The 576,716-nt window shown below is 47.6% G+C and overlaps 1 protein-coding gene and 1 non-coding gene across 4 annotated transcripts; one reads left to right on the top strand and one right to left on the bottom strand.

Annotated features, from left to right (window-relative positions):
• Window positions 1-218,240: 218,240 nt before the first annotated feature.
• LOC119977701 (kelch-like protein 1) lies at window positions 218,241-576,439 on the bottom strand. Of its 3 annotated transcripts, XM_038818883.1 has the most exons (12): window positions 576,196-576,439; window positions 575,560-576,003; window positions 408,477-408,659; window positions 387,156-387,292; window positions 360,709-360,905; window positions 306,247-306,459; window positions 290,411-290,597; window positions 265,634-265,858; window positions 239,985-240,147; window positions 233,750-233,962; window positions 231,673-231,844; window positions 218,241-219,049 (listed from the first exon to the last, which is right to left on the bottom strand). In XM_038818883.1, the coding sequence occupies exons 2-12, from the start codon at window positions 575,976-575,978 to the stop codon at window positions 218,993-218,995; spliced, it is 2,166 nt and encodes a 721-aa protein (XP_038674811.1). In that variant the 5' UTR covers window positions 575,979-576,003; window positions 576,196-576,439; the 3' UTR covers window positions 218,241-218,992. The 3 variants fall into 3 exon arrangements, with proteins under 3 accessions (XP_038674811.1, XP_038674810.1, XP_038674812.1); XM_038818882.1 differs by having other exon boundaries at window positions 575,560-576,439; XM_038818884.1 differs by lacking the exons at window positions 218,241-219,049; window positions 231,673-231,844 and having other exon boundaries at window positions 233,817-233,962; window positions 239,989-240,147; window positions 575,560-576,439.
• trnae-uuc lies at window positions 409,380-409,450 on the top strand. The gene has a single exon. It is a non-coding gene; the product is annotated as a tRNA-Glu (tRNA).
• Window positions 576,440-576,716: the final 277 nt, after the last annotated feature.

The raw sequence follows: 576,716 nt of genomic DNA, 5'->3' as shown, positions 1-576,716 counted from the left end.
GATGGGCCAAATGGCCTCCTTCTGCACTGTAAATTCTATGATAAGTCTGAACCACATTGACACAAGCTCAACTATGGCGAGGGCCAAGAGGCATGGCCCAAATCCACCCCTGCCAGAAAAAATTTCCCTGAGTGTTGGGTGGGGTTACTGGGTTATTGGGATAGGGTGGAGGTGTGGACCTTGGGTAGGGTGCTCTTTCCAAGAGCCGGTGCAGACTCAATGGGCTAAATGGCCTCCTTCTGCACTGTAACTTCTATGAAACTCTATGAAAGGAGATTGGAACTGGGTGGTATTGGCAGCAATCCCATATGCTCTAACATTCCAGACAACTAACCCTGGCCTCTGAAAAGAGTACAAGCTACTGTGGTAACATACATTTTTACATGTCTGATGGAATCTGGAGCCATAGTTAGCGGTGGCAGAGACTCCAACATTCTTTCTTTCACCTGGCTGACCAGCATTCTTTCCTACTCTTACTGCGTGCCATTGCTGTATGGTGTTTATAAGGATTTTGTTTTTAAATTTAGCATACCCAATTCATTTTTTCCAATTCAGGGGCAATTTAGCACGGCCAATCCACCTTGCCTGCACATCTTTGGGTTGTGGGGGCAAGACCCACGCAAACACAGGGAGAATGTGCAAACTCCACACAGACAGTGACCCACAGCCGGGATCGAACATGGGACCTCGGCGGTGTGAGGCAGCAGGGCTAACCCACTGGGCCACCGTGCTGCCCCCCCCCCCCCCCCCCCCATTTAGAAGGATGAATAACGCTAATAATCTTGATTATTGTCACAAGTAAGGTTACATTAACACTGCAATGAAGGGCAGCACGGTGGCACAGTGGTTAGCATTGCTGCCTACGGCGCTGAGGACCCGGGTTCAAATCCCGGCCCTGGGTCACGGTCCATGTGGGGCAGCACGGTAGCATGGTGGTTAGCATAAATGCTTCACAGCTCCAGGGTCCCAGGTTCGATTCCCGGCTGGGTCACTGTCTGTGCGGAGTCTGCACGTCCTCCCCGTGTGTGCGTGGGTTTCCTCTGGGTGCTCCGGTTTCCTCCCACAGTCCAAAGATGTGCGGGTTAGGTGGATTGGCCATGCTAAATTGCCCGTAGTGTCCTAAAAAGTAAGGTTAAGGGGGGGGGGGGGGGGGTTGTTGGGTTACGGGTATAGGGTGAATACGTGGGTTTGAGTAGGGTGATCATTGCTCGGCACAACATCGAGGGCCGAAGGGCCTGGTCTGTGCTGTACTGTTCTATGTTCTATGTGGAGTTTGCACATTCTCCCCGTGTTTGCGTGGGTTTCACCCCCACAACCCAAAAGATGTGCAGGATAGGTGTATTGGCCACGCTAAATTGCCCCTTAATTGGTGAAAAAAATAATTGGGTACTCTAAAAAAAATTTGTTTTTAAAACACTGCTTTGAAGTTTCTGTGAAAATCCCCGAGTCGCCACATTCCGGCGTCCGTTCGGGTACACAGAGGGAGAATTCAGAATGTCCAATTCACCTAACAAGCACGTCTTTCGGGATTTGTGGGAGGAAACCGGAGCACCCGGATGAAACCCAGACATGGGGAGAACGTACAGACTCCCTATAGACAGTGACCCGAGCCGGAATCAATCCTGAGACCCTGGAGCTGTGAAGCAACAGTGCTGACCACCGTGCTACTGAGCCGCCCATACTCAAGCTGATGGTCATGTTCTGAACACAACTTCCTTGGCCACTGAATCCTGGAGTAGGCCTTGAAACCAGAGCTTCTGACACAGAGGCAGGGATGATACCCACTTCAACACAAGATTTCCCTTCAGGAAAGTGTAAAATTGGCTTTTGTGGCATTCATCTAAATGCTTGTGCAAAGAACCAGAAAACAGCAAACAGCATTACGAAAGAAGGCCTATAATTGACAATGCAATTAGTTATTCAGGAGCTGCTCCTCACATGTCAGAAAATTCAATAACTGAAAGAACTAAAAAAAGTAAGGTGTTGACAAATATTATTGCGTCAATCAATAAAGTTATGCAGCAGAACATCTGCTACAAGGTTACCTTAATATTTCATTAAGGCATAAGGGCGAGAAAGACTGAAATATGTTAATCAATCACCAATATCACTTCAATAACTAAACCAATTGTTTGTGTGACCTATGATTAATAAATAGGTGGAGGCTGAATGTCATTTTGGAATTTTGATCGGATGGGTCTTCAACTGTTCCTTACCTCTGCCCTGTAACCCAGGGAAATGTACCAGGACCAAAGCCACTTGAATAGTTAGATATGTTCCACAGCAGGATTCCCACCAGCCTTGGTCAAGCCAGCTTGGGGGAAGGAAGAGATATTAATGTTTCTTTCATTGAATAGAATTTGCAGTGCAGAAGGAGGCCATTCGGCCCATCGAGTCTGCATCAGCTCATGGAAAGAGCACCCTACCCAAGCCCACACCCCCACCCAATCCCCATAACCCAGTAACCCCACCCAAAACTAAGGGCAATTGTTGGACACTAAGGGCAATTTAGCATGGCCAATCCACCTAACCTGCACATCTTTAGACTGTGGGAGGAAACCGGAGCACCCAGAGGAAACCCACACAGACACGGGGAGAATGTGCAGACCCCACACAGACAGTGACCCAAGCTGGGAATCGAACCTGGAACCCTGGAGCTGTGAAGCAATTGTGCTAACCACCATGCTACCGAGCTGCCCTTCTGCGTTAGGAGCCTATCGTACTCTCGCTTGTCTGGCAACCAAGCAATTGCTTTTAAATTAAACAAAAGACATCGGGATTGCAATCAATTGGTCTCATTTCCTCCTTCACAAATTCAATCTCACTTCCCACGCAACACAAAATGCAGTATTCCAGAATTCAACGGATCGAGTGTTAAAACATTCATCATGGGACTATTGCAATCATTTTTACCTCATTATAGTCAGTATGCTTTAAATAAAATCTTCATATAGTTAGCACACTGCTCTTGCTGAACTGTGGATCTGCCCTGTGCTGATTGAGGTGTTATATCTTCATATAAATCCACTTTATATGGTACAGAGCCTCATAATAGAAGGAGAGTGCAGTAAAGGACACTCATGGTGCGATAACTAAAAGGTGCAAGTAACGTTTTGTGATTTAAAGGCAGGTGGAAATCTTTATCAGCAGTTGCTTGGTCTATCAACTCTCTTATGAGCGGCACGGTAGCACAGTGGTTAGCACTGTTGTTTCACAGCTCCAGGGTCCCAGGTTCGATTCCTGGCTTGAGTCACTGTCTGTGGGGAGTCTGCACGTTCTCCCCGTGTCTGCGTGGGTTTCCTCCGGATGCTCCGGTTTCCTCCCCCAAGTCCCGAAAGACGGTTTGTTAGATGATTTGGACATTCTGGATTCTCCCTCTGTGTACCCGAACAGGCGCTGGAGTGTGGCGGATGGGACTTTTCACATTATCTTCATTGCAGCGTTAATGTAAGCCTACCTGTGACAGTAATAAAGATTATTATTATGCACAATGTTTTAATCGTAAGTCAACTTGTATTATCATTACATCACAGAAATTAATGAATTTGATCATTCGTTTTATTGAAAAAGAAGTTCAAATATGAAACTTTTTTTTTTATAAATGTTTTTATTCAGTTTTCATATTTTATATTGAACAAATTACAAATTGTTAGGAGAGAAAAAGAACAAAAAAAAACAAACAAACACGCAAAAATTAACATACATATTTACAGGTAGGCATTTTCGTAGTAGTAACTGCGCCCGCCCCCCCCCCCCTCAACATGTTTATTTAGTTTGGTTTTGGGCCTTAGCTAGCCATCGAACCCCCGTACCGAACCTGTAGCCCCCCCCCCCCTCCCGCTACCTTCCCCCGACTATTCTTCCTCTTGTACATTGGCCACAAATAGGTCCCGGAACAGTTGCATGAATGGCTCCCACGTTCTGTGGAAGCCGTCGTCCGACCCTCGGATGGCAAATTTGATTTTCTCCATTTGGAGAGATTCCGAGAGGTCGGACAGCCAGTCCGCAGCTCTGGGCGGTGCTGCTGACCGCCAGCCAAACAGGATTCTACGGCGGGCGATCAGGGAGGCAAAGGCAAGGGCGTCCGCCCTCCTCCCCAGGAATAGATCTGGCTGTTCTGAAACCCCGAAGACCGCCACTATCGGGCATGGCTCCACCCTCACCCCTACCACTTTGGACATAGCCTCGAAGAAGGCTGTCCAGTACTCCACAAGTCTGGGGCAAGACCAGAACATGTGGGCGTGGTTGGCCGGGCCTCTTTGGCACCGTTCACATCTGTCTTCCACCTCCGGGAAGAACCTACTCATACGGGTTCTTGTTAAGTGGGCTCTATGTACCACTTTTAGTTGCGTCAGGCTGAGCCTTGCGCACGTGGAGGTGGAGTTGACCCTATGCAGTGCTTCGCTCCAGAGTCCCCACCCTATCTCCATCCCCAGGTCGTCCTCCCATTTCCTTCTTGTTGCGTCCAGTACGGTGTCGTCCCTATCTACCAGTCGGTCATACATGTCACTACAGTTCCCTTTCTCTAGGATACTTGAATATGAAACTTTTTAATGTAAAAAAAATGAACTGGGAGAGGCAGCACTTTAATATTTTTCTTGAATAGTGGAGTATGCAGTGGCCAAGTGTATATGGAAACATTGCAGATGTGGATTTCATCTCGTAAACAGCTAACCACTTTGAATACGCGTCCACTAATAGCAGGAACATTGTACCCATGAATGGACCTACATACGCGACATGGTGCGGGATTCTCCGACCCCCCCCCCACCTGGTCGGAGATTTGCCGGGGGGGTGGCGTGAATCCCGCCCCCGCCGGCCGCCAAATTCTCCGGCCCCAGAGAATGGCAGGGGCGCCGATCGGCGGCCGCTCACAGCGGCCTCCCCAGCGATTCTCCGACCCGCAATGGGACGAAGTCCCGCTCGTTCTATGCAGGCCCCGCCGGCGTAAATTGGACTTGGTCCCTTACCAACGGGACCTGGCGGCGCAGGCCATCTCCGGGGTCCTGGAGGGGGGCGTGGGGCAATCTGGCCCCGGGGTGTGCCCCCACGGTGGTCTGGCCCATCGATCTGCGGGCGAGCCTGTGCCATGGGGGCACTCTTTTCCTACGTGCCGGCAGTGTAGGCCTCCGCGATGGCCGGCGTGAAGGTGAACGCCCCCTGCGCATGTGCGGCTATGGTGTCAGCAGCCGCTGACGCTCCCGCGCATGCGCGGACCTGCGCCGGGCGGAGGATTCCGCACCTGTGGGGCGGCCCGACGTTGGAGTGGTTTACGCCACTCCGTCCCGCCGGGTACGGGAGACTCCCACCCAGGAACTCTCACCCAAGGCTGACCTGGCCATTTCCAAGGGTGCATTGCGTCAATCCCGGGCCACCAACGTAACTATGCACTAACATCTTCAACAGTGACATTTCAGGGTGGCCACTGTGAAAATCATTAAATAATAGCTTTCTTCCAGTTCCAGGGACAACCACTCTCACCCCTAAATGAGAATACTATCCTCGCAGCTAAGTTCATCCTTCCTGGTTTGTTGAGTCTTCAACTGTTCTGACATTGTGTCATGACACAAACCCTATAGAATCATAATGTGGAGATGCCAGCGTTGGACTGGCGTGGGCACAGTAAGAAGTCTTACAACACCAGGTTAAAGTCCAACAGGTTTGTTTGGATCACTAGCTTTCAGAGCGTGCTCCTTGATCAGGTGATGAAGGAGCTGCACTCTGAAAGCCTCACGTAACTTCACATACAGGTCCTCTATCTTGGGGATGGTGTACAAGTCTATTTTTACCACCTGGTTTCCTGTCAACTTACGAACTCTGCAGATGTCTCTTGTCAAACTCTTGTCAGGTTTGACTACAGGTATAATGGGTGCTGCCCATTTTACAAATTATACAGGCTTGAAGATATCAAATCCTCTAATCACCTCAACTCAGTCTCCACTTTTTCATGTGATGAGCAAGGGTTAGGGTTAGGGTCTGGCCCTGAAAAACCCCAATGTAGTTTCAGGATCGATATGAATCTCGGATCTTAACCCTCTGATTTTACACAATTCCTCCTGGAATGCTTCTTGGTATTTCCTTCGGATTTCATGGAGACTTCCTTCATCGATCTTAAAAACGTACAGCTAGTTTAATTTGATCTCTTAGAGCCACTCCCGCCCTATCAGACTTGATCCCTGGCCTGAAATTACGATGCAGGGTAGTTCAGCAAATTGCTGCCTGTAACTCATAAGGACCATTATTGTCCCCACGATCTTGATAGCCCCGTCCAGATATATGGTCAGGTTGGCTGCCGTTTTCCTTAATCTCAGGGGTGGAACCCCTCCTTGAAGGTATTGGTAAGTTTGTTCTCCAACTACATGGCAGAGGCTCCCGTGTCTACCTCCTTCTTGAGTGGACAACCATTGACCATTAACATGATTGTAATTGGGGCTACTCTGCCTACCTTTAAACAATTCAATCTAAAGACGTTTGGTCCGTTTTCTGCATTAGCGTCCATACTGTGCACTCCAGCCTTTTTGTTGACCCTGCTTTCACTGGCCAGGCCCTGATTATTCTAGCATTTGCACCTCAAATGTCCTTTTCTGCCACAGGCAAAACACATAGCTTCTTTAAATTGGCACTTCTCCTGGGACTGAACCCCCACATCTATAGCACTCTTCACTACTCGTGCACTGCTGAATGAATCTTCTACATTATAGAGTCTTTACAGCATGGAAAGAGGCCCTTCAGTCCATCTTGTCCGTGCTGGCCATCAAGCACCTACTTACTTGGCCTTGGTCTGTAGCCTTATAAGCTATAGCATTTCAAGTGCTGATCTAAATACTTCTAAATGCTGTGAGATTTCCCGTCTCTACCACCCTTTCAGGCATTGAGCTCCAGATTCCCTACACCCCCTGGGAGAAAAAGGTTTTCCTCACACCTCCCATAAACCTCCTGCCCATGAACAGAAATCTATGCCCGCTGGTCATTGACCTCTCCACGAACGGTAAAAAGTTGCCGGCAGCTTCTTTCCAGACCTGGTGGACTTCACCGCCCTGCATGCTCTGAAGTGCTGTTTTCTGAACGTTTCATAGCTGGAGCAATCTCCAGCACCCTCTACAGGGTATTCTCAGACTCTGTCAATAGTTTCTTCTGTATCACTATTTGCCTTCGTCTGGCCACAAAAGGCTGAAATCATTGCTCCAGGGGCTCTTTCAGTCGAATTGAATTAAAACCTTTGGATAAATATCGAAGGCTTCGGATGGAAAATGGCCCTTTCACAAGATCTACTAACTCTGTGAAAGTCTTTGTATCAGGGGCATCTGGAGATGTTAAACTCCTGATTAAATTATAAGTTTGGGCTCCGTGGACTGTGAGTTCTGTGATCTTTCTGTTCTCTTCCCTCCCCACTTCCATTTCATTTGCCTTAAAAAAGCTGCAGACGTTCAACCTATTGAACCCAATCTTCGGTGTTCGGATCAAACACCTGTAATTTGCCATAAAAAGGCATTTTGGTGACACATTGGTTGTAAACTGGCTTGACTTTGAATTATTTCAACACCCTTTCGATTGGCGATTCAAAGGCGCTTCCGATGATCCTCATTGCCAATGTGATATCTGAGTGATCGGCGAACACCAGGTTTCAACAACAATGAATTATTCATGAGAATAACTGCAACTAGTGCTAGGATGTGCGACCGGTTTCTACAGCCCCAAGATCATTCTGACCGGGAAAGACCGCATTCAACCCCTGGATCCGTGTGCTATGGGTCGATTAGCCGATCAGGCCACCTGACCTTTTGAAACCTTGCCCCCTTCAAGGGGCCCACTGCTACAAACAGTTCCACAAATATGGAGAGTAAGGATGTTATGTTTTGGGACTGTAATTTTCGGGTAAGATGGAGGAATGAAGGTAGTCAGCTGACCTGCTCTGAATTATGCTGGCAGCAATCACGGGGATCTTGGTTTTTAAAGTTTAAAGAGAAGACATTACAGGATACGCACACCTGTAAACACTGATGTGGAGATGCCAGCGTTGGACTGGGGTGAGCACAGTAAGAAGTCTTACAACACCAGGTTAATGTCCAACAGGTTTTTTTCAAACACGAGCTTTCGGAGCACAGCTCCGAAAGCTCGTGTTTGAAACAAACCTGTTGGACTTTAACCTGGTGTTGTAAGACTTCTTACTGTAAACACTGAGCAGGGTGGTTGTGCTTTCACTGGATTGGTTATCAGAGCCAGGTTTTCACACAGTCAGGGAGACTCCATCGACCTTTAAAAGTGTTGGGATGGGGAGGGGGGGGGGGGGGGGTGGACACAAAGACAGAGGTACAGCCCCTATTTCTCACATATCCTATTTTGGCCAACAGGGAAAAGAGAATGAGATATGAATTGCAGAGAAGGGAAGCTCAATTATAGCAAGGTTATAGTTCTGAGTTTGCATAGACTCCATTTTGGCTGTTGGAGGGCCTTAACCCACAGTGTGCGTAGCAGTGACAAATTGATGGAGTAGATTTAAATGGACCTAAACTGCTGATAAGGCCTGTTCAACTGTCAGGATCAGAATTTTTTTTAAATCTCCATTCTGTAAACTGTGCTGTCAGTGTGTGTTCTTCTCAGCTAAGTGCTACCGCACAGGGCAGGGGGGTTGCTCATTGAGTTCCAGCGGGAGGGAGGTGAGATCCCCAACACTTGATCTACAGGTGAGGGTCAGCTCTGCCGACATGTCTGAGCACCAGTGCCTCAGGAGGCCCAGGCTCTCTCAGCAGCTCACTGCTGACATCGGCAGGACACCTGCAACCTGCTGGAACAAGGCCTCCTTCTAATTGGAGAAGCTGGGAAAACATTGTCAATGGCTGACAAGCTGTCAATCACCAGAGACCGAACCCCAATCCCCTTTGCCCTTTCCCCCCTCTCCATGTTTTTGCATTTCAGCAAGTTGGGCACGCTGCCCCCCTGCAAGGACAGAAAGCCGAGGTGTGAGCGTTCACTCACGGCATGGAGTCCAGGCGGGAGGCTACTGACGTCCTCAGGCACTTTGTTCATGTTTGCTTTTGCTTGGGGGGGCCGTCCTCCTCCTCCCATGCTTCGGGGGGTGGGGGGGGGGGAATGGGGGGAACACCCTTTCCCGTAACCACCTCCCACCCCCGCTCCCATCAGCAGGACCTCCAAAAGAGCCGTCTTCCCAGGTCTCCTCGCCATTCCTGTGCTTGTTGAAAAATCCGAGTGCTGCTGAACTTCTCTGGCGCCTGCCATTGTCCCTTTGAACAGAAATCCTTCTGCTGACACCTGCCTACGTCATCCACTCCACCCTCGCAAATTGGTCAGGGAACCAGAAGGCAGGCACCAAATTGGTTTGCTCTGGTAAAGAGCTTCCGGAAGGCCTGTTAATCAGGAGCTGCAGTTTGAGACACAAAGATGACCCCTGCTGCGCCAGAGACTACAGCAGTAAGATTCTGAACATTTTCACAACACTTCAGGTGCAAAGTTTATTTTGCACCTGAAGTAACCTGAAAATAACGTTTATTTTTCTTGGGCCTCACGGTAGCATGGTGGTTAGCATCAATGCTTCACAGCTCCAGGGTCCCAAGTTCGATTCCCGGCTGGGTCACTGTCTGTGTGGAGTCTGCACGTCCTCCCTGTGTGTGCGTGGGTTTCCTCCGGGTGCTCCGGTTTCCTCCCACAGTCCAAAGATGTGCGGGTTAGGTGGATTGGCCATGCTAAATTGCCCGTAGTGTAAGGTTAATGGGGGGGTTGTTGGGTTACGGGTATACGGGTTACGTGGGTTTAAGTAGGGTGATCATTGCTCGGCACAACATCGAGGGCCGAAGGGCCTGTTCTGTGCTGTACTGTTCTATGTTCTAAAGTTCATCTCCTGTGATTAACAAGCGTAAAATTGTTTCTCACCAGTCCCACACAGAATGGGCCCAGAAAATTAACAGCTGTTTTTTACACTGTGCCCAAACATCTTTCCCACTGACATCGATGCTGTGGTAAATCATCCGACTCTCTGCAAAACAATTTCATTTGCTGGGATTTACACACTATTTTGAGGCAGGGTAGTGAGAACTATCCTCTGCACCTGACTATACTTTAACCGACCAAGGAATCCTTAGAATGGACATCAAGCATCTGAAGTGAGAGTTCTTCCATTCTCCTACATTAACATCCCGCGTCTTGATGAACAGTAAACATTTTTGTTTGCTCAAAACATAATTGAAAAAGAATTGCTGGTGACACAATTTAGCTCAGTTGGTTGGACAGCTGGGGCAGGATTCACCGACCCCCCGCTGGGTCGGAGAATCGGCGGGGGCCAGCGTCAATCCCGCCCCCGCCGTGTCCCGAATTCTCCGCCACCAGAGATTCAGCAGAGGCGGGAATCGCGCCACGCCGATGGGCCAAAGTCCCGCCGCTGTCAACCCTCTCCCGCCGGCAAACCAACTACCTTACCGGCGGAATTGGCGGTGCAGGCGGGCTCTGGAGTCCTGGAGGGGGCGCAGGGCGATCTGGCCCTGGGGGGTGCCCCCACGGTGCCCTGGCCCGCGATTGGAGCCCACCAATCGGCGGGCGGTCCTGTGCCGTGGGGGCACTCTTTTCCTTCTGCCCTTGCCATGGTGTTCACCATGGCGGAGGCAGAAGAGACCCCCTCCCCTGCGGATGCACGGGGATGACGTCAGCATCTGACACTCCGGCGCATGCACGGACTTACGCCGGCCGGCAAAGTCCCTTAGGCCCCAACTGGTGTGGTGCCAAAGGCCGTTGCCGCCGTCCAGCGGGTCGCCAACCACTCCGCCGCAGGCCTAGCCCCTCAAGATGAGGGCCTGGCCCCTAAAGGTACGGAGACTTCCGCACCTTTGGGGCGGCCCGACACTGGAGTGGTTCACGCCACTCCACCACGCCGGGACCCCTGCCCCGCCGGGTAGGGGAGAATCCCGGCCCTGGTTGGTGATGCAGAGCGAGGCCAACAGCACGGGTTCAATTCCCGTACCAGCTGAGGTTATTCATGATGGGGCAGCACGGTAGCACAGTGGTTAGCACAGTCTCTTCACAGTTCCAGGGTCCCTGGTTCGATTCCCGGCTTGGATGACTGTGCAGAGTTTACACATTCTCCCTGTGACTGCGTGGGTTTGTTCCAGGTGCTCCAGTTTCCTCCCACAGTCCAATGAAGTGTGGGTTAGGTGGATTGGCCATGCTAAATTGCCCTTAGTGTCCAAAAAGGTTAGGTGTGGGTCACTGGGTTACAGAGATAAAGGGGATCGGGTGGAGGCTTGGGGCTTAAATTGGGTGCTCTTTCCGAGGGCCAGTACCGGCTTGATGGGCTGAATGGCCTCCTTCTGCACTGTAAATTCTATAATTCTATGAAGGCCCTGCCTTCTCCCTATCGCCTGAGGTGTGGTGACCCTCACCACCAGTCAGCTCCCCCCCTCAAAGGGGAAAGCAACCTGTCGTCATCTGGCACTTTGGCAACTTTTGCTACTACTGATAGAACGGCGCTAATCTCCATCGCCTTCATTCTTTCTCTGCTTTTGCACGTTCTGTTCTTCAGAATGGTCGGTGCTGGAAGAACAAGTTCCTCGGCAATAACGGAAGAAGCGACTGACGGTATTCAGAATCATGAATTTGTTTTCTTTTTAGCGTTTCTCTTTTGTATTCATAATTACTTTGCAAGTAAATGGAGCCGTGATTCATTATGATTGGAAGTGAGTGCCTGAAGCAAGGCAGCATTTTTTAAAAAGTTCCAAGTAATTCCCTTTGATGTGTTCAATTTGCTTTCAGCTCCAACGAGACTGTCATGATTATTCCAACATAACAGAAGATCAATTGGATCAAATCCAAGGAACTTCCCCTTGCTGTGTAATGCATTGAACGTATTCCACTATTGCTCATTTATGTTGAAATCTTAAGGCATAAATTACTTGCAGATATTGCAAACAGCCCGCAATTCAATTTCACGGCAATTCTAAGTAAAATTAAGATGGATCTTGGGAGACGGAATCTGCTCCAACTCTTATTATAGAGCTGTATAAATACAATTAAAATGAAGGTCATATCTGAATTCAATTATTTATTGAACAGGACAGGTCTGCGGATATCCTTAAGACAATCACGGCCTACCATCAGGAACATTTTGGAGGCAGAGAAACGGCCGTCAGTTTACCACAGTCATGCTAAACGAAACCTGCACAAATTTCAGTGTCTAATATTTATCACAACACTTAACAATGCAAGCAAGTCATTAATTACCTTGAAATGCGTTAAGGAATCAGACAAGTGAAAAGTTGATGAAAAAGTAATTGCTATATTCAAATTGCTGCATAATATGCATATTAGTCACCAATTATAAAGTGTTATTGTTTCATGGTAGCTGCTTAAAATGGCAGTGTCTCATCGTATCATTGACTGGCAAATTCTGTGATGGGGCAGCCCTATTTCAGTGCTAAAGGCTTCATTGCTGTCTTCCTGCTCTACTACCTCTTGATCTTTCACCATTCCTGGCCGGGTTGCGGTTGTTGGGTATCTGAAAGAAGAAGGTACAAGGATAATATTGTTATGACAGGAGGGCTTGGAAATATTAGGCGCCTGTTTGCACCATCCACAGCTTGTGAATCGAAGGAGATTCTGGGATGAGGGGACAGTGGGATTCGAGAAGAAGGAATAGATTATAAGGATGCAATCATCTTCAATGTTTACTGAGGCTAGTCACAGCCTCAGTCATGGCTTGCCCTCCATTGGGGTGGGGACCTGTAGCCATGCGTGTCTCCTATCATTTAGTTCCTGCTGCCTTCAGCTATGCAGCACCTTGCCCTTTTTATTTGGAATCTTTAATGTCACAATTAGGCTTACATTAACACTGCAATGATGTTATTGTGAGAAGCCTTGCAAGAGAGGAGGAAAGTGTGTCAGTGAGAGTGTTGCAATGTGTTTGGGCGATACGGCTGTCATGGTGGAATAGCTGTGTGTGTAAGGCTTGCAGCACTGTTGATTGTGTGAGAATGAGGTGAGGCCACCACCATAGAATTTACAGTGCTGAAGGAGGCCATTCAGCCCATCGTGTCTGCACCGGCCCTTGGTAAGAGCACCCGACTTAAGCCCCTGCCTCCACCCTATCCCCCGTAACGCAGTAAACCCACCCACCCTTTTTGGACTCGAGGGACAATCCACCTAACCTGCACTTCTTTGGACTGTGGGAGGAAACCGGAGCACCCGGAGGAGACCCACACAGACACGGGGAGGACGTGCAGACTCTGCACAGACAGTGACCCAAGCCGGGAATCGAACCTGGCACCCTGGAGCTGTGAAGCAACTGTGCTAACCACTGTGCTATCATGCTGCCCAGAAGTGTATGGTATGAGTCATATTTGACAGAAATTTGCTAACCTCGACCATCTGTGTCAGGTCATGAAACTATTTGCAGCACTTTACTAGGAGCTTGAGATTATGCTTCTGGCATGGACCAAAATAGCTATCTGCCACCACTACCTTCAAAATGTCTATCTGGAGTCTCTCCTGGTCAGCTGTGAATATGGAACTTCTCCTCCCCCTCCTTCACCAACGCCTCTGGAAACATGGAATAGATGTATTCCCCTTTTCCACATTCCTTGCACTTTAAACTCTCTTCCTCAGCCACTTCCAGCACCTGCCCCATCAGAAAGTGCCTCATGATGACTGGCTTTAAGCTTGGGAGGGGGTGGCACAGAGTTCTTGTCACTGGACTAGTAAACCAGAGACCCAGTGTAATTCTCTGAGGCCCCAAGAGTCAAATCCGCCACTGCAGATGGTGAAATTTGAATTCAATAAAAATCTGGATTTAAAAGTCTAATGATGACCACAAAACCATTATCGGATTGTCATAGAAACCCATCTGGTTCACTCATGTCCTTTAGGGAAGGAAATCTGTTGTCCTCACCCGGTCTGTTGTGCTTATTTGGCCTGCATATGAGTCCAGAACTCCACAGTAATGGGGTTGACTCTTAACTTCCCCCTCAAGGGCAATTAGGGAATGGCAATAAATGATGGCACAGCCTGCGACGCCCATGAACAAAAAAAAAAAAATTTCAAACTTGACACAAACTTGGGCTCCCTGATGGGGTGTGCAGTTGCTCAACAGCTCATATAGCTCTGGTTGCACAATTGAATGATCGGCTAAAGATTTGAACTACAAATTTGCTGTCTTCCCATATACACAAAGAAACTTTTAGTAACTTCAGAAAGCCAGCGGTATTCGAACAAGGATTGATTTAACAATGTACAATACTCTGCCCAGGGCATTAGCTCTCTCCAAATCCAGTCCTCCGGCCTTTATGTGTAGTCTTTAATGAGCTCCAGCTGGGTGACCTCTGCCCCCTACCTAGGAAGCTCGTGCTCCAAGAGTCCCATGGGGAGATCAGCAATGGTTTCATGGTTTTCAAGGCCTTTCTTGTTTCAATCAGTGGACGGAAGAGAAAGAAAAGAAATTAGCTTTCGAGATAGTTCCTTTCAAAATGGAATCGGATAAGTGCTGAAGGGGAGAAAGTTTCTGGGATATGGGAAAAGAGGAGTGGAGTGTGTCTAATCAATTAGCGCTTTCAAAGCTTCATCTAATTCTCTATGGGCATTCCTTAGGACTTCTTGAGTCATGATGGTCGTGTGCGTGCCTCTTGGTCAGAAGCTCTGGGTTCAAGTCCTACTTCAGAACTTGATGGTCACGACAGGTGAGTTCATAAAACAGGCAACTTGTAAACCCTTCCAATTATACACCAATGGCAGGTTGTGAGAATGTGAGAGATTGCTGGTCAGCCGTGTAATAGAACATAGAACATACAGTGCAGAAGGAGGCCATTCGGCCCATCGAGTCTGCACCGGCCCACTTAAGCCCTCACTTCCACCCTATCCCCGAAACCCAATAACCCCTCCTACCCTTTTTGGTCACTAAGGGCAATTTATCATGGCCAATCCACCTAACCTGAACATCTTTGGACTGTGGGAGGAAAACGGAGCACCAGAGGAAACCCACGCAGACACGGGGAGAACGTGCAGACTCCGAACAGACAGTGCCCCAGCGGGGAATCGAACCTGGGACCCTGGCGCTGTGAAGCCACAGTGCTATCCACTTGTGCTGCCATGCTGCCCACAAAGGGAATTGGATAGAAAGGGAATTGGAACCTCGACCATCGCAATCCACATCTCCACTCTGCAACATGCATGTAAACGTATGTGTTGCCATAGCAATTTGGACCCCTTGTGGGTATCATGGATCAGATTGATGCGAACAGCATGGGGTTTGATGCTTGTTTCCGCCTGGGATGAATATGGGACCTGCCTGCTTGCCGTACATGTGTTGGAGGTCGTGGGTCATGGTGTTGTGGGTTGGACTGGAATTTGGGCGGATGAACTCAAGGGCAGCACGGTAGCATTGTGGTTAGCACAGTTGTTTCACAGCTCCAGGGTCCCAGGTTCGATTCCCAGCTTGGGTCACTGTCTGTGTGGAGTCTGCACGTTCTCCCCGTGTGTGCGTGGGTTTCCTCCGGGTGCTCCGGTTTCCTCCCACAGTCCAAAGATGTGCCGGTTAGGTGGATTGGCCATGCTAAATTTCCCTCTGTCCAAAAATGTTGGGTGGGTTTACGGGGATAGAGTGATGATGTGGGCTTGGATAGGGTGCTCTTTCCAAAGGCAGACTCGATGGGCCAAATGGCCTCCTTCTGCAATGTGAAGAAGAGCATTCCTTATGCTGAAATAAACCTTTCATGGCACAGGGTATATTCAACATGAAGTGAAGGTTTTGTTTCTTCCGGAGTGCGTGGAGGAGATGTTTATCAGAGACCTTTCCAAGTACAGAAAGAGGTAAGTGGTGTTGGATAATAATTGCAGGAACATCACAGAGCTGTGCCATATTGGTGCATCCATGCAGAATTTGAATGCCAATCGAGTGCAAAACACATTCATTGAAGTTGAAAATTAGAATTTTTCAGAACGGGGTTTTTGATCGGGTGTACACAAAAATTATTATCAGCAGTTCTCGATTTGAGTTCCACAAAAAATGTAAAAGAGGCACATGTGGTTATTTACATTTAGCAATGTGAAGTTAGATGGTAGGTGTGTGTCTGCGATTGTGTGCTTGCGTGCATGTGTGTGTAAGATTATGGAAATTTATATTTGCAAAGACCCAAAGCATGAGACACTGTAGGTTAGTCATTCTTGGATAATACACTGGTCACATCTGATGATTTGCGGTTGTTAGCGCTTCAGTTTCTAATATATGCTGAGAATGCCTTCCGGCACAGGATTAGTTCCAGCACCAACTACTGCGCTGGATAGTAGGCTCCAAGGGGGGGTATAAAATAATATTAAGAGTCAATGTCATATTGCTCCCCAAGGGCAGACATTCAAGAACCAATAACAAGAACACTTGGTGAGAGATTTAGATGTTGACATTAATAAGATTCCAGAGAAACATCCCTGGATTAAGAACCACGCAGGCTGCTTAAATGTGTGAATGCAACTAATACAATCTTAACTCTACGTGGAGCTCAGAATACACCCTCTGAACTTAAACAAATTGAATGAAGCGTGAATTGATGAGTACAGAAGCTGAGGATAAAAGGTTAGTGGTTAGGTGGAAACGTTGTAAAGTGACCCAGTCACCATTTCACTCTAGCCAGAGGTATTTCAGAGAATGGAGAGAATAATGTCATGCAGACTGCTGAGGAATGGCAGTGTTATGCAGATTAGCACTGTGAGATAGAGAGGGATCAGAGGAATACTGATGTGCCTTTTACTCGGCTTACTCTGAGGCACATGGATTATTCTGCAGCACTTGAATGATAGGAATCTTCAAATTACAATGGAAGGATTTTCTTCGTAATACGAGACAGATCAGAATTGGATTTCAGCTGTTGATTACGTGAATCCCAAGCACATTTCTCTACCCTGGCCGTCAACATTTCAATCTGATTCATGAAACCAGTCATTATCTGTTCATGTACATTTTGGATGCACTGTATTTCTTCGCAAAGCTAATGTTAAGCTAAGGTCAATCGGATATGAAGTTGCAAACTGAAACGATGCTTCTCACTTGTATTACTGAATTAAATTGCAGGTTAAATATATACATTTGGCTCGAGAAATACGCTTGAACATACTTTAATGTATTTAACTGCGGGGACAATTAGAGGAAGGAGGTCTTGTAGGGGAGTGGGTAATGTCTCTGCTTCTGAGCCAGAAGCTTCCAGTTCGAGACTCAGGAGTTGATGGTCGGGGAAGGTCAATTCGTAATATGGCCAAATTTGGTTGAAGATGTTAACCTGCGAATCTTTCCAATGTGCCAGTGGCTGGTGGTCGGAGTGGGAGAAACCTGTGATCAATCACGCTTGATGTGGAGTGGTGGCTCTGAAGCTGTAAACCACTGGCGGAAGACCAGCGACCTGTTCCAAGAATAACTAGCTACGGAAACAGACAGAAGTCTGCTTTAGGTGTGGGAAGAAACTTTGAGAGAAAGCCGATGTTGGGGAAAGGTGTTCCCCATGCATTGGGAGTGGCTAAATAAATCTGTTCTTCTTCAATGGATTTATAATTTTATTACATAATATATAAGCAGTGAAAATCTTCCTTCCATGTTACTTAAAAATGTTGGGCAGGATTCTCTGGTGCAGCGCGCCCCCGGGATTCTCCGTATTGCTAGCCGGATTTCCCATTGTGGGCAGGCCCACGCCATCGGGAAATTCCCGGGCAGCCGGCGCAAAGGAGAATCAAGCCCGTTATTATTTGTTCTTATTGTAATTTAATTAAAATTTGTGTCCCATTGTTACAAAGTGCGAAACATCTTCGGCTGGATTCTCCGCACCCCGATGCCAAAATTGTGTTTGGCGCTGGGGCAGAGAATCCAGTCTCACGCATGATGTAATCGGGCCCGGCGCGGGGTCCACGATTCTCCGCCCCCCCCCCCCCCCCCCCCACGAAAAGGGTCGCATATCCACCACCTGCAGCCACTGCTTGAGACCCGCCCCACTATTCTGCACTCCCGACCAGCCGAAGTCCCGACGATGTATTTTTAGTGTGGTCCCACTGCCCGTGATACCCTTGTGGCAGTTGCAGACTCAGTCTGCGGCCGCCACAGTCGGGGGTGGGCCGATCGGAGGGCAGGGAAGCCCTCATTCGAGACTGGGCTTTTATTGTGCAGCCGGTCCGTGTTGGGCGAGCGGCCGATCGGGGCACTATTTCCGCGGTCCAAGTCCACGGTCTGAGTCCGCAATGGAGCACGGTGAGGCTGCTGGAGAGCGCTGCGGTGCGCATGCATGGCCTCTGACCCACAAGTGCGGGGGGCCGTATCGGCAGCTGGAGCTGCGAGATCCACGACAGCTACCTGCTAGCCCCCTGCAAGGCTGCGTATCTGTGACTTTTGACACCGGTTTTTCTGGCTTAAAAGACCACGGCCGATATTCTCCCTTCTGGGGACTAAGCCCCCATGCGGCAAGAATTACTCTGGACCTTTTACTCGAAAGTTCCGCGTAATTGTCCGTTTTCCAGGGGGCTAGCAGAGCTCCCCACCAGGACCGCCACTGCGGCCGCGGGTCCAAGCTCCCTCTGGGTGGTACCAGATGTAAACTGTCATGTGAGAGTACCTTTAAGAAATGGATCTTTAAGCAATGTACCTTTAAGAAATAGAGCAGCTCATATTACTGAAGTGATGTCAGAGGGTGGGGGTAGCTGAGTTGAGCTCACTTCTGCTTTTAGTTTCAGTTTGAGGGAGCAGCTGAAATGTGTCTGGCTGGTTTGCTGAGAGCTGCATGAAGAAAAAGAGCTTGGGTGTGTCTGTGTCTGCAGTGAGCTGGATCTGCTGTGATCTCTGCCAGGAAAGACTATTTCTGAATCATGTGGGTGATTTAAACTCATGACTTTGCGACTTTGTTGCTACAAAATCTGGAACAATCCCAGGATATTCGTCCTTCAACCCTTCAGTTGTCTGATTTTCCACTGGCTTATCAACCACAGTAGGCATCACTCCCACCTGCGATCCAGCTATATCATTACTGAAGACAGACTGTATTGCTGGACAAGACAGTTGATTTATTATTCCACTACCACTTCACCACTCTTCACTTGACTTTCCAACCTTACCTGATATAATGGAATGCTACTCCTCTCACCTTGAATTCCACATATCACCACTCTTTCTGGCAACATTCTTCCCAAAGTACATCATTCCTCATCTCTTACCATAAAAGATTGACTAGCCCCTGTATCCCTTAAAATTGTGACTTCTTTACCTGCTACTCTTGATACACATGAGTAAACTTCACCCATACAAGTAAATTCTTTAAAGACATCTGGCACCGTCTTAACAATTACTTCTTGACCAGGCTGTACAATCGTTTGCACCTCCGTCACTTCCCTTGGGCTTTCCTTTACCACTCCAACAAATCCCACTGTCTTATCCTGTTTTACCACATCAGCCTTCCCAGTGCTTTTCTTCAACCACCAACACTGTGACTTTACATGGCCTAGTTTATTACAGTGAAAACATTTGAAACTTTTCATCTCTTTTCCACCCTCCTGGATTTATTTTTTAATCTGAGGTACACTCTCTTTATTGTCTCCCATCAGATCACCTTTACCTTTACCACTTGAGTATTTCTCATGTCCCCAGTTTCTATCCCACACCGGCTGGAACTGATGTCGGAAACCAATCTTTGATTTATGAACTAATTCATAATCATCTGCCATTTCTGCTGCTAATCTCGCAGTTTTAACCCTCTGTTCTTCCACATGAGTTCTCACTACATCAGGAATTGAATTTTTAAACTCTTCCAAAAGTATAATTTCTCTGAGAGCTTCATTCATACGATTGGTCTATTTTCAAAGCCTTTATCCACCTATCAAAATTACTCTGTTTGAGCCTTTCAAACTCCATGTATGTTTGACCAAATTCTTTCCTTAAATTTCTAAACCTTTGTCTATAAGCTTCAGGCACTAGCTCATAGGCACTTAAGATGGATTTCATCACCTCCTCATACATTCCAGATACTTCCTCTGGTAGTGATGCAAACACTTCACAAGCTCTACCTGCCAGCTTTGTTTGAATTAGTAATACCCACATGTCCTGTGGCCATTTCATTTGTTTAGCTACCTTCTCAAATGAAATGAAAAAGGCTTCCATTCCTTCTCGTCAAACCTTGGCAATGCTTGGACATATTTAAATAGATCCCTGCCACGCCTTCGACTTTGACGCTCTTTCTCACTATCCTCATCACTATCATCCAACTGTATGTTTCCCTTTACATCTGCCAATTTTAACCGATTGTCTTGTTTCATGGCCATTTTCTGAAGTTCAAACTCTCTCTCTTTATCTTTTTCCCTGATCTGTATCTCCCTTTCTCTTTCTTTTTTGTTCTGCTTGGGCTATTCTTTATTTTCTCCTTTCTTCTCTCTCCTTTTCTTTGTCCTCTCTTTCGTATTCAAGCTGCTTTAATTCTTTCTCATGTTCCATTTGTTTAATTTGCAACTGAATTTTTGCCATTTCCAATGAGTCAAACTGTATTTCAGGCAACTTTAAATGCTTAGCCACTGCCATAATTACCTCATCTTTTCGCATTTTGTCAGGTACTGTTAACTGCAATGTTTTTGCCAAATCTAACAGTCTGTTTTTCGTATCTGTCCGTAAGGTACTGCGTGTGACATTCTCCACCCCCAAAAACATCTGAGCCTCTGAAAGAGCCATTGTTCACAACACTCGCCCCACTTAAACTAAAATACCACACCAGAAAAGCAATGATCCTTCACTGTCCTTTTGAACTAATTTTTGGTCATGAGGTAAGAGGACCACTTAAATTGATCAAAGAAAAATTGTTGGGTGAGAAATCGGAAATTACACTATTGGATTACATGTCAAATTTTAGGGAACGATTAAATAGAGCAGGTGAATTGGCTAGACAACATTTGAAAGTTGCACAAAGTGTGATGAAACGGGTAGCAGACAAGAAATCCACAGTTCGTAGGTTTGCAAGCGGAGATAAAGTTTTAGTGTTGTTACCAGTGGTAGGGAAGCCTTTAAAAGCTAGGTTTTGTGGACCATATCAAATTGAAAGGAAATTAAGTGAGGTGAATTATGTGGTAAAAACACCAGAAGGGGCAGCAGGGTAGCATGGTGGTTAGCATAAATGCTTCACAGCTCCAGGGTCCCAGGTTCGATTCCCGGCTGGATCACTGTCTGTGTGGAGTCTGCACGTCCTCCCCCTGTGTGCGTGGGTTTCCTCCGGGTGCTCCGGTTTCCTCCCACAGTCCAAAGATGTGCGGGTTAGGTGGATTGGCCATGCTAAATTGCCCGTAGTGTCCTAATAAATGTAAGGTTAAGGGGGGGGGGGGTTGTTGGGTTACGGGTATAGGGTGGATATGTGGGTTTGAGTAGGGTGATCATGGCTCGGCACAACATTGAGGGCCGAAGGGCCTGTTCTGTGCTGTACTGTTCTATAGACGGAAGACTCACCGAGTGAGTCATGTGAATATCCTTAAAAGGTACTTTGAAAGGGAAGGAGAGAAAAAGGAGGTTTTAATGATTCTAACTCAAAGTGACAAACCAAATCCAGATGACTGTAAATTTGACATACCTCTATTAAATTGGAAAATTAGGATGTTCTTAAAAATTGGGATGAATTGTTAAGTTGCCTTCCAGAGGAAAAGCAAACTGACCTGAAAGAGTTATTGATATCACATGGGCAAGTTTGTAGAGATAAATTGGGAAATATTAAAATGGCTATACATGATGTAGATGTGGGAAATGCTGTTCCGATCAAACAACAGCCATATAGACTTAACTCTTTAAAGTTGGCACAGGTTAACAAAGAGATTGAGAATGTGGCATAATTGAAGTGGGTTGCAGCCAATGGAGCTCACCCATAGTGATGGTACCTAAACCAGACGGTACCCAATGGTTGTGTGTGGACTATTGAAGAACGGAGTCTTACCCTATCCCACGTTTGAAGGGTTGCATTGAGAAAGTGGGACAACCTGCTTTTATTTCCAACTTCCAGACATGGAAAGAACATTTAAAACATTGTATGGAATTCTTCGATCGACTTCAAGAGGCGGGTTTGGTGATTAACCTAGCCGAAAGTGAATCTGGAGAAGCCCGAATCACTTGCCTTGAGGAGTTTCCGATACCCTCAAGATGAAGGGAAATAATGCGATCTCTTAGCATGAATGAATTTGATTGAACCTTTGTGCAAAAGATTTGTAGCGTGGTTACTCCACTAATGGGATTGCTGAAGAAACATAAAAAATTTCAATGGACAGGGGACTTTCAACAGGCATTTGACTGCCTAAAAGCTGTGATCACCAATGCTCCTGTTCTGGAAAATTGCAAGGGGCACTGTGGTCAGATTGAACTAAAGTATCTGATTCTAAAGAGAAATGCCGAGGAGTAGGGGAATGGATGGATCGTGCAGACTTTCGTGTTCAAAGAGACTGTCAATCGAGAAGGTTTTCGGTTGGAGGAAGAAGAACGGGAAAAATGGACTATATTATTATGCCTGTTTGTGTGTGTTGTTTTTTTTTAAACAAAAACGTATATTTACTGTGTGCATTTCTTAGTGGATGGTGCAAACATGAAAAATGAAACCATCTTGAAGTTGATGGTTTATTTTATTTTCTTGGGGGGGGTTTCATGTGAGAGTGCCTTTAAGAATTGGATGTTTAAGAATTGTACCTTTAAGAAATGAAGCTGCTCATATTACTGAAGTGATGTCACGGGGGAGGGGGGGGGGAGCTGAGCTCACTTCTGCTTTTTGGGAGTTTTAGTTTCAGTTTAAAGAAAGCTTGAGTGTGGCTGTGAGCTGCATTGCTGGTGATCTCTGCCATAAAGGACTCTTAATCCTTTGGTGAAATCAGAATTGTAAAAAGGTCTCAGTATTGAACATAAATCTAATGTGCTTCTGTTTGAAGGATTTGTTAAGTCTTTTGGATGTGTAAAGGAACAGTTTGCAGGATTGGGAAGTGTTGTATTATTTTCGGGGTTATCTTTGAAGTAAGGGGTGTTAAGACATCCAATGTTTATTTAAAAGTTTAATTTGTGTTCATGGAATAAACATTGTTTTGTTTTAAAAACCACGTGTCCATAATTGTAATACTACACCTGGGGAACAAGCCGTGTGCTTCAAAAGCAACAATCCATTAAAGGTGGGGGTTGGTTGAACTCCATGATACAATTTGGGGTTCTGAAAACACCTCTCCCATAACACAGGCGCCGTATTGTACGGCGCGACTGCTGCAGCTCATCGCCATGCGTATGCACAGCCATGGACCCGGTAATTCTCTGGCCATTTATGTCAGGAACGCCAGGAGTGTTAGCCAACACGGCTGTTAGCTCCCCACCGGGCACAGTATTAGTTCGGGGTCAGCGCCACCTTTTTCACTGAAAGACTAGACACGTCCTCCGGACGTAGCCTCAAAATCGGAGAATCCAGCCCTCAGTGTTGATACTGAGACTGAATTGGTGGTGTTCTATCACAGGAAAATTGCCGCTGATCCCAGAGCAATTCATGAACTGTTAATGGGCACCACGTGGAACACTATCGATTCTGATGGAAAATGATGCCCGGTCCGCCGGAGACTGGATGGACACTCAAGAGGCTGACAAGCTGCAGCTGAATATAAGCACTCCACTCCCCATCTACGCTCATCCCAGCCAACAAGATGGCAGCAAGGAGAATGGCACACCAATTCTCTGATGCATAACTGGCGACCCTGCTGGTCGCAGTGGAGAAGCGGGCTACCTTGTACCCCGGGGTGGGAACAAAATTGCCACTCGCCGCTGTGCAATGAGTCTGTCACCACCCCCACAGGCCCCTCCACCACCACCCTGCACCCCACATCCACCCCCCTCCATCAGTACCATGCCACACAGCCCCACCACCACACCCACATTCTCCTCCCCCTACACCACTCCAACAACCTTGCCATCTCAACCCGCTGTCCAATCATGCGTCATGTCTTGTGTCCAGCAGGATGTCCTGGCAATGAGGTGGGTGGGTCCTCCTGGTACCCCCAGACCCCAACCACAAGCCGAGGGGAGAGCAGCGAGGAGGAGGAGGATACGGCAATGACCGGAGCCCTTGGCCCGCAGTCCGAGATACCCCAGAGCGCCCATCCGTGGATGACACTGACTTCCCATCATGGCTGTCTCCAACACCTTCCACCATCCCTGTGACACTCACCTCAGTTGGGCATGTTAGCAAAGAGGCTCCTGGGGCACTATCTGGTGTTCACCATACATGTGCTGTGGTACAGCTGGTAGAGGTATGAACCCCCGAGGGGCAGTGTCCAAGGCTTGGGGAACTCTATCACAGGCAACCATGTACCAGGATCACCTGGACATTGCAGCAGTGCTCCAGAGCTTGGCCCAATCACAGCAGGCCATTGGTCCAATGGGAGTTGCCGACTCCAAAAACTGTCATGCTTCATGATGCCCAACTGCTGTTGTTCAGACTTAACGTTCTCATGCAATGCATAGGGGAAGGGTCAGGCTCTGTAAAACATGGGTGCGGCCTCAGAATCCATGTTCAGTAGTCTCTACTATATGGGGTCACAGGTCAGATAGCTTATTAAGAGAAGGGTACAAAAAGGATGAAGATGCCTTGCAGTTGTGTGTTCATATTACAAAAGCACTTTATTGACAACTTTGATTTACAGCTATAGTGTTGGCCGTCTTGTATCATAAAAACATGACAGCACTGTCCTTGCCCTGCTCTGAGGTTGCAACATGAGGTAAGATAATGCTCCTTGAAGATCCCTGGTGGCTAAGGCTACTTGCTGAATGCTCTCCCCCCACCTGCTCCTCCTCCTCTCCCTCCTCCTATCATGCTTGTCACTTCTTTGTTGCCTCAACTCAATCTTGGTCATGCTGAAGGCCAAAGGGGCAATTACAGCACATCTAACTGGGGGCAGGTAGCCTGACCCAACCCTTAAAATCAGAACCAGGGCATTCACCATATGCAGCACCACTCCTTGCAGACTTCACCGACTCTGAACAGGAAACTTGCAGCACATCTACAAAATCAGAAAAAGCAAATAGAGATTCAAGAGAAACTATCTTGCACATTGCTGCTGGTCCCCTTATTTAACACTGTGCAAAATCCTTTATTCTTGCCACTCAATACATGTTAAGTCGTGGGTGTTTAAGACAGGACAGTAGCTGGAGCATTGAAGCCATACGCACTGCTACACTTATATCAGTGATGCACATTGACTAATGTCATGAGTTACCTACTTTGCATATTTCCATCACATACTCCCCAACATGTACGCTTATTAACCTCACCAAAATGAAATCCACTGGGAGCTACATACAAATGGGCACATAGCACAGGCACTGCTTGGCATCAAAAGTGGCACCTGTATGTTGAAACCACAGGCACTGCGGAGCTACATTTTGCAGCCAGAACAGTTTTTATTTACAATCAATGCAATTCAACCGACAAATAAGTGTCATTAATGCAATTAGGCCATGTTATTAATTCCCAATAGGTCAGCATAATGTGTGTACAATTTGTGACAAACTAGGCAGAATTTATTTGCATTAATTTTGTATCACTATTCTGGAGCAGCCCGAGTTGCAAATGGGAGTTGCTGTTTCCTTATCAAAGGAGAAAATGAAGTCTCCAGCCAAGTTGTTTGTCGGATTAGAGCAGGGTGATTGATCGGCAGATTAGTCAAGAGGTCGGAGTTTTGTTTGAGTGGCTAATTAAATTGAAAGGTCAACTGGCTCAGTTGGTAGCACTCTTGTCAATTGGAACTCCAGCGTATAATCTAGACTGCCTCATTGGCAGCTCAATGAGAAAGTTAGCAGGCTAGCAGCTCACAGAAGTCTCATTTTGCTAATGGAAACCCCTATCTTGTCAGTGAACATAAAGACCTCTTGGAAAAATTCTGATTGTAAGTTTGTTGGATCCAAAAGTTGATTAATTTTTACATGTCAGGTTGATAGAGTATTGTTTTATTCATAGTTCTATCCATATAGGTGCTCGTTGAATGCATGTAGTTAAGAGGTAAAAATATTTAAAATGCCTTGAATGTGGGAATCCAGTCATTGTCTCATATAATTAATTAACCATTGTATTCCAGTGTATTCAGGACTAAGAATGCATTGTTCTCTGTCTAATTAACTAATCAGTTCTCGCAAGATCTCCGACATGCTGTGTAACATGGAAAGAGTGAGAAACATGTCCTGCAATTTTCCTAAGACGCTGCGCTGAGCTAGTTTTGATAGGCCATTGTATTTTCTCATTCAGCAACATAATTTCGTTTTATTGAATGACTGCAATAATAGACTCCAGTGAAATAGTTTAGTCTTGCGGTCTCAGAACTTTTCCAGGAACCTTAATGGATTGTGATCTGTACATACAGCTATCTCTAAAATTACATTTATGTACATTTCAAAGTGTTGTCATGCCAGTCCTGGGCTTATAGTTTCTTTACCAATGGTGGAATATTTCGTCTGATGACTGCTTAGTTTTCTGGAAAAATATCCCTCTGGTTTTTCAATTTTTTAGTCATCCTCCTCAACAAAACTCACCGCATACCAATGCTGTTCCCGCCAATTGGATCTGTTTTACGTAGTTTAGCATAGTTAACACTGGGTTCAGACAGATTTTAAGTGTCTAAATGCTGCTTTACTGCCCTTTGTCCATTAGTTCTTTTTTCAGCAGCTCGGTGAGTGGTTGCAAGCTGAAATTTTGCACAAATTTGTGATACAAGCCACTGATCCCTGAGAACCTCAGAACCTCTTTCCTAGATGTTGGTTCAGGGAAATTCAAAATGGTGTCACTTGGTGTACTGAAATGAGGAGAATGTCTTCATTCAGAGGGTGGTGAACCTCTGGAATTCTCTACCTCAGGAGGCGGTGGAGGCCAAGTCACTGAATATATTGATGAAGGAAATGGATAGATTTTTACAATCATAGAACATACAGCACAGAACAGGCCCTTCAGCCCTCGATGTTGTGCCGAGCAATGATCACCCTACTCAAACCCAAGTATCCACCCTATACCCGTAACCCAAACAACCCCCCCTTAACCTTACTTTTTAGGACACTACGGGCAATTTAGCATGGCCAATCCACCTAACCCTCACATCTTTGGACTGTGGGAGGAAACCGGAGCACCCGGAGGAAACCCACGCACACACGGGGAGGACGTGCAGACTCCGCACAGACAGTGACCCAGCCGGGAACCGAACCTGGGACCCTGGAGCTGTGAAGCATTTATGCTAACCACCATGCTACCGTGCTGCCTGTGCAGTGACATCGAAAGATGTCACTGGGTACAGGGAGAGCCCGGGAGTATGGTGTTGCAAAAGAGGATCAACCATGATCATATTGAATGGTGGAGCAGGCTCGAAGGGCCAAATGGTCTACTCCTGCTGCAGATTTCGGTGTTTCTATGTTTCAAAGTTCTTGGGATATGTCCCCACGCCAGCATCAAAATGCTGACGTTTCACTCTGGACTTTTCTTAAGAAAGTCCTGAGTGATTGTCCAATCTGCAGGGGGCCAGGAGGGCTTCTCGCAGCTCTGGCTGCTGATACGGGGCGCTTCACATCCGGCCGCCCCGTGCGATATGGCGGACTCAGCCGGCGGACCTGCACCAAGAAAGAAGGTCCCAACGATCGGCCCCACGCCGCTCCATATTACCCATCCGATCGCCCCCCCTGGCCGCCCATAACCCCTCCCCTGTACTTAATCCCCCCACCCCCCCATCAGGGCGGCCGCGGACTGAGTCAGTTGCGCGTGGAGGATCGCCGGGGGGCCTCTGTTAATGGCCCCCTACCCGCGCCACGTAGATCACGATCTCGGCGCGGAGAATCCAGCCCCCTGTATACACTTCAAGTGGGACTGTATGTGAATAGGATATTCAAATTTGAGATTTAGACGGTTGGTTGCTTGAGGAAAACACCACTTACTGTGGTACTGTGGTCCCTTTAATGGGGGGGGGGGGGGTGGCTTTGCGGTCCATTTGACAGGACTAATGACCAATAGAGAGAAAGCGCAAGGCTCTGACAGCAGGGGCCTGTGCCGTGTGGCCCCTGGAGAGTCAAGACTTAACCGTCACTGCTCTGTGCCTGTATATAGTTGCCTTTGCCTACTGCTAATAAACACTTCTTGTTACCGAAAGTTTCCAGTGTATTGTCTCCAGCAACCACATTGGTGACGACTTAAACAGTTTGATTCTTAATCTTCAGCAGTTTGGAATTCCGGGGTGGGGGGGGGGGGGGTTTGGAGAAGTCTGTATTGCCGTGTCATCCGGACATATACTGCATTGGATCCAGCGAGGTCCAATATTATTGAAGGTGAAATGGATGATACATACAGGTTAGCACCTACTTAATCCAAAGGGGTGAATTAGCCTGCAAAGATGGAGTAATACTTGGGGGCTCTCGAGTTGTCATTCCACACTAAACGAGCGAACCTCTATTAAAAGAAATAAGCAGAACCCATCCGGGCCTAACAAAATGAAGATGCTGGCTCAAAGTTATATCTGGCGGCTGGGAATCGATAAAGCTATTGAGGATGTGGTACGGCAATGCATCCCCTGCCAGACTCAACAATCGTTACATCCATCGGCCAATTTCCACTCCTGGGAATGGCCGGGTCACCCATTGGAAAATAGTGCACTGGACTCCCGGGTCCTTTCTTGGGCAGGATGTTTCTCGTCTTGCGAGAGGCTCATTCCAATTTGGCTGTCCATACAGGAGATGGGAGCTCCGGCCTCGGAGGCTACTATGGACCCCTCACACCGGGTAATCGCCATACACGGCCTAGAACCCAGTGCGTCTGAGAATTGCACCTCTTTAATTTGGAGCGATTTCCAATGCTTCATTCAAACAGAATTTGGCATACCCAGGACGGCCCATATCACCCTGCATCCAATGGGTTGGCGGAAAGGACCACACAAATTATAAAAAAATGTCTTGAGGAAGCAATCAGAGTGGCCGCTGTGCCATTGGCTGGCCAACCTCCTATTGTCCTACAATACAACCCCCCACATCACTGCGTGGGTCATGCCGAAAAAACTGTTTATGGTCCTCGCCTCAGGACTCGTTTGGACTTGATATTTTCAAATTTGGTGGGGAGGGTGGAGGCAGTTCCAACCTTCCACAAAAATCAACATACTTCACAAATGGTGACAGATCCTTCCATGTGGGTGACCTGGTTTGAGTTCGGAATTTCACCTTGGAATTACTCTAGTTAGCCGGTCGGATCATGTCCCAATCTGGACCCATATCGTATGTGGTCAAAGGCAGGACTGTGCGGAAGCATATAATTATTATAATAATAATCTTTATTATTGTCAAAAGCAGGTTTACATTAACACTGCAATGGTAACCCCTATTCCAGGTCAGATGGGCCCAATTAGTGCTGTCAGCATCACTGTGGCTCTTCCTGAGTGGAGGGAGCCGGCAATTTCAGTCAGCCCCGTCAACGATCCAGGTGGGGGGTTGCGAGGCGAGCAGACCTACAGATGCGATGAAGCCATAAGCATCTGCAGACAACAGGACTACCTTGGAGATGGTGGATCCAGTTGGGGGACTAAGAAGGTCTGAGGGGATTCAAAAGTCACCGGGCAGGCTGAATCTGTGATGAACTCTTTCCATTATGGCTCGTGGCCTTGTATATAGCACTTGTATTTAGCTTACTTTGTAAAATGTAATGAGGGACTTAAGCGGGGAGGAACGTGGCAGCATGGTCCCTTTAAGGAGGAGCTTTGCAGTCCAGGTGACCAGCCTTGGACCAATCACACAAGAGCGCATGAACCTCAACAAATAGAAGCAGGGGCCCGGGAAGTGTGGACCCCAGAGTAGGACAGTCAGGGCCTCACCATCATTGCTCTGTGTCTGTCTTTAGCTGCCTTTGCTGACTGTTAATAAACACCCTTTGTTGTTACTGGGAGTCCCCAGTGTATTGACTCGAGCCACCACACTTAAACAATTATTTATGCGACGATTTCTGTGTGGTAGTATGACTAGGGGTATTACGGTACCTGGAAGGTGAGCTGCCATTGGTGCAGAGGACTCGCTGCCCATTGGCCCAGGTATGTCATGTGCCTCTCAGCCGATTAGCTGAGAGGAAGGTAGCTCCGCCTACAAGGCGGGGTATAAGAACCCGTGTTCCCCGGCAGTCTGCCATTCTTCTGTACGTCTGCTGCCGGGTCCACTTCTTGTGTATTAAAGCCTATCATTCGGACTTTATCTACGTTTCGTGTCCATTGATTGTGCATTATTCTGCAAATTAAATTTTGGAACTTTGGTTCAAGCTGAAGAAATGCCTTCAAATGCCTAAAGAATACAAGATGGACGACCAAATCTATCTTCACATTCCATCAAATATGACACACAGAGAAACATTTGCACATATAACCATCTTGCAATATAGCACATTATCAATCTGGTCAGTTTAATGAGAAAGTTGATGCATTTGGAGCCATTAGAAATTGCAGCTCATTAGTAGAAAACTGCTCATGAGGTAACTTCAATGAAACCATCTAATTCAACGCGTTTGTTGAAAGTCAATTGTGGTTGGCAAGAGTGGCATCTGTACATGACCTATTGGTCTCAACAGATTGCCTTGGCTGAAAAGATTGAAATATTGCATGATGTATTTCAGAGCTGTACTACATTTTTTTTTTAAACAATTCAACAGTTATATCCAACATTATATTACAACTAATTTTCCAACTGTTCTGTGAAATCAAAATTAATTGAAACAAACTTGTGCAATATTTTATCAGCGAGTGCATATTGGCAAACAGCACTTTCATCTCTCGTACACCCTCCTTATTTTGTGGATTGTGTATGGCATAAATCCCATTAATTTTATTTCTAAAGAAGGTCTCATTTGTCCCGGCATATTTTAGTTATAATTCCTCAGGGTACGAGGCTATTATAATAATCCGTATTTATTCATGGAATCAAAAATATTTCAGAATTTAATCCCCTCATGAATGAAAAGTTAGATCATTTACAGAATCTGGAAAAGAATGCAAGTTTATTTTGCTCCCAATTTAATGTTAATATATTTAAATGTTATCGCAGCATAGATAATTGAACTGACATGTCTAATTTCTTCCTTGCTTCTCTATTATTATCCTCATCTAACGGATGATTTTTTGCAATATGATAGCACTTACAAAGATATTTATGTGGCAGGTGCATTAACCTCATATCCCAAATGTTGTGTTATGTACTCTGGGATAACACAGGCTGCAACTGGATGCAGCTTTAACCAAAAGATACTAAAGACCACAAAGTTAGTTCAATCTGACTTATTGAACCAGTAGCACAGTTAGCACAGTTCTCTATGAGTTCAACTCTCCACTCACCTAAGTGTGGTTACCCTGTCTGTCTGAACCAGATTAGCTCTTAGCCACGTGCTGGAGGTGTGATACTGTACATACACCCTGACTCGCTCTATAGATGTTCATCAGTGGAAAGAGGTGGAGTGTGAGTGCTTCGTGCTTTTATTCATGAGATACCACCCCTCAGTGTCCTGCCTGCTCATTGGTCATGTCCTGTTCTCTGTGTTCATTAGCTGCCTGTCTGTATATCATTATCTGCATGTCTGCATATCATGACATCTCCCATTTTTGTTAATGCTTTGTTGGCATATGGAAGCGTACTTACATGTGGTGGCATATATTAACATATTTACAAGCGATGGCATATGTGAACGTATTTACATGTGAAGACAGCTGTCTAATGTGAGAAAACAGAATACAGCAAACAAAACAAATGTTCATAAGTCCAGTCTCTGGGGCTTGCGTCTGATCCTTGTCGACCGCCGGAGAGGTGGTGGTGGGGACGACGGCGCCTTGACAGGCGGGATGGAAGCCTGAATGGTGGACTCGTAGTTCAAGGTATCAGGAGGTGGAAAAACAACGGACGGAAATGAAAAAGAAAGTGGTTGCGGGCAGGTAACTTTGCATAGTGCCCGTCTGTTTTGTCGCACAACAGAACCATTAGCTATACGTGCAACATACGAGCGGGGGAGGGGGGGGCAGCCTGTCGAACAACGACAGCAGGAGCAGACCAACCACCATCCGGTATCTTGATCCTGTCAGTGTCTGCCGGGGATAACACGGTCAAATCGGTGGCATGAGCAACCCATAGCCCTGCTTTTGCTTGTTTCGGAGCTGCTGCACCTTCTGCAGCACTGGGAGGTGATCCAGGTTGGGCACGTGTATGGCTGGAAGTGTTGTCCGCAGGTCCCTGTTCATCAGGAGTTGAGGTGGCGACATGCCCGTGGACAGTGAGGTCGCCCTGTACGCAAGCAGCGCAAGGTAGATGTCAGAAGCAGAATCCGCACAGTGAGTAGGATACCATGCCTGGAGAACATCTCCTTACAGGCCTTGATGAAAGTCCGAGATGTGAGGTCTGAGAGCTTCGATGTACAGCAGAAACCTTTGCTTCAATGTCCTCCAGTTGGCACTGAGATTGCCGGAGGTCTTGAACTGGTGAGATGCCTGACTCTTCTCCATGGTGCCGGGATACATTCGCTGGTCGTCACGGAAGAGGCTGAGGTAAACAACCTAGATTAAGCAGTCTCCTGGTTATATGTTGTGTTATGTACTCTTGGATAACACAGGCTGCAACTGGATGCAGCTTTAACCAAAAGGTATTCCAGACCATGAGGTTAGTTCAATCTGATTTATTGAACCAGTAGCACAGTTAGCACAGTTCTCTATGAGTTCGACTCTCTGCTCACCTAAGTGTGGTTACTCTGTCTGACTGAACCAGACTAGCTCTTAGCCACGTGCTGGAGGTGTGATACTGTACATACACCCTGACTCACTCTGTAGATGTTCATCAGTGGAAAGAGGTGGAATGTGAGTGCCTTGTGCCTTTTATAGTGAGATACCACTCCTGAGCGTCCTGCCTGTTCATTGGTCATGTCCTGTTCTCTGTGTTCATTAGCTGCCTGTCTGTTCCTCTCTGTATATCATTCTCTGCATATTTGCATATCATGACACTGAACGCTGCAGATAACTAAACAGAGAACAAAAATCTTCCTCTACCTTAACTGTGTTAGTTGTGGCTCAGCTGGTCGCACTCTTGCCTCTTGAGTCACGAGTTGAGGGGAACTTTGAACTTACACTTGAGTGTAGTCCTGACGGAGTACTGCACTTTCAGAGGTCATTGCTGGATTCTCCGTCGGGGGATCCTCTGCTTCACCAGCAGGGGAACCACGCCCGCGCATTTTCCAATGGCGTGGGGGTGGCCACAATGGAAAAGCCCATTGGCCGGCTGCGAGAACTGAGAACCCCTTTGCGTGCCGGAAAAGGGGCTGACGGAACGGAGAATCCGCTCATTATCTTTCCGAGGCAATGTTAACTCGAGCGTCCATCTACAAAGAACAAAGAAAAGTACAGCACAGGAACAGGTCCTTCGGCCCTCCAAGCCTGTGCCGACCATACTACCCGACTAAACTACAATCTTCTACACTTCCTGGGTCCGTATCCCTCTATCCCATCCTATTCAGGAATTTGTCAAATGCCCCTTAAATGTCACTATCGTCCCTGCTTCCACCACCTCCTCCGGCAGCGCGTTCCAGGCACCCACTACCCTCTGTATAAAAAACTTGCCTCGTACATCTCCTCTGAACCTTGCCCCTCACACCTTAAACCTATGCCCTCTAGTAATTGACCCCTCTACCCTGGTGAAAAGCTTCTGACGATCCACTCTGTTTATGCCCTCATAACTTTGTAGACCTCTATCAGGTCGCCCCTTCAACCTCTGTCATTCTAGTTCCAGTGTCCTCTCAGGTTGATGTAAAAGATCTTGTGGCCCTATTTTGAAGAAAAGCAGGTATACCCGTTCTGCGGAACATCAGAAATAGAAGCAGGAGAAAGTCATTCAGCAACTCGAGCCACCTTAACACCAGTTACTAAGATCATGGCTGATCTGATATGGCTTTACCTTCACTTTCCTGCCTGTGCCCCAGAACCCTCAGCTCCCTTCTCAATCAAAAATCTTTCCAACTCAGCCTTGAATCTATTCAATGACCCACCTTCCACCGATGGCTGGGGAGAGAATTCCAAACATTAGCAACCCTCCGAGAAGTAATGACTCCCCAGCTCCATATTAAATGGGAGGCCCCTTATTTTGAAACTACGCCCCCTCGTTCTAGATTCCTCCATGTGAAGGATAATCATCTCAGCATCTACCCTGTCCAGTCCCCTCAGAATCTTATATGGTTCAATGAGATCACCTCTCATTCTTCTAAACTCCAAAGAATATTTGTTAAACTTTCCTCATAAACCAACCTCTCAATCCCAGGAATTACCCTAGGGATCTTTTCTGAATGGCCTCCAATGCAAGTCTGCCCCTTTAGGTAAGGTGACCAAAACTGCACACATTATTCTGGGCGTGGTCTCAACAATGCCTTGTACAGTTGTAGCAAGACCCCACACTTTTATAATACATCCCCCTTGTAATAAAGGCCAAAACTCCTTCCTTAATGACTTGCCATATCTGCATGTTGGCTTTGTGTGATTCATATAAAAGGACACCCGGGTCCCTCTGCACTGCAGCATTTTGCCGTCTCTTTCTCTATTTAAATGCCATTCTGCTTTACTCTTGCTCCTGCCAAAGTGGACAACCTCACATTTTCCCACATTGCATTCTATCTGCCAATTATTCCCCCACTCACTTAACTTATTTATATCCCTGTGCAGATGCTTTGTGTCATCCGAAAAAGGCTTTCTGATCTATTTTCATATCGTCAGTAAATTTGGCCACATTGCAGTTGGTCACTTCAGATTGTAAGACGTTGAGGCCACAGCACAGATCTTTGAGGTTCTTTAATATAGTTTGCCAACCTGAAAAAGATCCATTCATCCCGTCTCTCTGTTTTCTGTTTTTTAGGCAGTTCTCTATCAAGGTTAGTATATTATCCCCAACACCATATACTCTTAACTTGCACAGTGATCTATTATGTGGTACTTTATCAAATGCCTCTTGGAAATCCAAACACACGGCATCTCCTGCTTCCTCTTATCCATTCTGTTACATACTCAAGAAACTCAACTTCATATAATCATAGAATCTGGGAATTTATACAGTGCAGAAGGAGGCCATTTGGCCCATCGAGTCTTCACCGACCCTCTGAAAGAGCACCCTACCTAGGCCCACTCCCCGCCCTATCCCCATAACCCCACCTTACCTGCACATCCACAGACACTAAGGGCAATTTAGTGTGGCCAATCGACCTAACCTGCACACCTTTGGACTGTGGGAGGAAACCGGAGCACCCGGTGGAAACCCACGCAGGCACGGGGAGAAAGTGCAACCTCCACACAGTAGCCCAAGGCTGGAGTTGAACCTGGGTCTCTGGTGCTGTGAGGAAGCAGTGCTAACAACTGTGCCATTGTGCCGCCCCATGGTATTTGTCAACCATAATTTCATTTTCAGAAAACAATGTTGACTCTGCCTGATTAGTGAGAGACCATGGGGATAGGGCAGGCTGGGGGAAAGGGGTTAAAACTTGGGTTTGTTCCTCACTGGATGCAGGGGCCATGTTAAGGAGGGATGCTCCCCACCCTGACAGCAATCCTTGCATGGGCCTCGCCCACTGCCCTTTACATCCTGGCACTGGCAGGATGAGGTCTTCCACTGACTGGTAGACTACCCAACAAGAAAACCCTACCTTTGGTAAGATTGCTGTGAACAATAAGATGGTCAGCAAACCACCAGATGGATTTAAGGATGCACCCTGCCTTTAAACCTGTTGCTGGGTAGCATTAAAATTCAGCCCTATGTCTCTGCAATAAACTGCTCCAGACTTTCTCTCATAAGACCATAAGACATAGGATCAGAATTAGGCCACTCGGCCCATCGAATCTGCTCCTCCATTCAATCATGGCTGATATTTTTCTCATCCCCATTCTCCTGCCTTCTCGCCATAACCCCTGACCCACTGATTAATAAAGAACCTATCTATATCTGCCTTAAAGACACTCAGTGAATTGGCCTCCACAGCCTTCTACAGCAAAGAGTTTCACAGATTCACCACCCTCTGGCTGAAAAGATTCCTCCTCATCTCTGTTTTAAAGGATCATCCCTTTAATCTGAGATGGTGTCATCTGCTTCTAGTTTTTCCGACAAGTGGAAACATCCTCTCCACGTCCACTCTATCCAGGCCTCGCAGTATCTTGTACGTTTCAATAACATCCCCTCTCATCCTTCTAAACTCCAACGAGTCCAGACCCAGAGTCCTCAAACATTCCTCATACGACAAGTTCTTCATTCCAGGGATCATTCTTGTGAACCTCCTCTGGACCCTTTCCAAGACCAGCGCATCCTTCCTTAGATACGGGGCCCAAAACTGCTCACAATACTCCAAATGGGGTCTAACCAGAGCCTTATACAGCCTCAGAAGTACATCCCTGGTCTTGTATTCTAGCCCTCTTGACATGAATGCTGACATTGCATTTGCCTTCTTAACTGCCGACTGAACCTGCACATTAACCTTAAGAGAATCGTGAACAAGGACTCCCAAGTCCCTCGGTGCTGCTGCTTTCCAAAGCATTTCCCCATTTAGAAAATCGTCTATGCCAAGATTCCTCCTTCCAAAGTGCATAACCTCACACTTTTCCACATTGCATTTCATTTGCCACTTCATTGCCCACTCTGCTAGCTTGTCCAAGCCCTTCTGCAGCCCCCTTGCTTCCTCAATACTACCTGTCCCTCTACAGATCTTTGTATCATCTGCAAACTTAGCAACAGTGCCTTCAGTACCTTCCTCCAGATCATTAATGCATATTGTAAAAGGTTGTGGTCCCAGCACAGACCCCTGAGGCACACCACTAGTCATTGGCTGCCATCCTGAAAAAGACCCCTTTGTCCCCACTCTTTGCCTTCTGCCAGTCAGACAATCTTCTATCCATGCCAGGATCTCTCGAGGGGGAGCTGAATGTTTGGATGGAGTATTGGATGGAGTAAGAGCAATGCTGCATTGATATTTGACTCAATTGATCTTAAACTGTTCACTGAATATTTTGTCCCTGATTTGATAAATTTGAGAAAAGAGACTAAAACACTATACAGCCAATTATATACTAATTATTTAAGCAATCACTGTAGCAATATCAAAAACCGGACTGTCAATTGACATATAGTAAGCTCCCACAAACAGCAGTGATGAAATAATCTGTTTGAGGTATGCTGTTTTAGTTGTGCTGCTTGATGGATAGATATTGACCAGAGTATTTTATAGCCCCCACCGCCCACCCTACCCCAACCCCTCCCCAACATTGGCTACACAATAAGACAGAGGGGACAGACATCAATAAATAATTAGTGATTTCAAGAAAAATATCACTGCAATTTTATTCTCATTCAGAGGATGCGAGTGTCACTGTCTCTCGCTCATTGTCCTTGAACTCAGTGGCTTGCCAGACCATTTAAGGGTCACTCATGTAGATGTAGATCTGTTGCTGTGGATCTGGAGTAGGCCAGACCAGGTAAGGCTGGCAGATTTCCTTCCCCTTCCCTAAAGGACAGTGGTGGCCAAATGGGTTGTTTTCCACACAGGCTTTGTTAGACTTTGAGTTTCATGTTTTGTTTTTATTGTTTTCAAATTTCACCAGCTGCAATGGTGGGTTTTGAATCCAGGTCCCCAGAGCCTTACTCTGGGTCTCTGGATTACTAGTCCCATGAAAAAAAATCACCTTGCCTCCCCCTTGAATAATGACATTAATTAGTCAAATCAAATTGGCAATGGTAGTCCGGAGGATGAGTTCATGAAGTATATTCGGGACATTTTATTGAATAATATGTTCTGGAACTTATCAGGGACCAGTCAATTATTTACCTGGTAATGTGTAATAATTAAGGACCTCATATGGTGTGACATTGGTGCCAGTCAAATGTCTTCCTCGAAGCTTAATGGGGGATCCTCAGTTTCTCCTGTGCAGGCTCGTCTTTGGTGTAAGACAAAATATCAGTACATTCAATCATTGTCACCACTATGCACGCTCTGCAGGCTGAGAAGACAATGGAGACCTGCAGCATGCTGCCATCTGCATCGGAATGTCAATGGTCACTCTGGCTACAACATTTCCATTTCAACTGATAGGACCCCATAATGTTTGCAGTACCCCAACCACAAGCATCTGGGGCCTGCACTCTTAACCCTCATCTGAGACCACTCGCCCCAGAGGAGTGAGTTAGCCAGTGGCACTCCAGCTCCCGTTGCGTCACTCTCATGTTATGGTGAGCACATACAGATTGCCGACACCGCCGCTCATTCTTTGACGCTCAGGAGCATTATGGCTTCACTTCTCCTGACAGGGAAAAGTAGAATTAGGCATTAGTGTTCCGTCTCCCTGAAAATCTATTCCAGCTCAGCCCCGACGCAAAGGCCAGCGAGCGGGGTGTGTCACACTCGCACACCTCACCCTGCAATGCACTTGGCCAAGCGTGCTAACATCCCAGCCTTGGCAGGGCAGGAGTCTGTGCCAGTTGACACATCACCCCTGAGTGTCCCAAAGAACGGGCACCTGACTGCACTCCTCCGCACAAGTCTCTGCACTTAACCTTGCCGATCGCAGGAGAACATTGAACCTTTTACAGCACTAAAGCCACGATGCACCACTGCTTACCCACTGACCTGGGTATCGTTAAAATGACCAGAGGCGGGACCACATCAGGGAGTCTGTCCAATGCAACTGCCCGCGATTTGACCGACTTTCCCACATCCCCCACGGGGGCCAGGAAAAATCCTCGCCCAAGTGTCAGGAATTCATAGTGATTGTTGATATCCCCGGAGTAGAGGAATTGGAGTTTCTTGGTGAGCGTGTACCAGATTGATTTGGAACAGTAAGAACTGCAGAGATTCTATCAGTTTCAGTGTGAGCTTTAAATTGCGTGAAGCCACCAAATACGCTTTGAAAATTGTTGAAATTAGGAACTATGTTGGATATTCATTCTAATCGGTTTACATATTGCAACGTTAAATCAAAGCAGAATAATGTTGAGAAATTACATTGCTTTTGTACGGAAGAGATCTCCTGAAAATGCTTCCAAATAAATGGCAGTAAGACGTGAGTGGATTGGCGATCTTGCCATCGTATTTATACAGATTCAAAACTACATTTACTTAATCCAAAGTGTGCTTATATAAAGAAGAAAATATGATTGTGAAACTCTGATTAGTTTTATGTCAAATAAATTGAAAGATTTATGTTTTTTAATCTAATGCACTTATTATCACAGGTTTGTCCTAAAATTCATTGCATTCAAACCAAAGGAGGAAAAGGCTAACCTTTAAAATTAAGCACAGTACATTGCGGATCAAAAGTATAATTAAGTTGCTGCTTGTAACTAAATGAAGGAGTTCTGTTTTTTTTGGTAAAAGGTCAAAATCTCAGTTTTTTATCCTTCATTTGTCCTGCACGTTTTGAATACTTTATTCTGTGTTTCACCTCAGTAAAGCGCCTTTCCCCTTATGTTACTGGGATTGCGACCCTGCTTCAATCCTGTGTTACACATTAGTGCCAGTATAGGAGTAGAGTTCCCACCACAATGAGGTGTTACTTTCGGCATAGTTTTCCTGAAATTGCCACACCCAACACCATATGTTGGCACACCTGACACCATGGGAGCTGGAGGACGACGCCCGCCCAGTGGCCAACGAGGTGACGGTCGTCCTGAACCTTTGTGCCTCCAGGAGTCGAGCGGAGTCCCGCGTGGGATCTCGCAAACCTCCGCACACAGGTGCATCCATCCTGTGATGGATGCCTTATGTGCCCGGGCAATGAACTATATGACCTTCAGTCTAGACTCGGCACCTCCGTATGCCCAGGCAGAATGATTCATCACCATCACTGGCATGCTTCAGGTCGAGGGGGAGATCGATGGCATGCACATCTTTGCCCGATACCCAGGCAGCGCGTACAACGTTTGCATACTGGTGTACTCTGAGGGTCCTGGCAACTTCACGGCTCCCTGGGGTGAGGGGTTGCTTCTTGGGCGACAAAGGTTACTTGCTGAGGTCATGACTAATGACGCCTATCTGGGGATCCCAGACCAACATGCAGACCTGTTACAATGATGCTCACGCAGCAACCAGGAGCAGTGCAGTGGTATCCTCATGATGGGCTTCTGATGTCTGGACGACTGTGGTGGGGCTCTCCGATATAGCCACAGAAAGTTCTCCAGCATCGTGCTGGTCTGCTGCATCTTCCATAGCATCACGCAGCAGGGAGGAAACCTGCTGGAGGAGGAGGAAGAAAGGCAGGCCCCACCTGATGAAGAGGATGATGAGGGGGCTTGTGCTCGAAGACCTTCAATTGGTAAAGTTGGAGCATTGGGGGGTCCAGAGGCCGCGGTGGTGGGTCGAGAGATTGGTGTGCATTTCAAAATGGGGTCCCAATCTCTTCCTGTGCTGATGAGCTCAGCAGGAAATGAGGTAAGTGCGGCTTCAATGTGGTGTTCTCCGCAGAGCCCCCCCCCCCCCCCACAAAAAAAATGGTCCCATTGATAGTGGGGTCATTTTTGACTCTGAGAAACACTCCTCTATTCATGCCCAAAAAGGGGCGTTAAATCGCCTTCGTCTCCCCAATGGAGAATCCTGCCCCTTGTTTCTCAATACTTGCGGAGAAGTCATGTCTCCACAGTTTTGGCTCAAACTATCTGCCAGAACAGAATGAAATAATGAGCAGTTTTCCAATGTGATTGAAGTTCCAAATCACTGATATGAAAGACAAAAGCAATTGGCAACGTTCAGAATCCAAATGTGTTGTGTGGGAGGAAAACAGAAGTGATATTTATTCCCATGGATAATAGGCTACCAATCTTTCTTATCTTTCTATTCTATTGCCTTGAACTAGATGCAAGTGTTTGTGTTGTGGTTACAGGATATTAAACATTACATTTACAGAAAGGAATCAAGTGGGGGGGGGGGGGGAGAGAAAAAAAACAATATCTCGTCAAATAGTGGAACATGATGCAAACAAATCAATTGTCTACTATTGCTAAACACATCAGTATGTTTTAGAACAGTCATTTTAAATACACAGCTATTAAAGTATAACTGTTAACTCTTTCTCACCAAAATTTTAAAAGTTTCCATCATCGATTATGGGATTTAGCACTTGTTTGGTTGGTTTTGTTCAGGAAATATTCATCGATTGAGGTACCCATGATTTGAATATGATGATGATTGTCATTCAGTTCATGTTGAATGGCCTCATTAGAATGTTCTGGTCATGATACATGGAATAATAATTGTCTCACAAAACGACTACAAGGCTGTCATTTGAGATTCCATTAACTTTATAGTGGATTACAATATGTAATTGCACGTAATCCAGTGCAGGAGGGTGGCACAGCGGTTAGCACTGCTGCCTCACAGCGCCTGGGACCCGGGTTCAATTCCGGCCTTGGGTGACTGTTTGGGTGGAGTTTGCATATTCCCTTGTGTCGACGTGGGCTTCCTCCGGGGTGCTCCGGTTTCCTCCCACAATCCAAATATGTATAGGTTTGGTGGATAAATTGCCCTTAGTATCCAAAGATGTGTAATTCCTCCCACACAACACATCGCGTTAAGGGGTTATTGAGATAGGATGGGGGAGTGAACTTGGGTGGAGTGCTCTTTCAGAAGGTCGGGTGCAGACTTGATGGGCTGAAGGGTCCTCTTCTGCACTGTGAGGATTCGACAATTCTATTCTAAGTGAAATTGCTGCATGGATTGATTATTTCTAACACTGAGTCAATGATACTGTTACACCAGGTGATGGTGGAGGGAATGCCATTGGGATTGTGACCATCAATAATGTGTGATTCAGTGGAAAGATTATTTCGACAAGTTTGTATGTCTGCATTGGGAGGATTTTTTACTTCTGGCAGAGCTGACCTCCATTGATTCCTGGCCCCGAAACACCTTAATTTTAAAATTCTCATCCTTTCGTTCAATTTGCTCCAGAGTCACACTCCTCCCTACCTCTGTCACCACCCCAAGTCCCTCATACCTCCGAGATCTCTGCATTCCTCCAATTCTGGTGGTCTTGTGCATCACTTATTTTCAACTCTACACCATTGACGACAGAACCTTAGCTGTCTGCGCCCTATGCCTGATTCCTCCCCGAAACATTTGCACCTTCCTACTTCTTCATTCTCCCTCAAAACCCTCTTAAATTCCAAATTCTGCCCAGAATATTGGACAGGGTACACAATAGACTTCAAATAACTGCCACCTATTTTCAGTAATAGTAACAATCTCATTCCGTTAGGGGTGTGGAAATCAAGCCAAAGTGCTTCCATGTATCATAGAATTTCATAGAATTTACGGGGCAGAAGGAGGCCATTCGACCTGTCAAGTCTGCACCGGCTCTTGGAAAGAGCACCCTATCCAAGCCCACACCTCCACCCTATCCCCCTAACCCAGTAACCTCACCCAACACAAAGGGCAATTTTGGACACTAAAGGCAATTTAGCATGGCCAATCCCCCTAACCTCCACATCTTTGGACTGTGGGAGGAAACCGGAGCACCCGGAGGAAACCCACGCACACACGGGGAGAATGTGCAGACTTCGCGCAGACAGTGACCCAAGCCAGGAATCGAACCTGAGACCCTAGAGCTGTGAAGCAGTTATGCTAACCGCTATGCGACCGTGCTGCCCTGTATAAAGGCATGTATAAAGATTCAGGAAATTCCTTCATCCTGCCGACTAATTTTCAAGCAGGTTTAATTCTGGGACATGCAGAAATAAACACCTCCAATGTTCAGCAGAAAAAAGCGATGTTGATTGCCAGGGTAATTTTCCACTTCAGTAGATTTTATATCTGCGGCGATGTAAAATTTGTAGAATGCATTTGCTTCATGTTTTTAAAAAATGTACAGAGTTGGTCATGGATGCCCGCTCAGTTGCACGATCATATTCTGTCAGTTCGTAGCAATCTCGCCACCAAGCCACAAGGCTGTTGACTCAAGCCCAGTGCACACACTTGAGCAACAAACTCTAATCTGACACTTCAGTGCCAGAGGAGCACTGCACTATTGGGAATGTTGTCTTCATGATGGGATGTGAGACCAATGCCCATTTTCTTCTTTCAGATGGATGTAAAAGAATTCTTGTTGCGCTATTTCAAAGAACAAGACAGCACAGTAACAGGCCCTTGGCCGCTCCAAGTATGCGCCTAAACTAAGAACTAAAACTGAAATGCGAGAGAGTGTCTTCGTCACTTCCTATCCCTCAACCAACATTGCAAAGAAGCACATCATTATTGTACAGTTTGGGGGTGGCACACTCCTGCCTCACAGCGCCAGAGACCCAGCTCCGATTCTGCACTTGGGTTATTGTCTGTGTGGAGTTTGAGCGTTCTCCCCGTGTCTGCCTGGGTTTCCTCCGGGTGCTCCGGTTTCCTCCCACAGTCCAAAGATGTGCAGGTTAGGTGGATTGCTCAAGATCAAAGTGCAGGGTTATGGGGATGGGGTGAGGGAGTGGGCCGAGGTAGAGTGCTCTTTTGGAGCATTGGTACAGACTCGATGGGCTGAACGGCCTCCTTCTGCACCATTGGGGTTTACGGGAGTTCAGTGTGTGCGGATTGGCTGCTGCAGTTCCTGAGTTACAACAGTGACTACATTTCAAATGTTCTCAGCTGGCAGTAAAATGCTTTGGGACAATCTTAGCCTGTGAAATGTGCAACATAAATGCAAGTCTTTCTTGCTTTTCTTTAACAATTATGCATACTTCTATTCCCAAACATGATTCATCTGTCTTACTGGAAAATTCATTCGTCACTGGTCTTCAAAATTTCTACTTTAATCAGAATGAACCCTGTTCGGATTGGGGATATTCCATTCCTAGTGGGGATAAATACTGAATAGTGCTATGTGGAGACTACTGACTGTTACTTAGTAATCAGTGCGCTTAAGGGCTCTCCCGAGTACCAAATTTCTCCTGGATATTAAATGATTTGCTTTTCTTTCCCTCCAGTTGAGAAACAGTGTATAGTACCAGCCTGATGTACAGTTCCTCCATCCAACATTCAAGGAACTAATTCCAATGAGGCTCACCGGGCCTGGGAAGATTATTGCACAGATATTATCCGATGATGCAATTCAGATAGACGGCTGAAGCTTGATGCCCTTTCGGAATATTTATTAGGATTGGATTTTTGTTTATGGTCACGTGTACCAAGGCACAGTGAAAAGTATTTTTCTGCGAGCAGCTCAACAGATCATTAGGTACATGAAAAGAAAAGAAAATAAATGAAAATACATAAAAGGGCAACACAAGGTACACAATGTAACTACATAAACACCGGCAACGGGTGAAGCATACAGGGGTGTAATGTTAATCAGGTCAGTCCATACAAGGATCGTTTAAGAATCTGGTAACAGTGGGGAAGAAGCTGTTTTTGAGTCTGCTTGTGCGTGTTCTCAGACTTTTGTATCTCCTGCTTGATGGGAGAAGTTGGAAGAGTGAGTAGACCGGGTGGGAGGGGTCTTCATTTGGCGCAGTGTTTGTCAGCCACGGCATTTACATGAGCAAAGCCTGAAGGGGAGGAGGGACAGTTAAAGAGGAAGCGTGTTGGAAATGCTTGGAGGTGCATCAAGTTACTAATCTCAGGAAAAACTCTACATAAAGCACAGAGAGAGGCCATACAATCCAAACAGGCTCTGCCAATGGTTGTGTTCCATGTGTGCCTCCTTCCTTATGTTAGCGATCATCATATCCTATTATCATTTTATAACCCATGTGTCATCTGGCTTTCCCTTAGATGAGTCTACACCATTCTCTTCAACTTATCCATGTGACAGCACATTCCACATTATGTCCACTTTCTGGATACAGGACCGCGGTATTATGTTTGCAAATCAAGGTTGTTAAGAGTTCAAAGATTTGTGTTTCTGGTGTAATATCTTTATTGATCTGAATACAAAATGGCTCCCACATCCCTGCGCCTCATGGCAGAAGTCACGTGACTACAGAAAACCTGATAGGACATGTGGTAATGACCGCATTTCAAAACCATGCATTTCAAAATATAAACAGGGAGAGCTGTCACCCTACACATACATGCAGATGGGTCATTCACCCAAAGTCAGCACACTGGTTTCCCACTGTATAGTAGGTCAACGGTTGTTGAAATCAGCAGCCTCCCCACCATTTAAAGAAAAAAGTATTAACAGGCAATTAAGCATGGAACTCCCCTCAAGCAATATCAGCCCGCTCCCTAACTTCATCTTTTGTGCTTCCCCACCTGGCCTCCAAACCCACCACCCGTCCCATCCCACTCGCCTTTCTCTCTCCACGGTGCTCGATCCCTCAATGTGTAAAAGGCATATCCGAGTCTGGGATTCATTGTTCTCTTCTTCATGGACTTGCCCTGCTGTCCCAGCAATGCTGACTATTGAGCATTGACCGTCTGGGACTGCGGGTGGGGACTTCCTCGCACTGAGGGTCGGACGCTTTCTGCTTGTTTAGGCTGCTGACAGAACAAAGAACAAAAAACAAAGAAAATTACAGCACAGGAACAAGCCCTTCGGCCCCCCCAGCCTGCGCCGATCCAGATCCTCTATCTAAACCTGTTGCCTATTTTCCAAAGTCTACTTCTCTCTGTTCCCCACCCGTTTATATATCTATCCAGATACATCTTAAATGATGCTATCGCACCCGCCTCTACCACCTCCGCTGGCAAAGCATTCCAGGCACCCACCGCCCTCTGCATAAAAAACTTTCCACGCACATCTCCCTTAAACTTTTCCCCTCTCACCTTGAAATCGTGACCCCTTGTAATTGACACCCCCACTCTTGGAAAAAGCTTGTTGCTATCCACCCTGTCCATACCTCTCATAATTTTGTAGACCTCAATCAGGTCTCCCCTCAACCTCCATCTTTCCAATGAAAACAATCCTAATCTACTCAAACTTTCTTCATAGCTAGCACCCTCCATACCAGGCAACATCCTGGTGAACCTCCTCTGCACCCTCTCTTAAAGCATCCACATCCTTCTGGTAATGTGGCGACCAGAACTGCACGCAGTATTCCAAATGTGGCCTAACCAAAGTCCGATACAACTGTAACATGACCTGCCGACTCTTGTACTCAATACCCCGTCCGATGAAAGCAAGCATGCTGTATGCCTTCTTGACCACTCTATCGACCTGCGTTGCCACCTTTAGGGTACAATGGACCTGAACTCCCAGATCTCTCTGTACATCAATTTTCCCCAGGACTCTTCCATTGACCATATAGTCTGCTCTTGAGTTAGATCTTCCAAAATGCATCACCTCGCATTTGCCTGGATTGAACTCCATCTGCCATTTCTCTGCCCAACTCTCCAATCTATCTATATTTTGCTGTAATTTGCTCTATTTTGCAGTGCAAGGACATTGCGAGGAAGCCATTTTGTAGTTGGCAGATTAGTGAATGACAGTTTTTTATTTTATTTAGAGTACCCAATTATTTTTTTCCCAATTAAGGGGCAATTTAGCATGGCCAATCCACACAGCCTGCACATCTTTGGGTTGCGGGGGTGAAACCCACGCAGACACGAGGAGAATTTGCAAACTCCACTCGGACAGTGACCCAGGGCTAGGATTCGAACGCGGGTCCTCAGCACCGTAGGCAGCAGTGCTAACCACTGCGCTACTGTGCCGCCCATGAGTGGCATTTGTAGTGCGGACATGAATAATACAGCCCCCACATCTGTAAATTCACCCTTAGAACTTTCTCCTGAATTCTTTATTTATAAGTTATTTATGAGTATCTTATATTTGTGTCCTCTTATATTTATGTTTGGACTCCAAACAAGTGGAAACATCTTCTTTATGTGCACCCTATCAAACTCCTTCATCATTTAAAGATGTCTATTAGATTAACCACCAGCAACAACCACCCATATCCCCTAACGTTCCCTTCCCTCGTTCTGCTTTCACACTTGCTGGAATTTATGGATCAACAAGCAATATTAAACTATATTACATCAGCCTGCTACTTCTCCAGATGCTGTAAATAAACCAATAAAATGTATTTATCTGTGAGGCACCACATCATTCTGCAATTAGCAGACATTTTGCAATTAAAACAAAATATTTGACAACAGCTAACTCAATAAATTAGCGGATAAGTGCAAATAAGTTTATTTACAAAATTACTTTTGTTAATTTCCAATGCAGAACGCAGATCTCACAATGCTCAGTTGAGCCATCGTGTTCTTGTATCATTAACACTCTTTGCGCCCATTTTTTTTTTGGCAGAATTATAGTAAATCTCTTAATTATGATATGCAAAGCAAACACAGTTATGATGAATGTTCAAGCTTCCAATAAGTGAGAATGACAGTGGTTATCAATCCCTTAAAAATGTCTGGAGTTCACTGTTAAGATGATCCCCACTAATGTCTACACTGAAGCCTATCATGACATGACTCTTTTGTTTTGCTCTTTCCATTCTGCCTTGATCTTTTCAGGTGACAACCAAAACAGCACAGAGTACTCTACATTAATTTCATAGACCTCACCAGGGCCTTGAATCTCTTTCACAGCAACGGACTCTTCAAGCAGCCCTCCAGGACTCCTGGGTGTCATTTTGCCTTTCCAAAAGAACACGCACAATTCTATTAGTTCCAAAGGAGCAACATAAAGAAGCTTTCAGAATCAGCCATGAGGTAAAGCAGGTCTGCATCCCAGCACCGTGCCTCTTTGGCATATTCTTCTCCATGTCACTATTGTACACAATTGGTAGCTCAAATTGGGATGTCCAACTGCATATCAGATTGACAGCAAGCGGTTCAGCTTGGCAAGACGGTGCCGCAAGGTGAAAGTGCATAAAGTCGTAGTTCTCGAGTTGCTGTCTGCTGATGACGACACACTGGCATCCCATACTGAAGTTCATCTGCAATAGTTTGTGGACCTTCTCCTCTGGCCCTGCAAGGAATTTGGACCGTCAATCAGTGTCAGGGAGATCGAGGTTATGGGCTCGAATGTAAGAACTTTACCTTCCGTCAACATGGACAACCTCCCTCTGGAGGTTGTCAACCACTTTGCATACCTTGGATCACGAAACACCAGCAAGCTTGACCTTGAATTTGAAATCAGCATGGGAATCCAAAAGCTGTGAAGTCAATGACAAACTGAGCAGAGGTTCAGAGCTCCTCGTGTAACAGACTGGTGTCAGCACCCTCTTTACATTAGCAAGAGATGGACAACTTATTCAAGCCTAGAAAAGTGACTAAATTGCTTCCATCTCTGCTGCCCCAGAATACTGTTGGTCATCTCCTGGAAGGATAGAATGCCAAATACATAAGTGCACCAGTGTGCAGCAGTGTGCAGGTGTCGTCAGCATATTTTCCCGCTTGAGTCTAGGTCATGTGTGCCAAATGGATGCCGACTGCATTTCCATGGGCATGCTCTATGGTGAGCTTGCTATTGGGCTGAGAGTGAAAGATTGCCCAAGTCTGCGATACAAAGCAGTTGTAAGCCAGACCTCAAGGTGTCCACTGTCAATACATGGTAAGTCTTTGCTTCTGGCCGGACTGCCTGGAGACAAGCAGGTAGGAAGGACTTGGAAAAAGCAGAGGAGAAAATAAATGATTGTGGAAGAGAGGGCTTGGACGGAAGAAAACAAATCATCGCTCAACCTCAGCCCAATGCCATTCATTTGTCCCAACTGTGGGAATAGCTGTCACTCATGAGTCACTTCCTACAGCCTCAACAGCTGACGTCCAGTCAAGAAGTGTCACATCTTGGGTTCAGTCCATCATCTCCTGGGACAAAGATTCTACTACTAATTCTACTAATTAATTCTACTACTAATCAGATAACGCAACAACTTTGTAGTGAGATTATTTCACTGTGCTATTTGAATACTGAATAAATCATGGGATTTAAGGTCAGCAACTGTAGAAGTTTAAAGAGTACAAATATATTGGTGCATATATCTGATGCTTAAGTCGTTTGTTTTAAAATATGACTTTTAGTTTTGGGAATTAAAATTTTAACTGTCGATTAATTGGGGCAGATCTGATTGAGAAACTAATGAGCAACCCTGAAGTAAATGCAATTCATGGAGTTAAAGTTCAAAGCTAACTCGAGTTGGTCTTACGAGGTTGGGGTTGATAGTGATGGGGCTGGTTTAGCACACTGGGCTAAATCGCTGGCTTTTAAAGCAGACCAAGCAGGCCAGCAGCACGGTTCATTTCCCGTACCAGCCTCCCCGGTCAGGCGCCGGAATGTGGCAACTAGGGGCTTTTCACAGTAACTTCATTGAAGCCTATTCGTGACAATAAGCAATTTTCATTTCATTTCATTCGATAGTGAAAAACTTAAATGATCCATCTCTCAGTTTGCAATGGAGCCACGGAGTCTGGATAGAGGGCAATTTCTGCTATTCAAAATGTTAATTATTAATGTGGGTTGCAGAATTAAAGAGTTGTGTTGAAAGTAAGAATGTTTGCCTTTTCTTTGAGCCATCCTGAAGCATACCATATTGCCATAGAAGTAATTATTCAGGGTGGAGCCTTGGTTAGAAGGCTAAATTGTAGAATTTATCAGTGTGTGTGTTAACAGTTGCATGCAGTTTAGCATAGGTTTAATGGGAGAAAAGCAGCTGGGAGATTTTTTCCCGCTTGTAGCTAATGGAGGAAATCTACAATGTTTTTCACAGAGACTTACAGCTGAGCATAGTCACCTTGAATAGATAGCTTGGAATTAGCTACAGAAGTTAAAGGAGCAGACTGTGAAAACGCAGTCTTACTTTGTCCGAGGACAGAACAAGGAGCTGGAGAGTACATGACAGAGAGGTCTCAAAAGAAAAGTAGAGGATAATTTACCCAAAAGATAATGGAAGGATTCCCTTAGAATTTGTACCTCGAGGAATAGCTGTATACCAAGGAGAATCAAAGTAAATTCCAGAGGGCTGTGGCACGTGTTTGGGTTGGTCCCATGAAAATTAAATTATTTTTCAACATTTCAGAAGATAAGGGAGCAAGTAAAATATCTGACTGAATGGGTGGGATTCTCCTGTTCCCCAGTCGCGTGTTTCTCCATTGCATGCTGTTTGCTAGAAGTGGGATTCTACCTCCCACCATTGGTCAATGGGATTTCCAATTGACACCACATTGAGCCGCCATGAAACCCAAACTCACTGGTGGGTGTGCACTACCAGCGGGAAAAGTAAACCCAATGACTAGAGAATTCCAGCCAAGATCTCCTTCTGTATCTTGGTCTCATCTTGGTTTTACAACTCTGTTGTGAAGCCCCTCAGAATCTTTCAAAACATTAAAGGAGCTCCATAAATAAGTTGTTGCATTGGTGAAATTTCCTGTATTTCGTTTTCCAAAGAGTCTTTGAAGGATATTAAGATCTACATCTTGATGGAATTATCAGTAATTCTGTCAATAGTATAAGTATAAGTTATAACAATGCATAAGCTATGTTTCTCAGGTCTGCATATATTAATCTGAGGTCCAAAAAAACGCATCAATTTACATTTTAGGTCATATGCCATATACGGGATAATGGACGGGATTTTCTGGCTGTTCCTGCCAACGGGATGTTCTGGTCCTGCCAATGGTAACTCTCCCCCTCCCCCCCCCCCCCCCCCCCCCCCCCCCCCACACACACAACTGAGGGTGCGAACAACGGGAAACTCTTTCGACTGCAGCGGCACAGGAAGATCCCACCGCCGGCTAATTGCAGGCTGCCTCTCACAAGACGGGAGAGCGGAAAATTCTGCCCAGTGATTCAGAACTTCGAAAAGCATGACTTAATTATATTCTACTGGTTGCATGGTGATTAACCGCACTCAAAATCCAGAGATCTGGGAAAATTCAACGAAATGAGTTGAAATCCCAAAAAAAGTTAAATTCCCCGCTGGGTCACTGTGGGCCACGATTCCCCGCTGGGTCACTGTCTGTGCGGAGTCTGCACATTCTTCCCGTGTTTGCATGGGTTACCTCCGGGTGCTCCGGTTTCCTCCCACAGTCCAAAGATGTGCAGGTTAGGTGGATTGGCCATGTTAAATTCCCCTTAGTGTCCAAAAAGGGTAGGAGGGGTTATTGAGTTACGGGGATAGGGTGGAAGTGAGGGCTTAAGTGGGTCGGTGCAGACTCGATGGGCCAAATGGCCTCCTTCTGCACTGTATGTTCAATGTTCTTAATTAAATGTACCTGGAATAACTGGTTAGTATCAGTAATAGTGGCCACATAACTACTGGATTACAAAGAAAAAAGACGCTAATCTTCGGAAGGACGTGGAGGCTTTGGAGAGAGTACAGAAAAGGTTTACCAGGATGTTGCCTGGTATGGAGGGTATTGGCTATGAGGAGAGGTTGAATAGACTAGGATTATTCTTCTCAGAAAGACGGAGGCTGAGGGGGGACCTGGTAGAAGTTTATAAAATTATTCGGGGTATAGATAGGGTGAACAGTTGGAGGCTTTTTCCCAGGGCAGAAATCACAATTACAAGGGAGCACAAGTTCAAGGTGAGAGGGGATAGGTTCAGTGGAGATGTGTGGGGAAAGTTTTTACACAGAGGGTGGTGGTGGCCTGGAATGCACTGCCAAGTGAGGTGGTTGAGGCAGATACGTTAGCGACCTTTAAGACTTATCTGGAGAGACACATGAACAAATGGGGCAGAAGGATATAGGCATTTGGTCTAGATAGGACCTGTGATCGGCACAGGCTTGGCGGGCCGAAGGGCCTGTTCCTGTGCTGTACTGTTCTTTGTTTCTTTGTTTTGTTACACTAGTATCGTTCAGGGAAATAAATCTGCTGTCCTTACCCAGTCTGGCCCATATGTGATTCCAGATACACAGGAATGTGCTTGACTCTTAACGGCCCTGAGAAACGGCTGTAGCATGTCACTCAGTTGTCAGGAAAATGGCTCAAATCCAACTTCTCAAAGGAAATTAAGGATGGGGTGTAAACGCTGGTCTTGTCAGTGACGTCTAAGTCCCAGCGAGTGGACCTGGGCAGAGTGCTCTTACGGTGAGTCTGTGCAGACTCGACTGGCTCAATGGCCTCCTTCTGCACTGTATGGACTAGATGATACATTGCCGAATGAGAAAATAAAATCAGAACATGCTGCAGCTGGTCAATTTTGGAAGGTTATGTGGGCAGACTCTCTTCCTGAGGTGTGGCCAGAAGGTTCAGGCGGCAATCCCCAAAGAAGTATCCTCAAAGCCAGTCACCCACTCCCTGATTACAGTTATTTGGAAAACAGGAATAAAGTGGAATGAATGAAAAAAAAACTAGATGGGGAGTGAAGAATGGCAAAAAAGGCGTGCAATGATAAAACTCTGCCTTTCTTGCAGATGGCATCTGTAGAAATGATTTGAAAAACTGCTCAGAAGCATTGTTGCGTTACCACCAAAGGCAGGGTAGTTTAAAACAAAAGCCAGAAGCGATAGATTGCACCTTTGCAAAAATCCTCAATCAGTTGCCTCACGGCAGCACAGTGGTGAGCACAGTTGCTTCACAGCTCCAGGGTCCCAGGTTGGATTCCCGGCTTGGGTCACTATCTGTGCGGAGTCTGCATGTTCTCCCCGTGTCTGCCTGGGTTTCCTCCGGGTGCTCCGGTTTCCTCCCACAGTCCAAAGGTGGGCAGGTTTGGTGGATTGGCCATGCTAAACTGCCCTTAGTGTCCAAAGAGTTTGGGTGGGGTTACGGGGGGTAGGGTGGAGGTTTGGGCTTGGGTAGGATGCTCTTTCCAAGGGCCGGTGCAGACTTGATGGGCTGAAAGGCCTCCTTCTGCACTGTAAATTCTATGCTTTTATTAACTTCAATTACAGGTAAGCAGATGTCAAGAAGATTGAAATCTTTTCGATGGACCACAATTCGGTGTGAATGCTCAAGAGGTTTGCACCCTGCTCCCACCAAATGTTTTTTAAGGACAATATCAAGCCATCTATTTTCATGATCCATTAGAAATGCTCCAATGGCAAGACCAGCAAACCCTCGATTGGAGTTATATGACTTGCCGCATTTTCCACTAAATTTCACATTGAACAAGATCAATGGGTTTGGCGATAAAGAAATTTGGCGAATGCCCTTCTTCAGCTTCCTGGACATGGGTCACCGAAACGATAGCTGAAGGGATTTTGTTAATCTGCGATCCAACACAGAAGCTGAAGTTTCAGCTGTGGTGCAATGAAATCTCCCGTGCAACTTGTGGCTCGACGGAGTCAGCCAGCACTTTGTGCAAGAGCAACAATCTCTCAAGCGTTTGATTCGATCAAGCAGATCAAAAGCAATCAAGAAGCTTCCGCTGCGTTCGCACAATTCACATCAGCGAACAAACAAGCTACTTTGCAGTACAATACACTTCACTGGAGGCAAACCGTTCTGGGAGTCATTGAAATATTACAAAACGCATCATTTTAATTTTTGTTGGGTTCATGGGTTAAACAAACTTAAAGAAGTTATATATTTTCTTAATAAGGGCATCACATTGAGCTCCAATCTACCAGTATTCATTCTGTTCCAAAGATTAACCTCCGAGAATAGTCCGGCATTGGTTGTAAGGCAATTTCTTGTTGATAGTCTACTAATTTTTTGCATTCTGAGTATTTGTACAATTCTTGGAGCAAATCCAATGCAAATAACGCATCATAGAATTTACAGTGCAGAAGGAGGCCATTCGGCCCATCGAGTCTGCACCGGCCCTTGGAAAGAGCACCCCATTTAAGATGACACCTCCACCCTGTCCCCAGAACCCAGTAACCCCACCAAACCTAAAAGCAATTTAGCACGGCCAATCCACCTAACCCTGCACATCTTTGGACTGTGGGAGGAAACCGGAGCACCCGGAGGAAACCCACGCAGACACGGGAAGAACGTGCAGACTCTGCACAGACAGTGACCCGAGCTGGGAATCCAACCTGGGACCCTGGAGCTGTGAAGCAACTGTGCCAACCACCGTGCTACCGTGCCGCCCCATCATGGACATTCCATGCAAAAAATTCAATCCTCAGATAATCAGTTGCAAATTAATTTGAAATGCAATTGCATCTGAATGGTAGAGATTTACAAAAGAAAAAACATTCAATCTGAAATAAGAATGGAAAATTTTGGAACTACATTGGAGATCAGACAACATCTATTGAGGGAACAGATGCATCGACTGTTTAGCTGCAGATCCTTATTCAGAGAGGGGGAGAATGGATACTTGCTTCCCCAACATCCCCCCCTCCCCTCCCCCCTGCACCACCCCACACACACATTTGATAAGATCAGTTATGTCCCCCTTTCCCTTTAAATACATCCCAGAATTGCTCTGACTATTCTTTAACTCTTTCGGTGTGAATTTCCATGGAGGATTTTAGTGGGAATGCTATCCACGTGACCATCGATGGTTTCCACCGATCGATCATCAAAGTCTCGACTGTCAATTCTGAAAGTGCAACTCTTTTATCCACTTAGATTTTCAGTCCATAAATCTAACTGAGGAATAGTTTCAAGTGTCATGAAATTAAGTCTTTAAAAATGCACAAGTTCACAGATATTCCTCCACAAAACCATAAATTATTGATTTTAATATTTATATCTCCACATGTTATTTAGCTTCACCCAAGAAACCAGTGCTCCTCATCCTGGAGGTGACAAAGGGCTCCAAAATGTTGAAAGGAGATAAGAGAGTGAAGAATCTAAGAGCTGTATCTTTGGAGGTCAAAATAGAGTCAAAACCTGTTTGTGGGCTTGTGGAATCACAGAATTGTTTCTGTGCAGAAGGAAGCCATTTGGCCTATCATGTCCACACTGGCCTCTGAATTGGTGTTACGATTTTGAGCTATTTCCCTGCCTTTTCCCTTTGTCCCTAAATATTGTTTCTATTCAAATAGTGGTCTAATGCCCTATTGACTGACTGCCTCTGTTGAACGAGCCTCCACCACGCTTCCAGACAGTGTGTTCGAGACCCGAACTACTCGCAGTGTGAAAAAGTTTTCCTTTGCAAATGACTTTAAATCCATGCCCGCTAGTTCGCGGTTCTTTTACAAGTTTCCCCCGATCTACTTTGTCCAGTGCCCTCATGATGATGAACACCTGTGTCAAATTGCCTCTTAGCTCTCTTCTCTCCTGGGGCGGCACGGTGGCGTAGTGGTTAGCACTACTGCCTATGCCGCTGAGGACCCGGGTTCGATCCCGGTCCTGCGTCACTGTCTGTGTGGAGTTTGCACATTCTCCCCGTGACTGCATGGGTCTCACCCCGACAACCCAAAGATGTGCAGGGTAGGTGGATTGCCCACACTAAATTACCCCTGAATTGGAAAAAAATAATTGGGTACTCTAAATTTATATATTTTTTAAAACTGTCTTTTCTCCACGGAGAATAATACCAATCTCGAATTTATCCTCGTAACTGAAGTTTTTCATCCCTGAAACCATAATGCTCACCTCTTCTGTCCTTTCTCCAATTCGTTCACATCCTTCCTATAGTGTGGCACCCAGATCTGTAGACAATACTCCCGTTGATATTGCAGTACGAATAATGTGTTCCCTTATTTGCGGGCTAATTAATAGGCAGGAATCGGATGAAGTGAGAGCCAAATGAAATATTTAATTGAAAAGGAATGTTTGGCAGGGCTAAGTAAGGGTGTGGGGTAATTCGATCACTCTGTCAGAGAACTGGCATGATGGGCTGAATGGTCCCACTCTTTGCTGTAAAGTTCTATTCTACGATTATAGGTAGATCAAATTTCTACAGCTATTGCCCTTAAAGCAGTCGTTCTCATTAGAGGATGAGCCCATGATTCTTGGAGACCCACAAAGGGAACATGTTAGGGCCTGCTAGTGAAATGGGACCTTTGGATTTTTCTTCAAAGATACTAACATTCTAATCTTAATTGAATTTACAATATTAACACTAACCAAATAAATCACACTTAGAACATAAAATAACCGAACCGAGTGATAAATGCATCAATGCTCAAACCTGATGAACCATTGAAGATATATGTTGTAGCTACAATTACAACTACAAGAAGGGGTTTTGATAAAGGACGGAAGTATTAAAATGCTCATTATCTCCTTATTAAGACTTATGGGCGGGATTCTCCGACCCCCGCCGGGTTGGAGAAACCCCGGGGGGCGGCCCCGCCGCTCCGACTCCGGCTGCCGTATTCTCCGCCGCCGGTTTGGGCAGGGGTGGGTTTTACGCCGCGCCGGTCGGGGGGCGTTGGCAGCGGCCCCACCGGCAATTCTCCGAGCCCCGATTCCTGGCCAGTCCCACCAGCGTGAAATGGACATGGTCCATCACGGCAGGACCTGGCTTGTCGGCTGTCTAGCGGGATCCTCGGAGAGGGCGCGGGGGAATCCGGCTCTGGGGGGGGGCCCCACGGTGGCCTGGCCCGCGATCGGGATCCACCAATCTGCGGGCGGGCCTGTGCCGTGGGAGCACTCTTGTCATCCGCGCACGCCTCCGTAGGGCACCACCACGGCCGGAGCGGAGAAGAACCCCCCCGTACATGCAGAGGAAACATGCCGGCTGGTTTGGCGCATGCGCAGAACCATGCTGGCGGTCCTGCGCACGCGCCAACCCACGCCGGCCCTTCAGCGCCGCCAACCCCTCCAGCGCCGGCCTAGCCCCCAGAAATGCGGAGGATTACGCACCTTACGGTTGGCCCGACGCCAGTCTTGCCGCTGGCGTCTGGCCATCCGGCCAGTTGTGGGAGAATCCCGCCCTGTGCCAGTCATTCAGATCACAGATGAGATTATTCTTTGATTTATCCCTTTCTTGCCAACCTATTGTCCAAAGGTGGTTCTCTCCAACAGCTGTACACCTGTTCCATAAAGTATGTGTTAAATAGGGCAGCACGGTGGCACAAGTGGTTAGCACAGTTGCCTCACGGCGTCGAGGTCCCAGGTTCGATCCCGGCTCTGGGTCCATGTGGAGTTTGCACAATCTCCCTATGTTTCGCCCCCAAAAGATGTGCAGGGTAGATGGATTGGCCACGCTAAATTGCCCCTTAATTGGAAAAAATAAATTGGATTATAAAAAGTATATGTTAAATATGCAGGAAATGTTTTACGACCTATGCCATACTACCTGAAGCTGAATCACTGCAAACAATTGTGAGCGAAAATACCAATGGTCTATGATTTTGGGTGACATAGGAACAGAAATTGATACGACATTGCATAAGAAATAGGGGTTGGTGAAACAATCTGGGGGCCTGTGCCCATTCTTCACCGAAAATGTTCTGGCTGCTAACCTGTGCACCCACAATACACAGGCATTAACCCTTTTCTTTCTGCTGATCAGAGGCCTTAAATCTTGTTTTAGCACCTCGTACTAACTTGGTCAAAAAAGTGAACTCAGTCTTTCCCCGTCAATTGTTCAAGTGACCACTGGAGGTTGCTGAGGACTCCTTGGACTTACTAGGATGTGGGGCCAGATGTTACATTCAAGAAAGCAAGTTGGTGAAGAATGGAGCTGGACCCAATCTTTATTCAGTCTCACATTTATTTACAGAGTGAACCATTGCAAGCATATACCACTCCGCAGTGAGTGCCTCTTTATCGCTGCTCAAGTGAAACACCAATTAACAGGCTTCACCGATATACAATTAACCACAATTGATATGTAATTAACACTAGGAGCGGAAAGAAGATTCTCCTTGAACTTATACTTTAGTTGGAGAGGTTTCCTTTGAGACATTGTTTTGGTTATAGTGCTCTACTAAGGGCTCTCATCCCTCTCCTTTGTGCTTTTTTTCATCGATCATTCGTTGAGTTAAAAGCGTATAAATAGGGGGCAACTGGGGCACTGGGTGTAAGAGGAAAAAAATAAAAAGAAAATTCTCCTTGCTGCGCAATACTTCTGCATGCCATTGGCAGACTGCACTTTACTTTGAGACCCATATTTCTCTCCTTGCCCTCTCCCAACATCTGAGAATCTACCCAAGAGATGCTGCCATCAATGCCCAAGTCAGTGGCCTCCAAATTGGCAAGCTTCATTGGGATGTCCAGTTTGTGTTCCCAGCTCATCGGCTAAATGCACATGTGGTCTATGGGATTGCCTTCTCGTCTTAATTCATCTTGCTGTGTCAAACACCAGAGCATATGTACATGCCATTGTTACAATGCAAAGACTGCATACTTCTGAAACCCTGTCTGAAGTGGTTCACTTAACAACTCTTTTACTAGTTCTACATTTGATCCCTACATTCCATAAAAGCCACCAATGAGTTGCAATACATCAAAGAGACACAGAGGTGACACCATTGTAGCAACATGGAGTCACGAATCTGCACTGTGCCTTATTCAATCCATTCTAATCATTTTATTGCTTAGTTATATTCCCCTCATAAACACTTCTGACCATTGGCCTATTATAAACACATGTGACCAAATTAACATATTCTAGAACGTCATGTAGTTTGATACATTGTCCATCTGGGGCTGGTTTAGCACACTGGGCTAAACCGCTGGCTTTTAAATCAGACCAAGGCAGGCCAGCAGCATGGTTCAATTCCCGTACCAGCCTCCCTGAACAGCCGCCGGAATGTGACGACTAGGGGCTTTTCACAGTAACTTAATTGAAGCCTACTCGTGACAATAAGCAGTTTTCATTCATTTTCATTTCATATTCCATCACCCCCTTAGCTGAGAAGGTATGTATATTGACATAAGACCACCCAAACCATGCATCTATGCTCGTATTATAATCATCAGGTTTACAGATTTGTTATGCTTTGGAACTTTGCCTTTAAGTTAAGGTAAAATGGAGGCATTTTCTGAAGCCTGCTTCACTACAGGCCTTTTCAATTTAAGATAAAATCGGCCCAGGATGTATTACTGGGGTGATGATGTAAAGTGTCTGTTCATAGTTGGAAACAATGGCAGTAACAACTTCTTTCACAGTGGGTAGATTCGGAGTCTCCCTTTTTCCTTAAAAAAGTGGTGAGCGTATTGGATAATGATCAGTTTTGCGGTAAACTGTCCATTTACTTCAAAGCGAAAGAAAGTTAGGGTCAAGAACAGCTAATCAGCTTTTCCACCTAGATGCAAGACTACTGTGTTCCATGTTGCCACGGGGAAAGAGTGCAGCAGAAGCCATGTTTGGTATCAGGCTTCCACAGTATAAATATTTCCCACTTTCTCTGTCTGTTAGTTTTGACAAAGAATCATTGGACTCGAAATGTGTGCTCTTTTCTCTCCCTACAGATGCTGCCAGACCTGCTGAGATTTTCCAGCATTTTCTCTTTGGTTTCAGATTCCATCAACCACAGTAATTTGCTTTTATTAATAATTAGGTGACCTAGTCTGTGCCATGAAAGAATGTCTCCAGGAAAATAAATCCTCACTGTGAAAGACAGGTCTAAAATTTCAAGTTGCCGGGCTGAGAAAAGAGAAGGACAGGTATAAAACGTCAGAATAGGTTTCGATTGACTCTGTGAAAATTGTATATCAATGTAAAGGACAATGTTAAACATACCTGTGAAGTGTATATTTGTTTTGGTTGAGATCAGAATAAGAAGGGAGTATTTTGTTCATCGTTTAAAGTAGAATTGGTCACTGGTCATTTGTTGCAGTAGAGATCCAAAAATTTAAAATCTTGTCGTCCCATTCTTTCAGCTGCGGACTGTAAGTTCACATTCCTTTTTAAGCTTTATCAGTCTCTATGGTGATGGTAACAATATCTGAAAGCTGTTACACTGATCGTGCGCAGACATCACAGGGCATTGAGATGATCAGATTGTACGAACTCCCGTTGCTAGAAGGTCCAATGCCGAATGTAATGCGAAACAATGGCTCCGCGGACTTCGGTGTAGGTGTATGCCTAGCACAGATCTCCCGCCCTCTTTTGATATCTGGATATGAAAGCCTTAAATGTATTTGTTGTGCTGTCAGGAAGAGATGTCGAATTTGGCTGAATTACTGTCTATAGAAACCCTCCCGGGTGTAACCATCTAAGGCTTTAAATCTGTTGGTTTCGTATTTGCGTGACAGCAGTGATGGATACCTGATACAATTCCTGAATTGAATTTGAACATTGGGCATCATATAAAGGAGAGGATTCTGCATTTTGAGCCTTGTGTGGACAAGATACTTGACTTTTGAATGAGATAATTACTTATGTTGCCTTCTGTTTTAATTTTCTTTCACCGCAAGACTTTTTGCCATTCACCATTCCCTGATTAGGGGCTAGCCAGCTCTTCAGTCTTATCATATGATTACTACCCATGTCAGTGTATTTGAAGGTCTCTGAGAACAAACTATGGTGGTTTTTTACCTCATTCTGTATTGGAGGATGAACATTTGCTGATGAGTTGTGTGAAGAGTTGTGTCTATAAACCCAGCTGTATTATACTGTACTGCAAGGCAGGGAAATGCATCAAGGTGAAGTTACAGAAAATGATCTTCAGTTTAACTAATAGGTTAACAATATACACTAATCTTCAGATTTAATACAATGTGAAATGCAACAAAGTGGGCTTAATTAAAACTTGCCATTCTCAGTGATCATTTCATTTCCAGATAGAGTGGTAAATATCAAGCATACATTAATATTAATTTATTAATTGATTTACAAAACATTCATACAGTTACTTTGCAGTGTAATGCCATAAAAGTACATTGCACAACAATTAGTCCATGAACAATTAATGCCATTACATGCAATTGTGCTGCCTGCTATTTTAATAGAGGTGTTAAAATGTTTGGATTATCTGAATACTAATGTTTGTCGCCTGGGCACGATATATCACAATCTGTTAACATGTTCTGATACATCTTCACATCCTTCAAGTCACTTTTCGTCCTGAAATTAACTTGAGGTGGAATTTTCCTCGAAGTTGTTTCTTCTCCACTGTTGAAACCTAACCAGAACAGGAGAGAATCCAGGGACATTCCTGGCCTATATCAATCCCGGAATCATGGAAGTGGTCCCCCACATTTACTTGATGCCATAGTTGCCCAAGCTAATTAAAAAGTAATTGATGTGTTGGGCAGGCTGGGTCTATGTGGACTGTGTTTGATGCAGTGTAGCGAGAGACAGACTTCCAACACTTGATGAGATGCAACACGATTTTATTTTAAGATCGAACTATTTTACATGTTCAACTGTGGGTTGACACTATGCTGACTTGACTGGAGACCTGAGGCTAGCGTGACCAGACTTACTGACTACCACATGGTGTTTGCACTGGCTGATGCTCACGAGCTCTGACTGTCTCAGAGGCTGGCTCCCGAGAGAGCGGGAAAACTGGTGCCCTCTGGCTTTATAGTGGCCATGTCCTGTCTGGTGATTGGCTGCTGTGTTCTGTGTGCTGACTGGTCATCCTGTGCGTCAATCATTGCCTGTCTGCACTCCATGGAACACCATGGATGTATATTATGACAGTAATTACAGCAGAGATGCTAACATCACAGGCCAAATTTTCAATTGATGTTGGGGTCTGGATCAAAGATGGGCGGGCATGCAATTTGGCATCACCAGCCCTCATGCCAGTTCTCAGTCACGATCTGACCCAGAACTACTTTCAGATGGATGTCGGGATTAGATCAGTTCCCCTATTATCTGAAAATTAAATGATTTATGGGGTCAACTAAGGCCCATTCCCACACTGACAGAGATTTCCATTTGGCACTGTGGGCAGCCCGAATCACCTTTTACTACATTGAGGGGAGGCAGTGGTGTAGTGCTATTGTCGACTGGACTAGTAATCCAGAGACCCAGTGTAATGCTCTGGGGACCATGGCAGATGGTGACATTTGAACGCAGTAAAAAAAAAAATCTGGAAGTAAAAGTCTAATGATGACCATGAAACCATTGTCAATTGCTGTAAGAGCCCATCTGGTTCACCAATGTCCCTTCAAGGACGGAAATCTGCCACCCTTACCTGGGTCCAGCCTACATGTGACTCCAGACCCACAGCAATGTGGTTGACTCTTAAATGCCCTCAGGGATGGGCAATAAATGCTGGCCCAGTCAACGAGGCCCACAACCCGCGAATGAGTAAAAAAAAACATTCAGACCAACATGTTAGGCTCAGGACAAGAATGGGGGTGCGTGATCGTTCACCTGAGGAGATTCCCGCTCCCACACACATCATGCAGTTGTGGGTGTTGGCCACCTCCACGGAGGGCTGGTCCTTCAGGATCCTGCCTACACAGCTGTTCACAATTTAAATAATTTTTTTAATATTCCTGCTTTCAGTCCTCACTGTCTCCATTTTCAAATCAGCAGCAACCGCCTCAGCTGGGTGGAGCTGCCAGTCGAAGTGCGGTCTCCAGCCTCGGGAGCCCAGGCACCTTTTCTGATTGGAAGGCATGCCTTTATTTGGATTCCCATTTCAACGTGATGGCAAGTATTTCAGGAACACCATGGGCGGGATTCTCCCGGAGGGATGGAGTGGCGTGAACCACTCCGGCATCAGCCCGTCCCAAAGGTGCGGAATCCTCCGCACCTTCAGGGGCTAGGCCGGCGCCGGAGTGGTTTGCGCCCTGCCGGCCGGCGTGGAAGGCCATTGGCGCCACGCCAGCCAGGGCCAAACGGACTCTGCCGGCTGGCGCGGGTCCGCGCATGCGCGGGAGTGTCAGCGGCTGCTGACGTCATCCCCGCGTATGCGCAGGGGGTGGTTCACCTATGCGTCGGCCATCGCGGAGGCTGACACACCCCTCGCGTAGGAAAAGAGTGCCCCCATGGCACAAGCCCGCCCACGGATCGGTGGGCCCCGATCGCGGGCCAGGCCACCGTGGAAGCACCCCCCATGGCCAGATCGCCCTGCGCCCCCCCCCCCCCCCCCCCCCAAGCACCCTGGAGCTGCCCGCATCGGCAGGTCCCGCTGGTAAGGGACCTAGTCTGATCTACGCCGGCGGGACTGGCAAAGAACCAGCGGGACTTTGGCCCATCGCGGGTCGGAGAAACTCTGGGGGGGCTGCTGTGAGCGCCCGCTGTCCCGCGTGGCACGATTCCCGTCTCCGACGAATCTCCCGTGCCGGGGAGGGGAACATAACTGGCTGCCATGTTGGGTTCATGACCTACGAATGAAAATTCAGGCCCATGTGTCTAATTGTTCCACTGGGGGTGTTTAAATTACTGCCTCAAATTGTACATAAAAGAAATATATGTTTACATACATAAATAACCCTTTCATGGACTGTCTGACAAAAATAATTCACTCCGATTATTATTTAAAGCGTTTGGGCGTGATTCAAAGTCTCGTCACCCCCAACATTGTGACGCGAGGAGGCCCTTAAATCTTGCAGGATGTGCTGTTTGGAACGCCTCACTAGATCCAATAAGATCTCATAAGATGTTGTGATCTGGATCTTACCCTCAATGGGCAAGATCCACATTAACATATTTAAGTGAGCCATGAAACTCATTTAAATATGCCAACGGCCGATTGTCCTGAGTCACAGGAAAACCCCCAGTATTTGGGAGCCCTGGCCATGGCACCGTTTAGCACTGGTACATACAAACTTGGACCAGGCGAAATGGCACTGGGGAGGGAGGCGGGTCTCCCAGGCCATCAGAGGCCCCCGGGTGTTTGGGCACAGGTCAGGGTGGTAGCCTGGAACTCCTGCTGTCACTTGGGCATCTTGGCACTGCCGGCTTGGTACCTTAGCTATGCCAGGTTGTCCAGGTGGCACTGTCCAGCTGGCAGGGTGACAGTCTGGCAGTGCCAAAGTGCCCAGGTACCAAGTTTGCCATGCCAGGAATTGGGACCTTAAGAGGTGGGGTGATGGTGGGCTTGAGGAACCCCTGAGAGGTCAGTTGGGGTAGTGGGAGGATCCAGTTGCTGTGGTGTGGTGTCTGGGGGGGCGAGGGGGGTCAAGAGAAATGCTGCAGGATCTCTTCCTGCATCTCAGTGCAGGGAATGGGGTAAGTGTGGCCCCGGAGGGGTTTTCCCGACCGAGACCCCATTTGACCGCGGGGTCGTTCTCGATGCTGCAGACATGGAGGATAACTCTGTTATACCCGCCCAAAACAGGATTCTGATTTTTGCACGTGAAATCATGTCCTAAAGAATGCAAACACTGGTAACACTCAGCAAGTGAGTTCCTATCAAGGGAACAGATGAGTCAGTGAGGATACTTTAATCTAACTTGTCAGATAGGAATTCCACAACATCAGGTGGAGCTCTAGATTTCCCCCATAGCACATAGATTAGCATTGAAAGAATAGTATGAAAACTGGCCATTCGAACAAATGAATCTATGCTATTCAATTGAATATGTGATAGCAAGTTCCACATTTTCACCATTCACTAATCAAGTAGTTTTTCCTGAATTTCCTGCTGGATTTATCAAGCACTATGCTATATTCACACCTCTGAGTTCCAAGCCCAATGGAGGTCTTGCGTTGCAGTGGGTAGCGTCTCTGCCAGAAGCTCCAGGTTCAAGTCCCGCTCCAGGCCTTGATGGCAATGGAAGATCCATCCATGACATAACTGAACAAGTTGCTTATTCTTGCATAAATTCTCCCAATACATCGGCAGGCAGGAAGAGCAAAATAGTACCTTTGTGGTTAACCATACAGGAGAAGGCAATATCAAACCACTGCAGTACCTTGCTGAGCATAATCATGGACCAACATAAATCATATGGAAGTCCATGGTCACCAATGTCTTCTCAGGACATGGTACCTGAGGAGAGTTACCAACACCAAGCTATAAATATTCCTGTCCTGTTCAATCTATGAATGGAGAATAAAAGTGGGGGAAGTATAAAATCAGCAAAGCACATGACCCTGCCAGTTTTCCAACTGAGGTGAAAATTGCCCTCAGAACGCATCAGATATCTTTCAGTTCTATTGAAGGGTCAACACCTGAAAACTGTGCTTCGTTTCTGTCTCAGCTGAATCTGCCTGAACGGCTGAGTGTTTTCAGGAATTTCTCCTTTGCGTTGCAGGGTTTCCGTCATTGGCATCTCAATTTTTGCTATGTAGTTTTCTCTCTCCCCCATTTTAACGCTGACATGGCCGACCAAAGGCTTTACTACTGACGAATTGTGCAAGAAGTGAATTTGTTGAATGCATACGTTTTCCAGTGATTCCCTCTTACAATCTCCACTTTTACTAAGTGTTCAGTACGATGGTGACTATTTTCATGAAGCCGCAGAAAGGGATTCTGGATCATAAATAACCCTTTGTGTATTAGATTTGGCACTGACAATATATCGCCAGCAGGAAAGATGAATTAACGTTCTAAAACCTGCACAGGGCAGACTTACCATCTGGGTTTTACAGTTGACACCATCGTTCTGTGGTTATAGTTACTGTTGAAATAATTAAAAAGCAATTAATCCAATAATTAAAATACACAACACATTGAAACTCGCCAATATTGAAATTAGTTTTTAATGCTTCAACACTGACAAAACTGTTATTACAGACACATCCAAAGCTGATCTTTTTATAAATCATTCCATCTGATAGCTGCCTTCGCTGCTGAATAGTTCGACACAGTGCACAATTTCAATAAATTGGCCACTGTGGGTGAACTATTTCTGCTGGTGGACACTGCTTACTTAAAGATACAGTATTTCATAATTAGTTTCAAGAGTGCTGTCGCCCTCTCAGCAAATTCTTTTGATTATTCTGGCAGCCAGAAGGGCCATCATCTCGAGAGACACAAACAAGGACAGAAATGCGAAAGACAATTAAAATAATGCAGATTACTGCTTGTTTGGAATTACCAGCTCCACACGTACTGAAGCCTAAAATAGCAGGCTTGGCTGGAGAGGGCAAACTACGACAGTATCCATAATCGTTGTCTCAAACGACATGCTTATATAAAACTTCTTGCATCATTTGACCTCATCTTACCATAATATCATTGAGATGGTCACCTTTCCCAGCATTTTAAATAGGCTAATGCAAATCTTAAGTGAGTCACCTTAGACAGAAGTGTGTGTCATTTACAAGATGCACGGCAGTAATTCACGATAGCTCCTTCGACAGCACCTTCCAAACTCTGCCACCGAGAAGGACAAAGACAGAAGATGCATGGGAACACTATCGCCTGCAAGTTCCCCTCAAAGCGGCACACCACCCTGACTTGGAACTATATCGCCGTTCCTTCACTGTCGATGGACAAAATCTTTGAACTCCTTCCCCAACAGCATTGTGGGTGCACCTACACAACATGGACAGCAGCGGTTCAAGAAAGCAGCTATCACAAAATGGTAGAATGCTATAAAATTGAGTGTTTTTTTGGCTCAAGTAAGCTCAAACCGCCATGTATTTGGTAAACCATGTCTGGGCAGCAACTAAGGGAAAGGAGGGAACAGTAAAGAAGAGGGAATAGGGTGTTCCTTTCAATTGATGTATTTATCAGTCAGCGTGCTGTGAGCCAGGAAAAAGGTTAGCCACAGTAGAGATGTTGAAGAAGCAACAGCGAGGGACAACCAACCTCAGGAGTCAGCTCAGCTGGAGATGAATTGCTGAAGGTGGAAGCCAGTTTGTGTCACCAAAGACTGTTCTCAAGTCCTGGTCATTGGGCTGTACAGTGTGGTAGTCACTGGCTACATTTGACCAATGGATTTATGATTGTTGTTTGGTAAATGGAGGAGGATCAGTAGAATTTACGAATATGGGGTTAACAAGATTATACAACTGGGGATTTCCAGTCTTTGAGGGACTAAGTGCTGACCGTTAATCTGATGAATTATAAGGTTGTTCTTTGTCGTGTTTCATTATATTTCTTCTACTTTAATAAATACTCTAATTGATGCATAAGGAAAAAGAGGTTTGAGTTCTCACTGTTTCCACAGGCGTTTTTCACAAATATCTAAACAAAACAATACATCAAACAAAACCAGTATTTCAGGTTGGAACACTCTTGCACATAACGTCAGCAGGTTCGCCATCATCTTCTCCAGGACGATTAGGGATGGGCAACAAATGCCGGCCTAGTCAACCATGCCCACATCCTGTGAATGGAAAAAAATAAGTTTAACTCTTATGACAACTGAACACTTGTTCCATGTTTGGCTGGACTGTCAATATATATTAACTACTCAATTCCACTGTGGGGCTTAGTTACATAATACGTTGACTATGAGGAAAGGGTGCGACTGACTCAATCAAATAGATCATCTGGTTAATCCAAGTGCCATGCTACCTCAATAATCTGAAGGGTTGATCTTGTGTTACACAGGTGTTGGGAGGGGGGGGGGGGGGGTGAGGTGGTAATGGTGGTGTGAAGTGAGCAGATATGAACGTACTGATTTAATTGTGGGATATGCCATCTGAAGATGCATTCACTGGCTCTGACCACTCAAGTGGGCCTCACGGTAGCATGGTGGTTAGCATCAATGCTTCACAGCTCCAGGGTCCCAGGTTCAATTCCCGGCTGGGTCACTGGCTGTGTGGAGTCTGCACGTCCTCCCCGTGTGTGCGTGGGTTTCCTCCGGGTGCTCCGGTTTCCTCCCACAGTCCAAAAGGTGTGCGGGTTAGGTGGATTGGCCATGCTAAATTGCCCGTAGTGTAAGGTTAATGGGGGGATTGTTGGGTTACGGGTATACGGGTTATGTGGGTTTAAGTAGGGTGATCATTGCTCGGCACAACATCGAGGGCCGAAGGGCCTGTTCTGTGCTGTACTGTTCTATGTTCTATGTTCTAAGTAAGATCCTTGAACTTCTAGCACACACATCCAGGTCATGGGGTCTGAACCCCTGGTATTGAACACAATGCCCATCTGTACTTGTGGCCTTCAGAGCAGTTGTCTGGAGCTCATTCTGATCTTCGGTGCAGAGATGAGCATTCTTTGCCTGACCATCTCCTGGACTAAGGCGTCCAGTGCTGTGTTGGGTAACCGTGGAGCATGCTCTCGACCATGCTCTGCCATTTAAGTTTGTTTCTCTGGGAAAAGCAATAAAATAATGATTTTCAGCATCTGCTCCAGTCCAAAAACACCTGTATTTAAGGGGTGCAGACTGGCTTTAAATAATGCAGCCTTGATGTCATGCTAATATCTTCCAGTTTTGTATCAGACTGCAGAAAATTTGTACGCTCCTTTATTTGAGACAAATTGTTCATTGTGACACCCCCCCCCCCCCCCCCCCCCCCCCCAACTTTTGGGCCATTATCAAATTTTGCCACCAATGTTTCTTACAATACCTTTGCAGGTTAACCTTGTGGAGACTCTTGGTTATGAAATGTTTTATCGTTGCTGCCGTAGGAACATAGGAAGAGAAGGAGGCTGTTTTTCCCCTCGAGCCTGTTCCGTCATTGACTGAGGCCATAGCTGATGTGTGATATAATTCTATCCATTCACCTTTGCTCCTCATTCCCTCGTAATTCAGTTGACAAAAATCCAAATTCTCAGATTTGAAATGAAAATTGGCCCAGCATCAATAGCTGTTTGAGGAATAGTTTCAAAATTCTACCACCCTTTGTGCACTGAAACATTTATTGACTTCGCTCCTGAAAGATTTGGCTCTAATGTTTAGGCTTTGTTCCCCTGCTCATAACTTTTCCAACCAGCAGGAAACATTTATCTCTATCTACCTACTACTGTCAAGAATCTTGCAAACAAATCAATTCTTAAACATCCAAGTTCCAAGGAATACGTCCCCAGTTGTGTAATCTCATTGTAATCAAACTGTTGGAGTCCTGTTCTGGCATCATTCTGGTAGATCTATGCTGTACTCTCTACAAGGCTAACATATCCTTCCTATGGCGCGGTGGCCAAAACTGAACGCAGTGCCCCAGGTGTGGTCTAACGTAACCTCTGACCCCCTTATATCCCAGTTTTCGAGCTCAAAAGCCCAACATTCCATGAGTCTTTTTGCTTCTTAGCTGTACACATCCTTGGGATTTCCATAATCGATGCACATGGGCTCAAAGGTCTTTTTGGACTTCTATTATATCTGGCTTTTCATCATTCACAAAGCTTGTGTGGCAGTGGCCTGTTACAGCTCACTGAAAAAGTCCAAGTTGCTGTGGCAACATACACTTTTTCTACGCAGATTGTAGTCTGGAGATATGGAGAATGATAGTTGAGGCTGCAACGTTTTTTCCACCATGTGGCTGACCAGGAATCTCTCCCGCTCCACCCATCTGCCATTGGTGAGTGTTGGAAGGATTTACAAGTTGATACTCCACTTTTCTGACTGCGTTGTGGATGTACCTTCCATGGCCACCAATTCATGGGGTGGGACTTGAACCTGCAGCTTTTAGCTCAGAGGCAAAGACGCCACCCACTGCACCACAAGACCTCCATAAAGCCTGTATGTTTATCCCCCGCCCCCCGTTATTTTAGAATAGTGTTGATTTAGAGGTCATCCTCGGGAAAGAGGAAAGATTCAGCTTTGAGGAAACTCTTTTTGAGGAAAAGCATTAGCAAATTTGAGAGAGCTGGACTGGTTGGATTTAAACAGCAAAGTAATGGGGTGATATATAAAGTAAAGTGACATATTTGCTTTAGAATTTGGTGATAAGATATTTCAATTTAGTCGGATCCACGTACGTAAATTTTCATAACAGATGTGCATCTTCTATGAAAATTGTGAAAGACGGGCGGCACGGTGGCGCAATGGTTAGTACTACTGCCTCACGGTGTCGAAGACCCTAGTTCGATACCGGCCACTGGTCACTGCCCATGTGGAGTTTTCACCTTCTCCCCGTATCTGCGTGGGTCTCACCCCCACAACCGAAAAAGATGTGCAGGATGGGTGGACTGGCCAAGCTAAATTGCCCCTTAATTGAAAAAAAAAGAATTGGGTACTAAATTTAAAGAAAATTGTCAATGACATCCAACAACAGCGACTTATATTTATATAGCATCTGAGACAGAATAAAACATCCCAGGGTGAATTCTATTGTAAACCTAGACACCAAGCTACGTAAGGCAATATTAGATTAGATGGCCAAAAGGTCGGCCATGAGATAGGTTCCATGGAGAGTCTTGAAGGAGGAACATAAGGTAGGGAGGTAGCGGTGTTTCGCAAGTGATTTCCAGAGCCTAGGGCTTGGGCAGCAGATGCCATACCCACCAATAATAGAAAATTAAAATCACGGATGTTCAAGACTAGAATTAGAGGAGCACAGGTATCGAACAGGGTTGTAGGGCTGGCGGAGATTACAGAGATAGAATTAATCCTTTCAATAAGGATTCTGTGATAAGGAATAAACCTTTGGTGTTTCATTAATAGTCCCTGCGAAGCACCGTCCATTAGCATTGTTTATCATCCATTAAGATATCCGACTCCAAATCTTTCACGATGCTGACAGAAACCCAGTAAGTATTTAACCCTTCATGCTTATTTAATTGCATCAGCTTTAATTGCATCACACTTTACCTCTTTAAAGAGTTTTAATATTTAAATTAACATATGGACCACCAGTTGGTGATCGCCAATAAACTGCAAACATTTGAGTTATAGTATAAGAATGTAGCATCATCCTGGAGACTCAAAATGAACCAATTTGCTTATTATTCCCATGTAGTTTCATTTTAATGCCCATCTCATGCTTTCAAGTTGTTAGTTTCATCCCTTTAATTTTATTGCATTTTGGTACTTCAAATTCAATTTTGACGCTGTCGATATATTTCTTCTTTACAGAAATTATTCAACTTTAATTTGATTTAATTTTCTTCCTTTTTAAGAGTTCACCTTGTATTGTCTCTGCATTACTTTAATAACTTCCTGACAGTCAGCATCATCAATTTTTATTTAATTTAGTGGGGATCTTGTTTTACAGCTTAGGCAGGAGAATTTGACATTAGTTCAATTTGATTTGATTCACTCCCTTTTATTACGTTCATCTCTTTTATTGATTGTGGTTATATTTTCCACAAGCACGAGGGGAGAAGGCTGAGGAAAGATGAGAATTCTCACAGCATAGAGAGTTTGGACTGGACCAGGGTAGATATGAAGCACGTCGGGAAGAGTGCAGTGATCCACGAGAATGTCAAAAGTTACAGCCAGCAAACATCCTGGAAAATTGGTGTTGTTTTGTCTTTTCCTAACTGTGCCGTACTTGGTAAATCTGTATGTGGAGATGAGTTTAAGAACACATTTGACAAAAATGCCAAAGCAGGGGTCAAGCCCAGGATAAAGGTCCTGAGCTAACCATGGCAGTCTGAACCGAAGGAAGAAGAACCAAACAATAAACAGTAACTCACATTTAAATAGTGCCTTGCACAGGGTAAAATGTCTTAAGGTCTGTGGTGACTGTCCCTTTCATCTGGCCTGAGTGACCAAACGGGGATGCAGAGTGGGGCACCACCGCGGGGAGAGGTGTTCTTGCGGACAGAGGTATTTGAGGTTTCAGCTGAAATGCTGCTGCTGCTCTTGAAGACCACTGTGAATAAATCCCTTTCTCTTCACGAATGAAGTCTCTGTGTGCAACTGGACGCAGTCTGGCAGTGAACTATGTAAGAGTTATGAGCGGAAGTGACCACAATTTTGGTCAAAGAGGTAGGTTCCAAAGAGCATCTCAAAGGAGGATCAAGAAGGAGGCAGAGAGGTTCAGGCAGATTATTCCAGAGCGTTGGGTTTCCGCAGCTGAAGACATACCACCAATGTAGGGCGATCAAATTTGGGAGTATGCAAGATACCAGAACTGGAATGTGTAGAAATCTGGGAGGGTTTGGGGCTGAAGGGAATGATTATTATCCTGCAAGATCCATTTCCTTCCTTTTTTGTGATGTAAGGGACCTTCTGGTTAATTCCCTTATTTCCCCGTTCTTTTATTTTGCCATGACCATTTTTGATGTATGGATCATTAATGCATATGTGTCTTTATGTCCAGCAGCAAAGAGGGTTGAGCAATTCAGAAGTTACAGAATAGTCTCTGCTAGTTTGAACAGGAGCTTCAGACCTTTTGGCACCAGAGAGAGAGATGGGGCGGGACTCGGTTTGATTGATTGGCTGGTGGCCAATGAATGGGCTGAAAGGCTGTACTCTGCCTGATAACAGGTGGCAATTGGATCTTATCCCAGTGAGATGTTTCTCAGAGATTTCAGGGAACAGTTGAGTCCTAGGCACACTGAGACAAGGCCCTGCTTACTCTTTCTCTCCTCTGTGTTTTCTCCAGCAAGGCTGTGAGTGCTGTATTTCTGAAATTACAGATACCTGAAGGAATCTATGGTTTAAAAAAAAACATTGACTGTAATCAAAGTTTGAAGGGGAGTAAGGTTCTGGATACACCCATATGATAGAAAGACTCTTTTTTTCTTTTTGCCCCCTTCTTCCCTGCTATGTTTGTCAGTTGTGTGTGTGTGTCTAGAGGATGGGGGTACATTAAAGTGGGGAGTTAGGAATTAGTTAATAGTTAACCAGTTGTATTTGCTGCATATTTAATTACTGTCCTTGTTGGAAATAAACAGTAATTGAGTAAACTTACAAACCTGGTGACTGTAATTATTGGACAGCCAAGGGCAAAAGACTTTGGGTATTTTTCTAAAAATTAATGGTTAATTCACTCGGTTGTGACTCCGAGTCCAGTGAGGCTGTAATTGACTGCACACGATCCCAGGGTGTCATAACACATCTCACATCACACTGCTCTTTGCTTAAGGCCAGACCCTATAATCACATAGCTTTCTTAGATATGTTTCTGAATTTGCAAAGAAATTGGGTGTTTGGGATTTACATCCAATTCATTGCTACCAAAGAAAAATAACTAACGTGTCCGCTTGCTATTCCTGCATTTTCATCGTCCATTGGTTCATTCAGCAATCAGCTCGTTCAATTGGGCAGACATCAATGCCTAAAAATAAATTACTCAAGATTTCTACAGTTTTGACAAGATAATTAGGAATATTACACATATCTAACATATAGAAATACGGTCTTTTTTTTGTTAACTATATGCTGCATTGCTGATCTACTTCTTAATTACATTTGCAGTTTTGCAGCATGTATTAATCTTGATTTGCAAACACACACAGACTCTCCCCCGATGAATGTACAAATTTAATCCTCCAGAAGTAGCTATAAAGGTATAGGAAGCCACCTGGTTAAATTTACCAACAAAAAATTACAGTAAACCTGAATTTCTGGAGCTTGGTGTTCAACCATTTAGAAATGTTTATTATATGCAGTGATACTCTATGAAGATAACTTGTCAATCTTTGAGGACAAACTGTTTAGATATATAGCAGAGAACTGCGCTAACAAGCTGTAAATAAAACTATGAAAAGAGATGAAGCTCTAGAACTGGCGTCATAACCCCATCTACTGATTTCCTTGAGCAATTGCTGCTAAAACAATGGATAATCTGTTCTCACAACACACTGCTCTTTGCTTAATGCCAGACCCTATAATCACACAGCTTACATAGCCAACAGAGCTTTCACAGATCTGTTAACTGAACCAGTTATTTACCAAAATCTTGTTAATTTTTTTTGAAGATTTTGATGTGCAGTTACTTTGTGAGATCACCATATATCAGAGTTTTTTGGCACAGTTGGGGGCGATTCTCCGAGCCCCGCGCTGGACTGGAGAATCGACGCAACCGCGCCACGACGCCAGTGCGCGATTCTCTGAGGTGTGTAGAATGGGTGCCATTTGCACCAGCGCGTTTGATGCAGTGGCGGCCGCAGGCTGCTGGAATCGGTGGGGCTGGAATCGCCGATTCTCTGGCCCGGAAGCGGCTACGGCAGAGTCCCCTCGAGAGTGGGGGGGGGGGGGGGGGGCTCCGATGGGGTCAGGCCCATGATCAGGGCCCATGCATCGGCAGGCCAGCCCCTCCTCACCCGGGCCTACTTTCCTGCGCGGCCGGCCCCTGAACATCGAGGCCATGTTGAGTCAGGGCCGGAGCGCATAAGAAGTCCACCACGCAAGCGCAGGTTGGCGCAACCCAACTGCGCATGCGCTGATTGGCACGGTGCCCATTTGGTACCAAGGAGGGATGCTGGAGCACCATGAACTGTTCCAGCACCGTGCTGGCCCCCTGTGGGGGACAGCATCGGTCGTCCCCGTGCCCGTTTCGCGCCGTCATGAAATATGATGGCATTCACGACGGCGCGAACACCTGCGCTCAATTTTGGAGAATCGCCCCCGTTATCTCTGATACAATGCATCAACGTCGCTGATATTTACTACTTATATGGGTTTTCAATTTGAAATTGAAATGCAAGAATGTTCATGGTCATATTTTAGCAAGTGTCACGTGCATCACAATTTGAATTGAGTTCATTAGAAGCAAGCAATGCAGAATATAATTGACTGTGACATGATTCGATTAGGCTTGGGAAGGAGAGGAATTGTAGTTGTGAAGTTCCACTGTTTAACTTACGATGAGGTAAAATTACATCAATATTTTCAGCAAACATTCTGTATTCATTAGGCTTCATCTAAGTGTATTGATCAGACCTCAATAGGTGTCTCATACATACTTTTGAAGTTTGACTGGTGCTTGAGTCAGCTGAGTTATCTCAGCTCTATTCAAGAAAGGGGCTTTGAAGCGCACTCACAGTGAGATTTGCGCGCAAGCAGTGGGACAGAACAAAGCGACATCCAGAGTGAGGCACAGCAAGAGGGAGCTTGCAACTTGGGAATTTGATACAAAGTGGGAATCTAATGCAGAACGGGAACATGTGTTTTCTTTTCTTTCTCTCCTTGCTTTGTAAACTTTTAAATCTTCAGTGAATAGTCTTGCCAGTAAGGCTTTCCAACTTTTATTACTTATAGTTTAAACATACCTTTTGTGGTTTATAATCTGTAAGGGCTATGATTGGTAGTAATGAGGACAAGGAAAGAAGGGCCATGGAGAATTTGATGCAATCTGATATCAAACATCTTCCAAAGGTTTTATTTAAAGGGCAGGGGAGCTCAAAGCTGTGGCTTGCTCCTCCTGCTCCATGTGGGAAGCCAAGAACAATTCCAATGCCTGGGGCCGGCAGGTGTGCAGGCAATGTCTCCAGCTGCAGCTCCTGGAAGCCCAGGTTTTGGAGCCGGAGCAGTGGTTGGGGAAACTGGAGCATCCCAAGGCGGTAAGTATTGTGGATAGCATAGATATCCAAATTATGTCCAACTTTTCAAAACATCCATACAATCCCTACAATCCATAACGAGGCCATTCAGCCCAGCATGTCTGCACTGACCCTCCGAAAGAGCACCCTCCACCAGGCTCATTCCCCTGCCCCATCCCCATAACCTACCTGCACATCCCTGGACACTAAGGGACAATTAAGCATGGCCAATCCACCTAATCTGCATATCGATGGACTGTGGGAGGAAACCAGAGCCCCCAGAAAAAACTCAGGCTAACATGGGGAGAAAGTGCAAACTCCACATAGACAATCACCCAAGGCCGGAATAGAACCCGGGTCCCTGGTGCTCTGAGGCAGCAGTGCTAACCACTGTGCCACCATGCTGTCGATAATTTAATTTTAGCTGGGAGTTTGCGAGGATGAAATTACAAATCAAGCGAGAATGTTCAGAAAGTACATGAAGCTTTGCTGGAAAGGGTGAAGATGGGCTGAATGGCGGGGAACTGTGGACTTGTGAGATGCCATTGAAAAGAGATCAGACCCTTTGTTTTTGTTTAACTTAACATCTTTCTCCTTTTTAGTATCACTCACCAGACCCTTAAGAAGACTGTACATCCGCTATGATCTACGAAGAGTTACTCCTCGTGCTCAATTCTTCAATCATTAGATGCAAGACACAGGAATCATGACAAAAATAAGACCCAGGGATGTTGGCAAAAGTAAACTTTTTGTCTGTGCAAGAACTGTTCAGATTCTTGGGCAGATTCTTCTCTCTGCGCGTAAAGCAAACTGGTGGAAAGGCCATGGGTTAATTCATTCATTTACCTCATGGCGACATGCTTGTAATTGAATAGCGTCTTTGGCGAGAAGCGATATCATTAAGAATGTCAGAAACAAACTAAAATCCATTATTCAAGATTAACTGTGATAATCAACGTATTCATACAAGCGTATTTTTGGTTCTCTATCTGTTCAAGTTTTGGTAGAAGTCCAGAATGTTTAACATCAATTTGGAGGATGACAATATAATCTTGAAAATTATGCTGCGCAATATTTTATGAACGTTTCTGTATTCGTATCAAATGAGTTGGCTTGATAATTTGCAGTAAATATTCAACTCTTAAATAAATTGGCTGCTGATGATAGAGCAGACTGAAGAATTTGATATGAATGCGTTTTGATTTCCAGATGATGTTTCACTAAATTTCAGAAAGGAGAGGATTTTGCCCGAAGGTGAAATATTGCTTGGTTCTATGGGTGATGAGATAGCGGTGACCTCCACTGAGGATAGAATTCCAGGTAAGGTTGGCATCGCTGGCTAGGCCGGCATTGATTGCCCATCCCTAATTTCCCTTGAGAAGATGGTGGTGAGCTGCCTTCTTCGAACTACTGTAGTTCATGTAGTGTGGGTGCAGCCTCCACGCTGTTTGGGAGGGAGTTCCAGGATTCTGAGTCAGCTACAGTGAAGGAACGGCGATATAGTTCCAAGTCAGGAGGGTGTGCCGCTTGGGCAGGGGCCTGCAGGTGGTAGTGTTCCCATGCTTTGGTTGCCTTTGTCCCACAAGGTGATAGGGTTTGTGGGTTCGGAAGATTGAAAGAACTTTGGTGAGTTTCTGCAGTGCAACTTGTAAATGGCACATACTGCTGCCACAGAGCATCAGTGGGGAAGGAGTGAATGTTGAAAGTGGTGGATGGGGTTGGTTAAAATGTAAGACACTTTGATTAATTTATGCTAAAACCCAGGTGCCCTTACTCCTGAGACGAACATAGGACAAGAATGGATTTGTGGTTCGACCTAATTTTATTTTAAAAATATGTTATCCAAACTCCTCACAAAACAACTGTAAATCCTTAATCAAATTTATCAATCTATTTGAGACTACCAGTGCAGTTGAGCTTGGCCAGGTTGCTCCGATGGGTATGACTCTTTGCTGAGCTCTGCTGATTCCAATCAACATGTCTCGGAACTCAGGGTTTTCTTTGCGAAGGTTGATCGTACACGCCCTCTTCCAGTTTACAATTCGCAATTGACCTGATAGCGAAGGTGAAAAGCTCCAACAACATGGGCAGGATTCTCCGACCTCTGAGCTGCGTGTTTCTTGGCAACAGGAAGCAACACTGGTGGCCAGGTTCTCTGCTTCCACCGCCGTCAATGGTAATTCCTTTTGAAGTCACCCCACACCACCGGGAAACCCACGGGCGGGGGTGCTCTGCTGGCGGGACCAGATAATTCTCCCCGCCAGCAAATTGCAAGACAAATTCAGTTAATGTCATTTTTTCGGCAATACTCATGTTCCGTACACCCAAACATCAATTCAGGATGTCTTTCCTTTAGAGAAGAAGTCAGATGCATTAGTTTGATCTTCCTTTTGATGAGTCTTGCATGCAAAGAGATAATCCACCTTCACAGTCCTCTCACGGGTCCAGCATAAGCAACATATATTTTCATTGTAATAGATGCTTCTTACCCAGGTTACTTGCTGAATGCAGTTTAACACTGAACTCACTGAGGTTTTCGTAATCAATGGTAAGGCACCCGAGTAAACTAATAAACTGATAAAATTGGTCTCTCCTATCAACTACTGGAACTGTACAATGGTAGAGTGATTGTCAAATTGCTCCACGAAGTAATGATTGGTACTTGTCTGCTGGGGCTAAATTGCCTCAAGCATTACCTTTTAATTACAGCTGGGTTATTCATGAAACCCTGCCAATTCTGTTTCTCCTCTCAGTATGTTCATGATACTGGTAATGTGCAGCGATTTGATTAGCGAGTGAGTTTGAGAGTATCCTGTTGAGATTTCTAAAACCAACTTCAACTTGAGATGAAAACTATCTGTTTAATATTGGAAATTATCCCTGGAAATCACATGTGAATTTTCTTTGTTCCTCTGTCGCTCCATCGCCTCAATTAGCTCATATTTCACTCCATTAGTATTAAGTGTTGACGGCATTAAGTATTGATGCATTATGCTGTGTCGGAGCTCCCCATCCTCGGTAATGCGATGCTTGTACAAAAGGATGGTTCACAACTCCAGATGTCAAAGTACATTTCTTTGCATCAGATTATCCAGTAACTGCATTGCGTTTTATGTGAAATGACCAGGCATCTGTTGTTTGTGCTTTAATGGTAAATTCACAATAAAATGAAAAACAAAAAGTTGAATATTGTTGAAAGCCAAGAAAAATATAATTCAAATGCAGGCTGATTAGCAAAGTTCCACCACAGATTTATATTAGCTGCTATACTCTTTATTTTAATTGTATTGACCATGAGGGAAGAGCAACGATAGAATGGTCTACCACATCTTGTCCCATTTAACTCATTTCCTCTTATCCTGACTGCATTCTCAGTCCCCTTGTCCAGCTCCTGACCAGCAACACTCATGATTCCTCTGATGCCCTACGTCATATCAAGAGTTTTCAGTTAATTGGCCCTAACTGCCTCCTCTTCACTCTGGATGTCCAATCCTTCTACACCTCCATTGGTCACCAGTAGGGACTCATGGCTCTCCACTTCTTCCTCCAGCAGAGGCCCAAACTATCCCCGTCCACCACCGCTCTCCTCCGACTGGCTGAATGTGTTACCAGTAAATAATTTCTCCCTTAACTTGTCTCCATTCCTGCAAATAAAAGGTGTGGCTATGGGTACCAACATGGGCCCCAGCAATGGCTGTCCTTGTTCCAGTCTTACTCAAGCCCTCTCCCACAACCTTTCCTCCGGACATCGATGATTACGTCAGTGCCGCTTCATGCTCTCCTCTGGGTCTGGAAATATCTATCAAATTTGATTCCAATTTCCAGCCCTCTCTCACTGTCACCATTTCTCTTCCTTTCATTGACGTCTCTGTCTCCGTTTCTGGCGATAGACTGACCACCGATATTCATTCCAAAACCACCGACTCCCACAGCTATCTCCACTACAGCTCTTCACACCCGGCTCCCGCTAAAGACTCCATCTCCTTCTCCCAGTTTCTCCACTTGCATCTCTTCCTGTGATGCCGCCTTTGAAAACAGCGCTTCCGACATGTCTGCTTTTTTTCCGCAACTGAGGATCCCCTCCGCTGTGGTTGGCAGCGCTCTCAACCCTGTCCGACTCATCTCCCGCCCCTTTGCGCTCACCCCTTCCCTTCCCTCCCAGAACCAGAACAGGGTCCACCATGTCCTCCCTTTTCACCCCACCAGCCTCCACATTCAAAAGATCATCTTGCACCATTTTGTGCAGCTCCAGCACGATGCCACCACTAAACACAGTTCCCCCTCATTCCCCCATCAGCATTTTGCAGGAACTACTCCCTCTATGACTCCTTGGTCTACTGTAGCATGGTAGCACAGTGGTTAGCACTGTGGCTTCACAGCACCAGGTCCCAGGTTCGATTCCCCGCTGGGTCACTGTCTGTCTGCACGTTCTCCCCGTGTCTGCGTGGGTTTTCTCCGGGTGCTCCGGTTTCCTCCCACAGTCCAAAGACATGCAGGTTAGGTGGATTGGACATGCTAAAATTACCCTCAGTGTCCAAAAAGGTTAGGAGGGGTTATTGGGTTACGGGGATAGGGTGGAAGTGAGGGCTTAAAGTGGGTCGGTGCAGACCCTCCTTCTGCACTATGTGTTCTATGCTCTATGCTCTATGTTCTATACATGGGCCCAACCTTCCGGATGTTTGCCATTTCAACTCAGCGTCTTGCTCTCATTCCGCAATGTCAATCCTGGTTTGTTGCCCATCCCTGAGGGCATTTCAGAGTCAACCACATTGCTGTGGGTCTGGAGTCACATGTAAGCCAGACCAGGTAAAGATGGTGGATTTCCTTCCCGAAAGGGCATCAGTGAACCAGAAGGGTTTTTACACCAATCGACGTTGGTTTCATGGTCGTCATTAGACGTTTTATTCCATATTTTCTATTGAATTCAAATTCCACCATCTGCCCTGGTGAAATTTGAACCCATGTCCCCCGGGCATTACCCTGGGTCTCTGGATTACTAGTCAGGGCCAATACCACTATGCCACTGCCTCCCGATGTTCAACAACACAGACTGCCAATTTTCCCCTCCATTGTACTGCCCCCCCATTTTGTTTTATTGTTTCTCGGTTCCCTTGGCCTATCCCAACACAACCCCAGCTGTCCCTTGTGAAGTGTTGGCTAATGGTACCATGAAGTGTTGGCTAGTGTAGACGTGAGAGATGAACAGACACTTCCAACACTGATGAAGGTTCAACTCAATTTTATTAACTACTTCTAACTAACTAACACACGATGACTGTGGGTCTAAATGATGCTAACTTAAACTAGAGACCCAAGCCTTGTCCGAACCAGTTGATTCTCTCAGCGCATGTTGTGAGTCTGTGCTGGGCTGGATGAGTTCTTGTTCCACTCAGAGGCAGCACCCAGAATTTGCGGGAACCGTGGTGCCCTCTGCCTTTATAGTGTGTGTATTCTAACTGGTGATTGGCTGCGTTGTTTGTACATGTTGATTGGTCCCTGTGTGAGTCCATCAGTGTGTGTCTGCGCCATGATATACTGGTGTATATTATGACACCTTGTTGTTCTGTTTTACTCCGACTGAGCATTGACCTTCTCCTATTCATACATTCTTATCTTTTACTGCTATTAACACTCTTCAGTCCTTAATAGCACCATTAACATCCCTATTTGTCTTATGTCCATGCCACTTTTTCCAACCTGTCCTGTGCTCTGATCTATCCTTGTCCTTCGATTCTGCCCCACCTCCGCCACCCAGCTCCCCAAACATTATAATTCATTACATTTCACCCTCTCTTCAATTCTGTAAAAGACTCACATGGATTTGAAACGTTTCTCTCTCCACAGATGCTGCCAGACCTGCTGAGCATATGCAGCATTTTCTGCTTTTACTTCAGATTTCCAGCATCTGCAGTATTTTGCTTTTGTATGATCGACCACGGGTGGGATTCTCTGACCCCCCGCCCGATCGGAGAATCGTCGGGGGAAGGCATGAATCCCGCCCTGACTCCAGCTGCCGAATTCTCCAGTGCCGGGGTTTTGGCTGGCCCGGAATCGCGCCGCGCCAGTCGGTGGCTGCTAGCAGCGGCTCCCCGGTGATTCTCCGGCCTGCGATGATCGTTTTTGGCCGGTTCTGCCGGTATAAATCATACGAGGTCCGTGCCGGCGGGAGCTGGCTCTATGGGCGGCCTGCAGAGTCCTCGCGGGGGCATCTGGCCCCGGCGGGTGCCCCCACGGTGGCCTGGCAGCTCTTTCCCTCCGCGTCGGCTGCTGCCAATGTCCGCCATGGCCAGCATGGAGAAGAACTCCCCTGCGCATGCGCTGGCGCTCCCGCGCATGCGCCAACCCCGCCGGTGCCGGCCTAGACCCTGAAGGTGTGGAGGATTCCGCACCTTCCGGGCAGCCCCATACCAGAGTGGTTCACGCCACTCCTCGGCGCCGGTATGGTGCGCCCCGCCCGGTAGGGGAGAATCCCGCCCCATATGTTGGAATCACTGCATGGAACAGATATGTAAATGGTTCCATTGACATTATTTACCTGGGTGAAGTTAAGAAGTGTAATTTTAAATTCAATTGTTTTCGCGATGGAATTTCTGATGACATTCTTCCAAGCCATTTTTGTTGAATTATTTTAAAATCAACCATACATTCTATTACAATGCTGGCACCAATGTGGTGTGTCGAAGGAATTCTTTCTTGCCTTAAATTTGTTATGTTTCTATGTCTTCAAAACATTGCGGGTGGAATTTTCTAGCCTTTCCTGCCAGAGGGATCTTCCGATGACCCCATGCCCCCGCCCTCGCCCACGTGGGTTCCCTGGCAGTGGAACGAGCGAGCCATTCAAAACGCCACAGCCTGGAAGATCGCACCAGCAGCCAATGGTGACCTGCCTTCATCTCCGAAAAACACGCCACTTTCATCTCTCAAATGGTCATTAGTCTTTGGAATTCTTTGCCACAGAGAGCAGTGGAGGTTGACTCATTGAATATATTCAAGGCTGAGATCGGAATTTTTGATTACGAAAGGAATCAAGGGTCATGGGGATCAGGCAAGAAAGTACTGTTAAGGCCACAGGCAGATCAGCTAAGATCTTAGTGAGGGCAGCACGGTGGCGCAGTGGGTTAGCCCTGTTGCCTCGTGGTGCCGAGGTCCCAGATTTGATCCCGGCTCTGGGTCACTGTCCGTGTGGAGTTTGCACAGTCCCCCCATGTCTGCGTGGGTTCCACCCCCACAACCCAAAGATGTAGAAGGTAGGTGGATTGGCCACGCTAAATTGCCCCTTAATTAGTAAAAATGAATTGGGCACTCTAAATTTATTTTAAAAAGCTAAGATATTAGTGGATGGCGCAGCAGACTTGATGGGCCGAATGGTCCACTCCTGCTGATATTTCTTGTGATCGCAATATGCATGTTGCAAAACCCTTCCAACATTTCAGATTAAATGTGAACAATGTCATGAGGTCACTTTGAAAAGCTATATGATTACTTATGGTCACCCAAATAGGAATGTCTTAGTTTTGAGGAGAAACTTGTGTCAAAGTCACAAAATGGATGGGTAAGACTTCAGTCATTCTATCTCAATGGGGAATACATTATACAATGTTAATGGTTGTTTCTAATATCAGTTGTGCCTCAGGCGGTATTGTGGCGGGGATTAACTGTCAGGTAATATTAAGTGTTAACACTGTGGCAACAAGCACAAGTTAAGAAACTTCATGTCAGGGTATCTGCACAATACATTTCATCTCCAGGAATTCTTGCTGGAGGCAGGGTCAGGCTGCACGGCCTTCCAGTGAATAGCTATTTATTATCAATGGAATGCCCACACAAGAACAAAGATCTCGGTTAATTTCTGCCCCTCACCACCCATCAGCCCCCTAGAACCATTGGTGCCAGAGGGCTAAAGCTGTGGCTGCAGTCCATCCAGGGCGGCACGGTGGCACAGCCGTTAGCACTGCTGCCTCACAGCTCCAGGGTCCCAGGTTCAATTCCGGCCTTGGGTCACTATCTGTGTGGAGTTTGCACTTTCTCCCCCATGTCTGCGTGGGTTTCCTCCAGGTGCTCCAGTTTCATTCTACTGTCCAAAGAAGTGCAGGTTAGGTGGATTGGCCATGCTAAATTGCCCCTTAGTGTCCAAAAAGGTTAGGTGGGGATACTGGGTTGCAGGGATCGGGTGGAGGTGTGGGCTTAAGTAGGGTGCACTATTCAAGGGCCGGTGCAGACTCGATGGGCCGAATAGCCTCCTTCTGCATCGTAAATTCTATGATTCTATGATTCTAGAGCCAGAACACCCCTCCTCAATCCTGGCTTGCCACTCTTACTTTCAAAACGTTGTGACATCTGCAGAGGTTTCCTACATATTGTGAAGCCCTCATGAACACCCACCTACATTGGCAACACCAGGCTTCTATGTGAGTTTCAAGCTCTCAGATTGGACCTCCCTCCTGTGGAGTCTGTCCCTAATTGGACAAGCCTCCCAGAAGGGGACCTGTTATTCGCCTACCTCAAGTGAGATTGCGCAGACGGGCAGTATTTAGACACCCGTCTTAATCAAGACTTGTACACATGGACGTAATATTGGAAATCTTCCTGGGGAGAAGGTTCCACCCATAAGCAGCCACATAGACCCAGAGGTTTCTCAAGAACCTCCCCCGCTTTCCTGCCATAAGTACCTTTGCTTACCAAAGAGTTTCTGTTGCGTTGCTTAAAGAATTATGATGGCAGACTTCTATCAGTTCTGAGAAAATGTCAATCCATAATATAGCAGGAGGTAAGGCCAATATAAACTACTCAGCCCAAAATTTCCTGAAATCTTACAGTGCAGCAAAGTGAAGAAAATGTTCAGCACAAATAATCAAGGTAATTTGTGTAAAATTGAGTGACAGTCAATGAACGTACTTGTGTTTCATTTTTCTGAATTCCCTTAATTTTTCGGCTTGTTTCTCAGCCGCACTGAAATCAGGAACCGTATTCAGAGAGGAACAGGAATGCTTTTGAAAAATCCGGGACCTGTGAGGGTAATCACACTTGCATTCCTAATAGTAATGCAAGGCGATGGGAAGCTCAGTGAATCATTAATGTAAAATATATATCGATGGGAAAATCAAGACTTGTGATCTTGGCCGTAGCTTTTTACCTCAGGTGGAACCAAGTTATTTGAGTTCTTATCTGCCTTGGGGCATCTGCAGTGTGTAAATCCCAATGACAGATGTTCTCAGCAATGCTCCTCGAAGTAAACAAAACATCTTTACACAAGAGGCATTATCTCTACTAATGAGCAAGGTTGAAAATAATTGATATTTTCACTCTTGTGCTGAACTTGTAATTCAAAAGACCGAATTCCTGGATAGTCTACGGCCTTGTTCAAACATTGGCCTGGACCCTCAGCCGGAGATGTGTTCCATACAGGGGCTGTTTTGAGGTCAAAGGAAACCTAGAAGCCTGGGTTTCTCAAGTAACCTGTAATATTTTTGTCTGTCAGTTTCCTGCCCTCGATCATCCCAATTGATGGGCTGGAGATGGATAGGTCAAGAGTTGAGGAGGACATCTAATAGAGAGGAGAGTTAAATGTGGAAGGTGATGATGCCTCGATCATGATTGGATTGGATTGGATTTGTTTATTGTCACGTGTACCGAGGTACAGTGAAAAGTATTTTTCTGCAAGCAGCTCAACAGATCATTCAGTACATGGGAAGAAAAGGGAATTGAACAGAATTCAAGAAAATACATGAGAATACATAATAGGGCAACACAAGATATACAATGTAACTACATAAGCATTGGCATCGGATGAAGCAGACAGGGTGTAGTGTTAATGAGGACAGTCCATAAAAGGGTCATTTAGGAGTCTGGTGACAGTGGGGAAGAAGCTGTTTTTGAGTCTGTTCGTCCGTGTTCTCAGACTTCTGAATCTCCTGCCCGATGGAAGAAGTTGGAAAAGTGAGTAAGCCGGGTGGGAGGGATCCTTGATTATGCTGCCTGCTTTCCCCCGGCAGCGGGAGGTGTAGATGGAATCAATGGATGGGAGGCAGGTTCGTGTGATGGACTGGGCGGTATTCACGACTCTCTGAAGTTCCTTGCGGTCCTGGGCCGAGCAGTTGCCATACCAGGCTGTGATGCAGCCCGAGAGGATGCTCTCTATAGTGCATCTGTAAAAGTTGGTAAGGGTTAATGTGGACATGCCAAATTTCCTTAGTTTCCTGAGGAAGTAAAGGCACTGTTGTGCTTTCTTGGTGATAGCGTCGACATGAGTGGACCAGGATAGATTTTTGGTGATGTGCACCCCTAGGAATTTGAAACTGCTCACCATCTCTACCTCGGCTCCGTTGATGCTGACAGGGGTGTGTACAGTACTATGCTTCCTGAAGTCGATGACCAGCTCTTTAGTTTTGCTGGCATTAAGGGAGAGATTGTTGTCGTTGCACCACTCCACTAAGTTCTCTATCTCCCTCCTGTATTCAGACTCGTCGTTGTTCGAGATCCGGCCCACTATGGTCGTATCGTCAGCAAACTTGTAGATGGAGTTGGAACCAAGTTTTGCCATGCAGTCGTGTGTGTACAGGGAATACAGTAGGGGGCTAAGTACGCAGCCTTGCGGGGCACCGGTGTTGAGGACTATTGTGGAGGAGGTGTTGGTGTTCATTCTTACTGACTGTGGTCTGTTGGTCAGAAAGTCAAGGATCCAGTTGCAGAGTGGAGAGCCAAGTCCTAGGTTTTGGAGCTTTGATATGAGCTTGGCTGGGATTATGGTGTTGAAGGCGGAGCTGTAGTCAATAAATAAGAGTCTGATGTAGGAGTCCTTGTTTTCGAGATGCTCTAGGGATGAGTGTAGGGCCAGGGAAATGGCGTCTGATGTGGACCGGTTGCGACGGTATGCGAATTGAAGTGGGTCAAGGTGTTCCGGGAGTATGGAGGTGATGCGCTTCATGATCAGCCTCTCAAAGCACTTCATTACAACTGACGTCAGGGCCACCAGGCGGTAGTCATTGAGGCACGTTGCCTGGTTCTTCTTTGGTTCCGGTATGATGGTGGTCTTCTTGAAGCAGGTGGGGACCTCGGAGTGGAGTAGGGACAGGTTAAAGATGTCTGTGAATACCTCTGCCAGCTGGTCCGCGCAGGTTCTGAGTGCACGACCAGGGATCCCGTCCGGGCCCATCGCCTTCCGTGGGTTCACTTTCAGGAAGGCCGATCTGACTTCGGAAACTGTGATGGTGGGTATGGGTGAATTATGGGTTGCTGGGGCACTCGATAGCGGGTTGTTGGTTACCTGCTCAAACCGAGCATAGAATGCGTTAAGTTCATCGGGGAGGGGTGAACTTAACGCATTCTATGATTCTGATGATCAAGGCACCCACTGGTGTTTGTTTTGAATAGTGGTTGGTGGGTTCGATGATTGGTGGGCTGTGGGGTGGGGGGGGGGGGCGGTGGGAACAGAAGGTCACCAAGGTGAGAGTTGCTGGTAGTCTTGGAAGAGAGCAGGCAAATTGTGGGGAGATAGACGATACAAGATAGATGGTTGATCCTGGATGAATCACTCCTGCTCCTCCTGGCCCACAAGCAGGGCTGGAAAAGCACTCACTTCATGCATCCAGCTCCTTTACCCTTCTGAATTTCACCAGGCTGCAAATTAAAAATAGAATTATTGTTAAAATGAAGATGCCTTATGATAATATCCACAATTCACACGAGGGATCCCATATTGCCGGTATGAGATTTATGGCACAACATTATTGAACTGAAGAATAACGTAACAAGCTCTTTCTTTTTGCTGGTATGCTCTGAGGAAGAGCTTTTGGACAGATATCAATTCTGAGATGATATAATTAGGCATCTAACTGCACATCTGGGACAGATACAATAATTCCAGAGAGAAATAGAGAAGGAAACTCTTAACGGCATCGTTCTCAGTCTGAACAGGGAGGAATGTTGCCACTTTTCAGATCACAGTTGACGATCTGCTGAGATAAGTTGCAGATAAGAAAGTCATTTCATGAGCTTGAGTAAAATAAAATGAAGTCTACCACGGAGCACCTGTAACAACAATCTTTTAACACCAATGTGAATATATATACAGCAACTTTAATTTGTCTTTCAGATGACACAATAAGCTGAGGCCCCACAGCCCTCTCAGAGCATAAAAGGATCCCATGGTATTTTTTCAAAGAAGAGTGGATTAGTTTTCTCCACTGCCAGGACTATTATTTATCCCTCAGTCAACATCACTGATACAGATTATCTGGTTATTATCAACATTGAGGTTTGTGGGAGCTTGCTGTGCATTGTTTGAAGGCCTCAAGTCCTATATTACATCTATGGCTAGACTTTGAAAGTACAAAGGATGTGATGAAATGGTTCAAGGCACGGTGTAAAGGCACGTCCTTCCCTCCAATGTTCAAGATAAAGCCACTTAACTACTAAAATGTTACTGGACACAGCGCTGACTCAACATTAAACGCAATGGGCACAGAGGCTGGTCAGAACTGGATGCGCTGGCAACTAAAGCAGATTTTTGCTGGAGCTGTATGGTCTTCAACTACACAAAGAATCAAGGAAACAGAACAATATGCCGCAGGGAGGGGTAATATGGCAGCATGGAGCCAGGTGGGATTTTTAGATGAAATCCTTTCACATTGTGGTGAATGTATAAGGCATAATTCACACTGTGTATCACTGTGTCCCTGTGGGCTCCGTCTGTGAACCAATGCACGGCGCTGCCCACAGGGGGAGATGAAGAGCTTGTACAGGGCTCCACCCTTGGCACCGCCCATGGCTCCGCCGATGGCCCCTCCCACTACCAGAAGTATAAAGTGCTGCGGTCTTGTGAATCTGCCCTCAGTTCTTCTGGTTGCAGGCAGGCTCAGTTGTAAGTCTATTAAAGTCACAGTTTACTTCCTTTCGTGTCTTGAGTGAATTGCTGGTCGCATCACACATTTAAGGGTATTAGAACACAATGTGCTTAACCGTGAGCTGCCTTGGATGCAGAAGTATAACCGAAATGGGATTTGCTCGTTTTGAAGAAAAATATGAAGGCCAGGATTCTCTGTTCTGAGTCCGCTACTGGCGAGGGCGGAAAATTTGGTGTTCAGCCAAACCTGCCATTCACTGCAGTGGGTCCGGAGAATCCCACTGCCGGGAACGGTCGGAGACTCCCGCCTGAAGAGTTACACAGAAAGAACAGGAAAATTAGATTTGATTAGATTGGATTGGATTGGTTTATTGTCACATGTACCGAGGTACAGTGAAAAGTATTGTTCTGTGTGAAGCTCAAACCGATCATTCTGTACATGAAAAGAAAATACATAATAGGGCAAAAATAAAATACACAATGTAAATATAGAGACACAGGCATTGAAATGAAAATTGCTTATTGTCACGAGTAGGCTTCAAATGAAGTTACTGTGAAAAGCCCCTAGTCACCACATTCCGGCGCCTGTTCGGGGAGGCTGTTACGGGAATCAAACCGTGCTGCTGGCCTGCTTGGTCTGCTTTCAAAGCCAGCGATTTAGCCCAGTGTGCTAAACCAGCCCCTGGGGTGAGGATGTGTGAAGAGGTCAGATCATCCATAAGTCCATCAGTCCATAAGAGGGTCGTGAAGGAGTCTGGTAACAGCAGGGAAGAAAGTGTTTTTCAATTTGTTAGTTTTTTTTTTAGACTTTTGTATCTCCCACTTGATGGAAGAAGTTGGAAGAGGGGTGGGCGGTGTCTTTGATTATGCTGCCTGCTTTTCCCAAGGCAGCGGGAGGTGTAGACAGAGTCAATGGATGGAAGGCGAGTTTGTGCGATGGTACCATTTGAATTATTGGCACCGTTATTGTGGGCTGAATGTGATGTTGGCTTCGCTGGCTCAGCCAGCATGCATTGCCTGTCCCTAATTGCCATTGGAGATTTACGAAACAGATTGCTGCTTTGAATAAGGTTCTTGTCTAAAACATTGCAAGTACCCCTGAGCAAGTTCAACCGCATTTACGTTGGAAAATGATTCATTGGAAGTAATTCTCATCTAGAAAAGTATGAAATAATGCCGACTACATTTCACCTTGTCTTTTTTGAAGTCCATTTTTGTGTGTATTGCAAACCATGCTGAAGCTGACTGAATGGAAAGCTCTTCACAGAGAGATAAGTTGCCCTTACCGATAAAATAAATGTCTTGAAAACGCCAGTGCGGCAAATGAAAACCTGATTGTTGCTTGTGAAAAATTGTATGTTACATCGGGGGTAGTAATCATCAATAGAAGGACACTGCCAAATCTCAGCCCGTAAGAGAAGCGTGTCAGGTTTATTACAGCAAGGACAGCACAGTGGTGCAGTGGTTAGCACTGCTGCCTCACAGCGCTGAGGTCCAAGGTTCGATCCCGGCTCTGGGTCACTGTCCGTGTGGAGTTTGCACATTCTCCCCGTGTTTGCGTGGGTTTCGCCCCCACAACCCAAAAAGTGCAGGGTAGGTGGATTGGCCACGCTAAAAAGCCCCTTAATTGGAAAAAATGAATTGGGTCATTTAACATTTTTAAAAAGGTTAATTACAGCAAAACCCACTTAAGGAATAAAAAAAGCAGGAACTTTCTTGGAGCAACTTCCCTTGCTTAAGGAAAAAGATCTGTGAGAATTGTTGAAGAGTTTATTTTGCTGACTGATGCCAACGAAAATAAAGGTCATCAAGTGCCTATTTTACAACAGGGAATGCAAAGTCACTGTCACATTATTAGCGAGCCAGGCAGTTGACATTTAGCAGTGACCTTTAAATGGGCTGGATATTGAATATACATGGCAAAATTATAAAATTGCAGCTTTATGCTAAAAGGATAACAACTCATTAAGTAACTGTGCATCAGGGTGTGTGTGTGTTGGGAGGAGGCGAAACAATTATTATTCTTTTCTGCCTTCATTGTCAGCCTATATCTCTGACAGGGCAGCGAGTCAATTTGCCAGCACCACGTCTTCTAAGTTGAGATATGTCCTTCAATTCACAACAATCCTCATTGACAGGCATTATATTCAGGTTCATCTGGGCTCGATGCATGAACGAAAACGGTCACAATATTGATATTATGTGATTTCAAAGATCAATTATTGTAGTCTGTGTCACTAACGTCATGTTGCAATCTCTCCATCTGTGACATAACAGAAAGTGATCCTTCTGCATGGATTGAGTGGTACATGATCTGATTAATTCCTGATCAGAGAGCGCTTCATGATAATTCTTGGGACACAAGTAAAACATTTTACGGTTTACCTGGATGAGATCAAAAATTTCAAATTTAAGTTCTATCTTTTTAATGATGGAATGGGTATGTACTCTGTTTTAGTATGTATTGTTGTACCATTTAATTGAGGTACCATACATCTTAAAATCAAAATTGTATGACATTACAACTCTAAGTCTGACTCAGTGGCCAAATAACCTACTTACTCACTGTAAACATTTGCAGTGGAATTCTCAGTCGGCGGGATCCTACAGTCCGCCGGCAGCGCACCCACCCCTGCTGGTTTCCCGACGGCGTGATGTGTCCACAATGCTAAACCCCATTGGCCGGCTGCGGGTAGGCAGAATCCAGCTGCCGGCGGGGGGTGGCCGCGGTGGATGACGTGGCTGGCGGACCAGAAAATCGCCTGGTTGATTTTTTACAACTCTCGCCATCGCAATTCACAGAGATTCTATGTTGTTAATGTCCGTCAGTAGTTCAGATTAAAGAAGAAATAATTAATGACATTGGTTAATGAGATTGGTCTGAAAATTCTACACCATCATCTGGGGACTTCAAAAATGCTAATATTTAACACAATGCCAGGAAAGTGTTAGTTATGAGGAAAGTATGTTCTGAGGCTCTTCGCACAGAGGAAGATATCCTTGAAAGAGTCCTTCCTGTTATTTCCATTGTTCACTTTTATTTTATTATTTTTGGTCTGTGCGCCCATAATGGGGATGTGCCTTTAAGCAGAAGATTCTATTGAAGCAGTCTCCTTGCTGGGATACGGTGTTCCCTTGTTTTGTATTTTGGGAGGAGAAACCAGACTCCTTGGCACTGAATGGATCATAGGAACAGGCTTTGGATGACTTGGTTTGATTGGTTAACTGGCAACTGGTAAGTTGGCTAGGGACAGTGTTCTGCCTGACGAGGGTCAGTGTTTGGATGCTGCATGATGCTTTCTGAGAGATCTTCATAGAAGTGTTTAGACCACGGAAGTGAAAAGAACGCTTTCTCTCTCTCTCTCTATCCTTGATGAAGTGAAAGAACTGCTCTATTGTTCTGAAAGCAGTGAGTGCCCGGCACACCCTTTGCTATGAACCTGAAATGTGCTAAGTCTGTAGAGAAAGTTGAGAACTTTGCTAGAGAAAACAATGTCAGGCCTAGAAGGAAAACGTATCAAAACAGAAGCCTGAACTTCAGAAAGACATTGAGTGGATCCTTGTCCTTTTATTTTGATTTATATTTTCTTTCCCTGTTTCCCTTTCCCATCTGCATTGCTTGTCTGCCTGTGTGTGTGTGTGTATGTAGCCAAGAGTGGGCCAAATTAGGAAGAGAGGGGTTTGGGAAAGGGATAGTAGATATTTTCTGTCCATTTAATTCTAATGCTGTACATAACAATAGGTTACTTGTGTTGAAGTTACAAACCTGGTGACTACTTTATTGGTCTCAACCTGCGACCATGGGTATTTTAAACATCATCTAATTTCACCTGTGATGCGACTACAGGACAAGTGGGGCAGGAATAGACCATATACTAGCCCAGGGAGCCATCACAACCTCAAGAGAAGAGGCAGCCAAGTTTGTTTTTTAATGAAGAAGCGTTCTGAAAAGATGAATCAGGAAAAACTATTTTCTCCAGTTCGGAATAAGCGATGACGGTGGAAATTCTCTTCATTAACTCCGGCAATCATAGCAGAAAACTGAGGCAGGGAAGTCGACTGCCTTCTGCCTGCCCCTGACTCAGATTTCCCTCACCAGGACAGGCAGAAAATGTTCATCTGTCACTTGCCATTTGCAAATAGTCACAATCAGACACAGGTTCTGAACACTTAGCGGGTTTCATTTTCCTCCAATACCATTACTGCTCGTCCCCAGGACAACCAAGTGAGGAGGAGCAGCAGACCCTATGGTCCAGTCCGCCAATCCTGGTTGCTCGTACATTCCTGAGTTCCTTCGACATTCCCTTGGTGACTGTGCTTTCAGGTGTCTGATCCCTAAATCCTGGAATAATCTCCCTCAGGCACTTGCATCTCGCTCTCTTTCCCCTGCTTTAAGATTTCGAACATATGCCTCAAAACCTACTTCTTCAACCAGACTTTTGGTCACCTGTCTCCACACCTCCTTGTGAAGCTTGGTGCTGAATTGAATTCAGTAACACCTTTGTGAAATGACTTGGGATGCTTTATTGCACGAATGGCGGTATATAATAGCTGTTCACAATGTTGGTTGATGTGATGATAAAAGCCTGGTTCATTCCCAGAAGGATCCTGTCCTCTCTCTCATGTTTGGCTCATAGATTTACCCGCTGAAGAATCTTTGTCTCAATTGGGGCTGCGAGACAGAGCCTGCGAGAGAGAGATCGGTGGGCCCCAATCGCGGGCCTGGCCACCGTGGGGGCAGCTCCCGGGGTCCGATCGCCTCGAGCCCCCCCCAGAAGCCCGGGGGCCCGCTTGCGCCGCCAATCCCGCCGCCACCAGAGGTGGTTGAAACTATGGCGGCGGGAATGGGCTCTCAGTGGCGGGACTTCGGCCCATCGCACACCGGAGAATCGCCGTGGAGGGCACGCCGATCGGCGGGACGTGATTCCCGCCCCTGCCAATTCCCAGGTGGCGGAGAATTTCTGTCACGGCAGGGGCAGGATTTTCGCAGGCCCCGGGCGATTCTCCGACCCTGCGGGGGTCGGGAAACTTTGCCCCCTGTCTTTTGAGCTGTGGGACCTAATCAAGTAACTCATGGCCACTTCTGCTGCTGCGGCTGTAGCTCAGTAGTAGGCCTCACAGTCACAAGGTTGAAGGATAACCCATGGGACTTGTGCACACATCTAGACTGACTCTCCTACTGCAGTGTTGAGGGGAAATAGGAATGAGACTGTTGTACCATTCAATGAAATTGATGCAACCATCAATTCACTCGAGACAAGAGTAGAAGTAAACCGTGGCTTTAATCAACTTAGAACAGTGCCTGCCTGCGACTGATCTAATAAATAGAACCGCCTACAGGTTGACTGCTCTTTATACCTCCCTTCAAGGGGAGGAGCCATGGGTGGAGCCCATACATGGCCCAACATGTTCCCCTATGGATAATGCCATACAATGGCCCATAGGAGAAGCCCACAAGGGCAACAGCATAGGGCAGATACAAATACAAGGGCAACAGTACAGATACAAATACACTGGTGGATTATTGGCATAATACATTCACCACAGAGATCATACCTGATATGCAAGATAAATCCTTTTACCTGCCTTTGCCCCACATCCCTTAATAATTTAGTTTGCAAAATTCTACCACTATCAGGACTAACAATTGACCCAGCATCAATTGGCTTTTGCTCATGAGCATTCCAAACTTCTACCATCCTTTGAATGTTGAAGTGTTTCCAAATTTCACTCCTGAAAAACCTGCCTCTAATGTTTGGACTATGCCCCAGTCGTCCGATCCCCAGTCAGCGTAAATAATTTCTGTCTGAGTACACCATTTGCTTAAGTGCTTGAAAACCTCTCCCACTGGCATTGCTGAGGCCTAGCTGGTGGCCCTCAGATTGGGGTCTTTCATTGAATGGCTGGCTTGCAGACTGCCAGTTAGATCACCCCGTGGTAAAATTGCTGAGGTAGTCCTGCCGTCAGCAAGTGTGAACTGATGGCCTGCATTTTTGCTGCAACAACAGGGCACCTACGATAAAATTCAGGTTATAAACTCAAGTCGTTTCTCAACAACAGACATGAGACTAACTGGCCAATAATTCCCTGGTTTCCCTCTTCAACCTCTCTTGAACCTTTCCTGAGTAAAAATTTGTCTATCTTAACCTTGAGCCCACTTAACATCTCCGCCTTTATAACCCTCTGTGGTAAGGAATTTAACAGATTCTTTACCCACTGAGAGGAGAGTCAGGAGTGGGGCAAGAATAAGGTCTGGAATGGGATAGTTGGTGAGCCTTAGGTAAATAGAAAGAATTAGCATATTTCTTTTATATTTTTTAACTTATTTTGCTTTAGATGTTATTTCATTTACAAATGTAGTAATTCCTCAATGTATGGTATACAAACCTACAGGATTTAATGTTACTTTCACACAGGATGTTTCTACAGAACCTAAGTAACGTTTTTACGTTGGTTATAATGGGAACATCAAACTCACTTAAAGTTGTTTCATTTAAAGTTGCACTTTTCAGGAACGCAGCAACACTACGTGAGGAGTTTTTCAGTGATAATAATAATAATCTTTATTGTCACAAGTAGACTTACATTAACACTGCAATGCAGTTACTTGGAAAGCCCCTCGTCGCCACATTCCAGCGCCTGTTCGGCTCCACAGGGGGAGATTTCAGAATGTCCAAATTACCTAACCGCACGTCTTTCAGGGCTTGTGGGAGGAAACCGGAGCACCTGGAGGAAACCCACGGAGACAAGGGGAGGGCTTGCAGACTCCGCAGACCGTGAACCAAGCCGAGAATCAAACCTGTGAAGCCACCGTGCTAACCACTGTGCTACCATGCTGTTGAAACAAATAGCGTGGGTGCGTTTCATGGAAAGTTGAATAATGAGGAGAAATTGAGTAGAAGGTCATCCTGATAGGCTCAGATAAAGAGGTGGGAGGTGTTGGGGTGGGGGGCAGGAACACCGGCATGGATCGGTTGGGCTGAATGGCCTGTCTGTGTGCTGTATATGTAACTGATGTAAACGTATGTGCCAAATTGTGACTGACAGATGTGGATGGCGATTCACCCAGAAAATGACTAAGGACTTGATTCAGTGGCCTTGTTGTGCTTGAGTGAGAGCATTGCGCTGGGCGACATATTGTATACAATGCAGCTGGCCTGATCCCAAAGACGAAATTGGGATCTCTCCGTGGCGGGGCGAGAAACCAGTAATCACAACGTAAGCCCGATTTCCATACAATTAACAGGAGCCACCCCGTGTCCAGCGGCCTCCGTCATCCAGTTGCCTCCCCAGCAAGTGGTCACCCTGGTGCTGATTACTATTCCTTTTTTAAAACAATAACCTGGTGGAAGGGCTGTTGCGGGGGCTCAAGGAGGTGAGCAGCGATCCTCGCTCACAGGCAATGAGACCGGGGGGCACTGGGCTTGCTGCCTCGGGGGATGGGGTGGGTCCACCCTCATCGGGGGGGGGGGGGGGGGGGGGGGATCCTCCATGGACGGAGGGGGAAATCAGAGCTGATGGGGGGGGGGGTGGTTAATCGCACGCGGCTCCACCATGCCAACACCTGGATCATGTGTACCCATTCTGGGTGTAACACTTGCCCCTGCCTGCCTGTCCCACCTACCACCCATAATCTTCAATGACTGCGGAGGTCAAATGTTATTGAGAATCATGAATTGGAAATTGGAGTTAAGTGAGCAGTTCACACAACCCAAGTGGTTTCCCGAGGGTGCGCGGGCCATGTAGCATGTAGGAGTCATTACCCAGCATCCCAAATGAGACCGTGATGAATGGACACTGTGCCTAAACACTGTGGGAGGGAACACTACGGATGCAGCAGCGAATATCCAAACACCCAGGGGGTGGGGCCCAGCACCGTGGACATGTACCCCGCCAGAGGGTGGGTGAGTGTAACGGGGCGGGGTCCATCGCCCAGTTCAGGTAACATTATGTGCGGGTGTCAGGGGTACAAAGTCTTGGGTCCCATGAAGGGGGCGACCCCCTGTTGCATCTGGGTGTGTGTGGGCAGGGTTCTGGGTGTGGTGGGGGGGGAAATCAATGAGGGAATGAAGGGTCCCGGTGTTTGTCGGTCTAACCCCCTCTCCCAATTCCTTATATTCATCCCAGGCGGCACTGGCTGCCCTGTGGTTCACCCTCCAGGACCCATGGGGGAACTGGGCATTCCTCCCGGCCTTGATGGCTTCCAGGAGCCTCCCCTGGTCTGCATTCCTGAATCGTGGGGCCAGTCATCTCGGTGCCATCGCTATGAACTGAGTGGGGTTGGCTGTGCAAGATCAGTTGAAGTGTTGCTGTACCTTCTTAGCGAGGGGCTGGCGAGTGCGGTCCTGGCGAATCAGCTGGCGAACCTTCATTTGTGGCATGAAGCCCGTGGTGCTTCCTTAAGTGGACCAATGTATTGCAGTGATGGTCTTGGCGGGAGTTCCCGCTCGCTACCACACTTGGAAAGCTTTTGGGCGAATAGTGCCCTGAGTGTAATTTTGGGGAGTTTTGGCGGAGTGATTCCCGTAGGGTGTTTGGGCAGGGTTTGGTACGTTTTGGCTAAGCCCATTCGGCGTGGCCGATTTGGCATCAGGGAAATAATTGGCTGATTCGGCGTGGCCGTTTAGGCGTCAGGACATTTCGGCGTCACTTTTAAACATATTTTAAAAACCTAGTTAAAAAACCTTCATTAAAACGCCGAATTGGCCATGCCGAAAAGTCCCATTCCCCTCTCAGGAGCAAAGGTGAAATGGTTCCAAGGTTTTGAATAAACCTTATAAACCTTGGGGGTGGGGGGGGGGGGGGGGGGGGGGGGGCTGTTCCCCTGAACCAGGCCGCCTGTCCGTTTCACCTCGCCGGCTGCTGTCCCCCTGAACTGGGCCGCCTGTCCGCTTCACCTCGCCGGCTGCTGTCCCCCTGAACTGGGCCGCCTGTCCGCTTCACCTCGCCGGCTGCTGTCCCCCTGAACTGGGCCACCTGTCCGCTTCACCTCGCCGGCTGCTGTCCCCCTGAACTGGGCCGCCTGTCCGCTTCACCTCGCCGGCTGCTGTCCCCCTGAACCAGGCCGCCTGTCTGCTTCACCTCGCCGGCTGCTGTCCCCCTGAGCCAGGCCGCCTATCCGCTTCACCTCGCCGGCTGCTGTCCCCCTGAACTGGGCCGCCTGTCCGCTTCACCTCGCCGGCTGCTGTCCCCCTGAACTGGGCCGCCTGTCCGCTTCACCTCGCCGGCTGCTGTCCCCCTGAACTGGGCCGCCTGTCCGCTTCACCTCGCCGGCTGCTGTCCCCCTGAACCAGGCCGCCTGTCCGCTTCACCTCGCCGGCTGCTGTCCCCCTGAACCAGGCCGCCTGTCTGCTTCACCTCACCGGCTGCTGTCCCCCTGAGCCAGGCCGCCTATCCGCTTCACCTCGCCGGCTGCTGTCCCCCTGAACTGGGCCGCCTGTCCGCTTCACCTCGCCGGCTGCTGTCCCCCTGAACTGGGCCGCCTGTCCGCTTCACCCCGCCGGCTGCTGTCCCCTTGAACTGGGCCGCCTGTCTGCTTCACCCCGCCGGCTGCTGTCCCCCTGAACTGGGCCGCCTGTCCGTTTATTTTCAGAATGTCTCAAAAGCAGCACGATTAATGTTGAATTGTTTTTCAATTGGTAATTTTAAAACTTCATTTAGAAATCACTATTGATTTTTCCAGTAATAATGGAGCTAGCTGATGTCTGCCTTGAAAGAAACTTAAATGAAGATCTGCGAATTAATAATCAGTTTTAAAATTGGAAGGCAATAATACAAAGCTGTTCATATTGGTTATTGAAATTACAAAATCCATTTCTAACCTTAAGAAATTTGACTATTCTGGGTTAAACATAAAGTACTTCCTCACTGTTGGGAAAGAGTTAATGTTCCCTAGTTTAAGTTAGAATTGGGGTTTTATTATTTAATAAACTGCATGGTGGAATGATTACTGAACACAATAAACTGGAGTCGTAAAAGGTCAAAATTTGCTTTGTAGTTCTTATTATGGAATTATCATCAGAGCTTAACACTCACCTTCTTTATGATCGTTCAAGGTAAATACAAAATTCACTGACCTGCGGGCATGCTATTCACTAAGAGCAAGAGCAAGACCGATATTAAATGTCTGCTCATTGCACTAACCTGTCTTTCTGAAGCCTATCCCGCCGCCAAAAAATTCCCCCGCCAAAAAATTCCTCCGCCAAAAGGGCCACGCCAAAAGGGCCACGCCAAAAGGGCCACGCCGAATGGGCCATGCCGAAAGGGCCACGCCGAATGGGCCACGCTGAATGGGCCACGCCGAATGGGCCACGCCAAAAGGGCCACGCTGAATGGGCCACGCCAAAAGGGCCACGCCGAATGGGCCACGCCAAAAGGGCCACGCCGAATGGGCCACGCCGAAAGGGCCACGCCAAAAGGGCCACGCCAAAAGGGCCACGCCGAATGGGCCACGCCAAAAGGGCCACGCCGAATGGGCCACGCCAAAAGGGCCACGCCGAATGGGCCACGCCAAATGGGCCACGCCGAATGGGCCACGTCAAAAGGGCCACGCCGAATGGGCCACGCTGAATGGGCCACGCCGAATGGGCCACGCCAAAAGGGCCACGCCGAATGGGCCACGCTGAATGGGCCACGCCGAATGGGCCACGCCAAAAGGGCCACGCTGAATGGGCCACGCCAAATGGGCCACGCCGAATGGGCCACGCCGAAAGGGCCACGCCAAAAGGGCCACGCCAAAAGGGCCACGCCGAATGGGCCACGCCAAAAGGGCCACGCCGAATGGGCCACGCCAAATGGGCCACGGCGAAAGGGCCACGGCGAAAGGGCCATGCCGAATGGGCCACGCCGAAAGGGCCATGCCGAATGGGCCACGCCAAAAGGGCCACGCCGAATGGGCCACGCCAAAAGGGCCACGCCGAAAGGGCCACGCCAAATGGGCCACGCTGAATGGGCCACGCTGAATGGGCCACTCCGAATGGGCCACGCCAAATGGGCCACGCTGAATGGGCCACTCCGAATGGGCCACGCTGAATGGGCCACGCCGAATGGGCCACGCCGAATGGGCCACGCCGAAAGGGCCACGCCAAATGGGCCACGCCGAAAGGGCCACGCCGAAAGGGCCACGCCAAATGGGCCACGCCGAAAGGGCCACGTCAAAAGGGCCACGCCGAAAGGGCCACGCCGAATGGGCCACGCCGAAAGGGCCACTCCGAATGGGCCACGCCGAAAGGGCCACGCCAAAAGGGCCACGCCGAATGGGCCACTCCGAATGGGCCACGCCGAATGGGCCACGCCGAATGGGCCACGCTGAATGGGCCACGCCGAAAGGGCCACTCCGAATGGGCCACGCCGAAAGGGCCACGCCGAAAGGGCCACTCCGAATGGGCCACGCCGAAAGGGCCACGCCAAAAGGGCCACGCCGAATGGGCCACGCCAAAAGGGCCACTCCGAATGGGCCACGCCGAAAGGGCCACGCCAAAAGGGCCACGCCGAATGGGCCACGCCAAAAGGGCCACGCCGAATGGGCCACGCCAAAAGGGCCACGCCGAATGGGCCACGCCAAAAGGGCCACGCCGAAAGGGCCACGCCGAAAGGGCCACGCCGAAAGGGCCACGCCGAATGGGCCACGCCGAATGGGCCACGCCGAATGGGCCACGCCAAAAGGGCCACGCTGAATGGGCCACGCCGAAAGGGCCACGCCGAATGGGCCACGCCGAATGGGCCACGCTGAATGGGCCACGCCAAAAGGGCCACGCCAAAAGGGCCACGCCGAATGGGCCACGCTGAATGGGCCACGCCGAATGGGCCACGCCGAATGGGCCACGCCGAAAGGGCCACGCCGAATGGGCCATGCCGAAAGGGCCACGCCGAATGGGCCACGCCGAATGGGCCACGCCGAAAGGGCCACGCCGAAAGGGCCACGCCGAATGGGCCATGCCGAAAGGGCCATGCCGAATGGGCCACGCCGAATGGGCCATGCCGAATGGGCCATGCCGAAAGGGCCACGCCGAATGGGCCACGCCGAAAGGTCCCATCCCCGTTTGGGCATGATCCAGATCTGGGTAGATTCTCACTGAAAAATCCCACTTCTTCAGTGGGGAACTAAAGACGTCGACAAGACTGGTTCCTCAGCGATCGGGGTGCCATTTTGAAGGGTGCCCAGGTCTCAATGTTAAGTTAAGGGTCCCCCACCCATCCAGATCACATTAGAAATAGTGGCATCCAGCACAAAAACTGTTTTTGACCTTTCCCACTATGTACCTAACGTAATTGTGTCGGGCGCAACGCGGTGGAAAATCGCACCCATGGTCAATGACATGTTTACCTTCAGAATTGCCTCACTAAATGTCAGTGTTTACATGTGCAACTTGCAGAACAACAGCACCACCATAGTGAAAGAGCTAAATTATTACAACTATGGCTCACAAAGAACAAACTTAATTCAGTGTATATTAAGCACACAATTGTCCATCATGTTTGATAACTCTCAAACTGCAGGCGCTTAGGCGCATAACAATTTTACTTAGGGATAAATATTTCCATGCCTCAGTCATGAAACAAGCTGTTTAATTTAAGAGCTAATTCTGCTTCAAGAACACTTTGCCATTAATTACTATAATATTAAATTGTTTATTTTGCAGCTGAAGTATGTTTTCATGATTAAAGGCAGCCTTACATCTTTAGTGCTATTTCCTGCACTATTAATAACCCAATTGTGGCCCAGAGTCTCTGAATATATTAATAGCTTATTCATGAAATATGATTTTGTATACTGGTGTTTCATTAATGCCACAGTACAGCAATTCCTCGATTAATGTTATTGTTACATTCCTGAATTGTACAATCTTGCGTAAATCAGATTTTTCCATTACTACCAATGTAAACACTTTAGTTAGGTTCTGTTGGATCTTTGTCATCAGACAGAAAACATTACACCCCTGTAAGTTTAAATACCGTAAATTCCTAAATTACCACATCTGTAAATCAAATGACTTGGGAAAAAAAATTTGAATGCTAAATCTTTCTACTTACCACTGACATGTTGCCTTTCTTGCTCATCCCCCCCCCTCCCCCCCCCCCCCCCCCCACCCCTCAATTTACTGCCAATCGCTCTCCCAGACCTGTGTATGCCGCATGGATTTTGCAATACCTGTCACAGAGATAGTTCACATTAGGTTACAGGGGACTTGCATACCTCAACGAAGGCATTAAACTTTGTTAAAGCATTTGCTGTCTGACATATTTCCAACACTGTTTTTGCCTTCAGAGGAGATTTCCAGCATTTGACTCAATGTCACGTCTGGATTCTTTCCCAGTGAACAGAAAATTGACCTTTTATGGGAAGTTTACCTTTTATGGAAGTTTATGCACCTTTTTATTTGCACTTTTATTTCTCATTCCAGATTTATCGAGCAGAGACAGGAGACATCAGGAGCCATTTGTTTGGTATGTTAATATTATTTGTGTTCAGAATTTATAAATATGTTTAAAATACAAATAAAGTGAAAGGAAGAGACATGTATTTTTTAAAACTTTGGTTTGTCATGAGGCTGTTAATTCCATTAAAGGACTATAATTGATAGAATGAGGCGATCACCCGCTAACGGGTATGGTTCTCCACCTAAGATACTCCGTGTTACTGGTCACGGGTTCTGTGGACCCTTGCATGGCTGATGAGCCCGATCCTAGAGACGCATCTTCAATCACTCACTTGGCAAGAGTTTCCAAAACGTGGGATCAGTCTTTGGACTCTGGGTCGTGGGTATTTCTTTCTCAGGCTCCTTTTCTGGGCCTCCTCTTGCTGTCGGATGTTCTCAAAGAATAGGACCCTTCAATCAGGAGGTCCTTCCAAGTAGGTCTCTTCTGAGCAATGGTGTCCCTGGCATTGACGTCTATGTTCCATTTCTTGAGATAAACCATTGAGTGTCTTTGAAGAGCTTCCTTGGTCCTCCTTTTGTTCAGTATCCTTCCTTGAGCTGAGCAAAGAAGATTTGCTTTGACAGACACAACTCTGACATTCTAAGCATATGGGCGGTCCAGCAGAGTTGGATTTGGATGATCATGGCCTCGATACTGGTGCTATGGACTCCTTCAAGGACACTAACGTCAGCACGCCTGCTCTCCCAGCTGGTTCAGAGTTAATATATATTTGGATTTTGCAATTTATTTAAGCTGTATTGTTTAAAGTTTCCTTGATATGATATTCACCCTCATAGGCCTCAGTGATTACTTCAAATGCTTTAACAAAGTTTAGTGCCTTAGTTGAAGTATGCAAGGCTCCTGTAAGCTAATGTGAACTATCTTTCTGACAGGTATTGCAGAATCCAGTGCAGATTCAAAATCTGTAATCATGCTTCACCTCTGCTGTGTTATCACACTTGGCTTCCTGACCACCTTCAACTTTTTTTGACGCTTCGGCATTTACGCAGGGATCTTGAGAGAAGAGTCAAGCTACATCTCCGTCTGGTAAGGAAGCCAATAAATTACCCACCCCTAAGAATGTACAGGCAAAAGGCATCCCAAAATGATGTCAGAGGAATGTGTGCCGGAACACTGCGCTTCAGCAGCTGCTGCTTTCGGACTTTGAGCTTGAAAAATTAACAATTTATATGTCTGAGTCCATTTTCCCCCCTCATTTCACTCCCTTCTTCTCTCTCCTTCACCGCTCTCTCCCCTTTTCCCCTCTTCCCTCCCCTCCTTCCCTCCACATCCCTGCCCTCGCCTTTACGACTAGACAGAACCATTGCAGTTATATGGAAAAATATATTTTATTGGCCATTATGTTTAAGTGAGAAAATATATTTTATTATGAGAAATTTGTAAAAGTTGAGGTTATCACAGAAAATGTCATTGTTCAGCTGATAAAGTTAATAATTAAGTTAAATGTTAACAGTTTAAATGCCTGCCCTCAATGGGCGTTCTCGTAGCTGCTGCGTCACAATGGGGTGTGGCTACATCGAAACTGTGCCGCGCTGGAGCCTGCGCAGACTGTCGCGCTGGAGGCCCGAGGCTGCATGTGGAACAGGAAGGTTCGTCGCGATTTCTGAGGGCAGGTAAGTGCGCATTTTTCTATCTCAGAATCGACGGCCCGTGGTTTTCCGCCACTCGTCGGACGTTACGGACCAATTTTCCTACTGATGGATAAGAGTTGGACAGGGTACAGGGGGGAACCCTTTGAACCCCTAATGGTAGATGCACACACCTCAGGGTAATATATATCATGAAAAACATCACCTCTGACAGTGCAGCAACCCCACTGAAGCACCAGCCAGTTTTGTGTGCCGTTGGCCTGAACCCGATGTTAAAGTGGGAAACATTTTTGGGGTACGTTGGGCTCAGATTTTTAGGCACAACTGGCTTTTGAAAGGTCAAGGATTGCGAGATGTATGCACTGCCATCTTGGTATTGTAGTTTGCATGTACAAACACAACAAGTGCTGGTATGAGGAGAGACAGCGGTGTAGTGGTCATGTCATTAGGATAGTAATGAGGAACCTAGGTTAATGCCCTGGGAACGTGGGTTGAAATCCCACCACAGAAGTGGATTTTAAATGTAAAGCTAGTAACAAGTGACCATGAAGCTGGCGTTAAAAATAAAGCACCTTGGACAGGATTCTCTATTCCCCAGCTGTGTGTTAATGGTAGGTCAGCATTGAGGTTGTTATATTTTACGTAGTTGCATGGGGTAATTAGTGGGCAGCACGGTAGCACAATGGTTAGCACTGTTGCTTCACAGCTCCAGGGTCCCAGGTTCGATTCCCGGCTTGGGTCACTGTCTGTGCGGAGTCTGCACGTTCTCCGCATGTCTGCGTGGGTTTCCTCCCGGGACCCCACAGTCCAAAGATGTGCAGGTTAGGTGGGTTGGCCATGCTAAATTGCCCTGAGGTTAGGTGGGGTTGCTGGGTTACAGGATAAGGTGGAGGTGTGAGCTTAAGTAGGGTGCCCTTTCCAAGATCCGGTGCAGAATCGATGGGCCGAATGGCCTCCTCCTGCACAGTAAATCCTATGATTCTATGAATTGTTACATTTAGTAGGATATTCCATTTGTATCGGAAGTGCCGTCTGTGAGATCATTGAGGTTCTTCCTGCATGTCCATCTTTGACAAACAAGGCTCCCGGCAATGATATCTATCATTAATTCTTCACACTGGTTCCAAACATATGTCTGGAGTCCCTTGTGCCCCAATCGAAATAAAGGACCTCTGTTTTCTATTCTCTTCCACCAAGGGTTACAGCGCGTTATCAGAAACCATTGTTGCGTGCTCTCTGCCATATTGTGCCATTATTCAATCTTGGACAGCACACATTCAGCTCACAAGGTGCAGGGTACCTTTAAGAAATGTTTGGCACTCACAACATTGGCCCCCTGCTGACACATGCAGCCAATGAACAGCATGGGGAGGGCAGGCTGCGCTCAGCAATCATTTAAAACAGCAGACAGCACAAGTACTGTCTGCATTGCAATGAGCAGGAATGCACAAATTGCACATCACTACCCCAACACCAGTTTTCAGCACCTGAACAAGCTCCCACATATAATTCTTTGCCATTTCAATAGATTGTAAAAGAAGAAATGAAGTCAGTTGTGGCTCTTTTCCGACTTACTGTAGTTTCTTTCCTATCCCTAGTATCATAATTCCTTAATTGAGAAAGAAAATGAATAATGTGTCGAGTCTCAAATGATATATTGCTATTGATCTCATCTGTAGGAGGTGTATCGATGGACATAGCTGCTCAGAATTAATCAGTGTCAATTTCTCACACCCTGTTGTGAAGTTCCTAGTAATCCTTCGCCTGCTTTCATGCACAAAATGGTCAACCTGCCCTGTTTTCTATCATGGCTCTCTCTATCTCTCTCTCCCTTTTTCTCTCTCTCTCTCTTTCTCTCTTCAGGTACCATGGGCGAAATTCACCGAAGACCTTCGTGACGCCCTTGACCGGCGGGCAAAAACGGCGCTGGTGACTCCGGCGTCGGGGCCCGCTTATCAGCCCTAAATCTTCCGTCCCGAAAGGGCCAGCAGCGGAGTGACGCTGTACGCGTCAGTTTCACCCGCTGCGGAAGTGGCACGTCGGTTGACGTCGGGCGACATCATCAACGCCGCTCGGCGTTGGGGGGGGGAGGGGGGTAGGGGTGGGGGGGGAGGGAGGTAGGGGTGGGAGGGGAGGGGGGTAGGGGTGGGAGGGGAGGGGGGTGGGGGGATAGGGGTGGGGGGGCAGAGGTGGAGGGTGGGGGGGGGTTGGGGGGTAGGGGTGGGGGTAGAGGTAGGGGGGTAGGGGGGTTGGGGTAGGCGTAGGGGTAGAGGTAGGGGGGTAGGGGTAGGGGGCAGCGGCGTGCAGAAAGGGGGGGGGCGACGGTGCGTTGGCCCCGGGCATCCATTGGATGGGGGCATCAGCAGATCTTTCTCAAGGCTCCCCTTCCTCCCAGCTGCCTTGTCTTTGTTTGAGAGAGAGAGAGAGAGAGAGAGAGAGGGAGATTGTGGGGACAGACAGAGAGAGAGAGACAGAGAGAGGAAGTCCCGTCCGTCCTCTGGCTGAGAGCAGGGCTTTGGTGAGTATATTGCAATCTGCCCTAAACCCAGGAATATTGCCTGGTTAGAATGCAGAGGGAAATGCTGGGATCCCGGGGTGGGAGATGTGTCTGGATTTGTCTATTTCTGCTTCAGCCTCTGCGATTTCAGGTCAGTTTCACAACAGGACAAACGCGCGGAGAGAGAGGGAAAAACTTTTGGCAAAGTTTCTTGGTTCTGCCTTTATAATTCACAGTGCTGAAAGGGTTCTACCCCCTACCCCCCCCCCCCCCCCCCCCCCCCCCCCCCCCCCCCCCTCCCGATGTAGGTTACTGAACGGCGTCAACCATCATCAATGGTTGACGCCGTTATAAACCTACTTTGATTTTCGCCGACGTGACCCGTGGCCACGTCGGCGGGACTTCGGCCCATCCGGGCCGCTGACTAAAAAAGCTTAAAAAAACAATGGCATCCCGCCGGCGCCAGCCGTTATCCGAGACGGCCGGCGGGATTTGAAGAACGCCGTTTTATGGCGGGTGGGTGAATCTTTAACATGGCGGGAGCGGCAATACCGGCGCCGCCGGCCGATTCTCCGACCCTGCATGGGGTTGGAGAATTTCGCCCCATGTTCCTTTTGGAGGGCATTGAGGCCATGCCCTTCCATGTGTCATCCATGAATCTGCTTGGCTGGGCACTCCAGTGGCTTGACGTTGCCATCTGCAGATTCTGGCTGCCCAGAAGATTTCCCACTCTTACCGTCTGCCATCAAGCACATCAGGAGGATTTTCAGCTTGATATTCAATCTGTTTCGCCACATTATGAATGCGCCTTTCGTGAGCAACACATTTTGCCGTGGAACTTGAACCCAGAGCTTCCTGTCCCGATGTAACTCAATCAAGGCAATCATTCATTCATTCAGTGAAAACTCGCAGTGTAATAGCAGTGAGACCTATAGCAGCTACTGGAGTTGTTCCACACATTGGCAGCAGTTAAGTTTAATTGGATTAAGTTTGGTCTGTCCAATAGCAGCACAACGTCTCATTCGGCAAAACAGCAGCAGAATGTTGGAGCTGAGGTGTTATGTAGACTTGAATTTCCTTAGGTATAGAAGGTTCAGGAGTCATTTAATTGATCAGTGTAGAATGTTTAAAGGCATCTCTGAGTTGGATAAAAACTCATGGGCGGCACAGTGGTTAGCACTGTTGCCTCACAATGCCAGCGACCCGGGTGCATTTCCGGCATTGGGCCACTGTCCACGTGGAGTTTGTACATTCTCCCATGTCCGCTTGGGTTTCCTCCCACAGTCCAAAGATGTGAGGGTTAGGTGGCTTGTCCATGATAAATGTCCCCTTTAGTGTCCAGGGATGTGCAGGTTAGGTTATAGGGTTGCGGGGATAGGGGGCGCGATTCTCCGCAAAGTCGGAGAGTCGTGAAGGCTGCCATGAAAACGGCCGTGTTTCACGGCAGCCTCCGCGCCCCCGCCCGGGACCCGATTCAGCTCCCCGGTCAGGGCTAGCATCGCGGCCCCGTGAACTACGGCATCGCGGGCTTAACGAATTTTGCTTAGCCCGCGCACCAAAGTTAGCGACGTCTGACGCATATGATGACGTCAGCCGCGCATGCGCGGATTGGACGACTCCAACCCGCGCATGCGCGGATGACGTCATCCGCGCATATGCGTCAGACCCGCGCATGCGCGGTCCGTAATGCCCCTCAGCCGCCCCACGGACTGATCCAGCGGGGCGGCGGAGTAACAAAGAGTGCGCAGGGTAAGTACCCCCTGCCCACGATCGGTGCCCGCCGATCGCGTGCCCATGCCACCCTTGGCACGGCCGTGGTGCGGCCGTGCCAATCGGTGGCATGGTTGTGCAGAACGGCACTTTGGCGCCGTTTTCACGAACTTGTATAGCAGGTGTATTCAAATTCGTGAAAACGGCCGTAAAGGCCTTGGAAATCGGCCCATCAGCCAGGGGAGAATCGCTGCTCGCCGTAAAAAAACGGCGAGCAGCGATTCGTGTCGGGGGGCGGGCGTGGGGGGGGGGGGAATAGCGGGAGGGCGTCGGACCAGCGTCGCCGTAAAAATTTGCGCCGCCCGCTATTCTCTGCCCCGTCGTGAGTGCGGAGAATCGCGCCCAGGGTGAGGTGGATGGGGAGAGATATTGATAGAGTGATCATCCAAGGGATCAGTGCAGACTCGATTGGCTGAATGGCTTCTATCTGCACTGTAAGGTGTCATGAGAATTTCGCTTTAAGAAATGTTTGGCTGCTCATGTTACTGCAGTGATGTCAGAGTGTGGCTGGAGCTGGGCTGTCTGTCAGCTTTTTACTTCTGTTTTAGGCTGCTTGCTACAGGGTGTGTTTTAGTTTCATTTTCAGTGTTGGAGCTGAAGCCAGACAGAGCAGGTATACTGCTGTTCTCTCTGCCATCAAAGGACTATCTCTTGATCATTTGGTGAATTCAAAATTATAAATGTTCTCAGTAGTGAATGTAAACCTAATGTGCTTCTGTTAAAAGGTGTTTCTTTTGTCTTCTGGATGTTGTTTGGGAAGTTATTAAGCATTACTTAGTGTTGTATTCTTTGGGTGTTATATTTAAATTAATGGTTGCCAAGATGTCCACTGTATGTTTTCAAAAAGGTGAACTTGAGTTCATAGAACAAACATTGTTCTGCTTTATAAAATACTCTTCCATTTCTGCAGTACCACACCTGTAGAGTGGGCCGTGTGCTTCCCATAACCACAATCTATTAAAAGTTGTGGGTCAGGTGAACTCCATGATACACTTTGGGATTCTCTAAACCCTGGCCCATAACAAAGGATTCTATGATTATTCTTTGATTCTATTTCTTCTGACGAAGGAGTCGAGAACAACTGAGCCTAGCCTTAAAATTAGATCTAGCGTGTTGAGGAGAGGTCAGGAAGAAGTTACTTCACAGATGACAATGAAAAATGAGAATTCTTTCTCGCAAAAGGCTGTTGGGCCTGGGGGTCACTTGCAAATATCAAGACTGAGATTGTTGAATTTATGTTAAGGATATTTAGAGTATTGAATATTAAGGATTACTTGAACAAAAGCATGTAGGGTGTGAAACTATCAGCCATGGTCTAACTGAATGCTGGAACAGGCTTAAGGGGTTGAATGGCCTTCTCCTGTTCCTATGTAAGCCTAGGGAAGTGAAGGCATACAGAAAACAATATAGATTGAAGGAGGAAGCGTGCAGTGGTACTGGTGAATAAATAGATGAAATTAGCACGTTGTACAACGGAGGCTGGACCATTTCTTCTTCCTTATCTGAAGATTGAAAAGGTTGACATGAGGAATTGAACAAACGAATGTGATATAAAATGGGATAATTAGTTAGAATAATGTAGGGGATCGAGCAGGTCTGATGGTAGTGAGTTAGCAGGTAATGAACAAAGGAATTCAGCAAAGCATGGCCAGGAAGGGGGGAGGGGTGCCTCGTGCAGGGGATGGTGAAAAGGATGCTGGGTAACAAGAGGCCCAGGGTTGAGGAATGCGAAGTGAGCCAATCAGGATATATGGCCAGGTCAGGAGGTGTATAGGTTGACCTATGGGAATCTTGTATGTGAAACTTGATGCCATTTGAATGAAATGTATAGAAGATCTCTTTGTCCTCTGTCTCACTCGGCTTTGGGAGTTTCAAGAGACTGTATGTGTTCTGAGTCTCTATAGAGCGGGTCAGCCTTGCAAGTTGTTTAAAAATAAATAATACCATACCTACAGATCCCTCCCGAGTTTTATTGAGACCAGACTGACGGGTAAAGAACTTAATTTGTCAGACTTGGCTTTGCCTCTTCTGGACGCTTTTGTGGAAAGAGAAACAAAGTTAAGATTTCAAGTCGATGATCTTCACCTGGATGATCAGATCTGTTCTGATAGAGAGGTCATCAACCTGAAACATTTGTTCCTTATTCTTGCAAAGGTGCTACCCAATCTTCTGGTATTTCCAGCATTTACTGTTTTTATTTCAGACTTACAGCATCTGCAGTATTTTGCTTTTGTATTTATGAAAATGGCGTCTTTGCTGAGCACTTGAATCCTTTCATTACAGTTTCAAGCGGATGTGTGTGATGTGTCTTAAATAAAGGAAAACAAATTTGTTAAAGTTCGTCTAAGCTGAAAGGCTGAATTTTCTGAATGCATGAATTTACCTGTGTAATCTGTGTTGCTTGGAAAAGACATTATTGATGTCTAAGTGCTGAAATGTACATATGAAATTAGTTTTTAGTCTCTGATGCATAGCACGAATGCTTGGGAGGGGGTTTCGAAAATATTGAGTTTACTTATTAACCTGAGGTGCGTGGGGAGGATTTGTAAGTTCATATCTACCTTGGCTGCATTATGAATGCACCTTCTATGGCTAAGAAGTGGGCAGCATGGTAGCATGGTGGTTAGCATAATTGCTTCACAGCTCCAGGGTCCCAAGTTTGATTCCGGCTTGGTTCACTGTCTGTGCAGAGTCGGCACATTCTCCCTGTGTGTGTGTGGGTTTCCTCCGGGTGCTCCGGTTTCCTCCACAGTCCAAAGATGTGCAGTTAGGTGGATTGGCCATGCTAAATTTCCCTTAATGTTCAAAATTTCCCTTAGTGTTGGGTGGGGTTACTGCGTTATGGGGATAGGGTGGAGATGTGGGCTTGAGAAGGGTGCTCTTTCAAAGAGCCGGCACAGATTCGATGGGCCGAATGGCCTCCTTCTGCACTGTAAATTCTATGATCTATGATCTAAGTCCTGGTGTGGGACTTGAACTCAGAGCTGGTGGCCCAGAGTTAGGGGCTCTACCCCACTGGGGCTAAATCACAGTGATTAGACATTCATCCCTTGAATGCTTCTCTTGCATCTCAGACTCTGCGTGGACCTCCTTGAGCCTTCGTGGCTCCCCCTGAGCCTGGATAAATGTGGCCTTGCAGCATCAATGATTTTATTGGACAGTGATTTTTAGAATTAAATTATGGTCTCACTTGGCCGAAGTGAGACCTTGGCCAACTTCAAAGTCAGTGATGATAAAATGTGCCCAAGCTTGAATGGTGCAACCTCAGACTAATAAGTGGACTTCAACTGATCGCAAACCTCTGAAGTACTATTCTCTCTCGACAGCAGAGGCTAAAAACAAGCTTAATATGTACCAAAAAGTAGATAGATGTCAGGAATGTTTATTATCCATTCCAAACAATGCAGATCATGCCAGTAAATTCACAAATAGTTATAGATTCACAAAATGTAACCTTCCTTCTTGGCTGAACTTCATAGAGTCCCTGGAGTGCAGAAGCAGGCCATTCAGCCCATCAGGTTTACACCAATGCACCAAAAGTGCACCAAAGCTAGATCCACTCCGCCGCCCTATCCCTGAACCCGACCCAACCTTTGGACACAAAGGGACAATTTAGAATGGCCAATCCACTTAACCTGCACATCTTTGGGCTGTGGAAGGAAACCGGAGCACCTGGAGAACTTGCAAACTCCACACTGACAGTCACCCAAGGTTGGAGTCGAACCTGGTGAGAGGGAGCAGTGCTAACTACTGTGCCGCCCAGCTTTACTTAGCCACTTTAGTTTGCTTTGTTTCAGACACAATGTGAAATTACAATGAAACCATTAAGATATTCAGCAAAATATTCCAGAGGCTGGAATCTATGATCGGTAAATCAAGCATAAAACTGAAACTGGCCATTAACTGAAACTGGTTTTGTGACTTTGAAATTCAAAGAAAGCTTAGCAGAGCCAAAACGAGTGGAGCTATGCAGAGCTGACAATAGTTTCAATGTGTGTCGGCACGTTATTTACATTGCTTAAAATGTCCACCTGGTGCTTCTGGTTTGGGCTTCCAACTTTTTATCCAGCGTAGTTTATTTTTCTGGGCCTACACCCAGGCTTTCCGAATCAAGCTCACTGAGCATCAACAGTAAACAGACTCACATAATCAAACACAGAACAGTTGAACATTTGAACACTACACTTATAAAACTTAATAATAATAACTTATTGTCACAAGTAGGCTTCAATGAAGTTGCTGTGAAAAGCCCCTAGTCGCCACATTCTGGCACCTGTTCGGGGAAGCCGGTACAGGAATTGAACCCGCGCCGCTGGCATTGTTCTGCATTACCGCCAGCTGTTTAGCCCAATGTGCTAAACCAGCCCCGTTTCCCTTTCATCTGAAACCCATGTCTCTCATATGTGAGATTACCTTTGACCCAGAAGGATACTTTGTAATTTCTTTGAAAGGTTTGTGGGGTCTGTAATGGGTTTTTAAAAGAATATTTGTAAAAGACTTTTCAGAATTTGCATCAAGGCCGACACGGTGGCGTAGTGGTTAGCACTGCTGCTTCACGGTGCAGCGGACCCGGGTTCGATCCCTGCCCCGGGTCACTGTCCGTGTGGAGTTAGCACATTCTCCCCATGTCTGTGTGGGTCTCATCCCCACAACCCAAAGATGTGCAGGGTGGGTGGATTGCCCACACTAAATTGCACCTTAATTGGGGGGAAAAAATAAAGAATTTGCATCAATTGTGAGGTGAAAAATTGTAATTTTCGTGGATAATGAGAAATACTGGTCCATGTGACCTGGCAACTCTTGACCTGGAAGCTGTACCACCAGGAAGGAAATTAAGAAAGAAAGCCATGTGGCTGGAAGACACAAAGAGGAGGTCGAAAGAGGAACGTGTGGTGTTCTCTTGTGAGGAGAAAAAAACAAATCCCTTTCAGGAGGAGATCAGTTTTTCTGTTTGACATAAAGGAGAAATTAACTCTTGGAGGTACTCCGCGAAGTCTAAAAACCTGGAAAAGCAGTGTGAACAGCTCAGAGATACTAAAGAGCTGTGTGCTTTCATAGAAGTGGCCAAACCATGGGGTGGGGTATTATTAGTTAGACAGTTGAAAAGGAACTCCGGAAACCTACATCATCCGCGACTGTCATCACTTGAAGGAGAGAGGCTTCACAGAAATGTGTCTTGCTGATCATAATCTTACCTGTTGTGGTAGTCTATATTAGGGGTACTATGGTACCTATGTTGGAGGTACCTGACACTGTAAGATCATTGGTGTTGGAGGTACCTGATACTGTAAGATCATTGGTGTTGGAGGTACCTGATACTGTAAGATCATTGGTGGAGCCTGTCTGCTGGTTCCACCCAGAAAGGCAGAGTATAAGAGTCTGTGTTTCCCTAGCTGCTGCATTCTGTACCTGCGCTGCTGGGGGAAACAAGATTGGAAGAACGGAGAATCCCACCCCATATTTGTGTTGGGAGTGAGGCAAAATCTTGTGCTTGCTTAAGGCGTATCTTTGCTGGATCCATTATTTAAAGTGAAATTTGAAGTATAATTTTCCTGTTAATTCACGTGTAATTTGCATAGGTTATGGTTCACATAAAAGTTACAAGAAGTGGAATCTTGTTGGTAATTTCTTATTCAGTAAATTTGATTATTTTGGCTTCCGGTTTCTCCACAGAGTACTTAACATTTGATTTAATTTGATTTGACTTATTGTCACATGTTCCGAAGTACTTTTCTGCGGCCAAGGGAACGTACACAGTACGTACATAGTAGACAAAAAGAATAATCAACAGAGAACATTGACAAATGGTACATCGACAAACAGTGATTGGTTACAGTGCGGAACAAGGGACCAAACAAAGCAAATACATGAGCATGAGCAGCATAGGGCATCGTGAATAGTGTTCATACAGGGAACAGATCAGTCCAAGGGGGAGTCGTTGAGGAGTCTTGTAGCTGTGGGGAAGAATAATAATAATACAATAATTGCTTATTGTCACAAGTAGGCTTAAATGAAGTTACTGTGAAAAGCCCTATTTCGGGGAGGCTGGTACGTGAATTGAACCCGTGTTGCTGGCCCTGTTCTGCGTTACAAGCCAGCTGTTTAGCCCACTGTGCTAAACCAGCCCCTAAGCTGTTCCTGTGTCTGGTTGTGCTGGTCTTCAGACTTCTCTACCTTCTGCCTGACATGTTCCTTATCACTTATTAGATAATACTGCTAATAAATACTGACTCAAACTCGTAACACACAAGCTAACCTGACTTGCAAGGCACCCCACAGAATGTGATAACAAGCTTTCATGGTAACATGCAGGCTGACGCGGTAGGAATTTGACACTCTGTCTGGCATGGTCAGTGTGACCAGTGATCCCCTCGCCTAGTATCTCTCAAATGTGAGAGATTGGGTGATAGGCAAATAAACGTCATCCAGATCGGGAGAAACTAACAGCAGTCAGATATAACTGCTTCTCGAATTGTAATCTTATAGGTATTTTCACGAAGCTGAATACTAAATAATTCTATACTACAGTCTGCTGAACGTTGATGAGAACAGTCATAAGAACATAAGAACTAGGAGCAGCAGTAGGCCATCTGGCCCCTCGAGCCTGTTCCGTCATTCAATAAGATCATGGCTGATCTTTTGTGGACTTTCCGGCCTGAACACCATAACCCTTAATCCCTTTATTCTTCAAAAAACTATCTTTATCTTAAAAACATTCAATGAAGGAGCCTCTACTGCTTCACTGGGCAAGGAATTCCATAGATTCACAACTCTTTGGGTGAAGAAGTTCCTCCTAAACTCAGTCCTAAATCTACTTCCCCTTATTTTGAGGCTGTGCCCCCTAGTTCTGCTTTCACCCGCCAGTGGAAACAACCTGCCCGCATCTATCCTATCTATTCCCTTCATAATTTTATATGTTTCCATAAGATCCCCCCTCATCCTTCTAAATTCCAATGAGTACAGTCCCAGTCTACTCAACCTCTCCTCATAATCCAACCCCTTTAGCTGTGGGATTAACCTAGTGAATCTCCTCTCGAGTGGAAGGAACAATTTGAAAGATAAATAAAGTGGCTTGAAGAAAAGAAGTTAAGCTAATTTTTAAAACATCAGTTCATAGGATGTGGGCGTCGCTGCGAAGACCATCCCTAATCGCCCATAAACTGAGGAGCTTGCTACGTTATTTCGGAGCGGGCATTTAAGAGTCAACCACATTGCTGAGGGTCTGGAATCATAAGTATGACGGACCAGGTAAGGATGGCATGTTTCCTTCCCTTAAGGGCGTTAGAGAACCAGGTGGGTTTTTACAACAGTCGATGAGGGTTTTATGGTCATTATTATTGAGACTAGTCTTTCACTTCCAGATTTTTTTGATTGACTGATTTCAAATTTCACCAGCTGCTGTGGTTAGCTTTGAACCCTTGGCCTCTGAGCCGAGGCCAGAATCTTGGAGCTACTAATTCAGATACATCACCACCACACTACCATCTCCCAGTCTACTGTGGATGTTTTAAATCTGAAATAAAAACAAAGGCAGAAAAAGCTGGGAAGGTCATTTGGATGAAATATCACACAAATGTTTTCTCCAGCCCTTGGAGATGGGCTGGGAATATGGTAAGGAAATGGTGTCCAGAGAGAACTGACTTCTTCTGGCCATGATAGGATATTGTCTATGCAAAGGCCGTCACCCGCCACCACCAGCATTTTACCCTTGGCTAGAGGGAGGCCACTACTGCACAGGGAGGTCATCAGATAAAAGCTCTCAGCAGCTTAGCTGGTTCCCTGGGGGAGAAGTCCTCCCAGATGGGCATTCCACCATGTGGACAGCGGTATCCCAGCAGCCCCAGTGCCCAAGGTGGCATTTCCAAAGTATCAACAGCCTCAAGCCCCATTCCCCCTGCCTGCCTGCCTGATCCCACCCACAAATAGATGCATCGCTCTTCAAGGGTACTTGTCATTGAGGCATCCTCTCATTCACGCTTCTGCCTTAGTAGCTGCCAAGAAGGGGCTGAGAAGGGGCAGGGTGATGCTATCCTCACTTAGGCAGCAGTCCAGCAGTGGCCTGTTAATTGGCTAACACAGGAAAATGTTCAGCCCCTACCCCACCTCCCATTGGAAGTGGTTATCTTCCACATCTAACATAGAAACAAAGGGCAGCACAGTGGCACAGTGGTTACCACTATTGCCTCACATCCCCAGCACCACGGGTTCAATTCTGGCCTCGGATAACAGTCTGAGTGGAGTTTTCTCTTTGTCCCCGTGTCTGCGTGGGTTTCCTCCGGGTGCTCCGGTTTCCTCCCACAGTCCAAAGATGTGCAGGTTAGATGGATTGGCCATGCTAAATTGCCCCTCAGTGTCAAAAAGGTTAGGTAGGGTTACTGGGTTACAGGGACAGGGTGGGGACATGGGCTTAAGTCGGGTACTCTTTCCAAGGGCCGATGCAGACTCGATGGGCCGAATGGCCTCCTTCTGCACTGTAAATGCTATGATTCTATGATAATGTTTTCTCTACATAGCTCTGGGGATATAAAATACACTGTAAAGTGTATTTTCAATGTGTGGAACAGATGTTATTTACAGTGCTTTTTAATGCTTGCTCCACGCTTCCAGTTCTAGCTCTGGCACGGTAGCACAGTAGTTAGCACTGTTGCTTCACAGCGGCAGGGTCCCAGGTTTGATTCACGGCTTGGGTCACTGTCTGTGCAGAGTCGACACGTTCTCCTCCAGGTGCTCCAGTTTCCTCCCACAAATCCCGAAAGACGTGCTGTTAAGTGAATTGGACATTCTCAATTCTCCCTCACTGTACCCGAACAGGCACTGGAATGTGGCGAGTAGGGGATTTTCACAGTAACTTCATTGCAATGTTAATGTAAGCCTACTTGTGACAATAAAGATTATTATTGTTATTATTAGTTTCCAGCTCCCACCAGCAGCTCGTTATAGTTTGTTGACTTTTCTCGGAATCCACACTCAGGCTTAACTAATCAAGCACCATGAGCATAAGACAGTCAAAGACACACACAATCAAACACAGAACAACTGAAGCATTTAGCACTGCAGATGGATCTCTCAGGAAGATAGGAACTACAATGAAACTGTGCGGACAAGGCATTCCTCAACTATACATGTCAATACATAGATCAGTGCTTGATATTTTCAAAGTTCCAATGCTTTGACGAAACCTTTACTGACCCTCCTAACTGTTCCATCTAGCTCAATGTCCATTTTCCTTAAGTCTATGGGGAGACATGTTTATTTGTTAGAGGCAAGATATTAATGCAAGCTGTTGTCATTCTGGTGCAGTGGGGGATGCTTTTCCAAGGCTGCAGAAGAGGGATGGTAAACCTCAGACACAATGTTATTCACTTCAACAAATGATCTTTTGGTATTTCAGTATGCAAAATATTACAATATCCGCCTCACAGTTGGACATGCAATCACACTCGTTTTTGACGCCTGAACAGATTTATCTCTTCATTTCTGTAGCCGTCGCTTCTTCAATGAGAGAATGCTTGTTAAAATCCTAATCTTGCCGAGCAAAAGCTATGTTTGAATGAGAGTGAGACATCAGGCACAGGAAGGAAAATGAGATGGAGTGTCAATTTATTAACAACCCATCTCTTTCCTTCAAGCCCCACCACTGCATGACACCAATTCAAACTGGCACTATTTCAACATGAAATGCTAATGGTTCGCATATTTAATAAAATAAATGGCTGAAGTTAACTCTGTTTCGAATGTGTTAAAATTGAGGTAATATTGTTATTGTCTGGATGACCTTTGAACTAATTTGAAGACTAAGGTCCTACGTTGACTATTACATTGCTGAAAACTGGGTATATTTTACAAGATATAATGTTATCAGGACCTCAATTGCAACAAGAATGATGACGTTACAATGCACATTGCCGTATGAGAAGGTGACAGCAGTGTACGGCCTCAAAAGGTTCGCTCCCAAAATGTTAATCTGGAAAAGAGAGTTGAGTCATTTCAGGCTTTAGCAGCGCTGAAGAAAATTAAACAGCTTTTTTCCCCAAGATCTCGGGAGGCCTCACCATCTGCATAACACTGTATGTAGGTGTCTGAGGGACCTGGAGCTGATTTCTGAACTACCTACCGCACACAGTGGACGATTGTACTGCTCTGCAAAACTATACATTGCATTCTTGGAAGGGACTGAGGTGGGGGGAAGGGGGAGAGGCAGTGGGGGTGGGGGGGGGGGGGGGGGGGTGCTAATTAGCCATCTCACCATCCAGAGAATCAACCTCACTGGAAATGGTCGGAAAGCACAGATGTGCCGTCTGCTCTCGCTCTCCCCTGCACCATGCTAACCAGCTGCATCCTGGCTTCAGGTGGAAAATAAGCTGCCTTGCCGGCCCCCACAGCAGAGTCTCCGTAACTGTGGTAAGCAAGCAGAAGCTCCGCATTGAAAACGTGTGACCTCAGTGCTCAACCGTCTGAGCCAAAAGGCCTAATTTTGCAATACATATGCAGAGAGAGCAGATGGATGTGATCTGCTCTCTGACATTGAGCCTGAAGTGCTTTATGAATAAAATGTGAGGAGGATGTAACTTCAATCATGGACCAAATCCAACAAAAAAATACTGAACGTGCCATCTGGACATTGGTGCTTTGGAGATCTGTTGACATTTATTGCTGGCTGTTTTGGAGTGCAGTGTGACATTTTTGTCTATGTTAGATTATTCATCAGCCTCCTTCTTGCTGCACATGGCATAGACGGGATTTGGGTCAGTCATCGCTCATTGTTTCTGTATGTTGTAGGAGATGTGTAAAGTTGATGAAGTTACTGGTCTGTACTATTTCACATACTTGACTGGGGAACTATATCCAGCACCACCGCCTTGGTAATGTTCAAAATTCGGGATTCCAGGCCAAATCTACTAAATCATGGTAGGCCAAAGTTTAATTTACATGCATCATCTTTCTTTGAACGGCAGGAATGGAAGTTAAACTCATATACTTGGAGATTTTGGAATAACTTCCAAGAGTCGGCTCCAGGGGTTAACATATAAAACAATGATTTTTACAACTAGGTCCAACTTCTGGGACAAGTCCCAACATGTCCCAGTGAAATCCCCACACCATTCCAGATTGGACGAACAGGTCACATGACTTCTCCCTCAGCGAACAGCCCTTAAAGGGGCTAAGAACCTTAACTGCTACATCCCTCCCCCGTTAACTCCCTTTTCACACATTGGAATAATTAAACTACACAATTGCCAAAACCGTAACGATCATAAACCAGTCCGTGAGTAACTCAATCTGTCCAGTGGCTTTTTCTTTCTCGTAGAGCGACGTAGCTCAAGTTCATAAGTTTCATAAGATATAGGAGCAGAATTAGGCCATTTGGCCCATTGAGTCTGCTCTGCCATTTGATCATGGCTGATTACATCCTGGCCTTAACTCCACCTCCTGTCCATCCTCCATAAACCTTCAACCCATTACCAATGAAAAATCTGTCTAAGTCCTCCTTACGTTTACTCATTGAGCTGCAATCCACCGCACTCTGGGGTAGCAAATTCCACAGTCACAACTCTTTGGGAGAAGTAGTTTCTGAGGTTCTTTTATTGAGGTAGTTGCTGTTGGTCTTATCTATTAAGGGCTCACTCCTTGTACTGATGTTTAGTCTTCCTGTTTCCACTGTTTCCTGGGGAATGACACCCTGGCCTGTTACTCACTGATCCAACAGTTCACTCAGCGGGCAACCCACAACATTTCCCGCTGGCACAATTGGATCAGGTCATAACACTGGCTCTGGGGACGGCTCTCGCCCATGCAAATAGTCCACATGCTACTTTAAAATCTTGCCCTCCACTTTGACTTCATGGGACACTGGCTCTGTCCTGGCCGCAGAAAGCCCTGAACCCAAATCTTGACCTTGTGTGATAGTATAATACAGCTCATAGTGAGTCAGCAACCTAGTTTTGTTTGTTCATGAGATGTGGATGATGCTAGCAAGGCCAGCATTCAATGCCCATCTCTAATTTCCTGTGAGAAGGTGGTGTTTAGTCACCATCTTGGATCACTGCAATCTAAGCAGCGTCCGTGTCCCCATGCTGCAGTTGGGATGGCAGTTCCAGGATTTTGACGCGGTACAGTTGAACGGTGATTGACGTGGCATGGTGTTCCAAGCCAGAATGGTGCCTGGCTTGAACGGGAACTATCAAGTGGTCGGTGTTCCCATGTGTCTGTAGCCCTTGTTCTTCTCGGTGGTAGATTTGTATTTGGGAGTACTACTAAAGGAGCCTTGGCAAGTTGCTGTGGTGAATCTTGAAGGTGCACACTGATGCCACTGTGTGCCGGTGGTAGAGGGTGTGGTATTAGTATAACTATCAGCATTACAAGGGTTAATGTAGTGTCAAGAGTAGCCACTATAGGGAGCTGCAGATACAACTATATAAGGCAGTGATGCTAGACCTTAGTGGAGGAGTATATGCAGGAGATCGCTCGTGAGATAGTGTGAGTAAGGTTAGATTATAGTTTATACTAGTAGTGAGATTAGCAGTAGATGAGTGTAGTTAGATGTCATTGATCAGTTGTGTATTCTTAAGTACTAAGTGTCGAATCCCAGTTTAGTAGTGTAAATCAAATCATAGCTTTGTTTAAGTTAAAAGCTATTCTGTGGACTTTGTGAACACTATGCCCACCATCCTGAAATAAGCAACACAAAGAAGACCACAAGAGGGTGTTGAATTTTTCTGGTCGTTGATGAGGTGCCAATCAAGCAGGACTTTTTGTCCTGGATGATGTTGAACCTTTGGAGTGTTGTTGGAGCTGCACTCATCCAGACAAATTTGGGTAGTCCATCATTCATATCCTGAGGACTACAACGGAAATAAAACTGAGTAAAGACGGAAATGGGATTGCTGATTCACAATCGCTCATTTACACCATCAGATCAAGTGAACACCTCCTCCTATGTGTCATTACCAAAGTAGTCATACAGCAGACTAGAAATGTAACATACAGTTTGGCATTATCTCATTGCAGTGCCAAACTGGGTTCAAAAGGTGACTGTTAGGCCTCTTGAACACATAATGAACTGAAGCAGAGTCGCAAACAGAATGTATGGTGCTGAAAACCTGCCAATAAAATACAAATGCTAATCGATTGGCTGAGGACAGAGCTGAAAACGTGCCGAGGATCACACAGATGCAGAGTTCTCTCCTGGCTCTGACTGAGGCCACTGTGCTTAAACATAGTATCCTAGAGTGGAACTGCACAGAAGGAGGTCATTAACCCATTGAGCCTGATCTGTGAAAGAGCTTTCCAGTTAGTCCCAGTCCACAGCCATTTCCCCACTATCCTGCTCATTTTTAAATGCTGAAGTGCAAAACCGTGTAAAAACTGGGAAGAGTCTATTAAAATAGGTTTGCTCGAAGCTTGTAGTAGGTGAAGAAAGTAAACCATGGTGACTGTAGTGCTAAGGTGCAGAACGATGTAACTGCAGTCTTAGAGCATGTAATTGCCTGTATATCATCACCTGTAGCTATGGAAGTTTCTATCACATTTTATGTATGGTCCATATGATGATATGCATAAGCAATCATGTATGTAATAATAGCGAAGACCTCCAACCAGCAGGCGGCAGCAGAGAACAACCACATGACACTATTACCTCAAGGAGTTTGAGGATAGGCTTTTTCGTGGATAGTCATAATTTGTAATAGCTCTTTGTTAATTTATAACAGTTTTTGATAATATTCTGATGGTTATCTTACACACGCTATTGGAACAATAAAAACTTTAACTAGTCTAGAACTTCTTCTTTAGTGCATTTATTCCAACCGGCCAAGCATCAGAACCTAACAGTCCACATTGTTGATCACTTCCTGTGTGACTCACGCAACATTCATTGACAATAAGGGCATGTTGAAGAATGTCCCTGTGCATGTTGAAGATGTTGATTCAGCACCATCTTGATGTCACAGAGCCTAACCAGCCAATGGGACATTAGGGTCGCAAATATAGGCAACATTTGTGCCTCTCTATTGTTCACTCGTGATAGTATAAGAGCACAGCCACAAGGCTTGCCCTCCGCTAGTGGTCTTTAAAGGCTTTGAGATTGTAGGTAAAGTCGGGAGTACCAGAAAATGCCACTGGATGAGAGATAGTGGTGTGGTGCATTGAGCAGTGTAGGCCACCGCTCGTGTGCTGAGCAGGTGATATCGTATGCAGGTGCACACATTGACTTTGATCTTCTCATAGCTCTGTGATGAGTTTTTGGCTCATGATTTCCGCTTCTTGCGATTTCTCTCTGCCCCTGATATGTGCTCTGTTTCAAAAAGGCCACACTGTTTCTATTGGCTTCCACCAGGTGTAGTGATCCTGGATGATCTTGTCCCAGGACTCGGAGCCGATATCAAGTTTCCGAAGTGAAACCTTCAGAGTGTCAATGCAATGCTTCCTTAACGCACTATGAGATCGTACCCCAGACTCAAGCTCTCCATAAAAGATTTGCTCTGGTAATCAAGTGTCGGGGCATTCTGGCTATATGACCAGCCCAACCTAACGGTGACTGTCTCAAGATGGGGTAGATGCTTGACATTCTAGTTTGGGTGAGCCGTTAAATTTTTCGCTGGGGAATTGCTTAATTCCGTGGTGGCCATTGCTATGTTTTTATTCAGTAAGATGTTTGCACAGTTTATACCTGCAAGATTCCCCGTGTCTATGAGGCAGACAAAGCTTATGCTTACACAAAGATTATTTTCTCTAGAACGTGTTGTTTGCCTGCAGCAATACGCTGAGGGGCACCGCTCCATATCAAGCATGGCTGACAAGGCATCTCTCCTGCTCTTACTGTCAGTATTGGACATGTTGAAATGATCTGCAGGTTGACAAGCAACCTGTTTTGCCATATTATGGGTGGAACCTGTAATGATATGCATAAGCAATTCTGTATGTTAATATGTTGGACCTCCAACCAACAGGTGGCTGTAGAACTATACCATGTGACACTGTAACCTTGGGGAGTCTGAGTGAGGAGTCACAGAATCACAGAATTTACAGTACTGAAGGAGGCCATTCGGCCCATCAAATCTGCACTGGCCTTTGGAAAGAGCACCCCACTTAAGCGCACACTTCCACCTGATCTCCGTTACCCCACCTTTTTGTTTGGACACTAAGGGCAATTTATCATGGCCAAATCCACCTAACCTGCACATCTTTGGACTGGGGCAGGAAACCGGAGCACCCGGAGGAAACCCTCGCAGACACGGGGAGAACGTGCAGACTCCACACGGACAGTGAACCAAACCGGGAATTGAACCCGGGACCCTGGCGCTGTTAAGCCATTGTGCTAACCACTATGCTACTCAATGATTTTGCGTGAACCCTTTCCACAAGGTTAGTCTTTTAGCCGAAATACGTTTAAAAAAATGATGTCCAAATGTCAAGCCACAAAGCTAAAAAATAATTGTCTGAGATGCAGCAGGCTCTCACCCACTCCAGTATACACCCAAAGTAATGTTTCTGTTCTTTGAACTATAAATAAGGAATAATATCCTAATGCAGCATTCCTGCAGTTTGTACAGTGGAAATAGGAAAATACGTATTTTAGTTCAAGCCTTCATAGTATCAAGACTGCCATCTGCTGGTCTGCATTTCTTGAACGGCTCTTCCTGTCCAATTTAACTGCCTTAACTTTAGTTTGTTGACTGCAGATCAGGCAATTCTTTCTATGGCGGGAAAGCTAGGTTCATTCTTTTACAATCGCCAGCTTGCAAGAGGAAATTCGGACCAACTCAACGTCAAAACTCGCAAGTAAGTCCAAATATCAGGGCCGGGATTCTCCCCTACCCAGAGTGGCGGGGGGTCCCGGCGGGATGGAGTGGCGTGAACCACTCCGGCATCGGGCCTCCCCAAAGGTCCGGAATTCTCCGCACCTTTGGGGGCCAAGCCCTCACATTGAGGAGCTAGGGCCGCACCGGAGTGGCTCTTGCTCTGCCGGCTGGTGAGAACGGCCTTTGGCGCCCCGCCAGCCGGGGCCGAAAGGCCTTCGCTGGCCGGCGGACGTCTGCGCATGCGCCGGTGCATCAGCGGCTGCTGACGTCATACCGGCGCATGCACAGGGGAGGGGGTCTCTTCCGGCTCCGCCATGGTGAAGGGCCAGGCCACCGTGGGGGCACCCCCCCGGGGTCAGATCGCCCCGTGCCCCCCCCCAGCACCCCAGAGCCCGCCTGCGCCGCCAATCCCACCAGTCAGGTAGGTGGTTTTGCCAGTGGGAGAGGCCCGTCAGCGGCGGGATTTTGGCCCATCGCGGGCTGGAGAATCGCCGCGGGGGGCCCGCCGACCGATGCGGCATGATCCCCACCCCCGCCGAATCTCGGGGGGCGGAGAATTCAGGACACGGCGGGGGCGGGATTGACGCCGGCCCCGGGTGAATCTCCGACCCCCCGCATTCTGCCCCAGACCTCAGTCTCACCAAGTCTCAACACTTTGATCTCTGGGCACTTGAGGTTTTTCTCCAACCCGCAGAGAAGGGAATGCTTCTCACGCTTACAGCCTGTTGGATTATTAGTGCAGCTTGTAAGCAACCAGGAATACAGTCCACAGCATGCTGCGTGACAGTTCAATGGGACCATGGAAACAGGTACACAGGTCACATTCCTACCCTCTGATGCAGCGGTGGAACTGTACAGGGGGTGGGGAATGTGCAGGGGAGTATACAGGGAAGAGGGAACATGCAGGGAGTGCAAGTGTACTGAAAGCGTGAGTGTACAAGGTCTGGGTGGGCAGGAGGGTCAGAGGGCAGGAACGCGACCCCTGTATCTGTTTACATAGTCTTAGAAATTATTGCAAATTAATGCAATCAGTTCCTTATAATGAGTCAGCAGCGTAGACAATGTTGGGCCTTTTGGAGCAGATGGACTATCAAGCTTCACTGATGCCACTTAAAGGCAGCCAGCACATTTGCAACACGAAGTAGGCTTTGGCGAAAGGATGTAAGGAATAAAATGGCTACAAGACCAGATGATCAGGCCCCCTAGGTTCTTCAGTGTTGCTTTGGAGGACCAAGTCACTAAATTATTTATTATATTTATTAAATTATATGTTTCTAGGCCATTAGCCTTGTGATGGCTTGAGCCATACACTGTAGACTTCCAGTAATAAATAAATGGATTTTACTGATGAAAGGCAAAGGCAGTTAGACGACAGGCATAGAACACTATACAACAGGTCTTTACTCTTCAACTCCCTGGACCACACTGTCCATGGCCCGGCTCCCAGGGCTCACTATTGGCCAAGATTCATGCGCTCCAGTGCGATTGGCCACGAGCACATTGATTATGTGGGCCTGTTCCTGGACAAGATGTTTTGGTGCTGGTAGACTCCCACTTGAAGTGACTATCAGTTCAAGAGATGGGGACCACTACCTCGGGCGCCACAATAGATGCCTTGCGCCGAGAGTTTGCCATTCATGGGCTTCCTGAGTCTGTTGTTTCAGACACTGGCACCCCCTTCGCTGGCGATCACTTCCAGCTTTTTGTGAGAGCAAGTGACAAACGATACACTAGGATAGGCCCCTACCACCCAGTGATAAATGGTCTGCCTGAGCCAAAGGTGTTCGGGCGCTCCGAAGCATCTACCATTTTGTAGAATAAGAGAGTCCCTATACTAGAAGGGGACGCATCACATGTTAGCATGAATGGTTTCCGCAGATCAAAATGCACCAAGAGATTAGAGGAGTGTGATGCTTGCTTCATAACCCAGAAAGATTCCTCTTGAGGTTCCCTCCATTGCCACTGCTGATTCTTCCTTCATGGCTGATGCAATGGTGCCAACGTTGTGGCTGGATTCAAAATAAACCTTCCAGAGGAATTGACCCAAACCAAGGAATGACTTAAGCTCGCTGACATTTTTGAGTGTGGAGTGTCTCGTAAGGCCTTGACCTTTTCTTCCACTGGGTTCAACCCTGTCGCATCAAAGCAAAGTCCTCAGTACATCACTTTTGAGGCCTGAAAAGTACATTTGTCATGTTTTATGTAGACCTTGCATCATAAAACCACTTTAATACTTCTCGAGGCTGACCATGTGTTCAGGTATAGCACCGGTGACATCATTAAGTTGTAGCATCGCCTTGGGAATTCCCTGGAGAAGATTTTCCATCGTGCACTGGGAGATGGCGCAGGCTGAAGTGATGCCAAATGGCAATCTGGTATACTGGAAGAGGCCTTTACATGTATTGAATGTCACAAATGTCTGAGACTCCTCATCCAACTCTAGTTGCAGGTAGTCATGACTGAGGTCCAACTTTGTATGGGTGAGGCCCCCGGCCAGCTTTGCATAGAGGTCGTCAATTCAGGGAATCGGATACCGATTGACCTGGGCAAATTGATTTATTGTCAGCATAAAGTCACCAAAAATAAATCCTTATCGACAGATCACATTTAGGACAGGGTCTGCCGGGGCTGCCCACTGTGAAAACTGAACCGGCTTGATTTTATCCAGCTCGTCCAATCTCTTTAACTCTGCTTCAACCTTCTGAAGGGGCTGGTTTAGCACAGTCGGATAAACAGCTGGCTTGTAAAGCAGAACAAGACCAGCAGCGCGGGTTCAATTCCTGTACCAGTCTCCCCGAATAGGCGCCGGAATGTGGCGACTCGGGGCTTTTCACAGTAACTTCATTGAAGCCTACTTGTGACAATAAGTGATTATTATTATTATGATGTAATGCATATAGCACATGTCTAGCACTGAAGAACTTGGGTGTCGAAACCGGATTGACATAGATTTTGGCTTTTACGCCTTTAAAGCCAACCTAATTCTTTGTGGAAGACGTTTTCACACCTCCCTCAGACATCTTGGAGGACGCCATTAGATATTTTGAAGATTTCCAGCAGGTTGAGTCTAATATTCTCCAACCGGTCTCTTCCCAACAGACTGGGCCTATGTCCTTCCACAACAATCAAAGGCAGATTGGCCTCCAGCCCTCTGTAGGCCACTGGGGTCTTGGCTGTTCCAAGAATCTTCAACAGAGTTAATGCAGAGGAACGTAATCCAATAGCCATCACGAGGAAGAAGGTACTGAATAAACCAATGGGACTAAAGGCAGATACGTCTCCAGGACCTGATGGACTGCACCCTAGGGTATTAAAGGAGGTGGCAGCAGAGATAATGGAAGCATTGGTTATGGCATTTCAAAATTCCCTGGATTCTAGAACAGTCCCAAAGGATTGGAAACACACTAATGTATTCAAAAAAGGGAGAGAAGCAAAAAATAGCAAACTATAGACCGATTAGCTTGACCTCTGGTGGGGAAGTTGCTGGAATCAATCATTAAGGAGGAGATGACTGAACGTTAGGAAAGAAAAAGCTTAATCCACCAGGGTCAACATGGTTTTATGAAGGATAACTCATGCTTGACAAACTTGCTTGAATTCTTTGAGAAAGTAACCAGCAAGGGGAAATATGGGGACCTGTGGATATGGTATATCGAGACTTCCAGAAGGCATTTGACAAGGTGCTGCATAAATGATTAACGCAGAAGGTGAGATCGCCGGGGGGGGGGGGGAATACTAGATTGGGTTGAGGATTGGCTGACTGACAGAAAGCAGAGGGTTGTGTTAAATGGGTCCTCATCTGGCTGGCGAACTGTAACTAGCGGGTTGCCGTAGGGTTCAGTCCTCGGACCTCGACTGTTTACAACTGTTTACAATCTATATAAATGGTCTGCAAGCAGGGACAGAGTGTAACATAGCAAAATGTGTGGATGAGACTAAAAAAGGTGGAAAAGCAGACAGCGAAGAGGAGATACAGATTTTACTGATGGATATAGATAGGATAGGAGATTGGGCTAAAATGTGGTAGATGAGGCGTAATGTGGATAAATGTGAGGTTATCCATTTTGGCTAAAAAAAAAATAGAAAGGCACATTATTATCTAAATGAAAAACGGATTGAAAATGCGTCTGAGCAGAGGGATCTGGGCATCTTTGTTCATGAATTGCAGAATGTCTGTATGCAGGTACAAAATATAATAAGAAAGACCAATGGGGGGGGCAGCATGGTGGCACAGTGGTTAGCACTGCTGCCTACAGCACTGAGGACCCGGGTTTGATCCCACCACTGGGTCACTGACCGTGTGAAGTTTGCACATTCTCCCGTGTCTGCGTGGGTTTCGCCCCCACAAACCAAAGATGTGCAGGTTAGGTGGATTGGCCACGCTAAATTGCCTCTTAATTGGAAAAAAATAATTGGGTACTCTAAATTAAAAAAACAAGAGGATGGCCAATGGAATGTTAGCGTTATTGCAAAAGGACTGGAGTATAAAAGTAGAGAAGTGTTGTTGCAATTGTATAGGGTGTTGGTGAGACCACATCTGGAGTATTGTGTCCAGTTTTGGTCTCCTTGTTTGAGGAAGGATGTGGTATTGGAAGCAGTTCAGAAGAAGTTCACCAAATTGTTTCTTGGGATGAAGGGATTAACGTATGAGGAGAGATTAAACAGTTTGGTCTTATACTCACTGGAGTTCAGAAGGATGAGAAGAGGATCTGATTGAGTTAGATAAAATACGAAAAGGGATTGATAAAGTAAAAATAGATCAAATGTTCCCCCTTGTGGGACAATCTAGAACGAGAGGTCAAAGAGAGAGGTTGAGAGACAGTAGATTTAAAACTGAGATGGGGAGGAACTATTCGCAGAGGGTGGTGATGCTGTGGAACATGCTGCCCCATAGAACGGTGGAGTCTGAATCATTAAATGGTTTCAAGGGGGAAATAGATATATTTCTGATTTTTTTAAAAAACAGGTTAAAGGGACATGGGGAACAGATGGGGAGGTGGTTTTGAGACCAGGAAGAGATCAGCCATGATCTGATTGAATGCTGGATCAGGCTCGAAGAGCTGAATTGCCGACTTCTGCTCCGAATTCCTATGTCCCTATTTGGTATGAAAATGGTTAATTTGAACTCAGTTGATTCTGTTGACGGGCTGGAAGCCCAATTCTTCATGCCCCTGTGATGCTCCGAACCTCTCGGCCAGAATACACGTGGAATGGTTTGGAAGCTAACTGCAATGTTTATAAACAGCTAGCTATGATTGACAGCTCCTGACAACATCAAAGTACGTTAAGTGCTTTCTGCCCAGAAAAAGAAGTGAAAGCACTTAGCTCATAGGTGTTTTTAAACATAGCGGTTAGCTTCAAAGCAGGGTATTTGAGATGCATTCAAGCATGAAGGGAAATGAAATCCAGTCGCCTGGCTGTCTGGTAAGATTTACCCTGTCAATTGCAGCCTACTAAAAGTTATTTCTTATTTAAAGTGAATAGAAGCCTCACAGCTCAAGGATTTGAGAGGCTTTAAAGCCTTGTGATGTGTTTCAGCTTTTTATGCTGCCTAGGACACCTGGGACAGCTACTGCTTTGAACACCTCTGTCTGAGGCAGCAAGTGTAAGGGACTGGTAAGTGGAAAAGCAGTGATTTTGCACTGTCTCTGCCTGGACTGCCCTTTAGCTTCCAGGCAGGGGTTACTGATGGGGGATCTCAGTTGGGGGGATCTCTATTGATGGGATCTCTTTTGAGGGGATCTCTGATGGGGATCTATTTTTGGGGGATCTCTTTTAACCATAAGACCATAAGCCATTGGAGCAGAATTAGGCCATCCAATCCTGGCTGATATTTTTCTCATCCCCATTCTCTGATGGGGGAATAAAGAAGGGGATATTTGATGACAGGGCGTCTGATGGCGGGGCATCTGATGGGGTCTCTGATGGGGGATTTAATGGGGGATTCTGATGGGTGGGGTCTGATGGCGTGTCAGTGTGCGTGCGTGCATGCAGTGGTGGGGGTGACCCATAATTGCCATGGTGCTGGGGGGAGGAGGATGCCCCTTCTTGTTAGCCGGGGGGAGGGGGGGCAGGATATGCATTGTGGGGTGGAGGGGGCAACCACTGGATCTCAGTATCGGGCAGCCTGCTCAAAATGACAAAAAATATCCAGTACCTTGTTCCCCTAATCAATTCCTCCGAGTTGTCACCCTGGAACAATCAAACTGGATGATTTCCTGTGTTATTCCTAAAATGCGGTGTCTCAACTGAGTACGACTAAATGGAAACTGGTTTGTACTATGTAATTGTAGAAGCACTTCCTTGCTTTTATAACAGTTTCTAGCTGGCTGTCAGCTTGGCTCAATGATAATCAGAGGTTGCACTGGCCAATATGTATCCCTCTGCCAACACCTAAAAGCAGATGATATGATCATTAGCACATTGCTGTTGATGGGAGATGGCCGTGTGTATATTGGTTGTCATGTTCATTTTCATGGAACATTGAACCACTACAGTGCAGAAGGAGGCAATTCGGCCCATCAAATATGCACCGAACCTCTGAAAGATCTCCCTAACAAGGCTCCCACCCCATCCCTGCAACCCCACCTAACTTGCACAACCCTGGACACTAAGGGTCAATCCAGCATGGCCAATCCACCTAACCTGCACATCTTTGGACTGTGGGAGGAAACCGGACGAAAGCCACGCAGACACGGGGAGGCTTTCTTTATTCTTTCCTGGGACGGCTGAGGACATCGCTGGCAAGGCCAGCATATGTTACCCATTGCATTTGAACTGAGTAGTTTGGCACACCATCTTAGAGGGCAGTTAAGGGTTAACCACATTGCTATGAGGCTGTAGTCATATGGAGTCGAGAGAATCGATGATAGTTTCACAAACCTGGGGCAGGATTCTCCGACCTCCCCCGCCGGGTTGGAGAATCGCCGGGGGCCGGCGTGAATCCCGCCCCCATCATCTCCCGAAGTCTCCAGCAGCAGAGATTCGGCGGGGACGTGAATCACGCCACGCCTGTCGCCACCCCCCCCCCCTCCCCCCGCGATTCTCCGGCCTGCGATGGGCCAAAGTCCCGCCGCTGTCACGCCGGTCCCACCGGCGGGAATCAAACCACCTACCTTACCGGCGGGACCAGGCGGCGGTGTTGGGCTCCGGTGTCCTGGGGGGGGGGGGGGCGCAGGGCGATCTGGCCCCGGGGGGGTGCCCACACGGTCGCCTGGCCTGCGTTCGGGGCCCACCGATCGGCAGGTAGGCCTGTGCCGTAGGGTCACACGTTTCCTTCCGGCTTCGCCATGGTCTTCACGATGGCGGAGGCGGAAGTGACCCCCCTCCCATGCGCATGCGCGGGGATGACGTCAGCAGCCGCTGACGCTCTGGCGCATGCGCGGACTTCCGCCGGCCGGCGAAGTCCCTTTGGCCCCGGCTGGCATGGCGCCAAAGGCCGTTACCACCCCGGCGCAGGCCTAGCCTCTCAAGGTTAGAGCTTGGCCCCTAAAGGTGCGGAGACTTGAATTTAAATTCCACCAATCCCATGTTGGGATTTGAACCCACGTCTCTGGATTCCTAGTCTACTGAGATCATCACCACCATGCCACCATCACCCTATCTTCCCTACATTATAAACGTGACCGCACATCAAAATTACAACATAGGCTGGGATGTGCTTATTGGTAGTTGGAGATTACAAAAGATGCTACATAAACGTAAATCCTCTTATATTTAGCTGCATTATACCAGAGAGCACTTCACAAGATTCTAATGCCAATACATCACATTTATTCTCAGAAAAGTTAGTTTTCCTTTCGCTCGGAAATCAACTGAAGATGTTCTTTATTTCATTGTGCTGAGTAAGTAGACTAACATTGTAATGGGTAAACACTTTTCTCCTCTCATGAGTAGATACCTGGGCCATCATGCAACGGACAGTATGCCAGGTAACAGAAATACAATGGTATCCCTGTTATGTGCATGCTTATGAAGGGTTACGAAAAGCACGCAACTTTTGTAAATAATTACTCAAACTTTATTGTCTCATTTCACTTGCATGAGCGGCTGAATTTACACCGAATTTACACAGAATAATAATCTTTATTGTCACAAGTCGGCTTGCATTAACACTGCAATGAAGTTACTGTGAAAAGCCCCGAGTCGTCACATTCCGGCGCCTGTTGGGGTACACGGAAGGAGAATTCAGAATGTCCAACTTACCTAACAGCACGTCTTTCGGGGCTTGTGGGAGGAAACCGGAGCACTCGGAGGAAACTCATGCAGGCACGGGGAGAACGTGCAAACACCGCACATACAGTGACCGAAGCAGGAATCGAACCTGAGACTCTGCTGCTGTGAAGCAATAATAATAATAATAATCTTTTTATTGTCACAAGTAGACGGACATTAACACTGCAATGAAGTTATTGCGAAAAGCCTCTAGTCGCCACATTACGGCACCTGTTCGGGTACACAGAGGGAGAAATCAGAATTCTAAGCTGGTACTGGTATTGAACCCGCGTTGCTGGCCTTGCTCTGTATTACAAACCAGCTGTCTAGCCCATTGAGCTAAACCAACCCTCTATATGCTAACCACTATGCTACTGTACCACCCTCTATGGATAGAACATACAGCATGCACACAGCCTTTCCTGGCCGTTCTGCTCCAAGTCCTCCACCCATCCTTTCTTACCTAACTCTGTTTAGCACAGGGCTAAATCGCTGGCTTTGAAAGCAGGCCAGCAGCACGATTCCCGTAACAGCCTCCCCGAATAGGTGCCGGAATGTGGCGACTAGGGGCTTTTCACAGTAACTTCATTTGAAGCCTATTCGTGACAATAACCGTTTTTCATTTCATTTCATTTCAGTCTAACTTTCTATCTCCTTCACTCTCATATTCTTATTTAGCTTTGCCTTTTTTGCATCAATGCTGTTCAGCACAACTACTTCCTGTGATAGCAAGTCCCACATTCTCACCATTCTCTGGGTAGAATTTACAGTGCAGAAGGAGGCCATTCGGCCCATCGAGTCAGCACCAGCTCCTGGAAAGAGCACCCTACCCAAGGCCAACACCTCCACCCTATCCCCATAACCCAGTAACCCCACCCAACACGAAGGGCAATTTTGGACAGGGCAATTTATCATGGCCAATCCACCTAACCTGCACATCTTTGGACTGTGGGAGGAAACCGGAGCACCCGGAGGAAACCCATGCACACACGGGGAGGATGTGCAGACTCCTCACAGACAGGGCCGGCTTAAGGCACTGGCAACTCGGGCAGTCGCCCGGGGCGCCATGTGTTAGGGGGCGCCAGAGACTCGGGTCCCGCGCATGCGCAGTTGGGCAGGTGCCAACCAGCGCATGCGCGGTGGCCGCCCTCCCCCAGGGCGGCCCGCTCCCCCTGCTCGGTCCGCTACCCCCGTGGTCCGCCCCCCCCGCTCGGTCCGCCCCCCCCCCCCCGCTCGGGTCCCCCCCGCCCCGCCCCCTCGGGTCCCCCCCCGCCCCGCCCCATCGGGTCCCCCCCGCCCCGCCCCCTCGGGTCCCCCCCCTCGGGTCCGCCTCCCCCCGCGGGTCCGCCCCCCCCGCGGGTCCGCCCCCCCCCTCGGGTCCGCCGGGCCCGCCCCCCCCCCCCCCAAGGGCGCCGAAGTTCAGCTTGCCCGGGGCGCCAGCAACCCTAGGGCCGGCGCTGCGCACAGACAGTGACCCAAGCCGAAATCACTTGGATGCTGTGAAGCAATTGTGCTATCCACAATGCTACCGTGCTGTCCTTAATGGGTACAGAAGTTTCTTTCAGAATTCCCTCTTTGATTTCTGAATTATTTTACATCAACGGCCTCTAGTTTTTCCCTTCCCCGCAAGTTAAAATTTGCCACCCCAACATGAATCGCAAAACGTTGGTTTGCAGGTGCAACAAGTAATCAAGAGGGAAAATGGAATTTTGTCCATTGCTAGAGGGATGGAGTTTAAAAGCAGGGAGGTTATGTTATAGCTGTACAGGGTGCTGGTGAGGCCAATCCTGCAGTATTGTGTATCGTTTTGGTATCCTTATGTAGTAATCCACGGGAGGCAGGAGTTCCGTCACCGCACCAATATTTATTTACAATAACGATATTACAGGAGCAGCTACAAACAGTGCTGCTTGCAGTCCAGTCAACTTTAGACTGCTGACAAAGCCTACATAGGTGGTTATATGGGCCTCCTCAATGAGCTATCATTGAGGGGGCTCATACTCCAATTGGCCAACCAATAAAGCCAATTGGAGTTCATTACACCCCTTCCCCCCCAAGGTCCGAGGAATTCCTGCCAGCTGGCATTCCTCTGAGCTTCTTCCTGCCCCTCATGCCTGGGTCTGTCACCTCTGTGTCGTCCGCCGGGTCGTTCTCCGAAGTGGGCGGGGTGTACTTTATAGGTGCCCGTCTTTTCCTTGACGACCTCCTTGGAAGTTGTTCCTCCTCCTCCTTGGGGAGAGGTGTCGCGGCGGCTTTGTCGAACGTGTCCATCTCTGACTCTGACGACTGGATGACAGGGTCTGGAGAAATTGCTTGGGGCTGGGGTGTGGGTATCCTTTCCGTCTGGGCTATACCAGCTTGAGGCGGTCCTGCTTCGCCTGCTTCCAGGTGTGGTTCCGCTGCCCTTGTTTGGTCTAGGTGTTTCTTCAGCACCTTACCTCCTATCGAAACCTCATAGGATATGGGCCCTGTTTGGGACTCTACCGTGCCTTTGACCCACGTTGGTCCTTTCCCATAATTCTTGACCGAAACCGGTGCCCCCACCTGGAAATGTCTCTGCTGCCGACTATTATCATGCCCCCTGCGTTGGGCCTCCTGTTGTTTCTCCACTTTCCCCGTTAAATTTTGGAAAAGGAGACTCAGCCTCATTCGCAGCCGCCTTCCCATTAAGTGTTCAGCTGGCGGTATGCCCGTTGTGGAATGCGGTGTGGTCCTGTAATCAAACAGCCAGCGGGAGAGCTTTGTGTCCATTGACGCTGCCGGCTGCTTCTTGAGTCCCGCTTTAAGTGTCTGGACCGCTCTCTCTGTCAGGCCGTTGGTCGCTGGATGGTAAGGGGCCGTTTTGATATGACGGACTCAGTTTTCCTTCAGGAAGTTTCCAAATTCCCCACTTGTGAATTCCATTCCGTTGTCCGACACCAATACCTCCGGAAGTCTATGTGTTGCAAACGAGGCCTTGAGCTTTTCAATTGTCGATGCTGTGCTTGTCGCATTTACCCGGTGGACATCCAACCATTTGGAGTGGGCGTCCACTATCACCAAAAACATTGAGCCCATGAAAGGGCCGGCGTGGCCAATTTTCAGGCGGGTCCACGGTCTGCCTGGCCATTCCCACGGGTGCAATGGCGCTGCTGGTGGCACTCTTTACCCTTTGCCCCTGTTGGCACTCCTGGCACCGACGTACCAAGGCTGCTATGTCTGTGTCCAAACCTGGCCACCAAATGTAGCTTCGAGCTAGCATCTTCAGTTTAGACACCCCTGGGTGTCCGTGATGTAACTCGGTTAAGATTGCCTGACGGCCCTGAGCTGGGATGATTACCCGGGCTCCCCATAATAGGATACCGTCTTCTACGGTTATTTGGTCCCTTCTGCTCCAGTATAGGTGCATCTGGGGCTCCACTGGTCTTTCCAGTTCCCCTGTTAGCAGTAAATGCTTCATCTTGGATAAAACTGGGTCTTTTCGCGTCCACAACCGAATATGTTGTGCGTCTACTGGTAGGGTGTCCAAACAATTTAGAGTCATTACTGTCTCCTCTACTCTTGGTATTTGTGGCGGAGTGTCCGGGAGGGGAAGTCTGCTCAAAGCATCTGCATGTGCTACTCGCGTTCCCGGTCTGTGCTCCAGAACGTATCTATATGCCGCCAGTAGCAATGCCCAGCGTTAGATTCTAGTTGATGCAATCGGTAGTATTGACTTGTCTTCTTTTAATAACCCTAATAACGGCTTATGGTCTGTCACTGTGGTGAATTTCCACCCGTACAGAGACTGGTGAAATTTTTTTACTGCGAATATCACCGCCAGTCCTTCCTTCTCAATTTCGGCGTACTTCCTCTCAGCCATCGCCAAGGTCCACGAAGCATAGGCTATTGTCCGTTCTTCCCCATTCCTTCCTCTATGGGCTAAGACGGCTCCTACCCCATAGGGGGATGCATCACAAGTGACCACCAACTCCTTCCTTGGGTCATAATGCTCTAGGACATTTTCGGATGACAGCTGTTCCTTAATGTCCCTAAATGCTCGGTTTTGGCGGGCGGACCATTTCCATTCTTGCCCCTGTTTTAGTAGCTGGTGGAGGGGTTCTAGGATGGACACCCTATTTTCAATAAATTTTCCATAATAGGTTACCAACCCTAGAAATGATCGTAACTCCTGGACCGTGGTGGGAGCTGGGGCTTCTTTTATTGCCCTTACCCTGTCTTCTAATGGGTGTAAGCCTGACTCGTCTACTTTATATCCCATCCTCGTCGCCACTGTAGTAATCCACGGGAGGCAGGAGTTCCGTCACCGCACCAATATTTATTTACAATAACGATATTACAGGAGCAGCTACAAACAGTGCTGCTTGCAGTCCAGTCAACTTAAGACTGCTGACAAAGCCTACATAGGTGCTTGAATGGGCCCCCTCAATGAGCTATCATTGAGGGAGCTCACACTCCAATTGGCCAACCAATAAAGCCAATTGGAGTTCATTACACCTTACTTGAGAAAGGATGTACTGGCACTGGAGGGTGTGCAGAGGAGAATCACTCGGTTGATTCCGGAGTTGAGAGGATTGGCTTATGAGGAGAGACTGAGTAGACTGGGACTATACTCATTGGAATTTAGAAGAATGAGGGGGGATCATACAGAAACATATAAAATTATGAAGGGAATAGACAGGATAGAAACAGAGAGGTTGCTTCCACTGGCGGGTGAAACTAGAACTAGGGGACATGGCTTCAAGTAAGGGGGAGCAGATATTGGGACTGAGTTGAGGAGGAACTTCTTCAGCCAACGGGTTGCAAACCTGTGAAATTCCCTGCCCAGTGCAGCAGTAGAGGCTACCTTGTTAAATATTTTCAAGGCAAAGGTGGATAGATTCTTGAACAGTAAAGGAATGAAAGGTTACAGTGAGTGGGCGGGTAAGAGGAGCTGAGTCCACAAAAAGATCAGCCATGATCTCATTGAATGGCGGAGCTGGCTTGATGGGCCAGATGGCCTAATCCTGCTCCTAGTTCTTATGTTCTTATGATGAGGGTAGCAATTCTTTCTCATGGATTAAACTAAGAGGAAGGAACAACTGTGGCATAAGGAACGGCATCTCATTTTTTCGCTCAGACACAATAGCAGCGATGTAAATAATTTTGTACCTTGAATCTAGCGGCTTCTCTGGTGGGAGAGGTTGGTGGTGGGAGCTGTGGGCGTTGGTATTTCAAACCAGCAGAGTTACGCTGGTGCTTGAGGTGGGAACGTTCTGTCAAAGTCTTTTGCTTGGGGGGGTGGGGGGGGGGGGGGGGGTGGGGGGGGGAATCGATCTTCGTATTGATCTTCTATGGCTCCTGGGGCTCCAGAACCTGCTTTCCATTTGCCAGTGTTTGTTCGACCCTGAATGTTTAGCCACCTTGTGTCCCCATTCCCACTCCCTTTTAACGGGCGGTTCATTGATGAGGTCTTCCAGTTGCGATATAATGGGCAAGATCTTCTCGCTCTTTACGCTGGCAGGCTCTCCAGTCCCGTCGGCGCCCCCCCCCCCCCCCCCCCCCCCCCCCCCCGACCCCCGTGGTGGGTTTCCACACAGCGTGGGATGGACTCAATCCCATTGACATCGGCGGGACCAGAACAACCTGGGCGGGATTCTCTGTTCCCCGACGCCGATTTCGTAATTGACGATCGGGCGGAGAATCCCTTTTTACGATGGAATTGGAGACAACGCATGTATTTCAGCGCTCTGCCCCCTCCAAAACAGCGTCATCAAGGAGTGCGCCGCACGCAATTGGGAAAGCCTCAGGATGTCACTTGAAGGCCCTCCCCCGATGTTCGCCCCTGATGGGCCAGGTTCCCGACCGCGCAGGGGACGTGTGGTCGGAAATCCGGTGTGGCGGCAGGGGACTGTGTCCAGCGCCACCACAGTCGGGGCGGCAGCCATGCCGGGGTGGGGGGGGGGGGGGGGGGGAGTGGCTTTGGCGAGGACTTGTGTGGAGTGGCCAGGGGGTAGCCAGGGGGGCGCAATCTGGCAGGTCGGGTCCATACATGGCCGGCATCATGTTGTACAGAGTGATTGCTGCAGGTCGTCCCCGTGCGCATGCGCGGCCGCGGACCCGGAAATTCCCCAGTTTTTTGTCCTGGAGGCCAGGTGTTATACGTGGCGCAGCTGCTGGCCCCTGACTGGTCGGAGGATCAGTCCTGGGCCGCCACCGATTTTTAGAAGTAAAACGCCACGGATCCTCCGGACATCAGAATCGGAGAATCCAGCCCCCTGCCTCCGACCTACAGCAGACTGCATTCCGCTACCGGGAAACATGCCGCAGGGAGAGCAGAGAATCCCGGCCACTGTCTACAATTGCAACATTGACCCCTGACACTTACAGGGAACCAAATAAAAACACAGATCCCAGCCAATGATAAAGGCATAAAGAACAGGAAAGGGTGGCAGAGCAGTGAGCACAAGCTACAAAAACTAAAAGAAATTTGCGCGGGATATTTAAATCAGCACAAAAAATGACAGAGACTTTAATGTAATGAATGAATGGGCAAAGGCGGGTGGCAAATACATTCAACGTGGGAAAATTTGAGGTCATCCTAAAAAGGATAGAACAGAATTAATTAATAAAAGCTCTAATTGGTGGACGTCTAAATAGACTTGGGGGGGGGGGGTGGGGGGGCAACAGGTAAACAATGTATAAATATCATGAACAGGAATAGAAAATAATCAGAAAAGCTAATGGACACTCGGGGTAATTGAGCACGGCCAACCCACCTCACCTGCACATCTTTGGGCTAAAGCCCCCACCTCATGCTAATTTAGGTCCACGCCTGAGGAAATCAAGTGCGAGAGTGCAGCGAAGAGGAGGCGGACGCGCCCCTGAAATTTATATTGGGGTGCGGGGAGCCCACCCTCAGTGTAAAATCCAACCCCTGGAATGGCTCTGAGCACCACATCTTATGAAGTACACACTAGCCTTTGAGAGAATTCAGAGCTGGTTTTCCAGAATTATACCTGGACTGGGGTTCATCTGCACCATATGGTCTGCAATGATTCAAGAAGGTGATGTGTCATCACCTTCTGAAGGGCAAGGGCAGTAAGTGCTGACCTTTTCAATAATACTCACAACCCCATTTAAAAAATGGTGAAATAATTTCAGGGTTTGACCTAGAAGTATATTTAAAAATTCTCATTACTCATTATTAAGATATATTAAGTAAAACTTGGCATGGAGCTGCTCAATGGATATTTCAATAGATGGTCAGGACTAGATAAACTGACATTGGCCAGCAGAGGGTGCCATTCCCAAGCCAGTGAGTTCAGAAGCAAGATTTGTGCAGAGACTCTGCAGTGTATTCAAAGGGTGTGATCAAATGGCGTTGTTGCGCCCGACTCAGTGGCGCGATGGGGTTGTTCACCTCTCGGGAGATTTGCGCTGCTCGGAAAGCCTCGTGAGACCTAACGCGATCTCGGGAGAAGTTGACATCTGGTTCTCGCCCTCGCTGGGCTCAAATGTCTATGTCGGAGTCTACCCAGGTCCATGGGGCTAACGGCCATGCCTGGGAGATCCCACCATGGCACCGTTTAACATTGGTCCACACAAACGTGGATCAGGTGTAATGGCACCTAGCGGGGGGGTCTCCCAGGCCGTTGGAGACATCCAGGTGGTCAGGGACAGGGCAGGGTGGCAGTCTTCCTCTCACGCAGGCACCTGGACACTTTGTCACTGCCACTGGCCACCGTGGAAGTTCCACCCTCGCACTACCAGGGTGCCCAGGTGGCACTGCCAGGCTCTCAGTGGTACTGACAGGGTGCCAGGTTGGCAGTGTTCAGGTGCCAGGTTGGCCGTGCCAGGAATCGGGACTGTGGTGCTCCGCCCTTAAGAGGTGGGCTGACGGGGGCCGGGGGGGTGCTCGGGGATCCCCTAAAAGTAAAGTTGGGGACGTTGGGGGAGGAAGGGGCTGGAGGCCGCGGTGGAGGAGCAGAGGTGGGTGGGGGGTGGGGGGGGGGGGGGGGGCGGTAGCATTGAAAATTGAAATGAAAATGAAATGGAAACCGCTTATTGTCACGAGTAGGCTTCAATGAAGTTACTGTGGAAAGCCCCTAGTCGCCACATTCCGGCGCCTGTTCGGGGAGGCTGGTACGGGAATTGGTGCCCGATCTGCGAGTCACCTTTCTACACTGCCAAACTCAACTAAAATGAAGTGTGGCCTTGGCGTGGGGGTTCCTCGCCGAGGCTAAAAAAACATCAGAGTCCGGTGAGATAGCAGGGTCGTTCTTGGAACCACAGACACCGAAAAACACCCAGCTGTACAGGCCCGAAACTCTGCTTTTTCCACATTAAATCGCGTCCAACAGCTTTGCCATTGCGATACAGCTCAAAGCAACAAAAGAAAGCTGCGCACATTTCAAAAGGGAATTACAACAACTACAACATGCATTTATATGGCGCCTCCAACATAGTAATAAAACCCCAAGGTATTTTGTAGGAATGTCATCGGACAAATTCAACAGCGAGTCAAACCACGGGCGTGCTCAATCAAAGAAGGTATTTAACGAAAAATCTGGATTAATGGTGGGTGGGAGTGGAAAAGTTTAGCAAGGGAATTGCAGAGATTAGGGCCGAGGCAGCTGACATCACAGCCGCCAAAGTTGGAGTGATTACAATTGGGGGCACACAAGAGGCCAGATTAGGGTGAGTGCCAAGATCTCCGAGGGTTGTAGGGCTGGAGGATCTAACAGAGATGGGGAGGGATGGACGGTCCTGAAATTGAAAACGAGGACATGAATTTTAAAATACAGATGTTGTGTGGGATGAGAAACTTAGCAAGGGTTGTTGGCTGAGTGAGATTTGGAGCAAGTTAACATATGAGCAACAGAGTTAAGTATTATACGTAAGTCATGTGACATATAGTAAACTTACAAAGTTGCTTTGTCGGGCTGGTGGCATCAGATACTGTCTGTCGCCATCATCGATCCCTTGAAATGAGGATGACTGCTGCCAAGTTTTATGATTTGTGTGTCCTCAGGTAATTCAAACTAATCCCATTCACCCCTCACCCCTGCTGCAGCTGAGCCACATTGGCTCCAAGTCCAGCAATTCCTCCATTTTAAAATTATTCTCTCCTTTTTATCATAAACCTCCGTGGCCATTTGCATCGTTGCATTAAACCTGTAGCAAACCTTGGTTAGACCAGCGTACTGTGCACAATTCAAGTGTTCATATTACAGAAATTATGTTCAACTACGGGAGAGGTGCAGAATTACACAGAATAATAATCTTTATTGTCACAAGTAAGCTTACATTAACACTGCCATGAAGTTACTGTAAAAAGCCCTTCGTCGCCACACTCTGGCGTCTGTTCGGGTACACAGAGGGAGAATTCAGAAAGTCCAATTCACCTAACAGCACGTCTTTCGGGACTTTGGGAGGAAACCGGAGCAGCCGGAAGAAACCCACGCAGACACGAGAATGTGCAGACTCCGCACAGACAGTGACCCAAACCGGGAATCGAACCTGTGACCCTGGCGCTGCAAAGTAACATTGCTAACCACTGTGCTACCATGCCGCCCTGCTCCAGCAGTCAGCGTTACTATAAAGAACCAGTAAGCATCGGAATACATCATCCACTTGTTTTCGACATAAGTGATGCCTCTGTGGAAGTAATGAACTGCCCGTGCCGGAAGAGGTACCTGTTATCGCCATTCCTGTTAATGTCGATCTGATGGAAGCCTCTCAGACTACAGAATTACACCACTCTACAAGAAACCCAAAACTCCCCGAAAGACTCGATTTATAATTGTTCAACTCATGTGTATAATGTTTACTTATAATTTAGGGTTGAGTAACTTAGTTGTTTAAGATTGTATAAAGAGTTAAAGGGGGAGGGATGTGGTGAGTGTCCCTTAAAGGGCCACACAGATTTAGTGTCACTTGGCCGAGGGGACCAATTGGGACTGAGAGTAGGTAATCACCCTGGGGGACGGGTGGGGGAAGGGGATAGGTAGGGAGCGAGCCATGTGACTGCTGAACAATTCTTATTAATAAATACCATTTTGAGTTCATTAACAAAGTCTGTGAATACGCACCTTTACATTAGGACAAATAGGAGCTGGAGTAGGCCATTCAGCCCTTCAAACCTGCTCAACCATTCGATAAGGTCATGGTTGATCTAATTTTGGTCTTAACTCCAATTTCCTGACTGCCCTCCCACTCCCCCCCACCCCCAACCCATAACCCCTGACTCCCTTATCTATCCAAAATCTCTCTAACTCAGCCTAAAATCAATAACCGATCTCCACTGCTCTTTGGGGAAGAGTATTTCACAGACTCTGAGAGAAGTCAATGCTTCTCATCTCTCTCTTAAACTAGTTCCAGAGTTTGAACTAATAGTTGCCTTTAAAATTATGAAAGACTTTGTTAGGGTAGACATAGAGACGCCGTTTCTACTTGTGGATGAGTTTAAAACTAGTGGCCACCAATGTCAGATGGTCATTATTAGATCATAGATCATAGAATTTACAGTGCAGAAGGAGACCATTCGGCCCATCGAGTCTGCACCGGCTCTTGGAAAGAGCACCCTACCCAAGGTCAACACTTCAACCCTATCCCCATAACCCAGTAACCCCACCCAACACTAAGGGCAATTTTGGACACTAAGGGCAATTTATCATGGCCAATCCACCTAACCTGCACATCTTTGGACTGTGGGAGGAAACCGGAGCACCCGGAGGAAACCCATGCACACACGGGGAGAACGTGCAGACTCTGCACAGACAGTGACCCAAGCTGGAATCGAACCTGGGACCCTGGAGCTGTGAAGCGATTGTGCTATCCACAATGCTACCGTGCTGCCCATCCAATGATGCTCGTATTAAATCCATTGAGGAATTTAGTTCTTTACCAAGTGAGGGATCATATGGAACTCTCTGCCACGTGAAGCAGTTGAGGTCAATGGCATGGGTACATCTTAGGGGAAACTGGATGAGCACATGAGGGAGAAAGGAATGGATGGAGACAAGTAGGGTGGGAGGAGGCTCATATCGAACGCAGAAACTATCATAAACCAGTTGGGCCAAATGGCTGTAAATACTAACCACAGGTGCTCTGAGACCAAGCTAAGAAATGGGCCCGGGGTTTCCCGTGAGTTGTGCTACATGACACACATCATCACATGAAAAAATTTTGATTTTAGACAATAGAACAAGTTGTGCAAATTCTTTATTTGAGATTCTTAATGCTGTCTTTATATCTGTTTCTAAGTTTCACCACAAGGTGACAGCAGTGCTCCTGCGTTGGTTCCCTTCCATGAACTGGAACAATAGATGTGTTGAGCGGAAGCAAATGACAAAGCTTTGCTTTGAATGTGCTGTTGAGTTTGTTGCCTGTACCAATGCATAGTTTGCGGTTGTTCATCTCGGAACTTACAAACCAGTTTTCTTTTAAAATAAATTTAGAGTACTCAAATCATTTTTTCCAATTACGGGGCAATTTAGTGTGGCTAATCCACCTACCCAGCACATCTTTGGGTTGTGTGGGCGAAACCCACGCAAAGATGGTGAGAATGTGCAAACTCCATACGGATAGTGACCCAGAGCCAGGATTGAACTTAGGACCTCTGCGCCGTGAGGCAGCAGTGCTAAGCACTGTGCCATCATGCTGCCCTCTGAACTTACAAAACTAACTTTTCTGTCGATTATCTATGTCAAAGGGCAAAGTCAAAAGTAATTGACATCAGCTCCGACATTTCTTACGGTTCTTTCATCATTGCCTTGACCACGTTACAATTCGGATACACTCTCGGTCCCCACTTATCAGGCGGCATCTGTTTGCAGAACGCTCCTTGGCCATTTAAATTCAGCGAATGGAGGGCCAATTTACTTCCACCCCAATTGCCTCACCTCAAGTAGAATTTGTCCGTCTGATGGTGACCATTTTGTTGGACCATTCTCTGGTGCAGGTTTTTTCTTGAGCTCGACTTAGCGGAAACAGGAAATGAATGTCAGCTGCTACTATAGGCCTGAGGCTTATGGCAGGAGTTCTGGAGTAATTCTGATTGCTGTCCAGAACCACAGACAGAAGATCGCCAGCCCTGTTTGTTTTCTTACTTGTTCTAGCAAAATATAAAAGGCACTTGACGCTTTGGATTTTCCATGTCTTATATTCAACTAAACTCTGACAATGCTGTGGTGATAGCCATTTCTGTTCCTTCTTCCAGGTATTTTTGTAAAGAATAACAAACCAAGGCAAGATGCACCTTGGAATGTAATTGCTATCAGTTTCTTACTCCGATCAGGGGACCACCAACAACACAACTATAGGTGCTTGGCTGAGACAGAACTTTCTCCAACACAATACTGCTGAGACTAAAGCTGTGTGCTTAAAGCTTTGAACAATTCTGCAACTGAAGCTGTCATTCTATTCACTGCATCTGACTTGGACTGAATTTGGTGCAGCCTAATCTCTTTACCCTACCCAACGTCAGCAGAAACCCCCATTGCCCAGCTACCCTTGTCTCATCCCCCGCCCCCCCACTCCCGAGCTGGAACCCTGACTCACACCTCCACCACCTCCAGCCTCAACTTCTCTCCAATCTCAAACTCTCAAGTCTGCACCAGCAGGTGACACCAGCCATACCCAAACCCTACAGATCCCTCTTCGGTCAAAATATTGTATTCAGAATTCTTTATTGCAAGGCCAACTTTGTCTCGCCTTTCCCCAACTTTGTAATGTCTACCACTCGTACATTGCAGTGCACAATCTTGGTTCTTCAGATTCTATTTGGAATAAACGGAGTTGCGGTGACACAGTGGCTATCACCGTTGCCTCGCAGCGCCAGGGACCCTGGTTCAATTCTGGCTTTGGGTGATTGTCTGTGCGGAGTTTGAACGTTCCTTCCATGTCTGCGTGGGTCGCCTCAGGGTGCTCTGGTTTCTCCCCTCACTCTAAAGATATGCAGCTTAGCTGGATTGGCCAGGCTGAATTGTCAGGTGAGGTACAGGGGTAGGGTGGGGGGAGTGGGACTGGCTAGAGTGTTCTTTTAGAGGGTCGGTGCAGTCTCAATGGACCGAATGGCCTCCTTCTGCACTGTAGGCATTCTATGGTATTCAACTTCAGTTTGCAGTATTGTGCGATTGGTTTTCGCACCTATAGCAATGGTGATCAGGCCAGAAACCCAATCAGGGCATGAAATCCTGGTATTAAGTCTTGCAAAATAGGATTAATTTGCCGATATTATGTCGACATCATAAGGCTCCAACTGTGCTAACTAAAGAGATTCTTTCATTGATCATTGTCAATGATCCCTATTAGTGAACATTGCAGAGTACATAAGGGGCAATTTTCTGATTTTGTGCATCTTTGCAAGGAGTCTTGTCTGTTGGGAACGTACACTGCAAATTCCAGTCTGTGTTCTGGTAGCTTTTCATCTCTGAAAGTGTGAACTCTTGTCCTCTTAAATCTCAATAAACAAATTTTATTCGATTGACAACAACTCGCAACTGAAGCATTACTTCAAGTCATCTGATCAATTACTGTCCATCAAGATTAAAATTCCAATTAAAAGCATGCAAGCACATCTTTCCATCTTATCTGTGTGCTTAACTTTATCTCTGTTTGATGCTTCACATCTGCATTTAATTAGTCGATAACAAGTTACACGTTCTAATTGATAAAACTGCCTCAACGGGAAATGTCTGACTCCACGCTCCAGTCATTGAACCTCACCAAACTAGGCTGCATATTGAAAATTCACGCTTGGTCCAAGCAAGATTAACCAAGGCTGACACTCCAGTGCAGTGCTGAGGGAATGCTGCACTGTTGGATGACACTTTTTCAGAAAGATGTGAAGCTCTCATGGCGCTATTTTGAAGAAGAGCATGTGCTGGCGAGTATGTGTCCCTCAATCAGCATCAGGAAAATAGATGATCAAGTTAGTGTCACATTGCTGCTGTGGGAGCTTGCTGTGCACAAATTAGCTACTGCATTTCCTACATTACAAAAGTGCCTACATTTGCAAATTATTCCATTGGTTGCAAAGCATTTTGAGATGTCTTCTAGTCATGCAATGTACCATATAAATACACATATTCCTTTTTTTTCTAATCTAAATTGATGGACATAGAACGTGAAAATAATCCCTCTTAGCCAGTGGTAGACAATCTGTGGCCGGGGAAACCACATGCGGCCGATCTGGAGTTCTGAGTGCTTCCCACGAGATATTTTGTTGACCAGGTGTCGGGTTGCCACATACTGCTGATTTCCATCCATGTAGTTTTTTTTCCTACCAGTATGACTGAACCGATTCGTACGTAAATCAAGGGTGGGTGAAGTGAGGTGGGTGCTGATTGCTCACAACATTGACTGTGAGAGCCGTGCGCTCCCTCTGTGGCCAAAGTGTAAACATTTCTCTTATTTTTACAATTTGAAGTTGGTGATAGTTCTACGAATAGAGAAATGATTAAACATTTCCCGTTGGGAAATATTCTGCCTATATCAAATATATTTCATCTTATTCATGGGGTCATGGTTAGTGAACCAGCCCGATTTGCAATATGCATTATGACAGTACAGGTATTGGGGACGTGTTGGGTAATCTGGTCGCAATGTGTCTCTGATCCTTGCTCAACTCATTCACTGCTGAAACACTCATTAACACCTTTGTTACCTCGAGACTTTACTGGTTCAACGCTGGACTCTCATCTTCCGTCATATATAAACTCGAGCTCATTCATAACTCTGCTACCTGTGTCCTAACCCGAACCAGTCCCATCCACCCATCACCCCTGTACGCGTTGAACTACGTTGGCCCATGGGCCAGCAAATTCTTAGCCTTGTCTTAATATTCTTCCACAGGCTCGGTCCTCGCTAACCTCCAGGGACTGTTTACTCCTGCCGTGACGTCCACCCCCCGGTTTTAATTGCTCAACCTATGGCGCCTTCAACTGCCATGGCCTTAAGATCTGGAAATCCCTCCCGAAACTTGGTGCCTCACTCATGCCTGACTCCCTTCACCATTAAGAGTTGCCTTGTGTGTCAGACATAGCTGTGTTGGTAGCCTTCCTTGGAGTTCCGAAGGATGAGATGCGACCTCATTGATCCCCACAACATTCTGAGGAAGTTTGATCGAGTCAATACTGAGAGATTTGTTTCTGCTGCTCGGGGAATCTAAAACACAGGGGCGCAGTCTCAGGATGAGGGGTGGCTGACCGTTTCAGACTGAGATGAGAAGAAACTGCTTCACTAAAAAGGGTTGTGGATTTTTGGAATTCGCTACCCCGCAGGATTTGGTTGCTCCACCGTTGAATATTGTTAAGGCTAGGGACAGACAGATTTTTTGGTCTCTCAGAGAATCAAGGAATTTGGGGAGAAGGCGGGAAACTGGAGCTGAAGCTCAGAATCAGCCATGATCATGTTCATAGAATGTGTATTCATGTATACATTGCCATGACCTGTGCACAGGTGTTGGTGGCATGGGTGTTCTCATCACAGAGGTACAGGCATGGCGGGTAAGAGCTGCTGAAGATAGTAAACCTGTTGAAGTTGTTGTCCTATGCCACCATTCCTACACAACCCAGAAACGTTACAGTATCAAATGGTGGAGCAGGCTCAATGGCCTGGGTGGTCCATTCCTGCTCCTATTCCTTGGGCTCCTGTGATTCCTTTCGCCTTTGAATCAAAAGACTGCCTGTCGAATTTACTGTGCCTCCCACACAACAACAAAATCAGAACTTTGCAAGTGCCTGTACGGTGCTCTGAGATGACCTGAGGTTGTGGAAGGTGCTATATAAATGCACCTTACCCTGTATCTTTGACTCAGCTTTTGGTTGTTTGCCCTAATATGTCCTTACATGGCTCAGTGATGAGTTCTCTGATGAGTGTGAGATCTGTTCTCTCTGAGTACCAACCAGGCAGTAAAGATAAACCTTTTGATCCACAGCATTTATAAGTTGCACTTAAAATGGGGTACAAAACCTATTGAAACAGGAAGACAGATAAACCTATTCTAGATGCTTGCAGCTGGAGACTACAGAAGGTTAACTGCCATGATTCAAGAATTCATCTTCCAAATAATCAATTGGGTTGTACATTTTTTACATTCATATCATCTGATCTGTAGGTTTAATGTTAAAGCATAAACAGACAGTATGCGTTAGAACAGAGATGAGGAGAAATTTCTTCAGCCAGAGAGTGGTAGGTCTGTGGAATTCATTGCCACAGAGGGCGGTGGAGGCCGGGACGTTGAGTGTCTTTAAGACAGAAATTGATAAATTCTTGATTTCTCGAGGAATTAAGGGCTATGGGGAGAGAGCGGGTAAATGGAGTTGAAATCAACCATGATTGAATGGTGGAGTGGACTCGATGGGCCGAATGGCCTTACTTCCGCTCCTATGTCTTATGGTCTTATGAACCTCAAAATCACAATGCCTTGGATTGTTCTGCAGAATGTCCCACTCACAAGACATTTTCCTCAACCTTCAGCTTAAACATGTTTTGTCCAGTAAATTATTGGAAGGCGCGAGGACATCTCTAAACCTGGGACCTTGGTCAATGATGGCAGGAACAGTCTACCACATTAATCAAGGAAATGTAAGGACTGAGAACAAAACAGATGAACAATGAAAAAGGAAGGGTGAATTAGAATCAAGAAAAGAGAGAGAAATAAAGAGAGGGAAAAATAGCATGGAGACAGAAAGTGAAAGTTCAATATAAAATTGAAATGCAATATTGGAAATATTTTAAATATTTCTGAAGTTGTCACTACCTGTAGGAATTACCCTCAGCAGTTTAAATAATTCCTTCTCTGGTCTGGGGAGATTGTTTGGCATTGGAGCAACAATTATCATCGAGCTCAGAGACCTAATTAGAAACCTTAATTTTCCACAGTGACTTTAATTTTAGTGTGATGTGGCCCAACATTTTTAGTTGCCTGAATTCAATCGCAGGAATTGTTGCTTGCCCCAGAGGAATTAGTGAAAGGTAATGTCACCACTGATGAGATTGTCAGGATACACAGGATGGTTGTCAAAGTCTCTTTAATTTAATGCAGGAGTTTTACCCCTAACCCCATATGAACATGTTGAGCTGCACTGGGCTTCCCTTCATCAACTACTTGTATTCTGAAACATCGATCATGGATCAAACAATGATGATGATAGAGAACAATGCCTCTAACATTTTTCAGGAGTTATCTTGAGATTGTGTGAAAGCTTTGGCAGAGGACTGGGGAATGTTTCAGCAAAACTGAATAAATTAGACCTTTAGGGCCAATAGCTAGATTTTCAGCTGAGTGGGACAACAGAAATTTTCCCTTGAGTTTCAATTGTTGCTAATATACCACACATTACAACATTGTATGGTTCAGTATCTTACAGACAAGGAGGTTTTGTGGCACAATGGGTAATGTTTCTGTCTCTGAGCTCAAAGCTCTGGGTTCAAGCTCCACTTCAGGACTCGCTGGCCAAGGAAGGTGCGTATGTAATGTAGCCAGATTAATTAGTTGTGTATCATCTTGTAATTCATTCCAATACATGCCAATGGCAGACAGTAAGAGTGAGAGATGCCTGTTCAGTCGTGTGATGGACATAAATTGGAAATTCTGCCATCACTATCCATTTAAAAAAAAATTTAGATCACCCAATTATTTTTTCCAATTAAGGGGCAATTTAGTGCGGCCAATCCACCTACTCTAAACATTTTTGGGTTGTGGGGGCGAAACCCACACAGACACGGGGAGAATGTGAAAACTCCCAGAGCCAGGATCGAACCTGGGACCTCAGCGCCGTGAGGCAGCTGTGCTAATCACTAGGCCACCGTGCTGCCCTATCACTATCACTAGTGGGGCCTCACGGTAGCATGGTGGTTAGCATCAATGCTTCACAGCTCCAGGGTCCCAGGTTCGATTCCCGGCTGGGTCACTGTCTGTGTGGAGTCTGCACGTCCTCCCCGTGTGTGCGTGGGTTTCCTCCGGGTGCTCCGGTTTCCTCCCACAGTCCAAAGATGTGCGGGTTAGGTGGATTGGCCATGCTAAATTGCCCGTAGTGTAAGGTTAATGGGGGGATTGTTGGGTTACGGGTATACGGGTTACGTGGGTTAAGTGGGGTGAGCATTGCTCGGCACAACATCGAGGGCCGAAGGGCCTGTTCTGTGCTGTACTGTTCTATGTTCTATGTTCTATCCATAACTCCAGATGACAATATGCATGTCAAAAGTGTATGTTGCTACAGCAACTCGGACTCTTTGAGCAGAGTTGGTTGGACAGCTGCTGTGGATCAGTTTGGTACCAAGAGCACAGGATTCGACCCCGTCTTGGCCAGGGTGGACCTCAGGAAGACGGTCCTGAATTAATCCGCTGAATCGCACAGATAGACAGACACGCGTTCCCTTGAGGTGGTGACTGATTGTGTGTGTCAGCCCTCCTCATCATGCTGATCAAAATATATGAAGTGAAACATACTGCACACTTTTTGCAAATCGATAAGCTACTCCCATTTAAATACTTCTGCAAAACCTGATATCTACAGTCAATGGCAATACTTTTTCCAAAATTTTCATTGCAGGAAGCTGAACTCAAAGAGAAGCTGGCAATGGTCTACCAAGGTAAAGGTCAACCCGCCTTAATTTTGGCACTGGAACAAGTACACCAGGATTGCGCACAACCCTGCTTTTGCATCAGGGCAGGTAAGATCTATGAGGGAAGCTTGTATTGGTTACTTCATACTCAAATGAAGTGATGTGATTTGTTTAATTCCTTCCATTACCTAGTGGACTTACAAATGAATGAGACGAGATGTATTCTTCATACTGGTGATGCCTCGATGGATTAGAGGTTTTGACATTTTAAAAATCTATTTACATTTATGGAATGGCTTACCACATATTTGAAATATCTCAATGCATTTTACAGACTGTGGTGAGAGTTGTACGCAGGCAATCATCTCCCACTCTAAACCAGCCATCCCACTGACTGTGAGATGAATTACACTTACTGTGTTTAGTTTGTTATTTGTTGAGGAAATAATGGGAAGTATATCAGGAGGTCATTTGGAATAACGATTGTATTCTGCTTTAACATCTTCTCTGACAAAAGGCACCTTGGACAATGCAACACTCGCTTCACTGCACTGAAATGTCAGGGTTTTTCTGAGGTGTATCTTCCGCTAGGCGTTACGGGGAATAATTGGGATAAACTCCACAGAAATGCATTCCAAGTGGGTTTCTGGGATTATGCTGCTCAAACGCTCATCCATTTCTTTGTTAGCTCAAGAATTGTCTATCTAATGCTCTTCTGTCCGACCCCTCCCTTTGCACCTTTAATAAACATGTACTCTTCCAAAATCTCTGCCACTATCTTAACAATTACCAGGTCTCATTCAGGTCTATGTCGGCACCTGATCTGGAACAAAGAACAAAGAACATTATAGCACAGGAACAGGCCCTCCGGCCCTCCAAGCCAGCACTAACCATGCTGCTCGTCTGAACTAAAACTCCCTGCCCTTCTAGGGACCAGGGGCGAAATTCGCCGACCCCACTCAGGGTCGGAGTATTGCCCGGGGCCGCCGAAAATTCCGCCCTCGCCATGGTGGAAATTCTCCGCCACCCGGGAATTGGTGGGGGCGGGAATCGCGCCACGTCGTGCGGCGAGCCCCCTGCGGCTATTCTCCGGCCCGCGATGTGCCGAAGTCCCGCCGCTGGGAGGCCTCTCCCGCCGCTGAGGTTTGAACCACCTCTGGTGACCACCGGCGCATGAATGAACCGGCGAAGGCCTTTCGGCCAGACCCGGCGCTGGGCGGCGGGCCTGAAAGGCCGCTGGTGCCGGTTTTCATGCCAGTCGATGTGGTGCCAACCGCTCCGGCGCGGTCCTAGCCCCCAAAGATGCGGAGAATTCCGCACCTTTGGGGAGGCCCAACGCTGGAGTGGTTGGCGCCACTCCCGTACGCCGGGACCCCCCGCCCCACCGGGTAGGGGAGAATCTCGCCCCATATCCCTCTATTCCCACCCTATTCAAGTCACTATTAAAAGTCACTACTTCCATTACCCCCCCCCCAGCAGTGATATCCAGGCTCTCACCACCCGATGTGTAAAATACTTGCCTTGCACATCTCCTTTAAACCGTGCCCCTCGCACCTTAAACCTATGTCCTCTAGTAATTGACTCTTCCACTCTGGAAAAAAGCTTCTGACTGTCCACTCTGTCCATGTCCCTCATAATCTTGTCGACTTCTATCTGGTCGCCCCTCAACCTCCGTCGTTCCAGTGAGAACAAACCAAGTTTCTCCAACCTCTCCTCATAGCTAATGCCCTCCATGTCAGGCAATATTCTGGTGACTCTTTTCTGTACCCTCTCCAAAGCCTCCACATCCTTCTGGTGTGTCGACCAGAATTGAACACTATATTCCAAGTGTGGCCTAACTTCTATAAAGCTGCAACATGACTTGCCAATTTTTTGAACTCAATGCCCCGGCCGATGAAGGCAAGCATGCCGTATGGCTTCTTGACTACCTTCTCCACCTGCATTGCCACTTTCAGTGACCTGTGTACCTGTACACCCACATCCCTCTATCTATCAGTACTCTTATGCCATGCTTTTAAAATTCTCATTCTTATTTTCAAATATCTTCATGGCTTCATCCTTTCCTATTTCTGGACCTTCCCCTAGATCTACAAACGTCTGCTACATCTGCAGTCCTTCAATTCTGCCTGACCTCTTGCAGCTTCCATAGTTTTAACACTCAAGCATGTGTGGTTATAACTTTACCGTCTGGGCTCTAAGTTCTCTATTTGCCTTGTGAAATCTCAACTCCCCTTCGCTCTTCCTTTGTGACATGCTTTCAAACTATCTCATTGACCAAGCTTGTGGTCACCTGTACTGACATTTCCTATATGGCTTGCTGTTAAATTTAGCTAGTTTTTGTTGGCCATGCTAAATTGCCCGTAGTGTCCTAAAAAGTAAGGTTAGGGAGGGGTTGTTGGGTTATGGGTATAGGGTGGATACGTGGGTTTGAGTAGGGTGATCATTGCTCGGCATAACATCAAGGGCCGAAGGGCCTGTTCTGTGCTGTACTGTTCTATGTTCTATGTTCTATGTTCCTGTAAAGCACCTTGAGATGTTTTATTACTTTGAAGTTGCTATAAAGATAAACATTGTTCGTTATGATCCCCTAGGGGGACTGACAACTTTTGGAAACATTCAGATTTCCAACGGCTGATGGGAAGGATCACATGGCACAATTCGAAGTTTCAAGATTTTTACTGTAATAAACAAACTAAAAGCAACAAGGTCCAAACATAATTCAGGGCAGGATTCTTGTCCATTCACGGCAGAGGGATTTTGCTGCAGTGAATGGCAGATTTGGCAGAGAGACAAATTCAGAGAGACAAATTCTCTGTCTTCAGTAGCAGCAGTAGTGAGGCAGACTTGCAATGGAGAATCCTGGCCCTCGTGTACAACTTATAGACTGAACTGTAGAAAATACCCTCTCTTCCCTTTTAAAATGGCAGAAAATCCCTCTCCACATTTACATATTACTCTGTCCCTTCAGCAGACATTTCATCCTCCAGAAACCAGTCAAAAGCTATTCTTAGCTTCATATTGAAAACATTTTTAACGATATTTATGTGGATCATAGTTCCTGGTCTTCTGAATTCCAGTATCTAATAATCAAATTCCTATTTTTGATTTATTGCTGTTTCTCAAACTCTATTTCTGGCGGAAACACATAAACTGAGAACTTCAAATCTGCAAACAAAATTAGAAAACAAAATCCATAATTCAGCCAGCGAATCTGACAAGATGAACAAGTTTGTCCGGTTTACAGATGTTTGCTCACCTGCTGCATATTTCTAACATCTCCCTTTCTTTTCAGTTTCTAACTCCAATAAATTTGACTTCCTCTGTTTTGTAATCGCTAGCCAGTCAGGATGAGCTCATAGCCTTAGATACATAGAACATACAGTGCAGAAGGAGGCCATTCGGCCCATCAAGTCTGCACCGACCCACTTAAGCCCTCACTTCCACCCTATCCCCATAACCCAATAACCCCATCTAACCTTTTTTAAGTGATTCTGTTGCAATTGCTTCATTTACACTATTGAATCTACAATATTCCCCTTTTAATAAGGCACATGTTCCCCATATTTGCCTGTCATCTATCTCAGCTAATGTTCGTTTCATCTACATAGACACAGTGAGAGTTATTAATCAATCCCACTGTTCTCTGGGTTTGTCACACTAATTGTCTCTCTGTGAGTTACGCACTGTTAAATACTCTAATGGACGACTAACCACCACCTTCCCAGGGGTAATCTGGGAAGCCCTTCGGCCAGCAATGCTGATATTCCATTAAGGGATAAAAAAATAAAACATCGAGGTCCAGTAGATCAAATTTGTTCTTGCAAAACACTGGCCAGTAGTATTGGTAATATTATTCCTTCCTGATGATTCAGCAAGCTAAGGGTGGCACGGTGGCACAGTGGTCAGCACTGCTGCCTCACAGCTCCAGGGACCCGGGTTCAATTCTGGGTGACTGTGTGGAGTTTGCACGTTCTCCCCATGTCTGCGTGGGTTACCTCCGGGTGCTCCGGTTTCCTCCCACAGTCCAAAGCTGTGCAGGTTAGGTGGATTGGCCATACTAAATTGCCCCTTAGTGTCAAAATGGTTTGGTGGGGTTACGCCGATGGGGTGGAGGCATGGGCTTAAGTCGGGTGCTCTTCCCAATGGCCAGCGGTGACTCGATGGGCCAAATGGCCTCCTTCTGCACTGTAAATTCTATGATTTTATGATTTAAGGCACGTACACTGCCCTTAATATTGTTAAAGTTGTGAGGCTTTAATTTGTGCAATGTACTTCCCTCAGTCTTTATGTTTTGTCAGTGCATGCTCTGCTCACTTAAGTACCCCCTGCAGCTGAAGACACTCATCACCTCAGTGAGCTACTGGTTAACTGGTAATATTGAACTTGCTCCCTGATTAATGCCTGCCAGCGCTATTGAAGTTCCAGAGATTTTTCTTCAGTAGCACATTCTGTGCAATGGAGCTTTCTGTTTAACCTGTCACTCTCCTTTTTTGTCAAACTTAATACCCTTCATTGCCACTTAGCTAAATTGTGTAGTTAGACTCTTGATAAATTTTACCTCACCGTATTCTGACTGCCTTCTCGGCTGCTAACTCCAATTTTCATAGACGCCTGACTTGACATTCCAGCTGTTTTTTTTTATAGCGATGCACCGACTGATCATGATGGGAGCGGTGGACCCCTGGAGGTTCGCCCACCCAGGGGAGAAGGAGTTCACCTTCTTCTCCCCAGTACACAACGTATACGCCAGAATTGACTTCTTTGTGGTGGGGAAAATGGTGCTTCCGGGGATAGGCAAAGTGGAATACTCCGCATTTGTGATATTAGACCACGCTCCACATTACATGGACGTGAGGCTGGAGACGGGCAGGGCCCTACGCCCCATATGGAGGTTGGACATTGCCCTACTAGCTGACAAGGCCTTCAACGAAAAGATATCGCGGGCCATAGCAAAGTACACGGAAAACAACCAGAACGGGGAGGTCTCACACTCCACGTTCTGGGAAGCGCTAAAGGCCGTACTAAGAGGAGAAATCATCACTTTCAAAGTGCAAAGACAGGCAGCAGCTGGTCGACTCCATGCTGGAGGTAGACCGTAAATACTCTGAGGCCCCGACCGTAGAGCTCCTGGCAGAGAGGAAAGAGCTACAAAGGAACTTTGATCTGCTCTCCACCAGGAAAGCAGTGCACTAACTCGGCCAGGCACGTGAGAACCGATACGACCACGGAGACAATGCCAGCCGCCTGTTGGCACACAAGCTGAGAAAGCAGGCAGCCACCAGAGAAATTGCACAAATCAGGGATACCAGGGGCACATTAGAAACAGAACCAGAAAAGATCAACAAAGCCTTAAAAGCCTTCTACCAAGGGCTATACACCTCAGAGCCCCCAAGGGAGTTACTTGATGGACTGGGTATATCAGTCGTCGGGGAGGGCAGAAAACAGGGCCTGGAAGCACCACTAGCACTGGGAGAGATCATGGACAGCATTAGCCCCATGCAGGCGGGGAAGGCCCAGGGACCAGACAGGTTCCCGGCGGACTTCTACAAAACATTTGCAACAGCGCTGGCCCCGCACCTGCGGGTGATGTTCACAGACTCGCTGGCCAAGGGCACACTGCCACCCACGCTAGCACAGGCCTCAATCTCACTGATACCTAAGAAAGATAAAGACCCAACGGAATGTGGGTCATACAGACCCATCTCACTGCTGAACGCAGATGCCAATATATTGGCCAAAATCATAGCCAAAAGGCGAGAAGACAGCGTACCAGAGGTGGTCACAGAGGACCAAATGGGCTTTGTCAAAGGTAGACAGCTTACCTTGAACATCAGGCGCCTGCTGAACTTGATAACGATCCCATCCGGGGAAAGAACATCAGAGGTGATCACCTCCCTAATCGCAGAAAAGTCCTTCGACAGGGCCGAATAGAAATACCTCATAGAGGTACTGGAGCGGTTCGGGCTTGGAACAGGTTTCATCTGCTGGGTAAAACTCCTATACAACGCTCCCAGGCATCCGTACAGGCGAGCGTACGGACCAACAACACCTACTCCCGATACTTCCAGCTGCACAGGGGTACCAGACAAGGATGCCCACTGTCCCCGCTGCTGTTCGCTCTAGCGATCAAGCTGCTAGCAATCACGCTCAGAGCAGATAAAAGCTGGAGGGGGATCTGAAGGTGCGGCAGAGAGTACAGAGTCTCACTCTATGCAGATGACCTGCTCCACTACATTTTGAACCCACAAAGCAGCATAGATGGAATCATTGCGCTCCTGAAGGAGTTTGGCGCCTTCTCGGGCTACAAACTCAACATAAGCAAAAGTGAGATCTTCCCAGTACACCCGCAAGGGGGGGGGGGGGGGGGGGGGGGGGGGGCAGCACTAACAGGACTGCCGTTTAAACAAGCCCGACACAAATTCCGCTACCTGGGTTTCCAAATAGCCCATGACTGTAAAGGGGTTCAAAAACGGGACCTCACCAGTCTGACAGAGGAAGTTTAAAAGGATCTGCAAAGATGGAACACACTCCCACTCTCCCTTGCGGGGAGGGTACAGACGATCAAAATGAACATGCTGCCCAAGTACCTCTTCCTACATAGATCCATTCCAATCTACATCCTCAAGGCCTTTTTCCAAGCAGTAGTCAAACTAATCATGGCGTTCATATGGGGGGGGGGGGGGGGGGGGAGAATGCTAGGATCCCAAAGAAGGTCCTGCAAAAAACAAAATCCAGGCGGCGGGGGGGGGGCTAGCCCTCCCACAATTCTACCACTGGGGGGCGATGGCCAAGCGAATAAGGGGGGGGGGGATCAAGGAGCCAAAAGCTGAGTGGGTGCGCGCGGAAGAGGCCTCCTGCATGGGGACCTCCCTCCAGGCACTCGCCACGGCAGCACTCCCATCCCCACCCAAAAAACATTCCAGTAGCCTGGTGGTGATAGCCACCCTCCAGTCCTGGAACCAACTATGGCAGCAATTTGGCCTGACCAAAATGTGGGACAAAGCTCCCATCTGCAAAAAACATAGGATCACACCAGCGCTGACTGACGCCACCTTTAAAAGGTGGGGACAGGACAGAGGGACACTGACAGTCAGGGACCTATATACGGATGGCAGGATCGCAACACTGGACGAACTGACAGAGAAATTCCAGCTAGCCAGGGGGAACGAGCTAAGGCATTTACAACTCAAAAACTTCCTACGAAAGGAGACAAGGGGCGAAATTCTCCCAAAGGGAGACAAAGTGCCGACGCCAGAGTGAAACCCGGAGTGTTTCACTCCGGCGTCGGAGGCCGCTCCTTGCCCCCTATTCTCCCACCCCCAGGGGGCTAGGAGCGGCAGCGCGTCAATCTTGATGCTTGCATCAAAGCGGCGCCACCTGAATGACGCGGCCGGCAGCACCTAAATGACGTCACCCGCGCGTGCGCGGTTGCCATCTTCCCCTCCGCTGCCCCGCAAGACATGGAGGATTGAGCTTGCGGGGCGGCGGAGGGAAAAGAGTGCGTCTTTCAGAGACGCCGGCCCGATGATCGGTGGGCACCGATCGTGGGCCAGACCCCTCCTGAGCACCCCCCTGGTGTTTGATCCTCCCTCCGCCCCCCCCCCCCCCCACAGACCCCACACGCAGCGGTCGCGCGATGTTCACGCTGGCAGCGACCAGGTATGGTTGGTGCCGGCATGAACCGGTCGGATTAGGCAGGCCACTTGGCCCATCCCGGCCGGAGAATCGCCGCTCGACCGGAGCAGCGATTCTCCGAGCGGCCTGTCGCAAAACGCGACACGCTGTTTTGGGGGGTGTGGGAGAATAACGTGCGGCTGCCAGGGCAGCGTGGCGTGAATCGCCCGGCACTCCCGCGATTCTCCCACCCGGCGTGGGGGTCGGAGAATCGCGCCCAAGGACTTACCCACAACCGCCATGACAGACATTACTGGAAGTGTTACTGGACGCAAGCATACAAGATAAAGGAAACTGTAGCGACATGTATGACCAACTGGTAGAAAGGGCCGACATCGTACTGGACACAACAAGGAAGAAATGGGAGGAGGACCTGGGGATTGAAATAGGGTGGGGACTCTGGAGCGAAGCACTGCACAGGGTCAACACCACCTCCATGTGCGCAAGGCTCAGCCTGATGCAGCTAAAAGTGGTACATAGAGCCCACTTAACAAGAACCCATATGAGTAGGCTCTTCCCGGAGGTGGAGGACAGATGTGAACGGTGCCAAGGAGGCCCGGCCAACCACGCCCACATGTCCTGGTCTTGCCCCAGACTTGTGGAGTACTGGAAAGCCTTCTTCAAGGCCATGTCCAAAGTGGTGGGGGTGAGGGTGGAGCCATGCCCGATAGCGGTGGTCTTCGGGGTTTCAGATCAGCCAGATCTATTCCTGGGGAGGAGGGCCTACACCCTTGCCTTTGCCTCCCTGATCGCCCGCCGGAGAATCCTGTTCGACTGGCGGCTAGCAGCACCGCCCAAAGCTGCAGACTGGCTGTCCGACCTCTCAGAATCTCTCCAAATGGAGAAAATCAAATTCGCCATCCGAGGGTCAGACGACGGCTTCCACAGAACGCGGGAGCCATTCACCCAATTGTTCAGGGACCTGTTTGTGGACAACGAACAAGCAGAAGAATAGCCAGGTAGCCAACAGGGGAAAGTAGCCAAAGCATGAGAGGGAGAGATAGAGAGGGGTGGGGGACAGCTAAACCTAAGAGGAAAGAAAGGCAAACCACAGCAGGGAGGAGGGGGCAGAAGCGAGGGGAAGGGGGGGAGGGGGAGGAACAGGAAACAAGGGAGGAGAACCAGGGAGGTGGGGGGAGGCAGGGGAATGACAGCTGGAAGGAGAGCACGGGATACGATAACAAACTTGGCATCTACGAGAACAGAGAACAGGGAGAATACAGGCGAAAGACGGGAGGAACGGCTGAAGCGGAGGTGAGCGCGAGACGACAACAGCAGCGAGATCCGTTCGGGAGAAGCAAGTGACAACACCAACACCAAACCCATTCGAGTATTGTCCACTGTAATTGTTTCTCTGGCACCCAGATGTAAATTTACCTTACCCACTCCCCCCTCTCCCTCACAAACAGTTGCCTACTTATGTGTTGTAAATAATTTTGCCAGTTGTACAGAGTTGCTGCTGTTGAGCTGGTGCTCAATACCCTACCAGTTATTCTATTTTAGTTTTTATTTTATTTTTTAATTATTACTTTTTTTTTGGTTATGTTTGGGTGTGCCCTTCTCTTCTATATATATATTTATTATTCTGTGTACATAACGGTAAATATACTTTGTTCAAAAACCCAATAAAAAAACATTTATTAAAAAATAATGGAAAATCCACAATCCTCCAGGTAAGAGAATTCCAAAGATTCAAACCACTGAGTGAAGAGGTTTTTCTTAATTTCTGAACCTTCTTTCCAAAGATTTTATCTCCCTCTGTTATAAAGGCCCCTTAAACTTCTAAGCCTTTCTATCTTCAAGCCTCCTTAAACCTTCTTCCAAATGTTCAAAGTTCAAAGATGTGCAGGTTAGGTGGATTGGCCATCCATCCTAAATTGCCCCTTAGTGTCCAGAAGGTTGGGTGGGTTTACTGAATTGCGGGGATGGGGTGGAGGTGTGGGGTTAAGTAGGGTGCTCTTTCCAAGGGCCGGTGCAGACTCGATGGGGCGAATGGCCTCCTTCTGCACTGTAAATTCTATGATTCTATGTTCCGGAGCCTTTGAATCCTTCATTATGACGTCTGTAACTTTTGGTCATTCACATGAACTCAAACCATAATCGAGTAATTCACTGCAGTAAGTAAAATATCGCAATCTTCTCTATTCCCCGCTTGGTGATAGTCCTGATTGAACACCCTTGATCACTGACTACTCACCACTCCTGCTCTATTCACTTCACCAAAATCCTTCATCATTATAATCACCTCTATTTAATCTTTTAGCTTCCCCTGCGTCGTCGCAAGTTGCTCCGGTATTGCTCCCTGGTCTGCACGAGACACTCTTTACCACCGTAATTCCCTTCCTAGAGTGCAGTGGATATGGGGGCATAGCCATTGCTTTGCACAGATTTATCATCATTAATTTTTTTGCCAATAAAATATTCACCAATGAGCTTATTGGAAACTGAGGAATTAATGGATGTGGGGAATGTGGGAAGGTGGAATTGAAATGGAGGATCAGCCATGATCCGATTGAATGATGGAACAGGCTGGAGGGGCTGAGTGGCCTCATACTGCACCTGTTTCTTATCTTCATTTTAACTGCTTTATCGACCCGCAGTTGCCATCAATTACATTTGTGCCTGAGGCTTCAGGGTCCAGTCGCATTCTCCAGTGCCATTCCGCTGATTTACACCACCGCACAGCTCAGTGAGAAAATCATTGAGAAAACTGGGATTTAATTGTGATACTTTGCGCCACTGAATAAGCCACCTTTCCACGGAAAGTTTAAGACTTCGCAACAGGGTCGGTACCCTGGTCTTTGCACATTCCGCAGGAGTGATCCTGCACAACCTGAAGCTACAACGAGGACCCAGCTATAAACGGTATAAAAATTGTGAAGCTGTAATTTGAAAATGCAGCTTTAGGTTTAGTGCTTATTATCCAGAGGGTCAGGACTGAAAACATTACAAGCATCAGAAAGGTCGAGGAAGATTTAATTTTCTGTCTCCGTGGTAATGAAACTACATAATGAAGATTATAAAAACGTACGAGCAGAATGCGGTAACCCAGTTAGACAAAATTCAAAGGTGGTGTTGAAAACCGAAATACATTTATATTATACATTTGGCTGGAGGAATATCAAATAATGAAGCTGTGTATGATTTATATGTATTTCATCGCGAGTGAGATGAAAATGACTTATTTTTCCGTTTGAATATGGATAATTTAAGGTTATGATGGATTTCTGAGGACAAGCTATTAGGTTCAAGGAAAGCACCAGCTGGTGTACAAAGGTTGACAGATTGTCAGTTATGGTACATGAGCTCGTCTGTCATATAGCAGCTAACTGCTTCATTGGGACCATATTTTCCTTTATTCAATAATTTTATCAGAAGTACAAGCATGAGTGAAAGGGGTGAAATGTCAGCAGAAATTGTTCAGGGATCTCCCATGTTATAGCACAGATCACAGTTTTTGTGCCCTGCATGTCTCAAAGCAATGCAGAACTGACACAAGTTTCTAAGTGAGCAACAAGTTTATTGACAGTGCTTCAACAATATCTCTGCACTCACAGAATGTCTGCACCGCGCGTATCCCAGTTCAGCTTCTGGTAGCTTCCAGCAGCTCTGTTTGCTTTTAGCTCTGAATCCACACCCAGGCTTAACCAATCCAGCACAGTGAGTTAGATCATCCACATGCCAAGTTCAGATCGTCGAACACAGGACAGTTGAACATCACAGTTGCCCCTATTAAAATGGATGCATGATTACAATTCAAAATGCTAGATACCCCTGATTTTACTTACTTCTTGAGGCAGTTTCAAAGTCACAACTTCACAATCCGAGCAACAATCAGCGTTTTAACGCAGCTCAGATCTGACCTCACAGAACTTAATGAGCAAAAATATTTTTGAGAATCGCAACATTAGTAACAGTAGTGAAGAGAGCACTGACATTTCTTCTTAAAAAGGTGTGCAAACGTGCATGGGATTGAAACTCCGTGGATAGAATTTTACACAGCAGGTACAGCATAGAAACAGACCATTCTGCCCATCTAGTCTATGCTCATGTTTGTGTTCCACACAAGCTTCCTCCAACACTATTTGAGCTAACCTAATAATGCATGTACTGATCTAGATGTGCTATTCACCACAATTGATTCTTGTGGTGGTAAATTCCACATTCCAACCACTCTCTGATTAAAGGAGGTTTTGCGGAACTTCTTATTCAATTTACTAGTGATATATTTATGCTCATTCTTTCAGGCGGTCAGCTCAGCGCAATGGACCAAATGACCCCCCTGAATTGTGAACTTTCATGTTTAAGTCAATGTCCAAATTGTCAAGACCAGCAGCATAAAGTTCACTTGAATTGAGTCCAATTGTAGAGCAACTTCTGGAGGATAAAGGCCTTGCTTGTCAGTCAGAAAGTAAACATAGATACACTAAGGCCCATTCAGTCTCCAGGATGATTGTTTATGACTTCTGGAAGAAGGTGTCCAAAACTTACTCGACCCACAGAATGCTCACAATAATGAACAACGGAGAATGTGGCTTTTGAAAAACCTTCTTATCCAGGGAAAAGGCCAATATTTATAAGGTTTTTATCCATATATAGAATATGCAGCTGCCTGTGAAATAATTGATTACACCGGAGCTCTCCTTTGCACTTTCTGCTATCTGAACAAAAAAGTTTGTTGTGGTGAATGTAACTTGGTAATTCACACTGTATCTTTGTAAACGCAGTTGCGTTATCCGACCATTAGGGGGAGTAGCTCTGGGAATGCTCAGGAGTTTGTACAGGGCTCCACCCTTGGCTCCGCCCACGACTCCTCCCCCTTGTGCTGCTGTATAAATACCCTTGTCCAGAGTCAGCCTGCAGTTCACTGAGAGTTCATCAACGGGTAACAGGCTGGCTCTATAGTAAGTAGATTAAAACCACTGTTCATATTGGAAAGCACGTGTCTGGTGAATTGATGGTTCCATCATTTGTAAAGACCTGCGCAAAGGCTGCTTTACACTGATCATCCGGCATGTTAAAGCTGTAAAAAGAGCCTGCTATTATAAGGTCCAGAAAGGGGTCCACACTGAACCAAACAGGTTGAATCAAAAGACAAAGGTTTAATGCAACAGAACAAGAGTACAGACCATTCCCTCTACTACAGGGGGCCACTCAGTTCATGGCACGCTGTCTTTACACATGATGTAGAAGGGGGCTCCCGTTCCTCAGTGGGGGAGTGCATATTTCCCATAGTCTTTTGGGAATATCAATCCCCCAGTCTCATAAGTGTCCTATGACCTACTTAAGGATTCATTACCTGCTTAACTCTAAGTTATGACACCTACAGTAATGTTCAAGGCCTTCATGTGAGCAACATGAACTTTCACAGGAGATAGTCCAATTCTCTGAAGAGGACTTCACTCAAGGTTCCCTTGTTATTGCCATGGTAATATTTACTCCAATAATCACGATACCGTCACAGTCACTGCTAGATTTTGCAAGATGGTCTGAAAAGTCTTGAAATGATTTCATTCGTAAACTTCTTTTACAAGTAGATCTCAAAAGATTTGAATCCTTGAGCTTTGTACTTCCGGAAGAACATGGATTTTACAATTGTTTGTTCTCATTCTTTGTTATGGAGAAGGATAGAAGAGAACTGAAATCCTTGTCCAACGCTGCTGAGCTTACCCTCTGCTGTTGCCGACACGTGTCCGTATGGTAATCATCAGATTGTGGAGCCCTTCCTGAACTAGCACGAGCTGGTCGAGGGTGCAAGTGACCACTATGATGCCTCAAAAGGTGCGGAGTGCTCCCCTTCTTCTCCCTCCTGGCTCCTTTCCGAGCTGCGTCTGGGTCTGGGCATGAAAGGGAGTCCGCCTCCTCTTCCACGTCCATCTCCTCAGGTCTTGATCTCTTCCTGGGTGCACCTGAAAGCGAGATAGGGGAGTGAAAGTGACAGCATCAGCCGAATTTGGAGGCATATTCAACCAACAGGTTTGCATTGAATCCTTACCTGGAGTATGCCCAAGGCGAAGCTTACCATCACTAATGGCACTTTCCCACTCACTTTCCACCAGCTCTGCTACCCTCGCCTCACACTCCATGAGAACCCTCCGGTACGGCCACCCCCATCTGGTCTTCTCCCTTTCTGCTCAATTGTGTGGCAGCTTCTCCTGCTCAAAGTAGAGAACGCTTGAGAGGAGTTGCATGTTCCATCGGTCGGAGCATTGGAATTTGGGTCGTTCCTTATTGCTCCCCTAATAAGATAGCCCAGTTCTGTCTGGCAGCTCATCGCTGCTGCAGGTTAGGCCGAGGTTGTGGACCAACTCCCTCCAGAGTGATGAGCATAACCAGGGAAAGGCTTCTACAACCCCCCCCCCCCCCCACCCCCACCCCTGCTCAATGCAGTGTCCCATATCTGCTGAAGGGTGAAGGAGGTACAGTGGTCACTCTGCCGCAACGTGGATGCACTGAAGTGGGGCTGTGAGGCAGGACATGCCGTTGTCGCTGGTCCTTGGACCTGAACATATTGGAGTCTTTGTGGATTTTACAGCCATCAATGAGACTGATTACCTTCGCAGCGCAAAATAGGTCGCTCATATTCGTATGGCACTGAATTGTTAACTCCCTGTGCACCCTTTTTCCACTTGCAGCACTGGCCACCTGCATCCATATTGTGTAGGATTTGCTGCTGGGCCTCCTCCTGCCATCAACCGGGTAGAGAACATGGTCAACAGGACGCACAGGAAAGCGTCACGAAACGTGGGCAGCGAACATCGCAATAGGTGCTGGTAGTAATATCCAGCCGTCTTTTAAATATCGTGCCTGTATATGGTGGCAGGATGGAAGATGGCGCAAAAGCCCTGGATGAATAATTAATTAGCTCGGGGCTGGAAGATATGGCGTGGATTCCTGTTGACATCTGGAGCAGGAAACACACCAATTGCCACTTGAGACTTAGTTTCAGGCGGGAGAATTTTGTCAAGTGTTTTCCATTTGTTATTTTTCTGTACTCTGAGGATTGCCTGAATTAATTTGAATGGCCATGAGGTTTCCTATGAACGTCGCTCTGAATGGACATTTCATTAATTGTAAGTTAAACATGCCTGTTGAACTGCAATAAGCCTTGTCTCACTAAAACGTGAATCAGTCCACCAATCAAACCATGAGAGAAGCAATTTCATTGATCAGGCTCCTAATTTGGGCTGATGTAATTGTTCAAGCAGGTGGGTTTGCAATGGTTTTTTTATAAGTTTTGAGTACCCAATTCTTTTTTTTTTCAATCAAGTGGCAATTTAGCATGGCTACACCTACCCTGCACATCTTTTTGGGTTGTGGGGGTGAGACCCACGCAGACAGGGCGAGAATGTACAAACTCCACACGGACAGTGACCAGGAGCCAGGATCGAACCCGGGTCCTCTGCGCTGTGGGGCAGCAGTGCTAAACACCGCGCCACAGTGCCGCCCTGGGTTTGTAATGTGACATTTTGTTTCATGCTTCAATCCACCATACAGTTATCTCACGAGTTTGACATGTTGGTTTCAATATTTAAACACACATAAACACAATATAGGAGGCCTTGTGTTGTAGTGGGTAGCAGTCCTGCCCTTCAACCAGAAGCCACAGGGATTCAAAACTCATACCAGGACTTGGTGGCCTAGAAAGGTGCATTTTCATTGATTATGAATCTGAAACTCCTTCCAAGGGCAGGCGGTAAGAGTGGTAGCGAATCCTAGTCAGCCATATGAAAAGAAAATGGATGCCTCTATCTTCACTATCTATAGCCCAGATTGCAACATTTTTTTGATTTGATTTGATTTATTATTGTTACATGTATTAGTATACAGTGAAAAGTATTGTATCTTGCACGCTGTACAAACAATTCATACCGTACATAGGGAAGGAAGGAGAGACTGCAGAATATAATGTTACAGTTATAGCAAGGTGTAGAGAAAAGATCAACTTAATATGAGGTAGGTCCATTCAAAAGTCTGATGGCAGTAGGGAAGAAGCTGTTTTTGAGTCGGTTGGTACGTGACCTCAAACTTTGGTATCTTTTTCCTGACGGAAGAAGGTTGAAGAGAGTATGTCCGGGGCGCGTGGGGGTCCTTAATTATGCTGGCTGCCTTTCCGAAGCAGCGGGAATTGTAGACAAAGTCGATGGATGGGAGGCTGGTTTGTGTAATGGATTGGGCTACATTCACAACCTTTTGTAATTTCCTGCAGTCTTGGGCAGAGCAGGATCCATACCAAGCTGTGATACAACCAGATAGAATGCTTTATAGGGTGCATCTGTGGCAGTTGGTGAGAGTCGTAGGTGACATGCCAAATTTCCTTAGTCTTCTGAGAAAGTAGGGTCGTTGGTGGGCTTTCTTAACTATAGTGTCAGCATGGGGGGACCAGGACAGGCTGTTGGTGATCTGGACACATAAGAACTTGAAGCTCTTGACCCTTTCTACTTCGTTCCCATTGATGTAGACAGGGGCATGTTCTCCACTACGCTTCCTGAAGTCGATGACAATCTCCTTTGTTTTGTTAACATTGAGGGAGAGAGTATTGTCATCACACCAGTTCACCAGATTCTCTATCTCATTCCTGTACTCTGTCTCGTCATTGTTTGAAATCCGACCCACTACTGTGGTGTCATCAGCAGATTTGAAAATCGAGTTGGAGGGGAATTTGGCCACACAATCATAGGTGTACAAGGAGTATAGTAGGGGGCTGAGGACACAGCCTTGTGGGGCACCAGTGTTGAGGTTGATCGTGGAGGAGGTGTTGTTGTTGTTGCCTGTCCTTACTGATTGTGGCCTGTGGGTTAGAAAGTTCAGGATCCAGTCGCAGAGGGAGGAGCCGAGGACAAGGCCACGGAGTTTGGAGATGAGTTTTGTAGGAATGATGATGTTGAAGGCTGAGCTGTAGTCAATAAATAGGAGTTTGACATAGGTGTCTTTGTTACCTAGGTGTTCCAGTGTAGAGTGCAGGGCCATGGAGATGGCGTCTGCTGTGGACCTGTTGCAGCGGCAGCAAACTGTAGTGGATCAAGGCAATCCGGGAGGCTGGAGTTGATTCATACCATGACTAACCTTTCGAAACACTACTAACCTTTCGAAGCACTACTAATCTTTCAAAGCACTTCAAAGCTTTCCTTCAGAAGTGGGCAGCACGGTAGCATGGTGGTTAGCATAAATGCTTCACAGCTCCAGGGTCCCAGGTTCGATTCCCGGCTGGGTCACTGTCTGTGCGGAGTCTGCACGTCCTCCCCGTGTGTGCGTGGGTTTCCTCCGGGTGCTCCGGTTTCCTCCCACAGTCCAAAGATGTGCGGGTTAGGTGGATTGGCCATGCTAAATTGCCCGTAGTGTCCTAAAAAGTAAGGGGGGTTGTTGGGTTACGGGTATAGGGTGGATACGTGGGTTTGAGTAGGGTGATCATTGCTCGGCACAACATCAAGGGCCGAAGGGCCTGTTCTGTGCTGTACTGTTCTATGTTCTATGAAGCACATGCAACAGACTCCCCAATATCTTGGGAAAAAATGCAATATCTCTTTTCGGTTGTACTGCCTGCTGAATGAAAATAATTGTTGCACAGTGACTCCATGTACACAAGTGCATAAACCTGCAGAAAATGTTGCCCTACTGTTATGGGCCAGGGTTTAGAGAACTCCAAAGTATATCATGGAGATCACCTGACCCACAACTTTTACGAGATTGTGGTATGGGAAGCACACGGCCCACTCTACAAGTGTGGTACAGCATGTTAAATGAACCCATCCACATTTTGCACAAACTTTTTAAATTGACCCCAGGTTTGGTCTGTTCCTTTCATGCCTCTAAAACCAAATGAATTGAAAGTCCCCTGTTTAAACACTATGCTCGATGTGAACTCAAACTAGTGACACATAGAAAGCCACATCCTTAACGTTTGAAATAAGTGGACATATTATTTGCAAGGAAAGAAAAACCTTTAATGAAGAAATCTGTAATTCTCCACAAATTTATTAGGATGAGTAATTATTCTCTTCTCCCTTTATGAATAGGCACCATGAAGCTTGTAATGAGAGGACTGACTGGAATTTTAAAGCATCCATTGCACACAGTAAAGATGTCTAGACCCTGCACACTATAATTTATGTGCAGGACTCATTTACTCCTGGCTACAGCTCAGCTCAAATAAACTTCCATTCTCCTGTGTCAAAGCCATTCTTCGGTAAACTATATGAAAATGTTAAATCTTTCAAATTTGATGGCAAATAAATTGCATCACGATTTAAATGTCAGTATCATAGAGTGCTGGAGCAAAAACAAATGGAAGCATAAATCATTCAGGGGACCAGTTTAACCCTAGATTGTAGAATATTGAAATCATCAGTAAGGAAACATAATCGCAGTGAGAAATACATGTTAAGCTCCACATTTAAAAGGTTTCTTGATCCAAGTTGGAATCTGAAGGTACATCAAATTCTAAAGGGAGCACTTTTTTCAGCTAACTAGCTTCTCTTTGTGGACTGGAAACTAATGGGTTTGCTGGTGCAGACTTACTCAAACCACTCAACAATGAAGTAGCTTGCAGGTCAATTTGAGGTCAGCAATCCTACTGTTTCCAATAATTCCACTTCAAAATGCACGGGCAATTCACAGCGACCGCACTGCACTGGGTGCAGCAGCAAATGAGACCCATCTCCATGGAGACATTATTTAACTCCTTTGGTTACAGAATTGGCCTTTGACGCGTTTTTTACCTGCTACATTGTCAGTTTAAATGGCTCCTCAGTGAAGGAATTAATAATTTCAACTGGATGAGTTGAGAGGGATGGCTTATGAAGAAAGGGCCATGGTCAAGGCTGAGTGTGGAGCAGAAGGCAATCGGCAGGGGACAGAGAATTGGGGAATATATTTACGAACTAGATATCAGAGTAAAGCAGACTCACGGTCATGAAGGGACGAAAATCTACATTAAGGTGCCTACTTATTAATTTTAAAAGCGAGTTGGAAATGGATTGCTGGATCTTGATATTTTTCAGGTCACAGTAAACTATGCTTTGGGCGGGAGTTCACAAATGCGATTAGCTCCAGAATATTGTGGGCACGATTCAGTGGCCTGAATTGGTGTCGGGACGAGGTTGTTGAATCTCGCGAGAAGCCTTCTGTGTGAGACTTGTGACGCTGCAATGGTCTCGCGAGCTTCAAAGGAATCTCGTGAGACGTTGCAACCTGGATCTCACCCTCACTGGGCATGGTCTAGATCAGGAGTGGGCAAACTTTTCCATGCAAGGGCCACATTCAGAAATTCACAATTTTAAAGGGCTGCATAGTATATTAAGTAAAATAATTACTTCACCCGGTTATGATTCTGGGCGCCTCATATAGAACATAGAACATAGAACAGTACAGCACAGAACAGGCCCTTCGGCCCTCGATGTTGTGCCGAGCAATGATCACCCTACTCAAGTCAACGTATCCACCCTATACCAGTAAGTAACCCAACAGCCCCCCCAATTAACCTTAAAAAAAATTTTTTTTTTTTTTTTAATGACTTGGTGGACCGCATAAAGACCTTTGGTGGGCCGCATGCGGCCCGCGGGCCGTATTTTGCCCACCCCTGGTCTAGATCAACAAATTGAACTGAGCCGTATGGCTTATTCAAATATACGTTTCCTGGATTCACCCAGTGCAGGGACTCAACAGCCGCACCTGGGAGATCTCACCAGGATACCGTTTAGTACTGGTCCAAATAAACATGGACCAGACAACATGGAATATGGGGGTGTCTCCCAGGCCATTGGAGATGCCGATTGGTCAGGCACAGGGCAGGAGTGTGTTGTGGGGGGGGGGGGGGGGGGTTGTCCAGAACAAAGGAACAGAACCATAACATTCTAGCTGGGCCCTTTAGGGTTATTGTCAGGGAGCACTCATTCACACACTGAGTCATATACTACAGGTCCTTAAAAGCAGGGACCAGGCACATGGATTCCGAGAGGAAGGAAGGGGGTGAGTGCCATCTGCACACTTCCCTCCGTGGTGCCCATGGGCAAAATAGCCGTTGACAGGATGTAGAGTAAGGGTCCTTCAAGGGAGGTGGGGTTTGGGTAGGTCTTGGGGTGGGTTGGACGGGGCCAGGTCAGGGGTTTCCCATGTGATGGTGGTCGTTGTGGGTCTATGAAGCCCACTTTCTTTCATGTTTAACACCCCCCTGACAGGCCAAAGCACATTTGCAATCTATGTATCCTAAAATACTCTCACAGGATAGAATCATTCTGCAGCTTGTCTCTTGGAGAAGCATTTCACTCCCCCTGAAGTTTCAAGAAGTTCTGCCATTTCATTGTTGCAGTATGCCTGCATTTATCCCTTTGCACCTGCTTGTTCATATTCCATGTCACATCCCATTGACTTTTGCAAGCCTCTTGATTGACAGCTGAAGGCTCTTTCAAAGGAGGGCATGGCTTTATTTATAGCACTTCACAGTCCATTAACAGTGCAATGCTTCCTCTTTTAAGCAGGTGCTTTGTCTGGCTCCATTTCTTTCATGGAGGGATTTTTTCAAGTCTGAAGTGGTTCCTAAAAAGAGCAGGTGCTCTGTCTGACTGCATTTTTCTTACAGTGGATCTTTTTCAACCTCTTATGCCAGAGCAGCATCCCGATGTTGGGAAGTCATTTTCCCCCATAAAAGAAATGGGCAGAATTCAGGCATTGAAGCCCAAGGCTTCTTCAATGAGGACCCTCTCGCAGCCCACTGTTGCATTCTATAAATAGATGTGATGCCCACGCTGGGGGGCTCGGCGGTCTTAGCAGTCCCTGGGTGGTCAGGAACATGGCCGGAGAGTGCCTTGCCACTGCCCCCAGGCATCCTGGCAGTGCCACCTTCCAGGTTGGAACTGTAAGGGTACCAGAGGACAGTACCAGTTTGGCACTACCAATGGGTGGGGCTTGAAGGGCAGCTTAAAGGGGGGGGGGGGGCATGAAGGGGGCAGGCCTTTGGCAACCCCAGAGTGGAGTGCCGCTCGTTTTGGGGGGGAATTGAGTCAGCGTCGGGTGGGGGAGGGGAGTGGGTGCTGACTGATGCCAGCGACCGGGGGGGGGGGGGGGGGGGGGGGGGGAAGAGGAGGGGTTGGGTCATTATAAGTGCTTGATTTCTGCTTGTCTGCAGTGTTTCTGCCAACTGAGGGAGTCACTGTGACAAACGGATCTCAAGAGATTGGTTAAAATAAAAATTAAAGCCTATGTGTTGTGAAGCAATTGTGATGCGCTTAACGCAGAATTCAGTGAAGCAAAGGAAGTGAAAGATCAGGGAGAAAGAGCCAAGAAGCCGAAGAATGACAGAAAGCGACAGAGAGGTTACAGGGGTTCAGAGAAGTGTTAGGGCACCATTAGCCACTGAGAAGCAATTAGTGCAATGCACTGTGTTCTTCAGAGCAGAAGGAAGGTTAGTTTTGTTGAAAGCACAGACAGAGAAGGGGGAAAGGTACGATGATGAATAGATTCGTCTCACAAATGTCGAAGAGATATGTCCAACCTTGTCGAAGGGAGATGGGACAACTAGCTTTGCTGTAATAACTTAGAAGGCAAGGTCAGAAATGCTTCTGAGTCTTTGATTAAGCTGCTAGCTTGCCAGCAATAAGCTGAACATCCTCAACTCCTGATGTATCATTGGCTTAACATGCCAGCTATACACAAGTTCTAATTTCAATTACCCTTGCCAACATTTTGTCAACATTGGATTTTGACTATAGGCTAAATCGCTGGCTTTGAAAGCAGACCAAGGCAGGCCAGCAGTACGGTTCAATTCTCGTACCAGCCTCCCCGAACAGGCGCCGGAATGTGGCGACTAGGGGCTTTTCACAGTAACTTCATTTGCAGCCTACTTGTGACAATAAGCGATTTTCATTCATTTCATTCAACTTTATAAGCAGAAGCAGCTGATGTTGTATCACAGTGAAACGTTTTGAAATGTCTTTGCAACCCAAATGTTAACCATAATTGTTTTGCAATAAGGTTTAATCATTGCATTGTCCGAGGTGTGTTAATGAATAAACTTTAGGTCTTAATTTCCAAATTTACCTGATAACTGACAGTCACTCAAAGTGGAATGTTTACCCTATTAATATTGTTGGGAGCAAAGGTCTTGATATGACCTGGTGGATGGTGTAACACAATTCAGCCATCAAGTGTTTCCTACAAGGAGGTGACATTCCAAACCTTTCTCAAGTTATGCCAGGTACTTTTTGATCAATGATCATGAGAATGTTTATGAGGAAACAAATGCCAGTATTTTTATAACGTCCATGTAAAGGAGAGCTCCATAGTGTTATGGCCTCAGTGCTACCTATGCAGAATATCTGATGGCAAAGATATTACAGAACCTCAAAGAGTGGGTTTGTGGACATAGGAAATAGGAGCAGAAGTGGGCCATTCAGCCCCTTGAGCCTGCTCCGCCATTCAACTAGATCATGGCTGATGTGTTTGTGTTTCGAGTTCCACGTTCCCACAAGAGAAGATCCTGCTTGGGGGGGGGGGAGGTAGGGCGGGGGGGGGGGGGGGGGGGGGGGGGTGCGGGGGACCTAAGAATTACACCCTCGATTAAGTAAATTTTGGAAGAGGGCAGGAAAGTGGTGTCACTATTGGGCCAAGTCCTAACAGTGACAAGTCTCATTAGAGGTCACCGATGGAACTATAAACGGTCCTCAGCCAAAGATGGATTGGTGCCAGTCTTCCAGGTGAATCTGGTGTTTCTGATCAGGGTGGGATCAGGGACCCTAGGGATAGAGGGGAGGGAGGTGGAGGTATCAGCTTAAAAGGGGGCTACCAACTTGGGGGTTGAGCACCCCGATAGGCAAAGGGCATGTCCCAAAGGAGGTACTCCCATTTCCTGCCTGCCTTTTATGCCTTCCATCCTGCTCTCTCGTGATGTGTAGGGCTGCCTGCCTTTGTTCCGTCCTCCCTGGTGTTTGGAAAACAAAGGTAATTTTAAGGGATTTTTATTTCTACTGGTAAACATTAGAAATAAGGTACAGATTTAAATGAGTCTAATTTAATGTTTCTGTGCCTGGAAGGGTAAAATATATAGTTAGATTCATGCTGGACAACGGTGTTTGTATGTATGAGGATTGGTTTAAATTCTGACTGATTCTATTGTGCTTAGAGAGGGCTACATTGTGAAGATTAAATAAACCAGCAGTGGTTGCTCAGCAGCAGGGGCCCTGTACAGTAGAGAAGCTTTTAAATGTTAGTTTAGCGAATTCGACTGCAGTTGAAGGCAGCACACTGGGCGTGAACTTTACTCAGCTCTGCCAGAATGGGAGCTGCAAAGAGGCAGGCTTCCTAAAGTACCAGTTACAGTCCAGATAACCAGGGAATTGGGACAGAAAGAATTTTGTAAGATGACTGGAGGTAAGGGAACAAAGACAAAGGCATTTATCAGAAGAATTCAAAGAAGAATAAACAAAACATTCTGAGACAATTGCAGTTACCATATTTTCAAATAGGACAGCAGACTTTAAATGTAAATGAAATGGTCAATGTCATTTTAGTGCAGTCTGAGAATCGAGAGTTAATACAATTTTGAACAGTTTGTACAGCAGTCAAGACAAAAAGATCAGAAGGGGATTGGTGTAAAACCTGGACTGGGTTCCTGATTAAAAGTGGAGTGGGAACTCTGTTCAAAAGAGTAATTTGTAAAATCTGGACTGGATTTTAGAACGTAAACCATTAAGCAAAATAATTTTTGTGAGAGAAGATTTAAAAGCGTGTTTTTGGGAGTGGAGTTTGGAAACTTTCATGTGACAATCACCTGTGGGGATTCTGAAGGGAATTCCACGGACTCTAATTTGGGTCAGGGAGGAGTGCATGTGTTTGACCATAGCCATCTTGTATGCTTAAAAATGGGTTTTGTAATTATGGGGAAATTGTAGCTTAGGATGTACTTTGTAATCCATGTTAGCCTTAATATCTATGTGTATTTGTTAAGCTAAATGAATATTGTATAATAATCCAACTATTCATGATTCAGAAATGTTTTTCTTCTTGTTGTTAAAATTAATTGGTGATCCTGTGACTTTGTTTCTCCACGTTTAATTTTTTTAAATTAAAAGTTCCGGGGCTGGATTTTCCGCCCCACTGTGCCACATTTCTATTTCACCCCGCCGGCGGGATACTCCATTATGTCGGCTGGTCAATGTGGTTTCCCATGGTGGGGCAGCCCCACGCCACCGGGAAGCCCCCGGGCTGCCGGCAAATTGGAGCACCCCGCCGATGGGGAATCCAGCCCACAGTCTTTTAAGCCAGGGTTCCATTCTGGGAGCTTTCCATCCAGTTTGTGGGCAGCGCGGTAACATAGTGGTTAGCACTGTTGCTTCACAGCACCAGGGACCAGGGTTTGATTCCTGGCTTGGGTCACATTGCAAGTGACTTCATTGCAGTGCTAATGTAAGCCTACTTGTGACACTAATTATTTATTATTTACTATTATTGATTAATAATAATAATATTGATCTTTATTGTCACATGTAGGCTTGCATTGAAATTACTGTGAAAAGCCCCTCGTCACCACTCTCCGGCGCGTTTCTGGGCATACAGAGAGAGTCAGAATGTCTAAATTACCCAACAGCGCGTCTTTCGGGACTTGTGGGAGGAAATGGGAGCACTAAGAGGAAACCCACGCAGACACAGGGAGAACATGCAGACTCCACACAGACAGTGACCCAAGCCGGGAATCGAACCTGGAAACCTGGTGCTGTGAAGCCACAGTGCTAACCACTGTGCTACCGTGCTGCCCACATGGGCATAAACTGGGTTTATAACTTCAACTGGGTTCATAGCAGCTCGCCACAAGTATTATTGTGGTTGAGGCAGAAATGGGCCATGACGTTTAGCGTCTCAACAGACCTAAGGGCTGGTGAACTGGCTGATGACTTACCCACCCACCATGTTATGGCGGCAGTTGAGGTGGGCGGGAAGATATCAATCAGGCGATTAATGGATCTCCTCATCTCGGTTACCCATTAAATGCCCACAGTCTACACCTGAACTTGGTTCAGTCACATGCACACTGTTACCTGCTGAGTGAGCATTGCGCATTGACTTAGTTGCCATTATAGGTGGAGTCGGAATTTTTCAGTCTGCGCCACGAAGAGAGCTAATGATTAATATAAATCTCGTGGCCTCCTCATATTTCAAAGTGAAATTTGTTTTGCTCAAGTTCAAATGAATGACATGGTTGACTCCAGGGAACTTACATGGTTTTAACAATGATAGATTCTTATTCCACGGCAATTAATGTCTTTTAAACTATGAGAAATGTTCCATTGAGCTTCGAGGGAACTTTAATCAGGTCCAGGACTGTGTCTGTGATAAATCATTTCACAAGAGAATGGTGAACTTGGGAACTTAACAAATTAAGTATTTATTTATGGGAGATATTTTTAGTGTTCGAACAGTTGTCTCATCTGTGTGGGCATTTGCTTTATTCAGTTGCTGAACAGAGTACAAATATGAGGGAGCAACTTTTGAGGGATATTTTCAAGGCCCTGCCAATGGCCGGTAATATTCAACAAAGGTTCTTAGAAAATTTAGTATCTCCAAACATCTTTTCCAAAAATCTTGAAAAATCTTCACCAATTACTTAACAGGAGGATTGGGGTGCCCAGATATAAAGACTCAAGCTTGGAAAAGTGGGAGGTGGCAACAATAAAATGGAATGATCTGTGTTAGAGTGAAGGATCGAACACAAGAGTAGGGTTAGATGGCAATATATCCAATCGGCCTCCCACTAAAGAGGCCAATTGAGACCCTTAACTGGCCAATTCAGGGCTTCTTCACACATAGAATGGACCCGCCAGGGTCACTCAGCTTCTGACCTCAGTGCAGCCTTTGTCCAAACATGGACACAAGAGCCGAACGACAGAGGTGAGGTGAGAGTAACTGCCCTTTACATCAAGACTGCATTTGACCAAGTACAGTAGCAAAGAGCCCTCGCAAAACTGGAGTCAATGGAAATCAGGAGAAACACCCGCCACTGGTTGGAGTCATACCTAGCACAAAGGAAAATAGTTCTGAATGTTAGCAGTCAGTAATCTTGTCAGGATGATGGGGAAAACCACCCCCACAGAATTACGCATGAAATAGCGATCTTCAAATCACACTTGAGTTTTTTTTAAATGGCCGCAAACTCAATGATGGTTGAGAATGTACAATCAACCGTTGGCTGAATTGCTGCAGGGTGATTCTCCAAGAGTCAATGGAACCCCTTCCTGTTAATGTCCCGGCATGGTGGCACAGTGGTTAGCACTGCTGCCTCAAAGCACCAGAGACCCAGGTTCAATTCCAGCCTTGGGTGACTGTCTGTGTGGAGTTTGCACTGTCTCCCTGTGTGTGCCTGGGTTTCCTTCAGGTGCTCTGGCTTCCTGTCACAGTCCAAAGAGGTGCAGGTTAGGTGGATTAACCATGCCCCTCAAAGGCTAGATGCAGTTATGGGTATAGGGTGGGGGAGTGGACCTCGGTAGATGCTCTTGCAGAGGGTCGGTGCAGACTTGATGGGCCGAATGGCCTTCTGCACTGTAGGTATTCAATGATTCTATGACTCTGGATAAAAACAAAGGGACAGAACGGCGCTCTCATCTCAATAGATCCTGTGATTAACGACTGAACGGAATTGTGGTTCTGCCTTTCCAGGTGGAATATCGAAAGACTATGTTGAAAGTCAGCTGAAAAGCTGCCCCACTGCCTGTCTGCATACTCGGTGAGAATAAGCAGCTGGAATTATTTCACACTGAAGGTGTGTGGCACCCTGGCAGAAGCAGGCAGCAATGCCCCTGCAATATACCCATTTTTGCAGGTGTATCTCAAATCTCTCTCCCCCTCTGACAGTCGAAGTCAGCTCAGCCCGCAAAAGGATTGCAGCTGAAAAGAGAAGTGGACAATTTCTCAGCCAAACCACAGAACACAGGAATCGATGCGTCAACTATTTGCCTGCTGAAGTCAAATCGACTGGAATCTCAAATCGTAATGGCCGTACGCCTCATCGTCTATTCTTCACAAGTCAAGGACTGTTTTGTACATCTTTTTTTTTCAGATTTACTTACTTTGGACTCCATTCTCATTGCTAATCTGTATGAATGCATATGCATGTGTTTTTACCTTTTTGTCCTTGCCTGTTTAGTGGTTAACAAACTCGTGCTGTCTTAACTTAAGAAAGTCTGGATAAATTAGTTTCTTCTAAAACATAGCTGTCGAATCTGGAAAGGTTTCCCTGGGGAAAGGGAACCTTATCAGATGAAACCTTGTTGCTACCAGTAGACAAAGATTTTTGGGGCAGGGCTGTAGGTGGTAGTTGAATAAAGTCAGAGAGCCAATTCATGCTTCCTCACCCTGGTTTGTAACAATTTGGGGGTATCCCAGACAGATTGTGACAAATCAAGGGGTCTTGCTCAGATCAGTGACTTTTGGGGAACCTCGGGCGGGATTCCCTGGTACCCTGCGGGCGGGCCGTACCGGCGCCAAACAGTGGCGTGAACGACTCCGGTGTTGGGCCGCCTGGAAGGTGTGGAATCCTCCGCACCTTCGGGGGCTAGGCCAGCACTGGAGTGATTGGCGCCACGCCAATCAGCGCGGAAGGGCCTCCGCCGGCCAGCACAGGTTGGCGCATGCGCAGGTGCATTCCCAGAACCGCTGGCGTGATTCCTGCGCATGCACAGGGGGTTTCCTATCCGCGCCGGACACGGCGGAGCTTTACACAGGCCGGCGCGTAGGAATAGAGTGCCCCCACGGCACAGGCCCGCCCGAGGATCGGTGCGCCCTGATTGCGGGCCAGGCCACCGTGCTAACCCATCCCGGGGCCGAATGCCCCCCCCCCCCCCCCACACACCACCGAGGACTCCGCAGGTTGCCCTCAGAGCCATGTCCCGCCAGTACAGGCCTTGTGTACTTCATGCCGGCAGGACTGGCAGAAAACGGGCGGCCACGCGGCTATCGGGGACCGGAGAATCGCCGGGGGTGGGGGGGGCCACTGCTAACAGCCCCCGACCGGCGCGCCGCGATACCCGCCCCGCCAAAAAAACTGCGGCGGAGAATTCGGCAGCCGGCGTCGGAGTGGCGGGTCAGGGCGAATCCTGACCCTGGGTCACTGTCTGTGTGGAATTTGCACATTCTCCCCATGTCTGCGTGGGTTTCACCCCCACAACCCAAAGATGTGCAGCCTAGGAGGATTGGCCACACTAAATTGTTCCTTAATTGGAAAAAACTAATTGGGTACTCTAAATTTATATTAAAAAAGCAGCTTGACACCATCCAGGACAAAGCAGTTTGCTTAATTGGCACAACCTCCACCCCATCAACATCCATTCTCTCCACTACCGACGCACAGTAGCAACAGTGTGTGGTATCTATAAGATGCACTGCAGCAACCCACCAAAGCTTATTCAACATCACCTTCCAAACCCATCTAGAAGGACCCGAGGAGAGGCAGTCAGTACATTGAAAACAGCATGTGAGCGCATGTGAGAAATCTGAGTGTTAGCTTCGAGTTTGGAGCTTCTGATGTCACTTCAGGATTGAAAAGTGATGCGGAGCAGCTGATTAGGTGAGTACAGACTATTAAGTATTTACTACTTTTATTGCTTATAGTGTGTATGGTCCTTATTTAGTGGTGTGTAGTTTGAAGGGCTATATTCTGCTGTAACGAGGGTCAAGGAAGAAAGGTCCTATAGCAATTGATATTATTTAATATTAATGATCTTCCAAATGGTTTAATTTAAAGGGGTAAGTTATGGCAGGAGAGCTCAAAGCCATGGTGTGCTCCTCCTGCTCTATGTAGGAAGTCGGGAACATTTCCAGTGTCTAGGGCCAGACCAAGCAGGCCAGCAGCATGGTTCGATTCCCGTACCAGCCTCCCCGAACAGGCGCCGGAATGTGGTGACTAGGGGCTTTTCACAGTAACTGCATTAAAGCCTACTCGTGACAATAAGCGATTTTCATTTCATATGTGAAGGAGTATCTCCGGCCGCAGATTCTGTAAGCTCGGGTTTTGAAGTAGGAGCAGCAGCTGGGGACACTGTGGAGCATCCACGAGGTGGTGCGTATCGTGATAGCATGTATAGGGAGGTGGTCACACGACTGGCTAAGACTCCACAGGCAGGAAGGGAATGGGTGGCCACCTGGCAGAGCAAGACGAACAGGCAGGCAGTGCAGGAATCTCCTGTGACCATTCCCCTGCAAAACAGAAATACCGCTTTGGATAATGTTGGGGACCGGTCTGGGGGAGGAGGGACCAGTACAAACTGGACGGATCACACTTGGGCAGGAGTGGGACTGATGTCCACGGGGTATATTTACACACATGGTTGTGGAGGGTTTAAACTAAAATGACAGGGGGATGGGAACCAACGCAAGGAGACATAGGAATGGTTGAGGACTCTGGGTCTGTTCTCGTTGGAGTTTAGAAGGATGAAGGGGGGAATCGTATTGAAACTTACAGGATAATGCGAGGCCATTGATAGAATGGACGTGGAGAGGATGTTTCCACTTGTAGGAAAAGCTAGAACCAGAGGACACCATCTCAGACTAAAGGGACAATCCTTTAAAACAGAGATGAGGAGGAATTACTTCAGCCAGAGGGTGGTGAATCTGTGGAACTCTTTGCCGCAGAAGGCTGCGGAGGCTAAATCACTGAGTGTCTTTAAGACAGAGATAGATAGGTTCTTGATTAATAATGGGATCAGGGTTATGGGAAAGAGACAGGAGAATGGGGATGAGAAAAATATCAGCCATGATTGAATGGTGGAGCAGACTCGATGGGCCGAGTGGCCTAATTCTGCTCCTATGTCTTATGGCCTTGTAGTAATCCACGGGAGACAGGAGTTCCGTCACCACACCAATATTTATTTACAATAACGATATTACAGGAGCAACTACAAACAGTGCTGCTAGCTGTCCAGTCAACTTAAGAATGGCTCACAAAGCCTACACAGGTGCTTATATGGGCCCCCTCAATGAGCTATCATTGAGGGAGCTCATACTCCAATTGGCCAACCAATAAAGCCAATTGGAGTTCATTACAGGTCTCATCGTCTTAGGAGGGGGAAACACGGACAAGAACAAAAGGCAGAAAGTGGAATAAGAAAAATGATAGACAGAGAAATCAAGTGCCAGAACCACACAGGACCACAGTGAAAAATAATGGGAATAGGACAAGGAATGTTAAAACAACAAGCCTTAAGGCGGTGTGCCTGAATGCACAGAGCATTCAGAATGAAGTGGATGAATTAATTACGCAACTAGATGTAAACGGGCATAACATAGTCGGGATTACAGAAACATGGCTGCAGGGTGACCAGAAAGGGGAACTGAAGACCCAGGGTTATTCAGAATTTAGGGAGGACAGACAAAAAGGAAAAGGCAGTGGTGTTGCATTGCAGCCAAGGATATTGGCTCCAACGATGTGTAATCTGTTTGGGTAGAGCTGAGAAACAGTAAGGGGCAGAAAATGTGAGTGGGGGTTGTATATAGGCCCCCAAACTGTCGTGGTGATTTGGGGGATGTCATTAAACAGGAAATTAGACATGCTTTCAATAAGGAAACACCTGTAATTTGATTTGCCCAATCTATATGCAAATTAAAGTCAACCAATTTCAGATGATCAGCCATGATCATAACGAATGGCTGAGCAGTCTCTCAGGGCTGAATGGCCTCCTCATGCTCCTATTTTCTATGTCTCTCTGATTCCAGAAGGCGGTTCAGCACCATCTTCTCAAGGGCAATTAGGGATGGGCAATAAAAATGCTGGCCTAGCCACGGAGAAATCGAATTCTGTGAGTTTTTCAGTGAGGCTGAAACTTTGTCAGGAGTCTGGGGTGGGCGCAAGGTCACGCTTTATGCCCTGGCGCAGGTGCTTCCTGGATTCCTTCTGAAATCCAGTGTTAAGGTTTGGATACTGCTGAAAGGTTGCTTGTGGCTGGGACACCCAGCCCGCAACAGGATGGCCAATGGACTTTATTGGGTTGAAGTGGAATTTCTTTGTCCTGCATCCCGTGGGCTTTCCCTTCCGCTCAGTCCCGCTGCCTTCCCTGCCCATGGCAGTACGGCACGCCGGTGCAAAATACCCTCCCCAGAAGTTCGGTTAAATCCAGCTCGTGGATTGAAAACAAATGATTTCAACCCGGAGCTGATTTCCTGAGAGGCTGCATTAACAGGAATAGCAACATTGCATCCGTGATGAATCGTAACTGTGAGCTTGTGTATAATTCAGCATTAGCAATGTGTGATAACTTCACTACTTGCCAGTCAAGCAAAATAATGTTTCACTAATGCAGTGGCGGGCCCAGCTCCTATTGTGCATAAGCTCAAAGCAAGCACGCTGCAGTATAACCACAAGCGGCACCTTAGGGGATCTCCTAAATCGGCAAAGCATAACTCATTCTCTTTGGCATCTGCTTGCTACTTGTGTATGAATATGGCAATAAGAGTGAGAAATGGCTTTCTCCCCCATATCATAAATTCTTTATAATGCATGTTGATCAATGTGAGTTGTGACAATATTGGAGGAAGAAACATTGCTGAGTTGAATTAAGTATTCTTAGCTTACACATAGCAAGCAACAAACAACATAAATTACTCTGGCAATGTACCTTTATTTTACTCTTAAAACAATGCAGTTTATATTTGCTTAAATTATGCAAAGGAAACTGCCAGCTCATTTTCTACCGATGACTAAATAATACCTATTCGAATGTAATCGTCGCTCCCTTTTTAATCAAAACATTTAAAACGTCCAACAAACCTCCTAAGGTCAGGTAGTTGCTGTTCTTCCCTGCTGTCTGTTGTTTCTACGCCAAGCATTTCATGAATAATTATGTATGTGTTTTCCAAATAGCTTTCACTCGCAGTAGTTCAACTCCAATTGATCTCAGGGTTGGAATGATTTGCCTTAACGGCATAGATCATGTGGCTCCACCTGAGCAGCAGAATAATACACCGTGCATCGCCTGGCATAGCAATGACTACTTGCATTCATGTGGTGCCTTTCACATAATAAAACGTGCAAGACAATACTCAGGAGTATTATCAAACAAAATGACTGCACTAAGTAGGGAGCTATTAAGACAGGTGACCGTAAGATTGGTCAGCGATAGGTTTCAAGGAGTATCTTTAGTGAGAAGAGAGGGAGAGTTATGGGGCGGGATTTGCCAATAATGGGGCTATGACCCACGCCGACGTGAAAAGCGACGCCAACCACTCCGGCATCAACGGTCCCCGATAATGGGGATCGCTCCCCTTCCTAGGGGGCTAGGTCGGCGCCGGAGTGGTCCCCGCAGCTCCAGCCAGCACAGAACGCTACAACCGGCGTGATTCCGCGCATGCGCTGGGGTTCCCTTCTCCGCGCCGGACCCCGGGCAATATGGCAGAGCCCGACAGGGGCCCGGCGCGGAGGAACATAGGCACGCACGGAACCAGCACGGAACGGGACTGAATGACCAATCAACACACAGAACACAGCAGCCAATCATCAGACAGGACGCGGCCACTATAAAGCCAGAGGGCACTAGTTTTCCCCTCTTGGTAGCAAACCTCTAACTAATCCAGTGTCCTGTCAGAACTCAACTCTTCCACCCCGTAGTCCTGCCAGACCCAAGGAATCACCCACTTCCACCCACTTTGCATTCCACCCTCTCTTCCGACAGTTTCTCACATTCTTTGCTTCCAGCATGCACCGAGCCAACAGCAAGGATTATCCTCTATGCCTGTTCTCTCATTTTGACACAGGCAGTGCTGCCCATGACCCCAGTGCTATCCCCTAAATGTCAGCAAATCTCACCTCCTCCTGCCCCCACCCCACAAAGCTTTCAGGTCACGCTCGATGCAGCCAGGATCCTGGCGAATTTGCTAAGTGCCGCCAAATTGTCGGGCCCTCATCTGATGTTTACTTCCAGGATTCCCTCCCTGCGCTGCAAACTGAGATCACCCACTGAGGAACTGACAAATTTCAACACCCCTGCATCCCAGTGATATTAAAACCTCGGCCCCCCAGCCCTTCTCAAGAACTCAGCACCAAAGTTCAGGGCCCCATTATATCTCCCACTGTTGTGAATCATTGGATACCTATAACAAATACATTGGGCGGAATTCTCCGCTGGTGGCCAAAGTCGTGGAGGCCGTCGTGAACTCGGCCAAGGTTCACGACGGCCTCGGGGCCCGCTCCCCGCACCTAATTCACCCCCACCCGGGGGGGCTAGGAGCAGGCCCTCATCGTTCCCGGCCGCGACCTCGGCCGCCGGAAATGACGCCCGAACGGCGCTTCGCGGATGACATCAGCTCGCAGACGACGTGAACCCGCGGTGCCGTCTTTCCCCACCGCCGCCCGGCAAGACGTGGCGGCTTGATCTTGCCGGGCGGCGGAGGGGAAAGAGTGCGTCCGTTTTGGACGCAGGCCCGACGATCGGTGGGCACCGATCGCGGGCCTGTCCCCTCCGGAGCACAGTCGCGCTGCTCCCGTCCCAATCGGGCCCCTGGATGCCCCAAACGGGCATCTGGTGCCCGTTTCACGAATGCAGCGACCAGGTGTGGTTGCTGCCGTGGTGGAACGGCCGTGAAGGGCCGGCCGCTCAGCCCATCGGGCTCGGAGAATCACCGTTCGCCGTGAAAAACAGCGAGCGGCGATTTTTCCGAGATGGGGGGAGAATCGCGGGGCGCCAGGGGGCGTAATAAATGTCGGAAGGCCCTCCCACGATTCTCCCACGCCACGTGGGGAGCAGAGAATTCCGCCCAATGCATCTTGCAATTTGATTAGAAATGTCAGTTTAATAATAATATGGACAACAGGTTGCAATCCTTTACCTTATATGCTAAAGATGGTTTGAAAACATGGTTAAAAATGTGAAGGCTTATTAAAGGTTGCATAAATGGGAACATACTGAAGTTACAAAGGGCTCATTGCCCAAGAAGATAGCCATATTATAGTCAGGTGAGTTGAATGAAGCATGCTGGCTTTCCTTTTCTCCCCTCCCCCCACCACCCCACCCCACCCCCTAACCTTTTAAATCTGTCACAATTTACCCTCTGATGTTAGTTTCTCTGCTGTTTGGCCTTTCACATCTTTTGTTCTCTCTGGGGACTGCCATTAGCGCTCTTTCCTCTTGGTTTCTGTGGCTATGACTCATCTTTCATTCCCTAACCCCTCAGTTTCAACATTTCCCACTTTCTATGTCTTTTAACTTTGACAAAGGGCCATCTGGACTCAAAACGTTAGCTCATCTCTCTCCCTACAGATGCTGTCAGACCTGCTGAGATTTTCCAGTAGTTTCTCTTTTGGTTTCAGACTCCAGCATCTGCAGTAATTTGCTTTTATACTTCACCTGAGGATTCACCTGAGGAAGGATCAGTACTCCGAAAGCTAGTGTTTGAAACGAACATGTTGGACTTTAACCTGGTGTTGTAAGACTTCTTACTGTGCTTTTATACTGGCCTTCTTTACTCCTAATCCTTGTCTTTGATTTTACACTATTCATAGAACATAGAGTGCAGAAGGAGGCCATTCGGCCCATCGAGTCTGCAGCGACACACATGAGCCCTCACTTCCACCCTATCCCCGTAACCCAATAACGGCATCTAACCTTTTTTAGAATCGAACCTGGGACCCTGGCGCTGTGAAGCCACAGTGCTATCCACTTGTGCTACCGTGCTGCCCTATTGCTTCTATTGCTGCTGCCCTATTCATATTGCTTCTAGCTGCATTACTCCAGCATTCCACAACCCAGAAAAGCCATTGTTGTGTTATGCTCAGCATGAAACATAAAGAGCCATGCACCAAACTGGCTTCATCAAGTTTGCAATTTTATCTATAAACCTATGTCAGCTGGACTTCAAGAATTCCTCTTCTCCAGAAACTGCGCCAATCGTTATTCATTCTAAGATTTTATTGCGGAATATAAGATAAAAGCGAATGTCAGTGTTCAACATCATGAGGCGTTTTGACAAGATCATTATCTAAGTGGCATTGTGGGTGGCGGAGACAATCCTGATGGGCGGGACCTTTCAGTCCTGTTAAAGGGTTCCCCGGGGGCAGGATGGGTGAGCCACGCAAGGTGCCGTAGACATTGACGGGGCCAGAAGATCCCACCCAGAGTCTTCCAAACTTTCCAATCGTAGTGGGGTCCAATAATGGGGTCCTGGACTTTGGTCGCAGGTTGTGGGGAAATGTTGGTGTATTGATGTACCTGGACTTCAACGGGGCTGGATGACCTTATTGCTGGAGTTTGGGTTCAGCAAGTATTCAACATTGCCCAGCTGTTGGTCTCTTTCATTTTTTTCATTAATTCTTCCGGTGGTGATTAGAGCTGCCAACCATTCTGTACCAATAGCATGTCGCGGGAACACCATTTGTATTCTTATGATGTTATTAAAGAGTTGTTCTTCTGGCCTCAGTCAACACACCTTTGTTAGTTCTTTTCTCCATGTAGCTGGGCACCACATCTCAAAGCAGCCAATTTAGTTTTCTGCCCCCAAACTTTACATCCATGATTCATTTTCTGAGCAGACATAACATTTGATAGAGTAAATAGGGAATGAAAACAACTTCCACTTGCAGGAGCGACTGTAATGGGACAGATTTGAGATGATTGCCACAAACGACCAGAGTGATGATCGGGAGTGTTTTATTTGCACAGTGAATTGCTATGATCTGGAATGGACAATCTGAAAGGTGGCAAGTTCATCAAAACTGCCTTTCAAAAAACAATTGGATATGTACATGAAAGAAATAAAAAAAATGCAGGGCCATGAATGAACAAGAGACGGTAATGATGTAATGGGCTGAATGGCCTTCTGTGCTGTGTGATGATTCTGTGAAGTAGTTCTTTCACAGGAAATAGTCTCCCTTACCTTAACACCAGTGCCATCTGGGCTTCGCTGGAAAACTCATGCATCCCAATCCTTGTCGCCACTATCATTTGCCTCAACCTCACAAGACTAAATCGGCGATGGAATTAAGGGGAAAAGACATCGACCCACAAGTAAGATGGCCAAAATTTTCCAGCTGTTCCTGCCAATGGGATCTTCCGGTCTTGCCCATGGCGACCTCCTGCCATGGGTTCCCGGGGGGCGGACATTGGGGAAATCCGTTGGCAGCAACGGGATCAGAGGATGCCACCACCGGCCAATGGCGGGCTGACTCTGCCGGCGCAAAACACGCAAGGGGCGGGGTGGTGTGGGAAATCTCACCCATAGAATAAATGCACAAGACAGACCAATTCTTACTTTATAAAATTGATAATTAGTATGAAAAGAATTGAGAAAGTAGGTATTTCCTCACATTGTAATTATCTGTATACTTAAATGTTCATATAGAATCACAGAATCCCTACGGTGCAGAAGGAGGCCATTCGGCCCATCGAGTCTGCACCAACCCTCTGAAAGAGCACCCTACCTAGGTCTGCGCTCCCATTCTATCATTGTAACCCCACTGAACATTTTTTGGGCATGAAAGGGCAATTCAGCATGGCCAGTTGGCCTAACCTGCACACCTTTAGACTGTGGGAGGGAATCGGAGCACCCGGAGGAAACCCACGCAGCCACGGGGAGAAAGTGCAGACTCCACACAGACAGTGACCCGAGGCCGGAATTGAACCTGGGCCCCTGGTGCTGTGAGGCAGCAGTGCTAACCGTTGTGCCACTGTGCTGTCCCATATGTTCACACCTGCACAATACTTTTATTAGTTTATACTTTATTTCAATTTTAACTATATTACAAATTATGATTGCATGTTTTAATTGTATTGTCAATTTGGCATCTGCCATCATCATGGTTTTCAATAAACAAATATCTATCTGAAAGTTAACCAGTGAGTACGTTGTTAAAGGAAAGATGAGAATTAATCAGGATAATTTATTTATAACTTACATATTAAAATGCAGTGGATTCCGGTCGGGATGTCCTGTTCCCCCGAGGGTCTGAGAGGGTCAGCTGCAGGGCTGCGACAAGATGGCGGCCGCTGTAAGCGCTGGGAGTGTGACCAGGAGGACTGCTATCCAGTGCCGGAAAAAGGTCAATAACCTACATGAGTGATAGACACCAACACCGCGCACCACCCACCCACCCACACCTCCATGCGGGCATCCACCCCCAACCCTCCATGAGAACCCCAAACCTCCCTCCACCCACCCTCTCCCTTCAAACCCCTCCCCCAACCCTTCCTTCACATTCCCCCATCCCCCACTGTGAACCACGCATCTGGCTAATGATGCCCCCTCTGTGTCTCCTCAGGAAAATCTCTCCCACAATCGCTAGGAGGAAGCGCACACTGGCGGTAGTGTGCCGGACATCAGAATCCTCACCTCCTTCGAGGAGCGGGCCCTGGAGGTGACGGGGGTGGCCAAGGAAACAGCAGTCATCAACGCGGAGGCTGGCGGATGCTGCAGAGGTGAGGAACCACCGGGATCCACCCAGAGAACCTGTCAAACAGGAGTTGTTATTGCCTTGCTGACTTACTCATCCCTCCCACTGATTATATGTCCATTTTCATGCAGGTCCTCCAGCTGACGGTGCTGCTCCATCCCTGGTGGCACCTGCATCAGCCTCTCAGGAGAACACCTGATAGGATAGCTCCTAGGATGCCACTATAATAGTCGTGGCACCGCTGTCACCCCCACCCTCCACCAGCGCAGAAACACGCACCTCGATGGGAAATGTCTGGGGCACATTCTGATGGGCACCTCACAATTGCCGATGTATATCAGGAGAAGGCAGGAACCCTCAGGCAAGACAGCAGTCACAACCCTGCTGGACCCAGGGCCCAGCTGGGTCCATTGCCTGATGCCAAGCCTGTGGAAGAGATCATCCCGGAGCTGGAGCTGATGAGGACGTTAGGGAGCAGCCGGGACATTCACTGGGAGATGTTAGCATCACTCCAGCAGGTCCATAGCTGCTTGGAAGATTCCTAGAGGCTATGGGTGCAGGAGATGTCACCGGCAATGCGTGGCACCGATGCCAACACTGCTTGTGTAGCGACCGCAGTGGAGAGCCTGGTACCCGACGTCGGCACCATTAGTGAAGGTGGCCAGTCGGTGACGGCCATGGCTGAGGTTCTCGGCAGAATGTCCGACTCGCTGGGGGATGTTACCCAGTACCAGGCTGACCTTGACGTTCTGTGGGACATGTCCCGTTCTCAGATGGGACTGACCATGGTGCTGCGGAGCTTGGCCCAGTCACTGAGGAGCATCACCGAGGGCATCGACACGATGAGGCGGACCATGGGGAACCGCCATGGCTGGCAGAGCCAGATGATGCAGGGGCAGTTGGGGCCAGAATCAGCTGCCCCTTCACCCCAAAGTGAACTATAGGGTCCAATAGACACCGAGCAGGAGGAGGGGGCATTAGGTGCCAACCTGGACCCGTCCCATAAAGTGGTGGCTGTGGCCAACAGCTCCCCCAAGTTCTACCCTCTGATGAGGCCGCGTCTCACAGCCAGAACGGGAGAAAATGGCACCACTGTGCATGTGGTGCCGACAAGTGGGCCTTCCGGCCCCAGAGCCCCCAGAGGATGCCCGTTAGGGGCATCGAAGGTCATGGAACGAGGTAGGCAGCTGGCTGCCTCCAACTCAGATGTGCATCCAGGGGACACACCAAGATTTAGTGGTAGAGCTAGGAAGGCCAAGCAAGTTGAGGGTGACTGAGGGCACCGGGGGATGGTAGGGGGTGAGATGGTTTGTGCGGGGGGCAACACCATCGGGAGAGTCGGGAATTGTTTTTGTTTTAGAAAATATTTTATTGAAGCATTTGTAATTTTCACAGTTTAACACATTGACATTTCTAAAACAACCGTGTGGGCCGACGCACACAAAACCCCCTAGAAGAAACAATAAACCACGCCCCCCACTTCTCCCGCCCTGTCTCCAATTACCCGTATATTAAGTTCCCTGTCCTTATCTAACATCGTCACGTCTCCTGTTTCCCCCCCCCCCCCCGCCCCACCTTTTTCCTTTCCCCCCTTACTGCTGATTTTCAATTTTTCTTGAAGAAATCGATGAACGGCTGCCAACAACAGGCAAATCCCTGTATTGATCCTCTCAGAGCGAGCTTGATTTTCTCCAGACTGAGAAACCCTACCACATCGCTGACCCACACTCCTGACTTCGGGGGCTCTGAGCCCCTCCATCTCTCCAAGATCCATCTCCGGGCCACCAGGGAGGAGAAGGCCAGAATATCAGCCTCCCTCCCCCTCTTTGCCCCCGGATCTTCCAACACAGCAAATAATGCCAATTCTGGACTCGGAGTTACTCTACCTTCCTGGACTTCTGACATAACATCTGAAATCCCTGCCAGAATTCCCTCAATTTTAGACATGCCCAAAACATATGAACATGGTTGGCCGGGCTACCCCCACAACGCCCACATCTATCCTCCACCTCCTGGAAGAACCTGCTCATCCGAGCTACCGTCATGCGGGCCCTGTGACTACCTTGAACTGGATCAAGCTAAGCCTAGCACAAGACGAAGATGCATTTACCCTTTTCATGGCTTTGTCCCACAGTTCAGTTTCCATCTCCCCTCCTAGCTCCTCTTCCCACTTCCTCTTCACCTCCCTGATAGGTGCCCCTTCCCACTCTATCAATTCCCCGTATATCTCCGAAACCTTCCCTCCCCCAGCCCCTGTTTTTGACAGCACTTTATCCTGTGGTCCCTCAGGGGGAGGCGAGGGAAGCTTGGGACCTGTCTCTGTACAAAGTCCCGCACTTGAAGGTACCAAAACCCATTGCCGCCTGGCAAATCAAACTCCTCTAATGGCTCCAAGGTCGGAAAGCCCTCCTAGATGAATAGATCCACAAACCTCTCAATCGCTGCCTGCTGCCATATCTTAAAACCCCCATCCAGCCCCCCCCCCCTCCCCCCCCCACACGCCCCTGGCCAGGGCAAACCGTTGATTATTGCAGATCGGTGACCACACCCTTGTGCGCAACCAGTATGACGCCTCTGTCACTTTCTTCTGCAATGCGGGCCGACCCTTAGCCCATCTCTCCAGGGTGTCCCCCACTCCATGTGGCACTCACCCACCCTCCTGTCGTGTACATGTCACCGGAGCTGTTTCCCATTCCCCGGTGTTCGGATGTTGGCTGACGCGTGTGTGGTGTTGCCTCCCACAGTGTTGAGGCACAGTGTCCAGGCATCAAGGTGTGATTGGGATGCGAGGCAATAACTCCCACATGCTACATGGCCCGCCCACCCACAGGAATCCACTTGGGTTGTGTGAAGAGCTCACGGAACCCCGATTGCCAATTCCCTATTAGCAATAGCATTCAGCCGCACGGCCAGCCGACTCGACAGTTGGCGGGAGTTATGGGTGGGCAGTGGGGCAGAAACAAGAGTTTTCCCCGGAACAGGTACACGTGATCCAGGGGTCAGCATGGTGGTGCTGCGTGCAGTTTCCCCCGGTTGCCCCCCCCCCCCCCGCCAATGCCTCACCCCACCCTCCAATGGCAGCCCACCCCTGCGAAATGTTAAGGAATGGGTTAAGAGACATTCCAATTAGACGTCTCATTGATGTTAAGTATCCAATAATTGACACTGCTATGTTATGGGGTTGCGGGTGGCTCTTGTGGCATGTGATGTGGTAATAGAGTTTTGGATAGAATGTGTTAAAGGAAAATAAAAGGTGTTTGTGAAAAGGAGCAGAACACTTGACTCTTTATTCAACAGCAGCTAAAAGCTAACACGGAAGGTCCTCCACTCCCAGCCGAGGGTGCCCCCCATCCCCCCAACAAGCCCTGGGGTGGCAAGCCCAGCGCCCTCGGCCTGTGAACAAAGATGGTTATTCACCTCCTCGGCTCCCTATAGAAGCCCTTCCGCGAGGTTCGTGTTTTTGAAAAGGAGTACTAATCGGCGCCAGTGTAACCACTTGCTGGGGAGGCCGCTGAATGACGGGAGGCCGTTGAATACGGGGTGGCCCCGTTAATTGTATAGAAATAGGGTGTAAGTGGTGATAACTGGTTTCTCGGCCCGCTACGGCAAGATCCCAATTTTGCCTACGGGACCAGCTGGTTGCATTACAAGCTATTTGGCGCCTGGCTCGGTTCCCGTTTTCCACCTCCCGCTATTTACCGGCCTCGTTTCGCTCGAGTGAGAGTGCAACGAGGCCGGAGAATCGAGCCCATGGGATCTTCTTCATTCACCTATAAGGGAAGACAAGCGTCACTGCTGTGCCCCAAGCACAGAAAGAACACCATAGAGGTCAGATATATAGATAATGTAAGATATTTTGGATTGGGCTGGCTGATGCCACGTTAATTTCTAACTGTAATACCTGATGACTGAAGATGTCCTATCAAGCTATCTTATTTATAATCTTGCCTGAAAGTAATTATCTTGCTATAACTGAACAGTTGCAATGCATATTTAACACGGACAGTTATTTTTACACTTCAGTGCACTTTTTCCGTGTCCTTGACTCTAACTCAACTGAAATCCTATCAGACAAAATATGCTTCTATATATAATGCAATAAACTAAATCTGTAATATTTACCACAATGCCGAATTTGAAATCTTGACCACGGCAATTATTTTCAACTCCTTGCAGCTCAAAGACACAATGCCTAAACGGAGGCCCTGAATTTCCAACGAAGCGGCAATCATTGTCAGATTTCTGTTTACTTCCTGCTTTTTTTCACTTCGACACTGCTCCACATTTCTGTCCGAGTCTTCCCAGCCCAGCCTTCTTCAGAAATACGGAGAAGTCAGTCTCACAGAGAGCTTCATCGTCAGGGAAAGATAAGCCATTTATCCTGCTCACTCCTGCAGCTGCTGTACGTTTAAAAGCTCAGTGTGAATGTGAGTGAATGTGTGAGTGGTAGGGTGGGTGAGGTAAGTGAGGACATGGGTAGGGTGGCAGGTGGTTGGAGTGGTCACAGGGTAGTGTGGTATAGGCAGGGTGTTAGGCGGGTAAGGTGGCAGCTGGATGAAGTGGGTAGATGGTTATGGTTGGTAGGTGGGTGAGTGCGTACATGGGCTGGGGAGGCAGTGGCATAGTGGTATTGTCGCTGGACTAGTAATCCAGACATCCAGGATAATGATCTGGGGACCCAGGTGTCATAATATCCACTCATGTATATCATGAAATGCAGACAGGCAGTGATTGACACACAGGATAACCAATGAACACACACACGACACAGAACAACCAATCACCAGACAGGACACCACCACTATAAAGCCCACAGGGCATTAAGGCTCTCTCTCTCTCACACAGGACACGGCTAGGGAGATAGTCGCAGTGCACAGGCCAATGAACATCATCACCATGTGGTAGAGAGCTAGTCTGGTCAAGCCAGTAGGAGGTTATCAGTTAGGTTAATAGAGTGCCAACCCACAGCAGATTATGTACAGCAATCAACAGGTTCAATACAACAGTGTTGGACCATCTCCCGTGTCGGAAGCCTGTTTCTCGTTTTACTGCATCCAGTTGCAGTCGATGTTAGACCAACACAGATAACACATCACCGGGTTCGAATTCCACCACAGCTGGTGATGGAATTTAAACTCAATAAAACATCTGGAATTAAAAGTTTAATTGTTGAAACCATTGTCGAGTCTTGTAAAAACCCATCTGGTTCACTCATGTCCTTTCGGGAAGGAAGTCTGCCATCCTTACCTGGTCTGGCCGAGATGTGACTCCAGACCCACAGCAATGTGGTTGACTCTTAACTGGCCCCTCAAGGGCAATTAGGGATGGGCGATAAATGCTGGCCCAGCCTGCGCGCCCACGTCCCCTGAATGAATAAAGTATTTTCTGAGTAAGTTTGATGCTTCTGCAAAGAGCTGGCTGATTTGGTGAATGCAGCGATTCAGAGACACACACAGATGAAGGTAAGAATGCCCTTCATGCCCACGGGAATGTGATTTCCCTGTAATACATGGCACCTGCTGGCTGCACCTGCTTCATGTGACAGCCGTCATTGAGGAACCGAGGGCTTGCATTCTCTGACTTGCTCAGAAAAGACAGTCTTGACCAGTAAAGATGCGTGCTCGTGGTAAGGATGCGTGGGTGCAACTCCGTGTGAACAGTTCTGGTCTCCAGATTATAGAAACAGTACAGAAGCTCTGCAGGTTATACATATCAGGAGCGATCAAACAGGCTGGGTTTCATTTTTGTAAAATAAGGCCGAGACCGGACCTGATATCAGTCTTCCAGATTATTAAAGGTTTGACAGGATAGAAGCAAAGTAGATATTTCCACTTACAGGCACAACAGAAGCTAGGGGCCATAAATTTAAGACAGCCACTCTTAATTCCAAATGGGTCTTCAGGAGAAATATCTTTACCCATGCAGAGTGGTTAGAATGTCGAACTGACTACACCAGGGAGTAGTTGAGGAAAATATTCTTGATGCAATGGGGAAGCTAGATAAGCGGATGAGCTGGAAAGGAATAGAAGGATATGTTGATGGGCTGAGGTGAAGGGAGATGGGTTTCCCGGTGGCGTGGGGTGGCTTCAATGGGAAATCCCATTGGCAAGCGACGGGAAGAGAGAAGGCCCAGCTTGTCCATGCTGCCCAGTTTCTATCACTCAGCTAGTTCCACTTGCCCGCATTTGGCCCATATCCCTCCATACCCACCCTGCCCATGTAACTGTCTAACTGCTTTTTAAAGGACAAAATTGTACCCGCCTCTACCACTGCCTCTGGCAGCCCGTCCCAGATGTTCACCACCCTCTGTGTGAAGAAATTTCCCCTCTGGTCTCTTTTGTATCTCTCCCTCTCACCTTAAACCTATGCCCTCTAGTTCTCGACTCCTCTACCTTTGGGAAAAGATGTCAACTATCTACCTTATCTATGCTCCTCATTATTTAATAGACCTCTATAAGATCACCTCCAAGCCTCCTAGGCTCCAGGGAAAAAAGTCCCAGCCGATACAGCTTCCCCTTATAACTCAGACCATCAAGTCCTGGTAGCATCCTCGTTAATCTCTTCTGCACTCTTTCTAGTTTAACAATATCCAAATGAAAGATTCTTACTCGAAGTATAGGTCGGACTCCGTTTAACATATTCTGGACAGTTGTTAAATTATTTATTCAGTTATTACATTGATTTTGCTTATCGATAAATTGGTATAACTCCATGCATTGACACACGTTATGATGTTATTATTTCCAATGACTAGGATAGCTGTAATACATGTAAGAAGGGTAGAGTTCAAGAATGAATACTTGTACAGTGCTCCCCTAATTGTCATTTAATCCTTAAAATTCATTAGATGTAGTTTAAAATTTGAATAACACACAAATAAAATTATTTTTGTAACAGTAGAGTTTATAATCATTTAAATGGACAGCACGGTGGCGCAGTGGGTTAGCCCTGCAGCCTCACAGCGTCGCGGTCCCAGGTTCGATCCCGGCTCTGGGTCACTGTTCGTGTGGGGTTTGCACATTCGCCCCGTGTTTGCGTGGGTTTCGCCCCCACAACCCAAAGATGTGCAGGCTAGGTGGATTGGCCACGCTAAATTGCCCCTTAATTGGAAAAAATGAATTGGGTACTCTAAATTTATTTAAAAAGAAATAAAAGAAAATATAATCATTTAAATAAAGATACGGACTCGAAAGGTTAACTCTCTTTCTTTCTCCACAGATGCTGCCAGACCTGCCGAGCTTGTTCAGCGTTTTCTGTTCTTATTTATAATCATTTTGATTGTTCTTATTTATAATCCTTAGATTGCTAGACTTACCATTGGAGCTCGGATTATTTGTCTTGTTTCAGGGACTTGTAAAATTGTAACACTGCAGTGTGGTTGTATGTTTGTATTTGATTAGATGTTTAATGTGCTGACATTCACAAGAGTGATTGCACTATTGCGTACGAAATCAAACTGCTTATGTTACTTCTGCCTGTTCAGTTTGCCCTGCTCTCCAGTTCTTTTCTGCAGGCGAATATGGCCCATCATTAACCCCCACCCACAATAGGTGCAACATTATAGTAGGTAACACGTCTTATCATTTTATATATGAAGCCATTTGAAGATGTATGTGTGCCAAGGGGCCAAGCCCACATGGGTTTGCTTTAAGTGGGACCCATGTTGCGAGTCCCACTCCCACAACTGGGTTAATACCAACAGAGGTGGGATGAGGCCCTTAAGTAGAATTAATTACCATTTAAAGTGCCTCAATTGGAAACGGAGTGGTAAGGCCATCAAAGGGCATTTCTACCTCGGACTTAATGGGAGTGGAGCAGGAAGGAGAAAGGTTCTTACCCTTCCACCCGACTAGATGCACCTTCAGCGCTGACCTTGCCTTGGGGGAATGCATTGAATTCCGCCGTTCGTATCAAAGTGAATTACATAGAATATAGAGCAGAGAAATAAGCCATTCGGCCCAACAGGTTTATGTCAGTGTTAACCCTCCGTACAAGTTTCCTCCCCACTTACTTCATCTCATCCTACAAACTAATTCTAATCCTTTCTCTGTGATTTTCTTGTCTAGTTTTTCCCTTCAAAGCATCAAATCTATTCATCATAAACACACCATGTGGTAGTGAGTTCCACATTTTCACCAACCACTTGAGTGAAGAATTTTCTTCTGAATCCCTTTGTTGATTAATAAGTTCATCCTTAAAAGCCTAGCAGAGCAAAAATGAGGAAAACATAAGCACCAGCTGAAAATAATGTGCCAAGAAAAATGCAGATAAACAAAAGCCAACCTTCCAACCAAAAATGAATTAGTTGGAAGTCGCTTTTAAGAAGCATACTTCTACAATTTGGACTAGTTGCACAGTGCTGCACTTTCACGTAGAACCTCACTTGTCAAATATTACTCATTTGTTCTCTGGAAAGCCAATTGTAAGTGAAGCAATCTTCAAGATTCAAGCAGAACATGTTGAGTGAACAAAGAATGAGAAGACATAAAACGGGAGCTCTCACAATACAAACTTTCATGGTTCCCTCGGGTATTGCAAGACATTTTTATGAAGACAGTCAATAATTCAAGCTAAAATTAAAGATGGATTCGGCTTCGAAGCTCCACAAACATGAATTTCATGCCTGTTGACTGATATTCCCAGCTTGCCGTACTTCCCAAAGTAAGTAAGGAAGGTATTTATTGTGTACAGATGACCGTTCTTCAATCTTGCATGAATCAGGAAGTAACCATATGTTATGCAGGTAAGGTGTAATATAATAACTTTATACATCAAACCTTTTAATGATGCAAGTGTGCTAAGGGTACCAGTTGTGTTATCTTGGCTCATTTGACAGCATTCTTGTCTCTGGGCAAGAAACTCTTGACTTCAAGATCTACTTTGAAACTTAAACACAAGTTCTGGACTGACACCTCAGTGTGATATTGAGATTGTGCATCAAGTCAGAGATATTAAAATGGAGATCCAAACTGCAGGGGAGGCACGATGGCACAGTGGCTAGCACTTTTGCTTCACAGGTCCCAGGTTCGATTCCCAGCTTGGGTCACTGTCTGTGCGGAGTCTGCACATTCTCCCCGTGTCTGCGTGGGGTTTCGTACGGGTGCTCCGGCTTTCTCCCACAGTCCAAAGATGTGCAGGTTAGGTGGATTGGCCATGATAAATTGCCCTTAGTGTCCCCAAAAAAAAAAGGTTAGGTGAGGTGACTAGGTTACGGGGATAGGGTGTATGTGTGGCCTTAAGTAGGGTACTCTTTCTGGAGGCCGGTGCAGACTCGATGGGCCAGGTGGCCTCCTTCTGCACTGTGAATCCTATGATTCTATGATATTTAGGTGGATATAAGGGATAACACACCATTCATAGAGGAAGAGTGAATTTTGATTCCATATAGCCTGGTATCTGCTATTTCTTATAGTATCCCCAGGACCCTAAACGTCTCTGTTAATGATTAGAAGTATTGAATCTCTCCTTCCCCTCTGCAAGTGAAAAATCATCACAATGTCCGGTCTCATTTTAATTTATTCAATTATCAAGAAAATTTATGCAACAGAAGATAAGCACACAAAAACAGTGAGATAAAACAATTGTTTATGACAAATATATTAATCATTCAAAAAACTATTATGTCTGCATTCTATGTACTAAACCATTATTTTGTAACTAATGTTTTCATACAGTCATTATCCCGAGTGCAGTCTTTTCTAACTGTAGGAGTTTTCTAATCTAATCTAACTTGTCTATCTTTCCAGCTGATTCAACTCTTCTTAAGTTTTAAATGAAGTTCCGCTCCGTAAATACCCTAGAGAACAGATGGCAGGATTCCTGAAATTGGATAACTGTCATTCAGATTCATATGTTCCTGGCAGTTATGCATGGGAATGAGCAAATCACAGTCTCTATTTGTTTTGATGTGGTTTGACTACACTGGCCGTAATCCACCTGCAAGGTTGGGAAATGACTAAGGGCAATTTGCAACATTAATGCCAGTGCAAGTCTGACTCAACCGGCTTTTAAACCCATTATCCTTTGTGACTCATTTAGGAATTATTGCCGTGCAAAATAAAAACAAGGATTCTTCATTTGCGCCACACTTGCTGGTGTGCAGATTTATTAACGTCTTTGCCGAGTTAACAGTCATTACACTCCAAAAGAAATTAAGCAATTTTGGGCACACTCAGTATGAAGTAGATTCCATGGGCGGGATTTAAAACTTGTTGATTGGGTTATAATTACCATAGAATTTACAGTGCAGAAAGAGGCCATTTGGCCCATCGGGTCTGCACCAGCTCCTGGAAAGAGCACCCTACCCAAGGGCAACACCTCCACCCTATCCCCATAACCCAGCAACCCCACCCAACACTAAGGGCAATTTTGGACACTAAGGGCAATTTATCATGGCCAATCCACCTAACCTGCACATCTTTGGACTGTGGGAGGAAACCGGAGCACCCGGAGGAAACCCACGGAGACACGGGGAGGATGTGCAGACTCCGCACAGACAGTGACCCAAGCCGGAAGTGAACCTGGGACCCTGGAGCTGTGAAGCAATTGCGCTATCCACAATACTACCGTGCTGCCCCAAATTGCGGTGATATTGCCATTCTGGTCCCTGTTTGTAATATGAACACCAAGTGACAAAGGGATTTTGTTTGTTTCTGTTGCAAAACTCCACACAAAATAAGGCAGGAACATCAGTCACTACAGCAACATTCAGGTCACTCATTGCATTTGATGTTTCTGTCTCCTCTGTGACTGCTACATCATTGGATATGACTTCAGGACGGGTTTCAATTGGGGGCACAATTGGCAGAATGCGCCAGGAATCTACCAGTTTTTGCCACAGTGAAAAGTTACGCTGCCGGTTCCATACAGATACATTGGCATAAACTCGAAGCATAGTGGGTAGCACAGTTGCTTCACAGCTCCAGGGTCCCAGGGTCGATTCCCGGCTGGGTCACTGTCTGTGTGGAGTCTGCACGTTCTCCCCGTGTCTCCGTGGGTTTCCTCCGGGTGCTCCGGTTTCCTCCCACCGCCCAAAGACGTGCAGGTTAGGTGGATTGGCCATGATAAATTGTCCTTGGTGTCCAAAAAGGCTAGGTGGGGTTACTGGGTTACAGGGATAGGGTGGAGGTGTGGGCATGGAGTAGGCTGCTCTTTCCAAGGGCCGGTGCAGACTTGATGGGCTGAATGGCCTCCTTCTGCACTGTAAATTCTATGATTCTGTGATAAACTCGCCCATGAATTATGCTGAGGAGTGACCTGAGGCTCATGTGGAGCATAAATGCCAGCAGACAACAATTGAGTCGAGCGGTCAGTTCTGTGCTGTCGTCTTGATGTGAGGGATCAGCATCATTGAGCAATTGAACAGAATTGATCTGTGACTTGAACAATATCCTGCAGCGTGAGAAAGAGTGTGATTGTCAGGAGGTGAGCCACTTTTCAACTTTTTAAGCAGGGCAGATCAATTGATTGCTTTTAATGCTTTCCAGCCTTACTCTTTAATTGGCTTCAGTTGTCTGTTAATCCTTTCTGTCTATTCACTAATTACAGCAACAGAGCAGATCACACATCTGCAGTTTGTCCTGTTTGAATTGACTTCGGGTCATGGGTGGTAGTGGCAGATCAATTATCTCTAATTGTAGCACCAACAGGAGGACAAAGAAACCTGGATCGAGTAATAGCTGATTCTGGTCACTGCCCCTACAGGTGATTCATACCTCTTGTTTAATTACATTTCCCATTTGGTGTCAAAGCCGATCAATATGATTGCTGGAAATCTGAAATCGAAACAGAAACCGCTGGAAGTACCCAGCAGGTCAGACAGCATCTGTGAAGAAAGAATCGGAGTTAGCAGTCGGGATTAAGCAGGCCCGTTTTCAATGGGCTCAAATCCTGTTATGGAATTCCTCCAGTGCAGAAAGAGGCCACTTGGCCCCTCGTGTCTGCACCGACCATCCGGAAGAGCACTCTACCTAGGCCCACCCCCGCCCCATCTCTGTAACCCCACCCAACCCGCACATCTTTTGGACATCTCAAGGCACAAATTTAGGATGGCCAATCCACCAAATCTGCAAATTTCTGGACTATGGGAGGAAACCCACGCAGACACGGGGAGAACGTGCAGACTCCACAGAGACAGTCACCCAAGGCCGGAATTGAACCCGGGTTCCTGACGCTGGGAGGCAGCAGTGCTAACCACTGTGCCACCATGCCGCCCCACAAGGAAATCACCTCAGGCAACAGTGGGATCTGAACCCACGTCCCTACAGAGGCTAGAACCTAAATACGGCGCCTTACAGCGCTCGGCCGCGCTACCCTGGCTGCAAATACTATTGTGAGGGCCAGAATGGAATTTACTCCAGCGAGATCTCAGTTTGTGATCTTCCCCATCGCCCGTGCCGATAATGCGATCAGCCTCACGGACTTTCTGTGTAGAAACCTGATTTCCATACATTATATCATCATATATTTATCGGATTGTGTGCTGTAACGTCTGCCCATGCCTTATCCACCCACTCAGTCGAATCACTGCTGGTTTTTTTAAATGAGAACGCGTCGTGATGACCACCCTGGGGGCGCAGGGATGAACATAGCCCGCCCGGGTGGTGAAGGACTTGCCCCATGTACCTTGGCATCGCAAACCTGGCACTTTCAGGTTGGTACTGCTGGGGGCACAGAGGTGGGCATTGCAAAGTGGCCTGTAGAGGCGGGGGGGGGGGGCGGTGGGAGGGGGGGGGGCTAACCCTCCTCTATTGTGGAGGGGGGGTGGAACTCCTTCCTTTGGAGGGAGGATGATCGCCTCGAAGCTTGTGCGGGTGGTCCTCGGCTGTCCTTGGCAGGGGTTGGAAGAACTTATTTTAAATGTAGATCGGGGGGGGGGGGGCTTTAACGATGGCATCCCAATCTCTGTGGAGCCAGCCTTGCCAGCTCCATCAGCTCCTGTCCCCTCGGTGTAAACCACGCCCCCCCAAACTTCCTGTGCACCGAGTGCCCGGAAATTTATTCTGAAACGTCGGCTGTCTTCCTGGAGAGAAACACACTGATTTTCAGTCAGGCGCTGAGACTTTGCCATTTCGCGGGAAAATTCCACTCAACGGTTCAGTTTGAGGTCCCTGTACCGGAACAGGTTATGTCCGACCAACTGTTGTCGTCATTTAATGTGCCCTGCCTTCCCGTCTATTACAGACTTTCCCCTTTTTTGCTCTTTTCATATCTTCCACCATTTGACTCACTTTAAGACCGATTACATTTCCTAACTTTACCCAGTTCCGATGAAAGATTACAGCCTGAAACGTTAACTCTGTTCCTCTCTCCACAAATGATCGTGGATCTGGGGCGGGATTCTCCCCTACCCGGCGGGATGGGGGGTCCCGGCATAGGGGAGTGGCGCCAACCACTCCGGCGTTGGGCCTCCCCAAAGGGCCTCCGACTGGCACCAAAACCGGCACCAGCGGCCTTTCAGGCCCGCCGCCCGGCTCCGGGGCTGGCCGAAAGGCCTTCGCCGGTTCGCGCATGCGCCGGTGGTGACGTCAGCATCAGCTGCCGCTGACGTCACCACCGGCACATGCGCGCTGGGGGATTCTCTTCCACTTCCGCCATGGCGGAGGCCGTGGCGGCGGCGGTGGAGAAAGAGTGCCCCAGAGGCACTGGCCCGCCCGCAGATCGGGGGACCCCGATCACGGGCCTGGCCACCATGGGGGCACACCCCGGCGGCCGATCGCCATGTGCCCTCCCCCAGGACCCCGGGGGCCCGCTCGCACCGCTGATTCCGCCGCCACTAGAGGTGGTTCAAACCTCGGCAGCGGGAGAGGCCTCCAAGCGGCGGGACTTCGGCCCATCGCGGGCCGGAGAATCGCCGCAGGGGCCTCACCACTCGACGTGGCGTGATTCCCGCCCCCGCCAATTCCCGGGTGGCGGAGAACTTCTGCCGCGGCGGGGGCGGGATTTTTGGCGGACCCGGGCGATTTTCCAACCCTGCTGAGGGTCGGAGAATTTCGCCCCTGGAGTTTTTTTTTTGCTTTTGGACAGGATGATTGACATTGCATTTGAGCCGCCACAGGGTGCCTGTGAATCCGAACGGAATGGGGGTGAGCGCCCCCAGGCGTGAGGCTGTGATCGGCTGGGACTGCTTCAGGTGAATGGACTTCTGAACCAGTGTAAAAGACGATAGATTCCCCAGAATCACATGGATACGGAGCAGCTCACTCGCACTTAAATCTCTGCAATCTTCAGCAATAATTCGTTCCAATTCCCCCACAGATATTGCTGATATCCGGACAGGTATCATACAGAAACTCAATGCCCTTCATGCATTTAAGTCAATTAATCCACGGGTTTTACTGGTTAAAATGAAGACAAAAGATGGTGAACCTCGAAAACAAGCATAAAGTGACCACAAAACAGTTGGGCGGTAAAAGCAGTGAGACAAGTCAGTTTACTTGTGCAGTACATGCCATATTTCACAGACTGCTCAGACTAATTCTCATAGACGACAATGCTGAAACACTTCCAAGGTTTTGCCAGGCACAGAAAAGCTGGTACAGAGCATTGCATAAAACTGGCGCAGCTATGTGTTTGCATGTTTCTTTCATTCTTATCCCGATTTTGTGCAACATTTTTTACAACAGCTGTACACGTCATTCCATTTGTCAAGCTTGACACTTCATGGCTTAATGTGCAATTTGTTTTTGATCTTCTAACAGGTTGACCTTTTATTTGAAATGTATCTGTACATGATTTTTTTATTTATCCATGCACACATATCAGGGTGTCCCGTCCAGGAACTCAGCGCACCAGAAACAGCGTAGAAAAGAACTCATGCATCGGCAATGGGCGGGTGATTTTATGTATAATCACAGCCTCACATTATTAGCTTAAACAAAAAACATGGACAATCAGGGAGCCAAACAGTAAGTGCAAAGTATTATAAATAATGCTGCCAGAGGCCCATTTGTTGCGTTCAATAAAACATTAAACAGGCAAACGAGAACAGAAGAGAAGTAAATTTGAAGTATTGGAATAGTAATTATAGGGCTCATTGATGTTCTAGAGGCAAAAGCGTAGAGCAATCCATACAGACAAAAACAGGTGCTAGGTTCAATCCTTCTCCATGCTGGGTCAACCCTTCTCAGAATGGATCTAAAACTGAAAACAGACAATCCCGCATTGGGGGTGAAACAAAAAAAAAAACAGCCAGGGCAGCCCTTCCAGATACTGGGGAGATGGTGGTGGAATTCCATAGAATTCCTACAGCCCAGAAGGAAGCCAAATCGGCCCATCGAGTCTGCACCAGCCCTCTGAAAGAGCACTCCACCCAAGCCAACTTCCCGTACCAGTCTCCCCAAACAGGCACCGGAATATGGCGACTAGGGGCTTTTCACAGTAATTTCATTGAATCCTACTTGTGACAATAAGCAATTTTCATTTCATTCCTTGCCCTATCTCAGCAACCTCATCACCCCACCTAACCTGCACATCCTTGGACACTAAGGGGCTATTTAGCATTGCCAATCCACTTAACCTGCGCATCTTTGGACTGTGGGAGCAAATAGGAGCACCTGGAGGAAACCCACGCAGACACGGGGAGAAAATACAAATTCCACACAGTCAGTCACCCGGGGCTGGAATTGAACCCGGGTCCCCGGAGCTGTGAGGCAGCAGTGCTTTTTTAAAAAAATGTTTTTTTTGTGTTTTATTTTTAGTGTACCCAATTATTTTTTCCAATTAAGGGGCAATTCAATGTGGCCAATCCACCTAACCTGCACATCTTTTGGGTTGTGGGGGCGAAACCCACGCAGACACGGGGAGAATGTGCAAACTCCTCACAGACAGTGACCCAGGGCCGGGATTCGAACCCAGGTCCTCAGCGCCGTAGGCAGCAATGCTAGCCACTGTGCTGCCCGTGAGGCAGCAGTGCTAACCACTTGTTGTATTTTATATTTTCCCCGCGTCTTGACTGTGATAGAGAAATTCAAACAGCATTCATTAGGTGAGCAAAACTGAACTTTATTCACTAATTAGAACTGCTAGCAGAAATTGGCTGATACTTGGAAAGTCGGAAGGCAGTCAATTACAAACTGCGGAGTCCGTCCCAAGTCTGCGATAGTACAGAAAAGAAGGCGATTCTTATACATTATAGGATCAAGATAACATGAATACAGCTTGGTCAGGAATTTGATTGAAAGTAAAACATAAGTAATAATCGTTACAATGGCGTCACCTTCTGACCTTTAGGGGACTGGAGTCTCATATCATTATCTTGTCTTTGTTTTAAGAAAGGGAAGAAGTTGTTTACATACAGGCAGAGACTGTTGTTCAGCTTGTTATTTATTGAGACTGCTTCTCGGTTGATGACGAACATTTTGTATTTTGTATCTGTGTCTTAGGTTAAATTCAATTGTACCAAGAAGACTTGACTAGTTTTCCCATCATGCCATTATTTGCTTCACACAATACCGCACTCCCCCCTTTTGTCATATCATGACAACTAGCTAAATAGGTATATCCATGATTCGTTTGAAAATGCATTTACACAAGCAGGAAAGCAGTCCTATCCCTAATAGCATTAGTAGAAGTAGAATAAAGGCCTTAAAGATCCAGTCAAATAATCCATGACCCAACAACCCTAGCCAACCCGGCGGGTTGAAATTCACTGCCAATTTCTTGAATTTGAGCAGCCTGTCTCTTAATATGGTCGGCCAGGTTAGTGATATTTTCAGAGCCATCTGGAATGTAAGTACAACACTCTTGGCCTATGAGAGCACATGTTCCTCCCTGCAAGGCTAACAGATAATCCAAAGCCAGTCGATTTTGTAATGCCACGGTCCGGACAGTCACTAGCTCAGCTGAGACCTCGGCCAGTGCCTGTCCAGTGTCCCTGGCTTCTGTTGCCGTTACGTTTGCTAGATGTTCCAATGCTGAGGCCATGTAGATCAGTTCGTTCATGCCTTGCCCGTTCCGTTTTAGAAATTGTTCTTTTTGCTCGCGATAGGTAGTGCTTAAGGATGGGTCGGTGATGCATTTGGGGTATGACATATCCCAAAAAGCAGGATCCTGTCCAATTAATGGGGAGCCACGGATACGCTTTAGTGCCGCATATGAAATAGGTTCCATTGTAGGCTGTAAAATCATCAGCTGATGTCATCCAGGGGATTATATTGGTAGGTTGCACCTACTTTGCCCCATTAACTTTCCTTTCCCTGATTTATTAAAACATATGGAACCTTGAACATTATACGAGTGGACAGTGAGGGAGGGTGGAGTCAGGGCATGATTATAGGTAGGTTGATACGAAGCTGAAAATTTAGTCATGTCATAGCAGATCTCCATATTTTCATATTCCCCCTATCTCCCCTGATTCCTGTTTGGTTTTGTCGTAAAATCCATTCAACTGTTTCTGTGGTATGAAAGGGGAGAGATAGGAGAGGTATTCCTTCCCTTGACTGGACGGGGATGTGGGTACAAACCCAACACTTGCTAATATTCAATTTTTCGGCGTAAAGATATGACATATGTAAATAGGTATTGGAAGGCAGGTCTCGTTTAGTTCGTTATTTACTACCGAGTGGCCATCAAGGCTAAGTAGTCCAGAAAGTCCAAAACTTATACTGAAGATCTTCATCCTGTGTTCTCGTCTGGGTTGGAGACTATCTTCTTGCAATCGGATAGATGTATCCAACTTGAACGTCCTTCAAGTTTGACCGAAGTTGGCGTCGTCAGTAGTACGAGGAAGGGTCCGCTCCAGCGTTGTCCTAGTTTCTTTCTGTCCCAGTTTTTCTACCAACACGAGGTCTCCGGGTTTGACCACTGGATATCGAGGGGCGGCTGTCCCTGTCATTACTGGTAGATGTACCTGTTTTACCTGTGAGTGGAGAAACTTCAAAGAAAGTGTTAATTGATTCAAATAGTTCTGCATTTGTTCCCCCGTCACATGGAGGTCTACTCCCTCTAGGGGTTTTTCATGGGCATCCCAGGGAGTCCTCATTGGCCGACCATAGACTATCTCTGCAGCTGACAGTCCGGTCCGCGAATGGGGAGTCACTCGCATGTGAAACAGTGCCAAGGGTTATACTTTTAGCCAATTTAACCCAGTTTCTTCAGTTAATTTAGATAATTTTTCTCTTAAAGTCCCGTTGGCTCTTTCCAGAATTCCTGCTACCTGCGGGTGATACGCGCAGTGCAGTTGCTGTTTAATTACAAGGGCTTTGCACAATTCAGTATTGATCCGAGCTACAAAATGTGGTCCATTGTCTGAGCTCACCATTTTGGGTACCCCAAAACGAGGAATGACTTCCGTTAACAACAACTTCACTATTGTATGTGCCATACAATTAGTGGTGGGGAATGCTTCAATCCATTTACTAAACACATCGATTATTACTAAACAATATTTATAGCACTGTGCTTTTGACAATTCAATAAAATCAAGCTGTATACAAGCAAAAGGATCATCTGGCAAGGGGGTGGTTCCCGGAGGGCATTTAATACCTTTACCCTTATTATGTTTCATGCAAATGACGCATCGATCCAGCGGCGTGTGCGCTGCTGTATTCAAATCTGGGTGCCACCAAGCTTTTAGGAGTAGCTGTACCACTCCCTCCTTGCCAAGATGGGTACAAGAATGCAAATAATCAACAAGTAACGGCAATAAAGAATTCGGAATACAAACTTGACCAACTGGAGTCAGCCAGAGGTCTCGTGTCAAGGAGTGCGAACACCTCATTGACTTCCATAGTGTTCAGAATCAGAGGCGTCCCTCTGTAAACTTTGAACTTCAGCTATCTCTGGCATGCCCTTCGTCCGTAATGCAGGTACCTGGTTTAGAGCCTGATTAGCCCCACTGGGAACAATTAAAGAGGTTGATGAAGCTGCAGTTTTAGCAGCTGAATCAGCACGGGCATTTCCTAATTGAACAGGAGTGTCACCCTTCGTGTGCGCAACGCATTTAATAACTGCCAATTGACGGGGTAGCTGAATAGCATCGAGGAGATTTTTAACCCAAAGTGCATTTTGAATGGGAGTTCCCACAGAGGTGAGAAAACCTCGCTGTTGCCAGAGGCGGCCGAAATCATGGGGTCATGCCAAAGGCATATCTAGAATCAGTGTAAACATTAGTACTTTTGTCTGTGGCCAAAATACATGCTCGAGTAAGGGCGAATAGTTCGGCTTTTTGTGCAGAGACAGGGGTCTGGAAGGCTGCTGCTTCCTGCACGTCGGTGTCGGTTACCACGGCATATTTCGACTGTGGGACGGGAAATGGGGAAATGGAAGAACTGCCATCAACATAAAAAATTAGATCTGGATTATCACTAGGCCTGTCTGTTAAATCCGGGCGAGGTGTGGAAAGGAAGTGATTCCGAAGTAAACAATCGTGTGGTGGGTCCTCAAGGTTATCGGGGGGCTGTTCGAGGAACACAGCAGGATTTAAGGTTGAACAATAATGAAAAGAGATGTAGGGGTTTTGCAATAGTGAAACATCATAGCGGCTCAATCGCGCTTGAGTCAGATGCTGGGTTTGCTGAGACGTTAGGAGAGCCACGATAGTGTGAAGTATGCACTTGTACTGGCTGGTGAAGGGTTAGATTAGAGGCTGCCTGTGCTAACAAATGGACAGCAGTAAGAATTTGGGTGAAAAGGTCTGTCATACATAGGTCGTGTGCTGGGGCGATAGCCAGGGCGTTTTTCAGGGTAATAAAAGATTGCTTTGCTGAATCAGGTAGATCAAACTTAAGAGGAGCATTTTGAGAGGTGTACGGAGTTAATTCTTTAGTATGCACAGTAACATTAGGAATCCATTGTCTGCAAAAGTTCACTAATCATAAAAAAGCTTGCACCTGCTTGGGCGATGTAGGAAATGGGGTCTGCAATATAGGAGTAATGCGTTCTTGAGTAAGGGAGCGATCAGTAGCACTAATTAGGACATCCAAAAATTTGACCTGTCGTTGGCCTTTATGAACTTTAGCGGGCGGGATCACATATCCCCATAAATGGAGACTGATGAGCAGCTAAAAAGGTGTCACGTTGGTTAGCGATGAAATCAGGGCTGGCAAGGAGTAAGTCATCAACATATTGAATGATGGTGGAGTCACCAGGAGGCGCTAATGTCGCTAACTGGGAGTGCAATGCCTGTGAGAAAAGGGTTGGAGAATGAATGAAACCGTGTGGGAGTCGAGTCCAAGTGTATTGCGTCTTCTTAAATGTAAAGGCAAATAAATACTGTGATTCAGGGGCGAGGGGTATAGCAAAAAAGGCATGTTGCAAATCAACAAGGGTAAAAATAGTCGCTTCCGGTGGGACATTGCTAAGGATTGTCGCTGGATTTGGGACAATGGGATGTAAGGGTTCAACTATCTGATTAATAAGCCGGAGGTCTTGGACTAAACGCTATTCGGATGGTCTTCCTATCTTAGGAACTGGAAGAATCGGGGTGTTACAGGGCGATTGGCATGGTATCAAAATTCCCTGTTGAAGGAACGATTGAATCATGACCGAGACTCCTTTTTCAGCCTCGGGCCGCAAAGGGTACTGTGAAATAGAGGGTAAGGGCATATCAGGTTTGACTCTAATAACAACGGGAGGGACATTAGTGAGACCAACTTCGTGTTTGGAGGCTGCCCATAAATCTGCGGGTAGTTCAGGAGTCGTAGATTGGGTTGAATGATGATGGTGCAGTATGCCAATGTGGACAAATGGGCGTTTAAAATATTCTAAAGTGCCTGCGGGTAGGGTTTGACTATCATTAAGGAAAGGATCAGCTTGTCCTCGTAGTGCAGCTGCCAGAAATCCCAAGGACTTGGCACTGTAGCCTTCGTTGACAGAAAGGGTCACATGGGGTGATACAAGTCTCGACTGATGCCATAGGCTGTGGGGTAAATCGACAAGAAAGGCAGACCCTTTTTTTGTCTTGGTAAATGCTCTCCAAATCGGGCGAGGTTACTGTATGATCGTAGCAAAGAGTGACATGTGGATTGGGAATATCTAAGGGAGGTGAAAAATGTGACGGATCAAAATCAATCGACCACCACTGTGGGGTAGTGAATAGGGGTAAATTTCGAAGATGGGCCTGCGGGATAGGTGATATAGTAATGCGGTTATCAAGGCTTGGGTCACTATATTCTCTCATCTGGACTCTATCGGGTGTTTTAAACAGTGGTACTCAGGGTTAACGTTAGCTGCCAGCATAGAACACAGAGCAATCAGGCGCAGGCACAGAAGTTATTAAATTCTGCAGCTGGTGACCTCGTATTTGAGACAGTTCTATAAACATACCATTATCAATGCATGTATTACCGCTCCGAATTTGCAGTGTCTAATCAGCAACTTTCTAATCAAGGTGGATAGCCTAACTTGGTTCTTTTCCATATGCGCATTCCGTTTTCAAGACTTGTCAATTCTATACTCAATTTTAATTCTTTATCCTGCCAGCTGGCTAACAAGGAAGCATCCTTCAATTTTGGACAATATTCCCTCCATAGAGCAACTAACTTTTTAGCAGTTGACGCCCTATTATTTTCCTAAATCACTTGTTGAGCTTCTATTACTGTTGATAGGTCTTTAGTTGTTCACACAGCGTTTGCAGTACGCTGCCATTTTAAAAAGTTGTATCTAAAGTTTTACCCATTGCCCACTTTGTCTGATGCCAGATGGTCCTTCCGATTACAATTTTAACAATTGATTAAGGAAATTATGTGTGTGATGTTTTATGTCAGGGTCCGCACGCTTTTTGCCCTGTTTATGTGTTATTAAGCAGAGTTATCCGCATCTGCAGGAGATTATAATTTAAATCACGGAGTAATCGCGCTCCATGCAAACCAATTAACAGCTCGAAGGTGACACTGTAAAGATCCTATGCCACCCGCCTTACAAAGTTAACGGGAACCTTTTATCGCGAAGGTTTCAAGTAATAACAAGGACCATGTTGGCATCGATATCTCTTTACCTCTTTCAAATCATCACAGCTTGAAACATAATTTTTAAAGTCAAAGTCTGAAAAATGAAATATGAATTCTTTCCCTCTCTCTCTTATCTATCTCTCTCCCTCTCTACATAACTCTGTCTGTCTTTGGAACTCTTGTTGCTCTTTCTCTTTATCTGTCTACCTCTCCATCTCTGCCTCTCCCTGACTCGCTCTCTTTCGCTCTCTCTAACAGTTCCTGTCTCTTGTCGCTGGCTCTCTCTCTCTTCTTCAATCTCTTCCTCTGTCTCTCTTTCTCTCTCTTGGATTCAGCCCTTGTCCTTGCGGACAAATTTTGAACAAAAACATTTTTCATTCTCTTTCGAAAGCTTTATCTGTGTTATTCCATTTAAGTCAATTTGCACTGATTAATTTTAGAGGCATTAGCTGTTCTCTGAGAAGTATTTCTTTTGTCAATTCAGAAAAGACCAACTGTCTGCTGAAATGGTTAATGTTTCCTGCAGAATCTAAGGGGCGGAGAACTTGGCGTGATGCCATTTACGTCTTTTCACGCAATCTAAAAACTTATTCATATTTCAGTTTCTCTTATTTGTAAAGTTACTTTCTTTTAAACTGATATAGTGTGAACTGAACAACTTTGGAACATTTTGGGAAGCTTGGGAACATTTGCAAGAGGAAATATGAATGTTTTGCCAATAGTTTAAAAACAATTCGAGTACGCATTTTGTTGTCCTTCAGAAGAACCACTTGTTATCATAATAAGGCCAGTACAACATTCCAAGCAGTAGATAGTTAACATCATCTGATCATCTAAATTTCATGCAAAAGAAATGTTAAAATCCAGTCATTATTGCCAGCATGCTTCTAAATTGGTAACTTATTAACTTCACTTCTAAAATGTCCTTATTGTGGATCTTTTAATCAACATCTTTTAGTCAATTATCATGTTTTCCGTAGAGAAGGGTTGTTCGATATTTACGGCTTGCGTCTGTGACCGAGTGCGTGTCGCTAAGGGGGATACGTTAGCAGGAGTTTCATTGGTAATGGGATCAAAAGTGGGAGTCAGGACTTAGGACAGTGGAATTGCAAGATCGGGGAGCACAAAATGAGGGTGGGGTCCAGGGTTCAAATTCTCCTCGTCTTCCGTATCGCTTGAATAGGGGAACATCGGCATGCCAGAGCAACTGGGAGGATCCTCCTTTCCTATAATCTGATTGGCCAGTCCTACTTTTCTGCCGGCAGGAGATTTGTTATTGCCGAATTGCTTTTTATCATTTTGACTGTTTTCTATCCCAAAGCTCACATTACAATTTTAAAGTCTCCCAATTTTTCGCTTTACCGTTCACACACTCATTAATATCTCTTTCGCGGGCTTTATCTCTCCAACTCATTGTGATTGTTCGTTGCGTTAAGTGGACTGTTTTTTTTTTCCACTGTAAAATTAAACAATTTGAAACCGGCATATTTTTTCCTCCAGATTGCTTTTTTTTTCTGCATCAATGTTATTGTCAAAGTTCCAAGATCCCTGTGTTACCTAGTGGCCAGATATCGTTACCTAATTTATTGTTTAAAGCAGCGCTGCAGCCAATCTTCGAATATTACGTTCTTGAGAAGGGGTTTCTAAACACATGAAAAATAGAGGGGAATTGCCCCTAGCTTTGTCTAAAGTTTGTCGCATAATGTCAGTAAAATGTGCCCCAGGCAAAAAAACCGCTCAAACAAAATTTCTGGTACCAAATCAAATTGGAGGGTCCTTGACCCCAAAACTTTACTGACAGGTCCCTGACCCGAAAAAATTATTGACAGGGTCCCTGACCCCAAAACTTATTGACAGGGTCCCTGACCCCAAAACTTAATCAAAGGGTCCCTGACCCAAATTTATTGACAGCCTGTATAAATCTGATGCGGATGAAAAACGAGATCAACAAGGTCCCTGACCTGCGGCTAATTACACAAAAAAAATGTACTCACAGTCAAATTTAGATTCGAGAACCGTCACCTGTTTAGTTACTTCCGTCAGGGATGAGGGGTCGCAGCACAGATCCGAGAGAGAGAGAGAGACCAAGGTCAATCTTACCTTGTGCCGGCGTCTGTCTCTTTACTCCGGTCATGGCTTTGATCACTTTTTCTCAGTCCCTCATGGAAGCTCACTTCAGGATATTGGATTTTTTCTCGCAGCGCCAAATGTTGTATTTTATATTTTCCCCGCGTCTTGACTGTGATAGAGAAACTCAAACAGCATTCATTAGGTAAGCAAAACTGAACTTTATTCACTAATTAGAACTGCTAGCAGAAATTGGCTGATACTTGGAAAGTCGGAAGGCAGTCAATTACAAACTGCGGAGTCCGTCCCAAGTCTGCGATAGTACAGAAAAGAAGGCGATTCTTATACATTATAGGATCAAGATAACATGAATACAGCTTGGTCAGGAATTTGATTGAAAGTAAAACATAAGTAATAATCGTTACAATGGCGTCACCTTCTGACCTTTAGGGGACTGGAGTCTCATATCATTATCTTGTCTTTGTTTTAAGAAAGGGAAGAAGTTGTTTACATACAGGCAGAGACTGTTGTTCAGCTTGTTATTTATTGAGACTGCTTCTCGGTTGATGACGAACATTTTGTATTTTGTATCTGTGTCTTAGGTTAAATTCAATTGTACCAAGAAGACTTGACTAGTTTTCCCATCATGCCATTATTTGCTTCACACAATACCGCACTCTGACTCGTAATCCAGAGACCCAGGCTAATGATCTGGGGACGCGGGTTCAAAGCCCACCAAGGCAGCCGCTGGAATTTAAATTCAATTAATAAATCTCGAATTATCGTTTCAGTCATGGTAACCATGACAACTATCATGGTTTATTGAAAGAACCCACAAGGGAGGAAATCTGCCGTCCTTACCTGGTCTGGCCTACATGTGACTCCAGATCCACAACAATGCGGTTGACTCTGAACTGCCTTCTGAAATGGCCCAGCATGCCACTCAGTTCAAGGGCAATTAGGGGTGGGTAACAAATGCTGATCTTGCCAGCGATACCCCCACCCCATGAAAAAGTAAAGAAATTCAGGGTCCTATGGAAACTGTGCCTGTGTGCACAGAAAGAATTTCAATGGAGTAACTCAGGAAAAGCTGTTATCCAGTGGCTGGGGGTGGGGGGGTGGGGGGGTGGGGGGGGTGGGGGGGTGGGGGGGGGGGGGGGGGGGGGTGCTGTCAGTAAGCATAGGGTGAAGATTTAAGATAATTGATAAAAGGGCCATTTGTTTTAACGCAGAAAGTTCTGATGAACTGAAATGCAAAATGGCCAAAAAGATGCTGGAAGCAAATTTGATTGTGTCTTGCAAAAGGGAATTTGACAAATCCGAACCGACAGAGTAATTAAAGAGGAGTGCATAACAGTGAACTATCTGGATAACTCCTTCAAAGCGACAGCAAAGGCCGGATGGACCGAATGGTGACCTGCAGGATGGTATTGTGATTCAGTGAAGGGCGGCAACTCTGGGGAGACCAGAACTAGGGGTTACTATTTGAGGATAAGGGGTCAACCTTTTAGGACTGAGGTGAGGAGAAATTTCTTCACCCAGAGAGTGGTGAACCTGTGGAATTCACTGCCACAGAAAGTAGTTGAGGTGAAAACATCATGTTATTTCAACAAGTAATTAGATATCGCGCTTGGGGCTAAAGGGATCAAGGGATGGGGGGGAAAGCAGGATCAGGGTATTGAACTTTTTAAAAATAAATTTAGAGTACCCAATTCATTTTTTCAAATCAAGGGACAATTTAGCGTGGCCAATCCACCTACCCTGCACATCTTTGGGTTGCGAAACCCACGCAAACATGGGGAGAATGTGCAAACTCCACACAGACAGTGACCCAGAGCTGAGATCGAACCTGGGACCTCGGCGGCGTGAGGCTGCAGGGCTAACCCACTGCGCCACCGTGCTGCCTTAGAGTATTGAACTTGATGATCAGCCACGATCGTAATGAATGGTGGAGCAGGCTCGAAGGGCCGAATGGCCTCCTCCTGCTTCTATTTGCTATGTTTCTACCCTGTGCTGATAACTAGCCAGGGAGTCCTGCTGGGAACTTGGTATTCCTGGATGCCTTTTAAGAATGGGATCAGGCCACATTGATGCCGACCATTGCCTGATGGAACTCACTACTTAATGGAAACTCATACAGCAAAAGAAACTGCTTAAGAGATGTACTGGAGAGTTACAGTACAGATGTACTGGCGCGGAGGTAAGTTAAACCCCGGGGAGCGGAGGGGGACATGTCCGGGCAGCGCTCTAGAACTGCCTCAGGGACAGGTTGATAACCTGTGCCAAGGGTCTGAGTCAGGGGCTAGCCCTAACGGGAGCCCATGAGTGGAGGTGGGGGGGGGGGGGGGGGGGGGGGTTCATTCATGTGCAGTGAGGAGGAGCAGAGACCGGGTGCTGAGGGGGTGTAGTGAGTGCTGGTGATGAATGTCGGGGGGGGGGGGGGAATGTCAACGATGTTTGTTGGTGGAGGGGTGGGAGGCGTGGAATTCCGGCGATGATTGTCAGTGGGGGTGGGTGGGTGGGTGGCGGGATAGCCTCCGATACCTCTATGGTGAGGGCCTGGGGCCGTTACCATTCTGGGCACCCTTTAAAGATTACTCTGTGGAGCAGATTGGCTGCCCCATCGGACCTGACCCCGCCAGAGTAACGGCGTAAACCCCGCCCACTCATTTATTTTCTTTATAGCGGCGCAAGATATGGAGGGAAAACTGGTCGGTGCAACTGGCAAGTTACACGCCAATTTTCAGACTGAGCCTGGCAGTATTAGATTCCGCCCAGTATTAGAATCAGGATTTTCAAATTATCCGGAAACAACTAAATTAATGACTAATTTTTATCTGTCATTGGACAGAAATTACACAAATAATTTTTAAATAAATACTTTTAAATGAATAAGTGCACCTACAGCTGAGACAAAATACATTTTTAAAAATAGCAATAGATTAACCATTTATATTGGTTGACATGGTGACCCCAAGGCTGTGCTCTGACATGCCGCTGAGCATTTATGTCACATTCTACACGGTGAAACGCCACCTTTACAAATAACACCTCAACATCTTTATTTCAATCGTCTATGATCCATTTTGAACTTAAACTGTCCTGAGGCATGGGGAAACGATTAATCTGGCCAGAAGAACTCCAGAAACAATATCGGACAGATTCAGAGCCATCGGCGTGAAGTGTGAACGAGCAGTCCAAAATTACTATCATAGAAGTCACAGTGGGAAATTTCAAAATGATGAGTCGTGTGTGCAGTAGAATGTGTATTACCTGGTCGAGCACAAGCTGAACTTGGATCTCCCAGACCCACAAATAAATTTAGTTATTTTTCCATAAGTCACCGCTAAAAGTCCAAGATATAATAGGGATCCTAGATCATTATAATAATTCAATTATATCAAAGGAATTATCATTGTTGATTAAATGTTATTCTAATTGACTAATTGTTCCAAACACCTCTTGTTGAGTTTGATCACCAATGATTGGCAAGTCAATCTGGCTCATTAAGTAAAATCTTTCTCCCAGGTCAGATGGTGTGGGTGCAACCCCCTTCCCTGGATTTATCCTCCTGCTTCAGATGGAGCACTGTAGGAGTGCTGCATTATTGCAAATCCTGTCCTGGTGCACGTTGAAGTGTTGTCTGTCTCCATAAAAAGAGAGCATGTGGTGATGCATCTCACACTATTTGTTTGACGAGCTGCTATTTTATTAATTGAAGAATTTGAATTGATCTAGCGCCTTTCACTGTCTCAAAGAATCGTGGAATCCCTACAGTGCAAGAGGAGGCCATTCAACCCAGCAGGTCTGCACAGACCATCTGAAAGATCACTCCACCCAAGCACCCTGCCCTACCCCTGGAACCCCATCTAAACTGCACATCCCTGCACACGAAGGGGTCATTTATCACGGCCAATCGACCTACATTGCATATCTTTGGACTGTGGGAAGAAAATGGAGCACCCGGAGGAAACCCATGCAGTCGCAGAGAGAACGTACAAACTCCACACAGTCCACAGACTCCACAAACTCCACAGACAGTCACCCAAGGTCGGAATCAAACCCTGGTCCCTGGAGCTGAGAGGCAGCAGTGCTAACCACATTGCCACAGCCAATTAAGTACTTTTGGAGGAAATGCAGCCACCAACGTGCACACAGCGAGCTTCCCCCAAACAGCAATGCGATAATGACAAGATAATCTGTTTTTGTGCTGTTGATTGAGGGATAAATATCAGTCCAGGTATTTGATCTACCTGCTGTTCATCTCCAAAACAATAGGATCCTTAAGGGGCTGCTTTAGCACAACGGGCTAAAGAGTTGGCTTGTAAAGCAGAACAAGGCCAGTTGTGCGAGTTCAATTCCTGTACCGGCCTCCCCGAACGCGACTAGGGGCTTTTCACAGTAACTTCATTTGAGGGGGCCTCACGGTAGCATGGTGGTTAGCATCAATGCTTCACAGCTCCAGGGTCCCAGGTTCGATTTCCGGCTGGGTCACTGTCTGTGTGGAGTCTGCACGTCCTCCCTGTGTGTGCGTGGGTTTCCTCCGGATGCTCCGGTTTCCTCACACAGTCCAAAGATGTGCGGGTTAGGTGGATTGGCCATGCTAAATTGCCCGTAGTGTAAGGTTAATGGGGGGATTGTTGGGTTCCGGGTATACGGGTTACGTGGGTTTAAGTAGAGTGATCATTGCTCGGCACAACATCGAGGGCCGAAGGGCCTGGTCTGTGCTGTACTGTTCTATGTTCTATATCGGTTATCAGAGATCAGGGTTGGGTTTTTAATCTGCATTCAGGGGGACTAGTTCCCGGTCCTGACCCCGCTCACGTGATTTAGAAGGGTGCCATTCTCCGCCCCCCCATGCTGGTTGGGAGAATAGCGGGAGGGCCTCCCGACATTTTTTGCGCCCTCCCGCTATTCTCCCCCCCCCCCTCCCCTTGCCTGACCCATGACACGAATCGCCTTTACGCCCGTTTTTTCACGGCAGCAAACACACCTGCTTGCTGCCGTCGTAAAAACGGGTGCTGGATGCCCGTTTGGGGCATCCAGAGGCCTGTTTGGGGTGGGAGCACCACCGTCGTGCTCGGGAGGGGACAGGCCCGCGATCGGTACCCACCGATCGTCTGGCCTGCGTCCAAAAGGGACGCAATATTTCCCCTCTGCCGCCCGACAAGATCAAGCTGCCACATCTTGGGCGGCGGTGGAGAAATGCGGAACCGCGCATGCGCGGGTTCCGTCAATGGCGTGATGACGTCACCTGCGCATGCGCGGCTGACGTCATACAGACGCCAGCCATGCGTCATCTTGGCGCGCGGCCTTAACGACAGTCGTTAAGGCCGCGACGTCGTGATTCCCGGGGTCCCGCTCCTAGCCCCGATGGGGGGGGGGGGGGGGGGGGGAGAATCGGGTCCTGGGAACGGGCGTGAAGGCTGCCGTGAAACACAGCCAGTTTCACGGCAGCCTTTACGACTCTCCGCATTTGCGGAGAATCTCGCCCAGGGAGAATAGAGAGACAAAGGGAGAATAGAATAGAATGTGAACGAGCAAAATACATAAAAAAATGGACTGTGATTTTTAAAGCTTCAGCCAATTAATGGCCAGCGAGTGGGTTTACTGTCTGAACAGGGATGGTGGGAGGGTTTCTGAAACTGGAGGACCAATGGAAGACCCTCCTGAACTCAGTAAACGGCAGCCCCAGCAATCAAAGTGGGAGTGGCCAATATGAGGGCGCAGAAGTAAAGTTACTTTTACTTTTTGAAATGACATAGCTGACTGGCCGTGATCCTGGAGCGGTAAACTCTCGTTCCAAGGCCAGCAAGGTGACCATGTTCAGACCAACGTGGGCTGCCCACATTGCTGATTGGAAATCCTGCACCTTGCTGGTAGGCAGCTGATCCAAATCTGAACCAACCTCTTTTGAAATGGCTGAACATCGGGAGCGTGGCGCTAGGAGCCAGCACGGAGGTCGATGGCGCCAGATTGCACGGGCAGCTGCCCCGATCTGGAATCTCACCTATTTTAAATATGCAGCCCCATGTTTCAGTCAGGGCGTCCTTTTTGTAGTGCAGACATCTCACACATTACTGCTCACTGGGTTTCAGCAGGAGAATTCTCCCTGAACACAATGGGCAGCTATGCCCTCTGCTGAGAGCTATTGGGTGGGATTCTCCATTGCCCGACACCGAAATAATATTCGGTGATTGGGCAGAGAATCCCCATTTGCGAACCGAATCGGGGCCAGCGCCGTTTTTCGGATGTTCCACCCCCTCCAAATCGGCGACATCAAGGAGTGCGGCGAAAGCCATTGCAACGGCATCAGCGCGTGGCTTTGAGGCCCTGTCCCGATGCTCCGCCTATGATGGGCCGAGTTCATGACCATGCAGGTCACGAGTTTTCGTAAACCCGGAGTGGCAGCTGCGGACTGCGTCCAGCGCCGACGCAGTCGGGGGTATGCCTGCTGCTGGGAGTGGAGGGCTTCAGAGAGGGCTGGGGTGACTGGTGGGGAGTGGTCTGGGGGGGGGGGGGGTCCAGGGGGATACTACTTGGCAGGCCGGGTCCGTGCACAGCCGGCACCATGCTGTATGGCGTAGCCGCAACAGGTCATCTCTGTGCGCATACGCGGCCATGGACCCGGCAATTCTCCAGCTGTTTATGTCGGGAACGCCGGGACTTTTACCCGGCACCGCTGCCCGCCCCCCCACCGGGCGGAGCATCGATGCAGGGGCGGCGCCGACGTTTTCACTGTGAAACGAGACACTTCCTCCGTACATAACCTCAAAATCGGAGAATCCAAACCATTATCTCCATCTCCCTCCTCACACTTCCAGCAGCTTGTCCTGCTCTACGTGACCTCCGTCCATTCTCCAAGTCAACATCTGCCACAACACTCCCTGCAGACTTTTACAACTTTAACCAACGGCAGAAAGTATGTGCCATTTGTAGAATCGTAGCCACAGCTTAAACTAATCAATCAAAATCTACCGTGTAAGTAACGATGGTGGGGAGGAGAGAGGTTCTTCCTGCTGCTGATGAACACATGTTCTGCTCTGTAAGTTTAAGAGAGAACGTTGGGAGAAGCATGGCTCCAAAATGGCATTGCTGCTGTTAAGCCAGGAATCTACACTGATTGGCATCCAAAATCGGCTTTCTCTGTATACCTCTCGAGGACATTTACTGCACACACACTGATGCTTTCACCAATATGGCATCCAGTGCAATTCTCCCTACAAATGTGCACACACACCGAGACACCACCTTGGATCTCACATGGGAACATGTAGTGCCGCCAACAATGGGGCAAAACAGCCCCTTTTGTTCCTTGGGGTATCTGTTTAACACCACATCTGAAAGACAGCACCTCCAACAGCGCAGCACTCCTTAAGTACGTTCCTCCTCTAGAGTTTGTGCTCACACCTTTGGAGCAGGACTTGAACCCATGACCTCTAAACTAAGAGGTGAGTGTGCTGCCCACGGCCAAAACTGCATTTGCCCACATAATCATCACAGGGCCTCAAAAACGTAATTCACTGTGTAAAGTTATTAACTTGCTAACGTGTCACTTCAATGCGAGTGATTTGAGAATAACAGTGAATGAGAAGGACATTTACAAACAAATCTCAATTTCACCAAAGGTGTCAGGCGTAGGAAATAAAACAGTGTGGCCACTTTAAGATGGCGTTACTAAAAGTTATCCAGTTTAAAGCAGATGAGGAAAGAATAAAATAATAAGAAACATTCCACCATCATGAGGTTCTAATAAGTTGATCGTTTAATATTATACACCTTGCTTATAATTTAAGTGTGGACGTAATGGTCACTCTCGAGAGAATATGACATGGCATATTGATACCAGAAACACCCAAAGCAAGCTCAGTCTTTCTCTTCTAAAATTGCCGATTCAATTTATCTATACACAGTTATCACAGAGAGCCGAAGTGAAAGATGACATGTGTGTGCTTTCGGTTTCTAGTTACAGAAGCCTCATTTGGAATGTATACTGGACAATTCTTCGTACAAATATTATGTCAGGAGAGGAGGCAATTCCGGAACCAAATTCCAAACATTTTAACTTCTCTATGGCGAACAAATCCATTAAACTCAAATACTGACTTGGCAGTTTACTCTTTAAGTGTTCAGGGTGATGCATTGGACTGTGTAGCAATCCCAAAGTCTTAATTTAAATATATCAATGCTGCCAATAGGCCTTGTCCTCAAAAGAAAAAAGGATTTGTCTTGAATTTCTTCTCCGTTTGGCTCTGTGCTGATTGCTAAGTGTGTCGAGGAGAATTTAGGCTGATCGTTGAATGCTTTTGATTCTTTTCAAGGTCCCCTGGTTTGCTTTAGTTGCCATTTTGATCATCCACAGATACTTCTTCGGAGGAGGCAGATGTGCAGTTGACGCCTGCGCGCAGGCTCCATGGGTTGCGAGCGAGAGTCGGTGATGAAAACGCATGTTAGACACCAGTTCAAAGCAATAGAAGGAAAAGCTTCATGCAATGACTGCAGGCTTCACATTTTGACAACCACAACGCAGGCCCCGGCTCTCCCGATGTTCAGGGAAGCTGCCTGTTGACAGAGAAACCAAAGTCAGTACATTCACAAGACTTTGAACAAAATGGAAATACAGTTCATATGCAATAGCCTCCCGAAACCTTCCTTGTCATGCACTGTTCCTTCTCTTAAGATTGCCGCATGACCGCAACCTGTTATACAGAATGGCTGTGATTGTCCATCTCACCAGCCCCGGTTTACGGCGCGGCGCAGTGCAGCACGCCCCTGCCGGCAGCGGGATTCATGGTTCCCGCAGCCGGCCAATGGGGTTTTCTATTGTGCCCACCCCCACGCCGTCAGAAAAACCCACGGGCGTGGGTGCGCTGCCGACAAAGCGGAGGATCCCGCCGACGGAGAATCCCACAGGATATCTTAACATGACTCCACACCAGTGTACCCTGTCCAAATTGAACGAAAAAAATAAACATTTTATTAATAGTATTTAGCGACTGCTGATTCAAAACAAAACAAGGATTGCTGTTTGGAAGTTAATGTTGGCACGAAAAGTGGAATATTATGGGCGGGTCGGAGAATCGTCGGGGGGGGTTGGGGTTAATCACGCACTGACGCCCGCTGCCGAATTCTCCGGCTCTGGGGTTTTGGCGGGGTGGGAATCGCGCCGCGCCGGTCGGCGGCCGCTGGCAGTGCCCCCCCCCCCCCACCCCCTGGCAATTCTCCAGCCCAGTCAGTGTCTGGCCAGTCTCACCTGCGTAAATCAAACCAGGTCCGTAAAGGCAGGACCTGGCTCTGCGCGCGGCCTGCGGAGTCCTTTGGGGGGGGGGGGGCATCTGGCCCCGGGGGGTGCCCCCACGGTGGCCTGGCCCGCAATCGGGGCCCACCGGTCCGTTGGTGGGCCTGTGCCGTGGGGGCACTCTTTCTCTCCGCGTCGGCCACTGTAACGGTCTGCCATGGCTGGCGCAAAGAAGAAGCCCCCTGCTTATGTGCTACAATCACGCTAGCACACGCTGGCACTCCTGCGCATGCGCCAACTCGCGCTGGCCGGTGGAGGCCCTTTGGCGCCGGTTGATGCGGCCCCGAACACTCCGGCACCGGCCTAATCCACAGAAGTGCAGAGTATTCCGCACCTTCCCGGCGGCCCAACACCAGAGTAGTTCACGCCACTCCCCGGCCCCGGTATGGCCTCCCCCGCCAGTGAGTGGAGAATCCCGCCCCACAGCTTCTGTCCATGACGTTACTGCTTCAAACATTTAAGTGTAAAGTTTGCATTGGAAAACAATAAATACAGAGACACAATGGAACAATGTTTATTTTAAATAAATTTAGAGTACCCAGTTCATTTTTTCCAATTAAGGGGCAATTTAGCGTGGCCAATCCACCTACCCTACACATCTTTGGGTTGTGGGGGCAAAACCCACGCAGACACGGGGAGAATGTGCAAACTCCACACGGACAATGACCCAGAGCCGGGATCGAACCTGGGACCTCGGGGCCGTGAGGCAGCAGTACTAACCACTGCGCCAAGGAACAATGTTTTTTTTTTTGGAAATGTTTCTTATTGAGTTTTCCAAGGAACAATGTTAAGCATACATCCTCCATTATAACAGGCATTGATTTGAAAGCACATATCAAGACATTACTGACTGAGGTTGAGCACAGCTGAAGCCAGTGAAGGCTGGGCTCCAAAACTGACCTATTAAATGTTTATTTTCCCACAGTAACAATGCTCTGCAAACAGCGATCAATGAAGATGTTCAAAGAAGGTACATTCAGTCCATTTGCATGTTCCTCTGCACGTTTGGTACAAACTCCATGCTCTGCTTCGCCATTTATAGCCAAGCCACATTTAAATCTAGTTATCATCACCCGGATGGTAGTTTTAAAAATGATAAAAGTGCAATTTCCTCACAGCATAGTTTTCATCGATCGCGCGTTTGCCTCACTCACTCATGCACTGCTTCTCAGTCTTCAGATGGCAACCAATGTGAAGGGGCCTTCAACCGAGGTCTCCCTTAGGAACCTCAAGACTTTCCCTTGGGTTGACCTGGCAGGGTCAGGGAGTGGGGGTGGAAATGGAGAACCTCTGTCCGGAGCAAGCAATATGATTTCATTCAAAACAAATGAGAAATAACCGCTTCCACCTGATTTTCCTCCCGTATTTTAGGACAGGCAATTGGCAGGGATGTTTATTTTCATTTCATGGCATACGGGTTGCTGGCAAGTTAAGTATTTGTTTCCCATGCGTTTTTGCCCTTAAACGGAGTGATTGCTGGGCCATTTCAGAGGGCAGTTGAGAGTCAATCACATTACTGCGGGTCTGGGGTCACATGTGGGCCAGACCAGATAGGAATGGCAGATATCTTTCCCCGAAAGACACCAGTATCATAGTATCCTCTAATTTACAATGCAGAAAGAGGCTATTTGACCCATCGAGTCTGCACCGGCCCCTGGAAAGAGAAGCCTACCTAAGCCGACAAACGTTTTTTAAAAAATTATGACAGTTGTCAAGGTTACCGTCATGGAGACCAGCATTCGATTCCGGAACTATTAATTGAATTTGTCATGGGAGTGTCCCGTTAAGAAACGTTTTTGTCTTATCGTGGCTTCAGTGATGTCATTGTGTGGGTGGAGCTGGGCTGTGGCTCTGGGAATTGGTTTTACTTTCGCTTTGGTTTGGGGCTGTTGAGTGGCTCCGTGTTTTTTTTTGCTTTAAATTTTCACATTTGGCTGCTGCAGGATCAGAAAGAGAAGTATTTTGACCTGTCTCTCTATTTTAAAGAGTCATTCCAAGGAAGAAAAAAAACAATAATTACAGTTACCTACTGTTTTGGTTAAAGGGTTTTCTGGTTTATGGGCTGTTGTTATTAAATTGAAACAGTTAAGGGGAATTCTTCAAGGTTTATACATAAATTACTGTAGCTGTGTGGGGTATTCATGTTTGTAGTTGATAAAAATGCTTACTGTGTGTGTTAATAAAAAATGTTAACTGAATTTATAGAATAAAGCTTGTTTTTGATTAAGTGATTAAGGCCTCTGTTGAATAACACCTGAAAGACAGGCCGTTATGCTCCTTGTAACTAAAATCTATAAACAGTTGTAGGTCAGGTGAACTCCATGATACACTTTGGAGTTTTCTAAACCTTGGCCCATAACAAATTGGGGGCTTGTGGGGTAAAAGTCTATCTTTCATGATTGGGTTGGCTTAGTGAGCTTATAGACAGTGAGGGGCGAGCATATTTATGTTTGCCTTTCAGATGGTGTATTCCAGTTTAAGTCGGGAGTGTGTTGTGGACAATAGCTCTTTCAGAGGCTCCGAGTGTTTTTAGGGCTGGAGAAGGTCACATGCAGTACCTTACAAACAGAGACTAAAAAAAAAGCTTTCAGACTTGGCAAAAACATTGCAGTTAACATTGCCAGAAAAAATACGAAAAGAAGAGGTAATTGACTGAGACACAGTCAGAATCATTGGAAATGGCAAGAATTGAATGCTTGAAGCATTTGAAATAAAATGGATGAATTAGTTATAGATGTAAAGGGGTATGATAGAGATGGGATTACGGAAGCAAGGCTCTGAGGTGATTAAGCATGGGAACTAAACATTGAGGTGTATTCAGTTTTTCGGAAGGACAGACAGAACGGAAAGGTGGTGGAGTTACATTGTTGATCAAAGAAGATATTGAGACAATATTGAGGAAAGATATTAGCATAGACAATGTGAAATCTATATGGGTTGAGTTAAGAAACATCAAAGGGCACAAAATATTCATAGGGGCGGTAAACAGACAACCAATCTGTAGTGCTAATGTAGGGAATAGCTTGAGAGTGGAAATCAGAGATGAAGGTGATAAAGGAACATCTGTGATTATGGGTGACTTTAATCTGCATATAGATTTGGTGAGTCAAATTAGTCACAGTACAATAGAGGTGGAATTTCTAGAGTGCAAACAGGATGGTTTTCTGGACCAATACATTGAGGAACCAACAAGGGAACAGGCCATCTTGAACGGGTATTGTCCAATGAGAAAGGATTAGTTGGCAATTTAGTTGTGAGAGAACCCTTGGGGATGAGTGACCATAATATGGTGGAATTCTTTATCAAGGTGGATAGTGAGGTAGTTGATTCTGAGACCAGGGTCCTGAATCTCAGTAAAGGTAACTATGACGGTATGAGGCATGTGTTTGCTATGATGGACTGGGAAACATTACTGGAAGGAAGGTCAATAGACAGATTGGAGGGTAGCTAATTTAAGCCCACTATTCAAAAAGGGAGGGAAAGAGAAAACAGGGAACAATAGACCAGTGAGCCTAACGTTGGTAGTAGGTATGTTGCTGGAGTCCATTATCAAGCATTTCAGAGCATTCCAGCATTTGCAAGTATCCAGCATGTCGTGTAATCAGGCAAAGTCAGCATGGATTTATGAAAGGGCAGTCATGCTTGACAAATCTACTGGAATTCTTTGAAGATATAACAAGTAGAGTTTTTTTTAAATAAATTTAGAGTACCCAATTATTTTTTCTAATTAAGGGGCAATTTAGCCTGGCCAATCTACCTATCCTGCACATCTTTGGGTTGTGGGGGTTAAACCCACGCAGACACGGGGAGAATGTGCATAACAAGTAGAGTTGACCAGGCAGAACCAGTCGATGTGGTTTATTTAAACTTTTAGAAGGCTTTTCACAAGGTCTCACCAGCAGATTACAATGTAAAGTTAAAGCACATGGGATTGTGGGTGGTGTCTTGTGATGGATAGAAAGCTAGTTCGCAGACAAAAAGCAAGGGGTTGGAATAAATGGGTCTTTTTCCAATTGGCAGGCAGTGACTACGTGGACCACTGCAGGGATCTGCCAGTTAGGATTATATTCATTGGAGTTTTGAAAAGTGAGAAAGGATCTCACCGAAACTTAGAAAATTCTCACAGGTTGGATTCAGAAAGAATGTTCCCGATGGTGGGGGGTGGTGGGGGAGGGCGGGGGGGGGGGGGGGGGGGGGGGCACTTGTGAGCCCAAGTCAGGATATTGTCCAGGGTTTGCTGCAACTCGACATGGGCGGCTTCAGAATCAGAGGAGTTGTTTCAGTCTGGGCGGCGGGGTGACACAGTGTTTAGCACTGTTGCCTCACAGCACAGGGGACCTGGGTTCAATTTCAGCCCTGGGTTACTCTGTGTGGAGTCTTCACTTTCTCCCCGTGGTCTGTATGGGTTTCCTCCAGGTGCTCCGGTTTCCTCCCACAGTCAAAAAAAGTGCAGGTTAGGGGGATTGGCCAAGCTAAATTACCCCTTCGTGTCCAGGGATGTGCAGTTGGGTAAAGTTACAGGTGGGGGAGCGGGCCGAGGTGGAAAATTCAGCAGGTCTGACAGCATCTTCTCAGAGACTATAGAATTTACAGAATCCTTCCAGTGACCCGGGGGGTCACCCACTTCTTTCGCTTTGTAAACACCCGCAACCTGCCCTACTCCATCGAGGAGGTCAGGACAGTAACTAAGGAATGCCACATCTGCGCGGAGTGCAAGCCGCAATTCTACCGTCCCGGACAAGCGCAACTGATAAAGGCTTCCCGTCCCTTTGAACGCCTCAGCATGGACTTCAAAGGTCCCCTCCCCTCTACCAACCGCAACACGTACTTCCTCAACGTGATTGACGAGTACTCCCGCTTCCCGTTCGGCATCCCCTGCCCCGACATGACCACACCCACCATCATTAAAGCCCTACACACCATTTTCTCCCTGTTCGGATTCCCCGCTTACATTCATAGCGATAGGGGGTCCTCCTTTATGAGTGACGAACTGCATCAATTCCTGCTCAGCAGGGGCATCGCCTCCAGCAGGACGACCAGTTACAAGCCTAGGGATAATGGACAGGTCGAGAGGGAGAACGGTACGGTCTGGAAGACCGTCCTGCTGGCCCTACGGTCCAGAAATCTCCCAGTCTCCCGCTGGGAAGAGGTCCGCCCAGACGCCCTCCATTCAATCTGGTCACTTCTTTGCAGATCCACTAATCAAACGCCTCACGTATGCCTTCTTGTTTTTCCCAGGCAGTCTTCCTCAGGGACCCCGCTCCCGACCTGGCTGGCTACCCCCGGGCCCATCCTGTTCCGGAAACACGTGCGGGTGCACAAGTCAGACCCGTTGGTCGAGAGGATCCAGCTGCTCCATGCGAACCCGCAGTACGCGTATGTGGAGTATCCCGACGGCCGACAGGACACGGTCTCCCTACGGGACCTGGCACCCGCCGGATCCTGGCCACCCCCCCCCCCCACCCCCACCATTCCCAAACGCAACTGCTCCCAGCAGGCGCTCCCCTCCCTGCCCCGGTGACACTGGACAGGATGACCCTCCCCCAGCCTGGCCCTCCGACTAGGGGTACGGACGCAGCTACAAGGACGACCACCACTCCAACGTCTCCAGCGCAGCTCCGCAGGTCGCACAGGACGTCCAAGGCACCCGATCGGCTAATTGAATCTATGTGAACTGTTGATGGACCCTTGTTCTTGCTTGTTCTATCATTTTTTTAGTTCTCAAACCTGTATATAGTCACTGTGTCTTGACTCGACTCTGTAAATAGTTTGCGGGCTAGTGGATAGCCACCGTTGAAGAGGTACCACCCGACATCACTAGTCATACTACCAGTCTCTTATCCACTGGCACGGGCCCCCCCCCTCTCCATGTCCGCATTCCCCGTAAACCCCCCCCCCCCCAGTTCCTTTCTCAACAAGGAGTGAATGTGATAGTATGACTAGGGGTATTACGGTACCTCGGAGTGTGAGCTGCCATTGGTGCAAAGGGCTAGCTGCCCATTGGCCCAGGTATCGTGTGCTTCTTAACCCTATTGGCGACAGGAAGGTAGCTCCGCCTTCGAGGCGGGGTATAAGAACCCGTGTTCTCCCGCAGCCAGGCCATTTCCTGTACGTCTGCTGCCGGGCTCACTTCTTGCTAATTAAAGCCTTTTGTTTTGGACTTCACCTACGTTTCATGTCCATTGATAGTGCATCACCTGTTTTTTGTTTATTTTCATTCATTTAAGTATTTCCCCTGCCTAACACTCCATGGACGGGATTCTCCGATGCCCCGCCGGGTCGGAGAATCGCCGGGGGGGGGGGGGGGGGTGAATCCCGTCACCGCCGGCTGTCGAATTCTCCGGATCCGGAGATTTGGCGGGGGCAGAATCGCGCCACACCAGTCGGCGGCCGCTGGCAGCAGCCCCCTGGTGATTCTCCGGCCTGCGATGGGCCAAGTGGCCGCCCGTTTTTTTTTGCCGCTCCCGCCGGTGTAAATTAGAGTAGGTCCTTACTGGCGGGACCTGGCGGTGTGGGTGGCCTCCGGGGTCCTCGGGAGGGGCGCGGGAGGATCTTGCCCAGGGAGTTGCCCCCACGGTGGCCTGGCCCACGATCGGGACCCATCAATCCACAGGCGGGCCTATGCCGTGGGGGGCACTCTATTCCTCCACGTCGGCTGGTGTGGTCCTCCATGATGGCCGACGCAGAGATGAACCCCTCCCTGCTCATGCACTGGGATGACACCAGCATACGCTGGCGCTCCTGCGCATGCGCCAACTCGTGCCAGCTGGCGTTGGTTGGTGTGGCGCCAAGCCCTTTCCTCTCCGGCCGGCGTGGCGCAAACTACTCCGGCGTCGTCCTAGCCCTGAAGGTGCAGCCCATGCCGAAGAGGTTCACGCCACTTCTCGGCACTGGGACCCCCCGCCCAGGGGATAGGGGAGAATCCCACCCCGTTCCTCAGGGTTGCTCCGTCTGGAATGTGCTAAACCTTAATGTTAAAATTGTTAGCCACTGAACCAATTGGCAGCACAGTAGCATTGTGGATAGCACTTTTGCTTCACAGCTCCAGGGTCCCAGGTTCGATTTCCCGCTGGGTCACTGTCTGTGTGGAGTCTGCACGTTCTCCCCGTGTCTGAATGGGTTTCCTCCGGGTGCTCCGGTTTCCACCCACAGTCCAAAGATGTGCAGGTTAGGTGGATTGGCCATGATAAATTGCCCTTAGTGTCCAAAATTGTCCTTGGTGTTGGGTGGGGTTACTGGGTTATGGGGATGGGGTGGAGGTGTTGACCTTGGGTAGGGTGCTCTTTCCAAGAGTCAGTGCAGACTCAATGGGCCGAATGGCCTCCTTCTGCACTGTAAATTCTATGATGATTCATGGGCAGTAATGCTACATCACTGATTAACCTCACTTGTTCATGGATTCCAAAATTCAAACGAGGAATTCAGTAATTTCTGGCCCAAACCTCGGGCGGGTTTCACCATTCCTCGATGCCGATTTTGTAATCGGCGATCGGGCGAAGAATCCGTTCGGATGCCGAAATCAGGGGGCGGCACCTGTTTGACGCAGCTTTTGTATCTTCCGCCCCCTGCAAATTGGCATCATAACGTCGCCCGGCGCACGTCTTTCAGATGGTGTTAGCGCGTCACCTGAGAGCCCATGCTCCACCCCCGATGGGCCGAGTTGCTAACCGCGTAGTTGACATGCGCTCTCAGTGGCCGGGAACCTGGCGTGGCGGCTGCAGACTTTGTCCAGCGCTGCCACAATCGGGCGGGAGCCAAGCTGCTGGCTGTGGGGGGGTGGGTTTCCATGAGGGCTGGGTGGCAATGTGGGGCGTGGCAAAGAAGTGGCCTGGGTGTGGCCGGGGGGGGGGGCACTATCTATCAAGACCGTTCCCCGCAGGGCCGGCGCCATGTTTTACACCGCGACCAGTGCAGGTCATCGCGGCCACAGACCCAGCCATTCGTCAGCTGTTTTTATCGTGGGAGGTGGGGGTTTTACGCGGCACGGCTGCTCACCCCTCACCACTCGCGCCGATTTTTATGACACAAAACACCACAGATCCTCCACACTTAGGCTCAAAAACGATGAATCCAGCCCCTTATTTCCCTCTCACATTTACAGAAAATGCTGGATAAACTCAGCAGCTTCTGTGGAGAGAGAAACAAAAAGTTTAGGGGAGGGATTCTCCGCTCTCCCAGCCCAATGTTACTGGGCAGCGCGCCATTCGCTGCCCGCGAGATTCTCTACTCGCGCCGCTTGTCAATGAGATTTCCCATTGGGCGGGGTGCTTGCTGGCGGGAACAGAGAATCCCAATGGCCGGAGAATTCCAGACAACTTTTCGAGTCAGTATGACTTCTTCAAAAGCCGAACAAGAGACCTAGCGATTTGGAACGCTAATTCTGTTTCTCTCTCCACTGATGGTACCAGACCTGCTGATTCCTTTTCCCAACATTTTCTGTATTTATTTCAAATTTCCAGCATCCACAATATTCTGGTTTTATTCTAATTTACATAGTACTTTCTAAAGTTGGTCTAGACTTGGAATTTCAATGATTTCAATTAACAAGTTACAGCATAAATATCAAAAACATATCTCATCCTTCCCCTGTTGTGCTGACATTTTTTTGTACTGAATTTCTGCTTTTGAGGGAGTTGGGGTTGGAACTTTAAGCACTCCCACGTCAGAGGCAGAACAATTAGATGCAGAGTAATGTTTGCCCTGATGCCAATTAAGAACAGCAACCCTTTCTGCATCAAGGTGATATTTCCCATTCCTGACGTCAACCATTGTATCGATTGGCTGGGTGACATTTCCAATTACTGCTGAATTAAGGGCAATATTCTGCTGTGCCAGCTTCTGCTGAGCACAGGTTGGAGGGTTTGAGCTGAGGCATTTAATAATTAAAAGTGGCAGTGCGCAAATAAATAGTTGTAATAGATAATTAGATATTCTATCCAGAACAAGCTAACAAATCAGATTACCTCCTATCAGGAGAACCTGATCGACGGTGATTTAAATACATCAGCACCTGTGAATGTGTGCCCATAAATTAATGACCTCATTATCCTTGACTAAATAATTGACTTCAACTAAAATGGAACAAATGGCCTGTTTTTGATTAAGGACTAATTGAGAGAGATGGCTTTAAATAAAGAAGGCAAGATTTTGCAACCTACTTCCTGGAAATAAAAATGGCTGGTGCAAACCATGTCAACATTAAAAATGATTGCAGGGAGTCACAGCAAGAAACTGTGCTATTTACCTTCCTGGCGGTGTGGGGTGGCTTCAATTGGAAATCCCATTGGCAAGTACTGGGAGTAGAGAATCCCGTTGTCAATGAATGGCGCGCCGCCAAGGAACATGCGACCAGGGAATCGGAGAATTCAGACCAAGATCTCCACATGTAATTTAGCTAGTGTGAGGGAATCTATGTTTTTGTCTGTGTGTTTTTGTAAGTTAGCGCCTGTGAATTGGGAGGTGATGTCCAGATGGTGGGCAGGGGGAAGGGGTGACCCTTGGTTGACTGGCGGTTGTAAAATTTAAGATACAGAATGCACTGAGTTGATACATCTGAACCTGCCTCAGGGCACAAGTAGAATCCTGTTGGGAGATATTAAGAGAACACACAGATCAGTTCAAGCAGTAGAGGGGACTGTGGTGCGCAGGGGCTGCTCAGGTGAGTCCAGAAGGAGGCAACAGAAGAGAGGGGGGGGATTGGGGCTGAGAGTAGCCCCAGGCAGTTACCAGCCTACCTGAATTGGAGGGAACTGCAGACATGGGCTCTGTGAAGCTGGCTGTTTGAGAAAATCAATAACCCCTGAGCAGTGGAGTTCTGTTCAGGGTAACTAAATGCCTGGGTTGAGCCTTATGAATACAGTGGGACACATGCTCAGGAGAAGAGATTAAGTAACTGGGAGGCTAGGTGGATTGGCCACGCTAAATTGCCCCTTAATTGGGAAAAAAGAAAATGAATTGTGTACTCTAAATTTATTTACAAAAAATACTTCTAATGGGTAGCAGTCACTGTCGACGTCGCCAACATTCCCACACATTTGTTGTTCAGACGATTTATTCGACACTAAAGCAGCTGCTTAATTTGATACATCCCTCTTCAGAATACAAAATAGTGAAGTATTTTGATTTTTAAGTAAACTGGTGGGAATATTCCCTAATTAATTTTATTGAGCCACAAATGGGTGGCCATATTTTCCAAACCTCTGCCATCCTGCTTTGCAGTACCTTGCCATTACTCTTAGTCATGAGCATTTACAATCTGCAAATTTCATTTGTATGAATATCTAGGTCAACGTTTTTACTCCCTCCCAGTGTAATTATACAAATTGAAAGTAATTTGAACTCGAAGAGTTGATTCTACACTGTACTGTTTATTTATATGTTGAATCTATCAGTGGCCTGCTGTTCCATGACATGACTAACCCTACCCTCTCCGTCACAATACACCCTCTTCCCTATTTACCTAATTATGCTTTTCCTCCCGAAAGCCAATAATTAATAGTACAAGTCACCAGCTAACAATGTTTCAGAAATGTGAAAATCTCTAGTTTTTACTTAACCCTGTTTGTGCAAACATTTGTCATCTATTGGTCTTCAGAACCTGATCATTGTCTCAGGTCCGTTTTAAGCTATTGTTCCTGGCATCTGTGAAGGCATTGGAGAGAGTACAGAAAAAATTCAAGAGAATGGTTCCCAGGGTGGGGAGCTTCAGTCATGCAGATAGACTGGAGAAGTTGGGACTGTTACCCTTGGAGAAAAGAAGGCACAATCTCAGACTAAAGGGACGATCCTTTAAAACTGAGATGAGGAGGAATTTCTTCAGTGGCGAATCTGTGCAACTCTTTGTCGAAGAAGGCTGTGGAGACCAAATCACTGAGTGTTTTTAAGACCGAGATAGATAGGTTCTTGATTAATAAGTGGATCAGGGTTTATGGGGAGAAGGCAGGAGAATGGGGACGAGAAACGTATCAGCCATGATTGAATGGTGGAGCAGACTCGATGGACCTAGTGGTCTAATTCTGCTCCTATGTCTTGTGGTCTTATGGTCTTATAAGGATGAGAGGAGATTTGATACTGGTATTCAAGATAATGAGAGGTCTGGAAAGAGTAAATAGAGAGAAACTACTCCTACCCATGAATGGATGGAGGACGAGAGGTGACAGATTTAAAAGTAATTAGCAAAAGAAGCAAAAACAATGCGTGATACGTGAGGGAACATTTTCATGCAGCGAGTGGTTCAACGTTTGGAGCGCACTGTTTGTGAGTGTGGTGGAGGCAAGTTTACTAGAGGCATTTACAAAGGAATTAGATTGTTATCTGAAAAGGAAGTACGTGTAGTTACAGGGAGAAAGCAAGAGAATAGGACAAAATGGATTGTTCATTCAGAGGGCAGGTACAAAGGTGATGGGTCCAATGGCCTCCTGCACTGTAGCAATTCTGTGATTAGATACTAGTTTCTGTTAAAACTGAGCAGTTGTAAGATATGTGAAATAGAATGTAATTTTTTTGAACTATTTAACAAATGAATTCTGTGGCTTAAAAGAAAATGTCTGTCAACCTATTTGTACCAAGTATACTTCCAGTCTTTAAATAATAAGAAAGGTGAATGATCTTCCCCAATCAAAATACATTCAATCAAATTCAGATTTAGGAAGATTATTCAGTACTTACCAGCACCGCAAATTTTTAAATGTAACTTTATAATAATTAGTGACACTGAGTGCTTCTGCGTTATTACATTTACAAAATAATTAACTATTCCATAAAAACATTCTCACTCCTCAAATAGTGATAGATGAACGTGTACGTAGCAATGGCTCAAAAGGCAACACTTGGGGAAACAAAAGGACTATTAATGATCAGTCATTTTAAAAATGGCATGCTTTATTACCTGTGTCCATTCATTAGTCTGTGGATCGTATGATTCCATAGTGTTCAGGTAGGTTTGCCCATCATATCCACCAACTGCATACAGTTTGTCTCCTAGGAGACAGACTCCAACAGCATCTCGGGGGACGCTCACTGATGCTATTGTTGTCCAAGTGTCGGTCTTTGGATCGTACCTAATGTGTGAAAATGGAGGAACACATAATGAGAATAATTGTTCGAGCCCTGTATCATTGTTAAGTGTGAATAATCAAACAAGTTCATCCTTAACCAGTTTGATTATTTTAATAATCTGTGTACAGGGATTGCTAAATCACTTTAGACTCCATGAGTTTTGATTTTTGCGAACAGTATATTAGTGGCACATTATCAAATGTCTCCTGGATATCCATATACAGTACATCCATTGTCATTCTCCTGCCTATTACTTTAGTTCCTCCAAAAATGTAATTAGGTTTATTCAGCATGGCCTACTCTTTACAAATCCATGTTGGCTTGTTCTAATTAGTTTTTTTTTTCTTAAGTTCTCAGTCACTCCATCCTTCTATTACAGATCCTAATAAACTGTACACATGGTAGATTGTAAGAGGTCGTATGTATTCTGGGGGTCGGTCAGCTCAGTTGGCTGGACGGTTGGTTCGTGATGTACAGCGTCGCCAACAGCGCGGGTTCAATTCCCCGTACTGGCTGAGGTTATTCATGAAGGCCCCGCCTTCCCTACCTTACCCCTCGCCTGAGATGTGGTGACCCTCAAATTAAATCTCCACCAGTCAGCTCTCTCAAAAGAGGAGAGCAGCCGATAGTCCTCGGGGACTATGGTGTCTTTAAATTTACTCTGATTGTGGTAAAATGTGTACTGGCAATTATACAAAGATGATAATTGTGCTTAAAACTGTTCCTTATTTCAATGGAGTGCTTAATCAGTTTTTTTTTGGAAAGAAAAGAAAATTCACATGGACTAGAAATTCTCACACAGTAGCGAGTATGCAATGGATCTGATTTAGCGTGGGCACAGAGGTTTTGTCCACATATCGAAGGGGAAGCTATGGGCCCCTGCGCCTCACTGCATTAAGTGCCACTCAGGCACCTAATTGAACAGCAATTGGCCTTCCCTAGAATCAAGGACCCCGGAGGTCGATGTTTTGCCAAAAGCTCTCTGCCAATCAGAGGCCAGCAGCTCTTCCTTGCTCGGTAGCGCCAGCAGTGAGGCGGTGGCTGCTGCCGGTAAAGCACCAACCCAAAGCTCAGCATCGCTGACTGATCCAGGCAAGTGATACGGGGAGGGCGAATTGCGTGCTGGGGGAAAGAGGAAAGGCTGGGAAAGGGTTGGCAGCAAGGGAATGGGATTGGTTCTCAGTGCCCCTGCCTCCCTTTGCTGATGTTGGGTTCCTCGATCAGGCGCTGTGTGCTGTTGAATGAAGGACCTTCTCCTGGATGGTCATGAGCAACCACAGCGGTAGTTGAATGAGGCCCTTGAATTAATTGCCCACTTCAGGGCCTCCGTTAACAATGGGTTGGGAAGACCACCCATGAGCCTTCCTCCCATGGATCTAATGGGGTGGAGATGGGGAGATGGCTGGGTCCCCACCTGCCACAGTCATACTCGATTAAGTGGCCCCTGACACCAAACCCGGTATGGGGGAGGGCATTAAGTTCCACTCTGAGGGAATTGCACAGGGGATTCTGAGGAACTATCTCGTGAAAAGACATACAAGTTATCAAAGTGCTTAGTGACAAGATAGCACCAGAAAACCTGGGATGGGAACCCCCCCTCCCCCCGGCGTGGCGTGCTTCCGGTGGCGGAGGCAGCTCGCCATTGGCCAACAATGGTAATGCCTGTTTCCGTCGATGTCCAAGCCGTCTTGCCCGGCTCACCTGTCCTGCCGCCAGGGGCAGTCGCCCTCGCCGGGCCTGGAAGATCCCGCCGGCAGGCTGAGACTGGGCTGGAAAATCCCACCCTCGTCGTAATATTTTTTCAAGGTTTGGATTTGCATTGGACTTTTTATTCTTCACATTTTGCTTTGCGCACAAACGTTAAACATGTAGCTGCCACAGGGAGAAAGTAGATTTGCATCTTTCACCTCTCTACACAGTCTGAAAGTCGGGAACAGTGGTTCGAGGCTGGGGCGTCATGGCCTCCAACTGCATAAAGGAAACCGTCACATGTTGCTACACCCACGCCTCCTCTCCTTTTGGACATCGGAGTGCACATACTCCATTTATTGGTATGAGGGTCATAGCACTCAATAGACTTGAGGCAAGCGCTTCCATCTCTCCCTCCTACCGCATACAACCTGTTGACAAAGTGGAAGGTGCTCATTAAATCATCTGTTGTGAAAACCGCTCGATAGTTTGTATGTGGCAAACGGTATTCAAAGTAGAATGACATGATCATACGGCACAGGAGGAGGTAGTTTGGCTCATTATGCATGTGCCGACTCTCTGAAGGAGCTATCAGTGCCCTTTTCAAACAGCACATCGCCACACCACCAAACCTGCATATCTTTGGACGCAAAGGGGCAATTTTAGCCTGGTAAATCTCCTCCTGTTCAACTATCCATCCGATTTCATTCCAGCAATCTATTCAATTTGCTTTCACTGCCCTTTCAGCCACCTCATTCCAGGTCAGAATAAATCGATGCATGAGCAACTTTCATCTCAGTTTACCAATGATTTTAAATCTGCGCCATCTGGTTGCTGACCCTCCAGCCGGTGGAAACAGTTCCTCCCTTTTTGCTCCATCTAAACTCTTCAGCGTTTTGAACACCAGCTCAATCTTCCCTTCATTTCCTCTGCTGCCAGGAAGATAACCCCAGCTTCACATCCCCGAAACTATACTGGTTCATCTCCTCTCTGTTTGTTCCAAGACCTCGAGATCCTTCCTGAAGTGGCGTCCGAAGTTTGTCGCAATACACAAACCAGGTCCAGCAATGCTTATGATGGAAACATATTGCTGTAGAAAATTCTCCTGCTCACAGTAACCAAACTCTTACTGCTCTCTTTATGCTGAATTTACCCTGGGCTATATTCAAATAATTAAAGCCCTCCCCCCTTCTTAATAATTCAATAATTCTTGCGTTACTCTATCATTTATTTGGAAATTGGATCCTCAACATGTTTCCATCTAGTTGGTGGCCTTTACGCTACACTGAGCAATGTAATTGCAATGCTTTTATTCCTTGGCTCCAGCCAAATTGATTCTGTCCTTTACCCCTCTGGGACATTCTTTCTCTCTCAAGCAATGTTCCCCTCAATCAATGTTGCCACCCCTCCTCCATTTCTTCCTTTCCTATCTTTCCTGAAAATCCTATCACCGGGAATCTTTAACATCCAGTCCTGCACTTCTTTGAGCCATGTCTCCATTATAGCCGCGACATCCAGGCCAAGATTTCCCGGTCCCGCCAGTCCGGCTCAAAGTCAATGGGAATTTGGCTGCCATTCCGAATTTTCCGTCCCGCCCACGATTGGGTTCTGCCTGAAAATCCTGGCCCATATTTCCACATGGCTATCTGTGCCTTTAACTCACCAATCTAATTGACCATGCTCCATCCATTCACAAATCTGCACATTAAGCTCATTTTGGTCTTTATTACTTTCTCCCTTACAATGAACCCACCTAATAATTTACTATTCCCTAGTGCTATTCGTCTCTCTGTATTGTGTGTACCTTGGTATTCCTCTTTAATATTACCTCCTGCTTCCCACACCATGCCAAGTTAGTTTAAACCCTTCTCTATTTAGGTACAATCTATCCAACCCAAGCATCATTGGTCCCAATCTCCCAAGTATCTTAAGCCTTCCCCCCTGCACCATCTTTCTATACAGACATTCATCTGCATTGTTTTCCTATTTCTACACTTGCGAGTGGCTAGGAGTATCCATAAAATCCCTACAGTGCAGAAGGAGGCCATTTGGCCCATCAGGTCTGCACCAACCTCTGAAAGAGCACCTCACTGAGGGCCACCCCCCCCCCCCCCCCCCCATCCCTCAGACCTCGTAACCCCACCAAACCTGCACATCATTGGACGCAAGGGGGCAATTTTAGCCTGGCCAATCCACCTAACCTGCACATCTGTTCCTACCTTTGGAGGTCGTGTTTGCAAATTTCCTACCTCGCTCCGTAAATCCTGACTGAAGGACTACATTCCTCTTTCTACCTTATTCTATATCACCATTCCATTCCAAAATGCATCAATTCCATGAGTTTTCTTGATCTCGCCAACGGAAGTCCACTTTACAGCAGAGTGTATTTTGTTAGGTTTAGTGTCATTGTCCTCATGTTTGGAAGTACCTTGAGATAAAACTGAAGAAACATACTTTTATTTTATGGGGGGGAGGGGTGTAAAACTGTTCCCTTTCATCCTCCAGTGGAGCCTCTTCCTCACCACTTGCTGATGATACCTGATTTTCATTTTGTTGGCATCAATGGAATAAATAATTGTTCTACCAGATTACAAGTAAATTCTTACCCATCCACTTTGATTAGTTTTTTGTGTTCAAGGTCAGTAGCATTAGTGCTGAGGAATGGAACTCTTCCCTCCATTTTTCAGTCAGTACTAAGAATTGATTATGTGCTGAATACAACAACCTTCAGCGTTGCCTTGACCTCAAATCTGAACAACAGCTCCATTGTACCAAGCTGACAATAGTATTCCCCACGCCAAAGAACTGTCTGACTGATAGCGTCAATTAATGACTAATAAACTTCACCTGTTATTGTGGAGTCACATTCATCAGTATCCAACTTGAGATGAAGATAAAGTGATTTTACTTAAGTGCAATTCCAAATGCCAGAGAGAGAGGGAGAGTCAGAAAGAGAGATGAGGACAGAGAATTAAACAGCCCACCTTGCATCTGCACTGGTTCCAGGGACAATTTTGGTTTGTTTTTTATGTGGTGCTCGCCCTCCAGTGGAAAAAGTCAGGGAAGAGACTGATTCCAAAGGTTTTCCAGCAGCATTCTAACACTGGGAGCAGCATTAATTGTTTTATGTTGAGGCACAAACTTGCTCGAGGGAGCAACTCTTGCCTCAGAAAGCTGGGGGCCAAACAGATGACCAGCAGACCAGTAACCACCAGAAGCAGTCGCCAATGCTGAGGAGTCTGGTCTGTCAGGGAAGTCCTCAGCTTGGGATTGTGGCGAAGGGGTGAGCAGAGACAAGTGAGTGTTTGGGGAGGGGGGGGGGGCAGTTTCAAGAGAGTAGGAGGTGGATGAAAGAGGAATGACTTTGGAGATATGTCTACGATGGATCCAGGAGGTTCACGAAAGAGATCCCACTCCCCTTGCCAGCTACCAGCACATGCAGCTATGGGTAAGATACCAAGGAAAGCAAGATGCGACCCTTAAGTGGCCACTAATTGGCTGCTTCAGGGCCCCAGCAGGCCGAAGGGTTCGCAGGCCACCCAATACCTTCTAATCCTGCCAGCTCCCGATAAATTTGGGGTTGGGCGGGAAGGCCACCTGCTGGATTTTACATGCACCTCTGCATTCAAGCCCTCGAGGAGAATACAAAATCTATTCTTTCTCACCTTGTTTAATATGGCTGTACGAGTTCATTAACCAGCCACAATTTGCAGTGTTTTGAGCACAATTCATGGTTTTGTCATTTGTTTGTTAAACCAACCATCCTCACTCTCAGTTAAACAGAATATTTGATGGTTGAAGGGTATTGGACAGGTGGCTCATACCATTTCAACTACTTGTGTTTAATGTCATTTTTAATGTGGCAACATGTCCCAATCTACTTCTCAGAGATGTTTTAGACAATATTTAGCACTGAGCTACAGAGGACAGGTAACGAGAGTTTGGTAAAAGAGGTAGTCCAAAGATGCATCTTAACAGGATGGAATGTTGGCGAGATCTAGGGAGGGAAGTCCAGGGGCAGAATTCTCCGTCCCTGTTTTCTGGTGTGGCGCGACCCCGCCGGCAGCAGAATCCTGGGCGCAATTCTCCAATCGGGAGAAATGTGTCCCAACGCCGGAGTGAAAACCGGAGTGTTTCACTCCGGTGTCGGAGGCCGCTCCCAGCCCCCTATTCTCCCGCCCATGAAAGCGGCGCCGTGTAAATTGCGCAGTGCCGCGTAAATGACGTCACCCACGCATGCGCAGGTTGGCCGACGCCAACCCGCACACATATGCGGTTGCCGTCCTCCCCGCGGCCGCCCCGCAAGAAGGTGTCGGGTGGATCTTGCGGGGCGGCAGAGGAAAGGAGGTTCTCCTTCAGAGAGGCTGGCCTGCCGATCGGTGGGCACCGATCGCGGGCCAGACCCATTTTGAGCCCCCCCCCGGTGCAAGTAACCCCCTCCCACAGGCCACCCCCCCCCAAGCATTCCCGCGCTGTTTCCGCCGGTAGCGACCAGGTGTGGATGGCGCTGGCGGGAACCTGTCATGTTGGGGCGGCCGCTTAGCCCATCCGGGCCGGAGAATCGCCGCTCGCCCGTTACAAACTGCGAGCGCCGATTCTCCCAGCGGCCAGCCGTGAATCTTGCCGCGCTGATTTGGGGGGGTTGGGAGAATCGCGTGCCGGTGCCGGGGCAGCGTGGCGGGACTCGCTCGGCGCCACGGCGATTCTCCCACCCGGTGAGGGGGGGCGGGAATTCCGCCCCCTAAGTCCCGGCAGCCGGCCAATGGGGTTTCCCATTGTAGCCACCCCGACACTGTCGGGAAATCCACGGGTGTGAGTGCGCTGCCGGCAATACGGAGGATCCCGCTGATGAATAATCCAGCCCCAGACGTTTCTGCTTTGGTAGGTGAAGACATGGGCCTGTTGGAGCGATGAAGATCTGGGATACTGTGCACGAGACTAGAAATAGAAGAGCACAGAGACATCAGTGGGTTGAAGAACTGCTGGATAGGGTGGGATGAAGCCAAGTGGATTGAAAACCAAATGAGAATTTTAAAATTGAGCCGATGTCAGACCGGAAATGCATCCGAGAGTATTTGGCTGTTCACGTACGTCCTCCCTGGAAACATGCATGGCAGAGGCCCGAGGTGCACACTGCGCTGCCTCTGCTGGTACTGGGGCCTGTGCACCAGATTGCGGCTGAAGTATACTTCGCAAACAGCAAAGCAAGAAATGTCTGTTCACAGAGAGCATTTGAAAAAAATAAATCTTTGTGATCTACAGCAAACAGAACTCATGACCAAAACTACAGCAGCATTTCCCACTAAAAACAGGTTGATTCCTTCAGGAAAACTGCAGTGAGTGGTGAATAACTGCACAACACATTTTATGTGCCTAAAATCAATCCCACCAGTTATTTATCGAAGTGTGTTCCCCAGATGTGATTGATGGATGAATTCCCAAATTATCTCTATTCTGGTCAGGAACAGTGCTGTCTATATACGGCCCTCTATAAATGCTCTATCATCTTTCTTGCAGAATGTTCAAGTTCTGGATGCCCATGTTGTGGGTAAGTACATAACTGGGCATAATGGAGGCATCGGTCAACACTGTCAGGAACATTGGCCCTGTTGTGAAGAAGTATCAGCAGAAAATGGAATGGTTGTAGAGGTGGATTGGGGTCCTATCCTTTTCCACTTGAGTGTCAGATGAACAGCAGATGGCAAACTGCGAAAGATCCAAGCCTCCTTTCATTATCCTCCAGGCAGGCCAGTCAACAGAGAAACATTAATTAACAAATTCAGATTTTCCAGCATAGTTTCGAATTACCCATGAGGAACTTCACGAGGATTAAGGAAGCAAATGGCCTCTCCCTATGTGGCACATGAAGGGACCCAATTCCTTTCCAGGAGTAAAGGACTCTGTGTGACTTCACTGCAAACCATTTGGTTTCAGCTGGGGTTCCACACCCACCCCCTACCATTGCTTCCCAGAACGGAAAGTCAAAGTGCCCCTTTGTCAGGGCTCTAAATACTCACAAAACAGACCTGCGGAGGGTCAATCAAAGCAGACCGTGCCCCTTGGCCACCATCTGACAAAATGACCATTGAGAGTTCTTCCTGGTGTAACTCGTACTCCCAGCTTGTGGCCCCAGCCTCCCAACTTTCCCCTGAGTCTCATTTGATCAGGAAGAGGCTCTGTGCTCTCTGTAAGGCCCTTGTAGAAACTCCAAGGGATGTAGAGACCCAGGACAGATAAGAGATCCTGCTTTAATCATACACTTGGGGAATACAGGGTACTGAATGTATTCATAGGGAGTTTTCTTCCACCCCCCGCCCGGACTCTTTCAAAGCATTGATGCACATCAATCACCTTGTCTCATTTACAATCCAGTATATATCACAAATATCAGACTGAGACTGCCACAACCTACTCAGATTGGAATATGCTCTTAAAAGTGTATGCCCTACTCACTTGCCATTTAATGCTGCCACTCCCACTGTGCTTCTAGCAATGGACATACTGGCCACAAACGTCCACTGGCGGGCTTGTGGATCCCATCTCTCTACTGTGTTCAGGTAACTCCAACCATCGTGGCCACCTACTGCGTACATGGGTCCTTCCAATACGGCAACTCCTGAAAAAGATAGAAATTTGATGATGGAGTGGACAAAAATTATGAATCATGGTGCTCCAGGTAATGAAATTATGTGGGAAAGCCTGGATGTACCAAGGGCTCTCTTTCTGTCTGATATTGATCATATGTCAGAAGCAATGCTTCACAGAACCCTTCCATCAACTTGCTTTACTGATACAAATTACAGCAAAGCCGTTTCTTATAGTGTATGTCCTCCAGTTCATCAATAATATTACATGACGCACGTTATCATTTATCAAGTGGAGCTTTTAAATTGATTTTTTTTTTACAGTTATCTTTTTATTCTTTAAGTGGTTGCATAGATTGCTGCCAATGCATCTGAAATTGACCACACATTAGGGAAAATCTAAATAATTGCCTTGCAGTGGTCAGTTCACAGGGGTGACATCGAATGTGATGTCACGGGGGAGGGGAGGGGGGGGAGGTTGGGGTGGGGGTTGCCTTCACCAGGAATGGAAGGTACCGCTGGCATGGAGGGCTGGATAATTCCTATCTCTCCCATCTCCTCCAGCCCTGCAATAATACCCGCGCTCCTCCAATTCTGGCCTCTTGAGTGTTCCAGTGACATTGCCATTACCCCGCCATTTTTCCATTTTGTCCAATGCCTCCTTGCAATTTAATCCTTTTGAGACCAGGCATAAGTCTGGTAAAATTGCACCGTCTTTTCTCCGAGGGTTACATATCCTTCCTGAGGTGTGGTGCCAAGGGCTGCTCACGGTAACTCCAGGAGTGATTCTCCTCTCTTCAATGTGTTGACTTCTTTGCTGGTGGCACAGCCGCACAATGGTTAGCACTGTTGCTTCACAGGGCCAGGGACCCTTGTTTGATTCCCGGCTTGGGTCATTTTGCGGAGTCTGCACGTTCTCCCAGTGTCTGCTTGGGTTTCCTCCGGGTGCTCCAGTTTCTTCCCACATGTCCCGAAAGACATGCTTGTTCGGTGAATTGGACCTTCTGAATTCTCCCTCCGTATACCCGAACAGGCGCCGGTGTGTGGCAATTAGGGAATTTTCCCAGTAACTTTGTTGCAGTGTTAATGTAAGCCTACTTGTGACAATAAAGGTTATTATTACAATCGGGTCAATGATCAACTTGAGATCCCCAGCATGGCATTCATGCGGGCTCTTTCGTTAAAGTGCTGGGGCATGTTCTGCGAACATTGATAGGCAATTTAGTTCATTCCTGATCCTGTCCTTGTCAGCGCCCACATCAACACACCATATGGACAGTTGTGGATCAAGATGCCTGCATGATGTTCCTTCCCAGAATGTTGTTGTCAACTTTAGCATGATGGCTGAGGTCAATTAACATGGTACCAACCCAATATCAATCAATCAGCATGGTAGCATTGTGGATAGCACAATTGCTTCACAGCTCCAGGGTCTCCGGTTCGATTCCGGCTTGGGTCACTGTCTGTGCGGAGTCTGCACATCCTCCCCGTGTGTGCGTGGGTTTCCTCCGGGTGCTCCGGTTTCCTCCCACAGTCCAAAGATGTGCAGGTTAGGTGGATTGGCCATGATAAATTGCCCTTAGTGTCCAAAATTGCCCTTAGTGTTGGGTGGGGTTACTGGGTTATAGGGAGGAGGTGTTGACCTCGGGTAGGGTGCTCTTTCCAGGAGCCGGTGCAGACTCGATGGGCTGTGTGGCCTCCTTCTGCACTCTAAATTCTATGATAATTCTAAAACCAGGAAATGGAAGTGTCACCAACAGCAGCATTTTATGTTTGGGGTGCGTGTGGCATCAATAATTATGTACACACCTTTGATAATATTGTTTGGGTTAAAACAAAGTGAATCCAGATGAAAGTTGTCATTTTATTTTCAGCAATGCAGACGAGGTCAAAAGAAAGCCGATGAGCAACGGTGACCTTCACAGAGGTCTGCAGTCTCACAGGGTGAAGTTAAGGGTCCACTCAAACCACAACTGTAGCATTGATGCAAAGCAGTCTCACAACAACTTACATTTACAATGCTTGTTTCATCTAAGAACATGTCCCAAGGTGTTTCACAAATAGCTGCAAGGAAAATAGAGATTAAGGCGGAAAGGTGGCAATTAGGAGCAGTGATTGAAGGCCTGGCCAAAACGGCTTTGCAGTAATGCTAACCTTGCGGGAATGCCCATAAAACACATTCACACTGCAAAACATTGCAGTATTGTATTACACACCTCACTCAAAGCTCTGAATATCAGTACATTCAGAAATCCGAAAGCTCCCTTAACGTGACTACTTACCTGGTGTCACTGGGAAATTTATTCCAGAATTAGTTTAAAGTTTTAATTGTTAAATTATTAATAAAACAGTCGTTAACGGACAATTGTCTTAAAGTCTTTGAATAACTATTGCATCTGTTGAGTGGATAGAAGTGGTAACTTATTTGAGTTTAAAAAGTACACAGTTGTGTAATATATAAAGGACAAATGAGACAGGGTTGTATCGTTTATTCCAGTGACAGCCTGTTCCAAATTTAATAAGAAAAATGCCAAAATGAATGCCCTCAATATGGACTTCAATCAAGGCATTACAAAGATGATAAATGATACTATTTCCAAAACAAAGGCCTACAAGGGAAGACTGTCCCATCTGAGGTCAGCCTTGGCTCTCCCTGTAATTACTAGGCCTGCCTTCAGGGAACCTTTCTTACAAAGTGAGCAGGAAAATTCTATTACATTTAATTGGTTTCCAAAGTCTCTGCTTGTTGAATTATTTACGCTTGGATATTGGACCAGGATTCTTTTTCTTCTTTTTCTGACTCCTGTTTGAAAGTGTCGGCGAAATGCCGAGGGTCAATGCCGTCCATTTCTGTCACTTAATTTTATATAACTGCAGATTAAAATTCCTCCCACCATTTTATGGAAGAGCGGGCTCAGTCAAGCACGTCTCCATCAGGGATTCGTGGCAGTGAAGGCGATTTCACAAGCTGTGCTGAGTGCCTGCAATGTTCATGTCTGATAACTAATCACTCCCCTTAACAGAGGAGCACTGTGGAAAAACTGTGGCCATAAGTTACCAAGAGATGTAGATTCAACTGAATGAAATTCAGTTACTAATTTTATGCATAAAATAAGGAGCAGGTATCACAGCAGTCTAATCCATGCCTTTTTGTGGTGGTTTGGTACAAGGAGATTGAGGGACTGTCATTAATCACATAACAAATAAATGCAACAGACCAGAATTCGGAGCCTTAGAGGAATTGTCCTCTGCAGCTGAAGTGATTACTAACCACCAGTAACTTATCACATTTAGGAAGACAATTGCTTCATGGCTACTTTATTGGCAAAGCAAATGCCCACTAAGATGTTTGACAGCCGAACACCTTATAAATAATGGCTCATAACATCCTTTATTTTTCCCTTGCTGGTGACCAGTCAGCTTCAGGTTTGAGGCAATGACCAATGTATATTTTTATCAATCACCCAAAGATTTTTCTGGATCAACTAATGCAATTGCAGGCCAGCCTCGGACTTGCGGCACAATTGGTTCCTGAAATCCACGTGGAAAGTCAAATGTGTAAGTCAGAACCAATTTTTCCATTAGAACAACGTTATAAGTTGGGGATTGGTTCCTGAACCAGGGCCTGATACCCTGTTGTTATGGACAGGAGGGTTAATTTAAACTGCCCTGATTTCTCCTGTCTGTAAACAGAAAGGTGTTTTGATTTTGATTTTCCCCTTTATAAGTTGTGCTGGATTTTTCCCAACCCTTAAAGGTGGAGTGTTCCAATCCTTAAATAGCTTAAACAGCAAACACAAGGTAAGATAAAATAAAAGGAGTTGGTTTATTTTTACACCCCACACACACACACATGGTTTTGCAATTTCTGCTCCTTTTGCATTCATACAATACAAAGGGGAAAGGAAATGCAAGTTAGGGTTTTACGTGTGCACAGGGTCCAGAATCAAAAAGCTAATGGGATGTTTTTAAAAGGAGCGGTTGACTGTTGCAGGGTGATCCATCTTTCCAGAAACCCACTAGTAGAGAAAGCACGTAGAGTTGAGATAGTCTGGGAGGCACAAATTACAATGATCCAGCTTTGGGGCAGCATGGTGGCACAGCGGTTAGCACTGCTGCCTCACAGCTCCAGGGCCCGGGTTCAATTTCGGCCTTGGGTTTACTTGTATGGGGTTTACACGTTGTCTCCGTGTGTGCGTGGGTTTCTTCCGGGTGCTCCGGTTTCCTCCCACAGTCCAAAGATGTGCAGGTTAGGTGGATTGACCATGCTAAAATTACCCCTTAGTGTCCGAAGGTTATGTGGGGATATGGGGTTCCAGGGATGGGGCAGGGGTGTGGGCCTGGGTGGGGTGCTCTTTCGGAGGATCGGTGCAGATACATAGAATCATGAAATTATAGAATTTACAGTGCAGAAGGGGGCCATTTGGCTCGAGTCTGTACAGGCCCTTGGAAAGAGCACCCTACTTAAGCCCACATGTCCACCCTACCCTCGTAACCCAGTTACCCCACTTAACCTTTTTTTGGACACTAAGGGCAATTTAGCGTGGCCAATCAACCTAACCTGCACACCTTTGGACAGTGGGAGGAAACCGGACCCGGAGGAAACCCACGCAGACACTGGGAGAAAGTGCAGATGCCGCACAGTCACCCGAGGCCGGAATTGAACCCAGGACCCTGGAGCTGTGAGGCAGCAGTGCTGACCACTGTGCTACCGTGCAGCCGCGATGGGCCAAATGGCCTCCATCTGCACTGTGGAGATTCCATGTTTCTACAATGAGGGCCAGAGTTCTTTCTGCTGCTTGATGGTAAGATTGCGGACAGCGCAGGCTGCCTGCCTGGAGCTAATGTTTCCCTTTGGAGGTCAAACGAAGACTGCCTATAAGATCCAAAAGATGGAAAATGAAAGGAGTTCAGATAGCTTAAATCTCAGTCATTTAAAAAAATAAATAAATTTAGAGTACCCAATTATTTTTTCCAATTAAGGGGCAATTTAGCGTGGCCAATCCACCTACTCTGCACATTTTTGAGTTGTGGGGGCAAAACCCACGCAGACACGGGGAGAATGCGCAAACTCCACACGGACAGTGACCCGGAGCCGGGATCGATCCTGGGACCTCAGCGCCGTGAGGCAGCTGTGCTAACCACTAGGCCACCGTGCTGCCCTAAATCTCAGTCATGTGCCGGTTTCAGATTGTTTACGGGGGCACTGTTTGGTAATCATTCTGTGCTGGAACAGGTAACGCTTACATCATTAGCAAACAGCAGCCTTTGTTCAGAGCTGGCTGGGACAGACATCTTGTTACCGAGACCATTATGTTGGCTTGGCTGGAATACTCCTGCAATGCAAGGAATGCTACATTCCAGAAGGTGTGAAGTTTTAGCCATTGTTCACTTTCAAACTTCTCGGAACTTCCAGAAGCTTGCACGTGACCAGCTGGTATATACTTCTTGCCATCTCAAGCAGACTCTATTTTCACCAAAATAACCCAGAATTTTGTACTCAATAGATTGTAAAAAAGCAACATAGCAATAATTAAAATTATATCGCATAAAATCCAAAAAAAGTTTGGAAACACAAAGATTCACCAAATAAAAATGCGTCTGAACATAAACTGGACATCTTGAGCCACAGAGATGGGTGATGCAGACGTTAATGCGCATCTATCAATATTGGAACTTGTTGGCCTGTATACTGTAGCGCCGTTAAGTCAAAACAGGGTGTCAATTTATAAATGTTGTTAAGTGCTGTTCATTGTTGTTCATTGTAACTCGAACGTCATAAAGTCGAGAACTGCCTGCATGGGCACTTTAACCATGACCCATTCTGGTTACACATGAACCAAGCAATCAGGCCATTAGCTTTTCTTTCCCCAAATCTTTGATGTCATCTCCCATTTGTTTGCTTTTTGAATTGCTCCTTATATAGAACATAGAACATACATTAAGGAGGCCATTCGGCCCATCGAGTCTGCACCGACCCACTTAAGTCCTCACGTCCACCCTATCCCGGTAACCGAATAACCCCTCCTAACCTTTTTTGACACTCAGGGCAATTTAGCATGGACAATCCACCTAACCTACACGTCTTTGGACTGTGAGAGGAAACCGGAGCACCCGGAGGAAACCCACGCACACACGGGGAGGATGTGCAGACTCCGCACAGACAGTTACCCAGCGGGGAATCGAACCTGGGACCCTGGCGCTATGAAGCCACAGTTCTAGCTACTTGTGCTGCCGTGTGCCCACCTCATTTAACCGTTTATTTCTTTTTTCAGTCTGAGTGGTGACTCAGTTGGTCGTACTCTTGCCTTGCGTCAGAATGTTGTTCGTTTCAGTCCCATTCCAGGGTTTGAGTACAAAAATAAACTTCAGTGCATCTGAGGGAGTGCTGACCCGTACTGTTGGAAATGCTATCTTTCTAATGTGATGTCAAACTCAGGCCCTATTTGCCCTGCCAGGTAGATGCTCCCATACCAGCCTCCCCGAACAGGTGCCGGAATGTGGCGACTAGGGGCTTTTCACAGTAACTTCATTGAAGCCTACTCATGACAATAAGCGATTTTCATTTCATTTCATGTGAACGATTCTCTGGCACTATTTTGAAGAAGAACAGGGCATTATTTATTTATTTAAAAATCTTTAGTGTCACAAGTAGGCTTGCATTAACACTGCAATGAAGTTACTGTGATATTCCCGATATCCTGGCCAATATCACAAAAACAGATCAGCTGGTCATGATCATATTGCTGTTTGTGGGAAAGGACGGCTACCCCATTCCCTCATGATGGAAGTGACTACACCGAAAACACTATGGGATGACCAGGGGTTATGAACGGCGTTATATTTGTATGCAGGTCTTTCATTTTTGTTATTTCTTCTGCACTGTAAATTCTATGATTCTAAAGATGAAGTAATCCTCAAGTATTACCCTTTTTAAAACTGATAGTATGTATTTAAATCTCCCAGGATGGTTACATTTGTGCAAAACTAAAGGGCTACCATGGGCAAATGAAGTGGAGTCTTGCAAATGGTTATTGTTAAACAGATTGAATGGCTGGGTGCTTACGGACTGAAGACAAAAGAAATCACTATTCTGACAGGGCCTCAATTTTAATTCTATACTTAAGAAATCTACTGCTATGACATACAGTATACTTATTACCCTTGATGAGCAAGTATACTGCTACCTCTAAATTGGAAAGGGCTGCATTAAAGGAAGTGAGGGGCCTGATTTTCATGTCAGAAGTGGGAATTGGGAAACTGGACGAACTCCGTAGCTGCATTCCTGCTGCTGTCTCACGACTGCTGGGACTCTGGATATTCTGGGGGCCCATGAATGAAATGGCCCCAGATTGGGCAGGGTAAAAGGCCCACCCTCATTGCCAAAAACACCTCTCCCCAGTAGCCCTGATGAAATCCAGGGCTCAGTTATGTATAGCTGAACCTTCTCATCACTTCAACACCCCCCTCACCCTCTTTCCCTTCATCCTATTTCCCTTTATAATTCACTCAATCCCCCAATTCCCCCACTGTCCTCTTCCCCCCCCCACCCTCAGCCACTCGACCTCTAACCCTCACCTGTTCGTCCTCAATCCTCACCCTCAGCCCCAACCCTCGCATCTGATCCTCTCACCTATTATCCAATCGATGAACATAAATTACCAACTCTTTTATAACAGTTAGAAGCCATTGAATATCACACAAACATCCTTGAGCACACAAATGTAGTCTTCAAACCGACCATGTGAACAAAGACAAATACTTGTAAACATTAAGCAGTTGGCGTTATGAATCCATAAAACTCCGAGTAAACAAACAGACTTCAGAACTGCTATCTAAATGGGGGCGGGATTCTCCCAGTCCTGGGCCGTGCCGGAGAATCCCCGCGACCGGGCCACGCCGCCCCGACGCCGGCACGCGATTCTCCTCAATCCTCAATCCGCGGCTGGCCCGCCGATTCTCCGGCCTGGACAAAGAAAAGAACTGAGTCCCGCCGGTGCCGTTCTAACCTGCTCTGAGCTGGCGGGACCTCGGCGTTGAAGGGTCGGGTGGTGGCTTGTGGGGGAGTGTGGGGGTTCCGACCCCGTGGTGGGCCTCCGATGTGGTTTCGCCCGCGATTGGGGGCCACCGATCGGCGGGCCGGCCTCTATAGCTGGGGGACTTCTTTCTTACGCGCTGGCCCCTGTAGCCCTGCGCCATGCTGCGTCGGGGCCTGCACGTTGAAGGAGGTCACTGAGCATGCGCGCGTTGGCGCCGGTGCCACTGCGCATGTGCGGATCCCTCGGTGCACAGAGCGGTGCGAACCGCTCCAGCGCAGTGCTGGCCTCCTGTAGGGGCCAGAACTACTCCTGGCAGCGGCCCGTTCACACCGTTGTAAAACAGGACGGCGTTTACGACGGCGTGTACACTCTGCCGCGGGATGGGATAATCCCGCCCCAGATATCTAGTTTAAATATATAAATACATTGGGAGAATATGAAACATTTACACAATTTTATCATACTAGCTTACCGCTTCATAGTCTGAAATTTTGACCAATAAAATAGAAAATCAAATTATTATCCAAATGGAAAGCAGATTCAAAATGCATTTGGGCAGAGGAATATTGATGTCCTTGCTCATGAATTGCAAGAAGTCAATGTGCAGGTACGTAATAAAAAAAGGCAAAATTGAATTTGCCTGTTTATTGCAAAAGGAGTGGAGTATAAAAGTAGAGATATCTTGTTGCAATTATATAGGGTGTTGATGAGACCACATCTGGAGCATTGTGTCCAGTTTTGGTCTCCTTATTTGAGGAAGGATGTGGTGGCATTGGAGGCAGTTCAGAGGAGGTTCACCAGATTGATTCCGGGGATGAAAAGATTGATGTATGAAGAGAGATTGAACAGTTTGGGCTCATACGCGCTGGGGTTTGGAAGAATGAGACTGGATCTGATTGAGGTATATCAACTCCAAAGAGGGATTGATAAGGTAAACATAGACCAAATCTTACCTCTTGTGGGGAAATCCAGAACGAGAGGTCACAGACCAAGATTGAGAAGACTTAAAACTGAGATGAGGAGGAACTACTTCTCGCAGAGTGTGGTGAATCTTTGGAACTTGTTGCTCCATAGTGCAGTGAATCTGTGTCATTAAATAGTTTCAAGAAGGAGCTAGATATATCATTGATTTTAAAAACGGGTTAACGAGGTATGGGGTACAGACAGCGGGGAGGATTTGAGATCAGCCATGATCTGATTGAATGGCGGAGCAGGCTCAAAGGGCTGAACTGCCTACTTCTGCTCCTAATTCCTACGTTCCTATGAAATGTGCTCTGGCTTTTTACCCATTCGATTAACTTTTTATTCCAAATCATTTGAAGACTTTTCCACATTTACAATGTTGATCTTTTCCTTGACAGCGCTTCAGTTAGCAAAAGTAGCAATCTGGCAAACACATCCAAGCGAGGGGTGCTTTTATCTTCCTGTCACAACTCTGACATAAGTCGTCTTCTTGGGCATAGGCACAATTATTCCACAGCATTTTGTGATTAACTGTAAAGCAGCAAAAGCCATTTTATTTACCTTTTAAACTCCTCCTACCTCCAACCCATGTTTCACACCTCTGTGTAGCTGGTGTAAAGCCTCCATGAAAATTTAAGAAACACACTTAACTGGGGCGGACTCTCAATGAACCAACAATGCCCTCTGTTTCACAGGAACATCAGGGGCGGGATTCTCTGATCCTGAGGCTAAGTGTTGACGCCGTCGTAAATGCCGTCGCGTTTCTCGATGGGGTCAACATGGCCTCGGGAGCAGCGATTCTGACCCCTACAGGGGGCCAGCACAGCACTAGAGTGACCCTTGCCACTCTAGCTGCTGATCCCAGCATCAGATGGGCACCACGGGTCTGTGCATGCGCAGTGGGGCCGGCGCCAACTCACGCATGCGCAGTAGGACCGGCACGATTGCTTCGCCTGCTCGGTGGCTCCCTTCTCCGCGCTGGCCCCGACGCAACATGGCGTAGGGCTGCAGGGGCCAGCGCGGAACAAAGGAGGCCCCAATGCTGGCCTGCCAATCGGTAGGCCCCGATCACGGGCCAGGCCACAGCGGAGGCCCCCATCTGGGGTCGGACCCGCCTTCCCTCCCACCAGGCCGTCCCCGGATCCATTCATGCCGAGGTCCCGCCAGGTAAGACCAGGTGTGAATGGCACCAGCGTAACTCGGGTTTTTTGTACGGCCGCTCGGCCCATCCCGGGACGATAATCTTTGGGGGGTGGGGGGCCATAGAGCGGACCCTGACCGGCGCCAATGGTGCCGATTCTCTGCTCTCCGGTGGATTGGCGCCGGGGCGTCGCCACGCAATTCGCGCCCGTCCCGATGATTCTCCCGCCCGGCCTGGGCTGAGTTCCCGCCCCTGGTTCCCGAGCCTGCTGCCACCCCTATCCTCAAGAAAATAGATGAGGCTGGAAACGGAATTCCTGACGTCTCATTTGGTGGCCATTTCTTTCCACTCTCACCTTGGTTTGGCCCCATGTCTTCCGCCCAATCCCGACTTCCTGTAATTCTATGAAATTAAAGAATGAAGCAATTTAAAATAGAGAAGAGATTTTGCCGAGTTAGATAAGGTGATGCTTGTCATGTTCTTATTACAAGAACACTGGTAGCTAAAGCTAGAAAAAATTTATTCACATCAACTGTGGATCAAATATATATAAAACAACAGATGAATACCAATTATGAACATGCACAAGCAATCTTTCTCTTGCTTGGGAAAGTGGTGGCATAGTGTTATTTTTACTGGACTAGTAATCCAGAGATCTAGAGTAATGCTCTGGGGACCCAGGTTCAAATCCTGCCACCGCAGGTGGTGAAATTTGAATTCAATATAAATCTGGAATTAAAAGTCGAATGGCGACCACAAAACCATTGACAACTGTCGTAAAAATCCATCTCATTCATTCATGTCCTTTTTTAGGGAAGGAAATCTGCCATCCTTACCTGGTCTGGTCTACATGTGACTCTAGACCCACAGCAATGTGGTTGACTCTTAACTGCCCCTCAAGAGCAATACGGGATGGGCAATAAATGCTGGCCTAGCCTGCGACGCCCACGTTCCCTGAACGAATAAGAAATAAAGCTCCCTAGTCAGTCTGAGGTCACCTGAGCCTAACATTGACTTACATACTAATAAGACTCCTAGTGGTCAGTCGGTGAATTACAACACAACCATGATATCGCTATAATGCTGTCTCCCGCAGGAAAATCTAGAAGAAAAAGGAAGGATGTAATCTTAAAATTAAAACAAAGCCAATTCAAAGGAAATATAGGAACATGTTAACAGGACTATTTTATAATACCGTTTTTCACTTGTGTAGGAGTTAACTTACAATCACAGTAACATATTTTGTATTTTCTTCCAGTGCTAACATTGTTTCTATGTTGATACTATTCCTTCCATTGGACCTGTTCTATGATCCATTGGATCTGTCCTAGTCAGCAGAACAACCTTGTTAACAAAGTTTTTATTATAAGCCATTAATTTTCCCTTACCACAGTGCCCTTCTTCAACCTCTGCTAACTCCTCTGATGTGTGGTCCTCTTTAGACTCACTAATCTTTGACTGCACTCGTCAATCAAGGCTCACTGTTTCACACACAACTATAGCTCTTAAAGGCAGGCATACTTCACACGTTACTAAACGTCCAAGGATTTCCAGAAAGGCTACTTAATGTAGCACTTGTGAAAGATAGATAGTTACTTAGAGAAACCATTTTACGGCCGTGTAGCCAATAACAACTGTAAATGTTTCCAACTTTGTTTCACCCACCTGTGGTTACCAACTAAATCAGGATATTTGCCACATTCATCACCACAGAACAGTAAAACAACAACTTCAATTGTAACAGAAAAATTGCAGCATAGAAATTGGTGCTAAAGATTACTTGTTTTCACAGATCCCCTCTACACTGCATCGTTCGTACCAAAAACAATTCCTTCTATTCATAAAGAATTAAAGTGGAGAAAAATAAACTTTATTGAAGAACTGTTAGCCGCTTCTTCATGTTGGCGATATGCATGCTGGACGCATTTTGGGCTGTATTCTCTGTCTGGGAGATTTATTTTCTCCCGCAGGAGATGAATTGCCTCTGATTTGCATTTGCAAGGGGAGCCCTGCCCAGAGGCAATTCACTATCCCGTGCCGTATAAATTTATGCATGGTGGGATTCCCTCTCGAATCCTGTTAGCGGGCTGTCCACAGCAAGGCCCAACGGCTTGCCTCTCCACCGCCCTCCCCCCCCTCCGCCAAATCCTGCGCTCCAACACCACAGGAATTGCTGAGTCACCCCCACCCCATCCCCACACACACACAGTGCGCATTTGTGAACGTGACCTGACCTCCTCCCCACTGACTCCCCACAACCAGACCACCCCAATGCAGAGACCACCATTGTAAATGCTCTCACTTCTCTTTTTCTCAACAGCAAACCTTTTGATGTGGTCAAGAGCTGTCAATAATAGCTAGATGTTTATAAACATTGTGGCTGGTTTCACAGCAGGGTATTTGAAATCCATTCAAGTATGAAGGGAAATGAAATTGATCAATCCAGACATCTGGTTGTCTGGAAGCTGTCAATCGCAACCCAGTAAAATCTATTTCTCATTGATGTGAATAAAATCCTTGCTGATCAAAGGAACTGAGGGGGTTTAAACCCTGATGTGGTTTCACTTCCTAGAAATTTACAGCTGCTGCTTTCTCCGCCTGGGGCAGCAGATGTAAGGGACTGGTGAGTTTTAAAGCAGAGGTGTTTTTCACTGTTTCTATCTTGCATGGTCTTTAACTTCCAGGCAGGATGTCTCTGTTATGGGGGGTGGGGGTGGCGGGGGGGGCAGTGTCTCTGTTATGGGGGTGTCTGGTGGGAGTCCCCGGTGAGGATCTCTGGGTGTGGGGCTCTGGTGGGGTTTGGTGATCGTCTAGTGGCGGGTGAGCTGATGTGAGCAGTTCTAGTGGGGAGGTCTGATGGGAGTGGGGTAATATTTGCATTTGGGGGAGGGGGGCCATTAGATGGACTGACCCTAAAGACTTACCCCTTGACCCACCGTGCCAGGACTACACTGCTAATACCTGGACCAATCCACACCCTGGTGAATCCCAGCCCAGAGGACTGGAGAATCACGGAGACATGGAGAATCCAGTGCCCAACTTGTCACTTTGACCCATTTGCATCAACGGTAGCATTGTGGATAGCACAATTGCTTCACTGCTCTGGTGTCCCAGGTTCGATTCCCAGCTTGGGTCACTGTCTGTGCGGAATCTGCACATTCTCCCCGTGTGTGCGTGGGTTTCCTCTGGGTGCTCCGTTTCCTCCCACAGTCCAAAGATATGCGGGTTAGGTGGATTGGCCATGCTAAATTGCCCATAGTGTCCATAATTGCCCATAGTGTCCAAAATTGCCCTTAGTGTTGGGTGGGGTTACTGGGTTATGAGGATAGGGTGGAGGTGTGGACCTTGGGTTGGGTGCTCTTTCCAAGAGCCGGTGCAGACTCGATGGGCCGAATGGCCTCCTTCTGCACTGTAAATTCTACGATCTATGTCTTTGATGTCGTGGGGCATGAACCTCTATACCCCTGCTAGCGGGGGATCGGAGAATCGGAAACGGATCGTGCTGGGCACCAATGCCATTTTGTTGACGCCACAAGATTCTCCGCCCAATCACTTATCACTCTGTCAGCATCGTGCAGATGAAAATCCAGTTTGCTTCGATTTAGATCCAGTTCAAAAAAGGATGAAATTCTCAGATAACAGATACAAATGTCAAAGGCATCCCCTACATGCAAAGCAATGAAATATTGGCCCAGCTTTTGTGAGAAAGGAGGATCTCTTATTATGACCCATTGATTGGATTCCTTTATCCTCGTCCTTCACCTCATCAATACCTTCTCCTGCAAATTGCTGGAAGTGTGAACTGTGAACGCTGTGACAATTAGGACACCAGAACCTTAGCGAAGACAGGGACCAACGGTCTATCTCCTCAAGCCATGAAATCTAAGGATAAAAAAAGAAACAGAGGAATGGCGAAGAAGAAAATTAGGGGAATATGAGTCAAATCAGGTACAGAAAAAAGAAACGAGGAGAGGAGTGGGTTGGATTGAGGGAGAGAGAAAAGCAACAAGTGAAAAGTAAGAGAAAAATAACAATTAAAAATGTCATGCGTTGTCAGAAAGCTGAGTGAAGAAGGCAGGTGGAGGAATGTCAAAGGCAGCAGAAGTATCAAGAATTCTGAGCAGTCGGATAATTTACTTATTGTTCCAGTCATTAAGAGGCAGCACGGTAGCACAGTGGTCAGCACTGTTGCTTCACAGCATCAGGGTCCCAGGTTTGAATCCCGTCTTGGGTTACTGTCTGTGCGGAGTCTGCACGTTTTCCCCGTGTCTGTGTGGGTGTTTCTCCGGGTGCTCCGGTTTCCTCCCACAAGTCCTGAAAGACGTGCTATTCGGTGAATTGGACATTCTGAATTCTCCCTCTGTTTACCCGAACAGGTGCCGGAATGTGGCGACGAGGGGCTTTTCACAGTAAATTCATTGCAGTGTTAGTGCAAGCCTACTTGTGACAATAATAAAGATTATTATTATCAAGTCTGGAATTTGTAACTTCGGTTGGGTCTGTTATAGGACTTGAGCAGAAAACCTGTTTGGAAAGATTCAAAGATGGAATTTCAGGAAAAGCAGGCAAGCATTTGGGAGACAACAAGCACATTCAAGTTCCGTGGATGTTGATATGGATTTGAAACGTTAACGATTCTCTCTCCACAGATGCTGCCAGACCTGCTGAGTATATGGAACATACAAGGAAAATATGGCTGGAGTTTGGGTGATAGTTTTGCAAGCATGGAATGGTTGAAGTGAGTCGTTTTGTTTCCACAGAAAATCGACAATTGGCAATACCTGTTCTTTTTTTTGGGGGGGGGGCGGTGAACAGCACATTGAAGGTCAGCCCAAGACCGAGACATGTTGAATTCTTAACTTACCTGGTGATCCCTTGTCAGTCACAAAGACTCAAATTTTTTTCTCACTGGCCCATTGGTTCAGGAAGGGAGTGGTACTTCGGACTGGGACCTCCATGACGGAGGGGGGGGTTTGAGCCCGTGTTCACCATCAGTGGGAATGACAAGACTGACGGGCGGAAAAGTCGGTGAGAATCGAATGATTTGATTCTCTCCGGAAGTTTCCAACTTTCCAGACCCCGGTGCCGGTGGGGCGATGATAAATCTGCCGCGGAAGGCCGGGAACCTCATTTGAATACATTATAATATCCTTAGTGATCCCTCCCTCCAGGACTTTCCACTCACTGAATGTACATCGGTCGCCAGCATGATGTCACGCCAGCGTGATTTACAACAGCGCCGTAAAAGGAGAACCTGGCGACTTCACTTCTGAAGGGGATGCCGGAGGTGAGAGCTCGGGTCGCCATTACCATACAGGGTGCCAGTTGTAGAGGGGGCAGCAGAGAGGACGCAGGGATGGAAGTGTTTCCCTCGACTAGCACCCTCGAGGCCCTCTGTGCCATGCCCATTGTGCATCGCAGGGACAGGGGTGTCGTATTGGACAGGGACTGTCCCTTTAATTTGATTTAAGTTACTTGGTTATGTGTGTTGACCCAAAATAGTTGAAAGTGTTGCCCTCCAGCATTGAACTCTGAGGCTCACATTCATGTCTACTAGCAGAGAGAGGGTGACACAGATGTGACTCCCAATGTGAGGCATTTTGTTGAAATCCTTCATCACTCACCCCGTTAAAGGTGATAAGGGGGGGCATCATTTAGGTCCCTCATGAGGTTAGAACACTGGTTCAATGAACACACTCGACGGCCCTAGCACCTCACCTTTTGCGGGGGCAGGGGGTTAGGGACCGTTGAGACTCTCTCTAGGGCTGACGTGTCTCGTTCAGGTGGAGTTGAGAGGAACAACTGGGGGGGGCGAGGGGGAAGGCTGTTTGTGACTGGGGAGGGAGTGAGGCTCAGTTGAAAGGCCCTCGCATAGGGCAGAAGTGCATGGGTGGATGTCTCGGATGCTGAGAGGGCTGAGGGTCAGGACATTGTCAAGAAACCTCATCGCTAATTTTGATGTTGTCTTCGTTTCAGTTTATGATTCTGGAGAACCATTTAGAGATTCTCCATCGGGGTCTCGTCCGAATGACACTCTGAATAAATATGTTATGATTCCGCCCTTGGGGTGGAATTTTCCTGCCCTGCTCACTGCTGAAAGTCGATGGAGTTTTGGTCCACCACATGCTTTGCGATGGATCTTGCCACAGCGGGGCTGAAAAATTCCGGCCTAGGAGTTTTTTACTAACTCATTCACACATGGATGAGTGCCTCATTAATGCTGGTCCTGCTGCTCGGTGAACACAGCGACCAAAGAGGAGACAATCAGCCTCCCAAGGCCAGAAATTGTGGCCTGGATTTCTGACGCATTTTGGAAACAATTGCAGATGAGGCAAATGGGCTAGTATTTTCCACTGTAGCTTCGGATGGCAGGGGATTGGTGGGGGAGTAGTGGAGGGGTGGGTCAGTGCTCCCTTCCCAAGCTCAGCCTTCGCAGTTTGTAGCTTGTGGATCAAGGCAGGGATCCTCGATCAACCTTAGTGTCATGCATATACGCGCATTTGTGGTTTAGAAAGTAAGGTCATCTCCCAACGAATGTTGGCAGGGTGAGCAATAAAGAGTTCAGATGCAAAGTCCTGGCATTTACAAAAGGAAGTGCCAAAAGTGGATTTTCATCTTCACTCGACCTTTAGAGCCAATGTCCTTTTTGACTTTCTCTTTCTCTCACTTATCTCCCTTTCTCTCTTGCTAATTTATTCTCTCTTTCAAGCTTATGCGATGAGGATAATCAGTGTCAGGGCGGGATTCTCCGACCCCCCGCCAGGTCGGAGAATCGCCGGAGGGCGGCGTGAATCCGGCCCCCACTGGCTGCCGAATTCTCCGGTGCCGGGGGTGTGGCGGGGGCGGGTATTTCGCTGCGCCGGTCGGGGGCAGTTGGCAGCGGCCCCCCTCCCGGCGATTCTCCAGCCCAAGATGGGCTGAGTGGCCGCCCGTTTTCGGCCGGTCCCGCCTGCGTAAATTACACCAGGTACTTACCGGCGGGACCTGGCTGCGCGGGTGGCCTCCGGGGTCCTCGGGAGGGGTGGGGCGTGGGAGGATCTGGCTCCAGGAGGTGCCCATACGGTGGCCTGACCCACGATCGGGGCCCACCGATCAGCGGGCAGGCCTGTGCCGTTGGGGCACTCTATTCCTCCGCGTCGGCTGCTGTCGTCCTCCGCGATGGCCGACGCTCCCGTGCATGCGCTAACTTGCGGAGGCCCTTTGGCGCTGGTTGGCATGGCGCCAAGCCCCTTCCCCGTCGGTTGGCGCGGCGCAAACCACTCCGGCGTCGGGCCGCCCCAAAGGTGTGGAGGATTCTGCACCTTCCTGGGGGCCCGACGCCGGAGTGGTTCACGCCACTCCTTCGCGCCGGAGTTGTCCGCCCCACCGATTCCCGCAGAATCCCTGATTGCAATATGATCGGTAGGACTTCCCAAAACATATTGTAATATTATGTTGAAAGTGTATTGAGTTCCAAACACTTACTTCCTTTGAATTTCCACTAAGTTTACACAGCAGCTCGACGCTCCTCCAGTCTGACATACAGCAATTGCAATATCTGTTCATATTTTGGACCATAGAGAGCCAAACCTTTGTCTCTTTCATCTTTTGGTGCATTTGCACATGCCAACCCCACATGAACTCAGGGAGGATAGGGAACTGCTTTGTGACATATAGTAACATGTTTGATTTTACTGCCAATTCTGCCTGAGGCAATCAGAAATAGCCGCAGGATCGGAGAATCCATCGCTTATTCTCTCAAATGGAGACTCCCGGCCCTATGTTCTCCCACCAGAGCTGAATTGCACTGATTTTACTATCCCTTTGGGGGGTCATAAAACGGGATGCAATTCAGTCTTCCACGGCATGAAAATTTATACATGGGTTCCCCGACAGCGGGATGAGTGAGGAATACAAATCTCCACTGACTTTGGCAGGACCGGTAGATCCTGCCGGCACCGGAAGATCCCGCCAGCGGACAATGGTGAGCTTCTTCCACTGTGGAAAACCCCACTCTGGCCAGAGGAGGTTATAGAGAATTCCGCCCAGCGAGTTCAGAGTGCAGTTTTGGTGTCTCGGGGAAAGATACCAGTTGGACTAAAAGCATCTAGTGTATACTCAGAATTTCACTGCAAGTTCAACATTTGTGATGAGACCAGCCTGGGCAAGATGCTTTGGTGTCAGGATAGTGGTAAATCTTCACTGGATTTTGTGTCTGTGGAGATACTGCTGGGTTGAGGAACATCAGAATCATCTTCTTGTGTTTGTTCAAAGATTTTTCCAACCTTTGTGTCTGGTGTAATGTGGTTCATTTTTCTTGTTTTAATGAATATTTTATTCTTTGCGTAAAAAATTCATCAACAGACTCCTGTTAATTTGTTGAGTAACTTTCCTCCATGGCTCCTACCAGGTCAAGTTTCACTCTGGGATCTGACTAGTCCAGCATTAACATCAGATGGGATTATTTTTACTTTATCTTTTATAAATTTAGAGTACCCAGTTCTCTTTTTCTTCCAATTAAGGGGCAATTTTGCCTTGGCCAATTCACATACCCGGCACATCTTTGGGTTGTGGGGTTGAGACCCATGCAGACATGGGGAGAATGTGCAAACTCCACATGGACAGTGAACCAAGAACCGGGTTCGAACCCTGGTCCTGAGCACCCTGAGGCAGCAGTGCTAACCACTGCACCACCATGCCGCCCATCAGCTGGGATTATAACAATTGTGATCAGTGATCTTGGAGTGACTGCGGAGCAGTGTCCCAAGCAGCCATGATAAGCGTGGGGACTGATAAAGCTGTGCCATCAACTGAATGAAGATTAAACACTGCCAACAGCAGTATAGATCAGCATTGTCCTGCATTCAAAAACGAGAGGTGCTATTTGCAATGTTTTAATGGTATCTACAAATGGGATAAGGGCTAGAATTGTCTGACTGTCAGTGCAGAACCATTTCAGAGCTGTTGACGGCCATCATGTCCTGAAAGAAAAGGGACACGGAGCACTGATAATATCAGAGAACATCAGAATAAGAGTAGGCTATTCGGCCCCTCAAGCATGTTCTGCCAATGGAAAACCATGCATCATGAGCCAAAATCGATTCCTCCGTTAGTTGTTTTAGCATTGCCCTGCTGACTTTCTTTCTAAGTGTTCACTGTCAAATTGCTTTGCTCTTATAAATTCCAGGACATGTGAATCAGTCATTCCCCAGTGACTTTATGACAACAGACTACTGAATAACAATTAGTACCTTCAACATAGTAAATATCCCAAGGGCTTTGCAAAGGCAAAACTGAAGACAAACAAACACATACCTAATGAATCATTTTAAGCTGTTTACAGATGGCTTGGACTGTATTCAGAGTACCTGTGCTGAAACTTTACTGTTCAAATCTAAAGGCCATTTGCAACAGAACAATATACCATACATTGTTATTAAATTATGATAATCAGGAAGGACTTGCGTTTACATCGCATTTTTCACAGATATCTCAAAGTACTTCACTGCCACAGAAGGACATTTTGAATGTAATTGTTGGAACTAATTTGAAGCTAATTTTCACTCAGCAAACTCCCACAGACAGCAGTGCGATCATGACTGGGTGGTTTGTCTTTTTTGTGATGTTGAATGAGGGATACATATTTGGTCAAGGTACTGGGGAGAATTGCCGTGTGCTCTTCTTCGAATGGGGGGGCGGGATTGTTCAGCCCGGGGCTGGGCAGGAGAATCCCCGCAACAGGCGCGAATCGCGCCACGCCACCCCAACGCCGGCACGCGATTTGAGAATCGATGCCATTGACACCGGCGGGGTTGGCACGGCGCCGGTTGGGGGCCGCCCTACGCGGCCAGCCCGCCGATTCTTGGCCTGTGATGGGCCAAGTGGCCATCGTAAAAACAGCGAGTCTCGCTGGTGCTGACCACATCCACTCTCAGCCGACGGGAATTCGGCATGGAAGGGTCGGGGGCCGGCCTGTTGGGGGGAGGGGGGGGGGGAAAGAGGTGTGTCTGACCTCGGCGGGGGTGGGTCTTAGATGTAGCCTGGTCCGCGATCGGGGCCCACCGATCTGCAGGCTGGCCTCTCTGGCTGTGGGCCGCCTTTCTTTCCGCGCCGGCCCCTATATTCCTGCGCCATGTTGCGTCGGGGCCAGCGCGTTGAAGGAAGCCATTGTGCATGTGGCCATTGGCGCCAATGCCACTGCGCATGCGTGGATCCCGCGGCGCCCAATTGACGCCAGGATCAGCAACTGGAGCGGCGTAAACCGCTCCAGTGCTCTGCTGGCCCCCTGTAGGGACCAGAATTGTTGACCCTGAGGCCGTCGTGACGCCGCCAAGAAACGCAACGGTGTTTCCGACAGCATCAACACTTAGCCTCATGGTCACAGAATTCCGCCCGGGATCTTTACATCCACCAGGCAGATGTGATCAATGTCTCAACCAAAAGACATCGGGCGGAATTCTCCGCAAGGCCCGACGCCGTCGTAAAACCCGGAGAGGTTCACGACGGCGTCGGAGGCCGTTCCTGGCCCCCTATTCTCCCACCCCCGGAAGGCTAGGAGGGCCGTGCCGTAAATCTCGGCCACCGGGTCTTGTCGCTGGCATCAAGGCCCGGTGCGCCGCGAATGTCGCGGCTGGCGCGCCTAACCAGCGCACCGATCGCGGGCCAGTGCCCTCCCGAGCACGGTCGTGTTGCTCACTCCCCTCTCCGCCCCCCCACAAGCCACAAACCAGGTATTGGCGGCATGTTCGCGCCGGCAGCGCCCCAGGTGTGGTTGCCGCTGGCGTGAACCGGTCAGGAACGGCAGGCCGCTCGGCCCATCCGAGCGGTGTGTCCCAAAACACAACACGCCATTTTGGGGGGGTGGGAGAATCGTGGGCGGTGCCAGAGCGGCCTTCCCGCGATTCTCCCACCCGGCGTGGGAGCGGAGAATCGCGCCCATCACCTCTGATAGTGCATTGTTGCTTCATAACTATACTGGAGTATCAGCCTTAATTTTTCGCTGGCTCTGAACCCAGAACCTTATGGCGCCAAGGCAAGTGTGCTACCAATTGAGCCACAGCTGAGATTGGCCAGTCTGAATGGCTTTTGCCAATCTTCATCTCCAATGATCATAGCACAGTGGATAGCACTGTTGCTTCACAGCGCCAGGGACCCTGGTTCGATTCCCGGCTTGGGTCACTGTCTGTGCAGAGTCTGCATGTTCTCCCTGTATCTGCGAGGGTTTCCTCCGGGTGCTCCAGTTTCCTCCCAAAAGTCCCAAAAGACATGCTGTTAGGTGAATTGGACATTCTGAATTCTCCCGCAATGCATCTGAACAGGCGCCGGAATGTGGCGACGAGGGATTTTCACAGTAACTTCATTGCAGTGTTAATGTCAGCCTACTTCTGACACTAATAAATATGATTATTATTAGTGAAAATACACCTGAATAATGCCCAGCACATTATCCCGATTTAAAAAAAATATAAATTTAGAGTACCCAATTCATTTATTTTCCCCATTAAGGGGCAATTTAGCGTGGCCAATACAATCTTTAGGTTGTGGGGATGAAACCCACGCAAACAAGGGGAGAATGGACAAACTCCACACGGACAGAGTCCCAGAACTGGGATCAAACCTGGGACCTCAGCGCCGCGAGGCTGCAATGCTAACCACTGCGCCATCGTGCTGCCCTTTTATCCCTATCTTTTCACAGTAACTTCATTGCAGTGTTAATGTAAACCTACTTGCAACAGTAATAAAGATTATTATTATCTCTCTGTGACTTTTAATTATGATGCTTATTCTGAGCCCTCATCCCTAGTGTTTATCCATTATGCTTATTCTCAATGCTTGTTGACATTAATTATCAACTGTCCGGCGCCTGTAATGTTATTCTTCCCACTCTACATAGATTATCACTCATAATCCTCATCGCTCTCACTTGTAACATCCAGCCAAGCACTAACCTCCGGTGCTTAGCCATATACAGTGGATGATATTTTATCTGGATATTTGCTGATATTTAGCGAAAATTACACGGTTCATTATTCTCGTGCTGGTTTCGAACAATCAGTAATTCAGTTTGGTGATTGCGGGAACTGAGTCGGTCAGCACGGTAGCACAGTGGTTAGCACTGTGGCTTCACAGCGCCAGGGTCCCAGGTTCGATTCCAGGCTTGGGTCGCTGTCTGTGTAGAGTCTGCACATTCTCCCTGTGTCTGCGTGGGTTTCCTCCGGGTGCTCCGGTTTCCTCCCACAAGTCCCGAAAGACATGCTTGTTCGGTGAATTGGACATTCTGAATTCTCCCTCAGTGTACCCGAACAGGTGCCGGAATGTGCCGACTAGGGGCTTTTCACAGAAACTTCACTGCAGTGTTAATGTGAGCCTACTTGTGACAATAAGGATTATTATTATTATCATAAGGTGAGAAGGTAGGTGGTTAACATCAAATAAAAAGTATTTGGGTGTTGTAGCGAGGTTTGTTATACAGTATGCCCATTACCTATTCCAAAAATTTGCTTTTTTTTAAAGGGACCATGTACCTTGCTGAAAACATTAATTAATGGGGTGAATGGAGGTATGGAACTGCAGGTTGGGTTTCAGATAAAACATGGTTTTAAAAATAGAAAACAAAATGTGCCCCGAATTCGAAACATTTTTAGCTAAAATGGGTTATGAAAGTGTATCTAATAATAATCTTTATTATTGTCACAAGTAGGCTTACATTACCACAGCAATGAAGTTACTCTGAAAAGCCCCTCGTCGCCACACTACATTGCCTGTTGGGGTACACAGAGGGAGAATTCAGAATGTCCATCTTTCGGGACTTGTGGGAGGAAACTCCGGAGCACCCGGAAGAAACCCACTCAGACACGGGGAGAACGTGCAGACTCCGCACAGACAGTGACAAAAGCCGGGAAGCCGGGCACCCTGGTGTCATAGAATTTACAGTGCAGAAGGAGGCCATTCGGCCCATCGAGTCTGCACCGGCTCTTGGAAAGAGCACCCTACCCAAGGTTAACACCTCCACCCTATCCCCATAACCCAGTAACCCCACCCAACACTAAGGGCAATTTTGGACACTAAGGGCAATTTATCATGGCCAATCCACCTACCCTGCACATCTTTGGACTGTGGGAGGAAACCGGAGCACCCGGAGGAAACCCACGCACACTCGGGGAGGATGTGCAGACTCTGCACAGACAGTGACCCAAGCCGAAATCGAACCTGGGACCCTGGAGCTGTTAAGCGATTGTGCTATCCACAATGCTACTGTGCTGCCCCGTCTGTTGTGAAGCAACATTGCTAACCACTGTGCTACCATGCCACTCATAAGAGGGTAGATCAACCAAGCAATTGCCATCTTAGGAGTGAATCACATGCAAGGCTTGATCTTCATCCTTGAGGGTGACAGCGGGAGTTGGGAAAGTTCCCAGCTCAGCCCACCTGCAATGGGAGAAATTGTCAGGAAAGATGGGATTTTCATTTTGTGCGGCAGGGACAGGTGCAGGATATAGTCAGGCCAGCTAATCCAGGAAGGGTTTGAAGGCAGCCACACAGGCTATTTAAAAGGTCCGTCCTGGTGCTCTGGGACCTTCTTCCGGTTGTACTGAAAAGGTAAGGTTCTCTAGGCCCCACCCCTCACCATCCACCCACTTTCTATGCCTCGTTCATACCACATCATGCCCACTTCACCCATCCCGTATGAACCGTCATGTCCCCATGCCAAGGTATGCCACCGCCATCCATACTCTTTGGTCCCTTATTAGCTGAATGGTCTCCTTCTGCACTGCAGAGGTTCTAAGATACTGGTTTGAGGAGATGGATTCTGGTTTAAGCCTTTATAATTGACGAATAGCAAGGTGGCACAGAGGTTAGCACTGTTGCTTCACAGCGCTAGAGTCCCAGGTTAGATTCGTCGCTTGGGTCAGTGTCTGTGCGGAATCTGCACGTTCTCTCTGTGTCTGCGTGTGTTTCCTCCGGGTGCTCCGGTTTCCTCCCACAAGTCCCGAAAGACTTGCTGTTTGGTAATTTGGACATTCTGAATTCTCCCTCTGTGTACCCGAACAGGCGCCAGAATGTTGCAACTGGGGGATTTTCACAGTAACTTCATTGCAGTGTTAATGTAAGCCTACTTGTGACACGAATAAACATTATTATTATTATTCTATGGACATGGACAATATTCAAAATTGCTTGAAAATATCTATTGTGTGAAAGTATTCTTGAGGCCATTATCCTATTTGTTTATTTCCATTCTCTTAATGTTTCAACTATTTTTGTTTGACGAGCTTCAACGGTTTTAATCCCAGTTGAAAAATTGGGGAAAATGGATATCCTAAATTGGTGCAAATTGGCAAACTGTTCTGCTTTCCCCAAAATAACAAGGGGAGGTATTTACACAATTGTTTTTTAATTAATATGGAATCCCTCAAGCATCTGGAATGAAAGTGCAAAGCATACACTGAAGATAATGTGCCATTATTGAGTAGTCATGCCTCCTTTTATGTTATGAAGGAATACATTTGATGTGAATGCATTAAGTACTCACCAATAATAATTTCTACGCGAAAGACACCAAAAATAAGTAAATCTAGCAATATTAATATACATCTAATTTTTGCGGAAAATATCCACCTCCTTCTTGAACTATATGATGCATAACACTTTTGATGATTTAAACAGACAACTAACGTCATTAATATAAAACTTGATGCATGCTCAATTACCTCGCACCCTTGATTAGATTGTGGTATCGAGACTGCTCACGTATTCGCACTGCAAAGCGGTAGATTTATTTTTATTCAATCTTGTTGTCAAATAAAACCTGGAATTCATGACTGATATTTGGGAGTTGCTGCTAAAGTCTACATTTTATACGTCTCCTGTTCTCTGTAAATCAAGATTGATGAGAGCTGAAATTATTCCTGGGCTGCCACAGGAATTATAATGCCCCTCAGGGATTCTCATATTTACCTCAGAACTGTTCTCAACTGTCAACTTTGTTCAAATAAAGGGAAGGGTTATTTAAAGGTGGAGGCTGCCTCAGTTTGGCATTGCCAATGATTAGTTCCTCGATTCCACAGCCAATACTCTGATGAGGAAAATTAATGGATTAATGTACAAAAACAAATTACAAGTAAAGTGTAGACAACCATTCGGCGGTGGGTTGGATAAAGACAGGTTCTGTATGAAAATCTTCCATCTGCTATAAAGGATCAATATTTTTCGCATTCGTTTGCGCAATCGGGTCAAACAATGTTGATTTATTTGAGGGGAGGGGGGGAGAAGAGAAGACGGATGATAAATCTCAATAAAAACTGTATAGCTTTGTTTGTTTGAGACAAGTAGTCGACGGCGCAGACCAAATTTCGCTTCAGGACTTCCCATGTTAGAAACAAGCAATTTGCTTACCGAGGCCGTGTCTGTGAGTTGACATCGGAGGCAGAACGGTCCAGGCCTTCGATTTTGGGTTGTAACATTCCACAGTGTTCAATGTTTTCAGGCCATCTCTGCCTCCAACCACGTAAAGTTTATCATCAATGACAGCCAGGCCAAATTGCAGCCGCCTGCCATTCATCACGCCGGCTTGGGTCCAAGTATTTGTTCTCAGGTCATATTTTTCTATCGTAGTGGAACCTGATAAGACAATTAGGGTGTCAAGATTGTGGCATCAGTGAGTGCATAGAATCCTGAATGCAGACATCACATACAGTTTAAATGCTATCCTAAAAACAGACGGGCAAAACCCTTGAAATTCGTCACAATCTTTTCAGGTTCGGATATTTGCAATCTCACGCAGCTCCCTAATAACCGGCTATACCTTTTACTCATCAATTACATCGATTAAAACGAAGAAAGCAATAGCTTGCAATTTATTTACTTACAGCTGCAGGATTGGCAGGATACGACGTAAAATAGAAACCACAGGTTGAACTTGGTGTTTAGTATGTATGCCCTTGAAAATTGCAGCTTTGATACTTCAATTAAGCTTGCTCGTATTCACACCTCTCTGGTTTTGGTTGCTCTACCATTGGTAGCTATGCCTTCAGTTTCCTGAGTTCAATGCTCTAGAATTCCCTCCCTTCATCTCTACCTTTCTCTCCTCCTTTGTGACTCTCTTTAACGCCTGCATTTGTGACCAAGCTTTTGGTCACTTGTACATCAAGTCTTTTTATGCGCTTTGATGTTGAATTTTCTTTGGTAAAGCAATGATGAAGTGCTTTGGGAACTTTAACACCATTAGTTGGGGCGGCATGGCGCCACAGTGGTCAGCATTACTGCCTCACAGCACCAGGAACCCGGGTTCAATTCTGGCCTTGGGTGACTGTCTGTCTGGAGTTTGCACGTTCTCCCCGTGTCTGCGTGGGTTTCCTCCGGGTGCTCGGGTTTCCTCCCACAGGCCCAAAGATGTGCAGGTTAGGTGGATTTGCCTTGATGCATTAGTGTCCAGGGATGCACAGGTTAGGTTATGGGGTTACGGGGATAGGGCAGGGTGGGAGGGGGAGTGGTCATGGGTTGAGTGCTCTTTCAAAATGTCGGTGCAGACTCGATTGGTCGAATGGCCTCCTTCTGCGTGGAGGGATTCTCTGAATTGCAAATTGCTCTGCCTGTTGAAAACGTGCATACCTCTGGCTGTACATATTGCTGGAATATATAATTAACAGGTACTGCTATTATTGAAACAAAAACATCCTCAATATCTCATTTCAGTAACCTGTAACTTTTTTTTGTGAATATGCAAAGTTAACATTTGTATGCAGTTATTCAAATGGACACACTGAACAAGTCAGCACCTTGAGCCTCCTAAGTGATACACGTGTGGCGCTAACAATTGTACGCAAAGACGAGAGACATGTACAATCGAGGCTTTATTGCTGTGTGATGCTATTCCTCCGGCTGCAACTGTAGAATAGGATCTCAGAGACTCACACGCATATTTATACACGCGCTCCCTGTGGGCGGAGCTAGCCGGCAGGGGCTTACCGGTGGAACCTGTATTACAGGTACAGCCATACATCCCCCTACTGCAAGTACGCATATCTACAGTGGCTATCACCACAACACGCTGTAGATATCTTGCTGCCTAATAAACTAATGATAATTGGCTCCTTCATGGGTCAACATAGAGCCATGCTGGAATACCTTGATCTCTTCAAAGATACACGTGCACCTGTGCCTTACTTTTCCTTCATTGAGATCAGCAATAAGATAATCACACGTTAAAAAGAAAAGAGGTCCAACACAAATTAGTCCAAATTGTGTGAATGTTTATCCATGGAAAGTTTTGAATCAGCCCGTTTATATGGTACTGAGTTAGCATGAACTGTGGTCCACACATTAGTAAAGGATGAAATTGGATGAACACTACCTCCGGGATTAACGGCTTTGATTTCCAGGTCTTTCATCTCCAAGCAATTAATTTTAAAAGTGTGATATGTAAATATTATGATACTAATTCTTACTGAGCTGGAGATGTCATTATATTTAATTTTATTATGGAAGGCTTTACAATAACCTTTGTATGCACTTGCACCTACTGAGCTCAGAATATAGAACATAGAACAGTACAGCACAGAACAGGCCCTTCAGCCCTCGATGTTGTGCCGAGCCATGATCACCCTACTCAAACCCACGTATCCATCCTATACCCGTAACCCAACAACCCCCCCCCACCCCCAACCTTACTTTTTAGGACACTACGGGCAATTTAACATGGCCAATCCACCTAACCCGCACATCTTTGGATTGTGGGAGGAAACCGGAGCACCCGGAGGAAACCCACGCATACACGGGGAGGACGTGCAGACTCCGCACAGACAGTGACCCAGCCGGGAATCGAACCTGGGACCCTGGAGCTGTGAAGCATTTATGCTAACCACCATGCTACTGTGCTGTATCTTTTAAGGTTTTGCAAGTTTGGTTCCTTAGTTTCTGGGCCAATTGAATGCTAACACTATCAGTTCGATGTTATCAAGCGCTATGTAATTTAAAGTTCCATTTTTATCTTTCTGCTATATGTTACGTTGTTAGGTTTCACAGTGCTGTCCCTATAACCACAACAGCCCTTGTATTGCTTTCTGCTGTGCAGTTAATCACAACCAGTTCTGTCTGAATACTCCGATATCATCTAAGAATATCTGTTCAAGGACTTATCACTAGATGTCTGCAAATTCAGTCATGTTTTCTGGATGGGAAAATTAATAGAATTTACAGTGCAGAAGGAGGCCATTCGGCCCATCGAGTCTGCACCGGCTCTTGGAAAGAGCACCCCACCCAAAGTCCACACCTCCACCCTATCCCCATAACCCAGTAACCCCACCCAACACTAAGGGCAATTTTGGACACTAGGAGGCAATTTAGCATGGCCAATCCACCTAACCTGCACATCTTTGGACTGTGGGAGGAAACCGGAGCACCCGGAGGAAACCCACGCACACATGGGGAGAATGTGCAGACTCCGCACAGCCAGTGACCCAAGCCGGGAATCGAACCTGGGACCCTGGAGCTGTGAAGCAATTGTGCTAACCACAATGCTACCGTGCTGTCCTAATTCCTTGCAATGCTGGAATAAGGATCACAAATATATCTAGTTCAAGCAAAATGAAGAACGCCAGATGTTTCAATGTGTTTCCTGCCTCACATTTTGAATTGATCGAACAACAATGCATCTGACAAGCTTTCCTAAAAAGACTATTATAATGATTTTCTATCAGAGCTACATTGCAATGATGAATGGAATGCCGTGTCAGTAAATAGCCCAGTGGGTGACCCTGTAGAATAGCAAGACCAGACTATTTATTATGTGAAAATAGCTGAATATTTAACTGCATTAAAAACATCATTTTAATTCAACACATTTAGTAAGAACAGGTTACAGCACTTTCTTAAATCACACATTTAATAAATTCAATGAAATGTATCTTATAACATTATGAAGCAAATGATAAAATAAAGCCTTCACCCAGAACTACTTTTATCGATGATTATTCACAATGTACTTTCCTTGTCTTGTCATTGCAAATGATAAAATATAAATTACAGCATGTTTATTACATTTTTAAAAATATATATTAATTCATCCTCGGGATGTGGATGTCCCTGGCAAGGCTGGCATTTATCACCCATTACTCTGCCTTGACAGCTGTGGCCCTTGTGGGGAAGGTACTCTAGATAGGCTGTTCGGCAGGAAGTTCTAGAATGGTGTGCGACTCGGAAGGGAATTTTGAAAATGTTGGGGATTCCAGCGTATCGGCCCTCCTCATCCTTCCAGATGGTGGAAGTCAGGATTTGTCAGGTGCTGCTGAGAAAGTCTCAGTGAGTTATTACTGTCCAATATGCAGTTTGTACCCAGTGCAGCTAAAATGTGTTGATGGTGGAAGGGTAGACCTATTGTGCCTTGTGCGATGGGGTATCGAGTGAGTGGTCAGCCTTGTTCCAGCTGGTGTTGAGTTTCTGGTGTGCTATAGCCGCCGCACATATCCAAAGCAAGTGGATTGTATTCAATCCCATTGTTATTTGTGTCTTGTGGATAAAGAATTGTGAATTCTCCTTCGCCGGGGATTTGGCGGGGGCGGGAATCGTGCCGCGCCGGTCGGGGGCTGTTGGCAGCGGTTCTCCCCGGCGATTATCCGGCCCGCGATGGGCCGAGTGGCCGCCCGTTTTTCCGCCGGTCCCGCCGGCGTATGTTACGGCAGGTACTTACCGGTGGGACCTGGCTCCGGGGTCCTCCGGGGGGGGGGGGGGGGGGATCTGGCCGGGAGGGGGGGGATCTGGCCAGAGGGGGTGGGGGGATCTGGCCGCGGGGGGTGCCCCCATGGTGGCCTGGCCCGGGATCGGAGCCCACCGATCCGCGGACGGGCCTATGCCGTGGAGCACTCTATTCCTCCGCATCGGCCACTGTAACAGTCCGCAATGGCCGACGCTGAGATGAACCCCCCTGCGCATGCGCTGGGATGACCCCAGCACACGCTGGCGCTCCCGTGCATGCGGCAACTCGTGCCAGCTGGCGGTGGCACCAAGCCCCTTCCGCGCCGGCCAGCGCAGCGCAAACCACACCGAGGATTCCGCACCTTCAGGGCGGCCCGACGCCAGAGTGTTTCACGCCACTCCTTCGCGCCGGAGTTTCCCGCCCCGCCAGTTTTCAAAACATCCCGCCCCATGTTGTTGACCTGCTCGAGTGGTCAAAACATGTATGGGGTTTCTCGGATAATCTTTTGGTCAATGGTGACTTCCAGGCTGTTGAAACTGGGGGATTCGCTGATGCAATTGGGTGTCGGGGTGGGTGGGCAAGATTAGGGTCTCACTTGTTGGGAATACTCATTGCGTGACATTTTTTTGGCCTAAAAGTTACCGAATAACCCAGGTCTAGATGTTATCCATGGCTTGCTGCTGGCCCATAATGGATTTCCTCGCTAGAGAAATTTTGAATGAAGCTGAACGCTTTGCAATCAATGGACGGATGCCTTCTGACCATATTGTGAATGGAAGGCTATTGGTGAAGCAATTGAAGATAGTTGGGCCTTTTGGTCACTGCCCTGAGGAACTCTTGTCACAATGTTCTTGGATTAAAATGCTTGGCATCAACACCTTCAAATATCTTCCATTGTTGCAGCGGTGACTCCAAACATTGCAGAGTACTCACTGAGACCCACTGACTTTAGTTTTTATCAGGGCTTCCTGGGACAAGATATGGTCAAATTCAGCCTTGCCGTCTGGCCTAGACTGACATGAAGCAGATATCCCAAAGATGGATAGGATCCGCTGTAAGAGCTGTCGGTGCTGATTATACATCCACTGGCAGCTAGCCCCAGCCAAAGCTTCAATTATGTGCCTCTCTTACAGGATGCTCAGGAAGATCCCAAGAAAAGGGAAATGTTGAAAGGCTATTGGGTGAAGAGCAAGGGTGAGCATTCGGCAGATGGAGTTTATCCAATCTCTCTGGGCTCCTGAGACACACCATGTGATGCTGAACACAGAGTCGACCACAAATCATCGTACGAGACAGCTAGGCTGCCATCAGGAATCATATCAAAATGGCTGGCATTCCAAAGTTGTGTTTTACCGGTTCCTGGTACAGAGATTATGCAAATTCTGGAATTTACCTGCAGGTTCTTAATTCTGTTACAATCCAAAACCCATGAAATAAATGGAAGTTCACGTCATCTACATCCTAAGGCCACAGTTTACAAAAGAACAAAATCAAATTTCATACTCTGTCGCCTGGTGGCCTTTGTGGGAAGCAATCTATCAGACAATATGTTTACTTGTGGAATGATTCAAATAATGATCCTTTTTGAGTCTGTGTTATCACAATATCTTTCTCTATCCATTTGGCTTCAGTTAATAATTAAACTTGTAGTTTTATCCTGTGTACATTCATCTAATGGCACGTCAATGGTCCATTGATCAATAGGTTAGGAGAGGGTGTTAAGTATTCCATGTGAGCTCCAGTGGTGATTGTAACTCAATTAAGAAGCTAATTCTTAAGCCTGGCTGTGCGAGCCCCACACAGCTTATATAATGAAACAGATTTGCATTCTTTAATGAAAACTACCAGAGCAGGTCAAAGGCTAGGGCCGGGATTCTCCATAAACGCGGCTAAGTGTTGACGCTGGCGTAAAGTGTTTCATGGCGGCGTCAACGGGTCTCTTGGCCCAGCGATTCAGTGGCCCACAGGGGGCCAGCACGGCACCAGAGTTTCTCCGCGATGCTCCAGCTGCCGTATGTGGCCACTGCCGTGCTGTGCAACATGGCGGAGCCACATAGCGGGCAGGCACGGTAGAGGTTAGGCCCCCCCCAGATCGCGCGTGCCCGCTGATTGGTGGCCCCCGATCCCGGGCCTGGCCGTAATGGAGGGCCCCCTGGCCATCGTGGAGGTCCCCCCCCCCCCCCCCCCCCCCACGCCAGAGACTGATCCCCCCCCCCCAACCAGGACAGCCACCGCAGCCACGATGCCAAGCTCCCGCCGGGTGGAACTATACGTGAACCACGCCGGCGGGAACTCGGCCGGACAACTACGGATAATCGCCACAGGGGCATCTCTCAACGGCCCCCCCACCCCCGCCGCCTCGACCGCGCATGCGCGACTGCCGCCGATTCTCCGGTTGTCAGAGAAGCACGTCCCGGCATCGGACCCGATTGCGGGTCTGACGCCCCACTCTCCACCCAGCACAGAGGCTCGGATAATCCCAGCCGAGGAATCTGACGGAGAATAACTCGCCTCCTGAGGGGTAACTCACCCCAAAGCCTGTCCACCATCTACAAGGCACAAGACAGGAGTGTAATGGAATACTCTCCACTTGCCTAGATGAATGCGGCTCATCAATAAGCATGGCACCATCCAGGACAAAGCAGTCCCGTTTGATTGCTACCCCTTCCACAAACATTCACTCCCCCCACCACTGACAAACAGTGGCAGATGTGTGTACCATCTACAAGTTGCATTGCAAAAAATCACTGAGGTTCCTTAGACAGCACTTTTCAAACCCACGACCACTAACATCTAGACGGACAAGAGCAGCAGTTACCTGGGAACCACAGCACCTGGAGGTTCCACTCGAAGTCACTCACCACCCTGACTTGGAAATAGGGGCTGGCTTAGCACAGTGGGCTAAACAGCTGCTTTGTAACGCAGAACAATGCCAGCAACGCGGGTTCAATTCCCCTACCGGCCTCCCCGATCAGGCGCCGGAATGTGGCGACTTCACAGTAACTTAATTGAAGCCTACCTGGGACAATAAGCGATAATTAGAACATAGAAAGTACAGTGCGGAAGGAGGCCATTCATCTTATCCCCATAACCCAATAACCCCTTCTAACCCTTTTTTGGTCACTAAGGGCAATTTAACATGGCCAATCCACCTAACCTGCACGGCTTTGTACTGTGGGAGGAAATCGGAGCACCCGCAGGTGCAGACTCCACACAGCCTTTTTTTTTAACAAAAAATTATTCATAATTTTAATTCTGACATACAAGAATTCATATGATAATTCTATCACAAAGTTAAATGTCAAAAATAGCAACATTAAAATGGATCCCTTTAATAGACTAGAATGATGGACAATGGGCTGGATTCTCCGCACATCGACGCCGAAATCGCAGCTGGCGCTGGGGTGGAGAATCCATTTCCCAGTACGGAATCGGGACCGGCGGCGGTTCCCCGATTCTGCGGGTCCCGAAAAGCGGCATAACTGGATAGTACGTCGCGCCGCCTAGCACCGACCACGGCCATTGCTGGAGTCCAGCTACGCCATTCTCCGCCCCCCCACTGGCCAAAGTCCCAACGGAGTGGATCTAATATGGTCCTGCCAGTCGGGAAACTAGCAAGGCGGCTGTGGACTCAGTCCGTGGCTGCCCTGGTTGGGGACGGGCCGATCGGAGGGCCTTATAAGCAGCCGGGCAATGTTTGGGCGGGCGGTCAGGGTCGGGCGCGTGGCCGATCTGGGGGCCTATTTTCAGTGTCCAGTCCGCCATGGAGCGCGGTGTGGCCACTGGAGGCCGCCGCCTAGCGCATGCGCGGCCTCCGTCCCGGAAGTGCGGGTCCCGCATCTGCAGCAAAAGCTGCTAGTTTTATGTCGGGTCCCTGCTAGCCCCCTGCTGGGCTTGGAATATGTGACCCTTTCATGCCAGTTTTTCTGGCGTGTAAGTCCACAGTTTCGACGCCGGCGTTGTGACATAGTCCCAATAACGGAGAATCCAGACCCATGCATTTGCTTTTGAGACAGAATACGTTTTTAGGTGAAAAAAGGAGGAAAGACTTTGGGCAGAACCTTTAATTTGAAACTTCTGAAAATATAATAATTATTATTATTATTACATATCGCCGTTCCTTCACTGTTGCTTTGTCAAAATCCTGGAACTCCCTCCCTGACAACACTTTGGGTGCACCTACACCTTAGAGACTGCAGCAGTTCAAGAAGGCAGCTCACCACCACCTTCTGAAGGGCGACTCGGGATGGGCAATAAATGCTGGCCCAACCAGCGACGCTCACATCCCATAAATTAATTTTTACATTTTCTTTCCGACAGGGTATGTTTTTACTGGGAGGGGAATAGAGGTGGAACAGGACTTCCAGATGAAGGAAGTCAGAACTCAGCATGGCCATTTGAACGCAATCCTAATTTCAAACAGACCCTATTTTAGCTGCGGCAAGGCTGTTACCCCACAGTGTGGGAGTTACAAATCTTTCTAGCAAGCGCATGAACCTGATTTCCATGAATTTATATCTCCGAGTTTCACACAGCTTATCCCGCCTGATCCTGCACTCTGTGCAATTTTGGGAAAATTCTGTCCAATGGGTGGGATTTTCTGACCTTTCCCACCCTGGTCCCGCCGAACTTGACCCCTCATGGGGGGTTCCTCGCCGGCGGAATGGCAGAGCTGTGGAAAAGTCCGTAGTCTTTGGTGGAACCGGGAGATCTTGCCGCATTAGCCACGGAAAACCCGTCATGGCCCTGGGTGGGGGCGGGGGTCATAAAATCCCAGCCAATGTAATAGTTTTCAGGAGCTTTCATCTTCATTTAGACTGAGCCAATGAAAGCAGCAAAAGTGACGTGGAATTTGTAGTGTGTGACAGTTTTCTTGAGGGATAAAGCTATTTTTGATCCAGTATTGTGCAATGGGGCAGAAATAATTAGTGTTGTCTTAGTAAAAGGTCTACTGGGAAATCACTAATCATCCCGTGCCCGCTGACCTACACTGGTTTCTATTCAATAACGCCGTCATTTTTAAACTCTCAACCTTGCTTTCAAATCCTTCCATGGTCTTGCCCCTCCCTATCCCTATAATCTCCTCCAGCGCTAAAACCCTCCAGGATATCAGTGCTCCTCTAATTCTGACCTCTTTGGAATCCCTGATTTTGTTTGCTCCACCGCCAGCTCGGCCTTTTGTTGTCCGAAGTTCTGGAATTTCCTCCCTACTGATCTGATCCCCTCTACTTCTCTTTGTTCCCAATGAGGCTCCTTAATGGGTGGAATCTAATGCCCTTCCCGATCTAGGTTTGGAGGTGGATGTGGAGGTGGGGGTGGGAGAGGGGGAGGGGGAGGGGGGGGGGGGTGGCTGCGGGGGAGGTGGATTTAATTGGACCTGTGGATGGAGGATGATCCCTGCTGCTTTACTGCCTCTTCCCAGTTTAGTTTGGGATTGAAAGGCATGTGGGTGGCCTTCCCACCTCGGTGCCAATTTAAGACCTTAATTGGGCAAAGTGCCTCATATCATTGCTGTTGGCATTTATCCGGCAATTGGTGAGGGACTCACCATGCGGGAATCCTAATAATGAAACCATGGAAGGGTTGCTTGTGGGCTTCTGGGTTTGAGGGGTTGAAGAGGTGTGTCTCCTTCCAAAATCAGGAAAAGGATTCCTGTTGAGAGCCAAACCCATGTCCTTGCTGCCAACACCACCTCCACCCCTTACCCCATGGTGCGCATCACGTCATGCCGTAGTAGCTCACCTGTAGCATGGGTCCCTTGGTCATCCAGGGTCTCAGATGGGTACACTGGTGATAGCAGCCACCACATTCCTGATGGCGATGCTGAGAAATGAAGAACTGCCAGCCTTTAATGAGCTGGCAGCTCTCCGAGGCAAGATTCCCACTCTCGGGGTCCTTGATCCCAGAGAAGGCCGGCTGCTGGCCACTGAACTGCCTGATTGGCATTTATCTCAATGGGCCTTCCTGAAAGGAGATGGCATGAGGTTCACACTGGTTCTCCAGCCAGTGAGTAAGATCGCCCTCACCTCCATTAAATCTCGCCCAATATCACTTTACGTGGCTCAGTGTCTCATTATATTTTATAATGCCATCGTGGAGTGCCGTGTTATCACCTCATAGGCGTCAAAAAATATGTTTTATTGTGTGAAAGATGCTTTATAAATACAAGGTGCTGTTCACTTTTGAAATTTTAATCCCCCCCACCCTGTTTCTCACCTCTCTTGGGGATGAAACTTCCCCCTTCCCCCCCCCCCCCCCCCCCCCCCCCGCCCTATAATCCAGGCTGCCACTCAGTAGGCAGGTACCAGAACTGGCATTGTTTTCAATCAGCAGAATTTAACGCACAAATGTTCTGTTCAGGTTAAACACCCCACTTTCATGAGAGACTTCAGCAAAAACCACGAAGCTGACGTTTCCAAAATGCGAAGTGCTGTGACACCCGGAACAAGATAACCGTCGGAAGGGCATGACCTTGAGAATGTGGAAAATTAATTGAAGTATCAATTATTAATTGGTTATTACATTTTGTGCAAGTTCAGAAATAATGGGTACTTCATTAAAACTTGACTCTGATGCACATTATTTCACTCCCCATTGAGGTAACAAGGCACTGTTAAAATAGCCTTTAAATATTGGTTCCTTTTTTGAGCAGATAGGGTTGATATTACAGCAGCAGCATGTGACAATGCCATTGATTCCGTTTACCATAGTTTAATCCATATCATTTAATCGTGAACTCTTTGTCCTGATGCCTGCATTTACCTGATTATTCAAATATGCTGGAACATTTTATTGGAATGCTGCTGAATCTGGAGATTTGCTTCCTGTCTTTTCCGTATTCATCTGTCATTTGTCTATCTGTGGCACATCATCATCAACCCTAACCCTATACCTTTAAATTGCAATGCTCTTTGTGGTTGATTTAATATCTGACTCTCAGTGCTCCTATTTCACGTCGGTGCAATTATACACACCGCACATTTCTCCCTGCAAAGTTGCTTATCTTGTGCACAAATCCCTGAGACGATACCAGGAAAGCACGAACATTTAATTATGCCAATTTTTTTCTTTGATTCACACTTTTAGTTTGTTTTATTTCTATGACATTTGATGTCAAACTTCATAATCTGTTTCCTCTGGAGGTATCGGAAATGAAATAACATTTACTTTCCAAGCTTTCCTAAAGGTCAGGGTAGCACCTGATCAAACACAGCTTGGGTAAAAATAGCAATGGTGCCATCATGTAGATGCACCTTTTAAATGCTCTATCCCTGCTCGCCATCATTTTCCTTTGTCAGCTCTAATTCTCTAGGCTCTTGGATTGACCTTTTGCTGCAGTAATTGCGAATGTCCTGTGCACAGTTACTTCCTTTGTTTCTCTCTTTCGTTAATTATTATTCCCTCTCTTTCCCTCACCCTTTCTGTATTTCTCTCTCTCTCTTTCCCTCTCTTTATCTTTCTCTCACTCTGTCCTTTTTTTAAATCTCTCTCCCTCTCTGTCTTTCCCTTCCTCTCCCTTCTCTGTATTTCCCTCTGTGTCTTTCCCTCACTCTGTCTTTTTTTAAATCTGTATTTCTCACTCTCTCCCTTTTTCTATCTCTCTCTCCTTCTCTGTGTTTCCCTTGTGTCTTTCCCTCACTTTCTCTTTCTCTTTCTCTAACTCTGTCTTTTTTAAAATCTGTCTGTCTGTCTCTCTCTTCACCTGTTTTTCTCCCTCTGTCTCGACCTTTCTCTCCCTCCCTCTGTTTCCCTCTCTAGCTCTCTCTGTTTCTTTCTCTTTCTTTTTATCTCTTTCCCTCTCTTTCTCGCTTCCTCTACCTCTCTCTCCCTCTCTGCATTTCCCTCCCTGTCTTTCCCTCACTTTCTCTCACTCTCTCTGTTTCTTTTATTCCTGTCTTTCTCTATCCCTATCTTCCTCTCTGTGTTTCGCTTCCTCTCTCCCTCTTTCTGCTTCCTTCCCTTTATCTCTCTTTTTCCCACTTTGCCTTTTGCTGTCTTTCCCCCTCTTTCTTTCTTGCTTTCTCTTTCTCTCTCTCTTTCACTGCCTCTGGAATAACTTCCACGTATCAACCAATTACTGTACATGAATTATTTATACTTGGTTTACGTTGTTTACTTTCTGCTGAGTGTTTTAAATGTTTCTTTAAAACAGTGATATCAATAACAATAGCTTGAAGAAATTACTGATACTGACAATGTGAGGGAGTGGATGCCATTAGAAAGTAATGGAGGATACTAGAGTTTGAATTATGCATGTTAATTAAAAGCTCCCTGGTGCCCTTGAAGTCAGTAACTAATCACAGCTAATTCACCCAAATTATGTCACATGCAATCAGCTGTCTAATCAGAAATGCTGAAATAACGATGGTGAAGTTAATGAGAATTATCTGTTGCTGTTCCACGCACCCTTCCTTCTTACAGGCTTGGGGAATCAATGTCAAGGAGCTCTCATAGCATCACGTGGTAATTTTGAAAGGCAACTCAAACAAGATAGACCAAATGATCATTGTCTGCACACACTAGAAATATTTTTCTAAATATCTTTTAGAGTGGATCAGAGGGATTAATTTCTTTGCAGAATCATTGTGAAGGTATATGTTGGCAATTTGGTCTTTGATTGTAAGCATATGACCAAATGACATAAATCAAATGAGAATGCAATATTATGCCAGTTATGCTGATATTATTGTGACAAATATGTAAATCTACACAAACCACAATTTCTTGATAATGGCACCTCTTGTAAGTTTTGCATTTTTTATTCTTATTCAGTCCAATTTTACTCCTTTGTCTGTCCTTATGTGGGGACTGGTACATAGAACACACAGTGCAGAAGAAGGCCATTTGGCCCATCGAGTCTGCACCGACCCACCTGAGCCCTCACCTCCACCCCATCCCTGTAACCCAATAACCCCTCCTAACCTTTTTGGTCACTAAGGGCAATTTATCATGGCCAATCCACCTAACCTGCACGTCTTTGGACTGTGGGAGGAAACCGGAGCACCCGGAGGAAACCCACGCAGACACGGGGAGAAGGTGCAGACTCCACACAGACATTGACCCAGCGGGGAATCGAACCTGGGATCCTGGCACTGTGAAGCCACAGTGCTATCCACTTGTGCTACTGTGCTGGTCAAATTCCTAATTTCATCCTGGTCATGTGCTCCCATTCTTCCCATATATAAACCGAAACAATGAGAATTGGCTGAATATTTAACCAACTACAAGCTTGTTTCTTTACTTGTCCCATTGCCATCTCATTCTGCCTTGCGCCGTCATCCCTTTGGTCATCTAATTTCTGCTACTGACCATGTATTCACAAACCTTCTCTTTGCTCTTTATTCATTTCGGAATAACTAATACATCAATTAATGTCCACTTCAGGACCTCACCCCACCATTGCTGATGTTAACCCAGGTGAGGGACCCGGGGCACTGGGAGCTTTGTGGGAGTGGGGAGGGGTGGGGTGGGATGAGGGGGGGGAGGGGGGTGTTGGTAGGGAGAGGGGGCGTTGCGATCACTGACCAAACTCCTGCCTAAGCTGCTGATCCCATCACGATTTAGACTCCAGTGCGGAAGGCAGGGAGTGCAATGCGGTCAGAGTCACTGGCAACATCTTTTGGATGAGATATCAAACTGATACTCCAACTGACCATTCTCAGGGAAGTCATGTTACAAGTACATACAGGGCTCGATTCAACTAAATGACAACGAAGACCCTAGTGAGTGCGTTTAGCCACGTGTTTCCCAGCGCTCGCAGTGGCGAGAAACACGTAGATGTACAATGCGGCTCATATTGTATAAGGGGCCTCAGCAGAGAACACGTGGCCGAGGCCACACATAATCCTGTTTTGTATACTGGGGAGCACTGCCATTTAAAAATGGCATCCCGATATCCACAGCCCCCTCCTCGCACACAACACCCACGCAGGTGGCACCAGCAGTGCCAGGGCACCACCCTGCCCAAAGGGCACGTAGCTGGGTGTCTCCGATCACCTGGGACTCCACCACGAGTCCCTGTTTGTGGGGATCAGTGCTGAACGGAGCTCATCCAAGGTCTCTGAGGAAAGTGGATGAATCCCAAAGCCTCAGGTACCTCGGGAATCTGCACATTGCAGTGAGACCAATGTGTAGATTTTCCAAAAATGGGCGAGATTTACATTGCAACGCCTTGCGCGATTGCGTTGGATCTCGCGAGGCGTTGTGAGTTGGGTAGGTCCCGGGAGCGGGATCTCCCATTTTGTATCAGCCACGCTGTGCCGTGGCGAGCTGCTTTTCGGCGCAGTGTGGCCATTGGACCGTGGCCGATAGTTTTTATTGCTTGTAACCAGCCTATTAACCTTCATATCTACAGAATCCCGACAGTGAGATAGGAGGCCATTCAACCCATCACATCGGCACCGATCCCCCATAAGAGACACCCCCCACCCCATACCCGCAATCCCGCGCATCAATTATGGCCAATCCACCGAGCCTGCACATCTATGGATGGTGGGAGGAAACCGGAGCGCCAGGAGGAAACCCACACACCAACGGGGAGAACGTGCAAACTCCACACAGACAGTCACCCGAGGCTGGAATTGAAGCCGGATACTGGCGCTGTGAGACAGCCGTGCTAACCACCGTGCCACCCATGTCATAGATGTTGTAGATGCTTGTTGAATTTTTTTCAATCTCAAAGCACGTTATAAGTAACCTTGATCGATTAAAACAGATATAGACACACTGGTGAAAATGCAACATAATTTACAAGGGTAATACCAGAATTGAGTGCTGAAACCTGTCAGGGAAAACCGAACAGCCTCTTTTTGCCTGATGCAAAGGGACAGAAATAGGCCATTTGGCCCTTTGAGTCCCTGCCATCATTCACTGCGATAATGGCTGATCTGTGACCTCACGCCATATCTATGTTTGTCCCACAACTCTTAATATATTTGGTCAACAAAAACCTCTCAATCTCAGATAGATTTGAAATTAACAATTAGCGTAATAGAGAAATACAGCACAGAACAGGCCCTTCGGCCCACGATGTTGTGCCGAACTTTTGTCCTAGGTTAATCATAGAATTTTTGACACTAAGGGCAATTTTTCATGGCCAATCCACCCAACCTGCACATCTTTGGACTGTGGGAGGAAACCGGAGCACCCGGAGGAAACCCACGCACACACGGGGAGGATGTGCAGACTCCACACAGACAGTGACCCACGTCGAAATCGAACTTGGGACCCTGGAGCTGTGAAGCAATTGTGCTGTCCACAATGCTACCGTGCTGCCCTTAAAATGTCAATGTTATGCTTGTGGAAGAGATATCCAAACTTCCACCAACCTCTTAACCTCGCTCCTGAAAAGCCTACCTCAAATTTCAAATAATCTGGCAAAGGGAAGGCCAAGGGCTGATGTGGTACAACATGAATGGGTTTGATTGGGAGATGTGGAGAAGATGTTTTTACTTGTGGAGGAGTCCAAAACTAATGGTCATAAATAGAACATCCTCACTAAGAAACCCAACAGGAAATTCAGGTGAAACTTGTTTGTGCAGAGGGTGGTTAGAATGTAGAATCTGCTACCGTAAGGAGTAGTTAGATAGAACCAGCGTCAGCCACGTCAACAACGACCTTCCCTCCATCATAAGGTTGGAAGTGGGGGGTGCTCAGTCATGATTGCACAATGCGCAATGCATTTGCGCCTCAACAGGGCACAAGTAAGAAGTGTGATGGAATAGTCTCCACTTGCCTGGATGAGTGCAGTTCCAACAAAACTCAACAAGTTCAACACCATCCAGAACAAAGCAGCCTGCTTGATTGGCACTCCTTCCACCAATCTCATCATTATTCCCACCACCGACGCACAGTGGCAGCAATGTGTACCATCTACACTATGCACTGCAGCAACTGACCGAGCCTCCTTCGACAGCACCTTCCAAATCCGTGACTTCTGCCACCTGGAAGAGCAGCAGATGCATGGGAACACCACCACCTGCAGGTTTGCCTCCTAGTCACCCACCATCTTGACTTGAAACTATATCGGCCAGGCCTTCACTGTCACTGGGTCAGAATCCTGGCACTCCCTCCCGAATAGCACTATGAGCGTACCTACAACACATGGACTACAGCGGTTCAAGAAGGTGGCTCACAACCATCTTCTCAAGGGAGCTCGGGATGGGTATAAATGTGATGCCTACGTCCATGAGAGAATGAAAAAGAAAACCAGCCTAGATACATTTAAGGAAAGTTTGGTATTTACAATGAAGGTGAAAGGAATCTAAGGCTATGTTGATGGGGTTGGATGAAGGAGAATTGGAGGAAGCATGTGTGGAGCATTACAAAAAAGAGCTGTTTTTGCATAAAGACGTCCATTCCAAAGTGGTTTACAGCCAGTGGAGTGCTTTTGAAACAAAGTCACTCTTTGTCACGTGGGAAACAGCAGCATCAACAAGATGGCTGCTTTCTGTGCTGTGAATTCTATGTTAACTCAAAATAATGTCCAACAGTCGCAGTAAGAAAATGCCTGAAGGGATTTGTCACAAATTGACACACCACAATGAAATTGTAAGTGGGAAACTTTACCCAGTTCTGCTTTTGCGTACAAAGTCTTTGCAAACTGTTTTGCACTGCAGGGGCGAAATTCTCTGACTCCCAGCAGGGTCGGAGAATCGCCTGGGGCGTGACGTCCGCGCCGATCGGCGAGGCCACTGCGGCGATTCTCCGGCCCGCGATGGGCCGAAGTCCCGCCGCTGGGAGGCCTCTCCCGCCGCTGAGGTTTGAACCACCTCTGGTGGCGGCGGGATCGGCGGCGCGACCAGGCCCCCGGGGTCCTGGGGGGGGGGGGGGGGGGCGTGAGGCGATCGGGCCCTGGGGGGTTCCCCCACGGTGGCCAGGCCCGCGATCAGGGCCCCCCGATCGGTGGGCGGGCCAGTGCCTTGGGGGCACTCTTTCTCCTCCGCCGCCACCACGGCCTCCGCCATGGCGGAAGCGGAAGAGAATCCTCCAGCGCGCATGCGCCGGTGGTGATATCAGCAGCAGCTGCCACTGACGTCACCACTGGCGCATGCGCGAACCAGCGAAGGCCTTCCGGCCAGCCCCGGCACCGGGCGGCAGGCCTGAAAGGCCGCTGGTTCCGGTTTTGGCGCCAGTCGGTGTGGTGCCAACCGCTCCGGAGCGGGCCTAGCCCCCAAAGGTGTGGAATTCTCCGCAGCTTTGGGGAGGCCCGACGCCGGAGTGGTTGGCACCACTCCCCTATGCCGGGCCCCCCGTCCCGCCGGGTAGGGGAGAATCCCGCCCCAGGTTTCCAAAGGTATGTGAAGGTGAAACATTCCTTAAGTGCGATTTCTTCAAAATCTGTTTGCTCGGGTGGCCTCATCAAGTCAAAGGCATTGTCAAATTCCCTCCTCTTATAACCCCCCATGCAGGGGTTCACAATGTACAGTTCAATACACATAAATAGTCATTCTAAATGTCATTTTCCATTGATCTTTCTAAGCGTGCGTTACAGCAAAGTTTAGCTTCAGAATTTGAGTGCTACTGTATTTGTAAGTGTAGCAATTGATTTTTCTAGATTGTTCCCCACGGATGAAATGGACGAGTTTATGAAATAATAATTCAAACAAAATTTATTATTATCAGGTGAGGAACTATCCTGAGATATTAGTTCTGAATGGTGGGTTGTGTAGAAAGATTGGAATTATAGGAATATACAGGGCGGAAGGAGGCGATTCAGACGACCATGTCTGTGCCAGTTTACAAGTGGCCATCCAGCTTAATCCCATTTTCCAGCTCTTGGTCCATTGCCTTGTAGGTTATAGCACTTCAAGTGCCTATTTTTTTAATGTTATGAGGGTTTCTGCTTCGGTCACATGTTCAGGCAGTGCGTTCCAGAACGTCACTTCACAATAGCTGAAAACATGGGCTGGATTCTCCATTTTGGAGACCAAGTCCCCACGCCGGCATCTTTTATGCCCAGAAACTGGCGTCAAATGGCCACCGGTTCCCCATTTCGCTGGGGACTAGCAGGGAGGCAGCGCAGCTGCCGATACGGCGATAGAAGTTCCTGTTCGGAGGCCGGTACAGTGGCTGTGCCGTGCTCCATGGCGGACTCAGCCCGCTGGCCTGGATGGCCAAAGTAGTGTCCCCCATCGGCCACTCGCTTGCCCCGGACTGCCCGCCTACAGAGCCCCCAGACCCGAATAAAGCCCCACTGCCCGCGGATCGGCCCTCTCCCGAATTTGGCGGTGCCGGACTGAGTCCGCAGCCGCCACGCGAGCTTCCCGGACGGTGTGAGCACCCGTAACCCACGCCGTCGGGATTTTCATTTTCATTTCAGTGCCGTCGACGGCATACCCTCACCGCAGGTTTCCCGGGGCACGGTAGCACAGTGGTTAGCACCGTCGCTTCACAGCTTCAGGGTCTCAGGTTCGATTCCCGGCTCGGGTCACTGTCTATGCGGAGTTTGCACATTCTCCCCGTGTCTGCGTGGGTTTCCTCCGGGTGCTCCGGCTTCCTCCCACAAGTCCAAAGATGTGCAGGTTAGGTGGATTGGCCATGCTAAATTGCCCTTAGCGCCCAAAAGGGTTGGGTGGGGTTGCTGGGATGGGGTGGAGGTGTGGGCTTAAATGGGTCCTCTTAACCAAGGGCTGGTGCAGACTCGATGGGCTGAATGGCCTCCTTCTGCTCTGTACGTTATTTGATTCTGTGATTCTATGATAGCAGATAACATGATGGGAAGATGCCGCTGCCGGCCGACAAACAGGCCTCAGGGAGGCCAGAATATCCTGTCCTTAAGCGTGTTTCAATAAAATTCCTTTGACTGCTAATTAAATGCAGGTATTAAACTTTTTAACATTAATACGCTTGTTTGCTAATATTCCATTGGACCCATCTGTTCCAACGTATAGCTATGCAGTACATGGCAAATCTTAAATTTTTCCTTCCTACCTCTTCCCTTTGTCGATGCTGAGGTGGCCATGATGTGGAGATGCTGGTGTTGGACTGGGGTGAGCACAGTAAGAAGTCTTACAACACCAGGTTAAAGTCCAACAGGTTTGTTTCAAACACGAGCTTTCGGAGCACTGCTCCTTCCTCAGGTGAATGGAGAGGTATGTTCCAGAAACATTTATATAGACAAAGTCAGACCGGCCAGACAATGCTTGGAATGCGAAATTCCATTTCATTCGCATTCCAAGCATTGTTTGGCATCTCTGACTTTGTCTATATAAATGTTATCGCTATAGGTTGCTCTCGAGTAAGTTACTTGTTTTTCCTGTTTATTTTGATCCTTTGTTTCTTTGTCCCATTAGAGAACCTTCCCTCACTGCCCTTGGTGAATGTTTTTAATTCATCTTTTGCCAGAGTTTCATTTATATTCATTAAATCCACCATCGGTTGGGAAGCGACGCTAATGCATTATTCATTTCACTATAAACTACTGAGCAGCTGAATAGTAGAATCATAATCAACGTTAGGAATACACATCAAACTTGCCGCATAAATTCACACAAATAAGAACCGTTTACTGCAGAAACGATGCAATAAAGTTTGATTCCATAAAAAAGCTTCATCTTTATAACGTTCTTCATGCCTTGGGACCGCAGCTGTTTCGACCGTTCGAATCCCTTCTTCTGGCTCGTCTAACTACTTAGCTCTCAGTTTATTGGCCTTTAACTGTGGCTCGAGATGTTGACCATTTGTAGGAGAAACATGTTTGTCTTAAGGATAGAATTGGCGACTGGAGTTACAAGCAGATAAACTTTTGGGGCTGGAGTTTCTCCTTAATTATGCCCATTTATGTCAGCGCATTTCTGCCCGCACCCCAACGTTGGAATAACAGATGCAAAAACACAAATTGTGTTAATTGAAACTAAAGTCTCCGCAACGTTTGTCACCGGTGTTGCAAAACATTGTGCTGGAAGCAGGAACTGCCCTCCCAACAAAACTAGTTTGGCCGCCAAAGCTATCTGTGCACTCTCACATAACCATGCCCCCCACCCCCACCAACTGGGTGAATTATTCACCATTGGAAGTTTCTGCTCACTGCGCTCATTTGCCGGTCTTTGAGGAGGTTCTGAAAATTAACCTGGATCTCTTTAGTGCAAAGCCACTAACAGCTGCACCCTGAAGGGTTTGAAAGATTTTTTTTAAATTTGAAGCGCGATTCTCTGGTCTTGACCGCAGTGAGTGAGAACGGAAAATTGGGCGTTCTGGCCAGAACCCCATTCACTTCCAGCCTTGCCGGAAAATCACAGCCGCAAAGGAGGACGGAGGATTTGGGCCAATGTTTGCTGAGGACGTTGCTGTTTAGTTCTTTAGTTGGGGAAAAGACTTTGGGCGGGATTCTCCGATCCAGCGGCTAAGTGTTGATGCCGTCGTAAAACCCGGAGAGTTTTACGACGGCGTGAACGGGCCGCTGTTCTGAGTTGCAAAAGGGGCCCGCACGGTCGTGCGCCGAGAAGCGGGGTGGTAGCGGCCCCAGATTGGAGCCAGATAGGCGCGATGCGCCAATGACGCCGGAACACGCCGCTAAAGGTACGCGAGCGGTGCGGAGTCCCGAGACCGCCGCCATCCGTACCAACCCGAGGTTCAGGGACCACGACCTGGACACGCTGCTGGACGCAGTCGAGGAGAGGAGGGTGATCCTGTGCCCCAGAAGAGGACACCACCACCCGCGCAGCACCGTCTGGCGTTTGTGGAGGGAGGTGGGCAATGCCGTCAGCACCGTAGGGCACACCCCATGCACCGGCGACCAGTGCCGCAAGAAGATGCACGACCTCACGAGGGCAGGCAAGTTGAGTACACAGTGACATGCCCCTGGCACCACCCACCCAATACCACCCACACATGTGAAAGGCACCCTCCCAAACCCCACAGGGGAGGCCAGACGCCATGGAAGCCCGTCCACTGACATGGGGACCCAGGACACAGGGTCACACATGTCAAGAGGGAGGTGGCGCAGTCCCAGACAGGGATGGCCCACTCCCTGAGCTCTATCCCTGCTAACATTCAGACCCTGGTTGATATCGCAGCGGGTCTCCAGGACTGGCAGCACTAGGTGTCGGTGGTGCCTCGGGGCTTATCTACGCTCGCACCGCTGTCCCATGGAGAGGCCCGGGGGCCACCAGGCACCCCGAGGCAGGAGAAGGGGCTGAGGCCTGTGCTGCCCCAGGAAACGAGCACCTAGGTGGAGCCAAGTGGCAGGGCAGGAGTCTCAGCAGTCCGCCTCCACTCCTGCTGTACCGTCTGGGGAGCCACAGAGACCTAGTGGTAGAGCCCGTAAGGCCAGGACGTTAGACACCTAGTAGGTTGGCACAGGTGCAGGGCACAGTTTAGTTATGGGGCTAGGGCACATGTATGTAACGTTTCTAATTAAACTCGCTGTCACACCATTGCAAGCTGCCTCTGCTATGTCCGATGTCTGCGGGGTCAGGTAAGGGATTGAGTGCCAATGCGGTTGAGGGGTTAGGGAACTTTAACCCTGGTGGGTGTATTGTGTGCCCCCCCCCCCCCCCCCCGGAAGTCCATGCCACCCCGCCCTCAGAGGTACGACAGGGTCAAGTAATGGAGTGCCCAGCCCGCATACAGGGACCACCCATGTGGAGGGCGTAAATGTGCCCGTGAGTCAGACATTGTCTAACAATTTTGAGCTCACAGCTCATCACAGTCGCGGGCTGTCATCATCCTCCATGGCATCGAGCACACTCGCTTCCACAAGCAACCGTGTGAGCCCAGCCCATTGTGCCACAGGTGTATGTGTAATGGTGGGGTGTGGTGCACGAGGTCGTGTGAGAGGTAAGGGTAGTGGGTGGTGTGGGTGGTGCGCCTCATGGGTGTTGTAGGAGGTGGAGGTGTGGTGAGGTGGTGCCGTTCAGTGGGGTCAGTGCCCATGCTCAGCGGGCCCCTGCCACCTAGTTGGTGAAACGTGCGGCGATCAACGCCTCCCGTGCTCGCTGGCCAAGCCAGTGCATCGTGCAGCCTCCCGTCCATATCCAGCCCCCATGTCCCGTCGATTTCCCCAACCTCACTCTCCATCCTCTTTATCTGGAGAGCCGTGCCCTTCCCAGGACCCCCGCTCTGCCTCTTCCTTCTCCTCCTCCAGCACACCGCCCCCTCTGCTGAGCTATATTGTGGAGGACGCAGCAGAACACAATGATGCAGCCGACCCTATCTGACGGGTACTGGAGGGTCCCTCCAGAGCGATCCAGGCAGCTGAAGCGCATCTTCAGCAGCCCACAGCACCTCTCGCTCACACCCCTGGTTGCTGCATGGGCCTTATTGTAGTGGGTCTCCACGTCGGTCTGTGGCCACCGCACAGGCGTCATCAGCCATGACCGCAAAGGGTAACCCTTGTCGCCCAGCAACCAGCCCTTCAGCCGGGGAGGGGGTGTTCCTCAAACATGGCGGGGATGAACGATTGTGCCAGGATAAATGCATCATGTACACTGCCCGGTAACCGGGTGCAGACGTGCAGGATCTTCATCTGGTGGTCGCAGACCACCTGAATGTTCATGGAGTAGGTCCCCTTCCTGTTCATGAACACTGCAGGTGACCGCATGGCGACGTGCACCCCATCGATCACCTCCTGGACCATGGATATCCTGACCATGGCTGTGAATCACGCTGCCCGGGCATTCAGGTGGGTCCGGTCCACGGGGAACTGGATGTTGCGGGCCGCAATGTCGTACAGGGCTTCAGTCAATGCACAGATGCACCGGTGCACCGATGGCTGGGAGATGCCGGACAGGTCCCCACTCGGCGACTGGAACGACCCCATCGCGTAGAAGTTCAGGGCCACCGTAACCTTGATGGCCACCAGGATAGCATGTCCCCCCCCAGTGCCACGCGGTGCCCAGTGTGCTATCAGGTGGCCGATATGGGCGAGGGTCTCCCGGCTCATCCAGAGTCTCCTCCTGCATGCTCTGTCCGGCAGGTCCTCGAAGGACATGCGGCACCGTTAGACACGAGTCCTCATTGGCTGCCTCAGGCGCCGTGGCACCACCTCCTCCTCCGCTTCCCCCTCCTCCTTCTTCCCCCATCCACATCGGTATCCTCATCCTGTGCCTTGACCCCATCATTGTCCTCCTCATCCTCCTCCTGTTTGGGGGGGGGGGGTGCGACCCTGCCGCCTGAGCAGGTGCCACCTGGCCCTCTGCAGCCCGTCCCTCTGCAGCATCTGCCGCTGCCACCGCCTCTCTGAGCCGCCTGCGCCGACGCTGCAACAGGGCTGCATGCAGGGCAGCGGCCCCAGCCACGGCGGCCAACATCGCTGGCTGGTGCCCAAGCATTATTATCTGCAGGGGGTGGGGGGTAGACAACAGGTTTAACCATGGCGCATGGCCCTCTCCACAACCACATGCCATGGGCTTCAAGGCCGCCCTGGTTGTCGGTTGCGCCATGCTTGCGCCACACACATGCACCCACCCCTGGCCGTACCCTCTGTGCCCCAATTCCTGTTGCACGCCCCTCATGATGGCGCCACTGATGGATGGCACTGCCCTCACTGGGGACTGCCATGGGTGCGGCATGGACCTACCCGCCAGTGGGTGCCGCCAGCTGGGTGGGCCGCCCCCCCCCCCCCCCCGAGGGGGGTCCGGCACCCATACGCACGGACGGGGTGGTTGTCCTCAGCCAGCGCACGGGGTCGATGCCCATCAGCCTGGCCATCGTAATGGCGGACGTGGCTTAGGCACCGTCCTGCCATGGAGGCCCGTTCCCAGCCGGCGATGCTGTCCTGCCCACGCACTTCCCGAACCTGGGGGTCCTCCCCCCGGCTCACGATTTTTAAAAGCAGGTTAGAACAGCGCCGGCGTGACCTGGGGTCATGACGTCGTGACTTCGGCCCAGACGCAGAATGGCTAAACGGACCCCCTACGGCGATACTCCGGGGCGCTTGGCGCCGATCACAACTGCTCCGTTTGGGTCTGTTGGGAGAATCGCGAAACGGCGTCGCGCGAAGAACCGGCACGAACGGGGATTCTCCTAACCGGTGGGGACTCAGAGGATCTCGCCCTTTGTACATACACAGGGAGGTTGTGTGGAACACATCTGATCTGTAGGACTACTGTTCTGTTCTGTCTACATAGCACACCATACCCTATCTCATTGACAGTGATGGACAGCGCGTGCAGATACGTCACTTAAAGGCACATCACAACAACCTGTATTGCAATCTGACTAAAAATCATTTTGTAATATTTTGCAAGTCATTTTCATTTGTTTAAAATCACATTCCTTTCAGATGGTGGATTGATACTGGACTCAAAATGCCCTTATTTTAGTGTTACTTTTTACTGTACTTCTCTTGCATTTTATGTCCATTGCAAATGTTTCAGATCAAATAACAGCCAGAAGATTTTAATCTGAACATGTTCAAATCTTTCACAGCATGCGCACAGCAAAGATGCATCAACCTTCAGTGCAGCAACTTTTTATGTTAAGCATTTGCCCATGAATTAACATCATTCTGACGTTCAAATCTGCACCACAAAGCCTACCTTTATTTGCATCTATCCCTCCAACGGCGTAGAGGGCTCCTACAGTTGACTTCCGAGGCCTGGTCCTTGGACTCTGCATTAAAGGGCGTCTCTCTGGTAATAGATGGTACTTCATGGCTTCAAGAATAAGTTTTTGACATTCCAGGTCATCCTTAAAGAGAGCATTATTTTCAAGGTCTGCCAAAAGCTGTAAAACAATAAATTAGTAAATAAACACATCCAGGTAACTGATTTCAATATTTCCGAGCAACTGCTCATAAAGTGTATCAGGAGTAGTAGATATTGAGCAAGGAGATCGAAGCTGGAAGTTACTCCAGCAATTCTGATTAAATTGTCAAGTTTATATTGTTTATCAATTTCAGCAGGACTTCAAGGTTAAATTTTAGTCTCATAACTTTTTCACCAGCATAATGTATTTTTATACCATATGTTATGGGGTGATTTATTGGAAACATTTCTAAGTGTCATTTTGGGCGTGATTGGCGGGGTGTTTCTCGACTGCCGCGTTGGCGCGATCGTGGCCCGTATTTAACGGCACTTAGTGTCAGAAATGAGCCGCCACGTGCTTCTCGCCTTCGCTGGCTGTCCTCACCGTCTGATTCGCCAGACTTGCGCATCAGTGTCTCACCGCTAACAAGAGGGAGCTGCTTTTAAACGCTCCCTCACTATTCATTCCCAGTCAACACGCAAGCACGGCAGCACGCAGACCTGCTCCTCGCTTTGGGGATGCCGACTTGGCCAGGCTTCGCAACGCCATTGATGCAAAACTGGACATCCTGTTCCCCTGAGGGGGGGTCAGAGGACCAGCAGCAAGGTCACCAATAGCACCTGGGAGGCTGTGGCAGTGGCTGCCAGTGCGGGCAGCATGACCAGGGGGACCGCCGTCCAATGCAGGAAGAAGACCAACTACCTCCACCGAATGGCTAGGCTAAGTTATTACTTCCATCCTGGCATCAATTCCATCTGTCACCCCTCAAATTCTCAACCTCCCTCCCCCAAAACAAATCACTGGATGACACCTCGCATCCTTCCCACATCCGACCTTTGTGCTTGCTCCTCAGAACCCATTGGCACCCATCAGCACAACCCCTGCATGTCCATGTGTGGTGCCCACACATGCCACCTGCTATGGACTTCCCTGATCCATCAAGCATGCGGCTCACAATGCCATCTCTTTTTCCCCACAGGAGAAGATAGCCCATAATAGGTAGGAAAGGACCAAGATGGGAGGGCAGAGTACCAGAGATCTCAGACCTTACCCCCTTTGAGGGCCCTGGAAATCACAGGGTTGACCGAGGAGAGAGCAGGCAGCGACAGCGAAGTTGACCTGCGCTGCAGAGGTGAGGAACCAGTGGCCCTTCACCCAGATGACCTGCCTCAAGTCAGTTGTTCACGTCAGGCAAAATTGTCTTTCCCGCTCACTGACCAGGTGCCCATTATCTCACAGGATCTCCATCTGATGAGGCCGGGTCATCTGGAGTCATTTCTCCCCCTGCCCACCATCCAAGAGACCAACTCGGAGAAGATCCTCTGAGGAGACCAGAATCGAGGCATCACAGCTATCACCCCCACTGTCCACCAGTGCAGACACAAATACCTCGGTGGATGACATTAGTGGACACTTCTGGACACAATCTGGTGAGCACCACACGGTTGCTGATGCACATCAGGTGGAGGCAGGAAAATCCAGCAGAGTCAGCAGTCGGAGGTCTGCTGGATCCCAGGACTCAGCTGGGTCCCAGTCTGATGCCGAGTCTGAGGACAAGGTTCTGCCAGAGCTGATGCAGGTGATAAGACACAGCCGTGAGATTCAGGAGAAGATTTCAACAACATGCCAGCGACTGCAAGGCCGATTGGAGGAGTCCCAAAGGCTGCAGGTGCAGGAGATGATGTTGACATGGTGTAACACTGAGGTTAACACTGCTAGGGTGGTGACCGCAGTGGAACGCCTGAAGCACAATGTCTCCATCTTGAGTGGTGCTGCCCAAGCCATGGCTCAGTCTGTGATAACCATGGCTGAGGGCACTGAGGAACATATCGAGACGCAGGTGGGCATTGCTGAGGCACACAAGAGCATACAGCAGTCACTGAGGAGCATCGTTGACGGCAGGCATTGGAGAGCCACCAGATGTAACAGACTCAGAGACCTCTGCAGCTCACTCCAGCTGCCCCTCCATCCCATGGAAACGCCCAAGGACCTACTGGCACCGTCAGGGAGGAGGAAGCACTGGAGGCCAACACGAGGCCTGTCACCAAAGAGCCAACGGCGATTTCCAGTTCTTCGAAAACACCCCCCTGACACCAGCGCATCTCCAGGGCCACGGGAAGAAAAGCTTGGCATGGTGATGCCAGTGACACCAGTGTGACGGCCAGGTGTGCCCCCCCCCCCTCCCCCCCCGGCTCTGGTTATCCAGGGAACATCCGCCAAGGGCATCAAAAGCTACAGGGCATGGAAAGCAGCGGGGCTACCTCTTCCTCCGCTGTGCAATCTGGGGACACTCCCACCACCCACCGCCCCCTGGGTCCAATTTCAAAGGCCCCCAAAGAACGTTCAGAGGATGGGTGTGAGTGCGCTGTCAGCAGAAAGAGAGGATTCAGACTTTGGCATAAACTGAGGAGCATGAGAGCTATCCTCACAGTGAGTGATCATCACTCTCCTGCCTTGTATCTTGACCCACAGACAGTGCCGACAGAGGCCATCATCCTGGTCTGATGTTACACAGACCCTTGGAGGAGGGAACAGGATAATCGGGGTGCGGGCGTGATGTGGGAGAGTTAGGGAATGGGGGCGAGGAAGGAGGGATTGGGGGGAATAAGAGGAATGTGGGGAAGGAGGAATTGTCGGCGGGATTGGAAGGGAAGAAGGAGATTGGGAGAGAGGTGCGGAATGGGAGGAAGGAGGGATGGGGGAGTAGAGTGATTGGGTGGAAAGAGCACTGGACTGGGAGGGAAGCAAGGGAATGCAGAGGAGGAGGGGATGGGGGGGGGGGGGGTGGAAGGAAGTATTGATGGGGAGAAGATGTAACCACGGCGTCTCCTTGTGATCTGGACTCGTATCTTGTGCAGCTGACTTGCCTCCATCTCAATGGCGATAGATTGGATATGAATGGAGTCAGTTACCATGCCTCTCATGGCACAACACCAAACAAATCTCAAGGATTGCCTGCAAACTTCTAGCGGCCATTAATCTGATTTAGTCCAGACACTGGGCTCAGCATCCAGAAACAACACAAGGGTAAACTCTTTGGCATCTAAAACATCACCAAGGCAAAACACCAGAGCAACAAATGCTCACCATGCACACCAATTGTCGATGCTGTTTTCAATCTGTAATTTATTTCAATGGTGTTTGGAGACCCTTTCATGGAATGGTGCAAGGTAAGTGATGAAAGAAGTGGGATCAGTGAGTGCTGAAGCTAATGTTCATTGCATTTGGTACATGGTGAGGACTGCATGCACTTTGATTTATCATCATTGGCTTCCCCCGATTCAAGGACGACGTCTTCTCTGGGCCGTGAGTCTTTGCCATGGATCTTCATGTGACTGAACAGGCCGATTCTCAACTGAAGATCTGAGGAAACATGGGGCAGGTTATCTCATGGGCAAGTAGGAAGTGGAACTGGCACTGCTGATCTCCTCTTTAACGTTGGCCTTTTCAGACAAGTGGCTGCCAAAGTATTGGAGCTGCTCCACATTTTCCAGAGCCTCTCCTGTAACGTTTAGGGGAGGTGAAATATATGACCAGTTATGGGTTGATATAGGAGTTTTGTTTTGTCAGTATTCAGTAAAAGGCCGAGAATCCTGTACGCAGATTTGAAGATTAACCAGATTTGCAAACCACCCTCTTTAATCTTACATTGAGTGAAGAGGGTGTTTCTATGAAGCTCTCGTTCGCGAAATCCTACCATTTGGTTCTTGCTTCTAGCTTTAGCAGGAATAACTTTGGTTGCCTTCAATTTGCCTTGTTATGTTCTTGGCTGAAGATGGGTATCCCTTTCTTCATTTGTGATATATTTAAGTCTCTTTGCATGACCAAGCTTTGAAGTTTGCAGCAGATGGCAATGATCTACGACATTCAGTTGGTGGGCATTGAAAGATCTCTTGTCTGGCAAAATAAGCTCTGAATCAAGATGCCTGTGGTGTGTTCAACGATGGTCTTGATGAATGCAGAGGCTTTGCATCGGTTTATGTTGCTCATAGCAGTCTCAAAAGCTAGAGATAAAAAAGGGTAACCGAGGTAACTTAGGAGCCCCCTTTGTCATTTTTGTTATTCCCCGTCAATCCATCCTGGCAAGGTGAATTATCTCGAGATGAAAGCTGACTCCTGACTCAGAAACAGGGATTAATTTATTTTAATGGTTGTCTGGACAATCTTCACGTGGATGATAGAATTTCATGAAGGATAAACTGCGCAGATTACTCCATGGACATGAGTGAAAACAAAATGATGGATTTTAAGGAACACTGTCCGGGGGACAAATAATGCATAGTTCTGTCATTCTCCTGTTGGTTGTCCATAGAGAAAGTAATGATGTTGTTTGCTCTGGTTGAAACATTTGCTAACCATTGATTGACTCATGGTTTTCCGTGAGAGCTGAGTATGAGCTGGGAATGTCGAGAATTAGTGAAATGAAAAATGAAAATGAAAATCGCTTATTGTCACAAGTAGACTTCAATGAAGTTACTGTGAAAAGCCCCTAGTTGCCACATTCCAGCGCCTGTCCGGGGAGGCTGGTGCGGGAATTGAACCGTGCTGCTGGCCTGCTTTAAAAGCCAGCGATTTAGCCTGGTGAGCTAAACCAGCCCCGAAATAATGAAATATCAGCCAAAGAATCCAAATGGCGGTAGACTCAATGGCATCCGGATTAGAACCATAGAATCTCTACAGGGCAGAAGGAGGCCATTCGGCCCATCGAGTCTGCACCAACCCTCTGAAAGAGCACCTTAGCTAGGTCTACTCCCCCACCCTACCCATAACCCCACAAAATGTGCACACCTTTGGACTGTGGGAGGAAACCTGAGCACCCGGAGGAAACCCATGCAGACACGTGGAGAACGTGCAAACTCCACACAGACAGTCACCCAAGGCTGGAATTGGACCCGGAGACCTGGCGCTGTGAGTGCTAACCACTGTGCCAACATGCCACCCTAGTAAGTTTATGCTCATTGATACTAGTTATGTTCGTTTATACTAGTTGATTCTGGCATCCAAAAAGCAGAGTGTCCTATTCTGTAAAAGATCTCATAGTTTTTTCACTTCTTAACCGTTGTAAGCTGTGACTTGTTAAAGCAGCAACCACAGTCCTGAATTCTGGGTTATCTTCTGAGAATTCCAAACTTCTACATCCTTTGCAGGTCAAGGACCAAATTCAATCTCTGACTGCTTCTACATTGCCCAAACTGGTGCCATTCAGCAGGAATTGAGCAAAAGCTGGAAAAAGCTTACTCATGAAGCATGGGCACAGATGTCTATCAACATGGTCAGGAATGTTCTGGAATGCTCTCCACTTGCATGGATGACTGCCGCTCCAGATCCATTCAAGAAACGTACCACCACCCAGGACAAAATAGCCAACATGGGACATGTCTTTATAGTTGGTACACAAGGACTGTCAATCTCCTCTGCCTGAACATATATTGCATTCTTTGACTGTCGAGTCTCAGGCAAAATTCTGACACTTCCTTTCTAACATAGCAGTGGGATTACACTTGGACTACAGCGGCTCAAGAAGGCATCTCACCTGCACCTTCTCAAGGCAAATGAGGGATGGGAAATAAAGGGTGGTACTTACGACAATGGTTTCATGGTCATCATTAATTTTATTGAATTCAAATTTCACCATTTTGCGGTGGCGGGATTTGAACCTGGGTCCCCAGATTGAACACTACTCTGGGTCTCTGGTTAAGTAGTCCAGTGACAATGCCACTACGCCACCGCCATCTTCCACCATTCAATAAGGTGATCATTCCTTTATTACGAGAGGGACTGAACATCAAATTACGGCTGTTATGTTTCAGTTATATAGGGCATTGGTGAGACCACATCCTGAATAGTGTATGCAGTTTTGGTCTCCTTATTGTTGGACGGATGTAAATGTGTTGGAGGCAGTTAAGAGAAGGTTTACTTGACTGATACCTGGAATGAGTTTTCTGAGGAAAGGTTAATCAGATTGGGCTTGTTTTCACTGGAGTTTGAGTGAGCAGTGACTTGACTGAAGGACACAAGATTCTGAGCTGTCTTGACAAGATGGGTGTGGCGACGATGTTTCCTCTTGTGGGTGAGTCCCAAACTCGGGGCAACTGCTTTAAAATTAGGGATTGCCCTTTTAGGACAGATGTGAGGAGAATTTTCTTCCCTCTGACCTTGGGACTCTGCCTCAGAAAGCAGTGGAAGCTGGATAACTGAATATTTTCAAGGCAGATGTGGAAAGATTCTTGTTGGGCGAGCGGGTCAAAGGTTATCAGGGGTAGATAGGGAATGCGGAACTCAGCACAAACAGGTCAGCCATGATCTTATTGAATTCCAAATTCAGTAGTCGCGCTGCCATCTCATCCAGCACCATTATAACCTCAGGTCTTTGCTTCAAATCAGTGCGGAAATTGTCTTTCTGAGTATGTTTTTTAGAAAAAGCTACATCTGCTGTTTGTGGCAGTTTCATCAAAGGTCTGAAGAGAAATTGAAGATTCTCACAGCAATAAAAAAACATTAGAAGAGGCAGGAGAAAAGGCTATTTAGCAACAAACTCATTAAAGCAACACCTGGAGCAAATTCATCTTCTCCCTCTGCCTGGAAGTGATTATCATGATAAAAAGCCACTCACACTGTTTCTCCTGCGCCCAGTATTACTTTGAAGCATGTTGAAACCACATCATCACCAGGACCTGGATTCCCTTGCGTTGCTTTGTGTCTACTTCTAAACTGATGAAGGCAGAACCAGTCTGATTCAGATTAATATATATTTTAGCTGCTGAAATAGAAAGTGGGCGGCACGGTAGCACAGTGGTTAGCAAAGTTGCTTCACAGCTCCAGGAACCCAGGTTTGATTCCCGGCTTGGGTCACTGTCTGTGCGGAGTCTGCACGTTCTCCCCGTGTCTGTGTGGGTTTCCTCCGGGTGTTCCGGTTTTTTCCCACAGTCCAAAGATGTGCAGATTAGGTAGATTGGTAATGCTAAATTGCCCTCAGTGTCCAAAAAGGTTGGGTGGGGTTACTGGGTTACGGGGATAGGGTGGAGGTTTGGGCATAGGTAGGGTGCTCTTTGCAAGGGCCGGTGCAGACCCGATGGGCCAAATGGACTCCTTCTGCGCTGTAAATTCTATAACGCTTAACTTATGTTGATCGTTATTTTCCTTTCTCGAACTGTAATTTGTACACATTCCGTATTTTGCTCCTATTTGATTTTTCTTCTTTATTGAGGAACCATGCTTTTATCATAAACATGTTTTATGAGCTCAAGATAAATGAATGAGTAAGTAGACTTAGTAAATAAAGCTATCACACTCAACCTTCACGAGTAAAACAAGTAAGTATATCTAAGACGTACGGCCAAATCTACTACTTCTCCTCAGTGATTCCGTGCTGGTGGAGCAGGTGTTCTGGCATCGGACAGTCATCTGGGTAACTGATGACATTGCTTCCGCATACTGCATTCACTCTGCTGGTCTCAATCTGTACCAGCCATATCTGCTGCTGTTAGGCTGCTGCCACGTCTGACATGCATGACTGATGGCCCAGATGTAGCATTCTCTTGCCAAACTCTTCCCTGATCCATGACTAATATGTCCAGGCATGCTGTTGGGCGCAACTTCAGCATGTCCACTGATCTGTTCAGCGCAACCTAGAATCTGTGGCTACTGGGCTCCAGGCTGACTCGATCTGTCTTCCAAGCTCTCAGAGCGAAGACTGGGGCTTCAGCAGCGGGGATACGAACATTCATGAAAGGTGCTCTCACTCCGCTGTGAACTTGTGCCACTGAAGACGTGGCTGCTGATAATGCAGAAGGTCATTCAAAACTTTTCACAACTCTGGGCCAAGGGCACTTCCCAAGACCTTGCTTTGCATAGACAGCAATATTTGTTTGTGAACTGTCCTTTGAATATCTAGGTGTTGTAGGAGAGACAGTAACCACACTGGATCTCTGGGCAGCAGACGCGAACCATGTGCTGATCCTCACCCATGCAAAATAAAGATCCAATTGTTTCATCGACATCCCTTCAGCTGTAGTTTCTGTGAAGCCAACTGCCACACATTAACCACCGCATTTCTCATATCCCTTCAAGTTGCCATTCTACTGACTATGGAGCTCTTCATTCCTTCAGATGCACCATTTTCAGGAGTCAGCTGATTCTTCGTTACCATTTTAAGGATGCTAGTCATAACAATCAATCCTTTGTGTTCCATCAGATGCTTCATTGTACATTTCCTCCCATATCGTGCGCTAAATGTCAGGCAAATAAGCAGTAAACCCTCATGGTGACAAGCATGTGTCATTGCACCGAGAAAGCTTAATTGGTTAATTATTTCATACTGTATCAATAATAATTTCCAGATCTGCCAATGAAATAAAAAACTGTTTCTCGATTTAGTAAAATATGTTTTAGTGATCAACTGGTTTCTGTATGGCACCTTCCTCAGAGTAAACGTTATAATAGGTTTGGTCAGAATATCAAGGGGACAAGATGAAAGCACGATATGGAGATGCCGGCGTTGGACTGAGGTGGGCACAATAAGAAGTCTTACAACACAGGTGAAAGTCCAACAGGTTTGCTTTGAATCACTAGCTTACGGAGCGCAGCTCCTTCATCTGGTGAAAGTAGATGGTGAGAATACTATTGCAATCAACCTAACTCTGAGAAGAAAGCTCCTCTGTTTCTTTCAATATCTACTCCAGAATGCTTCATCCAGTCTTGCATAAATGGTCTCTTTGCAAACCCTGTGACTGTCTACACTTCCTGAAGATGTTGATTGAGATGCAGTTTGGTAAATTTTTTTCACAGAAAATGTGAATTTAATTAATCCAGAAAAAACTTAAAAGGGCGACAGAAAGCAAAGCAATGAGGGAAATCTTCAGTTTTGGTTCAATCTGATGATTTAAAAAAAAATTAACCAACACATAACTGCTGGTGGTGGCTCTGCACGCCATTAATGACTTTCTTGAAACGGGCTAAATTTGCATTTTTTAGATCTTTGTTTTCGAGATAATGATAGGTACAAAGAAGAATGTATAAACCTTTGTTGTTGGAAAAGTGGATTAAAGGTTAAGTTTGTTTTGAAGTCCAGCCTTCTCCATATTAATGAGAGCTAACAAGGGTTTGAGCATTTTTCTTGCAGTTTAGCACTTTGAGTGTTCAATTATTCATCTGTATTACAATTCAAAGCTGGAGACAATTCTTTAGTCAACAGTTAATGAATGAACCTAGATCCCCCGTTTTTTGGAATTGTGTTTCACTTTGCACTTTGAAGGTTTTAATGGGAGGCCTTTCTTTTATGCCCTTTGATGAATAAAAAAAGTGGCAAGTCAGCTACCGGGCTGCATGGTAGCACAAGTGGATAGCACTGTGGCTTCACAGCGCCAAGGTCCCAGGTTCGATTCCCTGCTGAGTCACCGTCTGTGCGGAGTCTGCACGTTCTCCCCGTGTCTGCGTGGGTTTCCTCCGGGTGCTCCGTTTTCCTCCCACAGTCCAAAGACGTGCATGTTAGGTGAATTGGCCATGCTAAATTGCCGTTAGTGACCGAAAAAGTTAGGAGGGTTTATTGGGTTACGGGGATAGGGTGGAAATGAGGGCTTAAATGGGTCGGTGCAGACTTGATGGGCCAAATGGCCTCCTTCGGTACTGTATGTGTTATGGAGATTGTTTATTGAAAGAACAACTGCTTTCGATGAACACTGCACACTGGAAGCAGCTACTGGGAGTCCACTCGCAGGCCAGCAAATGCCCTAAATGCCGCTGTATGCAATATAAACCAACAGGTGATCAGATAAACAGTGCGCGCGCCCATCAATGCAGTGAGCCACACTGTTGATATTGATCAATATTTTTACAGCTCACCAGCTACATTACATATTTCAATGATTGGCAGACAATACAAGAAAGCCTCGACCACACTGTTGTTTCACTTATTCACAACCTAATATTAACCAAATAAAAATAGTATAAAGTTAAAAGAACAAGCATATAGACATCATCATATTCAGGGTTTCCTTTACCTAATGGCCAGTTAGCATGTGCAAAATTAATCCACCACATATCACGCTGAACTCCTCCACTATTTTATGTCCTGCTTCGATTCATACAGAGTGTTTTATGTAAGAGACTGTAATATAAAAATATTCAATTATACTCAGCCAAATGTCGAAATATATTGGAAGTTTCAGACCATAAAAGAGCATAAAAGAAGATCAAGGGTCACTTGGTGGTTGAACCATAAACTGTAGACTTCATTTGAACTGGAGAATTATTGCAGCATTTTCTGTGAAAATGCACTGGACAAACTGCACATATTTTGCGCAGACCAAAACTGTTAATTAATACAGAGGAATGATTAAGGGGATGTTACACAACCTTGTGGCCAATCTGACTTTCTTCTCTCACATTCCCGGACTACAGGAGCTTTCCCTTTCCCAAGTATTCCGGGTTCCCCTCCTGCTCTGATTTTCTGCGCTGATCCATTCACAGCACCTCTCGCACTAACAATTGGCTCTCTACTTGTCTCATTATCAGTTCATTTTGTCTTGCCACTATCATCCCTTGAGGTGTTTAACCAATCTTGTCTTCCTACCTTCGCCCGACTACAAATCTCTCCTGTTGTGGTTTCCATCCCTGACCTTTCCGCACAGCTTGCCAATTAGTGGGAGAAAGACTGCCTTTGCTGGCTGAAATTAAATGACTGGTTCGGAATATATTTCTTCCATTGCAAAGTGTTTAACCCTTCAGCACATTTTCTTTCTTTTTAAGTCCTTCTGTTCTCCTCCCATTCTGGCCTCACACTTATCCCTGATTTTCATCACTTCCACCATCAGTGACTCCACCTTCTGCTGTTGGAGCCCCGAGATTTGAGATCCTGTGGTGAATGTAACTTAGTAATTCACACTGTATTTACCAATACCATCGTAAGCGCAGTAGTGTTATCCGACCACTAGGGGGAGTAGCTCTGGGAATGCTCAGGAGTTTGTACAGGGCTCCGCCCTTGGCTCCGCCCATGACTCCTCCCCCTAGACAGCTGTATAAATAACCGTGTCCAGAGCCAGCCTGCAGTTCATCGAGAGTTCAACGGGTAACAGGCTGGCTCTGTAGTAAGTAGATTAAAACCACTGTTCATATCTTAAAGCCCCTGTCTTGTGAAATGATGGTTCCATCACACCCCCACCCACCTCACACCACCCCACCCCAACCCCTAACTTCTATGCATCACTACTTTGCCCATGCTACTTAAAAACGGCCGCTCTATAAACCTGTCCTAATATCTTCTTATTTGGCTTAATCAGTGCCAACTTTTATCTGTTAATGCTGCTGTGAAGCGCCTTGAGACACGCTATTGTCTCAAAGGTGCTCCACAAAGTTGCTGCTGTTTCTGCATCATCGGCTTTGCTCGGAGCAAAGAAATGTCGGTTCGAGGAATGCTTTGCACCCCTGTACTACTGCAGAACTTTAAATAAAATTAACAGACCAGCAAAGTGTATAGATTGTGTGGAGCTGCTGAAAGGCTTGTGTCTAACTGCATTTAGCAACATGATCCCAGAAAATCAACAAGAGTACGACAGTTTAGAGCCAGTTTACCATATCTGGTACGTTTTAGGTCATGAGATGCAGCGAGCCAGGAGGCAGGTCTAAAATGTAAGCATTTGCAAGAACAGATCCCTCCCGGAGCTTACAGGGGCTGCTCCATTTCACAACCTCAAAAGTCTTGCCAATTTACAAGATGGCGATGGATAGGCGCCAGCAATGGGCCATTAAGAAAATAATTTGGAAAATGCTGAAACTATAAAACAAAGAAGGCTGGGCAAATTAAATTCAAGATAAAGGGTGGGATTTTCTGCCCCGCTCCCCGTGGTGTCTTTTCTGGTGGTGGATGTAGGTTGTCATTGCTGACTGCGGGACCTTCTGGTCCTGCCGATGTCTATGGCATTTTGCGTGGCTCACTCATCCCACCGTGGGGAGTCACCTTTGGTGGGAGCGCAAGATTCCGGGCGGGATTCTGCGGGAATCGGCGGGGCGGGCAACTCAGGCGTGAAGGAGTGGCGTGAACCACTCCGGCGTCGGGCCGCCCCAAGGATGTGGAATCCTCCGCACTTTCAGGGGCTAGGCCGGTGCCGGAGTGGTTTGCGCCGCGCCGGCCGGCGGGGAAGGGGCTTGGCGCCATGCCAACTGCCGCTGAAGGGCCTCCGCCTTGCTGGCGCGTGTTGGTGCATGCGCGGGAGTGCCAGTGTGTGCTGGCGTCATCCCAGTGCATGCGCAGGGGGGTGTGCATCTCCGCGTCAGCCATCGCGGAAGGCCACAGCGGCCGACGCGGAAGAATAGAGTGCCCCCACAGCACAAGCCCGCCCGCAATCGGTGGGCCCCGATCGCAGGCCAGGCCACCATGGGGGTACCTCCCAGGGCCAGATCCACCCGAGGACCCCGGAAGCCGCCCGCGCTGCCAGGACCTGCCAGAAAATACCTGGTGTAATATACGCCGCCGGGACTGGCCGAGAACGGGCGGCCACTCGGCCCATCAAGGGCCGGAGAATCGCCGGGGTGGGGCCACTGCCAGCAGCTGCCGACCGGCGAGGCGCAATTCCCACCCCCGGCAAAACCCCGGCGCCGGAGAATTCGGCAGCTGGCGGGGGCGGGATGCACGCCGCCACCCGGCGATTCTCTGAGCCCGGAGGGGGGTCAGAGAATCCCACCCTCTTACTGGCCGGAGGGGCTGGAAAACTCCTCCCACTAACCCCGGTGTTATTTGTAAAATAAAGACACACTAATTCTAACATTTGCTGTAAAGCAGAGACGACGCCACATTATAATTCTTTGGTATTTGTATATATTTCCAGCTGTACCACCAGCCGCCTGCACTCTGAGCTCTCGAATCCCCTTCCTAAGAGTCACTGTCCCAGGAATTCTCTCTATTCCTTTAAAGGGCTCCTTAAAATCCATCTCTTTGACCAAACATTTGATCATTTGACTTCATATCTACTTATCTGGCCCAGCACCAAAATTTGTTGGATGCCGGTCTCGAGAAACAGCCTGGGGCATTTAAAGTTGCCATGTAGATGCGAGTTGTTGTTGTACTGTTTGGACACTGGCAGCGAATCACAACTGTTTGCTCTGCATTTCAATAGGAACGGGGATGGTAGTGTGGCAATCATTTATCCTTCCAAATCAGCCTCGAACCTGCAGCAGTGCAACAAAGGATCTGCAACCATACCAGATGCTTGGCCCAGCAGATGAAGTTTGGACTGAGGTCTTCCTTCTGCAGGCAGGTGACTGTGTAGTGGGCATATTAAATAGGGTACAAAAACTACATGCAAGCATTTTGACAATTGCTGGTGGGCCTGACGGCACTCTCCAGCCCATCTCTATGAATGCCACCGAATAGTCACCAGATATTTGCCAATCGTTCAGAAATGCATCTCTAAACCACGTTAAGGCAATCTGTTTTAGCTTAGCGGGTAGCATTGTAGCACAGTGGTTAGCACCGTTCCTTCACAGCTCCAGGGTCCCAGGTTGGATTCCCGGTTTGGGTCACTGTCTGTGTCTGTGTGGGGTCTGCATCTTCTCCCCGTGTCTGCGTGGGTTTCCTCCAGGTGCTCCGGTTTCCTCCCACAGCCCAAAGATGTGCAGGTTAGATGGATTGGCCATACTAAATTGCCCTTAGTGTCCAAAAACGTGGGGTGGGGTGACTGGGTTACGGGGATAGAGTGTAGGTGTGAGCTGGGGTAGGGTGCTCTTTCCAAGGGCCGTGCAGAGTCCATGCAAACACGATGGGCCAAATGGCCTCCTTCTGCACTGTAGGTTCTATGAGAATATGCCACTAGTTAGCATCGAGTGCCAAGTATCCTGCAAAACCAAATGTCTGAGCTCAACAGGCTCCTCTGCTTGCTCCTCACTTCACTCAAACACAATATTTAACCCAATGCTCCCTCTTCAAGTTCGCGATTCAAATTCCCTCAGAGTGTATTCAACAAGTCGCTGCTTGTGTTAGATGGACTGAGTAACATTGACTTAATCCCAGGAATTTTCAGCTCCCATTCGCACAGGGACACACGAAGTGCAAGAAGGATTGACTGAAAGGCTTCGGTTGAAGTACGTGTGCCATGACATTGTGCCTGGCTGGACACCTGGCTGCGAGTGAGATTGAGTAAAATAATGCTGTGAACCAGAAAAGAACAAATAACTTGAAAGACCGGTATTAGCACCCAGTTAAGAGGGAAAAATCGGTTTTATTCTGCCTCATGTTTGTTATCAATCACTGAGAATTACAACAGGCAATTCAAACTCACAGACTTGCAAGGCTTTGTGAGTGCATGATCATTGAAGATACAGCTAGATTTTATCAGAAGGACCATGCAGTTGGACCGGTGAAATTGTGGGCGGTGATTTAGACTTTGCAGGATATTTAAATCCACGAAAAAGGGAAACGGGTGGTGCCTTCGATGTTTCACCCTATTCGGTTAAAGTAGCACAGGTATTTGCCTGACCCACATCAATTTTGGTCGTGGACATCCTCACCAAATTATAACTCTCAGCGATTGTTTCTGTACCTGTCAATGGTATCATGTAACCTCACACACACACACACACACACACACAGTGTAGGTGTTATTGCAGCTTTCAAGAACTTCAATGTGTTTGAATTAAGTCAAGCCACAGCTAGGATTTTCTATTTCAGGACCTACGTGCTGTACGTTAATGGGGTTCATCCAAATTGACCTCGACAATAATTTTTCTGATGACTCCGGGGAACAATTTCCTGGACAATTTCCCAGATACTTTCCTGGACTAGCGTCTTCCAGAATAGAGCAAAATCCCTGCAATGCATCCAGGACCGTAAACTTCAGTCCTTGCCAAAAGTTCCGCTGACGCGGAAAGCCAATGAGAGCAAAGATCTGACAGGCACGAACATTTCTGAGTCATGCAAATCTAGAGACTGATTAATGCACTGGCAACTGTCATAATATACACATCAGTATATATTCGTGCAGACACACACTGACTGACACACTGCAAGTCCAATCAACACATACAACACAGCAGCCAATCACCAGTTAGGGCACGCTCACTATAAGGCCAGAGGGCACTAGTTTTCCCGTTCATTCGGGATGCAGCCTCTGAGAAGGACAGAGCTCGCAGCTTGTAGCACAGATCTTCACCATGTGCTAACAGTTTGGACTGGTCAGGATAGGCATAGGTCTTCAGTTTAATCTAACATAGTGTCGACCCACAGCGCAAGTATGTTCAACAGTTCCTAGCTTAATAAAATAGTGTTGTACTATTGCAAGTGTTGGTAGCCTGTATATATTACTGCTAAGGTAAACGCAATCTCCACAGAACCAGAGTACCCAACACATCAGCAACTTCACATCTTTAACAGCCACAGCTAGGTAGCGGAGCATCATGTGACATTATACACCTTCATTGACGTAATAAAATGGGGAACTGTGGGATGGACGGGCCAGTTTGCACGAGGGGAATAAATGGGAACAGACAGAATTGTGCTGAAAGTTCTCATTTGCTCCAGCTAAGTAACCAAATGACCCAACCATCTTAACCTTTTGGATGAAGAAAATGAAAGCAGATTGGAAGATTTAAAAGGCAGATGAATAGGGACAATAAAAATGATTAAAACTGTTTAATTTACCGGCGGTGGAAGCAGAGGTAACCGGATATAAGCAAGCAGTTTTCCAAGGTGCCGACATCTTCTTTGCATGTCATGTTTCACCCATAACATCAGGGCATGGAATATTGTCTCTTCATCCGGAACATTCACGTCATCACTTACAATAAGCTTCAGGATGTCGTCCGCAGGAAGCAGCAGAAATTCCTGATTTCTAATCACATCCATAATGTGTTCCTGTAAAATTAAAAACAAAAACTGTTCTCAGAAATGGTGGTTTGGCTCAATTGGTCATTCAATATTCTCATATACACAGATTCAGAATAACCCTGCAAACCCCTCTTGCTTCAAACACGATTGCTTAATGACTGTAGAATATGTTGAAACTTTTACCTTCGACACTTACTCATGTTCAGCATCAAAGATCACCTGACGTATTGAACTCATGTTCTACGAGCCAATATGGCTTTACACATCTCAACAGCTGGGCCATTATTTGTTAGTTCAGGGATCGGACAGAAACGCTTCTCACGGTATTTCAGCTTGCTGAAAATGTCTTCGAGACCCCCGTCATCATCACAGCTTTGGAAAGTTTAGCGGATACAATTGCATAAAACTGTAGCGGGTGACGTCTGTTGCCACCCTCAGCGAAAGCACGGAACGGTGGTAGAGTGGCCCCTTTAAGGGGAGTGTGGTCCATGGACCAGCTGACCGGCTCGGGGCCAATCGCTTCGGAGCACGCAAACTCCAACCAATTGGGAGTTTGGGCAGGGCTCTGTGAGCAGGACCCTGGTCAGTGTGGATCACAAGCCCCAGTGTAAAGGCCTGTTGTGCAGGGTTTCTGTGCCTGTTATTGAACTTTCATCAATAAAACTACTTGTTTTCTACTGGAAGCCTTCAGTGTATGACTCGAACCACCACATTGACGATGAGATAAAAGTTTTCGATCGCAGCTGACAGTCATTGTGAATCAACGGGGAAAGGAAGCAACATTTCAGAAAGTAGAGAAGCTCCAGCAAGCGGCAGAATCATTTAAATTGAGTGGAGATGCCGATCATTAGGAAACTAGAACCATTTGGCCAAGAGGTTGAGTGATGGGGTCAGTACATCGAACGGCTGTTTCTTCTTTACCACAAATGAGATCACAAGGTGATACTTTTGACAGTTTGCAGGCCCCAAATATATAACTTGATTCGGAATTTCATGCCCCCAGAGGCACCCGACTGGAAAACCTTTGACCAGATAGTGAAATTGGTTGAAGAACATTTAAACCCAATGCCCTCATTTATCCTCCAACGTTATAAGTTGAACTCTGCAGTGAGGGACCATGAAGAGTTTGTCTCAGTCTTCATAGCCTGACTTTGCCACCTTGCTGAAAACTGTCAGTTTGGGACCAGGCTTAGTGACATGTTGGGCGATCGGCTGGTTAGTGGGGTCCATAACGTTAATATCCAGAAGAAGCTTCTGGTGGAGACCACAATTACATTGGAAAAGGCATTGTAGATAGATCATAGAACAGGAACATAGACTATACAGTGCATAAGGAGGCCATTCAGCCCATCAGGTCTGCACCGACCCACTTAAGCCCTCACTTCCACCCTGTCCTCCGAACCCAATAACCTCTCCTCACCCTTTTGGACACTAAGGGCAATTTAGCATGGCCAGTCCACCTAATCTGCACATCTTTGGACTGTGGGAGGAAACCGGAGCACCCGGAGGAAACCCACACAGCCACGGGGATAACATGCAGACTCCGCACAGCAGGGACTCGAACCTGGAACCCTGGCGCTGTGAAGCCACAGTGCTAACCACTAAGCTACCACGCTGCCCTGTAATGAAGTGTGCCGAAAAAGATGCCACTGAGCTTCAAATCATGGCTGAAGGAGAGGTTAACTATATATGTGGGTCTGCGGCGGGATCAACAGACACAACTTCGAACCAGGCTTGGTCCTCGGTACAGGACCGGAAACCAACGAGTGAGAAGTAATCATGGGGTCAAACCAAATCCGAGGTGGACTATTATCATTGCGGGCACCATCCCCAAGAGACCTGCCATGTTTGGGGGTTTGTGTGCTTCCATTGCAGCTGAAGAGGGCACAGTCAAACTCGTTGCTGCGTGAGGCAAAGTGCGCCAATACAAAAAACACACGGCAGCAGCACCAGCTGCTTACATCACCACTAACAATTTTGGAGAGGAGTTCTGAAGAAGAGCATGCAATGCGTTAATTCAATGTAGTCCAAGTAAATAAGATGGCTCCGATTGAAATTGTCTTAAGGGTAAATGGCAGGCCCCTTAAAATGGAAGTCCACACCAGGGTTTCACTGACCGTCGTGAGTGAGCTGGCCTCCCAATATCTGCGTGCAGGAACAGTCTTTCAGCTTGACGAGCACTACAGCCAAGTTTTCAACATACACCAGGGAGATTTTGAAGATCCTTGGAATAGACAAAACCTCAGTTGTCTACAGAGGGCACAAGTCCAATCTGATTTTATTTGTCGTGGAAGGACATAGGTCCAGTCAGTTGAAAAAAGACTAGTTACAGAAGATTAGACTCAACTAGCTGTAAATCTTCAAAATATCTGACGGTGTCCTCCAAGATGTCTTAGGGAGGTATGGAGACATCTTCCACAAAGAATTGGGTGGGATTAAGGGCGTAGAAGCCAAGATATATGTCAACACTGATTCGACTTCCACATTCTTCAGAGCCCGATTGACCACTGCCATATGCATTCCATCAGAAGGTGGAAGCAGAGCTAAAGGGGTTGGAAAAACTGGGTATTATCAAACCGGTGCAGTTTTCAGAGAGGGCGGCGCTAATAGCCCCTATCCTGAAACCTGATTGGCCGATATGGATTTTTGAGGACTATAAGTTGACAATAAATCAAGCTGGCCATGTTGATCGGTATCCGCTTCCCTGAATTGAAGACGTCTATGCCAAGCTGACGGGGGGCTTCACCTATACAAACCTGAACCTCAGTCACATCTACCTGCAACTAGAGCTGGATTAACAGTCTCGAACGTTTGACGCAATCAGTGCCAACAAAGGCCTCTTCCAGTTTACCAGACTGCTGTTTGGTATCGCTTCAGCCTGCGCTATCTTTCAGCAGACAATAGAAAGCCCCGTCGAGGGAATTCCCAAGGCGATGGTTTACCTTGATTTGCATTGGATTCAGGTTCATTGTCATGTGTGCCAAGATACAGAGAAAAGTATTGCTCTGCATACAGTCCAGCCAGATCGTTCCATACATGAAAAACAGGACATAAGAAAATACACAATGTAAATACATGGAGACAGACAGCGGCTGAAGCGTACAGAATGTAGTGCTTCTCAGTAGAGAAGATGTGTGGAGAGATCAGTTCAGCCTATAAGAGGGTTATTCAGGAGTCTGGTAACAGCAGGCAAGAAGCTGCTTTTGAATCTGCTAGTGCATGTTCTCAGACCTTCTCTCCTGCCCGATGGAAGAGGTTGGAAGTGAGAATAACCCGGGTGGGAGGGGTCTTTGATTGTACTGCCCGCTTTCCCAAGGCAGCGGGAGGTGTAGACAGAGTCAATGGATGGGAGGCTGGTTTGCATGATGGACTAGGCTATGTTCACGACTCTCTGTAGTTTCTTATAGTTGCCAGACCAGGCTGAGCAGTTGCTGAGCAGTTGCCACACCAGGCTCTGATGCAGCCAGATAGGATGCCTTCTATGGTGCATCTGTAAAAATTGCTAACACTCAAAGTGGACATGCCAAATTTCCTTAGTTTCCTGAGGATGTATAGGGGCTGTTCTGCTTTCTTGGGCACAGCGTCATCGTGGGTGGACCAGGACCAGGACAGATTGTTGGTGATGTGCACACTTAGGATTTTGAATCTGTCAACCATCTCCACCTCGGCCCTGTTGATGCAGACAAGGGTGTGTATGGCACTTTGCTTTCTGAAGTCAATGACCAGCTCTTTAGTTTTGCTGACATTGAGGGAGAGATTGTTGTCGTTACACCACACCATTAGGTTCTCTATCTCCCTCCTGTATTCTGACTCATCATTGTTTGAGATCCAATCCCTAAAGTCATGCCATCAGCAAACTTGTAGATAGAGTTGGAGCCACGTTTTGCCACGCAGTCGTGTGTATAGGGGGCTAAGTACACGACTATGCCGAGCCCCGGTATTGATGATATGCTAATCACTGACAGAATCCACATTGATTATGTGGGCCCGTTTCTGGGCAAGATGTTTTTGGTGCTGGTAGATGTTCAAGAGTTGGGGACAACTACTTTAGCAGCTATGGTAAATGACTTGCAACGTGTTTGCCATTCATGGCCTTACTGAGTCAACTGCTTTGGACAATGGCACCTCCTTCACCGGTGATGATTACCAGTATTTGGTGAGAGCAAATGGCATGTGACACACAAAGATAACCACCTACCACCCAGCGTCTAACGGTCTGGCTGAAAGGGCCGATCAATCTTTCAAAAATGCCATGAAAAAGCAATCCGATAAACCACTTCGCCAGAGGTTGGCTAATTTTTTGTTATTTTACAACTCAACCCCTCATTCAACCACGGGAGTCACACCATCAAGAGCGGCTGGTTGAGAATCCGATTGGATCTTGTATTTCCAGATTTGGCAGTGAGGGGGGAGGCACGACAGGCCTCCCAGAAGAGTCAGTGGTCAGAGCAGAGAGGTGACTCAGTTCTAGTCCACAATTTCACTGCCGGTTCATCTTCTTTGGAAAGACGGGTTGTGGCCCAGTTCGGGCCGGTGTCTGATGTGGTTAATGTCTGATGAGGGGTTGAGAGGTGGTGACTCCCATTGTGGAGTCAACAAGTCCAGCGGGTCATCGTGAATACTCCTGTAACCCGGTCCAGCCAACGGGAGCCAGAATCTCCTGTTCCTGTTCAATCTGTTGCATCTGTCGAGGCCAGTGATGCCAGTTCACCTGTCGTCGAGGATGACCCTCCTGACGTGGCATCGACTGTGGACCACTTGATCATCCAAATGAGTGCCGGGCTTCTGGCTGGGCTATGGTGGCCTGGGACAATTTGGAGGTCTCCGGACTGATTGACTTTGTGGTGGACTCTCCTTTGTTGTCCCTGTTAAGCATTGTAACTTCTGTACGACATTTTGGGGTAGTGTCTTCAGGGACTTAGGTGGGGAGAGATGTGGTAGCATCGCCCTTTTATAGACCACATGACTGGCTCGGGGCCAACTGCGCTGGAGTGTGCAAACCCCGGCCAATGGGAAACTTGTTCAGGGCCCTGGAAGCAGGACCATGGACAGCGTAGATCCGGGAGCTGTTGCAAAGTGTTCTGTGCCTGTTTTGTAATTGCCTTTTGTAATTGCCTTTCATCACTAAACCCTTTTGTTTACTACTGGAAGCCTCCAGTGTGTCCCTTGAGCCACCACAAGAACATTATTTGAGGAATTTTGCACATTTTACCAAGTCATGCTGCATCTAAGAATTAACCCAGACACAAAACTGGTTCTAATTTCACATTTCTAAAAGAGGTTGTTAATGAGACGTCATGTGAAATATTCAGAATACAAAGGGTTAATGTCATATCATAATTAATCACTAGCTAGAGCTCGATGCAGAAGTATATAAAGCACTGGCTTCTGGGAGAAGGCTGGAGAGGAGCAGGGAGGGAGTGTAGAGTACAGTTATAGACAGTGTGTACAGACTTGTGTTAGTGGAGTGTAGATTGTAGATCACTAGATTATTGTTTACTACAGGAGTAATTGGTCGAGCTTTAATAAATAAATAAATAATCTTTTATTGTCACAAGTAGGCTTACATTAACACTGCAATGAAGTTACTGTGAAAAGTCCCTTGTCGCCACATTCCGGCGCCTGTTCGGGTACACTTAATAAGTAGTGTTAAAAAAAAAGTTAGCTTTGTTATTGAACTTAACTTCTGTGGTGTTTGTGAACACTATAAAACATCCATCCTGATAACAGAATCACAAAGAACACCACAATTAAATCCATAAAATGCTATCCAAATCAGCTCAGTAAAGATACATGCGCAATTAATATTTCATCCTTTGCTACCTCCAACACTTTGTGTACTTGAGGTCATTGCAAACTCTACTGCCCCTCACCCATGCTCGCACCAAATCCCACTCACTCATCACCATTATGCACACTGACTTACATTGGAAGCTAGCCCTGTAACAGAGAAATATTGGAGTTCTCACCCACGTTTTCAAACCCCATCATGTCCTCATCCTTCCCTTTCTCTTCCTCTAACCCGCCCAAGATTTCCTCCAATTCTGGCATCTGGTGCATTCCCGATTTTAATTGCTCCACCATTTTGACAGCGGCACCGTCACCTGCCTGGGCTCGACCCTCTGGAATTCCAAGCCTCTCCCTCTCCTTCAGTCTCCCTCTGCCTCCTCCAATAAGATGTCTCTTAAAACCTGCCCCATTGACCGAGGTTTCAGCCGCTTGTCCTAATAGCTCCTTCGGTACTTCAATGGCAAACTGATAATGCTCCTGTCAAGCACCTCGGGACGTTTTACTGTATTCAAGGTCTGATAAAAATGCAAGTTCCTGTTATTTAAATCTTTCCTGACTTGTGGAATATCTCCGCGACAATTGCTTCATTTTACCAAAAGATTAAAACGGCTTTGTTATTCAGAACAGGGGCTTGGCTCTTCCAGAACACTGTTAAAATTAATAAATTTTCCTGATGATTGCAGAACTCAAAAACATAAATCAATAAAAGAGCAGCATCTATAATACATCACAAAATATGAAAACTAATTCCCAGTCATTCCTCGCCACCCCCGTCATTTCCCACTTGATTTCTTCTCCACAGTCACTTGTGATTGCCTTTCTAGCTGTGCGTGCCAACTGCAGGATTCTGGCTCCCTCACAGAATACGTAATTTCTATTTACAAAGTTCCCTCAGCAAAGATTGAAGAGTTCTTGCTTTATCTTGTTGTGTAGGCATTGCACAGCAAGAACAAAAATCCAGTTATTTTCACTGCTCCTAAATGTGTTTTCCCCGGGGTGGTTTGCCAACAGCAATCTCCTGTCCTTCTGATGCTGTGCAATTATTTGTGTTTGGAGAGTGCATTCTTTGTCGTTGCGTTTGTAACTCTGATTTCTTTGTGGTGGTAACCGTCTTCTGACAAGGTACTTCCCAAATACTTATATTGTAATACCTGATCCAGCCCTTGACCATTTATCTTGACATCTACGTTCCCGCCATTATTTCTTCGAGGTTTCATAACATTAGTTTATTTTTTAAACTTTCATTTTAATTTCATGATTTTATTCATATGTATCTGTGAATCTCCTGCTGTGTAGGTACTGGGGCATAGTCATCCATACATATCATTACTTTCACCAGATTACCGCCAACTTTGACACCCTTCGCCGAGTGCTTCTTTCATCATGGCTGCCACGTAGAAGTTAAGGAGCAACGGTGAGACGAGACAGCCTTGTCTTATTCAAGAAATTGAAATTTGACCAGGTTCAATTTAAACACAAATTAGGCGATTCTCTGAGCCCCGCGCCGGGCTGGAGAATCGCCGCAAGCACGACACGCGCCCCGACTCCGGCGCGGGATTCTCCGAGGTGTGGAGAATTGCCCACGATCAGGGCCCACCAATTGGTGGGCTAGCCTCTCTCCCCCCCCAGGCCTACTTTCCTGAGATTCCGGCCCCTGAACACCGACCCCATATTGAGTCAGGGCCGGTGCGCAGAAGAAGTCCCCCGTGCATGCGCAGGTTGGCACAGCCCCCATTTGGCGCCGGGAAGGGAGGCTGGTGCGGTCCCTCTCCTGTGGAGGCCAGAATCGGTTGTCCTCGTCCCCGTTTCGCACCATCGTGAAACGCGACGGCGTTCGCGTTGGCGCGAACACTTGGGTTCCATTTGGGAGAATCGCCCCCAAACTGTCCTCATTGTAGCAGCTTGTACCACGTGCAGAGCTATGATTTATTTTTTTTATCTCTCCCCTCAACTCTGATCACCTCCAGCACTCAAATCGCTTTTTGCTGGTTCACCTGCTCGAAAATCTTTTCATAATTCACAAAGTGTGTACACACTTATAGCTGGTTTTCTCTGCTTCTTTTGCTCAACACTCTCTTCACTGCCAAACTCTCTCAAGTTTCAAGATTGAATGACCAAGCTTGTACGCTGGATATATTTAGGCCATCATTTAAATATGTTGGGATGGTTTGAGGCCAGATTCTCCCGGCTCCTGGTATTCACCCACCTGCTGGCGTAATGCAGAACCAGCAGGAAACATTACTGGCCTCCACCACCAGAGGCCAGACGTGAGGACCACTCCAAGGATGGGGGCACTGAGGGCATTGTAGCCCCTGGGTGGTTGGGGGCATGTCAGGTAGTGCCACACTGGCACCCTGGCAGTGCCAAGGGGGTGGGACCTGAAAGGGGATGGGTCTGAAAGGGGCGGGGTCAGAGAGGGAGCAGGGCCTGAAAGAAGTGGGGCCTGAAAGGGGGAGTGGCGTGAAGCGGGAGCATGAAGGGAAGAAATTTCGGGGTCCAATAGTGGGGGTGGGGTGGAGGAACTGGGAGTGGCGATTGGGAGGAGGGACCTTAACGTAAACCACTGGGAGGGCACCGATGTCAACGATTCTTGGTGGAGGAAGAGGTGGTTGATGCCAGTGAGGAATAAAGTGGTGGTGGCGATGGTGGTGGTGGGGTGGGGTGGGGCTCTGAAGCCCAAGAGCTGGCGATGCTGGTGGGCAACCCCGAATCCCCGATGCCAGTGATGGTGGTAGAGGGTGGACTCTGAAGCCCCGATGCCTTTAAAAATGGCACCCTCTCTCTGGAAGTTGGGTTTGCCCAGATCATTCAGCCCTGCCCCTCTCAGCACCTGCCCCCCTCCAAATACATTTCTAAGTGTGGGTGGAATGCGATCCCACCCGAGAGGAATCACATCCCTGTCGGAAACTGCATTTCTTTGAGAGAACAAGGTTGGACTGCTCAAATTCGAAGGCGTGAGAGCTTACTGAAGGAGGTGACTGAAGGAAGATGACACTGGATAACTTGAAATTGAAAATGAGAGGCAGCCTAGGCTAGTGAGTGGGCATTATGAGTGGCCCTTCTTCACCTCGGTGGGCCACAAGATTGAGATGGGGCTGGTTCGCTAACCCTGACCCCATAAATAAGATAAAATACATTTAACACATGCCGAATATTTCTTAACGAGTTATAGAAAATGTTCCATCATTGATAGAACTATCGTCAACTTTAAGTGGTAAAAGCAAAATAAATATTTACACTTTGGATGCAGAGGGAGCGCACGGCTCTCAGAGTCAATGTTGTGAGCAATCAGCACCCACCTCACTTCACCCACCCTTAATTTATGTGTAAATCCTTTCAGTCATACCGGTCGGAAAAAACACTAGAAGGTGGAAATCAGCGGACTGTGGCAACCCTGCGCAGCAACAAGATGTCTCGTGGGCCGCACTGAGAACCCAGGTGGTCCGCATGTGCCACCCATGCCGCTGATTGCCCAGCACTGCCCTAGACAGATCACTACTGTTTTAACCTTCCTTAAATAAACAGAATGAAGCAGTAGCAGGCACTGCAGACAATAATCTGGCACATTGCTGCTTGTGTGTCAATGAACCGCTACATTTCCCTTGTAAATCAAATGTACTTCATTGGCCAGGCAACACTTGAGACTACCCTTTCTAATCCTTTCCGTCTTTTAAATAAATTAACTGGCTGAAGATCACAGGATACAGACAAGCCTGGCAGCACTGTGTGCCCATTCCTGGAACTGTTTGGAATAATTCGGGAACACTGATCGGCGTTGAAGATGACTAAAGGATTCTATAATGTGAAGAGAGAGAAACTATTCCCATCAAGTGCCGGAGCCTAGGACCAGGGGACATAACCTTTAAATTCGAACTTGATCGTTTAGCAGTGATGTCAGGAAGCAGCACTTCACCCGAGTGTCGTGGAGTCAGTAAATAAGTATCACAAACTATATTCCTGAACTTACTCCGCAAGTCCTGGCCAATGGAACTGAATATCGAGTCATTACACCATTGATTCTGAACGGGATCTCTGGAGATCGCATTGGAAACACGGTGGTGAGTTTTACTTGTTGAAAGCTGGCCGTTCCTGACTCCATAAATGTGATCCAAGTTGCCCTCCATGCCCTTCCACCACTATTGTCTGTCCCCGACTTTCCCACTGACTTGGCTCCACAAAGGAGCCACTAGATTTTCCCCTCTCCCTTCCTCTATCAATCGTCATGCATGCATGCCTGTCTAGGAGATGTCCAATGTTGGTGCTCTTGACTTCTGTGTAAATCAAGCCTAAATCCCCATAATTGACATGGTGCCTCTTACCAGTGAAATTATCACGCGTCTCCCTTAGCTCTACCCACTGCCTAGCCGGTGTATACCTCGAATAAACCTCATCCCCACCCAATCTGCCCTCTAATTATTTTTTGTTGTACTTGGCCTGTTTAGTTCATGCACGGGACCTTTTAAGATTTTTTCAATGCCGCACCCCCACATAATCTTCAGAGGGAGAGCACGTGAGTTGCCTGTGGCGACACCTTTTGATTTTCTGTGCATCTTAAAAGAAATATTTTCCCCACTGTCCTCACCGCCGTGTTTTTACAAACTCTTCAATCAATCACCGAGTGCTGTTCGAATTCCCGCCTTTCAAGACTAGCGGCACTTATTTGTCTGCGGATGTCCCTCCATTTAGGAGTGTACACCATTAAGATGAAATGAAATGAAATGAAAATTGCTTATTGTCACAAGTAGGCTTCAATGAAGTCACTGTGAAAAGCCCCTAGTCACCACATTCCGGCGCCTGTCCGGGGAGGCTGGTACGGGAATTGAACCGTGCTGCTGGCCTGCTTGGTCTGCTTTATAAGCCAGCGATTTAGCCCAGTGATATTCTACAGTAAACCAATTAACAATGGCATTTGCCTTGCAAAGACTTCTGCTCTTCACGTGCAAAACAGTGTGGGGCATTTAGAACATAGAACATAGAACATAGAACAGTACAGCACAGAACAGGCCCTTCGGCCCTCAATGTTGTGCCGAGCAATGATCACCTTACTCAAACCCACGTATCCACCCTATACCCGTAACACAACAACACCCCCCCCCCCCCCCTAACCATTTTAGGAGTGTACACAATTTAAACTTGAACAAATTAAAATATAGCAAATACTTGCCAATAACAGATCAATTTAATAGCAAGTTGCTATTAACTACCAGTGATTTAGTGTCAGGGCAGTGGTTAGCACTGCTGCCTCACGGCGCTGAGGTCCCAGGTTCGATCCCGGCTCTGGGTCACTGTCCCGGTGGAGGTTTGCACATTTTCCCCGTGTCTGTGTGGGTTTCGCCCCCACAACCCAAAGATGTGCCGGTTAGGTGGATTGGCCACGCTAAACTGCCCCTGAATTGGAAAAAAATGATTGGGCATTCTAAATTTTAAAAAAAATTAGTAATTTAGTGTCTAAGGTTCTACAAGGACCAAATAGATTTATTACACCCTTGGATAGCAGTAAGGTGGTTTCACACTCTTAGGAGGCTCATTTTTAATTGATCGATCTGTAAAGAATTAAATTATGATATCGGAAACAAGCAATCTTTAAGGGAGATGTATGCTTTGAGCAAAATTGCTTCTCCTGATCAATTCTCGATGTGGGATCCTAAATACCAATTGAATGCACCTCAACACCTTCCTGAAGGTCATTGTGGGGAGCAGCATTCTATCTGAATGATGGAGATAATACACACAGCAATTTTTATTTTTGGGAATGTGAGACACATACGCACATATCAGATTTCATTGATCTCTGCAGCATGACTTTATTGCCTCACTTGCATCTGTGATAGAAGTAGACTGGCAGTACACACATAATATTCTGAGCAACTCCTCAACCTGTATTGATCTGATGTGAACGTGGCAGTAATTACAACAGTGCGATTTATGCATGATCATTTTTTTTAACAGATTATTCTAATCTTTATATTTTGTGGCAAATAACCCAGTGATTATGGTCCAAAAGAAATCCTTTTAAATCTTTGGAACACTATCCCTTCACGTTTTTCTTTCTGACCTGAGAGCACCTTTTATTGGCAGCACAGTGGTTAGCACTATGGCTTCACAGCTCCAGGGTCCCAGGTTCGATTCCCGGCTTGGGTCACTGTCTGTATGGAGTCTGCACGTTCTCCCCATGTCTGTGTGAATTTCCTCCAGGTGCTCCAATTTTCTCCTACAAGTCCCGAAAGACATGGGCGCGATTCTCCGCCCCCCACGCCGGGTGGGAGAATAGCGGGAGGGCCTCCCGACATTTTTCAAGCCCTCCCGCTATTCTCCCCCCCCCCCCCCCCACGCCCGATCCACGCCACGAATCGCCTCTCGCCGTTTTTTGCGGCGATTCTCCGAGGCCGATGGGCAGAGCGGCCGGCCCTTCACGCCCGTTTCACCACGGCAGCAAACACACCTGATCGCTGCCGTCGTGAAACGGGCGGCAGATGCCCGTTTGGGGCATCCAGGGGCCCGATTTGGACGGGAGCACCACGACTGTGCTCGGGAGGGGACAGGCCCGCGATCGGTGCCCACCGATCGTCGGGCCAGCGTCCAAAACAGACGCACTCTTTCCCCTCCACCGCCTGTCAAGATCAAGCCGCCACGTCTTGCCGGGCGGCTGAGGAGAAAGACGCCAACTGCGCATGCGCGGGTTGGCGTTGTCCAACCTGCGCATGCGCGGCTGACGTCATCGGCCGCATCAGCCGCCGTGACGCTTGACGTGAGGCCTTGACGACCATCGTCAAGGCCGCGCCGCCGTGACGCACGGGGCCGCGCTCCTAGCCCTGCCCGGGGGGGGGGGGAGAATCGGCCCCGGAAGTGGCCGTGAAGGCTGCCGTGGGTCATGGCCTGTCCCACGGCAGCCTTTACGATTCTCCGCATTTGCGGAGAATCTCGCCCCATATGCTATTGAGTAATTTGGACTGAATTCTCCCTCCGTCTACCCGAACAGGTGCCGGAATGTGGCGACGAGGAGCTTTTCACAGTAACATCATTGTAGTGTTAATGTAAGCCTACTCGTGACAATAAAGATTATAATTATTAGCGAGGTTGCACCACTCCCTAAACTTTTACATGCCTTTCCTCCACCAGGTGAACTATTTTCCTCGGGAATATTTAACTCCTTCTCCGATTATGAAAGAAGGTTGGTTTCAAGGGATTGTGGTTCCCTTGATGAAAATTTGGGTGAAGTAGGTCAATGAGACTTGTTCTGACAGTGCATAAATCAAATTTAACCTCAACGAACTGCTTAACAATTCTGTACATTGACCTGCACTACATCTTCGTGCTTAAATGTGACAGCTGTATCCTGGTGGGAATTTTGGAAGTCACTTTCCCCACCTATTTAAGTGTGATCGACTGCAAAGCTGAGAAGTAGTTTATAGCTTAATCGCTGTACTGTACATACAATCATAAATACAATCAGTTCCAGCTTTATTCCCCTTGTGTAATGTTATGTCGGACATGCCACTTATAATACAAATATTACAATATACAATTGTAGATAGAAGGGGAAGTTCGCCAAACCCACACAGTAGCGGAACACCATCTTCAGAGATAGCTGAGGCCAGAGGTGGAGGTAATACACTTCAGGCAGATTTTCCTGTCCCAAACCTTGGGCTGTTGAATCAGCTGTGCACAGAAAAGGCAGGAGAAACAGGCAAGAGCGAGGCTGAACACCTTCTGGAGGCTGTTACGACCTGGTTGGGGGCCATGGACTGTGCACTATATTGTTTTGCCCCCCCCCCCCCCCCCCCCGTTACACCTCAAAGCATGAAATCCCCGCTAATTCGGGTATGGGTTTCCCGTTAACAAGGGAGAACTTTTCAGTATAAAAACCCTGACCAGGATGCAGGTCGGGGCGGGTGATCCTTCGTGATGAGGAGTTGTAGCTTTGTGATTTTGTGTATACCATAATAACCCTTTGTTCATTCCTACCCTACGGTGCATTCCTGCATCTATTCCATCAACTTCTACAGAGGCAATCCAATTTGCTCCCCATTCATGTAAGTACGGATGCAGGGGGGTGGGGGGGTGGGGTGCTGGTGTAGTTGTGGGAGGTGGGGAGGGTGGTTGAGATTATAAGGGGGGGGGGGGGGGGTGCTGCCTGACTTTCATGCAAACCTGCACAAATCCCACCCAGTTATGCTTCATGACCTCCAGACGATTGAGTGCACGATCAGAGTGATCAGCTCCTGTAGCCCTGATACTTGCCTCATTTCACCTGATGGAAATAATGTGCAATTACCTCTTCCAGCATAAATGGAAACTGCAAAATTGCTTGAATACCGCTGGAAAGAGAGACATGTTGCCAAAGCTTTGTCTTTCACACTCATCAGGACAAACACAATAATTGGCCAGATTCTCCAATCCATCAGCCAAGTTCTGACGCCGGCGTGAAAAGCAACGTGAACCAGTCCGGCGTCAATGGTCCTCAATTGTCTAGTATACTCCCCCTCCTAGAGAGCTGGGTCGGTGCCGGAGTGCTCTCCGCAGCTCCAGCCGTCGTGGCACGGCCGGCGTGATTCCGTGCATGCTCGCCATGGCCAGCATGTTTTCACGCATGCACGTCGGTTCCCATCTCCACACCGGCACCCCGGAAATATGGCGGAGCCCTACAGGGGCCTAGACGGAGGAACATAGATCCCCACAGAACCAGCCGCCTGCCGATCGGTCGGCCCCGATTGCGGGTCAGGTCACCGTGGAGGCCCCCCACCCCCTGGGGTCGGAACCCCCGCTCACCCACCAGGACGGTCCCCGCACACAGAACTTCCAGGTCCCGCCGTGTGGGACCATACGTGACCCACGCCAATGGGACTTGCCGAACTCAGCGGCCACTTGGCGTGTCGGAGTGCTGGAGAATCACCAGGGGGGAGGGGAGAACAGCCCCCGACCGGAGAGGCGGTGATCTTGCGGGCACCCGGGCATCGGAGCCGGAGAATCGGCCAGCCGTTGTCGGGTTTCTCGTGCCCCCCGGGGATTCTCCGACCCGGCCCTAAGAATGCCAAATTTCAAACGATAGCAAGAGTTTATACTACAAGAGAAAAGGATGCTGATTGGCTGGCAGGTTGACTTTGATTGGCTGAGGCACTGCCATGGTGAAAGCAATGGGGAAGTATAGTCTTTCTAAGCTCCCGGGTAATTAAAAAAAGGTACAAGGCTTCAATATAATCCTTCTATTCCCTCAGTAAATTGCTTGGTTAATTTTCTGCAAACCAACCAAAAAATAACACAGTTGTAAATCTGTTCTCTTTAAGAGGATGATTCAGGAGTGTTCCAACCCGGGACAATTCATTGCACAACAGATTGTAACATTCATCGGGCAATGCAATGTGACCTTGGGTGGGATTCTCCGATCCCCGGGGGGTTGGACAATTGCCCGGCGCCAGCGTCAATTCCGCCCCCGCCGTGTCCCAAATTCTCCGCCCCCCCGAGATTCGGCGGAGATGGGAATCGCACCGCGCCTGTCGGAGGGCCCCCCGTGGCGATTCTCCGGCCTGCGATGGACCAAAGTCCTGCCGCTGACAGGCCTCTCCCGCTGGCGGGAATCAAAACACCTACCTGACCGGCAGGATTGGTGGTGCGGGCGGGCTCCGGGGTCCTGGGGGGGGCGCAGGGCGATCTGACCCCGGGGGGTGCCCCCACGGTGGCCTGGCCCGCGATCGGGGCCCACCGATTGGCGGGCGGGCCTGTGCCATGGGGGCACTCTTTTTCTTCCGCCTCCACCATGGCCTTCACCATGGCGGAGGCGGAAGAGACCCCCTCCGCTGTGCATGCGCCGGTATGACGTCTGCAGCCGCTGACGCTCTGGCGCATGCGTAGACTTACGCCGGCCGGCGAAGTCTTTTCGGCCCTGGCCGGCGTGGCGCCAAAGGCCGTTAACGCCAGCCGGCGGAGTGGGAACCACTCCGGCGCGGGCCTAGTCCCTCAATGTGAGGGCTTGGCCCCTAAAGGTGCGGAGAATTCGCATCTTTGGGGCGGCCTGACACCGGAGTGGTTCACGCCACTCCGACACGCCGGGACCCCTTGCCCTGCCGGGTAGGGGAAAATCCCGGCCCTTTTCGTTTTCCATAATAAAATGTGATAATTCAACCAGAGAGGTTGCAGCATGGATTCATCAGATTTCTGCAAGGGCTGAGAGTGTTAAATGGCATGGAGCGGTTGAATTGACTGGGGCTGTTTTCTTTTGAGTGTCAAAGATTAATGGGGGGGGGGGTTTCGGACATTCCTGCCTTCTGTGGTCCTCCAAACGGAGAACCCCCAACATGGGTTTCTCCAACGACAACGGAGTAGATTTAATGGGAAATCCCATCGACGGCAGTGAGATTTTCTGGTCAGCCAAAGGTGGGCTGCCTCCCTTGCCAAGAAACATCCTGCGAGGGGGGGGGGGGGTGCAGAAAATCCCCCCCTAAATGTTGATTGACTTGTTGTGTTTAAGATGATTAAAGAATTTGTTAGGCAGAGGGAAAGAAAGCCGATTTCCTCTGGTGACAAGGTGGGAGAGGGATACAATCTAAAACAAGGGGACATAAACTAAATGTTAGAGCCAAGCCATTCAGAAGTGGTATTGGGAAGTGCGCCTTCACACAAATAGTAGTGAAAATCTGGACTTTGCGTTCCTGCGTCGAGACTGGGGCTCAACGGAAAGTTTTAAAACTGAGTTTATTATTTTTTGTTAAATAATGGTTCGCGGGCAATAGATATCCGCTTTGATCTAATTGAATGGTTGATATACTACGAACATATAAATTAGGAACAGGGGTAAGCCACACGGCCCCTCGAGCCTGCTGTGCCATTCAATAAGATTATGGCTGACCAGCTTGTAACGTCAACCCCACATCTCATGTCTCATTGGTCTAAGTTCCTTCCTTCTCCGCCAGGGAATGATGAGGACCGACAACACTTGAAGAGGAATTGAAAAGATAACTGAAGACTGAAAGTTAATGTTGCCTGGGTGTTGCAGAATACCCGGGTGGTGTAATTAAGTGGAGAGAGGGGAACACGGGCTTGTGCACACAACCCTTCACCTGTTGGGAATCTTTTTCTTTTATTGTTTTTCATAGAACTTCCAGCTTTGTGTTTTCCCGGAGAAAATGATGGGCATTGAAAAGATGAAGAATGGTGAGCTGCTCCAATCCTATTGAATCAATAATGACTCACTCAGTGTGCACATGAAAGAGAACATCAAGCAAATCTACTGGAAAATCAGATGAGCCAGAGGGGAAAATAATAATCTTACTGTCAATTAATACTTGTAATATGCGGACAAATTAAAAACAAAACCAGTGTGTAGCATATAAGTTGTAATCATTTATTTTTTACTTTGTGCACAATCTGATGTCAAACATACTGATCAAATTGCACTTAACCTTGTTTGCACTGGAACACCACTTTTTCAGTAAATCTCCTTTCTCGATGGCATTTGATTCTACCCAATTCTTCTCTTTCTTGTTCTCCTGGGTCTCATTACTTCAGTTACTGTCTTCTATCGTGTCCATTTATCAAGTAAAAATTAAACACATCTTTTGAAGGGTTTGTGGGGGTCGGTCATACGTCACCGAACACCGCTCAATAAGTGGCTCGCATGATTTACCGTGGATTTAACACGACAGGACTGAAACAGAGTCCCGCGTCAAGCGTGTTTATCCGGATGTTCCCTGGCTCTGGCAGTGCTGAGAATGACCCGCTATTAAACGGGCTCACTTCATTTCTGGCCTCGGCGAGGAACGCCCTGCTGAGCCCGCACTTAGTCCCGTTTCCTTCGCTAATGAGCTGCGCTCGGCAGTGTGTCATCCTGATCTCCAGACCCCACACCACGTCCTCCAGAATCCCCCAATGCCCCAATAAGGGGGTCATCGAGCCACCCGCACCCCACCTCACAAAAGCAGGGCACCCTCAGCCCCGATGCCACCTGCGCACTGCCAGCCTGGCACCCTGACAATGTACCCTGCCAGGTTGGCAATGCCACCTGAGCACCCTGGCACTGCCAGGGTGGCACCTGAGTGACACTGCCAGGGTGCCCAGGTGGCATTGCCGGAGTGCCTTGGGAGGCACTGCCAGAGTGCCACAGTGCCTGGGTGGCATCGAGATGCCAGGGTACCACCCTTCCCAGAGCCAAACCACCCAGGGGACCCGAATCGCCTGGCAGACTCTCCCAAGTGACGGCATGCCTGGTCCACATTTGTGGAAACCAGCGCTAAATGGCGCCCACTTGGCGTCTCCGTGGTGAGGCCTTTAGGTCCCGGGTGCTGGCTAGATCTGGCGCAGGGATTTTCAAGTGGGACTAACTGCTCACTTGAATATACAGATCTGGGCCCTGGCCTCTTTGGGCGGAATCCAGATTGCTACCATCCCCCACCCCCCAGTTAGCCCTCCCGAGACGTGACAAGACCGGTAGATCTCTGGCCTCATCGCCTCCCAAGTGGGTTGCGGCAAAGCCGGCAGATCATGCCCAGAATCTTCATACCATGCTGAGGACCGCTTAAATCAAGGAAGAGAAAACATAACATTCGTACTGCCAAGGGATGCATTATCAAAACAAAAATCTAGCTGAGGAACATATCACGGTGCAGTACGATGTTGTCCTTTATGCTGACATGGTCATCGGAAAACATTAGTGTAAATGGGAGCATGGATCAGAAGATTTGCCTCACTGACTGACCTTCGAGAGCAATTTGCAATCAGTGTTCCTCGTTGGTGAGAATTGGTGCTGGGAATAGACTCTCCACAATTTAATTCACAGAGAATAATTTAATGCCTTCTGGTAGATGAGAGGAAATTAATACTACTTTTGAACTGCAGACTTATTTTTATTTGAATATCTGGGTCTGCCAGTGCCATGGAATCAACTTAATTTACGTGAAGCACAGTCCTGTCAGCAACAGAGAAAACAATGCAGGGTTACACACAGAAATCAGACAGCAGAGAAGGTGGCCATTCAGCCCTTTGTGCTGAGTTTTTGAAAGAACTATCCAATTAGTCCCACCTCCTAGTTTGTTCCCCATATCTCTGGGGCAGTTTTTCAGACACAGCGATCATAATTTTCATTTTCTTGTTATTTAATGTATCCTCGTGGCTCCATATGGATCAACAAGGGAATACTTGCAGTTAGAAAAGTGCTGGGCATTTAACATTCTCAGCCAGTGGCTGTCTATAGATCTGGATCTGTCTATAGAGGTGGCAAATGGAGTTTAATGCAGAAAAGTGTTAGGTGATTCATTTTGGAAGGAATAACAGGAAGACAGAATACTGGGCTAATGGTAAGATTCTTGGAAGTGTGGATGAGCAGACAGATCTCGGTGTCCATGTACATAGATCCCTGAAAGTTGCCACCCAGGTTGAGAGGGTTGTTAAGAAGGCGTACGGGGTGTTAGCTTTTATTGGTAGAGGGATTGAGCTTTGGAGCCATGAGGTCATGTTGCAGCTGTACAAAGCTCTGGTGCGGCTGCATTTGGAGTATTGCGTGCAATTCCGGTCGCCGCATTAAAGGAAGGGTGTGGAAGCATTGGAAAGAGGGGGGGGGGTGGTGGGGGAAGATTTATGTGAATAGTTGCAGGAATGAAGGACTTCAGTTGCATGGATAGATTGAAGAAGTTGGCATTGTCCTCCTTAGAGAAGAGAAGGTTGGGGAGATTTGATGGTGGTGTTCAAAACTATCAGGGATATGGGCAGAGCGGACAGGGAGGAACTGCAAAGTGTTCCCATTGGCAGAAGGATCGAGGACCGTGAGTTTAGGACAACTGGCAAAAGGAACAAAGACATCATAAGGACAAAAACCTTTTACATCGCTATGGGTTACGCTCTGTGACACACTGCCTGACTGTGTGGTGGAGGCAGTTTGAGCGAATTGGATAAGTCCCTGAAGAAGACACAGTTGTGGGGCTAGCTAAATTGCTCTTGCGGGGAGATGGGGCAAGCTGAACGGGGTCAAATAGCAAACCTTCATTATGTAGTCATTGATGAACCATCAATTGAACGTGAGACGAGTTGCTGTACAAAAGTAAGGCTTTAATAAGCTAGATGTTAGCCCTGCAGTCGACTACAGTAAATGGATGACCGCTGGGCATACTGGGGGCGCGATTCTCAGCAAATGCGGAGAGTCGTAAAGGCTGCCGTGAAACTGGCCGTGTTTCACGGCAGCCTACGCGCCCCTTCCCGGGACCCGATTCTCCCCCCCCGGTCAGGGCTAGCAGCGCGGCCCCACGAAGCACGGCATCGCAGGCTTAGCGACCGTCGCTAAGCCCGCGCGCCACGGGTCACGGCGGCTGACCCGCACGATGACGTCAGCCGCATATGCGCGGATTGGACGGCTCCAACCCGCGCATGCGCAGATGACGTCATCACGCATATGCGTCAAACCCGCGCATGCGCGGGCCGTCATGCCCCTCAGCCGCCCCGCGGACTGATCCTGCGGGGCGGCGGAGGAACAAAGAGTGGGCGGGTTTCGGATCCGCTGCCCGCAATCGGTGCCCGCCGATCGCGGGCCCATGCCACCCTTGGCACGGCCGTGCCAATCGGTGCCATGGTTGTCGGGAACGGCACTTTGCGGCCGTTTTCACGAACGGTGAGAGCAGGTGTGTTTGCGTTCGTGAAAACGGCCGTAAAGGCCTGGGAACTCGGCCCATCGGCTAGGGGAGAATCGCTGTTCGCCGTAAAAAAACGGCGAGCAGCGATTCGTGTCGTGGGGCGGCCTTGGGGGGGGGGGAGAATAGCGGGAGGTCGGGAAAAATGTCGGGAATTCCCTCCCGCTATTCTCCGACCCGTCGTGGGCAGCGGAGAATCGCGCCCTGGGTATTTATACCTCGCCCTGGAGGCGGGGTTAACTCAGCCTCTCGACCAATCGGGGAGCCGTCACATGACTGGTCTCAACCAATCGGTCGAGAGGCACATGACCGACCAGGGCCAATGGTAAGCCGGTGTTCTGCACTTGGCTGGTCCAGTGATAGAGATGTCTCATTTATATTCTAACATTCTCCCAATGTCTTACTTGCTGCCAGTAACAGTCCATTAATTGAATGGCTGTGGAAGTTGGGTAAGCTGTAGTTTAGTAGCTGTGTTTCTTTATCCACCTCAAATTCAGAATATCGCAGGTTCAAACCCAGGACAGAACTTGAGTCCTGCACGCTGCCGGGGATGGGACCTTCAACTCAGTGTCCCATCACACAGATGGGCACTTCTCAAAGATGACTTGGTCTGGTCAATACATAACCCTTAACCAATATCGTTAAACAGACGATTTGGTCATTGCTGTTGGTGGGGCCTGGCTGTGTGAAAATGAATTGCCAAGTTTGCCCGCAAGGCAGCACTGATTCAGGCCGGAATCTTCCTGTCCCACAGGTGTCGAACCCCTGCTCCCGGTAAAACGTGCGGCAGAGGGCGTGCACAGAACGGGAAACCTCCTTGACAGCAGCAGGATCAGAAAATCACCCACCCAACCAATGGCGGGCCCTCTCTGCCACGGCGAAACATGCCACGGTGGCACGTAAAGTCCCGCCAGTGTATATTCTAAAAGTAATTCATTAGTTGTAAAGAACCATTTTGCCTCTCCTGAAATCATGAAAGGTGCCATTCAAATCCAAATTGTTCTCCGTGTTCTCCGACCCAGCGGGGGGGGGGGGGGGGGGGGAAATCCCGCCCATAGTTTTTTGAATTGCAGGGGGGGGAGGGGGGAATCCCGCCCATAGTTTTTTGAATTGCAGTTAACCTGGTCTATAATAACAAAAATGCTCCAACTTTCACACAAACAGTGGGAGGATAAATTAAGTGAGATTGTTAATTTAAGATTAAAGTTACATGATTTCCATAGGTTGATGGCTTGGGGTAGATCCAGGCTGAACCTGGTGGTCCTCTAGTTTCAGCATTGAGGCGATTTAAAACAGATGATTCATCTGATTTTCTAGAGACAGCAATAGCTGGATTGAGTTCTTCACAAATTTCTGCCAATGGCACATGGACAGTCAAACTGCAGATAGTGCTCGAGTTTGTGAAATAGGTAGAGAGAGAGAGAGAAAGAGGAAGGCATCCGCTTGGATCTTCTGATCTATTCCTTTCTAGATATCCTGCTTCTTCATGGAATCACTTCACTGCAGGAGGAGGCCATTTGTCCCATCGAGTATGTGCCAACACTGCGAAAGAGCACCTTATCTTAACCCACACCCCCACCCTATCCCCGTAATCCGGTGCATTTATCATGGCCAATCCACCTAAACTGCACATCTTTGGTCTGTGGGAGGAAACCCGAGCCTCCATAGGAAACCTACGCATACATGGAGAAAACGTGTAAACTCCACACAGTCACCCGAGGTCGGAATTGAAACCGGGTCCCTGGCACTGTGAGACAGCAGAACTAACTACTGTGCCAATACTGCACAATGGAGAACCCAGAGTGACTCTTCAGGTCTACTTACAATGAACAGGCTCCTCTATTTACTCCATTTGTTGAAAGTGAAGTTCAGAGAAATTTGGCAAAATCTTCTGCTTTCTCTGGTGGTGAGCTTGGTGGTGGGAACTGCATTTAATTAGTTTGGATGGAGGTGTACCTGACTCTCAGTGCCTTCTCGTCTCTGCCAGAATTAAGTTCTGAGTGGGAAGGCCATGGCGGATCTTCCCTCCCCTCTGCTAATTTAGGCCCTTAAGTGGCCACCAAATGACCACTTGAAGGCCCCATCACTTTGCACTTCTACTAACCCATTGACGGGTCTGTTGCCACTCAGTGCTTTTGGTCAAGAGATTGTACATCACCCCTACCGTTGCTGCCAATCCTGCTTGACCCCACTCCCTGTAACCCCACCCCATCAAACATACACCCTGAGCCTTATTTACCTGTGGCCTGCGTCACTCTGCAATCTTGGTACTCTAGTGCCTATCCTTCCAGCAGCCTAGCAATGCTGATGAGCACAAGAGCTGCCGGCCTCTGATTGGCTGCACCTCTCAGTCGGTAAGATGTCAACCCCCCCTTTCTTGATTCCAGGCAAAAGCCAATTGCTAGTCATGTCTGACTCGCTTGAGATTCGACGGGCCTTCCTAAAAAGAAGTAGCACAGGTCTATCGTCAGCTTCCCAGCAGCAAGCGATACGCCCACTGCATCAACATGGTGCCAACGTGGGAGTCTGAATTCAGGTTACATTGAGTTTATGGTCAGTGCACAGGCAATGGGAGGTGTCAGTCCCAAATATGGTATCGCCTCAAGCATGTTCATTCAATGGAGAAGGACAACAAAGGTCATTTAACTTTCCAAAAACTTGAGGTGATCCTAAGTCTGTGGCGAAATTATAAAAGTCACTTTGCTCTTGGTGGCCAACTTGCTGTTTTAGTCCGTTTCAAACTCAGCCAGTGACTTTGAGCCAGTAATTGCAAAAGTCATTTTTAAACATGTAAAACATTGGGCGGGATTCTACCGTACCCGGCAGGGCGGGGGGTCCCGGTGGGATGGAGTGGCGTGAACCACTCCGGCGTCGGCCTGCCCCAAAGGTGCGGAATCCTCCTCACCTTCAGGGGCTAGGCCGGCGCCAGAGTGGTTTGCACCCCACCGGCTGGCGTGGAATGCCTTTGGCGCCACGCCAGCCGGGGCCGAAGGGACTCCGCCGGCCGGCAAGAGTCCGCGCATGTGCGGGATTGTCAGCAGCTGCGGGGAGGGGGGGGGGGTCACCTATGCGTCAGCCATCGTGGAGGCTAACACGCCCGATGTGTGGGAAAAGAGTGCCCCCACGGCACAGGCCCCCCCGCATATCGGTGGGCCCCAATCGCAGGCCAGGCCACTGTGGGAGCACCCCCCAGGGCCAGATCGCCCTGCGCCGCCCCCCCCCCCCCCCCCCCAGGACCTCGGAGCCCGCCCACGCCACCAGGTCCCATCGGTAAGGGACCTAGTCTGATCTACGCCGACGGGAGTGGCAAAAAACGGGCGAGACTTCGGCCCATTGCGAGCCGGAGAATTCAGGCAGCCCGGGGGCCCATTGAGTCGCACCGGTCCCTGCCGCGGGGGGTCGGAGAATCCCGCACATTGTTTTTTAACAGTGGGGAAAGCTGATTGAGTAGTAATATTCAAAAAGAAAATGGGGAAACACTTGAAAAGTAAAGACTTGGCGGGTGCGGGAGAAATGTTGCGAGGGTAGGCCTCGGTGGGTAACTTTCTCAAAGAGCCATTCTCTGCTGGGAGAATGTCAGCAACATCTCCAACTCCTTGTCAGTGTGTGGATAGAAAAGGAATCAGAAAGGGCCACGGGAGGTGAAGGTCATGGGGAAGACCAAATATCTGAGAGAAACAGCTCCCGGTGATTTTCAAAACAATTTCAGAACATGATCCTGATTGGGACCTGAAGTGAACTGCTGCAGCAATGTTTGGGAAGAGCAAAATTATAGCTGAAGTGAACACTTGACAAGTGGTTGTTTTTTGCGAGCCGTGATGACAAATTCGTGCAATTTGTTTACCTCAGTTTTTTGTTTGTATTTATTTATTTTTTAACGTATTTCATTCCAAACATGTACAAACAAGAACAGTAACAAGTACAGCAACACATTCAACAGGCTGCAGTTTGTACAGTTGACCGCGTTTTTCCACTTATCCTACCCCTCCCCCGCGACGAACAATTCTTCAAACATTGTCAGGAACAATCCCCACCGAGCCTCGAATTCCTCCACCGATCCCTTCAACTCAACTTTGATCTTCTCTAAACGTACAATCTCACGCAAGTCCCCCAGCCAGGCAATTAGAGGAGCGAAAGCCACAATAAAAGCATGCCACTTACAATTAATTCATCCTGTATCAGTAAGGAGCATGTGCTGTATGGGGCACTAGATCATGAGAATTATTAAGGTGACAAGTCACGAGTTCATGCATCTCACTGTTGGTTCTCCAGGTGGAATTAGTCAAAGATGTACAAACACATTTACAGGTGAAAGGTGAACATGGTGCTCCCTGTATGAATAATCAGGTACATAATCAGGTGGGCAGCACGGTAGCATGGTGGTTAGCATAAATGCTTCACAGCTCTAGGGTCCCAGGTTCGATTCCCGGCTGGGTCACTGTCTGTGCGGAGTCTGCACGTCCTCCCCGTGTGTGTGTGGGTTTCCTCCGGGTGCTCCGGTTTCCTCCCACAGTCCAAAGATGTGCGGGTTAGGTGGATTGGCCATGCTAAATTGCCCGTAGTGTCCTAAAAAGTAAGGTTAAGGGGGTGTTGTTGGGTTACAGGTATAGGGTGGATACGTGGGTTTGAGTAGGGTGATCATTGCTCGGCACAACATTGAGGGCCGAAGGGCCTGTTCTGTGCTGTACTGTTCTATATTCTATGTTCTATGGATAATACCTCTTCCCTGGACAATCTTTTCCAGTTTTCTTTTTATCCATTTGATTTAATATTGTTCAATAAACTGTCGTTGATTGAACTGCAATCTCTTACGTTTACCAGTTACCCTAATCATTTAGTAAAAAATCGATTCACCTATTTGAAAATAAATGTGCATTGTGTGACAATTTTTTATTTTTTTTTGCAAGTAAGAACAAGCAGTTCACCATCCAGCTGTACCTTCAAAGGGTAGATTTTGAGGCTCACACTCAGAGACACCACTTGCCAAGTGCGTTTTGAGTAGTGGGGTAGGGATTAATATCCATGCCTGCATGGCAGGGCCCATTAAGACCTGAAACCTCAGGCCTCATTATAATTGAGCCACCATGGGTGTATGGTCGCATGGGCCTAACATCTCGGGTTAGATTTAACCCTCCCCCCCCCAATCCAAAGGAATTATGCGTTACCACCCCGGAGCATTTCCCTGAGTCAGAGAGTAGGCCCATTTAAAGTACAAGTTGGAGTCCTCTAACCTACGACATGCCCCATTTACTATTTTCGGATAGGTCTGGGTGGACTGTGCACTGCAGCCCAGCTGAGGGGGAGCCGACCGTAATGTCTGCGTTGATTTTCTGGGAGCGTTCCTTCAAACTTCACAAAGCTCACTGCGACTCCAGCTCCACCTCTGTCCTGAAATCAGACCCTTTCCCCGTGGGCCTACCACCTTCTGGCCCGAGGCTGGCGGCTCTGCCCGATATTGCGTTGACTGGGAGCCCAAAGGGGTTGTTCCGGAGTCTCTCATCTCCCACCCACCAACTGAATGCTCACAAGGCCCGGCCCTCAGGGTAGATTGTTCATGAGGGCGAGATGGGGGAGAGCAGACAAGAACGCAGACATCGAGGAGGTACAAAGGGGAAGGGAGAGGAGATGAGGAGGGAACCCAAGGGAGCCACAGAGAGAAATATGTGGGGAACAATGGGGGAGGGGAGAGGAAAGGAAGCACCCCCTCCCCACCCCAAACCCACAAGGTCAACAACAAACATTGTAGAAAAGAGGCGAGGAGCTCTGCAGTAGAACACTGAGGACGGAAAAGGGGGCTGCCAATGAGGGGACAGGGATGGGGGAAGGGGAGAATCTATATTAAGAAATATGTATGTAAATAAGAAACTGTACAAAATGTAAATACCAGATACATCATCCGTTAAAAGTATCACTCTGTAAAATTGAAAAACGCCAATAAAAACATTTTTAAAAAAGGAAAGATTGTTCAGGCTGGGATTCTTTTCTCTAGAAAAGGTTAAGACTGAGAAGTGACCCTATGGAGGTTTTTAATATTATGCAAGGAGTTTATCGGCCAGGTGTAAAGAAGATGATGTTTCCATCTGTGCGGTAGATCTGAACTGTGCGTCATAATTCTAAGATAATCACAAATACATCCAGTAAGAAATTCAGAAATGGCCTCTTTACCCGGTAGATGGTTAGGAGGCTCAGTACCACATGGAGTTGTTGGGTGGAGTCGCATTCCAGAGGGAGCCCGTTAAGTACACAAACGAGAAAGGCGTGGGAAGGTATGTTGTTGGGATACAATGAAAAGGGGTGGGAGGAGGCTGGTGTGAGGCATAAACACCAGTATTGACCAGTTGGGCTGAATGGCCTGTTTACATGTTATTTATCCTGTGTAACAGCGGACTCGACCTCTTCCCTCGACAATCAATTAGGCATCCGGTTCCCTCCACCAAATGACCAACCAAAGTCCACTTGAGGAGGACAACAGGAGAACTATACACCCGGCATCTTCAAAGGAATTCTGCGAAGAGACGACCTATAATTCCATCAGAATCATAAGCCTGAGTAGATTGTGAGCCATGTAACCATAAGGAAGCTGGGCACATTTATATTAAATTGTTAATTTGCTGTCTGTTTGGAATTAAAATGGGTGAATATGTCCATTAACTTAGCAGGGGGAGGAATCTGATAAAAGTAACTATGTTTAGAACATAGAACATAGACATAGAACAGTACAGCACAGAACAGGCCCTTCGGCCCTCGATGTTGTGCAGAGCCATGATCACCCTACTCAAACCCACGTATCCACCCTATACCCGTAACCCAACCCCCCCTTAACCTTACTTTATTAGGACACTACGGGCAATTTAGCATGGCCAATCCACCTAACCCGCACATCTTTGGACTGTGGGAGGAAACCGGAGCACCCGGAGGAAACCCACACACACACGGGGAGGATGTGCAGACTCCGCACAGACAGTGACCCAGCCGGGAATCGAACCTGGGACCCTGGAGCTGTGAAGCATTTATGCGAACCACCATGCTACCGTGCTGCCCTTAAATTTAGAATACCCAATTATTTTTTCCAATTAAGGGGCAATTTACCGTGGCCAATCCGCCTATCCTGTGCATCTTTGGGTTGTGGGGGTGAAACCCACGCAGACACGGGGAGAATGTGCAAACTCCACACGGACAGTGACCCAGGGCCGGGATTCGAACCCAGGTCCTCAGCGCCGTAGGCAGCAATGCTAACCACTGTGTCATCGTGCTGCCCTGTTTGAGAGCAACTTTCATGGTGGTTATAAAGGCTGTCACATTTCCCTCTATCCAAATATACAATCAGGTCCATTAACGACAGGAATTCGAGGATCATGTGCAGCTTCACAATTTCACATCGTTACTGAACCAAAATGCACTTCACCAACTGTCTGATCAGACCAGTGTGTGAAAATATAGGGCAGGATTCTCCGCCCCGCCAGACCCATTTTCTGACGTGCTGTGCTGCTGCCGGCAGTGGGATCCTCCGTTCCGGCAGCCAGCCAATGGGGTTTCCCATTGTGGCCACTGCTACGCTGTCGGGAAATCGGCGGACGTGAGTGCGCTGCTGGCAAAGCGGAGAATCTCGCCGGCGGAGAATCCCGCCCATAATCTATTTGGATTGTTTGTGGAGTAGCCTTTGCTTTATCTCCCACTTCATCTGAAATGGGGCACAGATCACAATCTATTTTTGGTTCAACAAGCTGCATTTAAAAAAAAAATTTATTGTTCAAGTTCATGAAGGCAAATGGTGGGTGGCCTTGAAACTAAAATATTTCCCACAGTGCATCCACTGTCTAAATGCTTCTGACCAAGGTTGGCTTGTCCCATTGTCATGCTGTCTTCAGTCCAAACTCTGTGGCGTGTTCCTTGCTACATCAAGGTAACACTTTCTGCCCCACACAGACACACCTTAGTGTTATCCATAGATCTGAGGTAACTTGCTGCGCCAATGTCTACTGTGGACAAGATGAAATCCGCAATAATCTAATCAGACGTGGCAGTGATCATTAAGGGTAGAATTTAATATTTGCTCCAAGGCTGGTTTCAAAAGGAAGATTTAAAAACAAAATCAGTACCTTGCCTGACTGTCGAACTGTATCTTGTAATGGGCCAGGGTTTAGAGAGCCCCAAAGTGTATCATGGAGTTCACCTGACCCACAACTTTGAATAGATTGTGGTTATGGGGAACACACGACCCCACTCTGCAGGTGTGATGCGACACAGTACATTTAAATTAAAACATTGCTTATTTATGAAACCAGTTAACACTTTATAAACCCACAGTAAACTTCTTACCAACTATCAACACCAATAAATCAGCCAAAGAATACAGTACCCTCTCAGTAACTTTTAATCTTTCCTTGCAACATCCATAAGAACCCTCTTTACAGAAAGTCATCAGGTTTAACTTCACTGCTGAGAACAGTTACTACTTTGAAATCACCAAATGAACATTCATACGCTTGCAGAGATTCACACACATCTTGCTGCGACTGCAGCTTCTCCAAATCTAAAACTAAACTAAACACATCCTGTAGCAAACAGCCTAAAGCGCAAATAAAAGCAGATAGACAGCCCAGCTCCACCCACACTCTGACATTACTGATAAACACCCATTTCTTAAAGGTAAATCCACGACAGGTATGTTTATAAACATCCATTTCTTAAAGGTACTCTCACATGACAATCTCATTCACTCTCTACATCTTTGTGTGTACGTAGAATTAAACAGATTATTGAGCACAGAAACAGGCCATTCTGTCTCACTGGTCTAATTTGCTCCATATGATCTCCCTCCCAGTCCTGTCTATCTTACCCTGTCAGCAAAATCTTCTCTTGATTCATCCCTCATGTGCTTATCTGACTTTCCCTTAATTGCGGCTATTCGCCTCAACTATCCTTCGAGATAGCGAGTTCTGCATTCTCACCCACACTCTGGATGAAGAAGATCATCGCAAGTGAACTCCTTGTTGGATTTATTGGTGACGGTTGGATTTATTAGGAACTATCCTACAGTGGTTTGGCAGCACACAGCCAAAATTGTGCTGGAAAGAGACAGGCGGTGCCGATGCTTTTCATCTTACACTCATCAGTAAGGTAGCACAGTGGGACAGCACTGTGGTTAGCACAGTTGCTTCATAGCTCCAGGGTCCCAGGTTCAGTTCCCGGCTTGGGTCACCGTCGGTGCGGAGTCTGCACGTTCTCCCCGTGTCTGCGTGGGTTTCCTCCGGGTGCTCCAGTTTCCTCCCACAGTCTAAAGATGTGCTGGTTAGGTGGATTGGTCATGCTAAATTGCTCTTAGTGTCCAAAAAGGTTAGGTGGGGTAACTGGGTTACTGGGATAGGGTGGAGGTGTGGGCTTAGGTAGGGTGCTCTTTCCAAGGGCTGGTGCAGACCCGGTGGGCCGAATAGCCTCCTTCTCCACTGCAAATTCTATGATTCTATGATCAGGACAAATGCAAGAATACCAAATTTCAAATGACCACAACAATTTGCACTACAAGAGAAAACGCTGACGATTGGTTAGCACGTCAACACTGATTGGCTCAGGTGTTATCATAGAGAATGGGTAAACTGCAATATAAGTTGTTGTGATTGTTTGAAATGTCTCATATGTTTGTCCTGATGAGTGCAGGGTGAAAAACGTTGGCAATGCCTCTCTTTTGGGCAGCTGTCCTATATTTTCGATCGGCCGAGTGGCCTAATTCTGCTCGTATATCTTATGGTCTTTAGAAACATTCATAAACATTCCTATCTATTCCATCTATTCATAATTTCCATTGAAGAAATACTTATTCATGAGAAAGCCTGCCTTGTACTGCAGCTTATCATACATTTAGGACTGAATTCACTGGTGTCCCAAACACCGGCAGTGGGAGGGGGGTGTGCCATTTGCTGTCAGCGGGATTCTCTATTCCCGCCGCTTGTCAATGGGATGTCCCATTGAAATCACCCCACGCTGATGGGAAACATGCAGGCAGGGGTAGACTGCGGCTGGACCAAATTTAACATTGACAGAAACATCAAACTGGTGACAGTAATTCAGCAGCTGGTTATGTACCTGGCCGATTTCCTCTTTCCCATTGGACAAGAGAATCAGCCTGGGTGTGAAGTGGCTTGTCTACTCACAGGCTGCCGTTTTGCAATGCGATCCAAAGCAAGTTGAATTTTATTCCTGAGAAGCATGGGAATTTATTGATAAGCCAACTCGATACATTTCTGCATCCTGACCTTCCGTCGAACCCTCCCGACGAAAGAAAAAGTCCACAGGTCTTAACCATGAATTCTAAATCAAAGCAACTATTAAGCTGGAAATTGAGTTGTCGTGGCATGGGGCCGGGACAAGTGCATGAGAAGAAATATGTGACTTCTGTCCGGCATATGTACATTAGCTGTAAATGGTGCGTACGCTGAAAGGATTTTCATTAGTTCCAGTGGAAATGCATTATTTTTAATTGCTTTTTAAGAATTAATGGAGGTAAATAAGGAGGACAAAAAGTTAAAGGACAGCATAATAAAAGACATAATCGGGCTCACTGAATCCCCCGTGATTTATAAAATTTTAATATATTCAATAGAGCGCTAAGTTTGCAAGGAACAGTGAGTCATGAAAATTACATTTCGCCTACTCACCTATCTGGTGGGCAATGACTATCAAGTTTGAAGCATTAGGACTATACCAAGGGCTAACTGAGCTGCAATCCACTCACATCACTGCTACAGTGAGTGTTTTTTTTTCTTTTCAGTGACTGTTTTATTAATGCACAGAGAGCAGCATGCAGCACCTTGGGAACAATTACACTGCAGTCAAGGACTAAACATTGTTCCAGAAGAAAAGGTAGGCTTGGTTTTATACCTTGAAGGCAGGACTCTGTTCAAATCAGCATACTTATAATGTGCATTATTTATTTGCACAGACTTAAAGAAACACAAGCGTGCTGAAGGCCATCATATCTTGCTCTGTTCGTTAATTTTAATGGGAAAGTAGTTGTACGTGGACATTTAGCATTGTTCTGAGAATGTTTTCTCAAAACGTCTTATGAATATCTAGATCGTGGTTTCGTAATGTTCAGTTCTAATCTTAAACTGTTCAAAATGGGATAAATGCAACAAAAGATGCGCGGCCATGTTAACTTGAGGGGTTAAAATTTAGAAAGTTCAGAGCCATAAAAGAGCAGGTTGGATTACTGAACTGGAAAAATTGTTAAGGAGGGATCATTTTCAGCCAGAGCTGGATCAGGAAAAAGTTACATTATCATACAGATGGGTGGAGCTAAAGAAGGTTTTTTGGTTTCGATTTTTTTATTGGGTGGGGATTTTCCAGCTTTTCCCACAAGCGGGATTTTCATGTCCCACCGACGGCGACTTTGAGCCGTAGGTTCCTCAGCGGCAGAGGGTATGAACAATGGGAAACCCAGATCACAGTGGTGGAACTGGAAATCCCACCATCAGCCAATGGAACGCTGCCTCTGCCTTCGCAAAGCATGCTGCTGTTGGGGCGTGAGTGGGGGTGAGTAAAATCCCGCCCATTGTGTTTTCTGAGAGAGGGGTTTGGTTGTACTTTGGGCCTCATGTGGTCTGCAGATCACGGATTAGCCCTGGGCCCCAGATAGTTAGTACTCTGAGAAGTTGCAGGAAGCTGAGAGGGTGACGGAAGGTGACTGGTTCTGTACTGGAAGGGTTAGGGCTCAGGAAAACCCTGGGAGCTACTAATGCTGCAGTGTAGCTAGGATACTGGAGTTCAGAGAAATCCCGGGGCAGTGTGCCAACTTAGTTGTGCCAACTAGTGGTCTGCGAAAGAGTTGGAAGGGTGGGCAGCACAGTAGCAGAAGTAGATAGCCCTGTGGCTTCACAGCGCCAGGGTCCCGGTTTCCTCCGGGTGCTCCGGTTTCCTTCCACAGTCCAAAGACGTGGAGGTTAGGTGGATTGGCCATGATGAATTGTCCTTCATGACCAAAAATGTTAGGAGGGGTTATTAGATTACAGGGATAGGGTGAAAGTGAGGGCTTAAGTGTGATTAACTCAATGGGCCGAATGGGCTCCTTCTGCACTGTATGTTCTATGGATGCCAGTAATTTGAGCCCAAGTGCAACTTTGTGAATCCCGTGCAATGCAATCTCAGGAAGAGAGATTGAGCTATCGGGTTGTGACCAACCTTTGAAGTAGTCCGAGTCAGAGTGGCTTTTAAAAGAAGTCGAGAGTCAAAATCCTTCATGAAGGAGACGGAGCTTGAATGAGATTGGTTGGCGCACAGGGGTCACTGAGATGAGGGTTAGTTGCTGGGAAATCTGTTGGGATGTGTTTTGCCCCCATCTGTCATTTAACATGTGCAGTATGGTGTGTTGGATCACAGTACGTCTGTTAAGCCATATCTACCTCATCGTTATTCTGAATGAGCATGAGAGAGATATGGTAGATTGTTTTACTTTTCTGAATTGGTACAGTAAAGTTTATTTTGTTTCTTTGAGGCTTTGTTCTCTAACTGGCTAACTGGGATTTCAAATAAAAACAGAAAATGCTGACAAATTTCAGCAGTTCTGGCAGCATCTGTGGAGAGGGAAAGAGTACCTTCACCCAATTAGTCCAATGTTCTCCTGACTGACCTCTCATTATGCACAAATTTCTAGTCATCAAAAACTCTACTGCCCTTATCCGGCCGTACACCAAGTTCCTGACATCCTTTACACATGCCATAAATGGACCTACAATAATCCCTGTTCGTCATAAATCTCAGATTTAGGGCAGCACGGTGGCAGCGTGGGTTAGCCCTGCAGCATCACGGCGCCGAGGTCCCAGGTTCGATCCTGGCTCTGGGTCACTGTCCGCGTGGAGTTTGCACATTCTCCCCGTGTTTGTGTGTGTTTCGCCCCCACAACCCAAAGATATGCAGGGTTTGGCCACGCTAAATTGCCCCTTAATTGGAAAAATGAATTGGGTACACTAAATGTTTTTTTTTAAATCTCAGATTTAACAAATTTCCTTTGCTGTGCACCGCTCCATGGCCTTGTTAATCAATGACCTACTCCAGTTACTCAACTTTCTCTTGCGACCACCTCTCCATACTCTGCAATCTTCTGAATTTGGTCTCTTGATCTCTCAGCCTTGGTAGCTGTCTCGGCCCCCCTCTCTCGGATGAATTCCTCAAACCCTCTCAACCTCTGTTTTTAATGTTTGGTTCCAAAAACAAAGCCAAATTCAAAAATAAAAAAATCTGCATTTCATTGCGTTTGGAAGGTGGTCAGAAAAAAATAAGGACAGAAGAAAGTGGAGCAAGACCATCGATCCACTTCACCACTGAATAAGATCATGGCAGACCTGACCAAGGCCTCAACTCCTATTTCCTGCCTGTTCCCCATAAACTTGATTTTCCTATCTAACTGTCTGTCTCGGCCTTGAATATATTCAATATATTTTATTTTTGAATCCAATTTTGTGAAAAAGTGGGATATGGGAGTCAGTAACGTGCTTAAATCCTGGAGTGGATTCGAAAGCATCACCGTATAAATTTAAGCATAGAGTGCTGTTAAGCTACAAAAATTGTACTGTGGCATGTTGCAAATATCAGGCTTTCACTGCAGCTTGAACAGCATTAAATTATGTATGCCAGTAGTCTAATCTCATCAAGTGAATTTGTTATTGTTCAGATATGTGCCAATCCTCCATGATTAAAGGGAATTAATTAATTAATTAACATTCCAAATCGTGTAAATAAAAATGTTTTTCTTCCCACAGGGATCAAATGTTGCCAATCTCAATAAATTGCTTTATTTGATGGAAAGTGGTTGGTGATTTAATAACACTCCAAAATATCATTGCAATAGTCACAACCGGGATGAGCCCAATCGGGCATATCTACCCATCATATTTTGGCTCCGAGCAAGTGGCACCGGGGCTTTGTACGGTGAGCTTTCACCTCAGGAAGCTAGTCTTGAATCAACGGAATGACAATCCTCGCTGGCTGCCGGCTGCAAGAGTTCTAAGTGAAATGAAATTGGACGAGAAGTTACCTCTAGCTGTGAATTCACAGGAGACAACCACCCTTAATGCACCAGAAACACGTCAAACTCACTTAGAGAGGCAGTAAGAATGATTGATAAGGCAAGTGGAAAGATTCAATACTAGCACAGTGGAAAGTGCTCCTCTCAGATGGGGACCAATTAAGGCAAATTGTCTGACCTGTGCAGAGGAGATTTTACTATGCGCCTGGCCTCCACTACATATATCAGCTGTGTGTCCCAGTCACACCCCTGGTCCTGTGATAGGCACAGCTTTTACAGTTAAAACCATAATGCACTGCTATTCACCCGAAATGTAATTAGGGGGTGAAAAATCAACGACCCTTATTACACCCTCCCCAGTTTCCCCTTCGCTGAAGACTAACCTCACCTCCATTAAGTATAACCTTGTTTTTTGGGGGAAATAATCTTTGGTGATCGCCGTTGATGTGTGGGAGGCACCTGCTGCATGTTATTTTTCAACTTCCATGCTCAACAGTTCAACTGTCCCGAGATAAGACACACAAAATGTCCCTGTTGTCAACTGATTCCAGATAAAAGGTTTTATTTCATCAAGGCTACGAACGATTGTGTGATTAATCAAAGGAAATTTGAATGTGGCATTTGAAGTTTCCAGAAGTGTAGCCTATAAGATCGAATAGGCCTTACATAAAACTAATAAAAATGGAACACAGAAATCCATTTGATGTTATTAACAAAAAAAACTGAAGTACTAGGCATGCCACTTCATGTTGAAATACTGAGTGACTTCCTATGTTTGTTATTGAGATTTCCAGCAATCATTTTTCCCCCTGTTTACCGTTGTAAGATTTATATTTTGCACCACAGAAGTTACAGGATTTGTTTGAACAGGAAGGACTTGTAAAATAATTTAGCATAAGCAGTTTTCTAATGTGGAATGAGGTGTTGTTTCCATTTCTCTGCACTGTGCTGGGGGAGTTTTTAAATATAATGCTGAGGCATTAAATATTCATTGCTCCAAATTCATCAGCACTGTGTTGAAACATTCAGGTTTAAAATATGAATTAGAGAAGCAAATGAGCATCCTCAGAAGTGTAAGAAAGATTTAAGATATTAAAAACTTAATGATGAAGTGCCTTTCTCCATTGGCATCATTTGGTATTTCATTAGCATGTTTTAGCTCCAGATGCTTGTCCGGTTTCTATCCAAGGATGTGAATTGGACAACACCTGTAGTTCCTCTGAGTGAATTCAAAATATCACACAAATAATAAATGTGAACATAAATAGTCATCATTAAAACTACAAAGCAAAGCAAGATAAAAGCATTTCCCTCTGGATGCTGCCAGACCTGCTGGGCTTTCTCCATTTCCTCTGTTTTTGATTAAAAGAGCAAATGTAGGAAACTTTGAGAAGTTTATTATCGAGCGGTATTCTTCCGCCTCGCCCATCGCACGAACGCCACAGGCGGGACGCGGAATATGGAGAAGTCCGTTGACCTCGGGCGGGATTCTCCTGTCACCGGGCAGACGCGGCCGGAGAATCCCGGCTATTGTCTCCTCTGGTTTACTCAGCTTGACGCACCCCCCCCCCCCCCATCTTGAGAAGCAGCTCTCTTCACACAAGTGATCCTCATTCTCGCACGATTCTGAACGTGAGTTTGGGAGGGGAAGCTCAACTGGGATAAAGGGACAACTTGGATAAACTTCAAACTAAGTCCGTTGTCGGGCACGTTTGGCAGGGTGTTTCACGGCAGCTGCATCGTCGACAAACATCCTGTTGTCCAATAGTTGACGATTTTTTGGCAAAAGGAAATTTCTCGCCGCCAAGGCTGCATTTAGAGTGACGAGTGATTTCCTGCTAAGGAGCTGATCCCGCCAGCAGGTACGGCCGTCTGCAGATCGGGGGTGTCATTTTTATTGGAAGCCCCGATCTTGCTGCCCGTTGCCCCCCCTAGGCCCACACTCCTGCTTTATCGAACTTCCCTTCACCCCCCCCCCCCCCCACAACCTTGACCCCCTGGGCCAACCCCTAACAGCGCCAACCTGGCACCTGGCCTGGAATTCTGGCAGTGCCCTGGAAACCTGGCAGTGCCACCTTGGCACTCTGGCAATGTCAGGGTGGCACTGCTGGGGTGCCCAGCTGGCACTGCCAGGATTCTAGGCTGGCAGTGCCAAAGTGCCCAGGTGTCAGGTGGAGTGCCGCCAGTGTACTACCCTGTCCTGTCCCCGACCACATGGAGGTCTCCAGTGGCCTGAGCGACCCCCACACGTGCTGTTACATCTGGTCCATGTTTGTGTGGACCAGTACTAAATGGCGCCCTGGCGAGGGCTCCCAGCGTGGCCATTGAGCCTTGGCATGGGGTAAATCCGGGTCCGGGTATTTAAATGATCCATTCGGCTCATTTAAATGTGCAGCAAGGGCGAGAACCAGATCGCTCGGGGCGGAGCAAGTCGGGTGACTGAAGATCGGTGCGGCACTGAGCCCAATTTGGGGCTCTCGCACAGTTCACCCGTTGCGGCTCGCTTGGCGACGGGCACAACAGAGTCACTGATTCGCACCCAAAGAGGGGTCACAACCCTAACCTCATCTACGGCAATGTGTGAAAAGTAAACCAAAACTTAATACAGCGCCTTTCACGTCCTCAGGATGTGTCAAAGTTCTTTACAGCTGACAATTGTTTTTTGGTGTGCAGTCAATGTAGGAAACGTAACCAATTTGTACACAGCAAGCTCCCACATGTGATAATGACCAGATAATCTGTTGGTTCACAAAATACATAATTGTCAGGACACTGGGGCAGGGGGTCCTCTGTTCTCTTTTGTACCACACCGCGAGACTTTCAATGACAGCACCAAGGCCTGTTATGAAGTTGGAATGGTTACATTGGGCTTTGTGGAGTTCGGGACACTTTAAAAATGGCAGCCTGGAATGCGATTCCAGAATTCTTGTTCCCATTCCCAGAGAGTTCTGAATTTCACCAGGGATTTTTAAGGGTGCGGGTGGTTTCAATCATGAGTCCACAGCCTACATTCCCAACCTGGCCAGCTTCATTGCGGTCCTGTGGACCCTCATGCCCCCCATGTCAAGGGACATCGCTCAACTAACCCCAATGTCATCCTTGCCGATTCATCCACTACACACTGTATAGAACCAATGAACTCTCTGGTGACAATAAAGTGTGTTTAAATAAATTTTAAAAACTCTCACATATTTTGAATGCTCTCAGGTATTTTCAGTAGTAACATTGAATCTTCTCCTATTATAGCACTCTTTGGAGTGGAACGAAATGGCATCCCTCTTACAAAAGTTCAGGCTGATGCACACGTCTTTTCAACATTATTGGCTAGATGTATTATCCTGTTCAATAGGAAGAAGTCTGTTTGCCCTCTTTTTCTAATTGGATATGTGACCTTATACAGTATCTCAAACCTGAGAAAATGAAGTACATTATAAGAGGCTCCACAGCTCTTGACTTTCATGCAACTGATACTAATTAGTTTGTATATATTCCATCATGTGAAACTATACCTGTCCTGTGATTCTTTATTATATTCTTATTTATTCTTATTTATTTGGAGGGCTGGGGGGTGGGGGTGGGGGGGGGGGGGGGGTTCTTTCATCTTTTTTCTCTTTTTTCTTCCTTTCTTTTCCCTCCTCCTCTTTTTCTTTCTTTTTTCTTTCTCTTAGAAAAGAGGGGAAAAAAATCCAAAAAAGTCTTTCATTGATAACTTTCCATTTAAAGAAACTCCTTTTTATGATTGGCTCACTAAAATGTGAATCATCCAGACCATTAAGCAGAAACTGCAAGCTCTTGAAACCTCTTCACCATGCATAAATACACATTGTGCAATTGACAGAAGAGATCAGAGAGCCAGAGTTATCAATAAAGATTTGTATGGGAGCTTCAACAGTCCAATGGATATCTGGGCCTCATCCAAGCCTCATTATGTATTCTTGGCTAAGAACCCAGGCTTCCATTAGAATACTTTCTATTTCACTGCTGGTTGACATAAGCATTAAAGCTAGTGGATTGCTTCAACAACCTATTATTTTCAAAACGGCGGGTGGAGGGAATTGGGAGATTTAAGTTCACAGTTTTGTTGAAAACTCCAAGTGGTTATTAAGAGATTAGTTGTCTTTGATGTGTGGGTATGAATACAAATGTTCAGTTTTATAATGGATTCAGAACCTGAAGGAAATGTTCTTTTTTCTGATGGATTAACAATTATAAGAATTTTTAAAAATAATAGAATTTACAGTGCAGAAGGAGGCCATTCGGCCCATCGAGTCTGCACCGGCTCTTGGAAAGAGCACCCTACCCAAGGTCAACACCTCCACCCTATCCCCATAACCCAGTAACCCCACCCAACACTAAGGGCAATTTTGGACACTAAGGGCAATTTATCATGGCCAATCCACCTAACCTGCACATCTTTGGACTGTGGGAGGAAACCGGAGCACCCGGAGGAAACCCATGCACACACTGGGAGGATGTGCAGACTCCGCACAGACAGTGACCCAAGCCAGGAATCTAACCTGGGACCCTGGGGCTGTGAAGCAATTGTGCTATCCACAATGCTACCGTGCTGCCCATTTTGAATATCATCAAGAAGATTTTTTTTAATTTTAAAAGTCTGAGGGTGGTATTTTCCCATAATTTGTCAGAAAATCAGGCTCTTATTGGAAACCAGTGTCCATCACTCCTGATGCACAGCCAAGTTTTCAGCCCAGATTTTCTGGCATTCTGACAACCAGCATGCGGATTTAGTTCATACCATCGGTTTGATGGAGTGGGGCTGATTGAGCTGGCAAGGCTGGTTCCATGGGGATTGGGGTACCATCTTCAAAGGACATCCTGGTCATCGGGGGATCTCATCTCATGGCACAGTCATCGGGGCTCTCTCCCCCCTCCACAGCCATCACTCACTGCTGCAGTATTGCCAGCGCCCTTTCCTCAGTGCCAGGTGCCCCCCCAACCCCCCACAATGCCCGCTTCCATCCAGGCTTGCACGTTTCTGCCGTCAGTGGCTGCTCCTCCCAACACTGCCAAGTCCCCCCCTTCAAAGGTTTTGGATTTCTCCCCGTCCACCATACGTAACGGGAACACCTCCCGGCATTGGACTCCCCAGAGGGCTGCCGCTGGCACTGCCCCCTGGCACAGTTTGACACAACAAAGTCTCCTCAGGCTGGGACTGTCAGGTTGGCAATCTGTGCTGCGGCTGTGACAGGGAATGTCCCTCTCTCTGTCTCCCCCCCCCCCCCCCCCAACAACCCAGACCCTACACCGTTTCCTGCACTCTCAGAGCTGCTGTGAATCTCACCCATGTGACGCTTTTTTCAATGTTCCATGGGGGGGGGGGGGGGCATGAGGCAGGAGGCCCCATAATAGTATTGAAATGTATTTAAATGTATTTCAGTTGGCATAGGGTCCATTAGGACCATGGGGGTGCATAGTAGGTTGGCATGATAGGCATGAGTGGGGGTGTGTGCCCCCCCCCATTAACATCCAAAGATTCAGGGCACTTTAACCCAATCCGGTTTGCAAAGAATCCTTCCAACTCTGGGCTACTGACACGGAAGTGAGACCTTGGGTGAGTTTCAAGCTGAATTGAAGGAGGATAAAGAGATGTTTGAGGTTTAGGGAGAGTTATTAAACTCTCTAAGAAAAAAATGCTACAGTTATCCTTTCCAATTTAAATGTGGATGGGCTTTTTGAATGCATTAAAATCTCACACATACTATCATACCCCATCCTGCGGCCATCTCGAATTGCTCTGCAGCTAATGAGATTTCTTTTTGAAATGCACTATGTTGGTAATTGTACATATTATTAGTACTTATTGAAATCTAAAGAACCAGACGTTAAGTGAAAATATTCTGCAAGAGTCAAACTATTTGGACATTTCAAGCTTCCCTGCAAATTGGCAATCTGCTTGGGTTTCCTCCGGGTGCTCTGGTTTCTTCCCACAGTCCAAAGATGTGCAGGTTAGGTGGATTGGCGACGCTAAATTGCTCATAGTGTCCAAAGTTTAGGTGGGGTTACTGGGCTACGGGGAGAGGGTGGAGATGTGGCCTTAAGTTGGGTGCTCTTTTGAGGGCCGGTGTACGCTCGATGGGCCGAACGGTCTCCTTCTGCACTGTACATTCTACGACCTACGATCTATGAACATTTGTCAAGATAGCGGCCACAAAAATGGCTTTCCTCATATCGCAACCTCTTCTAAAGGCCATCGCAGGAGTCCATCTTTCATTGTGTTTGTAAAACAGGAGCAATTATTTATTTCTGTTGAAACAAGTCAAATCGCCGTGAACTTTGAGGAAAATCTTTACATGGCAGAGTTGCCCCTGACTTCTGTTTTCTATTTGTTAGTCAACTGTTCTGGTTTTGAAGTGCTGTGTCTCGCGTTTCACGCACATTCACCGACAATAAGGGTTCATGGCCTGAATGAATTGAGTCAGGCTGGGATGGAGACAAAGCATCAATCACATATGCAGCAGATGGAGAAATCAGTCAAAACATGCCTGAAGTTTAGGATTTTATTTTAAAGGTAAAAAAACATCAGGTTAACCAAAGTCAGGTCAATTCTAAGTTAAATATTTATCCTGAGCTTCCCTTAATAAGAAAAACCTAGCTGCTCTGATAATAAAGGAAATGTAAACAGAGCGAAATTGAAGGTAGGAAGTATTTGGTGCTCTTTTTTGCCAAGTTTTCAGTCTGCAGGAAGCTATAAGAAACTGTAATTGTACACTGCAACACCTCGATGACCTTGCATATTTCTATTTCCCAGGCCGTGATATAATTCATAGGCGTTGCCATAGAATACCGTTCAGGTAGAACCGCAACAGTGCTACAGCCAGATGTGACAGTGCAAATCTGGCAGCATAACGTTTTTGGGGCACCATGTTCACTTCTTAACTCACCTCGGTGGACTTAAAACATCTTCATTCCTGTTTCCTGAAACCGGAGGGTTTTCTGGGTAAATTAGTCTCAAACATACAACGGGCTTACCTACTGAGGGCACGGATGCTTTTGCCCTTATTCTTTTAGATGATTTACAATGTGTGTTGAGTATGAAGCGGGATCTTCAAAAAGCACGGTAGTATGGTTGAATTTGGGTAATTTAGTCATGGGTAAAAGGGGTGGTCTGCACATCTGCTTTCATTCCTCATTTTTGATAAATGTATCAACCAGTTCTTTACTGAATAAATCCCATGTATGTAGTGTGTGTGGGGGGGGGGTTGTCCATCAAATCCCTCAGATGGCCTTCCCATCGGCCTTCAGCCCAACCTGACCTCTGCCCAAATTTAAAATGGGACAGAGACAGATGAGGCCTGAGCCGACCTGCCAACCCTTTCCCCACTTGAGGTCTTTAGTTGGCCAATTAGTGACCACTTAAAGGCCGTTTCCCTCTCCGGCCTCAGTTTTCTGCCTGGCAGGAGGTGTTCAGCAGCAGGGGTAATCCCAGAAACGTGACCCCCACTTAAGAGCCTCGGGTGAGAAATCGGAGTGGGGGAATGGAGGGGAGCCGGTGGTGCTCGACACTGGCGCTGCTAGGGTGAGAGTGCTGTCAGTCAGTCAGAGTGGCGAGCAGCTCTCTGAGGCATGGCTTCCTCCTCAGTGAGGGGTGCAAGTACAATCTCCAACCAACTAGTGCTGCCTGGAGCATTAAGTGTATTTGGGGCAACCATTTTCCCACCAGCAGCTTGTGTGTTGGTCTTGGAGAATCCACCCTTCAGAAAACTGAATTATTTGCTCTGCAACATGAACACTGCACTGCTATGCCCTTAACAAATGCATTTAGCAAATGTTACATGTCCATCTTCTGCTAAATAAATTTGCTTCATGATTTGAGCCTTGTGATGCTCTATTATTTGTTCCAGCTAGGATCAATAGATCGAATGGTGTCCCAAATTGCAACTTGCATTTATATGGCATCTTTGATGTCAAAAAATGTCTCAAGGTGCTTCACAGGAGTGATATCAAACAGAATTACTTTCAGTAGTGAAAGCAAATAATTAATCAGAAGGTTGCTTATTCACAGCACCGCACTGAAACCTTCCACACGCAGATATCAAGGTGATCTGGAAGGTGTAGAAAATGATCTAAAATACATAGCATGGAAAATAGGAAGAGAAAAGAATAGGAAACACTCACATCTCAAGCCATAAAGCTGCCACCAGTGACACTGGTGTTGCCTGCAGTCCCAACCAGCTGTTGGAAAGATTGATTTATGAGCGTTTTTCACAATGCTCTTGGGGCTCAAAGGATTAAATTATCAGGACAGATTGCGCAGATGACACTTGTATATCCTTGCCGATGGAAGATTAAGGGGGGGGATCTAATTGAGATACTCAAGATGATTGAAGCAATCGATGGGGCAGAGAGTGAGAAAGTATGGGCGGGATTCTCCGGTCGCAGACGCTGAAATCGTGTTCGCCGATTGACCGGAGGATCAACGTTGGCTCCAAAATCGGGGACAGCGCCGCTTTCACGATGCTCCGCCCCCTCCAAAGCAGCGTACTCTAGGGGTACACTGCACGGCGTATCGACAGCCCACCCCCGATGCTCCTCCGCCTCCGACCTGCCGAGTTTCCGACGGCGTCAGTCGCATGTGCTATTTCTTTGTCAGGAACTTGACATGGCGGCTGCGGACTCAGTCCAGTGCCGCCACTGTCGGGGGAGAGGCATGGGGGGACTTTGGCAGAGGCTGGGGGCCACTGTTAGGGAGCAGCCCGGGTGTCGCACGCCTAGCCAAAAGGGGAGCACTATTTGGCAGGCCGGATCAGCGCGCGGCCGGCACCAAGTTGCACGGCGTGGCCGCTGCAGGTTGCCGTTGTGCGCCTGCGTGGCCACGGACTCAGCAGTTCTCCGCCTGTATCGGCAGCTTAAGCCGGGTGCTTTGTGTTGCCTGCCTGCTAGCCCCCGGCCAAACGGAGGATCGGTGGCCGTTTAGCACCGATTTATCGGTCGTAAAACACCACCGTTCCCACACCGGCATCAGGACATAGCCTGAGAATCGGAGAATCCAGCCCTCTAGGTGGAATTCTCCAAATTTGGGACAAAGGGGCGGGAATGTGGAACGTTTCCCGCTGTGAAGGTCGGGGAGGAAGCACAGCAAATCTTCTTGCCCCGGCGTTAAAAATGCAGCCGTGTGTTTCCCGCCACCTTCACTGGCAGGCACGCAGACACAGCGAGAATGTGCAAACTCCATACAGACAGTGACCCAGAACCAGGATCGAACCTGGGACCTCGGCGCCATGAGGCAGCAATGGTAATCACTGTGCCACCGTGCTGCCCGAGAGTGTTCCCTATTTCTGTGCTGTTTAACTAACTGGAGAACGGGGTTTTCTTTTTACCACGGTTTTCTTTCACCTCCCAACCTCTGGTATTGCATATAGAGGTGAGACTGATTAACAATCTCAATAGCTTTCTCGAGGGGTAGATCTTCCTTGGCTATCAGCTTGTCTGAGAGTGCATCATCCACTACTCCAACAACTACTATATCCATGATAAACTCAGAATTTAGGGCTCCTTCAGCAATCCTGTACAGATCGTTAATAAATGAGTCAACAGGATTTCAAATTTTAAATTTAGTTCTTTTGAGGATTTTGTTACTTCGTAAAACAAACATTGAATGATTTTAGTTCTGCTTCAAATGTGACAAATCATTTGTTTATTGCTCATTTGGCAATAATGTCGTCCGCTATTGAGCCTTTAGAATAAAGCAGCATGTTAACTTCTGTCTGAGCTGCCATCTTTTTGCCCAGGCCTGAAAATAAAATCGCTTTTTTTGAAGCAACCATATATCTAAGAAATCTTTTTCTAATGTCCACAATTATGTGATTGATTTGCCCCCCTGCATAAGTCCAAGTTGACCTGGAAGAGTGGATTTCTGGATCATGATTAAAAAAATTTTGAAATGTAGGTTCAGCTTTAAGAAGTTGCTGAAATTAAAGATGGCGTCACTGTTGATTTGAAGACTAAGGGTTTCCCCACACTTTCTAGTTTTGGTGGGTTCCTGGTGTAATAGTGTTTGCGCTCAGTCTTGAGAAACGTTTAAACAATGTTGGCTTGAATTGACCAGCTGCCATGCTTCAGGGACAGGGGGCAGGGAGCACAGTGGTTAACACAGCGGCCTCACAGTGCCAGGGGCCCAGGTTCAATTCCGGCCTCGGGTTACTGTCTGTGCAGAGTTTGCACGTTCTCTTCGTAACTGCATGGGATTCCACAGGGTGTTCCGGTTTCCTCCCACTGTCCAATGATGTGCAGGTTAGGAGAATTGGCCATGTTAAATTGTCCCTTAGTGCCCAAAGATTAGGTGGGATTATGGGGTGTATGGAAAGGGCAGGGGGAGTGGGCATTGGTAAGACCCTTTCAGAGGGTCAGTGTAGACACTATGGGTCGAATGGCCTTCTTCTGTCGTGTAACGATTCTAGGATTCTACAAAAAGCATTGGGCGCGATTCTCCGCTCCCCACGCCGGGTGGGAGAATAGCGGGAGCGCCGGGCGAATCACAACACACCACCTTGGCATCCCCCACGATTATCCCACCCCCCCAAAAATGGCGTGTCGCAGAATCGCCGGTCGCCGTTTTTCATGACAACCGCCGATTCTCCGGCAGGGATGGGCCGAGTGGCCTGACGAACGCCAACCACACCTGGTCGCTGCCGGCGTGAACATCGCGCGACAGGTAAGTGTGGGGTCTGTGGGGGGGGCGAAGAGAAGAACGAGCACCATGGGCGTGCTCGGGAGGTGACTGGCCCGCGATCGGTGACCACCGATCGTCGGGCCGGCGTCTCTAAGAGAAGCACTCTTTCCCCTCCGCCGCCCCGCAAGATCAAGCCGCCATATCTTGCGGGGCAGCGGAGGGGAAGACGGCCAACCTGCGCATGCGCGGCTGACGTCACTTAGGCGCTGCCATCATGTCATTCTCGGCGCGCCACTTTGACGCAAGCGTCAAGGCCCGGCGGCCGAGTTTCTCGCAACGCTGCTCCTAGCCCCCTGGGGGTGGGGGGGGGGGGGGGGGGGGGGTTGAATAGGGTGTGAGGAGAGGCCTCCGACGCCGTCGTGAAACTCGGCCGAGTTCACGACGGCTTTCCCGATGCCGCGCAGCATCGGAGAATCACACCCATTGAATCCTTGTGCGAAATTCTCCAACCCCAGCAGGGTCGGGGAATCACCTGGGGGCACCTAAAATCCCGCCCCCGCCGTGGCAGAGATTCTCAGCCACCCGGGAAATGGCGGCGGCGGAATCTCACCACTCCGATCGGAGAGGCCCCTGCGGTGATTCTCCGGCCTGGATGGGCCGAAGCCCCGCCGCTGGGAGGCCTCTCCCGCCGCCGAGGTTTAAACCACCTCTGGAACGGCAGGCTCAGCGGCGCGAGCAGGCCCCCGGGGTCCTGGGGGGGCGGGGGGCGATCGAATCCCGGGGGGTGCCCCCACGGTGGCCTGGCCCGCGATCGGTGCCCCCCCCTCAGAGTCCGGGCCAGTGCCCTGGCTGCACTAGTTTCTTCTGCGTCCGCCATGCCCTCCGCCATGGCAAAGCGGAAGAGAACCCCACATCGCCCATGTGCCGGCAGTGACGTCAGCGGCCAGCTGCCACTGACGTCACTGCCGGCGCACGCGCGGACCGGCGAAAGCCTTTCAGCCAGCCCCGCTGCCGGGGGCGCCGGTTTTTTGCGCCGGTCTTCTGGTGGCAACCGCTCCGGCGCAGGGCTGGCCCCCAAAGGTGGGGAGAATTCCCCACCTTTGGGGAGGCGCGACCCCTGAGTGGTTGGCGCCACCCCCCTACTCCGGCACCCTCCGTCACGCCGGGTAGGGGAGAGTGCCGCCCCAGAACTTAGCTAGTCTTTAAAGCTGAATCCGCAGTTGAAATTCTTTTGAGTTAACAAATTAATTATTTTTGTCCCTTTTTGGAGAAAGGTCAGATTTTAGTGTTCAGTGTTTATGCGCTGACGCAGGGCTCTGGTTTCTCTTATGAAGTTTTTAAACTGCAATTTCTGAACATTGAGCTATTTAAAAGTTGCTCAGGACTTGTTTTAGCCCAGAATTTAAAAGTTTTAGCTCAGCCCTGCTCAGTCTGCTGACTCTGCACCCTGGCAATTGAAGCTGGACTTCAATGAGGTCCTATGGAGTCTTCTGGTGCAGTATAATTTTTTTAATTTCTTCCTTCAGCTTACAAGCCTTTCTTTGGAGCCTTTCCCTGGCCACTTTCCTCTGTGCATCAGCTTTACAAGCTATTCTTCAGGTCAGAATGCTTCTTCGAATATTTCTTCTCTCTTGCAGAATTTTACTATTTCTCTACATTTTTTTTTTGCAAGGAATTGGTTTTTCCTGTTTACTGTCCCCAAGTTATAATGAAATGAAATGAAAATGAAATGAATAGGATGTTGGTGATCATTTGATAGGTCTTAATGAAGCCTTTTATCTTAAGTAGGTTAGCTATATGATTTCATTAACTACAACATGTATGTACATATGGACTGAACCTGGTTCATTTTTTGGGTTACCCCCCTGGCCCATAAATCCACCAGCCAGCTTGAAAACCGAGGCAGGGTGGGAAATGGCCCTTAAGACGTCAATAACTGGCCACCTAAGGGCCTCAACTGCAGCAAGGATAAAGGGCTTAGCCCATCCCAACATAAAACTGCAGAGAGACTGTGGCGGGCAGGAATCTGCTGGGAAGGCCATCTGAAAATTTTTTCACTATCCAGTCCTCCAGCCCTGTCTACTAACCCACTCACAGGGGAATGCAAAAGGCTGCCCTAGTTCATTGCATAGCATGAATGTTGAGATAGGAAGGAATTACAGAAAGCATTGTTCAGCATCTTGCATCAGTGTTGGTAACCCTTGCAATCAACCGGGCAGTTTGTCTATCCTTTTTTTTAATTAAGCCATTCTCATTTCCTCACATTCAATTCTTATCTCCTTTGACCATCATTACTTATTCATGGATGCTAATACTTTTTTTGCACTGGTCTGTTCATTAGCATATGAAATGAGATTCACCAATATTTAAGGTATTGAGTCTCAATACATTTTATGGTATTAATAAATTCAGCAATATCTCCGCTGAACAGCTGGGGCATTTTCAATTTCTATTTTTCATTACGTTTTATGGATTGTGCCAGAAATTTCTATATTGATATTTTTTGCACCATGAAAAGCTATTCCAGAAAAGTACAGTACATTAAAATTATGCTTTATTGCTGATACATTTTTCACTGTACGATGCCTCAGAACAGCGCAGCTGATGTTTTAATGTTAGGTGAGATTTACTGGTCATCTTGAGTACTTCAGTTCCTTAGTGTCCGCATACCCACACCATTTAGTATTTGGTTTCAGTCTCTTACTCAGATTGGGGTGGATTTTAATATTTTAGTTCTGCTAATGAAATATCGATACAATCCATGGAAGATTGTTCCAACAATTGTTTAAATCTTCGGCTTACCTTGAAAATTTGACGTTAGGATTTCTATTCACTGCTAAGTCTTGGCTTGAAGCAGACCCCGTCAGGGGAAATTGAAAATCTGAGTGCAAGAACAGTTCTCTACAAAGGGGAAAGCTGTCCTTGACCTGAGACTGGATATTTGCCTTTTATTTCTGTGGCCAGAAAGCATCTAGATATTCATGAAGTACAAACACTTGCACTTCGTGAAGGTCTTAAGGTGGATATGAAGAGCTTCCATGCATCAATCATCAAACTCAAGAAAAGTCCGCTCGCTGCGATTCAGTTGGTAGCACCCCCACCTCAGAGTTAGAAGGTTGTCAGTTGAAGTCTTCGTCTTCTGAGGCAGCCCCTCAGGATTGGGGATGACTTGCTTTCATTCCGGTTCGATGCATTCTGAAAAGACTGATAAATCCAATGCACAATGTGCAGACTCCACCAAATGAATGGTAGGCAGTGCGTGAAAGGTCGGGTTGAGCTTTTCGGGGGTTTGGGCGCTCTCTCCGAGACCTCAACTCACCTTTGGGTGCTCCCCAAGAACTCTGTCGATGTGTTCAACACCTTGCCGTTTTACTTGGTCACAATAAGCCCATGTATCGGTGGAGATGTTTGCCACTTTTGGGATGCTTTGAGGACATCCTTACAGGGACTGCGCTGCCCTCCTGGAAATTTTCTACTGCAATCCAGTTCCGAGTTTCTTCAGGAATCTGGTGAATTGCATCCAAAGGACACATTCCATCCACTGGAGCTGGTTTTGAATAATTAGCCTCTCGATACTGGGAATACTGGCTTTGGAGAAGATGCTGCTGTTGTACAGCCTTTCTTGCCGTTGGATTTGGAGGGTCCTGTGAGGGCACTGCCCGTGGTTCATCTCCAGTGCTTTCCGATGCCTGCTGCAGATTGCTAAGCGTCTGAAGCATATACAGCACCACTGCGACCACCACAGCCTGGCAAACCATGGCACTAGTCTCAGCTTTGGGATCCTGCTCCTCAATTACTCATCTCCTCAGTCGGAATAAGGCCGCCCTGGCACATCGAAGACAAGGATGAATTTTGTAAATTATGTCTGCCTTCATCCTGAGGAGGTTCCCAAGATATGAAAAATGGTCCACATACTCCAAGGTCCTCTGCAGCTAATTTGTATTCGCCAAGCTCTCACAAACATCACTATGGCAATGATCACATCATCGATTTTTGAATGACATTGGTGAGGGATAAATATTGGTTTGGAAAGTCCAAGCATGTGCAGGTTAGGTGGATTGGCCACTCTAAAATACCTCTAAGTGTCCAAAGGTTAGATGGGGTTATGGGGTTCTAGGGATAGGGAGGGGGAGTGATCCTAGGTAGAGAGTTCTTTCGGAGGGTCGCTGCAGACACAATCGGCTGAATGGCCGCCCCTCTGCATGGTAAACCACAGGGACTGGTTCAGCTCACTGGGCTAAATCGCTGGCTTTTAAAGCAGACCAAGCAGGCCAGCAGCACGGTTCGATTCCCGTACCAGCCTCCCGGACAGGCGCCGGAATGTGGCGACTAGGGGCTTTTCACAGTAACTTCATTGAAGCCTACTTGTGACAATAAGCGATTTTCATTTCAAGGTCTTGAAGTACCTCTCCAGAGACATGAGCACAAAATTTCAGCTGGCACGCCAGTAAATTTCTGAGTCAGTGCTGCACTGGATGGAGGTGCGATCTTTTGGTTGAAACACTAAACCTGTTCACCTTCCCAAGTGGACGTAAAAGATCCCGTGGCACAATTTTAAAGAAAAGCAGGGAGTTCACTCCAGTTTCATAGAATCATTGAATTCCCACCATGCAGAGGGGCGGCCATTCAACCGGTTGTGCCTGCAGCGACCCTCCGAAAGAACACTCTACCTAGGATCACTCCCCCTCCCTATCCCGAAAACCCCATAACCCCATCTAACCTTTGGACACTTAGAGGTATTTTGGAGTGGCCAATGCACCTAACCTGCACATGCTTGGACTTTCCAAACCAATATTTATCCCTCACCAATGTCATTCAAAAATCGATGATGTGATCATTGCCACAGTGATGTTTGTGAGAGCTTGGCGAATACAAATTAGCTGCAGAGGTCTTTATGATATCTTGTGGAAGGCGATATATAAATTTCAGTCTATTTCTTTTGGAATATGCCACATTTCGGCATATTTGTAAATAAGAGTGTTGGAATGCATATTCAATGGCCTGAATATTTTTTCTGATGGCCTTTCTTTGCGTTGTGAGGGAAACGCATGCCCCGCAGACTCTGACTGCCCTGTAGCTATTTCATTGCTTGAATGAGCTTCAATTGGTTTCAGGCAGAAATTCCTCATTTCACTCGGGGCGGGGCGGGGGGGGGGGGGGGGGGGGGGGGGGTCACGCTTTTGACAGCTGCCGGGCAATCTGATGTGTGAGCCTAAGTCCTGGGACTGGACTGAAAGGTAAGGATATGATCTAATGGAAAAAAAGAGCTCATTTTGGGTGGGATTAAAGAGGTTCACAAGCGCCAGGAAGGACCCCACTATCTAGCGACACTCAGTTTTTGTTTGGACCTCTACGGGGAATGCCCCACTGAGGCTGCTCACAGTCACATTGGCTGCACTGAGGACCTCCTTTATGCAGGAAGAGCTCGGGCCGCCATTTCCCCGATCTCACGACACCCCGACACGATCCCTGAACCCCCGCCCAATGCCTCAACTCACTTAATGGGTGGTCCTCGAGCTCCCTGTACCCCATATACAGGCAGGGCACCCTCGGGCCAGACTCACGGTGTGGGCAGGAGAATGCCACCTGGGCACCTTGGCACTGTCAGCCTGGAACCCTGGCAGTGCCCCTGCCAACCTGGAGGTGTTGCCTGGGAAGCCTGGATGGCACTTCCAGGGTTCCAAGGTGGAAGTGCCAGGGTGTTAGGCTGGCAGTGCCAAAGTGCCCAGAGGCTGACCACTTGGAGTTCTCTAATCCCCCCACGCCCAAGTGCCAATCCACCGTATCCCTGTTGTGGGGACCAGTGCTAAACGGCACCTGGCTGGATATCTTCGGCTAAGGCCAGTAGATCCCGGGAGATGGTTCGACCTGGCATTGGCAGAATTTTTTTTTATAAATGTTTTTTATTGAGTTTTCGTATTTTATATATGACAAATTACAAATTATTAGAGAGAAATAAAAAGAAAACACAAAAATTTAACATGAATATTTACAGGTAAGCATCTTCATAACAACAATTGTGGCCGCCCCCTTTAGCCGGCATACATATTTTACATTCCCCAATATGGCCGAGGCACATGTTTATAGGCATTTATTTATAGTTTGGTTTTGGGCCTTGGCTTGCCAGCAAACCCCCATAACGAACCCGTAACCCCCCCCCCCCCGGCTACCCTCCCCCGATTCCCGTCCATTTTCCCCTGATTCTTGGCCACCCGACTATTCTTCCTCATGTACGTTGGCCACAAACAGGTCCCGGAACAGTTGCATGAATGGCTCCCACGTTCTGTGGAAGCCGTCGTCCGACCCTCGGATGGCGAATTTGATTTTCTCCATTTGGAGAGATTCCGAGAGGTCGGACAGCCAGTCTGCAGCTCTGGGCGATGCTGCTGACCGCCAGCCAAACAGGATTCTACGGCGGGCGATCAGGGAGGCAAAGGCAAGGGCGTCCGCCCTCCTCCCCAGGAATAGATCTGGCTGGTCTGAAACCCCGAAGACCGCCACTATCGGGCATGGCTCCACCCTCACTCCCACCACTTTGGACATAGCCTCGAAGAAGGCTGTCCAGTACTCCACAAGTCTGGGGCAAGACCAGAACATGTGGGCGTGGTTGGCCGGGCCTCTTTGGCACCGCTCACATCTGTCCTCCACCTCCGGGAAGAACCTACTCATACGGTTTCTCGTTAAGTGGGCTCTATGTACCACTTTTAGTTGCGTCAGGCTGAGCCTTGCGCAATGTGGAGGTGGAGTTGACCCTATGCAGTGCTTCGTTCCAGAGTCCCCACCCTATCTCCATCCCCAGGTCGTCCTCCCATTTCCTTCTTGTTGCGTCCAGTACGGTGTCGTCCCTATCTACCAGTTGGCCATGCATGTCACTACAGTTCCCTTTCTCTAGGATACTTGCGTCCAGTAGGTCTTCCAGTAGTGTCTGTCGTGGCGGTTGTGGGTACGTCCTTGTCTCCTTTCGTAGGAAGTTTTTGAGCTGCAGGTACCGTAGCTCGTTCCCCCCAGCTAGCTGAAAGCATTGGCAGAATTAAGTGAGCTTTCAAACTCACTTCACTCTGCAAGTCTTGGCCCTGCCCATTGTGGGCTAGATATAATTCGCGATATCTCGCGAGATCTCGTTAGATCTCATTCGGCGTAACGACCACCGGGGATCCCAGAAGAGGTCGTTCCTGGGATCTATCAACCACGGGACCCTGGGTTTAGTGGTTCTAGGGTAGGAGGGTAGTGAAGGCCTTGGGGTGGGGGTGTGGGGGGGGGGGGGGAGTGGTGGTCGGAAAGTAGGTGATTAGAGTGTCAGGGGTGAGGCAATGGGATGGAAAGACGTTCCGTGGTCATTAAACATCAAGGGCTGTGGGTGCTTGAAGTCAAAAGCGTGGTTTTGAAGGAGGCGCCCAGCCCCCCTCTCCATCTGAGGCCCAAGGCCGTTCATTTTGGGGCTTCCCCCATGCCAGGTATATGCACCCACCAGCCTAAAATGCAGTTGCATGGGAAATGGCTCCTAAGTGGCCCCATACTGGCCACCTCAGAACCTCAATTGGGACAAGGGCAGGTTGCTGGTCCAAGGCCTTGCTCGCCCCAACCTAGAAACACTGCGAAATCGGGGTGAGCGGGAACCCAGGAATCCAGAGGCAGTTCAATTTCATGCCTCACCGTCCACTTGGTCTCAATGCTCACTGGCGGGTGAACGTGAATTTCAGGCTAATGCGTCGATGTGACATTTCCAAAGCATTAAAATATACTCCGCAGAGTCTTACTAAAGAGTTTGATAATGTGTGTTATTAAGTCTAAATCCAACAGTGCTTGTAACCTGCCCATGATGACTGATAACAAAGCCGGTGTCTTAGGAAATTGCATTTGATTTTTATTCGGCCAGAAGTACGCAGCAGTCCACTCAAAATCACTAATGATTAGAAAGAAATGAATCTCTGTTAAGACAGTTGAGTTATGAGACCATGAGAGATCATGTAGTACAGATACTGAATGGAGAAAACAATGGCAACATTCTCTCCTTGGCTAAAACAATCCAAATCCAATTGAATGGGTTTTAATATTGTTTATGCCATGGTGCCAACTTTTGTGAAATAACAAAATGCTTTGCCAAATACTTTTTTTTCTGAAATCATTCTTCTCCCTTACTTTTAAGACTGCACTCAGTCCCAACTAAAATATGATTTCACGGACTCCAGTCATCAGAATCTCAGACAAGAAGTATTGTTTTATTGTAATAGTCTTTATTATTGTCACAAGTAGGCTCACGTTAACACTGCAATGAAGTTACTGTAAAAATCCCCTAGTTGCCACACTATGGCACCTGTACACTGAGGGAGAATTCAGAATGTCCAAATTACCTAACAGCACGTCTTTCGGGACTTGTGGGAGGAAACCAGAGCACCTGGAGGAAACCCACGCAGAAACGGGGAAAATGTGCAGACTCCGCACAGACAGCGACCCAAGCCGGGAATCGAACCTGAGATCCTGGTGCTGTGAAACAACAGTGAGAACCATTGTGCCACTCAGGGACTTTGCTGGATAACAGGACCCATACTCAGGGGGCTGGACCCTACTGCAATGCAGTTACCAGTGAGATTGGCTATGATCAATTTAGTTCAATATAGGTATGAGTATCACAAGCAGGACATTTGCAACATGGATGATTCCAGCATTAAATTCACAAACCTGCAGAGCTATCGGGGAACTAAAATTGTGACACTCGTAATTCTGATCTATCAAGAAGAGAGACAAAAAAAAACACATTTTCCATTGACGCACTGCCGATCCACTGTCAAAACTAGTTAAAAAAATAATTTCAAAAGCACAAAGAATGCTCTCAACCACATAAACCTCCAAAACCTCAGGGGCCAAAATATGAAATGTAATTCACACAACCACAGAAGGGAGCCATTCGGCCCATTGATGCTGTGCTGGCCCTTTGACAGAGCATTAAAATTAGTCACACTCCCTTGCACCTTCACCGACCCTCTGGACAATGTCGAGAACGGGAGTCAGCAGACTCACCATAGAACTGTCCGCCTGTTGATCCTGTAAAATTTACCCGTGCAAAATGTAGCCCAAGAGCGCAAGGTTTACATTTCTGGTCGGAATGGGCACATTAGGCTGAAAACTGACAACATTCACAAAGTCCAGGCACGTAGAACAATGTACATGCGGGGGCAAAGAAGTGATGCAAGATGGTGATTGAAATAAAACATCTCTTGTCACCTTACCATAGTGTAGCTGTGAGCCACCTTCATTAATTCCGTGCAGCCCTGAGCATCAGCAAATGCACGGATACCCAGGCAGTTTGATGGATGGAGCAGTTTCATTAGGAAATGGCAGCACACCTCCACCACTTGGGAGAGTTGTAGCAGGCAGGCAGCTGCTAAGAGATTCTCGATTGTCTCCTCCTTTAACTCAAGGCAGCCTGAAAACAAATGCATTCCCAAAACACGCTGTGACAAATATACTCTCAAGAGTGACACGATACACAAAAGATTTTCAAAAGAGAATTTTTTTTGCGCAATGTTCGCAGTGGCACATTTTGCCTGTCAATAACAATGGAAAACATTTAAAAGCAGATTTGAACGGTTTGTATGCAAGTTACATGCTAAAGAGACAAATGACTTTATTCTGAAATGTTCAACAAACCTTTCTTGGGAAATCGTTGAAATGAAAGTGCTGGCATGCATTAGATAATGGCAATACGGATGATAGACATCTGCTTCCCTCCCCTTCATTGCTCATCTAAGTTTTTGCAAACAGCATCATTCGAACACCACTAACTAAACATTAAAATAACCTCATTCAGAAAACAAAATGAATACTTCTTGATCATGCAAGTGCGTAATGGATGAGCTGATGTATAATGAGAACAATGACAGAACCAATCCTTAACAATCAAGCTCTATGATTTCAACTTCAGGGCTTTGATCTGTGGATGGAGTCAATCCGAGCGATGCTGATTGAAGGAGGTACCAGCCCCTCCACCTGATGCAGGGGCACTGTTGACAACATTTAAAAGGCATTTGGACATATACCTGGATAGGAAAGGTTTAGAAGGATACGGGCCAAATGGAGGCAAATGGAGTTGGCTTAGATGGGCTTTTTGGTTGGTATGGACAAGTTTGGACTGAATCGCCTGTCTCCGTGCCATAGATTCTACGATTCTATGAAGGAAGGGCTTGTTTAATAAATTCAGTGTGAATCGCATTAATCTTTTTAAGCTTCTCTATTTTTCCAACAGGTGCGTGAGCCAACAATTATTGCCCATCTCTAATTGGCCTGGGGACATCAAGAGTTAACCGCATATTTTGGGCTGGAGTCACGTGTAAATCAGAGAAGCTAGCGGCAGCAGATTTTCCCTCCCTGAAGGTTATTTAGTTTTACAACAGAACATTCATGACCTTTTTTCTTGAAAGGCATCCCACAATTTACCAGATTTACTGACTTCAATTTCACAACTTTCCCTGTGTGGGATTTGAACTCCCTACCAATTAGCTGCCAGCCTCTTACCGTAATCATTGCACTTCTATATGAGCGGTGGCACATGAATATTTTAAAGACAGTTTGTTCGGAAACTGCATGAATTTATCTATTCCGATTCAATTTTTCTTTTCACTTTGCCTTCAATAAAATGTTCCTTTTCAAGATGCGTTGAAAACATTTTGAGCTGAAATAAATGCAGTAGTCTCCTCCATTGTCAAACTGTTGCAGGATCAAACCAGCACTGGGATAGGGAGGGAGTTCAAATCCCACACAGGGAAAGTTGTGAAATTGAAGCAAGTAAATCTGGTAAACCAGCACTGGGATAGCAATGCTTTGCTCTGAATGGGTTATTTCTTCCCAACGTTGCTTAATGAGGAGAGGTTAATATTTTCACCTGGCCAGTGGACAGCGTGGTGAACTGTCCTTCCTCCACTCCCAATCACAGTATCACGGAATTGTTACAGTGCAGAAGGAGGCCATTCAGCCCATCATGTCTGCACCAGCTCTCCAAATGAGCGTTATGTCTTAGTGCGATTTCCCTGTCTTTTTCCCCATACCCTTGTACATTGTTTCTATTCAAGTAATCATCGAATGCCCTCTTGAATGCCTCGATTCAACCTACCTCCGCACTTCCAGGCAGTGAATTCCAGACCCCAACCATTGGTTGTGTGAAAAGGATTTTTTCCTCACACCACGTTTGCTTCTTTTTCAAATCACCTTAAATCTGTGCCTCTCACTCTTGATTCTTTTATGGGCGGGAACAGTTTCTCCCTGTCTACTCTGTCCAGCCCCTCATGATTTTGAACATCTCTATCAAGTCTCCTTTCCACCTTGTTCTCTGTGAGGAGAACAATTCCAACCTCTCCAATCGATCCTCATGACTGAAGTTTCTTACCCCGGAACCATTTTCTAAACCTTTTTTTGCACCCTCTCTCCAATGTGTTCACATCCTTCCTCGGCGTGATGCCGAGAACTGTGCAGAACACTCCAGCTGAACTCTGACTAGTATCTCGGGGTGAATTCTCTGCCAGCGGAATTCTCCGTTACGCCGGCAGGGCACCCCCGCCCCCGTGTTCCCCGGCAGCGTGGAGTGGCCACAATGGGAAATCCCATTGGCCAGTAGTGGGAAGAAAGAATTCCGCTGCCAGTGACGGCGCGGCGCCGATAGACAGATGGCCGGGAGGCAGAGAATTCAACCCCTTGTATAAGTTCAACTTACCCTCCTTGCTCTTGCACTCTATGCCCCTATTAAAACAGCTCAGAGTACTATAAGCTTTATTAACAGCGCTCTCCACCTGTCCTGCCAACTTCAATGACCTTGGCAAATATACACCCAGGTCCCTCTGCTCCTCCACCCCGAAAAAAATTTGACCCCTTATTTTATATTGTCTCTCATGTTCTTCCTGGTGAACACATCATCTCACACTTCTCTGCATCAAAATGTATCTGCCTGTCTGTGTACTCCCCAGCCATGTGTCCATCGGCGGCTAAGTGCCGGCTGAAACAAAGTATCCACGGGCGTTTTATGACCCCAAAATCAGTGCCGAAACCTCACCGATTCCAGAACTGGTTAGGGGCTAGCAGCAATGCCGGGTGAAACTCTCGGCTCCCGTGCCAAAATCAACCGGAGAATGGCCGGGAAGCTGGCCGCGCATGCTCAAGGCGACGACCTGCAGTGGTCACGCATCTTACATGGCGCCGGCCATGCACGGCCCCGACACGCTAAATGAGACCCTCACAGGCCTCCCCCTGGCCAACCCCCACCAGTCCCTCCAGCCCTCGCGGAAGCCTCCTCAGCCAGCGGCATGGATCCCGACCGAGGGTGGCGGCGCAGGACACAGCCCACAGATGCCAAGCCTGGCTCCCGACTGCTCAGACCACACGTCAACTGCGCAGTCGGAAACGCGGCCCATCGGGGGCGGAGCATCGGGGGAGGACCTTCCGATGACACCATTTTGGAGGGGGCGGAGACTCAAAAACCGGCGTCAAACCGGTGCCACCCCCGATTTGTGCGTCGGAAGAGATTCTCTGCCCGATCGCCGATTATCAGCGTCGGGCAACAGAGAATTCCGCCTCGGAGGTGAATTGCCAGGAAACAATTTTCAGTATCCCTTGCCATGCAAATGTATGTGTGGTGATGAATACGAGGGGTTCCAGAGGGAATCCCGCTACCAGGATCCCCGCATTTTTGAGTGGGTGACCTGATAGGGAGGTCCGGCTGCTGTTCCCACCCCCCCCCCCGCATCGCGAAGCAGCCCCCACCCAGGAATTCCTGGCTCCCCCTTCTCCACAATATTGGGGTGACCACCGTAATAGGAATGGAAGACCACAGTTCTGATGAATGTCTTAAAATGCGGGACTAATGCCAATGGAGAAGAGAAAGCACGTGGAAGATTTAGTAGAGGATTTCAAAACTTTTAAGCGTTTTTATGGAGTGATAAGAAGTAAAAAAAAAAACCTCTGTCTGACGGGACGAATTGACCAACAATCATCAAATTAAAATTAACAGTAAAAGAATGAGGAGAGAGGTGAGGCAAAAATTCTCAATATAAAGAAATATAGAATGTTTTGAGGCAACTTTTCAGGGGGAAATCGATAAATATTTGAAAAGGAGAAAATACAAGACTATGGTGGGGGGATGGGCCATGTAATTTATTATGAGTTTCTTCATGGCCGTGAGGGCCAAAATTGTTGTGTACTCCTATGTCTCCAAAAGTATTCAAAATGTTGTCGAAAGTTGGTGCTTCAACTTCCCCAACAATATCTATTTTTGTATATATTCTATAATCTAGATTGCCTGACACACAAGTGTTATGAATAGTTATTCATCCAGGAATTTGAACGATATGAACTACCTTGGAGATAACAGGACTCCACTATACATTTGCTGTGAAATAATTATGTAAAATTTACAGTGCAGAAATGGGCCATTTTGCTCAGCTGGTTCCCACAAGCCTCCTCTCATCCCTCGTTATCTCGTCCCATCAGTGTATCCTGCTATTCTTTTCTTCCTCCTACGCTTTCTTTAAGTGGACCGTCACTATTTGCTTCGATTGCTCTTTGTAATTGTGAATTCCATATTCTCACCACTTGCTGGGAAAGATGTTTCTCCTCAGTTCCCAGTGGATTTAATTTTGCCCACATTATGTTTCTGGCCCCTCGTTTTGGCATCCCCAAAGCATCTGAAAACAATGACGAATGATCTTTGCAAGGTCACATTTTACATCTTCGACTAATCCCAGAGGTTCCAATATCGGGGGCCAGGGGCTGGGGGGTGGGAAGGGGTAGTGGGCGGTGGGGATATTTGCTTCCAGAAGCCTATCACAGCTAGTTGTAATATTTATACAAATTAAGTTATTTAACCATTTGCCAAATTACATTCTCTCAGAATGATGTTGAATTCTGGAGAAGTATGTACTTCAATGGTTGGTAAGAATCACGTCACAGGTCTGTCAGCACAAATTGTCTTGTATTGTTGAAGAGCCATCTGTCCAAAAATGTTTGTATGAGCTGACATTCACCAAAAAAAACCCCACCACGATAGATGAGGTAGCAAAAGACTGCGCAACCCCCCCCCCCCCCCCCCTCCCCCTGGGGGGTGGGGGGGGGGGGGGGAGGAGGCGGAAAGAAGGTGGGGAAACCATGAGAGATGAGGGGGGGAAATAAAAGAAAAGCACAGCTGAAACCAAGGGGGGGTAGGGAAGGGGGAGGAACCATAGACCGATCCAGAGGGCAACAAAATGCACATGGGGTCAGTTAAACGAAGGACAAAATAAACCTCTTTGCACAATAAAGGAAATTAGCGCGGGCGAGAAAAATGTGATGTGTGTATATATACAACTGCTTATAAATATGGGAAATGCCATTAAAAAGATTTATTTTTAAAAAATTATTAATAAAAGTTTTCAACTTTACAGATACAGCCAACTACGCACGAATGCAAAAACAAAACACAAACCTTACCCTGCACCACTCCCCACCCACCACCACCAAACATGCACCAGAGGTCCACCAAACTCTGCAGATTATCAGATCTTTGAGACAGCACTTGGCCAAGTTACAAGTCGGAAAATAAAATATCACTGGATTTTCCAGAGGCTTGTTTACAGCTGAAGGGTTCCTTACAAATCAGCTATTGTACTTGGGTTTTCTCACTGAAGGTACTGATCTAGAATTCTCCTTCCAGAACTCTTGAAGCAATGAGGCCTTCTGGTGGTTTTCTCTCAAAACACAAACATCTAAGCTTTGATGGGAGAGGTTTCAGAAGAAAGGGCTGGGGGGTGGAGGGGAGGGGGGGGGGGGGGGGGGGGTTGGGTGGCATGGATACTTGTTTGCAGAAGCCTATCACAGCTAGTTGTAATATTTATACAAATTAAGTTATTTAAACTTTTGCCAAATTACATTCTCTCAGAAATATGTTGAATCCTGGAGAAGTATGGTTGGTAAGAATCACGTTACAGGTCTGTCAACACAAATTGTCTTGTTTTGTTGAAGAGTCATCTGTTTGTACTAGCTGACATTCACCACATCTTTATAATCCTACAAAAGGAAACAATCCTTGACATTCGGCCGACTCAAACAGCAAAATTAATTTTGCGCTCTCTGGTAAACAACTGAGTTTCTGCAACGCCAGTCATGCAATGCTGTAATTATTCTGGCAGTTACCATTGACCAAATAGTCAATGGGATCAGCCACAAAAGGGCCCTGACTATTCGATGGGTCAGAGTCTGGAGATTCTACAGCAAATGCCCCCTGACTGCATCTGCAATGGAATAGTCTACGTGTGCATGGCTGGGTTTACCTGTAACAACCCTTAAGAGGCTTGACATCAATGTTATGACCAGTTCAGCCGGTGTGGACAAGCTCTTCCCTTTGTCCCACTCCTGAGTTGGTGATAACAGAGTTTGAATTTACAAGGGAGATTACATTTCCAATTTAACGTATATTTAACTGTGCAAAGCTCGGCTCAAGAAATAAGACGGTCCTGTTCTTTAAGTTAACAAATAAAGAATTGCAAACATTCGTCCAGGTAAAGGTAAAGAAATTATTAATAGGAGAGGAGATAGAGAGCACCGAATCTCACTCTATGCAGGTGACCTGCTCCTCTATGTCTCAAAGCCACAGGAGGGACTGAAGGCAATACTACAAATACTGAAAGAGTTTGGAACATTCTTGGGCTACAAACGTAACCTGGGCAAAAGTAAGGCATTCCCACTGAACCCAAACGTGGGGAGGGAGAGAGCTGGAGGGGCTCCCGTTCAAAAAGCACAGAACAGATTCCGCTACCTGGGGATCCAGATAGCCAGAGACTGGACACAGATCCACAAGTGGAACCTGACCAGCCTGGTGGAGGAAGTAAGAAGAGACCTTCAAAGGTGGGGCTCACTCCCACTCTCGCTGGCGGGAAGAGTACAGATGATCAAGATGAACGTACTGCCAAGGTTCCTCTTCCTGTTTAGATCCATTCTGATCTTCATCCCCAAGGCCTTGTTCCAAAATGTAGACAGTCTAATCATGGCGTTTGTGTGGAGGCGGGGGGGTAAGAACCCGAGGATTCCCAAACAGACACTGCAAAGAAGGAAAATCAAAGGGGGTTTGGCCATACCAAACCTACAATACTACCACTGGGCAGCAACGGCAGAAAGAGTGAGGGGATGGGTACAAGAACCTGGGTACAAATGGAGGAGGCGTCCTGTAAAGGAATGACCCTCTGGGTCCTGGCCACAGCAGCACTCCCACCTCCTCAACAAGATACACAACGAGCCCAGTGGTAGCGGCCACGCTGAGAACGTGGACCCAGCTGACACAAAACTTCGGGATAACCAAAATGTCCCCTATGGCTCCCATATGCAGCAATCACAGATTCCCCCCAGCCATGCTGGATACCACCTTCAAAGGATGGAGGCTGGACGGGGGCACATTGATGGTTGGGGACTTCTACGTAGGGCACAGACTGGTGACACTAGACAAACTGACGAGGAAGTGGAGGCTAGCAAAAGGACAGGAAATGAGACACCTCCAAATAAAACACTTCCTCCGCAAAGAGACGGTAGGGTTCCCCGGGGCCCCAGAAACCACACTACTAGAGGACCTGATAGGCACAAGCAACGAGAAGGGGGGGGGGGGGGGGGGGGGGCTATGTAGGAAAATATACGGACAGCTACTGGACAGAGCCCGGACTCCACCGGACGAGACCAGTAAAAATGGGAGGACGAACTGGGGGCAGAGGTAGCATGGGGACTCTGGAGCGAAGCACTGAGCAGGGTGAACTCCACCTCCTCCTGCGCAAGGCTAAGCCTAATGCAACTCAAAGTGGTGTACAGAGCGCACCTGACCATAACCCGAATGAGCAGGTTCTTCCCGGAGGTGGAGGACAAATGTGAGCGGTGCCAGAGGGGCCTGGCCAACCGCACCCACATGTTTTGGGCTTGCCCCAAGCTTACTGGGTTCTGGGCAGCCTTCTCCGAGGCAATGTCCAGTGTTGTGGGGGTGAGGGTGAAACCATGCCTAATAGTGGCAATCTTCGGGGTATCGGAGCAGCCAGAGTTACACATGGGGAAGGGGGCCAACGCCCTCGCCTTCGCTTCCCTAATTGCACGCCGGAGCTGAAGGGTTCCTTTCAAATCAGCTATTGTACTTGGGTTTTCTCACTGAAGGCAATGGTATTGATCTGGAATTCTCCTTCCAGAACTCTTGAAGCAATGAGGCCTTCTGGTGGTTTTCTCTCAAACCACAAACAGCTGAGCTTTGATGGGAGAGGTTTCAGAAGAAAGGGAGATGGTGTCAGACTGCTGCCCCACGGCAATTTCGTGGCAACTGGAAAATATTGCGAGAAGATCTTAGCCGTGTTTCCCGGCAGTGTAGATGCAGGAGGAGATCGGCTTCTGCCCCCATCAGTGCTGGGCTGCATTTCTGTGTTCAACATTGGGAACTTCGTCAGAATACATTTGCATATTATTATAGTGCCCACATGCTCAATCATTACCCACGTCAAGCTTAAATCCCATAGCGTGTGATCTCGGGATGGTACAATATAAGATTAGTTTCCAAAGACCTGCACCTGATGAGCATAACTCCGAGGGGAGATTGAAGGTGCATGCGCTCAAACTGGCACAGTGCTTACAGAACGACAGCGTTGCTTCAGGGATGGGGCGGTCACGGGAAAATCTGAACAGCAGCTTCTTCATGGCTCCCTTGTCATGCCAAGGCCCAGATCCCGGCTTCAGATCAAGGCTGAAAAGAAAAGAGGGAAGGGAACCCCAGGGCATGGGCTTTAGAACAGGGGTGGGCAGTGTTGTGTTCTGCGTCTTCACATAGCATAAGCTGCTTCCTTGATGTATACTCTGACAAAGGAAGGTTCAGACTTGGAGATCGGTTCAACACATTAATTGAACATTTAAGAATTCTCCTACTTGGGTTCGTCTCTTCTGCTAATCCATTTATAGTAACCCAATCTAACTAACCAGTCTGCTCTAATCCATGCGGTGGGTGTGATGCTTCCCTGATCTCCCCCTGTCTCTCTGAGTGTTGCCTATGGAAAGAGAAAGAGCATGTGCGCCCTGTCCTTTTATATGGGTCGCCCCCTTGTGGTAGTGTCACCTCTGGGTGTGTCTTGACTGCCCATTGGTCACGTCCTATCTTACTGACCTATTGGTTGAATGTCTGTGTGTCATGATGTCTCTGGTGCTCCCTCTAGTGTTTATTTAGTTCTAGTGTATTTATATTAACCCCCTTGTGTATTTACAGTGCCCTAGTGTATCTACATTAACCCCTTATGTATTTACAGTCATGCATATCACCACAGGCAGTTGAAGGTTGCATTCAATTAAAGTGTGCATAAGGAGGTGGAATGAAGACAAGGGCAACGCAAATGGCAAAACATGCCAAAGGTGAGCATTCTGTCGCAACTGAGACCATTTAGCTTGAGCTTAATTGACATGCTTGGGGTCAGGCTTATTATACGATTGTGCCCAATCACAATTGTTGCTGTTTATTTGGTTTTCTTTAATTGGTTATTTGATTAAATCAAAATATGCTGCTTTACATTGAACCCCTTGTGCACAGACTTACAAATTCAATGGGTGCAGTGGTTTGGCTGTACCATTCGGCAACTGGGCAAGCTAGAATATCCCCTTCGAAAAGAGGCCATGGCACACTGCCCGCGGATAGCGCTAATAATCCATGCTCGATGTTGAACTGCCGATTGACAAGTGCCCCTTATGGCCCAAGCAGAGCACAGGGACTTGGAATGCAGGTGAGGACGATACCTGCACCTGAGATGAGAGCTCAGGGTACAGCTGGGTGGGCAAAGCTATCGCCACTCAGTCATGTGGTGTGAAGCGGGTGTGGTATGGGATTTTGCTCAAGCAGCAGGCACACTAAATATTGGGCACCCATGTTGTGGCCAGAACCCTCCGACATACGTCAATGGTCCTTGAGAGGCATTCAGACAATGAATGGACAAAATGTGGTCCTTACCAGACAGATGCCACGATCAAGTTTTTCTCTTTGATGCTGCAGTGAGGAGAATGTCAGAAAGATGGGGACTGGCGATCTTGTTGGTCTGTCCCGTTGCTTATAGACAGGAGAAGAAGGTGGTGCTTGACTCGCCAAAGGCGGGAGCCAAACCTTCAAGAGCAAGGGATGCCAGGGCATTCTCCGCATGCACAGGATGAGATGCAGAGAGCCCCTGCTGACAGACGCCTCACTAGATGCAGAGTCTACAGACAGCACTTGTCATCCCTGTAGATAACCGGTGAACTAGCCGTGTCGACAAAGACTGCACATGTCCAGGGAACTGTTTGATCGCATCTGCCTCCTGCTGCAGGAGTTGGTGCTACAGGTGCTTGGAGGCCAACTTCTGCCAGTATCACTGAAAGTGACTGCAGTGCTCAGGTTTTATGCCACTGGCTTCTTGCAGGGTTCCACAGGTGACCTCTCTGGGATCTCAAAAACCTCTGCAAGTAAGCGCATCTTGACACAAAGCTGGGTGAGAGGGTAAGCTGTGAGGAGGATGCAAAGATTCTCCAGTGTGATTTGGACAAGTTGAGTGAGTGGGCAATGAATGGCAGACATAATTTGGATAAATGCGAGGTTTCCACTTTGGGAGCAAAAACAGGAAGACATTATTATCTGAATGGCCATAAATTAGGAGAGCGGAAGGTGCAACGAGACCTGGGTGTTCTCGTACACCAGTCATTGAAGGTAAGCATGCAGGTGCAGTGGGCAGTAAAGAAAGAAGTCAAATGTTGACCTTCATAGCGAGAGAATTCAAGTGCAGGGGGAGGGGTGTCTTGCTGCAATTATACAGGGCCTTGGTGAGCCTACACCTGGAATAGTGCATCGATCCTCACAGAGCTTCTGTGAAAGTCTGACCCACGTCTGGCTGATGGCAGCTCACTTGCTCTCAGTGATCAGGTTCATATCCTGGTGATGGAGCAGGAACAGTTTACCTTCTCCTGATCCTGCGGCATCCTTTGTGAGCTGACCCCTTCAGGGCCACAGTGTCATCGTATACAGATGCAGATGAGATGGGGGCGGCCGCACCTCCGAGGTGCAGAGAGCACACATGGAGAATGGCTGGTATCTCTGATGCCAGTCCAGGACGTTCCTGCAGACATTCTAATTCCCATCTAGATACAAGCATGACTGATGTGCTCAGTGACTGGGGAGGTTGTATACAGCACAGGGAGGAGGCCCTGGACTGAGAACCCCTGTCTTTATCTTGTGCAAGAATAAACTATTCCCCCACTTCAGACTGACAGGCGCGCTGTTCATCACAACAAGGAACCTCCGACAGTGTGACGCTGTTTATTTACAACAGTGAACATTCTAAACATTTAATTCGAACCCAAGCCCACGCTTTGCAACCACACTTTCTTACTACCCTGGTTTGGCGCATCCCCCACATCCACAGTGGCGGTGGACGCGGCCTGCTGACTGCTACAATTTTAATGACATTGCAGACACCCTCTGAAGGTCAGGGACTGGGGACGGGCTGTTTTTGGAGTCCTGTCTGTGGCAGTGCCACCCTCCTCGGACTGTCGAACTGAAACGATCACGGGGAAGGAGATTCGGATGTGCTCAGCATTCCCGGAGTCACCTGGGTGGATGGCCCTGGGGTGTGCAACAGCTAGTTCTCCTCCCTATGGATGTCCGAATGCCCCCTGGCTACCTCCCTGAGAGGGAGGGGCAGTTGGAGTGAGCTTGAGATGCCCCCCCCCCCCCCCCCCCCCCCCCCCCCCCCCACATACACACACACACACACACACCCTCCTCTGGTATTGAAACTGATGGATTCCAGAAAGTGCCTCTGTCATGGAGTGCAGCTCCCGCAGCTGTGCAGGGCAGATATCTTGGGCCAAGGCCTCCACGACGGCTGCCACCCTACCAGCATTGACCTTGGTGTGTTGGCATGGCAGTGCTATCACCTCCGTCTGAAGGCAGGCAGACTCCTCCATCGTCCCTTGCAATCTGAGGAATGTACCAGGTATCCCTTTCTGATTTTCCTGCGTTTGTTTTCAGTGCTCCAGCAACTGGGGCGTGATCAAATCCAAAGGGTCTTCATCCCACTGGGACTCAGTAGATTCCTGGTCTCCAGCAGTCAGCATCCTCGGACGTCCCTGCCTCCGCCTGCTGTGGCTCTGATGGTGTGCTGTGCTGACCGGATTGTGACCCTGAGGTTAATCAACAACTCGGTCTCATTGATGTGTGTGTCTCTGTTCTGGTGGTGGTTATGGGTGTGCGCTGTGAAGGGTAAACCATTTTGGTGCCTGTAGATAGCTCGCCAGTGCTGTTCACGGGGCTGGAGTCCAAGATTTGGCTCATGGACCCTTGGCTGCTTCCCAAAGTTGCCTGCGAAAGAAAGGAGTGATCATTAGTGCAATGCAGGGTCCTGAGGAACAGGAGACATAGTGCACAGTATGGTTGTTTGACAGCTGTCACTGTGCAGGGTCCTCACCTGGTTTAGCGCCACCGACCTCACCATCAGCACACAAGCGGGCCACATCCTCGCCAGCCAGCTGAATCGTTCTTTCCTCTAAGTCTGTGACGACCTTCAGTTCGGGCATTCCTCCACCAGTCTCAGATCTCTCCCATTTGCTACGTGCCAGCCATTCCTGCATGAAAACAGATGGAATGTAAGCAGGACACATGCCAGGATACACGTTACGGGTGCCTGACATGTGGGGCTGCTGAGTGTGGCCGTGGACAAAATGAGAGCAGGGCCCACAGGAGAAATTAAGGTGGTGTGTTGGAGAGTTAGTGGTGGTGTTCCTTGAGCTGGCATTGAGTGAGATCACTCTGGATGTAAGATGCGTGAGTTGTGAGTAATGAGATGAGTGACTTATCTGACAGAACGGAAGAGATCATTCGTCCTCTTGCAACACTGGATGGATGTCCTCTTTTGGAAAGTTTTTGGGCTGACCACCAATGCTGCTTCCTCCCGTGCTGTATTGGTCACCTTGCCCAGAGCGTGAGTCGAGCACATCGCAGTGGACCTCTACTGCATCCAGCAGACGCTTGAGGCAGGCGCCATTGAATTTTGGGGCAGCATGCTTCTTGGCCTTGGCAGCCATTTCTTCTCAATGGCTTCTTCTTACGAGAGGTTCGCTGGCTGTGAGCAGGAGCGGCCTTTAAATACAGCACCCAGAGTATTGAAGCGCAGGGTGGGCAAATCAGAGGCCACCCACCAGCGATCCAACACGAAAACCATGCCTCTGCATTTTTTAAAGAAAGTTCTGCACCATACAGCATAAATATCCACCATTGCCACCATCGGCGCAAATACCACTTCACCTGTCCCAAATCGGACTTTGCTGATTTCTACGACAATTCTGCTCATAGACTTGGTGTCTCCATCAAAGGAACTTGCATCCTTTGCAAATACAACAGAGCAACAGCTGTAAGCCAGTGTCCTTGGCTCAGGAAGTGTTCTTTTCAAAAAGATTCAATACATTTGTATGACCGACCAATGGCATTCCAACTTAATGTTCTATATGAAAAGATCTTCGTACAACATTCAACATTCATCACATCAAACAGATTGCTTGATGTGTGCTTCACTGAGGAGCATTAATATGCACCCTGCCCACCACTGGTACATCATAGCTGGAGTACGTATTATGTATAGGAATCCATTAAGGCTGACTTAGTGGCACATGCCTAGCCTCTGACCGCCACCATCTAAAGAATAAAGCGAGCAGAAGCAATACCATTTCCTCTGGGTCTGTCGTGAAATCACGCAAACACGCAAACACAAGAAAGTAGAAGTACACATGCCACACAAGCCTCAGCTGTTCAAGAAGCTACTCAATGCTAACTTCTCTAGGGAAACTAGAGATGAAGAATACATGCCCAAATTCTGAGAATTAGTTGAAAAATATTAGTAATTTGGCTGTAACAGATAGGATAAGACTAGAAGATATAGGAGCAGAATTAGGCTACTCTGATCAATGGGTCTGCTACGCCATTCGATCATGGCTAATATGTTCCCCAGCCCCAATCTTCTGCCCTGTCCACATAACCCCTGATCCCTTTATGAGTCAAAAACACCACATTTGTGCTTGAGGTGCTGTTACCTACAGAGCTGTGACTGTGCACTTGTCTATGAACTTCTAATAGTGCACAAACCAAAGACTCCATAGAATAGAATCATAGAATCCCAACTGTGCAGAAGGAGGACATTCGGCCCATCTAGTCTGCACCAACCCTCTGAAAGAGCACCCTACCTCGACTCATTTGCCTGCCCTACCCCTGTAACCCCGTAACCCACCTAATCCGTTCATCCTGGGGACACTAAGCATGGCCAATCCAGCTAACCGGCACATCTTTGGACTGTGGGAGGAAACCGGAGCACCCGGAGGAAACTCAGGCCGACAAGGGGAGAAAGTGCAAACTCCGCACAAAGTCACCCAAGACCGCGTCTCCTTGGCACCTATGAGGCAGCAGTGTTAACCACTGTACAACCATGTCCTTTCGGTTTTCAATATATATTTAACCTGCCAAACAGGCGACCAGCTGCTGCCAGGATCCACAACATCTAGGGTGGCATTTCTCAGCTTTTCCAGCAGCTGGAATCATCTGCTTCCCGCCAAAGTCAATGAACTTTTGGCTGGGTCACCGAGTCTCCCGTGATGGGTCCCGCCATGAGGGGTCCTGAAGATCCCGGCCTAAACATGGATTTTTAAAAATTTCCGTTGTCACTTTTTTTTCCATAGTTCCCAGAAGACCATGCTTTACGCTGTGCCTTGGTTCCAGGGGCAGTGACCCTCCTCCACTTAGGAATCGTCATGTGGACAAAAAATATTGCCAACGTGTTCCAGTGCGGGAAGATTCAACACTGACCAACCAACCCTCAATTGCTTCTCAGAAAAACAGGAAATACTGGAAAGGCTACACGAGGCTATCAGGAAGCATGGGTGGGGTGGGAAAAGTGAGGTTATGGCCAGCCCTATGAGGTTATGGCTAACCCTAACCCTAATTCGGAATACCTCAGAATAAGGGATATCATTGGAGGCCACCATTTGAGGCTCCTGGAGAGGTGGAAATGGAGGGCGATGGATGAATATCGTCGATTGTGGACATTCCTGCAGCAGCCAGTGGAATTGGTGCAAATTTGCACTATCCTGTCACACTGATCGTGCGGCAGTTGATCATTGATGGAGAAGTGGCCCTTCCTGTTGAACAAAGCAGCTGACTCGCCCTGTTGTACCCCGATTGCTACATGAGTGCAGTGTGATCTGCCCGGAGATGAGGGACGTTGGCTACTTGGTCCTAGATTGCTCTCATTCTGACTGCTGGCTTGTCTTAGGAAGCCATGATGTGGAGATGCCGGCGTTGGACTGGGGTGAGCACAGTAAGAAGTCTTACAACACCAGGTTAAAGTCCAACAGGTTTGTTTCAAACACGAGCTTTCGGAGCACGGCTCCTTCTTCAGGTGAATGGAAAGGCTTGTTCCAGAAATGTTTATATAGACACAGTCAGAGATGCCCCGGAATGCGAGCACCTGCAGGCAATCAAATCATCAAAGATGCAGAGAGAGAGGTAACTCCAGGTTAAAGAGGTGTGAATTGTCCCAAGCCAGTTCAGTCGGTAGGCCTCTGCAAGTCCAGGCTTGTTGGTGGGGGCCGAATGTAATGCGACATGAATCCCAGATCCCGGTTGAGTCCGCATTCATGCGTGCGGAACTTAGCTATAAGTTTTTGCTCAGCAATTTTGCGTTGTCGCGTCTCCTGAAGGCCTCCTTGTAGAATGCTGACCCGGAGATCAGAGGCTGAATGTCCTTGACTGCTGAAGTGTTCCCCAACTGGAAGGGAACAGTCCTGCCTGTTGATAGTCGCACGATGCCCGTTTATTCGTTGTCGCAGTGTCTGCATGGTCTCGCCAATGTACCACGCTTCGGGACATCCTTTCCTGCAGCGTATGAGGTAGACTACATTGGTCGAGTCGCACGAGTATGCGCCGCGTACCTGGTGGGTGGTGTTTCCACGTGTAATGGTGGTGTCCATGTCGATGATCTGGCATGTCTTGCAGAGATTACCCTGGCAGGGTTTTGTGGTGTTGTGGTTGCTGTTCTGAAGGCTGGGTAATTTGCTGCAAACAATGGTTTGTTTGAGGTTGCGCGGTTGTTTGAAGGCCAGTAGTGGGGGTGTGGGGATGACCTTGGCAAGATGTCCTCAAACCTCAAACAAACCATTGTTTGCAGCAAATTACCCAGCCTTCAGAACAGCAACCACAACACCACAAAACCCTGCCAGGGTAATCTCTGCAAGACATGCCAGATCATCGACATGGACACCACCATTACACGTGGAAACACCACCCACCAGGTACGCGGCGCATACTCGTGCGACTCGACCAATGTAGTCTACCTCATACGCTGCAGGAAAGGATGTCCCGAAGCGTGGTACATTGGCGAGACCATGCAGACACTGCGACAACGAATAAACGGGCATCGTGCGACTATCAACAGGCAGGACTGTTCCCTTCCAGTTGGGGAACACTTCAGCAGTCAAGGACATTCAGCCTCTGATCTCCGGGTCAGCATTCTACAAGGAGGCCTTCAGGAGACGCGACAACGCAAAATTGCTGAGCAAAAACTTATAGCTAAGTTCCGCACGCATGAATGCAGACTCAACCGGGATCTGGGATTCATGTCGCATTACATTCGGCCCCCACCAACAAGCCTGGACTTGCAGAGGCCTACCGACTGAACTGGCTTGGGACAATTCACACCTCTTTAACCTGGAGTTACCTCTCTCTCTGCATCTTTGATGATTTGATTGCCTGCAGGTGCTCGCATTCCGGGGCATCTCTGACTGTGTCTATATAAACATTTCTGGAACAAGCCTTTCCATTCACCTGAAGAAGGAGCCGTGCTCCGAAAGCTCGTGTTTGAAACAAACCTGTTGGACTTTAACCTGGTGTTGTAAGACTTCTTACTGTCTTAGGAAGGTTATGCACTGATTGCCTCTGGCAAGAAAGGTGTTTCTGACGTGCTTGATTCAGCTGTGTGTCGCCCATGTAGCATCCCGCACCACAACAGTTCAGGGATGTGTTCTCTTCGGTTGCCCAAAGCAAAGCATTGCCCTTTGGTCCAACAGGCAGCTCCTCTTGTTGTAACAGGCTGCACAAATCAGCAGAAAGTAAAATAAAATAGTTTTTAAAAAAGCCAACTGAAAACTCAGGATTGCCTCGGGCTCCAAAATGGGCATGATGTCCTCATTCATGGGTTCAGCAGCAATATACCGATCCCAGAATGAAAAGAACATCTGCATTTATGCATTGTCTTGCATTACCTCTGGACCTCCAAAAGCATTTTACAATCAACGAATCGCTTTTGAAGTGTCGGGCACGATTAACCGCCTTGTCGCGCCTGACTTGGTGACGCGACAAGGTTTCTCGCGAGATTCACGATGCTCGAAACATCGCGTGAGATTCAATGTGCTGGCCGAGGTCCAGGTTAGCATATTTAACTCAGCCATTTGGATTATTTAAATACGTCTGCACCGGATTCCCTCGACGTCCAAGACCTAACAGCCTTGTCTGGGAGACCTTGCCAGGGCCTCTTTCAGCACTGGCCCACATAGACCAGGCGCAATGGCATCTCGGGGCGGGGAGGGGGGGGGGGGGGGGTGTCTCCCAGGCCATCAAAGACCCCTGAGTGGTTGGCCTCTGTACAGAGTGGTACCCTGGCACACCTGATGGCACGCGGGCACAATGGCACTGCCGGCCTGACACCTTGAAACTGCCAGGGTGCCCAGGTGGCACTGCCAGAGTGACATGATGGCAGTGCCAAGGTGCCCGGGTACATGGTTGCCCATGCCAGGGGGCGGGCCTGGAGGTGCCTTACCCTTTTTGTTTTTTTAATTTAGAGTACCCAATTATTTTTTCCAATTGAGGGGCAATTTAGCATGGCCAATCCGCCTACCCTGCACATCTTTGGGTTGTGGGGATGAAACCCACGCAGACACGGGGAGAATGTGCAAACTCCACACGGACAGTGACCCAGGGCCGGGATTCGAACCCAGGTCCTCAGCGCCGCAGGCAGCAATGCTAACAACTGTGCCACCGTGCTGCCTGCCTTACCCTTAAGAGGCGGGACTCGATGACCCCGGAAGAGGTAAGTTTGGAGCTGTGGGGCCGGGTGGTGGGGTTACGAGGCTCCAGTGGGGTAGTTGAGGGGGGGGTTGAAAGATCGGGGTGGCCTTGAACTGGACTGGATTTACAGGTTAGTATGAATGTTTCCACTCCAAGCCATCACCACATGTTGGGAAGCAACAAAAACAATTCCAGCACTCACCAACTGATAAAATAATGTTGAAACATTTCCAACCAGACTATAATGTTTACATGAATGCTGTTCCTTTCCTATGTTACAACAATGGCTGCACTTCGGAAATAGCTCATTCACTGTTAAAAGATTTTGAGAGGGGCAGCACAGTGGCACAGTGGGTTAGCACTGCGGCCTCACGGCACCGAGGTCCCAGGTGCGATCCCAGCTCTGGGTCACTGTCCGTGTGGAGTTTGCACATTCTCCCCATGTTTGCGTGGGTTTTGCCCCCACAACCCAAAGATTTGCCACGCTAAATTGCCCCTTAATTGGAAAAAATGAATTGGGTACTCTAAATTTAAAAAAAAAGATTTTGAGACATCATGGAAGACTCTGTCTAAATGTTTCTTTCTGTTGAGGAAATCCAGTGCCAATGTTAATTATTCATTGATAACTGGAAAGTGTTGGCTTGAAGAGTCATTTGGCAATGTCTCATTTCAAGCTCTATTAGATGCATGCCAAACTGTTTAATCCTGTCACATGATAAACTGTTCTTGTTATACATCCTCCCTGACTCTATGATAACCTGTTCCTTTTATTAATTCATAAATTGTGGCAACCTCTGGCATGACCAGCATTTATTGCCTTTGAGACAAACGAGTGGCTTGTTAGGTCACTTCAGAAAGCAACGAAGAGTCATCCACATTGCAAGGGTGGCACGGTGGCGCAGTGGTTAGCACTGTTGCCTAGGGCACTGAGGACCCGGGTTCGATCCCGGCCCCGGGTCACTGTCCATGTGGAGTTTGCACATTATCCCCGTGTCATAGAACATATAGAACAGTACAGCACAGAACAGGCCCTTCAGCCCTCGATGTTGTGCCGAGCCATGATCACCCTACTCAAACCCACGTATCCACCCTACACCCGTTACCCAACAACCCCCCCTTAACCTTACTTTTTAGGACACTACGGGCAATTTAGCATGGCCAATCCACCTAACCCGCACATCTTTGGACTGTGGGAGGAAACCGGAGCACCCGGAGGAAACCCACGCACACACGGGGAGGACGTGCAGACTCCACACAGACAGTGACCCAGCCGGTAATCGAACCTGGGACCCTGGAGCTGTGAAGCATTTATGCTAACCACCATGCTACCGTGCTGCCCCACGCAGAAGTGTCTGCATGGCTTTCACCTCCACAGCCCAAAGATGTGCAGTATAGGTGGATTGGCGATGCTAAATCGCCCCTTAATTGGAAAAAAAATAATTGAGTACTCTAAAGTTAAAAAAATGCTGTTGGTTTGGAGTCCTGGAGAGGCCAGACTGGGTAAGGACAGCAGATTTCATGCCATGCAGAATTTTAGTGAATCAGATGGATTTCTGCAAGAATCCAGTCATTTCAGGGTTATCAGACCGAGGCTACAGTGTTTTAGAATTCCAGATGTATTTAATTAACCAAATTATGGAGCGGGATTCTCTCAGCCTGGGGCTGGGCTGGAGAATCCCTGCGACCAGGCCACGCCGCCCCAACGCCGAAACGCAGTTCTCCACAGAGCGGAAAATCAGCGCCATTGGTGCCGGCGTGTTTGGCATGGCACCGGTTGCGGGCCTCTCTACGCAGCTGGCCCGCCGATTCTCGGGCCGGGTGGCCGTTGTTGAATCGCCGAATCCTGCCGGCGCCGTCCACACCTGCTCTCGGCCGGCGGGAACTCAGTGCGGAAGGGTCGGGTGGCGGCCTGTTGAAGGGGGAGAGGGGCGCCAACCCCGGAGGGGAGGGGGGGGGGCCTCCGGTGCGGCCTGGACGGCAATAGGGGCCCACCGATCAGCGGGCCGGCCTCTCTGGCTGGGGGACTCATTTCGTACGCGTTGGCCCCTGTAGTCCTGCGCCATGTTGCATCGGGGCCGGCGCGTCGAAGGAGGCCACTGCGCATGCCCGGATCCCGCGGCGCCCAGTTCGCACCAGGATCGGCAGCTGGAGCGGCGTGAATGGCTCCAGCGCTCTGCTGGTCCCCTGTAGGGGCCAGAATTGGTCCTGGCGACGCAACGGCGTTTACGATGCCGTGGAAACTCTGCCGCGGGATGAGAGATTCCCGCCCATCGTTCCCCAGCTTCTACGGTGGTCTCCACCTCATCGGTTCAGCAAATTAACCAGAATGCTACTGTAACTCTATTTAACAATGAAATAAATCTGCACTTCCAGGGAGTCTGACCAGCAACATAACGTTTACAATATGCAGCGGTGGTAACATTTTGTGCCGGATTTTCCAGCCCATCACACCGGAGGGATCTTCAGTCCCGCCAAGGCAAGCCCCCCTCCCTCCCCCACCCATGGTCGGAGCTGCAGCTGGGAGGGGGGGCGGGGCGTGGGTAAGCCACACAAAATGGCGCAGACAGCAGCGGGGCAGGTAGATCCCGCCGTCAGCCAATGGCCTCCACCGTCGGAAATCCCGTCATGAGGGGGCTGGAAAATCCCACCCTATTTGTGAATTTTATAACCCCCCCCCCTTCACCCCCATACTCCGTAGCCACCCCAGTGCCCAACCAGAAGAAGCAATTTCTCTCTCTCATGCAATTTTACCAAATTGCAAATATGTGCGTGGCACAGGACTTTGAATCCAGTTCCAGGCATTAAAGTTGTGTCTGTTCAATAATAGTTTGGTTAAAGTACATATTCTGTTGTTGAAAAAGAGTAATTGGGGGCAGGATTCTCCGTTCCCCCCCCCCCCCCTCCCTCCCTCCGCCGGGTCGGAGATTTGCCGGGGGATGGCGTGAATCCCGCCCCCACCGGCTGCCAAATTCTCCAGCACCGGGGATTTGGCGGGGGTGGGAACCACACCGCACCGGGTTGGCAGCCGCTGGCTGCGGCCCATCCGGCGATTCTCCAGCCTGCAATGGGCTGAGTGGCCACCCGTTTTAGGCCGGTCCTGTCGGCATAAATTACAACAAGTACTTACCGGCGGGACCTGGCTGCGTGGGCGGCCTCCAGGGTCCTCGGGGAGGGGGTGCAGGGAGATCTGGCCCCGGGCGGTGCCCCCACGGTGGCCTGACCTGTGATCGGGGCCCACCGATCCGCGGGCAGGCCTGTGCCGTGGGGGCACTCTATTCCTCCGTGTCAGTTGCTGTGGAACACCGCGATGGCCGACGCGGAGATAAACCCCCCCCCCGCGCATGCACTGAGATGACGGCAGCACACGCTGGCGCTCCCACGCATGCGCCAAATCGCGCCGGCCGGCGGAGGCCCTTCGGCGCCCGTTAGCGTGGCGCCAAACCCCTTCTGCGCCGGGTGGCGTGGTGCAAACCACTCCGGCGCCGGCCTAGCCCCTGAAGGTGCGGAGGATTCCGCATCTCCGGGCGACCCGACACTGGAGTGGTTCACGCCACTCCTTCGCGCCGGCGTTGCCCGCCCCGCCGAATCCCGTCCGACTTTCCTTTCTCAACTGATATTTCAGAGGCAGTGCTATTCTATCAGCCAAACATAAATTACAGAAAATTCTCATTTAATTTCAAGGCTACGAGCCTGACAATCAGTCCACTGTCCCCTTTGCCCTATTGAACTGTCCTGGATGTTAGTAATAACAATGGGCAGACGGGATTAATGCCAGAGGGCTGGTTTAGCTCAGTGGGCTAGACAGCTGGTTTATAATGCCGGACAAGGCCAGCGGCGCGGGTTCAATTCCCGTACCGGCTGAGAATTCTGATTTCTCTCTCTGTGTACCCGAACAGGCGCCTGAATGTGGCAACTAGGGGCTTTTCACAGTAACTTCTTTGCAGTGCTGATGTCAGCCTACTTGTGACAACAAAAGGATTATTATTATTAAGTTCCATTTGCACTATGGAAATGGTAGGTCAGCACAGGGAGACTCCAGCCATGGTGCTGACCCTCATGAACCCTGACTTAGCTGGTGATATTAACATAACTTGGAACCAGACTGTTCCGAACTGTTTTGATGGAATCTCACCGGAGTTAAAGTGGTGCATTGATGCAGAAATTCCGCTTTAACGTGCTTCAGACGTTTGTTGGGATGTTTGTCTCAATTGGTGAGCACCTGCTTTGGAATCCAACATGTTGACCACTGAATGGAACCCCTTCTAAACCTCTCGAGCAAACGTTTCACTTGTGAAAAGTCTCCAGTTTTAGTGATATTGGAACTTGAACAGAAACTGTGAAATCTGTCACTGCAGCCAGCTGAGAGAAAAAAACACAGCACTGAGTCCTTTAGCTATTTTGTCACAATTTTCTCGAGAAATACTTCAATCCCCTGATCTCATTCTCCACGCCAACAGCATTTTTATTTAGACAGGCTGTCAGTTGAGTCAGTGGCTACGGCTCCTCTTGACAGGCAAAACAAATCAGGTAACTAAAAGCCACAAAATGTGGGATGTATTGAATTACATCCAAATATATTTGTTACAGAGATGTGAGGCGATGTACCAATGAATCAGCAGCATAGCACCATCCCGCGAGTCTAATTTTCAAGCGCTGAATCTCTTTTCATAGTGTGCATCTCTGTAAGTGGATTAATAATCAAATAGAGAACTTGTTACTGTCTCCTGTTCCAGTAATAAGACTTCAGAATGATTGGTTGAAGTGGGGCGGTGCAACACTATTCAGTCATCCAACTGTAAAATGTTTGGCATATTTTTCACAGAAAGTAGGTGCAGAAGGCCTTTTTATTTACTGAGGCAATTTAAGTCACTGTTATTCCAGTTTAAATTGTGAAAACTATTTCAAAGAAGGATCGTTGGTTCCTCAAGAGAATTTTTAGCTTGTCTTGTTCTGTCTACCGAAGGGCTGTTTCTGAATAATTAATGGAATATCAGCACAGTAATCCTTCAAAGGGATTGTGAGGATCGATGGGCTTGAACTTGAGATCCTGACTGATGAACCGGGATCTTCCAGTCCTGCTGATGTCTCTGGGGTTTTGCGTGCTCCACACCCTCCACAGCCCGTTGGGGGTCACCATTAGTGGGACTGAAACGGGCAGCATGGTAGCATAGTGGCTAGCACTGTGACTTCACAGCGCCAGGGTCCCAGGGTCGATTCCCCGCTGGGTTACTGTCTGTGTGGAGTCTGCACGTTCTCCCCGTGTCTGCGTGGGTTTCCTCCGGGTGCTCCGGTTTCCTCCCACAGTCCAAAGACGTGTTAGGTGGATTGGCCATGCTATCTTGCCCCCAGAGTCCGAAAAGATTAGGAAGGGTTATTGGGTGACAGGGATCGGGTGAAAGTGAGAGCTTAAAGTGGGTCGGTGCAGACTCGATGGGCTGAATGGCCGCCTTCTGCACTCTATATTCTATGAAAGTTCCCGCTGCCAGTAAGACTGAAAATTTTCAGCCAAGGAATGCGGAGATAGAGAGGGAAAGTGGCCATGAGGTACAACAGCATCCGTGATCTTACTGAATGGTAGAATCAGCATGAGTGGCCATATGGTCTACTCCCGCTCCCATTGCTTTAACTCAAGCATCAGGGAGAAGTTCAAAGTGTGCACAACATGGTTGGATACATTCACTTTGCCTCTATAAAAAATTCCAGTCAATAACACAAGTGGAATTTCTTGTTTACATGACAGGCAATAGTTTTTCTTTCACGCAATATTTCTTTTCATCAGACTCAGTGAGTCACTTACTCAGCATGTAACTTCTAAGTTTTAATTAACTTTGCCAGAGGTAGCACTTGCACATGAAAGCTTAACGTGGCTTTTTGTCAGCCAGGGCGATAGTTTGGCAGCTTAATTTCCAAGCCATCGCCTGAATTCTATTGTAAGTCACATGTGCTTTAACGCAAGTCCTGCTTCTTATCAAACCAGCACAGATTTCTACCTTTGGCACCCATTGAATAAATCCTTTCTTAACTGTTCTTACAGCTCAATTTAACTTGGCGTTGTTGAACAGATTAGACACTCGCAGTATCGCGCAAGGCCAAAACCCAGCTATAAAATTGATAAACAGGAAAGGTAATTGGTCGCATGGTTGAAAACCAGCACATTTGAATGTCATGTAAGTTATAGGCTGAATATATACTTTGAAGTACCAGACTAAATTATATTTAACAAGCCCGTGTGCAACGTGAAATGCTTTACTACTTAGTTAATTAGTTACTTCTGGATTGTTTAAATGCAAATCACATCGCCGAAGAAACCTCCCCATGACTTTGTTTTTCTTTGCTGTCGATGAATCTCAAAGAATATTTCAACATTGACAAATATGCCTTTCTACCTCGATAAGCAAAGTTCATGAATTATGTATAACATAATCACATTTCCAGGATTTGCAATTTCTGCAAAGGAGCTCCCACTCTGTGAACTGTTTCAGTGATACACTGGCTCTGCGATCTTAATACATACATAATAATTTGATACAGTGTTATGGATAAAAAAAAAGAGAATAGGGAATCCACGCTAAGCTGAGATTTCCGAAGACCTGAAAATCAATTTCAATAACACAATAGAGGCTAGTCTTCTTTTCTCCCCGCACAATTACTGCATTTTCCACTTTTAAGAATGCCATTACTGTCGTACAAATGTCATGTATTATTACATAAATGGATGAGTTCAGAAGTTAAACCGAAGCAGGCGGCTTTTATGGAGCACATCTCAGGATACTTGTTCGCTGACCAGTATGCTTAGTACATGTTTTTCTAACCCCAGTGCATGAAGTTCCAAAAGAACGCTCAAAGAGAAACGGCTAACTCAACGAGAATCTTTTTGCAGTGGGAATAATATTCTGGCAGAGTGCGAAGGAATGGAGCGAGCAAGTTTGCTGCAGATTGACCTGTGACTCACTCTTCACATGCCCACTTAAAATGGCGCCAGTTCTCACAATATTTTACCACACATCTTGGACATCCACTGGGCTGGGAGGGGAGAGGGGGGGGTGGGGGGTACACCCAAATGCAAAATCTGCATCGGGTATGTCCACATGCCATGTTGGTTTAAGGGCCCTGTAGTCATCCAAGGTGCCTGCCAAAAATAGGCGTGAGGCCTACTGTGTAGAATCAAGGTCAGCAAGCTTTTCCGGCTCCCTTTGGTAATCAGTTTGTGACTGACTGTATGTGAGCTGTATTCTCAGGAACACAGTCTTACTAGAGGCTGAGTCTGCCACCTAAAATAAAGTGAATTGCAAAAAAACCTTTACTGCTGTAGTATTCCGTCTGGCTCCAGATTAAAGTTGCAACCCGCAGCTGATCATCTCTCTTTCTACCCCCTTAAGCACCTCTTTTCACTTGCCGGTCTTCATCCTCTTTGCAAGCACCAACGTAACCCCCCCCCCCCCCCCTCCGCCCCCCAACACACCTCGCACCCACCCCCGCCATGCCCAGCTAACATTCCTTCTCCACCCATCCCTCTTCCAAATTGTTCTGACGTCAGAATCCCCAATGAACAATTGTGCATTGGCTCTTGACATGCGAGTTTCTCCAGCACACCAGCTGAACACTGAACCTTAATCTATGTTAGTGTCGCAAGTAGGCTTACATTCACACTGCAATAAAGTTACTGTGAAAATCCCCGAGTCGCCACAGTCCGGCGCCTGTTCGGGTACACGGAGGGAGAATTCAGAATGCCCAATTCACCTAACAAGCACGTTTTTCCGGACTTTTGGGAGGAAACCAGAGCACCCGGAGGAAACCCACGCAGACACAGGGAGAACGTCCAGACTATGCACAGACAGGGACCCAAGCTGGGAACTGAACCCAGGTTAAAGGATATGGGGACTAACTATGAATAGTCCTTTTGCTCACTGGTAACTTACATTGCCCATGGACCTGGCATGAAGGTTTTATACCACAAGTGAAAATAATGATTGGGATGACTATTCATACATTGTGTATCAATTACATTTATCTTCATTCATGAGTAAGGCAAAAGATGTTAACACATTTGTCTTTAACATCACATATGTGGGCGGCATGGTGGCACAGTAGTTAGCACTGCTGCCTCACACCGTCAGGGATCCGGGTTCAATTCCAACCTTGGGTGACTGTGTGGAGTTTGCACTACCTCCCCATGTCTGTGTGGGTTTCCTCTGAGTGTTTTGGTTTCCTCCCACAGGCAAAAGATGTACAGGTGCGGTGGATTGGCTAAATGCTTCTTAGTATCCAAAGGTTAGTTGGGACAATGGGGATAGGGTGGGGGATTGGGCCGAGACAGGGTTCTCTTTCAGAAGGTTGGTGCATGCTCGATGGGCCGAATGGCCTCCTTCAATACTGCAGGAATTCTATATTTAATATTAAAACCATTAAAAGTATCTATTTTTAAAAGTATTGAACAATCATGAACTAGAAACATGTCAACTGATGACTGATGGACATGAATTTCAGTTTTGAACCCAAAGGTGTCACGTCTCTTTATCACACACGCTCTAATCTTTTAACGGCGTACAATAATTCATTGTTTCTAAAGAATTTTTCGCTCCACCTTACCTGTGTAAGCAAACTGGACAAGATCCCAGAGTGCACCAGGGTCTATGCCCTCCATTTTGATTTCTTCTTGTTTAGCTTCACAAACATCACTGGTAAACATAGCAGCAAAGTAGTCTGAGACAGCACTAAGAACAAGTCTGGAAAGAGAAGAACCACAAGGGATCTAATTAAATTAGTGCCTTTTAATTAGCTGTGAAGAGTTGACAGTAGGAATTCATTACATTCAAAATAAACCTAAGGGCACAACTGCCCGATTCTACCATGACATGTTTTTTTTCCAAACGGGATCTATTTTGGGGTAATTTAAATGGTTATCAAGGAATAACTTGACTGGTCATTAAGGAAGAGTATAATTATTAAAATTGTCATTTATTATATTAGGTACCAAATCATATTTAATTCATGTGTTTGAGTAATGAGATATATTTCCCTTTTTCATGCGCGCAAATTAAATCACTGCAACGTAACATGCTTGTTTTTGCATAACCTGGACAGAACAAACAACAAAGCTCACTCCATGGGGTCATTTTAGCGATTGGGGTAACGGTGAAATAGATATTATCAGATCAGTCAATGTTTCTGAAACTCTTCCAATTTTCAATTCCATTGTCCACCATTAACCATACTGCTACAGGCTGTTTACCATCCAACAGGTAACAGTTACCCCCAGTTGTGTGGAGTCAATAAAATATGCAGCGTTTTAATTCATAATATTTGGACAAGGTAAAAATGCACTTGGAGCTATAAAGAATTTGAAAATGGGGAATTGACTTTCATAGCTGAATACTTTCAACTTCACCCCTCGCCCCCGGTATCCAATTAGCAATTGATAGAAGAATGGGCAGGATCTCCTGTGTAGTGGCAATCACCCTCAGTTTGCCATGGCACTCCCTTTTAATCACCTCATCTGGAGCTGCCCATTTCTGAGTCCAACTTCCTACCTGGGCCGACTGAGAAATGTGCTGCCCGGCAACTCTTTGGAGACTCTTCTGCACAGAGCAGTAGCGTCACGGGAAATGACGCCATGCCCCCCTTTTCATGACACTAAGCCAGATAGTTGAAAGGTCCCAGCTGCTTTTGACAGGAGAGAAGGTAAGTGTGCAGGGTAATTGTGCATGATGAATGTGCAAGGGTTAGGGTGGCTGGGGGAAAGGTTTTTCGGCAGTGAGGGCGAACGGGTCAGGTGACCAGGGAGTGATGGTGGAGAGTTTGTCAAGGAGCGGTGGGTTCATCGGGGGTGGGGTGGAGGTGAGGGGTTACCATCAGACCAAAAGAAATAGGAACAGGAATAGGCCATTCAGCCCTTCGGGTCTTCTCCACCATTTCAGAAGATCATGTCTTATTTAACACTCCGTAAGTCCGCTTTCCTGCCTTCTCTCCATAACCTGGTAATTTCACGACTGATTAAAAACCCATCAACCTCAGCCTTCAAAATGTTCAAGGACTCGACCTCCACAGCTTCCTGGGATGAAGAATTCCAAAGATTCACCACTCTTTGAGTGAAGAGATTCTTCCTCAAATCCGTCATAAATGAGCACCCCCATAATCTTCAACAATGCCCTCTGGTCCAACATTCTCCCATCAGTGGAAATGTCCTTTCAACATCTACCTTGGGCGGGATCCTGCGGCTGAGCAGCCGCGTGTTTCTCAGTGGGGCGCCGCTCGCTGGTGGTGGGATTCTCTTTTCCCACCGCTGTCAGTGGGAATTCCCATTGGAGCCATCCCCCCACCACTGGGAAACCTGTGGGAGAGGGTGCACAGCCAGTGGGACCAGAGAATTGCACCTGCATGAATGGCCAGAGAATTGTGGCCCCTGTCTAACTCCCTCAGAATCTTATACGTTTCAATCATATCACCTCTCATTCTTCTGAACTGTAAGCTGTTTAATCTTTCCTCATATGGCAGTCTCTCCATATCTGGGATCATCCTAGTAAGCCTCCTCTGTACTACCTCTGTTGAAAATATATTTTTCCTGAAATAAAGGCACCAAAACTGCACATAGTTCTCAACGTGGTCTCACTAACACCTTATACGGTACTTTTATACTCCAGCCCCCTTGAAATAAAAGGCAGCCTTCCACTTGCCTTCCCTATTACCTTCTGCACCCATCTGCTGGCTTTCTGGGTTTCATGAACAAGAACCCCCAAGTCCCTTTGTGCTACAGCTTTCTGCAGTCGCACTACATTTAAATAATAATCTGCCTTCTCATTCTTTCTTCCAAAATGATCAATCTCATATTTTCTCACATTGAATTTCATTTGCCAATTTTGTGCCCACTCACTTAACCTGTCAGTATCTCTCTGTAAATTAGTTATATCCTCCTTATAACCTGGCTTCCCTGCCATCTCTGTTTCATTGCAAATTTTTCCACAGTACGCACTTTTTCTTCCTCCAAATCATTAATATATACTGTGAGGAGCTGAGGTCACTGCACCAATCCCTGCGGTACTTCATAGGTGACTGCCCTCCAACCTGAGAAAGACCCCATTATTACTACTCACTGCTTCCTGTCAGTTAGCCAACCCATGCCAGACTATTACCTCCAACACCATGAGCTCCTATCTTGCATATTAGCATTTTGTGTGGCATTTTTCAAATGCCTGTTGAAAATACAAATATACAACATCGACTGGTCGACTGGTTCTCCTCTGTCTATTCTGACTGATACTCCTGAGAGATCTCTACTAACTTTGTCAGACATAAATCCATGCTGACTTGTCCTGATCAGAGTAGATATTCCTAAAGCAGTGCTTTTCTCTCCTTAATAATGAATTTTTTCCAATAGCTGAAGTTAGACTAACTGGCCAATAGTTTACTGCATTTTGATTCCATCCTGTTTTGAACAAGGGCGCCACATTGGCACAGTTCCAGAATCCAAAGATTTTTGGAAAATGACTGCCAATGCATCTATTTAAGAACCTGTGGTGCAAACCATTAGGTCCAGAGGACCTTTCAACCTTTAATCCCATTAGTTTTCCGAAAATGAATTTTCAGGTGGGGGGGGGGGGGGGGGGGGGGGGGGGGGCAGAGGGGTTTGAGTGTTCAGGGGGTTCAGTGGGGGTTATAGCGGGAGGTGAGCACTTTCTGAACCAGGCCGAGGGGGGTGACCAATGCCCGGTGAATGTTGGGGAGTGAGGTAAGGGGTGGGGAGGGGGTAAGCAATGTCCAGGGCTTGTGGTGGGTGGTGGAGGTGGTGGGAGCTGAACACTGTCCAAGGTGGGTGGGGGTGAAATGTGGGAGACATTTGTGAGCGACAATAGATTGCTGTTCTGTCAAGTGTTCACCGTTTAAGTTGCAGTATTTTTCTTTGAGGAAAGATCGGATGCGGGTTCTCCGATAATGGGGCTAAGTGGTGACACCGTCGTAAATGCCGAAGCGTTTTACGGCGCCATCATCTGACCCCTTGGAGCAGCGATCCTGCGCCGCACAGGGGGCCAGCGCGGCACTGGAGCGCCTCATGCAGCTCCAGCTGCCGATATGGGCGCCAGCATGACCGGCGCGGGTCCGTGCATGCGCGCCACAGCCAGCGGAGCCCTAGAGGGGCTCGGCAAAGTAAAATAAAATTGCGTGGTTAACACTGCTTGTGAAAGGACGCATGGATTCTGCGACTATCGATCCTGCAAGCGACTCAGGTGAAACTCCTTCAAAAATAAATCTTCTGTGATTAAACAGAGAGACATTCACCTCAGGCACCTTTTGGGGATAAATGATGAGAGTAAACTGGAAGAATAATGCAATGCCGGCAAATTGTACTCACCTCATAGGTGAAGCGCAGCATTAAGCGTGGCTGCTGCACTTCCCCTAATATAGTGTCAAAGTGCTCAAATTGCTTATATTTAATGTCCAGGACACAGTGTGGACCTCTTTACACTCTCAGCAAGAGTCGTTTAAATCACAGCCTTGCACACATTCATTTCGCTAAAAGTCTCACACGGGATCTGTTTGCTGTAGATGTGTGTCATCATACTCAGTCCAGCTTTAACTGTAAAAGAAACTGGCAAAAAAATGTCTCCAGGCATTTCGCAGAGGTGCAATTAAATAAATGGATGCCCAGCCAAGGCTTACTCGAAGAGATGGATACAGATGAGGGATGGAATTCCAAAGCGCGAGACTTAAGACACCTGAAAAACCATGTCAAAGGCTGCAGAGGGATAGAGAACGGGGAGGGAGAACGCACCATGTTCACCGTCATGGAGGATCTTCTTCGTGACACTGGTTAGGATTTCCTTTGGTGTTGTACATGGCAGAATTAAAAGTTAAATAATATTTTTCAACACCCCGAGATGGGGAGTGAAATTGGACTTGGAGTGAGGGGACAGAGGGTGGGATCGGAATGTTTTGCAGGAGGGATGATGGCAGATTTGAAAGGGAGAGGGGGCGTTCAAGATGACAACGAGGAGGAAAGATCAAGAAGTAAATTTAGGGATTAAACAAGCAGGACCAAGAGACAAAATTAGCTCAGGGAGAAAATGCTGGGGAAGAGAAACGGGGCGGGATTTATGGTCATTGCCGCCGGTGGGATCACCCGCTCCCGTCTGCGGTGATTCCCTGCCTCAGCTTTCCCCATGGCAGAGGGTGCAAACTATGACAAACACCGCTGACAGCACTGGGAGCAGAAGATACCTCCGCTGGGCCTCCACCACACAATTCCGGCTGCGGTAGGGGTGGGAGGGGGGGGAATGAATGGCACCCATTGAACAAGGAATCAGGAACAGGGCAGCAGGAGACATGGGGGTAGTTTGAATTGTTAGTCGAGGCAAAGCGAAAGCAGGAGAGGCGGCTGAATGGGGAGTTGTAATCTTTGTTACAAAGTAGTTCAGGACCTCCTTTGATTTGTTGTTGGAGATGGTGGGGGGGGGCGGGAGGGAAGATGATTTTAAGGAGAAAATTTGTTATGGATCAAAGGAGGCCAGGTTATCTGTGCAGCACAGGATGATCCGGAAACAGTTTTGGTCGAGGAGCATGAGGCCTAAGAATATTGGACGTGATCTTGTTATGACCGGGGTGGAAGCAGTGCACAGTTGCTCCTTCCCCGCTACTTCACAAGTCACAATATTAGTTTTAAAAAAGTTTCCCGTAACAGCCTCCCCGAACAGGCGCCGGAATGTGGCAACTAGAGGCTTTTCACAGTAACTTCATTGAAGCCTACTTGTGACAATAAGTAGTTATTATTATTACTTATTAGTTTATTATCAAACTAGTCTTGTCAAACAGAAAGGCAAAGTTTATTAACTGTGGTGAATGTATTCACCATAATGCATGCATGATACCGTAACCTGTGACCTATGACCTGGAAGTGGTGATATGAACTGCTTCCAGGTACTGTACTGTAACCCGGTATGGCTCCGCCTCTGGCTCCGTCCACACCAGGGCCATATATAGGCCGGCCTCCTGTGGGCAGCATTCACCTGTACTACTCACTCTGGCTAGGCAAGTTAGAAATAGAAATAGAACAGTACAGCACAGAACAGGCCCTTCGGCCCTCGATGTTGTGCCGAGCAATGATCACCCTACTTAAACCCACGTAACCCGTATACCCGTAACCCAACAATCCCCCCATTAACCTTACACTACGGGCAATTTAGCATGGCCAATCCACCTAACCCGCACATCTTTGGACTGTTCATGACTAGTTCATGACTAATAAAGCCTACTGTTCACTCGCTCTCTCTGCCTCACTGTGAATTGAAGGTATATCATTAACATACGGTGTGAAATACAAAAGTATACTAATTACACACTGGAGATACTCCATTTCACACACACACACACACACACCCTAGCTATAAATAAAAAAAGAGGAATTCAGCCAAAGGTTGAAAGGACAGATGGTGCAATCCTTAAGATGGCGCCAGGGTGATTTGGTTGGCCTCTCAACGCTGATCTGTTAAACAATCGATGACTCTTGCACTTCTTTTCAGGCGGACTTGAGGAACACACATGAGTACTCAATCCCAGCACACAGAGCAGTTTTGGAGCAGCTTAAATTTACTTCCGGCTGAGGGCTGGCTCTGGGCTGTATAAAGACTGAAGCCGTCTTCACACGCAGTCATCATTCCTTCTCTTCTCAAAGCAAAACCAGAAACCAACTTCAAAGGCAGTTTTTGCTGGCATTTTCTGTTTCAGTCATGTTACCATGCGACACCTTTTGTACACAGTCCACCAGTGTCAAGAGGTTTCCAGCTTCTTTCAAACTGCTTAATTACCTTCTCTTGTAAAACAAAAAGGTGTGTTCCATTTCTCCAGGAATAGCAATCAATGCCCCGCGTTACCCTTTATGGGACAATGGATTTTGAAACGCAACTTCTACCAGAACTTTCTTAGTCCTTGAATATCAACCATTTCCTGTCATTAAAATGTTCATGACAATCTAACCTGATGTGATGATGGATGCTGAGGTGAGTGTCAGAGTTGAGCACAACTTTGTGCCGTTTCAGCTTGATGAGGATTTACTTGGGTGCTGAGTACGCAAGAAGGAAGAGCATATAGGTTTTCTTGGGGACAAGGGAATCAGAAGTGTAGGTGGGATGATGGTCAATAAATCACATCGGTTGACTGCGAGATACGTTTCTTCAAAACTCTGTCTTTTACTTGCCATCATTTTCATATTGGGCAGGATTACCCCGCCCTCCTAGCCGCATGCTTCTCTGTGGTGGGACTCTCTGCTCTCGCCTCAGTTGGGAATTCCAACTGAAGCCACCCACGCCGATGGGAAACCTGTCGGGGAGGGGGTGGAGCGAGGGTGTGCTGATGTGGGGGCCAGAGAATCCTGCCGCCAGAGAAGGGCCAGAGAATTCTGGCCAGAATTTTTTTAACTTTGGCCTGTTATCTCTGCTCTTCCATAGTGAGGGCTGATATGTCAACAATGGAGTTGAGGAGAGCAGATTCCAGCTGCTGCCACAGCAGGAACCTCTGCCACTTCTCCTCCCATATCCATCAACCAATCAGCTCCGAAAGCTCTGAATTCACTCCTTCCATTACCAATGCCACGAGTGGACTCAGCCAACCCATTCTAACCTTCTTTGTCTCTTGTTCCTCTAGGTGGGCTGAAAGGCCCCATTCCACCTGGACCTGCCAACAGTTCAGAGCACATGTCAGCAATTAATCTTTTGCCTCGATCGCAATTACTGATGTGTTATGTGCTCTGGGATAACACAGGCTGCAACTGGATGCAGCTTTCACCAAAAGATACTCCAAACCTTGAAGTTAGTTCAATCTGATTTGTTGAACCAGTAGCACAGTTAGCACAGTTCTCTATAAGTTCGACTCTCTGCTCACCTCAGTGTGGTTACTCTGTCTGACTGAACCAGACTAGCTCTTAGCCACGTGCGGGAGGTGTGATACTGTACATACACCCCGACTCACTCTGAAGATGTTCATCAGTGGAAAGAGGCGGACTGTGACTGCATCATGTCTTTTATAGTGAGATACCACTCCTGAGTGTCCTGCCTGCTCATTGGTCATGTCCTGTTCTCTGTGTTCATTAGCTGCCTGTCTGTATATCATTATGTGCATGTTTGCATATCATGACAATTACCTCCCAAAGATATTCACCCTAGTGGAGTTAGAGAATGAGCTGCAGAGGAGCCTGCTGATTTTGATTGTATTCACTGAGATTGGGCTCTAATACAGCATATAATGCAATCTTGAAGTGGCTTCTTTTGGAAGACAAAGGCTGTAGCCATTACCCTTTGCACAACTCGAGGTACGAGCCTCTGTGGTGGAATATGAGTGGGCAGGTCCTAACCAAAAGGTTTTTCATGCAAAACTGTGACCCAATGCTCAATAGACACCAAATGTTATTTCAATTTCCTTCCATGAACAATGAAGAAAAATGAATTGACAAATGGCTCTCAGAATACAAAAAATTATTTGAAGGCACATTATTTACCAATTCCTATGTTCTAACAAATAATAAGAATGATTCTTTCAGCCGTGAAATACACACGGTTAGAAGGACAGTCTTATTCCTAACAATATGCTGCGGGTATATTTTTCTAGAAAAATAAAAATGGAAAATGCTGGAAATTCTCAGCAGACCAGGCAGGATCTGTGGAGAGAGAAAGGTGTTGTGAATGTAGTGTAATGAGTTTAATAAATAATATGCTCATGAGTTATGCAGGCTATGACGCATTTGTGATGTCAGCAGTCATGTGCTGAAGGATCCGTATTAGAGACGAGCAGCAGTCAGACGAGATGTCCCTATTCACTTTCCCACCTTGTATTTATTGTAAATAGTGTAAATAAACTAGCTTAGAAATGAATGCCCGAATCTGGCTACAGCCCCTCTTCACCAGGTACAAGGCCTTGCATGTCCATCAAATATGGTGACAGTGGTGGTGGGCGACATCAGTCCAAGTGAGGGTCGGTGCCAAACAAGGGTCACCCACAGCTCCCTGGTCAGCCTGACATCCCGCAAGTTCACGGAAGCAACAGGCTAACTGAGGAAGGGTAGCATGAGTGATAGTGGACAAGCAGTCACTGCCCCTGACCCAGCTGACTGAAAGATGCAAGAGCCTGTACAGAACCTGCCGTTGGAAGACATGGTTCGATAATTTTTTGAAGAACCGAGCTGCCTCAGGTCTCCTTGCCAACATTCAGCAATATATTCACCTCATCCCTCAGAAATTATTGGTGCCTTTATCTCATTAAAAAACACAACAGTAGCATTGCTGTGTTCAGAAAAGAGTGGACAACAAAAAGTAAAGTTCCATTGATGGACAAAATTCAAAAAAACTAAGTATAATGACTCCGTAGTTTTGGAGATCCATTCGTGCAGTGGAATTGCATAATTTATCATCTTGTTATCATGGGCGAAATTCTCCAACCCCCCCCCCCGCAGGGTCAGAGAATTGCCCTGTGCCGGTGAAAATCCCACACCCGCCGTGGCAGAAATTCTCCGCCACCCGGGAATTGACGGGAGCGGGAATCACACCCCGCTGATCGGCGTGCCCTCCGCGCCGATCGGCGAGCCCCCTGTGGCGATTTTCCGGCCCGCAATGGGCCGAAGTCCCGCCGCTGAGTAGCCTCTCCCGCCCCCGTGGTTTCAACCACCTCTGGTGGTGGCGGGATTGACGGCGCGAGCAGGCCCCCGGGGTCCTGGGGGGGGGTGTGGAGCGATCGGACCCCGGGGAGTGCCCCCACGGTGGCCAGGCCCGCGATTGTGGCCCACCAATCGGTGGACGGGTCAGTGCCGTGGGGGCACTCTTTTTCTTCCGCCGCCGCCACGGCCTCCACCATGGCGGAGGCGGAAGAGAATCCCCCAGCGCGCATGCGGCGGTGGTGACGTCAGCGTTAGCTGATGCACCGGCGCATGCGCAAACTGGCGAAGGCCTTTCGGCCAGCCCAGGCGGCAGGCGTCAAAGGCCGCTGGCGACGGTTTTGGAGCCAGTTGGCATGGCGCCAACCACTCCAGCGTGGGCCTAGCCCCCAAAGGTGAGGAGAATTCCGCACCTTTGGGGAGGCCCGACGCCGGAGTGGTTGGCGCCACTCCGCTATGCCGGGACCCCCGCCCCGCCGGGTAGGGGAGAATCCCGACCCATGTGTTTGTTGCAGACAGGAGGGGAGGTGAATTTAAACAGCTTCAATTGCTCTTCTCACCATCTATCTGTAAACAGAAAGGTGTTTTGATTTGCTCCCCCCTTGATAAGCAGTGACGGATTTCCCAACTCCTCATTTTGAGATGATCCAATTTTCTATTAACCCGCAGCAATAGGATGAACTCAAAAGGACTAGTTTTATTTGCCCACACTCAAATGCAGGTTGTTGTACCTTAACCCGTCTACGGTGGACAAATGACTCAAAGTTTTTTCATGTAGGAGTATAATATTTATTTATGTTCACACAATGCTAAGGTTATTCAATCACACACACACATAAGTTAAACTAAAAAGCTAGTACGTACAAGACCTTAACTTAACTTTCAAGTGACTGACAAGTACCGGGCAGATATGGAGCGGAATTCTCTGAAAATGGGCCAATGTCCCCACGCCCGCGAGAAAACGGGCACGAATCACTCTGGACTTTCCTTTGCAGGACCTCGGAGTGCTCCACGCAGCTCTGGCTCCGATATGGGGCCCTGCACTTCCGGCCGTGGATCCACGCAACATGGCGGACCCACACAGGAAGCCAGCCCCAACAATATAGGCCCCCTCCCAGGTCGCACGCGCCAGCCGATCGGTGGCCCCCGATCGCGAGCCTGGCCGTCCTGGAGGCCCCCCCGGTGACGGATCCCCCCCCCCTCCCCAACCAGGGCAGCGGCGTACTGAGCCACTCAGAGTGCCCGCCTGGTGGAACCATGAGTGAACCACGCCGACGGTATCTCGCCCAGCTGCCGGCAGAGAATTGCCGCGGGGGACTGTTTTAATAGCCCCGACTAGCGCTGCATCGACCGGGCGCGTGACTGGCGGCGATTCTCCGGTCTGTGGAGGGGGGGGGGGGTGTTGGGTAGGAGTCTTGGAAGGGAGGGGGTGCTGTAAGGGGGTTTGGGGGCCCTGAAGAGGGGGGGACCCCCAAGGACCCCATAGCGAGGTGTCCTCACTTGGGGGTGGGGGTGTGGGGTGGGGTTGTATCCATTTGCGGGGGGGGGGGGTGACATTGCCCATGGGTGGGGGGTGAAGGTAAGCTTCACAAGCTTACTTCGAGAACGGTGCAGCCATTCAAAATGGAGGCGCGATCCCTGAGTTCAGCTCCCCAGTGCTAAAAAAACAATTCTCAGTGTGGCCTAAACTGGCGAGAAACTCCCCAGGGCTCAAATAATTGACTAAGTGTCATTGAATAACGGTGGGGAACTCACCGGTAGAGCCGGCGGGAAACCCGTTTCAAATTAACCGAGAATATTTGGGGGACAATAGGGCCCAATGTTTTGGCCTCAACCACTTCCGGTGGCAACGAATACCACACTCTCTGGTTGAAGAAATTTCTCCTCAGCTCTGTCCTAAATGATCTACCCCACATCCTCGGGCTGTGACCCTTGTTTCTGGACACCCCCACCATCCACAACATCCTACTTGCATCTACCCTGTCTAGTCCTGTTAGAATTGTATAGGATTCTATGAAATCCCTCCTCATTCTGCTGGACTCCAGCCAATACAATCCTAACCAACTCAGTCTCTCCTCATACATCAGTCCCGTCATCCCAGGAATCAGTCTGGTAAATCTTCACTGCACTCCCTCCGTAGCAAGAACATCCTTCCTCAGATAAGGAGACCAAAACTGCACACAATACTCCAGGTGTGGGCTCACCAAGGCCCAGTATAATTGCAGCAAGACAGCCCTGTTCCTGCCCGCAAATCCTCTCACGATGAAGGCCAGCATACCATTTGCCGCCTTTACCGCCTGCTGTATTTCCATACTTACCTTCACCAACTGGTGAATGAGGACAGCCAGGTTTAGTTGCACATTCCCCTCTCCTAATCTATGGCCGTTCAGATATTAGTCTGCTTTCTCGATTTTGTCACCAAAGTGTATAACCTCGCATTTATCCATGTTATCTTGCATCTGCCATTCAATGGCGCCCTCAGTCAACTTGTCCAAATCACACTGAAGGATTTATACATCCTCCTCACAGCTCACCCTCCCACCCAACTGCAAATTTAGGATGTTACATTTTGTTCCCTCATCTGAATCATTAATATATTTGAATATCTGGAGTCCTGGCACCGATCCCTGTGAAACTCCACGAGTCACGGCCTGCCAATGTGAAAAGACCCGTTAATTCCTATTCTTTATTTCCAGTCTGCCGACCAGTTTTCTACCCATCTCGATACACTGCCCAATCCCATGGGCCTTAATTTACAGGCTAATCTCTTAGGTGGGACTTTTCCAAAAGCCTTCGGCAAGTCCGAATAAAGCACATCCACTGGCTCCCCCTCATCAACTCTCCCAGTTACATCCTCGAAGAATTCCAGTAGATTTGCTCAGCATGATTTCCCCTACATAAATCCATGCTGGAATATCCAAGCTTCCATGACCAGGAATACAACCATTGCTAAATCAGTGAGAGATCTAAATCCTAACCAATAGACCACCATGGAATTGAGCTGAATAGATATTTTTTTAATACCTTACCAAAATTGAAGTTCCGAATTTTTTTTTTCTTGCAAACTAACAACATTCAATGAGAGCATTCATTTTTAATAGTAACAGCTGCTGTTTGACATTAGACTCGAGACTAGTGCTCAATCTTGCCTCATTTGAAAACAAAACAGAAATTCATGCACACCTCTGCTAAGAAATATTTATGTATTACAATTAGCAAACTTGAAGGTAACATCATTTCTCTGTTTACCTGTCAGCATAAACAAAATCCATTCTGTCAGATTAATGGACCATAAATTGTTTCCCTCCAGTGACATGAGGCTGCTAAATATACAGTCATATTATTAATAGTCTGTGCAGCCAAAGCCCTCTCTGGTTTAATTAGTTCAAGTCCCCCTTGCATTCTGATCTTCATTCAAAGCAGTGGTTTCAGTACAGTGGCACAGTCCTCGAACAGGATTTCCATTCCCTGCTTCTAGGCCTCTGATGGCTGAAGGTGGTGGAACATCTGTGTGATCGTTTTGTCTGATATAAATGAATCATCGACTTGGAACATCTCAGGCTGTTGAATCTCACCAAGGAAGATGAACAGTCTGCTGAAACCGTTCATAATCTATTAATATACTTAATGTAAGCATTTCTTACAGAGGCCGATTGTTCACTTTAATGAATGAGCACGACGGGCTCGATTCTCCGGCCTCGTTACGTTCGCGCTTGAGCGAAATGAGGCCGGTGAATAGCGGGCGAGGCAGCAAATGGGATCTGTGCCAGGCTCCAAACAGATGGCGATGCAAACAGCCCAATCCTGTAGGCGAAATCGGGATCTCGCCGTATCGTGGCACGAAAACAATTATCACCACTTAAGCCCTTTTTCCATCCAATTAATAGCAGCCACCCCTTATCCAACGGCCTCCCGTCATTCATCGTCCTCCCCAGCAAGTGGTCACGTGGTCGCCGGTTGGTACTCCTTGTTAAATACGTGAACCTGGTGGAAGGGCTTCTGTGGGGAGCAGAGGAGATGAGTAGCCACCTTTGCTCACAGGCAAAGAGCCGGTGTCGCTAAGCTTGCCACCCCAGTGCTTGGTGGGGAGTGGGTGACCCTCAGCTGGGGAAGGACCCTCTGCAGGGGTCGGCAGCCATGGGTGGGTATGGGAGGGTGGTGCTGGGGCAGTAACCGGTGGGCAATTGCTCGAGGCACCACCATGCAAACCCCTGGATTGTGTGTATCCGTTCCGGGGGCAAACCTTGCCCCTGCCTGCCTGCCCCACTGACCAGCCATAACCCCCACCAACTGCCCAGGCCACTGGCCATGTGACTGAAGGCTATTGCTGATAGAGAATCATGGTTAAATGAGCACACAACCCAATTGGATGCCCATGGGTGTGCAGGCCATGTAGCATGTGAAAGTCATTGCCTACCATCCCAATCTGACCGTGATGCCTGAACACTGCAGGAGGCAACACCACACATGCAGCAGGCGAAATCCGAACACTCATGGAATGGGACACAGCTCCGGGGATGTTCCTGTTATGTTACTGGAAAGAATGCTAGAAGTCGTCCAGTAGTTGAAGGAAGCTTTATTGTGCTACACAACTTAAATGATTGCGTGAGCTCTTACTTACAGAACTGCACTTGTAAAGGTTACACTTCTCTATGCTCTGCAACTAGGCCTGACCACATTAGCAGCCCTGAGCTCACTTCCGTCCCTGTTCTCCTCACCGTCTGTTCAGCTAAAGTGAGGGGGAGGGCCTTCGGCGTCACTCTTGTACGCCCCTGTGCTGCCCCCTGGTGGTATTTCCATTTCCCATCAGCCCCTTCTGTACTCACTCAAGTGAGGATCACTACAATTCCCACAGCTGGAGGGTGGGCGAGTAAATGCAGGAGGGGACCAGCACCGGCCTAGGTGACGTTATGTGTGGGTATCTGGGGTACAGGGTCTGGGGACGGTGAAGGGGGCCCTCTGCAGCCGGGGGTGCATGGGTCAGGGTTCCGGGTAGGGAGGGAGGATCAATGGGGGAATGGAGGGCCCCGGGGTGGGAGACACCGCTGTTTGTCAGTCTAACACCCTTTACCAATGCCTTACAGATATTGAACAGTATGGCAGGGAGTTTGGACCCATAACTTGCCTCAGTGTTGCAGTTAGAATTCCGGGCGGCCAGACATTGGCAGCAGCGGCTACTGATGCTCGAGGCAGCATCCCATGTCCCGGACCTCGCCCCACATCCTGAGGACCTGGCAGCCCATCAGGTCAGGGAAGGACCCAGAGGGGGAGTCCCGCGAAGGCCCAGAGTGTACAGGCGTTGCTGGTCGTTTGAACAGATGACGGACAGCGCGTGCCGCAGGAGGCTCTGCCTCAACAAGGAGATGGTGCGGCATCTGTGCCCCATCCTGACGGTCTTGGCACCACGTGAAGGAAGAGGAAACCGGCTTCCGGTGGCCGTCAAGATCACCACAGTCCTGTATTTTTACTCTTCGGGGTCCTTCAAGTGCTCAAGCGGGGACCTGTGTGGTATCTCACAGCCCACAGGTGCATCCGACAGAAAACTACATCATCTTTGGCATGGACCAAGCCCAGCAGGATGTCCGGGCAGTAGGTTTCTCCAACATCACCGGGATGCCCCACTTCCAGGGGGTGTAATAGATGCCACGTATGTTGTCCTGCACTCACCGGGCCATCTGAAACTGCCGGTTGTTAACAGAAAGGGGCTCCACTCCCTGAACATACAGCTCGTGCGAGACCTCCAGATGCAGATAATGAACGTGTGTGCACGTGTCCCGGGGAAGAGTTAATTAAAGAGCACATTAATGATCTGGAGGAAGGAACTGAAGGCACTGTTGCTAAGTTTGCAGATGATACAAAGATCTGTAGAGGGACAGGTAGTATTGAGGAAGCAAGGGGACTGCAGAAGGATTTGGACAGGATAGGGGAGTTGGCAATGAAGTGGCAAATGAAATAGAACATGGAAAAGTGTGAAGTTATGCACTTTGGAAGGAGGAATTTAGGCATAGACTATTTTCTAAATTGGTAAATGCTTCGGAAATCAGAAGCACAAAGGAACTTGAGAGTCCTTGTTCATGATTCTCTGAAGGTTAATGTCCAGGTTCAGTCGGCAGTTAAGAAGGCAAAAGCAATGTTAGCGTTCATGTCAAGAGGGCGAGAATACAAGACCAGGGACGTACTTCTGAGGCTGTATAACGCTCTGGTCAGACCCCATTTGGAATATTGTGAGCAGGTTTTGGCCCCATATTTAAGGAAGGATGTGATGACCGTGTAAAGGGTCCAGAGGAGGTTCACAAGAATGATCCCTGGAATGAAGAGCTTGTCGTATGAGGAATGGTTGAGGACTCTGGGTCTGCACTCATTGGAGTTTAGAAGGATGAGGGGGAGATCTTATTGAAACTTACAGGATACTGCGAGGCCTGGATAGCGTGGACGTGGAGAGGATGTTTCCACTTGTAAGAAAAACTAGAAGCAGAGGACACAATCCTCAGACTAAAGGGATGATCCTTTAAAACAGAGATGAGGAGGAATTTCTTCAGGCAGAAGGTGGTGAATCTGTGGAACTCTTTGCCGCAGAAGGTGTGGAGGCCAAATCACTGAGTGTCTTTAAGACAGAGATAGATAGGTTTTTGGTCAATAAGGGGATCGGGGTTATGGGGAGAAGGAAGGAGAATGGGGATGAGAAAAATATTGGGCATGATTGAATGGCGGAACAGATCCGATGGGCCGAGTGGCCTAATGCTGCTCCTATGTCTTATGTTATTATGGTCTATGGTCTAAACACTAGCTTACTAGCCCAGTGAAATTGTAAGTAACCAAATAATAATACAAGAAATGGAGGGTTTCTGTTTCCTTCTTGGCCATAAATGAAGACAGTTGCCCACTTTTAGCGGCAGAACTAAAGTTCATGGTGGAAAGCAGACTTAGAAACTGCGCGAAACCGATGAGAGCTTCAGTGGTTCCCATCTAGATTGGAACATGGTTTGGACAAATCGGGGTGTTTGGTGGATTCCTTCATAAGGTCTAAAAGACCAAACACAACAGTAATTAATAATTAAAATGAGACATGGAAAATCGGACTGAACTTTATCTCCAAAACGTATTAAAGCTTTGCTATAATTTAACGGGAAAGTCTGTTGAAATGAACACTTTAAAAATAGGGCGAAGAGATAATTGTGTGACATAATGAGAAGGTGAGTGGGTGGGATTTAACTTTGGAAAATTGAGAAGCTTATTAGATCTAAGAGCTCACCTTCGTAAGCTACAAAGAGCACCTTGTTAATGGATATAAAACAGCACCAATTATAGTAGTGGGAAGTTTGACAGCATTTAGAGCTCCAAAGTGCTCCACACAAATGGGCAGCACAGAGAACTGCACAGTACCATTGGGATTAAAAGTGAAAGAGGCAACCAACAAGGAGTCTAAGGCACTGAGATACGTAGAAACCTCCACAGCATTTGTGCCAGTCGAAATATCTTAAACTTTGGCAGAAAAGAAGTCAATAGAGCACATTGTTGCTGCTGAAACAGGATTATTTTATGTTTAAAGAGCATTACATAAGTATAATACAGTTAAAAATGTTATGACCAATGGCATGTTTCGGCGCCATATCAATACATTTAACCAAACTATATTTTCTATTATATGGCAAATGCTCATTGGGCATCAATCCCGCCCCCGCCGTGTCCCGAATTCTCCGCCCGCGAGATTTGGCGGGGGCGGGAATCACGCCACGCCGACCGACGGGCCCCCTGTGGCGATTCTCCTGCCCGCGATGGGCCGAAGTCCCGCCGCTGACAGGCCTCTCCCCCCGGCGGGAATCAAAACATCTACCTGACCGGCAGGATTGGTGGCGCAGGCGGGCTCCGGGGTCTTGGGGGGCGGCGTGGGGCAATCTGACCCCGGGGGGTGCCCCCACAGTGGCCTGGCCCGTGATCAGGGCGCACCGATCGGCGGGCAGACCTGTGCCGTGGGACCCCCTCCCCTGCGCATTGGCCGGTATGACCAATTCCGCACCTTTGGGGCGGCCCGACGCTGGAGTGGTTCACGCCACTCCGACACGCCGGGACCCCCCCGCCCCGCCGGGTAGGGGAGAATCCCGACATAATTCAAGATGTTAAAAATAGTTAGGTATCTACGTGTTGGATGTAATAATGATAGATGGTGCAATCGTGTATTATGAGTTCTATATCAATACATCATAAAGATAATTTTAATTAGATTAATAAAATCAGTTTTAAATTGAATACAAAAATATTTTGCCTCTACTTGACACCTACTCATTACTTTCATATCTATAATTGGTTTCAATAAATGCACTTGCCGTGGAATTTTTGACAATCAGTTGCATAAAATTAAATCAGTCTTGATGTTTGAACAGAAACTCTAAAATTACTGATAATGATACTAGGAAACAAAGACTTAGAGCATGCATGCATTGAGAGCACAATATGCTTGTTTGTTCTAGAATGTGGGACTTTGTTGTGGATTAACTTCCTTTTGCAATAGACAAGATAGGGAATCTCATGCATCTAAGTAAATATACTCCCCCTAGTATCACCAAGTTATTGTTAGCCTCATGTTTTTTAATAGATGGTCACCCAAAATTGATGCTTGTCGGCGGTTCCATCAAAATATATCCCAGCAACAATAATCTTAAAATATGTAAAATATATTTCTGTACCTGTTATTCTAACTGCAAAATAAGCAAAATATCTGGAAATCCTTTTTGTTTAATTGGTTGCTAATCAATTCTAGTATTTCCTGTTACTTCTACCAGAATATTCTGCTTACTGTTCCTGTACTGGAGTAAGTAGAATCCCACTATGTTAATGGAAGCAGCAACCCCTCTTTCTCACGTTAAACACATTTAAAAGTGCAATGTAAAACAAACCACGGCTGAGAAAATTTACAATTGAAAACAGTGCTTGGTAATACAGAACGTGTGGGCTGATGCAGAAAGAGACATGTCGAAGCCTTTTTTCTTTCACTCAACGGGACACTTTTACAAGAATACAGCAGAAGGAGGAATCAACAATTTATACTGTATGAGAAGAGAATGTTGATTGGCGATTGGAATCATATTGATAGAGACATTGCCGTTGAGACTGCATCAGTTGATGGTGACTGACAGTTAACTGCCAAACATTGTTTGAAATTGAAACCAGAAGGCTTGATCTGGATTGGTGAAGGCATTGCCCTGAGGAGTGAGCCAGCCAGTGTCTGTCACTTATTATGTTTCACTGAAACGGGCGCAATGTGTTTATATGTTCTTTCTGTCTGCATAGAACAGGGACCTGTGTATTAATACGTGTAGCTTCCAATGCATGCAAATACACCACACTGCGAGCCTGACTGATAATCCTAAATTGTTTTTCAGCATAATTCTTCGCATACCAAGGACTTTTTGGTTATGTTGTCCAACCCCGGAATCAAAACTAATGTTGGACACTGTGTTTTGAGTAATGAAGGCACTTGGCTGGTTCAGCATGGCCTTGCCCATATCTGACCAGCAGCCGGGACAGGTTTTTTGACATGATCCACCAGTCTTTGTGACATGTGGCCTACATACCTAACATCACACTGGCAGAGAAATATTATTAGGTGAATTGGACATTCTAAATTCTCCCTAAGTGTACAGGTATTGGGGTGTGGCAACTAGGGGATTTTCACAGTAACGTCATTGCAGTGTTAATGTAAGCCTATTTGCTACACTAATAAAGATTATTATTATTATTATATACCACATTACCCATTTGTGTGATAGGCAGAACATCATTTTGGGATGACGGCAGTATCCTATTAGTGGCAGATACCACTCGTGTTTCTACTGCAGAGTAATTTGGTTGGTTAAATTTTTGATATCCATGCAGAGTAACCTGAGGTATCCTGGACACTTTTCTGGGCTGTAAGTGATGATCTTCAGCCTGTTCATGAGTTTCCGAGACTTACAGTATGAAGTGATCTGATCAGGTTCGCCATTATCCCACAGAATGCCTTTGATCTGTCCTATTTCAGTATAAAGCTTGCATGGTGAGAAAATAGCTCGGGTATTTGCATACCATGCAAGCTTTATGCTGAAGTAGTGCGCGGAAAAGGCACCCTGTTGGATAACGGCTAACCTGATCAGATCCTTTCATGTACTGGATGCTACATATATTAATACACAGGGCCCTGTTCTTTGCAGAATGAAGGTATATGGACACACATTGCGCCTGTTTCAACCAAACAAAGTAAGTGACACCCATTTTAAGAATCAGTCCTCAGGGCAATGCCTTCACCAATCAGAGTCACGCTGCCTGGTTTAAACTTCAAACAATGCTTGACAGTTAACTGTTAGTCACCATCAACTGGTGCATTCTCCATAGCAATGTCACTACCAGTTCAAGATCATTTTCAAATCAACTCTCTTCTCATGCAGCATAAATCGTTGTTTTCCCCTTATATTGGTATTCTTTCTCAGTGTCCTGATGAGTGCAAGATGAAAAACTTTTATAGGTCTCTACTTTCAGCAAAAATTGAAAAGTCAAGTGGGAGAAAAACTGTTCTGTGCTCAATTGAAAACAAATTTTAATTGCATCTTTTGAACTGATTAATACTGATGCCTGATCTGCTCATATTCTACTGATTGTGGATAAATGCGTACACTAGCTGTTGGCCTGAGGGTGCTTGTGATTATTTACGTATCTTCCATCTTCTCAAACTCCACCTGCAATGTTGTGGCCTATAACTCTTACCTGTAACTCTTAAGTATTGTGACGCAGGGCAGCACAGTAGGTTAGCACTGCGGCCTCACAGCGCCGAGGTCCCAGGCTCAATCCCGGCTCTGGGTCACTGTCTGTGTGGAGTTTGCATATTCTCCCCGTGTTTGCGCGGATTTCGCCCCCACAACCGAAAAATATGCAAGCTAGGTGGATTGGCCACGCTAAATTGCCCCTTAATTGGAAAAAATGAATTGGGTACGCTAAATTTAGAAAAAAAAAGAAAAAAATAAGTTTTGTGACTCAAAAACAAAAATGAATGGTAAAGATTTTGCTTTTGGTTACTTGTAGCAGAATCATAAGTTTGTTTTTTTAGATGTCTATGATTTACTACTAATTGCGATTGGTGGAACTTTTTCCTTCGACTATGCTCATGCTAATTAAATATGCTTTCAGCTTAACACCTCAATGTTTCAGACTCAATGGCAAGAAGCTGGAATTTGTCCCCCTCAAATATGTCTTCAACGCATATAAGTTAAGACTTTAAGAAACAGATGATGTTGTCGGCCATTGACCCTTCTAACCTGCTCCAGTGCCCAACAGGAACTTGCCTGATGTTTTACCTCAACTTCACCTTCCCATCAGGTCCCCATATTCTTTAATTCCTTTAGTGTTCAAAATTCTATCGGCCACTGACTTAAAAATACTCAACGACCGAGCATCAACAGCTCCCTGGAGTGGTGAATTCCAAAGGTCCTCAATTCTTGGAACATAGAATTTGTCCTTAAATGGTCCGAGATGGTGATCCCGTGTTTCCAGATTCTCCCACCAGGGAGAATATTTTCTCAGCACCTCCCCTGTCAAGCCCCTTAAGAATTTTTTATGTTTCGATCAACCCTTATCCCCTCATCCCTTGGAAAATGGGCCTAGTTTACTTTATTTCTCGTCAGTGGACAATCCTCTCAAACCAGGAGACGGCCCAGTGCACCTCAGTTGGGCACCCTACTGAGGTAAATATATCTTTCTTTAGGAAAGGGAGATCAAAGCGGCACTACACCTAATGAGGCCTTGCATGATTGCCTTTCCTCAGCTGAAGGCAATTTACTTATTAAGATAGGGCAGCAGAGTAGCACAGTGGGTAGCACTGCTGCTTCACAGCTCCAGGGTCCTGGGTTCAATTCCTGCTTAGGTCACTGTCTGTGTGGAGTTTGCACGTTCTCCCCGTGTCTGCGTGGGTTTCCTCCGGGTGCTCCGGTTTCCTCCCACAGGTCCCAAAAGACGTGCTTGTCAGGTGACTTGGACATTCTGAATTCTCCCTCGGTGTAGCCGAACAGGCGCCAGAGTGTGGCGACTAGGAGATTTTCCCAGTAACTTCATTGCAGTGTTAATGTAAGCCTACTTGTAACAATAAAGATTATTATTATTCTATTAGCTGGAGCTTCATGGGGACCTCATACTCCAATCAATATTTGTAAAATAAATACCAAAAGGTTTTCCAAGAAGTAACTTATTTTGTACCAAACAGGTTGGTTTTTAATTGTTCAGAGTTGATTGACAGGACAAATGCATGGATGCCCTACCTATGAGCTGGTATCTTTCGGTCTCCCGCAATCAGGATGACATCACACAGCTGCTGCTGCTTCAGGTAAATCTCCATCTTACAAAAGGTTTGCTCTGCGTGGTTCACAGCCTGGAAGAGTTCCTCTGAGCTGCCTGCCTCCAAATCGCAGTGTGGCATCAGGGGGTGGCTCGTCACTGTCAGCCTGTGGACCACAAAGGGAGAAAGGTGTTGTTGATGAAGTGCCAGAGAGCGTTTGTAGCCTTAATCACACTTTCTGCTGAGAGCAGGCTGAAGGAAGCCAATGCGAAAAATCAATACATGCCGACGGCCTTCAACACAGAATATATGGAAATGAATACAATCTAGTCCCTGGAATCTTATCAAGCGTTCCTGCTTTAACTCACAAAATGTCTTTATCACAAAGTCTTTTTTTTTATCTTCACAGCAGTTTTTCTTTGGGGAGAAATTGCTTCATGTTTTGGCAGGCACCATTGCATAGTAGGCTTTGTAAAAGATTGTGTCTTTCCATGCAGCTATAGGAAACCTCATTATTTCTTTCTTTAAGTGGTTGGTGGATAAAATGATCGAAACTGCAGCTATCGTTGGAATTAAAATAACACAGTCATTTTTCAGTCAATCACAAACCTATTTAAACTGGACTAAAAGCCAATTAAACAAAGAGGCAAAACTGCAGAAATGATCCTCAAAATGTTTCCTTTGAATCAAAACAATAATGCTTGCATTTTATGTGTCGTATATCAGGCAATGCCTCAAATTGTCATAATTGCGAATGTGGGTGGTTAGCACTGCAGCCTCACGGCGTTGAGGACCCGGGTTCGATCCCGGCCCCGGTTCACTGTCCGTGTGCAGTTTGCACATTCTCCCCATGTCTGCATGGGTCTCACCCCCACAAACCAAATATTCCCATATGGTCTAGCGGTTAGGATTCCTGGTTTTCACCCAGGCGGCCCGGGTTCGATTCCGGTATGGGAATTAACTTTGATGGCGGCACGGAAGCACAGTGGCTAGCACTTCGCTTCACAGCGCCAGGGTCCCAGGTTCGATTCCCGGCTTGGGTCACTGTCTGTGCGGAGCCTGCACCTTCTCCTCGTGTTCGCATGGGTTTCCTCCGTGATCGTGGTTTCCTCCCAATGTCCAAAGATGTGCAGGTTAGCTGGATTGGCCATGCTAAATTGCCCTTAGTGTTCAAAGGGGTTGGGTGGGGTTCCTGGGTTACAGGTATGGGGCAGAGGTGTGGGCATAAGTGGGGTTCTCTTTCCAAGGGCCGGTGCAGACTCGATAGGATGAATGGCCTCCTTCTGCACTGTTAATTCTATGTTCTATGTGAAGGGTGAGTGAATTGGCCACACTAAATTGCACCTTAATTGGAAAAAACAAATGATCATTGCAAATGTATAAAGAACGTAAGCATCGGAGTTGACCTGAATCTGTACAAACGGTTTGCATGCTTTTAGATTTGTCCTAAAAATGGTGTTCGCTGTCATGATATGCAAGCATGCAACCAATGAACACTCAGAATAGGACACAACCAATGGGCAGTCAGGACACTCAGAGGTGGCATCACCACAAGGGGGCATGACATAAACACTATAAAAGGGATGAGGTACTCACACCCAGCCTCTTTCCGCAGGCAGACATCTAGAGAGTTAGACAGGTTTGATCAACAGCATCACACCCCAGCACGTGGCTTAGAGCAAGCTGGTACAGTTAGACTGAGTTACTATAGTTAGATTAGCAGAGAGTTGAACTAATTTGAGAAGTGTGTTATTAATTCAATAAACATGTAGAACTCATTTCAGAGTCTGGAGCATCCTTTAGTTAAGACTGCATCAAGTAGCAGCCTGTGTTATCCGAAGCAGCATAACACATGATACCAGGAGTGACTGTTCAATATATTTAGTTCAACTCAGCAAGATCCATGACAACCAGCTACTGATTACAGGCACAATGGACAAGATTCAGGCTCCTCATCAGCTCAGGACCACCAGCAATCTTAGTGCCAACTGGCGATCATTCAAGCAGAAATTTCAACTATACGTGGAAGCATCCGACCTCAATGGCGTGACCGATGCTCGGAAGATAACTCTTCTACTCATCACTGCGGTTGACCATGCGATAGAGATCTTCAACTCCTTTCACTTTCCGAAGGGCAGGACAAAACAAAGTACCAAACCATCCTGGAAAAATTTGACAGCCACTGCGAGGTGGACACAAACAAAATCTTCGAGCGCTACATCTTCAAGCAGAGGATGCAAGGTAAAGACGAATCCTCCAACTCCTATCTAAGTAACTTTAGATTGCTAGCACAATCCTGCAACTTCGGTGATATCACTGACTCCATGATCAGAGATCAAATCATTTTTGGAGTCCACTATGATCCTCTGCAAGAGCAATTGTTGAAAATCAAGCACATGACCCTGCCAGTCGCGATTGAAACGTGTGCTGTGCATGAGCACTCTAAAACTCGCCATTCACAGTACAAAACGGCAGAAAGTGAAAACCAAGCCTCCCACGAGGTGGAGAGTGTTCAGGCCATCTCCCTGATGCAGCGCCTCCACGATGATGAAAGCGGCCATTTTGCACGCTCTTTCTGGGGCCCGACGCATGCGCAATGCGATTGGGAACACGAAGCGGCCGAGAACCGCACCGCGCATGCGCACCGACGTACTTAGCGTCATGATGCCGACGTCATGACGTGTGTAAACTGCGGCACCGCCCATTTAAAAAATAAACTGCACACGCTGTTTAAACTGTGGGAAACCAAACCACTATGCAGCCCTGTGCAGATCTGCACCACCAGTCTGGAGCCGGCACTCCCAATTCCGACAGCGGCACATCAGACGTGTGCAACACCAAATGCATGACTCTGATCCAGGCAGTGCGATGGATCCAGATAATGAATACCTGGACAACACTTACCGAGTGGGCATTATTACAAAGTGCGAGTACGCCACACGGACACATCGCAAGTCCAATCAATCCTGGCCGCGGATTCCGAGGGCGAATGGCATGCAGTGATGAAGGTCAACCACTGCCACATCCAGTTCAAACTGGACACTAGTGCCTCCATCAACCTGATTTTGCAGGTGGATTTCAAGAGAATCAAGAAGCCCCCACAATCCTTCCAGCTGCCTGCAAACTCCTGGACTACAATAGAAATGCAATCAAGGCACTGGGGTCCCGACATCTGCAGGTGTCCAGCCGTCACACACAAGCAAGTTTACGCTTCGAGATTGTTAAACCAGACAGGCCGTCCCTGCTCGGTGTGCATGCCTGCAAGCAACTGAACCTCACTCAAAGGGTCTGCACCATGATGCCGTCCCATTCAAATCTTCAGGCCACCATCGATGACATCTTAACCCTAACTTGTACATCCTAAGATGTATTTAGCGGGATGGGCACGCTGCCATATGAGTACAAGATTCTACTGCGGCCTGATGCCAAGCCAGTGGTCCACGCACCACGACGTGCCCCTGCTCCACTGAGAGAGCGCCTGAAGGCAGACTCATGAGTCTACAACAAAAAGGCATAATCTCTAAGGTCACTGAATCAACCGACTGGGTCAGCTCGATGGTGTGCGTAAAGAAGCCTTCAAGGGACCTACGCATCTGCATTGACCCCAAGGATTGAAACAAAAACATTATGAGGGAACATTACCTCATCCCGACGAGGGAAGAAATCACGAGTGAGGTGGCACATGCACACTTCTTCACTAAATTGGACGCAACCCAAGGATTTTGGCAAATCTAGCTTGAAGAATCCAGCAGAAGGCTCTGAACCTTCAACACACCTTTTGGCAGATTCTGCTGCAACCGAATGCCATTTGGCATCATCTCGGCATCAGAGATGTTCCATTGCATCATGGAACAGAGGATGGAGGGAATAGAAGGGGTTTGTGTCTACGTTGACAATATCATAATCTGGTCCACAACCCCAGAGGAACATGTGTCACGACTCAAGAAAGTATTCTGATGCATACATGAACATGGCCTCAAGCTAAACAGGTCCAAGTGCTGTTTTGGGATATCCACGCTGAAGTTCCTGGGCGATCAGATTTTGCAACACGGTGTGCGCCCCGACACAGACAAAATTAAAGCCATCGAGGCAATGAAAGTCCCCAAGGACAAGAAGGCAGTACTGCGCTTCCTGGTAGTGGTCATTTTTGTTGGCAAGTTCATCCTGAATTTGGCCACACACATCACGGCCCTATGCAACCTGGTGAAAAAAATCAACCGCCTTTGAGTGGAAGGCGGAGCACCGAACAGAGTGGCTGGAGCTGAAAGCCAAACTCACAACTGCACCCGTCGTTGCATTCTTTGACCCAGACCGAGAGACCAAGATATCCACAGATGTGAGTCAGGATGGCATTGGGGCGGTGTTGCTTCAAAGAGACGACACGTCATCCTGGCTACCAGTAGCATATGCGTCACGGGCAATGATACCCACTGAGGCCAGATATGCGCAGATTGAAATGGAGTGTTTAGGTCTTCTCACCGGCATCCTCAAATTTCATGAATATGTGGGCAGCATGGTAGCATGGTGGTTAGCATAAATGCTTCACAGCTCCAGGGTCCCAGGTTTGATTTCCGGCTGGGTCACTGTCTGTGTGGAGTCTGCACGTCCTCCCCCTGTGTGCGTGGGTTTCCTCCGGGTGCTCCGGTTTCCTCCCACAGTCCAAAGATGTGCGGGTTAGGTGGATTGGCCATGCTAAATTGCCCGTAGTGTCCTAATAAAAGTAAGGTTAAGGGGGCGGTTGTTGGGTTACGGGTATAGGGTGGATACGTGGGTTTGAGTAGGGTGATCATGGCTCGGCACAACATTGAGGGCCGAAGGGCTTGTTCTGTGCTGTACTGTTCTATGTTCTATGTCTACGGCTTGCCAACATTTACTGTTGAGATGGATCATAGGCCTCTGGTCCACATCATCCAAAAGGACCTGAACGACCCGATGCCTCATTTGCAGAGAATTCTGCTCAAACTCCGGAGGTATGATTTCAATTTGGTGTACACACCTGGCAAGGAGCTCATCATCGCTGATGCATTGTCCCGCTCCGTCAACTCACCCAGTGAACCACTGGAGATCATCCAGCACAATGAATTGTACAACTATGTGCAAGCACTCTCCCGGCAACAGATGAGAAGATCGTTCTCATCCGAGAAGAGACGGCCAAAGATCCCCTGTTGCAGCGAGTCATCCACAACCTCAGCAATGGCTGGCAGAAAGGGCAATGCCCTCAATTCTACAATGTCAAGGACGACCTGACACTGATCGATTGCATCCTGCTCAAGCTGGACAGGATAGTCATCCCGCTACGTCTCCAGAGCATGTTGCGGTGGCAGATTCATGAGGGACACCTGGGCGTAGAAAAGTGCAGACACAGGCCCGGCAAGCTGTGGGAAAAGTGGGAACAATTGTTCTTGGGGAAATGCACAACAGTAATGTGAGGGTTGTTTGAGGAGCACTTGCTGTGAGTGCTGGATAGTTTTGTCCCACTGAGACGAGGAAGGAATGGTAAGGGGAAGGAGCCTTGGATGACAAGAGAAGTGGAGCTTCTAGTCAAGAGGAAGAAGGAAACTTACGTAAGGTTGAGGAAGCAAGGATCTGGCACGGCTCTGGAGGGTTACAAGGTAGCCAGGAAGGAACTCAAAAATGGACTGAGGCGAGCTAGATAGGGGCATGAAAAACCCATGGCGGGAAGGATTAATGGAAGCCCCAAGGCGTTCGATACTTATGTGATAAATAAGAGGATGATCAGAGTGAGAGTAGGGCCGATTAGGGATAGTGGAGGGGACTCATGCCTAGAGTCTGAGGAGATGGGGAGGCCCTAGAATATTTTGCTTCAGTATTCACGAGAGAGAGGGACCTTGTTGCTCATGAGAACAGTGCGAACAAGGTTAATAGACTCAAACAGTTTGATATTAGGAAGGAGAATGTGCTGTAAATTTTGAAAAGTATCAGGATAGATAAGTCCCCTGGGCCTGACGGGATACACCCAAGGTTACTACGGGAAACGAGGGAGGAGATTACTGCGCCATTGGAGATGATCTTTGCATCCTCACTCTCCACTGTAGTAGTACCGGATGATTGGAGGGAGGCGAATGTTGTTCCCCTGTTCAAAAAAGGGAATAAGGAAATCCCTGGGAATTACAGACCCATCAGTTTACGTCTGTGATGAGCAAAATAATGGAAAGGATTCTGAGAGATAGGATTTATGATTATTTAGAAAAACATAGTTTGATTAAAGATAGTCAGCATGGTTTTGTGAAGGGCAGGTCATGCCTCACAAGCCTCATTGAATTCTTTGAGGATGTGACAAGACACATTGATGAAGGTCGGGCAGTGGATGTGGTGTATATGGATTTCAGTAGGGCATTTGATAAGGTTCCCCAAGGTAGACTCATTCAGAAAGTTAGGGGGCATGGGATACAGGGAAATCTGGCTGTCTGGATACAGAATTGGCTGGCCATAAGAATACAGTGTGTGGAAGTGGATGGAAAGTATTCTGCCTGGAGGGTGGTGACCAGTGATGTCCCGCAAGGATCTGTTCTGGGACCTCTGCTCTTTGTGGTTTTTATAAATGACTTAGATGAGGAAATGGAAGGGTGGGTTAGTAAGTTTGCTGATGACACAAAGGTTGGGGGAGTTGTAGATAGTGTTGAGGGTTGTTGCAGGTTACAACAGGACATTGACAGGATGCAGATCTGGGCTGAGAAATGGCAGATGGAGTTCAACCTCGATAAATGTGAAGTGATTCATTTTGGAAGATCAAATTCGAATGCTGAATGCAGGGATAAAGGCAAGATTCTTGGAAGTGTGGAGGAACAGAGGGATCTTGGGTTCCACACACATAGATCTCTCAAAGTTGCGAACCAGCTTGATAGGGTTGTTAAGAAGGCGTATGGTGTGTTGGCTTTCATTAACAGGGGGATTGTGTTTCAGAGCCGCAACGTTTTGCTGCAGCTTTATAAAACCCTGGTTTGACCACACTTGTAACATTGTGTCCAGTTCTAGTCGCCTCATTATAGGAAGGATGTGGATGCTTTGGAGAGGGTATGGAGGAGATTTACCAGGATGCTGCCTGGACTGGAGGGCATGTCTTATGAAGAAAGGTTGAGGGACCGAAGGCTTTTCTCACTGGAGCAAAGAAGGAAGAGAGGTGACTTGATAGAGTGTACAAGGTGATGAGAGGCCTGGATAGAGTGGATAGCCAGAGACTTTTCCCCAGAGTGGAAATGGCTGTCACAAGGGGACATAATTTTAAGGTGTTTGGAGGAAGGTATAGGGGAGATGTCAGAAATAGGTTCTTTACACAGTGAGTGATGGGTGTGTGGAATGCACTGCCAGCGGAAATGGTGGAGTCAGAGTCGTTAGGGACTTTTAAGCGACTCTTGGACAGGCACATGGACAGCAGTAAATTCGAGGGGTGTAGGCTCGGTTGATCTTAGATTAGGATAAATGGTCGGCACAACATCATGGGCCGAAGGGGCTGTACTGTGCTGTACTGTTCTATGTCCTATGTACTCCTGCCTGTCCTGGTTCCTGACTGGGTAAGTGTTCCTTACTGGTACCTGCCTGTTGGGATGTCCCTTTAAAAATCACGGGCTGAATTTTCTGATTCTGGAGCTATATCTCCACGTCGGAGTGGGAACGGTGGCCTTTCAGGCCAGAAAAACTGGTGCAAACGGCCAACGACTCCCCATTTTGCTGGGGGCTGGCAAAACGGCAGCATAGAGCACCCGACTCTAGCTGCCAATATGGCCCAGAGAATTGCCGGGTCCGTGGCTGTGCATGTGTAAGGCGGCGGGCCTGCAGCGGACCATGCCTACGAAATAGTCCCCCCCTTCGGCAGGCTCGCGCGCCCCAGCCAACCTCCCCCACAGTGCCCCAGCCCCGAATAATGTGTTTTCCTACTCGCGGATCGACCCTTCCACAACTGAGTCCGCAGCCTCCACGCCGACCTCCCGACGGGTGAGACCATGAGAGACCCACGCCGTCGGGAACTCGGCCAGTCGGGGGTGGGCCTTAAGCAATGACCTGGGGTCATCGGTACGTGGCTTGAGGTGTACTCTCCGAGTACGCTGCTTTAGAAGGGGCGGAGCATCGCGAAAGCGGCGCCGCCCCCAATTGTGTCATAAACTTGGATTCTCCGGCCTGTCGCCGAACGCGATTTCGGCGTTGGAAACCGCAGCAATCAGCCCCATATCTTAGGCCACCTGCAGACCGAGTTTTCCTCAGTGGAGCTGAGGCCAGTGTTGGAAACCTCAGACGAAACCTGGTTTAGGTCTGTGGACACCACACACTGATTCATCTGGCCTTTAGTGATGTGAGTCTCGAGGCTCCTGTTTAACCAGTCTGGGTATCACACTCTGGTTAATTTTGTCAACATTTGCTCCAGTAAAACGGAGGAGCATTCTTTTAGGAATCAGCTGTGCTGATTAATTCAAAGGCACCTTCCCAAAATGATGAAGGATTAGTTTGTGGAATAGAAGCATCCACCTCGCATGATGCAGGATTGCTTGTTGTGGTGGGCTAGACCCTTGAAGAACAGTTTAGTACTATTTGTTGAGGTGTTTGTTACTTTTCTGATGACACAATTCCCAAACTTCAACACCAAGAATATTATTATCTTTGTTCTCCCGACGTTGATCGCAGGTTTCCCATTGAGTTCAGTCGGGAACCACATTAGCATTCATTTGCATCTCATTAATGCTCAATAAAAGGCCAACTTGCTGGATCTGCTGCTGCCAATTACACCTCTTGCAAACCCAACTTTACTTGCCCCATGACCATCTCCAGTTGCCTCATGAATATATCCCCATTGTTGTTTATATTGTGCCTGCTGTTCACCGCAACCCTCCCTTTCTCCAAATCGAAGGTCTTCCTTTTCTCCTTTGCACCGACACCCACCCCTCTTGCTTCTGTACTTGCTTAATAAGGGTTAATAAGGGTTAATCGTGAGCATTTTTGCTGACAATGATTTGAATTTAATGTTCCCAAATCGGATGGGGCAGCATGGTAGCATAGTGGATAGCACAAATGCTTCACAGCTCCAGGGTCCCAGGTTCGATTCCCGGCTTGGGTCACTGTCTGTGTGGAGTCTGCACGTTCTTCCCGTGTGTGCATGGGTTTCCTCCGGCTGCTCCGGTTTCCTCCCACAGTCTAAAGATGTGCAGGTTAGGTGGATTGGCCATGATAAATTGCCCTTAGGGTCCAAATTGCCCTTAGTGTTAGATGGGGTTACTGGGTTATGGGGATAGGGTGAAGGTAGGGCTCTTTCCAAGAGCCGGTGCAGACTCGATGGGCCAAATGGCCTCCTTCTGCACTGTAAATTCTATGAAAAAAAAAAAATTCTATGGATACACTTCCCTCACACCGCGTTGATGAAAATGTCCAGGTGACATTGGGTCGACAATATGATGTCATCACACCAGGCTCCCAAATTACAGAAGGCGACGAGGTGTGGAAATTGATCAGCCCAATCCATCACATGAAACCACCTTCCATCCATTGGCTCTGTCTACACCTCCCGCTGCCTTGGGAAAGCGGGCAGCATAGTCAAATACACCCCGCCTCGGTTATTCTCTCTTCCAACTTCTTCCATCGGACAGGAGATACGAACGTCTGAGAACATGCGCAAACAGATTCAAAGACAGCTTCTTCCCTGCTGTTTCCAAAATTCCTGAATGACCCTTTTATGAACTGATTTGATATCTCCGCACACCTTCTCCAATGACTGGCATACACTCCAGATGCTTCACCCGATATCAGTGTCCATGTATTTACATTGTGTATCTATCGTCTGCCCTATGTTTTTTTCACGTGCAGAACGATCTGTCTGGACTGTACGCAGAACAATACTTTTCACTGTGCCTCAGTTAAGGTACAATAAACTCAAATCCAAATTCATTTTGAAATCACTAATTAAGAAGCCATGAAGCTTGTGAACAACCCATCAACCCAACTGTCCACGACTTTTCATTGTCCACTGTATGTTCCAGGTTTCGGATGTGATGTAGCTTTACAACAGGCACAAAGACAGGGGACAGGGTCTGCCATGGTAACCACGGCTGGATGTACCGGCAGTAATTCGGGTTAGAATCATTTTGGGCAAGTGTTATGGGGTGGCATAGTGCATTCAATGTTAACCTGTGGATATGTCATTTCAACACTATTGTCTATAGATGCTTCAGGATAAAAACCTGATTCTATACTTATTTCAAATCACGATCGTTGCTTGGTAGAACTGTAGCGTTACATTTTATTTGCGCCATTTAGTGCCAAAATGATCATGAAGAAAGGTTTTTCCCATCAATGACTGGAGGAAAGAAACGTTTGTTGTTACCAGCGGAAAAATTTGATTTCCAAAGTGATGTTGAAGGCTTGAGAACTCTGTTCCCTACAATGAACGGTTTCCTTGTTGGAATTCAACTGAAATGTCTCGTATCAAAAGGAAGAACAAAGTATTACTGCAGTATGCTTATCTGGATCGCCTTTTATCTAAAGATAATGGACAATAGCTGATATTGAGACCAAATGCTTTTGTTGCGGCTGACTGATGACATTTCAGAAGAGGCACCTTGCGTTGCCAGGGCTTCTATATTCTGTACGTAAAATGTCACAAACAGTGAGTCATCTGAAGATGGGTTCAGGGCTTCCAATCTATCACCTTTCCAACAAACTTCAGTGCCGCTTTATTGTTCCTTACGCACTTACTGTCGGTCATGCTTGCTCCTTTGGGAGTCTATTGTTCTGGGTCAAACACTTCAATCAGATATCAAATAGACATACCAAACACCAGTCAGTTCTCCAATTGCATCATTGTGAATAGGAGGTAGGTTGTTCTTTAACAATGGGCTGTTAATGACGTGTCAGGACAGCATCAGATCCTTCAATGCAGTGACTGAATAGATTAAACTGCATTGAACTCTACAGCCTGTCTGGATATTCACTGGTAACTTTGGTAATTCAATTTCCCAACCCTGCCCATCAACTCCCGAAAAGGTGACACTCTTTCCAATGACAGAAGGGTCGAGAGCCAGAGGTGACAGATTTAACGTGATTGGCAAAAGCACGGGATGCAATGTCGGGAAACGACTTTCTTTTACACGGTCGCAAATCAGTGACTATTTTATATTCATGGACCCCTGTCCCATTCTCGCCTGGAAGTGGAAACACCTGGCGCGGGATTCTCCGACCCGCTGCCAGGTCAGAGAATCCCGGGGGGGGGGGGGTGTGAATCCCGCCCCGCTGCCCCGACGCTGGCTGCGGTATTCTCCAGCACTGGTTTTCGGGCGGGGGCGAGGTTCACGCCAAGCCGATCGGAGGCCATTGGCAGCAGCCGCACAGTAATTCTCCGGGCCCTGATGGGCCGATCGGCCATTCGTTTCTGGCCAGTCCCACCGGCGTGGGTTAGACATGGTCCCACATGGCGGGACCTGGCAGGTAAGTCGGCTGGGGCGGTTGTCGGGTGGATGCGGGGGGATCCGACCTTGTGAAGGGCCCCCATGGTGGCCTGGCCCGCGATCAGGGCCCACCTTACCATGGGGGCATTCCTTCCTTCCGCGCTGGCCATGACGGAGCCCTACAGGGGCCAGCGCGGAGGAGACAACTCCCTGCGCATGTGCCAGAATACGGCGACCGGTCTGCGCATACGCGGAACGATGCTGGCGCTTCTGCGCATGCGCGAGATCACGCCAGCCCTTCGCCGCATTCGCTAACTCGCGCCGTCCCTTCGGCGCCAGCTAGCGCGGCGCCAACCCCTCCGGCGTCCACCTAGTCCTCGGAAGTGCGGAGAATTCCGCACTGTCGGGGGCTGTCGACGCCGGAGTGGTTGGCACCGGTTTTCCCACCGGTGTGGGGACTTAGTCCACGGAAAGGAGAATCCCGCCCCTTATCTGTGTCTATCCTACTGAACTCAGGGGCCAATTTAGTGTGGCCAATTCACCTAGCCTGCACATCTTTGGGTTGTGGGGGAGGAGACCAACCAGACTCAGGAAGAATGTGCAAACTCCACACAGGACAGTGACCTGGGGCTGGGATTGAACCTGGGTCCTTGGTGCCATAAGGCAGCGGTGCTAACCACTGTGCCAGTGTGCCGCCCCTGACTGATCTCTTTCAAAAGTTAAAAGACCCCTCTCAGGTCACACTGTAAAATGGAAAATAAAAAGATGATAACAGAATAAAGGAAACGGCAGGTTCCACGATCCCTAACTACTTGAAGACAAGGAAGAAGATAAGGCAGCTCACCTGAAGAGTTGTGAGCACTGTAATAATAACAGTTCTCAAGAGATTTATTCCTTCAAGATTCTGAACACGTTCTCTACATGACATATAGGAGGGCTATCGGGAAATTATCAGTGCTCGTGTGGTTGCTTTGTCTAGTAAAATTAAAGGTGCTTTCAAAATGTACATACTTACTCAGTTACAGTATATAGAGACTGGAGTCATTCTCCCTGAAAATGCTTTACCAAAAGTCCATATAAAGAGTCTGACCATTCAATGCTGCCCAAGCATTAAATATTTATTTGAAATGAAAATGTTTCTCACATCACAGCTATTCATGTGCCTATATCCATCCATCAGAAACAACTGCCCACATGTTCAGACTGTAATTATTACCTAACACCTAAAAACACTTGAACACGTGTACACACTTGAATCATTCCATTTTGGATCCAATTGCAGAACACTCTTTGCCCTTATGCTGGAGCACTATTTGATCAAGCATTAGATGCTAGCATGCAATGATTGATAAATCCTCCACAGTTGCCTCGTAGATCAAAAATATATCTCAGCAGTAAAATAAACGATGTTACAAGTTTTCTCGCCCTTTCATTATGCTCAACGTCTTAAATTCTTCCAAACAGAGCACGTTAAATTTATCTTCAGCTTCAATATTTGCACTCTTCTGTTTTCTGCCCACTCTTCCCTGGATCTGTTTAGAACAAGCACGTCCTGAGCGAGTGAGCAGACTGTTCCCTGGTTTCGGTTAATCAGAGCTTTAGACCAGCAGTGAGGCGATGTTCCTGATGAGCAACCTGGGCTCAAGAATAACTCCCATAATTCTCTCTTCGCCCCTGTGTGTAGGCTGACGGCTTGCACGAGTGGCTAATCCAGTCAATGATTCTACAACTCAATGATTCTACAACTCAGGAAATTGGCCATAATCAGATTAGCCATCAAATGGTAGAGCAGGTTTGATGGGCCAAATGGCCGACTCCTGCTCCCAATATTGTGTGGTGTGAAGCTAACAATGTCTTAGTTTTTTTTTTGGCTCATTTCACCAGAACTGTACGAACATCAATAACTCATATCCTGGGACTGAAAGGTACCTCAGAAAAATCCAGCTGACCACACGGTCTGATCAGAGGATTGAGATATATTTCAGAAACATTTGCAACAAAGAAATAAAAGAGAAATAAAGTTCAAATACATAGCAAGAAACTGTTACCTCACTGGCATTTAGCTCCTACTTGTGTGTAAAGGGTGACATTGGGCAGCACGGTAGCACAAGTGGATAGCACTGTGGCTTCACAGTGCCAGGGTCCCAGGTTTGATTCCCCACTGGGTCACTGACTTTGCGGAGTCTGCGCGTTCTCCCTGTGTCTGCCTGGGTTTCCTCCGGGTGCTCCGTTTTCCTCCCACAGTCCAAAGATGTGCAGGTGGATTGGCCATGATAAATTGCCCTTAGTGACCAAAAAGGTTAGTAGAGGTTATTGGGTTAGGGGGATAGGGTGGAAGTGAGGGCTTATGTGGGTCGGTGCAGACTCGATGGGCCGAATGGCTTCCTTCCGCACTGTATGTTCTATGACATCATAGAGGGCAACTTCCTTTGTCATTTTATGTAGCTTATTTCTTGATCGTTAATATAGAAAACTATAACTAGCAATGTTATCCAAGTTGTTCAAGAATAGGTATCCTCTTTAATGGTAAGCAGCAACATAATTTGTTCTAGTAAGTATATTTTAGACATGCAGGTTATTTCAGTTCACCGGCACTGCTGCTGTTTGATGAATGGATCACCTCCGTCAGCAAACCTTTGGTGCTGTAAGTAAATACGTTTAATTTAATGGCTCTCCTCATTTATTAGATTATTCTCCATTTTGGTAGCACGTCATTCTGTTCCTCTTTCTGTGCCGTGGTTCTGTTGCTCTTGTACAGTTTCAGTTGATATATCTCACCCAGCGGTAACTCTGAAAAGGCAAGTTGGTTTTTAAAACATTTTAAATCCACGCCTGTTGCTTGCAATGAAAATCGATTAATGAAGACAAATTATAGCTGGTGAATTGCACCAAAATTTGATGTCCTTTTCTGGGGGGGCGGGGGGGGGGGGGGGTTTCTGTTCTAGAAATCAATGTTGCAAAATGCAACCAAGCAGTGAGCAAACAAGGTTTATATTCCCTGGAGCTGAGGAGAGCTCATCTAAGTGAACCATGTGAAATTCTTCAAATGTTCAAAAGGTTCAAAATATTTCTCCAGGCTAGGAATTCCAGAACGTGGGGCTAGAATCTCAGAATAAGGAAGTTCGCAATGGCATGTTAGGAGAAATCTGCTTCATTTTAAGGATGGCTGAATCTGTCCCCACAAAGGGCTTGGAATCCTCAGCCAGTGAATATATTCAGGGCAGAAGTGGATGGGTTTTTTGATATTCAGGGAAGTAAGGGTTAATTTGGGAAGATGGTAGTTGAGGGAGAAGATCAGCTACAAACTTGCTGAATAGTGGAGCACGGGGAAAAAGCAAAACAGCACCCTCCGGCTCCCATATCTTTGATATGTGCTCCTAAATGCACCAAGAGAGCACTGATCGTGAGTTTAGTGATGCTTGAGGGCCCGCTTAACTTCAGGTGCACAATAATTTTGTTGCTCTAACAGACTACATAAACAAAACACTTAATGCTGCTCACACACTCCTCATCTCAAGATTTATTTTTCTCTGCGAGGAGTTCATGACAGGAAAGTATAATTCTGAATGTGTCATTGTGAATGATCACTCATCTGAATTAAAAACAATGAAAGTTGAATGGCGGCTCTGTGGCACAGTGGTTAGCACTGCTGCCTCACTGCGCCAGGGACCCGGGTTCAATTCCAGCATTGGGTGGTTGTTTGTGGGGAGTTTGCATGTTCTCCCAGTGTCTTCGTGGGTTTCCTCTGGGTGCTCCGGTTTCCTCCCACAGGCTAAAGATGTGCAGGTTAGATGGATTGGCCATGGTAAAATTCCCCCTTACTGTCCAAAAGATGTGGGTTCTGGGGATAGGGCGGGGGAGCGTGCCTTGTTGGAGTGCCTTTTGAGGGTCGGTGTAGACTCGATGGGCTGAATGGCCTCCTCCAACATTGTAGGGATTCTATGGTTCTATGGATTTTAAGCTTTATGTTATCAAAGGAGGTAGCTTCAGGTGAGAAATTTCCCAATTTGCCGGACCTGCCTTGGTAGTAAAGCCAAAAAATGTCACAATCTTCATTCTGGCGGAGCATGGGTAAGGTATAAACAGGCCCAGTGACCCTTGATGCAAAATGTAATAAGTGGTCACAGTGGTGGGCAAATGCCAAGGCATGCTGGGTAGAAAGCCCACATTCGTCTCTGGGGGTTCAACCCAATTGTATTAATGACTATTAGGTACCCTAGCCCTCACCACCCTCTCACCCCTTCCCCCGACCTCTTGACTCCCCATGCCATCTCCATGCCATCCACGCCACCTCGTGCCTCTCCACCCACCCCTATGATTCCTCATACCCTCCATGACAACTCATAGTCCTTCCACACCCATTTACTCAGTATAGACTATGTGGGGATTCAATGGACCATAGGGTAACAATGACATTCATGGAGTTGCTCAGAAAAATAAACACCCATTCAATAATCGTTAAATACAGCATCTGCAGCAATGAGGCCATCCAGTTCTGCTGAAAGAGTTCTCGCATCCCTCAAACCTCTCTTCACAGCCCTACCAGGGAGCTCTGCACACAGCAGGAGTCGCCAGGAGTCTTGTTTGCCAATCATTTCGCACAGGTAACCTGCTTTGTCGTAGAGGCAGACTGCCTCTTAAAGGCAAGGTGGAGAAAGAAGATTGCTGCAATGGAAATTCCTGCAAGGTGAACACCTGAGAACACAACATGCTCTAGACTGACTGTTGCACCGCTGGAGGCAGTCGTACCGCAGGTGGGCAGGAGAGACACTATGGCCTTGTAGGGGTGTGTCAGGGAGAGGTTATAAGGGAATAGAACCTTCAAGAGCCACTGTCAGAAAAGAGTGGGAACAGGTCAATTCCCAGAGTGGTAGTCGAGGCCGGTGAATGCACCTTTGCATAACATAACCTATCCACCACTCCACTAGCCTCTCATGTTGTTTAATGCACCACGCCTCGCACCGTCTCCCACTTCATTCACCCAACTGCACTCCCTGGGACTCAGCGAGTGTACCCACTTTTCAGGTAATCCACCTCACCCTCACACACCTATCGATGCCACCAGCTTCGTACCCACACTGTGCTGCATCTACATACCTCCAGCAATTCCGCCAAGGCAGGCATGTCACCCAAAAACACAGTGCTGCACAATCTGTCTTCCCTCCTGCCGGACACAAGAGGAGGGAGCAGAGCAGAACTGGCGAGGGACAAGCACACCTACATTTCCTGAACCCTATGGAGAAGATGGTTCTCTGCATCATGGTGGGTGCTGCGACAGGGCCCACAACTTTCAGCATTCTGTTGCCGTTCATGAGGGCAATGGCATGTTCCTTCCTCATGAAGCCTCTCAACACCCAGCTCACCCTTATCCTCCTTTCCAATAAGAAGTGCAAACTGCAGATGGTGCGATCATGGACTTGCTGCCTTCCAATCCAACCCCTTTTCCTCAATCCAACCTTCCCCTTCTGAATCCCTGCTATAAGACACCTAAGAATGACCAGCTGCATGGCCACATCAGCCTATAGAGGAAGGGAGAGAGTAATAGCACAGCGCTGAGGATTTGACAAACACTCGCAGTCACCAGCTAAGACATCCGTACTGACCTTAGCCGAGTATAGAGTTGAGAGCAGCATATGACGAGTCACCGTGACTCTGTGTGTTAATCTCTGACACATGCATAAAATCACCTCCAAAAACACCCCATGCCTCTGACATTTTCTAATCGAAAAAGTTCCATAAATTTTACTTACCTCCAATTAGGGGGCCAGGCCTTTTCAGGAATGATAATATAAAGTAGAGTTTGTAAAGGTTAATATGTGGGACTGTGTAAATAGCACCTCCCATAATGATGATGTAAGGGAACACATGATAATGCGCCGAGAGGGAGAATATACCAGGTTTCAGCAGTGTAACAGCTAATCATGGACAGCTGTACTTGGTTTAGTTCTATGGAATAAAAAAGTTATTGTTTGTAACATTCCTCAGCTAAACTAACCGACATACAGCAGTTACTGCTGGCTCACCTTGCCGTTTCCCACTTCCTCTGATAGAAAAGAACAATGCAGACACCTCTTAGACCTGGGCCGGGATTTCCCGGTCGGGGTCTTCCGGCCCCGCCAAAAGCCAATGGACTTGCGGATCGGTCAGGAAATCTCGGCCCTGGACTTTCCAATTTTGGTATTCTGTCATCACGTCAGCTCTATGGGCTGCGCAATGTCAGGATAATACTAGTTCCCACACATAACAGATGTATGCAAGGGACGCAGCTGTACAAACGCCCAAGGTTCAAGCTGAACTTCTTGAGGACCTTTCGAATCTGATCCCCTTCTTTGAACATTTAGATGGCCCTTGTACTGGCAGAGGAGTAGGGTTTTAAAGCATCACCTCTGGGGATGAACATGGGCAGTTTTTAACATGTTCCATTGAAGCTCGCACAGGCTGGATATGCTTTAACAACAAGACTGTGAGAAGATACAGAAGGACAATATTTCATTTTGAAACACTGCAGATAAATCAGACTGTGGCACCTTAAAGTACTACACTAAGTAGCTGAACATTTCTGGCTCATAGTTACAGAAGATTTTACAGAATGATAATCTCTGTTTACTGTGACAAAGCAAACATTATTACATTGCTTGCCAGAAAGAACAAAATGACATGCCAGGTTCCTTGACATTGCAACACATTTACTGTGACTAATATTACCAGACGCATAATCTGTTTCAGATTGCTGACCACCTGCAATTCTGAAGATGTGGAAATGTTTATGTTTAAGCACTGATGGCGTGTGCCTTTCATGGACAATCTCAACTGAACAAACGTTGTACACGTCCTCAAAAAGGCATTCTCTAATTTCATGGAATATGCCGACTTGATGTCTCCGGAACGTAGAGGCCAGGATTTTCATCCGTGAGGCAGGTACGGGTGGTGGACAGATTCCTGGATCTGCCCACCCACCCATATCAAGAGAAATTATTCCTTTGCCAAGCATTGTCATTCTACCCGCTCTCTATGGATCCTCATGCCCCCTATGCCATACTCCCGTTGAAAATGTTCAGACATATAGTAAAGTCGCCATGGTCCCAGATGACCATAGGCTGTTTCCCCCTTTGAGGGGGAGAGCTGACTGGTGGTGATTTAACCTGAGGATGACCATACCAAAAGTAGGGTATTAGAAGATTGATATTCAATGACCACTGCATGACCCTGTGTGAACTACCTTTATAATCAACTGTCTGAGTGCACAGCCATAGGTTTTAATGGCTAGAATATATCCTTGATTGGTAGTTTGTCAAACCGGCACAACATTGCTTCAGGAAATACTTCCAGTGGGTTACAGAATGATGGAGCCCTCAAACTAACTGGATTTTATGTACAGGGTAATTTTATTTGGCTGTTTAAGAATTTTCTTAATAATGTTTCTGTATCTTGAAATCCCTCAGCACGCACAACAGATTTATCCCTGGAAAGTTATTCTTCGTAGCTGATGAATGATGTTTATTTTCTTGGCCATCTGAGATATAAATTAGTCAGACTAGTTTCTGTGCCGCCTTGGAAATTATGAATTGTGCCATCAATCTCAGGCCATCAAAAGAGAAACATTAAATAGGATGTTGAAAAAATATGAGTGGGGTTTACTCAATGTTCCTGCATGAATAGAAAACATTGGCATAATTTGTTTTCAAAATACAGCTCCCTTGATCATCGAACTGAAAATGAACATGAATATTGTCAGTCCTGCGATGGTCAATCGTGATGAAGTTATCATAAATTATCCTTGAATAAACTAAATTATTTGCAATTGCCAGTTTTAGTTCTGTTGGTCACACTCTCGTCTTTAGTCCATATGTTCTGTGTTTAATAATAATGATAATCTTTATTGACACAAGTAGGCTTACATTGACACTGCAATGAAGTTACTGTGAAAATACCCCAGTTGCCACACTCCGGCGCCTGTTCGGGTACATTGAGGGAGAATTCAGAATGTCCAAATTACCTAACAGCACATCTGTCGGGACTTGTGGGAGGAAACCGAAGCACCCGGAGGAAACCCACGCAGACACGGGGAGAACGTGCAGACTCCGCACAGACAGTGACCGAAGCCGGAATCGTACCTGGGACCTTGGTGCTGTGAAGCACTAATGCTAACCACTGTGCTACCGTGCCACCCAGTCTCCACCCAGGACTTGAGTGCAAAGATCAAAGGTGACGCTCCATTACAGTACTGAGGGAGGGCTGCACTGCCAGAGGTGCTGCCTTTCTGGATACAACATTAACCCCTGGACCTGCCTGCCCTCTCAGGCACTTCTTTAGAAAAGAGTGGAGGCAGTTATCTCCGGTGTCCTGGTCAACACTTATCCTGCACTCAACCTCACAAAAAATATAGACTATCTGGTCATTATCACATTGCTGTTTGGGGGAGCTCACTGTGCGTAAAAGTGGCTGCCGTATTTCCTAAATTACAACACTTCAAAAGGAAAAGCGCTTTGAAATGTCCGGTGAACAGTGCAACATGAATGCAAATCTTTCTTCTACAATTCACTGATGTTGCTGTCTTAGCAAATGGTAAGTGAGAAAACGTATGAAAAGTTACTGGAACTGAAAGGATCTTTAGTCTTATTCACCCTTGGGGCTGGTTTAGCACAGTGGGCTAAACAGCTGGCTTGTAATGCAGCGCGGGTTCAATTCCCATACCGGCCTCCCCGAACAGGCGCCGGAATGTGGCAACTCGGGGCTTTTCACAGTAACTTCATTGAAGCCTACTCGTGACAATAAATTATTATTATTATTCTTCTTTGCTTTCCAATTTGCATGTACAGAACTATAGAATTTCAGGGCACAGAAAGAGGATATTTGAAAATTTGAAAGTGCTATTCGATTATTTCCACTCGCCAATTTTTTTTTTGTCTTCAACTAATTACCCATAATACTTTCAGAAAATTACCATTGAATCGGATTCTGTCACAGCTGCAGTCCCTCGATTAGAGGATGATGCCTATTCTGGGCCTGGGTCTCTACCGTGGGTCTTCATGTGATTGGACAGGCTGAGACTTGACCTGCAGATATTTATGGTGAGATTGGAAGGGCAGATGCGCTTTCTTATTCTTTCCCTCTCTGCCACATCATTAAGACGTTGAGAATCAAAATTGATGCAGCTTTTGAGGGGCATTTTGTCACCATTTTGGAGCTCTTCCCAGCTATTAAAGTCAATACTCCAAGGAGAGGTTCAGAGTATCCGTGAAAAGGTTTCTTTTGTCCTCCTCAGCTTTCACCATCCTTTCGGGCAGCGAATGTCGGTCAGATCATTAAAAAATGGTTACTGACTCTTATAGGTTCATAAGATATATGAACAGAATTAGGCCATTTGGCTTATCGCGTCTGCTCTGCCATTCTATCATGGCTGATATGTTCCACATCTGTTACCTAAATGTTACAGAGCAAGAGCTGGAATGCAAAATCAGCCAGAGCATCTCCTCCCTAGAACAGATGACCAAGGAGCGGGAGTCGGCAATTTAGCCACCCGAGCCAAACATACTCAATGTGTTCATGGCTGAACCCATCCTGGGCTCAACTCCACCATCCTGCCCGTTCTCCATAACCCTTCAACCCATTACCAATTAAAAATCTTTCTAACTCCTCCTTAAATGTACTCACTCTCCCTGCATCCACCCCACTCTGGGGGAGCAAATACCACCGATTCACAACCCTTTGGTAGAAGTAAGGTGGGATTCTCCGGAATCTGCACGATGGCCCGGCGCCGGCGTTAACCACTCCGGCGTCGGGCTGACCAGAAGTAGTGGAATCCGCTGCACTAGGTGGACGCTGGAGGGGTTGGCGCCGCACCAGCCGGCGACGAAGGGACTGCATGAGTCCACGCATGCGGCAAAGGGCTGGCGTGATCCCGCGCATGCGCGGAACTGCTGCCGTATTCTGGCACATGCGCAGGGGGGTGTCTTCTCTGCGCTGGCCATGGCGGAGCCCAACAGGGGCCAGTGCGGAAGGCGGAAGGAAGGAGTTCCCCCATGGCACAGGCCCGCCCGCAGATCGGTGGGCCCCGATTGCGGGCCAGGCCACCGTGGGGGCCCGCCCCAGGGTCGGATCCACCCGCGCCCCCCCCCCCCCCCCCCCCCCCCGATGGCCGCACCTGCTGACTTACCTGCCAGGTCCCGCCGTGTGGGACCATATCTAATCCACGCCGGCTGGACCGGCCAAAAACGGGCAGCTGCTCGGCCCATTGGGGTCTGGAGAATTGCCGTGGGGAGCCGCTGCAAATGACCCCCAACCAGAGTGGCGTGAACCACGCCCCTATCCAAAAACCGGCGCCGGAGAATACGGCAGCCGGCGTCGGTGCAACGGAGCGGGATTCGTGCCGTCCCCCGAGGATTCTCCAACCCAGCTGGGGGTCGGAGAATCCTGCCCGTAGTTTCTCCTCAAATCTGCTTGTAATTTTCTAACTCTTATTCTAAGATTATGGGGCGGGATTCTCGGACTCCCCTGCCGTGTCGGGGAATCGCCGGGGGGGCGGCGTGAATCCCACCCCCGCCAGCTGCCGAATTCTCCGCGCCTGTCAGTGACCACTGGCAGCGGCCCCCCCGGCGATTCACTGGCCCGCGATGGGCTGAGTGGCTGCCTGTTTTCGGCCGGTCCCGCCGGCGTATGTTACAACAGGTACTTACCGGCAGGACCTGGCACCACGGGCGGCCTCCGGGGTCCTCGGTGGGGTGCGGGGGGATCTGGTCCCAGGAGGTGCCTCCATGGTGGCCTGGCCCACGATCGGAGCCCACCGATCTGCGGATGGGCCTGTGCCGTGGGGGCACTCTATTCCTCCGCGTCGGCCGCTGTAACAGTCCACGATTGCCGGCGCAGCGATGAACCCCCCTGCGCATGCATTGGGATGACGCCAGCACACGCTTGCGCTCTCGTGCATGCGCCAACTTGTGCTGGCTGGCGGAGGCCCTTCGGCACTGGTTGGTGTGGCGCCAAGCCCCTTCCGCGCTGGTCGTCGCGGCGCAAACCACTCTGGTGCCGGCCTAGCCCCTGAAGGTGTGGAGGATTCCACGGTGGCCTGGCCCGCGGTCGGGGCCCACCGATCTGCGGGCGGGCCTGTTCCATGGCGGCATTTCTTCCTCCCGCACCGGCACCTGGAGGGCTCCGCCATGGCCAGCGCAGAGAGGAGAACCCCTCGCGCATGCACCAAAATACGCCTGCCAGTCTGTGCATACGCAGAATTATGCCGGCCGTTCTGCGCATGCGCGAACTTGTGCCGTCCCTTCGCCGCCGGCTCGAGCGGCGCCAACCCCTCCGACATCCACCTAGCCCCCGAAAGTGCGGAAAATTCCGTATTGTCGGGGACTGTTGACGCCGGAGAGGTTGGTGCCGGTTTTCCCAATGGTGAGGGGCCTTAGTTCCCAGAACGGAGAATCCCGGCCCTCATCTCTGGAATCAATGTAGTGAACCTCCTCTCAGCAGCCTCCACCTTTCCTCAAATAAGAGGACCAAAACTGTGCACAATACCAATGCCTTGTACAGTTGCAACAACACTTCCTCACCTTTATACTCTATTCCGTTAGCTATAAATACCAGCACTCTATATGATTTCCTTATTATCTGCTTCACCTGCATGCTCATTTTCTGTGACTCATGCACAAGGACACCGAGACTCCTCTGCATCCCGAAGTATCTTCCCATTTAGATAATAAGCTGTCTTTCCATTTTTTTCTACCAAAGTGCATGACCTCACACGTATTCACGTTAGACTCCACCTGTCACATTTTGGCCCACTCTCCTAACCTATCCATTTATAAGATTCTTATTTCCTCATTGCAATTTGCTGTCCCACCTATTTTTGTATCATCTACGAACTTAGCAATAGAACTTTATATCCCTACATCCAGGTCATTAATATAAATTGTAAATAGTTGGGGCCCGAGGACCGAACCCTGTGGCACCCCACTAGTTACATCTCACCAGCCAGAAAAAGACCCATTTATCCTGACTCTGTTTCCTGTCCGTGAGCCAGTCTTCTATCCAAGCTAATAAGTTACCTGTAACCCCATGTGATCTCACTTTGTGAATTAACCTTCTGTGGGCCACCTTATCAAATGCCTTCCGGGAGTCCAGAGTCCAGATATACTACATCTACAGGATCCCCATTATCCACTTTGCTTGTTACATGTATAAAGTACGATAAGAGAATTAATTGATTCATATTTAGAAGGTGCGGCAGGGCCAGGTTAATTTTGTTTACATTGCATTCCTGACTATACACAGCAGTTTGGTCATTTATAATCATCGGGCAATAGTTCTGTGGAGTGTCAGATTGCCATTCAGTTCCATGTTACTTGCCCTGAAATGCAGCCGTACCTTTCTCATCTAGGTCAGGTGAAGAAGGTGGAGTGTGATGGGTTCCCCAGCCCTTCAGTCGAGTCCAATAGATTGTTGTGAAAGGAAGTCAAGCCGCCTTTTTTCACAGCATTAGCTGCCGTAAAGCAGGTAGGTTTAAAGGTCCAAACACTGTGAGAGGTCAGGAAGAAGCTAAGCGTGCAAGGTAAGTGGTTACGATGGAGGGGGGGGGGGGGGGGGGGGGGGGGGGGGGAGGTGGTGATGTTGAGGGGATACCGGGACGGGTGTTGGGGAGGTGAGGGAGGGTTTGGTCAGTGGGTCGAGTGGTCAGTGGAGGGAATGCAGAGTTGTTCGTTGTGGGGGCTCGTGGGGAAGATTGGGTGATCAGTGGTCTGGTAGGATTTGAGAGGGGAGCGGAGGCATCCCATTGGACGGGTATTAGGGATGGTACCTGACATCATAATGGGACTGAAATTCATATACCATATTACTCAGTCCATACCAACAACTGGCGGATAGTATTAAACAGCAAAGTACTGACTGTACCCAACCAACCAGCTGGCCCTGCAGTGTGGCTCACTTATGCATATTAGAAGACACATATATTCACACACAGCCGTGTCCTTTGCAGGCAGAAGGAGCGTTTCCACACATTTTCCAACTAAACAAAAGCTTGGGGGACAGCCATTCCCTGGTTCATTCCCCATCTTCGAACCCTTCCTGGGTAACTATTCCTGTAAGATAGTCGTAGCCATCCGAATGCTGAAATCTAATTCAGAGTATCGGATAGTTCCGAGCGCAGGGCGGCAATTTCCCAACAGAAGTTTGAACTTCCAGGGAAGTCCCTCAACGCATCTTTGGTGTGCACACCGGGTACAACATCCTGGAGTTCGGAAGTTATCACGCAGCATGAAAGAAGGTCACTCAGCCCATCACAGCTGTGCCAGCTCTTTCGGGGAGTTACCCAACCAGCTTGACATCTCTTCCCCTTCCGTATAACTTTCCAATTGTTTACCTTCAATATATTAATCCAATTCCCTTTTGAAAATTACTATCGATCTGCTTCTATCCTTTCCATTTCCTACTATTTCAGGCACCAAGGGTGCCTGGGGGGCACAAGGTGGCATGGACGGGTTTTGTTTGGAGGATGAAGGGGTGCGAGGGTCGAGGGATTTGAACCCTTGGCCCCAGAATATTAGCCTGGGCCTCTGGATTACTGCTCCAGTTACTACATCACCATCTCCCCATGTAATGTAAATCAAGATGGGTGGTGCTCCTAAACCCAATCCCGGTGCATTACGTCACAGTCTGAAAAAACGTTGTCATTATTATCTGTTTCTGTCTCTCTGCTAATTCTCAGCTCCTCATGCTACCAATATCCCTTTAGCAGAGTGGATTCTGTTGCAAAGAAGCCCAGTATGGCCCTCAAAACCTAACATTTTGTCACCAGAATCAAGATACCGGGGCGGAAATCTCACATACCAGGAGCTGCTGGCCAATCAGACACAAGCAGCTCTCATGCTCAGCGGCGCCATTGGGAGGACTGTGGCTGCTGCCAGAAGGGCAGGCACTGGAGTCCCAGAATCATCGAATGGGCCAGGCCATGGGCTGAATGTGTGTGGAGGTGGGGGGTGGGGCAGGGAAAGGTTGGGTAAAGAGGGGTTGGGGGGGAGCAGAGGTGGCTCTCAGTGGGCTGCTGCATTCCTGCTGCCGAGTCCCTTAATCAGGTTGATGTACACCAAATGGTTTGAGGCACTCCAGCAACGTTTACTTCCAGTGGCGGCAGGAGAAGGTCTTTAAGTGGTCATCAACTGGTCACAAGGGCCTCGATTCGTGGTGGTGCAGGAAGGTTGACCATGGACCTTCCTGCCGAAGCATAATTCTTGCTGATGTGGGAAGATGGCAAGGCTTAGGTATGCCACCATCCTGACCTATTTACATGCCTTTCCCACCTCCAAGCCTCCAAAGAGAGCAGAACGTTCCACCCAATATCCGCTAAGCCAGGGTTTTTCGAACTCAGGGTCGCGACCTGCAGGCGGGTTGTGGTGGGTGTTGGGAGGGTCATGGAGCGATCGGTTGTTGCGTTCCCGATCCTGGGAAGAAGTTCCCAACTGCCGCGAACGGCTTTTAAGAATGCCGGCCGCGGGCAGTCCCCGATTGGTTGTGGTGTTTGAGGGGCTGGCGGCGCGAGGCTGGGCTGTGTGCTGGTCTCCGCGCGCATGGGGGTGGGGGGAGATGGGCTGACGGGCATCCACGTGGACACGATGATAACAGTGGTGGCCCCAGCTTGGAGCTCTGCTCTGGTGCTCGTCCTTTGTGCGCTGCTCGGCTCGTCCCCCACCATCGATCGGGAGTATGCAACCTGCGGCTACTTGGTCAATCCGTACAACGGCCAGCACAACATCCGTTTGCGCTCCCACGACGGTAAGAACTGGTCGGGACGTGGCCTGTGACTGGGGTGGATACAGTGAGAGGAAGGAAGCCAGGCCAGATTTCTCGGAGTATTGATTAACTGAGGCCAGCCAATAGATCTGACACAAGTGAACATTGGAAGAAACCGGCAGTCATCACTTTGTGACGACACTCCCTGGAAACCAGGAAGTAAGTGAGAATGGAGCAGGAGGTGACTTATGCAGTGGAACCAGTAAGAAGTATTGTGACATTGTGCATATTTGACAAGTTGCTTCAACTGCTCGAAAGTCGTAGTTTGTAAAGTAAAAACAAGACTGTTCTTTTTTCTAAATTGGTAAAATTTCTTAAGAAATGGGAATATATTTAAAACAAAGTTTGTGTGTAAATGTAAGGATGCACATGTTCATCTGAAGTTGTTTTAAATTTTAGCAGTAAAACGTCTGAAATTTGGAAAAATTCGGTATTAGAAATAAAGATTCAAAGTAAAAAGACGAATGCCAGCTGCGATCGGCCTTTAAATATGAACAATGAGTCTTTCCGCCAGAGGCAGTGGCAGAGAGAGAAGGTCGTGCGCCCGGTACATCAATGCTTTGGGTGCAAAATCACAGAGATGAAAATTTCTCAGGAGAGTCCACGGTAGAACAAAGCAGTGCTGGTGTGAGCTGTATCCCAAGCTCCAGGTCTCTGGTGAACAAACAATTGAGAAGAAACTGAACTCGGGAACAAAGCAGGATAAAGATGGTTTCTTGAGGTATGGCTTTAACTATGCCAATGCAAATCAGGGTGCAAAGCCCATGTGTGTTTTATGCAGGGAAGTACTGACAAATAAAGTTTAAAACTCTCAAATCTTCAAAGGCATTTGAAGACTGAGCATGGCGTGTTCGAGGACACACCTCTTGAATTTTTTCAAACATGCCAGGTTACTGAGGGAAGCGAGGGTCGAAATAGCTGGGGCCTTAACAGATATCTTTGCAGCATCCTTGAGCACGGGTGAGGTCCCGGAGGACTGGAGAATTGCTAATGTTGTCCCTTTGTTTAAGAAGGGTAGCAGGGAAAATCCAGGGAATTACAGACCTGTGAGCTTGACGTCAGTGGTAGGCAAACTGTTGGAGAAGATACTGAGGGATAGGATCTATTCACATCTGGAAGAAAATAGACTTATCAGTGATAGGCAGCATGGTTTTGTGCATGGAAGGTCATGTCTTACAAACCTAATAGAATTCTTTGAGGAAGTGACAAAGTTAATTGATGAGGGAAGGGCTGTAGATGTCATATACATGGACTTTAGTAAGGCGTTTGATAAGGTTTCCCATGGCAGGTTGATGGAAAAAGTGAAGTCGTATGGGGTTCAGGGTGTACTAGCTAGATGGATAAAGAACTGGCTGGGCAACAGGAGACAGAGAGTAGTGGTGGAAGGGAGTGTCTCAAAATGGAGAAGGGTGACTAGTGGTGTTCCACAGGGATCCGTGCTCGGACCACTGTTGTTTGTGATCTACATAAATGACCTGGAGGAAGGTATAGGTGGTCTGATTAGCAAGTTTGTAGATGATACTAAGATTGGTGGAGTTGCAGATAATGAGGAGGACTGTCAGAGAATACAACAAAATATAGATAGATTGGAGAGTTGGGCAGAGAAATGGCAGATAGAGTTCAATCCAGGCAAATGCGAGGTGATGCATTTTGGAAGATTAAATTCAAGAGCGGACTATATGGTCAATGGAAGGGTCCTGGGGAAAATTGATGTACAGAGAGATCTGGGAGTTCAGGTCCATTGTACCCTGAAGGTGGCAACGCAGGTTGATAGAGTGGTCAAGAAGGCATACAGCATGCTTGCCTTCATCGGATGGGGTATTGAGTACAAGAGTTGGCAGGTCATGTTCCAGTTGTATAGGACTTTGGTTAGGCCACATTTAGAATACTGCGTGCAGTTCTGGTCGCCACATTACCAGAAGGATGTGGATGCTTTGAGAGGGTGCAGAGGAGGTTCACCAGGATGTTGCCTGGTATGGAGGGTGCTAGCTATGAAGAAAGGTTGAGTAGATTAGGATTGTTTTCGTTGCAGAGACGGAGGTTGAGGGGGGACCTGATTGAGGTATACAAAATTATGAGAGGTATGGACAGGGTGGATAGCAACAAGCTTTTTCCAAAAGTGGGGGTGTCAGTTACAAGGGGTCACGATTTCAAGGTGAGAAGGGGAAAGTTTAAGGGAGATGTGCATGGAAAGTTTTTACGCAGAGGGTGGTGGGTGCCTGGAACGCTTTACCAGCGGAGGTGGTAGAGGCGGGCACGATAGCATCACTTAAGAGGCATCTAGACAGGTATATGAACGGGCGGCAACAGAGGGAAGTAGACCTTGGAAAATAGGAGACAGGTTTAGATAAAGGATCTGGATCGGCGCAGGCTGGGAGGGCCGAAGGGCCTGTTCCTGTGCTGTAATTTTCTTTGTTCTTTTGTTCTGTGCAGCAAGAACTGAAAGCATCAGCTGAAGTCCTTCACAGAAATGTAACATTGGATGACGAAGCAAAAGAGATGGGGAGGTCCAAGCAGGCCCACCTGCCGCATTAAAGTTAAGCAATAATGGCGTGTCGCGAAGGTCGGCCAGCGTGGGTTGCTAATGTCAGCCGGCATGTCTCGCAAACATCGACCACCATCGGTACTGAAGGTCTGCCAGTTTGTAAAAGTGGGTCCCGGGAAAGAAAGTTTGAAAAACATTGCCACAAGCGACTCATCATCCTGTGTTGATTGATAACAACTGTTGAGAAATGCCTTGGGACATTGTCTCATGTTCGAGGTGCCATACGAACACAGGTTGCTATTGCTGACGGGACAGTACGTAGCCCAGCATCTCTCAATCCCTGTCACTGAAGTGAGCTCCTTCATAGGAATTAAAACCAATCCCAGATATGGAATCTGGCTGTTTTCCCATTGTAAAACATATCTTAACTGAGCCAGTGCAGTGAAGTGTCATCTCACTGCTATAACACTTAATGGTACTTTTCCAAATGAGTGCCTCAGACTGCTGATGTGTCTGAGGAAATGATTGTGTTCTTCAGCTGGATGATTTTGTAAGCATTTAACCTCCCACAGTACAGCACCAAAATAAGCGTTAATGTTATAGCAATAAGCAACTCCCATGTGTGGAATGATTTTGTAACATTAATCTCAATCCTATATAACTGAAGCAAGCAGGCACAAATGTAACTTATTAAAAAGTGTAAAACCCTTGAATACTGCTCACTTTGAAAACAGCCTCCTCATCCTTTCTCCCGATCATTTTCCAAATTATTCCTCTATTATTCTGGCCCCTAACTGTGATTCCTGCTCAGAACCTCATCACTGTACACCAGTTCAATTTAACTGCGTAAGATGTTCAAAATTAAATTATATTCCATGTTACTTGGATTAAACTTCTTTAATTTTCAATGCATTATTTAAGATGTATGGTGCCAGAAAATGTGCCCAAAATATCTCACTAACTTCCATTCGTGTCAGTTGTGTTTCTCCTCCAAGTAGGAATTTGTGGCATTTTTAAAATATATTCATTCACAGGATCTGGATGTCACAGCATCGATTATTGTTCATTAACTGAGTGGCGCGTTTGATCACTTCAGAGGGCAGCTTAGAGTCAGCCACACTGCTGTAATTCTGGAGTCTAATACATGCGAGAGGAGGCAAGGACAGAAGATCTAGGGTGGGATTCTTCCTACCCCGGCGGGGCGGCTGGTCCCGGCGCCGAGGAGTGGCGTGAACCACTCCGGCGTTGGGCCGCCCCGAAGGTGCAGAATCCTCCGCACCTTCAGGGGCTCGGCCGGCACTGGTGTGGTTTGCGACCCACCGGCCGGTACGGAAGGGGCTTGGCACCACGACAACCGGCGCCGAAGGGGCTCCACCGGCTGGCACGAGTTGGTGCATGCGCGGGAGCGCCAGCGTGTGCTGGCATCATCCCAGTGCATGCGCAGCAGGGGGGTTCATCTCCGCGTCGGCCAGTGCGGACTATTACACCAGCCGACGCGGAGGAACAGAATGCCCCCATGGCACAGGCCTGCCCTCGGATTGGTGGGCCCCGATCGTGGGACAGGCCACCGTGGGGGCACCTTCTGGGGCCAGATCCCCCGCGCCCCCCCCCCCCCCCCTCCCGAGCACCCCGGAGGCCGCCCGCGCAGCCAGGTCCCGCCAGTAAGTACCTACTCTAATTTACGCCGGTGGGACCGGCCGGAAATGGGCGGCCACTCGGCCCATCGTGGGCCAGTGAATCGCCGGGGGGGGGGGGCGCTGCCAACGGTGACCGACCGGCGCAGCGCGATTCCCGCCCCCGCCGAATCCCCGGTGCTGGGGAATCCGGCAGCTGCCGGTATTCACGCCGACCCCGGCGATTCTCCGACCTGGCCGGGGGGGGGGGGGGGGGGGGGTCAGAGAATCCCGCCCACCATCCCCAATGGACCTCAGAAAAATTGACTTTTACAATGAATCTAATGGTCACCATGACTGGTAGTCCTTTTTATTCCAGATTTAAGAAATTAATTTATTTCTTTTAAAAATAATTTTAGAGTACCCAATTCATTTTTTGCCCCAATTAAGAACACATTTAGAGTGCCAATCCACCTACCCCGCACATCTTTGGGTTGTGGGGATGAGAACCACGCAGACACGGAGAGAATGTGCAAACTCCACATGGACAGTGACCCGGGGCCAGGATGGAAACCGGATCCTTGGCACCGTGAGGCATCAGTGCTAACCACTGCACCACAGTGGTGCCCCCTTTACGTAATTAATTTAATTCAAATTTCTCCAACGGCCATGTAGTGATTTGAATTCATGTTTTCGATGCAGTTGTCTAGGCATCCAGATCACTAGACCACTAGTAACCACACTGCTACTGTTCTGGTGTGCGCATATGTATGTGTGTAATGTATACATATATATATACATTATACCGTGCTGCCCTATACATAAATAGGGCCACCCGTAGCACGTGGATAGCACTGTGGCTTCACAGCACCAGGGTCCCAAGTTCGATTCCCGGCTTGGGTCACTGTTTGTGCAGAGTCTCACGTTCTCCCCGTGTTTGCGTGGGTTTCCTCCGGGTGCTCCGGTTTCCTCCCACAGTCCAAAGACATGCCGGTTAGGTGGATTGCCCATGCTAAATTGCCCTTAGTGACCAAAAAGGTTAGGTCGGGTTATTGGGCTACGGGGATAGGGTGGAAGTGAGGGCTTAAGTGGGTCGGTGCAGACCCGATCGGCCAAATAGCCTCCTTCTACTCTGCATGTTTTATGTTCTATATAATATATAACTCTCCAATATACATACAATTTATAAATATCTTGGGGACGTTTCTCTACCTGCAGTTGGCCGGGAGCTTCATGCTCTGTTCAGTGCATGGTGCAGAGCCAGTTTAGAGGCTCTCCAGCTATTCCTTCAGCATAGTGAGACATGCGCCAGGCGTGATGCATCAGGAGAATGGCCCATTATGTATCAATTGTATGTACATTAGGCATCAACCAATCAACATAGTTAAATGTTCATTTAAATATGCTGGGCGGGATTCTTCAGCTACGTCCGCCTGGCTACCAGAAATCCTCCCCCCCCCCCCCCCCCCCCCCCCCCCCACAACTGGGGTCAATGGACCTTTACATGGTCCGCTTCCAGTCTGTGGCGGGCATGGCTGAACAATCCAGCCCAGCCCATAACACTGCCAGTCCTGGAGGCCCCCTTCCCATTGTCTGCACCATGTTGACGAAGCCCTCAGCGATGGTCCTCTGTGACTGGGCCGAGCTCTGGAGTGCTTCGGCAATGTCCACCTGTGTGTGGGACACGTCACTCAGCAAATGAGACAAGATGTTGAGGCTCTCAGCCATGGTCGTCAGAGGCCGAGCTAGGCTTGGACGCCATCACTCATGGGTCGCAAGTCATGCCCCAGGCTTTCCACTGCAGTCGCCACTCTTGCTGTGTTGGCCGACATGCCACTCATCGCCGGCGCCATCTCCTGAAGCCTTTGGAACTCCTCCAATCAGCCTTGCAGTTGCAAGAATGTCGCTAACACCCACTCCTGAATCTCATGGCTCTGGCTTATCATGTTTAGCAGTTCAGGGAGAACCTTGCCCAGAGGCTCAGTATCTGGCTGTGGGTCAGCTGAGTCCTGGGATCCAGTTGTTGGCCAAATGCTAGCCCTCATGGAAGTTCATGCTTCCACCTGATGTACATCAGCAGCTTGTGGTGCCCAACGGATAATGACCCATTAATGTCTGTTAATATCACCCATTGTGGTGTGCGTCTCTGCGATGTTGGATGGTACGGATGATAGCTGTGATGCATTGTCTGTGTTCTCCTCTGAGCTGATCTCTTGGGTGATGGGGGGTGGGGGGGGGGTTGGTGGGGAGGTGGGGGGGGCAACTCCGGATGGCCTGGCTTCATCAGATAGTGATCCTACGAGACAATGGGCACGTGGTCAGTGAAAGAGAGGGGCAAGGGTATGGGACATCAACAACTCGCACAGGTCATTTGGATGAAGGTGCAATGGATCCTTACTTCTCTGTCCCAGCCCAAACTCGCTGTCGATTACTGTTCGCTCTTCAGCCACCCCCAGGGTCGAGTGCACTTTTCTCATAGGGGGTGATGATTCGTAATTTGGAGACCTGGATCCACCCAAAAGGATCACCCTGTGCTTGAAATGACACTGTAATAATAATCTTTATCACCACAAGTAGGCTTACATTAACATTGCAAGTAAGTTACTGTGAAAAGCCCCTGGTTGCCACATTCCGGCATCTGTTCGGGTACACGGAGGGAGAATTCAGAATGTCCAATTCACCTAACAGCACGTCTTTCGGGACTTGTGGGAGGAAACCGGAGCTCCCAGAGGAAACCCACGCAGACACAGGAAGAACTTGCAGACTCCGCACAGTCACCCAAGTCGGCAATCGATCCTCGGACCCTGGAGCTGTGTAGCAACAGTGCTAAGCACTGTGCCACCATGTCGCCCAATACCATGGGCGGGATTTTCCACCCTGCTGCGCCACATTTCTGCCCAGACCTGACGGCGGGATTCTCCGTTACGCCGGCCGGTCAATGGGGTTTCCCATTGTGGGGCAGCCCCACGCCGTCGGGAAACCCCGGGCGCCGGCAAAACGGAGAATCCCGCCGGCGGAGAATTCGGCCTAATATTTATCAGCGTTAAATGTCACGACTTACTAAACGATAAACACGATATGACTGTGTATGTATCAACTTTCCTGTTCAATTCAGTATCACTCACAAGTGAAATAGTCATTTCACAAAATAAAATTGAAAATCATTAACAAATATTACAGACAAGAGTCCTCAGCTTCTTGAGTGAAGTAGGACATCTCTGTTAGGCACTAATTGTACAATTAGAATTGTTAGTGGTATCCAGTAACTGTGGTTTCAAACTGTCAAGGCAAATGATCATGGTGTAATAGCTAATTAAATTTTTTCTTATTGATATTTTTAGCATGAATCACCTTAGATTGAAATATATCCTATTCATTAGTTCACCCTCATAAGCGAATGGTCACACCCTTCAAGAATTGCAGCCAATTTGTTCTGTTGAATCTGCCTGCGATAAACCTCGACTTGTTTCCGGATTACTCCTTTCAGCTTTCTGCAAAGTGTGCCATCTGGAAATGCTTGTAATATTAACCTGAAAACCAGTCCCAAAACTCTAATCTAAAAAGCGCAAATGGTCCTGCTTCGATCTCCTGAATGTTTGCAACATGGTTTTATTCAATGATAAATAAAATGGGCACATAGGGCCATTCAAGGCTTCAGTGATGTCCTGCCACTGAGTTAAATCATGGTTTGTCTGCCTCTTAATTCTACTTATCTGACCTTATTTGTCCAACAGAAATCCATCAATCTGAGTTTGACATTCTCACCTGACACTCCCCCCAGCCTCAACATTATTTTGGATGAAAGAGTTCCAGATTTCCACTGTCGAAGAAATGGTTCCTGACAACATTCCTGGATGGCCTAGCTCCATTCTGTATCTTTGTTCCGCACTCTTGTTAATGCAGGGGAAACAATGGTATGCATCTATTTATGCACGATACAACAGGTTGCTGATCATGTCATATTTAATTGTTAACCCATGGTGTGCATGCTCGTTGTCATGACTCGAGACAGACACTGGAGGTTCCGGTCGCAAACAAAGGGGTTGATTGATGAAAGGCAAAGGCAGTTAGATAACAGGCACGGAACACTATACAACACGCATTCACTCTTCAGCTCCCTGGTCCACAATGCCTGGAGTCCTGTTTCCAGGCCCCCCCGCGCAAAATTCCCATTGGCCCGGGTTTGCATGCTCCTGTGCAATTGGTCCTGAACCAGTCCTGATCCGTGGAGCCGGCCCACTGAAAGTACCCACGCTACCACATCTCTCCCTCACCCCCACCCCCCACTTATATCCCTTACCATACTACCCCAAAAACTATGGACAAAATTTACAATGGTTAACAGGGACAACCAAGGAAATAGAGTCCATCCAAAAGTCAAATGGTCCGGAGACCTCTGGGTCTTCACAGACCTCCTTAGCCCAGCCAGACACTCGGCACTCATTTTGGGTTCAGGGTCATCTCGTATGCCCTTGACCTTTTCGTCCACTGGGTGAAACCTTGTCACATTAAAGCAAAATGCTAGCTACGTCACTTCTGAAAAATACATTATTTCATGTTTTAAACGGACATCTGCATCACAAAACTACTTTAATACCTCCTCTAGACCGGCCATATGTTCTTCTGTATAGCGCCGGTGACTCGCACACCATCAAGGTAAAGCATCACCTTGGGAATTCCCCGGAGGAGATTTTCCATCGTGCGCTGACGCGATTCCGAATGGCAATCTGGTCTACTGGAAGAGGATTTTTCAGTATTGTTTGCAGCAACTTCTGTGACTCCTCATTCTACTCTAGTTGCAAGTGGACGGGACTGAGGTTATGTTTTGTGTCCGTGAGGCCCCCTGCCAGCTTGGCAGAGAGGTCTTCAGTTCGGAGAATCGGATACTGATCAACCTGGGCAACTTGCTTTGTTGACAACTTATAGTCACCATCAATCCTTATTGGCCAATCAGGTTTAAGGACGGGGACTATTTGTGTTGGTCACTCTGAAAACTACACTGCTTTGATTATACCCAGTTTTCTTAACCTCTTTAGCTCCACCGTCTGATGCAATACATGTGGCAGTGGTCGGGTTCTGAAGAACTTGGGTGTTGAATCTGGATTGAAATATACCTGGGCTTTTACGCCCTTAATCTGACCAATTTTTTCTGGAAGATTATCTTCATACCTCCTACAGACCTTCTTGGAGAACACACCGTCAGATATTTTGAAAATTTCCATTTATTGGAGTCTTGGCTGTTCCAGGATCTTCAAAATCTCCCCGGTGTATTTTGAAAACTTGGCTGTAGTACTCTTCAAGCTTAAAGGTGGTGTTCCTGCACAAAGATATTGAAAGGCCAGCTCACCCACCACCACACCTAAGCCCTAGTGTTGGCTTCCATTTAAGGTGTCTACAATTTACCCTTAAGACAATTTCAATCAAAGCCACCTTATTCAAATGGACCGTATTCCATTGATGCATTGCATGCTCTTCTTCAGAGCTCTTCTCCACTATGTTCAGTGGCGCTGTGGACTGCTGCTGCTTCTGTTTTGCAATGGCGCACTTTGCCCTTCGATTGCAATGGAAGCAAACAAACTCCCAAACATGGCAAATCTACTGGGGTTGGAGGATAATTGAGGGCCTTGGGTTGTAATGTACTTCAACCAATTTCACTCTGGTCAGAGGTCATCAAGTCAGGTGTTTCAGGGGACATGAGGTTCCGAATCAAATTATATATTTGGGGCCCACAGACTGTCAGAATTATCACCTTCCCTTGTCTTCGCCAGTGATCTCATTCGTGGTAAAGAAGAACTGGAGCCATTCGATATACTGACGCCATCACTCAACCCCTTGGTCAAATTTGTCTAGTTTCCCAATGAGCGGCATTTTCACTCACGATTTAATGATTCCCGACTCTTGCTTGAGCTTCTCTAATTTCTCAACTGTTCCTTCCTTCCCTCAGCCGACCCTGATTCACTACTTCTATTGGCTGCGGTAGAAAACTTTAACCTTGTCGCCGATATGGTGGCTCGAGACCCAAACCAGTAAGTAACAAAGGGGTTTAACGATGAAAGGCAAAGGCAGTTAGATAACAGGCACAGGACACTATACAACAGGTTCAAACAGCAACAATTCCAAGTGGCTCCCCAGTCTCTGTTGTCCCTGTCTTAGGGGAAGCCAACATAAGGCTAAATCGTTTTGACACCCCAATCCAATGACCTTTTCTTCAACTTTCACAGCCCACTCACCCCCAAAACCCTCGCCATCCATCAGCCCAGGTAAATGCCCCTATATTTCGAATGAATGCTTCTTTATGTTGTGACTGACTTGGCCTCAATACAAGACCAAGAAAATATCCTTTGGAAATGATTGGGCAATGTCCCCCAACATCATTACTAGCAAAATGTAGCTCAACTTTATCTCATTTACCATTTATTCATTTGAAAAATGTGATCTTGAGGCGATACGTTTGATAGGAGAATCAGGTGCCGGCAAAAACATTGCCATTGAGAAACGATCTCCATGAGAGGCATCCGCAATATAAATAAATCAACCTTTATTAAAAATTGCCAAGTAGATTTTTGACAGGCTTATTGCTTGCTTTAGTTGACCCAGGCTATCTATTAGCTAGGAAATGTTTTTTGAAACTGTGCTTCTGCACCTGAGCACCTTGCTTTTTACATTCAGCGAATAAATCAACGTCTTCAAATCAGTTGGTGGTTTTATTGAAGTGAATTTGGAAGCTATTGCAGAATTGGCCTGCTATTTTATTATGGAGTTAGAAATATTAAAGTTGTCAAGCTTCTTGAGTAAATGAATGGCACATGCACGAACTCCAGTTAATGCGTCCCAGTGATTTCACAGATTACAATATACAAAATCTGATGTGAGAGCAGAGTATGAATAAATTCATATCCGATTCAAGCAAAGCGATCCCAGTGGACCAATTCACTTCACTCATTAAATAGAAAGCATGGGCCAATTATGCTGCTGCAATGCAAACTATTTATCAAGGTTCATCTGTACCCCTGTGATTAGCAAAACATTGCGACACACCACAATGTGGAGTAATTCCTATTTTAGATGTAAGAATACAAACCTGGTTAGAAACGTAAAGGGGCTTTTAATCTAACACGCATGCCCTTTTTTAATAGCTCAATCACACTTGCCTGCCTCCTCGCCCTCTCTATAGAAATGCCGACTAACTTATTCGATTGCCATTTATCGACAGGAGTTCATTGAGTAAGTTCCATTTGAATTCTTATTTCTGGCATCCTCAATTTAACTCGTGCCTCTTAGATTTTGAAATCCTTCACAACGAGTCAATTAATTAGCAATGGCTTTCCTTATTTATTTGTTCAGTTTTACGATGGGGAGTTTGACAAAGTGCCATGATTTACTCAAAGAAAAACCCTATCCCAGAGCATTTTACAATTTCTGCAGTTCAACGTTCAAGAACAATTAACCTCTCCAATCCCAGTCACCGTCTCTCCCACCATCTTATTATTCTTGACACCCTCTCTGTGTTACCTTGACATTTGTTCCAAGTGTCGATCTTGCCCTTCTGCTCTGTCTGACTGTTATAAACGTCCTGATAATTTGTTCAGTAGAGTGAGAATCTTGATTGTTTTTTTTAAAAATCCTGCTTCACCCAAAGGTGCTGAAGCCAATTTTAGAATATTTCAATAAATTAACAAAAGAGGAGTAAAAGTCAGCGTGACACGAAAAGGCTAGCATAGCGAGCGCAACTGAAGCTTCTGTATTGGCCTTTTCCATTCTTTGCAGACGCAGTCTGCTTCAGTCAGTTTTTCAAATGTGTTTCTCATTCCCAAGGCTTGGCTGGGATCAGGGAGTTGGCCTGGTCATCCCAATGGATCTGAATGGCTCTTTGGCCATTGGCAATGTGGGGCAAGATGTGTCAGTTGATTAGAAGCAAAGAACAAGCATCTCTCCTTTGCTAGTACCCCTGTACTTCTATTCTGCCCCACATCTCCAATTTCTACCTTTCTTCAGTTCTGTAGAAGGATAATCGGACTCAAATCTGGTTAACTCTGTTTCTCTCTCCACAGATGCCGCCAGGCATACTTTAGGTATGTTTGCTGGGTGTGTCAGAAGCTGATATGTTGGCTACGTATCACAGAAAAAGTTCTTGCTAAAATGTACTCAATTATTTGACTGAACCAATCAAGGTTACACTGCAAAGATGATTCAGGGGCTGATGATTCGTCCCTGGTGACTCGTCTTTGAGATCTGATTGATTGAACAGACAGCAGTGTTTAGTTCTGAAATATGATCAATCCAAGGAACAGAATTACATAAAATGCTGCAAGAGTCACTAAGATATAATGCTCAAGCTCAGTTTCAGTCAGCGTGAGCTTGAATTGGAGGGTCCGGTGTCGATGTGAATTCACAGTGCCTGTGGTTTTCCTATCACTGGGGCAGAATAAGCTGTCAAAGTGTCAGTTTAATACCATTATTTATATGCAAATGATAAAGCAACTTCAAATGAAGAACAGATGGGCGGTTAAACACATCTGTCCAAAAGTTTCTCTGCTAACTTTGCAGCTTGCTTGCTGCCTCACCAGTGAAATGCATTGAATGCCCTGAAAGTGATGTATTTGCATGGTAGATACAAATTAAATTCGACATAGAAAGCTGAAGCTTATTACATCAAGACTAATTAGGCAGGAATTCACCGGTTGTTGGGACTCTCTGTTCTTGTTGCAGCGCACCCCTACCCGCGGGATTCGTGGTGGCATGGGTGTCTTCAACGGGAAATCCCATTGTCAGTGGCGGGAACAGAGAATCCCGCCACCAGTAATCGGCAAGTCGGCGAGAAACATACGACTGGGGGACCGGAGAATCCAGCCCTATATTCTTTTAATATCCGGATAAATGTTAATTGCTGCCAATCAACCACTTTGCCACTGACTGTTAACTAATGTAATGAGTCTCATTCCCTCAAGTTTTAATTGTTTTTGGAGACGTAAATGTCAGATTCTCCTATTTTAAACTTTTCATTTCTCTCTCTTCTCTCTTTCTTAATCCAATCTTTCTCTCTTTTCGTTTAACTTTCTGTGCCTGAATTGACATTGAATGTAACGCTCCCTTCTCAATGCTTGTAATGTTAATTTCACAATTCTCAACCTGATTAGTTAAAGGGATACATTGTTGCTTGTCCTGTTCATTCTATGTTCCGGATGCCCCATTTCTCCAGCGAGAGCATAACTGGCTATTACTTGCAGTAGCAATGTTTTAAACCATGCACAGGAATTTTAACTGATGGAAAATGCCCTGCCACAACACTACCTGATTCACTGATTTTCATATTGTTAAATTGGGTGCGCTGTAAATCAAATTGTATCAACCAAAGCATCAAATTTAACATTTAATAATGAAATAAACATTGGGTAAATTTTTTTTCCATAAAGATAAAGTATTATCCTGTGCTGCTATGTACTGAAAACTCTATGGTTGAGGTGGATCCTGACAATTCATGACTTGCAATTGTTACTGACGAATTTCACACCTGCTTATGTCAAAGATTACTTCAAAGATAGACTGAAGTTTAAAATGCCACCAATTGCCTCACTGTAAAAGCCAGATTCCACTACATTGGATTGGAGATGGAGTGTCGACCGAGAATGGCCACCTTGGAGGTATTGATATTCTACTTCCTGGCTCAGAACATGGAAGAATGGGCTACTCAGAAGTGATGGCTTGGACATTTAAAATTGATCACCTCAGCCATAACAAAATAGCCAAGGTCTGTCCAGACACAGGCTAATTGGTTATCTTCTCTGGAATACTCAATCAATATGGAGAAAGATTTCATGTGATCAGGATCACCATTTTGAAATGTATTTCATTACAAAGAACATCTGAGAGCAGCAGAAAGTCCTCTCGCCTTTCTCTCTCTCTCTCTCTCTCTCTTGCAAGTAAACATTGAAATCTGTATTTGCTGTGGGCAGCCAACAAAGAAATCTCAAAGGAAGCTTCAATTTCCACAGGAGTATTTCAAGGGGAGAACCAAAGACTAAGAAGCCTAAGAACTGCCGCTGTCATGAACAGTAAGAAGTCTTACAACACCAGGTTAAAGTCCAACAGGTTTGTTTCAAACATGAGCTTTCGGAGCGCAGCTCCTTCCTCAGGTGAATGGCGAGGTATGTTCCAGAAACATTTATATAGACAAAGTCAGAGATGCTGGACAATGCTTGGAATGCGAGCATTTGCAGGTAATCAATCATTGCAGATCCAGGGAGAGGGATAATTACAGGTTAAAGAGGTGTGAATTGTCTCAAGCCAGAACAGCTGGCAGGACCCTGCAAGTCCAGGCCATGTGGTGGGGGGGTGGATATAATGCGACATGAATCCAAGATCCCTGTTGAGGCCGCACTCATGCGTGCGGAACTTAGCTATAAGTTTTTGCTCGGCAATTCTGCGTTGTCGCGTGTCCTGAAGACCGCCTTGGAGAACGCTTATCCGGAGATCAGAGGCTGAATGCCCTTGACTGCTGAAGTGTTCCCCGACTGGAAGGGAACATTCCTGCCTGATGATTGTCGCACGATGCCCGTTCATTCGTTGTCGCAGTGTCTGCATGGTCTTGCCAATGTACCACGCTTCGGGACACCCTTTCCTGCAGCGTAAGAGGTAGACTACATTGGTCGAGTCGCACGAGTATGTGCCGCGTACCTGGTGGGTGGTGTTACCACGTGTAATGGTAGTATCCAAGTCGATGTTATCGCCACATCATGGCTGTCATGAACAACAGTGAAGGAATTACAATCCGTGAAACCTTTATATCTTTGTCTTTATTCGTTGAATCTTAATTTGGCCAAAAGGTAACCTCCTCTACTTTGTAACTTGTATGGGTGTGTGTGCGCATGTATGGGGGTGTGTGCGTACATGGACTTGTGTTACGATAGTCAGGACATCTGTTTACCTATTCTAATTTTTGCAATTCTACACTTGAGTAAGTTTGTAGCACAACTGAAAATAACCCTTTGCTTATTTCAACTCTAGAAAACCTGTCCCATGTTATTTGCAATTGGTATGTAAACAGTTAAGTACATACACTGAATTGGCACAGTCATACTTATAAATTACAACAAAAATCCTGTTACGGAGGGGGAAAGGGGAGCATCGCAGCCTTCTTTTTCATAGGTAGATTCATAGATTCCCCACAGAGTAGAAAACCATTCAGCCCATCGTGTTTGCACCAACACTCTGAAAGAGCACCCTACCCAGGCCCATTCCCCCACCCAATCCCTGTAACCCCCACCTAACTGTTTGGACACAAAGGGGCAATTTAGCATGGCCAATCCACCTAACCTGCACATCTTTGGGGGGTTGTGGGAGGAATCCGCAGCACCCGGAGGAAACCCACGCAGACACGGGGAGAGCGTACAAACTCCACACAGTCACCCGAGGCTGGAATTGAACCCTGGTCTCTAGCGCTGTGAGGCAGCAGTGCTAACCACTGTGCCGCTGTGCCACCCTTCTTCAGCTGCTTGTAACACAATGTCCAATATTAAGATGGAATGCCTTACTCGGGTAAATAAATGTGCCACATGAGAAACCACAGAGCATTCTGTTTGTGACAAAAATGCAGACAAATTGAAGTACATTGTTCTGTACATTACTTTGCTTAGCGGTTGTTGTTTTTCGTCGTTGCTGCTTCTTCAGGATGATCGATTATTTTATTAGCAAAGACTCCAACATACATGGTATTCTGTCTTGAGAAGGCAGAAGAATTGCACATGACTTTTAACAGCAGGTCTTCATTATCGAGCAGAAACTGCACTTTGATGCTGCAAATGTTTTCCTATTAAATTGAACAGTGTAAATTATTCAATTAAAATCATCTTATATCATCACGTGCCCCAAAGTACAGAAGGTTATTCAAACAAATGCTTGCTTGTGATCATCTCCAGTCTATCGCAGTTGATATACAAATGATATAAATTCAGAAATTATACAACTGCATGTTTTAGCTTGTCATTGGTTTCAGGAGGATTCACGTTGAAAAGTGGCGAACTCCTTTAAAATATATAGAATGATGGTGGCAGTGTAACTCACTTACTGCTCAGGGTATGTTCAATACAGGTGGGCTGACTTCAGTCTTTCCGCTGCCCTTAAAAGAAAGACTTATATTTATTTTGGCCGGGATTTTCCAGCCATTCCCGCTGGTGGGAACTTCTGGCCCAGCCCGCGGTGATCCGTTGCCGTGGGTTCCCAGGTGGCAGGGGGGGCAAACAGCGGGAAACCCAGTTCTCAGTGAGGGGACACGAGAACCCGCTGCCGGCCAATGGCGGGCTTCCACCACCGTGAAACACAACCATTGTCCTTTCAATGACCTCAGGATGGCCTGGACCTCAGGTAGGGCTGGTTTAGCTCAGTGGGCTACACAGCTGGTTTGTGATGCAGAACAAGGCCAGCAGCGCGGGTTCAATTCCCGTACCAGCTGAGAATTCTGAATTCTCCCTCTGTGTCCCCTGTAATGACCTCCAATTAGCATTATTGGTTGGCCAATTGGAGTATGAGCTCCCTCAATGATAGCTCATTGAGGGGGCCCATATAAGCACCTGTGTAGGCTTTGTGAGCAGTCTTAAGTTGACTGGAATGTTAACAGCACTGTTTGGAGCTGCTCTTGCATCTAGTTATTGACAATAAATATTGGTGTGGTGACGGGACTCCTGCGGATTAGTACATCCCCAAACAGGCACTGGAATGTGGTGACTAGGGGCTTTTCACAGTAACTTCATTGCAGTGTTAATGTAAGCCTACTTGTGGCAATAAAGGTTATTTATTTTATTTAGGATGGTTTAAGGTGCTTCACAGACAATTAAGTACATTTTTACCCTTCTAATGTAGGAAACATGGCAGCCATTTTGTGTACAGCAAGCTCCCACACACAAGAATATAAATATGAGCAGATAATTTTGCGATTGGTTAAAAGTATTTCATTCCCAAATTTGCATATTATTTGGGGAGAAAGCGATTGAATAAGTAAGCGTAATTGTCACCTGACCTGCACTTTTGTTTTTACAAATAGAGTTTTGCATCGATGCTGAGCCACTAAATAAAACTCCATCTTATCAATAATTGCCGCAGTGCAATAAAAATGGGCACCGTACGGACTTTGTGGCACATGAAAATTTGGGAGTATTTGCAAATGCAGCAAATGATAGGTTAAAGTTTAATTAGTCTAACTGCAACAGAGCTCTGTACATCTGGATATATATTAAGAATTCTGGTATGCATGCAATCCACAATCCCATGATTTTCCATTCATTAATTTTAAGGCCTGCAGATTAGTTATGCACTTCACCGATATTTCGCCCTATCCCATGACAGAAAGATGATAATTTGCCCCAATTGGTGTGTTCACCACCAAGCAACAATTCGCAAAACAGATAAAGCGTTGATTCGTCCAAACAAATCTGCACAAAAAACACGAATGGGAAGAAATAATGCTTAAACTATAAAGGCAGGCAAAAATGTTAATAATATGTATAGTTCTGTTCTCCGACCCTCAAGGGAGGCATTGAAGCCCTGAGGAAAGTGCAGAAGAGAACCATGACACTACTCCCTCACGTCAGAGCATTGATTTACAAGGAATAGCTGGCAAAGCATAGGTTTGTCAACCTTAAAAGGAGATGAATCACAAGTGACTTTGTACAGTTTTATTAGTAACTGGTCAAAAAAAGCTACCTCAGGTATTTGGCTGAAAAATCAAGCTGAAAAATGCAGGAGGCTAAAGAACACACATTCAAATCAGTGTGAGGCAAATTATGGATGAATGTCAAGTGGTTCCTTGTACAAAGGAGGGTGATCTACATGTAGAATGGACTTCAAGGATGAAGGGACAGGGCTTGCAAACAAGAGCTAAATGTGGGGCGCGATTCTCCGCTCCCCACGCCGGGTGGGAGAATCACGGGAGGGCTGGGCAAATCACGACACGCCGCCCTGGCACCCCCCGTGATTCTCCCACACCCAAAATGGCGTGTCGCGGAATCGCCGCTCGCCGTTTTTCACGCCAACCGGTGATTCTCCGGCCCGGATGGGCCGAGCGGCCTGACGTTCCCGACCTGTTCACGCCGGAGGCAACCACACCTGGTCGCTGCCGGCATGAACATAGCGCAAAAGGTAAGTTTGGGGCCTGTGGGGGCGGAGAGGGGATCGAGCACCACGGCAATGCTCAGGAGGGGCCGGCGTCTCCAAGAGACGCACTCTTTCCCCTCCGCCGCCCTGCAAGATCAAGCCGCCACGTCTTGCGGGGTAACGGAGGGAAAGACGGCAACCGCGCATGTGCGGGTTGGAGCCGGCCAACCTGCGCATGCGTGGCTGACGTCACTTAGGCGCCGCCGTCGCGTCATTCTCGGCGCGCCGCTTTGACGCAAGCGTCAAGGCCCGGGGGCTGAGTTTCTCAAAACGCCACTCCTAGCCCCCGGGGGGGGGGGGGGGGGGGGGGGGTGGAGAATAGGGGGCGAGGAGCGGCCTCCGATGCCATCGTGAAACTCAGCCGAGTTCACAACGGCTTTCGCGATGCCACACGGCATCGGAGAATCGCGCCCGTGAAGTGGAGAGGAATTTTACTTTATTTCCTGCATAACAGGGAAAACAAAGGAAGAATGAAATGTTTGTAAAATATTGTTCACAACCGCCAGACACCTCAAAGCATTTCGCAACAAGTGAAGTATTTTGGAAGTGTGGTCACTGTGTGGAAATGTAGCAGCCAATTTGAGCACAGCAAGCTCCTACAAATGTAATAATGACCAGATTATGCGTTTTAGTGACATTGATTGAGGGATAAATATTGTCCAGGACACCAAGAATAACTCCTCTGCTTTTCTTCAAAATAGTGCCATGGGATCTTTTACATCCACCCACACTGATGTAAGATTGTACGTTTCTCATGAAGAAGTCCAGAGGTTGGTAAAGGTGAACAAGAACTATTTATAAATAGCACATAACTATTTACATCATACACAAGATAGAGTCTTGAACAGGTGTTATCTTCATGCTGACTTTTACCATGATGTGGAGATGCCAGCATTGGACTGGGTTGGGCACAGTAAGAAGTCTTCCAACACCAGGTTAAAGCCCAACAAGTTAGTTTGGAATTACTAGCTTTCGGAGCCGCAGCTCCTTCATCACTCAGCTGATGAAGGAGCAACGCTCCGAAAGCTAGTGATTCCAAACAAACCTGTTGGACTTTAACCTGGTGTTGTAAGACTTCTTACTGTGGCTTTTACCAGGCTCACCTACACAGTCCAGTACTCCCATTTTCCCCTTTGCATCATACTGCTTCCCCGGTCCCACATTAATCCTTACAACCCCAACCATCCTAATACTACTCCATCAGCCAGATGGGTGATGCACAATCAATGGACACGAAACGTAGGTATAGTCCGAAAAGAAAGGCTTCAATCAGCAAGAAGTGTGCCCAGCAGCAGGAGTACAGAAATGACCTGGCTGCTGGGGAGCACGGGTTCTTATACCCCGCATCATAGGCGGAGCTACCTTCCTCTCGACCAATGAGAATACAGAGGACAAAATACTTGGGCCAATAAGCAGCGAGCCCTCTGCACCAATGGCAGCTCACACTCCCAGGTACTGTAACACCCCTAATCATACTACCACAATGGGCCTTCGGTTTAATGTCTCCCCCACAAAAGACTACTTCAGTACTGCAAATGTGTGTCAGCCTTGTATGGATCAGGTAGATTGGAAAGAGGCTCGAGTGGAACATCAACATCTGCATGAGCCGGTTGTGCCAAATAACCTGTTTGGATTCCTCGTCTCCTGTGTTATCCCATGTGATCCTGTGCAATTGTACATAAATCAGCACATTGTAGGTTGCACCTTGGGCCTTCCTAATTTATAAGGCATGGGCTCTTCACTGGATAATCTCGGTCGGTGTTCGGGAAAACGATAAAAGCACAATTATTTGTCCAACAAAATGCAGAGAGTGAAGGATAGATATATAATACAGATTAAAGTGTGAAAAATCAATCCCAGTCACTTAGCAGTGTGGTCTCCAGACATGATTGATTGGAGAACTATCAACCACCATCGCTCTAGCAGGCGATAGCAGTGCCAGTTTATTTGTGATTTTTCTTCCCATTGCAGGAGCTTCAATATCTTCAACAATAAGACACTCTTATCTTAATTCCACTCAGATCAGTTTAACTGAGGCACATATATTACCCCAAAAGTTGTAGATTTGAGTGACTGACAGGTTAAATCAACAGTAACCCTCTGTTGTATGCGGAATTGAAGAAATTGTACGTTCCTACGGACATGGCTAATCTCCTCTTCTCAAGCCGTCAGGTTGAAGCACTCGGGCAAAATTTGTCCTCGCCCTCATTGCAATGGAATGAAACCGCTGCTGGTTTTAAAATGCTTTCTGTGACAGGATGCAAAATGGCGTCCGCTGAATCAAAAGTAGCCAGTATGATTCATGTTCTGTCACACACTCAAGCACTCCTTAAAACTACTTTCTCCCCCTGAATCTTCCACCACAGTCTCTTATCCCTCTGTGAGGTGTTTTGGGATGCTAAAGGATCTATGTGAATGCTTTATGCTCACCAAGGATGGCAGTGAAGTTAAAAGACATAAACTGAGTGGGAGTGTGAACTAGGCCACTGGATACAGACCATATGAAAACTTAAATTGGGAATTTTAATCCAACTCAGTACCATTGTAAAATAATATTAAATCATTAGACTGGAAACTCAAGTGACTTCATCCGAACAAGAGGCTTCTAAATCTATAATCATGTTGATAATAACCTTGAAAGACAGTTACATTTATTACATATTGCACTGAGAAGCAACATTATTGTTGTGCTTTCAATATCCGAGTTGCCCCAAGGTCTCATCTATCTTGAAATATCCGGCTCAATGTTTTTCAATATACCCTCTACTAAAACTTTATACAAGCCATAAACAGGAAGTAATAGTGTAGCAATTTAGCATGTTTCATTTGTGAACATTTTTCGATCTTCTTCTACAGCACAGCAATAACACCTCTTGACCAATTACAAGCATGTGGTACCACGGCTGCTCCGCTAACATTTTTATTAAAGTTGAAAATGAAAAAGAGTCCATGTGTCCGGGGTATACAGAGCAAAGGGTAAACAAATGACCGAACTGCACCAGAAAAGAAAATCACTTCACATGGACATAAATAAGGAAACTGTGGAGACGGAGATTTGGTCCATCAAGCCCAATTGCTTTTTCCTCAGCTATGGTTGGACTTTGACTCACCACCTAGCACTGATAGAATGCTCTTTATAAATATTCCCTTATTCCTCAAGATGATCAAGAGAACGTTCCAGATTTTCTTGTCCCCCCATCCCTGCATTCTGTATTAACCTCGTTCCCTCCAACCGAGGTTCCCACAAGAATCACTATTCACAATTTGAATCTTTCACTTTATACTTAACCTTGCACCCTCCATGATATTCCAAACCACATATTAGGGATATACGAGCATGAGAATTGGGAGTAAGAGTTTACCATCCAGCCTCTTGAGCCAACACAACCATTCATCTGCTCACTTTCCCGCCCACTCCCCATTTATTTGATTCCCTGAGAGACCAAAAATCTGCCTCCCTTATCACTGAATATACTCAATGATGGAGCGACCATAGTCTTCTGGGGTAGAGAATTCCAAAGATTCACAACCCTCTGAGTGAAGGAATTTCTCCTCATCTTTGTACTAAATGATTGACCCCTTATCTTGTGGCTGTGCCCTCATGTTCTAGATTCCCCAGTCAGGGAAAACAAAACGTAGCCAGTTAACTTCATGAGACCTTCACTCGGTGACCCACTCTAAAGTTGGAGCTTGAGATTGCACTGTGTGAGACCCAATAAGTGTGCGACAGAAAGACTTTAAGCAGACTATTCTGAAGAGTTGTTTGTGTTAAACATATGACAGGGAATAACAGTGGACAGGAGCCTAAATAAGAGGGTGACTCAAGATACAATAAAACACATAAAACATATAGGCCTGTAGTCACATGTAGGCCAGGCCAGGTGAGGACGGTAGATTTTCATCCCCAAAGGGCATTAGTGAACTAGATGGATTTTTATAACAATCAACAATCGTCATCTTCAGACTTTTAATTCCAGGGGCGGGATTCTCCGACCCCCTCGCCAGCTCCCGTATTCTCCGGCGCCGGTTTTTGGGAGGGGGCAGGGATCACACCGCGCCGGTCGGGGGCAATTGGCAGCGGCCCCACGGCAATTCTCCGCACCGCGATGGGCCGAGAGGCCGTCGGTTCCTGGCCAGTCCCGCCAGTGTGAATTGGACTTGGTCCCACTCGGCGGGACCTGGCTGGTAGGCCGTCTGGTGTGGTGGTCCTCGGGGGGGGGGGGGGGGGGGGGGAACCGGCCCCGGAGGGGGCCCCCACAGTGGCGTAGCCCGGGATCAGGGTCCACCAATCTGCAGGCGGGCCTGTGCCGTGGGGGCACTCCTTCCTTCTGCGTGGCCTCTGTAGGGCTCCGCCATGGCCAGCGCAGAGAAGACATCCCCCTGCGCAAGCGCTAGAATACGCTGGCTGGTCTGCACATGCGCGGAACCACGCCAGTGGTTCTATGCATGCGCTAACCCGCGCCAGCCCTTCGGAGCTGGTTGGTGTGGCGCCAACCCCTCCGCCGCCGGCCTTGCCCCCGGAAGTGCGAAGGATCCCGCAACTTGCGGTCGGCCCGACGCCGGAGTGGTTCGCGCCATTTTTACACCATTGTCGGGCCATCACAGGGAGTCAGGAGAATCCCGCTTCATATGGCTATCGTAGGCCTCAAACCCAGATTTGCAGAGCATTGCCTGGGTCTCTATTTATTCGACCAGTGACAATGCAATTATGCTGTCACCACCTCCCTCAAAGTATAAGCTGTACAGTCCGTTTGCATAAAGTTCATAGAATAGAATCATAGAATTTACAGTATAGAAGGAGGCCCCTTGGACCATCGAGTCTGCACCGGTTCTTGGAAAGAGCACCCACTTAAGCTCACGCCTCCACCCCATCCCCGTAAACCAGTAACCCCACCTAACCTAAGGGCAACTTAGCATGGCCGATCCACCTAACCTGCACATCTTTGGACTGTAGGAGGAAACCGGAGCACCGAAACCCATGCAGACATGGGTAGAAGGTGCAGACTCCGCACAGACAGTGAGCCAAGCTGGAAATCGAACCTGGGACCCTCGAGCTGTGAAGCAACTTGCTGAATTTGCTGAACAAATGATAACATTGCACCAATAGAAACAAAGTTTACCTGCTCCTGCATGCTGCAATTAACTATCTCATTTTGTCTGATATTCAGAGACATGTGGAATTTATGTAGAATGTCAGACATGGGTGATATTCGCAGACTGAAAAAAATTACAGAATGTATTGGACACAATTCAGGTTGAATCTGGCTTTTAAGATGAAGAAACTGAGAGGAATTGTTAAATAAACAATTCATTAATATCCTGCTGATAGGAAACTCCAAATCAACTCCAAATGCAACAAAAGATGACTGTCAGCGGGTAATCAAGTATGGAATTAGTTCCAAAGGTGATATTCCCTTCCCTTGTTAACGTTTATCCTGCCAATTTAGAATGCGGTCTCTATTTAACCAGATGCATCTGCTGCTGAGGAATATTATGTTGATAGAAATATTTGTTTTGGTAAAAGTTGCTCACACTTTGAGCATCAAGGTGCAAACCTGAAGAGGAGAGGGATACCATCACAGCAAGGAGGTAGATAATGGATTTGGAAATTAGCATTTGTTAGAAGTCTCTTTTTTTTAACTCGCACATGTTGAGGAAGGCGTTGGAAAGAGCATCTGATCCTGGTGCAAAAAAATCCTTTGAACTCACACAGTGAATCCATCAGGTTGCTGTACATGCCAGGAATACAGGCAATTGACTAGTTCGACTTCAAGATCAACTTTCATATATTCAATTTACTGAACTTAATACTCTGGATTTAACAAAAGCTATGGCTGCATGGTTATAATCTTAAATCATACCCATAGGGGATCTTCTAAAGGTCATGGAAAAAAATTCAAGCACACTCATCTTCAAATACCGATGTACAATTTGCAGTCCATTGGAAAATATGTTGTTCTGAACATACACCATTTTATTATTACCCTACAGCTTGATATGATTTGTGTCTTTCTTCAAAGACCTGTCATTTCCGAAACCACAAGCACTCATTAAACAAAAAGCAATTGCTACCCTGAGATCTAGAGAACTTTTAATGAGCTAGTTTTCCAATGTGAAACTCTGGGCAATTTTTGTTGGATACAGTGAGATTTTCTTGTACCTCAAGCCTTTCATCAATTGAAGGATTTCAAGGGACAGGATCAGAGAAAAAGATCAATTTCACTGCTTTCAGGGAAGCCCACCAGCTCATCTAAGTTGAGAACTTCATATCAAAGAAAAGTTTGCGTTTTGAGGTCTCCTAACAATCCATTGTTATGGAAAAAGAGACAGAGGCAAAGTGTGAAATAATACACATTGTGCAGAGTGAGATCATTTAGGTTTTTTTGTGGACAAGTGAAGGCGCTGCTGACTGATCCTTTTCATTATTCATTGTCTGGATGTCAGTGTCGCTAGTGTTGGCCATTCCTAATTGCCATGCGAAGGCGATGGTGGTGGGCCATCTTCTCCAAAATCTGGGAACATTTCAACACAACTGAATGGCTTGTTAGGCAGTGAAAAGTGAACCGTGTTGATATGGGAAGGAAGTCACAGGCATGTCAGACTGGGTAAGGATCGCAGACTTCCTTCCCTGAAGGGAATTAGTGAACTAACTTCTTTTTAAAGCAATAATCAGGTGGCTTTATGATCATGCTTCGCGATGAAACAATAACTGCTTGGCTATTATCTATTTGAATAAACTGAATTTAAATTCTCAATCTCCCATGCTGTGTTCCATAAGAACTAGGAGCAGGAGTAGGCCATCTGGCCCCTCGAGCCTGCTCCGCCATTCAATGAGGTCATGGCTGATCTTTTGTGGACTCAGCTCCATTTTCCAGCCCGAACACCATAGCCCTTAATCCCTTTATTCTTCAAAAAACTATCTATCTTTATCTTAAAAACATTTAATGAAGGAGCCTCAACTGCTTCACTGGGCAAGGAATTCCATAGATTCACAACCCTTTGGGTGAAGAAGTTCCTCCTAAACTCAGTCATAAATCTACTTCCCTTTATTTTGAGGCTATGCCCCCTAGTTCTGCTTTCACCCGCCAGTGGAAACAACCTGCCCGCATCTATCCTATCTATTCCCTTCATAATTTTATATGTTTCTATAAGAAGTCCCCTCATCCTTCTAAATTCTAACGAGTACAGTCCCAGTCTACTCAACCTCTCCTCGTAATCCAACCCCTTCAGCTCTTGGATTAACCTAGTGAATCTCCTCTGCACACCCTCCAGCGCCAGTACGTCCTTTCTCAGGTAAGGAGACCAAAACTGAACACAATACTCCAGGTGTGGCCTCACTAATACCTTATACAATTGCAGCATAACCTCCCTACTCTTAAACTCCATCCCTCCAGCAATGAAGGACAGAATTCCTTTCACGTTCTTAATCACCTGTTGTACCTGTAAACCAACTTTTTGCGACTCATGCACTAGCACACCCAGATCTCTCTGCACAGCAGCATGTTTTAACATTTTATCATTTAAATAATAATCCCTTTTGCTGTTATTCCTACCAAAATGGATAACCTCACATTTGAATCAGACAATGATGGAACCTGACAATACAGAAGGAGATCAATTAGCTGACATACTTGTGCCAATTGTGAAAGAGCTTAGTCCCACACCTGTACATTAGTCATCTTCAGGGACATGTCCTATTATATTTTAAAAGTTCCTATGGAATCTAATTCTTCCAACTAAAACATCGCAGATCTTAATAGCCATCTGAGTGAAGACATTCTCCTAATTTCCCTCCAGTTTTATTTTTGTCAATTATTTGAAATCTTTGACAATTGGTTACCACAAACAACTTGTCAGAAGAAATGTTTTCTCCCTACTTAATTTATCAAATTTCCTTTTCATTTTGAACACTTCCATTTGATCACCCCCTTCTCCACGCTCGAAATATTCAGGTTCCCCATGACATTGGTCCAAGCCTCCAAACTACTCATCCAATAACAGAAACGCCACACTGCCAGACAGAATAAATCCTCCTGAAGTGGGTTTAGTCCATCTGATGATCAATGATGACATGATATGAAATCTATCATTCATATCATGGAGCATATTCTGATAAAGTTCTCTTGGTTGCAGACGGATTTCCTGTGGCAAGTCAAGTATCAGGAAGAGGTTGAGAAGAATGGGATTGTCAGGAAAAGCAATATATCTGTTTATTTAGAAAAATCACCAAGCAGAAAAATCATCTTTTTATTACTGAGCAATGCAAAACTCCAAGTTTGGTTGAGCTAAACATTTAGCTAAAAGAAATCAAACTAGGCTCACAATCAGGTAATCTTTCATCATCGGCAAAAGCAGAGATTCTATTTGAGCAAGATTTTATTTAAATTCCTAGTGGGGTCAGGACCAGATAGTTAATCTGCAATGGGCCAGATAAACTGAGGGAGATAAAAATACGAGCATGAATTTCCAGGGGCACATGGGATTTTCCGACTGACGATGGAAATTTCAGCGGAAAGTCCACTGACTCCTTGGAAAAGCACAGTGGATCCTGATCATTTCCCCTTTGTTCTTCTGTTCTGCCTCCCTGTACTGGCATTGGAAGAGGATTTTTAATTTCTTATATATTTAATAGCACCAGCTTCCCACTGGACATTTATCATGAATGCACTCATTATAAATCCATTTACTATTCCAACGCAAATAGTGCGCAGAAAAATAAACTTATTATTGCTGAGCAATTGCTGCTTGGTAGCTGATTATCGAGAGTAGACTGATTCATCTGTAATTGGCCAGGTTGGTGAGGTGACGGCATAGTGGTATTGTCACTGGACGACTAATCCAGAGATCCAGAGTGATGCTGTGGGGGTCTGGGTTCGAACCCCACCATGGCAGATGGTTAAACTTGTATTCAATAAAAATCTGGAACTTAAAGTCTAATAATGAGCAAATAAAAAAAAAAGCCCCATCTAGTTCACTAATGCCCTTTAGGGAAATCTGTCGTCCTTGCCTATGACTCCGACATGTGACTCCTCAAATCCACAGCAAAATAGCTGACCCTTAAATGCCCACTGAAATGGCCGAGTGAGCCATTTAGTTCAAGGGCAATTAGGGATGGGCAATAAATGCTGGCCCAGCTAGTGGCGTCCACATCTCACAAATGAATTTCCAAAGTTCCGTTTGTGGTCAGGACACGCCTGGGCAGATTGCCACATTGCTGGGTAGATGCCAGTGTCGTAGCTTTACTGGAACAGCTTGGGTGTTGATCCACATTGGCTATTTCTTCTTACCTATTATTTATTTTTATGTTGCTGTGTTCTAGCATTATATCAGAGTGGTCCTGTGGAATACATTCCACTTTTTAATCTTGGAGTTATGTTAGACTAATGGCCCTAAAGTTGCCTTGATCAGTTTAATCATCTGTATTATGGAACTGTTGTGTATTGTACTTGCAGGGTAAGAAGGCTGTGCTGGCTGGAGCACATGGTTTGAACACAATAATCAACAGAGGTTGATTAGATGGTCAAGTGGGCAAAGGCTAGGTCCAAACTGACCCTAAACTTGGAAAGTAGCCAATGACATCATGGGCTATCATGTGACACAACTCTTAAAGGGACCATGCAATAGCACAACAATAACAACCTAAGCATATAACATCCATCCCCCTTTACTTATAAGGTCCAACACAACAAATAAGCATCACATTTTTGCATAGTTATTTACACCAAAGAACAAAGAAATGTACAGCACAGGAACAGGCCCTTCGGCCCTCCAAGCCAGCGCCGACCATGCTGCCCATCTAAACTACAATCTTCTACACCTCCGGGGTCCATATTCCTCTATTCCCATCCTATTCATGTATTTGTCAAGATACTCCTTAAATGTCACTATCATCCCTGCTTCCACCACCTCCTCCGGCAGCGAGTTCCAGGCACCCACTATCCTCTGTGTAAAGAAATTGCCTCGTACATCTCCTCTAAACCTTGCCCTCGCACCTTAAACCTATGCCCCCGAGTAATTGACCCCTCTACCCTGGGAAAAAGTCTCTGACTATCCACTCTGTCTATGCCCCTCATAGTTTTGTAGACCTCTATCAGGTCGCCCCTCAACCTCCTTTGTTCCAGTGAGAACAAACCAAGTTTATTCAACCTCTCCTCATAGCTTATGCTCTCCATACCAGGCAACATCCTGGTAAATCTCTTCTGCACCCTCTCTAAAGCCTCCACATCCTTCTGGTAGTGTGGCGACCAGAATTGAACACTATACTCCAAGTGTGGCCGAACTAAGGTTCTATACAGCTGCAACTTTAATATACATTATTACACAATGGTAATGCAGTAATGCAGCGAATAGGAAAACAATCTGCTGGGCATCTATACTGCACTGGTTGTTCACACACTTCAGGGCTCGTCTCGACCCTGGACAGCATTGCAGTCTCTTTTGCAGATGGAAAGCTAGAAGCAGCAGGTGAGTCTTAAGCAATCTTCGCTTCAGTGGATTGACCAGAAGTCACAGTCAAATGATCTGGCTGTGTGGATGGTGTTTCCACTTGAAGTAGTTCTTCCATACACGGCACTGGCACATCCACATGTTTAGATGGCAGCTGATCTGCTTGTCGACTCCACACCAACTCCCATCTTCCGTTTGTACAATGCAAGAGATTGGAACAGTTTGAGCCAATACAGTTGCAGGAACCCACTTCTCCCTAGTGGTATAGCTGCGTGCCAACACTTGCTGTTCTTGTTTAAACAAACGTCTCGTTGAATTACCTTCTCTTCTCATTATCTGCGACTGCTGATTATGTTCTGCTGTCTCGGACATCGCGGTCCAGGCCACAGCGGAAGCCCCCCCCCGGGGTCAGACCCCCCCCCCCCCCCCCCCCCCCCCCCCCCTCAACCAGGCCGCCCCCAAAAGGATGCACGCCGAGGTCCCGCCCGGGTAAGACCACACGTGAACGGCGTCGGCGGGACTCGGATTTTTCTTGCAGCCACTCGGCCCCACTCGGGTGGGGGGCGCGACCGGCGCCGATGGCGCCGATTCTCCGCTCACCTCAGAATCAGCGGACCAGTGTCAGGGAAGAATCCCACCCGATAGATTCAAAAGGAGCTTCAGGGGGTAAAGAGGGTTCTTTGCTGTGACTAGTGGTGTTCCGCAGGGATCAGTGCTGGGACCTTTGATTTGGAGGAAAATGTAACTCATCTGATTAGTAAGTTTGCAGACGACACAAAGGTTGGTGGAATTGCAGATAGCAATGAGGACTGTCAGAGGATACAGCAGGATTTAGATTGTTTGGAGACTTGGGTGGAGAGATGGCAGACTGAGTTTAATCCGGACAAATGTGAGGTAATGCATTTTGGAAGGTCTAATACAGGTAGGGAATATACAGTGAATGGTAGAACCCTCAAGAGTATTGACAGTCAGAGAGATCTAGGTGTACAGGTCCACAGATCACTGAAAGGGGCAACACAGGTGGAGAAGGTAGTCAAGAAGGCACACGGCATGCTTGCCTTCATTGGCCGGGGTATTGAGTATAAGAATTGGCAAGTCATGTTGCAGCTGTATAGAACCTTAGTTAGGCCACACTTGGAGTACAGTGTTCAAATCTGGTCGCCGCACTACCAGAAGGATGTGGAGGCTTTAGAGAGGGTGCAGAAGTGATTTACCAGGATGTTGCCTGATATGGAGGGCAATAGCTATGAGGAGCGGTTGAATAAACTCGGTTTGTTCTCACTGGAATGGCGGAGGTTGAGGGGTGACCTGATAGAGGTCTACAAAATTATGAGGGGCATAGACAGAGTGGATAGTCAGAGGCCTTTCCCCAGGGTAGAGGGGTCAATTACTAGGGGGCATAGGTTTAAAGTGCGAGGGGCAAGGTTGAGTGTAGATGTACGAGGCAAGTTTTTTTACACAGAGTGTAGTGGGTGCCTGGAACTCGCTGCCGGAGGAGGTGGTGGAAGCAGAGACGATAGTGGCGTTTAAGGGGCATCTTGACAAATACATGAATAGGATGGGAAAGAGGGATACGGATTCAGGAAGTGTAGAAGATTGTAGTTTAGTCGGGCAGCATGGTTGGCACGGGCGTGGAGGGATGAAGGGCCTGTTCCTGTGCTGTACTTTTCTTTGTTCTTTGTTCTTATTTGGGGAATCAAACACACTGGGGGTGGGGGGGAGAACAATCTCGGAATAAGGGGCAGTTCATTTACAATTGAGATGAGGATAAATTCATTCATTCATTCAAAGGGTTGTGAAACTCTGAAATTCTCCATCGCAGAGAGATGTGGATGTTCCATCACTGCCTACATTTAAGGCTGAGATAGGCAGATCTTTGGTCTCTCAGGAGAATCAAAGGATATGGGGAGCGGCTAGGAACACCTATGATCTTATTGAACGGGCGCATGGGCTCAGTGGGTTGTATATTCTACTCCTGCTTTTGCCTCTTATGCTCTCTGAAACTCTGCCCTGCTTTCAAAGGCCTTTTAAAAGCCCCCCTCCAACCAATTGTCTTATCATCTCCCCCTCTCGGCCCTTTTGTTTGACTCTCTTATTTCTGTCTCTTCAATTTCTCCACGTTCCAGCTCTCGGAATTTTTTCTGTGTGTGAGGAATGCTGTAGAAGTGGGAACCATTGTTCGAAACTCCCTGGAATGTAGCACATGCTCTGAAAGTTGAATTGCTAGCTGGTGTTATGGTCTCTGGAGAAAATATTCTTTTAATAATTTAACAATTTTATCTTTTATTCACACCCGCTTTTATCTATTACTAAGTGTTCTTTTGTTGTTCTGCTGCTGATTTAACTTTCTATGAATCACTTAAGGTCTTTAGCTGTGCTCAAATCCAAGATCCTCTTTGTACTTCTAATATTCCTTTGAACCAGTTACAGCAAATTACTATAATCTTCCTTGTAGGGTTTTTGCTGCTTTTATTCTTCATTTTAGTTGGCCTATTCAGAATGCTTAATTAGTTGGTCCTCATTTATCTTACATTATGGGCTGGACTTTCTTATCGGGGCAGGGGTCTGGCTGACCGCTCCAAAAGAGGGGGCGACACTGGGTCTTGTGACCCTGGGCGGACATCTTGTAATTGGCAGCCTCTAATTGGCTGCTATCTGAGCGGCCATCCCTATCATGAAGAAGACTACTTGACCCCAGGAGCTGCAGAGTTGACAAAGGGTCTGCCACTCAGCAGTCTCAGGGGGAAACGGTGGAAGAAGTGGATGACGTGAAAGGCTGGTGTTCTCCAAACCAGTTAAGGTCTGGGGCATGTGCCAGTGTCAATCAGACAGACCCCAGAGCAAGGAGGTGGGTTGGGGGAGGGGGGGGGGGGGGGGGGGGGCTGTTGCGGAGGGGATGGGTGGGATGCAGGTTGGTGAAGGTAAACGGTGCTGTTGTTGCGGGGGGCGCCTATCACCAGCAGGGGGGTATCCTTGTGGAGCAAAGGCTGCCCACACAGGACAACACCCCCAACTCCTCCACAGGGAGGCCTCCATGGTTTACTGGCAAATTCCCACATGGGCAGAACTGGCAGGAAGAGGCCCTGAGCTGGCCACCTCGAGTGGCTCAATTAGCCTTTGGGTAGAAGGGTGCCACCTTCCCAGTACCTTGCAAGATGGCACACACACCCACACACCGTCAACTTTAACAGTGACAGCATCACAAAATCATTCACTGACTGTAAAATACTTTGGACCCCCTGAAGTTGTGAAAGGATGCCTTGCAAATGCAAGGCGTGTTTTCTAAATATACATTCTACGTACAATGTCAACATTAAAATCCCAAAAGTATCCAATCTCTTCCCCAACTGAGATGCATTTCATTAGTATATCACTGTTCATTATTTTGTAGTCTTTAACCAACCCTTTTGGGAATGCCGACTGAAATGTACACGGGGTAAAACATTGGATAAGCTTCAAAATCAGATGCAGGGATCACGATGCCTGCTTAACTCACCCCCGTTCACACTGATGCAGAGAAGATGTAAACTTCAGGCTATCTGTCCATGACAAAAATTGCCGCATGCAGGTTGCATTCCCCTCATCCCCCCCCCGTCTCCCCCACCAACTCACCTCCTTCAGCGTGCAGAGTGCGAAGCATATTGTTGAGTAGCTACACACCAGACTAGGGGACGCCATGAAAATCAAACCGTCTCCCTCCGTGTTTCTGGGATCGCAGAGGGGCCACTCCAGTGGGATCTGTTGTCCTTCCTCGGGGTAAGTGCATTCTTCCACCCAGCACTGCCACTCTGCCAATGCCCCTGCAGACTGCTCCGGAATGAAGGCATCCTGACTCTTGCCAGGATATAGAACATAGGACATAGAAAAATACAGCACAGAACAGGCCCTTCAGCACACGATGTTGTGCCGAACCTTTGTCCTAGATTAATCAATCATAGATTATCATAGAATTTACAGTGCAGAAGGAGGCCATTCGGCCCATCGAGTCTGCACCGGCTCTTGGAAAGAGCACCCTACCCAAGCACACACCTCCACCCTATCCCCATAACCCAGTAACCCCACCCAACACTAAGGGCAATTTTGGACACTAAGGGCATTTTATCATGGCCAATCCACCTAACCTGCACATCTTTGGACTGTGGGAGGAAACCGGAGCATCCGGAGGAAACCCACGCACACACGGGGAGGATGTGCAGACTCCACACAGACAGTGACCCAAGCCGGGAATCGAACCTGGGACCCTGGAGCTGTGAAGCAATTGTGCTATCCACAATGCTACGATATCTGGCATTGGTCTACACACCAGGTGTGCAGTCAGGATTGAACTTCTTTCCAATTGGGATGACGTGCGGTTGACGCAAAATGATGTGTGTGTTCAGCCACAGATTCGGGGAAGGCTGCAACACTACTGAAGCCACCTGAAATCATAGAATCCTTCGAGTGCAGAAGGAGGCCTTTCAGGCCATCGAGTTTACACCGACCCTCTGAAAGAGCACCCTATCTGGATTTGTTTATTTGTTTATTGTCACGTGTACCGAGGTACAGTGAAAAGTATTTTTCTGCGAGCAGCTCAACAGATCATTAAGTACATGAAAAGAAAAGGAAATAAAAGAACATACAGAACAGGGCAACACAAGGTACACAATGTAACTACATGAGCACCGGCATTGGATAAAGCATGCGCTATCTATGCCCACTCCCCTGCCCTATTCCCATGATCCCACCTAACCTGCACATCTTTGAACACTAACAGATAATTTAGCAAGGCCAAGCCACCAAAACCATTTTAGGCCAATCCATTTTTAAGCTATGGGAGAAACCAGAGCACCCAAAGGAAAACCCATTCAGACACGAGGAGGATGTACAAATTCCATACAGAGAGTCACCCAAGACTGGAATTGAGCCAGGTCCCGGGCAGCTAACCCCCATGCCACCCTTTCTTTTTAAGAATCTTTTAGGATCCACAGAGTCCATAGAATCTCTAAAGTGCAGAAGGAGGCCATTCAGCCCATTGAGTCTGCATCAACCCTCTGAAAGAGCTCCCCACCGAGGCTCACTCCCCCACCCTATACCCATAATCCCATCTAACGTGCACATTTTTGGACTGTGGGGGGAGAAACTAAAGCACCCGGAGTAAAGCCAGGCAGACACGGGGAGAACATGCATGCAGGGGAGAATGCACTCAGTTCTCTTAGAACACACAGACCTCCATTCTGTGGCAGTGGATGGTGGACTGAGTCATGTTGCAAATATCACTTGCTCCAACCTGGAAGGGGCTGTGTGTGGCAAGGTTGATGGCCAGAGTCACCTTCATAGCCACTGGCGATGCCATCCTCGCCCTGCTCTGAGGTTGCAATGGGGCTGCAGCAGGTGGCAGATTTCAGCAAGGGCATCCTTGGTGAAGCGGAGACATCAGACTCGCAGGGCGGGATTCTCCGTCAGCCGACGCTGAAATCGGGAAATGCGATTCGGCGGAGAATAGCTTCTGGTGCCCAAAGCGTTAGCGTCAAATCTCGATTTCCCCGTCAATGCATTTCACTCCGCAAGTACAGTAGGCACCATTTGTATATCATTAGCGGGACTGGTCCGGTCCCGGGGCCTCTGTGATTCTCCGCCTCCAATGGGCTGAGTTCCCAAACGCGTGGCTCACTTCTGCTTTTAAAGATCGTGAAACTGGCGTGGCGGTTGCTGAGAGAGAGAGAGGGGTTACGGAAAGTATCCAACCTGGCCATAGTTTGCTGACATTTGTGCCGCTGGCCGGGGTGCTTCTGCCAGGGCTGGAGCGAGTAGTGGGGGGTGGCCAGGAGGCGGGCTGAGGGGTTGGGGTGGACGGACCCGGAGCACCATTGCCGCAACCGGCAAGGCAGCCATGCAGCTGCGCACATCGCTAACTGCCCCCTTAGAACATGGTGCCATGGGTCATATAGGTGTCCCCCCCAGGACACCCCCCCCCCCCCCCCCCCGGGTGCCCCCTGGACCCAGATGACCTATCAGCTGTATGGGCGCGCTCCAACACAACCAGTGCCATCTTGTTGGCTGGGATAGGTATGTGTGGTGAGTGTAATGTATCTGTGCGGCTGCAGCTTGTCAGCCTCCCGAGTGTCGATCATGGACCCGGCCATTCTCCGTTAGCGTCAACACTTTAGTCTCAGAAATGGAAAATCCTGCCCAATGTTCCTCCTGAGAGTCAGGCAGAATTGTTCTTTAAAGCTCAGTCTGGATTTGGCCTCCTGCTGAGAGCCCTCCTGCTCATTTCCCGTCAGCTTCTACTCCGTACTGGCTCTGTTTGTTCTCCCAGTCATACAGTAGCCAGCAGGAAATACAAGCAAGTGCATTCATGTCTGGGAATAAGTGGATTGCGCAGAATCCTTGAAATCAGGACAAAATGTATCAGCACACTGCTCCTTGCAGTCTTCAGCAACTATAAACGCCTGTGGAAAGCTGCCGACACTCTACAATCAGCAACTAACAAAAGAAGTTGAAGATCTCAATAATCAGCACTATGGTCAGTCCCTAAAGTGTACTAATGCCCCATGGGCACCACCAAAGAAACAGGCAGCACGGTAGCATTGTGGATAGCACAATCGCTTAACAGCTCCAGGGTCCCAGGTTCGATTCCAGCTTGGGTCACTGTCTATGCGGAGTCTGCACATCCTCCCCGTGTGTGCGTGGGTTTCCTCCAGGTGCTCTGGTTTCCTCCCACAGTTCAAAGATGTGCAGGTTAGGTGGATTGGCCATGATAACTTGCCCTTAGTGTCCAAAATTGCCCTTAGTGTTTGGTGGGGTTACTGGGTTATGGGGATAGAGTGGAGGTGTTAACCTTGGGTAGGGTGCTCTTTACATGAGCTGGTGCAGACTCGATGGGCTGAATGGCCTCCTTCTGCACTGTAAATTCTATCTATGACATTCATATTTATGGCCTTGTTCTTTTATCTTGGCCTTTTCTGGTACAGATCAAAATTTTAAAATAACTTTCATTCAGAGAGTCCCCTATTGAATGGCAGAAACATCACAAAACACCTCACATGCAGTGGATTGCTCTGGACAAAGATGTTCCCACTGTTAGCGAGTGCCATTGCCTCCTGCCACAAGCTCCATTCTCTAACCACCAACTCCATCCCTCAGCCTTGCCAGGACCCGAGACAGAACCAGAATGTCTGCACCCTTGACATCGGGGTCAAAGGTGAGCTGGCAAGATGGATACACAACTGGCTAGGTTATAGAAGGCAGAGAGTATCAATGGAAGGGTGCTTTCCTGATTGGAGGGCTGTAACGAGTGGTGTTCCACAGGGATCAGTGTTGGGACCTTTGCTGTTCGTTGTATATATAAATGATTTGGAGGAAAATGTAACTGGTCTGATTAGTAAGTTTGCAGATGACACAAAGTTTGGTGGAATTGCGGATAGCGATGAGGACTGTCAGAGGATACAGCAGGATTTATATCATTTGGAGACTTGGGCGGAGAGATGGCAGACTGAGTTTAATTCGGACAAATGTGAGGTAATGCATTTTGGAAGGTCTAATGCAGGTAGGGAATATACAGTGACTAGTAGAACCCTCAAGAGTATTGACAGTCAGAGAGATCTAGGTGCACAGGTCCACAGATCACTGAAAGGGGAACACAGGTGGAGAAGGTAGTCAAGAAGGTATACGGCATGCTTGCCTTCATTGGCCGGGGCATTGAGTATAAAAAATGGCAAGTCATGTTGTAGCTGTACAGAACCTTAGTTAGGCCACACTTGGAGTATAGTGTTCAAATCTGGTCGCCATACTACCAGAAGGATGTTGAGGCTTTGGAGAGGGTGCAGAAGAGATTTACCAGGATGTTGCCTGGTATGGAGGGCTTTAGCTATGAGGAGAGGTTGAATAAACCCGGTTTGTTCTCAGTGGAACGACGGAGGTTGAGGGGCGACCTGATAGAGGTCTACAAAATTATAAGGGGCATAGACAGAGTGGATAGTCAGAGGCTTTTTCCCAGGGTAGAGGGGTCAATTACTCAGGGGCATAGGTTTAAGGTACGAGAGGCAAGGTTTAGAGGAGATGTACGAGGCAAGTTTTTTTACACAGAGTGTAGTGCGTGCCTGGAACTCCCTGCCGGAGAAGGTGATGGAAGCAGGGACGATAGTGATGTTTAAAGGATATCTTGACAAATACATGAATAGGATGGGAATAGAGGGATACGGACCCCGGAAGTGCAGAAGATTTTAGTTTCGACGGGCAGCATGGTCGGCACAGGCTTGGAGGGCCGAAGGGCCTGTTCCTGTGCTGTACTTTTCTTTGTTTGGCCCCGAGATGCCTTTCCGATCCCTCATCTGCTCCACCTTTAAGATTTCTACCTCTGACATGTCACTTCTCTGTCCTTGCCTCAGCATATTGGCCAATTAAACACTCGTCCGTGCCTTTGTTAAACTTGCATTCGACTATTTAAATGTTCTCCGGCTTGTTTTCCCATCGTACACCCTCGGAAATTCTTGGAGAAAGCCGAAGCGTGTCAGGGTGAGTTTCTTGTTAGATTTTGGCTTTACTGAATGGGAAACAATTCCAGTTTTTTTTTCCATTTTTTTATCTTGTTCCCACGGGGTTACTCGAGGGTCACTTTTCAAATAACCTTCTGAAATCCTGTTTTGTTTGCACGCAGGAGCATGGCTCGTACATCAAGATGCACAGGCTGCTTTTCACCAGAGCCTGTCCAATTCATCACTAACCTGTCCATCTGTACAAATTGTTCAATTTCAAAAAAATAGCAAGATCAACAGGGTTCTGAAATACTGCCGATCTGCTCATTCCTGGGAGAGTGGGCTGAGAGGGGCTTCGGAAGGAAAAAAACATTCGGGAATTAGCAAGGGAGGCATGAGCAAACAGAGTGCGGGCTTCGATTTTCATGACCACAGTTTTTAGTCGACATTTAGCCAATGGCGAGGAAAGTATGGACAGCAAGTGAGGGGTTGGGGTGTTGGATGGAGCAGCGGGCACTGTCCGAAATATGAAAAGTGAACATGAAAACGAAGAGCCCTTCTGACCTCCTTCGGCTGAGAAATAAAAAAGGGATGATCGGAATGTATTGCACCAATGTCTCCATGTTAAGTGTGTAGCTTTTAAAATCCTTCTGGAAAAGTTCAATTTAGTGAGAGTAGAGAATCTAGCAAAAGGCCCAACGGAAGTGTCTTCTCCCACCTGCATCCCACCCCAAGAATCCCTTGGAATGTCAAGATAACAACTAGAAATGAAATGAAATGAAATGAAAATCGCTTATTGTCACGAGTAGGCTTCAATGAAGTTACTGTGAAAAGCCCCTAGCCGCCACATTCCTGCGCCTGTTCGGGGAGGCTGGTACGGGAATAGAACCGTGCTGCTGGCCTGCTTGGTCTGCTATTTCGCACTTCGCCTTTTTCAAGGAGCTACGACTCCTTATTCATTAGGATATATTACTTTATGTGTAAATCGCAGTCGACAAACATTATCTTCACTCGCTACACATGCAATTTCTAAGATTGCACAAACAGGACAAGTTGTTGACTTTTAACCATACAATCTCTTTAGGAATGAAGCTATGCACTAGTTAACCTAACTGAAGCTGACAAAGTGAATAGATTTGTGATTCAGTTTGACTGAGGAGCTACTCAAAAGGTTGAATTTCCCATCGAAATGCTGTTAACCCCGGTCTGAAGACTTGACGTCAGATTCTGTACATATGCTGATAATACCCAACACTACCTCCTCCAGCAACTCCATCAAACATCCCAGTGCCAGACTGTTCATCAAACATGCAGTCCAGAATGAGGAGAAATTCTATCCAACTAAATGTTGGGAAGGCCAAAGCCATTGGGCGAAATTCTCCGCCCCCCACGACGGGTGGGAGAATAGCGGGAGGGCCTTCCCGACATTTTTGCCGCCCTCCCGCTATTCTCCCACCCCCCCGCCGAAGTCCCGACACGAATCGCTGCCGCCGTTTTTTTACGGCCGGCAGCGATTCTCAGCTGTTAGATGGGCCAAAGTCCCAGCCCTTTCCGCCGTTTTCACGAACGGCAAACACACCTGGTCTTGCCGTTCGTAAAAACGGCGTCACTAACTCGCTTTTTATAACCATGGCACCGATTGGCACGGCAGTACCACGGCCGTGCCAAGGGTGCCATGGGCCCGCGATCGGTGGGCACCGATCGCGGGCAGCGGGCCCGATGCCCGCGCACTACTTGTCCTTCCGCCGCCCCACAGTATCCATTCGCGGGGCGGCTGAGGGGCAACCCGGCCCGCGCATGCGCGGGTTTTGCGCAAAAACGCGATGACGTCACCCGCGCATGCGCGGGTTGGAGTCTTCCAAACTGCGCATGCGCGGCTGACGTCATATGACGCGTCAGCCGGCGCTAACTCCGGTAAGCGGGCTTAACGATTTTCGTTAAGCCCGTCTTGCCGGAGCCTACGGCGTCGGGCTGCTAGCCCCGAACGGGGACCAGAATCGGTCCCCCGTCGGGAAGGGGCGCGCTGCCGTATAACCCGCCCGGGTTTTACGGCAGCTTTACGATTTCTCCCGTTTTGGGAGAATCTCGCCCATTGGGTGGGATTCTCCGTTAGCTGACGCCAAAATCGGGTAAGGCAATTGGGCGGAGAATCATTAGCAATGCCGAAATCACGGCAGGTGCCAATTTGGCACCAAATCATGATGCTCCAGCACCTCAACATGGTGTCAATGCGTACCGGAACGTACGTACAGTAGACACAATTTGCATATCATTAGCAGGCCCTCCGTGATTCTCCGCCTCCAATGAGCTGAGTTCCCAATGGCGTGGTTCACTTGTGCTTTTAAAAATCGTGAAATCGTAAATCATAAAAATTTATTGGATAAGCATATGGATGATAAGGGCATAGTGTAGGTTAGATGGCCTTTAGATTTTTTCCATGTCGGTGCAACATCGAGGGCCGAAGGGCCTGTACTGCGCTGTATCGTTCTATGTTCTAAGCGTGGGGGCTTCTGAGGGAGAGAGAGGGCATACGGAAGGTGTCTCACATTGCCTTAGTTTGCTGACAGTTATGCCGCTGGCCAGGGGACTTCTGTTGGGGGGAGTAGTGGGGGGGGTGGCTAGGAGGTGGGCTGTGGGGTCGGGGTGGATGGGCACGGAGCACCATTGCTGCAATTGGCAAGGCAGCCAAGCAACTTCAGACACCGCTAACAGCCCACTTTGAACCTGGTACCACGGGTCATATAGGTGTCCCTCCAGTGTACTCTGGCCCCAGCCGACTCATCAGCTGTATGGGTGCACTCCAGCACAACCAGTGCCATCTTTTTGGCTGGGATAAGTTTGTGCCGGGAGTGTAATGTGTATGTGCGGCTGCAGCTTGTCAGCCTCCCGAGTGTCGATCACGGACCCGGCAAATCCCGCACCATTTTTCATTGGAATCAATGTGTTCCACGCGACACCGGTGCTAGCCACTCAACAGTAGCCGAATTGGTCCAGGCGCGGCGCCGGTTTTTCTGCCCGTAAAAGTTCATGGATTCTCCGTTGGCATCAACACATAGTCTCAGAAACGGAGAATCCCGCCCATTGTTGATGTCACAAACTTGGCATCAACTCCAATTCATTCCATGTGACTGTCTCGTGCTGAACTAGAATACTCGCAACCTTGGCATCCTGATTGGCCCCAGACTAAGCTGCCAATGTATTTTCTCACAAAGACCGTCTTCTTTCGATTCTGTAACACTGCCTGCCTCCCACCTTGCCTCAGTTCGTCTGCCACTGATCTTATCCTTACTCGTTAACCTCCAGGCTAACTATTCTCATCTTTCCTCGGCCAATCTGGATCCCATCTCTTTCATCCATCAGCCCTGTGTATACTGGCTGGCATTTGCTCATACCCATCACTGCTTCAATTTAAAAATTCCCATTCTGTCCTTCAAATCCCCCTCATGGCCTCACTCCTGCCAACCTTTGGGATCTCCAAGAAAGCATCATTCCCACCAATTCTGGGGTCGTGAGCATTCCACCTTCATCCCAACATTGTACTCAGTAACTTGAGGTTTACAGCAATCCAATTCAGCACACGTTACAGAAGACAAACAAAGGTTCTGAATTAGGGTAGGCCGACTTTAACAGGATAAGACAGGATCTGGCCTAAGTGGACTGGAAGCAGCTACTTGGAGGAGAGCGGTGGGAGTGATTCAAAAAGTAAACTGAGAGGGTACAGGGCCAACATGTTCCCGCTAAGGTAAAGGATGGGACCAAAATGTCCAGAGAACTTTGGATGGAAATACACGATTGGATAAGGAAAAAAAGGGGCTAAAAACAGTAGATGCCCTGGAGAAGTATAGAAAGTGCAGCGCCGTACGCAAAAAATCAATTCGGAGAGAGAAGGGGCATGAAAAAACACTGGAGGGCAAAATAAAGGGAAATCTCAAGGTGTTTTGTAGGCATATTAAGGGCAAGAGGGTAGCCAGGGAAAGAGTAGGGCCCCTCAGAGACATAAGTGGCAATCTACGGGCAGAGCCAGAAGACAGTGTTGAGGTACTGAATGAGTATTTTGCATCTGTGTTCCCTGTGGAGTAAGACGATGTCGGGAGAGAAAGCAGGGCCGGGGACCGTGATATAATTAACTGAACAAATTAGCATTGAGAGGGAGGAGGTGTCAATGGTTTTAGTCGGCTTAAAAGTGGATAAATTCTCAGGACAAGATGCATTGTATCGTAGGCTGCTGTGTGAGGTAAGAGAGGAGATTGCAGGGGCTCAAATCCTCTCTGGCCACAGGAGAGGAGCCAGAAGACTGGAGGACAGTCAATGAGGTACCATTACTCATGAAGAGAAGTAAGAGAAAAAAAAAGTAATTACAGACCAGTGAGTCTAACAACAGTGGTAAGAAAGTTGTTGGGAAAAATTCTGAGGGCCAGAATTAATCTCCACATGGAGGGGCAAGGATCAAGCAAGGATAGTCAGCATGGCTTTGTCAATGGGAGATCATGTTTCACAAATTTGATCGAATTTTTCAAGGAGGTGACAAGGCATGTAGATGAGGGTAAAGCAGTTGATAGACTCTACATTGACTTCAATCAGGTTTTTGACAAGGTCCTGAATGGGAGACTGATCAAGAAGGTAAGAGCCCATGGGATCCGGGGAAATTTGGCAAATTTAATCCAAAATTGGCATAGTGGCAGCAGGCAGAGGGTATTGGCCAATGGTTGTTTCTGTGACTATGAAGCCTGAATCCAGTGTTATGCCGCAGCGATCGGTGCTGGGTTCCTCGTTGTTGTAGTGTACATTAATGATCAGAAGGACCTTGGGGTGCGTGTCCATAGGTCCCTGATGGCACACGACACAGGTGGTTAAAAAAGACATATGGGATAGCTTCCCTTATTAGCCAAGGCATTGAATATAAGAGGTTATGATGGAACTGTGTAAAATGATCGTTAGGTCACAGCGAGAGTACTGTGTGCAGTTCTGGTCACCACAGTAAGGATGTGATTGCACTCGAAAGGGGGCAGTGAAAATTCAACAGGATGTAGTCTGGGTTGGAGCGTTTCAGCTATGAAGAGAGGCTTGTTAGGCTGGGGTTGTTCTCTTGAGAGCAGAGAAGGCAGAGGGGGGGATCTGATCAAGGTGTACAAAATTTTGGAGGACATATTTGGATAGATGGGAAGAAACGTTTCCCCTTAGTAAACGGATCAATAACCAGGGGGCATGGATTTAAGGTAAGTGGCAGGCGATTTAGAGGGGATTTGAGGAATAGACCTTTCACCTAGAGGGTGGTGGGATCTGGAGTTTATTGTCTGAAAGGAAGGTAGAGGTGGGAATCCCCACAACATTTAAGATGCATTTGGGGAGCACTTGAAATCTTGAAATGCCACAGCATACAAGGCAATATACCAAGTGCCGGAAAATGGGATGAGAATAGATAGGCGTAGACACGTTGGGTCAAAGGGCCTCTTTCTGTGCTGCATGATTCTGACAAAAGGTCACCATCAGAGGGAATTTGCTAATCCAGTGAGTCCGTTAATTTAAAGAGTCTTTGAAAAGGATCGGTGTTACAGGTTTTGCTAATCACAATTTAATTTAATATTCTCAAAATGAAATGCAGCACCTGATGCTGAAAAAACACACCACTGATTGATAAATAGCAACATATGGCAGCTAGATGGATTTTTATTACTGAAAACATTGTTGGGCTTATGATCAAAGTGAGTCAAATTACTGTAATGGAAATAATTTCACTCAGGATGCAATCATTTTGGTTGCACATTTTGCATGAGGGAAAATGTTGTTCCATGAGAAAAGAGCAGCAAAATGGGAATGATTATATAACTCTTTTCAAGAGCTAGCACTGGCATGGTGGGCTCATAAGCCCCATTCTTTTTTAAAATTTTATTATCACAAGTAGGCTTACATTTTTTAAAAATCAATTTAGAGTACCCAATTCATTTTTCCCAATTAAAGGGCAATTTAGCGTGGCCAATCCACCCAAACTGCACATTGTTGAGTTGTGGGGGCGAAACCCATGCAAACACGGGGGAATGTGCAAACTCCACACAGATAGTTACCCAGAGCCAGGATTGAACCTGGGACCTCGGCACCGTGAGGCAGCAGTGCTAACCACTGCACCGTCGTGCTTCCCCAAGTAGCCTTACATTAACACTGCAATGAAGTTACTGTGAAAATCTCCTAGTTGCCGCATGCCGCACCTATTCGGATACACTGAGGGAGAATTCAGAACTCAGACGTCCAACAAGCACGTCTTTCGGGACTTCTGGGAGGAAACCGGAGCATCTGGAGGAAACCCACGCAGACACGGGTAGAACGTGTAGTCTCTGCACAGACAGAGACCCAAGCCGGAATCGAACCCGGGACCCTGGCCCTCTGAAGCAACAGTGCTAAGCACTGTGCTACCAGCTGCCCTTTGTCATATGATTCTATGATTTCCTTCAAATAATTTCAACCCACACATTATTCTTTCCTAATTTTGAATCTCATGTGAAACTGGCGTCTGAGAACTAACTCTAAAAATTGTGAGTTATCCAATAAAAGAAAAATAAGGCTGAAGCTTTCCTTCCTGCATTCACGAGGACAGACACAAGAGAACCAAATTTGAAAGAGGACAACAATTTTTACTGTGATAGAAAAGGGGTGCTAGTTTGTTCGCAAATCAACTCTGATTAGTCAAGTCATTGCAGGTAAATACACCAGGCACCTATTGTCTCCCATTTCTTTATTTATTTGAAAAATGTGCAATGTCCGGACATATTCTTTCTGCCTGCAAAGACAGGTCCCTGCATATAAATATATGTAGCTCCCAGAAAGCATAAGAGAGAAGGACATTGCAAGTCCCGCTGATAATTTTGAATTGGTTAGAAGTTTGATTCTGAGCACGCTAACAACCAATTTAAGGTTATCAGTTAGAATCACAATGTGATTCTAACCCATTGCGCCCCATCTGCCCCATTGTGCTGAGGGCCCGGGTTCGATCCCGGCCCCGGGTCACTGTCCATGTGGAGTTTGCATATTCTCCCCGTGTCTGCGTTGGTCTTACCCTCACAACCCAATGATGTGCAGGGTAGGTGGATTGGCCATGCTAAATGGCCCAGGCCGGGATTCTCCCCTACCCGGCGGGGCGGGGGGGGGGTCCCAGCATGTCGGAGTGCCGTGAACCACTCTGGCGTCGGGCCGCCCCAAAGGTACGGAGGTCTCCGCACCTTTAGGTGCCTAGCCCTCACATTGAGGCGCTAGGTCCGCGCCGGAGTGGTTCCCACTCCGCCGGCTGGCGTGAATGGCCTTTGGCGCCACGCCAGCCGGGGCTGAAAGGACTTCGCCGGCCGTCGTAAGTCCGCGCATGCGCCGGAGCGTCAGTGGCTGCTGACGTCATCCCCGCACATCCGCTGGGGAGGGGGTCTCTTCTGCCTCCGCCATGGGTGAAGACCATGGCGAAGGAGGAAGAAAAAGAGTGCCCCCACAGCACAGGCCCACCCGCCGATCAGTGGGCCCCAATCGCGGGCCAGGCCACCATGGGGGCACCCTCCCGGGTCAGATCGTCCCGCCCCCCCCCCCCAGGACCCCGGAGCCCGCCCGCGCCGCCAATCCCGCCGGTCATGACAGTGGTTTAATCCACGCCGGCGGGAGAGGCCTGTCAGCGGCGGGGCTTCGGCCCATTGCGGGCTGGAGAATCGCTACGGGGGGCCCGCCGACCGGCGCGGCGCAATTCCCGCCCTTGCCAAATCTCGGGGGTCGGAGAATCCCGCCTCCTTAATTTATAGAAGAAATTTTTTTAAAGAATCACAATGGGGATAACTTATGCTTGCTAGAAGGTAGATGTTTCACCCTGTTCTTACGCAGTGGCAACACACGTGGTGTGTTCAAATATCACAATGCTGCAATTAAACCAAACAAATGTTCTGCCTACTGCACAAATAGCTAATGAGGTAAATTAATTTCAGTGCCAGTGCGATGTCAGGTACAGACCCTACATCCCAATGACCAGCGGCAGCTTATATCAAACAGAATGTTCCTTTGTCTGTTTACAATAGGCAGTATACTGACTGTACCCAACCCCGGTCTGACCCGACCCCTCTTCTCCAGATCCGACCCCTACCCCCTCCCATCAATCCAACCGGACTCCGCCCCCCAATCCAACCCCCTCCTGGGCCAACCCAATCCCAACTCGCGACCTGACCCCCCCACCCCCCGACAATCTAGCCTGAACCCCCAACTCCCAGTCCAGCCCGAACCCCGATTCCGAATCCAACATTCCCCCCAATGCCTGGTCCACTATGACCTGACTCCTCCCCCCTTCTCTGACCCACACATCCGGCCTGATTACCCCCCTCCGGCCCGGAATCCCCAATCCCAGTCCGACCCGACCTCCTACACCCAATCTGACCCCTAATTCTTACTGGTCTGACCGGCCCCCCCTGTTGGTCTGACACGATCCAACCCTCCCACCCAAGCTGATACACCCCCCCCCCCCCCCTTTCCCGGTCCGACCTGACCCCTTCCTCCTGATCCAACCACTACCACCTCCCGATCCAACCTGACTCTATCCCTCCTCCTGACCCAATCCCCAAAACGGCCTGACCGCCACCCCCCGTCCCATCCCCCCTCCCAGTCCGACCCAACCCCACACTGCAAGTCTGACCCACCTCCTTTCCTGGTATGACTCGACCCAACCCCCCTCCTGATCTGACCCCGTCCTGGTCCAACCCAACCTCAATCCTCTTCTACCAGAGTTTGCCACTCTGTGGAAGTTACAGGATATTAAAGTCCACCATTAGACGTGATTTTGAGATTCCTCTGAGTTTTGTGAACATAATAAGAGCATTAAACAGCTTCCTTAGAATGCTGCTCAAATTGTTGTGATACCTTGACCTTCCAGGGTAATTTGAGGCAGACTAGGCAATTTTCACATCCAAAAATGGCGGCCATAGACTCATTTGTGGGCATGCACAGTGAGAATGATCTGATCAGGTCAGCCATTATCTCCAGGATAGTTTTGCTGTGCCGTATTTGAGGGTCAGACTTGGGTGGGTGAGCAAATGGCTCGGGGGCCTCTTCATGAGATTGTGGACAAGACCAAGCTTTTGGACATGAAGCTGTAGGAATCCCTACAGCTTCACCAGTGCAGATAAGCTTGTGGTAGACAATTGCAAAGCCCCCATTAGTGGACTTCTGAACGAGTATGTCAAGGAAAAGTGTTTCTCCAGCTTGAACAAATAACATTTGGAAATGCAGCAATGCTGGAAAAATGCATACATCTTTCTTTAAAACGAATTGATATTAGAAGACAGAAGCTTCAAAATGCCTCCAAATAAATCTTAATTTTGTTATTAATGGTTTCAAGGCATTGCCTGTTTAGACAAACAGAAACATTGATTACAGTAGATCAAATTCCAAGTAATCTTTTAAAGAATTAATTCAATTACATTTTTGGGGCAAAACACATTAACAGCCACACATAAATTTCAAATCTAATGCCGCAAATTCCGATTTGCTCAGTGATTCGTCTCCAGATATTTTGTCCCCTTCACATAGGGCACTTCACAGTAATATATGGGGCCTAGAGCACACCCTGAATACATCGCCAGGAGGATCACAGATATAATTGGTTCTACCCTTCATGGCTTTATCTGAAGGCACCGATTGTACCCAAAACCTAACCTGTCAGCCGTAGAACCATTGTTAGCTCACTGGCCTCAGATTGAAAGAGGTATTTCCTGGGGAGTCGGTGGAGGGGAGGCGAGGGGGTGTCAAACAAATTGAGAGATGCATTTTCTGGCTGCCGTTTCCATGGAAACGCTGGAATGAGAATCGTTATCTGTTTGGATTATACAGTAAAAACGCTGGGCACTTGATTTATACGTAGTGTACAGCTCGAGACTCCATGAACTGAACAAAATATAATGCTTGTAATTACATATGAACCAGGTCACAGGCATCGAGAAACGAGCCAAGCAAAGTATGAGGAACAACCCTGTGCCAGGTGGTGATTAAAGTCGAAATTAAATATCTATAATTTGTATATATGAAAGCAATTGACAGCACATAGCGATTAAATGATTAACTTGTCAAACAATAATATAAGAAGACAATATGTCTTAATGTGATTTTCACTGTTTTCTTCTTCATAATTGCTTAAATGAAACTCAGTGCACTGAATTCATCCTTGACAAGTTCAATTGAAATTGATTTTAAAAAATAATAGTCGTGTACTGGAATGGACACTGATCATGTTGTTATTGAACAGTTTATGTAGATTTGGGACTGAGTTGAGGAGGAACTTCTTCACCCAAACGGTTGTGAACTTGTGGGATTTCCTACCCAGTGAAGCAGTTGAGGGTACCTCGTTAAATGTTTTTAAGGCAAAGATAGATCTATTTTTGACAATAAAGGGATTAAGGGTTATGGTGAGAGGGCGGGTAAGTGGGGCAGAGTCCACACAACCATCAGCCAGGATCTTATTGAATGGCGGAGCAGGCTCGAGGGGCTAGATGGCCAACTCCTGCTCCTGTTCTTAACTGCCTAAAGACGCCAAAGGGCGAGGATCAACATTCTTTCTCCCATTCCTCACTGCCCTTCACCTTGAGGCAGGTCAAACTGCAAAGAACTGAAGTGCGTTCCATAGCTTCGGGCTGGAGTCATTTTCCTTGTCCCATTCTTCCTCCCGAGAGATTGACAAGCAGGTCTGATTCAGGACCTGTTACCCCCAATCGCAAAATTGTTGGCCCAAATATCACAAGTCCCTGCTGTGATTATCCCTTTTTGGGACCAGCAACAATGATCTAAAAGGGATGGTTTTTGGAGGCAGGAGACGTTTGTTGGACACCCCCTCTTAGATTACCCCTCCCGTGGGCACACCTCCAGGGCCCGCACGATCAATTGCCACTGCTGAGGTTTGACTCTCACAAGAAAGACACAGGAGACATGGCGACATCACTCCTGACCAGTCCGTTTGAATACTTCCACCTGTTAACACACAACAGTTCGCTGTTTCACCTTTGAGGAAACCTCTTAAATTGTGTGTGTGCGGTGTAATGGGAGTGAAAACTCTCATTGTCTCGCACATTTAAATGAACTCAGTATATTCATAGTATTTGGGGGGAATGAGTTGCAGATTTCCATGACTCATTCACACCCACCTTTCCCTCCTTAATGACATGCCTGTAATGACCTCTCTTCTAGAGGGCATACTTTCACTCTGTCTACCCAATTAAAATATTTCATCATTGTGACTGCTTCAATTAGGTCACAATGAGTCACTGGATGAGTAATCCACATATCCAGGCTCATGCTCATACCCTGCTCCCATGCTCACATGTCTGTCCTTGGCCTGCTGCAACGTTCCAGTGAAGCTCAATGCAAACTGGAAGAACAACATCTCATCTTCGGTTTAGGCACGCTACAGCCTTCCGGTCTCAACATCGAATTCAACAACTTCAGATGATCAGCTCTACCCCACCTCGACCCATCTGTTTTCATCCCATTTCATTTTAACAGTGTCTTTTACCATTTCTTTCTCTCTTGTCTTTCTTTATACTTATTCAAACCTCCTCCCATTTTATCCACCTTTCCTTACCCTTTCTCCCCTTTGCTTCCCCTTCCCCTCCCCCACATCTACATCTGTCACAGTTTGCCCTCTGATGTTAGTTTCTCTGCAGTTTGGCCTTTCACACTTTTTGTTACCTCTGGGGGTTGCCATTAGCACACTTTCCCCATGGTTTCTATGGCTATTAGCCCCCCCCCCCCCCCCCCCCCCCCCCCGTTTCCCAGGGTTTCTGTGGCTATGACTCATCTTTCATTCTCACTCCACAGGAGAAATATTTCCCACTTTCTCTGTCTCATAGCTTTGACAAAGGGTCATCTAGACTCAAAACGGGAGCTCTTTTCTCTCCCTCCAGATGCTGCTGAGATTTTCCAGCATTTTCTCTTTGGTTTCAGATTCCAGCATCCACAGTAATTTGCTTTTATCTCATGCTCTGAGGACATGGGTTCAAACCCCACCATGACAGCTGGAAGAGTTGAAATTCAATTGATAAAACTCTGGGGGGAAAAACGCAGTAATGGTGACCATAACAGTTATCATCGAATATTATAGAAAGCCATCTGGTTCACTAATGTAATTTAGGGAAGGATATCTAACATGCTTACCCGGTCAGGTCTATATGTCATTCCTGGTTCAATGAAGAGTACAGGAAGATGTACCAAGAGCAGCACAACTAAAAGCGAGGTGTTGACCCGTGAAAATACAACACAGGAGCAGAAGCAGCAAGTCATTGCAAGAGCTACGCGATTCCACCATTAACAAATTAGATCTAAGCTCTGTAATTTGCCACATCCGATCATGAATGGTGGTAAACAATTAAACAACACATTGGAATAGGAAACTTGACAAATATCTCCATCTTCAATGACGGGGCAGCCCAGCACATCAGTGCAAAAGGTAAGGCTGAATCATTCACAACAATCTTCATTCAGAAGGAGGCCATTCGGCCCATCGAGTCTGCACCGGCTCTTGGAAAGAGCAACCTACCCCCTACCCAAGGTCAACACCTCCACCCTATCCCCATAACTCAGTAACCCCACCCAACACTAAGGGCAATTTTGGACACTAAGGGCAATTTATCATGGCCAATCCACCTAACCTGCACATCTTTGGACTGTGGGAGGAAACCGGAGCACCCGGAGGAAACCCACGCACACACGGGGAGGATGTGCAGACTCCGCACAGACAGTGACCCAAGCCGGAATCAAACCTGGGACCCTGGAGCTGTGAAGCGATTGTGCTATCCACAATGCTACCATGCTGCCCCTAATGATCCACCTTGGCTTCGTCCAGGAGTCCCCAACATCAGGAACTCCAGTCTTCGGCCAATTCAATCAATTTAATTCACTTCACGGGTTGTCAAGAAATGGCTGAAAGCACTGGACACTGCCAAAGCCTATGGGCCCTGACAATATTGCAGCAATACTTCTGAAGACCACTCCAGAATTTGCCGTGCCCTTAGACAAGCTGTTCCAGTACAAGGCTGGCATTTACCTGCAATATGGAAAATTGTCCAGGTATGCACTGTGTAGAAAAAACAGGACAAATCCAACCCAGTTAATAACCGCCCCATCAGCCTACACTCAATTATCAGCAATGGATGGAAGGGGTCATCAACAGTGCTATCAAGTGGCAATAACCTGCTTACTGATGCTCAGTTTGGGTTCCACCAGGATCATTCAGCTCCTGATCTCATTACAATCTTGGTTCAAATATGGACAAAAGGGCTTAACTCCAGAGGTGAGGTGAGAGTGACTGTCTTTGACATTGAGGCAGCATGTGACTGAGTGTGGCATCAAGGAACCCGAGCAAAACTGAAGTCAATGGGCATCAGGGGGGAAGCTCTCTGCTGGTTGGAGTCATACCTGACATAAAAGAAGATGGTTGTGGTTGTTGGAATTCAATTATCTCAACTCCAGGATATCACTGCAGGAGTTCCTCCGGGTAGTGTCCTAGGCCCAACCATCTTCAACTGCTTCATCAAGGACCTCCCTTCCATCATAAGGTTACAAGTGGGGATGTTCGCTGATGATTGCACAATTTTTCGCACCATCTGGGACTCCTGAAACACTGAAGCATTCCATGGCCAAAAACCTGGTTTGGGCTGTCAAATACAAATAACATTCTTGCCACACAATGACTACCTACAGAAAAAGAGAATCTAACCATTGTCCCTTAACCTTCAATGGCATCACCAATGAAGAATCCCCAACTATCAATATTCATTGACCAGAAACTGGATGAGCCATATAAATGCTGTTGTGTCGCCAAGAACAGGACAGAGGCTAGGAATTCTGCAGCAAGTAAATCACCTCCTAATGCCCCAAAGCTTGTCCACCATCCACGTGCCACAAGTCCGGAGTGTGAAGGAATACTCTCCACTTGCCTGGGTGAATGCAGCTCCAACAACACTCAAGAAGCTCGACACCATCCAGGATGAAGCAGACCGCTTGATTGGCACCCTTCCCACAAGCATTCACTCCTTCTACCACTGATGCATAGTGGTAGTTAGATGTACCACCTACAAGATGCACTGCAGGAACCCACCATGGCTCCTTAGACAGTTCTTTCAAAATCTAGGGCCACTGCCATCTAGAACGATAAGGGCAGCAGATAAGTCGGAACACCACCACCTGGAAGTTCCCCTCCAAACTACCCACCATCCCAACTTAAAACTATGTCACCCTTCCTTCACTATCGCTGGGCCAAAATTCTGGAGCTCCCTCTCTAACAGCACTGTGGCTGTACCTACACCTCATGGACTGCAACGGTTCAAGAAGGCAGCTTAGCACCATCTCCTCAAGAGCAATCAAGGATGGGCAATCAATGCCTATATCCCACAAATTATTTTTTTAAATGACCCAAAGCAAAGTGGTTGATTCTTAATAGCTGTCTGAAATTACCCAGCAAGCCGTTCAGTTCAAGGTCAATTAGGGATGGGCAACAAATGCTGATCTCGCCTGCAACACTCACATCCCATGAAATTATTTTTAAAAATCCAAGGAAATGTTGGGCAAGATAATGTAACCTGTCATCAATTTAACTCAAACTTGCGTCAAAATTTAAAATAGAGAAAGAGATTGTTCGATCCTCTAGTCTGTGCTGACTCTTGTGAAAAAAACCATCCAATCACTGTCATTCACGAGCTTTTTCCCTCAGCCCTGAATATTTTCCCTTTCCAATATTGATCCAATTCTGTTTAATTTATGATTAATTAATTGATGATTAAACTTGCTTCCAGCGCCATAGTTCAGGCGGTGGATTCCAGACCTTAACCATCTGCTGTGGTTAAGAAAATTCTCATCTTGCATCAGGTTCTTTTTCAAATTAGCTTGAACTTGTCCCTTGCTTACTGACCCTTCTGCCACAGGAAATGTTTGTCTTTATTTACTCATGTAAACCTCTTTGTAACGTTAAACACCTCTATTAAATCTCCCCTCTGTTCTAACTATTTCACTATCATAGATGGGTCTCTCTTGACAAGGGGCGGGATTCTCCAATTTTCAGGCTATGTCCGGAGGATCCGTGGTGTTTTACGTCAAAAACATTGGCGGTGCCCCAGCACCGATCTCCGACTGGTGAGGGGCTAGCAGTTGTATACGTAAAATGCCCACCCTCCACAAAATAAATGGCTGGAGAATTGCGGGGTCCGTGGTCGCGCATGCGCATTGCGACGACCTCAAGCTGTCGCGTCGTACAACATGGCGCCAACCGTGCACCGACTCCACCGGCCAGATAGTACCCCCCCGGACACCTCCTCGCTGCCCCATGGACACCCCTCACATGTCTCCCCAGCCCTCACAAAGACCCCCCCGGCCAGCAGCACGGCTGCTGCTCAACTGTGGCGTCGCTGGACACAGTCCGCAATCGCCACGCTGGGTTCCCGATCGCTGAGACCCAATATCCCCCACGCGGTCGGGAACTCGGCCGAAGGAGGGTGGAGCATCGGGGTGGGCCTTTAGGTGACGTCCTGAGGCCATCCCAACGGCGTGCGACGCGCTCCTCGATGACGCTGTTTTGGAGATGGCGGAGCATCCTTTCTCAGGTAAGGAGACCAAAACTGAACACAATATTCCAGTTGTGGTTTCGCCAAAATCCTATATAATTGCAGCAAAATCCTTTCGCTATGAAAGCTAACATACCATTTTGCCTTCTTTACTACCTGCTGCACTTGCATGCTTGGCTTCAGCGACTGGTGTACAAGGACACCTGGGTCTCGTTGCACCTTCCCCTCTCCTAATGTATGGCCATTCAGATAACAATCTGCCTTTCTGTTTTTGCTACCAAAGTGGATTGCCTCACATTTGTCCAAATTACACTGCACCTGCCGTGCATTTGTCCACTCACTCAACTTGTCCAAATCACACCGAAGGATCTCTGCATCCTCCTCACAGCTCACCCTCCCACCCACCTTTGTGTCATCTGCAAATTTGGAGATATTACATTTTGTTCCCTCATCTAAATCATTAATATATTGTGAATGGCTGGGCCCCCAGCACCAATCACTGCGTACCCCACTAGTCACTGCCTGCCATTTTGAAAAGGCCAGTTTATTCCTACTCTTTGTTTCCTGTCTGTCAACCAGTTTTATATCGATTTCAATACCCATAATCCCATACGCTTTAATTTTACATGCTAATCGCTTCCATGGGGCTTTGTCGAAACCCTTCTGAAAGTCCAAATAAACCACATTCTCTGGCTTTCCTTCACCATCTCTACTAATTGCACGCTCGAAGAATTCCAGTTGATTTCTCAAGTATGATTTCCCATTCATAAATCCATGCCTATTCAGTCATATCCTGCTACTCTTTTCTAAGGGCTCTGCTAGAAAATTCTTGATAATGGATTCCAGAATTTCCTCCACTACTGATGTCAGACTTACTTATCAATGAATCCCCGTTTTCTATCTACCTCTCTTTTTAGTGGGGTTACATTAGCAAACCTGCAATCTGGAGGAACTGTTCCAGATTCATCCATTTAAGTTCCCAATCCATCATAGTCAATTCATACTTCATTTCATAGTAGATTCTTTTATTTACGTTCAGGATCCTAGTCTCAGAATCAACTCTGTCACTCTCTTCTTGATGGAAAATTCAATCATATTATGGTCACTCATCCCCAAGGGGTCTTGCGCAACTAGATTGCCAATGATTCCTTTCTCATTACACAATACCCTGCCCAAGATGGCCTGTTCTCCACTTTGTTCCACAGAAAATCATCCCCTGTACACTTCAGGAATTCCCTCTCTACAATATTGTGCTAGTTTGATTTGTTCAATCTATGCGCAGATTAAAGCCGCCCGTATTTACAGACCTTTGTCGCTTGCGTCTCTAATTTCCTGTTTAATGCCATTCCCGACATCACCGCCGCCATTGCTATTCATAACCCCAAACTGCAACAAACATGTGAAGATGCATGTTGTCACGACAACTCAGTCATCCTGAGTGAACTCTAAAACATTACTGCCAACTTGAAACTGCAGAACCCTCGAGCCTTTTGAAGTTTGCAAAATATGCTTCAAGGGATGCAGTGAGAAAATGGAGTTGATTGAGCCTAATGAATGGCAAGAACACTCATGAGGTCATTTGTCCTGTACCTGTTCCAATTTCTTACATTCCCTTGGCAACAAAGGCAAATGACAGGCTTATGAACAGCTTTGTAATGGGCATTGATTTAGCTATTTAAGGTGCACAATGCATTTGCTGAAACAAAACAAATTGCCCTCTAAGAATTCCGATATTACCCCGAAATGTTTACTCCAAGGGTGTACTTTTCACTCCAGTGATATTTTCCACGGGATTGGCCGAATATAAAAATGGACTGCTTTGGGATTGCTACAGTAACATTGATAAACAGAACACACTTCAGTTTTTTGCTAAGCATGACTTCTGTCTAAGGTCAAGCTAAGCCCTGAAGCATTATCTGGATTTTGACCATTGGGACTGCGGCTTTTACCATTTCAGAATTGCTCCGCAAATAACATTTTCCGTTGTTAATAATGTGGCGGTAGCCACTTTATTCTTTCTGATCCCACTGGACGAGAACCAAAGATAATTAGGAATATGGCACTTAGAGACCTTATAATCTCCAGTACACTGATTTTTCCATCCTTTTCTTTCTCAATGTAATTCCACACAATCCAGATGTAAGATGCGAAGGAATTTGTACATATTTTGTTTAAATCCAGTCGCTGTACAAAATTACGTTTTTTATTAATTTCAAGAGAGAATTTATTCCATCTCGGATTTTTAGATTTTCCTGCAAAGCACAGCAATTTAGAAGCCAGTTTGCCCCCATTTCCCTGGGTAACGGGAGATGCAGAGTGACAAGAACTTCAGTGATTTGGGAGGATCCGCCACCAGCCTTTCAAGGCAACGAGGGGCGGACGATGAAATCAGTCTTGCCGGGGTTGACCAACCCTCTCCACTGGGAAATGGCAGCCTGCGATAAACGAATACAGTCTTGGTGACACAACACCCAGGCTGCCAGTGGACAAGTGTGCCGAATCTCTGCTTTGGGGCCTAACTGAAGCTTTGGACCCGAAAAGGTACTGACCACTCAAACTGGACTGCTCAGTGAAGTGCTCAAAGCTGTCAACATCTTCAAGATGTTGGGACAGGGGTTTGGTGAGAAATGCCATTACAGGGCAGCACGGTAGCATAGTGGTTAGCATAAATGCTTCACAGCTCCAGGGTCCCAGGTTCGATTCCCGGCTGGGTCACTGTCTGTGCGGAGTCTGCACGTCCTCCCCGTGTGTGCGTGGGTTTCCTCCGGGTGCTCCGGTTTCCTCCCACAGTCCAAAGATGTGCGGGTTAGGTGGATTGGCCATGCTAAATTGCCCGTAGTGTCCTAAAAAGTAAGGTTAGGGGGGGGGGGGGTTGTTGGGTTATGGGTATAGGGTGGATACGTGGGTTTGAGTAGGGTGATCATGGCTCGGCACAACATCGAGGACCGAAGGGCCTGTTCTGTGCTGTACTGTTCTATGTTCTATGATACACGTAGTGGACAGGATATTGTTTTGAGCTCTGGTGCTGGCTCAAAAAGACTGAAATGAATTGGCTGGCAACTGCTACAACAACATTAATAAACAGAAAACACTTCAGCACTTTCAACTCCTGAGCCCTGAAGCATTATTTGGATTTTGACCATTGGGATTGCGGCTTCCAGCATTTCAAAATTGCTCCGCTAAAACATTCTGCATTGTTAATGTGGTGGCAGCCACTTTATTCCTTCTGACCCCACTGGACTATAACCAAGCATAATTAGCAATATGGCACTTGTGTATACATTTGCACATGCTATGTTAAAAAGCTCTCTCTTATATAGTAAGAGTTAAATTGGATGGTGTCCTTACTGAAAATGGAGATGGGATTCAGGAGGTCAACAAGAATGAGAATTGGTTTTGAAAAGTAATCAGATTAATGTTGTCTCGGTGCAAATGTACACCATTGCTGTTAACGTGAACTGGGAGCACTGTCACGGCATCCAAATGTCTCTTTATATTTTGCTCTTTAATCAAATTGTCCAATGGATTCAACTGCATGAGAAATTAAAGATTTCACTGCACGTTTCGTAATTTTGTTTGCTTAGCCAAATAGCAACTACCATTGGCCAGTCATTGGATAGTTTTGATGACAAGTCCATTCCCTTCTGCTGCCTTGGAGGAGGACACGCATTGCAGAAACTGACATGAAAATTAGGTTATTCAGCAAACGTTGAAAAAATTTCTGTGGTGTTCGAATCCTGGATCATGTGTTGTCTATGTTTATTTCTATGCTGGGGCCATTTGAAAAGAAAACAGTGCAATTCATCACAAACCTATTTGAGCGTTTACTGAAGAGATCAATTTCAGCATCCTGCGGTGTGTGTGCTTCAGCTGTTGATCTCTGCTCTGCGCCTTAGGGTTCCTGCAAATCACAAGAGAAGGGCGAACAGTGGAAACCAGCAGCATTCTTGAAAGCTATCTTCAGAGTCGGAGTTCAATAGCGTGAATTGTAATGTTCAGTCGATAGCCTGTGGTTTTTGAAGATTGAGCACAGAAACGAGGCCACCCTCTTCCTCAGGAGACCACTTTGGGTAGAATCAACTGGGTAGGATCAACAACCGTAAAGCGTTATGTTCACCGTAAAGGCCCCACTTCCACCTCTGCACTTCTGTCATTTTAACTTCTCTGTCTCTTGCTGCTGAAATCCTCATCCACACCTTGCTCACCTTCTGACTTAACTTCTCCTGTGCTTTGCTGTTTGGCAGCTTCTGTCTGAGGTCAAGCAATAAAGGTCATCCCTCAGATTCTAAACGAGCGACCGCTTTGTTTGAATCCCTCCATGCCCTCCACCCTACCTATCTCCGTAGCCTCCCCCAGTTCTACAAGCACCTCATTGTCCCTTTGGCCTTGTGCTACCCCGCCACTCCCTCCCCCTACACTCCTACACACTGCACCTTCCTTCACCTTCAGTCATCCAGACCCAACAGACCAGGATTCCACTGGAGGTCTCCACCTTCCTTTCTCCCTTTCCCAGGGTTTTTCTTTTCATTGCTCCTCCTAAAATAGTCGTGGCTCACATCTGTATTTTAGGGCAATACTCGACGCAAAATTTGTTGTTGAAGGACTGAATGTAGTCTCTCCATTCTCTGGATATGTGTATTACTGGATATTATCAACCATTTCTTGTTGCCCCTGAGAAAGGGATGGTTTGCCTTCCTTGTGGACTGCTGCAGTCTATGTGGTGAGTGTCTATCCACGATGCTTATTATAATTTGGATGGTTGCATAATAGAGAAACAAATGCATCAGCAATTTTGGTATATCAGTGAAAAATCTATAAATCCTTTGAGCAATTAATAAACACTTTCTGAGTTCAGATCATGACAACCAGGCAAATACTGTGCATATATGACATCAACATAGGCAGATGTCTCAACAACATTTTCAGGTTGTTCCAATGCACTTCATAGCCAGATAGTGTTTATTCAATCGCTCATTTCTTGGTAAATGAAGCAACTAATTTGCATTCATGGGCCCTCAAACAATAACGAGATAAATGGCAAATGACTGTTTATTTTTGTTCGAGAAGGATGAATGTTGGCCAGGACACGAGGAGAACGCCACAGCTCTTCACTTGTGCCGTAGAATCTTTGTCATGTCCCAAACAGGCAGATAAACCCATGGTTCGCGGCACCCACGATAATACAACACTTCCTTAGGTATGTGCTCAAGAGCTGGAGAGGACCAGTCAGAGGGCTAGAACTCTACCATTGTTCTGAGTTGCTGCCCACTGCATGTGAGAAAAACATTTCAAGTTAAGTGACACAAATAACACCTTGGGGCAAAAAAGGATAAAATTAAAAGCTCTTTCCACAGCTTGGTGGTGACTCCAAAATCCAGTTTGGTACTGAACCAAACAAATCAGCCATCCCTGTCCATCACATGTGTTAAATTACCTTCATTCAACTCGGCAAGCAGTTCATATGCTAAAATTGGAACCAGCAACCTTGTATGAGGAAGAGCAGAATAGTGGAAGAGGCAGGATCAGCCAAGGTTGCCACTGATAATTACTACTCAGTCACCGTTTATGAAAGGTGCACCCATGTTCATATTAAGTGAAGATCAGTGGTCATTAGATTCATAGAATCCCTAGGGAGGCCATTTGGCCCATCAAGTCGACACCGACCCTGTGAAAGAGCACCCCATCTCGGCCAACTCCCCCACCTCATCCCCAAAGCCCCACCTAACCTGCATACCTTTGGACACTAAGAGGCAATTTAGCACGGCCAATCCACCTAACCTGTACATCTTTGAACTGTGGGAGGAAACCGGGGGAAACCCACGCAGACACGGGGAGAAAGTGCAAACTCCACACAGACAGTCATCTGAGGCCGGGATTGAACCGGGGTCACTGGCGCTGTGAGGCAGCAGCGCTAACCTCTGACACTGGCTCTTGCACATCACTTCTCCACACAGTCTGTTGTTATCCCCCACGTATTGCCACTTCATCGTCTTTTTCAGACATTTCCATCTCCATAGATATCGGCAGCATTTGATGCAGAACATGATTGAAGGTTTTCTATAAATCCCACTGTAACATTTCACAGCTCTTTCCACGCAAGCATGAAGGAGGTTTGTCAGGTAGGATTGGCTCCTCCGACTACATTTTGGACACAGTGCACTGAGCTATTTTCACACAGCTAATCTTTATGTTCATTCCGAATGATTGATTCCCTTATTTTACCAGTCATTGATTTGAGGTTGTTTGGGGTGGACGATATGGATTTGCATTCAAGGTTCTCTGTGTAGTCATTGATTCCATCACAAATGTCAGCCATTTTCAGATTATATCCTGTTTCTCACTCTCGAATAAAAAAAATCCCTTTCTCTCAGGCTGCAATTGTTTTGAAACCTGAGCTTTTCGCAAACCTACATGTGAATGGTCGAGTTTACTTACAAAACCTATTTATAATGGGTGTCATGCTTCAATGCCATTGCTACTGAATGCTTCCAGGTATCATTCAGTATGTTAACTACTTTTTAATCATGCTCACTTTCAATCTTTTTCACATTCTTGAGGGCTTGCACTCCTTCCTTGATAATCCTCCGACTGCTGTCACACTGGAATCATTTATTTTGTTGAATTGGGTTCCTCCAGCTATGCTCATTTCCAGGATCTTCTTTGTCCCTCTATTCACTTCTTTTACATTCCTGGGAGGGTCCTCAGCTCCTCACCTTTTTTCCAGGCATTTTGGCATGCGTTTTGTTCACGATTATTTCAATTTGTATCACCATATTAATCCAATGCGTTGTACACAAATGTCGTCTGTGCTTCTGTGTCCCTAGTATCCAATTTCCCTGCATGGTTAGCATTGTATCCTTAATGTTGTATCAACTGAGGTGTCTCAGAGCCGCGTGCTCCTCTTAATCTGAATTTACTCAATTCAAATTATTGGATAAATGAATGGAAATCTCACAAGGGAAACCTGCTGTTTGCTCAAATTGCCTTATTCATCCAGTGGGGTCGTTGCAACTATTGAAATGATGGATGCAAAATTAGACTATGTCCTGATCACAGTTTCAGCTTTGAGGGTGCCTTGTTGTTATCTAAATGGAGTCCACTCTCAGCTCAACACTTTCAGCTTGGCTTGCAATGAATACCAGGAGTGCGCATTAGAAATATGTTTGGACAGTTGAATCGCAATATCAGTCAGGATGTAGCACTGCTTTGAGACCTGTGCGATTATTGTTGGCCTGCTCTGGTTAATGCCATCTCTTTGACATGTACACTGTGTTTAGGAGCAGGAAGAACCTCCTCAACCATGTTATTTAAAGAGGTCATGAACAAACTTGCAGGTTAGCAGCTGATTGGCTCTGTTTGCTTCTGTGGAAGAGGTGAAGGTTTGAAGTGTTGGTTGAAGTGGGTGAAGTCTGCAAGGGAGTGGTGCTGCACGTGGTGAAGACCTTGGATGTGGCCACAAAGGTTCTGGTCAGAACACTTTCTCCCAGTCTTGAGTGTTATAACTGCAAACTCCCTTGGGCTGCAGCTCAAGAGGAAGATGGAGCAGAGGCAGCAAAGAAATGGACAAGCCTCCATCACAGGGGTGAGGAGGAGACTCAGAACTCTCAGCAGGAGACCTCGTTCATCTCGAGTCTTTCTGGAGCACTTCTGCTTTCCCCACCTAAGGCAAGAAGAGCATATGTGGCATCATCACTTTAAGAAGAAGGTGCTCACAAACTCTGCCACCTCTTGCCACCAGACCAGCAGCCTCAGAGCAGGGCAAAGATGGCATTGCCAATGGCTGTGAAGGTGACCGTGGCCCTGAATTTCTTCACATTGGGATCCTTCCAGGCTTGGTCAGGTGAGATAGGCAACATTTGACTTTGTCGTCCACTGTTGGATCAAAGACGTGTGGGTTGCTCTCTATACTTCTCAGAGTGGTATGGAGGCGCAGTAGTTAGGACTGCTGCCTCACAACTCCAGGGATATGGGGTGAAATTCTCCGCCCGGGGCCGCCGGAAACCTCATCCCCGCCATGTCCAGAATTCTCCCACCCGCAAAAAGTCGGCGTGCCGCCAATCCCGCCGCCCGCCTCGGAGAATGGCGGGGGCCGGCGGGAGGCTACGGGTTTCTGTGCTGCCATTATTCTCCGGCCCAGATGGGCCGACGTCCCGCCGCTGAGAGGCCTCTCCTGCCGCCGTGGTTTGAACCACCTCTGTGCCGGCGGGATCGGCGGTGCGAGTGGGCCCTCGGGGTCCTGGGGGGCGCACGGGGCGATCGGACCCCGGGGGGTGCCCCCAAGGGCCAGTGCCATGGGGGCACTCTTTTTCTTCCGCCGCCGCCACGGCCTCCACCATGGCGGAGGTGGAAGAGAATCCCCCAGCGCGCATGCACCAGTGGTGACATCAGCGGCAGATGACGTACCGGCGCATGCGCGAACCGGCGAAGGCCTTTCGGCCAGCCTCAGCGGCGGGCGTCAAAGGCCTTTGTTGCCGGTTTTGGCGCCAGTCAGTGTGGTGCCAACCGCTCCGGCGCGGGCCTAGCCCCTCAATGTGAGGGCTTGGCTCCTAAAGGTGCGGAGAATTCTGCACCTTTGGGGAGGCTTGACGCCGGTGGTTGGCGCCACTCCGCTACGCCGGGATCCCCCGCCCTGCCGGGTAGGGGGGAATTTCGGCCCTGGGTTGAGTTCTGGTCACGGGTGACTGGAGTTTGCACTCTCTCCCAGTGTCTGCGTGGGTTTTCTCCGAGTGCTCCGGTTTCCTCCCACAGACCAAAGATGTGCAGGTTAGGTGGATTGGTCATGATAAATCGGACAAGGTGTACCACAAAGCATGGGGGCCGTTCACCAGCCGGTTCCAAGACCTGCTCTAGACTAATAGTGACTAGGAAGAGAGGGGGAGTGGAGGGCGGAAGAAAGCGGGAGGAAAAACAAAGGGGGCACACACAAGGGAAAGAAGTAGAGGGGGAAGGATAGAGAAGGGAACCCAAGGGGAATCACAGAACGAAACACGGGGTAAAAACGGAGGAGAGGTGGGGCCATGTAGCGCCCCCCCCACCCCCAGTCGCCGACGACAACAACTGAAAACCGCAACAGAATGAAGCGGAACGCAGAATGTGACTCCCAGGGCAGAAGTCCAAAGAGGGAAACTAAGCTATCAATGGAGGAAAGGGGGAGGGAAAGGGGGGAAGGGGGGAAGGGGGAACCACATGTTAAAATATCTGTAAATAAGAAACAACTTTATTTATAAATATCAGGTGCACTTGAGCTGTTACTCTGTAAAAATTGGAAAATACCAATAAAAATATATATTTTTTAAATCTCTGCGTTGTCCTGAGATAAACCAGACAAAAAAGATATTCAGCAAACCAGCGAATAGTTAACCACCATCTCTGTATGGGAGTGAAGTCAATGTGTTTATACAGCAATACATCAGAGTAATAGTTTATCCCGGGTCAAGTAAAATTTGATCATAATGTTAACAGCTGTCAATGAGGGGGTCTCTAACTGTTATTACGAATATGCGAACTGGATCTTTGCTCATTATCAGATGGAGATTGGCTTTACCATTTGAGGCAACCTTCATACCTACATCAGAAAACAGTCATGAATTACAATAACCAGCTGAGATATTAGACCAACTGAGTATTGATACATAACAAGTACCAATGTATTATGCCAATATATTCTCTTCATAATAGTCCGAAATTCTGTTTGACAATGTAAAAAACTGTTTCATGCAGTCACTGCCGGATACTATCATGCCAACAGGTTTTTTTTTCTGCTTGCATCAAGTGATTGAGCGGGGCAAAAATAATTTATTAGCAACCAACGGGGCACAGCCGTCGTTGCACCACTGGAGCAAACAAATGTGTCAAATACAGCAACTGAACTTGAGCATTACTCTCAAAACAAATATCGGTAATTTTCAGGAAAGGGCACTTCAGAAATTCAAGCCTGCATTTTTTGCAATGTTAACTCTCTGTCAATGCAAAAATGGCAGATGAGCCCCAAGAAATCGCCAGTCTCGCCCGCAAAAGCAGCACCTGCACTTTCACAGGTGTGGAAATGGGGTTGGATCGCAGTTCTTGCACATCCATTTCATGGAGGCAACTGTCTAGAGAAATCAGCAGCTTCCTCGAGTCAGGTATGATGTTGGTGTTGGAGGTATCTGAAACTTAACCTGTGCACAGTAGAGCTAGCAGGAGTAGGTTAGGACTTTGTGGATTAGTTTGGATAGCCAGCGTACTCTTTTCGAGAGCTAAGGTAGCCCATTGGATAGGGTCTTGGGACATATTTAGGAGAGCCCTTTGGGAGAGGTAAGATGCCCTTTGGGATTTCAGAAAGTAGGTATGAATGTGTGCAAAAGGGACATAAACTCATTGCAGCTGTGGAGAAAATAGAGCTGTCAAAAATAACTGCCAAATGTATCAGGATGAACTGTCAAAGAGAGCTGTCAAGCTGTCAAGGTATTTGAGGTTCCTTCTTTTTAACTCTTTGGAAAAAAAATCTGGAGAGTAACAAAGTTGATTGCTTGCTAGTTAATTCTGTGTGTCGATGTAAGTCTTTGGCTATCATACTGGATTAGAGCTGCATGAATGATTTCACCAAAGCACATTATCACTGTACAGGTGCCCGCCATTTTCTAGTTTTATTGATAGCTCCAATTGGTTATGGACTCTTTGAAGTGGGACTATGAATTCCATTTTTTAAAAGTAAGGGACTATCCATTTGAATGAGAAATTTGTTCTTACAGTCGATAATGGACTTGAAGGAATGTAAATTTAGTCAATGTTTTTTTTAATGACTGAGCGTTTCTTTAATAGATACTTGTTTTAATAGATGCTGCAAGAGAGCTTTGAAACTTTATTCATGTAATCTCAGTTTAGGTCTTGAGGTCTGCCTGTAAGTGGATGCTGGATGATTGACATGATAGGTGTAAAGGTAAAGGTAGGTGGGAGCATGAATAGGCACTAATTTGGCATATGGGCTATAAAATTCCATTGAGTGGATGAGGGGCATAGGTTGGCTTAGAGGGTATGCAGCACCATGGGTTGGATGGGTATAATGGAGGTGACAAGGGTTGGCATAGATGGGGGATGGGGACTATGTGAGATGGAATGAGGGATAAGGTCTAGCGGGCTGGTTTTTTCCCCTCTGTTTTTTCAAAATTTTTGACAAAGTGTCAATGCCCCGAGGCAGTGATTCTGACCAATCCCTCCTCTGCACTTGACAGCCTTCCCACTCATTCCAGTTTCCCAGCCTGACCCCAGGGAATCCCATCACCCAGGAACAAAAATCCAGCCTTCCATAAGACATAGAAGTAGAATTAGGCCATTCGGCTCATCGAGTCTGCTCTGCCACTCAATCATGGCTGATATATTTCTCATCCCCATTTCCTTGCCTTCTTCCCATAACTCCTGATCTCCTTATTAATCAAGAGCCTATCTATCTCTGTCTTAAAGACTCTCAGTGATTTGGAATCCACACACTTCTGCGACAAAGAATTCCATAGATTCAACACCCTCTGGCTGAAGAAATTCCCCCTCATCTCAGTTTTAAAGGATCGTCTCTTTAGTCTGTGATTGTGTCCTCTTCTTCTGGTTTTTCCTACAAGTGGAAACATCCTCTCCATGTCCATTCTATCCAGGCCATGCAATATCCTGTAAGTTTCAAGAAGATACCCCCCATCCCTCTAAACGCCAATGTGTACAGACCCAGATTCCTCAACCGCTCCTCATGTGACAAGCTATTCATTCCAGGGATCTTTCTTGTGAACTTCGTCTGGACCCTTTCTAAGGCCAGCATATCCTTCCTTAGATACGGGACCCAAAACTGCTCACAATACCCCAAATGGGGCCTGACCAGAGCCTAATACAGCCTCAGAAGTACATCCCTGGTCTTGTACACTAGCCTTCTCAACATGAGTGCTAACACTGCATTTGCCTTCCTAACTACCGAATGAACCTACACGTTAACCTTAAGAGAATCTTGAAGTAAGATGCCTAAGTCCCTTTGTGCTTCCTGAGCCATTACCATTTAGAAAATAGTCTATGCCTCCATTCTTCCTACTGAAGTGCTTAACCTTGTACCTTTCCACAATGTATTCCATCTGCCACTTCTTTGTCCACTTTCCTCGCCTGTCCAAGTCCTTCTACAGCCCCCTTGCTTCCTCAATACTACCTGTCCCTCTGAATATCTTTGTATCATCTGCAAACTAACAACAGTTTATCCCCACTCGCAGGTTTCTGTCAGTCAGCCAATCCTCTATCCATGCCAATATCTTACCCTTAACACCTCAACATAATTAACAAACTTCTGTATGGCATCTTGTCAACGGCCTTCTGGAAATCTACATAGATCATGTCTACTGGTTCTCCTTTGTCTAACTTCCTTGTTACCTCCTCAAAGAACTCTAACAGATTTTCCCGATATGACCTCCCCTTGACAAAGCCGTTCTGACTCAGCCCTATTTTATCATGCACTTCCAAGCACTTGTAATCTCATCTTTAATAATGGACTCTAAAATCTTACCAATGCCCGAAGTCAGGGTAACCGGCCTATAATTTCCTGTCTTGTTTCTCTGTCCCTTCTTAAACACGGGTGTTACATTAGCCATTTTCCAATCCTCTGGGACACTCCCTGTCTCCAAAGATTCCTGAAAGATCACCAGCAATGCCTCCACAATCTCCTCAGCTATCTCCTTTTGAACCCTGGGATGTAGTCCATCCGATCCAGGTGATTTATCCACCTTCAAACCTTTCATTTTCCCACCATGAAGACTGATGCAAAGTAACTAATCAGTTCCTCTGACATTTCTTTGTTTCCTATTTCTATTTCTGGAGCCTCATTTTCCAGTGGTCCAATGTCTATTCTTGCCTCGCTCTTACCTTTCATATATTGCAAAAGATTCTTGCTAACTTTTTTATATTACTTGCTAGCTTACACTCATATTTCATCTTCTCCCCCCTTATTGCTTTTTTAGTTGTCTTCTGCTCACTTTTAAAGGTTTCCCAACCCTCTGGCTTCCCACTAATCCTCGCCACCTTGTAAGCTTTTTCTTTTCCTTTTATGCTGTACTTGACGTCCTTCATCAGTCATGGATGTCTCGTCCTCCCCTTAACATGTTTCCTCCTCCTTGGGATGAATTTCTGTTATGCCTCCCGAATAACCTCCCGAAACTACTGCCATTGTTGTTCCATTGTCTTTCCCGCTGGACTCCCGTTCCAATCAACTCTGACCAGTTCCTCCCTCATGTCTTTGTAGTTACCCTTATTAATTGTAACACTGTTACATCTGATTCTAGCTTCCTCCTCTCAAACTCCAGGGTAAATTCTATCATATTGTGGTCACTGCCCCCTAAGGGTTTCTTCACCTTAAGCTCCCTAATCAGGTCTGCCTGATTACTCATCACCAAATCCAGAATTGCTTGTTTCCTCCTGGGCTGTACCACAAGCTGCTCCAAAAAAAACATCTTGTAGACATTCCAAAAATTCCTTGGGCTGGATTCTCGGATTCTAAGGCTATGTCCCCGTGCCGGCGTTGGAATGCTGGTGTTTTGCAACAGGAAAAATGGCATAAATCGGCCAGGGTCTAGCATGCCGGCAGCATAGAGGACCGGCTCTAGCTGCTGATACGGCCCGGAGAATTGCCGGGTCCGTGGCTACCTGCGGCGACCTGCAGCGTCGACGCATGAAACATGGTGCCGGTCGCTTGCAGACCCGGCCGGTGAAACAGTGGCCCCTTCGGCCGGCTCGCGTACCCCGGACCATCCCCCACAGAGCCCCCAGCACCTGGTAAAGTCCCTCCCACCCGCGGGTCGGCCCTTCCCCGACTGTGGTGGCGCTGGACTGAGTCCGCAGCCGCCACGCCGCGTTTCCGATGGTTGAGACCAAACGCAACCGACGCCATCGGGAACTCGGACGGTCGGGGGCGGAGCATCAGGGGATAGGCCTCAGGCAGTGTCCTGAGGCCATCAATACATCCCGCGGCACCGCCCCCCGATTTGGTTGGGCACTTTGATTTTCCGGCCGATCGCTGAAACTTTCTTTCAATCCTTCCCAACCTGATCTTCCCAGTCCACCATGTTATTGTAATATTGCCTTTCTTAGATGCCTTTTTCACCTCCTGATATATTTTCTGCCTCCCATCCTGACTATTGATAGGAGGCTTGCACATAACTCCCATCGGGATCTTTTTTTCCATTGCGATTCCTCAACTCTAACCACGGAGATTCTATGCCTTCCATTCTATATCGCTTTTTGCTATTGATTTAATTTTGTTCCTTACCAACAATGCAACCTTCCCCCCTCTGCCCATCTGCCTGTCGATAGGGCTCTTATTCTGGGAGATTTAGTTCCCAGCCCTAATCCTCTTGCTTGCAGACACATCTCTGTGATGTTTTCAACACTGTACCGGCCAATTTCAACATGGGCAACAGGCTTATTTACCTTGTTCCGTATACTGCGGGCATTGAGGTACAACACCCTCACCTGCATTGACCCCCACTCTCATATTGGTCCCCTTTTTTGCTCTACCTGAAGTTAGATTCCTGCCACCTTCCATACTCTCTGTTCCATTAAATGTTCTGGAAACTTTACGAACCTCTCCTGACCCCTTTAAAGTCCGCAATAACCTGCACTTCTTTCTACCTTCTCCTTTAACTTGGATTTTCTAATTCTATATACAGCTGAGCCCTCCCCAGTATTATTTAGTTTAAAGCCCCTACCGACAGCCCTATTTGTGCGATTTGCCAGAACTCTGGTCCCAGCATGATTCAGATGAAGACCGTCCCATCGGAACAGGTCCCCTCTTCCCCAGTACCGGTGTCAATGTCTCATGAATTCAAACCTATTTCTCCCACAAACAATCTTTGAGCTGCGCATTTACCTCATTAATCTTATTGATCCTATGCCAATTAGCTTGGAGCTCAGGTAGTAATCCAGAGATTGCTACCTTTTGGGTTCTGCTTTTTAATTTAGCTCCCAGCTGTTCATGCTCCCTTGGCAGAACCTCTGTCTTTGTGCTACCTGCATGCACCACGACAACTGGGTCTTTACCCTCCCGCTCCAGGTTCCTTTTCAGCCCAGATTAGAGATCCTGAAACCAAGCACCAGGCATGGAACACAACCTTTGGGATTCTCGATCCGGGCCACCTTCTACAGATTGAGGTTGCAGAACTAGACGATGTCCCGATTGTGCACTTCTGCCCTGGGACCGAAAATCCAGGCCTAAAGGCAGAAGTCCATGTGCCCAAACCATAGCCATTCAGGGCTTTCTGACTTTTGATTTCAATGATTGGAAAATCTATAGTGTCACAAATCAAACATGCTGAGTTTTGAGTGGAGTCCTCAGATCCACTCAGCGACACTTCACACCAGCAACAAAATCATGTTATCTCTGAGCTTCTGCATTGCGCACACATTAACATCCTTTCCCCAAAGCGAAGGAAGCTCTCTATTTCTTCATCCAACACTCCCTTCTGGTCAAGTTCTCAACACCTCAATTAGTGGATCAACGCTGAGAGTTGTACACTGCTTCCAAGCCATGGAGGTGAGCAGTGTGACTTTAAGCATCATATTTACAATCAAGTTTTCATTGTTTTGCCACTGGTAAACAGTTAGAAAGTAAAATAACTAAAATAGTCGACAAAAAAAATCACTGAAGGGAAGAGAGACATAGCCCTTGAGGTTGCATGTGCAGCTGTATTTTGGACTGTGCGTAGGGCCATCAATCAATGTCTGCACAGACAGTCTAACAGATGGCTTAGCCTCTTCCATCAGCTTGGCCAACTTCCAGGCCAATGGTGCCACAGTAATAATTCTCCAAATGCCCCCTAGAGAACAACAGAGTTGGGCTGGTGTCCCACGTAACAGCTTCAATTTCCTTGGCATTCTTACTAAGGAGCAAGGGCTAATGAATGCCGATTTCCAGAGATTAATGAGAGCAATTAACACCAATTTCCAGAATGTGTGTGTTGAAATATCGCTTAGCCCTTTGGAAAGATGCTGCAAATTTAACAGTCATTTCACCCAATACGGGACCTTGCAGATTACTAACTTTGATAAGTTTCGCAGTTCATAACACGATGAATTACCACAACGTTTCAGCCGTTCGCTGGCCATGCCGGCAGAGTTCCCCCTGTCTCCGGGTTTTTCGGCAGCACTTTCCAAAACCGTGACTTCTACCACCTGGAAGGAAAAGGGAAACTGATGCACGGGAACACCACCACCTGCAAGCTCCGCTCAAAGCCTCGCACCATCCTATCCTGGAACTAGAACACCGTTCCTTCACCATCGCTTGGTGAAAATCCTGGAACTGCCTCCCGAACAACACTGTGGGTGCAGCGGGCAACACATGGATTGCAGCAGTTCAAGAAGGCAACTCACCACCACCTCCTTAAGAGACAATTCGGGATGGGCAATAAATCCTGGCCTAGCCAGCGTTACCCACATCCTGTGTATAAATTTAAAAAAACATAGAGCCCAGTGGTTCAGGATGTAAGTGCGTGACCTTCTTTGCATAAGCAAAAAAGATTAGGCAATAAATCTTGGCCAGCGTCCCAAGAATTAATACATGATAACCACACAAATTATGGTTTAAAGGACATTGTAAACAAAAACACATGGTACGTAATAAGGATGACCAACAAAATTGATCTGATAGATATAGTGCTACAAAGTAATATGTACAGAATTGAATCACATGAAGTTGTATGATTCAGGTAAAGAGGAATTGACTACTCTGAGACACCTCAGTTGATGACTTCTTTCTATTCATTCAAGGGGTGTAGGCATCGCTGGCTAGGCCAGGATGTATTGACCCTCCCTCATTGCCCTTAAGAAGGGGGTCGTGATCCACCTTCCTGGACTGCTGCTGTCCCTGGCTGGAATTTTTTCAGCTGTTCTCGCCGGTGGCATCTCCCAGTCCTGCTGACGGTGAACCCCTGCCATGGGATTCCCAATGGCGTGAGATGGGGGCGTGTTGCAGAGATCAGGTAACCCTGATCAATGCCTGCCCCAAATCACGCCACAGCGACGCGCGGAAAATCCCCCCCCTAACCGCCCCCCCGTGTTTTAGGTACACCGACAGTCCTGTGGGGTAGGGAGTTCCAGGATTTTGACACAGCAGCAGTGAAGGAATGACAATATATTTCCAAGCCAGGATGGTGAGTGACTTGGAGGTGAATTTGCAAGTGGTGGTGTTCCAGGTGTTGTATGGTTGAGGACATACACCAGACAATGCACGATAAATAGATAGTGGAGGCAAACAAGCACGCATAGATTGAGTGAATATAAAATGCAATGGATTAATAAGATGATATAAAATAAATCTTTAAAGCCATTGGGAGTCAGATAAGGAAGTCTACCGAGAGGAACACCAAAAATGGATATCAGGGCCGGGATTCTCCCCTACCCGGCGGGGCGGGGGGTCCCGGCGTAGCAAAGTGGCACCAACCACTCCGGCGTCGGGCCTCCCCAAAGGTGCAGAATTATCCGCACCTTTAGGGGCTAAGCCCGCGCCGGAGTGGTTGGCGCCACGCCAACTGGCGGCAGAACCGGCGGCAACGTCCTTTGACGCCCGCCGCCCAGCGTCGGGGCTGGCTGACAGGCTTCGCCGGTTCGCGCATGCGCCGGTGGTGACGTCAGCGCGGTAAGGGGGGTCTCTTCCGCCTCCGCCATGGAAGAGGCCGTGGCGGCGGCAGAAGAAAAAGAGTGCCCCCACAGCACTGGCCCGCCCACCAATCGGTTGGCCCCGATCGTGGGCTGATCGCCCCCCCCCCACCACCCCCCAGGACCCCGGGGGGCCCGTTCGCACAGCCAGTCCCGCCGCCACCAGAGGTACTCCAATTCCCGCCGGCGGGAGAGGCCTGTCGGCGGCGGGACTTCGGTCCATCGCGGGCCGGAGGATCGCCGCGGGGGGCACGCCGATCGGCGGGGCGTGATTCCCGCTCCCGCCGATTCCTGGTTGGCGGAGAATTCCGGCCACGGCGGGGGCGGGGTTTACGTAAGCCCCGGGCGATTCCCCGACACTGTGGGGTGTCGGAGAATTCTGCCCCAGGGCCGGGATTCTCCCCCACCCGGCGGGGCGGGGGGGTCCCGGCGTGTCAGAGTGGCGTGAACCACTCCGGCGTCGGGCCGCTCCAAAGGTGCAGAATTCTCCGCATCTTTAGGGGCCAAGCCCTCACATTGAGGGGCTAGGCCCGCGCCGCAGTGATTCCCACTCCACCGGCTGCCATGAACGGCCTTTGGCGCCACACCAGCCGGGGCCGAAAGGACTTCGCCGGCCGACGTAAATTCGCGCCTGCGCCGGAGCATCAGCAGCTGCTGACGTCACATCGGCGCATGCGCAGGTAAGGCGGTCACTTCCGCCTCCGCCATGGTGAAGACCATGGCAAAGGCGGAAGAAAAAGAGTGCCCCCACGGCACAGGCCCGCCCGCGCCGCCAATCCCGCCAGTCAGGTAGGTTTAATCCACGCCGGCGGGAGAGGCCTGTCAGCGGCGGGACTTCGGGGCCGGAGAATCGCCGCGGGGGTCCCGCCGACCGGCGCAGCGCAATTCCCGCCCCCGCCGAATCACGGGCAGCGGAGAATTCGGGACACGGCGGGGGGCAGGATCGACGCTGGCCCCGGGGGTTCGGAGAATTCCGCCCCAGATTTTAGAGGGTATAGAATGAACTGGAAATGATCATGATCTGCAGAAAAACAGAGCAAAAAAAAGAAGTTGCTCCCATATTCTAACATTAGGAGGTTTATCCATAGAACTTTAGAGTTCCTACAGTGCAGCAGCAGGCCATTTGGCCCATCAAACCTGTACCCGACCCTCTGAATGAGCACCCTACGTAGGCCGATTTCTCCACCCTATCCTGTGGTCCCATCTAACTTGCACATTTTTGGGCACTAAGGGGCAATTTAGCATGGCTAATTCTCCTAATCTGCACATCCTTGGACTGTGGGAGGATACCGGAGACCCCGGAGGAAACCCACGCACACACGGGGAGAAAGTGAAAACTCCTCACAGACAGTGACCCGAGGCTAGAATCAAACCCGGCTCCCTGAGAGGCAGCAGTGCTAACCACTGTGCCACCGTGTCGCACCTTCTGAAAGGATGAAACGAAGATTATAATTGAGCATGTCGAAAAAATAGTTGACATACTAAATGACACTTCGAAGAATTCGTTGGAAAAGACACTGGTTGGAGACTTGTAGCAGCTTTCCTCAAAAGTGATTGGCGTATGTATGTGGGCCTGGCAGATGCTGAAGGATTTCAAAACAAATACAGCCTCAGAGAAAGAGAGTTTATACTCGAGAGTGAGAAACAGGAGACAATCTTCAAACTGCTGACATTTGGGATGGAGTCAATGACGACACAGAGAACCTTGAATGTAAATCCACATCGTCCACCCCAAACAACCTCAAATCAATGACTGGCAATAGAATTGAATTAATCATTCGGAATAAACATTTAGCTGTGTGAATAGAACTGAGTTCACTGCACTCAAGAAGATGGCACTTGTGTGTGACAAGCCTTCTGTATGCTTTTGAGAGACATTGGAAAGAGGTTGTGCACCTGCTCTTGCACGAATGTTCTGCCTCAAAGGTTGCCTACATCCTTGGCAATGGAGAGGGAAGTGTCTGAAAAGGAGAATGCAGCTGGCAGTATCTCGGCTAATAATATCACACACAAAAGTAAGGAACCAGACTGGGAGAGGGTGGCCGGGGGTGGCGGGGGGCGGGGGGGGGGGGGGGGGGGGGGGGGGGGGGGGGGGGGGTGGTCCTGTCTGTTTTCAGTTATGACCACTTAGATCAGCCGTTTCTTCACGTTACGTCAACATTTTTCAAAATTATTTTTTTAATTTATAAAAAAAATTCCAATTAAGGGGCAATTTAGCGTGGCCAATCCACCCACCCTGCACATCTTTGGGTTGTGGGGTGAGACCCACGCACAGACACGGTGAGACAGTGACCCGGGGCCGGGATCGAATCCGGGTCCTCGGCGCCGTGAGGTGGTTAGCACAGTTGCTTCACAGCTCCAGGGTCCCAGGTTCGATTCCTGGCTTGGGTCACTGTCCGTGCGGAGTCTGCACGTTCTCCCCGTGTCTGCGTGGGTTTCCTCCGGCTGCTCCGGTTTCCTCCCACAGTCCAAAGATGTGCAGGTTAGGTGGATTGGCCAGGCTAAATTGCCCTTGGTGTCGAAAAAAAGGTTACCTGGGGTTACGGGGCTAGGGTGGAGGTGTGGGGTGTTCTTTCCAAGTGTCGGTGCAGACTCAATGGGCCGAATGGCCTCCTTCTGTATTGTAAATTTTATCCCGTCAATGTGGGTACACTTTCCACAAAGGGTAATTGAGCAATAAATAAGCAGTGGGGATCCTGATTGATTTATCTCCTTCTGCAGGGTTGCCAAGTCTAACTGTAGCATGTGCACCGCTGCCTAATTGAGATAAGCCAACATGTGTGATGGAACCTGTGTCCACCTCACTTGTTTAGTTCAGCATAAGCAAGCCCCTGGAATAGCTTCTTTATTATTCTCTTTAACTACAAAGCTTAATTTCTGGGCTAACTAGTCCAGTGACATTACCACCACGCCACTGTCTCTCCAGATTGGATATTGGAGGGGATAAAAATAGACAAAGACAAGGAGCTTAAAGAGTCTGTAGCCCTCAAAGCAGAAAAGTCAACTGTTTGGATGGTTACAGAGGGAAAGATGGGAATTGCAGAACCACAGGTCACAATTTTCCAACCATCTTTAGATACGGGAGTCTGCCAATGGACTGGAGGGTTGTAAATGTAATGGAGAGGAGTAAACTTAGCAACTGCAGGTCAGTCAGCCTGACGTCAGTGATGGGGAAAGTTTCAGGAACAATAATCTGAGGGAAAATGAATTGGCAGTTAGATAAATATGGACCATTAAAATGAAAGTCAGCATGATTTTCTTCAGAGCAGGTGAAATTGAAAGAATTTTGAGTGGTCATTGTTTCACCAGTAGGAGTATTTGGTGGCCTTGAACAGTGAGAATGGTGAAGGCTGAAGAGCAAGCCACCTCCTGGGCTTGTAATGGAGAGACGCTGTCGGAAATGGGGGTGTTATCGCAGAGAGAACTGCCCCTTCATGGGTGGGCGCAGTGGCAAGGTGGTTAGCATTGCTGCCTCACAGCACCAGGGACCTGGGTTCAATTCCAGTCTCAGGCGACTGTCTGGGTGGGGTTTGCACTTTCTCCCGTGTACACGTGGGTTTCCTCCCACAGACCAAAGGTGCGGGGCAGGATTCTCCGATCCCCGGAGTGAATCCCGCCCCCGCCATCCTCCCAATTCTCCCGCCCCCCCCCCCCCCCCCCCCCCCCAAAAACCGGCCCGGCGTGAGTGCCCGCCTTGGAGAATGGCGGAGTCCGGCGCGATTCAGTGGGCCCCAGGGCTGACCGAATTCTCCGGCCCGCGATGGGCCGAAGTCCCGCCTGTCTGTTGCTGGTCCCACCGACGTAAATTAGAGTAGGTCCCTTACCGGTGGAACTTGGCAGAGCGGGTGGGCTCCGAGATTCTTGAGGTGGGTGCGGGGGACCTGGCCCCAGGAGGTGCTCCCACGGTGGCCTGGAACGCGGTGGGGGCCCACTGATGCGCGGGCGGGCCTGTACCGTGGGGGCACTCTATTGTTCCGCACTGGAGGCCGTGGTCCTCCGCCATTCCCAGTGCGGAAGCGAATCCCTCTGTGCATGCGCGGGGTGATGCTGGCATGCATTGGCGCGCCCGCACATGTGCTGACTTGCGCCGGCCGGCTGAGGCCCTTTGGCGCTGGTTGGCATGGCGCCAAAACCCTTTCCCGCCGGCCGGCAGGGCGCCAACCACTCTGGGGAGGGCCTAGCCCCTGAAGGTGCAGAGGATTCCACACCTTGGGGCGGCCCGACGCCGGAGTGGTTCACGCCACTCCATCCCGCTGGGACCCACTGCCCCGCCGGGTAGGGGAGAATCCTGCTCGTGCAGTTTAGGTGGATTGACCATGCTAAATTGCTCCTTATTGTCCAAAGATTAGGTGGGTTTACAGGGATTGGGCCTAGATTGTGGTCATTCAGATCATCGGTACAGACTCATTGGGCTGAATGGCCTCCTTCTGCACTGTCGGGATTCTATGATTCTTCGAGGCACTAAGAATCTTGTGCTCCGGAATTCCTCTCTAAATTGCTCTTTTTGTCTGAAAACTCCCCTTAACAACTTGACCTCTTTGACCAAGCATTTAATCGCCTGTCCCAATATCCCGTTCCTTGTTTCTATGTCAATCTCTGTCTTATTAATCTCCTCTTGAGACGTTTTCTTACATTTGAGGCACTCTATGAGAAGGCAAGCTCTTCTTGCCTAACTAGAATGATGCAGAGCCAGCAACAGTACATCCTTTTATCTCTCGAGGCAGTTACTCGTCCCAAACCAGTCCCTCCACCATCACTGTGTCATTAAAGAGCTTGTGAAACATCAATTAAAGCTACTAAGCTCATTGCCAACAGCAATATATTGAAACATAAAACTTCATGTAAATAGGACACAGATTTTGGCTTGGCTGCAGAATTGATCTCCATTGCAGCAATATCATTGCAACAGACTCCAATGAGTTCACTTAAATGAGGCAAATTTCCAAATTTACAGTACATGTGGTACGTATTCCTGAGTGTCACATCTTCTAAAACTAATTCTGTAACAATCCTGAGGGCTAAATTGGTACGATAACCTCACAGCACTAATCCACTGGAATTGTAAGGCAAAAAGCAACATTTAATATGTAGGATAGATAAAGAATGATTTGGCAGTCCATGTCTTTTGTAACACCCTAGTGAGCTTCATTACACATCTTTCTGATGCTATCGCACACACACAAAAGGATATTTAATACTTCCACGAAGATACGTTCCAACTCCAATGAGAATAATTACATTGGATCTAATTGTAACCAAGGTTTTTCTTAGCCACTGAATTCAAGAAAGAATGAGCTTCTATTCTTCCGCTGCCTTTCACATCCTCCAGAGGTAACTTTGAGGTGTTGTACATTGTTGTAAGGCGGGAAATGGAGCTGCCATTGTGCAAACAGCAAGCTCTCACAACATCAGTGAGATAATCACCACGGATGCACTATCAGTTACGACGAGACGAGAGTAGAGAGTAATCAAGGCTTTATTACGCAGAGATGTGTTGCCAGTTGCCTCCTCCAGCTGCTGCAGAAATGGCTGCAGCTCGGAGCGCACACACATTTATACTCCGCCTACTGGGTGGAGCCAGCAGACAGGGATCTACCCCTGTACCTGTAATATAGGAGCCTTACCGTATTACTTCTTATATATACAATATATACAACAGTGGTGACTACCACAACCACATAATCCAGTGAAGGGATGAGTGTTGACCAAAAGACTAGGATAACACCATTACTCTTGCATGGGGATTTTTACATCCACTGTGTGAAGCCAGGCAGGGCCTAGGTTCTTATCCGAAAGACAGCACCTCCCTCAGTATTGTACTGAAGTGTCAGGCTGGATTTGTCGATCAACTCTTTTAAGTGGGGCTTGAAACCACGTCCTTCAGACTCAAGCAGAGAAATTTCTACCACTCAGCTATGCCTGGAACCTTTTAATGGAATCTAAATTGGACAGAGTGTGAAAGAACAATGTGTTCTTTGTGAGACAAATTAAAATGAACCCCGCAGTGATTATTAATCCCTGAATGATGTTCACTGCTCTATATAAAGAGGAAAAAGGCATGCTGGCTTGAATTTCCCTCACTTTGGCAAGTGTGAGCAGAACTGGATACAGGATACCAATACAGATCCACCACTAACTTATCACAGGTATTCTCCCCCCTTGTCCTCACTTGCTACGCAGGATAACTTTGCAGAGAAAATACCAATTTCCGACTGCTACAATCCATCATGGGGGGGCAGCACGGTAGCATGGTGGTTAGCACAATTGCTTCACAGCTCCAGGGTCCCAGGTTCGATTCCGGCTTGGGTCACTGTCTGTGCGGAGTCTGCACATCCTCCCCGTGTGTGCGTGGGTTTCCTCCGGGTGCTCCGGTTTCCTCCCACAGTCCAAAGATGTGCAGGTTAGGTGGATTGGCCATGCTAAATTGCCCTTAGTGTCCAAAATTGCCCTTAGTGTTGGGTGGGGTTACTGGGTTATGGGGATAGGGTGAAGGTGTTGACCTTGGGTAGGGTGCTCTTTCCAAGAGCCGGTGCAGACTCAATGGGCCGAATGGCCTCCTTCTGCACTGTAAATTCTATGATCTATGACGCCCATCGCGTCTGCACCGACCCACTCAAGCCCTCACCTCCACCCTATCCCCGTAACTCAATAGCCCCTCCTCACCTCTTTTTTGGCCACTAAGGGCAATTTATCATGGCCAATCCACCTAACCTGCATGTCTTTGGACTGTGGGAGGAAACGGGAGCACCCGGAGGAAACCCACACAGACATGGGGAGAACATGTAGACTCCGCACAGACAGTGACCCAGCAGGGAATCGGATCTGGGACCCTGGCGCTGTGAAGCCACAGTGCTATCCACTTGTGCTACTGTGCTGCCCTAAGAAAATATTTTTATTTTCTCTCTAACACCTTTGATGAACGCAGCATATCTCAACATGCACTACAGACACTGAAATCCTTTTTATTGAAGAGTAGTCACTGCTGTAATGTGGGAAACGTTGCAGCTCATTTGTACATATTTAGTTCACACAAGCAGGAAAGTGATAATGTGTTGAGATAATCTGCTTTTAAGGTGCTGTTTGAAGGAAACAATATTGTACCAGATCACCACTCGTTCAATGGCATCTTAAACCTCCACATGGGAGGGCGAATGGGACGTTGTTTAATTTCTAATCGGAAGGACAGCAACTCTGACACTGCAACATTCCCTCTGCACAACAATGGATTGTTAGTCCAGAAGTTTTACCAAAGGGAAGACTTTAATTACCAACCCCTGCCCAGAAGCAAGTTCAAAGGTGGGGAAGCTGGAGGGCATCAGGCGGGAGGGTGCAGAGTGGAGATCCTGGCACCTTCACATCTCCCTCCTATTACGTTCTGGAAGGCTGACAGGCAGCCTTCCACCTGGAAGCCGATTGAGGCCCTTACGTGACCACCTAAGGGCCACTTCAAGACCTTATTCCAGTGCCAACAGTATCTAAACAGCGGCAGGCAAGGAGCAGACCTGGCATTCGAGGAAGCTGCTCAGAGAATAGTGCATGCTTGCCTGCGGCCTACGGGGTGGTTGGATGGTGCGGTGTCCCTCGTTACCAGACTTTGGGAAGGGGGTGCCCTGCAGGAAGCTACTGCGGTGCACTTCCTTCCAACCTCCAGCCCCTCCCACAGGTGACCACCTCCATTACGACCCCCATCCCACCCACATTTACCCTCCGCCTGGTGACTCAGCCAAGCCCAGGTGTAATACCGGCAGTGACCATGGCTCCCAGTGGTACTGGCTGGGCTGGAAAGCTGTCGGCCTCTGATTGGCTGACAGCTCTGGGGGTGGGATTTCAGCCTTTGATGGGGACTTGATAATGTGGGCGGTCTGAGTCTGCCCAGCTAAGTGTCTGATTACCTGATACATGCGTTGAGCCTATTAGAGAGCAGATACATGGCACCCTTGCCAGTTCTCCAGCCAATTGGATCTATACCTGTCACATTGATTGAATTCCACCCACGTTCTCTAGAAGCCGCTCGGTGGGTTTCCTCCGGGTGCTCCGGTTTCCTCCTACAGTCCAAAGACGTGCAGGTTAGGTGGATTGGTCAGATAAATTGCCCCTAGTGACCAAAAAGGTTGGGAAGGGTTATTGGGTTACGGGGATAGGATGGAGGTAAGGTCTTAAGTGGGTTGGTGCAGACTCGATGGGCTGAATGGCCTCCTTCTGCACTGTATTTTCTACGTCTATATCTAATAAGTCTGGACTTACAACCCTCCCACTTAAAAGCAAAAGTGCTGCCACAGAGCAAGAGTTGACAATAACTTATCATCAATAACATTACACAATGAATAAAATGCTCACAAAACTCTGCACAATACCTACCTTCTGGCACTTTTATCCTTTAGATTGAACGTGACAATATGTCCATGGGTCAGATCTCAACTAATAATGTGCCTGCCTCAGCATAACAGCCCATAATGATTTTTAATATTCTTTCATGGAATGTGTGCGCTGTTGGAACGGCCAGCATTTGTCGACCATTCCTAATTGCCCAGTTGTTTCAGAGGGCAATCCAGAGTTAACCACATTTTTGTGAGATCTGGAATCAAATGTCGGCCAGGTCAGGTAAGGATGGCAGATTTCCTTTCTTGTTATTCTATTTTATTTTTTTATTTTTTCTTTAATTTAGAGTACCCAATTCTATTTTAATTCCAAAAAAGGGGCAATTTAGCATGCCCAATCCACCTCCGCCCTCACACATCTTTGGGTCTGAGGCCCACGCAGGCATGGGGAGAATGTGCAATCTCCACACGGACAGTGACCCGGGGCCAGGATCGAACCTGGGTCTTCGGCGGCTTGAGGCATCAGTGCTAACCACTGTGCCACCATGCCACTCAACTTCCTTTCTGAAAGGACATTAGTGAACCAGATGGTCTTTTTTAAATGACAATCGCTGACAGTGGTCACTCTTACGGAAGCCGGCTTTACATTCCAGATTTTTATTAATTGAATTTAAATTCAACCAAACACCATGTCGGGATAGAACATAGAACATAGGACAGTACAGCACAGATGTGAACACCTATCTTCAAAGCACTTGTTTGGGCCTCTGGCTTACTAATCCCGTAGCATTACCACAACCCCATCATCCCCCCACAGTTCTCTTCATCTTGGTGAGGAAAATAACTACGGGTCAGAACTAGAGGGAACGATTCAGTCACTGCGTGAATCCCGCAAGAGTGTCAAATCGGGCACCGTGCCTGACCCGCTCCGCCCAGGGAGATCTGGATCCTGCCCCAGTCATTTACATAGTCAGATGCCAGATGCAACGGCCATGCCAGCGAGATGTCAATCGGGCACTGCTCAGCACTGGTCTCCACAAACGGGGACCAGACGTGATGGCATCTCGGGAGTCTTCACAGGCCATTAGAGACCTCCAGCTCATTGGGAACATGGCATGGTAGTACCCTGGACGCCCCCTAGCACTGAGACACCTTGGCACTGCTGCCTGGCATCTCGCCCATGAAAGGGGGGGGGGGGAGTTTCAGTGTACACAAAACAGGATAGGAGGGGTGAACGGGGCTCCTGAAAGTGAGCGGGGTGACCAAAAAGCAGGATGAGGCTCGAAAGGGGGGTGTAGAGATCAGGGCAGCCATTCACAATGGCGTCCCGATCTGCAGGGAGCCATTGCTGCTGCCGAGTTCAGCTCCCCAGAGCAGAAAAACCACCTGAGTGCGGCCTCAGTGGGCAAAGACCCCCCCCCCCCCCCCCCCCCGGGCGCAAAGAAATTGCATAGTGCTAATGAACAGCAGGGTCGATCTCGGTGCTGCAGCCACTGAAAAACACCTTGCCAAACCCACCCAACATCAAACTTAGACTTTTCTTCAACTGAATTGAGCCCATGATCACTACTAATAAATTCCAGTAAGCCACTGGAGAGAAACACCTTTACTCAGAGTGTGGTCAGAGTGGGACCTTGCTGCCACATGAAGCGGCTGACACAAATAACACTGATGTATTTAAGGAGTAGCTAAATAGCTACATGATGGGGTTTTATGGAGAATAAAATTCCAGCAGAGACAGGTTGGGATAATGCCCTGAATCGGTGCTGTAAAATTCTGTGCAAAACTTTGCTGATTATGGGCGGATGATATAGCGGAGGTCCTGGGTCCTGGCGCAGAGTACGGTAGGCCCCCATGCAACCAGCCCGCCCGCCGATTGGTAGGCCTCGATCGCGGGCCAGGCCACCCTGCCCCCCCCCCCCCCCCCCCCCCCCCCAGCTTCGCCCCCCCCCCACACTCACCTTCCAGGTCCCGCTGTGTGGGAGGTGAGTAATCCACACCAGCGTGACTTGGCCAAACTCATCGGCTACTCCCGCGGGCACCCGGGATTCGGCGCCGGAGAATGGGGAAGCCGACATCGGGGCGGAGAATCCCTGGGGGGGGCGTGAGAATCCCACCCCGACGGCGGCTTCCCCATTATCCGGCGCCGATTCTTGGGCGGACGCCCACGGGATTCTCACTGCGCCGGTCGGGGGCCATTGACAGCGCTCCCCCCCCACCCCTCTCCCCCCCCCCCCCCCGGCGATTCTCCGGGCCCCGATGGGCCGAGTGGCCGACTATTTTGGCCGAGTCCCGCTGGTGTGGATTACTAAGGTCCCACATGGCAGGATGTGAAGGTGTGTCAGCGGGGGTCATCCTGCAGGGGGTGCAGGGAGATCTGACCCCGGGGGGGGGGGCCACGGTGGCCTGGCCCGCAAACGGGGCCTACCGATCGGTGGGCTAGTTCTGTGGGGGCCTACTTCACTCCGCACCGGGCCCTTGTCGGGCTCTGCTATATTGCACGGGAGCTAGCGAGGAGAAGGGAACCCCCACACATGCGCAGGAATACGCCGGTTGTAGCGTACATGCACGGGAATACGCCGGTTGTAGCGCACATGCGCAGAATCACATCGGCCGTCCCGCGCATGCGCGAACTTGTGCCGGCCGTTCCGCACCAGCTGGAGCTGCGGTGACTACTCCAGCGCCAACCTAGGCCTCGGGGTAGGGGAGCATTCCTCACTTTTGGGGACCATTGGCGCTGGAGTGGTTGGCGCTGCTTTTCACGCCGGCGTGGGGACATAGGCCCATTATTAGAGAATCCCACCCATAGAGTGGACCTTGAACCCAGAACCACCTGACTCAGAGGTGAAAGTATTATTGTTGAGCCAGACTAATTGGCCTTACTCTGTGGCTTTTCTCCCAGAACCACCTGGATTATTAAAAGGACAGTGGTCTCCCTGGAACTATTATTACCCAATTATTTTTTTTTTTCTATTAAGGGGCAATTTAGCGTGGCCAATCCACCTACTCTGCACATTTTTGGGTTGTGGGGGCGAAACCCACGCAGACACGGGGAGAAGGTGCAAACTCCACATGGACAGTGACCCAGAGCCGGAATCGAACCTGGGACCTCAGCGCCGTGAGGCGGTTGTGCTAACCACTAGGCCACCGTGCTGCCCATCCCTGGAACTATTATGATCAAATGGTTAATTTTAAATCATATGTGAGTAATTATGCTAAAGTTTCATCCTCTGTATTCATACCATTGGTCATGGCGACTCAAAACCCCAGTGTTAAAAATCCAACTTCGATCTGAATTGATGTTCCGATGTATTTTTATAGCGTGTTTGCTGTGAAAAAGAATAATCCAGGTAAAACTTGGAAGGGCTCAGAAAAGGTGAGAAGATAGAAAAGATATGGCGGAACTTTCCAAGAAAGTGACACGGTGTCAGGTTCTGACTGAAAACCGGTGTGTGTCTCTCCAGAAACACAGGTGAGTTTTCTGACCAGGGGCGAAATTCTCCGACCCCCAGCAGGGTCGGAGAATCACCTGGGGGCGCCTAAAATCCCGCCCCCGCCGTGGCAGAGATTCTCCGCCACCCGGGAAGTGGCGGGGGCAGGAATCTCGCCACTCCGATCGGAGAGGCCCCTGCGGCGATTCTCCGGCCCGAATGGGCCGAAGTCCCGCCGCTGGGAGGCCTCTCCCGCCGCCGAGGTTTAAACCACCTCTGGAACGGCGGGCTCAACGGCGCGAGCAGGCCCCCGGGGTCCTGGTGGGGCGGGGGGCGATCGAACTCCGGAGGTGCCCCCACGGTGGCCTGGCCCGCGATCGGTGCCCCCCCTCAGAGTCCGGGCCAGTGCCATGGCGGAAGCGGAAGAGAACCCCACATCGCGCATGCGCCGGCAGTGACGTCAGCGGCCAGCTGCCGCTGACGTCACTGCCGGCGCATGCGCGGACCGGCGAAAGCCTTTCGGCCAGCCCCGCTGCCGGGGGCGCCAGTTTTTTGCGCCGGTCTTCTGGTGGCAACCGCTCCGGCGCAGGGCTGGCCCCCAAAGGTGGGGAGAATTCCCCACCTTTGGGGAGGCGCGACCCCTGAGTGGTTGGCGCCACTCCCCTACTCCAGGACCCTCCGTCACGCAGGGTAGGGGAGAATGCCGCCCCAGATCTTCTGATGCAGTGTGTGTGTATGTGGGGGGGGGGGGGGGGGGGGGGTTGTTTGCACTGTTACTCTGGTGGGGCGGGGCCTGATAGAGTCTGCAAGGTCTGCCCCGCAGGGCGCCCCGATCTGAGAGAAAAATGTACTCCCTCTCACACTCCATCTCCAAGGAGAACCCCCCCCCACCCCTCCAACAAGCTTCGGGGTGAGCCTTCCCCATCACAGGGGTACTGAGGGGCACTCACCCCCTCTCCGCCCCCCCCCACCCCTGCGTGCTTGCTGGCGTGCACCCCTCTCATCCCCCACCACATATAAAGGGAATCCCCCCCCTCCCCGAATGGAGCAGGGCTACCCCCGGCAGGGCCCTCCTCAGTACCCCCGGCACTGACCCCGGCACCGCCAGGGTGTCAGGGCACAATCCCAAGCCTCGGCCTTCAACCCAGGGGCCTCCAGGCACCTTTGCACCACCGGCATGGTCATCACGACTGGTTTTTGATTTCAAAAACCAGTCGCGGTTCGTGCCAGGGTGCTGTCACTCCGTCAGGGAAGAACATTGATCGGGGCTGGAAACTACGGCAGAAAGCCATTTAATTATATCAAAATCAATGCAAATTCATTGTAATCAGGTTTACGCCTTTCTGGGAATGAATCTGATCATGTCGCTGACAAGGGACGAGGAAGATCTCAAACCGAAATCTCCTCAGTGTAAATCCTATTCTGGCCCTCTCATGAGATTTAGCGGCCATAATGGGATTTGCACATGAAAAATCGCACCGATGGTGAGGGGGGAAAATTGCCACAGGACTCTTGGGCAACCAGGAAGAATGATCTCCGACTCATTGAAAAGTCAGGAAGAAAGCCTTTGGCTCTACAGTACACAAGATGTGTACACAATTGTAAAGGTGCCAACAGGTGCTTTCACACACCTTAGCAGTAAATCTCCTCTGACTAAGTGATGGAACCATCAATTCTACGGACACGTGCTTGTAGGATTAGAATAGCGGTTTTAATATACTTACAACAGAGCCAGCCTGTTAGCCGTTGAACTTTCGGTGAACTGGCTGGCTGACTCTGTGGCACGGATCTTTATACAGCAGCTCCAGGGGGAGGAGTTCTGGGCGGAGCCAAAGGGGGAGCCCAGTACAAACTCTCGAGTACTCCCAGAGCTACTCCCCCTGGTGGTCAGGTAGTGCAATTGTACTTACAATATCGGTACATATATATATATACTGGGAACAGAGTGACATTGGTAACTTATAATACCGTGTGAATCTCATTCATCACACTAAGATTATTTATTACCTATAATCTTATGCTGGTTCTTCTCTTCTGTACTGTGAGAGAGGGAGAGACAGAGAGAGAGAGAGGAAAGGGAAAAGAGAAAGGCGAGGACATGGCAGATGGAGAATGTTGAAAAGAAATGAACTACATTCTGGGCAGTTTTGGAAAGGCTATTCAGTTATTTTGGCACATTTAAAAAAAAAACACAAATAAATTAGTTCTTTCTCACCTTCCGGAATAGAAACTTACGCCAGCTTTTATGAAATTCTTTCTGATCACCGGCAAGGGTTTGCATTTTGTGTACGAGATATTTCCCGATTCAAAAGTGAATTTGAGACAAACACATCCGTTAAATTCTCTTTCCTCACTTGACCATTTATGTTCCCATGCTTTTTCTTTTTCACCACTTCATATGAACGCCTCAGAAAAATGACCAAGAAAGCAAACATTGAAAATCATTCCAACTGCATGGCTATATAGGCTTCTGGTAATATAGAGAGAAGTTCAGTCTTTCGCAGTGAACTTTATGTTAGATTTATTTTGTTCATTTTGGAATTCATCATTTCTATCTCAGTTAGACTGCAATGCTCATGTCAGATTGAATGCAGCATTTACAATGATCCCCGACGAAGCCCGCCATGATCTACATTCTGCTGCCAGCCAGTGATTATATTTGACCCTTTTCAGAAGTAGGTCACAGCTAAGAGGTTGCAGCTCCACGCTGCAAGAATAGAAGGTCACCTTTGCCACAATGACTAACAGCACAATGAACTATACCATGACCTGTTCTTCTCTTCTCAATGTGCTCCAGCTACATGCTGGGGAATTTGCTTTGGAAATCACCCACGACAAGCTGCAGTACAGTTGGAACTCTGCTGTATTTATTATCTAGTGTGTGTCGTCGATACAGAGGCCGGGCTCCACGGTGGATCAGCTAAAGCAAGATATTTATATCAGCGTCGACATACACTGTCGGCTGTGGTGCAGTTGGTCGCCAGATAGTTTGGGGGTTCAAATCCCACTCCAAATAGCGATTGCAATAATCGAGGTTGACACTTTGCAGTACTGAAGGAGTGCTGCACAGCTGAAGGTGCCGTCAGTCATGTTAGAATATAACGACATGGGACAGAATTTTCCTGTGATGAATGGTATAAGTAGCTGCTGTAACGGTACCTTACCTTTAATGCTTTGGCCCTTTAAGACCGGGCTTGGAACCATGGGGGACTCCGCCTCTGGTTCCGCCCCCAGGAAACGGTATATAAGATGAGGCTCACTTGGCAGCATGTGATGAGCACACTTCTCGGCTGCTGTTCAGTTCTCAGATGATTAAACCTTTGAATTACCTATCTTCTCTCCTGTGTCGTAATTGAGGGTATCTCATCTCCTAAATGCTGACACCAATGGAGAATCCGTGGAATTTTACGACAGAAAAATCGGCGCCCCACCTGGTCTGATTCCGCTACCGTTGAGCGGGCTAGCACCTGCGCCAAGCGGAACACAGTTGATTCCCATGAAAAACAGTGCAGGATTGGATGGGACCGTGATTGACACTTGGGAGGCTGACAAGCTGCAGCCGCACACTCCACACACACACGCTTACTGAAGCCAAAACGATGGCACTGATTGTGGAGGAGCATGGCCCATACAGCTGATGGGTCTGCTGGGGCCAGAGGCCACCCAGGAGTTGCCCTGGGGGGGTAACACCTATACGTCCCTTGGCACTAGGTTTAAAGGGGGCTGTTAGCGGCGTGTGCATCTGCTTGGCTGACTTGCTGGCCGCTGCAATGGTGTTCCGTAACTGCCCACCCCAACCCCACAGCCCATCTCCTGGCTACCCCCCACTACTCCTCCCAGAGCTGGGAGAGGCTCCCTGGCCAGTGACATGACTGTTGGCAAGCTATGGCGATGTTGGGCACTGTTCATAACCCCTTTTTCTCTCTCAGCACACACCACGCCAGCTTCACGATTTCTGAAAGCGCAAGTGAGCGTTGTCGGGAACTTGGCCCATCGGAGGCGGAGAATCGCAGGTGGGCCCACTAATGATATCCAAACGATGTTTAAAGTATGCGCAGAGTGAAACACACTGATGCCCTTTACGAGGTGACGGAGAATCGAGATTTGCCGGCAAACTGGTGGCTGCCGGGATTTTGGCGTCAGAAGCTATTCTCCGCCCGATTGAACTCCCTGATTTTAGCATCAACTAACGGAGAATCCTGCCCGTAATGTTAAACCAAATCCTTCACGTGATGTAAAATCATTGATATTATTTAAAGCAAGAGCAGGGGAGTTTTCCGCTGTGATCTGGTCAACATAGCTTCCGTTATCAACATCACATAGACAGATATCACGTTGCTGTGTGTGGCGTTTACTGTGTGCAAACTGGCTGCAGAATTTTCGACATTACAACAGTGACCACAGAGCACTTCAAATAGCACATCATGGGCGGAATTCTCCGACCCCCCACAGGGTCGGGGAATCGCCCGGGGCCGGCGTAAACCCCGCACCCGCCGTGGCCAGAATTCTCCGCCACCCGGGAATTAGTGGGAGCGGGAATCGCGCCCCGCTGATAGGCGTGCCACCCGTGCCGATTCTCCGGCCCGCGATAGGCCGAAGTCCCGCCGCTGTCAGGCCTCTCCCGCCTACGTGGTTTAGACCACCTCTGTGCCGGCGGGATTGGTGGCACGAGCGGGCCTCCAGGGTACTGGGGGGGGCGCGGGGCGATCGGACCCCGGGGGATGCCCCCACGGTGGCCTGGCCCGCGATCGGGGCCCACCGATCGGCGGGCAGGCCAGTGCCGTGGGGGCACACTTTTTCTTCCGCCGCCGCCACGGCCTCCACCATGGCGGAGGCAGAAGAAACCCCCTCCACCGTGCATGCGCCGGTGGTGATGTCAGCGGCTGCTGACTCTCCAGCGCATGCGCGGACTCACGCTGACCGGCGAAGGCCTTTCGGCCAGCCCCGACACTGGCCGCGTGGCACCAAAAGCCGTTGGCACTCCTTTGACAGCACCTTCCAAGCTTATCTTTGCTACCGTCTAATGGACAAGGGTGGCAAACATGTGGGATCGCCACCACTCAGAAGCTCTCCGCCAAGCCAGTCATCACTTTGATTTGGAAACATATCGCTGTTCCTTCACCGTCAATGAGTCAAAATCCGGGAACTCCCTCCCTCACAGCACAGTGGATGTACCTACACCACATGGACTGCAACGGTTCAAGAAGGCAGCTCATCACTACCACCTCAAGCTCAATTAGGTATGGGCTATCAATGCTGGTGTAGCCAACAACGTCCACGTGACATAAATTAATTTTCAAAAACCCTACTTATTCTAACCGTCTCAGCATATCCCTCTATCCTTCTTCCTCGTGTGTTTGTCCAGATTCTCCTCAAGTGCATTGATGTCATTTTACCACTTAACATATACCACTCAAAATTAAATATGCAACAGGATTACTTCAAATAACTGCAAACATGAACGCATTTTATAAATAATAGTTATACATTTAAATTCGTTCGATGAGTATATTTTGAGAAAATTTGCTTGGAGAATGATTACTCGGCTCTGGGAAGTTAATCATTCAGACTGAATCACATCAATTGTAATTAAAACCTTTCAATATCCTTTTTTTTTAAAAAACATGAAACATTATCAACAAATTGCTGTCGGTTTGATAATTTACTTGCACTGATTACATTTCAATATGAATGTCATGCATAAAATAATTATGGTTCTTGAGTTCGATGATTTTTTTCCGGTCAAAAAAAATTACTGGGCAAGTCTGAGGATGATACTGTTTTTTGCTAATATTATAGCGAAATAAATATCACCCCCGATGGGATCGATAGCTTAATCCTTAATATTGTTACAACCCCAGACTTGTGGCCAGTAGGAGAGGCCGATCGCAGGTAAGTACGGTTAAGTAGGCTTAAAACCTACTTAAGCGCATGAGGACTGGTGCCACGGGATTCTGATCGTGCCGCCGTGTGGGACTTGGGTCAATCCCATGCGACGACATGGCTGCCAGGAAGCTGGCTTGAGGTATCACTCGACAGCGACCGGCCACTTTGTCCTCCCGGCTGGGCGTCACATGGCTGGTAGATGGCACCCCAAATCTTGGCAGTGCTTGAATATATTTAAACATATCCCTACTAAGCTTTTGACTGGGAAGTATTTCTCCTTCCCCTAGCCCTTCCTCAACTCCAATAGTTTAAGTTGATATTTCTTTTTCCTCTCCAACTCCCTCTGGCATTCTCATTTTGTAAACTTCAAGTCCTCTCTCTTTTCCCCTTTTCTTCTGTCATTGACAATCTCTCCTGTCCTTTCATTTCTAATTTCTTCAGTTCCACTATTTCCTGTTATTTTTTTCCTGCATTTCTAATTGTAATTGAATTCTAGCTAATTCCAATGATTCAGGCTGCGTCTCTGGCAAATTTTACTGTCGCGCTACGGCTTGTATTGTCTCTACCTTCTTCACCCCCTTCGAAAAGCTTAATAGCAGCTTCTCCGCCACACACAAAAGTTTTGTTTTAGTCTCCCTTTGTAAACCATCGCAAGTAATCGCTTCCACACCCGGGAAAATGTTAGCAACTGAAAGAACCATTTCCCAGTCACTCCCTATTTAAACTTAAAAACCTGAAAGATTGCAATTGTTTCACACACACTCACTGTCTTTAAGTTCAATAACCCCAAGCCAAATAAGGAATTATACTAAAGATCCTGGTTAAGAGCCCCCAATTCTTTTATGGTCCGAGACCAGACCCCAACAGTGGTTAGGATACTGGACCAGAATCCAATATCTTAGTTTATTTTGTAAGACTGTACAGAAAGAATACTTTGCTCCCAGAGTGATTTCACAAAGTAGGGAATTGGTATTTTAAAACAAAACTTTATTATTAACACAATCTTAAACTCTTTCAACATCACACTCAACAATAGCTTTCAATGACCCCTTGAACAATACTATTCAATACAGGAAATACAATACCATTAATTACTATCTCTATTCCTAATTAAATTACAAGAAAGGAAAAAACATACAGCTCTAAATTCCTCCTACATCCCATTGGCGCTGATTAATACTTGCTTTCCAGAACACATTATGCTCCTCTTAGAACTCCTGCGGACGCAAGCTTGATGGTTTAAAAAGGTGTTTGAACTGGATTCTTTCAGCTTCCCCTTCTCCTCAGACAAGTCTACATTACTTTAAATACTATTAATCATTATTAACTCCCCAATGTGAGAGCAAAATTCATTATTCACGGACTCAGTGTTAGTCAGATCAGAACTCGATTCAAAAGCCTTCTCAAAAACTGTCTGAATACCTTAGCTCCGCCCAGCAATGACATCATCTCACCAAGCTGAAAACAAAGAAACTCCCTCGGCTGAAAACACACTAACACCCCAGGGACTCCAATAGTTAAACAACAGTGCAATTAGCTTAGGCTTTTACGACGGTCAATTTCACCTCTGGATCCTGAAAGCTTTCTGGTCTTGCAAAACAAGATTATTTTAAAAACATGTCTACTTCAGTCAAACACACTCTAATCCCAGGCTTTTAACGCTTAAATTGCCAAATGTTTATCATGCAATAATATCTAAAATCATGTACTTGCCACAATATACAGAAATATGCAGAACAGAAGGAGGTCATTTGGGGGCGCATGGTATGGGTGATTAAGTTCTCAGGGGTGAGGTATGAGTCCATATAGTAACTTCATTCTTCCACTGGTCATAGGGTTGATGCTTAGAAAACAATAACGGGTAGTCATACCCTGAAACTACCCCTGGACTCAACCATTTATTATCTAGTTTGCTCTAAATCGCTCTTGAGGTCAGAATTTAGAATATAGTTGTTCGTCCGAAGAAATCTTAGTTTGCAATCCTTTTTTCAGACAGGCAGTAACATCCTCAGTTACCATTGTTAAGATCCGATGGTAATGTGGTAATAAGAACTAGGAAGCAAGTCTTTATTTCTTCGACTTCAAGTGTATTATGTTCTGTGATCACTCTCCCCAACAAAACAGTGCCACCTATATCCCCTTTATATGTTGGTGCAGTCTATTAAACAGTGAGTGAAATCTATTAAACAATTAAAACCCTAATTCCAACTGAAGTACAAGGGAACATTAACTCTTTCCTCACAGTCACCAGGCTACCAGTCCATAAGCGTGGGGTGTCCCACTTCAGAACGGAGATTCTGATGGAGGCATCCCACACCCTCCCTGCCTGAGAGCTAACCCTGTTAGTTTTTGGGCTAACCCCAGGCAAGTTCAATCCGCTCGCCAGTCTGAATATTGAGGCTGGGACAGAAACGGCTCTTGACTGGTCAATAATTGGCCACTTGAGAGCTTCAATTGGGACGCGAGTGTGCTATCTGTCGGGGGCCTTGTTTGACCCAGTATAGTATGGCTGCGAGGTTGAGGTACGCGGGACCCGGAGGGAATCCCATTCTTTTCATTTCAGGGTTCCCCCCACACATCCTGCCTCAATCCCCACCAGCGGAGAATGCTGCCATCTGGTTCACATGCTCCATGATCCCCCCCCCCCCCCCCCCCCCCCCGCCCCACCACCACCCCGAGCCATGAATCTTTTAATACCAGATTCTAACCTCCTGTATCCCACTCCCCGCCTATGACTGTGACCATTCCCACATATCACCAGTACCCTAAGTTCTCTCCAGGACTCCACCAGCGCACCACCGGTCCTGCATCTAAAATACTCCTCTGCGTGCACACCCCCATTCCCCGGACAATCTCGCCCCACTTTCTGAGACACTCTACCCTTTCCCTTCCCTAGATACTCTCCCCACCCAGCCCCCTAGGTCCGCCTCCTTCACCCAGCCTTTGATCCACCCTTCCATCCTAACTCCACCCAGCCTTCGCCTGCTTCCCTTGTCCAGCCTTGGTGCAGCGATTGCTGATGGCGCTCAAGTGAAGTTACGTGAGACCCCCAGAGAAGGAGAAAGCAACATCTTTGACCTCAAAATAATGACTGAAGTGAAACTCTCCAGGTACGCGCCATTTATAGACACTTGGGTACCAGACCGTTCACTGACAGGGAAATTAATTTGACTGGGGAACATGATGTGCCATCAATTGCACGAGAGACGAGTTGCTTTACAAAAGTTAGGCTTTAATAAACTAGAACTTAGCCCTGCGGTTGTCTACAATAAAATGGACGACCGCCGGGCGTTTGACTATTTATACCTCGGCAAGGAGGCATGGTTAACTCAGCCTCTCGACCAATCGGTCGAGAGGCACATGACCGACCAGGGCCAATGGTAAGCCGGTGTTCTGTCCCAATGGCAGACAGGTATGCAAATCATATCACCACAGAACATAATTCCAATAAGCTGTTTTTTTACAGAACAGTTATGAGATGCAAATGATTGCAAATGTGGTTCCCGGTATAAATCAGTGTGAAATTCGACCCACCTTTAAACCGCCATCAGAGTTAGAACAAAGAAAAGTACAGCACAGGAACAGGCCCTTCAGCCCTCCAAGCCTGCGCTGACCATGCTGCTCGTCAAAACTAAAATCTTCTCCACTTCCTGGGACCGTATCCCTCTATTCCCATCCTATTCATGTATTTGTCAAGGTGCCCCTTAAACGTCACTATCGTCCCTGCTTCCACCACATCCTCCGGCAGCGAGTTCCAGGCACCCACTACCCTCTGTGTAAAAAACTTGCCTCGTACATCTCCTCTAAACCTTGTCCCTCGCACCTTAAACCTATGCCCCATAGTAATTGACCCCGCTACCCTGGCAAAAAGTGTCTGACTATCCACACTGTCTATGCCCCTCATAATTTTGTAGACCTCTATCAGGTCGCCCCTCAACCTCCTTCGTTCCAGTGAGAACAAACTGAGTTTATTCAACCGCTCCTCATAGCTAATGCCCTCCATACCAGGCAACATCCTGATAAATCTCTTCTGCGCCCTCTCTGATGCCTCCACATCCTTCTAGTAGTGTGGCGTCCAGAATTGAACACTATACCCCAAGTGTGGCCTAACTAAGGTTCTATACAGCTGCTACACGACGTGCCAATTTTTATACTCAATACCCTGGCCAATGAAGACAAGCATGCCGTATGCCTTCTTGCCTACCTTCTCCACCTGTGTTGCCCCTTTCAGTGACCTGTGGACCTGTACACCAAGATCTCTGTGACTGTCAATACTCTTGAGGGTTCTACCATTCACTGTATATTCCCTACCTGTATTAGACCTTCCAAAATGCATTACCTCACATTTGTCCAGATTAAACTCCAACTGCCATCTCGCCAAGTCTCCAAACTATCTAAATCCTGCTGTATCCTCTGACAGCCCTCATTGCTATCCGCAATTCCACCAATCTTTGTGTCGTCCGCAAACTTACTAATCAGAACAGTTGCATTTTCCTCCAAATCATTTATATATACTACGAACAGCAAAGATCCCAGCACTGATCCCTGCGGAACACCACTAGTCACAGCCCTCCAATTAGAAAAGCACCCTTCCATTGATACTTTCTGCCTTCTATGACCGAACCAGTTCTGTATCCATCTTGCCAGCTCACCCCTGATCTCGTGTGACTTCACCTTTTGTACCAGTCTGCCATGAGGGACCTTGTCAAAGGCCTTACTGAAGTCCATATAGATAACATCCACTGTCCTACCTGCATCAATCATCTTTGTGACCTCCTTGAAAAACTCTAAAAACTCTATCAAGTTAGCTGGGAGAGCAAAATTCGAAACAAATTTCCTGTTGCCAGGAAACTGTCTTTTTCCATCACGCCACCTTTAGTGACCCCACCCAACACAATTCCCACTGCTGGCGTAAACATAAAATTCCACTTGTAATTTGAACAGAAATTGTGGGTGGAATTGAATGGGACCTTTCACCGTGGACGAGGGCCAGAATGGGATTTGTGTTGGTGGGATCTCAGTTTGCGATGTTTCCCGCCACTCCGCCGATGATATGATCAGGTTCACACGCAGAAAGGGCGTGAAACTGATCTACATAATTTTAAAACACTTCAAAATGCTCTTGCCGGTCTTGATGTTGTAATGTCCGCCCCTGCCTCACCCTCTCACCCAGTCAGCGCGACCCCACGCTGCCGTGAATCACTACTGGTCTTGAAAAGCAAAATCCAGTCATGATGACTATGCTGAGGGGCGGGGTGGGGGGGGGGGGGAGGCGCGAAGGTGAATACAGCCCCTGGGTGGTTAGGAACGTGGCCAGGCCGTGCCCTGGATCTGAGCCCTCGCATCTTGGCAGTGCCAGGTTGGCACTTCCAGGGCAGGTCCTCGTGGCAGCCCCATTGGTGGGTATTCTCCTTATCTGGGGGCGGGCAGAACCCAACGGTTAATAAGAGAGTTATGAATGCATTGTGATGGGGCAGAAACTGCCAAGAGGGGTGGGGTCAGTGCCAGTGAGGGGAAGTGGGTGTGACCTAATTCAGGCGGGGGGGGGTTGTGTCACCTTGATGCTTGTGTGGTGTGTGGGGGTGGGGTGTGTCGTGACCTTTGTGTGTTGCAGGGGCAGGGAGGTTATCCTTCTCTCTTTGAGGCGGGGGGGGGGGGTTGTATACAGAGTGCTGTATAAACAGGCAAGCAGAAGTGTCTGCAAAGCCAACGGGTTTCACACCGTATTTTTCACCTGATCCAACACTCTTTGCAATTTTGGGAAAATTCCACCCTTGATCACCGAAAGACATGGGGCGGGATTCTCCGTCCCAAATTTATGCGGAGCTCCCCTGCTGGCAGCAGGATTCTCTGTCCTGCCAGCCGGTCAATGGGATTTCCCATTGTGGGCAGCCCCACACCGTCGGGAGATGCCCGGGCGTGGGTGTGCATCCGGCACAATGGAGCATCCCGCCTGCAGAGAATCCTGCCCATGAACTGATGTTCAATGTAGAATTCACCATCCACAGTTAGTTTGTTTACAAGTCATTATTGTATCAGCATAGAAATGGGCAGAATTTTGATGATAGGCTGGGAGAAGTGTGATGGGCTGTTGGAACCCCCAAATTTTCCTTCGTAGTCAGTTGACCTGGTTCAAAAACCGATGGAGCTGAGCATGGTTCACTCTGCATTTGTGTTGTGCTGTACCGAATCTGAGCAAGCTCGATCCCAGATAAAATTTTGGCTGGTTGCAATATTGTACAAGAAGAGTGTAGTGACATTGTTGAACTTGTGGTCTATGCTTTAAACATAAAACAAGAAATAAATTATAATTTCGTGGGAATGGTTGAAGGTTCTATGATCTTCCTCTCTCTTCAGCCACCATGCCTTAAACACGCCTCAGCATCCATGGAGTTCCATGTTAATCTCCTTCTCAGGGTGTGGGTCGTCTTCAGAAGTGGCACAGTCATCCATTTTGCGAGGCCCTTTTAGAAAGATCATTCTTTGTCCAACTCGGTCTCTTTCACTATCGATTTGTCTCATCGGCATCAAGGTTTCTTTTTCTTTTATATAAATTTAGAGTACCCAATTATTTATTTTTTTCAATTAAGGGGCAATGTAGCGTGGCCAATCCACCTACCCTGCACATCTTTGGGTTGGGGGTGTGTGACCCATGCAAACACCGGGAGACTGTGCAAACTCGGCACGGACAGTGACCCAGGGCCAGGATTCGAACCCGGGTCCACAGCGCCGTAATCCCAGTGCTAACCACTGCGCCACATGCCACCCTGGCATCAAAATTTCTAACCCATTGGCGGGATTTTCCTGTCCTGCTAGCAGTGGGCATCACTGTGGGTGAGGGATGAAAATTTGGACAGCAGCCAAAAGTCAGTACCCTCCCCCTCACCCGTGACAATGCCCATCATTGACAGGACTTAAAAATCATTCTGCCCGATTTTGTCCTTCCGTACCCAGCTGTCCCTTTCCCTGGTGTTGGTTAGCTGAGTTATTCTGGTCTCAGATTTTACTGATGTCTCTTTATTGACAGTGTGGCTTGTCCCAAGGTATCTTCACTATTCGCCTCACAAACCACAACTCTGCAGCCTCAATTCTTTTGTGCATTTCTTCAAAAATATGGCTCTCCAAGTGTTAGATAATTCGCCTAACTTATTGGAAGTCAATAATGTTGATTGCTTGATTGAATCTGGCCTGTAAAAATCTATAAATCTATGGCTCTGGACACAACTCTTCCAAAAATGCAGAAAGAACGACTGGTTTCGCATCTGCTCTGCAAAAGGTACCAGAAAACCTGATTTATAATCTCTGTCCCACCCTGGCAATCAGAATAGTGATTAGTTGCTCTGGCCGTAAGCCAAATGGCCCAGAGCCCAAAGTGATTGAACCACTAAAGAGTTTTCAGCATTCACCAGCAAATTCATTGACCTACCAGTTAAACAAAAGGGTTAACTAACTGGTGGCGTTCCATGTAATAATCAGAGAGCCAATGTGGAATAACACTCCGAGTAGGATGAGTGTCATCAATGAAAGGTTGAAGAAGCCACTTCAAAAGGCCTCCAACTTCATGGAATAGTGATGGGCATTTTTTGAAAAGGAAAAAACAGACTGACTTTTTTTCTTCGGGAAGACTAGGAGCTGGATTTTTCAAGCCCGCCCGCCGCAAGAACACCACGGGCGAGACGCCGACTCTAGAAAAATCCATTAACCTCGTGCACGATTCTCCGGTCGCCTGGCGGACACAGCCGGATAACCGCGCCAGTTTCAAATTCCTAGGGGTGTGTGCTAGTCACCACTGTTGTATTGTGTATACTGCATACAAGGGTATTACGGTAAGGCGGAGTATAAATGTGTGGGCTCTCTGAGCTGCAGCCATTTTGGCAGCAGCTGCGGGAGGCTCCACATCTCTGTGTAATAAAGCCTCGATTATACTCTACTCTCGTCTCGTCGTAATTGATAGTGCAATTAGGGCAGCACGGTAGCATTGTGGATAGCGCAACTGCTTCACAGCTCCAGGGTCCCTGGTTCGATTCCGACTAGGGTCACTGTCTGTACGGAGTCTGCACATCCTCCCCGTGTGTGCGTGGGTTTCCTCCGGATGCTCCGGTTTCCTCCCACAGTCCAAAGATGTGCAGGTTAGGTGGATTGGCCATGATAAATTGCCCGTAGTGTCCAAAAATTGCCCTTAGTGTTGGGTGGGGTTACTGGGTTATAGGGATAGGGTGGAAGTGTTGACCTTGGGTAGGCTGCTCTCTCCAAGAGCTGGTGCAGACTCGATGGGCCGAATGGCCTTCTTCTGCACTGTAAATGCTGTGAATTTATTACGCAGAGATTTTAAAATGATGGATCTCCACATCAAGCCTGATCACCTGCAGCTGCATCCTCTAGCAGACAACACCAAGTTGGCCTTTGCACACTGGCTAGCCTGCTTCGAGGCATACATCGGGTCTGCAACTGAACCACCTTCAGAGGCACAGAAGCTCCAGATCCTTTACACGCGGCTGAGCTCAGACATCTTTCCCCTCATCCGGGATGCGCCGACATACGCTGAGGCCATGGCGCAACTGAAGGAGAACTACACTCAGCAGACCAACAAAATCTACGGCAGGCACCTCATCTCCACGCTCAACTCCCCGGTGAGTCTGTGGAAGATTTCTGGTGTGCACTGCAACTCCTGGTGAGACACTGCGATTGCCAGGCCATTTCGGCCGCTGAACATTCTGACCTGCTACTTAGAGACGCGTTTGTTTCAGGCATAGGGTCGGCCTACATCCGGCAGCGACTCTTAGAAGGGGCTACCCTCGACCTCGCGGCGACCAAGAAACAAGCGCTCTCGCTCACTGTCACCTCACGCAATATACAGGCGCATGCCCCCGACCACACGGCCCACTCCTCTTGGAAATCATGGACCCCGCCAGCGAACACCCTACCGTGCACCCCACCAGCGACCTCCCCCAGCCAACCCCAGGCCTGCGCCGCGCGGCAGTTAAACAACCTTGGGGGACCCAAGTGCTACTTCTGCGGACAGTCAAACAGCCCCGACAACGCTGCCCGGCATGGAGCACACTCTGCAAGGCCTGCAGTAAGAAAGGAACTTTGCTGCTGTGTCCCAGGCTCGCTTGGTCGCCACTGTTGCCCCGGCACCCCCCATGTGCGGCCCGTGGGCCCCGCCATCTTCCTCACCTCAGACCACGTGCGGCCCGTGGGCACCGCCATCTTCCCCGCCTCAGGACCCCTGCTCGTCGGACACCTCATCAGGCCGCTCATTGCCTGCAATCGCCGCCGACCAGCCATGTCTGGCTTCCGTCACGATCGACCAGTCCCGACCGCACAACATCGCAACCACGTTGACGACAGTGAAGGTCGACGGCCACAAGATATCCTGCCTTCTGGACTCTGAGGGGGGGCGGATCGGGGATCGAGCACCACGACCGTGCTCGGGAGGGGACTGGCCCACAATCGGTGCCCACCGATCGTCGGGCCGGCGTCTCGAGGGGACGTACTCTTTCCCCTCCGCCGCCCCGCAAGATCAAGCCGCCACGTCTTGCGGGGCGGCTGAGGGGAAAGACGGCAACCGCGCATGCGCGGGTTTGAGCTGTCCAACCCGCGCATGCGCGGCTGACGTCACTAGGCGCCGCTGCGGTGTCATTCTTGGAGTGCCGAGCCTTGAAGCCAGGGACAAGGCCCGGCCGCCGAGTTTCCCGGTACGGCCCGCCTATCCCCCCAGGTAGGGGGGAATAGGGGGCCGGGAGAGGCTTCCGACGCCGTTGTGATCCTCTCCAGGTTTCACGACGGCGTCGGGCCTTGCGGAGAATTCCGCTCCTTGTCTTGCCCTATTATGTATTTTCCTTTATTCCCTTTAGTTTCCACGTACTTAATGATCTGTTGAGCTGCTTGCAGAAAAATATTTTTTACTCTATCTCGGTACACGTGACAATAAAAAAATCCAATCCAATCCAACCCCTATGAGTGGAGTTTTCCCAAAATCTGACTAAGTGTCACCTTTGGCACGAAAACCGGTGAAAATCACTTTGGTCCCACGGTTTGGCCCACAGTTTTTAGGCACTTCAGAAAAAAAATTCCCACGTGAAAAACGCAGTGCCTGGGGCACAAACCATCTGTTTCGCTCGCTCTGGGGGTCATCTGAGCATTTCAGTCAAGGACACATTGCATTTGTACAGATCCGGAACACTTGCTTACAGCGAAGCCTGGAGGATGGCAGCAGAAAGGCCTGTTTCTCGCTTCACGGAGCCCCTCACCCATCTCCTTGATGCCGTCAAGGAGAGAAGGGGAACAATCTACCATCTGCCTGGCAGAAGACCCTCCAGTAAGATCATGAACCCCGCCTGGGAGATGGCGGCAGCACTGATCAGCACCAATACCCTCCACAAGGGGACGGGAGTGCAGTGACGCAAGAAGATGAATAAATTCCTCCGTTCTGTCAGGATAAGTGCTCCCAGTCTCCCCTCTGCATTCCACATTGCCCTCACTCCCGGAATGTAACTGCCACATTCTGCCACCTCGCAGGGCTCCACCACTTAACCTCCCACAAGCCTCTCCACACCACCTGGGACTCCTCTCCTCACAACCCCACCCTACTCGCGCGCTGTGCCCACATCTATTTCTGATGCACATCTAATGTTCATTTTGGAAGGGAGAACAATTGAGCAGAGTATTATTTAAAGGGAGATAAACTGCAGGAAGCAGCAACACAGAGGGACTTGAGAGTACCTCTGCACAAAACATAGAAAGTTAGCATACAGGTGCAGCAGGTAATCAGGAAGGCTAATGGAATGCTGACCTTTATTTCGAGGGGGTTGGAGTATCAGAGTCAGGAAGTCTTGCTGTAACTGTACAAGGTACGGGATGACAGATCGGATCGCACTGTGAGTTTCATTGTACCTGGTCCCTGCAGCGATCCGTGGCCTCCACACTGACATCATCAGCCACGAATTGAGGGGAATGTCACTTGTCCCCAAGGTGCCATCCATGTAGCCTGGGTGTTCCTCGAAGATTCCAGTGATCTGCAACTGGTCCAGGATGAAGCTGTCATGCACCCTCCCTGGAAAATGGGCACACATGTGCATGACACACATCTGGACACACAATTGGACATTTAGGGAGTGGAGCCCCATCCAGTCAATGAAGGGGACTCCCTGGTGCCATGGGGCATGGAGAGCGACATGGGTTCAGTCTATCACCCTCTGCACCTGTGGCAGACAAGCCCTCTCATCCTATTGGGCATGGTCAAAGTGGATGTAATCGCTAGCCCTTGCGTAAAGTGCATCTGTCACCTCACAGATGCAACTATGGGCGGATGCCTTTGAGATACCATAGAGGTCCCTAGTGGAGCCCTGGAAGGACCCTGTGACGCAGAGGTTCAGGGCTGCTGAGACCTTGACGGCCACAGGGAGCAGGTGGCCTCCATCGTCACGTGGCACCAAGACCACAAGGACATGGCACATGTGCCACACCGTCTCCTTAGTCAGGCGGAGGTAAGAGTCTGGTCAGTCCGACGGCACCATTGTGCGCCTTCCATGGCTGCTGCAGCCTCTGGCCCATGATCCTGCCCCATGGTCCCCAGGTCTTGTTCTGCAGAGTCTCCCTTTGGAGCCGCCGTAAGGTGCTGATGAAATTTGTGCTCCTCTGGCCTTGTGATTAGTAAGGTGGGCAGCTCCACTGGTTCGATGCCAATATCACTCGCAAACCTGTAAGGGATGTGAGAGAGAGAGAGGCTATCTGGTTGGAGGTGCCTCTGCTGACCATCATTATCTCCCCTGACCCATTGGCCTCCCTGACGTGGACACAGCCAGTCCCAGAAATTCACTGGCAGCGATCTCACAATCACAGCTCCCATCTCCACAACAGGGCTGCCCCTTAAATGTGCCCTCCCTCACCCACTGAGGGCGGAATGCACCGGCTGTTCGTGCCGGCGGGAAATGCCGGTTGCACTCCGGCGCACAGTTTTCCGGGAAATCCTGTTGACAATGGCGGGACCGGCGGATCGCAGAAACACACAGCGGGCTGGTGGGAAAATCCCACCCTTAGAATCGCCTTGAGCCATTAGTCAGGGTTCCCCCTCCCTAAAGCTCGCAACACTGGGGGTTCATTCGGGGAAAGGGGCTGAGATGGTGGTTACTGTGCTCAATCATCCCAACTGGCCGAGTTCAGATGGACGATTATGCCAGCCTCGGAGAGCGGTGCTGATGAATCCTAACGGGCAGTCATTGGGGAACAAGGCACAGAAGCGACCCTCTTACCTCTTTATCCCGTTCCACCTAGTATACAGGACTCAAACCAGAGGCCATTCTTTGACATTGAGATGGTGCACAACTGATGTTGCTGAGGCCAATTGGCTTGTTGATGGCCAATTAGTACCACAAGCGTGAGACAACAAGGCACAATTGTTTTCACCTTCAGCAAGAAGCAGAGCAATAGGTTAATGATAATTTAAAGAGCTTATTGCTGTCATCCCTATATACATAAGGCTCCTAGACAGCTGATCCATAGGTTAAGGTTCCCCACCCCCCCACTTGCCCCCCCACCAACCCCCAATCTCCTCCCCCCCCACCCCCAACCCTGGTAGGCATCAACTTGATTTCACTTTTGAGGTCAAAACCACCCAGCCAATTAGGCCTAACACCTTACACGCTCACACAACACACTGCACACTCACACAACACATACTGCACACGCACACAACACATACTGCACACGCACACAACACATACTGCACACGCACACAACACGTACTGCACCCGCACACAACACGTACTGCACCCGCACACAACACATACTGCATACTCGCAGCACACATTGCACACTCACACAGCACACACTGCACACAGCTCACACAGCACACTCACACACTGCACACTCAGACAACACATACTGCACACGCACACAACACATACTGCATACTCGCAGCACACACTGCACACTCACACAACACAACACATACTGCATACTCACAGCACACACTGCACACTCAGACAGCACACACTGCACACTCACACAACATGTACTGCACACTCACAGCACACACTGCACACTCACACAACACGTACTGCACACTCACAACACGTACTGCACCCGCACACAACATATACTGCATACTCACAGCACACATTGCACACTCACACACTGCACACTCACACAGCACACACTGCACACTCACACAGCACACACTGCACACTCACACAGCACACACTGCACACTCAGATAGCACACTCACACAGTACACACTGCACACTCACACAGCACACACTGCACACTCAGACAGCACACACTGCACACTCAGATAGCACACTCACACAGTACACACTGCACACTCAGACAGCACACACTACACACTCACACTGCACACTCACACTGCACACACTGCAGATTCACACAGATAAACAAAAAAAACTTGAAATTAGACAACACCTTTGTCAAAACTAAATGTCCCATGTGTCAGATATGTTATCAACAAAATGCAACATCAAATCACACAAGGAATTACAGCAAGTGCAGGAAATCATCAGAGTTCCCAATTCTGATCGCTATTTACCTGCTCACTTTCGAAAATTGTGCCTGGCCATCGATTCACAGAGGTGTACAGTACATCAAAAACCACCACCGAGCCATTCCAAGCCCATTTCTAGCACTTGCCCCATAGCCTTGTACGTCATGTGAGCCAGTGAGCATCTAAACGGTTCTTTTAAAAAATATATATTTTATTGAAAATTTGACAGACCACACACACGAACCAAACTGCAACACAACTCTAAGAATGGTTCGAGCATGCTTTATTTTTTGTGCTGAAAACACAAAAGTATCTAAATAGTTCTTAAATATTATGAGGGCTGTTGCCTCCACCACCCTTTTTGGCAGCGAGTTCCAGACTCTCACCACCATCTGGGTAAAATATTTTTCCTCATAGCCCCTCCAAACCCCCTACCCCTTACCTCAAATCTATGCCCGCTGGACATTGACCCCCTCCACCAAGGACAACATATTGGACAAGGCCGGGGGTAGTTTCAGGTTTGATAATCTGAGACGGGAAACGCATGGATGCACTTTCTGCCTTGACTGAAAAAAACAGAAAATGACTCGATTGGTCCAGCAGCTTCTGTGGAGGGAGGAACTGAGTTAACCTTTCATGTCAAGGATGTTTGTCAAAGGACCACTGAACCTTGACCCTGGCTCGCTCTCTCTCCATAGCGGGCAGCCGGTCTTTGGATTTTGATTTGATTTATTGCCACATGCACCGACGTACAATGAGAAGTATTGTTCTGCGTACTGGACAGATCGTTGCATACATGAAAAAATATAGGACATACGATAAATACACAATGTAAATACATAACACAGGCATCAGGTGAAGCGTATGGAGTGTAGTACTACTAGTTGGAGAAGGTGTGTGAAGAGATCAGTTCAGTCCATAAGAGGGTCGTTTAGGAGTCTGGTAACAGCGGGGAAGAAGCTGTTTTTGAATTGGTAAGTGCGTTTTCTCAGACTTTTGTATCTCTTGCCCAATGGAATAGGTTGGAAGAGAGAATAATCTGGGTGGGAAGGGTCTTTTATTATGCTGCCCGCTTTCTCAAGGCAGCGGGAGGTGTAAACAGAGTCAATGAATGGGAGGTGGTTTTGCGTGATGGACTGGGCTGTGTTCTCAACTCTCTATAGTTTCTTACGGTCTTGGGCCGTGTGGTGTTCTTTGTGTTGATTATTTCAGGATGGTTGTCATAGTGTTCACAAGGTCCACAAAATAGCTTTAACTTGAAAAAAGCTATGATTTTATTTTCACTAATAACTTGGATTCGACACATACTCCTTAAGAATACACAATTAATCAATAACATCTAACTACACTCATCTACTGCTAATCTTACAACTGGTTGAAACTATGATTTAACCTTACTTGCACTATCTGCTCTTCTGACCTTCACTAGCTATCTCTTGCATAAACTCCTCCCCCAAGGTCGAGGAGCACTGCCTTATATAATTGTAACTCTAGCTCTCTCTAGTGGCTACTCTCAACACTACATTAACCTTGCAATGCTAATAGTTATAATACCGCAGGTCGAGCAGTTGCCATACCAGGCTGTTATGCAGCCAGAGAGGATGCTTTCCATGGTGCATCTGTAAAAATTGGGAAGAGTCAATGTGGACATGCCAAATTTCCTTAGTTTCCTGAGGAAGTATAGGCACTATTGTGCTTTGTTCATCGTAGTGTCGATGTTGGTGGACTAGGACAGATTGTTGGTGATGTGCCGCCTAGGAATTTGAAGCTGTCAACCATTCCCACCTCAGCACCATTGATTAAGACAGGGAGATATACTTCACCTCCTGAAATCAATGACTAGATCCTTAATTTTGCCGATGTTGAGGGATTGTTGTCGTTACACCACGCCACTAGGTTCTCTACCTCTCTCCTGTACTCTGACTCATTGTTGTTCGAGATCCGACTCACTACAGTCATGTCATCAGCAAACTTGGTAGATGGAGTTGGAGCCAAATTTTGCCATGCAATCGTGTCTGTATAGGAAGTATAGTAGGGGGCTAAGTACGCAGTCTTGTGGGGCCCCAGTATTGAGGTCTATCGTGGAGGAAGTGTTGTTGTTTATCCTTGCTGATTGCGGTCTGTGGGTCAGGAAGTCGAGGATCCAGTTGCAGAGGGAGTCCTCGGTTTTGGAGTTTTGATATGAGCTTGGCTGGGATTGTGGTGTTCAAGGCGGAGTTGTAATCAATAAATAGGAATCTGTTGTCGGAGTCCATGTTTTCGAGATGCTCCAGGGATGAATGTAGGGCCAGGGAGATGAGGTCTGCTGTGGACCACATGTGGCGGTATGCAAATTGCAGTGGATCAAGGCATTCTGGGAGTATGGAGGTGATATGCCTCATTACCAACCTGCCGAAGCATTTCATAATGATCGATGTCAAGGCCACTGGTCTGGTGGAATATTTCTAGTCTCCTGTTTCCATTTCAGGGGCGAAATTCTCTGCAGACCGTCGTAACGCCGATTTCCGGCGAGCAAAATAGGTGTAGATGACTCCGGCGTCGGGGCATTCTTTTAGGCGGCTATTCTCAGTTCCCGGAGGGGCCAGCAGCGGACTAGCGCGATACGCGTCAGTTTCACCAGCTGCGGAAGTGGTGAGACCCGGCGTTTTTGGGGAGGAGGAGGAGAGAGACAGACCAGCATTTGGGGGGGGGGGGAGAAGAGAGACAGACCCGGCATTTGGGGGGGGGGGGGGAGAGAGAGACAGACCGGCATTTGGGGGGGGGGGGGAGAGAGAGACAGACCGGCATTTGGGGGGGGGGAGAGAGAGAGAGACAGACGGCATTTGGGGGGGGGGGAAGAGAGAGAGAGACAGACCGGCATTTGGGGGGGGGGTGAGAGAGAGAGACAGACCGGCATTTGGGGGGGGGGGGGGGGAGAGAGAGAGAGAACGGCATTTGGGGGGGGGGGGGGGAGGAGAGAGACAGACCCGGCCTTTGGGGGGGGGGGGAGAGAGAGAGACAGACCGGCATTTGGGGGGGGGGGGGGGAGAGAGAGAGAGACAGACCCGGCATTTGGTGGGGGGGGGGGAGGAGAGTGAGAGACAGACCGGCATTTGGGGGGGGAAGAGAGAGAGACAGACCGGCATTTGGGGGGGGGGGGGGGAAGAGAGAGAGACAGACCGGCATTTGGGGGGGGGGGGGAGAGAGAGAGAGACAGACCGGCATTTGGGGGGGGGGGGGGGAGAGAGAGACAGACCGGCATTTGGGGGGGGGGGGGGAGAGAGAGAGACAGACCGGCATTTGGTGGGGGGGGGGAGGAGAGAGAGAGAGACAGACGGCATTTTGGGGGGGGGGGGGGGGAGGAGAGAGAGAGAGACAGACCCGGCATTGGTGGGGGGGGGGGAGGAGAGAGAGAGGACAGACCGGCATTTGGGGGGGGGAGAGAGAGAGGACAGACCGGCATTTGGGGGGGGGGGGGGGAAGAGAGAGAGACAGACCCGGCATTTGGGGGGGGGGGGGAGAGAGAGAGAGACAGACCCGGCATTTGGTGGGGGGGGGAGAGAGAGAGAGACAGACCGGCATTTGGGGGGGGGGGAGAGAGAGAGACAGACCGGCATTGGGGGGGGGGGGGGGGAGAGAGAGAGACAGACCGGCATTTGGGGGGGGGGAGGAGGAGGAGAGAGACAGACTGGCATTTGGGGGGAGGGGGGGAAGAGAGAGAGACAGACCGGCATTTGGGGGGGGGAGGAGAGAGACAGACCCGCCATTTGGGGGGGGGGGGGGGGAGAGAGAGAGACAGACCGGCATTTGGGGGGGGGGAGAGAGAGAGAGACAGACCGGCATTTGGGGGGGGGGGGAGAGAGAGAGAGAGACAGACCGGCATTTGGGGGGGGGGGAGGAGAGAGAGACAGACCCGGCGTTGGGGGGTTTGCGGCGTTGAGTTGAGAGGAGGGGGGGGGTTTGCGCCGTTGAGTTGAGAGGGGGGGGGTTGCGGTGTTGAGTTGAGAGAGGGGGGGCGGCGTTGGAGGGGGGGGCGGCATTGGAGGGGGGTAGGGGTGGTGAAGGGGGTAGGGGTGGTGAGGGGGGGTTGGGGTAGGGGCAGCGGCGTGCAGAGGAGGGGGGCGACGGATGCCCGGGGCCAACGCACCGTCGCCCCCCCTCTGCACGCAGCTGCCCCAACCCCCTCCCCTCACCACCCCTACCCCCTTCACCACCCCTACCCCCCTCCAACGCCGCCCTCCTCCCCCACTAACGCCGCCCCCCCCCCACTAACGGAGGAAGGAAGGAGGGGAGGAGGAGAGAGGGGGGGTGTGGGTACCGGCCTTCAGAGGGAGGGGGGGTGTGGGTACCGGCCTTCAGAGGGAGGGGGATGGGGTGTGGGTACCGGCGTTGAGGGGGGGGGACCCGGCGTTGAGGGGGGGGACCCGGCGTTGAGGGGGGGGGACCCGGCGTTCAGGGGGGGGGGGGGACCCGGCGTTGAGCGGGGGGGGGTGACCCCGGGTTGAGAGGGCGGGGTTGCGGCCGATGAGGGGGGGTTCTTGCGGCATTGCAAGGTGGCGGGGTTGCGGCCGTTGGCGTGAAATGGGGATGGCGGCGTTGGAGGGGTGGTAGGGGTAGGTGGGGAGGGGGGTAGGGGTGGTGGGGAGGGGTGGTAGGGGTGGTGGGTGAGGGGGGTAGGGGTGGTGGGGAGAGGGGGGTAGGGGCGTTTGGAGGGAGGTAGGGGTGGTGAGGGGGGGTGTTGGGGTAGGGGCTAGCGGCGTACAGAGGATGGGCGGGGCGACGGTGCGTTGGCCCCGGGACATTACCGTCGCCCCCCCTCTCTGCACGACGCTGCTACCCCAAACCCCCGCCCCCATGCCGCAACCCCTCCCATTGCCGCAACCCCACCCCGATCCCGCAACCCCCCCCCGATGTTCGCAACCCCCCCGACTGCCGCAACCCCCCCCGATGCCGCACACCCCCCCGATGCCGCCAACCCCCCCGATTGCCGCAACCCCCCCCCCGATTGCCGCACCCCCCCCCGATGCCGCAACCCCCCCCCCGATGCCGCAACCCCCCCCCCCGATGCCGCAACCCCCCCCGATGCCGCCCCCCCCCCCCCCCCGATGCCGCAACCCCCCCCCCCCCGATGCCGCAACCCCCCCCGGATGCCGCAACCCCCCCCCCCCGACACTGAACGGCGTCAACCATCATCAATGGTTGACGCCGTTTTAAAGCTACTGTGATTTTCGCCGACGTGACCCGTGGCCACATAGGCGGGACTTCGGCCCATATGGGCCGGAGGTTTGTGGAAACAAAAATATAATGAAATCCCACCGGCGCCAGCTGTTTTCAGAGGCTGCCGGCGGGATTTGCCCAGCGCCGGTTTTTGGCCTGTGTGGGGTCGGAGAATTTCGCCCCAGATTTCCAGCAATGACAATATTTCGCTTTTGTATTGCTACCTATGCTGAGGATGTGATATTGAACAAAACTGTGGGCCAGTTCCAATCAACGCTTTCAGGAAAGGGGAGGAAGCTTTGAAAAATGTTTTTGTTCTTTAAATATGATATTAAATTTTCTTTTGTGCTTTGAATTTTAGCCGATGTAAACTAATGTGTAAAACGCACAACCATTCTTATTGCATAGATCCTGATGTGTCCCTCTATTAAATATAGGAGATAAACTAATGAACATTTACATCCGCAGAGTAGATCATTTCATTTTATCACGAATGGTTGTAAGATCTCTCTCTTTCTAAAATGAATGTAGAACTGCCAATTTAAGAGATAAAAACGCCTAATGAATGTCGCACAAGAATAAAATATCTGCTCTGACATATCCCCGGCTAATGAACTAAAGTAAACGCCGCATGATGTTTCTTTCAGTTTCTGATTTACTTCTTTAGAAAACCCCCCCAGTCTTCTAAGCCTAGAGCTTGCACCTGTGTGGGAAGCCAGAATTATCAAATCAAATGCTCAAAGAATCATTGAACTAATGTGTCTCAAATGTGATCATTTATGCCTTGCGTATAAGCACTTCATTGGGCAACGTGTGCAATGGAAGCGATAGTGTAATGCTCATATGATGACAGATTCATTGCAGAATTCTCAATGAATTAAGTATTAAATTAATTACTCGTAGAATACCTTTGACGTCACTATTGTTGCAATTCTTTAAAAATCTGTGGTGTCTTCACTGAGTTCCCTAACAGTGCAAAGCTGAGAACTGTCAGCTGGGATTCTCCAGTCTCCGACGTCGAAATCGCATTCGGCGATCGGCTGGAGAGTCCACGGTCGCGCCGAAATCAGGGGCGGTGCCGCTTTAGTGATGCTCCCCCCCCCCCCCTCCAAAACGGCATATGGACGGCCTCAGGATGTTACTTGAGGACCTCCTCCCCGTTGGTCCGCCCCCAATGGGCTGGGTTCCCGACGGCATCAGTCGTTTGCGGTATTTATTTTTCAGCAACTCAGCGTGGCCACAGCGACTAAGTCCAGCGCCGCCCCATTCTGGGGGCAGCCGATCCGCGGGCAGGGGGGCTTTGGCAGGGGCTGGGGACACTGGTGGGGGTGGTCCGAGGGTGACGAGCTTGGCCAAAGGGGATCACTATTTGGCAGGCCATGTCCACAGGCCAGGTCCGTGTGCGGCCAGTACTGTGTTGCACGGTGTGGCTGCTACAGGTCGCCGCCGTGCTCCTGCATGGCCTCAGGCCCGGCAATTCTCTTGCAATATCCGCAGCTAGAGCTGGGTGCTCTACGCTGCGTGCCTGCTAGCCCCCCACCAGACAGGGGGATCGGGGGCCATTTTGAGCTGTTTGTTCGGTCGTAAAACGCCACCGTTCCCATGCCGGTGTCAGCACTTAGTCTCAGAATCAAGAATCCATCCCATGATCTATGTAGATGGTGCGGGAACTAGCCTAATGGAGTACTCTATATGATCTCATCCTCACGTACCCGCAATAGCATCACTCAACGGCTCACTCAGTCACCTTTATGAAGGAAAAGTCCTGTCTCTGAAGATAAGAACTCTGTAACTATCCTACTTAGTCTTCGCCTAACATCCCCACCACCATAGCTGTCAATGTCCAACTATTTCCTTGGTATGACAGTAACCTGATCAACAATTGAGGACAGGTCTCACAGCCTCTCCTACTGAAGGGCATCTGTGAGATTATTATGTCAAGAATTAAATTGTATACCTCCGCAATCTACCTCATCATCTGAAGCACATCCCTTGCTCTACCGTTATTAAGCCAAGGTGCAGGAGGGCATGGTAATACAAGCAACAAAGATATATTACAATAAGCTGCCAACCTGGTAAAATTTATATTCTCAGTGCTATTTGCGTATAAAATACAAAAAGCATTGGGCTACGCACTCCCGTTAGCTCTAAGGTATTTATCCATGAATGCTGGTTGGGAATCAGGCAGCTGAGGGTAAGGGGGATGTTCCATGAACATTCTCATCCAATGCCACGGTGCAGTCTACCCCTGCAATGCAAAAGGCATGGCTGACGTTTTGACAAAGTCTTCAGCCAAAGCTGCTGAGTGGACAATCCTAAATAGTCTCCACACAAGGTCCGCACCATTGTAGATGTTGTCATGATATGCAAACATGCAGCTACTAAACACATAGGGCGCGATTCTCCACCCCCCACGCCGGGTGGGAGAATAGCGGGAGGGCCTCCCGACATTTTTCACGCCCTCCCGCTATTCTCCCCCCCCCCCCACGCCCGACCCACGCCACGAATCGCCGTTCGCCATTTTTTACGACGAGCGGCAATTCTCCGAGGCCGATGGGCCGAGCGGCCAGGGCTTCACGCCTGCTCGCTGCCATTGTGAAACGGGCACCAGATGCCCGTTTGGGGCATCTGGGGGTCCGATTAGCACGGCAGTACCACGGACACACTCTTTTCCCTCTGCCGCCCCGCAAGATCAAGCCGCCACGTCTTGCGGGGTGGCTGAGGGAAAAGACGGCAACTGCACATACGCGGGTTGGCGTTGTCCAACCTGCGCATGTGCGACTAACGTCATCGGCCGCATCAGCCGCCATGACGCATGGGGCTGCGCTCCTAGCCCCTGCCCGGGGGGGAGAATCGGCCCTGGAAGTGGGCGTGAAGGCTGCCGTGGGTCAGTAGACTGAGTTACTACATTTAGATTAGCAGAGAGTCGAACTCATTGAGAATTGTGCTAATAGTTCAATAAAACAGAGTGAACTCACTTCAAAGTCTGGAGCATCTTTTACTCAAAACTGCATCAAGTGGCAGCTGGTGTTATTCCAAATTACATAACACAACAGGTGCCAATGCCCAGTCAATTTGTGGCAATTTAAGTGGCAATAAGAAGCCATTGAGTGAATTGGACATAGCCGGAGGGGCTTTGGGCCGAGGTAAAAACATGGCCGCAGTGGTCAAGATTCACGTACAAGATTTAATCGTCCTTCCCCATTCCGCCTGCCACAGCCAAGAAACAAGCCTCGCTTCAACAATGTGGAAAATCACCTGGGGTAAGATCCTGCTCAATATGAAACAATGACAAATCTAACCTGGTGAAATGCCAGCCCATCAACCTTTTCACGCATCCCAATCAAAGTGTTAGAAAGAGGAAGATAGGAACAAGAATAGGCAACTGTGCCCTTCAAGTCTATTCCGATACTTAGTGAGACGTTGGCCAATCACCATCTTCTTCCGCCTGCCTTGTAGACATTTAGAAGCACGGTTACCAATAATCCATTGATCTCAGATTATTAATTGAGCTAGCATCTTCTGATTCACATGGAACATCTCCTCATCCTATCGCCCTTTCAATGCAGGAGTGTCTTCTAACTTCTCAGCACAAAGAAAAGCAAAATGTTGGGGTGCTGGAAATCAGAAATAAAACTCGGCAGGCTCCCCTCAACTGATTCCCGTTCTTATGTAGCTGTTGTAGACCTCAGCTGGGGGACGTCATGTGGGCGGTGTATAAATATTGAGTGAGGTTGGGAACCATGTGGCTAGGAATCCCTTTAAAGCAATGCAAATTTATATTGATGTGTGAAAACCATGGGTTCCTGCAAAAGGCGGGAACCCTGTTACGTCACAGGTGAGCGGTGGCGTGAATCTCATTTCAAGACTTTTGCGCCCGCATTACCATTTGCGCTAATCGTTTCTCCCGCCACAGATGCTGTCGACCTGCAGAGTTTGACCAACACTTTGGGCGTGATTCTCCATAATGGCGGAGAACCGGGAAGGCTGCCGTGAAAGAGGCCGTCACTCACGGCAGCCTTCGCGCCCCCTCCTGGGACCCGATTCTCCCCCCACTGGCGGGGCTAGTATCGGGGCCCCGGGGGTCTTGGCGGGGTGGCCTTGACGACTGTCGTCAAGGCCGCACGCCAAGAATGACGCCGGCTGACGCGCCTAATGACATCAGCCGCAAGACGTGGCGGCTTGATCTTGCGGGGCGGCGGAGGGGAAATAGTGCATCTGTTTTGGATGCCGGCCCGACGATCGGTGGGCACCGATCGCGGACCTGTCCCTTCCGGAGCACGGCTGTGGTGCTCCCGTCCCAATCGGGCACCTAGAAGCCCCAAACGGGCTTCTGGCGCCCGTTTCACGATGGTGGCGACCAGGTGTGGTTGCCGCCGTCGTGAAAAGGTCGGACACGGCCGGCCACTCGGCCCATCGTGCCTCGGAGAATCGCCATTCACCGTGAAAAACGCCGAGCGCCGATTCGGCGAGCCGGGGGGGGGGGGGGGGGGGGGGTGGGGTGGGGGGGAGGGTGGAGAATAGCGGAAGGCGCCAGGTGGGTGTGAAAAATGTCGGGTGGCCCTCCCGCGATTCTCCCAGGCCGTGTGGGGAGCAGAGAATTCTGCCCTTTGTTTTTATTTCAGAGTCCCAGCTTTGACAACACTGCAGGAGATCCCTGATTTGTAATTTGTATTTCTTTTTTTCTCAGCAATTGAAACACTCAGCCTACACATGCATTGGAGAGAGGAGGTACTCTGCAACAAATTAAAAAAATAAATAAATTTAGAGTACCCAATTATTGTTTATTCCAATTAAGAGGCAATTTAGCGGGGCCAATCCACCTGACCTGCACATAGAACATACAGTGCAGAAGGAGGCCATTTGGCCCATCGAGTCTGCACCGACCCACATTATGCCCTCACTTCCACCCTATCCCTCTAACCCAATAACCCCTCCTAAACCTTTTTGGTCACTAACGGCAATTTAGCCTGGCCAATCCACCTAACCTGCACTGTGGGAGGAAACAGCAGCACCCGGAGGAAATCCACGCAAACATGGGGAGAAGGTGCAGACTCCGCACAGACAGTGACCCAGCGTGGAATCGAACCTGGGACCCTGGCGGTGTAAAGCCACAGTGCTATCCACTTGTGCTACCGTGCTGCATCTTTGGGTTGTAGGGGTGAAACCCACGAAGACATGAGGAGAATGTGCAAACTCCACACGGACAGTGACCCAGGGCCCCGGTCAAACCAAGGTCCTCAGCAGCGTAAGCAGCAGTGCTAACCATGGCGCCATCATGCCGCCCATTTTCTGAAAAGTGTTGCTCCCCATTTGGCTCCTCAAAGCATTCTCGCCACCTAACTCACCAAACATACTTCAGAAAAAACTTTCAATTCTGCAATTTCTGCCAGCAAGGACAACAGCGGTAACTTTATTAGAACCATCTCTCCTCCAGGTTCCTCTCCGAGTCACAGCAGACAGATGAATGGGTGTCACCATTCCTTTAACTCCAGCTGAGCCTGACCATAAGTAAACCGAGGCCTTGTCGTAACCATAAGAATAGAAATCGTACAGTGCAGAAGGAGGCCATTCGGCCCATCGAAACTGCACCGTCCCTCTGAAATAGCACCCTACTTTTGTGAGGGCCACAAAGAATCCAGCGCAAGTTTACAGAGTCAAACAGAACATAACTTTATTTACAACAATATGTACAGAGGGCCAGTAGTTCACCACTGGTTCCCTCTCTCGTCAGTACCATAATGTCCAGCTCTATTTATACAGTTGCACTGCTAATGATTGCCCCCCTCCTCTCATTGGGGAGCTCATATCCCCCAAGTAACATAGACCAACCAAGTCTCCTATGCCTGGTGGGCACCCCAGGCGTTGGATTGCGATATCAACTTCTCTTTGCACATTATGATTTAATGTTGTTAAGTTTCCATTGTTCTTTATTATTTTTGGGCAGTGCCCCTACCAGAATCAGCCCCTTATAATTTGTTAGTTTCCTTTATTATATTGTTTTTATTAGACCCAAAATATAACATGGGGTAACCAATTGTCCCAGCCAATAGGATCCAGACAGGTTATAACACCTACCGAGGCCCACTCCCCAATCCCGTAACCCCACCTAACCCCACCTAACCTACACATCATTGGACACGAAGGGACAATTTAAAATGGGCAATCCACCATCAATCTTTGGACTGTGGGAGGAAACCGGAGCACGAGCCATGATTGGGTGCCTCAGCAGAATATTTTTGTAATAATTCACAGGAGGCAGGAGTCCCGTCACCATACCAATATTTATTCCCAATAACTATATACAAGAGCAGCTCAAAACAGTGCTGCTAGCATTCCAGTCAATGCAAGACTGCTCACAAAGCCTACACAGGTGCTTATATGGGCCCCCTCAATGAGCTATCATTGAGGGAGCTCATACTCCAATTGGCCAACCAATAATGCTAATTGGAGGTCATTACAATTTTACAGACCGACAATTAATGCTTGAGTCTCAAAATTGTAATGTTATGACTTGATATTAATTGCTTATTGTCACAAGGAGGCTTCAATGAAGTTACTGTGACAAGCCTCTAGTCTCCACATTCCGGCACCTGTTTGGGGAGTCTGGTACGTGAATTGGACCTGCGCTGCTGGCATTGTTCTGCATTACAAGCCAGCTATTTAGCCCACTGTGCTAATCAGCCCTGACTTGTACCCTGACTTATACCAGACTTGTATAGATATTGACACCAGCTATAGAACACCAATTTTCATCCATTTGAGGAGAGCAGGATTGCTTTTGTACAAAATGTGACAATTAATGCCGATTTCTGAAGAATGCACGTATTAATTTTACGGTACCATTATCCCCTTGCACTGTGATCATCTCACTGTGTCTAGCAGTGTGATTATTTTGGCATCAACCAATCTTTTAGACTGATGAACTGAATTAAAAACAGATCTCCACACAGTGATTAATGACCAATTAAACTAACTCTTAGGTGTGCCTTTAACTAGAACAAAACTAACATATCATTTTTCATATCCTGTGCCATATACACGTTGGGCTACAAAAGGTAAATTTGATGCGGGTTTAATAAATCACACTTTAGAGAAAAAAATCTTCGCAAATACATGTAGTGCTTTGTATGAAATGGATATGTGTTGGACTGTTGGGATTCACTGAATTTATAAGGAATTTTTTATATTTAATTCAAGGCACAATTTTTCAAAAAAAGCCAAAATGATGTTATATCATCACTTTGATTAAAAATAATAACAACATTGATTTAAATAAAAATGTTGCTGCGCTGACATCTATCTCATCATTTTCTTCCTCGATGTTAAACCATCAGATACTTCATGTAGAAAAAAATAGAAAATGTTTTTCTTTTCATGTTTTTATTCTTTTCATACAAAATAAAGATGAAAGTGAACATACAAAAAAAACTATATACATCAGTTACAATTCACATTTTTTGCAGGTGCCCAGTTTTGACTTGGCCTCCTAACCCCAACTCCCCCTATTTCCCCGAGAACCCCTTCCCTTCCTGCTATCTGGTGTGCCTTCTTTGTTCGTTGGTTCATCAATCCTGAACCTATTGAGGTAGCGTGGTGCTGCATATGTTGCCTGGTGTTAAGTTTCCATCATTTGGTTGTTCCTGTTTAGAAGTGTTCAGTCTGGAGGGGGTGGCGGCCCAGCCGGCGTGAGGTGTGATTGGGTTCTGTGACTCCTTGTTTCCTCCTCCATCCTCCCCCCCTCACCCCTCCCCTCCCCCCCCCCCCCCAACTCCCCCTCCTCTTTCCGTTTGTATTTGTGGCCCCCCCTGTGGATCTCCCCCCTCCCCCTGGCTTATTGGCTGTTGGCTACAAACAGGTCTTGGAACTGGTTGGTGAATGGCACAAGATGTGCCCCCTTATTATAGCTGCCAGAAGTTTAAAATATTCAGTTTGAATGTGGGTGAGTGGACAAAGGATTTAACGGGCAGAGTGATAGGGTGGGTGAGGTAAGTGGGTCGGGTTGGCCAGGTGACTAAGTGGGTGAGTCGATGAGCCGGTGGACGGGTGAGAGGGCAGGTGAGTGAGATAGTCATGGTTCACAGTGCTTCCAAAATTTGTATCCTCCACAAGTTCTGAAATTGCGCCCGCCCCAATAGCACTTGCAAATTGCCCCAGGAGGAAATTGGTCCTGGTGTTATACTTCTTTGTTGCTGCATTGAGGAAAGGTATGGGGGTGCCCACACTCTGGATTCTTGTAAAACATGATGAGAGGTTGATTAAGGGTGTTGCTCAATACAATCAAGATGGTGACCTGACTAACACCCACACAAACACTCTGCTGATGTCACTACATATCACGTGGCACAGAACCAGGAAGATTCTATTCCCAGACACATAACACCCAGATGCTGTCAATATTTTCTGATAGGTAAAGCATGATAGGTGCATTGAAGCTGATGATAGAGAGAGGTTCTAACAGTGAACAAAAACCAGCTGTTGAGTTGATCCATGCCCACAGATTGCATTCACCAGTCATAACCTAATAAATGCTCCCCAGGAACTATTGTGCTGGGATAAGGATGACTGCAAATGATAGATAAAGAAATGACAACTCGCTAATGTTTGTAGCAGAGTCCATTTAATCTATCGTTCCACATGTTGAAGTAAAAACACAGCAGTTAGTTTTACAGCAATGAAAATGGAATTCTGGCGTGTTCTATTTTTAAAAAAAGATTCGACATTGGTTGATTTTGTTTAGAATTCTGGTCAAAATCGCGTACAAGGGAAAGGTTTCAACTTGTCTCCGGGGGGTTCGCTGGTTCGATTGTGGATGACTGATCGGAGTTCCAATAAATAGGAGTGGATAAAAGTGATTTGGCACCTCGGAATTAAGAATAATGCTTCAATAAAGTTACATGTCCTTGTTCAAGATGATGTTCCACACAAAATGGCTAGGCACGCAATGCTGTGTTGAGATTGTCACCACTCTCAATTTGACTGCTGGCAAAAATTAATCAATAATTAATTTCATTTGATTTTCAATCTTCCTTGGTTAACACTTCACATAAGATCACCATAGCTGCAAACTGAGCAAAACATGGTGACAAATAAGAAGGAAAGTATCCTCACACTTTGCCAACTTTGTTTGGAATTCAAAGGTGTGCAAACTCGAAAGGAAAAAAAAAACTAAATAATCATTTTAAGTACCAGAGTCTCATTTGTGGAAGTTTTTAAAAATTCATTTTACAGGACATGTGCACTGCAGGCTGGGCCAGCATTTATTGTCCATCCCTAACCTCCCCCGATTTAAGAGGGCGCTTGAGAGATCCATTGCTGTGGATCTGAAGTCACATGTAGGTCAGACCAGGTAAGGACAGAAGATGTCCTTTGCAAAAGGAATTAGCGAACCAGATGGGTTTTTACAGCACTCGACCATGGTTCATGGTCATCATTAGACTTTTAATTCCAGATTTTTATTCAGTTCTAATTTCACCATCTGCTAGATCTCGCTCAGGGTTCTCTAGATTACATGCCCAGTGACAATACCACTACCCCACTGTCTCCCCAAATTGGAGGAATTTCTAACTAATTCCCCCAAGGGAATGTGACTTTTGGTTATGCCCAGACAGTGTCTTGTTGTCCGTTACAATTAGATCATAAACAAGCACGATGCTAGCTTACATCATTTGCTTTTTCTGCTTGTATGACACATCTCAACCACAGCCAGGGTGATGTTTCTTGACAGCCCCACAGTCTCCACCGTGAGGTCTGAAGGCAGCCTGCATCATACCATTTTGGTTGTGTCAATTCATGTGACCAGACTTAGTTCTAATAGGCAAACAAGTGATGACACATTTCAGCAAACATCAATGCACTCAATTTTGTTTACAAATGGAAGCAGCTGGGTTGACAACTGCAATTGAAAGAGCGGAAGCAAAGCTGAATGATTTAATTGGAATGGGCTGGATTCTCCGTTGTTGGGACAAAGTCCTCACGCCGTCAGGAAAACTGGGGTCTTTTATGCCAGGAAAACTGGCGTCAAAAGGCCCCAGATTCTCCGTTCTGCCGTCATTGAGCTTGCAGCTCCAGCTGCCGGTATAGCCCCCTGCACTTCCGGGTCAGAAGCCACGCATGCGCACAGCGGACTCAGCCCACGGACCTGGACCGGCAGAATAGTGGCCCCGCGTCGGCCGCTCACGCGTCCCGGACCGCCCGCATACATTGCCCCCAGCCCCACAGGAAGCCCCTCCTGCCCCATCGGCCCCCTCCCTAACTGTGGCAGCCCGGGACTGAGTCTGCAGCCACCACCCGAGGATCATGGACGGTGGGAACATGAGAAGTCCACGCTGCTGGGAATTCGGCCAGTCAGGAACGGAGCATCGTGGGGTGGGCCTCAGGCAATGGTGGATACTCAGTGCCGGCGTACTCCACGAGTATGCCAATTTCCGGGGGGAGGGGGGGGGGGGGTGGAGAATTGAAGAACCGGCGTCGCACCCGGTTTTGTGTGCCCAAATGGATTCTCCGGCCCGTAGCTGAACGCGTTTCCGGTAGGATTGGGAAATAGAAAGTGGGAAAAGAAGTTGCTTCACTGATAAGGGGCAGCAGGGTAGCATGGTGGTTAGCATAAATGCTTCACAGCTCCAGGGTCCCAGGTTCGATTCCCGGCTGGGTCACTGTCTGTATGGAGTCTGCACGTCCTCCCCCTGTGTGCGTGGGTTTCCTCCGGGTGCTCCGGTTTCCTCCCACAGTCCAAAGATGTGCGGTTAGGTGGATTGGCCATGCTAAATTGCCCGTAGTGTCCTAATAAAAGTAAGGTTAAGGGGGGGGTTGTTGGGTTACGGGTATAGGGTGGTTACGTGGGTTTGAGTAGGGTGATCATGGCTCGGCACGACATTGAGGGCCGAAGGGCCTGTTCTGTGCTGTACTGTTCTATGTTCTATGTTCTATAACCGATTCTGTGAAAATTGAGAGGGTTGGAACGTATCTTTGGATTATCTCCTTGCGGGTTGGCATGATATACAGGTGGGGGTGGGAGGGTTCCTGCTTTCGTGAATCAAATGCACCCATTTTGTAAAAGCGTCTTCTTCTGGATCAACCATCACTCCCTCCACATTTCTGTTCAATATCATTTGCATAGCACCAAAACTAAAGTCTGCCATGAGCGCGTGCAGCTGGACATTTTAAAATTCATCCTTATTTTTAAAAAATTTTCTTCAAAACATTTTGCTTGATATACTTAAAAGTCATAACTTGCTGAAGGTTGATTAAAACAGCTGAAAATGGGTCTGATCGCAAAAATTAGCATTTAAATCATAATTTTGTGCAACCTGATTTTGAATGACTAAGATTCATGTTACAAAATGTATTTTTAATTATAATGGTAGAGTAATATGCTTATCCACAATGACAGGCCTGGTCATATTATTGCATTGTAAACTCTCAGTTAATACTTCTAAAAATCGGCCTTACAAGCTGTTAAGATGGCTGCCAGAAACAATGTTCTTTTGGCATTTGGATGTCAGACAGTATTAAGTCTCTGATGAATACCTAATTCAATATGGACAACGGGGAGGGTACCTCACAGCTATTTGTGGAATTCACACATCTCATTGATAAAGGATGGGTCAATATCTAAAGACTATGCAATTTTCAAACTACCTGTTTCCATGTTTCTTACTGGCTAAAAGAGAAGATCAAAACCCAATTGCCACGAGCAACTTCCCATTGTAACACAATGGTCTCCCCATCCAAACTAGGCTGGGTGGGCTGCTGTAAAATTTTCACATTGCAACCCTCACTTCAATTTAACATCGCCGAATCCATTGAAGAAACCACAGGGGTCTGCCTGGTGGGAGACGGTAAATCAGAGACTGAACAAATTATAGTCTTCAAAAGTACTTTGTTTCCCTATATCCAATCTTTGATTGTGTGTGTGGTATATATGTGTGAGACCAAGTGTGTTACCTTGTGTTACTATGGAGGTAAGTGTGTGTGAATAGGTAACCTGCTTTATGTTTAAACTTGCAGAAGCTTGCTGCTGAATAGCTTAATTGGAATATACACTCCAAGGGTAAGAAAATACACACCTCTTTCCATACATCACATAATCAGCATGTTTTTTGAGATAGCAAATATAATGCTGGAATTCTCAGGCCGTTGTGATTCATTTTTCCCACCAGCAGCGCACCACCGCCTGTGGGTTTCCCAGGGAATTGGAGTGGTTTCAATGGGAAATCCCATTGGCAAGCAACGGGAAGATAGAATCCCACCGCCAACAAATGGCGCGCCGCCGGGAAACATGCAGCTGGGGAACTGGAGAATCCCGCCCAATTTATCCATGACTGTAAATTCTATGATTCTATGATAGGAGCTGGTTTAGCACTGGGCTAAATCGCTAGCTTTTAAAGCAGACCAAGGCAGGCCAGCAGCACGGTTCAATTCCCGTACCAGCCTCCCCGAACAGGCACCGGAATGTGGAGACTAGGGGCTTTTTACAGTAACTTCATTTGAAGCCTACTTGTGACAATAAGCGATTTTCATTTTTCAATTTCAGTGAATGAAAACATTTAAACCTTACAAAATTTGCATTTTGTGTTCTTGTCCCCAAAAGAATCAGTTTAGCTTTAAAAAGTTCCATGAAGGCCTGCAAAGGAGAGAAATTAGTGGCAAGGCCCAAAGGTGATGAATTCACCATGGGGACGTGGCCAGATAATAATGGGATCCTACTTGTGCGACGATTTTAAAGCTAGTACAAGGGATCACAGGAGACAGACGTGTGCCGAACATAATTGGCACTTAAAGATCCATGATCATTTGTGCCAGTTACACCAATTTTGGCCAAGTTCCATTTTATGAAAGTGTAATCCTGCAAAACTTCAGGCCAATTACCCACTTCCATTTATTGAGCAAATTAAGACAGCAAGATAAAGAAACGATGAACAACATAATAATAATAATCTTTATTGTTACAAATAGGCTTGCATTAACACTGCATTTATGAGTGTACATGAAATATAAGTGATCAAAGTCAGAAAAGGGAATGCTTACTACAGCTCTACAAGAGTTAGATTCAATGGGGCTTTCAACGTTAAAAATTCTCTTCACATATCAGAACGTTTTATGGAATTGATAAAGAAAAATGTATCTCAGTTAATTGGATACTTAAGAGAAACGTGTGATCTCTCTTACAGTTCTGATATGTTTATTCAGTAGAACCAATAGAATCCCTGCAACGCAGAAGGCGGCTATTCAGCCTTTGTGTCTGTACTGACATTCTAAAAGAACATTCTATCTCGGCCCACTTCCCTGCCCAATCCCCCTAACCCCACCCATTGACCATGGCCAGTCCACCGAACCTGCACATCCTTGGATTCTGGGAGGAAACTGGAGCAGCTTAAGGAAACCCACACAGGTCAGAAGGAGAATGTGCAAACTCCACACAGAGAGTCAACCAAGGCAGGAATCAAACCCAGATCCCTGGCACTGTGAGGTAGCAGTGCTAACCACTGTGCCACCATGCCGCTTCTTGTCTCTTGCTCCTGTCCCACTGTAACCATCCATCTTACTACATAACCAGAAAGTTGAAGGATGTGTTTCAGCTGTGATCCTAAGCCCAAGTTAAAAAATAAGTTTTGGGAGAGGGGAAGAGTATTATGGTGAAATTTAGCTCTAGCATTCACCGAGCATCCACACACATGGGGCAGAATCTTGTGGACACAATGTGGCCTATCAGCAGGAGCTGACAAGAGCCCTGCATTGCCTCTTTCCAGGAGGCCAGTTGCATTAAGTGGCATTCAGGAATTTAATTGGCCAGGAGCGGGCATTCCCCCAGGATCATGGACCCCAGAGGCAGAAGTTACACAATAATGCTTGGCTGAGAGTCCAGATGTGCATTAAGCTTGTTGTAACAGCTGTGCCCCTGAGAAAACATTACTTCATTGATAGTTCAGGCCCTCTGATCTTTGCTGTCAATTTCACAATGTTTGCTTACACAATATTAAGTGGTTTCAAGGGTTTGTGTTTTTTGTTATCGATACTTTAAAGGGTAGGGATGATTGACGCTTTTATTATCATGTAGGGTTGTTACTTTTTTTAACATCGGAGAAAGTTAGGAATGGATTACTTGTTTGCAAAGCTTTCTTTTAACATCTACTGTCACTGTAGGGTTCACTGATTCGAGACAGTGCATAGTTGGTCAATGGGCATGAAGCTTCCACAGCTTGTCATGGGGGGGCATCGCGGGCCAATGGAAACGGCTGAAGGGGCAGAGCTTGGCACATGGGACACGGGAGGCTGTGGTGGATGGGTGGAAAGGCAAAGCTTGGCAGAGGTGCATGAGGTGGTATGAATGGAGCACGTGGAGTGTTTGGAGGATTCAGGAGATGTGAGGAGCGAGGGCTGGAGGACCTTTGCTTTATTTTAACTGTGACAAAGCTCTGACTCAAAGCTGGCCCGACTCCAGCCTGCATCAGGCTTTTGTGGACATTTCCACCCGAGGCAGGCAGGTCAGCCAGGAATTTCCCCAACTCCGCCAACCAGCTTCAAAGCTGAAAATCCTGGTCTATACTTCAAAAGTACTTTGGCAATAAAGCACTTGGGGACATCCCAGGGTCATAAATGGCATTACGTAAAGACAAGTTATAGTTTTAGGAGTTTATTTGAATACCTGCTTGCATTATTAAGCCTCCCATTTCATCGTCAAACATTTCTCACAAGAGAGGATTGGAGATGATTGCTGTTTCCCCACATTAGCTTTTTTGTGTTCTGTGTTGAATTCATAATGATTAAGCCATTCCATCAGTCAAAAATAAAGAATACAGTAGTCATTGGTGTAAGTGAGCTGGATTAAAACATTTTCAAACAAATATCTAAGCAAATGTACCAGAAACGTCCCTAAATTGCACATAAAACATGTGAAACAGATAACCTGGCAAAAAGAAGGAAGTTTGAAAAATGTAGCGAGGAAGCTTTTTTCCTGCTGACATCTTATTACAGTATCGAATGAAATTAAAATCGCTTATTGTCACGAGTAGGCTTCAATGAAGTTACTGTGAAAAGCCCCTAGTCGCCACATTCCGGCGCCTGTCCGGGGGGGGGGGCTGGTACAGGAATCAAACCGTGCTGCTGGCTTGCTTAGTCTGCTTTAAAAGCCAGCGATTTTGCTGAGTGAGCTAATCATTCTTTTAATTTTCACGCTTTCTAGGTAGTCACAGCATTGAATGATAAAATATTTCCTTCCTGAGCATCTTCCTTGTGATTACAATGAAGTAATAAAGTATTCACAGATCAGTTGCAACTAATGTGGGATCAAGGAACAAGAAGGCTGATGAAAATATAAACATTGCCGGTAATTTATCCTGGCATCAATTGCAACATAGCGTACTTCAGAGGAAAGCAAAGAACAAAAATATGTAAATGCACATTCCCCATAGACTCATGGACTGCGGGTCTGGATCCACGATATCCGGGGTTTGAAAATACCAGTCCGACTGATCGACTCATGATCCCGATTTCTCTGAGATAGCCGAAAGTTTCAAATGGTTAACGGGGGCAGAGAATAGACAACCAACTCGCTGCCAATTATCTGCTCGTTAAGCTGCTTAAGGTAATGAGCATGTTAAGGTCAGGGAAGCCATTTTCAATCTTTCTTTTGGAAAACCCAAACAGAGTGGTGCAGTTTGGTGCAGGTTCATTGCGGGGAGACTGTGAAATTTCACTTTCGTTTGTTAAAAACGGAAACATGATGGGCCAACTGCAGATGGGGCCAACCCGCCATGACTTCCTTTCTTCTGAATGGTCGTTTTCCTCCATTTTCTATCTCCTGGCCACCTGAGGCCTGCCGGCTCTAATTAGTATTTCAGTTGCCAAACATGGCTGCCACCTGCCTTTGCCCCAGCAGTCAAGCAGACAGCTTCTAATTGGGCTCCGACCTTGCCTCCCAGCCAATTGGGCCATTTAGATTTGAAAATGACTTTGCAATGGTGACACAGCCCAGGCATGGGATTGGGATTCCGGAAGTCCTCTGGGTGTCAGGTTCCCGACTCAGCTTTAAAAATATGGCCTCAGGGCAGCACGGTGGCGCAGTGGTTAGTGCTGCTGCCTCACGGCGCTGAAGTCCCAGGTTCGATCCCGGCTCTGGGTTACTGTCCATGTGGAGTTTGCACATTCTCCCCGTGTTTGTGTGGGTTTCGCCCCCACAACCCAAAGATGTGCAGGGTAGGTCAATTGGCCACATTAAACTGCACCTTAATTGGAGAAAATGAATTGGGTATTCTAAATTTATTTTTAAAAAAAATAAAAAATCTGGCCTCTGGTGTCACATTGAAGGTCTTTTGCCTCCCACAATGACCAAATCTTTAACCAGCAATATCATATTGCAGCATTTAAGAAGAGGTCCACCACAGGGATAAGTAACTAAAGGACTTAAATTTCCCATTCTCATTCATGCCCATCCAATTGGTTTTGTAAGTAGCACTTGCACAAATATGTATTCGCATGACTCGACAATTAAAATACATTTCTGGCCAAGCCTCCCACCTGTAATGATATGTATATAGCACGGTAGCACAAGTGGATAGCACTGTGGCTTCACAGTGCCAGGGTCCCAGGTGCGATTCCCCACTGGGTCACTGTCTGTGCGGAGTCTGCACGTTCTCCCCGCGTCTGCTTGGGTTTCCTCCGGGTGCTCCGGTTTCCGCCCACAGTCCAAAGATGTGCAGGTTAGGTGGATTGGTCATGATAATTGCCTTTAATGACCAAAACGGTTAGGAGGGGTTATTGGGTTAGGGGATAGGGTGGAAGTGAGGGCTTAAGTGGGTTGGTGCAGACTCATGGGCCGAATGGCCTCCTTCTGCACTGTATGTTCTATATTGGTACGCCAGTGAAGGGTTAATTATTGCATCTCAGTGTAATTCAAATACTAGAGGGCAACACCAGTTCCCAGTATAAATATCAAACCTCAGGGAATCTTGTGTAGTTCGCAAAGGAGAAGTATTGATCACAGCGTGAGGAATAGTTCAGATTAGAGAGAGAGTTAGCACGAGGTCATCATTAGTTAATGCTAGATTATAGATTGCTGTTTTACAGACTCAACCTTACTTTATTAATAGTTATAGCTCTGTAGTGTGTTCTAATTTTATTTAAATTAATCGTTATTCAATGAATTAGTTTGGCTTCAATCTGAAGATTGGTAGTTTCTTTATCATCAACTCATCTGACCATTCTGGATCACAAGGCAAAGAATAATGACATATTACCACAAAGTGTAATAGAACACCACCTTGCACCCTCCGTAAATTTGAGCTCATTCAAAACTCTACTGCCCATATCTTTCTCCGCACCAAGTCTCATTCACCCATCATCCTGGCCGGGATTTTCTGCTCCTGATTACATTTGGACAGTTTTGGCAATGGGAGTGGAAACTTTCACGAGAACATGCTAATCTCGTTTCACATCGACAGGACCACATGATGCAATTAAGGGGGCGCATCACCCGGTATTCCATGATGGGAGCATCATTTAAATTAATTAGCATATCATGATCAGGCCTCTACGCCAGACTTTATTCTCCCTCGGCTCATCAGAAAAGCCATAATCACCGATGTGAGTACAGGAGGATGAAAAAAAAACAACTAATCACCCAAGGTGTGCACCTGATAAGCAGACCTCCCAGGCAGTGCCTAGGTGGTGCTGGGGGGGGAGGGGGGTCTACCAGGATGAACTCCATCGCATGGGGACAGTCGTCAAAAATGGGAACCCCAACCCTCGAGGGACTGAATTGCTCATAAGGCAGGCGAAACATAGCGCGCCCCGCCAGCTATATGCCATGGGACCCGCTCCTTGCTTTTTTTCCCTAAGTGTGGAATTATTGGACGGAGAAAGCCGTCATTGCTGAGGCCGGCTTCAACACCCTTTCCCATTTCTGTGAATGTGGCGTCATGGTAGCACAGTGGTTTGCACTGTTGCTTCACAGCTCCAAGGTCCCAGGTTTGATTCCCAACTTGGGGCACTGTCTGTGTGGAGTCTGCACGTTCTCGCCGTGTCTGCGTAGGTTTTGTCCGGGTGCTCCGGTTTCCTCCCACAGGTCCCAAAAACGTGTTGTTAGGTAATTTGAACATTCTGAATTTTCCCTCTGTGTATCTGAACAGACGCTGGAATGTGACGACTAGGGGTTTTTCACAGTAACTTTATTGCACTGTTGATGTAAGCCTGCTTGTGGCAATAAAGATTATCCCCCCCCCCCTCCCCAACATGCTCACTGACGTATATTGGCTTTTGTTCAGGCAGCACCTAGTTTCTAAATTTCTCATCTTTACTTTTGATTGACAAGGCTAATAATGGTTATGGATTAATACAGATAGACAGTGCTAAGAGACAGAACAGCCCTGATCTATAGTAATAATAGTAAGAAATCTTACAACACCAGGTTAAAGTCCAACTGGTTTGTTTTGAATCACTAGCTTTCGGAGTACTGCTCCTTCCTCAAGTGAAGGAGCAGTGCTCCGAAAGCTAGTGATTCGAAACAAACCTGTTGAACTTTAACCTGGTGTTGTAAGCCTTCTTACTGTGCTCACCCCAGTCCAACACTGGCATCTCCACATTATCATAATAATAATTTTTATTGCCACAAGTGGGCTTACATCAACACTGCAATGAAGTAACTGTGAAAATCCCTAGTCGCCACATTCCGGCGCCTGTTCGGGTACACAGAGGGAGAATTCAGAATTCTCAGCTGGTACGGGAGTTGAACCCGCGCTGCTGGACTTGTTCTGCATCACAAACCAGCTGTGTAGCCCACTGAGCTAAACCTGAGTGGAGGAACAAGCTCGAAGGGCTGAATGGCTTCTTCCAGTTGCTCTGATCCTGTCCGCAGCCAGGATCTATTTTTTTTTTGTGAGGATTGGGGGAGGGACTTGAATACCTCTTGCAGCCTGCAAAATTCTCACCCTATCTCCAGCACCTTGTATTGAATATTAAAATTATAGATGCGTCAGGTTCATTGAAAATCTATGATTCAGCGTACACAGATGTATTTGAACATAATAAAATATGTATTGCCAGCCAATCAAAAATGCTTATTTCGTTCATGAGAATAAACCGTTCTTTGCATCGGTGGAGAGATCAGTCAATTAGATCACTTTGCTGTCAGTCATCGCAAACCTTTTAATTCCAGCAGGATTAGTCAGACACAGACTTCTCTAATGATGGATTTCCTCTTCTGGCAATGTAAGGGCAGTAAATACAGGTCAAAGCTCTGTTACTAATGAGGAAAGAAAAAGTTGCCTGTGATGAATAATTCTACAATGGATGTCCTTACATAATATCATAGCGCTTATCCCTCTCCCTCTTCCAGCAGGTTTGAGGTGGATTTTCTCCCCTGCTCTCTTGAAAGTAGCGACTGAAGGCTGAATTGCTGATGATTTTACAGCCCCCACAATTTATAGCTTTACTTAAAGTTGCACACTGCCACCTCGCTCCATCTTCACTCTCCATCAGAAGTTTGTCAGCCTCTTGCTGCTTCCCCCGAGCAGAAGGAAATAAACTAATCCTGCTGCTGCATGACTTCGGATACATGTAGCTGTTTTCATTGGGGGGGTTTGAGACCACCACACGCGGTGTCCTTTCAGGGTTCAGCGTGGTTTCGAAGTAAATCAAATTGTACAGGCATCGCTTCCTGGATAAGAAAATTAGCAATAGATCTGCTTTGAAATATGTCTACAATTATAGCATCAAGGAATTTTAATTGTCTGTGCACTCAGCTGGTTTACCTAACTGAGCCGTACCAACAGTTACTTTTATCTGCGTTCTGAAGATACCTCCAACCTCGGGCTGTTTACGCTGGAATGGAGTCTATCTGGTAGATTTTCCTTTGAGTCCAGGATCAGTATTGCATTACAATACAATTATACTCTATCTTACCTGCGCTACAATGCACTCTACTCCAGTCTCCTCTAAACTCTAATCTACCCTCTCCAGCCCACTCTCCCAGAAATCTAAGAGTCAGTGCAATTTATAGTACTGCCCCTTAGCTCCCTCTAGTGGCTAGTTTTAAAATAACATTAACTCTTCACATGCTGTGCATTTGTATAATGTCACACCTTCTTGTTCTCTTTTGGAACTTTGGCCATTGCTGCAAATCCAAGGGATGTAACTCCAGGTTCCTGCTGCCCTGTGCTTTCTTTCGCAGTTGCTTGAACATCAAAGGGGTCCTTTCACATGGTCCTTTCACATGGGGCAGCACGGTAGCATGGTGGTTAGCATAAATGCTTCACAGCTCCAGGGTCCCAGGTTCGGTTCCCGGCTGGGTCACTGTCTGTGCGGAGTCTGCACGTCCTCCCCGTGACTGCGTGGGTTTCCTCCGGGTGCTCCGGTTTCCTCCCACAGTCCAAAGATGTGCGGGTTAGGTGGATTGGCCATGCTAAATTGCCCGTAGTGTCCTAAAAAAGTAAGGTTAAAGGGGGGGTTGTTGGGTTACGGGTATAGGGTGGATACGTGGGTTTGAGTAGGGTGATCATTGCTCGGCACAGCATCGAGGGCCGAAGGGCCTGTTCTGTGCTGTACTGTTCTATGTCTATGTCTATGTTAATCAAAACCCTTATCCATCCCGCTTCGATGCTGAAAGTGTGTGCCCTTCTCTTTCCCCGTTGTGATGGGTTATTATTTAAATATAAAAACCGCTGTTGATTGGCAACGTCTTCTCACTTCTGGCCAGGGCGTCCAGCATTGCAACGTTTAACACTCCACAGATTCAGGCTGACCTGCTAAATGTTTCCAGCATTTCCTCTATTTGCAAACACACAGCATCTATAAATTGTATTTTTTGAGCGAGTGAATTTTTGCTTTCAAATCATCGCAGGCTAAAGGCGCAATTTGAGAACCACGGAAGTTCTCAGTGGTGAAGAATCTGTTTCCCTTATGCACCAGTGACCCACAATCACCAGGCAGGTCAGCAGGAGTGATGGCATTCTCTTTGGGCCGATCAATAGCTTAAGATCAGGCTTATCCTGTGAATTGCCATATCAACAGTGCACAGAACAGAATCTCCTGCAACATTATGTCCCCTACTCTACTGTGGCTCTGAGCTGTTCCAGAATCACAAAACTATTACAGCACAAAAGGAGACCATTCAGCCCAATGTGTCTTATCAGCTGCCAGAGTGAATTGATTGCGTCATGGTGGCATAGTGGTTTGCATTGCTACGTCACAGAGTCAGGTACCCGAGTTTGATTCCAGGGTGAGCAGGTTTTCTCTGGCTTTCTCCGGGTGCTCCCATTTCCTACCACAGTCCAAAGATGCGCAGGTTAGGTGGATTGGCCGTGCCCCTTAGTGCCCAAAGGTTAGGTGGGATTACGTAGTTACAGGGATAGGGCAGGGGAGAGGGCCGAGGTAGGTTGCTCTTTCGGAGGGTCGGTGCAGATTTGATGGGCCAAATAGTCTTCTTCTGCACTGTAAGTATTCTATGAATCTATTATTGATAGATTGTGTATTAAGCTTATGCACTTGTAGAAATAATTTTTTTAATGGGGATCTATTTGTTGGGGCAGTTTTCTGAGCTTGGAGGGTTCGGTGGATGAGTTTGAGTTGCCCACCGGTATTTGCAGGTGAGGGATTTTGTTCAGAAGCAGGTACCACCCTCTCCTCACCTGCCGCTCCAGGGGCTGCAGGACAAGGTGGTGTCAAGAACAGGGGTAGGGCAGGGCAAAGTGTCAGAACTTCACAAGGGGTTGATGGAATGGGAGGGAGCCCCGATAGGGGTAGTGAAGCGCAAGTGGGAGGAAATATTGGGTCGAGAGTTGGAGGCTGGGATGTGGGATGAGGCTCTGAGGAGGGTGAATGCATCCTTATCGTGTGCTCGGATTAGCCTTATTCAGTTTAAGGTGGTCCACAGGGCGCACACAACGGTGGCCAGAATGAGCAAGTTTTTTGAAAAGGTTGAAGATAGGTGTGTAGGTGGGCCCGTAAATCATATCCATATGTTTTGGGCTTGTCTGAAGCTTGGGGGATTCTGGCAGGGGTTTGCCGACGTTATGTCGGAGATCCTGAAGGCGAAGGTGGTCCCGAGTCCAGAAGTGGCAATTTTTGGAGTGTCAGAAGACCCGGGAGTCCAGGGGGCAAGAGAGGCTGATGTTTTGGCCTTTGCCTCCCTGGTAGCCCAGAGACAGATATTATTAGAATGGAGGGAACTGAGGCACCCGAAACCGGTGGGGTGGATAAGCGACCTGGCAGAGTTCCTCAGGCTGGAAAAGATAAAGTTCGCCTTGAGGGGTCTGTGGAGGAGTTTGCCCGGAGATGGCAGCCTTTCATCGACTCCTTTGAGAACAGTTAAGATGTCAGCAGTGAGGTGGGGGGGGGGGGGGGGGGGGAGGAGAATAAAATGGGGAGCGGGGGAATGGGGTGTGGGATGATGGGGTGTTAGGTCTTCAGTTCATTTGGTTATTTCCTGCCCTGTTGGCTTATGATTGTGTTTGATGTGGAAATATATAAATGCCTCAATAAAAATATTTTTCAAAGAAGTAATTCGAAAAAAATAACATATGTTTTAAATGTCACTTTTATTAGATGGCAACCACTCAGACTGTTCATTCTGTTACCGCTGCTGTCATTTGTCTCCCTCTGCCCACCCACTTGAAACATTCCCAAGTGCCACTTGAACATGAAATTTATGAGGCTGTCTTGGTCGTATACACTAGTAGGTTTTACCATTGTCTCGGTGTCAGCATTGAGCTCTATGATGTGACACAGTTCACACCCTCCGAACCCACAACCCGTGACCATCTAGAAAGACATGGGAACATGGCCACCTGGAGGTTCCCCTCCAAGTCACTCACCACCCTGACTTGGAAATATATCGGCCGTTCCTTCACTGTCACTGGGTCAAAATCCTGGAACTCCCTCCCTAACAGCACTGTGGGTGTACCTACACCACAGAGGTGGCAGGAGAACAAGGAGGCATCTGGCTGCCACCATCCCAAGGGAAATTAGGGATGGGCAATATAAGGTAAAGATAGATAGTTTTTTGAAGAATAAAGGGATTAAGGGTTATGGTGTTCGGGCCGGAAAGTGGAGCTGAGTCCACAAAAGACCAGCCATGATCTAATTGAATGGCGGAGCAGGCTCGAGGGGCCAGATGGCCTACTCCTGCTCCTAGTTCTTATGTTCTTATGTTAAATGCTGGCTGAGCAGCGTAGCCCACATCCCTTGAATGAATAAAGAATATATAGAAATTTTACATAAATTTGCTAATGTTGTGCAAAAGAAAAAAAAAGTGACCTTTAACTTATTTGACTTGTCTGTTCTCGGCATTCACCCAGTTTAGAAAATGGGTGTAAATTGGAACATTTGTGGACACTTACATGCTGGAACTGCATGTCAGAAAGTCAGGCTCAACCATTTCACACTCCCCACAGACGGGTTCACGCTATAACTCCGATTGCCAACAAGCCAGCAGCACATTATTCAGGTGCCAGCTGGGTCCTGGTATACTATTCAACTATGGGAGGATCACAATCAAGGCAAATCTTGTCCCTGCCCATCCGACAGACATGCACACATTTCAGCACAGGCCATTAAACGGCGTTCGACTTATGTTTTATTTATTTTCCCTTGTTTCTGTTCCATATCAATCGATTTTCAACACAGTGCTGCTGTTGAATTGTGGCTGAATGTAAGTGATTTATGCCAGTGCCTGGGAGGTGGAGGAGAAATAGTTCTGGTGGTGATTTTATTACAAACTTGCCGTCGTCGTGAAGTATCACAGCGGCAGCCAATGCAATAGAAATATATTCAGCTTGTACTTCGACAAATTGCTAGAATTCGCATTGGTGATGATGTTGATGAAAAGTTAACTCACTTAAGGTGAAAGAAAAAGCATAATCTAACCTTTCGTCTGGAAGTCGGAGGGGGGGGGGGGGACATTTGTCCACCATTCAGATAATAAACTACTTGGTATGGAAGCATTTGGTAATGTAATTTTATCCTCACTGCTGTAACTGTGGCAAGGTTGTGGAGTGGTATAAAGAACTGGCACATAATACGCATTCATTTTCTAAATGAAAAAAAAAGGACCATGCTTCGCACCAAGCTCATTTTTTTCTACCTACGAGCCATTTCCATGCCATGGTGATTAAGTGGGAATCACGAGAGGTTTCTGCACAGACAACACAGCCAGGGGAGAAATGCAACCCCTAAGGGGAGAAGTCATGCAATTCCACCTTTCACAATCGGATGTGCCTGCATTCTGCCACGCTGCTCCTGAAACATACCCAACAGAAGATTGATTTTTTTAAGAGTCAGCCACCTCATCCGATAATCTTTTTGTTCTGTCATTCCTCCCCAATTCCCCCTGCCTCCTTCTTGCACGTACGTTTGCAACCTGTCTGTGGTTCAAGCAACCTTTGCTCGGCTATTTCTTCGGGAGAAGGGTCACACCAGAGGCAAAATGTTAACTCTGTTTCTCTCTCCAGAGGTGCTGCCAGACCTGCTGAGTTTTTCCAACATTTCCCTGCTCTCTTCCCGTGCCTTATATGTTGCCTCGCTCACCCCTACTGAACTGCATATCCAATTCTCTTTTGAAAGTTATTGTAGAATCCGTTGCCACCGCTGGCTCAGGCTGCAGATTCCAGATCATGCCAACCAGCTGAGCAAAATAAATACTCAGCACAGCAACTGCTCCCTGTTTTTTTTTGCCAATTATCTTGGCTACCAACCCTCCTGCCAGTGGAAAGTGATTCTCTCTATCTACTCTGCGCAAACTTCTCCATCTTGAAAAACTCCCATTCATCTTCTTTCATATAAGAACAGTTCCAGCTTCTCAGGTCTATCCACATAAGCAAAGCCCTTCGTCCTTACTGTTCATTCATAAATTACCCCACACTATAATGGATAAAGGTGTTGGAGCCACGTAGACTAGAACTTTCCCAGGTACAATCTCCACCCGTGTAGAATGAGGTGAACTCAGTTTGGGGGAAGAATCAAGGGTGGTACAATGGCCGCAGCGAATTGGGCTTTGAACAGGCAAAATTCCTGTTCCTGATTGTGATGCAGGAATTCCAGCTAGTAATCGGGTGAGCATTGGTTTGAAGAGGAGGGAAGATCCTCTGAGCTCAGGTATAGATATGAATCTAGTGCTGCCATCTAGTGGTTTTCTAACACTTTAATACAGTTGTTAACCCTTTACATACCAGCGGATATACAGAGCACTACAAGCATCAGAGGAGAATATTATCTGGGGTAGAATGGTATCATAGTGGTTAGCACAGTTGCTTCACAGCTCCAGGGTCCCAGGTTCGTTTCCCGGCTTGGGTCACTGTCTGTGTGGAGTCTGCACGTTCTCGCCGGCCGGGATTCTGCGAAAACCGGCGGGGCGGGCAACTCCAGTGCGGAGGAGTGGCGTGAACCACTCCGGCGTCGGGCCGCCCTGAAGGTGCGGAATCCTCCGTGCCTTCAAGGACCAGGCCAGTGCCGGAGTGGTTTGCGCCATGCCAGCTGGCGCGGAAGGGGCTTGGCACAACGCCAACCAGCACCGAAGGGCCTCCGCCAGCCGCCGTGAGTTGCCACATGCGCGGGAGCACCAGCGTGTGCTGCCGTCATCCCAGCGTATGCTCAGGGGGGGTTCATCTCCACGTCGGCCATCGCGGACTGTTACAGCGGCCGAGGCGGTGAAATAAAGTGCCCCTAGTGGGCTCCGATCGCGGGCCAGGCCACCATGGGGGCACCTCGCGGGGCCAGATCCCCCTGCGCCCCCATGAGGTCCCCAGAGGCTGCCTGCGGAGCCAGGTCCCGCCAGTAAGTACCCGTTATAATTTATGCCGGCGGGACTGGCCTAAAACGGACGGCCACTCGGCCCATCGCGGGGTGGAGAATCACTGGGGTGGGGGGGGGGGGCGCGCTGCCACAGACCCCGACCGGCGTGGCGCGATTCCCGTCCCTGCCAAATCCCCAAGCAGGCAAGGGCAGGAATCACCCCCCCCCCCGGCGATTCTCCGACCCGGCATGGGGTCGGAGAAACCCGCCCCCGTATATGCATGGGTTTCCTCTGGGTGCTCCGGTTTCCTCCTACAGTCCAAAGATGTGCAGCTTAGGTGGATTGGGCATTCTTTATTGCCCTTTGGCAAAAAGGTTAGGTGGGGTTACTGGGTTACGGGGACAAAGGGGGATGGGGTGGAAGCATGGGGCTTAAGTAGGGTGCTCTTTCCGGGGCTGGTACAGACTCGATGGGCTAAATGGCCTCCTTCTGCACTGTAAATTCGATGGTTCTACGGATTGGCCAGATGGCTTCGCGGTCAGAGGCAGCTTGCCAATTCTCTCGTGTCTGAATTGTGGATATTGAATGAAGGGCTGGAAGGTGACAGGTCCAGATTACTCTGTAACCTGCTTTGCACATGGAACAATAATGTTGTACTTTAACTGAGGCGCGATTATTGCTTATTGGAAACATTTTCCAATATCCCACTGCTGTGACTTGAGACGCAGCTATCAATGTTTTTGATAGTCCCAGCTTTTTTTCTTTGAATTTTTTCCTTCCTATCTGTTAAAAGAATAGCACCGGTGGATTCAATGAGAGCTAGATAAACACAAGAGGGAGACCGCAATGGATGGTTCAGCTGATCGGGTTCGATGAAGAGGAACATGAGGCTTGTGTGGAGCATAAACACTGGACCAAATAGTTTGTTTCTGTGCTGTATATGCTTCTCACAGGAGCCAAGCCTTCAGTAGAAAGTTGAAGACATTTTCACAAAAGCATGACCTTCTGAGAATCTCTAATCTAGCCCGCTCCTGGAAGAAGTCATGGAATCAGGTGCAAAGATGGCCAAGGGACAGTAAAATAAGACAGGGTGTAAAAATCAGGCATACAGCCCAATCCATCCAGCAAATTAGGCCGATAGAAATACCTGCATTCATATCGAGTTCTTTATGGCCTCAGTGCTTCCCAATGTGCTTTACAGTCAATAAAACAACTTTGAAATGTAGACACTGCAGTAATGTAGGAAACGTGACAATCATTTGCACACAGAAAGCTCCCATAACACACAGCGATGACCGGCTTTGTCTGTTTTCGTGATGGTGATTGAAGGATAAATTGTGGCCAGGGCACTGAGGATGACGCACCTTGAAAATTGTGCCGTGGGATCTTTAAATTCATCACACTGGTTTTGAATCTCTTCCAAGAGCCGGGACTTCCAACACTGCAGCACTCCTGTGGATTTCTGCACTCAAATTCTGGAGTGGGGCTTGAACTCATGACCTTATGCAACAGAGGCAAGAGTGCTATCATCTTACCTTCAGTTGGCACTAAATACATGGCGTTCATGAGAGTCTGTTGTGGCTCAGTTGGTGGCATGCTTGCCTTTGAGTCATAGGATTTCCACAGTGCAGAAGGAAGCCATTTGGCCCACTGAGTCTGTAATGACCCTGACAAAGAGCAACCCAACTTCAGCACACTTCTCCACCTTATCCATGTGACGCTCCTCCCCTAACCTTTGGACACTAATGGGGCAATTTATCATGGCCAATCCGCCTAACCTGCACATCTTTGGACTGTGGGAGGAAACCGGAGCATCCGGAGGAAATCCACGCAGACATGGCGAGAACGTGCAAACTCCGCACAGTCACCCGAATCCGGAATTGAACCCGGGACCCTGGAGCTGTGAGGCAGCAGCGCTAACCACCGAGCCGCCACCTCCAGGTTCAAATCCTGCTCCACAGCGTGAGCACAACAATCAAAGTTGACACTTCAGTGCTGAAGTGAGCGAGCGTGGCACTATCAGAGGATGGAATGTTAGACCAAGGCTCCATTTGCCGAGGAGAAAAGCAAATTACTGCAGATGGTGGAATCTGAAACTAAAATCGGGAAAGTAGGACGAATCTCAAACGCGCAATAAAGAGGGCTAAAAGGGGTCATGAAATATCTTTGGCTAACAGGGTTAAGGAAAATCCCAAAGCATTTTATTCGTCTGTAAGGAGCAAGAGGGTAACTAGAGAAAGGATTGGCCCACTTAAAGACAAAAGAGGAAATTTATGCGTGGACTCAGAGGAAATGGGTGAGATTCTTAATGAGTACTTTGCATCGGTATTCACAAAGGAGAGGGACAAGACGGATGTTGAGGCTAGGGATGGATGTTTAAATACTCTCGGTCAAGTTGTCATACGGAAGGGGGAAGTTTTGGGTATTCTAAAAGACATTAAGGTGGACAAGTCCCCATGACCGGATGGGATCTATCCCAGGTTACTGAGGGAAGCGAGGGTCGAAATAGTTGGGGCCTTAACAGATATCTTTGCAGCATCCTTGAGCATGGGTGAGGTCCCGGAGGACTGGAGAATTGCTAATGTTGTCCCTTTGTTTAAGAAGGGTAGCAGGGATAATCCAGGGAATTATAGACCTGTGAGCTTGACGTCAGTGGTAGGCAAACTGTTGGAGAAGATACTGAGGGATAGGATCTATTCACATCTGGAAGAAAATAGACTTATCAGTGATAGGCAGCATGGTTTTGTGCGGGGAAGGTCATGTCTTACAAACCTAATAGAATTCTTTGAGGAAGTGACAAAGTTAATTGATGAGGGAAGGGCTGCAGATGTCGTATACATGGACGTAAGGCGTTTGATAAGGTTTCCATGGCAGGTTGATGGAAAAAATGAAGTTGTATGGGGTTCAGGGTGTACTAGCTAGATGGATAAAGAACTGGCTGGGCAACAGGAGACAGAGAGTAGTGGTGGAAGGGAGTGTCTCAAAATGGAGAAGGGTGACTAGTGGTGTTCCACAGGGATCCGTGCTCGGACCACTGTTGTTTGTGATCTACATAAATGACCTGGAGGAAGGTATAGGTGGTCTGATTAGCAAGTTTGCAGATGATACTAAGATTGGTGGAGTTGCAGATAGCGAGGAGGACTGTCAGAGAATACAACAAAATATAGATAGATTGGAGAGTTGGGCAGAGAAATGGCAGATGGAGTTCAATCCAGGCAAATGCGAGGTGATGCATTTTGGAAGATCAAATTCAAGAGCGGACTATATGGTCAATGGAAGGGTCTTGGGGAAAATTGATGTGCAGAGAGATCTGGGAGTTCAGGTCCATTGTACCCTGAAGCTGGCAACGCAGGTTGATAGAGTGGTCAAGAAGGCATACAGCATGCTTGCCTTCATCGGACGGGGTATTGAGTACAAGAGTTGGCAGGTCATGTTACAGTTGTATAGGACTTTGGTTCGGCCACATTTGGAATACTGCGTGCAGTTCTGGTCGCCACATTACCAGAAGGATGTGGATGTCTTGGAGAAGGTGCAGAGAAGGTTCACCAGGATGTTGCCTGGTATGGAGGGTGCTAGCTATGAAGAAAGGTTGAGTAGATTAGGATTGTTTTCATTGGAAAGACGGAGGTTGAGGGGGGACCTGATTGAGGTCTACAAAATTATGAGAGGTATGGACAGGGTGGATAGCAACAAGCTTTTCCCAAGAGTGGGGGTGTCAGTTACAAGGGGTCACAATTTCAAAGTGAGAGGGGGAAGGTTTAAGGGAGATGTGCGTGGAAAGTTTTTTAAGCAGAGGGTGGTGGGTGCCTGGAACGCTTTACCAGCGGAGGTGGTAGAGGCGGGCACGATAGCATCATTTAAGCATCTAGACAGGTATATGAATGGGCGGGAACAGAGGGAAGTAGACCTTGGAAAATAGGAGACAGGTTTAGATAAAGGATCTGGATCGGCGCAGGCTGGGAGGGCCGAAGGGCCTGTTCCTGTGCTGTAATTTTCTTTGTTCGTCTTTGTTCTAAAACAGGAAATACTGGACAATCTCAGCAGGTCTGACAGCATCTGTGGAGAGAGAAGGGAGCTAAGATTTCGAGTCTGGATGACTCTAGTAGAGTGGCCTCATTTGCCTGTTGGGATGGATTTGAAATACCTCATGGCGCTATTTCAAAGAAGAGCAAGGGAATTATCCCTGGTGTCCTGGACAATATTCATCGTTCAGTCAACATCTCAAAAAACAAAACAGATTTAATACACATTAGCACATTGTTGTTTGTGGGGGGTTTTTGCACAGAGATTGGCTGCTACCTTTCCCACCTTACAACAGTGGCTACCAATTATCAAAAGTACTCCATTAGATTTAAAGCGCTTTGAAAGGTATGCTGGTTGAAAAACATGCTAAATAAACGCAAGTGTTTTTCTTTCTGCACCATTCTTTTGCAAGCTCACATTTGAGCACAGAACATAGTTGATTCAAATGAATACATTAATAATAAAACTAATCACAGTGATCATAACCAGGAGCAAAGAATTTATTTTATTGTAGTGTCAATGATTTCTCAACCAATGTTTAATTCAACACACACAGAGGAAAAGACAGAATCTGATCTTATCCTTCTTCACTTCGTTTCCTTGCAATGATTAATCAAGCGCCTTTCTAATCGTCAAAAGCTCCTGGTTTTGTGTCTGAACAGTTATTAATAGGTGAGAAATGTTTAGTTTCCTCAACGTTTCTCAGCTGTGTTTATTGTAGGCTTGGGAATGCATAAAACATGCTCTGATAAGGTAATTAAAGAAAACTCAACAGATTCAGTCAGAATGTAAAAAAAGGCTCCCACAGTGCAAATGACTGTTAATCCCGTATGTCAATCAAATATTTCCTCACATGCTATTGCCATTCATGGGTGCTGCAAAGAGAAGTGGAATAATGGGTTTCCTGTAATAAAATTTCCAAAAAGATGCTTTTAACATCCATCTCCTTCAGAAAATTTCAAATAGATGAGCTCATTCTCCTTTCTTCTCTCTATCATCTGCATAATTAGAGTTTTTAGAAGTTACACACCGCGCAAATAGGGTAAAAGGCCTCGAATAACGAATATAAATGTTGCATACAATGTGAACTAGAGGGTACATATTTGATGGCAAACACGTGTCAGTATTTTTACTATTGAAACATATGGAAAGTTAAATACTACGCTATAGCCCTTTTTAGACATTTTACACAAACGTGGACATGATGGGCTGAATAGCCTCCTTCAGTGGTGTGATTCTATTCCACGACTGTTTTTTAAGGTGGAAGTCCAAAGTTTCTCAGTGGGTAAATGCTGCACATGGAGGTGAGACTAACTTGAGGATAGAACATCTTAGATGTGGGATTTGCTTTGCAGTGAATTCACTGGAGAGTCAATCCGAAGATGAGAGTTCGACTGATCTGATACTGAAACAGGATGGAATTAGGCATGATTATGAAGTCTCCACAGTTGAGCAGCTACCATCTAGACTCAGAGATGAGGACTAGGCTTGGCTCAACTGATCTCAGGGCAATCATACTATGCCTGATGCAATGCAGACAGTAGAGGTAGGACGTGGAGTCTTTTTTCTGGGAGTGTGGGAGAAAGGGGGGAGGGTAAGGTTTCTTCCTTTGACAGTTTATTTTCTCTTCCTTGGAGATCTTCAGCAACCCAGACCAACAAAGCATCATGGGACCAACTTGTACATCTCCACCATAGCTGCAATCAAACTGATTACTAGAGGCATGTAAGACAGACTGATGTCCCCAATGTCCTCATGTCTGGGAAAAAGACCAGTAAACAGTCAACTGGATTTGAGGTAAGTATTCTAAAACTAGAATTCATTGACAGACAGGATTCAAAACAATGTGCATATGTGTGTATACATGTGTGGAATTGTTTTGCATGTGTAAAAATATTTGTGAGTTGGGATGTGTGTATGTTTATATGTGTGTGGGAGTGTATGTGTATTTATATATGTGTGTGTGCATGTATATTCATGTGTGGGAGTGTGTACATACGTGTATGGGAATCTGCATGTGCAAATATGTGTGTGGGAGTATTTGTTTGCATATCTGTGTGTGCAAGTGTTTGTATATATGTGTGCGGGAGTGTGAATGTATAATGTGTGTGTGCATGTATGTGTGCATGCATATATTTGTGTGGGAGTGTGTATATATGTGCATGAGAGTGTGTTTATATGTGTGTGAGAATGTGTATATGTATATATATGTGTATATACAAGTGTGTGGGAGTGTGCATATCTGTGTTTGTGTGTGTATGTATATTTGTGTGTGGGAGTGTGTTTTTCCATATATGTGTGGGAATGTGTGGTGTACATATGTGTGGGAATGTGTGTGTTTGTACATATGTGTGTGGAAGTATGTGTTCATGTGTTTGTGTGTGGGAGTGTTTGTGTATATGTGTCTGTGTCTATATGAGTATGGGAGTATGTGTATGTACATATGTGTGTGGGAAAGAATGTTTATATATATGTATGTGGAAGTGTGTGTTTGTATGTATGCATGTGGAAGTGTGTATATATGTGTACGGGAGTGGGTGTTTGTATATTTGAGTGCGGGAGTGTTTATATATGTGTGTGGGATTGTGTGTGTGTGCATATATGTGTGTGGGAGTTTGTGATTGTATACATGCATGTGAGAGTGTTTGTGCATGTGTGTGGGAGTGTGTGTTTGTACATATGTATGTGGGAGTGTGTGTTTGTATATGTGTGTGTGGGTGTATGTGTTTATATATATGTGTGTGGGAGTGTGTGTTTGTATATATGTGTGTGGAAGTGTGTTTGTATGTATGTGTGTGGGAGTGTGTGTTTGTATATATGTGTGTGGGAGTGTGTGTTTGTATATATGTGTGTGTGGGGGTATATGTTTGTATATATGTGTGTGGGAGTGTGTGTTTGTATATATGTGTATGGGAGTGTGTGTTTGTATATATGTGTGTGGGAGTATGTGGTTGTATATATGAGTGTGTGTTTGTATATATGTGTGTGGGAGTGTGTGTTTGTATATATGTGTGGGGGGTATGTGTTTGTATATATGTGTGTGGGAGTGTGTGTTTGTATATATGTGTGTGGCAGTGTGTGTTTGTATATATGTGTGTGGGGATTTGTGTTTGTATATATGCATGTGAGTGTGTTTGTACATGTGTGTGGGAGTGTGTGTTTGTATATATGTGTGTGGCAGTGTGTGTTTGCATATATGTGTGTGGGAGTATGTGTTTGTATATATGAGTGTGTGTTTGTATATATGTGTGTGGGAGTGTGTGTTTGTATATATGTGTGTGGCAGTGTGTGTTTGTATATATGTGTGTGGGGATTTGTGTTTGTATATATGTGTGTGGGAGTGTGTGTTTGTATATATGTGTGTGGGAGTGTGTGTTTGTCTATATGTGTGTGGGAGTGTGTGTTTGTATATATGAGTGTGGGAGTGTGTGTTTGTATATATGTGTGTGGGAGTGTGTGTTTGTATATATGTGTGTGGGGGTATGTGTTTGTATATATGTGTGTGGGAGTATGTGTTTGCATGTATGTGTGTGGGAGTGTGTGTTTGTATATATGTGTGTGGGAGTGTGTGTTTGTATATATATATATGTGTGGGAGTGTGTGTTTGTATGAGTGTGGGAGTGTGTGTTTGTATATATGTGTGTGGGGGTATGTGTTTATATGTGTGTGGGAGTGTGTGTTTGTATATATGTGTGTGGGAGTGTGTGTTTGTATATATGTGTGTGGGAGTGTGTGTTTGTATATATGTGTGGGGGTATGTGTTTGTATATATGTGTGTGGGAGTGTGTGTTTGTATATATGTGTGTGTGGGTATGTGTTTGTATATATGAGTGTGGGAGTGTGTGTTTGTATATATGTGTGTGTGGGTATGTGTTTGTATATATGAGTGTGGCAGTGTGTGTTTGTATATATGTGTGTGGCAGTGTGTGTTTGTATATATGTGTGTGGGAGTGTGTGTTTGTATATATGAGTGTGGGGGTATGTGTATGTAAATATGTGTGTGGGAGTGTGTGTTTGTATATATGTGTGTGGGAATGTGTGTATATGCATGTGGGTTGGGAATGTGTCATTGTGTTTATTTGTGTGTTTGCATATATGTGTGTGGGAGTGTGTGTTTGTATAGTTTGCTCTGGCAACCTGTGTTCATTTAGTTTTACGATTGACAATTCCTATCCTGTGTTAAGGATCTTACTGCTTGGACTGTCTCCAAGACACAGACCTGTTATGGACAACGCATGTAAAATGATGTTGAAAGTATTCCACAGGTTAAGCCAGTGCAGATACATCTCTTTTTAGGACTTCGATTGCTGTTATCATTTCCTCAACATTATTATTAAGGAGACTCACGTCAAACACAGGGGCACTCTATACCCACTCATTTCAAACAGTTTCGATGCAAGAGGGTGAGACATACAACTGGAATTATTTTAAAGTTATTTTTTTTTACAGGTGGGAAGCTGGAGCTGTACCTGTGCAGGCATCCATCATCGCCTGTCCCCTCGCAGGTGGGCACTTCCTTCTGCACCTCTTGCAGCGTCGCTGAGCTCTCCTTGGTGAACTGCAACTTGGGCACTTCTTCCACCGTCTCCACGAAGAAGACGGTGCGCTGCTGGGGCTGGCACTGCAAGGTGCCACCCCTGCTGTGCCCCGGGGTCAGGAAGCCATTGAAGACGCTGCTCTTTTTCCAAGCGCTCCCCCTCTCGTGATTGTGGTTCTTCAGCCTGTTCTGGCTGGTGCCCCAGTGCTCGAAGCTGTCCTGTTGCTGCTGCTGCTGCTGCTGGAGGCAGACCCCGGACCCGGCAGAACTGGAGGGCGGGTGGTTGAACAGCTTCCAGCGAAGACGCAGTATGTGCTTAACATCGAATTCCTTCCTCCCGGAGCCTGACATGTTGCTGCTGTCTCAACTCTTGTGCCTGTGTGTGTGTGAGTCAAAGTAGCAGAAACCAGAGTTAGCAGTAAACTCCCAGGGCAATGCACACAGCTGTTTTGTGTGTGTGTGTGTGCTTTAAGTGTGTGGGAGTCACTTGCTGAGGAGCTCAGAATTGATCTGCTGCAGACAGACACACACACACACACCCCCACTCAAAAGCAAATGACGAAGTTACCTTTGCGAACAGCAATCAGCTTTTTTTTTTGCCACAGGATTCAACCTGCCAGCACAGGCACGTACAGCAGCTGGGCTCGAACACCTTCCAGATGTGCAGAGTCACCCCTACCAGCTTCCCTGCACTTCATCCATCTGTCCCAGGGGGGAATCCCTCGCAGCTCCAGCCAGCAAGCAGTCTTGACAGGTCCTGGAAGCAATCTGGTGCTCCCCTCTCTCTCCCTCTCTCTCTCTCACACACACACACACACACACAAACTGTGCTGCTGCCACCGATTCCACAACCAAATTATTCCTCTTTCTCCCTCCCTCCCTTGTCAGTGACGTAATGCATTTATTCTGAAGCCTCAGCTCAGACCAGGAGAGAGTTTCACTCGCTCTTTCTGTTGATCCAGCTTCAGGTGGCACCCAGCCACCCCCCCTGCTTTGCTCAGACACCTCACCCCCCCCCCCCCACCACGACCACTACACACACACGCCCACCCCCACACTCCCAGAACCCCGGGAGCTCAGCGAGAAGCC

This window comes from Scyliorhinus canicula, chromosome 14, assembly GCF_902713615.1.
Source record: "Scyliorhinus canicula chromosome 14, sScyCan1.1, whole genome shotgun sequence".
In the NCBI taxonomy this organism is placed as follows: Eukaryota; Metazoa; Chordata; class Chondrichthyes; order Carcharhiniformes; family Scyliorhinidae; genus Scyliorhinus; species Scyliorhinus canicula.
The sequence above is the reverse complement of the archived record's forward strand: the minus strand, read 5'-3'. Positions and strand labels throughout refer to the sequence as shown.

What these genes read in the sequence shown, in the direction of transcription:
- LOC119977701 (XM_038818882.1), bottom strand. Translation starts at nt 575,978, where the DNA reads ATGTCAGGCTCCGGGAGGAAGGAATTCGATGTTAAGCACATACTGCGT. An exon ending in AACTCACAGACACGGCCTCG is followed by an intron (nt 240,148 to 265,633) that starts GTAAGCAAATTG and finishes TATCTTTTTCAG; the next exon opens with GAGTTGCCGTATTGGAAGGA. An exon ending in AGACTAATGAATGGACACAG is followed by an intron (nt 219,050 to 231,672) that starts GTAATAAAGCAT and finishes CTCTGTCAACAG; the next exon opens with GCAGCTTCCCTGAACATCGG.